This window comes from Perognathus longimembris, chromosome 4 (assembly GCF_023159225.1).
Source record: "Perognathus longimembris pacificus isolate PPM17 chromosome 4, ASM2315922v1, whole genome shotgun sequence".
NCBI lineage: Eukaryota > Metazoa > Chordata > Mammalia > Rodentia > Heteromyidae > Perognathus > Perognathus longimembris.
Window position 1 is genome coordinate 27,675,928 of NC_063164.1, and position 443,634 is coordinate 28,119,561.

The 443,634-nt window shown below is 38.0% G+C and overlaps 6 protein-coding genes, 2 long non-coding RNA genes and 1 pseudogene across 24 annotated transcripts; 4 read left to right on the forward strand and 5 right to left on the reverse strand.

Moving 5' to 3' along the window:
* The first annotated feature begins 8,952 nt into the window (after nucleotides 1–8,952).
* Nucleotides 8,953–33,255, forward strand: LOC125350379. The gene is made up of 3 exons (XR_007210730.1): nucleotides 8,953–9,036; nucleotides 21,843–21,846; nucleotides 33,245–33,255. It is a non-coding gene; the product is annotated as an uncharacterized LOC125350379 (long non-coding RNA).
* Nucleotides 9,058–41,065, reverse strand: LOC125350377 (cytochrome P450 20A1). Of its 3 annotated transcripts, XM_048344922.1 has the most exons (13): nucleotides 40,856–41,065; nucleotides 38,755–38,804; nucleotides 37,653–37,819; nucleotides 36,519–36,661; nucleotides 30,195–30,362; nucleotides 25,529–25,607; nucleotides 21,508–21,623; nucleotides 20,686–20,740; nucleotides 18,647–18,767; nucleotides 13,726–13,837; nucleotides 11,536–11,600; nucleotides 9,455–9,544; nucleotides 9,058–9,269 (listed from the first exon to the last, which is right to left on the reverse strand). In XM_048344922.1, the coding sequence occupies exons 1-13, from the start codon at nucleotides 40,925–40,927 to the stop codon at nucleotides 9,119–9,121; spliced, it is 1,389 nt and encodes a 462-aa protein (XP_048200879.1). In that variant the 5' UTR covers nucleotides 40,928–41,065; the 3' UTR covers nucleotides 9,058–9,118. The 3 variants fall into 3 exon arrangements, with proteins under 3 accessions (XP_048200879.1, XP_048200880.1, XP_048200881.1); XM_048344923.1 differs by lacking the exon at nucleotides 38,755–38,804 and having other exon boundaries at nucleotides 40,856–41,064; XM_048344924.1 differs by lacking the exons at nucleotides 36,519–36,661; nucleotides 37,653–37,819; nucleotides 38,755–38,804; nucleotides 40,856–41,065 and adding an exon at nucleotides 33,330–33,458.
* An 11,615-nt stretch (nucleotides 41,066–52,680) lies between these two features.
* Nbeal1 (neurobeachin like 1) lies at nucleotides 52,681–203,961 on the reverse strand. 5 transcript variants are annotated; one of them, XM_048344927.1, is made up of 56 exons: nucleotides 203,707–203,878; nucleotides 202,511–202,792; nucleotides 183,694–183,785; nucleotides 174,946–175,107; nucleotides 170,509–170,590; nucleotides 169,787–169,914; nucleotides 166,207–166,289; nucleotides 161,052–161,137; nucleotides 158,542–158,848; nucleotides 155,148–155,254; nucleotides 146,272–146,358; nucleotides 144,028–144,111; nucleotides 142,396–142,494; nucleotides 141,723–142,303; nucleotides 140,900–141,032; nucleotides 139,924–140,043; nucleotides 138,046–138,349; nucleotides 134,096–134,181; nucleotides 128,332–128,421; nucleotides 126,119–126,287; nucleotides 125,571–125,704; nucleotides 124,805–124,964; nucleotides 124,595–124,697; nucleotides 123,947–124,103; nucleotides 122,131–122,289; nucleotides 120,206–120,365; nucleotides 118,985–119,073; nucleotides 116,764–117,330; nucleotides 116,207–116,382; nucleotides 114,755–114,908; nucleotides 114,354–114,482; nucleotides 112,118–112,423; nucleotides 111,878–112,027; nucleotides 109,312–109,469; nucleotides 108,172–108,296; nucleotides 105,634–105,760; nucleotides 101,656–101,801; nucleotides 99,701–99,834; nucleotides 96,891–96,992; nucleotides 94,023–94,118; nucleotides 92,780–92,904; nucleotides 91,192–91,332; nucleotides 88,275–88,405; nucleotides 83,054–83,163; nucleotides 79,137–79,254; nucleotides 75,445–75,542; nucleotides 71,176–71,292; nucleotides 66,141–66,230; nucleotides 64,361–64,470; nucleotides 61,793–61,965; nucleotides 60,138–60,232; nucleotides 59,223–59,339; nucleotides 58,708–58,869; nucleotides 57,395–57,543; nucleotides 55,228–55,363; nucleotides 52,681–53,841 (listed from the first exon to the last, which is right to left on the reverse strand). In XM_048344927.1, the coding sequence occupies exons 2-56, from the start codon at nucleotides 202,559–202,561 to the stop codon at nucleotides 53,740–53,742; spliced, it is 8,157 nt and encodes a 2,718-aa protein (XP_048200884.1). In that variant the 5' UTR covers nucleotides 202,562–202,792; nucleotides 203,707–203,878; the 3' UTR covers nucleotides 52,681–53,739. The 5 variants fall into 5 exon arrangements, with proteins under 5 accessions (XP_048200884.1, XP_048200887.1, XP_048200883.1 ...); XM_048344930.1 differs by lacking the exon at nucleotides 146,272–146,358; XM_048344926.1 differs by lacking the exons at nucleotides 52,681–53,841; nucleotides 203,707–203,878 and adding an exon at nucleotides 203,921–203,961 and having other exon boundaries at nucleotides 54,840–55,363.
* Nucleotides 197,256–272,469, reverse strand: Carf (calcium responsive transcription factor). 7 transcript variants are annotated; one of them, XR_007210731.1, is made up of 17 exons: nucleotides 272,389–272,469; nucleotides 267,122–267,285; nucleotides 259,711–259,829; nucleotides 254,987–255,214; nucleotides 251,631–251,751; nucleotides 250,294–250,420; nucleotides 249,110–249,194; nucleotides 246,105–246,294; nucleotides 244,765–244,885; nucleotides 243,932–244,075; nucleotides 241,521–241,754; nucleotides 237,602–237,764; nucleotides 235,650–235,713; nucleotides 228,477–228,607; nucleotides 227,496–227,865; nucleotides 225,007–225,731; nucleotides 197,256–197,297 (listed from the first exon to the last, which is right to left on the reverse strand). XR_007210731.1 is itself a non-coding variant. In XM_048344931.1 (16 exons), the coding sequence occupies exons 3-16, from the start codon at nucleotides 259,825–259,827 to the stop codon at nucleotides 225,613–225,615; spliced, it is 2,214 nt and encodes a 737-aa protein (XP_048200888.1). In that variant the 5' UTR covers nucleotides 259,828–259,829; nucleotides 267,122–267,285; nucleotides 272,389–272,469; the 3' UTR covers nucleotides 224,426–225,612. The 7 variants fall into 7 exon arrangements, 5 of the variants coding, with proteins under 5 accessions (XP_048200888.1, XP_048200889.1, XP_048200890.1 ...); XR_007210732.1 differs by lacking the exon at nucleotides 197,256–197,297 and adding an exon at nucleotides 222,117–222,937 and having other exon boundaries at nucleotides 225,555–225,731; XM_048344931.1 differs by lacking the exon at nucleotides 197,256–197,297 and having other exon boundaries at nucleotides 224,426–225,731.
* Nucleotides 272,470–272,887: 418 nt separating this feature from the next.
* Nucleotides 272,888–296,034, forward strand: Wdr12 (WD repeat domain 12). The gene is made up of 13 exons (XM_048344936.1): nucleotides 272,888–273,214; nucleotides 275,840–275,934; nucleotides 276,890–276,984; nucleotides 278,443–278,549; nucleotides 279,844–279,959; nucleotides 281,083–281,237; nucleotides 281,823–281,868; nucleotides 285,128–285,213; nucleotides 290,426–290,566; nucleotides 290,674–290,779; nucleotides 290,890–291,022; nucleotides 294,912–294,984; nucleotides 295,771–296,034. Exons 1-13 carry the CDS (start codon nucleotides 273,174–273,176, stop codon nucleotides 295,846–295,848), a joined length of 1,272 nt encoding a protein of 423 aa, XP_048200893.1. The 5' UTR covers nucleotides 272,888–273,173; the 3' UTR covers nucleotides 295,849–296,034.
* Nucleotides 296,035–304,503: 8,469 nt separating this feature from the next.
* Nucleotides 304,504–348,521, forward strand: Ica1l (islet cell autoantigen 1 like). Of its 5 annotated transcripts, none has more exons than XM_048344938.1 (13): nucleotides 304,504–304,532; nucleotides 311,383–311,496; nucleotides 312,980–313,148; nucleotides 316,687–316,759; nucleotides 321,728–321,851; nucleotides 323,804–324,002; nucleotides 326,109–326,234; nucleotides 328,460–328,558; nucleotides 329,995–330,080; nucleotides 333,679–333,719; nucleotides 339,497–339,757; nucleotides 343,393–343,470; nucleotides 347,522–348,521. In XM_048344938.1, exons 3-13 carry the CDS (start codon nucleotides 312,987–312,989, stop codon nucleotides 347,635–347,637), a joined length of 1,365 nt encoding a protein of 454 aa, XP_048200895.1. In that variant the 5' UTR covers nucleotides 304,504–304,532; nucleotides 311,383–311,496; nucleotides 312,980–312,986; the 3' UTR covers nucleotides 347,638–348,521. The 5 variants fall into 5 exon arrangements, with proteins under 5 accessions (XP_048200895.1, XP_048200896.1, XP_048200894.1 ...); XM_048344939.1 differs by lacking the exon at nucleotides 304,504–304,532 and adding an exon at nucleotides 304,879–304,932; XM_048344937.1 differs by lacking the exon at nucleotides 304,504–304,532 and having other exon boundaries at nucleotides 311,234–311,496.
* Nucleotides 323,865–352,215, reverse strand: LOC125350385. The gene is made up of 3 exons (XR_007210733.1): nucleotides 352,096–352,215; nucleotides 347,301–347,382; nucleotides 323,865–323,974 (listed from the first exon to the last, which is right to left on the reverse strand). It is a non-coding gene; the product is annotated as an uncharacterized LOC125350385 (long non-coding RNA).
* Nucleotides 352,216–357,528: 5,313 nt separating this feature from the next.
* Nucleotides 357,529–409,545, reverse strand: Fam117b (family with sequence similarity 117 member B). Its single transcript, XM_048344943.1, has 8 exons — nucleotides 408,679–409,545; nucleotides 387,187–387,338; nucleotides 383,655–383,747; nucleotides 382,627–382,740; nucleotides 371,000–371,143; nucleotides 367,653–367,878; nucleotides 365,376–365,496; nucleotides 357,529–361,496 (listed from the first exon to the last, which is right to left on the reverse strand). The coding sequence occupies exons 1-8, from the start codon at nucleotides 409,274–409,276 to the stop codon at nucleotides 361,178–361,180; spliced, it is 1,767 nt and encodes a 588-aa protein (XP_048200900.1). The 5' UTR covers nucleotides 409,277–409,545; the 3' UTR covers nucleotides 357,529–361,177.
* Nucleotides 398,752–400,141, forward strand: LOC125350387 (annotated as a pseudogene).
* Nucleotides 409,546–443,634: the final 34,089 nt, after the last annotated feature.

The following is a 443,634-nucleotide window of genomic DNA, read 5'->3' on the forward strand; positions in this document are numbered from 1 at the left end:
GATTTTCCTTGGTCTCTAGGCCCCACAAATTATGTAGCCAATCCTGACTATGTCTTTTCTAATAAAATTATGCCCAAACGTTTCCAAATGTCATGACTGTGGACTGCAGAGCATTTTTTTTCAGGTCACCTTTTATTTTTATTAATATTTCCTTTACTGAAAGCAGGGGCAGTTTTACATGGCTATGCAGAACAGATGGTGTTTAAATTATTAATCTTATGGAATGGGTGAGCTTACTTACAGAACAGGATTCTTTCCCTTCATGTCACCCCCACTTCTCTGACATGTGGCTTTAATTAGGATTTTTCTGGTTCGTACTTGGTAGTCCAAAGTGAGCAATGGATGAACTGCTAGGTTTTGGTTATAAAATCCCTCAGGTTTTTTTTAAAATAAAAGACTCAGTGATTCACACTGGATAAAAGATTTTTATTTTAAGGCGAGATCTTGCTGTGTAGCTCAGACTGGCCTGTAATTTGTGTCCTCAGCCTCCTAAGAGCTGTAGTTACAAGAGTATACCACCATACCTAGCTTTGAATAAAAGATTTTATATAATAGCTAATATTGGGCTAATTAAATAAATGAATGGCATTCTTTTTGCTACTTTGCTTTGAGATATTACTCTTCTAGTTTTCAGGTAGAACATTTTAAAGTAAGCATTTATTGTTAACTAATTGGTCTCATTCTGAAAAATCATCAGGTTGAGAAAACCCAATTTTATACTTGGCAAAGGAATTGTATTCTCTGATGATGAAGTGGATGACGTCTGGTCAGACATTTCTTTATAGGTTTTGAACTCCCATGTTAGGCTAGTTTCTCAGTTCTGGAAAGATGGCAGTACTGAAGCGCTGGGTGCCCAACTACAATCAGAGCCAGATCTCCCAGCAGGCCAACATCTGGATTATGGAGAACCCTGTCTGGAGGTTCCTGATTAGGAACTTAGCTAAGGTAGGGCTACTTCTGGTTTTCAGCCATCATGTACAGTGGGGCCATGATCCTTAATCAGTTGAGTGGTGATCTGTGTTCATTTTGATTTCCTATGACTCCTATCGAGTAGTGTAGAGAAGCAGAAATTAACTGTACATTTTATGCAGTGTTTAGTACAGTATTGTTAGAGATATTTACTATATGCATGGTAGAGGTGATTTTTTCATCAGTAAGTGTGTCCTTCATTTTTTTTGGGGGGGTGGGAGTTACTGGGGTTTGTTCTTGAAGCATCTCTTTTCAAGTGTTGTGTTTACATATAGGGGACTACAATTTGTCTCAATAGCATATCACACTAATGTAGCCACACTTCTCTTTGTTTTAAGTTATCCCTTTAAAAATGACTACTAAAGTTTGAGGATGTAGCAAGGCCAGGTCAGCATTCAGGAAACAGGAACAGAAAATAGGAAATTCTCTAGAGAATAAGATGAAACCAAAGGTAAACCCCAATTCCAAAACAGTAAAACAATTGGTGAATGTTGCTCTTTAGCAAACATATACAATTTTCAAGTGCTCATGCTAAGAATTCCTGATCATAATAGATACGACAGATATAAATTATCCCTTGTCTTTAGCTTAAGAAATTCTTAGCAGAATTGAGGATGAAAATTCTACATATCTGAACTTTGGATCTCTAAACCCCAACTACTCTTCTTCTACTTCCTGACATGCAAAATAGAAAAAGACTACCAGAAATGAAGCAAAAGCAGGTGAAGGGATAATGGCACCTCTATAGCACTACTGGACTCAAGTAGAGGCCAGAAACAGCCTCTGAGCTATCTCTGAACACGCATACCCTTGTAGCCATGACTCACGGTTCTGAGTCATCCTATGATTTCGACCAAGAATTAGATTTAGAAGATCCCAGGGAAGTTGAATCACTTTTAGAGCTAGCCAAGATTTATCTTGGTATTTAGCAAACTTTGTAGGACCATCCTATAAATCTTCTAGATAAGAATTAAAACAGAAATGCAGAATAGATTCATGGATCTCAATATTAGAGTTCATCTTGGGTTTGAAACCAAACCAATCCCTATCAGAGAGAACAGGATGACATTTCTCTTTGTGGGATCACCATGTTACAGAAATGCTCTACTGCATGACTCACATTTTCCAAAATTATATAATTTCCAGAGGGCACCATCCAGATAGATATATACTACAGTGTTCAATTCTTGTGATTAGACTCTATTGGAAAAGATAAAAGCTTCAAAGACAGACATAAAAATTTGTGCACACATTAAGAAAGGTTGTCATGGCAACATTGCTGGAAGATATGTATTTTTAAATCTTAGCAAATTTAGCATTCAAAACACATTTGCATGTCCCTCAAAGGTCTGTATCCAGAATATTTTTTAAAATTGTTTTCAAATTCCTTTGGAATCTATACTTCTTTGAAAGCCTCACAAAATCCTATGAATATAAAGGCAGCATAGATTTAAGCACACCTTTTCAGAAGTCTTCTATGAGAAGATCCAAACTGAAAGCTTAATAACATTCCTCTTCTACTCCCAGAAGCCCTCTCTAGGCTTCTAGCTCTAAATTTTAAATTGTTAATTCCCTAAAGATCCTTTAACGCTCCAAAAGTCAATTATCTATTAACTGATGACCTTGCACCATAAGCAACAAATCATGGGAACTGAACACATCTAGCACAACAGTATAGTTAAGCAACAATTCCTGCAAATGATTAATATTGTTCTATAACTAAATCAAACTAATTTTTAGCTTTCTTACTGTTTTTTTCACTTGAAAGGTCTTTGGTATTTCTATTCAGCACAAATGTTCAGTTTTCCTTGATAATGCACTTGGTGTAATTTTCTTGCTCATACACTGAAAATAAAACAATGGTTGAAATTAGGGTTTAGCTTAGGGGAAGAGTACTTGCCTAGCAGGCACAATACACTGGGTTAATCCTCAGTTCCACAAAAATAAAAATAAAGAATAAAGTTAAACAAAAATCAAAAAGCAATGACTTGAGTTCCAGTAGGAAATTATTTCCTTCTTCTTTCTCTTCCATTTTCCTTCTTTTCCTCTTCATCTTCTCCCCACTTTGTTGCTTTCCTGCACTACTACTATCTATAACTGAAGTATCTTGTGTTTTGCCATGTGTTCATCCACATGTTCCTTCCTCAGTTGTTTCTGAGGCGAGGCCTATAGAGCTCTAGGTGCTACTAGGCTCAAGGAATTAAAGCTTAGGAACATGGGACTATAGGTATTCCTTTCTAGGATGAAACACAATGAGAAGACAAAAATGTCATGCCTGTTTTTCTTTTGGTACTGGGAGGATTGAACCCAGATATTCTACCATTGAGCACATACTATATCTATTTTGTTCACTGCTATCTCCTAAGTGTCTAGCACAAAGATCCAGCATGGGTTGTCTGACAAATGGGCAGAAAAGGAAAAGTCAGGACAGGGGTGGAATAAAGTTAGCAGAGCTACTGGGTACTGTGTCTGGCAGAGGAAAAAAATGGAGGCAAGGAAGAGAATATGGAATTTATGTGGTTTAAGATCATGTTCATTCTCAGTCTAGAAATTTTTTTGGACCAGACCAGTTACACACACACATATATTTGGTCACGGTGCTTGAACTCAGAGCCTGGGCACTGTCCCTGAGCTCCTTTTGCTCAAGGCTAACACTATACTTCTTGAGCCACAGAGCCACTTCTGACTTTTTCTATGTATGTGGTACTGAGGAATCGAACTTCATCTTATCTTAATACCTGTAATGGAGGTTTTTGACACATTTACTTTTAAATGAGGAAATCAAGAGTTGGTTTAGAATGTTGCACTGCCCACAACTGAAAATAATTATTAGAATACAGTAAAAGAAATGTGTGTGTGTATGCATGCACGCACAAGCATGCATTCTCAAATAACCAGTGTGGAAAACATTGTAAAAGGAGAAAGAACATATTTGTAAAACTACTTTTTCTTATTTGCACATACTAATTACATTCATAGAAGTATGATCTGTTTTTTACTTGATACTTTTTTTTATATGTGTATGGTGCTAAGAATTGAGCCTGAGACCCTGGGCAGGCTAAAAATCACTTTACCATCCACCAAGCCATACACTCCCTACTCCTCTTAATACATTTAAACATTTTCCTTTGCAACTTAATTTTTGTAAAGGCTTCAGGAAATACACTATTTTTAAGAGAATAGATGTAAAATATAAATCAATTTTAATGATTGCTTTGTAGAATTTTATGACATTAAATGGATAATTGTAAAATTTCTGTTGGGATCTGCTTTGTAAAGCATCCAAGCAAAAATACACTCAGATATTTGACTTGCCTTTTCTTAACTAGTATTTGCTTATCTTCATTTATAGTAATTCTTCTAGCACATATGAAAACTTTTACCTTGTCAGTGAACCTATCATTATGCCCTAAAACTAAAGGAGATAGGTATATAAAGCACATGGCTCCCAACAAATACTCATCTGCTCTACTTTTGGCTTAACCACCCCAAGTCCCAGTAACATGCCTTGTTGCCAGTGCTGGGAGGTACCAGTGCTTGAACTCAGGGTCTGGGCATTGTCCCTGGGCTTTCTTCTCAAGCTGGTGCTCTACTACCTGAGCCACAACTCCACTTCCAGCTTGCTGTCTCAGACTTTCCTGCCTAAGCTAGCTTTGAATTATGATCCTCAGATCTCAGCTACCTGAGTGGCTAGGATTACAGGAATGAGCCACAAGCACCCAGCTAAGGGAAGAATCTCTGATCTGCTCATAAACAACTAAAAATTTTCAATAGATTTTTAAGATAATCTCTTGAAGTTTGAAATGCAATATGGCATTGAACTTGTTTTTTCTTTTTCTTGTCAGTCCTGGTGCTTGAACTCAGGGCCTGAGTGGTGTCCCTAAGCTCTTTTGCTCAAGGCTAGTGCTCTACCACTTAGAACCACAGTTTCACTTCTGGTCTTTGAGTGGTCAAATCGAGATACGAGTTTTACAGGGACTTTTCTGCCCTGGCTGGCTTCAAATCTCAATTCTCAGTTCTCAGCCTCCTGAAGATAGTAGGCATTAACCAACAGGGCTTATCCAGATTTTTTTTTTTTTTTTTTTTTTTTGCCAGTCCTGGGCCTTGGACTCAGGGCCTGAGCACTGTCCCTGGCTTCTTTTTGCTCAAGGCTAGCACTCTGCCACTTGAGCCACAGCACCGCTTCTGGCCGTTTTCTGTATACGTGGTGCTGGGGAATCGAACCTAGGGCTTCATGTATGGGAGGCAAGCTCTCTTGCCACTAGGCCATATCCCCAGCCCCCAGATTTTTCTAATGGTAGTAATTTCATAAATATTCACTGTAATACATCATTCTATGCCTATTTAGCAACTTTGAGAGAATGAAGACTTTCTGAAGTTGACAAAGAAAAAAGATGTGAAGAAAGAACAAAAACCTGTGCTTTTAGAGGAACAAGCATAGTAATGTTTTGAGTGCAGAAAAAGTACTATAGATTTATAATATGTTAAATGAAAAGAATATGTAAAACCTATACAAGCATTCAAACAAAACTTAGTGGTAGTAAAACTTCAAGAAGTGAGATTATTGATGACTAAGCTTGTCATTTTTATGTTTCTGCTGGGTTTTAAATATATAATTTTCATAAGTAAAACTAAAACATATTTTTAAAACAGGTTTTAAAACAAAATACATTTTGATATCAAGGCAATAAGACAGAATCAATATATTAAAAAAAATAAAAGAACTGCACATTCCTAGATCAAAGAAATACAGCTGGGCCAGATAAATATGAGTTCATTTTTCCCAAACACACACAGAAAATTAATCTTGTTAATTTTATTAGCACCAAGAATAGAAGAGCCCGTTTAGTGCTTATGTTTTTAATAATAAACTTAGAGCTATCAAAAATAATGTAAATCATGCTGAACAACTCCAGTAACCAGTGCACTCAGGAGTCTGAGGCAAGAAGGACAGCCTGGGATATATAGTAAGAATTTGTCTCTGAAATAATACAAAAATAAATAAGATTTTAAAAAATACATATCAAAATCAATGAAAAAATAAAAGTTTTATTTCTAAAGCTACAAAAATTAAATCATTCACTTTAATATCAATTACAAAACCACTGCACGGTTATGTATGACTCCTGCAAGAATCCTGCTCTAAATCATCAATGGTAATGAGACAAAGAAATTTCAGTAATAAATATAATGAGCCAAGAACAAAACAATGAATTGAGAACTTATATTGTACGTTATTAACAATTTGTTTTAATGGTGCTGGGAAAGTGAATCTAAAGTGTTGCACCTGCTAAAGATGAGCTGTACCACCCAGCATTGCATTATTCCTCAGTTTAAAAAATTCTCTAGAAAATGACTTAAGTTTATGTAACTATGGACAAAACACGCTCACGTAGCTGATTCCTCTGTGTTCTCTTTTCCTTGAATCTCTTTGCCTTGAATCATGAACAGCTTTTCACTGACAATTGTGCCAGCATTCTGAGTGGCTTTTTGTCATATGATCACTGCTTATTAGCCCTCACTTTACAATTCACTATAGTGAATATCATCTCATTTGATCTCACTGAAAACTGTCTTACCTACTAAAAGTCAAACTTTTCACTGCCCTTTCCAGTCCATTTACTGACCCTAGGTAACAAATGTGAATGCACTATAAACATAGTACTATAGAAAAATAGGTGGAATACATTTTTTAACGTTTTTGAATTTACTCTATAGTCTCGAAAATAAAGACTGTATCTATGCTAAGTAGTTGTAATTAGGTCTAAAAAGTTAGTTACTTAATTATAAATACCATATAAAGCAACTCAGTAACTAGGGTGTGTGTGTGTGTGAGTGTGATTAGGAATCAAACCCAGGACAGGTGTACTTACCTTACCCCTGTAGCCATACCCCATCTCCATATTGTTGACTCAAATTATAAATGGAATTCAGCAGTGCTGTAAGTAATAAGTTTGCAATTAACCATTTTTCTTCCTTTTGCTCTATCTGTACTTGACATTTTTGTCTAAAACCAAGTATTAAAGAAAAAATAAAAAGGAATTCTTCATGAGTGTAGCCAAAAACTAAATTAAAATTGATAATCAATAACATATTACATATAAAACTTATCAGTGCTCAAGCTATTTTGAAAGATAATAAAAAATTCTCCCCAAATATTTCTAACATTTCTTTGCTTACTGATGAGGCTGATTACTTTAATAAAAGTTTATTCACTTCTGTAATTCTAGGTATATGGGAGGCAGAGGTCAAGAGGATCAATGTTTGAGGCTAGTTGGGCAAAAAGTTCCAAAGACTGCATCTTAAAACCAATAAATAGCTAGGGCATGGTGTTATGTAAATGTCATTCCAGCAATGAGGAAGCAAAAATACGAGAATCATAGTCCAGACCAGTGCAGTCAAAAATCAAGAACCTATATCTAAAAGTTTTTCTTTCTTTCTTTTCTTTCTTTCTTTCTTTTTTTTTCTTTTTTGACAGTCCTGGGCCTTGGACTCAGGGCCTGAGCACTTATCCCTGGCTTCTTTTTGCTCAAGGCTAGCACTCTGCCACTTGCGCCACAGCTCCACGTTTGGCTTTTTCTATATATGTGGTGCTGAGGAATCGAACCCAGGGCTTCATGTATACAAGGCAAGCACTCTTGCCACTAGGCCATAGTCCCAGCCCCTGAAAGTTTTTTTTTTTTTTTTTTTTTTTTTGGCCAGTCCTGGGCCTTGGACTCAGGGCCTGAGCACTGTCCCTGGCTTCTTCCCGCTCAAGGCTAGCACTCTGCCACTTGAGCCACAGCGCCGCTTCTGGCCGTTTTCTGTATATGTGGTGCTGGGGAATCGAACCTAGGGCCTCGTGTATCCGAGGCAGGCACTCTTGCCACTAGGCTATATCCCCAGCCCCTGAAAGTTTTCTTTTAAAGGCTGGGGACTGAGTAGAAGGCTAGATTCATCTACCTACCATGACTTTGAATTCAACACCCTACCCCCCAAAAAAAACACTAAAACCCAACTTCAGATGTTACCAACTTCTTTTTTTCTTTTTATGGTAGTAGGGATCAAACCCAGGGATTCAGAGATGTAAGACAAACAAATATTCTTCTACTGAGCCTTGTCACCAGCCCCTTGCTAATTTTTTTGGTGGTGGTAATTGGTCTTAAACTCAGGGCCTGGGCACCGTCCCTGAGCTCTTTTGCTCAAGGTTAGTGCTCCACCACTTTGAGCCACTATGCCATTTCCAGTTTTCTGGTGGTTAACTGGAGATAAGAGTCTCATGGACTTTCCTGCCCAGGCTGGGTTTTATCTGTGATCCTCAGATCTCAGCCTCTTAATTAGCTAGCATTACAGGGGGCTCATACATGTGTAATATGGTTATTTTCCTGCTGTCATATTTTGCTAATTTTACATTCATCTTCATTTCTCCTTGTTGTTGTTTCTGTTTAATGCTTTCTTCTTTTGTGCCTATCACTACCTCAGTCATCAGTCGATGACGCATAATAAATTCTAAGTATTGGAATTTCATTTTTTCCATAAATGAAGATTAGTGGAAGAAAAAAAGAATACTGCAAGATTTCTACCAAAAAAGGCCAAGTCTCAATCTCAGTTTGTTACAGAAGAGGGATGTATTATTCAGAAACAAATGTATTATTTTCCAAAGGACTCAAAACTGTTTAAATGACAAGCCTATATAAGCCATTAAGTGAAAACTGTGAAGAGTCAAAAAGTTTCAATGAAAGGTAGATTATCCAAAGAATTATTCAACATTGATAAAATGATGAAAGCATAAACAACCCCCCAAAATAATCCAAGAAACGAAAGGAAGTACAAAAAGGAGTATTATGATTTCTTCTATAAGTATTAGAAACACATGATTTCCCAATTGAAAAAAACCCACTTTTCTATTCAAGAATAGTTATTTTGGATATTAAGCTAAGAAAAAGCTAAAAATGGCTTAGCAAAATGATAGAAATTAAAAGTTGAAATTATCAGTCTACTAGTAGAGTAAGTATAAATGTATATCATGTATTAAGAAAACCTGATGTGTAAAATACAAATTTACAGAGTGAAGTAGTAATAAGCGCTGTTTTATCAGACTATTCAATATATATTCTAAATGATTACTTTCCCTGGCCTAATTTACAAAAATGGAAAAATGTACACAATTTTAGTTTCTCTTTGAGACAGTGATCCAGGCTTCTTCCCTTGGCGACGTGACAAGTTCATACTTTGTTTCCATAACTTGTCCCTGCACAGAATGTAAGTGCAGTTTCTTCACCAATACACTCAGAAGTACTGTGGTCACCATATATGCAAACCTAGTCAGGAAATAAGTCAATTAGTTACCACACATTAAACATTATATTCTTATTACATAGATTACATTATGTAATTACATCCGATTCCTATTATATAAATTACTCAATCTTATCAATAGTAATCTTGAAATTTCAAAGTAGAGTCTGCTATCTTTTCCTTTCACAGTATTTCCTCAACCATTCACCTCAACTCTGGGCATTCCTGTGTGCCTGAAAATCCAAGTGAGGAGAACATTTTCATCACTGAGTCATCTTCAAAGCGATCTGGATCAAACCTAAAAGGAAAAATTGGAGTTAATCATAATGTAGCTCCACTAGCATTTTACATAATGACATTGAAACAACACAGGTCTGTAAGAAGGATTAAAATCTCCTGAAAATAGAATGTGTTGTCACATTTTATCTTATTTTTGTTCTCAATTAGTTGAACATAAGAATAGTTACTTGCTGCTTCCTAATTCATTACTTCTAAATAGATGCAAAATACATTTCTCAGTTTTAGTAAGGAATGAGACTATTAAATAGGTTTACGTTATTTTATAAGATAATAGGGTAAGTCAAACAAAAAATAATAATAAATATTTAAATAAACTTAAGGTCTCTTATGGAGTCATCGATGAATCAATATGTGAGTTTTTTCATTATTTCCTTAATTATAATTTATTTCTTAAATATGTAGGGTCAGACTTAAAATTATATTTATCAATTATTGTATATTCAAACTTACTGAGGGAAATGAAGAGGCTAACAAAAAGGATAGCTTTTAGTTTTAGAATTTCTCTTTTAAAATGTCAATAGTGGAATAAACATATTAAAAAGAAAATAAGCCAGGTGAAGTGACTCATGCCTGTAATGTTAGCTATTCAGAAGGCTAAGAGTGGAAGGATGGAAGTTCTAGGACAGCCTGTGTAGAAAGTTCCTGAAACTCCCATCCCAAACCACAATCCTCACATTTTAGCTAGCATTATAAGTGTGAGCCACCTCGCCCAGTTTCCTTTCTCCCTTGCCCTCTGCTTCTCCTCCCTTTCCCTCTCTTCTCCCTCTTCCCCCAACCCTTTCCTTTCTTTTGTAAATGAAATGGGAGTCCCAAACTTCAAGTGATCTTCCTGTCACAGTCTCCAGAGTAAAAGGGACTTCAGGCAAGTTAATCACCCACTTGAGAATTCACATTTTTAAGTATATTTTTAAAAATAAAATTAAGATGAAAAAATGAACTGATTATTTAATGTCATATATCAAGTTTCTTGATCTCTGCCTACTTTCAGAGTTGAGAATTTTCACTCTTGCTTTTAAAGTTGACATCCCTATTTCATACTATACTTAGAACTTACAAAACACTTAGCATTTTTCCACATGAATATTTTTTAAAACTTGAAATTTTAGTTTCCTATAATTATAGATGTACATTTTCAAACCAAGGTAAATCTTTAAGTTTTTTTTTTTTAGAAAAGCCATCTGGTATGAAACATTTAACACATTTTGAAGGACTGCTACTTTATTCATTAAGACATCTTTGTTAAGGTCATTATCTTAACAAGTGAAATAATAAAACACTTAACAAAGCTCATTCTTACATTCCAGAAGTACATCACCTGTCCTTCACTCATATCACAGTCCTGGGGCTCCCCACTTTCACTCTGATGTTTCAATTCATATCAACTCCATATATCACCTTCTTCCAGGGCAAGAAATCCTAGAATACTACCAGTCAGCCCTTACTAGCTGCCCACTTGGGAGCTTTGATCTTCTCTGTTGTTCTCCTCCCTCACCATTTGCATATGGGACACACATAGATACAAATGTTAATTCTTTACTGAATTTTTCAAAAGAGAGGACTAATTGAAATAAACAGAAGGAAAAAAATGAGCCTATATGAGCAATAAACTCTTAACAGTGAATGTATCCACAAATTCTACTAAAATTAAAGGACTGCTGCAGAGACCAAGGAACTAAATAGATTTCAGACATGGTGATAAAAGGTAACAAGTTTGATAAGAAATGTACTCACTGCCTTCAGTATGAAACTGTAACCCCTCTGTACATCACTTTGACAATAAATTAATTAATTAAAACAAGAGAGAGAGAGAGATCAAGAGTGGCATGGAAGATTCATGTTGACAGGACACAGAAAGGGAATAGAGTAGATTTTTTTTGTTGTTGTTGTCATTGCCACATGTTGAATTTTCTCCTTACACTTAATGAATGGAATGCAAATATACCAGCACATTAAAATCCACAATCACAAAAACACGAGCATGTTACATACTTATAGGGTGACGGCCAAGTATTAGGATCCTGAAGTACCACTCCGAGGGCATAAAGTACAAGGGTCTGCCAGGAAAAAAGAAGAAGAAGAAGAAAAAAAAAAACAGAAAAGAAAAGCAATCCAGTTAATTGAGTTTAACTGAGACAAAATGGTTCTCAGGATGTCAACTCATCCTAGAACTCTATAAATACAGAGTAACAATAAAATAATGTAAAAATAATAGTGTATGAGCCATTATTTTCCTGATCTTATGATGTGGAAGGTCTCTGTAAGCATGTCAGAATCTGGAAACTATAAATAACTGACTTACCTAATATGACAATTTGCATTCAGTAAAAAGAAAAAAATTTCAACAATACTCTAAGCTAAAGTCATAAATAGAAAAAAAAAAAAAAAAAAAACAACTTCACCACACAGCAGTTAATTTTTGGCCAGAATACAAAAAGACAAATACTCACTAGAAAGAAAAGTGGAAGTGTAAAGAGATAATTCACAGAATACAAACTGCTGAAATATATACATACATGAAAAGTATATATATAAATAGTTGGTCAGTCTCTCCAATGATTACGGAGAAGAAAATTAAAATGAGATAATTTTTTCTATAAGATTCATAAAATATAGGAAAGTTCATAAAAGTAAAGGTGTTGAGGATTTGGAGATATTTAAAAGCACACTTTTTTTGGTGTTAAGGACTGAACCCATGGCCTTCTGTTGAACTCTACCTCAATCTAAACACATATATTCCCTTTTTTTTTTTTTTTTTTTTTTGTGGTGTTCCAGATCCAACCCAGGACTTTGCACATGGTAAGCAAGGGTTGTAACACTGCACTGAGCTACATTTCTTTTCTGTTGTTGTTGTTGGTCATGGGGCTTGAACTCTGGGCCTGGGCACTGTCCCGAAGCTTTTTAGCTCAAGACTAGAGCATTCTACCATTTGAGCTACAGCTCCACTTCTGGTTTTCTGGTGGTTAATTGGAGATAAGAGTCTCATAGACTTTCTTCCCTGGGCTGGCTTTGAACCAGTATCCTCAGATCTCAGTCTCCTGAGTAGCTATGATTACAGGCGTGAGCCACTGGCACCCGACTACTGAGCTAGCACTAAAAAAAGCTTTCTTTTCTTTAGTTTTTCTGTCTTGCTGTATTAAGGATTTAATACAGGGCTTCACACATTGCAGGCAACTGCTTAACCATTTGATACACTTAAGCAATGTTCCAAGTACTTTAGTTTCTTTTTTTTTTTTTTTTTGAGACAGTTGTGCTACTTGCTCTAGACTTAAACTTATGATTCTCCTGCCTCCTGCCTCTCTCTTCTGAGAAGCTTGGAGGTATACAGGTATACAATATAGTATACAGTATACAGGAGGTATACAGTAGGTATACAGTACCATATTTGATTCTGAAAAAAAAATCCTTACACAAATTGTTGCCAAAAATACCAACTGTCTGTTAGAGAATTATTTATTATATCATCAGCCTCATCTTTTGGGATGATGGGACTTAAACCTAGGGCTGAATGCCTTGGTAGAAGAAGATTCTACCACAAAGCTGTCCTTCAAGTTCTTACATGGTAATTAAATGTAATACACATAGTCTTTAATTAAAAAACTCCATTCTAAGATGGTGCTCAATATGTACTAAAGAAGTATGGAATTTATAATAGTAAAAAAAGATTCTGGGGGCTGGGGCTCATGCCTATAATCCTAGCTATTCAAGAGGCTGAGATCTGAGGACTGTGATTCAAAGCCAACTTGGATGGAAAAGAGTCTAAGAAACTGTATTTCCAATTAACCAGTTTTTTGTGTGTTTTTTTTATAGCTGGACTGGAGGTATAGGTCAAGTGGTAGAGTACCAACTGTGAACAAAAAAGTCTGTGAGAATGCAAGGCCTTGAGTTCAAGCCTCAGTACACACACACACACACACACACACACACACACGACAATTTAAATTTCTTTTAGCTGGGACTTGTTTATTTAGGGTATATAATATTATTGATAGCACATATACAGGAGGAAGACTGTTAAATTTTTTGAACTTTAAAATAAGTCCCCATTATTTTGTAATAGAAGTTGTCTATCGTTGTTTTAATAATGGATAACATTTATTGGGCACTTTAAACAAAAATTTTAAATATATACCAAAGGAGCTGAGAATAAGTAAATGAGTTAATATTCCAAATGATTTCTACCTCTCTAGGTACAATAAATTGGTCGATTTTTCCGTCAGTATCTTGAAGGCAGGCAGAAACTGGGGTCAGCTTGGAAGTTCGAACAGTTTCACAAAGTACTTTCCTACAGTATCTGTTTAAGGATGTCAACAAACATCATAAAGCACATTAGTATAATGAAAGTCAAAAGTTACGTGATCATCTCAAGAAATGCAAAACAAATATTTGATTAAATTCAATACCTCTTTATGATAAAAAAAATCACTGAGCAAGTTAGGTTAGACACAGACAGAATATACCCCAAAGTAATAAAGGCCATATAAAATAAGCCAATAATTAACATTACACTAAATAGGGAAAAGCTGAAATCTTCCCTCTAAATCTGGACCAAGACAAGGATGGCCACTTCCACCACTTTACTCAACATAGTACTGTAAGTCTTAGAGCGCTTAGGCAAGAGTAGGAAATAAAGGATCTCAAAATGGAAGAGAAGGTAAAATTATGGCTGTTTGCAGATATACAAATGTATACTCATGATCTTATATACAGAAAATCAAAAAACCACGAGAACAAACAAATTCAGCAAAGACACAAGAGATAAAAATCAGCATACAAAAATCATTAGTGTTAGATGCTCAATAGCCAATTATCTTAAACAGCAATCAAGAAAGCAATCCCATTAACAATAGCTACAAAAACAAAATACCTAGAATAAATTTAACCAAAGGGAAAATTGTAAAATATTGATGAAAGCACTGAAAGGACACACACACACACACACACACACACAAACACATATACACACACAGAAAAGGTATAATTATGTTTAATATCCACACTATCTATAGATCTAAGTATTAAGTGCAACCCCTTTAGAAATACTAATGGCACTTGTCACAAAACCCAAGTGGTGAGATTACAGCCATTAAAATCCAGCTTGATTTAAGATTTTTAAAGGGCTTTACTTATGTATTTATATATTTAAAGTAACATATTTAAAATAAATAAATATTAAAGTTAAATATATTATTTATAATACATGGTTGCATATATTTTATTTAATCTATAGTATCTAGATGTCCAAGAATATACATTTGTGGGAAGCTGACATTTAAGTTCAACATTTAAAATTTAAACAGAAGCCAGGGGCTCATGGCTCTTGCCTATAATCCTAGGAATTCAGGAGGCTGAGATCTGAGGATTGTAGTTTGAAGTCAGCCCAAGCAGTAAAAGTCCCTGAGATTCTTATCTCCAATTAACCACAAAAAGCTGGAGGTGGTGTTTCAGCTCAAGTGGTACAGTGTTAGCTTTGAGCAAAAAGAGCTTCAGGGACAGTACTCAAGCCCCAAGTTCAAATCTCAGTATAGGCACAAAGGAAAAAAAAAACTACAAGCAGAGTTGTGGCTCAACAAGTAGAGTTCTGGGGCTGGGGATATAGCCTATTGGCAAGAGTGCCTGCCTCGGATACACGAGGCCCTAGGTTCGATTCCCCAGCACCACATATACAGAAAACGGCCAGAAGCGGCGCTGTGGCTCAAGTGGCAGAGTGCTAGCCTTGAGTGGGAAGAAGCCAGGGACAGTGCTCAGGCCCTGAGTCCAAGGCCCCAGGACTGGCCAAAAAAAAAAAAACAAAACAAAACAAGTAGAGTTCTAGCCTTAAGTGAGAAAGCCAAACAAGAATGAGGCCCTGAGCTCAAGCCACTGTGTATATACACACACACACACACACACACCCTTTATTGGGCTGAGCATGTGGTTCAAATGGCTAAGTGCCTCCCTAGGAAGCATAGGTCTTACTATACCAACAAAACAATGTCAAAAAGTCCTTTACTTTTTATATAAATCCTAAGTAAGAGTATGCATAATCTAGCTACAAAAAGATTGCTTATATATTTATAAATACAAAGTTAAATGACAAATAGGAAAATATTTTCAGTAAACATATCCTAGAAGTAAAAAAGCTCTTTAAAACTAATTAACATAATCAAATAACCTAACAGAAGCATAGACAGGTAATAAAAAAACTTCACAAAGAACATAAATGGCTTAGAGGCCAATGAAATGTTACATAACTTCATTAATAATTAAAAAGATTACTAGCCAAAGCATTTTTTACTTGCCTACTTGGCAAAGATGAAAAAGAATAACAGATAGTTTTAATAAAAGGTGGAGAAAAAGATATCCAGTTGGTGGAAGTACAAATTCTTACCACCTTCCTCATGTATTTTTTGACAGAACACATTAAAATATTATGTATGCATCACAATGAACATAAAAGCTAAAATATCTTCAGTCTTTTCATGAGTCAATTCACTTAAATATCTTACATGCAGGATCTCATTTAATCCTTACCAGAATTCTTGGGTGCTCTCATCCTAATTTTATAGGTTAAAATAAGATAGAAAGAATTTGAGGATCATCTATCAGGCTAGCAGTATTTCTTTTTTTTTTAATTTAATTTTGCTTTTTTAAATTTTTATTGTCAAACTGATGTACAGAGAGGTTACAGTTTCATACGTTAGGCATTGGATACATTTCTTGTACTGTTTGTTACCTCCTCCCTCATTCTTTTTTTTTTTTGCCAGTCTTGGGCCTTGTACTCAGGGCCTGAGCACTGTCCCTGGCTTCTTTTTGCTCAAGGAGAGCACTCTGCCACTTGAGCCACAGCGCCACTTCTGGCTGTTTTCTGTGTATGTAGTGCTGGGGAATGGAACCCAGGGCTTCATGTATACTAGGCAAGCACTCTTGCCAATAGGCCATATTCCCAGCCAGGCTAGCAGTATTAACAGAATTCAAACCTATGCCTGTCTTGCCCCATAGCCCCTAATGTTATAGACTGCATTAATGTATATGTCCTTAAGCCATAAGTTCACTTTAGACACTTATTATGCAGACATTGAAAAAAGATGTAAGCATAGTAATGAAAGCATAATGTTTTTAGTATCAAAAGCAAAAGAGAGGGGCTGGGAATGTGGCCTAGTGGTAGGAGTGCTTTCCTCATATGCATGAGGCCCTGGGTTCAATACCACAGCACCACATATATGGAAAATGGCCAGAGATGGCACTGTGGCTCAAGTGGCAGAGTGCTAGCCTTGAGCCAAAAAACAAACAAACAAAAGCATAAGAGGAAGCATCTGTTTCCCTTTATTTTTGGACAAATATTTATTAGACACCTGATATATTTGAAGTACCATGCTAGATAGTTAGCTACAATGGTGAACAAGACAGATATTTTCTATGGAAGCCAGTGGTAGCTCACAGTTGTAATCCTAACTTCTTGAAAGGTTGATATCAGGAAGCTCACAGTTCAAAGCCAGCTTGGGCATAAAAGTCTGTAAGACTCCATCTCAATGAGAGCTAGGTATGCATACACCTGTCATCCCAGCTAAGATGGGAAGCCTAACATAGGGAGACTGTGGTTCCAGCACATGCCTGGGCAGGAAGTGAGAACTCAGCCAAAAAATAACCAATGAAAAAAGGGCTGGAAGCATAGCTCAGCAGTAGAGCACCCTAAGCACTAAGTATGAGGGTCTGACTTCAAATCTAGTTACTACAAAAAAAAAAAAAATGAAGGAAAGGAGGGAGGAATGAAGGAAGGACAAAAGAAAAGAAGGAAAGAAGGGAAGACAAATACATTATTCAAGAAAGTCAGCAAGGCAGGTCGAAATCAAGGGGACATAAAGGATGGAAAATTAAAACATGTACTGTAAATGTAAAAAATGTAAAATCTGAGTATGAGAGGAACACATGGCATAAGCACCTAACTTAGGAAGAGTGCTTTGCAGATTGTGAATTAACCTGTTTATGCATCTATATTTTTAAAGTGGCCCAAGTGATGACAGTGTATAGCCAAGGGCTCCAACAGCAATTTGAAAAGTGAATTAAAGAGAAGCAAGGGCTGGGGATATGGCCTAGTGGCAAGAGTGCTTGCCTCGTATACATGAGGCCCTGGGTTCGATTCCCCAGCACCACATATACAGAAAATGGCCAGAAGTGGCGCTGTGGCTCAAGTGGCAGAGTGCTAGCCTTGAGCAAGAAGAAGCCAGGGACAGTGCTCAGGCCCTGAGTCCAAGCCCCAGGACTGGCCAAAAAAAGGGGGGCTGGGAATATGGCCTAGTGGCAAGAGTGCTTGCCTCGTATACATGAGGCCCTGGGTTCGATTCCTCAGCACCACATATACAGAAAATGACCAGAAGTGGCGCTGTGGCTCAAGTGGCAGAGTGCTAGCCTTGAGCAAAAATGAAGCCAGGGACAGTGGTCAGGCCCTGAGTCCAAGGCCCAGGACTGGCCAAAACAAAAAACAAACAAACAAAAAGAGAAGCAAGATCCAGGCTTTCTACCCCTATAGTTTTGCCAGAATTTCAGATCAATGAAATTATACCATAGGCAGTCTTCCGTGTTTCACTTCTTTCACTTAGCATGAGATTTATCCACGTCGTAAATATAGATATTGTTTCCCATTTACTGATTAGTAGTATTCCAAGGTATGGTTATAGATGTTTATGTACCAGTTGGTAAACATTTGAACTGCTTCAACTCAAAAGTGTGTACTATGCACATTTGCACACGTTGTGTGAACATATTTGTTTCTCTCTTAGAATTACCTTGTAGTGGAACTACTGAGTCATATGATTACTGTATTTAACTTTATAAAATCCTACCATACTATTTCCCAATGTGGCTGTATTATTTTTGTATTTCCACCAAAATATGAGTATTCCATTTGCTCGACATCATGGATCAAGTGACAGGCTAATTTAAAGGTTTTATAGAACGATTTATTATTTTAATAACTAGGTTAAATTACCCATTAGCATCTAAATATAAATATTTAACTTTCTACAAAAATAGATTTCCTATGTAATAACATTACCTTTAAATCAGAAAAACCAGTTTGAATTTACCTTTTAGTGATCTCCTCTTCTTTTTAGTATGCTCTTACCTGAGCTGTTCAATTTTTTCTGGAGAAATAGGACTCTTTCCCAAAATTTGATCTATTTCATTGTACAGCTTTTTCTGAACTTCTTCAGAAGTGGTTAAAAAACAAATTGCCCAGGTACACACTAGGTAAGAAATTATATTAGCAACAGTAAAAAATAGCTAAGTCATACATTTGGTATAGAACAAGAAAAGCTAATGATTTGAGAGTTTTAAATTTTTCTTTGTTTTTTAGATTTATTCTTGATAAGAGTTGACAGAAATTTTTACCAAAAAGCAACATAAAATTCTTCACAGGGTTTTTATTTCTTTGAACAGAACATGAATATTTATAGAAGGTGCCAAAATAGATACTGCAATCTGGACATTTTCTTAAAACTGGCAAGTTTAAAGGAGAATAAACTTCATATTTGGGGAAGAGCTCAATATTTGTGATTGTGATCAACTACCTAGTTCACTCAATCTTGAAAATAAACAAATTGATTCATCAGTTCACTCAGGATCTCTAATAAAATGATACCGATAAAGTAGCAGGAGATTTAACTATATGTCAATAGTCTGTTTTTTATTTACAATAATATTATATGAAGGTCAAGAACCCTAAATGATTATTGCTTAGGCCAGTAGTTCTCAAAAATTATTACCACAACCTCACATTCACAGATTATAATTCAATAAGGTTGGTGGTAAGGTCCACCACATCTGCATTTCTACCAAGTATCATAGTTACTCATGAACACCCAAACACACTTACTGATGAACATACAAACTGGAAGATCATAGGCTCATGGATTCTTTTCCTGATCTAATGGAAGTGTAAAAAAATTACATGAAGAACATAAAACTGAGGAAATAGCCACATTTCCTTTAGTAATCCCCTGGGATTATAACTGGCCAGAGAATGGGACTATCCCAGTATGACTACTTCTTTCTAGAATATGCTTCTGCTGATTCTACCTACAGCTTAACTTTCCTATGTCAGATACTTTCTAGTATGATTATAGAAGTTTGTATCTCTACTTACTTCATCTTTTATTCACTAAAATCAATAGCTTCCTGAAACTTCAAATGCCCAAGGCTGCCTGTTTATTTACTTGCTATTTTTGTTTTTGCTTTTTGAGGAAAAGTCAGTCTTCAGGTTGACCTTAAACTTTTCATCTTCCAGATTTAGCCTTCCAAGTGCTGAGATTACAGCCATTAAAACCCAGCTTGATTTAAGATTTTTTTAAGGGCTTTACATATATAAATTTAAAGTAACAAATATTTAAAGTGAGTAAATAGTAAACAAGTTGAATATATTATTTATAATACATGATTGCATATATTTTATTTAATCTATAATATTTAGATGTCAAAGAATATACATTTGTGGGAAGCTGACATTCAAGTTCATCATTAAAAAAAAATCTGCTTAACCAGAAAGGGCCAGAAAGAGCTGTAAATGAAATCTTCCAAATGACTTTAAACTAATACCGTAATAATTCCTGAAAGCATCTTACATTATATATTTTTATGTCTATAAAATTCTTATAAGCACTACATGAATGCGTGCTACTTCATTAATCCAAAACCAGTGAAGGATCTTATGATCAAATCATACAATTTGAAATTTTTGATATTGTCTTCAGTCCCACCAAGAGAGTTATTTTAAATCACGATTTCTGTGGCCTACATCCTCTGTTGGAGACTACAATAATAGCAGAAAGGATTGGACCTGTGAAGAGCAGTGGCAGGAGATGGAAAAGCTCTCTGCTCTCCTGAAAAGTGTCAACAGCAGTTCATTTTAAAGGTACTAACTAGAATTCACAATCTATAAAATGTGTCAAGAAATTTATAGCAATTTTCAGAGGTGATATCAAGTACTTGGGAGTTTAAAAACAAGGCATCTGTGTGAATTAAGTTTTTTAAATAAGAATAAAAAGAAAAAGCAGGGAAGGCAAAATATAAAGAGGTCTTGCAAACAGTTTCCTCTTTTTTTTTAGAGTATCTTTATACCTTGCATATTTTGTAATTTATCTGAAAAAGAAATCAATTTATACTTACACTTTGCAGTAATTATGCAACCAGCCAGAGAAAATATCACTCCATCTTCGAGAATCTAGAAAAAGAAAGCTAAGTTTAGAAGTATGAAATATAAGGTGGCCTATATTAGGCCCTACTAAAATTATCTACAGTATAAAATTAGGGTCAACTAAAGAAAAAAATTACATTCATTCTTTACTACATCTTAACTAAAACAAAATCTGTTTCATATGTAAACCAATCTGAATACTACATTGCCTTTTTGATACAACAGACATTTACTTGTTGGAAATATTACTGGCTCATGTTACACTGTGACAAAACAAAATTGTTCAGTCTCTTTTCTCTGGGTTGGCCTACTGACAGTCTTGGGAACAATGGAGAAGTGTCTGCTACTGTTCTTGGAGTCTCATTCAATTTCTGCACCAATACATCTCCCCCAAACCACTTATGGCAACCATATGTCCAATGGAGTAAAATAATCTACAATGAACTGGGAGAGCAATGACTCTATTCCTGCCCTTTGCAGTGGTGTTGCTGATGGTAACAAACAAGCAATGTGAACAATACCAGTTGCTACTCCTGTTCACACAAGCAGTTCACGAAGGCTTAAGTAAGCCTATCTCCTCATTTCTGATCTGAGAACCCTGGCTAAATATTTACTAACACAAACATTAATAATATACAGCTGCTTCTAAGAGCTAAATAACAAAAGACTAAGTGCTTGTGTCATATACAATAAAAGAGAAGCACTGAATTCTTGGATGTCATGATTAGTGAATGAAAAGCAAACTCTACATGTGAAATTGTTTTTATTTGATCAGCATTTAATAATTACATCACCTGTTGGTCATTGAGGTTTCCCTGTACTAAGGAGTCAATGAAAATATGTTGACTGAATTCGCCTTTTTTTCGTTCTTTTATGATTTTCTTTAAAACAGATTCCAGCTGCACAAGAGCTTAGAAAAGAAAAAACAAAAACAAAAAATTTAGAATACAAGCATTTGTGGAAATTAAATATTCTAAAAATAATTCTTCACAATGTTATTATGTGTAAAACCTTTAAAGGTAGTACACTACAATAAAAGATTATTTCCTATTTGAACTAATTTAATTTTTCTTCCTTCTTTTCCCCTAAAATTAAGATAGATAACAAAAAAGTACCTGAAACACAGCAGTATAGTTTGAGAAATAATAAAGTGAAGTGCTGTATCATTATCCCTCAGGTCAAGAAGTAAGCAATTATAGCTCCTGAAAGGCTTTAAATACCTAAGTCTCTCTCTTAATATTACCTACCTGTGTTCTAGATTGTCTTAACTCTATTGCTTCTCTCAAATCAGGCATCACTCACTAAGAAAGGCATGTGAAATAATCAGGAAAGTAAATTCTGAAAATTAAATGATATAAATTACTTGTATCTAATTATCAAATTAACCAAATATCTATCTCATTTTAGCTGACCTATGATATCACTAGTGATATTAATAACTTACTCTCCAAAAAACAGTTTCACTTGCCCCAAGACTGTATACTCCCCTGCATGCCACACTTTCTCTCCCATTTCTGGCCTCTCCTCTTTGATTCCTTCTCAGCTCTTAAATTTCTTCATGATGGTGTATATCCTAGGACCAGGTTCAAATTTTGGACCTCTTTTTGTGTCTGAATTTGCTACCTCGGTGAACTCTAGTCTTGAGATTTAAAACCTACGTGTCAAACACTTTCAATATTTTTGTTTCTAGTCTGGATTTCTTTCCCCAGAACTCCAGATTCACATATTTAATGATAAACTCAACATCTCCTCTTAGATTTAACATACTAAAGTTAACATTTTAAATATATTAAACTGAACATATTGAACTCTTCATGGTTTACTCAACATTTGGACCTTCTTATAGTTTTCCCATTTCATTTATAAATTATATCATTTTCCAGTTATGCAGATCTAAAACCTTGTTGTTTTCTCTTTTTCACTCTCATTTAATCTGTCAGCTAATGTTCTATCTTCAAAGGTTCTATGTTCAAAATACAGAATTATTCTCTTTTATTTTATGTTGCTGTTCTCTAGTTTCTGCTGCCTGCTGTCTAGTTGAAGCTACATCCTCTCTCTTGCCTGCTTCACTAAAATAGGCTCCAATTACTCTCCTTGATTGTAATCTGCACATCTTCCCAGTCTTCTGCCCTCTCTCCATCTGCTCCTCTTGTAACTCGTGGAGGAGCCCTTGCAATGAACATGGTATATTCTCCACATGGAATATTCTTCCTATGGCATCCAAGTATCCACATAATCTGTATCGCCTTTTCCCATCTCCCTTATTGTTTGCTCAAAAATAACCTTATCTTGGTGAGTCTTGTCCTAATAATTATTTAAAATTTTACCCTCTACACTCTCTGCTTCTCTTCCAGTTTATTTCCTCCAGTGTTCACCTTTTAACACTCTATTTAATTAGTATATTGATTAGATCATTGTCTCTTCCCTAGAATGTGTAAGAAGAGGGCAAGAATATGTGTGTATTCATTGACATCTCTCTGCTACCTAACATACGCCAGAATATAAGTCTCCCTTAGATTGAATGAATACATGCAGGCGATTAAAATGAGAAATTGTAAACATGTAATGCAGTAGGTTCCCAAATCTTGGACCACATGGAATTACATGGGAAACTTCTTTTTCTTTTTAAAATTTTGAACTGAGAGCCTTGTGTATAAGAGTTACCACTTAGGCCATGCTCCAGGAACCTCTTTCTTTCTTTCTTTCTTTTTTTTTTTGTGTGTGTGGTCTGGGGCCTGAACTTGACCTATGTGCTGTCCTTGAGCTTTTTTTGCTCAAGACTAGCACTCTGCCATTTGAGCCACAGGTCCACTTCAGCTTTTTTTTTTTTTTTTGATAGTTTTTTTTGAGATGAGAATCTTATGTACTTTCTTGTTCAAGCTGGCTTGAATCCTCAGATCTCAATCTCCTGAGTAGCTAGGATTACAGGTGTGAGTTACCAGTGCCTGATACCACCTCCTATGTTTGGGACATGGTATTTCTAGTACCACTGCCACAGCTGGCCTCAAAGTTGCAGTCCTGCCTCCTCTCAAATAACTGAGATTACATGGGCAACCACTATGCCCCATTCCACTGTGAAACTTTTAAAAAATAATGACTTGAGTATATCATACTGATTACATCTGAAGTTTAGAAATAGAATCCTGGATTACGTATGTTTTTAAAGATTCAGTGTAACAATATTTGGGAATTATTGCTGTACATTCTCAATATTAAAGTCCACTAAAATTATTTGGAGCACTTTTACAAAACTACCTAATTCCCAGGAATATGACTTAATTTGCCTACGATAAGCCTAAATTTTTCAAGTGATTCTAGTGTATTGAACAAGCTGGGAATTATTCATTTAAGCAAAGGAATATTTGATTATAATGGCTAATTGTCAAGTTGACAGGTAGCATCTAAGAGATAAGTGAAGCACATCTCTGAGTGTATCTCTGAGAGTGTTTCCCAAGAGTTAACAAATGGGGGAAGATCTATCCTGAATGTGGGGGGCACCATCCTATAGGCTGGGGGCCTGAAGGGAATAAAACAAGAAAAAGAAGAAAACCACCTAATGCAAACCAAACATTAGTTCCCTCTGTTTCTTGGCTACCATAATGTGAGCTGCTTGATCTCTCATCTTCTCTAACATGATGGATGGAAAACCTCTGAAGCTGTGGGCCAAAATAAATCTTTCCTCCCTTGTTGATTTCCTCAGGTATTTGTCACGGTGATTGAAAAACTAATATACGTATTGATCCACTTAATCCATGGGGATTTCACTCACAGATACAAAAACAGAATTATTTTCAATAAAAACTCGATTTGATCTATGCCTATGTCACAGCCCAAGATACATACAATGCTGGACAATTTATTTTTATTTGGAATTAGGGTACATACATCCTTCATTTTAAATTCACATTAATTTAACCAGTATTTCTAAAATATGTTTTTTAGCAAGAGAAATGAATCCAAAGGTATCCATCAAGATATCCAAATGTATCCTTCAAGACAGACAGGAGGGTAATGAAAACAAAATGGTAGAAAATGTGTCAATTCAAATATGTTGGACATTAACTGTACAACTTGGGGAGTTGGAGAAGGGAAAGTGAGAGAAAAATGAGAGGGGTAATAAGTTTGACAAGAAATGTACTCACTACCTTATGTATGTAATTGTAACCCCTCTGTACATCACCTTGATAATAAAATTAAATTAAAAAAATGTGTCAGTTCAACTGGCTTATCACTAGAATAGTAAACTATTAAGAAAAGTGGTTTTTGTTTCCTGCATTAAATAAGGCTTTCAAAAATTAAGTCATTATTAACTGTTTGTTGAAAGAATAAAGGGAGAAAGCTGGGCACTGGTGGCTCACACCTATAACCCTAGGAGGCTGGGATCCAGAGAATCATTGTTCAAAGGCAGACTGGGCAGAAAAGTCTGTGAGACTGTCTCCTAAATAACCAGTAAATAGCAGAGCTAGGGGCAAAGCTCAAGTGGTAGAGTGCCACCCAAGAAAGTACTGTAAGTATGAGGTTCTTAGTTCAATTCTGATACTGCTCCCACTGCCCCCCCCCCCAAAAAGCGGGGGAAGAAGAATAAAGGAAGAGAATCCTATGTGGGGGAAACTATTATATATGGAAAGGAATCCATGAATCTGATATATCATACATATTCCACAGAAAGAAGTAGCTTCTTTCTACCTATTTGCTGCTTTTTTCCCTATTTTGTTGATGAAAAACTTTCAAAGTAAATAAAGCTTAAAGAGAGAAAATACAAATCACACCAGTCAGAAATAAATAAAACCAGGCGTACATCTTTTTGTCACTTACCATGTTCATATTGCTTTTTCCGAGTTGTACTTTTATCAAGTGACCCATCTAGAAAGCCTTTCCCAATCTCAGACCAAACCTGAAAAAGGAAAGCACATGTCTATTCTCTAGACATAATTTTTTAAGTAATACAGAGAAATGTAAGCTAATAAGTAAAAGCCTCCTTCCTCACCAACAAATCTTATCATTTAGGCTCTCCTTTGAGTGGACTGCACAGTCACATGCATACTCTTATGATTTCAGCTAAGGCACAAACTAATTGCAATTGGCATAATTTAGTTCTTTTTTAAAAAAGGAGAAGGAAAGGGATATGGCAGAGTAAGCCCTCAGTTTTTAGTCTATGGTATAAATTAATAAATAAAATCTACAGATAATTATAATTTGGGGGGGTGGTACTAGGGTTTGAGCTCAGGGCCTCTTGTTTGCTCAGCTGGTACTCTAACATTCGAGTCACACCTCCAGCCTTGTTTTTTGTCAGTTATTTTGGTGACAGAGTCTCACAGATTTTTCTGCTTGGGCTGGCTTTAAACTTTGATTGTCTGGATCTCACCTTCCTATGTAGCTAAGATTACAGATGTATGCCACTGACGCATAGCTGTAATTATTTATATTTCACAGGGGATACTAATAAGCATTGTTTGAGGCACAGGAAAGGTTAGAAATTAGCCTACGGTTTAGAGATGATAAACAACAAAATAGGTTTCTAGAAATCTTAATGACAACTTAAGAGCTCTGAAGAAACTTGGAGGAAAAACATAACTTACTAATTAATGGCTAGATATTTGAAACATAAAAAAATTAATAAAAGCCCTTAACCCTTACCTTAAAATTTATACATTTTAGGTTATTTGATTGAAAAATTAAACCAGTGAAAGCACTGAAAAACTTTAAGAGTAAATGTGTACATTAGGAACAACTAAGTGGGAAGAAAATTTATAACATGATGTAGAATTCATAATAAAAAGATGTTAACTGGATTTAGCTCCATAATGCTAGTAGCATTTGTGGTAATACAAAACAGTACAAATAAAAGTAAAATAGTATAAGTAAAATATAAAGGCTTTTATAGATTAGTACAAAAAAGAAATACATCCATAAAAATATAAGACTACATGAAAAAGCATCTATAAAGCAAACAACATTTGACAAAAAAAACTGTAAAGCTGGGTTCTGGTGGCTCATGCCTATAATCCTAGCTGTTAAGAAGGCTGAGGTTTGGAGAAGGAAATATGTGAACTTCTTATCTCCAAATAATGAAAAATAAAAAGCCAAAAATGCAAGTGTGGCTCAGGTGCTTGGGTACTAGTCTTGAGAGGAAAAAAAGCTGAAGGACACACCCCTGAGTTCAAGTCCCAATACTGGCACAAAATTAATAAATGAAAATAATATTTTAACACGTTTAACCTCATAAAAGATAAAATCATCAATCATAAAATGACAATGCTAACTTGTTAGACAAGTAAAGGACCACTGATTTTTAAATGCTGTCAAAAGCATGGAGAGATCATATGCCTGTGGCTCATGCCTATAATCCGAGCCACTCAGGAAACTGAGATTTTAGGATCTCAGTTTGAAAACAACTAGAACAGAAAAATCCATAAGACTCTAATCTCCAATTAACCAGCAAAAAGCCAGATTTTTTTGCTTGGGCAAAAAACCTAAGGGAGAGCACCCTGGTACTTGTGTCACATTCACATACACACACACACCCCACAGAGAAAGAATACATTAATGTCAGTGGGAAAATAATTGGGCATGTTACTGAAGTAGTTCAGCTATTCATTTTCTTACTTTTTTTTTTTCCTGTCAGTAATGAAATCAGTGCCTCCTGCCTCTTCAGCTGGTGTTCTACCACTTGAGCCTCACCTCCAGCTTTATGCTGGTTATTTTGAAGATAGAGTCTTGAGGATTTTTCTGTCAGGACTGGCTTCAAACCATGATCTTCCAGATCTAAGCCACCTGAGTAGCTAAAATAACAGGCATGAGCCACTTATTCCTGACTTATTTTTTGTTTTGTTTTGTTTGTGTTTTAGGTTTTTTTCAGCCAGTCCTGGGCCTTGGACTCAGGGCCCAAGCACTGTCCTTGGCTTCTTTTTGCTCAAGGCTAGCTAAGCACTCTGCCACTTGAGCCACAGCGCCACTTTTGGCCATTTTCTATACATGTGGTGCTGGGGAATTGAACCCAGGGCTTCATGTATATGAGGCAAGCACTTTTGCCACTAGGCCATATTCCCAGCCCCCTGACTGTTATTTTAAATTTTAACTCCTATGAAATAAGTATACATCTTACAATTCATGATGTCTCCCAAATATATCAGTAGCAAATGCAGTTGTCATTGCCTATGAATTCACAAACTGGCTATTATTCCTAGTTACATTGTACAAGACAAAGACAGTATGTTGGCATTTTAGTCATTTAAAGCTCACTTGAATGCCAAGCAAAGTGGTACACACACATACTTTTAGTACTTAGAAAGAAGAGGCAGAAGGGAAGGAAGACATTGTCCCAAAAGATCCCTCTATATATCACTTTTTTTTTTTTGCCAGTCCTGGGCCTTGGACTCAGGGCCTGAGCACTGGCCCTGGCTTCTTTTTGCTCAAGGCTAGCACTCTGCCACTTGAGTCACAGCGCCACTTCTGGCCATTTTCTGTATATGTGATGCTGGGGAATCGAACCCAGGGCTTCAAGTATACGAGGCAAGCGCTCTTGCCACTAGGCCATATCCCCAGCCCTCTATATATCACTTTTATAACAACAATAAAAAATAAATTTAAAAAAAGAAGCAGGAGGTTCATGACATTGAGGTCAGCCTGGGTTACAGTCTGAGCAAACCTGCGCTTCATCGACAAACCTTGTCTCAAATCCTAACTTCCCACAAAAAATCATTTGAGGAGGGATATCAAGTCCTGTTTATGATTTGAAATTTTTACTTTAAAACTTATAATAACATAAAGGAAATAATTTATCCTTTACAAAAATACATGAAATATCATAGGAAGCTAAATAAGGGATATTCCACAGATAAGAATTCTGTACATTTCCAAAAGTAGCTAAAAAAGTGATAAGGAATTATTCTGGATTTAAGAAGTTGGATCACTAAAAATAATAGATTACCTTAAGTTAAGTCCTAGGTTTGGAGAGAGAGAAAAACCATAGGAATATTACTAGGATAATTGAAGAAATTTGAATATGGGCTATAGATGAGTTAATAGTACTATATCAATGTTAAGATTTCCAGGGCTGGGGATATGGCCTAGTGGCAAGAGTGCCTGCCTCATATACATGAGGCCCTGGGTTCGATTCCCCAGCACCACATATACAGAAAATGGCCAGAAGTGGTGCTGTGGCTCAAGTGGCAGAGTGCTAGCCTTGAGCAAAAAGAAGCCAGGGACAGTGCTCAGGCCCTGAGTCCAAGCCCCAGGACTGGCAAAAAAAAAAGATTTCCAGGTTTGATAGTTGTCACTATAAAATAAAATATCCTTGTTCTTAAAACTGAAGTATTTTCATATAAAGAAGCAATTCTAGTTCATTTTCACATAATTCAGGAGAGGAAAAAGGAGTGGATGGATGGATAGATATAGATACATAATATACCCATCCAACCATACACAGATTAATGACAAAATACAAACAACTACTGAACTTTAGAAAAAATATAAGAAGTTCATCCTATTAGTTTTAAGTTTTCTTTAATTCTCAGGCTATATGGAATGAAAGAAAAAGAAAACAGCATAAACACATAAGGACAGGTATCAATAGGTAGAAGAAAATTCTAGAAACAATGGTGGATGTCTCTTTTACAAAATATTCTCTCAGCAGGGTACACATCCATAATCCCAACACTTGGAAAGCTAAGATAGGAGGATCACATGTTTGCGGCCAGCCTGACCTTATAAAGCCAGACCTTATATCAGGATGGGAAAAAAAAAATGTTCTCTTGCCAGGTGCTGATGGCTTATACCTGTAAGCTTAGCTATTCAGAAGGCTGCAATATGAGGATCATGGTTCAAAGCTAGCCTGGACAGAAAAGTCTGTGAGACTATTATCTTCAGTTAACCAGCAAAAAGCTAGAAGTAGAGCTGTGGCTCAAATGGTACAGTTGAGTCCTTTTGCAAAAAAAACAACAAAAAAAAAAACAAAAAACACTAAGAGACAGTGCCCAGGCCTTTGGTTCAAGTCCTAGTACAAGCAAAAAACAAAAAAAGATTCTTCATTAAAATGAGAGAAGACATTTTAAGAATTCTCTAACTCAATTTATTCCACCTCGGTACACAGAAGTGCTGTAGTGTTTAAAATGATTTTCCCATTTTATTTTTGCAAGCCTGAATGTGTGAAAGCCTTACAAAAAAGTGTATTTTTTAATCATCTAATACAAGTAGTAAAACCATCTTAATAAAAAAGTATAATAAATTGGGTATTAACATAAAGTTCCTAGTAATCTGTTTAGAATACATTATCTTAACAATTTTATGTTTTTATAGCTTTACATAATATAGCTTTACTATAAAAATAAATATTAACCTTTTTTAAAGAAAGCAATAATTCTTTTTGCTTGTATTGTTCTTTTTAGCCCAAAACAAAGAAGCTTAAATCTTGAGAAACAGTCATCATTGAACTACCCAATCTGATGAAAGAATAATTTAAATAATTTAAATTTAGACTTACTGTGGCATGATTCTTCTGGAAGTGAATGATTTCCTGGTCTTCTTCAAATGTACTGCCCAATACTATCTGTGTAACAGCTTTCATAGCAAAACTAAGCATGTGCTGGCTGAGAGGTACATGCTGGGTTTCTGGGTAGGATAGCCATTTCTCTAATAATTCTTCTGAAAGCTGAAATAGGAAACAACAAAAACTTACAATTTCCTCTCATTAAATCCTAGAAAACTTTAACAAGTAGACTAATTTCATAATACACCCCATTCAACTCTGTAGCCAAAGTAAGCACTAAGGTACTTCATACTCTAGCTCTACATTTGATTGCATATTCAGTGCATAATTAGTGGTTCAAATTTAGCTTCTGTTAAATGGTTGATTTATGAAAAAATTTTTAAAAAACACTACAAATAAAAACATAAATTAAAATTTCAATGATAAAAGAACCTTAAACCTAATAGACATTAAATTTCATTTTATCAGCCCTATATCGCACGTGTATACATGTATACATACATACACATGCATGCTTTGCCAAGCATCATACCTAGGGCCTATGCAAGCCAGACAAGTGCTTTACCACTGATCTGCTTCCCCAGCCCTAAACCATTTTAAAATAATCTCTGCCATCATTCTTCATGTTTTTAATCTAATAAACAGATTTACTATTATTTATTTAGCTCGTCTTCTATTACCAAGCACTGAAATATTTTTGTTATAATAAAAAATACTTAAATGGTATTATTTGTACATATAACTATATGCATTTGGCTTCCTTAGATGTTAAACGCTTTTGATACACATATTACCATGCTGCCACGTAAAACCATGTATCCATTTACTTTTATCAACAGTACCATAATTTTCAATTCCCATACCTTTGAGCGTACTAACTATTGCCACTCTGACACAAAAAAATATGTCAACGCTGATTCAACTGTTCTGGTGGTTAACTGGAGATAAGAGTCTCATGCCCAGGCTGGCTTCGAATCTCTGTCCTCAGATCTTAGCCTCCTAAATAGCTAGGATTACAAGCGTGAGCCACTGGCATCCAGCTACACTCACTTCTTTAAGCATTTTTTCTATTGGGGTTTATGGTTTGTTTTTTTCTTTTGTAATTCCTATAGCTACCTTTTAGATGAAATTTAGTGTATCTCTTCTCTCAATTTTCCCATTGAAAACTGAGTACTTGCTAGTCAAACATTCTTCTAGTAGCTTTTTCCTTTGTGAGATAATACATATAGAAACAAATGTGTATGTTTGTGTGTATGTATGTGTTTCAATGAATAGTTTCATAAATACAAAAGATGGCTTTTCAGACAATATGTTACCTTGCAGAAATTTAACCTATATCTATCTGCCCAAAATTGCATCACTGGTGACAACACAACTAATAGATGAAACATTTTCAGACTATTCTGGTAAAGTCTTTTCTTTTTTTCTTTAAAGTCATGACTATCGATATTTTGTAATATTTATATTACTGTCCCTTATAAGCTGAGTTGTGACTTGTTCATGTCTTAATCCATTTGTTTTGTAATTCTCTACAAAATAACACTAATATTATAAAATGAGTTACTTGTCATGTATGTATGTATGCATGCATGTATGTATATGCAGATCCTGAGGCTTGAACTCAAGGCTTGGCTCTATCTCAAAGCTTTTTGTGCTCATGGACAGTTCTCTACCACTTGAGCCACAACTCCATTTCCAGTTTTTTGTTTGTTTTTTGGTAGTTAATTGGAGATAAGAGTCTCACACGTTTTCTGCCTGGGTTGGCTTTGAAACAAGATCCTTAGATCTCAGCCTCCTAAGTAGCTAGGGTTATATGTGAGTCAATTTGCCATTTTTCTTTATTCTAGGCAAACACACTAGTATATCTGCTAGAAGATTCTATTAGCTTGTGAATCTTGACTAAATCAGGTGGGAATTCTAATGAGCTTTATCTGATAGTTCTGTATTACATATTAATTTACTACTGGTAGACAAAATGCTTTCATTCCCTAGGGGACATCTTTTAAAAATATCTCACCAAAGATCATGGCTCTAAGCCAGCCTGGGCAAAAAAAAAAGATTCTGTGAGACTCCATCTCCAATTAACTGGCAAAATGCTGGAGTGGAGGTGTGGCCAAGTGAGAGCATGAGGCTCTGAGTTCAGCATCAATGGCAATACAAAAAAAAGACAGATGTATCTCCAAACTTTCTCTTGTATGATGAATGTACATTTACATCAATAACACAGTTTTGTCAATTGGTTCTAGCAGCTGCATTACAGAAATGTCTATCACAGAATGGTCTATTACTAGTTTTAATTAACCCCGTGTAAATCACAGAAGATTTATACACTTAAAGCTCTCCCAAACATATGCTAATAGTCATATTATGTATCTCAAATAAGGACACACGACTTATAAACATCTTCAAAATGTTCATATTAAAATACTATGCTAATTTCAACTAACATAGCAGAAAAATAAAGACTAGGTAAGTTAGGGAAGGGTTATACTATTTACACTGTGTAGTTTTTTACAAATATGTCAACATTTTTGTTGTAACACCACTCAGTGAACAGTCAGTGAAATCACCCAACTATTGAGACTTATGGATAAATAGTAAGCTTGAGAACAACTTATTTATTAATTATATTATCTTAGATAAGCTGCTTAACCATTTAACTACCTACCGATTAATACTATTTAATATCTACCAATAAAATTCTTTTTTTTTTTTTTTTTGGCCAGTCCTGGGCCTTGGACTCAGAGCCTGAGCACTGTCCCTGGCTTCTTCCCGCTCAAGGCTAGCACTCTGCCACTTGAGCCACAGCGCCGCTTCTGGCTGTTTTCTGTATATGTGGTGCTGGGGAATCGAACCTAGGGCCTCGTGTATCCGAGGCAGGCACTCTTGCCACTAGGCTATATCCCCAGCCCCCAATAAAATTCTTGGAAGGATTAAATGAGTTAATACAAGCTACTAAATCAATTAACTTAACTTTGGCTATTAATATTGTTATTGAGTTATCAAGCATATTCTGGGCCACAGCTATAAGTTCTAAAATCCAGAAATACTTGTTCATTCAGAATATATCCCCCAAGTCACAGGAAAATACAAGATTAAAGTATCTTTGAAGAGAGAAATTATACTCACAGAATTAGAGTGGAGTTTATACACAGTCTTGAAGCAAAGACGGTGAGGACAGGAAGGAGCCAACACTTAGGATGAAGTTGAGAGGACAAGAGTCATTAGAAGATTTAGTCAAAATGCAGAACTCAGATCTAGACATATATATATATACAAAGAAAGCCAAAAAGATTACTGTGGCAATAGGAAGCATGCAACTTACAAAAAACAGTGCTGCTGTACATGATCTTAAAGAAACCACTGGTAAGGAAAGAAAAAGATGCTCTGACAACAGAACTTCTGTGTCCTTGCTGATTGATCATTTAATTCCCATTTACTTCTTTATCCATCTGAGATGAGGTTTCAACAAAGTGACCTAGGGTGATCTCAAATTCACAATCCTCCTAGTTCTAGTCTTTTAAGTTATTATAGGGATATACTAAGGAACCTGGCTTTTAATTTTCTTTCTATCTACCTGTCTATCTTTTTTCTTTCTTTTAAAAAAATTAATTTTATTATCAAGTTGATGCACATAGAGGTTACAGTTACATATGTAAGGTAGCAAGTAAATTTCTTGTCAAACTTGTTACCCCTTTCCTTCATTTTTCTCCCACATTCCCTTTCCCCACAACTTCCCCCTCCCTAGTTGTACAGTTCTTTTCCAACATATTCTTTTGCCCTTTGTCTCACCAGTTTGTTGTTCCCCTTCCCTTTCCTGATTCAAATAAACGTATATACAATACCCAGGATAACAAAATATCTTTTTTTTCTTTTGTACCAGCACTGGGGCTTGTGCCCAGGGTTTCAAACACTGGCCACATCTCTACTTCCAGCTTTTTTGGCAGTGAATTGGAGATCAGAGTCTTAAGAGACTTTCCTGCCCAGACTGGCTTTGAACTTTGATCTTCAGATCTTAATAGCTCATATTGTAGGCATAAGCTACTGGTGCCTAGCTTTGCTTAGCTTTCTCACCCAAGGCTGACACTCTACCTATTAAACCACATTTCTGCTCCCAGGTTTTTTGGTAGTTAATTGGATTTGTCTGTTCAGGTTGGCTTTGAACCTTGATCCTCGGATCTCAGTTTCTTAAGTAGCTAATATTACACTGGTGCCTGACAAATTTCTATCTCTAACTAATGCTTAAGTATCTAGCATCCACTACAGACAGTAGTGGACTACAGTAGACAATAAAAATGTGAAGTAGGGGCTGGGGATATAGCCTAGTGGCAAGAGTGCCTGCCTCGGATACACGAGGCCCTAGGTTCGATTCCCCAGCACCACATATACAGAAAACGGCCAGAAGCGGCGCTGTGGCTCAAGTGGCAGAGTGCTAGCCTTGAGCGGGAAGAAGCCAGGGACAGTGCTCAGGCCCTGAGTCCAAGGCCCAGGACTGGCCAAAAAAAAAATAAAAAAAAAATGTGAAGTAGACTTCTCATATGTAGACCCAGTCTACAAACTGGCCTTCACAGCAGGCATCCTGTGAGAGTCAGAGAATAGGATGTGTAGAGCCTATATACAAGCTTGAAGTAGGAAATATAAGAGCAACTATAAGACTGAGAATTGGGGAGGGTAGAGACTAATCAATAAACAACCAGACTTAAAGATCCATGCAGCAGTTCAGTATCTTCCAAGTCACAAAACCATACAGAGATAAACCAATGTATTGATAAATTCATAGGGTAAACTCAGCAAGACAGCTCAAAAACAAGAATAGAAAGTGAGTTTCAAATAGAACTCTGATAAGGAAAAATTATATTGAATTTTTATTTTTTTGCAGTACTGGCGGGAGTTGAATTTAAGCCTACACATTTTCTGGGTGGACACTCTAACCAGTTGAGCCACACTGCCAACCTCCTCCCCCTTTTTTCTTTTTCTCTTAGACTCCTCCAGCATCTTTAAGTAGAAGTTGAGTTATCTGCATTTTTAACAAGCAGTGTGTTTCAGGTGAATTCAGACCATGTCTTAGGAAACACTGGGTTAAGAGTCTGGTCTGAAGCTGGGTGCTGGTGGCTCACATCCTAGCTACTCTGGAAGCAGAAATCTGAGGATCACGGTTCGAAGCCAGGCTGGGTAGAAAAGTCTGTGAGACCCTTATCTCCAATTAACTACCACAAAACCAGAAGTGGAGGACTACCAGAAAACCAGAAGTGGAGGTGGCTCAAAATGGTAGAGCACTCTTAAAAAAATTTTTTTAAGCTTTATTGTAAAGGTGATGTACAGAGGGAATTACAGTTACCTAAGTCAGGCAATGAGTGCATTTCCTTTTGAACAGTGTTACCTTCTCCCTCTTTCTCTCCCAGTCTTTCCCTTCCTGACTTTCCTCCTGGGGTAGATAGAGCTCTCTTGAGCAAAAAAAAACAAAAAAAAAAAAAAACACCTCAGGGACAGTGTACAATCCCTGAATTCAAGTCCCGCCAGAGAAAACTTCAGGCAAGACCAAAAGCTACATGCATATAAATCCAGTTACTTCAGAGGCAGAGACAAAAGAATCTCATCTGGGGCTGGGAATATGGCCTAGTAGCAAGAGTGCTTGCCTCCTATACATGCAGCCCTGGCCAGAAGTGGCACTGTGGCTCAAGTTGTTGAGTGCTAGCCTTGAGCAAAAAGAAGCCAGGGACAGTGCTCAGGTCCTGAGTTTAAGGCCTAGGACTAGCAAAAAAAGGAAGAAAAAAAAGAATCTCATCTGAGCAAGCCTAGACACACACACAAAAAGTAAGACCCTCTCAAATAACAAAGCTGAGTGTGGTAGCACACAACTATAAACCAAGCTATGCAGTAGGCAGAAGAGGATCACAGTATGCTCCAAGGCTAGCCTGGGAAAAACAAAATGTAAGATTAGATATGTAAAAAATAAAAATAAAAAGGAAAACCAGAGAGCATGGCTCCAGTGGTAGGGTACCTTCTCAGTAAGTTCAAATCTGAGTTCAAACTCGAGTACTGCTAAGCAAAAACCAAACCAAAAACCAAACCAACCTTCAAGAACTCTCTATTCCCATAATTCAAATTTACACACTTCACATAAATGTACACTTTTGTGTTGTTTTACTTTTTGGGCTTTTTTATTTTGCTTTGTTTTCTTTTAAAATATCAGCATAATAAAAAGCAGCTTAGAGACACAGGCAAGAAAAGAATGGCAAAGAAAGATCATATCAATCATTTCAAAATATACTGTGGTTTGCATTACATGACATCAGACCAACAACTGCATCACCATACCTTTAGCAGAAGAGCAAAGTGACCCTGAAGACATGTAGTCACAGCATTCTCATAAAACTTTTTCCTCCTGTAGTTTTCAGTCACACTCCCACCACCAGATTGATACCTTAACAATGACTTTAGCATGGTTTCAAAAGGATCCGCTGCAACACAGATTAATATGTTTCTTCAGCAAAATAATCACTCATTCAAAACAAAAGATCAGGAAGGCTCACAAGAAACAACAAGTAGAACATAGCAACTCTTCTCACAACTCCCTTCATAGTCTTTTCTAAATACAAATGGATCAAGAGTGAAGAAAGATTGCAAGAATATAATAACTTGACTCAGAATTCATTGTTACTAATACTAGCATGAGGGGCTGGGAATATGGCTTAGTGGCAAGAGTGCTTGCCTCCCATACATGAAGCCCTGGGTTGGATTCCTCAGGACCACATATATAGAAAACGGCCAGAAGTGGCACTGTGGCTCAAGTGGTAGAGTGCTAGCCTTGAGCAAAAAGAAGCCGGGGACACTGCTCAGGCCCTGAGTCCAAGGCCCAGGACTGGTAAAATAATTAATTAACTAATTAATTAAAAAATAATACTAGCATCACTTTTCTACCTACATGACAACAATATCTTTATTAAAAAAGCACACTCCACTAATTTTAGTAGTTCTAGATGTACCCTGAAACTATTTTATTCAGATTTCTCCCCAAAATCCTATTGCAATTTATACTGGGATTGTACTGCATATATCTATAAATTTTTAAAATAATTTTACAATCCAGTTTCATATTCAAAGAGGTATTAAACACTTCAGCACAATGTCTAGCTCTAGACAAAGCACTTAACAAATTAATTTAAGAACAATGCATAGTTCTTTTTTGTTGCCAGTCCTGGGGCTTGGACTCAGGGTCTGAGCACTCTCTCTGGCTTCTTTTTGCTCAAGGCTAGCACTCTACCTCTTGAGCCACAGCGCCATTTCTGGCTTTTTCTGTGTATGTGATGCTAAGGAATCAAACCCAGGGCCTGGTGCATGCTAGGTGAGCACTGTACCACTAAGTCACATTCCCAGCCCTGCATAGTTCTTATAATTATTTATTCCTTGAAGAATCAGAATCATCTAATTTATAAAGAAAAATTAACTTACATGTCTTATTGGGGTTGATATGCTGCTTCAGTACATCAACATTGCCCAAACTAACAACAAGGCGCCGACCAAACCAGAAAGAAACCACAGGTCCGAATCTCTCATGCAAGTTAACCAGGAACTCGTGCAGACTTCCACTGGTCACAATGTCTGGAAGATTACCATCTCTGATTAAAAAAAAAAAAGAAGCGATATTTAACCAAATAAAAAGATTTAACTTGGAAAAATCAGAAAAACCATGGTTGAACCTTTCAACAGAGTGACAGTTTATGAAATTAAAACTACTGAAAAATCTCAAACTCAATTCTATTTGCCTTCTCACTGTTTCTAAGTTCTACTTAGACATGGGTTTTTCTGATAATTCTGTGAAGGCATTAACACTTCAAAATGAAATAAGAAAGTAACTCAAGGAACATTTGACTTAGACTTTGGAGAACTAGTCAACTTGAGCAGCACTTCACTCTGAGACAAGCCACATCCACTGTCCTAGGTTCAGAGAGTCACTGCCACCATCCTAAACTGAGTCAGCCATGGCCACCATCATAGGCTGATGCAACTCAGTTGTGGCAAGTTTTTCTTTCCTTTTTCCCTCTGTTTTAATTCTGTCCTATTTTCAGCTTTCTCTGGCAAGGGGAAACCACTTAGTGGGTTTGGGTTTAAACAACCTCCTTTCAGTTCTTAAAAAGTTTAGGTTGTATGCCCAGAGGAAATTTAAAACAAGAAATTATAAGATGAGTAATCTAAAAATATGGCTTAATATTGAGGACACAGCCCAGAGAAAGAGCACTTGCTTCGAGTTCCATTCCTAGCGCTACAAAACAACAGGAACGACAAAATTATATACATGTTTTCCTTTTTTTTTTTTTTTTTTTTTGGCCAGTCCTGGGCCTTGGACTCAGGGCCTGAGCACTGTCCCTGGCTTCTTCCCGCTCAAGGCTAGCACTCTGCCACTTGAGCCACAGCGCCGCTTCTGGCCGTTTTCTGTATATGTGGTGCTGGGGAATCGAACCTAGGGCCTCGTGTATCGGAGGCAGGCACTCTTGCCACTAGGCTATATCCCCAGCCCCCATGTTTTACTTTTGATTTAAAAAAAACAACTCACTTTTCTTCAGTTGGTGTAATCCCTGGAATTCCTGCAGCTGGTCTGGAAGCCTTAAGGAAAAAAGGTTAAATGTAATGAAATAGCATATCTTTCACAAGTCAGATGTGTTTTTATCAAGAATGGTCAGGACTTAACCATGGCTTTCCAATTGGCTTGAATTTAAGGAACTATTTCTGCATTCAAATATAAATATCTATGAGTTCTTTACATGGAAAATTACCTTCATCCTCTGTGTCAATTTTGAAAAGCATTTAGCTGGGCAGTGCTAGCTCTCCTCTGTAATTCTAGCAACCTGAGAGGCTGAGATTGGGAGGTTTATAGTTCAAGCATCCTAAGCATAAAAATGCATGAGACTCCATTTCAATCTTCAATATGACAAAATTATTAGCTGGAGCTTGATGTGGAAATTAGGCCCAAATGAAGGAGGTTAGTACCCTCAGTGAAAGAGGCAGGAAGGAGTTGTACTGCCATCCCACTATCCCAGGACACAGCAACAACGAGCAATCTAAGAACCAGGAAACAAGCTCTCACTGAAAGCTAACTGACTTTTCGTATTCCAGATCTAGAAGAAATAAATGTAGTCTCTTTGCTCATTCAACTCCAGCCACCAATTTCCTTCCTTAGCTCTTAGCCTAGAACACTGTTTCCCAGATATTTAAATGGCTGGCACCTCCACCTTCCTCAAGTCTGCTCAAATGTCTCTTTATCACTTCTCTTTCCTACTGTAACAATCCTATCTACCTCTAACTACAAATTTCCTGGTAACTTTTTCTTCTTGTTTATCCAGGCTGGAAATAGAACTCAAGGCCTGGTGCATGGTAGGGAAACTACTGATCTATACCCCCTTCTCATAGCACTAACACCAACAAATTATATATGATATTTATTTATACTGCATTTGCCCTGGCTAGAATAGAAATTACTGGTTTGTGGACTGCAGTATTCCCAGATATGAGAAAGCACGAGTAGTATACAACTGGTTGAAGGCAAAAGTGTTGCTTCTAGTAGCTGATCAAAGGATAACGTTATCTTGAAGATAAATACTCAAGATGTGGGCCTGGCACTACTGAAGCAGGAGGATCCCAAGTTGGAAGTTAGTCTGAAGGGCATAATAAAACCCTGTCTCAAAACAAAACAACCACTACACATGTTTAGTTTCTCAGATAATAAAACTGCAAATTTCCATATGGCGTAGTCTCAATATTCCTATCAAATCTATTTACAAGCTCATAAAGTAATGCTTGAAGGCGTGCTGTCATCACCAGGGACATCACTGGGGCTGTTCGGCAGCTTTTCAGCTTCGTCCTTAAAACCACCTTGTTTTGTGGAGCTTGTTTTACACTAGCACTCCTGTTTTCAGGTTGTCCAAGGCTGACAAGAGCGGGACAGTGGAGAAAATAGGATGAGGCGCTAGGAGGTTCAGCGGTGTTTCCGGCCCTCGCGCACTCGCCTCAGCAGCCCTGAGCGCGGACCTCGAGCACTCGGGAACGCAGCTCTTAAGTCCTGGGAGAATGCAGGGAAAAGGGGAAAGGTTTTCCGCTCCGGCGCTGGACTGGCAAGCTCCACTGAGAGAGGTTACGAACCAGGGTGTGGTTCCCGCGCTCCAGTCCGCCAACGCTGCAGGCCCGCCCTCCTCACAGGCCCGCCCTCCTCACAGGCCCACCCTCCCCTCAGACCCGGCCCCTGGCGTCCGGCCCTCCCTTCAGGTCCGCCCTATAGCGGCCCGCTCTCCCCGCAGACCCGCCTCCGGATAGCCCGCTATGCCCCCCGACTCCCGGCGCCCCGCCCTTCTATCAGGTCCGCCTCCAAGCGGCCCACCCACCCCCTTAGGCCCTCCCGCTAGCCGTCCGCCCTCCCCTCAGGCCCACTTCCTAGAGGCCTGCCTTCCCTCAGGCCCAAACCCAATCAGCAGCTCTCCCCCTCAGACGGTCCTCCTCAGGCCCAATCCCTAGCGGCCTACTCTCTCAGGCCCGCCCCCTGACGGCCCGCCCTCCCCCTCAGACCCTCCCCGCCCCCCCCAAGCGGCCTACAAGGGCCAGTCGACGTGGGTGTGGGCCATGGTCGGCTACGGCAGAGCCCACGGATCCGTGCGGGAGGTTACCGGATAGAGGTAGAGCACAGCTCCCACCAGCGCCAGCAAGAAAGTCACGGCGAAGATTGCGAAGTCTATCATGGCGCTTCCGGCCGGGGCGCCTCGTCAATGCCAGATCCTGAACTCCCGCAGCAGCACCCGAACCTGGCCCGCCCAGAGGAATTCCTGTGGAGCCGAGGGAAGCCCGAGGTCCTGCGGGCGAATGGGCGCTGTGGTGGGCGTGGCGGCGGGGGAGGGGGGAACGTGGCAGGGCCTGCTGACGCTGGGGGCGTGGCAAGGCCTACGTAGGGGGCGGGGAGAGGCCTATCAACTAGCGGATGGGGGCGTGGCAATAGAAGGGGGTGTGGCGTACGGGGGCGTGGCAGGGCCTGCAGACCGCGCGGGCCACACCTCCAGGGTCGCAATGGGCGCGATTTCTGAATTGCCCAGTGTAACTGACCAAAGCCGATCCCAGGTTTGTTTGAGATGTGGGGAATCTGCATTGCTCGTTGGCACCAGCGGTTTTCCCAATGGATTTAAGACGAAACCAATCGTTTTCAAAGTATGGTGCCCGGGTCTTCTTCTCGGGACACTAGCTAGGAATGCACATTTTTCTGTTCCCACTCTATAGCTACTGAGCCAGGCACTGTATTCTAGGGGGAGAGAGCTACAGCAAAGCCATCTGAGGGATACCGGTAGAACCGCCTTTAATTTGAACGAGAGCCACCGACTTAAACTAACCTAACCAGGGGATCTGAGCGCCTTTCTCAGAAGCATGCCGGGAAATGGGATTCTTCTATGCTTTCTGACAGGCAGAGGCAGCTTACTGTTTCTAGCAGGGGGGATTCTTGGAGCCATTAGTTGATTTCCTAAACTTTCACGTCTGTGTGTGTGTGTGTGTGTGTGTGTGTGTGTGTGAAACAGTGAAAGTAATCTCTAGAGACGTGCCTGTAGGATTCAGTTAGATATTTTATGAAAAGCACTTAATGCTGCTACTGGCCAAACGTTGAAAGTGCTATCTACTGCATGGTTTTACAGTCGTTTTGTGCATGTAAATAACTCCACAACCCTTCGATTTCACCTGCCTCCTGACAGCCATAAAGCCAGGCCTATAATGTGGAGCAAGGTGCTCCACTTATTTAAAACATCCTAGAAGTATTTGTGGCTTTTTATAGCTTTAATATTAAGTGTTACAGGCAGCAGTTTAGCAAGGCGTAACATTCCAGATTGCATTTTTAGGGCTCTTATGTTAAATAAATATTTTATAATTAAATATAAGGACGAAACGCACTTGCTTGAAAATGCCAAAGATTTTGGTCTCTATGACAAATATAATGAAACATTAGTGTCCAATTTTCATCCAAAGAAGATACACTTGTTTACTTGTGGGTTTTGTTTTGTTCTGTTGTACCCTTATGAAAGAGTGGCTATGTTGTCCATGCCCAGAGTTGAACTTGAGTCTCTTGTCCTTGCTTCTGAGTAGCTGGTATTAGAGGCATGCCCCACCACACCCAGCAAAAAAGTATACTTTTAATTCTGCACATAAGTGTTTCAAACTGTCTTATGTGTTTAAGAAGTTCATTTTAAGTGTAATGTTTAGAATTTAGAACACTGTTCAAGATTTTGGGGGGAGGAGGAATGGTACTGTGAACTTAATTTAGGACCTCAAACTAGATAAGCATTCTACAACTTAAGTAATACCCCTAGTCCTTCAGCTTTTTAAGTCTTTTTGTTTTTTAGTTAAGAGTCTCTCACTTTTGCCCACAACCTCCAACTGAGAGCTTCATACCCCTGATTCCCAAGTAGCTAGAATTACAGCTGTGTACCAACATACTGGGCAAACAAGATTTTTGGAAGTTTTTAAGTAGTTATATAGGAATAATGTTAGGCACCAACCCTCCAGGAGATCTATTCTAAACAGTCATGGATTCAGAGTTTAATGGACTATTAGGAGATTCTGGAAACTGGAAGGTAAGGGCTAATTGAAGGAAGTATGTCACTGAAGTGGGCCTTTGAAGAGTACATCTTGCCTTCAGCCTGCTTCCTTGGCTGTTTCTCTGCTTCCTGGCCAAGTAGTGGGCCATTTTGTCCCAGCCCCTGCTCCCTACCATGAAGTGGTTCTGCATGGTTGTATAAGCAATGGAGCCAAGTGACTATGGGCTGGGGTCTCTGAAACTGTGAACCACAATAAATCTCTCCTCAAGCTGTTTTTAGGCACTTTGTCAGAGACAAGAAGTGACTAACACGGTCAGAGAAAGGGAAACCTGGAACTCAAGACCCCTTGAACCTCCTCTCTCAGAGGGAACTCACTTCACTCATAAGAAAGGCTTTCAGAAATTTCTCTTGAGTTGGTAACATCACAGGGGAGTCACACATGGAAAATGGAAAGCAGAAGACATTTCAGTAAGAAGATTCTGTTATCACTTTAAAATTCTTTACACACAATGCCTGGGCCTTCAAAACACTGGCCTGTACATGAACGGAAGAGCACGGCTTGCTAGTTTATGTTGCAAGGATTCCAAGAGTATGCATGAGAATGTATTCTAAATGGTACCTGTGCTACATTTGGCTCTAAGTCTACATACATATGCATTTAAAAGACTACCTGAATACTGAAAACTGCCACCAAGCTTCCATTGCAACCATTGTGTTCACTGTTTTTTGAGTATTTCCAGTCTCAATAGGAAGAAATTCTCCTTTTTTTTTTGGTTGGTTGTGGGGCTTGAACTCTGGGCCTGGGCTCTGTCCGAACTCTTCAGCTCAAGGCTAGCCCTCTACCACTTGAGCCACAGGCCACTTCCAGTTTTCTGGTAGTTGAGATGGGAGATTAAGAGTTGATAACTGGACATAAGAGTCTATCAGACTTTTCTGCCTGGGCTGGCTTTGAACCATGATCCTCGGATCTTAACCTCCTCAGTAGCTAGTATTATAGGCATGAGACACCAGCGCCTGGCTAGAAATTCTCCTTTTAATGCTATTTTAAATTATTCATAATTTATTAACCGCTAATGTATAGAAGTGCTATTTTTACTGAATGCTAATGTATAGAAATCCAATTTATACAGTGACTTCTGTATGCTATGACTAAGTTCATCTATTAGGGTTTTGTGTGTGTTTCTTAGGATTTTCTACATAAAAAATGAAGTCCACTAGGTATTGTATGTACATTTGTTGGAACTAGGGAAGGGGAACACCAAAATGGAGAGACGAAGGGTAAAAGGTGAACCAATGCAACAGCAATACTAATAAGACAATATGCTGTAAACCAACTGTACAACTTGGGGAGGGTGAGAGGGAGCCAGGGAGGGGGGAAGATGGGAGAAAAACAAAGGAGGTAAAAAGTTTGATAAGAAATGTACTCACAGCTTTACATATGTAACTAACCCCTTTGTATATTACTTTGGCAATAAAAATGTAATATTAAAAAAATGAAGTCCAGGAATAGTTTTTTTTTTTAAACAAGTATGCTGCTTTTCTATTCACTCTTCATTGTATTATTGCACTAGCTAGGATAAAAGTGGTAAAAATAGATATTCTTGCCTTTTTCTGATCTTGAGTAGAAATAATTCAGTTGTCCTCTTTTAAGCTATTATTACTCGTTGTAAGTTTTTCTGAATTTTTTTTTTTTTTCCTAATGGGATCCCACTATGTTGCTGGGCTGACCTTGAACTCCTAGGCTGTGATCCTCCTGCCTTAGCTTTTACCTATTACCTAGACTACAGACATGTGCTGCCATGTGTAGCTCCATAAATAATTTTATTAAGAAATTTCCATTCTACTATAAATTTTTATTTTCAGTGTTCTGTCATTTCATTTGCCTGGATGTTAGATGACTTTATCAATTTTTCTGTTAAAATGGTAAGTTACATGCAACGATTTTGTAAATATTAACCCAATCTTAAATTCATGGGAAACAAGGTACTTGGTTTCTGTATTAGGGTTGTCCAAAGAAAAAGAACCAGAGAATATTACATATTGAAATATAAGATAGAGTTTATTGTGGGAATTGGCTCATGAATTATGATGATCCAGATGCCTCAAAATATGCACTTACCAGGACAGAAAAAACTGGAATTCAGTAGTTGGGCCAGACGCCCTTACTGGATATTTTAATGCAGACAGATTCTAATGCTAATCTTCTTGGTAAACACACCCAAATCCCATGGACAATCAGAAATAATGCTTACTACCTCTCTGGTGATACAACTAGCCATCACATGCCATGAAGCAACATGCTTGTTAAGCATTACTAGATTCAATATGCTAATATTTTCTTAAATGACTTTTGTGCCTTTGTTCATGATAGGTAATTTTTTTTTTCCTTTTTGTTGCGATGGTGACCCTGAGGGATAGAATTTTAAGTCTTTCAGGTGTGTTTGTCCTTCACACCCCCAGGAACCTTAATCCAGAATTTCCCGAACTCTCTTTCCTGTACCCCCCTAGGTCTCAACAAGACTTCTTGCGGTTTTAAGAGGCAATCCTTGAGGGATGGAATATAATCACATCATGATGAAACCCATTAAAATGTACAAGAGAATGAAACAAATATGAACCTTGATGGCATTCAGACAAAAATAAGCTTAAAAATAGGGCTAGAGATGTAAGCCAGTGGACAAGATCATGTATGTGTAAGGCCCTGAGTTTGATCCTCCTACCCTCTAGCACTTAAAGCTTGGCTAGGAAAGAACTATAGTTCTAGGTGAATAACTGTATCTTCTTCTTATGTGCATATGAATGACTCAGGATTCTGATTTTCCATCAAAAGCTGTGAGTTTTTAAATATTTTGGGATAGAGTTCAATAAGACCTAAAGGTCTTTGTTTTCAAGAAAAACTACTACTAGTGTACAAATCGTTAATAACTTTTATGTAGCCTTCTCCTAAACTTTTCCAATTCCTTTAAAGTTATAATTAAACAATATTTAAATAAATAAAACTTGTAGAAAGTGTACCACATGCAATGAGGTAAAGTTCAGTGGTGAATAAAGAGAAATTTCAAAAAGTGTGTGTGTGTGTGTGTGTGTGTGTGTGTGTGTGTGCGTGCGTGCTGATACTGCGGCTTGAACTCAGGGCTTGTGTTCTCACTTGGCCTTTTCTGCTCAAGATTGGCACTATACATCTTGAACCACATCTCTACTTCCAACTTTTTACTATGTAAGTGGAGATAAGTGTTGTGGACTTTTCTGTCCAGGCTGGCTTTAAACTGGAATCCTCAGCTCTCAGCTTCTCTGAGTAGCTAGGAATATAGGCTTGAACTACTGGTGCCCAGCCAAAAGCAAGGTAAGTGTATGAAAGATTTTGATTGTAAAAGGACAAAAGAACTAATGTTGAAATTTTCTGTTTATAGCAGTGTCTTAAACATATTGTGAACAGTTGGTAGTATTAAAGATTAATATTCATTCTGTTGTACTGTTTTTCTAGATCTAGAGACAAATACACCTCAAAGAGAGTTCTTGTGCCGTCTAACATGATTTAGGTTCCAATAACCTTAACAAAAACAGACAGGATAGATAAATGTTTAGATTATCAAAAGCTCATTGATAAGGACTAGGAGAATACATCAATGGTAGAGCACTGACTAGCATGCTCAAGCCCTGAAGAAAAAAGGTTAGTGGATAAGTGCTATAATCCTAGCTACTCAGGAGGCTGAGATCTGAGGATTGAAGTTTCAAGCCAGCCAGGCCAGGAAAGTCAGTGAGACTATGCTCTCCAATTAACAACCAAAAAAGCTAAGGGACAGTGCCTAGGCCCTGAGTTCAAGCCCCAGGACTGACACAGCATGCGCACGCACGCACACACACACACACACACACACACACACACACACACACACACACAGATTTTTCAGAATGAAAGGAAAGAAACATTAAAATCCCCAATACAGTGTATTTTTGGTGATCTACAAATGGAGACTTAGGACATGATCACTTACTAAGGGAAAATATTGCAACATAGTTTTTGAAGTGGCTTTGAAAGGGAAGACTAATGATCATGTAAAACAAAAAAAACAGATGAACACCACATCTTGTGCACATCGGACTACGCGAGCCAAGTGTAAGTTCTATTCAGACTCTGTAAAAAGAATTATATATCAACTGAAGAAAATAAGTCCTCTTATATGATTCAAACTCATTGTCATATACAAAGCTAATTTATTATGTACAGAGTACGTGCATATTCTTAAATTTTGTTAGAATACAAATTTCCAAGGAATTTAAAAAGTGCAAAAATTTCAGTTATCTTTAGGCATACTATACAGAACAGATTAAACATTAACTCATATATACACATTGAATTTTTCAAAAACATCACTTATTGTAACAAAACAAAACATACATCTTACATATTTAAGTTCAAAAGAATGAGGAAAGAATCGCACCAAATAGTAACTTTGTTATAAGACTATTACAATCAAAGTTATTTACACATCTTTAATAAGTCTATAACCTACTCAACTTTAACCCCTGCCCATTTTTTTTGGCATTCAACTACCCAATGAGTCACAGTTTGCGCAGTCAATAATTAGATATAAATAAAGATTAATATCCTTTTTCATGGTCAATTCCAGTAAATGAGAAAATACATTTTAAGATAAATATAGAACCTTTCAAAATCCTTAAATAAGTAGCAGCACAATTTCCAAGTACTTTCAAAAAATTCTGAATTTTCATCTAACCCCTCTGAACTATGTACACACACATGCATTTAATACCTTATTGCCCTCTGTGAACACAAATTCTAGTTAATCAGGGTCTAAGAAAAACTGGCAAAAGGGATTAATCAAAGACAGATGGTATTTTTCTGTCTGATGGATTCTTTTGCAATAAACCTGACAGAAAATGGCAGGCTAGTTATATCTGATTAATTTTTGCTAAGTTTTTTTGCTCCAACTCTATAAAATCAAACTGTTAGAAGAAAAGCCTTAAATCTAGACTTTCTGAACAGATTAAGGCGATCACTTAATTTTCTTAGATAAAGCTAATCTAAATAAATAATAGTGACAAAAAACATTTGGTGACAGTGTTTGTGAATTAGTCTTTGATAGCAGTAAAACCTGAACAGAAAAGAAAAAGGTCTAATATATGAAAGACCTTTTACAATAAAATCTACTTTAAAATGTCACCATTTTGGAAAGAGTATAGAAACCAAGGTTTACTAAAACTTAACCTAAGAAAAGCAATTTCCAACGACAGTTATTTTCTGTAGTCCCTATATATGAATTAAGAGACTGCAGCTATTTTCAGTGAAATCTGATTACTGAGGTCTCAGGACCTCTGACTTGACATTCTGAAGAGCACAGGATGTTTATTACAGACAAGAGGCTTTTCCTTCAGAATAAAAGAATCATTTGTAAATTTGTAGACTGAGCATATTAAATGATAAAACACATTGCTTAGCTTGTGAAATATTACCAAAAGAACATCAAAAATAGCATTTAAAGTTGATTAGTACACTGACTACAAAATAACTTCTAATTTTTCTAAGTTAAATTATATTACCCACATCAAAATCTAAAAGGTCAAATTGGAATTATTTCTTTTAAAAAATAGTTTATATTTTAATCAGTAAAAAATTTCAATCACTTTAATCCTAACTTTTCTTAGGCATACATTACAATGCTATACTTGCAATAGAATTAAAATCAATGAATCTGTATTCTCAAAAAGTTATAAATACATTTAAATAACAAGACAGCTATCATGTAAGTGGAAACACATTGATCTTCACTCAGTCAACTTTGAAATATGAATAATGTTATTTTTTGAGACAGGTTCTTGTTATAGTACATAGGCTTATCTCAGATCTCTGGGGTCTCAACTGATATTGCTGTTTTAATCTCCCCAGTCATGGGAACTAGAGGCATGCACCACTGTGCTCAGCTAAGTAGTTTTTTGAATAAGGAAGTTATTGTTACTATGGTTTTATTTTCAAAATATGTTTCCAAGAAAACATGAAAATTATGGGAAAAAGTATGTTGTTGAATTAGTGACTTTCTACCTGTTCTTTCTCTTCTCAATTTTCAATTCATAAAATTGTGAACATTAAGAGAAAGTGAGTTTGACAAGAAAAGTACTCACTACCTTACATATGTAACTGGAACCCCTCTGTACGTGACCTTGACAACACAATTTTTTTTTAAAAAAGAAAAAGTGAATGTCACAGAATTTGTGTCCTTTCACTTTTCACTAAACTACTAGCTTCCTATGTCCAAATCATCAAAATATTTAGAAACCATTCTCATGTGACCAGTGTTAGTGAGATAATAAACTAATGACTCACTACAGTTTATAGAAAAGAACCTAATAATACTGCTACTTTTACCCAAATTTCTTCCACTAAAAAAAAACAAAAAAACACAACATAACTGTAATGTTTTAGGATGACTGTATTGTTTTCAGCAAGGAGAATTTGTTTCTTATATATGGAACATGCTTATGTTTTCTTTTGTGGTTCTGGCAATCAAACCTAGGGCCTCAAACATACTAGACATGCACTCTAATACTGAGCTCATGCTAAATTCCTTAAATGTTACTGCCCTGTTCTCTCCAAAAACCGGAAGTTTAAAGATTTTCTGTACAGCGTAAGTACTTAAAGAATGCATACAATGCTTTAAGAGAATTATATATGGAGAACTGTATTTATACAATACTATGTACTAGGAGAATTCTACTGACTACAAATATCAAGGTTTTAAGGAACATAATTCTATTTTAAAGCAGTTTAGCACTTGTGACTTATTTTTAGTTATTTCATTAAAATGCTACCTAATTCTACTGTTTAAAAAATTCAGTTATTTAAATACTGACAAATATGTGGAGGAAAATATTAATTATAACTTCCAAATATGAAAGGTCTGAAGAGTGTTCATGACAATTCAGTTTTCAATAATGAAATGTGATTGTTCTGTACATGTAAAGCAACACCAAAAACTGTTTGCTTGATTAAAATGTCTCTCAGGAGAATGATTCAGTCTGTTTTCAAGTCATTTGTAACTCATGGGCTTGATTTATAAAAATGAATAGCCATTATATAGTTAAAAATAATTGAAAATATATAATAATCCCAAACAATTTTATACTAACATCAATTTAAAAGATTTAGAAAATACAAAGTAGTGTGCAGACATAAGAAATTTATTAAATTTTATTGACTAATCTGCAGTGTCAAATTAAAACCCAATGTCTGTGCTTAGGATATAGCTTACTAGAAAGCTTGTCTACCATGTTAAGGCCCAGGGTTCAATATGCAACACTGAAAAAATAAAAGCCACTGCTTAGAAAATATATTTAACTTAAAGAAGCAAGAGTGAGGCTTACATTGTAAATATCACCGAAGTGAACACTGTATTGCTGACTAATGCCATGATGAAAACCACTGCAACTAATAAGTGCAGTAAACTCTATAGAACAAAGATGTAGGCAGAGATATTTGAAAAAGATAAATATATGAATAAGGCAAAAAGTAATATTGAGAATGGATATTTGTTGAGAGTAGTAAAATGTTCAAGATTGCTCACTTTAAAGGAAAAATAGTTTCTAATATAAATATAGGCTGGCAAACAAAAGAAAAACAGATTTGATTTAGAAAGTAATATATTCCCTTCTTCATATTCTACTCAAAAACTGTATTCCAAAGACAGGTTTAAAAACTTAATTATGGGGGCTGGGAATGTGGCTTAGTGGTAGAGCGCTTGCCTAACATACATGAAGCCCTAGGTTCAATTCCTCAGCACCTCATAAAACAGAAAAAGCCAGAAGTGATGCTGTGGCTCAAGTGGTAGAGTGCTAGCCTTGAGCAAAAGAAGCCAGGGATAGTGCTTAGGCCTTGACTTCAAGCCCCAGGACTGGCAAAAACAAAACAAAACAAAAACTTAATTATGGGATAGTGTTAACAGTATGTTTGATGAGACCAACACTTTCTATACACACACACACACACACACACACACACATACATCCTGCATTCCAATTATATTATATAACAAACATTTAATACTATATTGATATCTATTGTCCAGCAACTTGTCTCAAAAGGGATTGGAAAGGCAGTACAGACAAGTGCTACTTGTAATATAAAAGGAAATAACTTTTTAAATTTCTATTCAAAGCGTTCTTTAGTAAAAAACAACCTGAAGTACACTGAAAGGCAAATGCTATGTCTCTAGCATTAAATCAGAAATAAGTCTTGTATCCAAAGTAAGATTCTTGCATACTTTTATTCAACCAAAATGTAAAAAAGTCTTAGGTTAAGATTTAGTCTTCAAATTTTAATTTTAGTTCTGAAGACACATTTATTCCTTTCAGAAGCAGAAAAATTTCACTATTATTATTATTATTTGCTGGTCCTGGGGCTTAAACTCAGGGATTGGGTGCTGTCCCTGAGATCTTTGTGCTCAAGGCAAACATTCTACCATCTGAATCACAGCACCACTTCCATCTTTTTCTGAGTAGTTTATTGGAGATAAGTGTCTCATGGACTTTCCTGTCTTGGCTGGCTTTGAACCGTGATCCTAAGATCTCAGCCTCTTGAATAAGTAGGATTACAGGCATGAACCACCAGCACTCTGCTAATCATTATTAAGTTTTGAAGAACATTTTGGTATGTCCTACACATAGAGAACAAAGTAAACTCTGCTTATGTTTCTTGCTTAACACAAAATGAATACTTGGCATTTTTCTTTTTTAAAAGGGTATATTGTGATTAAAAGAAAGAAATCGAAACTTCCTTCATAACTAACAAGAATTTCACAGGGCTAACAAGAGACTTTACAAGCAGACCAACCTTCATTTTTATACTTTCTTGATTTTCATGTCACCATCTATTTTTTTCCTTTTCTCCTCCAATTTTATCTAAGTAATACAAAATACTGATTGAGGAGGGTCATCAAACTTTTTATAAGGCTTTTTTATTCTCTAACTGCTCATAGTTATATGTTTTACTATTTTATGTCACCTTACCAAAGTAAAATCATTGTCTTAGTACAAATTTACCCCCACCATAAAGATGCTTAGAATTTTATTTCACCTATCCCCAGATGTAAAGTTCTGGAAGAAAAAAAGATAACAGCCAAGTTGAAATCTTAAATTCACCAATTAAAATGTTTGGCTGTTATTTCATTCTAAAGACACTTTGTTTTCTGCCGCTGTACAACACAGAAATCCTTTCTATTGATCACATCTAGTATATTACAATCAGTGAAAATGTATATAGTGATTTTTTAATTCAGTAGACTTATGTTTCAATGAGCAAATTATTATTCAGTTAATAGTTCTGTATTTGCTTATTTTAACAAACAAAATTTAAGAATTAGAAATTCCAGAAGTATCCAGAAAAAGAAACCTTCACATTTACTTGTTCTATTTTTGTACCTTGATTTCAGTGTAATACAACTAAAGCATAGCTATTTTTTCCTAAATAAAACAGGATTTTAATTTATTAGAAATAAAATGATTCTATAACTGTTTACTACTCTTGAGTCAAAACAAATCAAAATATTAAAGTTTCCCTAAACAAAATCCTTTATTTCTTTAAAATTTTTGACTAATTTATAAGACTATAAAGTGAAATCCACTGGAGAAACGTAAAGAGAAAATTTTTTCTCCAAGATTTAATTGAGAAGACAATTGGGTATAAGTAAATCCATGCTTTGTAGAATGAAAGAGAGTATTATTATTTTAAGAAGCTATTATTGTATAATCCTACCTACTCAGTAAGAGGAATCTAAGAATCATGGTCCAAAGCCAGCACAGGCAGAGAAGTCTTTTAGACTCTTATCACCAATTAGCCAGCAAAAGTCTAGAAATGGAGCTGTGGATCTAGTAGAATGCCAGCCTTGAGTAAAAAGCCAAGCAAGAGCAAGAAGCCCTGAGTCAAGCCCCAGTACCAGCATACTCGCACACACCAAAAAAATCTTGGAAAGTCTTTTGTTGTTATTGTTCACAGACTACTTTAAGAAAACTCTGAAGTTATTCTTTCCTGAAAATGCATTCAACATACAAAAGTAGCATATCTGAACATTATTACTAATTCTTTTAATTATCAGAGCAAAACATAGTATATGCTTATTAGAAAAAGTCAAGATAACTTAAAATTTCTCAGATGTAAATTATACTACATATGCTACTTGAAAGTCACAATCGCACTTTGACAATAAAGAAGAAGAAAATAAAATAAAATAACTGGCTAATTTTTGAAAAAAAAAGTCACAATCAGCAATTTTGCTTAAATATACTATTAAGGAATTGTATCTGTGAAACACATATCTAGTTTCCCTTTTTCCTAACCAACTTTTATTATTAAGAATAATAATACAACTCAATAAATTTTTATTACTAGTATGTTAAATAGTTGTGGGATGAACCAACATGCCAGTTTCGATACTGTTTTACTCTTACTAACATAAACCTGGAACTTTTGAAAATCAAAGTGTGCAGCAGTACCTTAAAGTTTATTACCTCTTATCAGTAGTTTCTTAAGTGAAATTTTTTTAATGTAGTATAAATAGGAAAATGATTAAAGAATGAAAAGCCACATCTCTCAACGGTCCCATTATCTATATTATTTTAATAGGAATACTTTACATTCTTCGATTTAAAATTAATAAATTGAACATGATTTCTTCATTTTGGAAGTTTAAAAAAATGTACTTAATGATCTTTAGAAATGGGTCACTGAACTAAATCAAATATGTTTTCTCAAATTCAATTTGGTATAGACCAAGAGTTAGTTAATAAGCCTGATTCCATGTTAACCACTTTAAATGTGGGTAATACAACCTAAGCATACCATACCAAATTATAGTAACCTCTAAATTATTTTTTAGGGATAAAAGCCTTAAGGCCTTTGGACAGTGGAGAGGTGTGGTTAAGATTACAAAGCAGATTCAGTTATTCATTATGGGAAGATGGAAAAGTAATCACTTGGAATCTTGAGTATTATATTCTGTTTCTCCAGCTGAAATCTGGCTCAGTCGCTTACTAGATCCCCACAATTTTCGAGAAAGCTGACCCGAACGCATCTGTTTAAAGTAATACAGAGAAACAGAGAACAGATGTTAAGAAATGAAAGGACATGTAAGATTAGTCTATAAGACACTGATTTTTATAGAATACAGAACAGATTTAACATAATCATTAATGTTTGAAGATTCTTGATTAACAAAGTCTGATTTCTTTTAGTTGAGAAAGGTCTAATGTCAGCTGGTATATTTAAAAATAAAGTAGGCCAGTTATGTCAAAATTACCTGACTAACAAAAATACTTAGTTTTAAAGACTTTCTTTTCTGGTATCTGTAGTATTAATCATGTTAAACATAATAATAAGGAAGCATAAAATAACTTTTTGATGGAAGGAAAGTAATGTGAAACATTTTTTATTTGTGCTGGTACTGGAGCTTAAATTCAGGGCCTAGGAGCTGTGTGTTGGCTTTTTCACTGAAAGGAGCACTCTACTACTTGAGCCACAGCTCCATTTTTGGCTTTTTGCTGGTTACTTGGAAATAACCTCCTCAGTAGGTAGGATTACAGGCTTGAGCCATTGGTACCCTGATGAATGTAAGACTATTCTGAGCTGGGAGTGGTGAAGAGTTGAAACCTGGCTTGGGCTACATGTCAAAATAGCACAATGAAACCCATCAAAAACAGTTAAAACAGGGAATTAGGAAGGACTACAGAGATGAGTTTGATCAAAGTACATATGTATGTCATAAATATCACAACAAAACAACTGTCAACAACTAATTGGTGTTAATAAAATGTTGAAAATACATAATAGGAAAAATATAAGCGTTTAAATAAAAATTTTATAAGAATTTAAAATTTTTTTAGACAATGTGATTAAAAGTGGTTTAATGCTAGGCACCTGTAGCTCAAGCCTGTAATCCTAGCTATTCAGAAGGCTGAGGTCTGATGATCCAAGTTCAAAGCCAGCCCAGGCAGGAAAGTTGATGAAACTCTCAGTTATAGTAAATTTACTAAGAAGTAGAACATTGATATGGAGGTCTAAATAAAAATGTTTTTTTACAGAAAGACATAGTCATGCTACAGATTTGATAAAACAAGATTAAATACTTTTATTGCTCAAACTTCTGTTTAGTATTTTATAAAGGCTTTTGTATGTGAAGATTCTATTTATCAATCTTCAATGTAGATAGGGAATACAAGTATTTCCTCATTCATACTAAGTGGTACACAAAAACTTCCAAATGCATGCTTTCAATTATAATAAAAACATCATTCTTGAATAAGAACTTTATCCTTTGTTTTCATTTACTGCCTGTTGAGAAGTTAAATTTGCTTTTTAACTTGTTCATCCATAATGGAGACCTCTGAGATAAATGGAATGAAGGAGAACCAAAGGAATCCCCAATGGTACTGGAAATGACATCTAAGAAACTAGGTTTTACCTCAGCTGGCTTGCCAACACCCACCACAATCAATTTTCCATCTTCTAAACCTACAAGTATATGGCTGTGTTCTTTGGTTACACAAACACAGTGGATAGGCAATCGCATGGCTAATGGAGTGACACTGAGATTCAAGCTAGAAGAGAAATAAAAAACACAGACATAATTACACACATACACAATGGATTCACAGAATTCTATACCTTAAAGTTAACTTTGTGATCACCTTGTACTGCATTCCAGTTTTACAGATGTGGGAACTTAGGTTCAAATATTAGTATATAAAACTTATTTTGCTTACTCCTGGGAATTGTACTTTTTCTAGTCAATTTTCTAATCTATTTTATTATTGTAAACTCTCTCTGACTCATCATTTATCTGAGGAAAATATCTTTCTGCTGACAAGAGGCTTCTGTGGGATTAGAGAATATATGAGACAAAGGAAAGAAAAAAAAAAGGTGTGATTCCATGCAGACAGATTCTGTTCTCCCTAAAACAGGTGGGAATAAAACTGTTGCACAGTCACCATTCTCTGACCCTTGGATTCTCTGTTCTAGCCTTGTGTTGCCATAGTACACACATATTATCTCCCTTCTTCCCTCCCTCCCTCCTCTTATTCCCTCCCTCTTTTCCTTCCTTCCCTCCTCCCCTCCTTCCTCCCATTCTCCCATCCTCTGCTTTTTCCTTTGTGTTTGCTTTTTGAGACATGGTCTTGGTATGTAGCATAGCCCACTTTGGAACACTATGTAGTCCTCCTATGATAATCCTTCTGCCTCAGTCACCACGCCTGCCACTTCTGCCTCAGTCACCATGCCTGGTGCTATTATTTCTTATACCTGGCCTACTCTAAAAGATAGCTCTCTATCTCTATTTTGATTCCCACCAGTCTTAACAAGACTCTCAACTATTCCAATCCCTAGTAACCCTTTGTGTCTTTAAAACCTCTGTCCTTATAACTCAAACTACATAATTTCAGTTTTATTTCTCAAAAATAATCAGTTGTACAGGCGGTTTCACTTTGATATGTCCACAAATACATGCAATGTACCTTGCTGAAACTCAACCCACTCTGTCACTTATCTTCTACCTCACTTTCCAAATCAACCACAACAAGCTTCATTGTTTCATTTTCACAATATGCATAAAGAATTTTGATGATCATCTCAATAATTTAATTTTTAAATTCAATGCTTTTCACTTTGTTGATTAATAAGTAAAAAGATAAGAAAGCCATTAAGTTCAAATGTCCATGTGTGTTCATGTTTCAGATGGTCAATAAACTTGGTATTTGTAAAATGATACAATATTGTCATATGTTCCATTATGATAAATGCCTGTGCTTACTTAACAAAAATATGAAGAATCCCATGATATAGAAATACTATGTTCTAAACCGGTAAAAGATTCTATTAACTTTTCTAATTTGATCGCCTATTAATCTAAAGCCAGGGTTGTAAAATTAATTTGAAAAGATAAAATTTAAATGCTCTACCATAGAACAAAAGAAGGTAAGAACAAAGAAAATACAAAAATAGGAGATTTTGGTATAGAAGTAAGTGAAATAAGATGGAATAATTGCATATGGATTGGGAAAAATGTATGAGACTTGAGAGGAGAGTAAGATATTTTAAGACATGAATAAATCACAATAATTTATTTAAGATGAAAAGGAAAAGAATATATTTTGTGCACATATGGAATAAGTTTTTTGTTTATTTAAATTAATAAATATAAAGTAGACCAAGCATATTCATTACTCAAACATCCCTTTCCTTTACTAAGTTAAAAGCAGATGATTTCCAAACCAGTTTTTACACACATTCTTACTACATATACAGTTAACTTAAAACATTTTGGTTTGTCTCACCATTGTTAAAAAACCCTTTAATTTATAAAAAATTCAAGCCATAATTTGGACAAATTTAAAACCCATAATTCAGGCTTGCAAAGATTCTTTCTTTAAATGTACCCAAGGCCTAACATATGAAACTGTAACCTCTTTGTACATCACTTTGACAATAAATAAGAAAAAAAAAGTTCTTTCTTTACTTATTTTTTTCATAATTGTAAAAAGAGGCAATATTTACAATAAACGATACAACCTAATTTAGGCTACTCATTTCCATTCTAGGATGAAAGTGATACTTCAATCATTTTTATTACTTACCTGTAGAGATCTCTTATTGACAGGAGCCCTTGTAAGCTGCCTGTGACAATGTGTTCTCCAATTACACATATATCTGATATCTGTTCCTTCAGGACTTGAGAACCTAAATACTTGCCATTTATAGAAAACAGGTGCAGTGCATTTTTATCCTGAAAAGAGTTGTAAAGAAACTATAAGGATCTCAAAAGCTAATTTTTATATTGTTATTTAAAGCTATGACTACAACTAAATGATTAAAACTTTGGAGTAAAAATATGGCTTTATTTAAAGAGAAAGTGTATCAACAATGTAAAAGAGATTTCAAATCATATTTTCAAGATAAATCTCACCCCCCAAAGAATTAAAATCTTCACTACAAAAATACTTTACACTGTGTATGTGCGTACGTGCGTGTGTGTGTGTGCATGTGTGTCTATGCGTGCATGTGTGCCACTACTGGGTTTTGAACTCAAGGCCTTTCACATTCACTTGGCTTTTAGCTCAAGGTTGGTGCTCTACCATTTGAGACAAATATCCACCTCTGGCTTTTTGCTGGCTAACTGGAGAAGAGAGTCACAGACCTTGATGCCACAGCTGGCTTTAAACTGAGATCCTCAGATCTCAACATCTTAAGTAGCTAAGATTATAGGTATGAGCCACCAGTATTAGACTTCACAAACCCAAAAAGATTGTTAGTTGCTGGTAGCTCATGCCTATAAACCTAGCAACTCAGGAAGCTGACATCTGAGAATCACTATTCAAAACCAGCCCTCGCAGGAAAGTCTATGGGACTCTTATCTCCAACTAACCACCAAAAAGCCAAAAGTGGAGCTGTGGCTCAAGTGGCAGAGCACTAGCCATGAGCCAAAAAGTTCAGAGATAGTATCCAGGCTGAGTTCAACACCAGGATACACACACACACACACACACACACACACACACACACACACTTTCTTGATACTGAAGAAACTTTACTACTAAAAGGAAATAAATGTATTAACTTCAGGGTTTATTTATTTATATTTTGCCTGTACCAAAAGAATCAATGTTCGCTATCATTTTCATTTTCACTTAAGCTTATTAAGTTCTACAAGAATCAGAAATTATTTTAAGTCATATATTCATTATACCGGCAAATAGAAAAGGCTAAAATAAAATACAACTAAGAAGGAAAGATTATGGTAGAATTTTATGTAATGGCAAGGAATTAACTGAACAATGAAAAAAAAAAAGAACCTCTTTTAAACTATGGTGTTCTTTCTTTACTCAACCTGCCTCATATAAAATGTGTAGAGGGAAAGCCATGCTACACCTAATGTATTCCAGTGTTATACCTTGAGGGTGGTCTTTTCTTCAGTGCTGGAGTAGATAATGATATGTCCTTCCCAAGATAAAGCCAAATTTGGAATAGTCAGGAATAGGGAACTCTCACAAGGTGGTCGTAAAGTCCTCATGTACTGACCTTTCTGAATGGTATGTATAATCACAGTGCCATCCTACACACAGGAAATTTAGGAAATGAAAAACAACAAAAAGGAGAAAGTGGTAGGATTAAAAAATGTGGGAAAGAAATAGAGAAAGAGATATAAAAACCTTAGGGAAAAAAACCAAATCTTGAAACTTTAAGTCATGTTTTAACTTACAGACTACCTATTCCCTTAACTAGTAAAAGTAATAAAATTCCCCAATTTGTCTCTAATATTTTTTGGGTATTACTCCACTTTGCATATGTCTAAAATAATGCAATAAAATTTCTTTTACCATTTCTCTAAGGCAAACATTTAGATACAAGCCTTGTTACCAAATTTTTGAAAAAAGTAATTAACGTTTCTTAAAGGTGAAATCTTACCCTTGATCCTGACACTGCCATGTCTAGTTCTGTGCTGATGCCCACACTCAATACTTCATCAGTATGTCCATATAAAACCTGAAGAGGTTTAGATGTTAAACCCACAGGAGTGCCTCCCTAATATTAAAAAAGAAAAGAAAAAGGGTTCTCTTTGTGTTCTTTTTATTTTTATGACAAGGTTTATATTGCACTTAAACATTCTAGTAACAAAGTAATATGCAAGTAGTTATAATCTTAAAATGCTTTACAGTATCTCTAGATGAAGTATGACAAAGACAGACAAAAACTCATCTATTTCACTAAGGAATAGAGAAAAAATTTAAGTACTAGAAAAATATATTACCAGAGTGTAATAGTAATAACACTCCATACAATAGATGGTTTTATTATAGGAATCCAAGAAAAAGTCTTAGAATATAATAAAAATAACAATGAATTAAACATTGTAAAATAAAAACTAGTATAAAAATCAAAAGAAAATTTTATAAATCTTGGGTGAGATAAAGGCTATTAAGGCAAGGTAAAAAAGTAGAAGCCATTTCAAAAGTCTTATCCTGAACTAATAGTATTATAAAAAAGCAATAAAAGGTTGATGAAAATTATAAACTTATAATTTCTACTAGTATCACCAGAAAGAACCACAGGTATATTATGCTATAAGAAAAAGTTACTATTTTCCTAGAAGTTAAAAAGGAGGAATTTTTGGAAAGTAATAGAGTATAATAAGGCAATGAATCAGACAATAAACCTAGCAAAACAGCCTGTATTAATCAAGACAGCACAAAATACTAAGGAAAAATAAAAAAGAGCTCAAAAAGTCATTCATAGCCAAGGAAAAATCAATTACCCTTTTAAAATTCATCTTAGTTTTCTCATAGTCTGATATAAATTAAGAACATTTAAATGTGTGACTACCTGATTTATTATTTGCCATATCATACATGTAGTGTCTCTGGAACCAGAAATCAAATGTATTCCACAGTGATCAGTGGCTAAGCAAGTCACGATATCTATAAGAAAAATGAATAAAATAAAACAAAATGGCTCGATTTTGCTGCAACAGAATTTAAGGGCAATGTTTATTTTCAAACTGTAACTAAATCAATTATTCTAATAGGAATAGCAGTGGGAAAACACTGTAGGGAATGATAAAGGAAAGAAGCAGAAGTGAAAGCATCTGGCAGGGCTTTCTAGTGAGACAATTCTTTTTGAGAATGAGATATAGAAGTGGGGTGTGTAATCGATACCAAGGTAATTTTGATACATTTCTCTGCTCTCTCATCCCAGCCACTTTCTCCTCAAACTGAACACTACAATTCTATAGAACACGTGGTCTTATGAGACAGTACATATTATTATTCTGAAAATTCACAACATAATTTTTTCCCCTGAACTGTAAACAGCTAAGTTAATTAACATCTTAGGAATCAATGGTATAGAATTAGTAGTAGGCTCCATGTTTGTTCTCTAGTAAGTTTATTAGGGGGAAAAAGAAAACCTATGGTTCATGCCTATAACCTAGCTACTCAGAAGGCTCAGACCTGAGGATCCCCAGTTTGAAGCCAGCCCAGGCAGGAAAGTCTGTGAGACTCTTATCTCTAACTACCAGAAAACCAGAAGTGGCATTGTGTCACAAAGTGATAGAGTGCTAGCCTTGAACAGAAGAGCTGAGAGACAGCACCCAGGACCTAAGTTTAAGCCCCACAACTGACCAAAAACAAACAAACAACAAACCCAAACCTCTATGTTTTATCCCACATGATGTACAAGTTAAACTGCATCAACAGTTTTAATGTTTCATGCTTTAGTGTTAAATATATAATAGGGCAGTTGATTATTATTTAATGATGACATATTTTTATTTTGTCCTACGATCCTCCTTATTTCTAGCAGCCAACTTTCTAAAACTCAATTTTATTTTATTATTTATTTATTTTTATTTACTTTCTGCCAGTTCCGGGGCTTGAACTCAGGGCCTGAGCACTGTACCTGGCTTCTTTATGCTCAAGGCTAGCACTCCACCACCTGAGCCACAGCGCCACTTCTGGCCTTTTCTATATATGTCGTGCTGAGGAATCGAACCCAGGGCTTCATGTATACAAGGCAAGCACTCTACCACTAGGCCATATTCCCAGCCCTATTTTATTTTTTATATGGTACCAGGAATTGAATCTAGGGTTTTATGCATGCTAGGCAAGCATTCTACCACTATGCCATATTCCCAGGCAATGTCAGCCAATTAAAAAGAAAAGATTGGGAGGGGGGACTGAGGGAGGAAGTAACAAACAGTACAAGAAATGTATCCATATGCCTAACATATGAAACTGTAACCTCTCTGTACATCACTTTGACAATAAAAAAGTAAAAAAAAAATATAAAAAAGAAAAAAAAGAAAAGATTTCATCTAACATCTTCTATACACTATGAAGGTATACTTGATTTATGTGGTGCTCTACTATACCACCAACATACTATACATTCTTTTAGAAAGCACATAATGTATAACTATAATCATACAGTTATATAAATAAAAAATCAGAAAAAAGTATTTTGCAAATGTTAATGCTTACCCATATGTCTGATGTTGTGTGAGATAATTTTGCCTCTTGTAAGTGACATCACTTGAATGCTATTATCCCAGTGTCCAGCACTGAAGAGCAACTTAGCATCATGTGAAACCACAAACAGCTTAGAGGTAATCTCCAGCCCTGGAGCAAAAGGACCATTCATACTACGCTGAGTTCTGTAAATACAATTAAATATTAGACATTACCTAGGAAGATTACTAACACTGATGAGAACTTTTTGAAATTCATAAAAACAATAAAGGGAAAAAGTCCAAAGTTCTATTTGAAATAAATTAATTTTCTTCCTTTATATTATTCATAAAATAAAAATATACATAGTTTCAAGGGTTAAGCATAAAGAAGTTGAGATTGGTAAAAACAAATAAATGTCTGAAATTCAATTATTCTGCAATTCTATACATGGCAGCCTCAAATTATAAAGACAATATAGGATATAATAGGATCAGAAAAATCAGAGATGATCTAAAACTAGCACTCTTGTACACAAGGTGATGTATACAAGATAAATTAGATAAAAATAAGTCTTCTAGTTACTGTTTTCCATTCCAACCATAACAAGTCTATGGCCTGTTTGCTTCCAAATGAAATACCTATGAACTTAGACAATGTAGATTCTTTAGAAAAACAGAAGTGATTACATTTCAGTGTGTGTAGAGAAAATAAGGGCTAATTCTAACCCTTTAACTTTAGAACTTTATCTTTCAATATTAACTTGCTGGAAATAACATTTCTGCAAAACCCAACACTGACTTCTATGAGAGATAGTAAGGAAAGGGACCATTTCCTCCTAATTTCTGGAGCTTTGTTTCATATGAAGTAGATAAAAAAGGAATGGTAACAATTATGACATTTTAAATAATTTTGAAATTTGTGACACAATGTGATCTCTAAAACAATACTGAATTTGATTTAAGTTGGAAAAAACATAAGCTAGCACATAGAACAATGTAGAATAAGGGAAACATCACTGTAAGAACACTGTAAGTTAGCTTGTAACCCTTTAGAAATTAAAAGCCATAATGAAGCCAGGTGCCAATAGCTCACACCTATAATTCTAGCTACTCAGGAGGCTGAGATCTGAGGATTGTGGTTCAAAGCCAGCCTGGGCAGAAAAGTCTGTGAGACACTTATCTTCAGTTAGCTACCAAAAACTAGAAATAGAGCTGTAGGTCAAGTACTAGCCTTGAGCAAAAAAGAACAGGCAAAAAGTCCAAGCCCTAATTCAAGCATCAACCAGCATCCCCTCAAAAAAGAAAAAAAATATGTATATATATATATATGATTGAAGTACATTATCTATCTATCTATGACCAAAAGTACATTATGTGTATATGAAAATAGTATAATGAACTTTAGGGTAATATAAAAAAGATAATAAGGTGAATTTGATCCAAGTACACTATCTATCTCAGAATAAAACCTCCTTTGTACAATTAGTTTATACTAATAAAATCTAAAAAGTAGCTTGCTTGTAGTAGTAAAGTAGAATACAATTACATTTACTTTTCCTAATATAATTTTTGTTTCTATAACTGCAATGATAAAAATTTAGTCTTGTATCTAAACCGTATCAGGTGAAGATATAACTTACAAAGAGGAAACAGGCTGGGGAAGGGCAGAAGAAATAAGAAAAAAAAGCTAGGTCTTCATAAATTATTATGAAAATGATAGAAATGGTTAGGCATAGTGAGTCATGCCTATAATTTTAGCTATTTGGAAAGCAGAGTAAGGGAAACTCACAGTTCCAGTCTAGGCAAACGTTAGTGACATCCCTATCTCAGCAAACAAGCCAGGTATAGTAATGGTTTGTGTTCCCAGATATGTAGGTTACTGGTACCAGGTCTGTGGTCTAAGGCTGTCTAGGCAAAAATGTGAACCTTACCTGAAAAATAAAAGCCCAATGCCAAAAAGAGATAGGGTTGTGGCTCAAGTAGTAGAGTGCCTGTCTATCAAGCATAAGGCCCAAAACTACTATGCCTCCTTCAAAAAACAAAACAAAACAAAAACATAGGCCAGGTGCCAGACACCTGTAATCCTAGCTACTGAGGAGGCAGAGATTTGAGGATCACAGTGCATAGCCAGCCTGGGCAGGAAAGTTCTTGAGACTCTTATCTCCAATTAACCACCAGAAAACCAGTGGTTCAAAGTGGTAAAGCACTAGCCTTGAGCACAAAAGCTCAGAGAATTCAAACCCTATGATGAAAAAAAAAATAGAAAATCACAGGTATACTTATTTTTTTCTGGCAATAGGTACTTCTTCTAGCTGTTCTTTCTTTCTTTTTTTTTTTTCAAATCACAAACATTTTATTTTATTTTATTTATTTATTTTGGCCAGTCCTAGGGCCTGGACTCAGTGCCTGAGAACTGTCCCTTGCTTCTTTTTGCTCAAGGCTAGCACTCTGCCACTTGAGCCACAGCGCTGCTTCTGGCCATTTTCTGTATATGTGGTGCTGGGGAATTGAACCCAGGGCCTCATGTATAAGAGGCAAGCACTCTTGCCACTAGGCCATATCTCCAGCCCTAGCTGTTCTTTCTTAAATGTTCACTTACTTTGGATTTGTCACTGTTTGATCCTTGATGAATGTAAAATAATTAGAAATGTTTCTATCATAAGGCAGCCATCCGTGGGTTCCGATGACGTAATTCATACTCACTGTTATCTGAAAAAGAATATAAGCTAAATGAAAGATTTAAAGAAAACAGTAAAGAATAACCAGATGCTCACAGGATGTTGGCATCTATCATTTGGGGGACTGCTATGAGGCAGTGCAGTTTACATATGAAATTCATTAAATCATAAAACCATTCAAGTAGAAAAAGCTTTACCTTATTGTAACAAACTTTTCTTCACAATTTCTGAAAGTTTATTAGTACAATTACTTGGTAGTCACAGGAAATTCAATGTCAATTCTTACCACAGAAATATGATATAAACATTCAGAACTTAGATCAGTAGAATTTATGATGAATTGTGAAGGTCTCCATGAAGTCACTGTCATATTTCTTTTGAAAATGAGAACTAATTTTATTTATTTGTTTATTGTGTTAGTTCTGGGGCTTGAACTCTGGGTCTTGCACTCTCTCAGTTTTTTGCTCAAGTCTGGCCTTCTATCACTTGAGGGATACCTCTATTTTCGGCTTTTTGGTGGTTAATTGGAAATACACAAATTTTTCTCCCATTCTGGCTTCCAACCCCAATCTTCAGTTCTCAGGAGCTGGTATGAGCCACCCAGGTTGGGTGAAAAGAGTTTTTCACTGCCTTGATTATAAAAGTAACAGTTTAGTTACCAAGTCCCTAATTCATATAACTTAAAATGACACAGGTATTAAAATTAAAAATAGTAAGCATTCCAACACTGAAAACCTTCTATTATAATTTCTTCTATCTTTCTAGCAATTTTTCTAAGCAATACATTGCAAAAATAGGCCTATTTCTAGAATCTCTACTGTTCACTGTGCCATATTACATTTTTACTATGCCTCTTTGACAAACTGGAATAAAACAGTCCTAGTTCATTAGCCGTGGCTCCAGCTCTGTGGTTTGGAGAAAGTTATTTTCTTATGTTTCAATGTCATATCTATATATAGGAAATAATAGTAGTGTCTATCTCACAGGACTGTTAGTTGGATTAATATTATAAAGTCCATCACTGATACTGCATAAGCTTCCCTGAATGCGTGCCTTCACAAATACTGTGTTGTTTCTAATAATCATTATTAGAGTTATAAACTATTGAATTCAGGGCCTCAAAATTCATGGGCTCTACCATTTGAGCCACATCCCTACTCAAATTTTGCTTTTATTTTTCAGAGAGGGTTGTATACATTTCTGCCTACGTGGGCCTCATACCATGATCCTCCTCTACCTATGACCTCAGACATATCTGCCATCACAGGCTACTTGCCCACGACTGCTTACTAGCTCAGAAAATGAGATCTTGCTAACTTTCTTGTGTGAGTAGGCCTTGAATTGTGATTATTCAGATCTTGACTTCCAAAGGGATTGGGATTACAGGCATGAGATACTGTGCCCAGCCTTAAAATAAATTTTTATAAAAGGTATTAGCCCTTATTTCCCTCTTTTCCTTGTATAGAATTTCCTGGTTATTTTCACATATTCCTCCCTCCATATAAACTTCAGAATTACATTAACTACTTAAAAATGACATAAAATGTTTTTATAGTTCATCAAAATCTATGAAAATTTCTAGCATTATTTTTTATTAAATAGCTTTGGACTTTATTTTCATTTATTTATTTATTCTTCATTTTTTGATAAATTATAACGGATACAGACATGGCAGTATGAAAAAGGAATAAATCAACTTACCAATAACTCAGGGCTGCCTTGAGACATAAAAGAACGAGACTGATTTTTGGGGACAATGGCCTTTAATAGTGGAATACCATCACTAATGCCCTATAAAATAAAAGATATTAAATGGTCGGTTCTTTTATCTTTAGGTACAACTTAAATGTTCTCATTATTTAAATAAGAAAATTGTTTGGCAGAGTATGATGGAAGTGGAGCTGTGGCTCAAAGTGGTAGAGCACTAGTCTTGAGCAAAAGAGCTCAGAGACAGTGTCTAGGCCCTGAGTTCAAGCCCCACAACCACAAAAACAAACAAATCAATATGAGTATGGTATGTATGTTTGGTAGAGTATTGTATGGTAGAGTAAAAGTACTTTATAATATACAAATCATTTAACTTAAAATGTAGGAAAGGAATTATATACCATGTTTAGATGGCATACTAAAACTTTCTGAAAACAGTCACCTATTTTGTGTGTGGTGTGTGTGTGTGTGTGTGTGTGTGTGTGTGTGTGTGTGTGTGTGTGAGAGAGAGAGAGAGAGAGAGAGAGAGAGACACCCTGGGGCTTGAGCAAGTTAATAGAAAAATTGGTTATGCTTTGTAGGAAAAATCTTTGAGGCTGAACATTTAAGAATAAATCTATTTCATTAATTGAGGTACTTCCCTGAAATCTACAATGTTACTAGAAAGAAATAGACAGTTCTCAAGAAACATCAACTGTCTTATTATAACGTAAAATAGAACCATCACGTAAACTTAGTTCAAAAAGAACACCTAACATTTATTAGAAAAATTACTATCATTGGATATGTATGATATACCAAATATTGTTCTATGAACTTTATAATGTAAAACAGTAATTATTAATAAAATAATAACTTTAAAAGTAATTATACTTTATAAATTCATTATGTTAGTGCTTATCTTTGATCTTTACACTGATGATTAAAAAATGGTTTGCAGCTATGCATCAGTGGCTCATTCTATAGTCTTAGTTACTCAGGAAGCTGAGATCTGAGAATTTCAGTTTGTAGCCAACCTGGGTAGAAAAATTCCTGATATTCTTACTTCTAGTAAACAAGCAAAAAGCTGGAACGGAAGGCACAGCTCAAATGGTAGAGTACCAACTGTGAGTCTAAGGAGCTTAAATGAGTTAAAGTCCCAGGGCCAGGAGAAAAAGAATGGCTTTCATTTAAATAAGGCTAAACGGGATCTTTAAGAAATCCATTTATTAGGCCTTTTCCTCCATTTTCTTCAGCATAGCACTAGGAACTGACAACCTACAGAGAGCCTTCCTTTTGTATGAGCATATTGAAAAATGCTTCTTAGATGATGAAAAGGTAACTACAAGCTACTAGCACCCAAGGTAATCTACTGTGTTCTCTATCCTATTGTGTTCTCTGGGGGAAAGCTACCAGATGACATGACACACACAGAAAGGAATAAATGTGTTACTGCAGAAAAACTCAAAATAAGCTAGTATATAAAAATGATCTCACAAATAATAGACATAATGAAAATAGCTTTAACAACAGCATATAATAAATATAGTATTCCATATCCATCAAATTATGAATATACTGGTGTGTGTGTGTATGTGTGTGTGTGTGTGTGTATGTGTGTATGTGTGTGATGCTACTAGGGCTTGAACCCAGGGCCTAAACTCTCACTTGTCTTTTTCCAACCAAGCCTACTGCCCTATCACTTGAGCCATGCCTCTACTTCTAGTTTTGGGGTGATTCATTAGAGATAAAAATCTCAAGAACTTTTCTGCCTGGATTGGTTTTTGAACCATGATCCTCAGATCTCAGCCTCCTGAGATCTAGGATTACATGTGTGAGTTACTTGTACCAGCTCAAATAGAATTTTACGAGATAAGTTTAGTCCCTTGGAACAGATGACACTGTACGAAAGGAAACATACTTATTACCTGATGTGTGTAAATGTAACCCATCTGTAAATAGCCTCTATAATAACAATAAAGTAAATTAATAAAATTTTAAAAACTTTAGTCTCCTGGCTGTTCTATAGGTGGTAGGTAACCTAAGAATAATTTTTAAAAAATTTTAGACAGTTAAGTTCAAGTGGTTAACAATTTTGCTAATGTCACAATTAAATGTATTTCCTAATCCTTTTTTTTTTTGTCAATACTGGGGCTTGAACTTTGGGTGGTGTCTCTGAGCTTTTTTGCTCAAGGCTAGGGGCTCTACCACTTTGAGACACAGTGCCGTGTTCTGTTTACTGGTAGCTAATTCGAGACAAGAGTCTTACAGACTTTACTCCACTGGGCTGGCTGTGTACTATGATACTCAGATCTCAGCCACCTAAGTAGCTAGGATTGCAAGCATGAGCCACCAGCGCCAAACTTTTAATACTTTTAGGTAAAAAAAATCTGAATGTATAAAATTTCAATCCCAACACAGAAATATATTAAATAAAAGCAGTCTAATATAATACAAAATTATACTCTGATTCACTGAAAGATTTGCTCTGCTATATAATTTTAACATGAGGGTAAACTTTTGTTTAAATATTAGTGTTCTATTGGCTCTGGCAACACAATTCAAGCTAAGCTGTAATTTTAATACGCTTGTTTTTTAGTCAATGTGCAGAAAATTGGATACATTTTCCATTCAATAAACTTTTTTATATAAATGAGAATAGAGAATTAAATGTGACAAACAACATAGAAAATTTGTCACTGAGGATTGGGAATATGGCCTATTGGTAGAGTGCTCACTTCATATACATGAAGGGTTCAATTCCTCACTACCACATACATAGAAAAACAGAAGTGGTGCTGTGGCTCAATTGGTAGAGTGATAGCCATGAGCAAAAAGAAGCCAGGGACAGTGCTCAGGCCCTGAGTTCAAGCCCCAGGACTGGCAAAAAAAAAAACTGTCCCTGAATCACATTAGTATGTATTTAAATACAGTATAGGATAATTTTCCTAGTGGAGCACACGTCTTTAGAGTACTTATTTTCTCATCACCTCCTGACAGATATAACTGATGTTTTTGTTTGACTGTTTGAAGAAATGCTCTGACATTTAGATGACTATAAAGCTCTAGATACCTGACGAAGCTGTAAATGAATTAATTCAGACCTGTTCTTTATTTACTAAAATCTGTATCAAAATTATCACCAAATATTTTCAGGTCATAGCAGGATATTATTGAAGTGTTATAAAGTTTGCCAAACTCTGAATACTTCTTGAAGACAAACCACTTAACCTCTGCAGATACCTGAACTTTATAGACCTGGAAAGAGCTGTATCACTCAGATGGAGAAAAGAACACATGGGCATGACATGAACTACAGGTGTCAAGTTGTCCAGTAGAGAGAGTGATTGTTTCTTCTTTTTTATTCTGTGTTCATTACATTTGGGAATGCTCATACTTGGGCAATTTTCTTCACAGTCCATGGTATAATTTCACATTTAAAGCCTTAAAGGACACCAATAAATGAGTCCAAAGAAATAATACGATGAGTACAATTAACTAAGCCAAAATATGAAATAAACTGAAATAATGCTCAAATTGCTTACGCAAACTTCAAGGACCCAATACCTGTGTGTGATGAATGAGAGTACCACCAAAGCTATTCCACACTACCACACTTGCTAGATGCCAAACAGTACCACCTTGACTTACTATTTTTATCTTCACTTTTTTTTTTTTTTTTGGCTAGTCCAGGGCCTTGAACTCAGGGCCTGAGCACTGTCCCGGGCTTCTTTTTGCTCAAGGCTAGCACTCTGCCACTTGAGCTACAGCGCCACTTCTGGCCATTTTCTATATATGTGGTGTTGAGGAACGGAACCCAGTGCTTCATGAGTACAAGGCAAGCACTCTTGCCACTTGGCCATATTCCCAGCCCTATCTTCACCTTTTTTTGTTAGAAGAGTTAATATTATGCCATAACAAAAATCTTAAGTACAAACTAGGCACCAGTGCCTCTCACTTGTAATCGTAGCTACTCAGGGGACTGAGGCCCAAGGGTCATGGTTTGAAGCCAGCCTAGACAGTAAAATCTGTAAAACTCTGATCTCTAATTAATTACTGAAAAGTCCAAAGTGGAGCTGTGGCTCAAGTGATAGAGTGCTAGCCTTGAATGCAAAAGGTCAGGGACAGCATCCAGACCCTGAGTTCAAGCCCCATGACCAGCACAGACATACATTAAAAAATCCTAAGTACATGTGCATTTAAAATTACACTCTGAGCTATTCAAAACATTTTACTATGTACATTTAGACATTTGAACTTTTAAAACTGAAAGGTAATCTTTCAATTACAGTATTACCTACTCTTGTTTTACTTGTTCATCTTCCTAACCCTAGTACATTCTAATTTAATGTGACATGTTTTATAGATGAACAGACATTATAATTAAGAAATGAAGAATCAACTCCCTCTATGCATTATCTCAATTGTCACACAAAGTATTTTGGGTCAAATTACTAGTTCTTCTTCAACATGAAAACATGAAGAAGGGCTGGGATATGGCCTAGTGGCAAGAGTGCTTGCCTCCCATGCATGAAGCCCTAGGTTCAATTCCCCAGCACCACATATATAGAAAATGGCTAGAAGTGGCACTGTGGCTCAAGTGGCAGAGTGGTAGCCTTGAGCAAAAAGAAGCCAGGGATAGTGCTCAGGCCAAGCCCCAGGACAAGAAGGATGGAAGGAAGGAAGAAAGGAAGGAAGGAAGGAAGGAAGGAAGGAAAGAAGGAAGGAAGGAGAGAAAGAAAGAGAGAAAGAAAGAAAGAAAAGAGAGAGAGAGAAAGAAAGAAAGGAAAAAGAAAGAAAGAAAGAAAGAAAGAAAGAAAGAAAGAAAGAAAGAAAGAAAGAAGAAAGCCAAGAGAAATGGTTCAGACTACCACTCAGTGGCAAACAAAACCTTTCAGTAAAAATATTTTTAAAACTTACAAATAGATCATTATAATTTGTTATTTTCAGTTATGTGTTATACTTCCCATCCATTAAAGAATGAAATAAACTTCTCGGGTGCATTAAAATTTGGAGAAAATATCTTTGATATTATCAAGTTGAGTGTTACCTCTATAAAAAATGACTTGAGTTCAGGGAGATGTTGAAATAGGTTGAGAGTTGAAGTGTCTGTTTTGGTCTGTTTCTGTATTGCTTCTTCTGCTGATAATCTAGGCGGATGTGGTTCCTTCACAGTAAAATAAAAGAAAAATTCCATAATTACAATAAAAAAATCTTTCATTCTGTCTCTTCACATACTGAGCTATAGCTCCAATGAACTGAATATCATATACTGTAAACAACTCTAGTACTTGGCTTAGCCTATTTCCCTGCAGCAAATTATTCTTTTCTGTAAAAAAAATGATTCTACTTTAAGCATTTGAACCCAGAATTAATCATCTTTATTACTATTATTTTACTATTTTCTTTAATAAGTTATTTAGTACTCATTTCCTTCTACATTGAGTTATATATAGCTGTTTACAATCTGTCTTTCCAATCTAGGATATATACAAGTTAAAGTCAAACATATGTCTTATTTTTTAATTACTGAACACCTAGAACAATATCTCAAACATGGTAGGTAGCTTATTCCTAGCTATTTTCTTTTGGAGGCTATTGTGAAAGGAATTTTTTCCTGATTTCTTTTGTTAATTATAAAAGTGATGTACAGAGGGGGGTTACAGTTACATAAGTCAGGTAATGAGTACATTTCTTTTTGAACTGTTACCCCCTCCCTCATTTTCCCCCAGGTTTTCCCCTCTCGTTCATCTCCCTCCCCAAGTTGTATAGTTCATTTCCAACATAGTATCTAGTATCACTGTTGAATTGGTTCACCCTTTGTTCCACCATTTCTGTACTTTCCCTTCCTCTCCCCTAATCAGATAAACTTATATCAAAGACAAAGACCGGATTTATTTCTCAGCTTCTTCATTGTTGGTATATAGAAAAGCTAATGATATCTGCATGTGAATTTTATAACCTGCTATTTTGCCAAGTATTCACCAGATCTAGGAGTTATTTTTTTTGGTGGAGCCTTTGGGTTTTTTAAGCTTTTGGAATATTTTTAGGATACAATTATATAATGTGTAAATAAGGATAATTTTATTTGTCCTTTTCTATTTGTGTCTTACTTTTTTTCTCTTGCCTTATTACTCTGGATATAAACTCCAGCACTATATTGATTCATTCCTGGAATAGATCATTCTTTGCTTTTAGATATCTGTTGAGTATTTTACTGTGATTCTCATAGGCTTGCTATTATTTGTGACTTGTCATTTCTCTCTTGCAGCTTTTAATACTCTTTCTTGGGTCTATAACTCTATCTGAGGGTTTTATTTTCTATTATTTCTGAGTATTCTGAAGGTTTCCTGTAATAGGATGAACTTCTTTTTCAGGATTAGGGAGATTTGCTATTATTAAATAAAATAAATATCTGTAATTCTTCCTTCTGCTATACCTATGATTTGAAGGTTTGGTGCATTGATGTTTCTGAGAAGTCTTTTTGTTTGTTTTTTTGTGGGTTTTTTTGCCAGTCCTGGGCCTTGGATTCAGGACCTGAGCACTGTCCCTGGCTTCTTTTTGCTCAAGGCTAGCACTCTGCCACTTGAGCCACAGCGCCACTTCTGGCCATTTTCTGTATATGTGGTGCTGGGGAATCGAACCCAGGGCCTCATGTATATGAGGCAGGCACTCTTGCCACTAAGCCATATCCCCAGCCCCCCCCCCCCCCAAATTTTTTTTTTGGCCAGTCCTGGGCCTTGAACTCAGGGCCTGAGCACTGTCCCTGGCTTCCTTTTGCTCAAGGCTAGCACTCTGCCACTTGAGCCACAGGGCCACTTCTGGCCGTTTTCTGTATATGTGGTGTTGGGGAATTGAACCCAGGGCCTCTTGTATACGAGGCAAGCTCTCTTGCCCACTAGGCCATATCACCAGCCCTCTGAGAAGTCTTTTGGATCTCATCTGCACTTTCTTAGTTTTTTACTTTTATTGTAGGGTTACCTTTTGAAGAATACCACTATTTTTCAATGTTGGGTTTAACATATCTGGGACAAAGTTTTTGGTTAAAAATTTCAATCTTCTGGGTCCTTATAGTTGGTGTCTTTACAACGCTTAAGTAAGACTGAGTAATGGCTGGGTTGTGGTATATTTATATTTGCAAGACTGGAAACATTGCTTAGTAGTCAAACATTCCATCACAGGCCTCATGAGACTGGGCACAACCACTACTTTGTTCAGGGAAAGGAAGTATAGCTGCTTCCTATTATACAACAACCAGGAGATCATAACCATCCCTAATAAATGCTAGTGCTCCAGTATCTTTAGAAAAATATAGGAGCAAAGATCATTTTTTGCCTTTCCTTAGTAATGCTGCTGGTGGGAAGGAAATACAAGGGCTGATGTATAAGGTGCCTAATGTCATAAGGCAAGAAGCAGTGGCAAAGGTTAATAGATGGGTTAATGAGAAAGTGAAATAATATAGTAGAAAATAACTAATATTCGATCAATGAAAGGAGAAAGGATAAAGACAAAAGAGAACAAGAAGATGATCTAGAAGTGTAATCACCTAGTAAAAGTCTAGGTAACAAAGAAGGATTACAAAAGAAAGAGAAGAAAATATGAGTGAGAAAGCTCATATTCTGATTGCAGATAGAAGAAAATTATAAATGGTAATGGGTTATAAGACAGAGAAGGAGATGATATACTTTAAGATTTAATAATGAGCTATTCTGCTTCAGAAAATCATTATATGTCACATATAATGACTGCAAAGAAAAGGGAGGAAGTTCAGAACTAAAAAGAAAATGAGCTGGGCACTGGTGGCAAACCCCTAGCTACCAGGAAGCTGATATCTGAGGATCAAGGTTCAAAGCCAGACCGGGCTGGAAAGTCCATGAGACTCTCCAATTAACAACCAGAAAACCGGAAGTGGCCCTGTGGCTCAAGTGGTAGAGCACTAGCCTTGAGCTGAAGAGCTCAGGGGCAGCACCCAGGCCCAGAGTTCAAGCTTCATGACAAAACAAACAAACACATAAAAAGAGTACTATAAATATAATTTTTTAAAGTGGAGATGCTTCTTTCAAGAAGCTTCCAATCTTAGGGGTAAGATTGGAAGATTCCAAGTGGAGTACAGTGAGGTGGGTAAGTGTATCATGGCTAGATTCTATTCTGTTCAGCTGGTGTTGTATGGGGCTGAGAGCCAACCCTATCAGCTTCAGAATTATATTCTCTTTAAAAGCTTCCCTTTTTTGTGACCACAAAACCACTGCTAGCCCCAAAGAGCTTTGTGGGCTGTGGGCAAGGTAGACATCCACTTGTCCCAGAGGCTCCACCAAGTGGTACAGCCTGTGGGAACAAATGAGCAAGGCAAGAGGTATCTTCTGAGTATGTCAGAGTGAAGGGAAGCAAATAGAGTACTGAAATCTGCATGGAACAAGAAAACCAAGGAAACCTGGAACTCTGCTAATCTCAAACCTTTTGGATTTTGCCCAGCAATAAACGACCCTGTGGCAAGTAGGCTGCAAACACTGAGCAATATTCCAGGCCTGGGCCCAGAGTTCTTGATTTCCACAGCATTTCTCAGGTGATGAGGTTTGCTCTTGCCAAAGAGCAGGGCTACTGACCACAATAGCTTCCATACTGTAAGATTTCCACTGCCAAGGCTTCTTGCCAGTTCATATCAGACCATCGGACCTCCCCCTCTGAACTGCCTCTGAGGGCTCTCTCTTATCTGACAGGGTGAGATGAAGGGTCTCTTTATTTTATTTTATTTTTCCATTTCTTTATTGTCAGAGTGATATACAGAATGGTTACAGTTTCATACACAGGGCAGTGTGTACGTTTCTTATACAACTTGTTACCTCCTCCCTCATTTTCCCCCCACCTTCCCCGCTCCCTGTTTCCCTCCCTCCCTTGAGTGGTACAGTTGGTTTACACCATATGTATTGCTGTTGCCTTGGTTTGTCTTTTTTATCCTTTGTCTCTTGATTTTGATATTCGAAGGGTCTCTTTATTGAGATGGAGAGTCACTATGCTGTCCAAAATGGCCTACAACTAACAATTCTCCTCCCACTACAAACTCCTTAAGCAGAACTACAGGCATGGCTTCATATATAGACCTTTAAAAAATATTTCATGACATACATGGATCTTAACTGCAGTATGTTTTACTTTCAAAATAGTAAAAATCAATTCAATCTAATTTTAAATGATGTAATTTTTTTTCCAAATTCAGTAAGGTTCTTAAAGCATTAAAACCCTTAAAAATAATAGTAGCATTATTCTTTAGCAATTTAATTCTAGACCTTTTTATGCTGTTAATAAGTTCCATAATATTTACCTTTAACAACTGACAGGGTGTTTGCCCAAAATTATTGATCATTCCTTCTAAGGCTTTTCTTTCCTTTTCATCTGTTAAGGCATCCAGATCAACAGCTCCTAAAACCAGCAGACTAGTCAACTCACAGTAGAATGAAAACAGATCAGCATGACAAATAACTTGTGTATTGGAAGTTTTAGTATATTTTTACAAAATATTATCTGTTCAATGTATAATAATATTGTGTAGGGGCAATTTTTAATCCAGTAAATCTTCAAACATTAAAAATGCATAAAATAGATTTAATTCATAACTTAGAACTAAAGTATATTAAGAGATTGTTAAGCATATTCTAGAAAAGTCTTGAATATATCACTGCTTAAAAATAAAGGTTTTAGGGGCTGGGAATATGGCTTAGTGGTGGAGTGCTTGCATTCATGAAGCCTTGGGTTTGATTCCTCAGAACTACATAAACAGAAAAAGCTGGAAGTGGCTCTGTGGTTCAAGTGGTAGAGTGCTAGCCTTGAGCAAAAAGGAACTCAAAGACAGTGTCCAGGCCCTGAATTCAAGCCCCAGGACTGGCAAAATAAATAAGGAATAAGGAAAATAAATAAGGAATTAAAAGAAGGAAGGAAGGAAGGAAGGAAGGAAGGAAGGAAGGAAGGAAGGAAGGAAGGAAGGAAGGAAGGAAGGGAAGGAAGGAAGGAAGGAAGATTGGTTTTAGGCCACCCATTGGTAACTCATAGCTTCTTAGGAGGTGAAGATCTGAGTACTGCAATTCAAAGCTAGACTGGGCAGGGAAATCCATGAGACTTTCATCTCAGCAATTAATCACAAAAAGCCAGAAGTAAAGTTGTACCTCAAGTGTATAGTACTAGCCTTGCACACAAAAGCTCAGGGACAGTGCCCAGCCCAGAGTTCAAGCACCAGGACTGGCAAAGGGAGGGAGGGAGAGAGGGAGGGAGGGAGGGAGGGAGGGAGGTAGGTAGGGAGGGAGGGAGGGAGGGAGGGAGGAAGGGAGGAAGGGAGGGAGGAAGGAAGGAAGGAAGGAAGCAAGGAAGGAAGGAAGGAAGGAAGGAAGGAAGGAAGGAAGGAAGGAAGGAGAGAGAAAAAAGAGAAAGAGAAAGAGAGGAGGGAAAGGAGGGAGGGAAAGAGGGAAGGAAGAAAGTGAGGGAGAGAGAGAGAGGGACGGAGGAAGAAAGGAAGAGAGAGCGAGAGGAAGGAAGGAAGGAATGAAAGAAGGAAGGAAGGAAGGAAGGAAGGAAAGAAGGAAGGAAGGAAGGAAGGAAGGAAAAAAGAGACAGAAAAGAGAAATAAAGAATAAAGAAAAGAAAGATGGAACGAAGAAAGTCACAGCACAGGATCACAAGAGCCCAATAGCTATACCCTTATGATCACATAAGATGATGCTAAGTGAAATGAACTCCATTTTATGGAAATGATTGTTATATCAGAGTTGTAACTACTTTCAACATCCCATGTGTATCTGTAGTTTCTACTATTGATGATCGTGTATCACCTTCTTGTGATTGTATCTACACTATCTCTGTAATCTTATCTGAGTGTATGGGAAACAGTGTGGACTGGTATTAGAATAAGGAAATTCAAAGGGAATACCAAAATTGAGAGACAAAGGGTAAAATAAGAGAAACAACAACAAAAGCAATACTTGCAAAACTGTTTGGTGTAAGTGAACTGAACACCTCAGGGAGGAAAGGGGGAGGGGGGTATGAGGGACAAGGTAACAACCAGTACAAGAAATGTATCCAATGCCTAACGTATGAAACTGTAACCTCTCTGTACATCAGTTTTATAATAAAAACTTTAAAAAAAAAGAAAGACAGGTTTTAGGAAGGTGATTTTTTTTTTGTTAACTGAATATACTCAATTCACACTTAATAAGGGTTTTTATATTTCTAATTCCTAATAACTGGCCAAATCAGACTAAACCGTGCAGTACTACCTCCTTATTAAATCAATGGCCTGAACTGATCTAGCATAGTAAAAATAGATTTATTTATTTATCAAGTCATGTGAACTCAGTGCAAATGCATAATACTCCACATCATTTATCATCTTTAGGACTACTAGCTCTACTTAATAATTAGAAAAGAGATAATGACTTCTTAGCCTTTTAAAGCCACCACAAAACATTCTTCTGAGCTAAATAATGTTGTTTGAATCTTTTTTTCAGTACTATGGCTTCAACTCAGGGAATTATGCTTGCCAAGCAGGTACTCTACTGCTGAACAACACCGCCAGCCATTTTACACAATGATAATTTTTGAGATAGGGTCTTGTTTCCTAAACGAGAGTGTGCCTGTACTACAACCCATTGATTTTAGGACTCTTGTCCAAGCTAGGATGACATGTGTGTAAAACCAAGCCCAGTCACCTCTTCAGTTAAGATGGAGTCTTTTCTGCGTAGACTGGCCTAAAACAGTAATCCTCCTAATCTGAGCTTCTCACATAGGTTAGGATGCAGGAATCACCACCAGGCCCAGAAATTGGTTGAGATGGAGTTTAGAAAACTTTTCTGTCTGTTCTAGTCTCAAACATAAACCCATCTGTTCTCAATCTCCTTAGTTGCTAGGATTACAGGTCTTTTTTCAAAGTCTGAAAATAATTTAATTCAGAATAAGGTAGAATCTAACTAACTAGGGTATTTGGCACAATATTCAAATTTATAATCATACTTGTACACTAAAGCCACATTATTTTCATGATTGACAAAGCACAATCAAAAGAGAAATAATTCACAAATAAAAAGAAATTTTAAAAAATTAAATTCCCATATGAGCAATGAAAAGTTCAGATGATATGGAGTAGCTCTCAGGCAGTCCTCCACTGCTGTCAGTTGTGTTTTCTTAACCTGAATTTTGTGAACTTGGGCCTTCCAAAAAGCAAATCGTGCTCAGAAAGCAAGTAAAAGTTAATGTGCTTAATTTAAATGATAAAGTAAAAATATTATATCTATTGAAAGGTGGCATGTCTTAGTAGAAGCTGGATGGAGCTGTGGGAAAAATGAATCAAGCATCTGCAGTATAGGATGGAGCTCTATACTCTTGAGCAGTTATGATTTTTCCTTAATGCTAAACTGTATGTTGATTCCAATGGTCTAGGGCATACACTTAACCACTATCATTAAAAGAAAATGCAGGGCTGGGAAAATGGCTTAGTGGTACAGTTCTTGCCTAGCATGCATGAAGCCCTGGGTTCTATTCCTCAACACCACATAAACAGAAAAAGCCAGAAGTGGCTCTGTAGCTCAAGAAGTAGAGTGCTAGCCTTGAGCAAAAAGAAGCCAAGGACAGTGCTCAGGCCCTGAGTTCAAGCCCTAGGACTGGCCAAAAAAAAAAAGCAGCAGTTTCTTTTTTTTTTTTTTTTTTTGCCAGTCCTGGGCCTTGGACTCAGGGCCTGAGCACTGTCCCTGGCTTCTTCCCGCTCAAGGCTAGAACTCTGCCACTTGAGCCACAGCGCCGCTTCTGGCCGTTTTCTGTATATGTGGTGCTGGGGAATCGAACCTAGGGCCTCGTGTATCCGAGGCAGGCACTCTTGCCACTAGGCTATATCCCCAGCCCCTAGCAGTTTCTAAATCTTTAAAACAGAAAGCTGTCTGTAATGTAGTCTTTTCTATAAGATAGGCTCAAAATACCATGTATAACAATATAAAACCAATAATAATTTAAGAGAGAAAGCATAAAGGCTTATACCTTCATAAGTACAATAATAGAAAACATTAAGTGCTTCCACTGCAGCTGGACCTCTCTGTTTATACCCAAAAATTAGATCTATCCATTCATGAAGATGAGCAGAAACATATTCAGACTCCTAGAAAAACAACAAATTTAATAATTAACACAGACATCTTCCAACTACAGTGTAAATTCATGTTCTTTAAAAACAAGAAGACACAATTCTTTCTAGCTGCAAATAAAATTCCCTCATAATCATGTTTTTGTTTTTGTTTTTTTCCTTACTAGTCCTGAACTTGAACTCAGGGCCTGGGCATTGTCCCTGAGCCATTTCAGACTGAAGCTAGTGTTCTACCACATGAGCCACAGCTATGCTTTTGGCTTTATTTTTGTTTTGGTTTGGGGTTGTTTTGGTGATTAACTGGAGATGAGTCTCACAGACTTTCCTGCCAAGGCTGGCTTTGAATGGTGATCCTGAGATATCAGCCTCCTAGTAGCTAGGATTACAGGCATGAGCAACCAGTGCTCAGCTCATCCTATTACTTTTATCCAATATTTATTACATACACTGATCATTCTATTCATATCTACCATACTATAGATTATCGTATTATTAATCTCCTAATACAAGATGAATAAAATGACAATTGTTTTAAAATAAGAGCTATAGAATGTATTATTATGATACAGTGGTCTAGAACTTTTCAAGAAGAAAAATTTCAATTGAAAGAAACAATGAAACCGTACTGGAGGGGAGGGGTAACTGAAAATAATATGTAGCCACTATATCTATCCACAGAGGTGAGCAAGGTGGAAGACAAAGATTTCATGGGGGGCTGGGGATATGGCCTAGTGGCAAGAGTGCTTGCCTCGTATACATGAGGCCCTGGGTTCAATTCCCCAGCACCACATATACAGAAAATGGCCAGTAGTGGCGCTGTGGCTCAAGTGGCAGAGTGCTAGCCTTGAGCGGGAAGAAGCCAGGGACAGTGCTCAGGCCCCGAGCCCAAGGCCCAGGACTGGCAAAAAAAAAAGAAAAAAAGAAAAAAAAAAAAGATTTCATGGACCCTGTTGGTGATGGCCTGAAAGACAGCAATGAAGTTGTTATGGGAGAGAAGAGAAGAGAGCTAGAAAGGGTATAGAAAGGGTACCTAATAAACTTGTGGATCTGGGTAGCAGACTTACAGACAGAACATTTTTAAGTGCCAACTGGCTTCTTTTAGCTGCCTAGAACATGTGTGGGAGAAGAAGGCTTTAAAAATGAACTATTTAAGCATAATTTAAGAAAATATAAAGAAAAAAGCAAGTCTTGCTGGGCTTGAAAATAAAACTACTTATTCTCAGGATCTCAAAGGAATGAAGACTCTCAAAATTCCAAATACCTTAAGATAATGATCAAATATGAATGTAACTATTAAAGGATAGACTTGGGCAAAAGTTTTCAAAGTTTGTCTCAAAAATTTCTTAGGGCCTCAGAGAACTTTAAAGGTGCTTCTCAATTGGGCACCAGTGGCTCACACCTGTAAACCTTGATACTCAGGTGGCTGAGATCTGAGACTTTCAGCTGTGAAACCAGACTAGAGACTCTTATTTGGAGAATTAACCAGCAAAAAGCTGGAAGAATAAAGTGTGAGAACACCAGTCTTGAGCAAATAAAGTCAAAGGAGGGTGTGAGGCCCTGAGTTCAAGCTCCAATATTGGCATAAAAAACACACAAAGAAAACAAACAATAGTCAGGCACCAGTGGCTCACGCCTGTAATCCTAGCCACTCAGGAGGCTGAGATCTGAGGATTGAGGTTCAAAGCCAGCCCAGGAAAAGATTCTATGAGACTCTTATCTTCAATTAACCACCAGAAAAACCGAAAGTCGTTCTGTAGCTCAAAGTGATAGAGCACTAGCCTTGAGCCTAAGAGTTCAGTGATAGCGTCCAGGCCCAGAGTGCAAGCCTCAGGACCAACAAAAACAAAAACAACAAAAATCCAATAAGATCTACTCTCTCACAGAATAAAACTACCCTAACAAAAATCTAAGACCATCTTCCTATTGAAATTTTTGGGTTTGCAATAAGCCAGTGACTTCTAGGAGACTTCTGTTTCCCTCTCCTTTTTTAACAGGAGTTGTACTGTAGTCCTCCCATCCTAGCACACCACTGTTGCTTTTTGGAGGCAGATCATTTGTTTTGATTTCAGTCTTTAGATCCAAGAGAGGGAGCATCTGAGTGGTTTAGATGCATCTGCAGACTTAATTTGAATATCAAAATCCTGGGCTCCAAGACTCTAGACAGGAACAAGTAAATTACCAGTAGGCTTTAATATAACTTGCAGACTGGTATAATATAATTTGCAGACTGGTAGCAGAGCTCAACTATATTCATTCATTTTTGCACTATACTGTCAGAAACAAGCAACTATGACATAAACTTTACTGTTAACAAAGTAAAAATTGTTTACTATCTGGCCCTGTACAGAACCAAGTAAATTACTTCTTTAATAAGAAGTAAAGAGGAGGGGCTGGGAAGGTGGCTTAGCAGTAGAGTGCTTGCCTAGCATGCACGAAGCCTTGGGTTCAATTCCTCAGCACCACATAAACAGAAAAAGCCAGAGTGGCACTGTGGCTCAAGAGGTAGAGTGCTAGCGTTGAGCAAAAAGAAGCCAGGGACAGTGCTCAGGCTCTGAGTCCAAGCCCCAGGACTGGCCAAAAAAAAAAAGGGGGGGGAAGAGGAGTAAAGACTGTCTTGGTAGGAAGTTAGTAGGATTTGCCTGTAGGAGTAATACAAATAACTTGTGGCCTCAGTTTAGACTACATTGTGTTTAAAGATAGCTGAAAATTCTCACATTTACAATTGAGAGACAATGCACTTTTTGAATTTGCTATTTTGCTTAGAGGCACAGCAATAGACTGGCAAGTATGAGGCCAGTTCAAACTCAGGATGACCAAAAGAAGAAAATAACTATATTCTATACTAGTTTGGTAACTGAAATAGTTACATATGCAACAGTTAATATGTACAACGAAAGTGAAACACAGGTGGTTCATGCCTACAATCCTAGCAACTCAGGAGGCTGAAACCTGAGGATCACAGTTCACTCGAAGCCAGCCCAGGCAGGAAGGTCTATGAGACTCTCATCTCCAATAAACTACCCAAACCCTAGAAGTGGAGTTGTGGCTCAAGTGGTAGAATGCTAGCCTTGAGTAAAAGAAGCGTAGGGACTGTGCCTTGTTCAAATCCCCCAGGACTGGCACAAAAACCAAATACAAGATGTCCATTCTTCAAAATGCTTGGGACCAGAAGTGTTTCACATTTCACTTGCTGCTGCTGCTGCCTCCTCCTCCTCTCCTTCCCCCTCTCCCTCTTCCTCTTCTTCTTCATTTATTTTTTGTTTTTTGAGACAGATCACATTATGTTGCCCAGGCTGGCCTCAAACTTGTGGGCCAAGGAATTCTGTAGCCTCAGATTCCTAAATAAATGGGATTCTAGGTGAAATGTCATGAGGTTCAGATCAGATTTTGGATTTTTCCAGATTGGAAATATTTGCATAGACTTGACCAATTTAGCATCCCTGGTCAAAAAAAAAAATCTAAAGTTCAGAATGCAATGTGACCTCCTGAGTTCAAACCCTAGTACTGCCAAAAAACAAAAGAAAAACTCCTAAAAAACAAAAAACAAACCCAAAACAAAATCTAAAATGCTCTATAATCTAAAACACATTTTAAGTTTAGGGATGCTTAACTTATTTTGTGACATACTCATGTACTGTATTATATACTCATTGTATCAAAAGGTTCATATACTAAAAATAAATTACTATGTTGTACTTTCTCAAAATGACATGTATAGTAGTAGGCTACAAATTAAACTAGAAAATATATATTTTATTATACCTTTTGTAAGCCACATCTGAATATTAATCTATTAACTAGACAAAACTCTTACCAGAGCTTTCCTATGTTTACAAATGAAATCTTCAGCCGATGTAGCCCATTTTGGAAGAATGACATCATTTACTAGCTCTTTGGAAACTTGAAGACGTCCCAAATTAAATTCTGAGACATGTAAAAGATAAAAAATGAAACTGCTATAGATTTAAAGAAATGAAATAACAAAAATACAAATAAGTTACATTACTAGGCAAAAAAAAGATGGCTTTTTAAAACTTCTTATTTATTAGGACATACTTTATCCCTTAATGAAAACTTATAAGTCATATATAGTAGTTCATGCCTATAATCCGGTTAAGGTTGGATTCTAGCCCATACAAAAAGTTGCTTAGTCCCTGTTTTGAACAATTAAAAAGCTGGGCATGTTGGTACATGGTTGTCACCCTAGGTATAAGGAAGGTGTAAATAAGACGATTGTGGTCCAGGAAGATCAAGGCAAAAACCGAGAACCTATTCAAAAAAAGAACTAAAGTAAAAAGGGCTGGAGATACTGTATAACATTTGCTTTAGTAGGGTCCTGAGTTCAAAACTGAATACTGTAAAAAAAAGTTTTAAATTTATTATTGCAATGTAGAAACTTGGGGGTAATTATAGCTACACGTTTTACTTCATTCTAAAACATGAAATATTAATTATTATTCTTACATTCAAAATAAATAATACAGCTCCTCTAATGCTTTAATTCACAAAGTATAATTGCTTAGAGCTTTTTGTGGTTATTTGCACCTTAAAATAACTCATTGGAAGAGCTGTATTTGTGATATAGAAAAATAACATATTCATATACCATCATTCTAAGTAGACACTTGCAAAATGAGGATAAAATGAGGATTTGTTTATATAGTAAGAACATGCACTTAAAAAACTATTCCCAAATATGAAATTTTCTTCTTCATGCTGTGTAATAAGAAGTGTTAACATAAAAGACCTTCAAAAAATCTTAAAATATTAGTTTTAAAATAACTGTGTGCTGCCTTTAAAATATCGTGTGGCCCAAGTTGGGGAGAAGTTTAAATTTCATAGAATGATAGGATGCACAGGTTTTTTTTCCTTTATATTAAATCTATCACTATGCAATATATATTGTTCATTGTTTGCCTGATGGTTTTCTTTTTTATTTGCTAGCAGAACCTTTATTTTACTTGAATATTCACTCTGCCCTATATTTCATGCCTATCCATGTGCCTATTTAGGGATTAATACATGATCTAGTTCTGAAGAATGAGGTTATATAAAAGGGTTTCTTGGCTCTAGCCTTTAATCCTAGATATTTAGGAAGGAAAGATTGGAAGATCATAATTCAAGGCCAGCCCAGGTATAAAAGTTGTAAGATTTCATTTCAATCAATGGCTAGGTGAAGTAGCTCATGCCTTTCATCAAATGACTAGGCACAGTCACAAATGGGTTTAGCCTGGGCAGAAATCAACACTCTATCTTGAAAACCAACACAAAAAGGAGGTAGTTGATTGGCTCAGGTAACAGAGCAATTAGCAGTTAGTAATTAATTAGCAAGCACAAGACTCTGAGTTCAAAACCTAGTATCATGGGCTGGGAATATAGCCTAGTGGCAAGAGTGCCTGCCTCGGATACACGAGGCCCTAGGTTCGATTCCCCAGCACCACATATACAGAAAACGGCCAGAAGCGGCGCTGTGGCTCAAGTGGCAGAGTGCTAGCCTTGAGCGGGAAGAAGCCAGGCACAGTGCTCAGGCCCTAAGTCCGAGGCCCAGGACTGGCCAAAAAAAAAAAAACAAAAAAAAAACCTAGTATCACTAATGTTTCTTATTCTTAAGAAAGGGTATAATACATTAACAACTGCACTTGTAAGATGTTGTTATATCTACCTCTAAGTCATCTGTAACCATGAAAGGCACTAGACACATGGATAATGCCAAATCAGACAGAATGGCAGAGTGAAAAATACAGAAAGATTGGCAGTGATTATATCGTTAATTAAAACTAGCATATCTATGTGTTTTTGTATAGAAAATATTGCATTTCACTATTTATACCAGGTTGAATTGGCTTTAATTACAATTCATTTCTGAAGGTATAAATATATTTTGGTTGGTTGTCAAGCTTGAATTCAGGGGGCTTGGGTGCTGTCCCTGAGCTCTTTCGCTCAAGATTAGTACTCTACCAATTTGAGCCTCAGTTCCACTTCTGATTTTTAGGTAGTTAACTGGAAGTAAGAGTCTCATGGCCTTTCCTGCCCAGGCTGGCTTTGAACTGTGATCCTCAGATCTTGGCCTCTTGAGTAGCTAAGATTACAGGCATGAGCCACCAGTATCTGGCCTGAAGGTATACTGACTGACATTTGCTTTTGCTTACCCCTCCTCATTTCAGACAGAGAAAATGGGGCTGTTGTGTGTTATAGTGCTGAGGAAAACAATTCATTGCAATTAGTGTCATGACATGTTAAGCCAAGAGTATTTTAAAATTTTCATGCATATTTACCCTGCTAATCCTACATACCCAGGTAGCTCCCAGAGACTCCAGTCTAATGACTGATTAAGTCTAGAATCAGACTCAGCCAATAGGTTGAGTTTCATTTTCTGAAAGTCAGTAACTCTGATTGCCTCACTTAGAGAATGAAATAATCTGTTATCAACAACATGTTCCACAATGCATGAACAAACTGACATTACTCTTGAATTTTCTTTTCACACTATGATGAATAATTTTATTATGCAAGTGAATGGTTCAACATTAACATCTGGTAGGGGAGAGAAAAAAAAGTTGGAAATGACCCTCTAACACTGTTGAATTTTCCTAAAGAAAAGCAACTAGCAAAATCTTGTCAATTTCTTTATTTGTGCTTAAAAATAAATGTAGGGCTAAGAATATAGCTCCATGGTAGAGCCCCTGAGCTCAATATCCAGTGCTACTGAATGAATAAATAAGTGAATGAAATGCAAAACTATAGTGCAGAAAAAAAAAAAAACTGGCTATTTTAAAAGATTATTTAGGCCAAGAGCAGCAGCTCATACCTGTAATCCTGGCTACTTGAGTGGTAGACAAGGGTAAAAAGTTTTTAAAAAGTGAAAAGAACCTGGATCAAAAGGGCACAGTGACATGAGCCTGTCATCTCAGCTATGCAGGATTGCAGCAGGCTGGCCGTGGCATAAAATGAGATCCTATTTGAAAGTAAATGGAAGTAAATGGGCTAATGGTATGGCTCAGGTTGTAGAATGTTTGTGTTCCAAGCATGATTCTGAGTTCATTCCCAGAAACAGACACACACACACACACACATACACACACACACAATTTAACACCATGCATCTCTACTTCAAAAACATAATTTGAATTTTCAAATAGTGTAATAAACAATTTACCTCTTATATATTCTAAATCGGAGTCAGAAATTTTTCTATAAAGAGTTAAGGATAAACATACATACATAAGCATATTTTTTTTTGGGGGGGGAGGATGGTACCAGAGTTTGACCTCAGGAGTCTTACTTATACTTGCTAGGCAAGAGTTCTACACTTTATTTATGCTCCCAGCATTAGACAGCCTATAACTGTGAGCATCTAGAACTACAGATGTTTACTATCATGTCCAGCTTGTTCCTTTTTCTTTTTTTGTCCTTTGTGTGTATGCACATACACGTGCAAATATGTGAGCGTGCACACACACACAATTTAATACCACGCATCTCTACTTCAAAAACATAATTTGAATTTTCAAATGGTGTAATAAACAATTTGCCTCTTATATATTCTAAATAGGAGTCAGAAATTTTTCTATAAAGAGTTAATGATAAACATACATACATAAGCTTATTTTTTTTGGGGGGGGGGAGGATGGTACTGAAGTTTGACCTCAGGAGTCTTACTTATACTTGCTAGGCAAGAGTTCTACACTTTATTTATGCTCCCAGCATTAAACTGCAATAATCCTACCTATAACTATGAGCATCTAGAACTACAGATGTTTACTATCATGTCCAGCTTGTTCCTTTTTCTTTTTTTGTCCTTTGTGTGTATGCACATACACGTGCAAATATGTGAGCGTGCACACACACACAATTTAATACCACGCATCTCTACTTCAAAAACATAATTTGAATTTTCAAATGGTGTAATAAACAATTTGCCTCTTATATATTCTAAATAGGAGTCAGAAATTTTTCTATAAAGAGTTAATGATAAACATACATACATAAGCTTATTTTTTTTGGGGGGGGGAGGATGGTACTGAAGTTTGATCTCAGGAGTCTTACTTATACTTGCTAGGCAAGAGTTCTACACTTTATTTATGCTCCCAGCATTAAACTGCAATAATCCTACCTATAACTATGAGCATCTAGAACTACAGATGTTTACTATCATGTCCAGCTTGTTCCTTTTTCCTTTTTTGTCCTTTGTGTGTATGCACATACACATGCACATATGTGAGCACACGCGCGCGTGCACACATACATACACACACACACACCATGCTAGGGCTTGAACTCAAAAGCCTGGGTGCTCTCCCTTAGCTTTTTCACTCAAGATTGATGTTCTACCACTTGAGCCATACATCTCAAGTCCCAGGTTTTTGAAGATGAGGCTCATAAATGTTTCAAACCACAATCCTCAGATCTCAGCATCCTGAGAGAAGCTAGGATTTTAGCTGTGAGCCCCTGGCATCTGACCCAGCTTGTTCTTTAAGAATGGGACTCACTAACTTTTTTTTTTTTTTTCAAGAAAACCTCAAATTGATCCCACTATCTTCACCTCCCAAGAAGCTGGGATTATAGGCATGAGTCACCACATTTAACAAATACTTTTAGTGTGTAAGTTATATGGTCTCTTGCAATTTTTAAAGTCTGACATCATTCTCAGCAAGGAACCACACACAGTTGATACCTAAATGAATTTGCTAGCTGTGTTCCAATAAAACTACACAGACATGAGTTTACTCATGCATTTGGTCCACAGAAATCCTCACCTTATCTAACTCAAACACTTTTAATGACAGCATATAGCCATTTTTGCTTCTCAGTACACACTGCAGCAGTTCAAATTTGATTCATTTATCATAGTTCCCTGTAGCCCTTCCCCGAAAGATAAGACTGTATATGGGCACAGTTAGACCATGCCGCTGACTACCTCATGCACAGAATAAACCATAAGTAAATAGTACAACATTATAAAACAGCCTGAAAGATATTTTTTCAGGCTTCACCACTGGGACCCAGTGAGTTATTTTTTTAACCCCATTTCTTACGATTCTGATTTTCCAAAAACTCTGGGAAATAGAAGAATTCAGGAATAAGTTCCTTCACATCATAAGGATTATCCATGAGAGCTTGCCAGGTAGCAGGGATGGAATGGAATTGTCGGTCAGCACAGTCAAACCTACATGTGAGAAATGAAAGAGAACAGTGACTCTTGGGTGAAAGTAACCATGATATATGAAATAAAATGTTAAAACTACTTTCAGGATTTCAAGTTATTAGAACTGCACTTTTTTGTGTGTGTGCTGTTGTTTTTACTGGGGTTTGAACACAGGGTCTCATGCTTGCTATGCAGACATTTTACCACTTGAGCTAAACCTCCCAGCCCTTATTTGCTTTAGTTATTTTTCAGATAGGGTCATCCACATTTTGCTGGGCCTCGGACTATGATCCTTCTGCTTATGCCTCCTGTGTTAACTGAGATTACAGGTATGCAATACAACTCCCAGCTTGTCCTCTGAGGTAAGATCCTGGTTTTGCCTGGACTGGCCTTGAACCAAAATCATCCTATATCTGCCTCCTAAGTAGATGGGCTTACAGGCAAGAACCACTGTGCTCAGCAGAACTACTTTAATGTTAATCTTTCTCTTTAATGTCAAAAAACATAATTTTCAATCTGTCTGTCATGTGGTGTTATCAAGAGCTAAATTCTATAAATTCAACTACCAATATCATCTTACTTATTTTGCTGTGAAATATGTCTAAACCTTGTAGTGCTAATATACTTGGTTAATGGACTTACAGAAATGCCATTGACTTAAATCCTTAATATATGGAGATACAAATTCTTCTGCTGAAAACCAGAGTTGCTAAGTTAGAGAATTAGCTCTGTAGCTAGGTTATATTTTACTTACACATACTATTGGCTTTATTTAACTTATAATTAATGTTTTGATGGTAATGGAAATAAAATTTAGGGCCTTATGCTCTCTAGGTAAATGCTTTACCACGTAATGTCTGCTGTCCCTTTTTGCTTTGGTTATTTGCAAGGTAGGGTCTTAATTTATGCCAAACTATCCTGGACTGCATTACTTGTATTTGTACTTTCCTTTGTGGCTAGACTAACAAGTGTATGCTAACTTTCCTTTGTAGCTAGAATAACAAGTGTATGCTACTACACTAAGTCAGTGGTTGAGATGGACTCCATCAAATGTCTTTTTTTTTCTTCAACTACGGTATTTGTTTTATTTTTTTCTTATTTATTGTCAAAGTGATGTACAGAGAGGTTACAGTTTCATACGTTAGGCCTTGAGTACATTTCTTGTGCTGTTTGTTACCTCCTCCCTCATTCCCCCCTCCCCTTCTCTTCTCCCCCTATGAGTTGTTCAGTTGGTTTACACCAAATGGTTTTGCAAGTATTGCTTTTGGAGTTGTTTGTCTTTTCATCCTTTGTCTCTTGATTTTGATATTCCCTTTTCGCTTTCCTAGTTCTAATACCAGTATATACAGTTTCCAATGTACTCAGATAAGATACAGTGATAGTGTGGATACAACCACAGGCAGGGGATACAAGAGGATCACCAAGAAAAGAAGCTATGGTTTCACATGGCATGTTGAAAGTAATTACAACAGTGACATAACACTCGTTTCCATAACATGGAGTTTATTTCACTTAGCATCATCTTATGCATTCATAAGGGCACAGCTATTAGGCTCTTGTGATCCTCTGCTGTAACTCGCCTAAACCTGTGCTAATTATTCCCTATGAGGGAAACCATAGAGTCCATGTTTCTTTGGGTCTGGCTCACTTCACTTAGTATAATTTTTTCCAAGTCTTTCCATTTCCTTAAGAATGGGGTAATGTCATTCTTTCTGATAGAGCCATAAAATTCCATTGTGTGTATGTACCACATTTTCCTGATCCATTCATCTACTGAGAGGCATCTGAGTTGGTTCCATATTTTAGCTATGACAAATTGTGCTGCGATGAACATTGTTGTGCTGGTGGCTTTAGTGTGTTCTTGTTTGTGGTCTTTTGGGTAGATGCCCAAAAGTGGGGCTGCTGGGTCATAGGGGAGCTCTATATTTAGCCTTCTGAGGAATCTCCATACTGCTTTCCAGAGTGGCTGAACCAGTTTACATTCCCACCAACAGGGAAGTAGGGTTCCCTTTTGGCCACATCCCCTCCAACATTTATTATTGTTAGTTTTCTTGATAAAGGACATTCTTACTGGGGTGGGGTGGAATCTCAATGAGGTTTTGATTTGCATTTCTTTTATGGCTAGTGATGTAGAGCACTTTTTCATATGTCTCTTGGCCATTCTCATTTCCTCATCAGAAAAGTCTCTTTTTAAGTCTTTAGCCCACTTGTTGAGGGGGCTGTTGGTTCTTTGAGGTTTTTTGGGGGTTTTTTTTTTGGCCGTCCTGGGCCTTGGACTCAGGGCCTGAGCACCATCCCTGGCTTCTTCCTGCTCAAGGCTAGCACTCTGCCACCTGAGCCACAGCGCCCCTTCTGGCCGTTTTCCATATATGTGGTGCTGGGGAATCGAACTGAGAGCTTCATGTGTAGGAGGCAAGCGCTCTTGCCACTAGGCCATATTCCCAGCCCCGGTTCTTTGAGGTTTTGTTTTGGAGGAATTTAATTTTTTTAGTTCTCCATATATTTTAGATAAAAGTCTAATGGTGACCTATTCACAATTAAGAGAGTTAACTGATATGAAACCAGTATAACATGCAATTCACTCAACTGAAGTGGATGGTACAATGATGTAACTAAGTAGAGTCATTTATATTAATCAGTTTGGATATCTCATTCTCAAATTAGTTTAGCTATTTTTATCTGCATTAAAATCTAGTAAGCAAGAACTTCAAAAAGACATGGTCCAGTAATGCAGCAAATGCCATAAAGGCAAATAGTATTCAACACTAACACAACGTAAGATAATAGTTTATTTTCTGTAAACATACCTTCCACTCTGAAGCTGAATATGAAGGGTGGTAAATGGTTCTACCCGGATAAGATAGTGCATGACTCCTGCAGAATTGGAATAGTGAGTACCATAATGAAACTTATCAATGGTTCCCATAGGATCCTCAAAATTTTCATATCTAAAAAAATTAAAGCAGAAGTCAAATAAGTAAAATTGCACCTGGAAGGTTAAGCTGAAAATACAGTAATTTTATAATAATATTATTGAAAATATAGTAATTTTTTAAAAGTCAGTCCACATTCATATGCTTTGTTACCCAACTATGTATTTGTATCCATTACATCCCATTTATATAAAAGTTTTATATTTGAATACTTTTTTCCACACCACAAAATATCACCTCTATATAGTTCTGATACCTTTTTTTTTTTTTTTTTTGGCCAGTCCTGGGGCTTGGACTCAGGGCCTGAGCACTGTCCCTGGCTTCCTTTTGCTCATGGCTAGCACTCTGCCACTTGAGCCACAGCGCCACTTCTGGCCGTTTTCTGTATATGTGGTGCTGGGGAATCGAACCCAGGGCCTCATGTATATGAGGCAAGCTCTCTTGCCACTAGGCCATATCCCCAGCCCTCTGATACCTTTTTGCATGATGCAATAATAATAATAAATTACTGTGGAAAATTTGAAAAAACAGATAAATAGAAGAAATTTAAAATCAATTATAATTCTAACTCCCAGAATGGTATCTGTCTCTTCTAATGTATATATTTATACTCATATTTTAACAGTGTCACAGGCCAAATCCAGAGCCTTATATGTACTAGGCAGATGCTTGCTGTGTCACTGAGCTGTATCCCCTGTCCCACAATTGTTTTGTGCATGTGTGTGCTGTTACTTGGAATTGAACTCCATACCTAACACTCTTGCTCTAGCTTTTTTGCTCATGGCTGTCCCTCTACCACTTGAGCCATGCCTCTAGTTCTGCTTTTTGCTAATTGAAGATCAGAATCAGCCCTTGCTAGAAAGTTCATAAGACACATCTGTTCAATTATCCTCCGAAAAGCTGGACGTGGGGCTATGGCTCCAGTGGTAGTGCCTTGAGCACAAAAGCTCAGGGACAGCACCCAAGCCCTGAGTTCAAGACCCAGGGCTAATACAAAAACAAAAACTACAAAAACAAAAAGCAAATTATTCTTTGTATCAGTACCTGGATTTGAAAAAAAGCAGTGTGAGAAGTTGACAGATGGGTCATAAATGAACAGAACTACTATAAAATTTTGCTTCTTATTAAAATTAAACTTTCTGAATTTCCATTGATTATTTTCATTCAGATTATATGGAATAATAGGTTAGGATAATTAATTTCATATCATTTTTCAAAATATTCTAGCAGATTAATATTTATACATGTATCAGTAGGTTAAGTCTAAAATACTTGGAAAGAAAAATATAAAAACTTATTCCCCTTTAGAAAGGAATTCTTAGCAACAGAATAAAAAAATTCAGTAAAGTAATTGTCAAACTAATTACCAAAAGTACTTGGTATTAAAAAAAAATAACATTCAGTTGTCATTGACAGAAATCAAACAAACAATACATATCTATCAGAGTTACAAATCACTTACTTTTCTCGCATGACTTTGGCATTTTTATCATTAACTACTCCAATTGGTTTAGAAAGATCTCGAAATACAGCAGGATTATTAAGGTCCAACTCTTCTGAAGTATAATCTTGTAAAATCCAGGGAAACTAAAGGAGTCAAATTTACAATGTAGGTATTTCCTTCTTAGAGAAGCTAATATCTTCATATCTCATACAGAATACTTATATAAAGACAAAAAGGGACAGTGTGTAAAACTACTTTACCTGTTACAAGTATTTTACGTGTGCAATAGTATAATTTCCTATAATTCCACTGGAATATTTCCCATGAGATGCACTTTAAAATTTTTTCTTTATTTCTTAAAAGTACCAAGGTAGAAAATATACAAAAAGGCAAAAAGTGTGTGTATACGGTAGACCCTGGGAATTTGCAAGTTTATGGTTAGTTGTAAGGAGACAACCACTGAAGAAAAAATATGAACGCCCAGGATACATGGCATAAGTACTGTACTGCAGATGCTTCACTCATTTACTCCAAAGGTTGCCCAATTTCTACAAAAGGCATACTGTCTTTCAACAAAAGTTTAACTTTATCATTAAGAACATTTGCTTTATACTTGTATTAGAACTAGAGAAGGGAAAGGGAATATCAATATCGAGAGACAAAGGATAAAAAGACAAACGACTCTAAAAGCAACACTTACAAAACTATTTGGTGTAGACCAACTGAACAACTCATGGGGGGAGAGGGAAAAGGGGAGGAGGAGGGGGAAAATAAGGGAAGAGGTAACAAATTGTACAAGAAATGTACCCACTGTCTTACGTATGAAACTATAACCCCTCTGTACATCACTTTGACAATAAATATTCTGAAAAAAAAAGAACATTTGCTTTTACACCTTGCTTTTTCAGCACCATTTGTGTTTGTGAAGGCATATTTTTACAAAGTACTCTGCAAATTAAAACAAATTTAAACACAAGTGATGATAATGTGGGACTGACAGTGACCTTCCCAAACACAACTAAACTATCTAATGTACACGTGATCAAAGAATTTTTATTTTGAAATTTACAAGTTGATTTGAAATTTCCAATTTGGCTTTATGTTTATCATTATTTTTTTACCACACTTGGTTAAAAACCACTTATTAAATCTATGTATCAGGCAGGCTTATTGTTTGTATGTGTATATGTACATGTATTTAGTTTTGTGTATTATGCAACTGCAAGACAAATTTCAATTTTGATATTTACACAAAACTTACCACAGGATACTGTGCAAGGTCATTATAGGTTCTTCCTGCCATTGTATTTATTTGAATGAGATAGTCAAAATTTGATATTTCTCTGTTCACCCATTTCTAGACAGCACAAAAAAGAACAATATCAGAATTATACAATCTAAATCTCAGAAACAGATAGCTATTACTAACAGGACCAACATCTATTGCAATCATTATATCTCATCATCCTAATAATAAAAGGAATGATGCTACAAAGGAAAGGTTTAATGCTGAAATACATCTATTTTTCCTCAATTTACCCTAAAAATTCACCTTTAGAATTTTGAAAACAGAAAACTAAACATACATTTTATGCTATGGCCTGAAACCTAAAACCTTGATAAAAATTAAGTTGTGGGCCAGGTGTTGGTAGCTCATACCCACAATCCTACCTATGCAGAAGTCTGCTGAGATCTGAGGATCACAGTTCAAAGCCAGCCTGGTCAGGAAAGTCTTTGAGACTCTTACCTCCAATTAGCTACCAAAAAGCTGGAAATGACACTATGGCTCAAAGTGGTAGAGTATTAGCCTTGATCACAAAAGCTCAGGGATACTGCCTGAGCCCTGAGTTCAAGCCCCAGGACCAGTACCAAAAAAAAAAAAAAAAAAAAAAAGAAAGAATTAAGTCATGGTGGCACACACACTTGTAGTCCCAGATCCCAGCACCTACAGAGGTAGGAAGATGAAACTTCAAGACTAGCTCAGCCACTTTAGCAAATCCTTGTACCAAAAAAATTAAAAATTAAAAAATGGGGAGGGCTGAAGTATAAGCACAGGTTGAGAAAATTACATCTTCTAAAAATGCATTAGACCCTGGATTCAATCCCCAGTACCAAAAAAAATCAATAAAAGTAATTAAGTATTTTCTTCAATTAAATAGTTTATCAGAATACCTTTAAAGTATTAAAATGTTCCACTTTGAAGTTTTATTAGAAACTGGAAATTTCACAAATGAAAAAATAAAAAAATTGGTGTGATATTATACTGAAACTATCCTTAATCTGTTTTAACTTTATTAATAATTAAATATTACATTAAGTACTCCAAGAAAACTTTTATTTTTTTGGTGGCAATGGGGTTTGAATTAAGGGCCTTGTACTTGCTAGGCTAGTGCTCTACAATCTGAGTCACATTTTCAGCCCCACTTTTTGCTGGTTATTTTCAAGGGTCTCAACAACTTTTTTTTTGCCAGTCCTGGGGCTTGGACTCAGGGACTGAGCTCTGTCCCTGGCTTCTTTTTGCTCAAAGCTAGCACTCTACCTCTTGAGCCACAGCACCACTTTCAGCTTTTTATGTTTATATGGTGCAGAGGAATCAAACCCAGGACTTCATGCATGCTAGGCAAGCACTCTACTGCTAAGCCACATTCTCAGCCCTTACAAACTTTTTTACCTATGCTGGCCTTGCACCATTATCCACATGCTCTCGGCTTCCTCAGTTGTTAGGATTACACGTGTGAGCCACCAGTACCCAGCTTAAAAACTACATTTACAAAGTAATAGTAAACAGATTCTACCACATTATCCACATGCTCTCGGCTTCCTCAGTTGTTAGGATTACATGTGTGAGCCACCAGTACCCAGCTTAAAAACTACATTTACAAAGTAATAGTAAACAGATTCTGCCACATTGAATATAAACTTTTCTAAAGAAACAGATCATCTGATTTTCTACATTATCACCTCACAACATCTAGGCATCTAATTATTTCATTCCATGAAGGTGCACTTGAGAGTTTTGCGATAGATTAACATTCATTTTCAAGCTTTTTCATGTCTAAAGCAGAGGATATACACATATAGTGAGAAATGAAATTAGAAAGTTCAATTGTTCTTAAGAGCCAGGTTGAAGTACTTAGTAAAATGTGTTGCATAGATAAAGGGGTATGTACGTTACTAAACTAAACCATTTCAGTTGCAAGAGGAAAGAATTAGCATGGGGTGCAATTCATGATTTACAAGCATGAATCCCTGGGTCCATCACACACACATACACTGCTAATTGTTATTGAATAAGGGCAACACTTGGTGGGCAACAAGATGAATGCACATTTGGAAGAAAGAAGAGAGCCAGGAGGTAAAGATACTGCTTGAGAAACCACTAACACTCCTAGAAAGCAAAAACAACAGCCTTCTTTTGAGTCTTTGCAGTACAAACTCACAAGACATTGAGGTATGAGTGAGAATGTAATTCCCATGAGTATCAGCTAGCTTTTGCTGTAAAAGAAATGACCATTTTTCCACAGTGATCTTTATATTTTTTCTTTTTACTTGATTTTTATTAAGAAAAACAGAGAGGGCTAGAAATGTGGCTTAGTGGTAGAGTGCTTGCCTCGCATGCATGAAGCCCTAGGTTCAACTCCTCAGTACCACATAAACAGAAAAGCCATAAGTGGTGCTGTAGCTCAAGTGGTAGGAGTGATAGTCTTGAGCAGAAGCAGCTCAGGGATAGTACCCAGGTCCTCAGTTCAAGCCCCAAGATGAGAGAGGGAGAGAGAGAGGGAGAGGGAGAGGGAGAGGGAGGGAGAGAGAGAGAGAGAGGGAGAGAGAGAGAGAGAGAGAGAGAGAGAGAGAGAGAGAGAGGGAAAGAGAGAGAGGGAGGGAGAGAGGGAGAGAGGGAGAGAGAGAAACAGATAATTATTGAAGGATAAATTCATGAACTGAATGATATGGAAGGTAGGGGGAGGGAATAGCATGTGAAGGTAACAAAAGAAGATTTAAAGATAATTCAAATGATCAGTATAAATGGAATAGCAGTTGTAACAATCAAAGGGTAGTAATCAAAAAGAACACAGCATATATCTAAGATAGAAAGTCAATGCGAAAACAGCACCTTTTAAGTTTTTCTTACCTGTGTCAGTCCTGATGCTTTGAATAACTCTTGTGGTGATCTCGCCCCATAACTATTTGTAGAATGTAGGGACAACAATTTGCTATATACTTTGTTCCTAACCTATTAAAAAAAATACCATCATGTAGTTTAAAAACTGAGATAAACTTAAATTATTGTCTAATAGTTTTAGTTGAACTATAATTCACCTTCTTTTTTTTTTTTTTTGGCCAGTCCTGGGCCTTGGGCTCAGGGCCTGAGCACTATCCCTGGCTTCTTTTTGCTCAAGGCTAGCACTCTGCCACTTGAGCCGCAGCGCCACTTCTGGCCATTTTCTGTATATGTGGTGCTGGGGAATCGAACCGAGGGCTTCATGTATACAAGGCAAGTGCTCTTGCCACTAGGCCATATCCCCAGCCCCTATAATTCACCTTTTTAAAGAATAAAAATAGTAGTTTTATATTATATGCATAGAGTTATGCAACTGTCACCATTATTTAAATTCAGAGCTTTTTTTCATCATACCCTTCCTCTAAATCCCATACTTTCTAGCAGTTATTCCCCAATTCTTGTTCCTTCTCAACTCCTGGACAACCAACAATCTGCTTTCTGCCTCTGGATATGACTGTTCTGGACATTTCATATTAACAGTTGGTTATAGTTTTAAGTGTCTACCATAATTTGTGCTATAGACCGAATGGTTTTCTCAAAAGTTTATGTGTTGGTTAGGGGCTGGGGATATGGCCTAGTGGCAAGAGTGCCTGCCTAGGATACACGAGGCCCTAGGTTTGATTCCCCAGCACCACATATACAGAAAACGGCCAGAAGCGGCGCTGTGGCTCAAGTGGCGGAGTGCTAGCCTTGAGCGGGAAGAAGCCAGGGACAGTGCTCAGGCCCTGAGTCCAAGGCCCAGGACTGGCCAAAAAAAAAAAAAAAGTTTATGTGTTGGAAACATGATCCTAATGTGGATTTTTCACAGGCATCAGTGAGGTCTTTGGGAGGTAGATTATGTGAAGTTATGAGTACTGGAACTTCATGATGATAACTTCACGATGACATTAGTGACCTTAAAAGAAGAGGAAATGGGTTTTCTAATGTGATATGATTATATTAATTTCCATAAGGTATACTCAGCTATGTTATGGTGCTACAAATACACCTTCATGCTGTGGGAATTCCTAGCTCCCTAAGCTGCATAAACTTCAATACTTTTAGATTATTTAGTATCAAATACTTTGTCAGAGTAACAGAAAATGAATCGAAGCAGCTGAAGTTAAACTATCTATTCTTGCCAAAGGTATAGAGCACAATTAAAGACCATTAAACTTTAAACCAGAAAACTTGTTCAAGTTTAAGTCAAATTTAGATCCACTATTTACTAATAATCTTGGAAAATTAAATAATTTATTGAGTCTCACATGTAATAAACATATTTCCTACCCTACAGTGTGTGAATTATTCTGAGCTATAAAAGTATTATATAAAAATTCATCTTTCCTTAAGTATAAAAAAGAATACTAGAATTAAACATTTAATCTCAAGATTGTTAGGAAGATAAGATGTTATACATAAATGTGCTTCAAAAACTACAAAGGTGGGGCTGGGAATATGGCCTAGTGGCAAAAGTGCTTGCCTCATATACATGAAGCCCTGGGTTCAATTCTCCGGCACCACATATATAGAAAATGGCCAGAAGTGGCGCTGTGGCTCAAGTGCCAGAGTGCTAGCCTTGAGCAAAAAGAAGCTAAGGACAGTGCTGGGGCTCTGAGTCCAAGGCCCAGGACTGGAAAAAGAAACAAAAACAAAAAACTACAAAGGTTATACAGATATATTACTTGATTTAATTACACAATACAGCTTTGCATGAAACGCATGTATTTATATTATGAAGGAGAACTTTTAAAATAAAAATATATTATTTTATAAAAATAGAAAAATGCTCTTAAAATATCTGAACCAGATTCCCTATAAGTAAATCTATAATAGTTCCTTCTCCGTGAACAGAAAACCAGAAAACTGGTTATTGTCTATGCTAATCTCGGTCCTATGAAAAGCAAATACCAGGACAGAATTAAATATTCAAGAATTTTATTAGTCAGAATGCTTATAAAAGCAAACAGGAGAGCTAGCAAGGTGAGAACTGTCAGATTGCTACACATTGTAGTCCAAAGCAATTAAGATGGAAAAAACTATGGTTCAAGCATCCATCCTAATTAACAAGTCAATAGTTAGTGATGGAGATAGTACTCAGACACAGGTAATCTGGTTTTAGAGACTGTGTGCTCAACCACTTAAACTATTTTAGAATAATGTTATATTCCTATAGAATAGTATATATTTCTATAAGAAACAGCTGTCCTACTATAATTTACTTTGGCAGGGTCATTTTTAATAGTGTAAGGGATCAAACCCAGAACCTAACACAAGTATAGGCAAGCATTCTATCAGTGAGTTACTTTCTCAGGTACCATTACTGTTTGATTTGAGTCCAATTTTTTTAAGTTATAATTTTTTTAATACATTGAGATTGTCTTGCTATTATACAGCCCAGGCTGGCTTGAAACTTGCAATCCTATCTGAGCTTCCTTAGTGATGGGATTAAGCCTGCATGCTCTATCACTGTTGGGCATCATTTTGCTGATACTCAATATTCTACTATTTCACAGTACTGTATACATACACAAACTAAAAGTCACTACCCCAGCACTCAAACCCCAACCAAAAAACATATGTACTGATTAACTTCTCTTGTTTCTATAAATACATTAAAAATCACTCACTGGAGGATTACGTCAAGCTAATACTCTGCAATAGCCAGAAAAGTACCATACCTCTTTTTTGAAATTAAGAAAGTAGTTGGATTGGTCAACATGAAAAATCTCAAGAGCTGATCTCCTTAAATTGTAACGCCGTAAGTGAATCTCTCGAACTTGAGAATGAGGCCACTTGAAATCAAAGCCTATTCCTAAAGACAGAAGAAATCTTCTGATTAGAGTACCAAAGTTACTTATACTATGTAGAAAATGTCTCCTTGTTGGGGACAAAAGTATTGTTTAAGGAAAAGAAAGTCAACATTATAAAAATCATTTATGCCAGGCGCTGGTGGCTCACACCTAGCTACTTTGGAGACTGAATGCTGAGGATTGAGGTTCAAAGCCAGTCCAGGTAAGAAAGCCTGAGACACTTATCTCCAATTAATCACCAGAACATTGGAAGTGGAGCTATGGCTCAAAGTGGTACAGTGTTAGCATTGAGCAGAAAAGCTCAAGGACAGCCCCCAGGCTTGAGTTCAAGCCCCATGACAAAAAAAAAAAAAAAAATCATTTATGCCAGGAGCTGGGGACTCACTGTAATTCTAACTACTCAGGAAGCTGAGCATCAAGGTTTGAGGCCAGTCCCCCCACAGCAGGAAAGTATGTGAGATTCTTATCTCCAATTCACCACCACCAAAAAAAACCCCAAAAAACTAGAAGAGGAGCTATGGCTCAAGTGGCAGAGCACTAACCTTGAGCAAGACAACATCAACAGTGCCCAGGCCCTAAGTTCAAGCAGCAGGGCTGGCACAAAAAAATCACCTATTGGGGGCTGGGAATATGGCCTAGTGGCAAGAGTGCTCAGCTCGTATACATGAAACCCTCAGCACCACCTATATAGAAAATGGCTAGAAGTGGCACTGTGGCTCAAGTGGAAGAGTGCTAGCCCTGAGCAAAAGGAAGCCAGAGACAGTGCTCAGGTCCTGAGTTCAAGGTCCAGGACTGGAAAAAAAACCACTTATTAAACTTATTGGATATTTAAACTATTTCCTATAGAACTATTCAAAATTCTATGGTATACTACTGTCTTCTCATGAGAACAAATAATAATTGCACATTATTATACCTTAGAAAAGTTTTCCTTTGCTATGTTTGCATCTTTAATGTAATCAGCAATTTATTATCACATAAATGATTAAATGAGGGAGCAGACATAGTAATTCATGTCTATATCCCAGTGAGACCCTATCTTAAACAACAAAAAAAAGAGCCAGACATGGTGGCTCATTCCTGTAACCCTAGCAATACACAGAGGGAAAGGTAAAGAAAGGGCTGCAGTACAAGACCGGCCCAGGAAAAAGCATGACACTATCTGAAATACAAACTAAAGCAGAAAAAAAAAAAAAAAAAAAGGCTGGGGTCATGGCTCCAGTGGTGGAGCATTAGCCTAGTAAGCCAAGGCCCTGATTTCAAACTCTAAGGCTTAAAAAAATTACATACCTATAGGATTAAGTAAATATATAAAAGTCAGATAAAATTAAAATTGATTCAGAGTTTATAAGTTTATTGTGATCTCCTCTAGTCAGGCCTTAGAAATATATGAATAATAAAAAAATTAAAGTATCCAGGTATGGTGGTGTATGCTTGAAATACCAGCTATATGGGAGACTAAGGCAGGAGCATTCTAAGCTCAAAGCCAACCTAAACAACTTACTAAGATACTGTCTCAAAATAAAATAAATAATACTATGGATGGAACTTCATGGTTCATGCCTGGCATGTGTGAGGCAATGGGTTCGATCAGCGATAACACACATACACACACACAAAACACACAATATTTATACAAAATGAAAGCATTCTCCTTTAATATACTGTTAGATAACAAATTAAACCTGTTGCTGACTTTCTACTTTTTATTCTATATTATAGATATTTCCACAGTCCCATCTTAACTGCTTTCTTCTTATTTATGACTGATTAAATTGGGTAGCTAGTCACTGAGCAGAAATCATTTTCCAATAACTCCTCACCATCTTCTTTTTCAATGCTGCTATCATAGAAGTAAATGTGCTGAGTAGTGATTTCTAATCTGCCAGGAATTATGTCAATTAATGTAATAAGTTCACAGTCTTCTGACAACACCAATTTTTCTTTTTGATCTTGTTCTTTGTCATCACTGTGAAACAAACAAAAAATTAAAAATGCATTCATCAGTTTATCCTGCTTAAGTGAAAAAGGCTATCATATTCAAATTCAAACCTCACTCTTATAAAATTAAGTGTTCAAGAAAGAATACTTGAATTACCTACAAGAAACATTCTACTGAATATGAATTGCTTAAATAGCATCCAAATTTTATTTTGTGTGGCTTGAACTCAGGGTCTGGTCACTGTCTCAGTATTTTTGCTCAAAGCTAGTGTGCTAACACCTAAATTGCAGGTCTACTTCGGCTTTTTTGGTGGGTAATGGGAGATAAGGGGCTCACAAACTTTACTGCCCCATCCAAATATTTTTAAATCTGTTGATTCAGTTTTATTAAAAAACATGCTTTATATTTAAATTTTTTAATGAAATGCAGTAAACCTAATATAAGAGGAAGAGAACAGATTAAAAATTTTTAACAATATTGTCATGTCACTTTACTCATAGTCTGAGAACCATTAATTTACCCAAGGAAAAATATAAATCTGTGAATTAAAGACTGCATTATGGGGGCTGGAAATATGGCCTAGTGGCAAGAGTGCTTGCCTCGTATACAAGAAGCCCTGGGTTCTATTCCCCAGCACCACATATATAGAAAAGCCCAGAAACGGCGCTGTGGCTCAAGAGGTAGAGTGCTAGCCTTGAGCAAAAAGAAGCCAGGACTGGCGCAAAAAAAAAAAACAAAACCCAATACAGTGATACTTGCATACCTGTGTTCATTGCTAGACTACATATCATAGCCAAGTTATAGAAAAAAAGATAATCATTTTATTACCCTACAATGAAAGAATGGATCAAGGAAATATAACATATATGTCATATTTTCTATATATAAATACATACATATGTACATATAATGAAATTTTATGTATACATCAGGAAAACAGTATTATATCATTAGCATGTAAATGGATGGGCCTGGAAAAAAGTTATGTTAAATAAAGTCAGAGAGTTAAAAGGCAAATGATTTCTCTTATATGTATAAAGTAGGACTTTAGAAGAAAGGGACAGGCAAATGGAGAGAGAAAGGGTAGGCAAATACCATCATAATATTCAATGTACACATGTGAAAATAGAACCAGGAAATGAGGGATGGGTGGGGTTGGGAGAGATAGAGGAGAATGATGGAAGGAATGGCATTGTTCAAAAGGTACTGTACTTATAAAGTGACATGTTGAACTAAAATCTCTTTGTACAACTACTTAAAGAGCTTTTGTTAAAAAAAAACTGTGGTAGTAGTAGTGCTTTGTAAATAAGTGTTAAAGTAGCACTAATTACATTTGAGATAACAGGCTAGTTCAAATTCATGACCCTTCTGTTTCAGCCTCCCAACTACCTGCAAGTACAAGATCGAACCACAGAACTCAGTGCCTAATTATGATTTTCAAATTTTAAGTGGAAACCTTCCAAGAGCAACTAAAACCACTGCATCACCATCAAGACATCTTCTTGACAATGGAACTAGAGATAATACAACTACTAATGCCATACCTGACTTACAATCATCTTGTACTAAGAGAACTGAAACCATTCTATTTCTTGAAAAAGAAAAATTGATTTACCCTTAGGTGATTTTTTTCTGTATAGTATAGAAGTAGGAACTCCTACCAGTCACAAAATTTTTGTCATGTAATTTTTTCAAGCTAGCTTCTCCCTAGAACTAGATACTTCATAAATGTTGCATGTCTAGAATAGCAATAACTAAGTCTAATCCATTTCCATGGATTTACATGAGGATATTCTGTAAATTTCATCAACTTAGCTGATAATATTGCAGCCCTTTATTTAAGGCTATGGCTTAGAAAAAAAAGAATCTCTAATAAGAATGTTTCTCTATAGTAAAATTTCAATATCTGTGGTACTAAACTGAGCAGTGAGTAGTCTAAAAGAATAAAAGTTCTAAACATTATTTCTATTCAATGACAGTGTTCTGATTCTACTTTTTTTTCTGTCCATCATGAATTGTATACATTAAAATAGTAAAGTAAATCCTGATTTTAAAATGAAGCAATGCCACAGATAGCATTAGGAACCTGTATTTCCAACCCCTCAGTAGGTTAAGGCAGGAGGATCTCAAGATACAGGACAGCCAGAGCAAAAGTGATGCTCTGACTCAGAAGTAAAAGAATAAAAAAAGCAAAGAAGCCAAAAAATGAACACAAAATAAAGATTTCCATAGGTAGCAAAGGCTGAGAGACTCTGTAGCTATTAACTTTCCTTACGGTGGTCAATGCCTATAATCCAAACTACTTGGGGGGGTGCAAAGGCAGCTGGTACAAAAGGTCAGAAGACCCCATTTCAACTAGCAAGCTGGGCATGGTGGTGTGTGCCTGTCATCCCAGCTATGTAGAAGACATAAATAGAATCGCTGTCCAGGCTGGCCTTGGCATAAATGTGAGAACCTATAAGAAAAAATACTAATACTTCAAATGGAAGAATGCCTGCCTAGAAAGTGCAAGGCCTTGAGTTCAAATCCCAGTAACCCCCTCACCAAAAACAGGAAGACCTCCCAGCTGAAAGCCAATATATGACAGAAGATGATAATCACTTACTAAGTTTGGTAATTATGTGACAAATATAGGTGTGATATACATGAAAACTGAAATAAAAAGGGGATGAGAAAATAATATATTTTATATTTGTCTGAATGAAAATTTAAACTATTAACTCAAATTTAAAAAACTTATCTAAAGCCACATAAGTCATCTACTTCCTGAGGGAGGTTTGGTAATTTGTATTTCAAAGAATTTGTTCATTTATATTGTGAAATTTACTGTCATAAAGGAATTGAAAAAGAATACTTTCCTTTTTAATCACTTTAACATTGGTGGTGATGTTTTTCTTTCCTGAGACTGATTATTGCTGTCTTTTTTTTTGTCCCTAAATAGCCTGGCCAGAGATATATGTTTCTTGCTTTCTGTTCATTTTTATGTTTTTCTTAAAGAAGCCCTGGCTTCTTTTTGCTCAAGGCTAGCACTCTACCACTTGAGCCACAGTGCCACTTCTGGCTTCTTCTGTTTATGTGGTGCTGAAAAATTGAACTCAGGGCTTCATGCATGCCAGGCAAGCGCTCTACCACTAAGCCACATTCCCAGCCCCATCTTTTTGTTTTTTTAATGGCCAGCTTTTCTTTCCTTAATCCTTTTTTCTGTCTCATTTCTCTTTTATAGTTTCTATATGTCTTTTTTTTCAAGATGAAGGTCAAATACAGTATTTTGTGCATAGTTGGTGAGTACTATACCACTGAGCTACATACTCAGGCCCTATACTACTTAAATAAGCCTTAGCTGGATCTCACAAATTTGATATATTGGTTTTTTGTCTGTTATTTTGTGTCAGTCCTGGGGAATGAACTCTGGGCTTATGTGCTGTCTCTGAGTTTTTTTTTTTTGTTGTTGTTGTTTTTGTCAAGGCTAGAAATCTTCCACATTGGAGCTATACAGCTCCAATTTTGGCTTAATTGGAGGTGATCTGAGACTCAGGGAGTTTCCTGACCACGCTGGCTTTGAACTGCAGTCCTCACATCTCAGTCTCCTGAGTAGCTAGGATTACAGGCATGAACCAGCATGGTGGTTTTTTGTTGTTGTTGTTGTTGAAAAAAAATATTTTCTAATTTCAAGGACAAAATCTAGTGATACCAGTTTGAAAACCTTCTTTGATAATCTCAATAAGCATTGAAGACTCTCTAATAGCTGACATGGAATTAAATCCAGAACAGTGGAAACGTACAATTAGAATTTCAAGCTTATTCAAAATCCTATTTCTTAGAATACACAATTTTAAATTCTTCCCAATACTTTACATACATATGTACTTTGGCTGCTAAGTCCTCTTCAAGAAGTTCTAATTTATCCTCCTCCACATCACTAACTTTAACTTGTTTTACTACTTCCAAAAGCAATGAATCACTGGAAGGCTGTGACTGTTGGACACCTGTTCAAACACAAAATATCTGTTAAGTACAAACAAAACATAATACTATACCCCTCTATAATTTCTGACTGTCAAAGATTATATGTGTGTATTAAAAGTAAAGATAGTACTTTGAATTAGATGATGTTGGATAGTGACTTTTTTGTCTGTGTACAGGTCCTGAGGCTTGAACTTAGGGCCTGGAAACTGTCTCTGAGCTTTTTTGCTAAACGCTAGTGTTCTACCACTAGTGGTCTACCTCCAGCTTTTTGGTGGTTAATTAGAGATAAGAGTTTCATGGAGTTTCCTGCCCAAACTGGCTTTGAACTGTAACCCACAGATCTCACCCTTCTGAGTAGGGAGGGTTAGAGGTTTGAGCCACCATGCTTGGTTTGATAGTAATTTTAAAAATTATGTACATGTGGTCAAAGGAATGTATCTAAACTATGGTAAACAACTTTTTAATGACAGTCTCCTTTGTTTCTATTAAAAAGTGTAAAACAAGTAGAAAACTAATTTTATGTACCTGAATTGCACTACACCATTAATCACATGTAACCACATTAAATCTAAAATATCAATTATTAACTTAAAAATGATCATTTCCAATGTATTAATGTGATAAAACTTTTTCTTGTACATGTGTACTAAAGAAATCCTAAGGAAGAACATGACAAATTGTTTTTTGTTTGTTTTTTATTTTTTTCTTTTTCTTTTTTTCAAATTTTTATTATCAAACTGGTGTACAGAGAGGTTACAGTTTCATATGTTAGGCATTGGATACATTTCTTGTACTGCTTGTTACCTTGTCCCTCATTCCCCCTCTTGTTTGTTTGTTTTTTGCCAGTCCCGAGCCTTGGACTCAGGGCCTGAGCACTGTCCCTGGCTTCTTTTTGCTCAAGGCTAGCTAGCACTCTGCCACTTGAGCCAAAGCACCACTTCTGGCCATCTTCTACATATGTGGGTGCTAGGGAATCAAACCCAGGGCTTCATGTATACGAAGCAAGCACTCTTGCCTCTAGGCCCTATTCCCAGCCCCGACAAATTGTTTTTAAACTGGCAAATAATCATAGACTAAGAGCCAAAGTGTTCAGTTTTGGAGCATATGGCAACCAATAGATAATTAATTCTGATACATATATGCAATTTATATTTCATGAGCTAAACATTTTGTAGGAATGGAAATATTGCATATATACAGTATTTACAAACACAGTATTTGTATTATGGACAGGGATACTATTTTGTATTAAAGAATATTACTTACTATATTTGACTTGCTAAATAGCAGGCATATGGCTTTCTTAAAATTTATGGTATCATATGTATTAGCCAACCTATAAAATTTTTAAATGGAAGATGAAAAGTGGACCCCTACTTCACCAGTAAAACAGTCATGGAGCACAGAATGCAGCAGTGGCTATGGTAAAATACCATTTAATCTATATGTATATAAAATGTATAATAGCATAATATAGTATATAATATACGATATATTATAATTATGTTTAATAAAAATATACTATGTAACAATATAACCATTTATCATATATTATATGATATGTTACATGTTATATTATATATTATATGTTATATGTGTTATATATATTATATGTCATATGTAACAATATATAATGCATATAAAAAATATATAATGTGTATATATATAGCTGCCAATGACATCACAAACATGATTTCTTGTATATTTCCCAGGGAGTAATGGCAAGTAAGATGGTTAGAAAGGAAGGCCTTTATACAGAACTACGGAAACCCCTTAGCATCTGTTCCTGAAATAGTGCTATTAAAGTACATTTTTCTAGAAGAAGGCACTGGCTCATCTAAAACACTAACAGCCTAGAGTTATTTTAAAACAGATTATAAAAGGCTAAAAGACTGCTAAGAATCATAGTTACATTTACTAGCAGTCTAAAGGAAGACATTGTTTCACTACAAAAGACAGATGTTGAATTAAACCACAGTAAATTTGGTCACTAAAATTTTTTTCTTTGAAATCTTTTCATCAGTGGAAATATGAAGTCATCTTAGATTTAGGTCAAACATAAACAGCATCGAATACATACAACCATACTATTATTTTTTCCTTGAAATCTTATAATCAATGGAAATATGAAGTTATCTTAGATTTAGGTCAAACATAACAGCACTGAATACATACAACCATACTATTTAAAAGCCAGTTTCAAAATGCTACACTTCCTTTATGAGTAAACATTTAAAAAATAGTCAGACCACAAGGGTGGGGGTAACAATGTTGGACAAGAAATATACTCATTACCTTACATATGTAACTATAACCCCTTTGTACATCACCTTGACTACAAAATTAAATTTAAAAAGAAAGTTAAGACCTTGATTCCTAGCCTAGAAATACCTTACCTTCAATAAATAACCACATGATCATTGGAACTCACCAAAATTATCTCTCAAGGCACTGGCTTCTTCATGTGTTTTAAAATTATAATTTGGCACCAGTTTGAGTCTCATGCGGGAATAATTTTCTACATTGGCTAGTTTCCAGTGAATTGGAGTCTGTTTCCTAAAATATTTAGAATATTTATAATGAGACAAGTAAAATTGCAGTTACAAAGATTAGTTGGTTCAAATACTGTAGCAAGTATATTACATTTGCTCATATCTATTATCTCATTTGACCAAAACACCATGAGAGAATTAAAATGAATTCGTGTAGCCATCTATAGTTTACACATGAGGATCCTACATCAGATTAAATTATGTGCCCAAGGTCTACAGAAAGCAGAAGTAAGATTTAAACAGGGACTTTTATACTTGATGCTTGATACTTTCAACTCTTCCTTGTTCAATGAAGTTCTTAATTACCATGAGCTTGTATTTCCAAATATCTCTGCCACAAAGATGCAATAATATTAAAAGTACTCTTTAAAAATTGGAATGAAGGGCTGGGGACATGGCTCAAGTAATAGAGCATTTGTCCAACATGCACAGGTCCTGTATTCATACTCCAGTAGGAGAAAAGAGGAGAGGAGAGGGGAGGGAAGGGGAGGAGGGAGGGAGGGAGGGAGGAAGAGGGAGAGGGAGGGAGGGAGAGGGAGAGAGAGAGAGAGAGAGAGAGAGAGAGAGAGAGAGAACACTGGTTTAAAAGTTCTAGGCACAGGCAGGTGCTATGTAGCTCACACCTGTAAGTCCTAGCTACACAGGAGGCTGAGATCAGGAGGACAGTAGTTTGAGGCTAGCCTAAAAAGTTGAAAGACCCCATTTCAACCAAAAAGAAAGGTGGATACAGTGGTACATGTATCTCCCAGTTATGGGGGAATCACAAATAGCACTAAGTCCAGGCCAACCAGGGCATAAAACAAGACCTTATTCAGAAAAATAATGATCAAGTGGTAGAGCATCCACCTAGCAGGCACAAGGTCCTGAGTTCAAACCCCAAACTCACACACACACACACACACACACACACAGAGAGAGAGAGAGAGAGAGAGAGAGAGAGAGAGAGAGAGAGAGAGAGAGAGAGAGAGAGAGAGTTCTACAGAATCCTAAAGAAAAAGTATTAAATGATATGATCCTACCTTTCAGCCCAAGGACCTCTTTCGCCTGTAATATAGAGCCATACTGCCTTCCAGCATCTAAGAGTGTCTAACTGTTGACTGTTAAGTTGTTTAAGCATATTATTATACCTCAGGTTCTCTTGACGTGCTTTTCGATTAAATGGCTCCACAAAAAACTCCTAAAAGAAAAGTAATAGAGTACTAAGTCATAAGTAAAACAAAAACAAAAAACAACGAAAATTCTCCCAATTATACTAGCTGGCAGGAGATATACTGTTCACTAGAACATGGCCCAAACTGGTGACATCAACAGAAGTTCTTTTGGATTTCAGACAGAAGTGATCCTTCTGCTACAGTTAATTATGATTATATTAATAATTTTGCTGGTTGTTCTACTATTTTATGACATCTTGAATTCATTTTTTACTATTGCCCTAGAATATATCTACTGAAAGGTGTACACTTTAACATTCTGCTTTGACACGTTATCTAGCTGAAAGAAGCTTGGGTCTTCATTCAAGACCCTTACTCCTGAGAATTCTTTGGTATTTGTAGAGACCATCTTATACTACACTCTTCTAAAAACCCCCTCTGTATGTGGCATGAAGCTAAGTGTCAGATTTTTGTAGAGGTTAAGCTTGGATGTTAAATTCTGTGAAGTTCTTTTTCTTCAAGTACTCCTTCCTTTTCCATTACCCTCCCTCCTTTTCTTTCTAGACTTGGTAACTCGAAGTATCTCTGGCTTGCCAGAAGGCCATCCTGAGGGACTGTTAGTCTACAATTTTCTTGTGCTATGTTTTGTATACTGCCAGTATGAGGACATGTAATATTGATTTCATAAAATGAGTTGGAAAATATTTTTACTGTCTGAAGAAACTGTGAATTGGTATAACTTCTCCACCAATGTTTGATAGAATCTGTACATGAAACCTACTTGGCTGGGAGTTTTCCTTTTTAGAAGGTTTATAAATTGAATTTCTTTAATAGATTTAGGATTATCTAATATGTTATCTAACATATGTACTTTTTTTTTTTTGCCAGTCCTGGTGTTTGAACTCAGGGCCTGAGCACTGTCCTGGCTTCTTTTTGCTCAAGGCTAGCATGCTACCACTTGAGCCACAGCACCACTTCTAGCTTTTTCTGTTTCTATGGTGCTGAGGAATCAAACCTAGGGCTTCATGCATGCTAGGTGAGTACTCTACCACTAAGCCACATTCCAGTCCTTAACTTATTTTTAAGCCAAGAAACTGATAAGTTGTCAGACTGAGCAAAGTGCATAACTCAAGCCTGAGAGTCCAGCTACTCCAGAGGCTGAGATCTAAAAGATTGACCTTCAAGACCAGCCAAGGTAAAAAGTTAGTGAGACTCTTCCTCCTCCTTTATTCATGCTAGTACTGGGACGTGAACTCAGGATCTTACACTCTCACTCAAGCTTTTAGTGCTCTCAGCTGACAATCTACCAGTAGAGCCATGTCTCTACTTCCATCCTTTTGGTAGTTAACTAGAAATAAGAGTCTCTTAGATTTGTCTGCCCATCAGGCACGGAAGTAAGATCGCATCTTAATAAACAGCATATGGTGGCATGTGCCTGTGATCTCAGCTAGTCAGGAAGTGAAGGTAGGTATACTGCAAACTGAAGCTGGTCCCAAGCAAAACTAAGACTCTCAGAAAAATAAGGTAAGCAAAAATGACTAGGAGTCTAGTTCAAGTTATAGAATACTAGTAAGGCCATATTTCATTTGTTCAAACACAAAGCTACCAAAAATTTTTTAAAGCTGTCAAATTTATGTGCATAAATAGTGTAATTTTTATTACCATACTGATGTCTGTAGAGTCAATAGTAATATCACATCTTTCATTTCTGATCTAAATAATGTTTTACTTCTCTTATTTTGCTGTGTCCAATTAGCTAGAAGTTCATCAGTTTTACTAACAGGAAGAGCCAGATTTTGTTATCCTCCTTTGAATTTCATCTTAGTTCAGTTCAGATCTTTGTTAGTTTCTTATCTATGTTTGCTGTAAGTTTAAATTATTTTCCTGTTTGCAGTATTACAGTACTTACAATTACTGAAACCTTTTTTTCTACTATAAGCCTATGTGCTATGAATTTCCTTTTAGCACAAATGTGCATCTGACCTCCTTATATATGCCTCCTAGTGGACTTTTGCCCTAAGAGACTTTTTATATAATTTATACATTTAGAATATTGTACTCAATTTATTCAACTGTTACTTATCAGTTATTTTTCTTCTAACTCTCAAATAATTTACAGACAGATTGTTTCCAATTTTCCGTGTTGATATTACTATCATTTACATTTTAAATGCTTGAAATCATTGCAAAAGGCTTAATTTGAAAACATTTAAATTTTTTTTTTGCCAGTCCTAGGGCTTGAACTCATCAGGTTCTGGGCACTGTCCCTGAGCTTCTTTGGTCAAGGCTAGCACTCTACCACTTGAGCCTCAGTGCCATTCCCAGCTTTTTCTGTTTCTGTAGTATGAAAGAATCAAACCCAGGGCTTCATGCATGCTAGGCAAGCACTCTATCACTAAGCTGCATTCCCAGCCTGAGATATAATATTTTTTACCTGAAATTTGAGTTTGCTTTCCCCTCCTTCTCGATCTCGTTTATGCATATTCACCATTAAAGCTTCATAACAAGTCTTCCAATAAAGTGCCATGTTTTCATGACCATCATAAAATGTATGAGTTTCATACTGCTTCATGTAAGGTACAATCTTATTTAAAAAACAAAGAATACATAGAATTTATATACTTCTAAAAAACTGATGTAGCAGAAAAATTTTGCTCAAAAAGATGAAACTTACATATTTTTCAATGTAAACTTGCCATTCATTTGAACTGCAATAATCTTGAAAATCTTCAAAAAATGAGGAACTACCATTGGTAAAAGGTAAAGAAGGCAGGTGCAAGTTCATGAAGAGAAGTTCATAAATTTTTGAAACCAGAGTACGAACAAGGGGAATCAAAAATGAATACATTTCAGTCTGTTCTCTGATTGACTGGCTGAGAACATGTTCTAGTTTCCCTAAAATGTAACATGCTTCATCCTGATTTTCAATCACTTTGGTCTGAAGAAGGGTGTTTAGCTTAGCTGATGCCATTGCACAAACCTGGAAGAAAACAGGCAAGATGAGAAAAGCAGAGTAAAATATTTAATGATAGAAAAGGTTTTATGCCACTCTTCAAGTTCAGAACTCTGATATAATAATTGTCAATAATCATAAAAGGTCCCATATGGCTTACCTTATTGCTAAGGTATTCAGTTAGCCTGTCAAGCTTCCATAGTTATTGACATAAAGCATGAGATTCTTGAGTCAAAATCAGAGAGCTACAGGAGTGGTTATAGCTACATTATCATCAATTGAACTTGCACAAAGACTGCTCAGAGAGGTGCACCAACCATGGGAAATCTGAATTTTCTTTCACATTTTACTTTTGTTTTGTGCCAGTCCTGGGGCTTGAACTCAGTGCCCGGACATTGCCTGGGCAAGCTAAACTAACTGAACTCTTTTGCTCAGGCTAGCTCTCTACCACTTGAACCACAGTTTCACTTTAGTTTAGTTTTGTTAATTGGAGGTATGAGTCTCACGGACTTTTTGCTTGGGTTGGCTTTGAACCATCATTCTCAGATTTCAGTCTCTTGAGTAGCTAGGATTATAGGCACGAGCCACCAGTACCTGGATTTATGTTTTATTTTTTAAAATAATTTTTAAGGGGCTGGGAATATGGCCTAGTGGCAAGAGTGCTTGCCTCCTACACATGAAGCTCTCGGTTCGAGAAAATGGCCAGAAGGGGCGCTGTGGCGCAGGTGGCAGAGTGCTAGCCTTGAGTGGGAAGAAGCCAGGGAAGGTGCTCAGGCCCTGAGTCCAAGGCCCAGGACTGGTCAAAAAAAAAAAAAATAATAATAATAATTTTTAAATTACCTTTAAGTGGTTGTACAAAGGGGTTCAATTCAGCATGTCAGTTTATAAGCACAATGCATCTTGATCAATGTTACACCTTACATTTTCTCCCATCCCTCCAACCCAACTCATCGCCACTCCATTTCACGCATGCATATTGAATATCATGAATGTGTTCACTCAACTCTCCTGTCTTCTCCCACCCCATTCCCTACCTTCATCCTTCCTCCCCAAAACACATTTCAGCTTTCTGTTACTCATTTTGTTAAGCGGTAAGTTAGTTGTTCAAAGGAGTTACACCACTGCAATCCTCCTTTGCACACACCATACTTTAGTCAATATGATTATATATATGAATATGACCTTGTATATGTCTTCATATATGTTTACAATTTAAATCTAACTTCCACATCTGAGAGAAACCATGCATGCATCCTTTGTCTCTCCTGTGAGACAAAGCCTGACTTACTTTACTTAACATAATTTTTTCAAAGTCCATACATTTCCCTGCATGAAGGAACATTTTAGAAAAATATAAACCTTAAACTGCACATATTTAGTCTACATGGTCTGTCTAGCACCTAGCAAGCTAGACTAAATATAGATGATATTGGGTAATGTTTCTAGTATAAGCTATGAATAAATCCTATAAAAGGCATTCTTAAGAGTACATGAAGTTTGGTTGGATGCCAATGGCTCATGCCTATAATCCTAGCTACTATGGAAGCTGAGACCTGAGGATCATGGTTTGAAGCCAGCATGAGTAGGAAGTCCCTGAGCCTTTTATCTCCAATGATCCACTAAAAGCCAGAAACAGAACTGTGGTTCAAGTGATATAGCACCAGCCTTGAGAGAAAAAGCTCAGGTACAGCACTTAGGCTCTGAGTTCAAGCCCCAATAATGGCACACACACACAAAAATACATTAAGTCATAAATACGAAGAAGACATAATCAATTAACTGCCTCTTAAGCTGCTCTCTGATCTCACAAAATTAAAATTTTAGGTAGGGTCATAGATAATACAGATGTTTTGGGAACTAATAAAATGAAGTTTTGAAAAGGCATTACCAACTAATTGACACATAAATAACTATACAGTATGCAAGTACAGGAAATAATATAAAATAAATGACCAACCTGCAAACTGCCCTTTCCAATGAATCCCAAAAGCAATTGTATCTGAATTTGGGAGAGTTTTATCCCTACTGGATTCTCAGAATACCATACTGACAGACAGTCGAAGAGTAGCATGATATCCTCTAAAAGCTAACAGAAAAGAAAAAATTGAGAAATAAAACATTCAGTTTTTAGATGTACTGATGAAATTTCCCCCAACATTAATATAAATCTTAAATATTTCAAAGCTAGTCCAATGTCTAGTTTACAAAAGTCAAAAGAATTTTCTAATAGCAAACAAAATCTGTGGTTTGTTATCATCTTATCCATGTTTAACCTGCATCTGATTAAGTATTACTGCTCTACAAAGAGGGAGAGCCAAATTGATTTCTTAAAATTAACTTTAAAGGAATGTCACTAACCTTCTCAGTCCACATATTTGAATTGACTAGTCCCTCTGAGTGTAGAAAGTCCTGTATGATCAGCATAAGTCGAAAGGCATTTTCAGCAGTTACCAGGTTAATTTTTGCTTCTCTGTTTTCTGTGACTGTCCATTCTAACATTTTCTGTAGCAAACTAAGTATAAAACAAAAATCCTCTTAAAACTGCTGTATGGGGGCTGGGGATATGACCTAGTGGCAAGAGTGCTTGCCTTGTATACATGAGGCCCTGGGTTCGATTCCCCAGCACCACATATACAGAAAATGGCCAGAAGTGGTGCTGTGGCTCAAGTGGCAGAGTGCTAGCCTTGAGCAAAAAGAAGCCAGGGACAGTGCTCAGGCCCTGAGTTCAAGGCCCAGGACTGGCAAACCCCCCCCCCCCAAAAAAAAAACTGCTGTATGAAGGAATGCAGTTGGGAGGGACCAGGAAGAATAATGAAAGGGGTGACAATGATTAAGATTCATTGTATTCATATACTACTTTGTTGAATGGCAACTATTTATATAACTACTTAAAATAAACTTAAAAAAGAATGCTCAGAAAGACATTAAGACATGAAAGAAAAAGAACATTAACAACTGTTTACTAGCAGTTTTCTATCTCCAATAACACATCTGTAGATGTAACTAAAAAGTTGCATATTAAATTTAATAATAGAGCAACTTTTTAATGTCTAGAGCAGAATATTTTCAATATACAACTTTAAAGGTCAAAGTGAACTTGATTTGGAAAAATATTAAAATGCTATGAAAATAACTCATACTCTATTTTCTCTAAAATACTTTCTTTAAAAAATTTAGAAATTATCTGGGTATCAGTGGCTCATGCCTATAATCCTAGCTACTCAAGAGGTTGAGATCTGAGGATCAATGTCTCATGTCAGCTTAGCAGACAAATCCCAAACTCTTATCTCCAATTAACCAGCCCAACATTGGAACTGGAGATATTGCTCAAGAGGTAGAGCACCAGCCATAAATGAGAAAAACTTAAAAATTTGCAAGAATTGCTTGCTAAGAATTGCCTTCTGCCTTAGAGAGAGTTTGAGGGAAAACAGGTAAGAAGTTAATTAATTCTTGGTATACTCTTATTAGAGTCCCATTATCTATAGGGAACACTAAATGCTTTAGAAATGTTCATGATGATACTACCTTTATTCCATGGCAACCCTCAAATGTGAACAATACATCAAGTCCTAAGATACTGCAGAAAAAATTTAAATAAGAAGTGTGAAATAATTTAAAACTCTTTTGATTTAAATATCAAATTTTATTTCTTTCTACATTTTACTAGAATAATAAAACACAGGAAAAGGATTTAAGCATAATTTCTGTTTTTTCCCCTGTCCATTTACTCCTAAGTATTCAATGACCAATATCTTTTAGACTCCTGACAATTCCAAAAGTAAGATTAAAAATCCCTAAGTGAATGCTTACATTAGTTTTATTTCATCTGATGGCCGAAGTAGCTCACTGGATATTCCTGGTTTACTTAGTGCTGAAAACACTTGTCCCCTTTCAATCCAAGTATCATCATCAGACTTTTCTAGTCCCTTACACATTATGTAATTCAAAATACTTGTCAGCAATTGAATAAGTTCTTCCTCACATCTCTATAAAAAAGATAATGTAAATGAGTTATTGATTAAGGAAGTGTTAAAAGCATATCCTAAGAACTATCATCACATATACTTCAAAAATGCCTTGATGAAGCTGGAATTTTAATTGGCTCTGGAGATGATAGGTGCATGAAACAATAACTTTGTTATCAAAACACTCACAGGACTGGAAATGTAAATCACTGGTAAAGCACTTGCCATGAATGTACCAGGTCCTGTTTTTAATCTTTACCACCTCATTAGGCTTCTAAGCCATACATTATGAGACTTATAACAGGAATATGAAATCATTAATGTGTTTACAGAGTACTGATCCAAGTACATGTAATAGACATGAAAATTAAAATATTATTTGAAAAACATAAGCAATTTTACCTCCTGGTTTTCCAGTAAAGAGAAGTCATCACTAAAGCCGATATCATTGGTGATGCTACCTTCCTTGTCAGGCTGCACAGGAAATGACTTACTAGACTCTATGGGAGATGGTGTACTAGGTAGACTGTCTGTGATTTGGCTTCTATCACTGAGTTCACAAGAGTCGATTCCAGTAAGATCTAAACTCAAATCTGAAGGGTTACTATGCCAGAATTCTTCTTGATTCTCTGATTTGAATGACAGTTCTCCCACAGAACTATCTTCTTGAAATAATGGTGTGTTTAAATCTAGTGAGTGTCTATCCTCGGAACTCCAGTAATCTGAAGGCACATTAGCTGAAGTAAAAGAGTTGACTTTTTCTTCATCTGTCTTTTCAAAGTTACCATTAGTGTCTTCACCAGATGGACATTTATTTTCTTTCACTAAAACACTCCTACAATGTTTATGAAGAAAATTTCCATTTTTAAAATCTGCTTTTAAAAAAAGTCTAACCAAAGTGTCTTGCCAACCCACTTGTTGTGATATCTGATATGCTGAATCTGGCTGAGACTTCAGTATCTGTAAAATCTGCAAATAAATTAAGAACAAAAATTCCTCAAAAAGTATACAGTACTTTATATCAACAGTTTTCTTTTCAGATATTCTAATGACAAAGTAATTTTTTAAAACTATGAAATGACATACTATCAAAACTTTCTATTCTTAACTATATTGTAACCCTTTTTCGAGGAATGGATGTCTTAACTATATGTTACTCATATAAATTAAGGATGTATTTAAGATGTGTGCTGAAAGATAAAAAAAAGGAAAGAAAAGATGATCTTCCACATGCCAATGTACACCTGCTATTAATTTACTTAGACAGCATAGGTATATGATAGTATATACATCATAAGCAAAATTAAAACCTCCCTGAGATACAAACTACTGAATACAAAAGTATTTGCAGTAAGACAATGTTATATTGTTAAAATATGCAAGTTTGGTTCTTACAAATGAGGGAAACCATGCAACCTACTTTTCTTTGAGTTTGGCTTATTTCATTTAATATAATTTTTTCCAGGTTCTAATGGGGCAATGATATTCTTTCTGATGGAAGCATATAACTCCATTGTGTACATACATTACATCTTCTTGATCCATTCATCTACTGAGGGTCATCTGGGTTGATCCATATCTTAGCTATGGTAAATAATGCTTCAATGAATATGGTTGTGCTAGTAGCTTTAGTATGGCCTTCTTTGTGGTCATTTGGGTAAATGCCCAGAAGTGGGATTGCTGGATCATAGGCGAGCTCTATGTTTAGTCTTTTGAGGAACCTCCATAATGCTTTCCAGAATGGTTGAACAAATCTGCACTTCCACCAACAATGTAGTAGCATTCCCTTTTGGCCACATCCCCACCAGTATCTGTTGTTATTAGACTTCTTGATAATGGCCATTCTAACTGGTGTGATGTGGGATCTTAATGTTGTTTTGATTTGAATTTCTCTTATGGCCAGAGACGTTGAGCATTTCTTCATATATTTCTTAGCTATTTGTATTTCTTCTTCAGAGAAGTCTCTCTTTAAGTCTTTAGCCCACTTGTTAATGGAGTGGTTGTTTCTTAAAGGTTTTTTTTGGGGGGGGAATTTAATTTCTTGAGCTGAAGCCCCTGTCTACTGTATGGCTAGTGAAGATCTCCCATTCTGTGGGCCTTCTATATATCTTGCTAGCTATTCCTTTACTGAGCAGAAGCTCTGCAGTTTTATGCAATCCCATTTGTCCAACCTTTCTTATGATATTCTTAAGAGGGGATCTCAACAACCTAGTTGCTCAGTGCATAGGACTATATATAAGGAAGCATATCAACATGAACTCTGAGATATGGAAACAAGAGGTTCTTATGTCTTGTATGTAGAGTTTTTTTTCTTTCATTTCTCTTAGTTTTCTGTATCTTGTGTTTTGAATACAAAATTATTCGATGAGGGAAAGGGAAAGGGAATCACAGAAACATCATGTCAAAGGATGAACTAATGCAACAATGATACTCGACACTAGGTTGGATACGAACCTTACAACTTGGTGGGGAGGGAACAGGGAGAGGCAAGTAGGAGAAAATGAGGGATGGGGTAACAGTGTTTAAAAAACAAATGTAACCATCACCTTACTTATATAACTATACCCTCCCTGCTTATCAGATTAAAAAAATTAAAAAATTAAAAATATGTAAGTTTACTAACCTTCCTGCAAAGAGCCACTCTGACATTTACATATGTTCTGTGAGATATATATACTACAGATAGCAGATCCTTGAAATTAATAACAGGATCTATATTGGGACGAAGCAAAAAGTTAAAATTAAATTTCATTGATAGTGAAAGAAAGAACTGTGAGTATTGCTTATATACATGCTGAAATAGAACTGATTCACTAAAATGAGAATTCTAAGTATGTTCAAATTTTACGGAATAATTTGATAACTTCCTAAGCCAATCTCAAATAATTTGTTTAATTACTGAACATACTATTGCTATTGCATGGCTCTAATACTATTATTTTTCTTTTACTATAAATGGCTTATCAATGATACTTGATCAACTACTCAAAACAAAGAATCTTACCAAGAATCTTACCAAAGATCATACCAAGTATGATCTAAGATGTGACAGCCTCACCCAGTATCTATTATAAATTCTACTAGTTCTAAATACTGATCAAAACTTATTATAACCAGACACCAGTGACTCACACCTGTAATACTAGCTACTTAGGAGTCTGAGATTTGAGGATCAAGGTCTGAAGCCAGCCCAGGCAGGAAAGTCTGTGGGATTCTTATCTCCAAATAGCCACCAAAAAAGGCAGAAGTGGAGCTGTGGTTCAAGTGGTAAAGCACTAGCCTTGAGCACAAAAGCTTAGGGACAGTGCCCCGGCCCTAAGTTCAAGCCCCAGGACTGTCACAAAAAACAAACAAACAAAAAACCTATGCCTAAAAAAATTTTGAGTTAAATGTGGTAGCATATACCAGCAATCCCAGTGCTTATAACACTGACACAGGAAGATTATGAATTTGAGGGTAGTCTGAGCTATCTAAACAAAAAAGTAAAATAAAATAAATAGTAACATAAAATAATAAAGTATAAACTAAAGCTAATTTCAGGTAATTAGCTTTCATTTTGTCTTTAAAAATGTAAAGCTCTTTTGAAAAAAAGAATCTTTTGTACATACTTTCTCTGCTATCCTTCTCTTGTTTATGAATTAAACTACTAACTTAATCACTGAGTTAGAAAGCAGTTACTGAGTAAGGCAATGTGGCATGTGACCTGGAGAGACAAAAAAAAAAAAAAGGGAAGAAATAGTACCTAAGGAAGACCTGCTGAATCAAACCTCCTGAGAAAGGTTAAAAACCGTATCTTCTAGGAAGAAAAAATTCTTAAATATAGTATTTTAAGTCTTAGCCATACCTGTATTTATGATTTGATTGGTAAGATTTTTAATGAGAGAAGTATTAATGAGTGCTTCATTAAGAAGGAGTCCCAATCCTGAGTAGCCAACTTCTCTAAGTCGAATACGTTGTTTACTTCGTTCATACACATTTGTGCATTTCAACATTTGTTCCATAACCTGGTCACAAGTAATATAGTCTTTTCAATACAGAGGACAAAGAACAGTGTTTGTTTAGGTCAATACTGAGTGATATATTCCTGAATACTGTTTTCTTGAGAATCATTTATTTCTTCATTATAAATATAAATAAATTGACATGGTGGCACACACCTGTAAACATAGAACTTGTGAAATCAGGAAAGAAGGAAGAGTTCAAAGCTAGCCTAAGCTACAAAGCAAGACCATGACTGGAAAAATTAGGGCTGATGATGTAGATCAGTGGTAGAAAGCTTGTCTAGCATATGCATGGTAGGGTCAATCCCGAGTTATTAAAAAACAAAACAAATAAAGGAATAGCCACCTGCACACTAACAGGGAAAAATACTATATTAATATACAATCATTAGAAATTCACCTGAGGGGCTGGGGATATAGCCTAGTGGCAAGAGTGCCTGCCTCGGATACACGAGGCCCTAGGTTCGATTCCCCAGCACCACATATACAGAAAATGGCCAGAAGCGGCGCTGTGGCTCAAGTGGCAGAGTGCTAGCCTTGAGCGGGAAGAAGCCAGGGACGGTGCTCGGGCCCTGAGTCCAAGGCCCAGGACTGGCCAAAAAAAAAGAAATTCACCTGAGAATAATATTAAAATGAAATGTATGTGTATTTGAATAAATATCTGAAACTTAAAATAACATACACATATTATATAAATTATATATCTATATGTATGTATGGAACCAAGGTATATCAGCACACCCTTGGGTCAACCTATTAATTTATCTAGCAGGTATCAATTTTCATGAACAAGAAAATATCTCTGTACCAACTAAAAGATCCATATGTTAAAATGGGAGAGAATAAATTAGTTCTAGGGGCTGGGGATATGGCCTAGTGGCAAGAGAGCTTGCCTTGTATACATGAGGCCCTGGGTTCGATTCCCCAGCACCCCATATACAGAAAACGGCCAGAGGTGGCGCTGTGGCTCAAGTGCCAGAGTGCTAGCCTTGAACCAGGGACAGTGCTCAAGCCCTGAGTCCAAGGCCCAGGACTGGCCAAAAAAAAAAAGAGAATGAATTAGTTCTAGGACTGAGATGAAAAATTTTAAGACACGTACTATAACTTCATCAGAATATCATAAACAATCCCTGAAAGGTTTGGAAGAAATAAAAATTAACCTCCATAAAGAAACCTTGTTTCTTATATTAAGAATGGCATGATAATGTGACAATTCTGCTGAGATGATTTATCAGATTACAATTAGGGTTTTGTTTTCTTTTGCAGTGCTGGGGATCCATGTAGGCCTTGTGTATGCTAAGTAAACACTCCATACTGAGCTATCTCCCCAGCCCAAAATACAGTTTTAAAGTATGCAAACAATTAGCATGAAAATAATGTATCAAAACAAACAACTTAAAATTAGAAATAGATATTAGTAGGCACATGCCTACCCAGGAGATTGAGATCTGAGGATCACAGTTTGAAGCTAGCCTAGGCAGACAAATCAATGATACCCTTAATTTCAGCCAGCCAGCAAAAACAGCTGGAACTGCAGGTATGACTCAGGAGGTAGAGCACCAGCCATGAGCAATAAAGGTGAGAGAGAGCATGAGGCCCTGAGTTCAAACCACACTGCTGGCAGGCATGCACACACACACATACACACATGCACATACACATGCACAAACACACCGACAAATCATTGTTAAGAGAATGGACAAGTTACAAGAAAATTCATATATACATAAATTTCCCTAAGTATGAGATACTTATAAAATGTTTATACCTTAAAAATCATTTCTCTTAATCTGTCCGAGTACTTCTGATTTAACAGCAAGGCATAAAGTATATCAGCATTTCCAGGTTCAAACAGCAGTAAGAAAAGCTGTCCTCTAGTTGGGCTGGTACGTAGTAGACCAAAGACTACATCCAAAATTCCAAAGAGCTTTTAAAGTTAACAAGAAACAAAGAATCATATTTATGTATACAAAAAAATAAGGTCATAAGCCATAAAATAACATTTAAGTTCTATACATCCTATTGCTTTAGGCTAACTGCACTGTGTGATGTTTTCTAAACCAGCCCTGCTTTTCCCCTTCAATACACTTTTGGCTTGCTTACTTTCTTTTGCATAGCTCCATACATTCAGTATTCAACATGTATTGAAACCATACCTAGCCTGCACTGTCCATATTGACAGACATCGCTTCCATGGTATTCCCTAGAACTCATAAATATGTAAAACTCATAAAACTTTATAGGACTTATATCTCCTATGTAGATAGGATAATATGTTTTGTGTTTCAATTATTTGTAAGCCCTTCTTATTGACTACTGTAAAGCTAAAAGTATGAAAATTGACTCATGAATGTTTAATATTACTCTAGACATATAATAAGTTCTCCAACTAATAGGTAAACACACTATAAAAATAGTGGAGTATAAAAATAGATTTTAGGCTGGGTGTTGGTGGCTCACGCCTGTAATCCTAGCTACTTAAGGGGCTGAGATCTGAGGATTATGGTTCAAAGCTAGCCAGGGCAGGGAACTCCATGAAACTCTTATCTTGAATATGAAAATTACTCAGAAAAAAACACAAGTGGTGCTGTTGCTCAAGTAGTACAGCACTAGCCTGGAGAGGAAAAAAAGCCAGGGATGGTGCTCAAGCCCTGAGTTGAAGTCCCAGGACTGGTATGGACACACAGACACACAGACACACACACCTTCAGACAAAATATTATGTTTTTTCCCACCACTACCACCAATAGGCTCTCATCTTCAACTAACCACCAGAAAACCAGAAGTGGCACTGTGGCTCAAAGTGGTAGAGCACCAGCCTTGAGCACAAAAGCTCAGTGACAATGCCTAGGACCTGAGTTCAAGCCCCAGGACCAAAAAAAAAAAAAAAATTGTTCCTCTCAGAAATTTTGTCACAGGAGCTGGGATGTAGCTCAGTAGCAAAGCACTTGCCTAGCAAGTGCAATGTCCTGCTTTTAATGCCCAATACCACAAAAGAAAAGACCAAAAACAATACAGAAAAACAAGAAAAACCAACCAAAAAATAAACCCTTGGGGCTGGGTATGTGGCTTAGTGGTAGACTGCTTGCCTAGCATACATGAAGCCCTGGGTTTGATTCCTCAACACCACATATATATTAAAAAAAAAAAAAAAAAGCCAGAAGTGGCACTGTGGCTCAGGTGATAGAGTGCTAGCCTTGAGTACAAAGAGGTTCAGAGACATTGCCCAGGCTCTGAGTTCAGGCTCCAGGACAGGCAAAGAAAAACACGCACACACACACACACACACACACACACACACACACAAAAAAAAAAAAAAAAAAAAAAAAAAACAGAAAAAGAAATTTTGTCACAGTAATAAAGTAGCTCACATGCATATTTTCTACCTAATTAAAAAAAAAAACAAATTACAATGTTATTAAACTTTCAGATAGTAGGTAAGATCTGCTTCTTTACATAATACCATGTTATACCAAATAACAAATACTTATTCTCAAAGCATTTAATGAACTGAATATTTAATATTATAAGATAATAGGGAATTATGAAAGTTAGAAAAAACAAATGTATCTCAAGTACAATACCTGTTCTTCTTCATTAGTAGCAGCTATGTAACCCATAATACTTTGTATTTCTTCATGAGTTCCACCTTTGCACAGAAAATATTTAATTAATCCATACAAAGAAGTCCTTATTGTTCGAATATCATCTAGAGATAGTTCATTATATTTACAACCATATCTGAAAGGAAAAAGAAGTATAAGACTTGAAATTTGAACTTTTGTATTTTTATATAACACAAAGCATAAAATATATTTCCATGCAACTATCACATGACGTTTTACCTTTAGCTTCTTTCTCTTTAAAAAAATTTTAATATCAAAACAGCTTATAATAGTACTATGAAACCAAAGCATCTATATGTGTGCTTTGAACATTACTAATTTATTTAATACAATTCTCAAAACAACCTGAAGAGGTCATAGTTTTAATGCGCTTTTCACAAATGAAGCAACTCAGAGGATTTCATTAAGTTGTCTTTAGCTATAAAATTATCAAAACCAATATTCATACTACTAGATAGACACAATGTTCATTGAAATTTTAGCCTCTTCTCTGAAGATAAAACACATTAGAATTGCTAGTTGAGAGAAACATTTACCCAATTCCATTCTGCCAAGTGGCAAGCAGAAAACAATACATCAAACTAAGAAGTAGCAAGGAAACCATACCCATAAAAAATCCTAAGTGTATCTAGGAGGAACTGCACACCATACTTCTTTCGGAAAACTCTCCTGCAATCTTTAATAATAGTCGAAAGATATTGTATATGACCTGAAACAAAAAGTCCACCTGTAAATAACATAGCTAAAGTAAATTCACATAGGTATTTATAAACTTCTAAAAGAACTATAAATTTTTATGTAACACCTTGCTCTCACCAATTCGAAAGGGGAAATCTCCACGGTTCCAAATACTGAAGTCAAAGAGCAAATAATGATACATTTGTTGCAGCAGGGGCATATTCTTTTCTAATGATACTTGTTCAATTAATAGTTGAATTGCCATCAACACATTAACATCCATTAAGGTGCCTGGCACCTGAAACCAAACAAAGGTGATTTCATAAAATAACTTCAGTTTAAATACTTGTCGCTAAACTATAATTGCAAAAAATTAGGGGCTGGGAATATGGCCTAGTGGCAAGAGTGCTTGCCTCGTATACATGAAGCCCAGGGTTTGATTCCCCAGCACCACATATTGGCCAGAAGTGGTGCTGTGGCTCAAGTGGCAGAGTGCTAGCCTTGAGCAAAAAGAAGCCAGGGACAGTGCTCAGGCCCTGAGTCCAAGCGCCAGAACTGGCAAAAAAAAAAAAAAAAAAAATTAGCTACATCTACTAAATGTAGTATCCTGGGTAAAAACAAACAACCCAATCATTAATCTTTCTGATGTAACACTAGAACATATTTTCCTAATGTCATATTCCTAAAATAATCTACATTTTTCAAATATCTCAAAAACTAAATACACATCGAAGTAGAAATAAAATAATTTTTTGTATAAAATGATTCCACAACAGTTTAAAAGCATCCTTTGAGACAAATTATTTATACTAATATAACATAGGTGTAAAACAGTAATCTTTAATAACATTTGTTTGGTAAAAAAAAATAAATGCTAACTGCTAATTATAATAATCTGGGTTACCTTCTGAAGTAAGGCACCAAGAGTTGCAACTCCATGGGACTGAATAAGATTGTCCTGATTGATAGGATGTCTCTGAATAAAGTGCTTCACAATCAAGATAAATGTTGCAACTAGATTTTTTTCTAGTCTGGACTCTACAGAAACAGGAATACATCATTAATTATCGTAATCACTCACTGCTTTTTTTTTTTAACATTCTTTGTATGAAAACGCATACTATAATAAAGAAGGAATCTGAATCAGTAGTTTTTTCAAGGCTTATTTGTAGAATGGAAATCTAAAAAGCAGCAACTGCATACTTACATGCATATATACTTTGCCTACTTCAAATTTAACAGTGTGATTCTTTTATCATTAAGAGAATAAACTAGGGATAGTCAAGAGCAAAACTATCATCTTCAGTGTTCTAGCAAACATTAAACTTCCTGAACTATTATTATCAGTTATATCAGAGCAGCTGTTACAGCTACAACTGGCTAAGTTTCCTATTAGTATTTATAGTATATTCTGGTTTACTGAAACTTCTTAATTACCAGTTTGTGTTATACCTGATGCTTTTGTGGAGGCCAGCATCACACACTCTCCTTCTATGGGTGCTATCAATTCAGCAACTGTGCTTTCATTTATTCCTTCAGAAATCTGTCCTTCATTAAAGTAGCTGATTTGTTCCAATAAAGGAAAGAGTACATTTAATCCACCAATGCAGTTGATGATGTCCTGAAAATAAAATCACATTTCTTTTTATTTCTTTCTTTTTTTTTTTTGCCAGTTCTGGGGCTTGAAGTCAAGGCCAGAGCACTGACCCTGTCCTGGTTTCTTCTTTTTTTTTCTTCATTTCTTTATTGTTAAAGTGATGTACAGAGGGGTTACTGTTTCATACGTAAGGCAGTGAGTACATTTCTTACCCAACTTGTTACCTCCTCCCTCATTTTTTCCCTGCCATTCCCCCATGAATTGTACAGTTTGTTTACACCACATAGTTTAGTTAGTATTCCTGTCACATGGGTTTGTCTTTTTATCCTTTGTCTCCCCATTTTGGTATTCCCTTTCCCTTCCCTAGTTCTAATACACATATACAATATCCAGAGTACTAAAATCAGTTACAGTGTTATCAGGGGTAAAAACACAGGAAAGAAAGACAAAAAGAAAAAGGGCATAATTTCACCTGGTATGTTGAAAATAACAACAATGATAAACTGCTTTTTTCCCTAACTTGGACTTCATTTTTCTTAGCATTATCATATGTGTTCATATGGACATAGCTATTGAGTTACTGTAATCTTCTGATAGGACTAGCCTAGACATGTACTAATTATTCCCAATGAGGAAAACCATAGAGTCTGTTTCTTTGTATCCCTGGCTTCCTTTTGTTCAAGGCTAGCATTCTACCACTTGAGCCACAGCGCCACTTCTGGCTTTTTCTGTTTATGTGGTGCTAAGGAATTGAACCCAGGGCTTCATGCATGCTAGGCAAGCACTCTACCGCTAAGCCACATTCCTAGCCCCACAATTTTTTAATTTTGTAGAAACAAGGGAAATTAAGTATCTATACAATTGCAAATTGTTGATAAACCTTAAGTAATTTGTAAGACAGCCAAAGCTGAAAGAATCCTGTTAAGCTTTCAAGGGCAGTCTCACAGGTCACCATAACTAACAGTACAGAGATTGTTTCAGATCATTTTTATAGACCTTTGTTTTCCAAATTTTAGGGATCTCAACAAAAGTTATCTAAATGTAACTGGTAAGAAAACCTTATAATTTAACTCCAACAATATAAAGAATAAACAGTTATTCACCAGGCAAGTTGGCATTGAAAAAAAAAAAACAGAAAAAAATGCACTTGGTGGTCAAGTATGACAGATTCTTTTGCTTTTAGTTAACAAAATTGTAGAAAGACTGGAATAGGAATATCTTGGATATTTTGCATAGGTTAGTGAAAATGTATTCTATGCCCTCTAATAATAAGACATTAATTTCTGTTCTAGTCATTATCTATAAAATGTGAATAACAGTGGGCACCAGTGGTTTCATGCCTGTAATAGTAACTACTCAGCAGGTTAAGAACTGAGGATTATGGCTCAAAGCTAGCCTAAGCATGAAAGTCCATGAGACTCTTATTTCCAATTATCTACCAAAAAAGCCAGAAATGGCATTATAGTTCAAGTGCTATAGTCATTCAATTATTATTATCTTTGGGGTGGGGGGCGAGTCTGTTATGGTGTTGAATTCAAGGCTTGGGTACTACCCTTGAGCTGTTTTGCTCAAGGCTAGTGCTTTACCACTTTAAGTTACTTTCAGTTTTCTGGTGATTAATTGGGATAAGACTCTCCTGCCCAGGTTGGCTTTACACTGCAATTCCCATATTTCAGCCTTCTGGGTAGCTAGTATCACAAGCATGAGACACCAGAGCCTAGCTAAATTATTTATTCTTTAAACCATACATCAGTGTAAAACTTTAACAGAGATTCATCTGGGGGCTAGGAATGTGGCCTAATGGTAGAGTGCTTGCCTCGCATACATGAAGCCCTGGGATCGATTCCTTAGCACCACATATATAGAAGAAGCCAGAAGTGGCACTGTGGCTCAAGAGGTAGAATGCTAGCCTTGAGCAAAAAGAAGCCAGGGACAATGCTCAGGCCCTGGGTCCAAGCTCCAGGACTGGAAAAAAAAAGATTCATCTGATGATAAGCAAAAGTGAAAATCCTTAAAGGGAACATTAAATTTACTTAAATTTTATTGTTATCCATAATTTCCAATTTACCTTAATGTCCCAGTTCACTACTTTATTTCCTGTTAATCTTCCATGTAGACAATTAGCAGATAAATCAAGGCAAATTGAATTTTTGCAGGCCTAGAATAAAAGAAAAATATAGGCAACAACTAAGTACAATTAGTACAAATCATAACTTTTACCATATAATGAACACTCACTATAATTTTAAAGGTGCATGATATAACTTATAACAACATGCCTGCCAATTGGCTTTTAGTATTACTGTTTTCTAAGCATACCTTCAAAAGAAAGACTCAAAGACTACATACATTCTAAAGCACTTACTCACCAAAATATGAAATAAATCACAAAACATATATGACAATATAAAAATCTAATCAAAGGAAGAAGATATTGTTTCCTTCATGTTACCATTATTGTAGTAAGAGCTTAATTTGCAACTCTATAAATTATTGGAATCATTCATCTTCTATCCATACAGATATACAGCTTTATACTCCCATCTACACATTTCTAGACTAAGGCACTGTTATATTTAGTCCTATTAAAAACAAAGAAACTTAAAATTTTAGCACACGTTAGTTAGCTGGGCACAAGTGGTCCAAGCCTGTAATCAAGCTACTCAGGAGCTTGAGATGTGGAGGATCATGTTTCTTGGACAGCTCAAATAGAAAAGTTTGCTATGGCCAGTGATGTAGAGCACTTTTTCATATGTCTCTTGGCCATTCTCATTTCCTCATCAGAGAAGTCCCTTTTTAAAGTCTTTAGCCTACTTGTTGAGGGGGGTATTGGTTCTTTGCGGTTTTGTTTTGGAGGAATGTAATTTTTTTAGTTCTGCATATATTTTGCTAGATTCGGTTCCTAATTAACCAGCAAAAATCTAGGCTGAAGGCCTGGCTCAACTAGCTGAGCCAGTGGAAGGCCCTGAGTTGAAGCCCTAGTAGCACACACACACACACACACACATACACTTACACACATGTGCGCACACACCACAAACACACACACAAATTAGCACATCTGATGTGACTATTTTTCTCTTAATTCAATTGAGTAAATTTGTATTAATTAACTAATGAATAAACCATGTCAGTCTCAGAGTCAGAAACGTCTTTCCCCATTTCTTCTTTTGTTTTCATACTACATATTTATTAAACGTTGATACTGCAGACTAAATTTTTTTCTAAAACAAAAACCTAGATGCATTACTCTACTGCACAAAACCCTATCCATTGCCTATTTACATGACACATGAGGTTTGCTATAATCTGGTTTTTACATGTTCTCTAAACTCATTCCCTGCCATTTGGTTTTAGTGATCACTATTCCAAACTCAAATTATACACACAGAATCTCATTTTAGTCTTTGCCTTTGTATATCTTCCTCACTGTGTGTGCCTCCTCAATACTGCCTTTTAAACACGAATCAACCCAACTTCTCTATGATATTCTAACTTCCTGAAATAACCCATTTACAGGCTGAGAATGTAGCTTAGTGGTAGACTGCTTGCCTAGCATGATAAAGCCCTGGGTTCGATTCCTCAGCACCACATAAACACAAAAAAGCTGGAAATGGCACTGTGGCTCATGTGGCAGAATGTTAGCCTTGAGTAAAAAGAAGCCAAGGAAAGTGCTCAGGCCCTGCGTTCAAGCTCCAGGACTGGCAAAAAAAAAAAAAAAAGAAAAGAAAAGAAAAGAAAAGAAAAAGAATAACCCATTTCCATTTGTACCTATAGTATTATCTGCACTGTATTTCCAATACATCAATGCTGTATGTGCATTAAACAAACTAGCTTCTAAATTGAGTATTATCATTCACTAGAGCTATAAAGTCAATGAATTACTTGTCTTTACTGAGCTTCAGAAAACAAACTTAGAAAAGCTACAGATAATCCCATGTTCCTCCCAGGGCTTCTGTAAATTATAAAGTGAAACACTTGCCATAGTGCTTAATATATTATAAACATACAATGAATAGTAGCATGGTAAGTGAATGTATGTTTATAAAATTAATGTTTGTTTTTCTATTTGGTAATACTGGGTCTGAACTCATGGTTTTGCACTTGCTAGACGGCCACTTTACCCCTTGAGCCATTTCTCCAACCTCGCGCTATACTTTTTTTTTTTTTTTTACATATTTATTCCACTTTAGACATAAAGCTTCTTTAAAGACATAGACTTAAACTGGTCTGTCTCCCAAGATTTTTTAGCACAGCTCTCAGCACCTGGGTGACACTCAACAAATTTTTATCAAAAGGACTACTAAACACCTAAATGAAGATGAAAAATTACTAAAAAGTCCTCCAAAGCAGATTTTAGGAAATTGGCACTTTTTTTTTTTTTTTTTTTTTGGCCAGTCCTGGGCCTTGGACTCAGGGCCTGAGCACTGTCCCTGGCTTTTTCCCGCTCAAGGCTAGCACTCTGCCACTTGAGCCACAGCGCCGCTTCTGGCCGTTTTCTGTATATGTGGTGCTGGGGAATCGAACCTAGGGCCTCGTGTATCCAAGGCAGTCACTCTTGCCACTAGGCTATATCCCCAGCCCAAATTGGCACTTTTTAATATCTGAGTTAATTAAAACAATGTGCCCTATAGTCAATTGAGAAAACCGGATAAAACCAAGTAAAATGATTTTCTACCTCTCCTAGAAGAATTCAACAACACCCAGCTTATTTAACTATAAAACCCATGCATCATGACACATCACCACCTTGGAAAAAAAATTCCTAAATTGTTTACTTATATACAGGTCATATTAGGTTTCTTGGGAAAAAACAATAAGGCAATAAATACTGTCTAACAATACGTATGTTTAAAATTTTTCAATAGTTAAAAAAAAATCCAACCTTAATATTGCCAAATTCAAAGTTACTTTGTAAAAAAAGTGGCAAATATCAAACATAGCTATGACACAGCATGTTACTAAATATACTATTTGTATTAAATCCAATGATGTCCTAGTTACTTATGCTAGATAATGGAGAATAAAAAAAGTATATTTTATATAAAGTCCTTGCCAAGAAATAATGTAAAGTATGCTTTAATAAATAAGCATGTATCATTAGAGAATAAAAGGTATGAGAAACAAGAAAATTAAAAAGATTCATGAAACACTATAACTAATACAAAGCATTAACTGTGATTAGATCCAAGATTTTCTTTTATTTTTTATTGACTTTAAAAATTTATTTATTTATTGTCAATGTGATGTACAGAGGGGTTACAGTTTCATATGTAAGGCAGTGGGCCATGACTTTTTTTTTTGGCCAGTCCTGGGGCTTGGACTCAGGGCCTGAGCACTGTCCCTGGCTTCTTCCCGCTCAAGGCTAGCACTCTGCCACTTGAGCCACAGCGCCGCTTCTGGCCGTTTTCTGTATATGTGGTGCTGGGGAATCGAACCTAGGGCCTCGTGTATCAGAGGCAGGCACTCTTGCCACTAGGCCATATCCCCAGCCCACTTTTGGAAAATTTTGACTATAGGTTATATATTGAATTATGAACCATTTTCTTGGATAGGTAAATGATTACATAGAAATATTTAGGGAAAATTCAAAGGGAATACCAAATTCGAGAGACACAGGGTAAAAAAAGAGAAATAACTACAAAAGCAATACTTGCAAAACTGTTTGGTGTAAGTGAACTGAACACCTGGGGGGGGGGGGAGGGAAAGGGGGGAAAGGAGGGGGGCATGAGGGACAAGGCAACAAACAGTACAAGAAATGTATCCAATGCCCAACGTATGATACTGTAACCTCTCTGTACGTCAGTTTGATAATAAAAATTTGAGAAAAAAAAAAAAGAAATATTTAGGGACTAAACTGTTTTGGGTTTTTTTTTGTAATTTAATTTTATTTTCAAAGTGATGTACAGAGGGGTTACAGTTGCATACGTAAGGCAGTGAGTGCATTTCTGGTCAAACTTGTTACCTCCTCCCTCATTTTTATCCCACCTTCCCTCCTCTCCAACTCTCCCCCCCCCTTTCTGAGTTGTACAGTTAGTTTACAACACATTGTTTTGTAAGTATCACTGTTGCATTGTTTCACCTTTTAAAGACCCAGATAACTTTCTACTCACAGCTTTATTTATTTATTTATTTATTTGCCAGTCCTGGGACTTGGACTCCAGGCCTGGGCACTATCCCTGGCTTCCTTTTGCTCAAGGATAGCACTCTATCTCTTGAGCCTCAGTGCTACTTTCAGCTTTTTCTGTTTATGTGGTGCTGAGGAATTGAACCCAGGCTTCATGCATGTTAGGCAAGCATTCTATTGGTTTTTTTTTTTAACTGCTTTTTAAGTACTCTATCATTTCAGCCTTTTTTTTTTTTTTTTTTGGCTTATTTTTTTCACATAGGTTCTAACATTTTTACTTGGGGCCAGCCTCAAACCAGCATCTTCTTATTTGCAGCTTCTGTCATAAGACCATAGGCATAAATCTCCAGTCCCAGCTTATTGAAAGAAATGGGGTTGTGCTAGCTTTTTGCCCAGGCAGGCCTTGTGATGCTCCAGTGTCTGTCTCCTGAGAAGCTGGGATTGTAGATGTGGAAAAAACATGCCCAGCTAATGATGTAGTTTTGATAGCTTTGACAATTGGATTTCACAAATGACTTGACATACATGCATCAAGTAAAGTATTGGTAATTGATAAAATTAGGAAAAGTGGCATATAAGATATCACTCTACTATTCCTTCTACTTCTTTTTAGGTTGGAAATTTATTTTTTTAATTAAGGAAGTTAAGACAAATGTACCAGGTTAGATTTAACAAATACTCAAAAGTAGTAATCATGGATAATTATATGCCAGCTTGCTAAACTGGAAAAAGGCACACTAACATATAATCCAATCATAGCATTTTCTGAGCCAAGTTGCATTAACTGTAATGAAGAAAATTAATTTTTTTTGCCAGTTCTGGGACTTGAACTCAGGACCTGAGCACTGTCCCTGGCTTCCTTTTTGCTCAAGGCTAACACTCTACCACTTGAGCCACAGCTCCACTTCCAGCCTTTTCTGTTAATGTAGTGCTGAGGAATCAAACCCAGGGCTTCATGCATGCAAGGCAAGTACTCTATCTCTAAGTCATATTCCCAGCCCCATAATTGATGTTTTTGACACATCATTTTCTTCCTTCTGGTACAACCTATTATCTTCTTTCTCTTAGTTCTACATTCATTAGATAGCTTCTTAAAGGAGAAATGCTAGGCCAAGTAGACTCATAAGAAGTTTTTCTTACTTACGAAATATTTTTCTTTTTTTTAGTACTAGGGTTTAAATTCAGGACCTTGTACTTGTTTGGTTTTCTCGCTCACAGATGGCACTCTTACCACCTGAGCCATACCTGTAGCCCATCATTTTGCTGGAGATGGGAGTCTTCTGGACTTTTCTACCTAGTCTAGTTTTGAAATGCATCCTGTGGATCTCAGCCTCCTGAGGAGCTAGAATTACAGGTTTGATGAACCACTGGAATCTGGCTGCTTAGAAAATACTTCCTAAAGTATGTTTTTCTATAAAAACAAACACAATTTTAAGCGCAATTCTGTTTTATCTTGCCATCTAGGAAATGACGCAAATACAATCTCAATTTTATTTACTGCAGTCAAATCATTAGTACAAGTTCTAATGCAACTATTTACTCATATACTAGAATTATATAATTACAGCATTTCAGTTAGTTGAGGTGAACCTTAATTTTTGTTCCCTCCTTCTCAACTACCCAATGAGGTGAAAAAAACAAGAGCGAATGAACTGTAATTCACAGCAGTTCTAACTATATTGACCGGCTATGCATTTACTCTGACCTTTGCTGTGTAGTGAAGAAGGATGTTACCAGGCAGGTCAGCCATGTCACACTCTTGACATTTCCAAGGACTTAAACAGTTTGGACCTGAAAATTATTTATAAACATCACACATATCATTGAATATATATGGACTGCTTGTTTCTCTGTTATAAGTACAAAATCTAAAATTAACCTGTTCCCACTACTCAGATCATATAATTAAAACACACTAAAATATACTTTAGTTTTTTTCACTTCCAACTTATCCAAAACCTAGAAGTTGGGAAATAAATCTCGAAGGTAAAAAGGAAATTTTATATAGTATTAAAAACTATGATCAATTGGAATGCAGTGTACACATGTGGAGATGTAACAACAAAGTCCTCATCCTATATATCTGATATAAGCCAACAAAAAAAGAACAAAAGAAAAAAATCTATGACCAAACATCAAGCAAGGGCTTGGGATTTGGCCTAGAGTGCTTGCCTTGTATACATGAAGCCCTGGGTTCAATTCCTCAGCACCACATATATGGAAAAAGCCACAAGTGATGCTGTGGCTCAAGAGGTAGAGTGCTAGCCTTGAGCAAAAAGAAGCCAGGGACAGTGCTCAGGCCCTGAATTCAAGCTCCACAAATGGCAAAAAAGAAAAATATCAAGCAAGATGCACACCCATGTTCAATGCAACACTATTCACAACAGGTAAGAAACAGCCCAGATTAAATGAATGATTATATATACATGCAAATATGCACATACATAAAACATCCTTTTCATAATATTCTATTGTGTATATACACACATACCTTATATAAACATGGGTAGATAGATATTGACAATGGAATATTACTCAGCCATAAGGCAAATGGAATTACGTTATGTGAAATGGATGAACCTAGAAAGCATCATGTTAAGCAAAGTAAGCTAGACTCAGAAAAAAAAGTCTTTCTCTCATATGTGGATGCTAGAACTAAAATACAAATATATATACATATATATAAACACATAGAAGATCATGTGTCTACATACAGATGCATGATGTGAGATGCATATATGAGATGCCATAGTAAAACATGTGTGAGATACTATAGTAAAACACCTGCAAACAACAACATGTACTTAAATATAAATGAATATTATGAAGTTGAAACATGTCTAGACAAGAGTATGAGAACTAGTTAGAGGAGGACAGACAAATGGAGAGAGAGATGGAGAATGAATATAGTCAAAATACTATATATACGTGCTTGAAAATGTAACAAGAAAACTTAATGGGACAGGTATGGGAAGGGGAGGGAAGTGGAGGTAAATCTGATCAAGACTGTAGCTGTAACCAGTGGCTCAGGCCTATAATAGCTACTCAGGTAGTTGGAATTCAAATGGTCATGGTTTAAAAATAGGAGGGAAAAAATTTCAAGAGACTCCATCTCCAATTAAAACACTTCAGAGTTGAAGTATGGCTCAAGTGCTCAGAGTACCAGCAGTGAGAAGCAAGCTGAGTAGTGTGAGGCCCTGAGTTCAAACTAATTCTCCAAAATGCATTATAAACTGGGCAATGGAGACTCACAACTATAATCCTGGCTACTCAGGAGGCTGAGATATGAGGATCATGGTTTGAAGCCAGCCCAGGCAGAAAAGTCCATGAGACCCTTATTTCCAATAAACTACTCAAAAACCTGGAAGTGGCACTAGGACTCAAGTGTGCTAGCTTGAGGAAAAAAAGATCATGGACACCAAGCCCTGAGTTAAAGTTCCAAGATCAGAAAAAAAAATTATATATAAACAGATATAAAAGAAAAACTAAGGTTCAAAGCCAGTCCAAGTAGACAAATCTTGGAGACTTTTATTTTCAATTAACAGGCAAAAAAGCCAGAACCAGAGGCAAGGCTAAAGATAGAGAACCAGCCTTTAGTGAAATGTGAGGCCCTAACATCAAGCTCTAGGACCAGCGCACACACACGCACACACACACACCCTCTTGTATGACTATTTGATCCTAATAAAAATAACTAAGCAAAACTATTACTAAGTAAAGCAAAGTTTACCTATTAACAGACCTAATATAAACAAATTGTAAGAAATAATAGCAAGTTGGGATGTAGCTCAGTAGCAAAGTGCTTGCCTAGCAAATAAAACATCCTGGGTTGGATCCCCAGTACCAAAAAAGAAAAGACACACACACAAGAAGTCAAAAAAAAAAAAACTAAAATCAAAACAAAAACAAACAAACAAAAAACCCTGGGGTGGGAGTGTGGCTTGGTGGTACAGTGCTTGCCTAGCATTCATGAAGCCTTGGCACCACAGAAAAAGCCAGAAGTGGCACTATGGGTCAAGTGGTAGAATGCTAGCCTTGAGCAAAAAGAAGCCAGAGACAGTGCTCAGGCCCTGAGTTCAAGCTCCAGGACTGGAAAAAAATAAAAATTAAAAAAAGAAATAATAGTAAAACAATTAGTTATGTGATTAAGTATCAGAGAAATAGAACAGTAAATGAAAAAGAAAAATGTTGAGACTTATTAAAAATTGAAGAACTATACATTCACAGAAAGTTTCATTCACAAAAGGTAACCATTCCTTCTTACTGAGGCTTTGCCCAAACTGGCACATCTCTCTTACTGATTAGCATTGTAACTTAATATATCTCTTTTAGAAATTGATTATACAAAATGTATTTAGTCCAGTCTTTGTATTTAAAAGTTCAAATTCATGCCAATATTAAAAATTATACAATTAAATCCTTTGTACATATATGCTAATAAAATACAAATCTGAGCAAGTACATTATAAATTCAAAAATGATCACTAAAATGGAAACTAAATAATAATTATACAAAAATACAATATAAAAAGACATAGTCATATGACTACACTAAATGACATGTTACTAATCTGAATTTGTTTCCAAAAACATCCTAAAATGATTTCATGAGTTTCAAAAACAATTATGATTATTAAACTCTGGTAATCTGGATAGTTACATTCAGATTAGAATGCCATAAAATCTAACATGATTATTTTCAGAAAAAATGAGCCATTATGTACATTTAATGTATATGACTCTTAAAAGTGTGTGGAGTAACTTGATAAAATATAGACAAAATTTTTGTATCCAATCGCAACTGTAATTTGCTTAAAACAACAGCAAAAAAATAAATAAAATGTTTATAATCTTATCCAATATCTTCTAACTACTTATCATTTTCATGAATTTTTCAGGTATACTAATGTATCAACTGTAGAAATAGAAAGTTTTGAAATTAGGTTTTAAGGCAAACCAAGTATTTTGTTTCACTAATTTATTAAAATTGTCAAAAATACTGCAACTTTATGAATAGAACTTTGAGCTCCTAAAATATACATGTTAAAATCATAATCTCCAGTGTGATGTTAAGTGGAACAAAGGCCTATAATGAGATAAGAAGTTAAAGGAAACCAAGGGGTTGGGCTCTGATCTGACAGGTCCCTTATAATAAAAGGAAGAATCACAAGTCCTTTCCTCTGCCTGCATGCTCGAAGAGGAAAGACCACGTGAGAACAACCAGGATCAAGGTGACCACCTATATCCAGGAAGGAAGCCTTTCCAGAAAACAATCTCCACAACACTACAACTGACTTATAAAAAGCCTCCTCAACTGATAGAACATAGAATTCTCTTGTTAAAGCCACCCAATCTATGATATTTTATTGTAGAAATCCCAGGAGACAGATAAGGAAGTACTCTGGATGAGACCTGAAAATTTTCCCAAATGCTTATTGTATTTATGCCTAATAAAATCAGGATTATATGAAGTAGGCATTTTCCTATGAGTTCCAGTTAAAACAAACATACTCTTAATCATTTGTTTTATTTAACCCAACATACTCTTTAAAGCAAGTATATTTTTTTCTCTTTTTAAATGTTTTTACAATATACATAGACACTAATTCTGATATTATTTTATTTGCTAATTCTAGTAAACTGGTACATCCTTACCTGCTAAATATAATGCCTTCACATGGGGAGGCTGTAGTGCTTCATAGAAGATGATAACAGACCCTAGCTGACCCTCCAGGGATGTGGGACATCCCCATTCACTATCTTGAGTTCCGGCTGATATCAATTTGGTAACAGATTTTGATTTTTCAATTGTACCTCCCCAGGAGGCTGATGACAAAATTCCACCAAATGATGTCCGATGAGGGGTGATGGGTGAAGAAAATGGTGGATCTGGGATTTGGGATGGTGGAGGAGTGGTGGTTCTTTGCCCAGCCGAACCAATACAACAGGAAATAAAAGGCTAAGAATTAAGAAAAAAAAATTACACAATTTTACTTAAAGAATATGGGACTGAAAAAGTAGTTTACTGGTAGAGCATTTGCTAAACATGTGTGCACATCCATCAACACAAAAATAAATTGAAAACAGCAAAATAAAAACATAATGAGGGGCTGGGAATATGGCCTAGTGGCAAGAGTGCTTGCCTCCCTTACATGAAGCCCTGAGTTCAATTCCCCAGCACGACACATGCAGAAAATAGCCAGAAGTGGCACTGTGGCTCAAGAGGTAGAGTGCTAGCCTTGAGCAAAAAGAAGCCAGGGACAGTACTCAGGCCCTGAGTCCAAGCCCCAGGACTGGCAAAAAAAAAACACAAAACAAACAAACAAACATATGAAATAGTACATAAAATTAAGCAAATTAAGTTGACAATACAAGTGGAAACAGTTTTATATTTACTAGATCATGAGTTCTATGCACATATATATATACATACAAAAGAATTCACTACCACAGTTAACCCAGCTGTGAAATTTTTAATTTTTTAATGTGTTTAATATGAAAAGCTTAAAAACAGTTATTTAAAATATAAATGACTTAAAAACAGAAAACTACACATCAGTATGACTACTACATATTATCCTGAAATGGTTATCAAGAAAAAAAAACAGCAAAGAACTACTCAAATCCTAGAGACCTCAGAAATAATCTATGGCATTCCATTACCCTCATAAAATACTTTATTAAATCACCTAAAAATTTGCCATGTTTTTCCACCAGTGTCTATTGAGAACTTCCAATAAATTAATTCTTGTACCTAACTAAATGTGAACGATTTAAAAGCTTCTTCCTTATTGCTTCATAATTTAATGGTGGTGGAAAACAGTTTGTACATTCACTTAAGTACTTCATACTTGAGGATTATTATTAAAATTTTTAGTCTGCTGCCTTCTTTTTATTTTGCTTTTTCTAACCTTCCTAACATTGTTAATTCCTTAAATTGTCTTTGTATTTTGATATGCTGAGGGACATCATAATATTAATCAACTGTATCTTAGTATACAGAACCCATTTTTTAAAAATTTAGGGGGCTGGGAATATGGACTAGTGGTAAAGTGCTTGCCTTGCATACATGAAGCCCTGGGTTCGATTCCTCAGCACAACATATATAGAAAAAGACAGAAGTGATGCTGTGGCTCAAGTGGTAGAGTGCTAGCCTTGAGCAAAAAAAAAAAAAGAAGTCAGAGACAGTGGTCTGGCCCTGAGTTCAAGTTCCAGGACTGGCAAAAAAAAAGAGAGTCTAAAAGCTTTGGGCTGGGAAGGTGGCTTAGTAAGCGGTGGAATGCTTGTGTAGGATGCATGAAACGCTGAGTTTGATTCCTCAGCATCACAGATACAGAAAATGCCAGAAGTGGCGCTGTGGCTCAAGTGGTAGCAAGCTAGCCTTGAACAAAAAGAAGCCAGGGACAGTGCTCAGGCCTTGAATTCAAGCCCCAGGACTGGAAAAGAAATGGAGGACACAATTAGGGGAAAATGAAACTTTTCAAGAGTCCTCAAATCAGATAAGTCTGTAAAGAATAGGTAAAATATACTTACTTCATTCAAGGCAGGAAATCTGAGAGGGGCAGAGACTTTCTGTTGTCCATTGTCATAGATATAGACAAGACTCTGACCAAAGGGCCTTTTTCCAGGCATATGAACAATTGTTATATTGTGCTGGTAAATAAAACATACATTGAAAGGCAATATAACACTATGTCTTTGGAATGACATTTCCAGAGGGCTATTCTATAACTTGTTCATGTGAAAAGAACAATAAAATGATTAAAATTATGTTCTTAACAAACAGCAATTTTTTCTGTAATTTAACAAAAACATATAAGCCTTATCTAGAAAATGCAAATTACAGTGTCTTTCCTGCATTTTCAAAGGCTACATTTTTAAGAATCAATTTTTTTAATTTTTAGAAAGGCAATAGAAGTGCGTTATTTTTCACACTTCATTTTGAATAGAAATTCTAGAAAACATTAAAGAAATACTAGTGGTTAATTTTCAAACTTAGAAAAATGATTGCTGTGGATTTGACAGCAGTGGTAAATACCAACTTCCTTACAGATGAATTTTATATTTACAGAAATTTAAAGTGAAAGCTTTATCTTAAAAATAAAAAAAAAACAGAAGGAATTAGAAAGTTGGCACATTCCAGCTATTCAGGAGATGGACATCTGGAGGACTATGGTTTGAGGACAACCAGGCAAAAAGGTAGTGGGACCCCCCTCCCCCATTTCCACAAATACTGCGGGTGTGGAAGCACACACCTGTGATCCCAGTATGGGAAGGCACAGGGAGCAGGATGATCAAGTCTGAGGCAGGCACCAAGTAAAAATGTAAGACATTCTCTGAAAAGTAAGTAAAGCAAAAATGGGCTCAAGTGGTACAGCACCTGCCTACCACAAGCACAAGATCTTAAGTTCAAAACCCAGTATCACCTCCCCAATCCTTGGTAAACATGTACAAAATTTAATGATTAAGGAAAGAACCACGATCTTAAATGTGATGCCCTAAGCCTTACCCAGAGGGAATCACAGAAACTGTGGTCAGGAAGGAGAACTGTTGCATATTCTCTTTTTGTGCACACCGCCACAACCAACATACCTGAATGGGTAATAAAAGCTTCAAAACCCATGCCACTTCCTGTAAAAAAGCTAAGAAAAATATCTATTATCAAAACTTTTGAAAACAGTTGGTCATTTTCATTATCATTCAAGCACATAAAACTATAATGACCAGGTGCTGGGGAATCACACCTATAATCAGGGACAGCACCCAGGTCTTGAGTTCAAGTCCCACAACTGACAACAACAAAAAAGTATACATCTTTAGTGCAATCTTCAGTGATAGTACTGAAGATTACTATTTCTTTCTTTTCTATTTTTATGGTAATTTTTTTCTTTTGCTGGTCCTGGGACTTGAACTCTGGGACTGGGCATTGTCCCTGAGCTTTTGTGCTCCATTTTGAGTCACAGTTCTACTTTTGGCTTTTTGGTGGTTAGTTGGAGATAAGAATCTCTCAAACTTTCCTGTCTGGGTTAGCTTTGAACTGCAATCCTCAGATTTCAGGCTCCTAAGTAGCTAGGATCACAGGTGTGAGCTAACAGAGCCAGGCTACAATTTTACTCCTTTTAAGAATAAGCCTTATTTCCAGAAAAATTTCTGAGATATTTAACTATCACAAAAGCAGTTTGCAATGAAATTTGTGTATGATCAAATAAAAAAGTCTTGAGAAAAATTATAAACTTAGCAATGTTTTCCTAGAGATGTTTTCCTAAAAAGGATAATTATAGTATATTAGGTTTTGACAATTTAGGTTAGTATCCCACAGTTTGAACCATTACCTGTATAACTGTTTTCTTTTTCCTCCTTTGCTAGCAATGCCAAGAGTCAACTGATCCTGATCTAAACAAAACCAAGCACTGAAAGAAAATGCAGACCCTGGCCATTTCTGTATGGGAGGAACAGAGATTCCTGCCATACTGTGTGATAAATTAAAATACTGAAGGGCACTTTCTAGACTTTGTTTTCGGGCCATTGTCAGGATCGCTCGAGTCACAGGAATGGTGTATGGGTGTATACATGCAGATTCATCCACTCTCAGCAATCTTAGTAGTCGACGGACTTCTTCTGAGCTTACTGACTGACTTCCCAGGGAACCATGGATTGCAATCAAGTTCTCAGCACACAGTCGATGAAGGGAAGAATGGGATTCAAGGGTCTCAATTATTCTAATTCCCATGTTTGCATTGACACAAGTAGTTCGACTTTGCCTATTAATACAACAAATTCTTTTCAGCCAATCAGAAATGAAGATTTGCAGGTCGTGGGATTCTAGCTCTGGAAGCCACTGGATAAGAAGCAAGAGAGGATGGACATTACTAATGCCCAAAATCCCAACTGAAGTGTGATCACCCTCTACAGCCTGAAAAGCAACATAAAAGATAAAAGTTTAGTGACTACTTTTGAAATGAATAAACAAAAACTTCTTCATTTTAATAGAAGCTAAAAACTCACCATATTCATAAGTTCTTTAAGCAGTTCCAGTGATGGCTGACCCAGAGATTTTAGAACTTCAAACATATGTAAATAACCAATTCTTTCTTTGAATACTTCCTAGAGTCGAAAACAATATATCATACTTACAAGAATTAAGTTTATAATAATATTTAAAATATTGAATACACATTTAGGTGTAGTCAAGTAAAGTAATAGGTTCAAGTTTTGTTCTCTTAAATCATATATTCATTTACTATTTAAGGCAGATTCTTGCTCTGTTGATTCAGGTTATCCTAGACCTTACAATGTTCCTGCTTCAGCTTCCAGAGTAGCTTGGATTACTGGCATGTACAACTGAATCTGGCATATTTCATCTTAAAATAGATTTTGCATACCTCCTAATAATGTTTATAACAAAATACAATACTGAAAAACAAGCTGGGTGACCATGGCTCATGATTGTAATCCTAGCTACTCAGGATGCTGAGATTTGAGGATTATGGTTCAAAGCCAGCTCAGGCAGGAAAGTCAGTTAGACTCTTATCTCCAATTAACTACCCCAAAGCTGGAAATGGTGCTGTGGCTCAAAGTGGCAAAACACTAAACCTGAAACAAAAAACTCAGGAATAGCACAGCACCTAAGCCCTGAATTCAAGCCTCCAGACTGAAAAGAAAAAGAAAAAGAAATGAAATCATTAACAACTCTGTTAAAGAATTTATTGTTTATAGATAAATGCTGGGCTGGCTCTGAATCATCCTCAGATCCAGCCTCCTGAACAGCAAGGATTATAGGCATGAGCCATCAGCACCTGGCTAGGAGATTCCTTATTACTGCTAAAATTACATTGATGGTTATAGATAGTTCTAAGTTGTTTCTATTCTCTGAACTAAATATTAGTATATCATGTGCGCCTAAATATGTTTCAATTTCTACATTTTAAAGCTTGTAGAAATATCCATTTTCAAAATATTCTCTAATGATCTGAATTTCACTGGTATTTGTATAAAAAAGCAATTCCATCCGTATTTTTTGTATCTTCTCTTTCTTTTCTTTTCTTTTTTTTTTTTTTTTTGCCAGTCTTGGGCCTTGGACTCATGGCCTGAGCACTGTCCCTGGCTTCTTTTTTGCTCAAGGCTAGCACTCTGCCACTTGAACCACAGTGCCACTTCTGGCCTTTTCTATATATGTGGTGCTGGGGAATCGAACCAAGGGTTTCATGTATATGAGGCAAGCACTTTTGCCACTAGGCCATATTCTCAGCCCTGTATCTTCTTTTTCATCTATAATTTTATTGAGTTTTCCACTTTCTTCTGGTTAGTTTACCTAAAGATTTGTCAATCTTGATTTTCTTTTCAAAATTTGTTTCATTTAGTTTCTCTATTGTTCTTTTTGTCTTTATTTCTTTGACCAAAATAGAAATTTTAACATTAGTTTGCAATCCAGTGATCAATATGTTAAAATTCTGAAGTGTCACCAGGATTTTGCCTTTAAAAGAATCAGCAAATTATTCTTATACTAAGAAGAGGTAGCATGTGAATTAGTTCATTTCAATTATTAAGCCATGTGTATCGTATTCTTTCACATCACTTTGAGATTTACTTGTGAAAACTGGTAAAATGAAGACATTTTAAAGCTTAGAGATATTTTACCTTAGCAGCTGGAGATTTGTTCATTACTGCTGTCAGAGCCTGAATGGTTGATACTGCCAAACAATCCAACTGGCCCTGAAACACCTACCAGATGAAGAAAAAAAAAAAAGATATTAACAAATGTGTTCAATATTTTTTTCACTTAGGAAACCTTTGTTCTGAAAACCTGAAAAAGTAATTACTTCACATGCATTACATTCCTCTTATGTAAAATGAATTTGTAAAACACTATAACCTGCAAGAAAATTTCCATATTTAACAAAAGACAAGACTCACATCAAGAAGGATAAGGCAACATTCACTCATTACATTAAATCTTCTAAGAAAGAGAGAGCAAGCTCAACACATGCTTTTGTAAACTAATGGACAATCTCAAGAGGAAGGGAGAGGTATAGAATTAGAAATATTATAATGTTTTATTTTCCCTTTTGAAATATACTTGAAATTTTTAGATTTAAACTCTGCCAGCATGTATAATAAGATAGGTAAAATAATCTGGCTCACATAGATTCCAAACTCTGTATTAAAACTGAAATGTATGTACATATACCAATTAATAATTTAATAGTCATCCTTACAGATAGTAAGGGATAGCCACTTTTACATAAGGTGCAAATTTTGATGAAGATAAAGAAAATGAAGTATCTATAAATTAAGTGCTGTGCAATTTGGAAGAAGGCATAATTTAATGCCATAAATTCAACTGGATAATTAAAATATGGCTCCATTTATCTATAATTGTTAAAGACCATGAACAAGACGTGTTCAATTTCGGGGCAGTACATGTATAGGAAAATCTACAAACCAACATAAATAGTAAAAATAGAACATAACAATTACATGTAGTAAACTATTAAAGCATAAAGAAGATTAAGAAATTATTAAAAAAAGAGTAGGAAATTACAAAACATGAAAAATAAAACAAAGCCTAGCAGTAGAATGCCTGCCCATCAAGTACGAGGTCAAGTGGAAACCCCAGTTCTAAAAAAGAAAAGTTGTAAAACAAACAGTCCTGAAAATCTGCTTTAGGAAAAACAGTATTACCAACTGAAGCCAGTCATTCCATTGTAGGATTTCTTTCTCTCTACCTCACAGCAGACCAAATGTGAGTACAAAGGGAACTATTTAGATATTCTGGTGTTAAAAACCACTTTATCATTTCAGGTAACTTAATCCAGGATTTGGGTATTAATCTAGAATAGTAGGGTTTCGTGTTGCTTAAGTATTATGTATTATAAATATTACATATAATAAACATATTACAGTATTTTTAAACATTATGAATACAAAATTTCATACAAATAGAATCTCTGTTCAACTTTATCTAAGAATAAGCCCAAAAGACTTCATTATATCTGGCATTTAGAATTATAATGTTATAGTGTCCATGAGACTTTTATAATTATTTTAGTAACTCATATAAGTAGGCCTTGAAACTAAACACTTATGGAGATATCTAAAACATTACTCTGTGTATTTATATTTCACATGTAGAACAAAAGATAATAAATCATATTACAGTCTCTTTTATACAACTACTCTATAAACCTGGACATTAAGATAATGTTAATAAAAGTCATATAAGTCTCACAAACACTTTAGGGAGAAAAATGAGAGTAATTTTATAGGTATTTTTAGAATAAAGTAATTGACCTAATATACTGTGAGAAGCATCATAAATGATATATTTTGCTTTACTATACACACATACAGTTGAATTTTTCAGTAGAAAAAATGTCATGTTGTATGCTCAATTTAACATTCAAAAAATTTAGCATTTTCTTCCCTTCCTCCAAGAATCAGGTTGTCCATTGAATTATAATCATTACTTGTCAATAAGAAGCACAGAATCAAGGTATTAAAAATGACCATACATATTCAAAAGGCCCTAAGATCCCAGTACACCACAGTGCTTAGAAAAGGCAGCCCCCAAACTATGATGTTGTCACCAGGTGATTGGTATTGATACTGGGGCCCCATTCCTGTACTTTGTATCTTCTCAAATGGAAAAGAACACACATTCAGATAGAGTACTGATTGTTCAATTTCACCCATTAAGATATTTAACTTTTAGATGAGAGCAATTTTATGTTAATTTTAACTAACTTTGAAAAATAATTTATGAATATTAAGATTAGATAATGTTTATGTATGTTAAGAAATGAGAAGAAAAGCACAGGAATAGTTATTCCCAATGACTGATTTTGGACTTCAGTTGAAACAAGATGCAGGCTTTGTAGATACCTGGTCCTCATTCATTTCTGTCAGTAATTTGTTGGCAAGGTCTTTCTCGTTCTTGTCTGCCACCTTATTGTTAGCATTTAAAAGTAGCTGTTAAAAACAGAGACAAGAATAATGGAGACATTACATTAAATTGTTACCTACAAGCAGAATGGAGCCTAAGTGGATTCCCATGTCTCTTGAAAGCCAAGAATCTTCTTGTGAAGGATATCACTTCCAGGAATTGTTGATTATTTGTGTCTTGGATAACAAACTACTATGTTTATATACTATATGATTAATAATTATAGACAAGCTTTTCCTTTATAACTCAAAGTTAGTAAAACAGTATTAATTAAAATCTGGTCCATATTTCTAACTTCTTAAAGAAACAGCCAAAAATGCCTCACAGAAAAGGAAAGGTAGTATTAAGATGAAGATACTATACAGTAAATAATGCACTTAGGTAAGTTTGTGAAATACGACTAAACTAACTAAAAAGGTTTATTTCTTTCCAGAAATACTTCTCAGATCTCAAATGGACTAAAGTGTGGCTTGAGGGATGCAGCATTTCTCAGATTTATCTGACTACATACATATCTTGTTAAAATACTGTCTAACAATACTCTTCAAAACTGTCAAGAGTTTAATTCTGTCCTCTTTTAAGTGAAAATAACAAAAATTAAGAATTTTAGTTTCAGTATAGAAACTCAACATCCCAATGATTTGACCTTTGCAACATATTTTGATAAAGAGCAAGATCATTCAGAGCCAGGCATAGTGGTATATGCCTGTAATCCCACCTACTCAGGAAATGGAGGTGAGAGGATTGAAATTCAAGGCCAGCTTAGACAAAAGCTGATGAAACTTTACCCCAAACATAAACCAGGTCTAAGAGTCACATCTCAAGGAGGCAAAAATAGGAAGTTCACTGTTGGGAAGTCAGCCAGGGTAAAAGTGAGATACTATCAAGTGGGAGAGGTAGAAAACAACTAAAAGCAAAAGGACTGGGGATGTAGCTCAAGTGGCAGGGCACTTTGTTAGCAAGTGTAAGCAAAGTCAACCCTCAGTACTGAAAGAAAAAGGAAATTCAATTGGGAGTAAATAGAACAGAAATAAGTTTTTACTTATAACACATGAAAAACTTAATGTAACAATTAGAATCAGAGACTTGGGTGTATTTGTTGCTTTTTATCTGGCTAATTTAAAAGAGAACTACTTAATTCCTCCAACTACTTAATTCCTCCTTGTTTTCCCCACATTGAAGAATAATATCTCACTAAGTAGCACTGGAAATTATATGACACCATCTGTGCTCATTTACTCACATGGTCTCGGACATATACCAGACATTTAATAAATGAAAGCTGCTATTATTAGCAAAGATTTCAAAAAATACAGTTTCAGCAGGGGATGATAGTCCAAGCCTATAATCCCAGCACTTGGGAGTCTGAGGCAGGAAGATCAGGAGCTTTAGACCAGTCTGGTCCACAATGAGAAGACCCTGTCTCAAAAAAATATTATCATTAATAATAATTCCATATTATTGAGATGCAAACGAATAGAGATGCTCAGATGCACCTGAAGAAAATAACTGAGTAGCCTTTTGCTGAGGATGCAGCCCTGTGGCAAAGCACTTATCTAGAATGTATAAGGTCCTGGGTAACTTCTCAGTACTGAAAGAAAATAAAGCAGTCTTTCTGGAAAACAATCCAGCAATCTAGCAATCTTATTTTAATAGAGTCCTAAATTCAATGAGATGATTTTGAATCTCTCTCTCTCTTTTTTTTTTTTTTTGCCAGTCCTGGGACTTGAACTCAGGGTCTGGGCACTGTCACTGAGCTTCTTTTGCTCAAGGCTAGCACTACCACTTGAGCCACAGTACCACTTCCAGCTTTTTCTGTTTATGTGGTGCTGAGGAATCAAATCCAGGGATTCATGCATGCTAGGCAAGCACTCTACCACTAAGCCACATACCCAGCCATTAAACCTCTTTTTGTGCCACTATAAAAGAAATGCTTTTTGTTTTCGTTTAACTCACATATCTTTGGACAGTTTTTTACAATTCTGAGTTGATTCAAATCATATCCTGGCAATATAATAAAATATTGTTATGTTTAACATTCCTAATATCTACCGTAAAAGTTAAATGTATAATTTCCTGCTATCATATTTTAAGTAATTTACGTTATGATGTAACTCATTTTACCCAAAAGCTTTTACACAAATCCTTAGGAAATTAATGCATACTTTATTGGTCAGTGAATCTCATGCAAAAATACTCTGTGGAAAATGCCTGCATACAGGTTAAGGTTTTCTGTATGATTCATTAATTGCATATGACATTTTCAGCTTTAAAGTCAGTATTTCTAAAGGGTCTGAATGTTTAAACAAAATAATTGTCTTCCAACTGAGTAGAGCCTAACTCTCTTCTCTAAAATGGGTTTCTTTTCTAGCACTTCTTGTTTCAAAAATATAGTAAGTAATATCAGATAATTAATTTTTAGAAAGCCTTGATGATTTTTCTGCAAGTTTCCAGATAAAAATTATGAGAAACTTTGGCCTATAATATAGTAGAAAGAAAAAATAGACACTTTGGCTCCATAATGGCATTCCAGTTAATGACAGTCCACATATTCAATAGTAATGCTGGGTGTGGTAGCATACACATGTATCCCAGCTACTTAGAAGACAGAGAACAGAAGGCCTGTGGTTTAAGGAAAATCTAGGCAAAAAAAAAAAAATTAGCAAGACCTCTTCCCGCTACCATGGCAACCAACAAGTTAGATGTTGTGGCCTGCAGCTTTAAAACTAATAAAGCCATACTGTTTTACAACAATTAAATTAAAAAAAAAATTTTTGTGGGTTGTGGGACTTGGATGCAGGGCACAGGTGCTGTTCCTGAGCCCTTTTTGCTCAGGGTTAGCACTCTACCACTTTGAGCCACAACTCCATATCCAGCTTTCTGGTGGTTAATTAGAGATAAAAGTCTCATGGGCTTTCCTGCTCAGTCTGGCTTTGAACTGTGATCCTCAGATCTCAGCTTCCTGAGTAGCTAGGATTATAGAACTGAGCCACCAGAGCCCAGCCACAATCAAAATACTTTATCAAAATTTGTTATGCTTTTTCATCACAGTAGGACTTTTTTCATCATAAACCATATTTAAAAGGTAGTGAATAAAGACATATTAACTATGCTTTGAGACTTGGGAGCTTTGATGTCTTTGAGAAAACTCATTAGTATTTACATCATCAATATTTCCTTTACTGTCTTATGCTACTTTTTGCTATATTACTACAAGGTAACCAGTGCAGTGACACAAATACTCCTAACAATGTAAATAAAGTCAAAGAGTTGATACTACAATCCTTATCTGGAACATTCTTCCAGAATCAATCCCTAGTGATTTTTTTTAAACTAAGAAGTCTCATGAAAGAAATACCTGAAATAACACAAATATAAAGGAACAAGCCTTATGAATTTGATTTGCACAGCCTGACAAGAAACTCTCTAAGTTCTAATAACATCATGAACACATGGATAGATGATATAATTAGCAGAGACATAAGTCATGTATTTTAAAACAATGCTGTTAAATGCATAAATAGGTTTCAAAAAAGCAAAAACAAACTGGCAGCATATATCAAGAACTTTATCTTTTACGTCTGTACATTGGCAGTTAGCTGTTACTTCATTTTTATACTGTGCTCCCTAATTTAAAAAAAAAAACAAGTTTATAGCACAACGATGTTCATTGCAGCACAATTTGTCATAGCGAGAATCTGGAACCAACCCAGATGCCCCTCAGTAGACGAATGGATCAGGAAAATGTGGTACATATACACAATGGAATTTTATGCCTCTATCAGAAAGAATGACATTGTCCCATTTGTAAGGAAATGGAAGGACTTGGAAAAAATTACACTAAGTGAAGTGAGCCAGACCCAAAGAAACATGGACTCTATGGTCTCCCTTATTGGGAATAATTAGTACAGGTTTAGGCAAGTCATAGCAGAGCATCACAAGGCCCAATAGCTATACCCTTATGAACACCTAAGGATGATGCTAAGTGAAATGAACTCCATGTTATGGAGACAATTGTTATATCACAGTTGTAACTACTTTCAACGTCCCATGTGTAGATATCTGTAGCTTCTACTATTGATGATGTTCTTGTATCACCTTCCTGTGGTTGTACCTACACTATTTCTGTAATCTTATCTGAGTATATTGGAAACCGTGTATACTGGTATTGGAACTAGGAAATTGAAAGAGAATACCAAAATTGAGAGACACAGGGTAAAAAAAGAAAAACAACTACAAAAGCAATACTTGCAAAACTGTTTGGTGTAAGTGAACTGAACACCTCAGGGGGGGGAAAGGGTAAGGGGGAGGGGGAAGGGGGGTATGTGGGACAAGGTAACAAACAGTACAAGAAATGTATCCAATTCCTAACGTATGAAACTGTAACCTCTCTGTACATCAGTTTGATAATAAAAATTTGAGAAAAAAAAACAAGTTTATATTCTATGACAAGTAATTCAATTTAAAGAACTTGAAATACTTAATGTGAAAACCAAAAAAAAACTAAGTATCTCTCAATAGGGAATTGTTAAGTAAATTTTAGCACTAAACTTAATATAGCATCGTAGATTTGTATATGCACTAAAATCACAGGACATGAAAACAAAACATCTTAACTTGTTATAAAAAGTAAGTAACTGGCTGTGAGTGTTTGGGACATGAGCCCACTCAGTCGATTCAAGAAAAAAAAAAGAAGAAAGTACATGACTATATGCATCAAAGGCTCATGTAACATTTTTTCCCTCACATAACATTTTAATAATGCACAACAACAAAAAATTCTTTTTTTTTTTTTTGGCCAGTCCGGGGCCTTGGACTCAGGGCCTGAGCACCATCCCTGGCTTCTTCCGGCTCAAGGCTAGCACTCTGCCACCTGAGCCACAGCGCCCCTTCTGGCCGTTTTCCATATATGTGGTGCTGGGGAATCGAACCTAGAGCTTCATGTGTAGGAGGCAAGCACTCTTGCCACTAGGCCATATTCCCAGCCCCAACAAAAAATTCTTACTCAATAATAACAAACTTGATAAAGGCTGGATACAGTAGCTCATACCTGTACAGGGTTGTGGTTCAAGGCTAGTCTGAGCAAAAAGTTAGTGAGAGCCTTGCCCCATCTCAATCAATAAACTGGGCATGGTGTTTGTACCCATGGTCCTAGATATATCGGAGGCTCTGTGGCCTCAGGAAAACAAGAGACTACATGAAAAATAACTAAAAATTAAAAAGAGCTGGGAGTGTGGCTCAAGGGATAGAGTACGAACTAGCAAGTCAGAGAACTGAAGCTCAAATCTCATTACTGCCCTCTCTGAAAAAATTACCTCACCCAACATTTTTCTCATTTTTTCAGCTAAATATTTGTAGAAAACATTCCAATGTACATTTAATGTAAAAGCAATATTTATATTTTAGAGATATGAACTTCTATCTTTAAAAAAAAGTTCATCAGAGAAAAGGCTTTCAGAGTAAGGCAAGTTTTATCATTATTTATGGAAATTAATATAAATATCCATCTCATAGTGATGATATAAATGATGGGAGAAGCTATACTTTTAAAACACTAAAATGTCATGCAAAATAGGGTAAAAAGTGAAAGAATGATAAGGCAAGGGAATAATTCTTCAGGGAAGAATACTATTTGCCCATTATGACACATTACAGGCTTCTGGTAAAAAACGTTACCAAAAGCCAGGCATTGGTGACTCACTCACGTAATCCTAGCTACTTTACAGGCTGAGACCTGGAGAATCAAGGACAGAAGCCAGCCAGGACAGAAAAATCCATGAGACTCCATTTCCAACTAACCAGCAAAATGCCAGGGTGGAAACATGATTCGAGTGGAGCACCAATCACGAGACAAGTGAGACTGAATGATCCTGAGTTCAAGACCAGATACTGGTACAAAAAGAAAAAAAATGCATATCTTCATACAATAGAAAACCTAGAAACTAAAAATGAATCAAAGGAGGCTCTCAGAACTAGAATTAATTTCTAATGACAGTTAAATGAACATATGAATAACGTAAATTTCTAACCTATTTAAGTATTCACTTAAAGCCACAAGTACATTCATAAACAAAGATAATACTCATGTTAGTAAAATGTTACATTTATTAACATTGAAGATCATATACAAGAATAAAAAATAGCTAAGAATATTAACAGGAAATGTACAAAGTCTAGCCAAAGAGTCAGATTTTTTGGAATGGGAGGATACTAGGGAGAGAAAATGTCAGGCAAGTGTTTTACCACTGAGACGCATTCTCAAACTTAAATCGGGTACTTTTTATTTAAAATTTTCAGAAAATATTTTGGGGTTTTATATTTTATACATCTACATATTTGGAAATTAGCTTACCTAGACTTATCTAGAGTTTCTACAGATGTTTTTAATATAACATAATTTTTTAAAAAGAAAAAGTCTGGTTTGGTGTTATAGATCAGTGATGAGTGCTTCCCAAGCATACACAAGGTTGGTTTGAGCCCCAACACTGTATTGACTAGAGAAACCAACAAACAAGTAAATAAATAAAGCCTATAGTAACCAAATACCCTCTAGTAACTTAATGCAGACATAATCTATAGTTTGATCATAAAAGTCATACATACGTAAAGCCATTCAATTCTGGTCTAAATTTTCCAGTAGTTTTCAAAAACAAAAAATAGTTTCTCTTCTTCCACAGTAGCCCAAGTCCTCTTTTTTGTTGTTGTTTTGTTTTTTTAAGGTAATGGGAGTTTGAGCTCTGAGCCTCACACTGGCTAGGCACTCTACCACTTGAACACAACCCTATCCCTTTCTGGTTTAGTAATTTTTTTGAAAGAGTATTACAATGCACTCTTCCCACATAAACCACCCACACAGCAAAGAAAACAGGCATATAATCCTATACCTAGTTGGTTTCTTGAGATGAGGTATCACTAGCTCTTTATCTGGGCTGGCATTTAACTGTAACCCTCCAGATCTTTTCTTTCTCTTTTTGGTTTGGAGTCCTACAGAGGTTTGAATTTAGGTTTTGTGCTTGCTAGACAGGTTCTCCACCACTGAAGCCACACCCCCAGCTCTTTGTTTTTCTTTTCTTTTTTTTCTTTTTTTTTTTTTTTGCCAGTCCTGGGGCTTGGACTCAGGGCCTGAGCACTGTCCCTGGCTTCTTTTTGCTCAAGGCTAGCACTCTGCCACTTGAGCCACCGCACCACTTCTGGCCATTTTCTGTATATGTGGTGCTGGGGAATCGAACCCAGGGCCTCATGTATATGAGGCAGGCACTCTTGCCACTAGGCCATATCCCCAGCCCCCTTTCTTTTCTTTTTTAATTTGTCTCTATGGGAGAACTGAAGCAAGAAGACAGTGATTGATTTTCTCCTCTGTCTCTCTTTTTTCTCCTCCTCTTCTTTAAGAGAAGGGGTCTTATTGTTGTCAAGGCTCAATGAATCATTTTGTCTCAGCTCCCCAAGAAGCTGGGAGTACAGCGAGGTGCCATTATATTCAGCTTACAGTTATCTTTGAAAATGTAAATCAAGCCATATCATCTTCAACTCAAACTTTCTACTAGTTTCCTGCTTCTAAAGATCAATATAAAAGTCTGCAAGAATATCTAATTTGGTTCCTTCTGTGATTTTGTCTTCGGTCACATAGCCTACTTATTATTGCTCCTCAAATATAGGAAGAGTGCTATCACTTCAGGAACTTTGAAGTTCTCTCTGACTAGTATGATCTGATACTCTACAGCTTAAATCATTCATTTTGTAATCATGTTTGCTCAAATGTTCCCTTAGAGCCTTTTCCTAATCAACCTGCAATAAAATAGTATCTATAAAATAGTATCTCTTCCTTGTTGTGAATGTTGAGGCCTCTCTTCAGTATTTCTTTGTCATTTACCATCATCTGTTCTAGACATTTTTGGTTTCTTATTGTTTTGGCCTACTCCAAAATGTAATTTTCTAGAGGGCTGGAATTTTGTTTTGTTCTTTTGTTTTGGTTTGGTTTTAATTATCAATAGGCTGAGAACAGTGTCTGACATGTAGATGGTATACAATAAATACTTGTCAAAACAAATCTGTTTACTTGACTAAAAACCCATTTCTATACAAAAACAAATTACACAGTTAATGATACACAATTCAAGATGAATAATAAGTTTGAGTAATCCACCAAAGCAAACCATATGCTTTATCCAACATTTCCTACAATCACTGACATGCATATGCATAGGCTAGATTGTCAGGTTTCCAAGCTGGTAGAAGAGAGAGAGTACTTCAAGAAACACATGGAAATAAAACGAGATTGCCTCAGAGGTAGCCTTTATACAATAACCAGGCAAGAAATTAGAAGCAACTAAGACTTTAAAGTATCTCAATTATATTCCTTGATGAAATGGAAAATAAAATATCTCACAAACTTAAATATTCACCAAATAAAAAAATATATTTTAGTTTTATTACTGAATGTATTTAGGTAATTATAAATGATACAAATCTAGTCCCAACTAAGATAAAAATTGATTACATAATAAAAGTCAAAAACAAGAGTCTAGTAATAATATGCTCAAATTTCACTCAAAATAAGTTTCTTTTTTTTTTTTTTTTTGCCAGTCCTGAGTCAGACCTGAGCACTGTCCCTGGCTTCTTTTTGCTCAAGGCTGTAGCACTCTGCCACTTGAGCCACAGCGCCACTTCTGGCCGTTTTCTATATATGTGGTGCTAGGGAATCAAACCCAGGGCTTCATGTATAGAGGCAAGCACTCTTGCCACTAGGCCATATTCCCTGCCCCTCAAAATAAGTTTCTTACAATCAAAGACAATACAAATAATAACAGCACAATACCTTGCAGTTCTGTAGCAGTCGTATGAGATGTTCAAAGCAATTACTGTTAAGAAAAATGGCCTGAAGAACAGGCCTATCTGTACAATCTAGCATGGCTGTGATGGTATCTAGAAAAATAAAAACAAAATAATCCATTTAAATTTAAGTTTTTTTAGTTGATAGGACAGATGTAAATTAATTAGGATACAGATCTGAAGCAGAAAACCATATTGTAATTATTAGGTGATACCAAAGGGAACATTTTCATACTTCATAATATACAATGTTCAAATTATGTATGTTTAACATTTTAAATGTTTAAATATTACACAGACTGACATGTATCTCCCAGAGACTTATGTAGTTAATCTTCTATCACAATACTCAAGTATAACCAACTGTTGTGTCAGCAGTAACTAGTGATGTTTGATAAACAGCCTCATTAATACATTATATGATTAACATACAGGCATGAAAATGATATTATTTTGCTCTCATTTACTACTAGTGGATTATTCCTACCTAGAAATCAAAGGACATCTGGAATAGGCAATATGTCTATGTTTTAGCTTCTAAACAAAAAACAAGTCCATGAAATATAGACTCAAACTTATTTACAAACTTTCAGTTTAGAATATTACAAAATATGGCATGCTATAATGTAACAAAAGATTTTTAAAATACTCTATGAGACTATTCTCAAATATATTGAGCAAATATATTGGAACATTTGACAAGATTTTGATGTCCAATTATTTCTAAATTGATACATATACATGTTAGCTAAGAACTTTTGCTTTTTGAAATTTTCTTTTTATTTACCTGAACTTCCTAGCTTCGCTGCAATGTCAATAGTTTATTTGTATAAAAAATAAATACAAATATTATTAAATAATAGCTTGTTAGTAATTTAATGTGGTACTTCCAACAAAAAATGATATATATTGCTGAGGGATCTTGAAAAGCAGAGGTGTGTGTGTGTGTGTGTGTGTGTGTGTGTGTGTGTGTGTGTATGTAGAGATGTAGAGAGAGAATGAGAAAGAAGGAAGGAGAGAGAAAGGGAAACAAAGACAGAGAGAGGAGGAAGGAGGGGGGAGAGAGAAAGAAAGAGAGAGAGAGAACAAAGGAACAAAACCCAAAAACAATACTGATAAAAAGAGAAGCGCTGAGGAAAAACAAAACATAAGCCTTCTAGAATAGAAGAAACCTCTACAGTAGAGAAATGTTACAGATAGACATACCAAATTTTAATTCAAGTAAAAGAGTATAAGGGCTGGAAATGTGGCTTAGGGGTAGAGTGCTTGCCTAGCACGCATGAAGCCCTCAGTACCACCTAAACAGAAAAAGCTGGAAGTGGTACTGTCGATCAAGTGATAGAGTACTACCCTTGAGCAAAAGAAGCTCAGGAATGGTGCCTAGGCTGAGTTCAAGCCCCAAGACTGCCCCCCCCAAAAAAAAATGACTATGAAAAAGACTATGAAAGGGGCTGGGGATATAGCCTAGTGGCAAGAGTGCCTGCCTCGGATACACGAGGCCCTAGGTTCGATTCCCCAGCACCACATATACAGAAAACGGCCAGAAGCGGCGCTGTGGCTCAAGTGGCAGAGTGCTAGCCTTGAGCGGGAAGAAGCCAGGGACAGTGCTCAGGCCCTGAGTCCAAGGCCCAGGACTGGCCAAAAAAAAAGAAAAAAAGAAAAAAAGAAAAAGACTATGAAAGGAGGCACTTTCTGATAAGTTAGTTACCTTAAAATTTCAAAGTCGTGGCTGGTTTTTTTTTTTTTGTTATTGATATTTTCAAAGGATTATCCTTCCTTCCTCCCTCCGTTCATTCCTTCTTTCCTTCCTTCCTTGTTCTCTTTTCTTTTTTTTTTCCTTTCCTTTTCTTGTGTATGTTCTGGGGCTTGAATTCAGGGCCTGAGCACAGTCCTTGAGATTTTTTTGCTGAAGGCTAGTGCCTTGCCACTTGAGCCACAGTTCTACTTCCAGCTTTTGGTAATTAATTGGAGATTAAAGAAAAAAACTCATGGATAGCTGGGGACCAGGGGCCTACACCTGTAATCCTCCTAGCTATTCTGCAGAGGATTGTGTTTGGAAGCCAGACAGACAGAAAAGTCTCTGTGAGACTCTTATTTCCAATGAACCATTCAAAAACCAGAAGTGGTGCTATGGTTCAAACCATAAAGCACTAGCCTTGAGCACAAAGAGGCTTACAGACAGTGCCTAGGCCCTGAGTTCAAGCCCCACAACTGACAAAAAAGAAAAGAAAAAAGCTCATAGATTCTCCTACCCAGACTGGCTTTGAACTTCAATATGCAGATGTCAACATTCTGAATAGTTAAGATTACATGGGTGTACCACCAGTGCCAGGCAGACTGCACTTTCAAATCAATTCTATGTTAATTATTTGGAAGTCAAAAATCTATGAATAGTCATGTTATCTGAATTAAACAATTAATACCTTTAATACAACAGCCTGGTATTTCAAAGAAAGAAATATTAAAAAAAAAAAACAGGGGATGGGGATATAGCCTAGTGGCAAGAGTGCCTGCCTCGGGTACACGAGGCCCTAGGTTTGATTCCCCAGCACGACATATACAGAAAAAACGGCCAGAAGCGGTGCTGTGGCTCAAGAGGCAGAGTGCTAGCCTTGAGCGGGAAGAAGCCAGGGACAGTGCTCAGGCCCTGAGTCCAAGGCCCAGGACTGGCAAAAAAAAAAAAAAACAGATTCTGGTCAGGCACTGCTAGCTCATATCTGTAATCCTAGCTACTCAGGAGGCTGAGTTATGAGGATCACAGTTCAAAACCAGCCCAGGAAGAAAAGTCCTTGAGACTCTTATCTCCAATTAACCACCAGAAAGCCAGAAGAGGTGCTGTGGCTCAAAGTAGTAGAGTGCTATCCTTGAGCAGAAGAGCTCAAGGACAGCACTCAGGCCCTCAGTTTAAGCCTCATGACCAACAAAGAAAGAGAGAAAGAGAAAGAAAGAGAGGAAGGGAGGAAGGGCAGGAGGGCGGCAGGGAGGGAGGGAGGGAGGGAGGGAGGGAGGGAGGGAGGGAGGGAGGGAGGAAGGAAGGAAGGAAGGAAGGAAGGAAGGAAGGAAGGAAGGAAGGAAGGAAGGAAGGAAGGAAGGAAGTCAGTCAACTGCCAGCCTCAGTTGTTCATACCTGTAATTCTAGTTACTTGGGAAACTAAGATCTAAGGATCATGGTTCAAAGACAGCCCAGGCAGGAAATTCTGTGAGTCATATCTCCAATTAACCACAAAAAGCTGGAAGCTGTGGCTCAAAGTGGCAGAGTGCTAGCCTTGAGCAAAAAGAACTCAGGGAAAGGACCCAGGCCTAGATTTCAAGCCACATAACCAACAACAACAACAAAAACAGACTCAGAGAAAAAAAAAATTTTTTTACCAAATACTTACTCAGCATTTTGATCTGCAAAGCTATAAATCGGCTTTCCCACTGTCTGGATCTCTTTTTATTAGGTAAAGCAGAATGGTCTGAATTGAGGAACTTAAAATAGTTCTCCAGAATAGTACTGGTTTCCACTTGACGTTGGTCAGAGCTACTAGTGAGAAGGATATGTACAACTTCTGTAAGGCACTTCAGAGTTAGTTCTACCTTCCTCCCCACTTCTTCCAGATCTCTGTCCTCCCAAGAATCACAATCTGCCAAAATCCGCATAAGAACTTCCATTGTAGCTGGAGAAATTGCTTGCAAAGCATTTTTCTGAAATAGTAAGAATAATAAAAATAAAATCTAAATGAAGTTCTATGTGTTTGCAATAACAAGAGAATTTGTAAGACCACGGGCAACTTTCTCTTGTTCAGGGAGAGGCTACTGAGGTAATTTTGATGGGTACTGAATTGAATTTGTATTTCTCTTGTGACAGTATGATCATTTTCATGATGTTACCTTTGCCAACCCATAGGCATGGGATGTCTTTCTATCTTCTAATGTCTTCATTTTCTTTCTTCAAAGTTTTGTGTTTTCCTATAGCTATTATTTCTTCATTATCATGAATACGAATTAGTATATGTAAATGAAAATGGAGATTGTATTGCTATTGACTGGTGAAAAATCAGTCATGATTCTCCATCTTGTTATCTTGGATCCCAGTGTCTGTCTGTCTGTCTGTCTCCTTCTCTCTCTTTCCCCAGTTGTGGAGCTTGAACTCAAGATCTGGCAGCTGCCCATGAACCTTTTTCTGCTCAAGGCTAGCACTCTACCATTTAAGCCACAGCACCACTTCCAATTTTTGAGTGGCTAATTGGAGTCGCATGGGGACTTTTCTGGCAGCTGGCTTAGAACTGCAATCCTCAGGTCTCAGCCTCCTCAAGTAGTGTGGATTACAGGTGTGAACCACTGGTGCCCAGCCCAGTCCCTTCTTGAATAGAGAGAGGTTATTGTTAGTGTCCAGGATAATGAAGCTCCAGAAGACTTATGGACTGAAAAGTTAGTTTGAAAGTCAAATAGATATAGAAGCCCAATTTATTTTATGTTTTATGTACTGAAGGAGACTCAAAATTCTTGTAATCAGACACTGACTATAGTTATATTTATATCCAAGTCAGAAGTTTACTTCTTGGGTAATGGAATCAATATAAAGGAATTTAGATAATTGACTATATATACACAAATGATTTTTTTCACAAAGACTAGAAAGATTAATGTTAACAGGGCTCTCTTTTACCAAGAATAGAGCATTTTTTCTGAAGTAATTACTCAGATGCCCTACCAGTTCTCTCCATCAGTCCTTCGTCGCATAGGTTATTTTTGAAAGAAGGCTTCATCTATTGCCCAGGCTATTGTATACTGCAATCCTCCTATTTATGCTTCCTTTTTGTCATTAGGATGACAAGCTTGCACCACTACACATAGCCAATGGTTAAGATACAAGTCTCAAAAACCTTTCAGTCTCCACATCCTCAGTGCCTATGATTATAGGCTTGTACGCCACCATGCCAGGTCCACTTCTCATGTAATAAATTAACATATAAAAGAATTTAACATACTTTGACAGTTACTGCTATGTCTTCCTCTTCCTCACTACTAACCAAAACCTTACCACTCTCCTCCTTTGTAGAAAGAATAACCATGTAACATAGTTTTGCTTGAGAACACATGACCAAAAACTATGAAGAGTATATGATCTCACAGAAAAGAAGGGGAGGACACTTTGTCTTTGACTCTGTCACCTTGTTCCAGCCTAGAAGTCAGATGCAATGATTGGAATAAGCCTAAGAATTAAATTAGTAGGCTTAGATGTGAGGATCTCAGTTTAAAGAGAACCCAAACAAGAAAGCCGCAGAGACTCTTATCTCTAGTTAGCTACCAGAAAACCAAAAGTGGAACTGTGACTCAAAGTGGTACAGCATTATTAGTCTTGAGCAAAAGAGCTCACAGACAGCACCCAGGCCTTGAGTTCAAACTCCACAACCACCACCATCAACAACAAAAAGTTGCATAAATGCATTTAGTAATTATAAGTGAGCAGAAAAATGGCTAAATTAACATGACTTTGGAAATCAAACTGCTAGAATTTGATGTCATCAAGACAATTCTTAGAACTGACTTTCTCTTACCTTAAATTAAAATCTAGCAGCTGAAAATGACACAAATATGAATTTATGATCCCAAACCTCAATAAATCTAGATATGTATCCAGTAATTTTATTGTCAGTATTATTACTTATTTGCCTACCAGATTTTTCTGGAAGAAGTTTCACTTTAAATAAAATGTACACTCAAAAATATTTATATGATTCAATCTGTAGCCCCTCTGTACCACACTTTGAAAATAAAGAAAAAAGTTTAATATTTATATGATTCATAGAGTTATAATAAGAAAAAGAATTCATTATATAATCCATAAAACCCTTTTTGTACTGTTAACTATAAATTGTATATTAACTTTCAACACTGTTCTTACCTGCCCACCAGCTACAATGGCTCCAAAGAGATGCAATAAGCAACACTTAAGACTTTCCTTGAGATGTTCACTTTCCTGAAAACATTCTGTGAATTTAATATACAAATAAATAAATAAGATTTCTTTCAACAACATGCATCATCTATAGACTCTGTCAAACAGAAACACGCAGAATCATTTGTAATAAAGCAAAAGATGCATCAAAAGGCAAAATTAATATCTTGTCATAGGAAAGAAAGGAAAAGAGAAGTTATAAGTTAGAAACATTTTAGGAACTTTATTTATGATCTCATACAATAAATACTGCATAGAAAAGGCCTGCTCCAACTTAATAGGAAATCTATTTCTAACTTCTTCATCAATTTACCATAGTAATCTACCTTTAAAAAATAAGTTTGTATATTCAATCCTTTCTCAATATATGCAGATGATTGCTTCCAGGATGCTCACTGTTGTATACTAAAACCTATGTATGCTCAAGTTCCTTATATAAAATGGCACCAAATTTATACATAGTCTAAGTACATCCTCCCATCTCATGACTACTCAATGCAATATAAATGCTATATAAGTAGTTGATATATTATTTAGAAAATGATAAGAAAACTTAGTACATGCTCAGCAAAGATACAAGTTTTTTTTTTCCTGTGTATTTTCAAACTAGTTACTTGAACCTGCAGGTGTGGTATGTATAGGTATGGAGGGCTAACTATACTATGGAGGGCTAACTGTACTGAATTATAGCTTTTTATATTTAACTTACTACTTTCTGGATATTATTACATCTTAACAGACATAGTTGATTTATTCATTTTCATGGCCAGAAAGTGCATATCACTGCAATGATGTACATTTCTTTAACCAGATTCCTTCTAACAACTATAATGCTTTTTTCCCCTTTCTTTTGATAATAATTCCACTATGGGGATCTTGGTTCAAAGCCAGCCCAAGCAGTAAAGTCCCTAAGATTCTTTTCTCCAATTAATCACCAAAAAATCTGGAAGTAGAAGTGTGGCTCAAGTGGTACAGCACCAGCTTTGAGCAAAAAAATGTGCTCAGGCCTGAGTTCAAGCCCAAGGACAGGCACAACAAAAGAAAAGATACAAAAAGATGAAAAACTGGAAAATATTTTAAACCAAATGAAAATTTCAAAAAGCATATTAAAATATGTAAAACAAAACTAAAACAACTGCTTTATTTGAAAAACAAAAAAAAGGCACCGTACAATTCCTTAGGACTGGGGACATGGTTCAAGTATTTACCTGCTTAGCAAATGAGAGGCACTAAGTTCAAATTCCAGTAGTGCCAAACAAAAACAATAACAAAAGCAAAGCTCCATAACTTTCACTGTACGTACTACAAAAAGTCTTTGGTCTTTATTTAAAGATCAAAGCTCTCATAAAAGCGAAACTGTAGGAGAAACAAAGTAAAAGGGAAGTGAAAATTAGATTTTAATGAAAAAGGAAATTAATAAACATAGAAAGTAGGTCAAGCGATTTTTCACTGAAAAGATCAATATAATTTTAAAACTTCTGGCTACACTAATTAAGAAAAAAAGAAAGAAAATTTTCAGGAATGAAAGAACATCAATCCAACACCCATAGACTGGAAAAGATAATAAACATATAAACAACTTTATGCTCATAAAGTTGACAATATAAGTGAAAACCATAAATTCTTTGAAAGACACAAATTACAGGGACAGAAGAAAAAAATCTGAATAGCCTTCTATGGAAATGGGCCCCACAATTAAATTAAAACTACAAATGAAACTCTAGCACCTGACAGCTTTGCTGGAGAATATTAAGGAAATTATAATAGTAATTTTAGATCAACTTTCACAGAAAAGAGAGGGAAAGAAGATTGTGCTAAGTTTCCTAATTAGACTAACATTAAGGCACCAAGATATGGTATTTTGTTACATCAGCCTGAGAAGACTGAAACAGATTTCAGTACAGAGAAGTAGAGGTAATAAATACCTAAAATTGAATAAATGTCTCTGAATTGGGTAATGTGTAGAGACTATAAGGATTTTTAAGTATTTTTCTATAAGTAGGACCTCAGGGCAATTCTGGTAAAATTTCAAGTAGAAATTAGTAACAGGTTACTAAAAACTGGAGAAAATGCTATCCTTGTTATAAATTGGCAAACCATTCCTAGTGGTTTATGGAAAGCAAAACTTACAATTGATGAAATGGATAGTTGGTTCAGACCATTTCTAAGCAACCTGATCTCTTTTGACTATAGAAAAATGTGTAAGTATAAAAATAAACTCAGGAAGAAATTAAGCAAAAGACAATCAGAATTTGAAGATGTTTTAAATTTCACTCTACCCAAATTGTAAAACTTTAGAAAGCCAGTTTTGAAGAAAACACTAAAGACTGACTGCAAAAACATTTGATGAATCATCTGAGGTCTAATTCCTGAACTTCCTTAGCTATCTCAGTAGAGGGCAGAAATAAAGACTGGATCATAAAACCAGAAAAAAATATAAAGAGGACCGAAAAAATGAAAGGGAATGAAGCAGATAAAATTGCTAAACTTCTTACATTCCATAGGATCGCACTAAAGTAAGTTGTGAATAAATATTATTTTTCAAAAGGTAAGATAACAGAATGACTCTGAAGGCTATTCAGAGATCAAGAAGGCCATCACACAACCACAAGGCCAAGAGGCAGTTTCCTCCTCCCAGGTTTCAAAAGTTGAGGCCACTTCTCAGATTTCAGTGGGTCATGATGACCCACAGTGTCTGGGGGTGGGACTGTACTGACAGCAATGTGGACAGAGCTTTCAGAGAAAGAATGAGTGAGAATGCCCTTCTGAAATGCAAGGAATACCACTAACAAAAAGAGTACTAGACTGCCCTGGAGAGTTTTACCTGCCTGGGATGGGAGTCATGACAGGACCAGGTGCTTAACTGGTACAGTGGACATGTGTGGAAGGACATAGGACATGGAACAAGTGGTTTATGTGGTCCTGGTTCAGGACCAGTGATGTTGGAGCAGCTTAAGTCCCAGTGCAAGAAGAAATGTATTAGAAAACAGTCCAATACCTTGAAATCTAAATTCAATTCCTGGGACCTCTGGGTTTGTAGGGTTACTAGGTTTATTTATTTCCACTGGCTGAGTTTGAAGTAACTTGAATTAATAAGTTTTTTTTTAAGAAAAAAAGAAAAAGAAAATAAATACCAAAAAGCTAAGGCCTCCAGTGATTTATATGTGTTGGTGTGAAGGGAAGGGGAAGCTGAAAAGACTTGATAGAGAAAATACTTCAACTTTTAAGAGGTTTTTGTTTTGTTTAATGATTTAAAAATTGTTTTTCTAATTCTATAAGTAATACATGTTTAAAGTTGGAAGCTTGGGAAACAGAAAAGCATAAATAGGAGAAAATTGTAAAAGGTGAGGAAACTATAAGAAGGTGAGAAGTCCTAAAGGGAGGGGGCGGGGGGTGGAACTAGAGGGCAGAATACTAAAATAAAGTAGAATATTATAATCAAGCTATAAAGTCTAATGAAATTTGTTGTCTTGCCAGGTTTTAGACTTGCCTGAAACCTGTCACCTTTCTTCCTTTTAACTTCTTTCAAAATGAGAATGTGTATTCTACGTCTATCCTATTAATGTTTTTTTTTTTTTTTTTTTTTTTTGTCCTGGGCCTTGGACTCAGGGCCTGAGCACTGTCCCTGGCTTCTTCCCGCTCAAGGCTAGCACTCTGCCACGTGAGCCACAGCGCCGCTTCTGGCCGTTTTTTCTGTATATGTGGTGCTGGGGAATCGAACCTAGGGCCTCGTGTATCCGAGGCAGGCACTCTTGCCACTAGGCTATATCCCCAGCCCCTTATTAATGTATTTTGATAGCTCCCATGCTCACAAATCTAGTGTAATAATTTCACTTGACAAACCAAAGAACAGCTCCTGTGGATAGCTATAAAAAAAAAAAACTCCAGTCATACAGAAACACCTTGGTCCCATATCTTCTAAGTGACACCAGTTCCAAGCCCAGCTTATTATAGACATGGGAGTATGATTAGAACTCATGTACACTGGACACTGTAATCCTCTTCACTAAGAAAAGAAATTACTATTTCTATCTTCTTTTATTTCACAATAAAATAAAAAAGAACAAAAGTGAAAATGGCAAAATGTTAAGATCTGATATATCTGAATAGGCAACAGATATTAAAAGAAACATATTAAAAGAAACATAGGGCTGGGAATATGGCCTAGTGGCAAGAGTGCTTGGCTCGTATACATGAAGCCCTAGGTTAGATTCCCCAGCACCACATATATAGAAAATGGCCAGAGGTAGTGCTGTGGCTCAAGTGGCAGAGTGCTAGCCTCGTGCAACAAAGAAGCCAGGGACAGTGCGCAGGCCCTGAGTCCAAGGCCCAGGACTGGCAAAAAAAAAAAAAGAAAGAAAAAGAAACATATACAGTGTTTCCTTTTATTCTGATAGATTTTCTGTATTCTTAAAACAGAATAATCACATGCAGAGTGGCAATGTTTCTGGTTGTTATATTTATTTGATTTGGTTTCTTGAGGTTGGGTTTTTTGTTGGTTTTTTTTTGGGGGGGGGAGTGAAGAGGCTAAAGATCAAACCCAAGGACTTCTTCAAGGACTTCTTCATGCTAATATATGCTCTACTACAGATCTAAACAAGATTGCTATTTTTATAAAAATTCTAAAGTTCTAAGTTATATAACCATCATCAAAATATTCAACCCATCCAAAAAAAATTCTGCTCAGAAAAATACAGTGTAGGGCTGGGAATGTGGCTTAGTGGTGGAGTGCTTGTCTCTCATGCATGAAGCCCTGGGTTTGATTACTTAGTACCACATAAACAGAAAAGGCTGGAAGTGGAGCTTTGGCTCAAGTGGTAGAGTGCTATCCTTGAGCAAAAAAAAGCTCAGGTACAGTGCCCAGGCCCTAAGTTCAAGCCCCAGGACTGGGGGAAAAAAGAAAAATACAGAGTAAATCAATCATAACCAAACACAATGAGAGCCAAATATGAATGAATCAACTACTCCAGTGACATTTTCTTAAACAACTTTTATCTCATCAACTCACAAAGCTGAATTAAAGTCAGGATAGAGAGCAAGGAAAAGAGAATAATCAGAATAAAATGAAAATCAAAGTAAAATGAATTAGTATGTTACTTACGGTAAAAGAAAGGAACAAACTCCACTGTGAGAGAAGCTGGCTTATATTTCTGTCTGCTCTTTTCCACAGAACCAAGGATTCGTCTATCATTAAAAAGAAGTTGATAACAAATTATAACGTGTAAGTAGAGATGGCACATTTATAAAATAACCATAAACAAATTTAATGTTTTAATTTGATTTACATATTAAACAATATATCTCCAGAATTAGCATAATCTTGAAAAGGAAACAAAAGGAATGAACTTAAATTCTTCCCAATTAAGGAACTTCTTTTAAATTATACATCAGGATAGCCAGGTATAGTCTCCAATAACTGGAAAAGGACAATAAAACAACCCTAAAACTAATCTATAGAACAATTTGTTCAGCAGTACTGCTAAATTAACAGCTAGAGTGAGTACCTTATTGTAATAATACAAATAAAGTGTCTGACAAATCTGATACCTCTGTTCCTTCATTAGGTTTTTTTTATGGACACAGCCAGTCTATATCATTAGCTTTTTCCATCTTAAGGACATGGATCAGTATGAGCGAGGATTACTTCTAATGAAAATATCAATAATTATGATGGATGTTTTCTACACCTTTGTACAAGTTGCATAAGCTGTGGGTCAAAGTGGTACAGTACTAACCTTGAGCAGAAGAGCTCGAGGACAGTCCCCAGCCCTGATTTCAAGCTCTATGACCACAAACAACAACAAAAAAGTCAACTGCCAGGCTTCAGTGGCTCATACCTGTAATTCTAGTTACTCAGGAGATCTAAGGATCACAGTCTGGGCAGGAACATCTGTGACACTCATATCTCTAATTAACCACCAAAAAGCTAGAAGTGGAACTATAGTTCAAGTGGTAGGGTGCTAGCCTTGAACAAAAAGCTCAGGGTCAGAGCCCAGGCCTTGAGTTCAAGCACCAGGACCAACACACACACACACACACCAAAATTTTTTAAATGATTAACTGGTAAATTCATGTACTTCAGATGAAATTTATTTTCTTCCATAATATAGGCAGGATCATCCAGTCAGTTTAAAGTCTGAAGAGAAACAAAAAGACTGGCCTCCTACACATGGGAGAACTCTCTAGCAGAATGTTACGTCAATGCTCCATCTGTACCTCTGGCATCCCCTGCTACACTTCAGACCTGGGTCTCAAGCCTGCTAACCAGTATTTCATATTTGGACTTGTCAGCTTCCATAATTCTGTGAATCAGTTCCTAATAACAATTCAAATATCTCCCTACTCCTGGTCCATATACAGGAATACTACACTTCATATTGATTCTTTTTCTCCGGAGAAACCCAACTAATACAGGTATAATGGTATTTCTCAAGGTATAAAGTAAATGTTAAAATACATAGAGAAGACTGGTATATTTAGTAACTAGGGTCCATGTTTCCATTATTTCTATTTCATACTTCTTGCCTTAACTAATGGATATATATTTGTCAGAAACGTATCTTTGTAATGTACAATACAATCATTTGAAATATGTATATAACAATGACTAAATCAAACTAAAAAATGCATTATCTCTTACACTTTTTTGTGGTAAAACAACAAAAACTATTCATTAGCAACTTTCAAATGTATATTGTTATTAACTATAGTCCTATGTTGTGCAACTAGATATTTGGAACTCATTCCTAAGTGAAATTTTATATCTTTTGCCAACATCTTTCCAAATTCCCTCACCAAATGTATTATTTCAATAAAATATATTATGGCATAGGACCTAGAAAGTGTATTGTTACATGGTCTATATAGGTTTTCTTTATTCTCAGCTCATCCCTATCATCTAGTGGAAGCTTATTCAAAGTGAAGATATACTACCCTAGAAAATCTAGAAAGCCTATAAAAACCACCTAGTAATGAAATGTCAGTTTTTAATTAATTAATTTATTTATTTTATTTATTTATTTTTTTTTTGCTTGATCCTGGGGCCTAAACTCTGGGCCTGGGTGCTTTGTCTGAGTTCCTTTTGCTTACAGCTAATGCTCTATGACTTGAGCACTAGCTCCACTTCCAGCTTTTTCTGTAATTGGAGATAAGAGTTTCGCAGACTTTCCTGCCTGGACTGGCTTTGAACTGTGAGCCTCAGTCTCAGCCTCCTGTGTGGCAAGAATTATAGGCATAAGCCTCTGGTACTTTTAGCAGTCCCAGATAATCCTGCTTCCCAACCAATCAGCCATATCAACACCAGCAAAGCAATGCTCCTTCCTCACACAGTTAAGCCCCAGTGTTACAGGACTTCTCCAAACATTGATATTCTCCAATCTATTCCCTTTGTTCCCACAGCTTCAAGAAAAGTAGCCTTCCTGAACTCATGATCTCTGCATTATCTTGGGGTCCCATTTTCCTTTTGTCCGCTGGTACTATGGCTCAAATTTACGGCCTCATGCTCTCACTTGACTTTTTGCAGTCATAGCTAGTGATGTCCATTTAAGCCATACTTCCAGTTCCCGCTGGTTATTTGGCAATAAGAATCTCAAGGATTTATCTGCCCCCAGCTGGCTTCAAACCAGCATCCTCATATCTCAGTCTCCCGAGTAGCTAGAATTACAAACATGAGCCACTCATAGCCAGCTCCATTTTCTTTTACAGGTCTCTAGTATCTATTCAATATACTCCAGACAATATATTTTTTAAATAAATATAAGAAATTATATATGTTTAAAAAATAGCTAGTGTGCTTTTTTGTTTTCTACTAATACATGCTTCAAAAAATTGTAAGAGAAAGATTCAATCTCCAGTGCCTAAATGAATAAACAACACTTCTAAATTTTTCAAATAGGCAAAACATTGCTAAAAGGACTTTCAAATATACAATTTGTGAGGTTTTTTGTGAGTCTGAGAGTGCTGGAGATAAATCAAAGGCTTCACATGCTCACTACCACAAAGCTATATATATACTAAAGTATGCTAAATAATACATACATGGGAACATCTCTTGAAAGATATCTGGACTTTATTTGATATTAATATCTGTGCTTTTAACGCCTCTTATCAAATTATCAAACAGCTGTTAACATTTGGAAGTGGTGCTGTGGCTCAAAGTGGTAGAGCACTAGCCTTGAGTAAAAAAGCTTAGGGACAGTGCAACAGGCCCTGAGTTCAAGCCCCACAACTGACAAAAAAAAAAAAAAAAGCCCAAATCAAATTATCAGTATTCACTAATGTTCAAAATATCTGAAAGGAGCATTTACCATTTTTTTTTTTTTTTTTTTGGCCAGTCCTGGGCCTTGGACTCAGGGCCTGAGCACTGTCCCTGGCTTCTTCCCGCTCAAGGCTAGCACTCTGCCACTTGAGCCACAGCGCCGCTTCTGGCTGTTTTCTGTATATGTGGTGCTGGGGAATCGAACCTAGGGCCTCGTGTATCCGAGGCAGGCACTCTTGCCACTAGGCTATATCCCCAGCCCCAAGAGCATTTACCATTTATTACCTCCAACATAATTCTCTACTTCAGTTAAACCTTTAAGTGTTATACATATCTTTCCAGTTGCTTTATAGAGAAGATACTCTTTAAAGAAACACATATGGCATTCAGATTTTAAATGATTATGATGACTTATAAAACATACCCTGAAATTCTATGTCTCCAATTCCTATATGGATCATATAAACTTTCACAAAATGCCAATGCATGGATCACAAATTCTTCAATAGATGTCTGATCTGCCATTTCCTTCTCCTTTTGTTTGCTTTTTAACTAAGAATAAAGTTAAACATAAAGACATGATTTATTCATCATCTAACAATAAATTATCTTTATTCAAATAAGCTTAATTTCCCCTTTGAATCTGAATGACATGTTTAATCCAAAGGATTGGATATACTTTCTCAAGTTTTAAATTTTTTCTAGAGTCATTTAAAACAGCCAAATGTCTTTAGAGAAAAGTATTTTCAGCAAGAAATTTGGTAATATGTGTCATATGTACATACATATATACACATAAACACATAAAATCACAAACTATGACTTAAAAATTATGTATAAAACACTTTAACATTTAAATTAAAGCAACATTGATCAAAACATATTATAAACATGCGTGGATAAGTAGTAATATAATCTCCCTTTATATAACTAATGTAAGAAAAAAATTTAAATAATAGAATATATTATTAGCAACTTGCCTTTCTTTAAACAATATGTATAACATTTTTGAAACATAGATTACCCAATGATAATTTTAATTCTTTTTTCAAGTACATTTTATGAAAACATTTAATTATGTTATTAGCTATAGGAAAACTTGGCCTTAATAAAGCAACAAAAAGGAATATATTAGTTCACACCTACTTGCTGAATGTAGAGTGTTGTCATGGTGATGACATGGTTAATATAAGAGCAAGTCCCAATTTCTTCTACATTTGAAAGATTTCTATAAGGAAAAAATATTGTATTTTATACAAATGGTGAACAAAATGCATGTTCATGTGTTCTACTTACATTCTGAGAATATGTTGGCAAGCAAAATACATATATATTTATTATAGCATAAAATCAATATTGCTATATAATCTTTTCTACTAAAAATATGAAATACACCTTAAGCACCACTTCACCACTATATATAAAAAACTGATGATATAAAGTATTTCACAAGATCATATGATCTCAGACTTAAAAGATTTGCATATACCACTTTAGAAAACTAAGAAAAAAATTCTAAGCCAGGCACTGGTGGCTCACTCCTATAATCCTAGCTATTCAGGAGGCTAAAATCTGAGGATCACAGTTCGAAGCCAGCCCAGCAGAAAAGTCTGTGAGACTCTTATCTACAATAAGCTACTCAGGAAAATCCAGGAGTGGCACTGTGGCTCAAGTGGTAGAGTACTAGCCTTGAGCGCAAAGATGCTCAGGGACTGCACCCAGGCCCTGAGTTCAAGTTCCAGGACTGGCAAAAAAAATTTTTTTAATCTAATTTTTCCTATACATTTCTAATTTTCTCTAATTTATATAATAAATTAAATTTCTATTATAAAAAAGGAAACAATTACTATTTTATATATTACATATTAAATTTCTATATATTTTACTTACAGAAAATTTCATTTTCTAATTTTTCTACAGTATAAATAGGAAAAAAAATCACCAATGGTCTTGAAACCCAAATATAAGCAAGCAATCACTTAGATCTAAATTATTTCCTTAGAAGTTTCCCCCATATGGACTCATATGGCTTAGTATTTATAAATAGTATTCTCATATGCCACACATATACTTTTACAGTTTCATTTTGCCTTATGAATTGTAATTCCTTTTTTAGATTTATGTTATATTTTCTCAAATGTATTAAATCTGTGATAGATGTACCATCTCTATACATTGTGAGAGCACATAGTATTACATCCTGTTGAAGGCCAATAAGTTCTTGGTGTTTAATTAAAAAAAAAATCTCAATTTGAGAAAAAAAATAAAATAAAATAAAGTAGAAGTACACAAACAAAAAAAAAATCTCTACTAAGTGGTTGTGTCTCACTTCTGTAATTGTAGCTACTCAGGAAGCTGAGATCTAAGGATTGTGGTTGAAAGTCAGCCCAGGCAGAAAAATCCATGAGATTCTTATCTCCAATTAACCCCCAGAAAACCAGAAGTGGTGCTGTGGCTCAAGATGGTAGAGCAGGAGCCTAGATCAAAAGAGCTCAGGAACAGCACCCAGACCCTGAGTTCAAGCCACAGGACTGGCAAAAATTTAAAAAAGAAATGATACAAGTAACTACTACATGGACTGGTTATGGTAGCACGCAGCTTTAATCTCAGCTAAACCAGAAGTGGAAGTAATAGGACTGTGGTCCAAGACAGTAAAAGATAGAGAGTGCTTGCCTAGCAAGTATACAGTACTGAGTTCAAACCACAGTACTAAAAAAAGTAAATAACACAGGTAGCATCATTTGAAAAGATGGAGAGCAGGAGGAACTCTCATGCACTGCCAGTGGGAATGTAAATATGCCTACAGCCAATGAAGTGGCAGTTTCTGACACAAACTTCTTACCATATGAAACAGCTATTATGCTCCATGTGAAACCCTCACATGTTTCATAACATGTCAAAAATTGGAAGCATCCAAGACATCCTCCAATATATGAATAAATAAACTTGTGTACCTATAAGTGAAATCTTTAGTAATCAAAAAGAATTGTGCTCTCAAGCCACAATAAAAGACATAGAAGAATGCATATGTGAAGAATCTAAAAGCTGTATACTGCATGATTCCAAATACATGACATTCTAGAAATGGAAAAGCTATACATACAAGGATTACTATTTCCCAGAGATCGGTGCAGAGGATAGGATGGCAGGACATGTGAATAGATGGAACACAGGCCAGTTTTAGGAAGGTGAACTATTCTGAATTATACCATAATGTTGCCCACATGACAATATTCATTTGTCATGACCAGGTAACTGTATAACACAAATGGTGAACCCTAGTGAACACTGTAAAGTTTACTAAAGCATTTGCCAAAATCCACAGAACTGTACAGCACAAACAGTAGCAGTGACATATACTACAGGTTGTAGTTGATACTGTTTCCTCCTTCAATAACCTTTAAGGATATTGATCCATTCTAACAAATGTACTGCACTAATGCATAATGGTAATAACCAAGGAATGGGAGAGGAGATATATAGAAATTCTTTGTACTTCATAGGTTTCATATTAATGTAAACATCTCTGAACATGTGGGTTGTGGCTCAAGGAGTAGAATGCAAGGTCCTGAGCTCAAACCACCTTGCTGAAGGAAGAAAGACAAGTAAAACTTTTAAAAGTAGCTTGAAAACTGAGGTAAAGTCTCTGGAAATTGACCTAAGTTCTGTGACTAGTGGCTACTGAACACTATTTATCATCAAAGACTATCTACTACTAAAAAAAATTGCAACAAAAAAATGAAATAAAGGTGAGCATTCCTATGCTTCATTCTGTTATCAACCATAAAACATACTGAATTTAAAACAATTATGTTAAAGCTATTAGGAATAACATTGATCAAAATGCACTATACTCACAAATTGACATGCTGAATCAAAACTGCTCTGCCCAACTATTTAAGATTAATAAAAATAAAAATTAAATTAAAAACTAAGGAATGGGGCTGGGGATATGGCCTAGTGGCAAGAGTGCTTGCCTCATATACATGAGGCCCTGGGTTCAATTCCCCAGCACCACATATACAGAAAATGGCCAGAAGTGGCGCTGTGGCTCAAGTGGCAGAGTGCTAGCCTTGAGCAAAAAAGAAGCCAGGGACGGTGCTCAGGCCCTGAGTCCAAGCCCCAGGACTGGAAAAAAAAAAAAAAAAAGTAAAAACTAAAGAATGTTTTAGTTTGGTAAAACACAGTAGGTAGTTAACAAAAGAAAATGTAGCAAATTTACAATCCAGAAATCTCAAGTAAAGCTGTTCCATTCTGCCTTTGTAATTTTTATGTTTATCCACCTATAGTTTAAGGATAAGGATGAACATGAAAACAGACATATGTCTAGGGTTCCTGCAGATAAAATGTTTGAGCAACTATTCACTCATTCCAAAACTTCTGTAATCAAAGGCAATAAATAACTAAGGAAATCATGACTGAAAGGTAAATCAGGATGCTATTCAGCTACTAATTGTATTTCTAAAGCAGTGTATATTATAGATGTGGTTTCCTACAAATAACAGATTTCAAGAGGCATATTATGCGCCTAACACAAGTTTTCTTTCTTTCTTTTTTTGCAGGTCCTGGGGCTTGAACTCAGGGCCTGTGTACTGTCCCAGAGCTTTGTTTGCCCAAGGCTAGTGCTCTACCACTTAAGCCACAGGGCCACTTCCAGCTTTTTCTGTGTGTTTTATTGGAAATAAGAACCTCATTAACTTTTCTGCCCTGGCTGGCTTCAAGCCATAATCTTCAGATTTCAGCCTCCTAAATAGCTAGAAGCCATCAGTGCCTGGCTTCTAAAGCAAGTTTTCAAATCCTGTGTGTGACTTAATATGGATTTTTTTTTTGGGGGGGGGGTCAGTCATGGGGTTTGAATTCTGGCACTGTCCCTGAGCTCTTCAGCTCAAAGCTAGCACTCTACCAGTGTAATTATTTCTTACAGAAGCCAAAACTCCTATTACTGTCTTTATTCTAGAATCACATTAAAAAGTTTTGGCTTGGGCTGGGGATATAGCCTAGTGGCAAGAGTGCCTGCCTCGGATACACGAGGCCCTAGGTTCGATTCCCCAGCACCACATATACAGAAAACGGCCAGAAGCGGCGCTGTGGCTCAAGTGGCAGAGTGCTAGCCTTGAGCGGGAAGAAGCCAGGGACAGTGCTCAGGCCCTGAGTTCAAGGCCCAGGACTGGCCAAAAAAAATAAAAAAGTTTTGGCTGGGCTGGGGATATGGCCTAGTGGCAAGAGTGCTTGCCTCCTATACATGAGGCCCTGGGTTCAATTCCCCAGCACCACATATACAGAAAATGGCCAGAAGTGGCGCTGTGGCTCAAGTGGCAGAGTGCTAGCCTTGAGCAAAAAGAAGCCAGGGACAGTGCTTAGGCCCTGAGTCCAAGCCCAGGACTGGCCAAAAAAAAAAAAAGTTTTGGCTGAGTATCTCTATAATTTGATGTACTGATTAAAAGATTTTCCAATATATCAACAAACAACATGCCAACCACAAAGGGTGAACACACTCCATAAAAACGAGCATTATAAGTAAACAATGTGTATTGCTATGGCAATAATCATTTTTGAACAAATAATTACTTTTATACCAGATACCTGCAAAGAATAATGAAGAACTTGACAAGTAAAATTGACAAGGCTTGTTGTTGTTCCTCTAAACCATCAGCTGTTTTCTGAACACACTGTAGTAGCTGGATCCTCAGAACCTGAAGAATATTATCAGGAAGCAGAGATATTCCTGGAGGCATATCATCTACCCTATAATGTAAAGTAAATAAAAGTGTTGAAATTTTTTTCTTCTTTATTGTCAAAGTGAAGTACAGAGGGGTTACAGTTTCATATATAAGGCAAGTACATTTCTTATCTAACATGTTTCCTCCTCCCTCATTTTCCCCCATCTCCACCCTCCCCAGTTCCCTCCCCCTCCATGAGTTGTACAATTGGTTTACACCAATTGGTTTTGTAAGTATCACTATTGTAATGGTTTGTCTTTTATCCTTTGTCTCTCGATTTTGGTATTCCCTTTCCCTTCCCTAGTTCCAATACACATATATACAGTATCCAGGGTACTAAGATCAGTAACAGTAATAGCAGAAGTAAAACCACAGGAAGAGAATACGAGAGAAAAAAAAGGTACGGTTTCACATGGCGTGTTGAAATTAACTACAACAATGATATACCACTTATTTCTATAACATAGAGTTCATTTTGCTTAGCATTAAAAAGTGTTGAAATATTGAAAGAAGATCTCTGTCACTTAAATGAACTGCATGTTCATACCAAATCTTAAAGAAACTTTTTTGTTCTATCCAGACAATCTATGGCTTGTTTCGTTTTTTAAAAACTTTATTGTAAAGGTGAAGTACAGTGGGCTTGTAGTTACATAGGTCAGGTAATGGGTCCATTTCCTTTTAAACAGTGTAACCCCCTCCCTCATTCTCACCCAAATTATATAGTTCATATTCAACAGTGTTTAGGAAATATCACTGCTGAATTGGTTCACCCTTTGTCCCATAGTTTTTCCGTGCTTCCCTTTCCCCCCTCCCCATCAGATAAACTTATATAAAGACACACAACAGTACAATAAAAAAAAATCTCATTTCCATTTCTTAGAGTTCATTTCAGTAAGCATCATTTTTATATGATTGGATGCACATAGCCACTGAGCCCTTGTGATCCTCTCCTACGTATATCTTTCCTTGATCTGACTGTGTGAATGTTTAAAGTGCTGTTTAATGAACACATAAGATGATGCTAAGTGAAATGAACTCCATGTTATGGAAACAATTGTTATATCACAGTTGTAACTACTTTCAATGACCCATGTGTATCTGTAGCTTCTATTATTGATGATGTTCTTGTATCACCTTCCTGTGGTTGTACCTACACTATCTCTGTAATCTTATCTGAGTATATTGGAAACCGTGTATACTGGTATTAGAACTAGGAAATTGAAAGGGAATACCAAAATTGAGAGACACAGGGTTAAAAAAAAAAAAAGACAACTACAAAAGCAATACTTGCAAAACTGTTTGGTGTAAGTGAACTGAACACCTCAGGGGGGGAAAGGGAAAGGGGGAGGAGGGAGGAGGGTATGAGGGACAAGGTAACAAACAGTACAAGAAATGTATCCAATGCCTAATGTATGAAACTGTTACCTCTCTGTACATCAGTTTGATAATAAAAAATTGAAAAAAAATAAAGTGCTGTTTAATTAATCATGTCCAAGTGTAATTATTTGTCTTTTACTATCCATTGGGTTTACTTGTAGATTCATAGGCACATTCTAATTATTACAAATGAGGGAAAACATACAGCTTATGTTTCTTTGGATCTGCCTTACTTCACTTGGTATAATTTGTTTCCAAGTCTTTCCATTTTGTTACAAATGGGGCAATGTCATTCTTTCTGATAGAAGTGCAGAATTTCATTGTGTATACTGTATATATCACATTTTTTTAATCAATTTGTCCACTGGGGGGCATGCGGGTTGATTCCATCTCTTAGCTATGGTAAACAATGCTGCAATGAACATGGTTGTGCTGGTGGCTTTAGTGTGCCCTAGTTTGTGGTCTGTGGCTTCTTTCTTACCTGCACATTTAGATGATTCATAACTATATAGTATTAGAGTATGGAAAGTCTTATTTCAAAGGAGACAATAACTAATATTTTCAACTGCCCTATTTTTAGTGAAAATGCAGAATATAAATAAATTCATTTATAGTGTGACAGAATATAACTAATTCACTTTCAATATACAAGTATATGACTACTATTTCTAAAACAAGTCATTTTAATTGAGTTAAGAATGGATTGCTTAGTATCTACTTAATATTTGTCATTTGCTTCTGAAACACTAATAGTCTGCCTTATAGATTTCTCAATGTCTTCAGAAGGAGAAAAGATAATCACCAAAAGAAGATCAAAAGGTGAATGCAGATTCCACAGGCATGAGCATCAATAATTGATTTTTAAGTACTATAGCAATATTCTGTGACAAGTGAGTTCTGTGTAAGAAAACTACATGGTTCTTCAAAAGAAAAAAAAAAAGCACCAAATACGAATGGCTTCTCTGGTGTCTCCTTTGTTGTCTCTCACAACAAAAACATATACTCAGAGTCAAAGCCTAGAAACTGGGCTACTAATTCATCTGGTCATCTCATCTCTAAAGTTCCTTAATCTATAACATTTTTATATTTCCCCTATTCTACAGGGCTCGGACAAAAAGTGAAAGTTATTTTTTGCTATGGAAACACATAAAAATTATTAAAATATGTATGTAAAATAGTATGTCTTAAACATACTATTTCTGAAACCTAAGAATCTTTCCATAAGCCACTGTATATTGGTTCTCTCTATGAAAAACACCCATACCTCAAGAAAATATTCTAAAAATCCATTATGATTATGTAGTAATTATATTTTATAGTAGTCTCTTCAGATATGTAATGTGAGATATTAGCAGGGTTTTTACACTGAGTATAAGGCTATTTGATTCACTGCAGATATAATTAATATACACAAATGTATAAAATAACTAGCTTTCTTCTGAACTATCCTAAAACATAAATTAAGAAAATAGTTTTAATTAAATTCTAAAGTACCAAGTTCCATAACAACAGTACGGAATTGCCAAGTTCTATTTTAGGTTAGGAATTCATTCACTTGTAGCTTCAGACTCTTTCATTCACTCCTATTTATAAACAATACCAGAAAGTCTCTCATTTTTATATATATTTCTCTCCTGTTGAGGCATCAAAATTAGGTTCTTAGAAAAATCAGAGTAAAATGTATATATGTTCATGATACATGTCTTTAATCCCATCACTCAGAGGCCTGAAACAGGAGGATCAAGGGTTTAATGCCACCTGATAAAACAGCAAATTCAAGGCTAGTTTATGTCATATAATAAGACTGTCAGAAAAAAAAGGATAACTGAGAAAGAAAAGAAAAAGGAAAAAGGATAATAGAGAAAGGCAAAAGAAGGGAGGGGAGGAAAAGAGGGGAAAAAAGACGATGAGTAAACAACTCAGCTGTACGCTAAAGAAAAATTTTCCAATATTCCAAAATAACTATTTAAAGGAATATTTCCTTTTGTCTTTTGTCTGTAAGAAATGTTCTGTATTTGCACATTTTAAAACTAAATAGGCATAATAAGCTCATATATTCATTCTTCTCATTTTTTCAACTAGCTATAAAATTGGGGCTTCGATAGAGAGGCCTTTGTATATAAAGGTGAAAACTTTGGCCATGATTCTAACGTGACGAGTATTTAAGAACTTGGAAATACCTTCCTACATCTAGAACTTCAGTGCCCAAAATTCTACAGATTCTTTGGCTATACCTTCCCAACCAAAAATCAGTTCCACTACTGTGTTTGGTTATTGGGTATCTATTATTAGGAGCTGCAAGTAATTGTGTCTCAGGAAGAATCCTAGCTTAAGGTTTGTTCAAGTCTTTAATTGGCAAAAACAACCTTTGCCCTTCATTCCCTAAGGTAGAAATTCTATTTTATTTTGTTCCAGTACTGGGGTTTGAACTCAAGAGTCCAATGTTCTAACTCAGCTTTCATGCTCACAGCTAGCACTCAGTCAGTTGAACCAGATTTCTCCCAGTATTTTTTCATTTAATTAGAAATTTACTTTTCTCCTTGTACTAACTTCATACTTCAATTAGGTCTCAGCCTCTAGAGTGTCTAGGATTTACAGGTGAGAGCCACTGGTCCCCAGCTCTGATATGGAAAGGTGACAAATTTCATACAATGTCATGCAAATATATATGGTCTTGCTTGAAATTTTGAGTGTTTTCTATTAATAACATCTAAAGACATTATTTAGTATTTTGATTAAAATATGAATTTTTGTGGATTTGTTTTTTTGAGGTGGTACTGGGGATTGAACTCAAGGGGCTCAAGCTGGCTAGGCAAGCACTTTCCTATTGCTTTTAGCTTGTTTTTCAGATAATTGTCTTACACTCTTGCCTGAGTCCAATCTCAATCTTCTGCCTTCAGAGCTGCTTTCATATTGTAATTAGTAATTGAGATTACAATGTTCAGCTTGTTATTGAGACAGATTCCCTCAAACTTTTCTCACACTAGCCCTGAAAACTGAGCATCCAATCTCACTTCCTGTATATGAGGTAATAGACATGCCCCACCATGCCCACCTAAAACAATTTTAAATAAACCAACTACCAAAATTTCAAATAAACCAACTATCACAGAGCTGATACAGTATATGGTAAACATATAAGTTACATAATATTTTTGAAAATGATCTTTCACAGAAAAGGCATTTAAAATGTATGATAACAACTCTGCCTTAGAAACTTCAAAAGCATTCACTCAAAAGCCTAAATCCTAACTCCATACATCCCTAAGGCCATGACTTGAAGTATAAGTCATTAAAAGAACATCTAAGCACAAACTACAAAAATACTTTTACTAGTAGAAGTCAATACAAAGGTTTGTTTTTTTTTAATGTAGCTTGCTGTAATACTTGCTTTCTACTCTCAAAAAATTACTATTTTGGGGTTGGGGATATGGCCTAGTGGCAAGAGAGCTTGCCTCGTATACATGAGGCCCTAGGTTCGATTCCCCAGCACCACATATACAGAAAATGGCTAGAAGTGGCGCTATGGCTCAAGTGGCAGAGTGCTAGCCTTGAGCAAGAAGAAGCCAGGGACAGTGCTCAGGCCCTGAGTCTAAGCCCCAGGACTGGCCAAAAAAAAAAAAAAATTATTATTTTTTTCTGAACTTCAAAACACTGTACAGGGGATTACAATTTAACTCCTCCATCTAAGTGTGCAAAATTTCTTTGGTAAGCTTTTTACTTTTATAAATGTATTGTAAATAATATAATATCCTAATGAGATACCTAAAACTGTGACTTTATAAAGTACTACTCTTTCTTAAAACTATCTTCCTCCCGACCCCCAATATACATAAATATGTCAAGGCATCTTAACACAATGTTATCCTGTTTTGAATTCCTCATTTTGGTCCAAAGCTCTAATGGTTTCTTATCTAAATTATCATAATTTACCTCTTATTTGGGCTTCTTGCCTTTAGTCTCAACTCTTTTCAGTCCAACCGCCCTAATGCTTCCTAAGTGACTTAAAAAGTAAAAACAATCCAGACACTTCACATGAAAAAAATTTAGTAGCATTCTTACCTTTCATAGCAAAAGAACAAATCAAATCCCTCAACAGAGCATGCATGGCACACCATTTGCCCCCTACTGAATCCTCCAGACTCCACTCTTACTACACTGTCTAACCCATCTCCGAACTGTGGTACCAACACTTTTTTCCTTGGAGATTTTTAGTTCTCCAGATACTCTTTCCCATCATCAATCACGAGCTAGTCTCTCTTTTTCCCTTCAACATGTCTAGAACTGGAGCTCCTTTTGCAGCTACATAAATGCCTCTCTTCATTTCTCCTTTTTGCACCAAGCAACTGCTCTTACTTAACAACTGGGAACTTAATAGGGGATAGAGAAATGGAGGAAAGACTTGCACTATGTGAAAATTCTGTAATGTTTTACAGAATTTAAATTTTTCCCTATTTAATAATTTATTTTTATTTTTGGCAGCACTAAAATTCGAACTTATGGCCTCATACTTGCTAGGCAGGTGCTCTAACACTTTAGTCACTCAACCCTTTTTGCACAGATTATTTTCACCATGGACTTTGATCTTATTTCCTCTTCCCCCAAGTCAGTACCAGAGCTAGGTGAGCTGGCTCACACCTATAATCCTCAGGGAGGCAAAGGTCAGGATTAGGGTTCCAAGACAGCCTGGTAAAAAAAGATATCAAGATTCCATCTCAACCAATTAAAAAAGAAGCTGGTTGCAGTGGTATGAGCTTGTCATCCCAGATACCTGGAAAGCATAAATAGTAGGATATTTATCCAGGCCAGGCCAGGCATAAACTCAAGACCCTATTTAAAGAACAATGCAAGAAAAAAAATGGCTGGATGCATGGTTCAAACAGTAGAGTATCTGCCCAGCAAGCTCTAGTGACAATGAAAATAATAATAGTAGTAGTAGTAGTAGCTATTATTATATAAATAAAAACTGCCCTTTGTTCCAGTTCCTAGTACAGAGCATTAAAAAAAAAAAATACAAACTTCCTGAGTGACAGGAATTTCTTTTGTTATCTATAACAGGCCCTTTTAGGCTACTCCTGGGTTTATGCAAATGAAGTGACTTGGAAATAGGTCAACAGAGATGCCAGTCTCACAATCCAAAAATGACAACGAAATCCATTATTTGGTACACTTAAAACATGCTAATGAAAATTTTAAAAGATAAAGAAATCATGTGAGTGTTGGAACTTTCAAACTTACTCCCCAACATTCTGGAGAAAGACTGGAGACAGAACTCAACCACACAGTAAGTGATATAATATGTTTTCAATAAAACTGCACACCTAGGGCTGGGAATATGGCCTAGTGGCAAGAGTGCTTGCCTCATATACATGAAGCCCTGGGTTGGATTCCCCAGCACCACATATAGAGAAAATGGCCAGAAGTGGCGCTGTGGCTCAAGTGGTAGAGTGCTTTCCTTGAGCAAGAAGAAGCCAGGGACAGTGCTCAGGCCCTGAGTCCAAGGCCCACGACTGCCTTCCCCCCACAAAAAAAAACTGCACACCCAAAGCTTGAACAGCCTCCCAACTGGTGAACACACTACTGTTCAAGGGAGGGTAATGTGTCTTTCATAGGAAAATGAAACAGAAGTTCTGCCTCCATAATCCTTCTAATGCTTGTCACATGTATATTCTTTAAAGTAAAACTATTAGTATAGTGAATTCATATCAAGTCTACATAATTACTGAAAAAGAGGGGGGCATAAGAACCATGAATTTATACTCATGTGGTAAGTAATGTGAGCAGCCAGTAACACTGTCACTGATATATGAAGTGAGTATAGTTTTATGGATGATTATTGATCTTAAGTTGTGAGAGAGGGTAGCTAATATTAGTGCAAGTAGCTAGGTATACATGAGCAGGAATGAGAAGGCTTTAAGACTCTTCTAAACCCACAGATGACTCACACCATTGAGATAATGGCCCTATATCTTTTTTATGGAGCATGGACCCCATGTTAAGGCTAGGTACTCAAATAATGACATGTGACTTTAAAATTTATTACTGTAAAAGGAGTTACAATTCCATAAGGAAGGTAATAAGCACAATGCTTCTTGAACAATGTCACCCCTTCCTTCACTTACCCCCATTTTGCCCCTCCCATCCCTGCCCATAAGTTGCATAGTTCACTTTTTACATAATGTATACTGAATACAATGACTACATTTGCTTACCTTCCTCCTTCTATTCCTGTGTCAACTTTATGTTCTCCCAAAAACATTAAAAAGAAAAAAACATGTTTCCATTTCCTGGAACTTGTTTTGATAAAGAGTACTTTAGATGTCAGAAGAGTTACACCTGTGGGTTCCTTACCTATGTGTATTCTTTAGTCAGTTTGTATGTCAACAGAGCCCTGTATAAGTTATCATGTTCAGTTAGATCCAGCTACCACATATGAGAGAAACCATGACATCTGATTTTTACTGGAAACACTAACTTATGAAGAACAGATGCACAGGCATCTGTGTTCCCACACCAGGCAGCCAATATGCAGTTGTCAAGCCTTTTGGAGAGGGGCCACAAGGGGCAGGTCTAGTTTTCTGCTACCTAGTAACCTCAATCTATTGCACAACATTCCAAACCCTGACAACTTCCAGGAAGTTAATCCTTACATGAACTAGCTGCCTCACGTCTAAAGATGTACTTACACCGTGCTAATAAATCATTCTTAACTATCTTTGTACTTTTCATTGTTCTTTCATCACCCCAGGGACTCAAGAACTAAGGAACATCTTGAACATCTCAACCACCTAGTAACACTAGTAACAGCTAGGGTTAGCAGAATGAACTGCATGTCATGGAAGCTAAGCATCAGTCTCAAGAAGTCAGCTTTAGCTGGGCATCAGTGACTCACATCTGTAATCCTGGCTACTCAGGATACTCTGAGTACTGCAGTTCAAAACCAGCACAGGTTGGAAAGATCATGAGAGTTTTATCTCCAATTAACTACCAAAAGAACCAGAAGTAGAGCTATGGATCAAGTGATAGAGTGCTAGCTTTGAGCATAAAAGTTCAAGGACAGCACGCAGATCCTGAACTCATGCCCCATGACTAAGAAAAAAAAAGAGATGTTTGTTATGAGGTTATCTAAGAGTAACAAAACTACAAACATAATTGCCATCCTTGTAATATGCCCTAAAAAATATGCCAAGAGAAAATTTCATCCAAGGGTAATAAATTAAGTATGTCTACATACCTGGTAGGTAGCTTTTCAAAGTCGACATCTAAGAATTGTTCATAGCTAGAAACAAAACTGTCCAACCACAGCTTCAGATAATCTGGATCTTTCTGAAATAAAGTATACATGTCAGAAAACTAATGCTTTCATACGTAACTATGTGAAGAAGCAATAATAGCCACTTGTGGCAGTACATTCCTGTAATCCCTGCACTCAGGAAGTTGACATAAGAGAATCCAATGCTTGAAGTCAGCCTAGTCTACATAATAAATCACTATCACCGGCACTGGTGGCTCTTGCCTCTAATCCAAGCTACTCAGGAGGCTGAGATCTGAGGATCACAGTTCACAGCCAGGGAATAAAAGTCCCTGTGAGACTATTACCTCCAATTAACCACTCAAAAACTGGACATGGAGCTAAGGCTCAAAGTGGTAGAGCACTAGCCCTGAGCAAAAGAGCTCAGGGACAGCACCCAGACCCTGAGTTCAAGCCCCAGAACGAACAAAGTAAGTAAAAATAAACAAAACACTGTCAATGATAATAATAATGGTAACAATAATAAATCTCTAAGTGACTTTCAGGAAGAGCTCTGCGTTGAATTAAAACATGTATAATAGCTTGGCAGAGTGGCACAAGACTGTAATCTCAGCCACTCAGGAGGCTGTGGGCAACATAGCAATACTCATGTCAAAAAAACAAAAATTTGTATTGATTATAATAAACCCTCAAATGATTTTCATATCACTCAGACAGCCAAAGATTTAATAATCTGTAAGATTTTAAAAGTTTTGCCTTGGGCTGGGAATATGGCATAGTAGAGAGTGCTTGCCTCATATACATGAAGCCCTGGGTTTGATTCCTCAGCACCACATATATGTAAAAAGCCAGAAGTAGCCAGAAGTCCAATGCCCCCCTCCCCCCCCCCCACAATCAATCAATCAATAAAATTGGAATTGGATCATTAATCTAAACATAAAAATTAAAACCAAAATCTTCCATTAAGAAAATATGAACTATTTTTGTACCCAAAGATAGATAGGGTTATCCTTTATCTTAGCTAGTATACAAAAATTATGAGCTAAAAAGGAAAATGTTGATTAAAATTAGCAGTAGCTAGGCACCTGTGGCTCATGCCTGCAATCCTAGCTACACAGGAGGTTGATATCTAAGGATCATGGTTCAAACCCAGCCCAGAAAGGAAAATCTATGAGACTATCTCCAATTAACCACCAGAAAGCTGGAAGTAAAGCTGTGGCTCAAGTGGGAGAATGCTAGCCTTAAGCAAAAAAAAAGCTCACGGATAGGCACCCAGTTCTTGAGTTCAAGCCACAAAACTGGCACACAAAAAATAGGGGTTCAGTGTACCTCAATTTAGAGTATATGCCTAACATGAACCAGGCCTCAGAATCTGTCTACTCAAAAAAGTAAATAAATAGATTTAAAATAACTGTTCCGCAAAAACAACCATTAAGAAATTGGAAATGCTGAGCTAAATATATACCTCAGTTGTAGTCTTGACTAGAAAGCATGAAATCCTGTCAAAAGTAACAAAAACAGTAAAAAGGAGAAGAGAGGAAGAACAGGAGGAAGAAAAAGATAAAGATGATGGAGCAACAGAAAGGGAAAAGAAAAGGATAGAGGAATGGAAGGTGGAAGAGGAAGGAGAGAGAACAGAAAGGAGAAAGGAAGATGAAAATAGAAAGGCAAATCATCTATGTGAATATACTCAAACACTTAGCAATATATGAAGATCTCAATTTTTTAAAATAGAAACTACACAGTAGAAGACACAAACAGCACACAAAATGTGTTCAATATCATCAGTTATCCAGACAAATGCAAATTAAAACCAAACGGGATACCCTTATATACATACCCACTAGAATGGCAAAAATTAAAGACTAGTACAGAATAACTATAAATCTCATGCAGTACATTGCTAGTGAAAAAATAACTTGAAAAACTCTTCAGCAGTTTCATGTAAACATATACATATGACATTGCCCAGCCATTCCTCCACATTGAAATGAAAACTCATAAAACACATACCCCAAGGAACACTTGCACAAAAATGGTCACTGGGGTTTCAATTCAAAGACTTGGAGATTTCTAGGTAAGCAATGCCTACCACTTTTTGCTCTGGTTCTTCTTTAGATAAGGTCTAGCTTCCCCACAAATACATCAGACTGGCCTAGAATTGCAATTCTCCTGATCTCAGCCTCCCACCTAGTAGGCGTAACAGTTGTGAACCACTAAATAGATACTTTATTTTCAATGGTGTATAGCTGGAAACAATAGATAATTCTTAACAGGTTAACATATAAAGAAATTGTGGAATGAACAACATATCATTTGGGAGTAAAAAACAAATTACTGATGTAAGAACATAGTTAATTTCGTTTTAATTACTGAGCAAAAGATAGCAGGCATTAAGACATACACATTAACTTAATACAAAGTTAGGCTATAGTGACAAAAGTTAGATCTATGGCTGCCTTTGGGAGTAATGACTACAAATTGGCACAAAAGTCAATTTTTTTCTTGATTTTAGGGATTGAACTCAGTCCTTGCACATACTAGGCAAATGTTATATCACTAACCTATATTCTTAGCCCTGAAATTTTTCATTTTCTGAGGAAGAATAGTTACACAAATATGCACATGTATCAAACTTCATATGCCTGGCACTTTAAATGGATGAATGAAATGATATAGTAATAAAAATGAGTTGGTGAAAAACAAATTGTGATCCATCAGAAAATTTTTAAGATACAAACTGCTTCTTAGAAGTGATGCTCTGGGCCGAGGATGTGGCTTAGTGGTAGAGTGCTTGCCTAGCATGCATGAAATCCTGGGTTCAGGGGCTGGGAATGTGGCCTAGTGGCAAGAGTGCTTGCCTCATATACATGAAGCCCTGGGTTCAATTCCCCAGCACCACATATATAGAAAACAGCCAGAAGTGGTGCTGTGATTCAAGTGGCAGAGTGCTAGCCTTGAGCAAAGAGAAGCCAGGGACAGTGCCCAGGCCCTGAGTCCAAGGCCCAGACTGGCAAAAACAAAACAAAACAAAACAACAACAACAAAAATAAAAAAACATTAAAAAAAAAAAAGAAATCCTGGGTTCAATTCCTCAGCACCACATAAGCAGAAAAAGCCGCAGGTGGCACTGTGGCTCAAGTGGTAGAGTGCTAGCCTTGAGCAAAAAGAAGCCAGGGGCAGTGCTCAGGCCCTGAGTTCAAGCCCCTAGGACAGGCGAAAAAAAAGTGATTCTCTATGAGGGAAGGGGTGACATTGTCTAAAAACAAATATGCTCATTACCCGACTATGTAACCCCTCTGTACATCAACTTTATAATAACAATTTAAAAATTTTAAAAATGTTCAATTTCTGTTTATTTGCCCCAGTACTTTTTATGCTAATAAAATTAAATGTGTAATTCAAGAATCTACATTACTTTATCGTATACACCATTGCTTAAATAACCATGGCCCTCGAATAAAAGAAACTCAGGCGACTTATTTTCATACAATAAAAGCATTACACTATAATTCAGAATCTAAAAGAATGTTCTCAGAATAACCAGGGATGCTGACCTTTTGTGTATTTGTTTTTCTATTAATATACTGTTCCAAAATCAGCTTTTAAATTGCCACTATCTACATCATCAGAAATCTGAAATTCCGAGAAATCAGAAGATGGAAATATTTTAGACAATGAAGAGCCTACTGTGAGAAATGTTCTGAAGAGTTTCATTACTTGCTTTTTGGTTTTCAAACCAGAGTCTATTCATTAATTGTTTTATCCATTCAGGATAAAATCCAGAAATACACATAACTAGAGTTCTCCTTAGCAATGCTAGTTTAAAATAAAGCAAAGGAGTGCTTCTCAGTAAAAGTTAGACTAAAAGGTTATACCACACTATAAAAAATTAATGCATTTCCCCTAATATTTTATTTAGGAACTCCATAGTATCTGGTTAGAATTCTTTTTTTTTTTTTTTTTTTGCCAGTCCTGGGCCTTGGACTCAAGGCCTGAGCACTGTCCCTGGCTTCCTTTTGCTCAAGGCTAGCACTCTGCCACTTGAGCCACAGCGCCACTTCTGGCCATTTTCTATATATGTGGTGCTGGGGAATTGAACCCAGGGCTTCATGTATAAAAGGCAAGTGCTCTTGCCACTAGGCCATATTCCCAGCCCCTCTGGTTAGAATTCTAAAGATCAAGGCTACCAAGAATTTGCAAAGCACAGAATTTTCCTAGGAAACTAGGTAAGTACAAGAAATATGTTAAGAAGGACTTAATTTTTAAATATCTGTCATGGAGGTGGCTCAGATGGTAGAGCCATAGCCAATAAGCAAAAACATCAGGTACCAAGCTAAGAGTTCCAGTCTCAGACCTAAAAAGATAAAATATCTATCATGGGCCAAATGATAGTGCAAGCATTCTGATAATACATTACTTTACTGACACTTTTCAACTATGAAGAAAAGAAGACTTTTTCCTCCCATTTTACAGGTAACAAAAAGGAGGTAATAGAATATACGAACTGCTGGATGTTATACAACTAATATTTGGGACTAAAATGCAAAGATATGTGTCTAGCATGTGCACTTTACACTACAATACACAATTACATGACACTGGCTTTGGATTATGCAGATATAAAATGGAGCTTTACCAGGAAAGGCAGAGATTAGTCAGGATCTGAAAGTCAAGGCTATAAAGACATTAACATAAAACAACTATATCCTAGAGCCTGAAAAAAATCCTTAGAGAATGTACTTGGTGCCAAAGGCCAGAAAACAAAAGATCTCCACATATTCAGAATATGAGTTAATCTCAAGCTTAGCCACTTTCACAGTTAAGACAAATTTGGTATATACTGCAACACTACAATATAGTCTATCTTCTTAATAAGATCACTTTCACTTTGTGGGTTTTGATCATGCCTTATGTGTGCCTAGAATACCTTCTGTGACTATTGAGTTACTATCCATTCTACTATCCATTCTTTAAAACCTTGATCCATCAATGACACCTCTTTCACTAAATCAGCCAGGCTGAACCATTATATTCAGAACAAAGCATAAGAACTTGATCTGTGCCAGGCACCAGGAGGATAAGATCTAAGGATCATGGTTCAAAGCTAGCTCAGGCAGGAAAGTATGTGAGACTCAATTAACCACCAAAAATTGGAAGTGAAGCTGTGGCTTGGTGGTAGAATGCTGGCCTTGAGCAGTGAAGCTCAGGGACAGTGACTAGGCCCTGAGTTCAAGCCCCAGGAATGGCACTAAAAGAAAAAAAAAAGAAAGAAAGAAAAGAAAAAAATCCTTGTATTTTATATCTTCAACAATGAAGAACTACTGAAAATCATTATCACCTCTCCTACTTGTCATCCCTGATGACTTCTGACGTCATCTACCTTTGCCGCAGTTTTCTTGAATGTGGTATTACAACCTGGATGGGAAACTTATTCTAGCTGGAAAAATCATACCTTCAGATGAAATTATAGTTGATTAAATACATAAAATAAAAAATTTATAATGAGGGGCTGGGTATATGGCCTAGTGGCAAGAGTGCTTGCCTCGTATACACGAGGCCCTGGGTTCAATTCCCCAGCACCACATATACAGAAAATGGCCGGAAGTGGCGCTGTGGCTCAAGTGGCAGAGTGCTAGCCTTGAGCAAAAAGAAGCCAGGGACAGTGCACAGGCCCTGAGTCCAAGCAGGACTGGCCAAAAAAAAAAAAAAAATTTATAATGAAGAGAAAGCCTGTCACATCCAGGAAAGACTTGGAAGCCATTTTAACACATATAAAGCAGTATTACAGTATTAGAAGAGATAGTACAACAGAAGTGTGTGTGTAAAAGTAGGCTTAGCCTACACCAATCCTTAATAAGAAAGTTCAAAGTTTAGGTATTTGTTTTGATTTACTTGTCTTTTTTATTCTTGGTCATTGTAGGGCTTGAACTCAGGGGCCTGGGCACTGTCCCTGAGCCTCTTTGTGCTCAAAGCTAGTGCTCTACCTCTTTGAGCCACAGTGCCACTTCTGGTTTTTTAGTGGTTAATTGGAGATAAGAGTCTTCACCGGGACTTTTCTGCCCCAACTGGCCTCAAATCACGATCCTCAGATCTCAGGCTACTGAGTAGCTAGGATTATAGGTGTCCTGGCTGTTTGGGCTCTATTCTTAGATAACGTCTGCCCTCTTATACCTAGCTGGCCCAAACGGCAATCCTCCTGTTTACACTAGGACTAGCTTTTTATTGGTTGAGATAGGAACCTATAAACTTTTTGCCCAGGTTAGCCTTGGAACCATACTCTTCCAGACCTCAGCTTCCAAGGCTGGGAATATGGCCTCGTGGTAAAGTGCTCGCCTCATATACAGGCGCTGTGGTTCAAGTGGTAGAGTGCTAGCCTTGAGCAAAAACAAGCCAAGGACATTGCTCAGGCCCTGAGTTCAAGCCCCAGGACTGGCAAAAACAAAACAAACAAATCTCAGCTTACAGAGTAACTAACTAAGATCATAGGCATGAACTACTGAATCTGGCTATTTACTTTACTTTACTTAATGGGTAGAACTTGAACTCAGTGCCTGGGCACTGTCACTTTGAGCCACAGCTCCACTTCCGGGTTTCCAGTGGTTAACTGGAGATAAGAGTCTCACAGGCTTTCCTGTCCCGGGTAGGTTCTAACCACCATACTCAAGACCTCAGACACCCAAGTAGCTAGGATTACAGGCATGAACCACTAGCACTCAGCTTGTGCCTGAGTATTCTAGGTGTTTCTTTTTTTTTTTTTCTGGCCAGTCCTAGCCCTTGAACTCAGGGCCTCTCACTGTCCCTGGGGCTCTCTATGCTCAAGGCTAGCGCGCTACCACTTGAGCCACAGTGCCACTTCTGGCTTTTTCTGTTTATGTGATGCTGAGGAATTGATCTAGGGATTCATTTCATTCATGCTAGGCAAACACTATCTCTAAGCCACATTCCCAGCCCTATTTTAGATATTTCTAAATATTATTTCATCTTATGTAATCCACACTAGCCTCTCATTTGAGATCCTCCTAGTTCACCCTTGCACTGCTAGGACTATAGGTGTGGGCCAACGAACCTGGCTAAAATGAATTATTTTCACCCAAGAAATCATGAGTTCTTTTTAAACTCTCAAACACACTCCAACTTATTCATTACTGTGTTAAATTTTAATATCATCTCCTGGTATTTTAAGAATTAACACCTTGAACATATTAATATGTACACACACAAAAGTAGTCCAGTAATTATATATCCTAGTAGAAGCAAACATGAATATTAGAAATAGCAATAGATCCAGAAAAAATAAATCTCCACAATTATAAATTACAATAATCTAAGATATATTAAATTCTAATTTGTTCTGAATTTTAAAGATTGTAATGATCCATGATTTAAAGTGGTTATACATAAAACTGCATATATGTATGACTTAGTCTCAATGACTGAAAGCTAATATAGTAGGAAAACCCAGTCTTTTCCTATTAAAGAGGAATACAGTATGCTTCTTATTTCTACTATAAAAATCATGTTGGAGTTACTAGACAATTCAAATAGACAAAGAGAAGGACAGATAGAATTAGAAGGGAAGAAAGCATTCACCTTCATAGGAAACTTTCTAATGCAGAAAGCAAGCTGAGAGTGTTGCTAAAATACAAGAAAGTATACTCTCTGATACCATCTTCAGATATGACCAAAGGAAAAAGAAGCAGTTCCAAAAACACAAATCCAGGAACAATAAGAGGGGCCTGGGTAGCTATATCCAAGGAATAGAATTAAATTAAATCAAAGCAGGTAAAGGGAGAAGGCAATATTTGCAATTTTCAGAATTACTATAAACCAGTGCCTCTTATGTACTTCTCATTATTCTCCTTTGAAGAATATTTATTGTGCCCTATCTCGATTTCACCATTGTATGTTGGGTTTGTGAAGAGCATATATTGCTAGTGTCTTCTAAGTTCAGTTGTCAACATTAGGAAAAATCACAATTGGACTTGATGTATGTAACAAGATTCTGTTTCAAGACTGGTTGCATGACTGGATAAGAGTTAAGTTTATTGAGTTGCACATGGAATGCATTTTATGTAACAAAGAGATATGGGTAACTGTGACCAAGAAAGTATACTGTGGGAGATTATAGATTCTTATTCTCAACTCTTTACTCTTTTGAAATAAATTTGCCTTGTAATTTTGCACAAGGGAAAATAAAGCTGTAAAAGGGGCAGAGCAACAGCAGTGCATCAGATATACATGATTAAAGATTGTATTTCTAAAAGTGAAGTCCAAGAATTATAAAGGGTACCAGCCAATAAATATTCTCAGAGGTCCTAAGTTTTATATAAAAACTTTTAAAGTTTGTGTTCATAATTCTTTATACTTTCAAACTATAGTTTATTTGGGATAATTACCTTATACTAGTGTTTTTAATTCAATTTTAGTGGTCACATTTACATTGGTAGCAAGTGATCATCTGTAACTGTTCAACTGGTAGAATAGTATTTTTTTGAAACTATAGATTTCAAATGGATTCCTGGGAATTTAATTTTCAGATGTTCTAAATGCAATGCAAAGTGTGATATATAGACCATTAAAGACCCTTGACCGGTTTAGTACAGAACTCAAAAAAATATTGTAAAATGTTAAAAGCACTTTGGCAGCAACTTTAAATATACTATATTTAATTTTAAAAATAAAATGGGAACAAGAAGTGCAGCTTAGTAGGACACTTCCCTAGCATGCAGGAGATCCTAGGTTTGATTCTAGGTGTGATAAAAAAAATAAATAAATAAAACTTTAAAAATAAATGTCCTCATGAGGCAGAAGGCAGGAGGACCATAAGTTCAAGGCCAGGCTGTGCTACACAAAAAGTAAAAATGAGAACTTACATTTTTTAAATCTTTTTTCTTTTTTACAAGTTTAAAAAACTGCTTTTTACTAAAACCATTTCTGAAATATTGAGTCCAATAAAACACACACACACACACACACACACACACACACACACACACACACAGTTTTTTGAAGCAAGGTCTTAATAAATGTTGTCCAGGCTGAGCTTGAATTTGTAACCTTCCTGCCTTAGGCCTCTGAGTGCTAGGATTACAGATGTGTGGCATCTCTGGCCTTCCATAATGCTGTTTTTGTTTCATTGATTTTTGTGTCAGGCCTACAACTTCAACTCAGGACCTACGTGCCTTCTCTGGGATTTTTTTGCTCCATGTTTGTGCTCTTACATTTGAGCCACACACAGCTCAACTTCTGGCCTTTGGAGAGCTCACTTAGAGATAAGAGTTACTGTGATTCTCAGATCTGAGCCTCCTGAGTTCAGCCAGGTTACAGGAGTGAGCCACTAGCATGCAGCTCAAATGCTGTTCTTAAATGCTATGTTGAGCTTGATTCTTCTGACTACTTGCTTCATAATATCATTCTACTTTCTGAGACAATCATCACTCCTATTTCTTTTCAAACTCAATCTGCTCTAGCATCATCTTTTTTTATGAGAGAGAGGCTGGTACGGGGCTTTGAACTTAGTGCCTCGCACTTGATAAGCAGGTGCTCTACTACTGGGCTACGCCTCTAGCCCCTCATATGCTGGGTATTTTTAAGATAGGGTCTCATTTCCTGCCGAGGTGAGCACTTAAACTGTAATCCACCAATTTTAGGCTCCTTTTCATAATTAGGAAGAAATGCATGTACCACCGCACTCAGCTTCTTATCTGGAGATGGAGACTTTGGACTTTTGGGTTGGGCTAGGCTCCATTCTCAGCTTCAAATACTGCTAAGATGGAGGAACACACCAAGAGGTATGCCTGATATTGAAGATATATCTCACTGGCCTTGAACCATAATCTTCCCGTTCGCAGCCTCCCAAGTATCGAGGATTACAGGCAAGAGTCACCAGCTCATTAGACTTCCTCATCTTTTTGATAAATAGGAAAAAGAATACACATTAGTATATGCCTAAGGCATGAGAGTATTAGACTCCTTACCTACTACTTAAATTATAATGTTCTCTTGGAGTTCTTTTTGTCCTTTTTCTTTCCAAAACAGATGTCCCTTTGGAACTCCATACCCATACTTAAGTTATTTCTACCCAAATATTCTTCAAGTACTGTAAAGTTAGAATGCTTACCTAAAAACACAGCAATCTTATATTAAGCTTTGTGAATGAATGCCTAAGTATCAGTCAACAAAACAAGGAAAATTTGAAATTTTATTAGATTCCCACAACTACACTTTATGCTACAAATTCTACCTTGTTTCTGGGAAATTTAAATTTTCATACTCAGAATAAAGAATTTTCTTATATCCTAACTTTGTATAGTAGTGTGTAAGCTCCTCAAGTAAGCCACAATGTAATATTTATTTCCTAAGGCCTACTCCTAGTCCTACTAACATAAATTACATACTTTTCCATTGACACCTTAAAAGAAATAAAGTTAGTAGCCACTATTATTAAGCTCTTAAATATTTTTGTTTTCTCTAGAGTCAGAGAGTATTTCCTTCCTTACATGAACATTTTAGGCCATAAAAATAGAAAATAAAAATAACAAAATAGGGCTGGGGATATGGCCTAGTGGCAAGAGTGCCTGCCTCATATACATGAGGCCCTGGGTTCGATTCCCCAGCACCACATATACAGAAAATGGCCAGAAGTGGCGCTGTGGCTCAAGTGGCAGAGTGCTAGCCTTGAGCAAAAAAGAAGCCAGGGACAGTGCTCAGGCCCTGAGTCCAAGCCCCAGGACTGGCCCAAAAAATAAATAAATAAATAAATAAATAACAAAATAAAAAGGGACATTACTATACCTTGCAATGCAAACTTATTAAATGTAGGCTAACTAATAAGGATTGATGTGAGTTGGTCCATTTTTACTGTAAGTCTTATTTGGGATTGTATCCAATATTGTAATAATACAATAATGATTTTCTTACTTAGAAGAGTATTTACCCCATTTTTTGCAAATCTGAACAAAAAGATACTCGAATTTTTATCTGAACAAAACACCTCATAAATTTATGAATCAAAACTTTTATTCTGAAAGGAAGTTTAGGGGCTGGGGATATGGCCTAATGGCAAGAGTGCTTGCCTTGTATACATGAAGCCCTGGGTTCAATTCCCCAGCACCACATATACAGAAAATGGCCAGAAGTGGCGCTGTGGCTCAAGTGGCAGAGTGCTAGCCTTGAGCAAAAAGAAGCCAGGGACACTACTCAGGCCCTGAGTCCAAGCCCCAGGACTGAAAAAAAATAAAATAAAAATGAAAGGAAGTTTATTCTGAGCTCACTGCAAAACTATCTATTTCAGTCATATTCCATATTTAGCAGGACAAAGAGCAGCAGCAGCAGGAAATGGACCATCACCAAGGCCCAAAACAAACTTAGCTTAAAGTGAGGAGAGCAAAAATAAGAAACCTCAAATCATTAGTCAAAATTAAGCACTATGCTTGGACGGAAAAATGAGTAAGTAAAGATTCAAACACCCATAAAGAAAGCCTCACTGCTACCAGTGTAAGAAGAATACTGCTCTGCATTTCCCCAACTAGAAATTATCTTGATTCACATACTACTAGACACATGTATTTACAAAGTACTACTGATTAAGTTTCTGTATTTTTACTTTTACAATACATCTACATACAACCAATTCATTGTTCTCAACAAATTGGAGAGGTATAACTTTGGAAGCTATTTTTTTTTGGTAGCTATTTGACAGGTGAGAAAACTGAGATAGAAGAAAACTGGATAACCTGCTTTCAGGTCCTTCATATCAGAAACAGAATTAGAACTGAATTTTGGTTTGGTTCCAACTGTCACACAAAACTGAATCTGAAAAAAGCAAACAAATGCCTGTAATCACAGAACTAGGAAGGCCAAAGCAGGAGGATCAAGAATATTAGAATGTTCTAGCCCAGCTTGGGCTACAAAGTGAGATTCTGTCTCAAAAACAAAAACAAAAAGCTAAGAACCTAGGAACTTCAATCTATATTCACTGCTATATTTCAAAATGCCACATTAATAATCACTTTGTGATACTTTATACCAGAAAGAACAAAAGCATCTTAATCTTATCCTAACAATTTGAGAGGTTGTTTCTCTGTTCTGCATATTATGGTGATCAAACATAGAACTCTTTAAACACTGTCTTACAAAAATATATCCTGTGTAATGGCAGCAATGGACACAGTTTAAGATATATAAGCCTTTCTGTGCAAATACATAAATTCCAAAAAGTTGGTATAAAGCTAGGTAAAATTTTGTTCTCTACTTTTTTCTACCTTAAGAAATAACAAGAAAAGGGGCTGGGGATATGGCCTAGTGGCAAGAGAGCTTGCCTCGAATACATGAGGCCCTGGGTTCAACTCCCCAGCACCACATATACAGAAAATGGCCAGAAGGGGCGCTGTGGCTCAAGTGGCAGAGTGCTAGCCTTGAGCAAAAAGGAAGCCAGGGACAGTGCTCAGGCCCTGAGTTCAAGGCCCAGGACTGGCCAAAAAAAAAAAGAAAGAAAGAACAAGAAAAGACAGTGAACATGGTACCAATGTTCATATAACATTATGAACCATAAATGCCTACTATGTTCATAAAAATCTTTAAATGTCAAGCAGTAAGTCATTTTGCCCTCTGTACTTAAGCATATCTACACAAGTAATTAACTACTAGATTAAAACTTAGATACCAGACTAAACCTGTTCAAATTAATGTTTAACTTATAAGAGCTATATAAAACGCAGTTAATCAAATCCTTGCCCCTGGGTGGGGATGACTATTTAGAGGCAAGAAAAGCTCAGATTATAATTATTTTTTTGTTTAGGAGAAGCATATTGCTTGTTTGCTTCAGTCTTTTTTTTTTTTTTTTTGGCCAGTCCTGGGCCTTGGACTCAGGGCCTGAGCACTGTCCCTGGCTTCTTCCCGCTCAAGGCTAGCACTCTGCCACTTGAGCCACAGCGCCGCTTCTGGCCGTTTTCTGTATATGTGGTGCTGGGGAATCGAACCTAGGGCCTCGTGTATCCGAGGCAGGCACTCTTGCCACTAGGCTATATCCCCAGCCCATGTTTGCTTCAGTCTTTTGAGACAAGATATTACTACATAGTTCAGTCTGACCAGGAACTTGCTCTGTAGTCAAGCTAGAACCTCTTGAGTCTCTTTAAATCTCTTGTCTCAGCTTCCCAAATGCTGAGATTAGAGATGTGAGCCACCACAACAGGCCTTACATACTTTGAAGCGAGCACTCTTGCCACTAGGCCATATTCCCAGCTCCCTTACATACTTTGAATCAGTGGTCTTGTACTCTAGTGAAAGACTCTTCCAAGAACAGGAATGAGCAGGCAATCATTCTGCTTGTAATATAAAAACAACTACGTAAGGCTGACAATCTATTAAAAACATTTCTTTTTTTTTTTTTTTTGCCAGTCCTGGGGCTTGGACTCAGGGCCTGAGCACTGTCCCTGGCTTCTTTTTGCTCAAGGCTAGCACTCTGCCACTTGAGCCACAGCGCCACTTCTTGCCATTTTCTATATATGTGTTGCTGAGGAATGGAACCTAGGGCTTCATGTATACAAGGCAAGCACTCTTGCCACTAGGCCATATTCCCAGCCCTAAAAACATTTCTAACAATGCAATTAAACCCTATTCTTAGAAGGACAAAGTGAGATAAATAAGGTATGAAGTTAGGTAAAAACAAACTGAACACAAGGAAATAAGTATGTGGTGTAATATGTATACCATGTATCAGAATATCACACTGTATACCCAATCATAAATAGATGATCTTCAATTAAAATGAAGTTTGTGTGTGTGAAGTGTGTGTGTGTATGTGTGTGTGCCTGGCTTAGGGCTTGAACTCGGGGCCTAGGCACTGTCCCTGAGCTTTTTAGCTCAAGGCCAGCACTCTACCACTTGAGTCACAGAACCACTTCTAGCTTTTTGGTGGTTAATTGGAGATTAAAAAGTCTCAAGGACTTTCCTGCCTGGACTGGCTTCAAACCTTAATCCTTAGATCTCAGTCTCCTGAGTAGCTAGGATTATAGGCATGAATCACTGGCCCCTGGCTAAAATACTTTTAAAGAAAAAGAAGTATAGTGTTTTACCCAGCTTCTTTCCACATACTGGGTATGCTTTGTAAGGATCCACTGGGTAAAAACTGAAACTAGTCATTTATTTTAATTCTACTTGAAAGATTTTATTCACAAATACTGAGGCTTGCAAATGAACCCACTGATAGTTAGAAGACATACATCTCATTAGCATTCCTTTTACCAAGCAGTGTAACCCAAAGGCACAACTACAAAACTTTGTAAGTTCACTAGCAACTTCCACAACATTTTACAAAAAAACACTCTAGTGGTATACATTGTGCAATACCAATGCTAATGTTAGCACAATGGCAAAGAATCTGCTCTTCAAAGATGCCTTCTTTAATCAGGTATGTATGTGTGGTTTTGTGTACAAAGGAGACCAAGTAGGGCAGCAAAATGGTAGACATTTAAAAAATTTTAATCATTAAGATGAACTTGATAGTCAAGAAAAGCAACTGGTCACTTCTGGAGAATACTGGTAAATCTGGTCATTATTCTAAAAACTAACAGAGATCAGACAATGATGCAGCCTGCCTTCCCTTTTAAGTAACTGTCATCAATAACTGATGACAGGACAATTTCTGTTTCAATAATAAATGAGAGAAATAGAATACAACTATTCTGTAAAACACTAATGAAATAATGCTCATAGGCTGATGAATGCTACATTTCTGAATTATTCTAACCTTCCTTGCCCCAAATCAACTCTGAATTAGTTAAGCCTCTACACCTACCCATATAGGTGGCTCATGCCTGTAATCCTAGCTACTCAAAAGGCTGAAATCTGAGGATCGCAGTTCAAAGCCATCTCAGGCAGAAAAGTCTGTGAGACTCTTATCTCCAATAATCACCAAAAAGTAGGAAAGGAGTTGTGGCTCAAGTTGTAGACCGTTAGAGTTGAATACAAAAGCTCAAGTATAGCACTCAGGACCTGAGTTCAAACCCCAGGACCAACACACAAAAATAGCATCAAAAGAGAGAAACACTTAAGTAAAATAAAGGTCATTTAGTAAAATTTAGATTACAGAAAACTCTAAAAGTGAAGACTGGTTTCCTCAACAACAACAAAAAAAGAACATGCAAAAGAAGATAAAAGGAACTCATGGCTCACACTTACTATCCTAGCTACTCAAGAGGCTGAACTGAGGATTAAGTAGACAGCCCAAACAAAGAAATCTGGAAGACTATTCTTATCTCCAATTAACCAGCAAAAAGCCAGAAGTAGAGGTGTGACTTAGAGCACCAGCCATGATGGGGATGGGGTATCAAGAGAGGGTTGGAGTTCAAACACCAATACCCACTAAAATATAATGCATGTACTGTTTAATAAATACTGACCCAAACAATGGGGAAAGAAAATAGCAGGGTCAAGATTTTACAATTTTAAGTTCACAAAGAATTCTGAGAAGTTCTTACAAGTAAGTTACAGAAAAAACAATTTATAAGAAGGTATGAACAGGGCTGAGAATATGAAGAGGGCTAGGAATATAGCTTAGTGGTAGAGTGCTTGCCTTGCATGCATGAGCCCTGAGTTCAATTCCTCAACACCACATAAACAGAAATAGCTGGAAGTGGTGCTGTGGCTCAAGTGGTAGAGTGTTAGCCTTGAGCAAAAAGAAGCCAGGGACAGTGCTCAGGCCCTGAGTTCAAGCCCAAGGACTAGAAAAAAAAAAAAGATATGAACAGTCTTAAAGCCATCTGAAAATTCATCAGAAGAGATGGAGTGATTAGAGGGATGAATTTGATCACAGTATGTACGGAAATACCACAAATAAAAGCCCCTTTTACAACTTTTAAAAAATGTTTCAAAAAAACAAAATAAAAATATCTTAAAAGTCTGTCAGGTGAAAGACTGGGGGAGAAGGGGGAACCAAGTAGTTTTGAAACGCTAAGTGCTAGAGTAGTAGCAATAGGCTAGAAAGCCCAGAGACCAGCTGTGTATGTGGCATTCATCCAGACTCAGAGAGTTATTTTAAATCTAGTAGTTGTTTGTTATTTGCTAGCTATCTGAGTCAAGAGGTCAGAAGAGAAGGTTATTATCTAATTAGTATATACTATCTATGAACAAATGAAACATTAAATTCATTGTCTTAAATAAATCATGTAAATACATAAATGATTTCGTCTTAAATCTAAAAATGGAATTTATCTTCCTGTCCAAAGAGATAGTCTTGAGTACAGGGATCCCAAGCATCACGTAAAAATTAAAATTATTAAAAAAAAACTTGATGCAATGGGCCTTCGTTATTTACAATAACATTCTAAAATAAACATTCATGTTGGGCTTGGGATATGGCCTAGTGGCAAGAGTGCTTGCCTCATATACATGAGGCCCTGGGTTCGATTCCCCAGCACCACATATATAGAAAACGGCCAGAAGTGGCGCTGTGGCTCAAGTGGCAGAGTGCTAGCCTTGAGCAAGAAGAAGCCAGGGACAGTGCTCAGGCCCTGAGTCCAAGCCCCAGGACTGGCAAAAAAAATAAAAATAAAAAAATAAACATTCATGTTTATCTGAAATGCAGTAAGAAAATTCAGTGTGTACCAATAAACAATCTTCTTTTCAATATGCACTATATTACTTATATGAAAAATTAAATCTTCCTGGAAACAACATAACATAATGTAACTTCATTTACTTTGTGTCCTTTCAAAGTGACAGTAGTTTTAATGTACTGTTTAATAAATCATTCTCAAATTAGTGAACACTCAAACTAAAATTTCCTTTTTATTGTTGGTTAACATACGTTAGTGACTTTTCAAGTGTCTGGTAAACTGGATTCCTCCTTTATTGAAAGGACTCTATTTTTAAAAAGGTATTAAATTACACAAAATTAAAAGCAATTTTTAGGGCTAGGAATATGGCCTAGAGGCAAGGGTGCCCGCCTCACATACATGAAGCCCTGGGTTCAATTCCTCAGCACCACATATATAGAAAAGGCCAGGAGTGGCGCTGTGGCTCAAGTGGTAGAGTGCTAGCCTTGAGCAAAAAGAAGCAAGGGACAGTGCTCAGGCCCTGAGTCCAAGCCCCAGGACTGGCAAAAAAAAAAAAAAAAAAAAAAAAGCAACTTTTAAAAATCCATATTAAATGTCTCATGGTATAATTCCTTTGGTAATTATATAAGCTATCAAACTCAGGAAGCAAAAGAATATTCATTCCAACCTGACCTCTAAAATTTAATATTACAGATAAATGAGATTATTGTCAAAGAATAATTTGCTTTTGTTTAAACAGCTGGAAGTATTAAAAAAAAAAAAAGGAGCCTGAAGGGATGATGCCAAAATAGAATTTGACTTGAGCACTTGACCACACTAAGTTAACTTTAGTAGATGAAGGGTGTTCCTCTCACTCCTGCCAGTACTTTCAAAGTAGTACTATAGCTCCTCACTTGAAAAGCATGTTTTTAAGTACTACCCTTCTCAAAAACCTAAAATCAAACCTACTGTGTTAAAACTCAAAGGAAGAAAAGAAATTTACTTCTAAATGACAGAAACAAAAAATCTTAGAGTCAGGCTCCACTGAGTTCTATCTAGGTTCATTCTTCTATCAGTTTTCTCATCAGTAAGAAGGGTAATTACAATATCACATAACTGTTAGTGATGGTCAGTGAAACAAAGCTCTTAAGTGGTAACACAGTATTAGTAAGCACCTTAATAACTTTTGTATCAAAGTATTTATTTATTTATTTGGCCAGTCCTGGGGCTTGGACTCAGGGCCTGAGCACTGTCCCTGGCTTCTTTTTGCTCAAGGACCGCACTCTGCCGCTTGAGCCACAGAGCCACTTATGGCCATTTTCAATATATGTGGTGCTAGGGAATTGAACCCAGGGCCTCATGTACAGGAGGCAAGTACTCTTGCCACTAGGCCATATCCTCAGCCCAAACTTTTGTATACAATTTAAAAGGTTGATGAGAAAAGTGTTCAATGAAGCTGAGCACTGGTAGCTCTGTAATCCCAGCTACTAAGGAGGCTGAGATCTGAGAATCAAGTTCTTATCTCCAATTAACCACCAGAAAACTGGAAGTGGCACTGGCTCAAAGTGGTAGAGAGATAACCTTGAGCAAAAGAGCTCAGGGACAGAGCCCAAGCCCTGAGTTCAAGCCCCATGACCAACAAAAAAGCAAAAGTGTTCAATGACCCTTCTCACAAAAATATCTGCTACCCCCCCCCCCCCGCCCACTTAAGGGAGGAAATAACAGCAGGAAATTTTATTAAGGACATGCTATTTTACTTACATAATTTTGAGGTTAAAGTACCAAAAACACACATTTAAGTTTTTAACAGTGTGACAATATTGTGTATATAGTCAAACATGAAAAAGTGGGAAACAACAATGGCTCATGCCTGTAATCCTAGCTACTCAGGAAACTGAGATCTGAGAATCACAGTTCAAACCCAGCCAGGATTTATGAGACATTTTTCTTTAACAAACTATCTAAAAGATGAAAGTATACCTGTGGCTCAAGTTGATCACAAAAAGCTCAGGGACAGAGCCTGGGCCAAGTTCAAGCCCCAGGACAGAAACACATACACATATCCACACATACACACATACATACACACACACACACACACACACACCAGTTGGAAACAGAATATTCCTTACATGTTCTTAAGTTTGGGTCTATGAGTATGAATACATTATTATCCATTAAATAAAGATATAACAAGAATAGGCGCAACACCTTATAATCAAGTATTTTAAAGCACAGAAATAAAAAAGGAAAGCAGTTACCTTTGTACAATAAAGCATCCAAAGTTCAAAGAGCCTCTCTCTGGATGCCATTGTGGCTTTCACTCTGGCACTTTAATTTTTCCTCAAAAAATTATGTTCAAGACCACAGCACGTTCATTTTATTTTCCAAGTTTCTCAGCCATTACAGAAAAGCTCAAAGCAGTAGGGAAAACAAAAATTAGTGAAACAAGTGGACCGTCTCTGGCCAATAAAAGGGAGTTCTAGCAGTCACTCCAACACATATATAGATATCTCTTCATCAGTGGCTGATAGGAAATAAATCTGTGAAAAAGAAAAAAATACCCAAAGATTTGTTCAGATAAAATGTCGCATTAGAAATATCTATCCTTATCAGAAACGAGAGAAGATTTATCTTTTTCACTTGCCATAACTCCAACAGTATAAACTTTTACACTAATTGCAGTTTATAGCTTAGGTTTCAGGAAAGCATGGGTACCAACATGATATGCAACAGCAATATGAAGTCCTGAAACTCTCTAGGACAGATCCACAAACCTCCCCCCCCCACCCTCCCACCACCCCCCCCCACACACACACTATATATATATATGCATGAAGTGAAAACAAAGGGCAAGAACTCCTTTTCCCACTCACAGATTTTCTATCAACAGAGGGGAACGGTATTTCCAAGACATACTTGAAACACATGAAGTATCTTAGAACTTTCTGGTCTGCTATTTAAAAGTGGAGGGGTACGCTGGCTGCTCGGCCGGGCAGGGCAGGGCGTGGGGGAGGGCGGAGGAATGCCCGGCTTGTTTGTTTTAGCAGTCCTGAGACTCGGAAAGGCCACCTGCCCACCTGCCCTCCCTACCGGGCCTTCCAACTCCGGAAGGGGCAGAGAGCACGCAGAGAACGTCCCAGAAAAACCCGCGTTAGCCAGTGTGTGTGGGGGGGACCTTTACCTTCCCCCCGCCTCCCCGCATCCCAAGACAACCAACGCCAAGGCAAACTTTTCAGGGTGCCAGAAGCTGAGGAGAAAACTTTAGACGCGGGGCGGGGCGAGGTGGAGGAGCCGCCCGCGGCCGGGCTCGCCCCGGGACTGCCTCGCCCCCTCCCTGCCACCCCTCACTCCGTAGCCCCTCGGCCCCCCCCAATCACCCGGGCCCTTCCGCTCCGGGGACCCTCCCGCTCCCGGCCACGCGGCTTCCTCGGCCCGGCCCCCCGCTTCCCCTCACCGAGCTCACACAGGGGCCCGCAGCCACCGCCGCCGCCCAGCCGGGCCCACACGCTGCCCTCGCCCCTTCCCGAGGCAGAGCCCCGTGTCACCTCACAGCCCGCCGGGCGGGGCACGGGGGCGGGGCGGCTGCGGCACCAGGAGGGGCGCGAGAGTGGGAGGAGCCAGAGGCGGGGCGGCCCCTCGGCTAATCATTCCGGCCGCTGAGGATTTACCTCGGCCTCCGGCAGCGTTTCTTCAGTAGTCCAGCTTGTCGGGCAGGGGCGGGGTGAGAAGAAGCTCCGCCCCCAAATACCTGCGCAGCCGCAGTCAGCAGAGCTCGCCTGCAAGACCTCCGCGGGGCTGGGCTCCTGCACCGGGATTCTCCGGGCTGAACGTGACGACTGACGTGCTGACGTAGGTATCCCGCCCCGCCCCTGCTAAGTGGGGCGAATGGTGTTACCGGCTGATTACGTCATTTCCGCCAATCAGCTGAGCGTAGGGAGTCCTGCGGTCCTGACTGGAGGATGTTTCCTTCAGAGTACTTTGTAGTAGTCGGGTTGGTTCTGGAGCTTGCAGTAATATAAAAAGACAACACCCCCAAAGGAAAGTCCTTTGCCTCGTTGTGTCTGTGCCTCGTACTTTCCAATCGCCCAGCTTCAAGTTTATCATTGAGCTTTCCGGATAAGAACAGGCCTTGGTCCGCTGCATTCACTAGCTTCACAGGAGTTGCAGAGGGGTTTGCTGTCTTTAACCGCACCTTTTAAGAGGGCACCTTTTAAACCTACATGCGTTTGAAATTTTGTATTGTGAAAGATTTCAAGCATTTACAAAAGTAAACTAGAAGTATCTCAGGAGTAGAGTTCATGCTTAGCGTGCATGATGTCCTGGGTTCGATCCCCACTGAGCATAACACACACACACATGCACACACGCACGAGGCACACACAAGTATACTAGTAAAATGAATCCCCATATACCATAACTCAGCCAAAAAAAAGATGATTAACTATAATACCATTGTTTCAACTATTGAGTCTGCAAACTTGTCATAAAGAGTCAGATAGTAGATATTTAGGATACTGTTTGCAAATCGACTGACAAAAATTGAAATAAATTTGTGGGGCTGGGAATGTGGCCTAGTGGTAGACTGCTTGAGTCGTATACATGAAGCCCTGGGTTCAATTCCTCAACACCACATATATAGAAAAGGCCAGAAGTGACGCTGTAGCTCAAGTGGTAGAGCTCAAGTGGTGAGCAAAAAGAAGCCAGGGACAGTGCTCAGGTCCTGAGTTCAAGTCCCAGGACTGGCAAAAATAAATAAAATTAACTTGTGACAAAAATATTTTAACCAGGCAAAACCCAAGTGTTTGAAGTTTTACTAGGGCATAGCCAAGCCCATTCCTTTACTATTCTCAATAGTTGCTTTCACTCCACCAAATGTCCGAGTTGAAAGTTGTTGCTTGCAATTTATGCCTTAGGGTTTAGATATTGGAGATTACATTTTACATTAAGCATATCTCCTTTGTCATCTAGCAGTCAAGTGAAACTTATTAAAGCTGCAAGGGAAGGGGCTGGAGTACATAGTTCAATGGTGCTACTTAGTGTTCATGAGAACCTGGGGCAAATCTCCATAGCACTGAAAAGAAAGGGCTGTTCTTTCCATTAAATCCCCCCATTTTAGTAATTCATATTCCATTTCTCCAGATGCTCACATTAACCCAGGATGTGAACTTTCCATATTTCTCATATACTTGAAAGCCAATCTAAATATACTGGGATGTAATCAGTTCTCCATACTCCCCCCCCACCCCCTGTACTTTAAATCTTTCTTGAGTTATTGGAATAGTCTTTCCACTTTTCTCTCTGCCTCTATCTAAACATCCGATTGCATGGCTTGTTGTCAATATAGCAATGAGAGTTTTTAAGACAGAAATAAAATGTCACTTCTCTGCTACAAATGCTCCAATGACTTATCATCTCATTTGAAAAGGCCTGCAGGGACCTACTGGGTTTTCCTCCTACAATTGCCTCTCAGCGTTTTCCATCTATTCCTGTATTCCCTTACCTTTCTTGCTTCTCTTCATGTGCACAAAGCACACTCCAGCTTTCTTCCCTGTCAGCAATGCTCTTTTACCCAGATGTCTGTGAACTCTTGAAGCTGTGCTTGTTACCTTGTTCCTGAAGTGTTCTCAAAGTCTCTTCATGAAATAGTATGCTCACTTTCTCTTTACTCTATTTTTCACTGTAGCACTTATTGGCTGATATATAATTTGTCCATTGTGTATGTTCCCTCATAGTAAAATGAAACCACCACTTTGTTCACTGCTGTAATTTTAGGTCCTTGAACAATGCCTTATGCACAATAGGAGTTCAATAAAGATTTGTAGACTATATGAATGAAATTATCTGTTTCACTTTAAGTTTTTATATCCTTTCATCTCCAGTTTTCCCATAGATTGATATGCTACAGGGTGTTGCTCTTTATAAAACTATAAAACATAAATTTATCAATGTTTAAATTACGGCATAAAGTAATAATTACTAGTTTGTTACCTTTAAACAAAGGTAATATATGAACACATTACTTCTTGATTTTCTTGATTGTTTTTTTCAGCAGCGGGATTTGAACTCAGGGCCTCCCACTCAGCCAAGCATGCTACCACTTGAACCATACCCCGTAGAACTGGTTTTCTGACTTTTAAATGCATGCTTATCACTTAGAAAATCTTAAAATGTGGTTTAGGAGGCCTGGGATTTAGTATATCAAGGGCCTACTAAGCTCCCAAATGATGCCAGTGCTGCCAATTCATAGCCCACACTTCGATTATAATAGAAATTGCATTGCATGTGTGTGTGTGTGTGTGTGTGTGTGTGTGCACATGCCAATCCTGGGATTTGAAGGCAGGCCCTGAGCACTGTCTCTGAGCTTTTATCTATCTATCTATCTATCTATCTATCTATCTATCTATCTATTTATTTATTGTCAAAGTGATGTACAGAGGGGGTCATAGTTTCACGCAAAAGCCAGTGAGTACATTTCTGATCAAACTTGTTACCTCTTCCCTCATTTTTCTTTCACTCTCCCTCCTCCCCATTTCCCTCCCCTGCTGTCTCTGAGCTTTTTAGCTCAAGGCTAGTACCTGAGCCACAGCTCCACTTCTGGCTTTCTGGTAGTTAATTGAAGATAAAAGTCTCACCGACTTCATTGCCCTACATAGCAGATAGTCCTTGATAGTCCAATGGTGATCCTCAGATCTCAACTCCTGAGAGCTAGGACTGCAAGCTTCAGCACCCACAAGCACCCAGCTGCATTAAGCTTTGTTTTAGAGATGGTACTACTGATAGATTTTCATTGTCTACCTATTCTCATATTCATTCACACAGTGAAAAAACATAGTCTGTGGTTATGACACCAAATCAATTGCAACATAAAGTAGGCCTTGAGTTATTGTAATTAGAACTAAGAGACAACTACATCATGTCAGCAAAAGAGCTGGTATCTACATCATTGGAGCAGGCCTTGGCTTCGCCATTAGAAGAGGAGAAAAGGAGGACAGTTTTCATATTGTCTCTAGAGATTCTACTAGTGTCGATCCCAGGTCCTTCTTCAGTTTTGTTTGTGAATAGAGTATAAGTTGCTAAGGCTGGCTTTGAACTCTTAATTCTCCAGCCTCAGCCTCCCAAATGCTGGGATTACAGAGTTGCACCACCATGCCCAGCTCTGACTCTTTTTGAGTCTGGTAAATTCTGCCTCACTTAAGTAGCATATAGGTGTCAGCAAGAAGCCAATAGTCTTCCTCAGCTAAGGTTTCTGATTAGTTCCAAAAATAGACATAAGTTTTAGTTTCACAAATTGAACCTTTAACAACACTTGGATTTCTCTCCATCAGTGACACTACAGCTACTTTTCTTCTGTTATACTCCAGGGTACATGCATTTACTACCCCAAGGATACATTTTTGTAATAAGACCGTGACTTAGCAGCTTCTAAAATAGTTTGGGCTGTTATATATTAAAAGCATCCTGGTTTTTATGGGGGGGGGGAAAGGTTCACATTCACCTATATGGCTCCTCCTGAGTGCATTGGATGCTCTTGTGTTCAAATAGCTTCTCAGATAAAAGAGGGTTAGAAAGTTCAATTTACCTCACCAAGTTTCAATTTACATCATCACACAAAACCGTAGCATCCCACTAAATTAATTAACAACAGGATACACGTCTGTCAAGGCAATAGGACTATTCCTATTACTTTCTTCTTTTTCTCCCACACAAAATATTTAAGGAGGGCTGAGGTGTCACTCAATGGTCAAACACTTGCCCTGTATGAAGCCCTGACATCTGGCTCTAGCTCCGGTATAGATGAATTATGCTGTTAGGGTTATGTTTCATCATGATGCAGAACAAATAAATTACATTTACCAAATATGTAGTGCCATCTGTAGTATCATGGTTGCCTGCATGCAACCATTTTCACTCTGCCTCACCAAATGAAGAAGATACTCAAATCCTCTAGGTAGAACAGTTTTTATAGGCAGAGATGGAGGCACATGACTAGATTTTATTCTTCAAGCTACACTTTCCTAACTCCTATCTTTGTTCTCTGAGGTTCTTGGAGGATAAATTGGTGTCATCAATGTGAGAAAGAGTCTCAGTTATTATTGCTTCAAATATTTCTTCTTTTCTTTTTTCTCCTTTTAGAACTTCCATTACACGGATCTACGATTTTTATAGTTAGTTCATTTTTCTTGGATGTTCTTTTTCTCTTTGTTTGTAAATTTCGATGCCATATTCTCAAATTGGGAATTTTTTTTCCTCAGCCTCTAAAGTGTACTAATGAGTCCATCTTCCCTTAGTCTACTAATGAGCACTCTTCATTTCTGTTACAGTGTTTTTCATCTAGCATTCCTTTGTGAGCCTTAGAATTTCCATTCCTCTGTTCACACATTGCCTAGGCTTTTGCATGCTGTGTATGTTATCTCTTAAAACCCTGAGTATAATCACAGTTGTTGTTGTTGTTGTTTAAATCATTTCTGTAATCCCATCTACTCAGGAGAAAAAAGTTAGCAAGACCTTTTCTCACCAGTCAAGCTCCATGCAGTGGTGCGTGCTTTTGAGACCAGCTACACAAAAGGATGAGGGAGGAGGATTGCAGTCCCAGGATACTCCAGGCAAAAAGAGACTGTATCTAGAAACTAACCTAAAGTAAAAATGGCCGGAGGTGTGGCTCAAGTATTAGAATACCTGCCTAACAAGCACAAACCTCAAGACCACAAAAAAAATAATGGTAATTCTTTCATCCCTTTCATATAAGTCTGCTCTAGATCCCAGCCCCATCACTTAAAATTGTGTTTTTTGCCTTCTAGTGTTGTTTCTGGTTTTATTCTTGACATGATGGACGAGTAAATGCAACTTCAAGACATAGATATTTAGCGGTGTGCTGGTAATGTGTCAAGGAATAGAAAAGCTTGCTATAGTTTTGTCATTGGTCATTGGATTTTAGTCATTTTTTTTTTTGCCTGTCAAGGGGCTTGAACTCAGGTCCTGGAAGCTGTCCGCTGGGCTCTTTTGCTCAAGGCTAGCACCTGCCACTTTGAACCACAGCTCCACTTCCAGTTCTCTGGTAGGTAATTGGAGGTAAGAGTCTTATAAGGACTTTTCTGCCCAGGCTGCCTTTGAACCATGATCTCAGCCTTCTGAGTAGCTAGGATTACAGGTGTGAGCCACCAGTGCCTGGCATATCTTAGTCTTTTAGTGAATCTGTGCCTCTGATCTGTGAATTCACAAGTATCTCTGTTTTTTTTTTCCCACTTTGGGTGAGGAAGAATGATTAGCACAGACTAGAGTTAGCTTTTCCCTTCTCTTACATGGCTAGAGCTGAATAGTATTGGGCATTTCACTTCTCTCAGATTGTTTTTGTTCAGATAAAATGGTTCTACAGTCACCTTGTAGCCACCTTTCAGTTACCTTGGAATCTAGGAAGGACAGGATTGTTCCATAACATCTTTATAAGAGTGAGAGCTTGAGACTACTCCCCAAGGAAAGGGTAGGCAAAGGCTCATAGAATATGGCTTTCCCTAACAAACTCTTATGATGATGTTACTATAAAGATGAAGGTGCCCCCTGGAGAAAGTAATCATCTCACAGAAACCAGATTTCTCCCCTCAAGTGATAACAGCGTTAATAACTTCTCCAGAAGACATAAAGGAGCCAGAACTGAAAAACAATATTAATGAGACCATATTATGCCTGGGATTATTTAATTATGTGCACCTCTCACCCTTGCCAAATGCTGCTTCTGTTTAAACCCAAAGTTCATGTTTGTAGCCCAAAGATAGCCAAACTGCTTACTTTGCCTCTTCCTGTGGTTGCTGGTGCCATATAATAAATTTCTTTCCTCTACCCATCACACTTCTTTTATCTCTATTTGGAATAGTGGAGAGACTAACTGGACCTAACATATAGAACCCCTGAAGTTGGGCCTGTGTGTCCTAGAACTCCAATTACAGTTTAAGTTCTTGTGAAGTGTTTCTTTTGAGGGCTGGCATTGTAAAAAGAATAGAATAGCCTTGTCTATTCAACTCTTTAGTTGTTCTTGGGTTAGTCTTCCAAGCTCCTAGATATTGGATGTACTGTCTATTTCTCTTTTAGTAGATACCATACTGTCAGACATGCTCATGAAAGCACTCATTATGATTATACTGGTTGTAATTTAATGTTTCCATTTTTAGTATTTTCTAAAAGGCTGGTGCCTGAATCTAAGCCTCTAGACCAGCATAGTCTAGTAGCGATTTCTGCAATGACAGAATTGTTCTACATCTATGTTGTTCAATTTCATGGGGGCTAGCCATATTGAACAATTGAAATATGGCTTGTTCAACTAAGAAATGGTTCATTTTAATTTATTTTATTAGCAAAATGTGGCTAATGGCTACTGTATTGGACAGTGGTATCCCAGAAATAATTTGTATAGTTAGAAACATAGGGTATAGAAAAGATAAGTTAAATGGCTATTTAAAATTGGAAGTTCAGAGGGATTGATTACCTTGTTGTACAGCATGTCAATTCAAATGTAGTAGATAGAACTAGAATTAGAATCCAGAAATCCATAAAGTATGCTATCTTTTCAGTGTTTAATGTGATAAGTTTAGAGCAGGGTTTCTCAGATCTAACATTTATCCAGTTCTGGACTGGATAAATCTTTGTTGCAGGAAACCAACCTGACCCCTGTAGGATGCAGAGGCTGCATTTGTAGCCTCTATCCAGTAAACACTAGTAGCATCTTGAAAGTTATGATAAACAAAAATGTCTCCAGACATGGCCAAATGTCTGTGCCGGTGGGTGTTGCAAATTATCTCCAATGGACAACTCGTTATCTAGAGTTTCTGTTCCTAGGATACTGTAATCATACGAAATGTTTTCAGGCCTCCCATGATAGGCACGGTAGATTCAACTTACAGGATGGTAAAATAGCTTCAATAATGTGATCTAGTTCTACAAGAACAAATTAACTAACACTAGACTGTCTATTGGTGGCCATCAATAGAATGAAGACTAAAAATCAAGTGTATCTAATAACTCTTTGTGGAACACACTATGTACATAGTACTATGTGCTTTACAGCTTTCTTATCTAGTTCTTAAACTAACACTGCAAGATAGAAGTCTCCATATCATATAGATGAAAACAACTGGTTCAGAAAACAGCTAACTTGTAAAAGAGAAAAACAAAAATCATACCACCTAGCCATATTGAACATTAATGGCACCTGCTTTCTTCACAAATACTTACTCTAACAACATCTTTAGCACTCAGGACTAAGAAGCAAATAAAATAAAGAAATGAGATCAATAAGTAAAAGCATTACTGAGAGATACCATCACGCAATAACTATAGCCAAGGATGGTTTCTTTGGAGAATACACTGGAAATAGATCTGGAAGGAAAATTAGAATTCTGATATTCAGAAAGGATAAGCTGAAAAAAGAGAATGCATTAGGGCTGGGGATATAGCCTAGTGGCAAGAGTGCCTGCCTCGGATACACGAGGCCCTAGGTTCGATTCCCCAGCACCACATATACAGAAAATGGCCAGAAGCGGCGCTGTGGCTCAAGTGGCGGAGTGCTAGCCTTGAGCGGGAAGAAGCCAGGGACAGTGCTCAGGCCCAGAGTCCAAGGCCCAGGACTGGCCAAAAAAAAAAAAAAAAGAGAGAATGCATTAAGAGCTTGGCTGCTGAGGAAATTATCTTCTGAATTTTGAGAAGAGTACAACTTGTTTAACCTGCCTACCTGAGGTAGGAGCAGCAGAGATAAACATGGGAGAATATAAGCTGCAACCAGCATGCAGTGGGTTTCTTAATGATTTAGATTTCATTCTGTATAAACTTAGACTTGTTAAGTAGGGGTGTAACAGGTCAAAATATGTGATATCTTGCCCAAAACAACACACACACACACACACACACACACACACACACACACATACACACACACTTCCCTCCCCCCATACATAAGTTGAAGCATAAAAGTAAACCACTTCACTTTCATCTATAATGAACTCCACATGGTGGCTGAGAAGTTAATTGTAATTTAAGACTTTTACATTCCACAATGGAGGAAAATTCTTTAATCAAGAAGAAAAAGGAAATTATAGGAGTTTCATTGTTGTTGTTGTTTAAAAATAGCATTTTTCTTTTTAAATTCTGTCCTTTCACAAAACTGTGAAGAAAATGTTGTGCTTGTAAGACAAGTCTTATTCTAAGAAAGAAGCATTCTTAAAGATCAGCTGCTCTGTTTCAAATTCAAATGGCTACTTGAGAGCTCTTTACCTACTAGGTATCAAGGAATGTTTCAACAGTAATACAGTAAGTCTGTGTTATTCATGCTTTATGACACACACTTTTGAATGTGTGGTTAAAAAAATATTCCATGCTCACTGTACCACTCAGTTGATACAAAGAAGCTCTCCCTCAGACCCACAGACTACTAGTTGTGTTTAGACTTTATGCATCCTGAGCATTTGTGGGTTTTCTTTTTAACTATGGTCTCCTTGAAAACAAGGATCTACCTTGTAATACTGTATTAAGAAGGAAAGAATCTCTATTGCTGTGTATTTTGTATTATCATACTTCTCAATTCATTTTCCTTATATTTTCTGCAGTAAGCTCATGCCTACAATTCTAGCAACTCAGGAGGCTAAGATCTGTAGATTGAGGTTCAAAGCCAGCCTGAGAAGCAAAGTCTGTGAGATTCTTATCTTTAATATACCTGCAAAAAGCCGGAACTGCAAGTGTGGCTCAAATGGTAGAGTACTAGCTTTGAGGGGGAAAAATGCTTAGAGACCATGCTCAGTCCACTGAGTTCAAGTCCCAGGTCTCTCTCTCTCTCTCTCTCTCTCTCTCTCTCTCTCTCTCTCTCTCTCTCTCTCTCTCTCTCTCTCTCTCTCTCTCTCTCTCTCTCACACACACACACACACACACACACACACACAAAACCAAGGTGTTTCTCAAAGTAAATCTATTAGCATGCTTAAGAACTATATCTGACACGGTGTTATCAGTTTTTTAGAAGATGACTTGTTTTGATGACTTATTCATTTGATTTGTTCCTTTTATTTTTCCTATTGGAGCAATGAAGTGGATTAATAATGATTACTTTAGTTGTATTAAAATGATGAGATCTAGAATTTGGGGATAAATGATTATAGCTATGACTCATAGGGTTTCACTTTTCCATACAGCAAAAGTTTAATAGTAATAAAATTCAGGGGCTGTGAATATGGCAAGAGTGCTTGCTTGCCTCACATACATGAAGCCCTGGGTTCAATTCCTCAGCACCACATATGTAGAAAAGGCCAGAAGTGGTGCTGTGGCTCAAGTTGGCAGAGTGCTAGCCTAGAGCAAAAAGAAGCCAGGGACAGTGCTCAGGCCCCGAGTTCAAGGTCCAGGACTGGCAAACAATATAAGTAAAAAAATAAATAAATAAATAAACTTCATAGGAGAAAATAGTCTCATAATTAGTTACTGCTGACAATTTGACACATATTAAGCTTTAATAATAACTAAAGTAAATTTTTTTCTGGCTTCATATTTCTCATTTTATTGCTGTATATTAAATTGTATATAATAAGGAGCTTCATTATATCATCAAGTAGAAAATTCTTTACAATTGTTTAAAGTATTCTTGAAATAAACTACATATATATTCACTTTTTCATACTCTATTACAATAGACTTCTTGCAGGGATGGAAGGGAAAGATCTTTGTTTATTAAGCATTCCATTTCCATGTTTAATTTCTGTCAAAACTGTAGGAATTTACTGAATATAAAACCAGAGGATGGGCTTAAGAGAAAATTAGAAATAATCAAATGCACAGCTAAAGGTTATAACTAAATGAAAGTCAGAATCCTTTTAATTGTTTTTTCTTTTTATGTTTTCTAAACTGGAAATAGGTACAGCTCTAGCTTTCTGTGTTTTCTAGTCATAGTTAGAAGTCAATGGAAACATAACCTAGTATATTTAAAAATTTAAATTGACCTCAGTGTTTCCATGGAAATGAAAAGATCTCATGAATAAAAAATTACTATCATGAAACTGATATAGAAGTCTGTTGCTTTAAAAGCCACACATTGTCTTACATCTAGTAGAAATAAATGTTTGTGGCTTTTTTGTTTTTCCATGTATTTATCTTTTAAAAAAAGTATTGTTATTGTAGAGTTGATCAAGTAATGAGTAATGAGTACAATTCTTTTCGAACCATGACTCCCTTCCGGCTCTATTTTATCTTTTAGTTAAATTTTTCTTGTGTGTTCAGTGCTGAGGATTGGACTCAAGGTCGGCACACACTTAAGCAAGTGCTCTGCCACTGAGCTATACCACAGTTCCTAGTTTACTTCTTTTTGGAGATGTACATGCACTCATATTTTATGAACATAATTTTGTTCTTAACATATTCCAAAGTGTTTTCAAATGTTAATGAGACAAGAGAAAATAATGTATATATATTAATCAGTATTTAAGTAACCAGGATTTATATTGTCATTTGAATGTATTTTAGATAAAAGAAAAATAAGCAAATTTGCTTAATAGTTTAGTCAATTTCAAAACTGTAAAATATTTAAAATTACAGTTTAAAGTAGATGATTTTTAAAATGATTAAAAAGCAGAAAGAGACTTTTATTACAGTCAAGAAAATTAACATATCTCATATAGTTTTCCTCCCTACCTCTTTACTTTCCTTCCTTCCTTCTTTCCTTCCTTTTCCTTAATTTCTCTTCCTCTTACATTCTTTTTCTTTTCCTTCTCTACCTGTTTCTCTTCCTTTTCCTCCTGCTCCTGTGCGCGCGAGTAACTAAACATGTAACGTGTAACTAAACAACATTGCTGGCAAGTTAATAGTACCCAAGATTTTAAACTATGCCTTCAGAAAGTTCAATACATCTTCAAGTTTATTTATCATCCATGAATGCAACTCTGGACTCTGACTTATATTTTCCTATTTCCTCCTCCACTCCTACTACTGAAAATCACAGTTAACCACCATTTAACTGTCTATATGTAGGAAAGTATTTCTTATTCCTCGTGAACGAAATATAGCATTTGAGGTGCTCAATAAAAAATGAAAAACCAAAGCTCAACCCAGCTCACATTGGCAAGAAAGTGAGCAGGAGGCTCAGTTGAGGATTTAGGAAGTCTTGATCAGCATGTGGTGGTATTTCATGGATTGTCAAATATGGCTCATTTAAAATATCTCCCAAATAACCTGTTGGTAAAAAGACTTGTTGAATTTTTTTTGTTTACTTCAGCATGAGAAAACACGACCATGATCATCTTAGCAATGATTCACAGTAGAAGTCAAAGTCACAATATGTTTTTGAGGGAGGAGGGGTGGGGATTTGGCTTAAAATTAGTTTCATAATGAGGACTTGATTGGGATTGGCCAAAGTTGGTTTTTGTTCTTGTTTGTTTGAGACCAGATTTTATTATGTATCCAAGTCTCACCTAAAACTCCCACTCCTCTTATCTCAGCATTTCGAATGCTGGGATTATAACATGTACCACCATGCCCAGTGGAACCGGGTAGTTTTTAACATAATAGTTTAGGACTGGACAGGTCTTTCACAAACTTCTGCTTCCTTATATTAATCTTCTGCCATTTCCTTTATAGTAGCCCATACTTCTGCCAAATTGAGCAACTTACTAGCCTAGAACTTATTCTTTCACCTAAAATATTCTTTTGTTTGGATTGATAATACTTATTACATCATATTATAATTGCATTATTGTAGACTGTCACCATACAGCGAGTCCCTGTGAGTAGGATTAGGTCTTTTGATCTTCTACATTCAAATGTAAAACAATATTTGTTCTCAGTAATTTCTCAAGTCATTGTTAATTGTGACTGAAGAAAAACAAAATCATTCTGATTACTTTTATTTTCAATTTATGAACACGAATCCACTTAAATAAGTCCTTAATCCAGTAATTCTAGGAATAGCATTTATTTACTCTATTTACTCCCCTATACTCTTGTACAATTTACAACTCCTCTACTTAACTTCTAAAATGACTCCTCCCACACCTCATCTTAACTCTGACCTAAAGATAATACTGAAACAATCAGAAGAGAATGTCTACAAGCTCTCATCAATTAACAGTTACCATGTAATCATTGACAAAGCATCCTTGCTTCTATATAAGCTTAACCCTTTATTGGGGTCTAAATTCCTCTTTTTTTTCCCCAATTGAAAAGCATTTCTTCAGTCATGGACTGGTGGTTCACATCTGTAAATACTATCTACTCAGGAGGCTACAATTCAGAAGATCCTGGTTCAAAGCTAGTACTGGTAGAAAAGTCTGCAAAACTCCATCTCAAAAATAACCAGCAGGGGGCCTGGAAATATGGCCTAGTGGCAAGAGAGCTTGCCTCGTATACATGAGGTCCTGGGTTCGATTCCTCAGCACCACATATATAGAAAAGACCAGAAGTGGCGCTGTGGCTCAAGTGGTAGAGTGCCAGCCTTGAGCAAAAAGAAGCCAGGGACAGTGCTCAGGCCCTGAGTTCAAGTCCCATGACTGGCAAAAAACAAAACAAAAACCTAACCAGCAAAAAAGCTGGCCTGAACCAGGCGCTGGTGGCTTACACCTATAATTCTAGCTAGTCAGGAGGCTGAGATCTGAAGATCATGGTTTGAAGCCAGCCCTGGCAAAAAAAAAAAAGTCCCCGTGAGATTCTTATCTACAATTATTCCCTCAAAAACTGGAAGTAGAGCTGTTGCTCAAAGTAGTAGAGTGTTAACCTAGAGCAAACGAGCTCAGAGACACAGCCAGGCCTTGAGTTCAAGGCTCAGCACCTAAAAAAAGAAGAAAAAACAAATTATGGAAACAAGTAGTTTTTCATTGTTGTTATTTTCAACATGCCATGTGAAATTATGCCTTTTTCTTTTGTCTTTCTTCCCCATGGTTTTACCCCAGATATCACTGTTACTGATTTAGCTACCCTGGATACTGTATATATGTGTATTGGAACTAGGGAAGGGAAGGCGAACATCAAAATGGAGAGACAAAGAATAAAAGACAAACAATGCAACAACAATACTTACAAAAATATATATGCTGTAAACCAACTGTACAACCAACCCAGGGGGGAGCAATAAGGAGGGGGATAGGCAGGGGAATTGAGGGAAGAGGTAACAAGGTGGATATGAAAAGTATACACTGCCTTACACATGAAACTGTAACCTCTCTGTACATCACTTCGACAATAAATTAGAAAGAAAAAAAAAAAAAAGCAAGCTGGGCTGTGGTGTTGGCTCAAGTGATAGAGCATCAGCTGAACAAGTGTGCCACCCTGAGTTCACACCCTGGTACTGCAAAAAAATCATCTACCTCAACATTCTTCATCTCATTTAGGTTGGTTTTTTGTTTGTTTGTTTTTCTGTTTATATGGTGCTGAGGAATCAAACCCAGGGCTTCATGCATGCTAAACAAGCACTCTACTGCTAAGCTACATTCCCAGGCCCCATGGTTGTTTTGTTTTGATTTGTGTTCTATAAGTCACTCTAAAATCTTAAATGTGGATGTTCTTTTACCAAAAAAAATATTTTCTAAGCATCTGTTACCCTGATATATCAATGAACAATGATATATCAATGGCCAAGTATCTCTGCTCTTGCAGATGCAACAGATAAGCCATAAAATCTTTTCTCAACACAGCAGCCAAACTTTGTTTTTAATTATTTATTTGTTGTCAAAGTACAGAGGGGTTACAGTTTCATACTTAAAGCAGTGAGTACATTTCTTTTTCTTTTTTTTCCCCTTTGGCCAGTCCTGGGCCTTGAACTCAGAACCTGAGCACTGTCCTGGCTTCTTTTTCAACAGCTTTTTGTTTGTTTTGTTTCAATCCTGGGCCTTGGACTCAGGACCTGAGCACTGTCCCTGGCTTCTTTTGCTCAAGGCTAGCACTCTGCCACTTGAGCCACAGCGCCACTTCTGGCCATTTTCTGTATATGTGGTGCTGGGGAATTGAACCCAGGGCTTCATGTATAGGAGGCAAGCACTCTTGCCACTAGGCCATATCCCCAGCCCCGCCAAACTTCTTTTTAAAGGTAAGTCATATGCCATTCAAATGCTTAAAACCCAGTACATGTCTTTCTTTGGATATATGCAGGTGTCTTTACTGTATGTTGTTTTACATTCCTTTGGTTATATTCCCTATCATTCTTGGCTTGGTAGAGCATACAGTAGCATATAGTAGTTTTATTTTGAATGTCTTGACTAATCACACTGATTTCCATAGTAGATAGATTTACATTCGTACAGGCAGTGTTAAAGGGTTGCTCCTTTGCTCCCCTTCATCTTAACCATCTTTTTTGTGTGTGATAGGTATTCTCATGGGGTGATATGAAATCTCGTTTTGATTTGCATTTCCATTACAACTAAACATTTCTTCATGTATTTATTGTCCATTTACACTATTTTGAGAATTGTCTGTTCAATTTAATTGCTTGTTTATTAATTGGATTATTTCATTTTTATTGTTGTTCTTTTTGCCCATCTTGGGACTTGAAATCAGGGTCTGAGCACTGTCCCTGAGTTTTTTTTCCCCCCTCAAGTCTAGTATTCTAACATTTGAGCCACAGCTCTACTCCTGGCTTTTTTGGTAGTTAATTGGAGTCTCACTGGATTTCCTGCAAGGGCTGGCTTTGAACCAGGATCCTCAGATCTCAGCCTCCTGAATAGCTAGGACTAGAGGTGTGTGCCACCAGAGCCTTGATCTATTTGTTCTTTTGATTTTTTTTTTTCTTAAGGCTAGCACTACCACTTGAGCCACAGTGCCATTTCTGGCTTTTTCTATATATGTGGTGCTGAGGAATCAAACCTAGGGCTTCTTGTATAAGAGGCAATCACTCTACCACTAGGCCATTTTTCCAGCCCCTTGATGTTTAATTTTTGAGACCTTTCTATACTGGATATGATTCCTTTGTCAAATGAATAGCTTCCACAGAAATTTTTTCCAATCATGTAGGCTTATCTCTTAATTCTGGAAATTATTTCCTTTGATGAGCAGAGGAGTGTTAATTGGATTCAGTCACATTTCTCAGTTCTTGCTCTTTATATGCTGAGATTTTGGTGTCCTATTCAGGAAGTTGTTGTCTATGCCTGTATCTTCAGTGTTTTCCATTGTGTTCAAGTGGTAGCTTCAATGTTTCAAGTCTTACACTAAGGTATTTGATCAACAATTTGGAGAGACTGCCTATTCTCCATGTATGTTTTTGGCTTGTCAGAAACCAAACAGATATTGCTACGTGGACTTATTTGTGGGTCCTCTATTCCATTGGCCCACCTCTGTGTTTTGTGGCAGTACCATGATGCTTCTGTTACTATGGTTCTGTAGTATAATTTGATGTCAAGTAATGTGATACCTCTACTGTTTCTCTTTTTGCTCAGAATTTCTTTCATGGTATTTACGCTTCCAAATGATTTTTCCCCCTATTTTGGTTTAGGATGACATTGTGATTTTAATGGGGATTACATTGAATCTGTAGATTGCTCTTGGTACTATACCTATTTCACAATATTAATTCTGCCACTTCATGAACATTAGAGTTCTTTCCACTTACTTAAGTGCTCTTCAATTTCCAATTTCAATGTTTTTATAATTTTCATTATAAAATTCTTTCACATCCTTAGTTAAGTGTAGCACTAGGTATTTCTTTGAGACTATTAAGTAGTTTTTATGTTTTTCTCTGCTTGTTCATTGCTTATACGTAGAAAAGCTACTGAATATTGATTTTGTATCCTCTACTTGCTGAAAGTATTAACCAGATCTAAGTTTTATGGTCAAGTGGTTATTTTTGTTGTTTTGTTTTTTTGCCAGCCCTCAGGATTGAACTCAGGGCCTGGGCACTGTGCTTGGGCTTCTTTTGCTCAAGGCTAGCCACTCTACCACTTGAGCCACAGCGCCACTTCTGGCTTTTTCTGTTTATGTGGTACTGAGGAATAGAACCCAAGGCTTCATGCATGCTAGGCAAGCACACTACCACTAAACCACATTCCCAGCCTGGGATGGTGAGTCTTGACAAAGCTTTTTCTAAATCTACTGAAAAGATTTAATTTTCATCCTTTATTCTTGGTACCATGTTAAGAGTTTTCTTCCCCTATTTCTTCAAAAGATTTGTACTATAAAATTTCACATGTAGGGGCTGGGAATAGGGCCTAGTGGTAGAGTGCTTGCCTCACATACATCAAGTCCTGGGTTCTATTCCTCAGCACCACATATATAGAAAAGGCCAGAAGTGACGCTGTAGCTCAAGTGGCAGAATGCTAGCCTTGAGCAAAAAGAAGCCAGGGACAATTCTCAGACCCTGAGTTCAAGCTCCAGGACTGGCAAAGAAAAAAAAATTCATTTGTAGCAACTGATCTCTAGAAATCCTTCTGTGATTCCAACTTGTCCTCTGGTCTTATTCTTAGAATAATTTCACATTCTAAAAGGTTTTCCAATTAATATACAAGTTCTTTTTCTTAGCAATCTCTTTAGCATCCATTAATAAGCGAACTTTATTTCTAAAATTAAAAAAGTCTTAGCCAGGCACTGGTGGCTCACACCTTTAATCCTACCTACTCAGGAGGATGAGATTTGAGGATCTCCAGTTAGAAGCCAGCTTGGACAGAGAAATCTGTCTATTATTGCCAATAAACTACTAAAAAAGCCAGAAGTAAAGCTGTGACTCAAGTGGTAGAGCACTAGCCTTGAGCAAAACTAAGCTCAGGGACAGCACCCTGAGTTCAAATCCCAGGACCCCCCCTCCCACACACACAGTTTAACAAATTCATTTAGCAATAAATATGTCTATCATTTAACAAAAGAATTCATAGGTAATATGGTAAATGTATACTAACATTCTGTTATAGCTGCTTGGCATAACAGTATAATACTGAAGATATCTGAAGTCCTTATTCATCTATTGGGAAAGAGCCAATAAAGTTCCTCTCCTGGGGAGATTAAAATTTTTATGGTCCTGAAAAACAGGCAGTGGAGGGGGCTGGGGATATGGCCTAGTGGCAAAGAGTGCTTGCCTCATATACATGAAGCCCTGAGTTCATTTCCCTAGCACTACATATACAGAAAATGGCCAGAAGTGGTGCTGTGGCCCAAGTGGCAGAGTGTTAGCCTTGACCAAAAAAAAAAAAAAAAAAAACCCAGAGACAGTGCTCAGGCCCTGAGTCCAAGCCCCAGGACGGGCCAAAAAACAAAACAAACAAACAAACAAAAAACAGGCAGTGGAATGAAATGACAAAAAACAAAGACAAGCTGAAAAAAAAAGAGGGAAAACTCATACTGATTCTACTCTTTCTCTCTTTTCTCCCCCCTCTTTTTCTCTCCTCTCTTTTTCTCTAGATAGTTCTGGGTCTGTCCTTGAGCTCTTGCACAAAGCTCTACCACTGAATCAAAACTTCGCTTCCAGCTTTTTGTGTGTGTGGTTAATTGGAGATAAATGTCTCACAGACTTTCCTACCTGGGCTGGCTTCAAACCATGATCCTCCTATCTCAGCCTCCAGAGTAGCTAGGATTACAGGTGTAAGCCACCATTGTCTGGCTTGATCCCTCTCTTTTAATTATATACTCTGTCATCACTCTCCTATACATAAAGCTGCATTTTGTGTCCTGGTACCAATAGATGGAAGAAAGGGTTACTGATATGCTATTACATATATGGTTTAAAAATGTTGATGCCTGGCTGGGGTGCAGAGTACAGACAACTAAATGTAATGGTAACTAAAGTTATACTTTAAAATGCTCAGGCTTCAAACTAAATATAAATATGTAGCCAAAACTCTCAGGTATTGAATTCTTTATTCAGAATCTTATATAAGATGAACAGAACTTCTATCTCTGGGAAACTTATTTAAAAAATAAACGAACAAAAGCAAGTGTAAGAAAAAACTATAGAATTTTTAATTAAAAATTACATTATAACAAGGGCACTATACATTAAGTTACAATATATATACACATTTTTAAGGTCTTATATAAAAGCTGTTGTACAAAGGAAACAACATATTTCATACCCACATGATTAAATATATGTCCTGACAGGAAATAAAGGAAAAACACAAGCTGGTGGGCCTCAAAATTGGAAACCCTAATCAAGGCCAGAGCCCAAAACAGTTTCCTATCTCTCTTTAGTAATGTTTAGGAAATATTTACATCCATCAGATGTTAAAGCCTTTTCTTTTAAATATACCAGCTGCTAACACAGAAAATTGTAATTGAAGGAAAAGTGCTCCATGACTGTGTTTATCTCTAATTCAGTGGAGTAAATATAAAGTTCATCCGGAGGTTTGGAACATGAAAATTACAATGAGGAAACAAGCTGAGCTGTAATTGTGAATTCCTAACTGCTTATTTCGAATGTACAACTTGCTACTACAAGTATTACACATTGTGATACATGACACAAAAGAGCACATGTCTAACTCTGCTGTAGAGCTGTTAGGAGAATGCCAAATACATATATTGAAACTTTTATTCATTTGTGTTTAAGAGCCCACGCATTTAGAAATAATTGAACATTTGAAATATATAAAGGTTTTCAAAAATGAGGCTAGGCACCTTCAAGTGCAATACTGACACATTGTAACTAAACATGCATTTAGAGGACAAATAAATCTTTAAAAACTCAGTTCAAAACCATTTTTAAAGAGTTACTCATGAAGTACTTACATGAAAATATTGATAGTTCCAGTTTCAGCCTAAAAACCAAAAGAGTATATAATTAGGGATTAAAACCTTCTTTTATGTACTTGGACTTTTAAGGATTTTTAAATTTTGTTTCTGTTTGTGGGAACTATGCACTATACTTTTCTTTAGGATTAAAAAATACACATACAAAAAGCAGTAATAGAAAAGTTACCCATTCAGAAGAATGTAAGAAAAAAATGTAACTACATTTTTTATTTCATGTCAGGGGCAAAGGGCTATGCAAGGACAGGACCCAGGGACAGGTACATGCTAGGCAAGCAAACTACTAAACTACATCTTCCTCACCTACATTTTGTTTTTGATTATGTACAAAGCCGGAATGCTTTAACATCTCTCATTTTCACAGGTAACTGGCTAGTGTATGTATTTTAGCAAGCATTTCTCCTTAGCCACTCGACATCAAACAAGAAAGGAATGTCTCCAAAAGAATACAGTTTAACTGGTGAAATATTTAATTATATTTCATTATTTAAATATACATTATTGGAAGATGAAGACCAATTAAAATTCTGAAAAGTTTTCATAAAAAGGAGAAAAAAACGAAAGTAAATTTACAGTACAACTGAAGTACTAATTTTTTTCACATGTACTGAGGCTAAGAGAGTGTTTGAGGTAACTAAGAATTGTGTTTAATTTAGTATAATGCCTCTATAATGGTGAAAGGAAATATCAATTATTCAATTCTTAGGAAAAGGAAAAGCAATTCTTCTAAAAATTGCACACAGCTAAATATAAACTTTACATTAAATAACATAAATAATAAACCTTACATTGAAAGGCTATAAATCTAAAGAGAAAGGAATTTTAGAAGTCCATTTATTTCCAATATATTTAGATACATCCTATATACTTGAAACAAAGTGAATTAAGAATGGGCAACTGGACTTAGAAAAGCTAAAAGTGACTGTGATCCATGTAAGCATAGAAAATTTCATACTATAATGTGTATGCTTTGAATATAAACTTTAATATCTATTTGAAATCTTATTATTTTTTTTACCAGTCCTGGGAGCTTGAACTCAGGGCCTGGGCACTGTCCCGGAGCTTCTTTTGCTGAAGGATAGCATTCTACCACTTGAGCCACAACGCCACTTCTGGCCTTTTCTGTGTAAGTGGTACTGAGGAATTGAAATCAGGGCTTCATGCATGCTAGGCAAGCACTCTACCACTATGCCACATTCCTGGCCCCTGAAATCATTATTTAAAAAAATAAAAATTTAAATATGCCACGCAAAGGGGTCTCACTATTTATCACACGCTGGCCTTGAAATCACTCTGCCTTAGTTGTCTGAGGGCTGGAATTACATATGTGCACTAGATTAGACTTCTTTCCTTCCTTTCTTTTCTTTTTTTTTGGGGGGAGGGGTCAGTTATGGGACTTCAACTCTGGGTGGGCCTGGGCACTGTCCTTGAGCTCTTCAGCTCAAGGCTAGCACTCTACCACTTGAGCCACAGCATTACTTCCGGTTTGCTGATGGTTAACTGGAGATAAAGAGTCTCCAGGGTTTTCCTGCTCGGGCTGGCTTTGAACGGAGATTTTCAGATCTCAGCTTCGTGAGTAGCTACAACTACAGGTGTGAGCCACCCACGTGTGGCTAGACTGATTTCTTGACAGCTATATTTAACATTTCTAGCTTGCCCATTTTCCAGAAAACAGGTGCTTAGAATGAATACACTTTTTAGTGTTTGTGTTTGAAGCAAATACATTTACCTAATAGGCAAATAACATTTTAAAAATGTTAAATGTATGTCTTTTAAACTGTCTATTATATACTTACCTTGAAATACTCTGAATCCTAATACCCATTCAATAAGAACTATGATATGAAAAAGATGTAAATATAACTCAAATTATTTTCTAATCAGCACTGAATCTTTAAAACAAACAAAAAATTCTCTGCTATCATCAAAAAACTCCTTTACAAATTCTCTCTCTCTTCATCTTTCTACCATTTGACAGGATTTTATTCCAGTACAGCTAAAATCCATGCCATATGTACTCACTTCTGTTGCTTATTTAATAAATTCAAGTAATCAATTTAATCTGTTCAGTACTTACCAAGACACTTAAATTTTGTCAGATAACCATTACTATACTATTTGTAGTTAAAAAATTTGAAAATGACAAGAAGCTAAAATAAAACTGCAGTTTCCACAAATGTGACTGCTGTGCTTTGTGTTATGCAAAATCTACTATGTATCTTTCTAGATAAGATACTATAAATACTTTCTCACTTACCTGCTAACTAAAAATGTCTTCACAACTTAAAATTCATGACATACATATGTTAAAACAAATATATGCTCATACACTGTCTTTTTGTTATTGTTCTCCTTTGTCTTATTAAGACCATAATTGGATATATCCAGGGATGGAATATGTAACATTTGTGTTCAGAATAAATTACTGTGGATAACAGACAATCTTTTGAAATACTGGATTATTAGACAATCAACAAACATAAAAATAAAGAGAGTATACAAAATAAAGAGAGTAACATCTCTTAAGGAAGGTAAAAAATATGGAATTGGCAACAAATATTCCAGTTTTAAGTCAAAACAGTCTTCAGTCCAGTTATCACAATGCTGTACTTTGACAATATTCACCTTCTTTTCTAAATATCAGAAGTCACCAGAGTTGTAAATTCTGAAAAGCTTCAAAAATTTATGTAGCAGATAATTTCTTACAGTCCAATTTATTTTTTGCTTCCATAGACATTGTAGTTTCTTTGGGTTCTTGCTTAACTTGACTCATAGAAATAGTACCTTCCAGATTTTCTTCAACTTGAAAACCAAACATAAAAGAAAAATCCAAAAGGTTAATATACTTTATGATACTGCAATCTTTTGAATTATATAAATTTAGTAGAAAAGCAAACTGTAGTGTGGAAAAAAACTAAGCAATAGTTTAGAAAGATAATTGGTATATTTGAAAATGCAATGCTACATCTTAAATGATAGCTCTAGCTTAGCTGCTTAAGCTAAGTGTATTTGCTTATCTGAAACATATCAGAAGGCATATTATCAGTCTGACTTCAAAATACTTTAAACCAAATTAATCTAAAAGTAGCATACCAGCAGTGTTCTGTAAGTGGTAAATGGAATGTCAAATGTCTCTCTCAAGACTCAAGTTTTCCAGCTGCTCTATGGGTATGTCAGAGTTGTGGAGACATAGAGAATCAATAGAAGATGGAGTTGAATGACCCTGGAACTCATATCCAGATGAACCAGTCCCTCAAATTAATCTAACTAGATGCTACATCACATAACTGTGAATCCAGTCTCATTTAAAGCAATTTGGATTAGTATTTCCAGAAATACGGTGGCACAAAACATGTTAGAACTGAAGAAAGTTTTTGGAGGTAAGATTGACCTATGTTTAAATCCTTTCTGATGTGAGCTTCATGCAATTAACTTTCCTGAGCCTTACCTGTAGAATGGGGATACCAATAATATTTTCATGGGGTTGTGAGAATGAATTAACATGTATTCCGGTTTCTCCTTATTATTCAGTAAGTTATAACTAGCAAAACCCACTGGATGAATTTTCTTTAAAGTAATGCTTTCAATAAATCTAAAAGATAGTAACTCTTTCTGGAAGCAGTTATATCACAATTTTCTTTACCCAGAAGAGCAATAATTAGAATGGAGGGGGAAAAAACTTATGTTTTACAAATAATTTCTGTAAAGATTTTTTTTTTTTTTGGCCAGTCCTCGGGCTTGGACTCAAGCCTGAGCATTATCTCTGGCTTCTTTTTGCTCAAGGCTAGCACTCTACTACTTGAGACACAGTGGCACTTCTGGCTTTTTTTCTGTATATGTGATGCTGAGGAATCAAACCCAGGGCTTCATGTATGCTAGGCAAGCACTCTACCACCAGGCCACATTCTTAGCCCCTCTATAAAGATTTTTATGCTTTAAAGCAAAATGCTCAGTCCAGAACAATCTGTGATTTAAAAAAAAAAAACAAACAATAAAAAACGTGACATAGAAACACTGAGTAAGAGTCAACAGAGCTCTTGACTGGGTTAGTACTGAATGAAGCTAGTCTAAACTCAAATGCCCGTCTTACCTGCCCTCTTTCAATGTCCACAGAACTCAGTATCTTCATTTTATTTCACATTTTTTTCTTTGTGTATGTGTGCACATACCCATTTTTTCCACTTTTTCCTTTACTTGCTTCTAACATTTTTTCAATACATTCTTTCTCTAGGTTTACATAATCTGATTTTTTTCATACATTCTTTTTCTGGTTTTATGTTCTTTTCTTGTTTTACATAAGCACAGATTTTCCAGGGAAAAATAATTAGAAAATGAATAATTTCAATGGGACTAAGTAGTTAGAAATAAGGGGAAGAAAAGAATTTAAAGTTTAAGAGTTCTTAAGCTACTGAAATTTCCTTTTCTCTGATAATTTTGCTTGAGTTATAAATGTTATAACTCACTGGGTAGAAATGATAGTTTTTCTATCTAGAGCTATCATAGTTTTTATCTTAGTGAATAATAGTTCACAAAGACTAAAATAATCATAAAATGACTTTAACTTACTAAGAGCTGAGTGGCTGTCTATAATTTGTATTGGAATGGTGTGCATATCTCCCAACAGGATCCTATGAACACTTCCTTCCAGATTCTCAGTATTCTCAACATCTTCATCTTCCACCAGCTGATCCACAGCAACTAGAGTTTGATCTGGTCCTGGAAGGCTACCCATGGCAGAGGCAGTACTGTTGTTTTGAGTTAGACATATATCTGTTTGAAGGCTATGACTATGACCAAGCAGTGGAGAAGTATTACTCATTATGGCACTTCCTGTGGAATTTAGAAGTCTTGAAGGACTGGAGGAGGGATGGTTATTTACTGATAGCAGAGTTGGTGATCCTTCAGGAGAGGTGATTCTTGGTTGTAACTGCAAACCCTTTTAAATAGAAGAGTCATATCAAAATACTTGTATGATAGTCTCATAGGATATATTTTTTTGTTGTTGTTGTTTTTGCCAGTCCTGGGGCTTGAACTCAGGGCCTGAGCACTGTCCCTGGCTTCTTTTTGCTCAAGGCTAGCACTCTGCCACTTGAGCCACAGAGCCACTTCCGGCCTTTTCTACATACGTGGTGCTGAGGAATCGAACCCAGGGCTTCATGTATATGAGAAGATCAATTTACCACTAGGCCATATTCCCAGCCCTGATATACTGTTTTTTGACAAAAATTGGAACAAAACTTCCAAGTATATAGTTACTATACACATTTCATTAATATTAAATGAGAAACAAGAACCAAGGGAAAATAGCTAACCTCCAATTTTCTCAAAATATATTGTTTGAATTAGCATCTTAAGTCGTAATACAGTCAGATTAATAATGAAGAAATACTTAAATCATTACTACCATTCTGAAACAATTTTCTACACTCTGTAGAAAAGGAAATGCCTACAAAAGGAGAAAACTCCCAAATTTGTCTTAAGATAATACACTATTATAAACTTAGGGGATACTAATGAAGTTTTCTTTCTCTTAATGTGAATACCTACCTGTAGTTGTGTAAATATTTTGGGCTGTAATGAGGGCACTGAGGAGAACAATTGATTTGGCTCTGGAGACAAAGAAGCTCCTGTCTGAGTTGTTCCCACTTTGGTGGTAATTGATTCTCCTGATGAATTTCCTAAATTATATAAAACACAAACTATTAAAGAAAATACAGATACAATATTGAGTCTTCTTTATCCATTCATCTGTTGTTGGGCATCTCAGTAGATTCTATCATATGGCTATCATGAACATAGATACAGTGTCTTTCTAATATATTGATTTATTCCCCTTCACATATGATCAATACTGATTTTCATAGTGGGTGCACTAGTTTACATTCTCACCAACAATGCACCAGTGTTTCTTCCTTTCCTACTCCATCCTTGCAAGCACTGGTTGTTTGTTTACTTGATGGCTGCCGTTCTTATTGGTGTGGTTTTAAATTGCATTTCTTTTATGACTACGGATGTTGAACATTTCCTTAAGTATTAACTATTTGTATTTCTTCTTGTAAGAACTTTCCAATTCACTTGCTCATTTATTAACTGGATTATTTGTTCCCTTCCTGTTTAATTTGTTGAGGTCTTTGCATATTTTGGAACTTAATTCTTTGTCTGTTGAATAGCTAGAGAACTATATTGTGTGTTGTCTCTTCATTCTTGTGATCTGTTGTGAATAAAACTCCTTAATTTGATATAGTTCTATTTGTTTATTTTTGCTTCCATCTTCTAGGCAACTGGAATCCTATTCTGAAAAAAATTTACCTTTGACTATAACTTTGAGATTTTTCCCCCATTATTTTCCTGCAATATATTAAAGTTTCAGGTCTTATTTTGAGCTCTTTGATCCAATTGGGATTTTTTTTTTTAAACACGGTAAGAGAAGCCCAGTTTCAGTCTCCTAATGGTGGATACTCAAGTTTTCCCAGCCCCATTTATTGAAGAGGCGTTTATCCGTTGTATACTGGCTTGTCAAAAAATAGTTGGCTGCAGGTCCATGAGTGTATTCCTGGGTTTTCTATACTGTTTTATTAGTCTTTGGGTCTGTTTTTGTGTTGGTACCTATCTGTTTTTGTTTTTGGCTCTGTAGTATAATTTGAAGTATGGTATGATGTTACCTGCAGCTTTGATCAGAATTGTTTTGGCTGTTGTTTTTTTACATGCATGTTTATGAACTTTTGGATTGATTTCCATAATTCTGTGCAGAATATTTGGATTTTGATGGCTATGCATTGAACCTGCATACTACTTTTGACAGTACAATCATTTTCATATTAATTCCTGCCAATCCATGAGCATTGGATGTTTTTCCAGCTTCTAATGTCTTCCTTAATTTCTTCAAGGATTTGTAGTATTCATTGTAGAGGTATTTTGCTTCCTTGGTTAAGATAAAATGAGACATTTTATTGTTTTGAAGCTATTGTGAATTGTTTTCCTGACTTCCGTCTCATTTTTATTTTATAGAAAGGCTACTGAGTTTTGAGTACTGATTTTATATCCTGTTATCTTTCTGAAGTTCTCTCAGTTCTAGAACTTTTTGGTGGCATCTGTAAACTACAGGATCATATCACAAGTAAATAGGGATAATTTCTTCATTCCCTATCCAAATGCTTTTTATTTCCTTCTGCCTTATTTCTCTGCCCAGGAGAAAAAGAGGAGAGTGGACAGCTTTATTTTGTTATTTAGGGGAAATGATTTTAGTTTTCCCCCCATTTAATGTGAAGTTGGCTATAGGTTTGTTCTGTTCCTAGTTTCTTCAAAACTTTTATCATAAAAGGATGTTGAATTTTGTCAGAGGCATTTTCTGCACTGATTGAGAAAATCATGTGATTTTTATTCCTGGTCCTGTATTACGGGATGTAATACAATTACATTTATTGATTCATGTATGTTGAAATATCTGCATTCTCTGGGATGACACCAACTTGATCACTATGTACTTTTTTATGTGTTGTTAAATTCCATTTGCAAGGATTTTATTGAGAAGGTTTACATCAATGTTCATCAACAAGATTGGTCTATAATTCTATTGTTTTGTTGTTGTTGTTGCATCTCCATCTCTGGTTTTGGAATAACTGTAAAACATCACAAAATGAGGTTAGTAGTGTTTCTTCTTTTTCTATCGTATGAAACAGTTTGGTGTTAGGATCTTTGAAATTCTGGTTGAATATGGCCATGACTCCATCTGGCTCTTGACTTTTCTTTGTTGGAGGACTCTACTACTGCTTCAATTTTATTGGTTATTACAGCACTTTATATTTTCTTGGTTAATTTTGGTGGGTTGACTGGATTTAAATTTTTTTCAGTTTCTTCTAGATTTTCCAGTTTATTGAGCCCTTGGACTTTGTTTTTTAATTTTTTCACCTCTAATTTTATAGATTTAACTCTCTTTTCTTCTTTTGGTCAAATTAACTAGGGGCTTATCAATCTTATTTGTTCAAAGAGCCAACGTATGTTTTGCTGATTGATTTTTAGGTTTTGTTGTTATTGTTTTGGCCTCCACTAATTTCTGCTCTGTTAACTAGTTCTCTTCATCTGCTAGTTTTGAATTTGGTTGTTTTTCTAGATGTATGAGTTGTAACATGAGGCATTACTTTTTTCTTGTCAGTCATGAGGCTTGAACTCAGGGCCTAGGTATTGTCCTTGAGCCTTTTTTTACTCAAGGCTAGGCCTCTACCACTTGAGCCACAGTAACACTTTCCAGTTTTTGAATGGTTAACTGGTATTGTATCTCATGGGGACTTTTCTGTGCAGGCTGACTTTGAACCATGACCCTCAGATCTCAGCCTTCTGAGTACTCAGAAGTACAGGCCTGAGCCACTGGTACCCAGATTATTTTTTTCTTTTAACATTAGGCACTCATGACTATGAATTTTCGTATCAAATTGCCTTTGTTGTATCGCAGAACTTCTAGGAGTATGTGTTTTCATTTTCCTTCTTTCCTTCCTTCGTCAATCATGGGGCTTAGACTCAGGGCCTAGGCACTGGCCCTGAGCTTTTGTGCTCAATGTTACTTAGCACTCTGCCACATTGAGCTGCCGCAGCACCACGTCCAGTTTTCTGGTAGTTAAGTGGAGATAAGAATCTCATCGACTTTTCAGCCTGGATTGGCTTCTAACCATGATCCTCAGATCTCAGCCTCTTGAGTAGCTAGGATTATAGGCATGATTCACCAGTGCCTGGCTGTGTTTTCATTTTCATTAGTCATCAGGAACTTTTTTGATTTGGGCTTCTATTTCTTCAGTGACCCATATGGCATTCAATATGTTGTTCAGTCTCTTTAATATTTTCTGTAGTGTCTTTTGCTGTTAAGCTCTAGTTTAATGTCATTATGATAAAACAGAATGAAAGGAGCTATTGAACTTTTCTTGTATTTACTCACTTACTATATGTCCTAGGATATAACCTAATTTGGAGAAAATTCCAGATACTGAGAAAAACATGTATTGTGCAGCGACTGCATTAAATATTCTGTAGATGTATTTTAATTCCATTTGGTCTGTGATGTCATTTATGTATAAGGTTTCCATTGTTGGCCTTTTTGTTTGGATGACATACCTGTTGGTGAAATACGATATTGAAGTGTCTCATTATTTTTGGATTTTTGGGTCCAACAGTGCTTGTAAGTCTAGGTATTTTTCTAATGGACCTGGGTACGCTGATATCTGGTGTATATATATATACATACATATATGTGTGTATATATATATACACACACACAACTAACAATTCTAAATTTTTTCTTTATAGATTACCTTTGTTAATATAAAGTGACCTTCTTTGTCTCTATTAAAGAAGGGTAATAAGAAGGGTAATTAAAGGAATGAGATTTATTAGAATACATTTTAAACATATGTGGAAATGTAACAATGAAACCCCTCCCCTATAATGAACTTAAGGTAACAAAGAAAAAAGCAACTATTAAAACTGTCTATAATAAGATGTATGTCACCAACTATAGACTAAGCCACTATTATCTTTCTCATCTCTATACTGAAATGGCTTCCTAAACCTGTTTTTGCTTATTCAATTTTATTTTTTTTTATTTTTTATTTTTTTTTGCTTATCCAATTTTAATTCCAAGAGCTATCAATCGTAAGTCCACACTAACTTTCTCAAGTTCTTGAAATATGAAAAGCTGGTCCTTGCTTTGCTTTTCCATATACTATTCCTATTTTGCTTTCAGCTATTTGCTTCACAGTAACATTTTCAAATATTGTTTCCATACTGTCAGTTCTATCCTATGCCCAGCACTTAGCACAACGATTTAAATATGTATAGAGACCATTCTAAGAATTTGAAAGCTATTGTATTGATAAAGATACTCATACAGGGGGCTGGGAGTATGGCCTCGTGGCAAGAGTGCTTGCCTCCTACACATGAAGCTTTCAGTTCAATTCCCCAGCACCACATATATGGAAAACGGCCAGAGGGGGTGCTGTGGCTCAAGTGGCAGAGTGCTAGCCTTGAGCAAGAAGAGGCCAGGGACAATGCTCAGGCCCTGAGTCCAAGGCCCAGGACTCGCAAAAAAAACACCAAAAAAAAAGATACTCATACAGGTTAATAACTGAAAGATAACCATAATACCATATAATACATAGTTATTCACTGACTCTAAAGCATTTATTTAGAAGTTAACTTTTTAGCAGGCATTTTTTATAGGCACTGATTAGTTTAATAAAATACAACATTTGCTCTTGAAAGCTCAAATAATATTCAAAGATACAGACTGACAGTAAACTACCATGTTAAATGCAGGGGCAAATACAAAAGAATGAGTAGTTCTTTTAATAATAAGGGGTAAGATTAAAAGATCACTTAAGTGCTGGGAATGTAGCTCAATGGTAGAACATTTGCCTAACATGCATAAACTCCCTGGGTTTGATCTTCAGCACTGTGATAAAAACAACAACTTAAAACCAGAAATTATTATTTAAGTAATATTATTTGGGTAATAATTTATCATGTAGAAACGAAAAGGTATTTCCAGAGGAGAGAACAAAAGCAAAAGATTTGCAATAGGCCTGGAATGCTGATAGGACACAGAAGGAAGAACATACAAGAAAACCCAAGCCATACAAAATTGGATGACAGTTCCCAAATCAAGGAATCTTAAGGCTATCACTACTAGAATTAGCCAGCTCTCTAGTTCAGTATACTAATATCCATTCTCAAAAATTTAGTCACAAAGAAGCATGAAATTTAAAAGTAGGAGATGATTTAATAGCTATAATTTTCGAGCTGCTCTTTGCCTCTTTGGGTCATGCTTTCCTAACTTATAAGATATATTATTAACCCCCAGAAAATGGGAAGTGGTGCTGTGGCTCAAAGTGGTAGAGCACTAGCCTTGAGCAAAAAACCCTCAGGAACAGAGCCCAGGCCCTGAGTTACAGCCTCACAACTGACCAATGTGTGTGTGTGTATGTGTGTGTGTGTGTGTGTGTGTGTTAATGTGTGTGTGTGTGTGTGTGTGTGTGTGTGTGTGTGTAATCATGAACTACTAGCTACCTGGGAGGCAGAGATGGGGCTGGGGATATGGCCTAATGGCAAGAGTGCTTGCCTCATATACATGAAGCCCTGGGTTCAATTCCCCAGCACCATATATACAGAAAATGGCCAGAGGGGCTGGGAATATGGCCTAGTGGCAAGAGTGCTTGCCTTGTATACATGAAGCCCTGGGTTCAATTCCCCAGCACCACATAATATAGAAAATGACCATAAGTGGCGCTGTGGCTCAAGTGGTAGAGTGCTAGCCTTGAGCAAAAAGGAGCCAGGGACAGTGCTCAGGCCCTGAGTCCAAGGCCCAGGACTGGCCAAAAAAAAAAAAAAAAAGAAAATGGCCAGAAGTGGCTCTGTGGCCCATGTGGCAGAGTTCTAGCCTTGAGCAAAAAAAAGAAGCCAGGGACAGTGCTCAGGCCCGGAGTCCAAGCCCCAAGACTGGGATAAAAACAAAACAAAACAAAACAAAACAAAAACAAACAAACAAAATAACTTGTCCTGGGAGGCAAAGATCTACAAGATCATGGTCTGAGGCCAGCTGGGGCAAAATGTTTGAAAGGCTCCATATAGGGCAATGGGTACATGCCTGTCGTTACATCAGTGGAAGAAGTACAATGGTTGGACATGGTAGTGCACTCCTGTAATCTCAATTATGTGGAAAATTACAAATAGGAGGATCACAGTCCAGACAAGCCAGGTATGAAATGAGAATCTATCTCAAAAATAACCAATGCAAAAAGGTCTAGCTGAGTGGCAGAAATGACAGAGTGCAGACCTATCAAGTGTGAGGCCTGCGGCCTATGGCTCACACATGTAATCCTAGCTACTCAGGTGGCTGAGCCTGAAGGATTACCAGTTTAAATCCAACCCAGGCAGCAAAGTCCATAAAATTCTTTCTCCAAAATAACCAAAGGCTAGAAGTGTAGCTCAAGTAGTAGAGTGCTACCAGAACAAAGAAACAGGCTGAATAAATGTGGACACTTGAGTTCAATCCCTGGTATCAGAAAAAAAAAAGTGTGAAGCCTTAAATTCAAACTCTGGTACTTACAAAAAAGAAAGAAAAAAGAGGGACAGAGGGAGTGAGGAAAGGGAAGGAGAAGGAAAAGGAGGGGAAAAAAAAGTTGGGGTGAGGGTATGGCAGGAAGCATGAGGGAGAAACATGGTGACTCATACCTGTAATCCTAGCTACTTGAGAGGTAAGACAGAAAAATTGTGAAATTCTAGGCCAGACTGGACAAAACGTTAACGAGTCTATCTCAACAAACAAGCCAGAAGTAGTGGCTTGGGACTATAATCCCAGCTACACAGAATGGCTAGGAGAATCAAGGTCCATGGTCAGCCCTAGCAAAAGTGCAAGGCCCTTTTTGAGAAACAAGCAAAAAGGCTGAACTCAATGCCTCACCATTCATTGCTAGGCAAAACACTCTACCACTTGAGTGAGACCCCCTCAGCCCTTTTGCTTTTTTAGTGTATTTTTCAGATTGGGTCTTCTACTTTTGCTACAGGTCAACCTCAGATAGTAGTCCTCCCACCTCTCCATTCCAAGTGGCTGGGATTATAGGTATATACCACCAACTCTAGCCTGAAAATTTGATTAGGTAAGATAGTATCTTAAATTCCTTCAAATTTTAATGTTTTTTTTAATTTAATACTATACAAGTATTCAAGATGACCCACCTTCAGCAAATGTAACTGTCACAGTTTCTCTGAGAATATTCTCACCATCTGTTGTCCACTGAAGCTGAAATGAGAAATTTATTTCAGTAAAAAAGTTACATTAAAAAACTCTTAAAACAACATATGATCTTATTTTATTTATTTATTGTTACTGTAGAGTTGACATACAGAGGGGTTGCAGTTACACGAATCAGACAATGATTACAATTCTTTTTGAATCATGTCTCCCCTTCCCTTGCTCTCTCCCAGTCTTTCCCTACTATCCCCACCCACAAGATGTATATATAGTTCATTTTCCACAGTGTCTAGTAAGTACCAATATTCTATTTGTTCACTCTTGTTCTACCTTTTCTGTACACCCCTTACCCTCCCACAGACAAACTAACAAGACAAAAGGAAAAGAAAACAAAAACAGCAACAATGGTAACTAAAAAATGTCTTGTTTCCTTTTCTTGGGGTTCATTTCATAGAATGTTATTTTAAATGATCATCTGCACATAGCTATTGAGCCTTTGTCTACCACTCCTTTGGCCTCAGTATGTGAATGTCTAGAGTACTATATAATTTATCATGTCCCTCTGTGTGTTTATACATGTATATGTTTATGCATATATATACATATATTTAATCATTCAGCATGTTTACTTATAGATTTATAGGCACATTCTAGTTACCACAAATGAGGGAAATCATGCGGCCTGTTTCTTTGGCTCTGGCTTACTTTGCTTGTTAGACTCTATTTGTGCTTTATTATGTAATTACTCTTTAGTTCACATTCTCAAACCCCAAGTATACCTCACTATCCAAATACAATAAGATATTGAATTCATTTAGCAAGCATTTGAGTAGGAAGTGTAGGCGGCAATAATCAATTCTAACCAAGTCTGCTTTATTTCTTGAATTTTGGATAATGAGTAGGAGGCAATATTTTCTTTATTTTTTTTTTGCCAGTCCTGAGCCTTGAACTCAGGGCCTGAGCATTGCCCCTGGCTTCTTTTTGCTCAAAGCTAGCACTCTGATACTTGAGCCACAGCACCTCTTCTGGCCATTTTTTATATATGTGGTGCTGAGGAATCAAACCCAGGGCTTCATGTATACGAGGAGAACACTTTACCACTAGGCCATATTCCCAGCTGAGGCAATATTTTAAATATGTTTTTAGATTCAAACACAGTACTGAAAAGTTTTAAAATTTCCTTGACTCTTACTATGATCCTGATGAGAGATCTGAATGCTACAAAAGTTAAATAGTTGGATAGAAGGAAATAGAAGTTCTACCTTTCATAAAGCCAAGAATCTATTCTGGTAGTGAATTTGAATGAAGTTAGGAGAACAAATGGTATTGCTACTCATATTTTCATGCCACAGTCACTACCTGCCTGAATTTTAACAGTAGTAAAATGTCTTCAGAATAAGTAATATACAGGAGAAACTACAATGTCAAAGTGTGAGGCAAAGCTGATATCCACATATGGAATAAGGAAACATTACTTGCCGCACTCAAGTTGGAACTATTCAACCATGCCCATCTATTTTTTACAGGAGGGCTATATACTCAGTATACACTGAATAAATGGCTGCTTAACAATAAGAAATAATTCTGTGGAAGAAAATACCAATTCAAAAGTGAAGATTAATATTGTTGTTATTCTCAGATTTGGAAATCCATTGTTTCTTCTTGTAAATTTAATAAAAAATAGCCAAGCTATCATCTAAGAGTTTATAGCGTTTACGTTTTAGGTTGTCATTGTTGGGTACTAGAGATTGAACTCAGGGCCTCCCACTTGCTAGGCAAAACATTCTACTACTTGAGTCATGCCTATAGTCCTATTTTTTTCAGTTACTTAGATAGTCTAATAGTAGACATCTCTATCAAGCCAAATAAAAAAGCTAATAAAAAGTCTCTAATACAATAGTCTCTAATAAAATAAAGAATTGAAGTGTAATCATACCGTTGCTGGAATAATTTCTGAGTTATAAACCATATCTCCAGTTCTCAGGGATTTCTGTACCTCATGGATATGATTTTTTATATCATTTACAGTTGGAAAAAATGATAAGTTATGTCTTTCAGGTACCTCATCAGGTTTGAATAGTTCTCTTTCTACAAATTTTCTGTGAAAAATATAAAATAGAATAAAAATATAAGTAACCTAGTAATTATACTTTTAGCATAAACATCCATAAAGTATTTTTATAGCTCTATCAGAAAAAAGTATTTTGTTTCCAATTTTTTCCATGTATTAAATCAGAATTCACACAAGTTAAATAAACATAGTATTTTCATTGGTTAAAAGGCAAGTGACAGGGCTGGGGTTATGGCCTAGTGGCAAGAGTGCCTGCCTCATATACATGAGGCCCTGGGTTCGATTCCCCAGCACCACATATACAGAAAATGGCCAGAAGTGGTGCTGTGGCTCAAGTGGCAGAGTGCTAGCCTTGAGCAAGAAGAAGCCAGGGACAGTGCTCAGGCCCTGAGTCCATGCCCCAGGACTGGCAAAAAAAAAAAAAAAAAAAGGCAAGTGACATTTTCATTTTTATGAACGTAATTTAAAGGGCTCACTTTTCAGTTTAGGTATCATGTTTGTCAAACACAGCACAGAATATTACTAAGTATTTCTCTGAACTCTTACTATGCTCTGTGACAAAGTTACAATTATCATTCCCATTTTACAGAAGACAAAATCGAATACTACAGAAGTGGTATAATTTTCCCAGTGTGATAATTCTACCTAGTAAGTAAATGAGATTGAGCCTATAACCAAATTATATGCCAAAGCATCATGTGATATTGCATCCAAATAGCAGCAGTTAGTATTACATGAAAAATGATATGCTCAAACTTTACAAATACACCAAAGAGAATACAGAAATAAAGGCAGCATTGTTATATAGTCATATACAAATAAATATATCAAAGGAATAATTAAGTTTAACAATACATATTTTGTACATTATAGTGAATGAACCAAATTACAGTGTTGAGCCAGGTGCTGGTGGCTCACATCTGTAATCCTAACTACTCCAGAGGCTGAGATCTGAGGATCAAGGAAAGCCTGTGAGACTTTTTTTTTTTGCAAGTCCTGGGGCTTGAATTCAGGGCCTCTGGGCACTGTCCCTGAGCTTCTTTTGCTCAAGACTAGCACTCTACCACTTGAGCCACAGAGCCACTTAGGGCTTTTTCTGTTTATGTGTTACTGAGGAATTGAACCCAGGGCTTCATGTGTGCTAGGCAAGCACTCTACCCTAAGCCACCTTCCCAGCCCCGTGAGACTTTTATCTTCAATGAGTCCCCAGGAAACCATGACACTGTGGCTCAAAGTGGTAGAGTGCTTGCCTTGAGTGAAAAAGCTCAGCGACAGCACCTATGCACTGAGTTCAAGCCCCATGAACAACAACAACAAAAAATAATTTAAAAAATAATTGCAGAGCTGTATTATTTCTCTGTCCTTAATAAGTCTCATTTCAAGAAGTCTAAAATAAGTATATTGTCCTAGGTATAGTAAACAATGAATGACTTTGCCAAATTTTGGCTTTGTTCTAAAGACATCCCGATGGAAACAAAATAAAAAGACTAAGTGAGCTGTTAAATAGATGTTATGTATTAATTGAGAATGACTTTGTTGTTCAGATTATGCTACATAATAACCAGAATAACCAGTAGGAGTCCCAATGGAATGGTTCATGCTATAATCCCAGTTACTCAGGAGGTAGAGATTAGGAGGATCATTATTCAAGGCCAACCCAGGCAGAAAGTTACTGAGATCCTATCTTAACACAGAAGCTCCTTGTGGTAGTGCATATCTGTTATACCAGCTCGTAAGAGGTGTAGGCAGGAGGATCACAGTCCAAGGCTTGCCCCAGACAAAAATCACAAGACCCTATTCAAAAAAGTAACTAAAGACAAAAGCCTGGGTGCATGTTCAAGTAGTAACTGAATGCCTAAGTCTTGAGTTCTGTTGTAGAGCTGACTCCATCTTGATTAGGGAAACATGGTAGGAAATGTTGGGGGGAATAAAGCTGACTCCATCTTGATTATTAGGTCAACCTGATCCCAAAATTCTGTTTCTGTAAATGGTTTATTTGTTATTTGCTCTACCCCCTATGTCAACTTCCTACATCTGTGCCACGCTTGCTTTGTTGCGTGCTCTACCTCCTGCATTAACCTCCTACATGTGTTAACTTATTGTGTGTTTACCCCCTGCATCAAGCTCCTACATCTGTACTACACTTTTACCATTATTATCCCCAATTTGAGGACTGCTCGGGGTCATGGTGGCAGCTCCCAAGTCTGCCCTGTGTCTCAGGCCCATCAGCCAGCTTTTTACTGTCACAGTTCAGCTCCTGAGTCTGTACTGCGTCCCTGGCCAGTCAGTTTGCTTTTTGTTTCCTCAATAAACCCATCTTTTTGTTTGAGACTGTCTCTGAGTTGTGGACTCCTGGAGGGATGGGGAACCCCTTCTCTGGAACCCCGTAACATTTCTTAACCCCGTAGCAAATTCAAACTCAGGTATCTCCACAACAATTTAAAAAATAAAACAAAATAACCAGTAGGAGCATGATTAATATCAGAAACGAAGATAATATGCATATCCTACAGAATTAGGCTTATTTTTCAGTTCTGACTCTGCTTTTGAAGATCATTATTTAACTACTTTGTATCTCCACTTTTTCATATGTAGAATGGGCTTACATACATGCACTTGGTAAGGCTGCTCTAAGACTAAGATTATGTGTGTAAAGAATTTATTATTTTAATTTTAAATAATACATGTTATTACATAATATATACATCTAATTTAATACATAATATATTGTACAATATTATATTGTAATATATAGTATACATGTTTAAATTATACATTTTTAATTAGAAATTTATATAATATATAAATTCTATTGCAACCAATTTTTTTTTTTTTTGGCCAGTCCTGGGCCTTGGACTCAGGGCCTGAGCACTGTCCCTGGCTTCTTCCCGCTCAAGGCTAGCACTCTGCCACTTGAGCCACAGCGCCGCTCCTGGCCGTTTTCTGTATATGTGGTGCTGGGGAATCGAACCTAGGGCCTCGTGTATCCGAGGCAGGCACTTTTGCCACTAGGCTATATCCCCAGCCCCGCAACCAATTTTTTGTCTGGTAAGATTATATTTGTAGTCCTCTGGTCTAACTTTACTGATATTCAAGATAACAATTCATTTAGATATTTGATAATATATTAGAGCAAACATTTTCACTAATTTTTCATCTTGTAATAAAATTTAATTGTATTCCAAATAGTCTGAAGTACATTATTTTGGCCTAGATTTAAAATGTTTTGGTTCTTTTTTTTCTTTTTTTTTTTTTTGGCCAGTCCTGGGCCTTGGACTCAGGGCCTGAGCACTGTCCCTGGCTTCTTCCCGCTCAAGGCTAGCACTCTGCCACTTGAGCCACAGCGCCGCTCCTGGCCGTTTTCTGTATATGTGGTGCTGGGGAATCGAACCTAGGGCCTCGTGTATCCGAGGCAGGCACTCTTGCCACTAGGCTATATCCCCAGCCCCGAAAATGTTTTGGTTCTTGAGAACTTGTTTTCTCTGAAAGTATTTATTATATAATTAAATTCATATATCACTTAAGAATCATCTAACTGGTCAAAATTTTATGTTTCAAATGAATAATCAGAATCATAATAGGTCACATGGTAGGTAACTAGGGCATCTGCTGAAAAATGATCAGCTCATAAATAAGGGTATTTTGATGTAAACTATATTCCTATTCCTCTGATAACATATACCCTAGAATATACCCTAGAAAGTATCTATCATGTTAAGTGTGTTAAATAAATCAACACAGAAAGATGAAAAATGCAAAAAAAAAAAGCTTTTTCCTACTATACCGTAGCTGTTTCCTTACTGCATATACTTGTTCTACTCCCTGTGACACCAGCTCTTGAATCTTCTGTGCTACTTGAGGATGAAGGCGTGAAGGCAAAGCACAATTCTCATCTCTTAGCACAGCTTCCTCTTCCTCAATAGAAGCCACAGGAAAGGGGGTGGGTGATAAAGGGAGACAAGGAGTCTCTAATTCATGATACTGATGAGCTTGCTGTGTAGGTAACTGCACATACCACCTAATAAGAGAAAATATTTAAAATTGCTACAGTTTACTGAAATCACTCAATATTATTACAGAGAGGCAGGAATCACAAGGGGCATTTAGGTTATAGTTCATGAAAAGAAGGAATAGTCGTTGAAAAATTGAATAAAACTTTAAATTCCCCTGGTTTAACCTAAGACTGATTTTATATCCAATTAAATACAAATCTTTGTAAGTCTTCATTTACTTTCATTGGCCATAATGTTGAGGGAGATGCAGAGATGTGAGTATATACGAAAATGGCATTTTAAATTTCATATTAAGTAAACTTTACCTCAAAATAAAGAGCCAACTTTGAAGTCATCATCTTTTGCACTGCATATCTTCCCATTCATCAAATATGTATCCCACATTATACTTCTGTGATGCACCTATCATCTTATTGCTACATTGTAATTTAGAGCCTGTCAAAATTGAGTTTTTAGATTGGGAGTATGGCTCAAGTGACACAACATCTGACTAGCAAGATTAAGGACCTAAATTCAAATCTCAGTATTACAAAGAAAAAAAAAGAAAAGGTAGGGTTGAGCTATTTGGAAGAATCTCCTCAACAAGAGCTTAACATATTACCTCTACATCATCCCTTGCTTCTATTGGCCCAAAGAACAAGAGAATTAAGTAAAATGTAAATTCAGGTCTTTGGGACAGCAGTACAAAAAACAGATCCTAAAAAAATGAATTGATATGTAGGATATTTTTAAAGCACATGCACACACACATATATACATACATACATACATATATATGTAGCATATATATGTGTTATGTATTTTTTTCTTTAAATAGTTATATAAAGGAGTTTGCAACTTAACATGTCAATTTAAGGACATGCATCCTGATCATAGTTACTCTTTCTAGAATACTGTTTTAATTGATGCTTTTATAGAAGCATTTTACAATGGTTAATTAATATCAAATCAAATGATCCTAGTTAAAAATTATATACAATGTTCTCCAAGTTTTAAGGATATAATTATTGATTCAATTTCCTCATACACCTAAACTTTTTTTTATTATTATGAAAGGTTATACAAAGCTGCTGGCACTGGTATAGTTCACGCCTGTAATCTCAGCTACTCAGGAGGCTGAGATCTGAGGATTGCAGTTCCAAGCCAGCCCCATCAGTAAAGTCTATGAAAGCCTTATCTTCAATTAACCACAGAAGAGCTGGAAGGAGAGCTATGGCACAAGTAGTAGAGCATTAGCCTTGAGCAAAAATGTCCAGATAGTCCAGGTGCTGGTGGCTCATGCTTGTAATCCTAGCTACTCAAGAAGCTTAGATCTGAGGATCATGGTTCAAAACCAGTTCAGGCAAGAAAGTCTACGACACTCTTAACCTCTAATTAACCACCAGGAAACCAAAAGTGGAGCAGTGCTCAAAGTGGTAGAGGGCTAGCTTTGAGCAAAAGAGTTCAGGGACAGCACCCAGGCCCTGAGTTCAAACCCTTCAAACAATAATGACAACAACAAAAACAATAAAACATTCAGGGACAGCTCCCAGGCCCTAAGTTCAAGCCCAGGACTGGCATGCACACACAAAAAAAAACATTTACACAAAAGTATTTCCTCTCCATTTAACTTCATTATATCATAAAAATATTCTTCACCTGGGCTGACTATATATAAAGTATAATAAGCAAGAATGTTAATGTTTCTTTCTAATTTAAAACATGAAGCATGACATGGGATTTTATTTAAGGCCAGGATTCATTTCTGGCTACTATAGGAGTCAAAGATAGGTAGGAAAAAAATCATACAAGCAAAAATTAGAAGCAAATTGTGCTCCTAGGTAGCTAAAATAAAATATGAAAGGTATGCAGTATATAGTATATAGTAAGGTATAATTTTAGGCAGATGTTCTGACACTAGGGCAATTCTTTGGCTAAAATTATCTATGATTGTTGGCTAATAGATTCAATAAATTACACAATGGCAAATAAATAGTACTGAGAGATCTACTTTGTAAAAGTATTTCTTTGGGCCAAGACTGGGATTTGAATTCATCAAACTCAGTACCTAATGCTTTCACTCACTGGCTGGTACTCTTTATTTCTTAATGAAATAATTACAAGAATAATTATAACTTCTCTTTAAAAATAATTCTTGCAAAGGAAGATAATTAGAAAATAAAATAGTTGATAAATGTCATACCTAAGAACACCACCAGCATCTACCAAGTTCTTCTTTAACATGTTAAAGGCTTTCTCCTGTTCCATTCTAATTATTTTCTTGTCAATTTTGGGGTCTGTAGATACTCTATATTCAGGAAACTTCTGTACCTTCTTAATGTAAATCCTATACAGAAGATAAAGAAGAAATTGTTTCATATATTATAATATAACTTACTAATCAAGAGTTTACCTTAGCCAGATACAGTAATACATGCATATAATCCAAGCACTCAAGAGGCAAAGGCAGGAAGACTGAGTTTAAGTCTAGCCTGAGCTACACAGTGAGACCCTATTCTAAAAAAAACAAAACAACAACAACCAAAAAAAATTTTTTAGAGAAAAAGAAAGAAAGAAATTAAGATCTAAATATATTGTATTCATGTCCGAAAGGCATAATGCAACCCATTTGAAAAAGAGTTAGAGTCAGATGGCTCATGCCTTTAATCCTAGCTGCTCAGGAGACTGAGATCTGAATATTGCTGTTTGAAGCCAGCCTGGACAGGAAAGTCTATGATACACATCTCCAATTAACCACCAGAATCTGGAAGTGCAGCTGTGGCTCAAGTGGTAGAGCAATACTAGCCTTCACCAAAAAGCTCAGGAACAGTGTCCAGGCCCTCAGTTCAAGCCCTAGGCCTAGCATGTGCGCACACACACACACACACACACACACACACACACACACACACGGGAACAAGAGAGCCAAAAACTTAGAATTCTGTTATATATTTTGCATTGATTAAACAATAAAATAGTATATTTGTTATTTAAAAATAACTTAATGAAAAACAAATAAAATAAAATAAAGTTTACCTGGCTGGACAAGTGGCTTTGTAGAGATGACAAGACCTGTTTTCCTGCTCACTAATCTTTTTTAACTGGAAACCTTTTCTCCTTGGCCCATACTGACACTCCATTACTACAGCTCTACTTCCTGTTGGCCAAAAAATGTTTTTCATATTAATTCAAGTGTCTGTTTGCCTTAGGCAGATTTTTTAAAAAACCTTGGTGTTGGCAATATCAAAGTCTACACTGCTAATTTCACACTAAGGTCACAGGAGAGAAAACATTAGTATGTCTAATTAAAGATGTATAAGCACATAAATTTAAAAGTTTGCGACAAAATTTACCAAATAGGTCATGTATGGTAAGGAAATTATCAAGTATCACACATTTACTGATTGAACCCAGGGCAAGTACTCTACTACTGAGCCTTAGGTACTTCTTTTAACCTCTGAGGTCCAGCTACATTAATGCCCTTATGTGTGTAATAAATCACTCATTAGTTTTGTTAGGGTCTGACTAGTTCTCTAATATATCTCAATGGATTGCTTGAATTTCTGGTGCCATAGTAAACACTAACTCAGTGTCTAGGATACTGTATGCAACACAGCTGATGCTTGGCAACTTTAATGTTAGAATTCTGTATATTAACTTAACTCTTTATAAAGTAACTACCATTACAAGCTACACAAAATGAGAACAGTTTGTCTCTAAGACAAACTAAGAGAAAAGAAAAGAATATTTTGATTGGAAGGGAGGAGCCATAGCATATTTAAGGTAAGAAAACTGCCCTTTCATATTTTATTAAAAAGGTCTATTTGGAATTTCAGTATTTTTTTATTTATAAGCAAAACACATAAGGCATTTGTTCACTGTAATATACAATATAATTTTATAACAAAGTAACTTTTTATATTTACGGTGAATTTTTTTCTTGTTTGTTTTTGCCAGTTCTGGGGCTTGGGCTCAGAGACCTCGTACTGTCCCTGGCTTCTTTTTGCTCAAGGCAGGCACTCTGCCACTTGAGCCACAGCGTCACTTCTGGCCTTTTCTATATATGTGGTGCTGAGGAACTGAACCCAGGGCTTCATGTATAGGAGGCAAGCAATCTTGCCACTAGGCCATATTCCCAGCCCTGTGAGTTTTTTTCTTAAATAGGCATTTTTATCAATTAACATTCAGTTCTCACCTACCAAAATGAAAATGATGATCACAGTTAAATTACATTTTCACAATAAATTATAGCTGCCTTTATTTTATTTATTTTTTTTTTCAGGAGAAAGAGGTTTATTAGTGGGGCCATATCTCCCCTGGGGAGAGGGAGCAATACAGCCTATAACTGCTTTTAAAATTATTCTTGTTAAAAGTACCTGCATTGACAAATGGGATTCCATCGTATGGGACATACTGGGATTTCCACATCAGGCGGGTGGCAGGCTTGGCTGGGCTTGGAGACTGGCGGGTCCCCCAAACACTCTGTGTTTGCTGCTTGTGAAATGTTAGGATACTTTCTAATTCAGTCTCACTTACACAGTAGCCACGATATGAATCTCCAATTTTCTGTATGTAGTAGAAATTAAAAAATAAAATTATCAGCAAATATGCTTCATTGCAAAATAAACTGAATGAAACTATCATTGAAGATGAAAGACTTAGCGGCTTTTGTAAGAGAATGTCATTCATTTCCTTAGATCACTGGTCTATACAACCAATCGATCTCATCTGAATCCAACTAGTATCATCAAATAGATGAGGGACTATAATGACAAATTCACTACCACACTATGTCATAATCTTATGTGAGAGAAATAATTTATAAAATAACTTCTTCCAGATATTTAAAATTCTATTCCTAGGGCTGGGAATGTGGCGTAATGGTAGAGTACTTGCTTAGCATGCACGAAGCCCTGGGTTCGATTCCTCAGTACCAAATAAACAGAAAAAGCCAGAAGTGGCACTGTGGACTCAAGTAGTAAAGTACTAGCCTCAAGCAAAAGAAGCTCAGGGACAGTGCCCAGGCCCTGAATTAAAGCCCCTGGACTGGCAAACTGATAATAAACAAAATAAAATTCTATTCCTAGATCAAATGAAGATCAGAATAAAACTAGACACAAGCACTGGTTTATATGGGGCTTCTAAAAACTGAGGTTGATAGGATTCCATAAGTCTATTTGTAACCCCTGTGATTTCAAATATGACTGTGATTGTTAACCTCCTATAAAAAATGTTGCAGAAGAATTTTCTCATTATATTAATATTCTTTTTACAAAGATCCTTTCCTGACAGAAATCCCTGTCTGGCCTTAAGGAAAAAAAGTTGTTTGCTTTCACCTTATAGAAATTGAGGTTTGAAATCAATCTGCCCAGGATGTGTATCTCCAGTTAACCACCAAAAAGCCAGAAGTAAAGCTGTAGCTGAAATGGTAGAGCATGAGCCTTGAGCAAAAATGCTCAGTGTCCAGGACCTGAGTTCAAGCCACAGCATTGGCACACAGAAAGAAATAAAAGCCTCATCAACCAGAACAATATCTTTAGGAAACTACTGAAAAAATAACTTTATGCTAAGTAAAATAATGAGTGAAAAATCTAACGTACACATGCATAAAACGTGTATGTATGTATGTACATATAAAACATGTATCACTTAGAAAAGCAAGAAGAGCAAGGTTCAGGGGCTCAAGCCTATAATCCTAGCTACTCAAGAGGTAGAGACTGGGAATTGATATTCAGAACCAGCCTATAAGATTCCATCTCAACTAAAGGCTAGATGAAATAGCACATTCCTCTCATTCTTAGCTACAGGGACAGCACAATGGCTAGGTGTTACAGTGTGTACCTGCCATCCCAGAAACATGGGGCAACACAAAGAGGAATACTGCAGACGAAGCCAGTCTGTACATTAAGCAAGACCCTAACTCTAAAATATCCAAAGCAAAAGGGGGCTGCTGGTTGGCGGCAAGAGTGTCAATGAAGCATGTCATCCTCCATTCAAACCCAAGTATCAAGAAAAAAGAGAAAGCAAATGTCATAAGAAATGAAACAAATGACATGACATTGTAAGATATTGTTAAAAATGTTATCAAAATATTAAAATTGAGGAAATGCTTTCCTTTCCCACAAATTAAGATGTTTAAAATAATAAAACATTTTAATAAATACTCACTACCATTTATGATTTATATACAGAGGAGGTATGGCCCTTTCTTCAAAAAATCTGTTGTCAAGTATGGAAGCAGGTGTGTATGACCACAGCACTCAGAAGACTGAGGCAGGAAAATTACAAGATCCAGGCCAGCCTGGGCTATGTATAAGGAAATACTGCCTCAAAAGATCAAAATAAGACAAAGAAAAAAAAGGTCTGATTGGTAAATAATAACGAATAACTCAGGCTAGTAAATTTACATGATCAGGCTAGTAATTTACATGATAATAGCAATAATAAATAGCAAAAGGATTTAAATAGACAAGTAAAAGCTAAGATAATCATTAGATAATGTGCAGAAAAGATATGTATGACTTACACTGGGATTTGAAGGATTCCAATGGTCAGAAGAAGAATAATTAACATGTACATGACAGAAACAAAAATAAATGAAGGCAGAGCCAAAGAAAGACTCTGGAATAGTTGTAAAAAGTAGAAAGACAGGGGCTGGGGATATGGCCTAGTGGCAAGAGTGCTTGCCTCATATACATGAGGCCCTGGGTTCAATTCCCCAGCACCATATATACAGAAAATGGCCAGAAGTGGCGCTGTGGCTCAAGTGGCAGACTGCTAGCCTTGAGCAAGAAGAAGCCAGGGACAGTGCTCGGGCCCTGAGTCCAAGCCCCAGGACTGGCCAAAAAAAAAGTAGAAAGACAAAGTGAACAAGGATGAAAGATGAGTGAGAAAAGAAGAGTAAAATAAAACAAGATAACAGAATAAAATAAAACCAGATAACAGAATATGTTGAAAGCTAGCTAAGAAATGTAGAAAGTATAACACGGAACTTATTGGTGAGAAAAGACAATGAAAGCAATATTTAAAGATGAGTTTAAGGATGAATAAAAATAAATATGTCAGGGATTACTGTAACTGAGTATAAAGTAAGAAAGGTTTGTAGAACTAGTTATACTTTAAAGTGACAGTTTTGGGATCAGGTATAGCCAGTTAAATGCATTGAGATAAGGATTTTACTATTATTATTATTATCAGGGCCTGGGCACTATCCTTAAGCTCTTTTTGCTCAAAGCTAGTGCTCTGCCACTTTGAGCCACAGCTCCACTTGTGAATTTTGAGTGGTTAATTGGAGCAAAGAGTCTCCTGGACTTTTCTGCCCAAGCTGTCTTTGAACTGCAATCCTCAGATCTCAGTCTCTTGAGAAGCATTTTTAACTCACCTCACAGCTTCTAAGACGGCAGGCCCATATAGGTGTATTAGAAGAAAGTGGCTGGAGAGGAGCCAGCAAAGGTTCTTCAAACATTCTGGGATAGGGAGAAATATATAGAGATATACAATTATACACACATACACGTGCACATACACATACCCAGAGCATTCAACTATCAGAGATAGTATGTTGTCATCAACAAAATAGCTACAAGTAACTTATTGTCATTTTTTTAATCACTGGCACTTTATTAACTACTAAATCACAGATCTAAGTTTGTTCTTCCAGGTATATGTAGTATCCCCAAGTTTAAGTATTTTTCTATATCTCCTGAAATGTACTTAGTATGTGTCTCATTATATATTTTACATTTATCAAAAAATGAGGGCTGGAAATATGGCCAGGTGTTAGAGTACTTGCCTTGCACACATAAAACCCTGAGTTCAATTCCTCAGCACCACATATATAGAAAAAGCCAGAAGTGGCACTGTGGCTCAAGTAGAGTGGTAGCCTTGAGCAAAAAGAAGCCAGGGACAATGCTCAGACCCTGAGTTCAAGCCCCAGGACTGGCAAAAAAAAAAAAAAAAAAGAGCTAACAGGGCTGGAATATAGCTTAGAGGTAGAGTACTTGCCTAGCATGAAGCCCTGGAGGGTTCAATTCCACAGTACTACATAAACAGAAAAGGCTGGAAGTGGTGCTGTGGTGCAAGTAATAATAATAATCATAATAAATAGCACATAGCTAGTAGAGTGCTAGCCTTGAACAAAAGAAGCTCAGGGACAATACTCAGGCCCTGGGTTCAAGCCCCAGGACAGGCAAAAAGGAAGAGAGAGAGAGAGAGAGAGAGAGAGAGAGAATGATAGTTGTGCATGTGTATGTGTGTGTGAGTCTGTCCCGGGGCTTGGGCGCTGTTCCTGAGCTTTTTTTTACTAACACTCTACAATCTGAGCCACAACTCCACTTCTGAGTTGTTGTTGGAGATAAAAGTCTTAAGGATTTTCTTGACAAGTCTGGCTTTGAACCTTGATCCTCAGACCCCAGCTTCCTCAGTAGCTAGGACTATAGGCAAGAGCCACCAGTGGCTCTGCTGATAAGTGCTTTATGCTTCCTGAATTTCCAATCTTTAGTCAGTCAGCTTCAGATGTAACCATTTTAGAAAAGATTTCCATGGTGATGCAAAGGATGAACTCACCTGGTCATCGACTTTTTGGGCAATGTGAGGGATGCTTGTGGATGAAGAATGTAACTACTGGTATTGTCTGCAAGATCATCTACTCTTACAGTTGGTAAGTTATCACTGGGTTTCTCTTCAGAGACATCTTAATAAGAAGAAAGAACCATGCAACATCAGAATCTTAAATAGCACCATTAGAATGTATCTATCTAGAGCTTATATATTTGTAATAGAAAAAAAAACTGCTCTGAAGTTAAAGAAAATAAAATTTAAAATATTTTATTGAGTTTATCTCCAATAAATTTGTTTACTTCTAAATTGTAATACTGACTACTAAAGTTTTGTAATTAACTTTTTGGAACTTATTTTGTAGAGGTAGGATAAAAAAGTGGTAGAAATAATTGTTATATTAAAGAGTTTCAAGACATAATAGGAAACTAAATTTTTGTCTACAAATGTTTTACTATTTACTATGTATTGTTTATTTACATTGTTTTACTATTTTTAACTTAGATTAACAAAAACAATAAAGCATAAATATATCTATCTACATAGACTATTAGAAAGAGCAACAAAACAGAATAGCTATAATGATAGAAAGGAGATTTAATTATATAAGAAAGAAAGGGGAGGGCTTGGGAATAGGGCTTAGTGGCAAGAGTGCCTGCCTCATATACATGAAGCCCTGGATTCAATTCCCCAGCACCACATATACAGAAAATGGCCAGAAGTGGCGCTGTGGCTCAAGTGGCATTGAGCAAAAAGAAGCCAGGGACAGTGCTCAGGCCCTGAGTCCAAGCCCCAGGACTGGCAATAAAAAGAAAGAAAGGGGAGCAAAAGTAAGAGAACTAATGAACATTATCAAGTAGCTAAAGAAAGAATATGTGAAAAGAAATAGAAAGCGTGATTCGCCTTTCTGAATTTGAAGGAACAAAGAGGAAAAAAATAAAATGATAAAAGTGATCGTTGAAAAAAAGTCATATTCTAGCAAAAGTATCAATAAAATGAAAACGTAAAAAAACTTGTCCTTGCACTATATTCTTGTTATCATTTTTGTTATTATTACTATTATTGTAATTAAGAAGAATTTATTTTATGCTCACTGGTCATTTGGGAGGAAGCAGGGGTCAACCAGCTTCATAGAATTCCAAAATGAAATTGACAGCTAACCTAGACAGGAGTTGAAAAATGAACTTGAAATTTATTTAGGCTAAGAAACCTTTTCGAATTTTTCAGTTAACAATCCTTCCTAAGGACATTCATTTTACCACTGATTTTTATAAAATGATTTACCTAGGATATCACTCCATTCTTTAAAAATATTCTTAGCTCCTCTATATCACATTATGACTCACCCTGGGGACCATTCACATCAACAAGCTGCTCTTGAGGTATAATCACATGGGTCATTCCTGTTTGAATAGATGGAATTACACGAAGCACCTGTCCATTTTCTGATGGGCTGGCAACAATCATCTTGTAAGCATTAAGAAACAAAGGCACACATCATTCTGATGTAACAGAATTATGAACTAAAATTTTAAAACTCACATCTACATTTATGATGCATATTACTTCCCCCAATTTATAAACAAAACATTGAGGCACTTGACAATCTTTTTTTAAGGTCTCACAACTGATGAATGATGAAGCTAGGATTCAAAACAGGCTATTTGACCCTATAGCCTATGGCCTTAAGCACCTACAGTTTTAATCATTATAGTCCATACATGAACTTTAAAAAGGCTGTCCTTGAACTTAATACAGCTACATTTTGCATAATGTATATTGTCCACACATTTGACCTATTTGTGTGACAATAATTTGTCCCCTATTTTTAGTCATTTTCATTAGTTTAAAAATGGTAACTTGTAGCTGGGTGCCAGTGGCTCACACATGAAATCCTAGCTACTCAGGAAGCTGAGATCTAAGGATCACCAGTTGAAGCTAGCCTGTCCATGAGATTCTTATCTCTAATAAAACACTCAGACAAAACTGTGTGGAGCTATGGCTCAAGTGGTAGAGTGCTAGCCTTGAACACAAAAAGGCTCAGGGACTGCATCCAAGCCCTGAATTCAAGCCCCAGGATGGGGGGGATGGGGAGAAGGTTATTTGTGGGGGCTGGAAATATGGCCTAGTTGCAAGAGTGCTCGCCTCATATACATGAAGCCCTAGGTTTGATTCCTCAGCACCACATATATAGAAAAGGCCAGAAGTGACACTGTGTCTCAAGTTGGTAGAGTGTTAGCCTTGAGCAAAAAGAAGCCAGGGACAGTGCTCAGGCCCTGAGATCAAGCCCCAGGACTGGCAAGGTTATTTGTAGAGCCTGGGGATGTAGTTTACTTTGACAGTATTTCTCTTGTATGTACAAGGCCTTGGGTTAGGTCCCCAGTAAAACACACACACACACACACACACACACACACACACACACACACACACAATCACCATATTAGATGTCTAATTAAATATATATTTTTTATATCTGTGTTATATTCCTGTCTTTGTCCTTAAAGAATACTAGAGTGCCCCAGGACTCTAAAAACAAAGAGAAAAACTTACTATAATCTTTTTCAGCTTGAAAACTGAATCCACTATCTCACATTTAGGGAAATATGAACTTAATAGTCACTTGAAGATAATGAAAAATATTTAGGGCTATCATTTGAAAAAATAACTAATAGTAGTATTTGTAAAAAAGTTTTTTCTATTTGTATAAACTTTACCTATTACCTAACATACTGATCTCCTACTGACTCAGTCTTCTTATTATTCTACTCAAAGTCGGCTGTCTTTCCAATACAAATAACTCTTTAATCATTCGAACCAGTATTACCAGACCTGCTTTTTGAACTGATTTCTAATGCTTGAAAGAATGCATTCCAAATTTTAAAAGGGCCATTTTAAAAATAAAAATTTATATTTGGAAAAAAAGGGAAAAATAAACCTTCAACAAGGAAAAATGCTGAAATAGAATTTACCCAACAGAAATAACCCAAGTGACTATATCTCAAATAAGAGTGGGAATTTTCTCCTTCTCCTAACGTTTTTCAAGTTTCTTAAGATAAAAGTATGTTGCCATAGTCAGGCACTGGTGGCTCATGCCTGTAATCCTACCTACTCAGAAGGCTGAGATCTGAGGATCACAGTTCAAAGCCAGCCCAGAGAAGAAGCCCAAGAGACTCTTATCTCCAATTAATCACAGAAAAAAACAGAAGAGCTGTGGCTCAAGTGGTACAGTGCTAGCGTTGAACAAAAGGAATTCAGGGACAGTGGCCAGGTCCAGAGTTCAAGTCCCAGTACTGGCAAAAAAAAAAAAAAATCTTGCCACAATCTTATCTTTTCAAGCACAAAGAAACAATTATCAATTCTGATGAAAGTAACTTCTTACTATGCAGCAAGATTTAGGATTATTCCTTACCTGATTTAATCATCACCACATACATAAGGGAACTGTTACAGAGCCTATAAAAGTCATGCCAAGTTACACGGAATAATTTAATACTGTGAGCTAAAATTTAAACTCAAGAAATCTGACTCCTCTTAACCACTTCTTTGTACTGCCTCCTAATATCCAGTATTACTTAACCTAAAAATAAAAGGCAAAACTAAAACAGACACACACATACACTTTCTGGATCTGAGAGGCAAGGGTTAATATTGGTTTTATTTTGTTTTTGAGACAAGGTCACTCTGCATAACAAACTGGCCTGAAAAATACCCATAATCAACAGTTTAAATTAGCACTCTTTTCTGTTTCACCTTGTCATATTGTTATTCTCACAGGACATACATCTCTATCTACCTATTAAGATCATGAAAGGGGGCCGGGACCTGGTCATCTCACACCTGTAATCCTAGCTACTCAGGAGGCTGAGGTCTAAGGATCACTGTTCGAAGAGTCCCTACACAGGAGAGCCTGTGAGACTCTCCTCTCCAAGTAACCACCAGAAAAACCAGAAGTGGAGCTGTGCCTCAAAGTTGGTGGAGTGCTGCTATCCTTGAGCAAAAAAGCTCAGGGACAGTGCCCAGGCCCCGAGTTCAAGCCCCACAACCCAAATATTAAAAAAAAAAAAACCGGGCTGGGGATATAGCCTAGTGGCAAGAGTGCCTGCCTCGGATACACGAGGCCCTAGGTTCGATTCCCCAGCACCACATATACAGAAAATGGCCAGAAGTGGCGCTGTGGCTCAAGTGGCGGAGTGCTAGCCTTGAGCGGGAAGAAGCCAGGGACAGTGCTCAGGCCCTGAGTCCAAGGCCCAGGACTGGCCAAAAAAAAAAAAAAAAAAAAAAAAAATCACAAAAGGTTTACCTAATTTCCAGTATATCAATGTTATCGCCATTGTTTTCTTTTTAATAGACATTACTAGCTGATAAATTAATAACCTTGAGTTGAATCAAATGTATATTAATATAACCAAATATATATTAAAATATGTAAGTTATGTGTAAATATTGTCACGTTAGCACTACAGATTTTTATTACATTTCCAATTTATCTCAAAGAACCAGTGTGCGTAGACATAAGTAGCTAAGAAGGATTAATCTGAAGTACTATTTGTAATCCTAAAAGGAAATCTTTTAAAATCATTAGTGAGCAGTATTTTCAACACAATATAGGTCAATAGTTTCAAGAGAGTAAGTTCTACTAGTAAGACTAACACATTTTGCTAAATAGCATAATAAGGGTCATATATAAAAATATGCCCACCATTTGTGTATTAGAATCCTCCAATGATTGAAGTTCATATTGAATAGGTTGTCCATTTTGGTCCACTAGATGGAATTGCTCAGCAGTCTGAGCAATTGTCTGAGTCAGGGGTCCTGGTATCGTCTGTGATGTGAGTGAATCATTTGCTTCAGGAGTAGTAATAGGCACAACTGTAGGTGAATCATTTTGTTCAAAGGAAGGATCCTCAGATTCCATACAGGTTAGATGCTTTTGAAAAAGAAAAAAAATCAGTCTCTTTATATACTTTTTTCATAAAATAGGATGTATACAATAAAACAGGAACATATTTATTTTCTAATCAATTATTCATTTTATTTCCACAAGAGTTGCCAATTCATAGAAAGTATATATATTTTTTCAATGCTAGAAATTGAACCCAGGGTCTTGTGCATGCCAGGCAAACACACTACCACTAAGCTACATCCCAGCCTATACAAAGCATTTGTTAGATGAAATTATTGAAGTGGGAGTAGGAGCAGTAATGAAGTTTGAACTCAGGGTCTCAAACTTGTCAAGCTGTTGATATAGTGCTGGGCCACACCTATGGCTCTGTTTTTCACTGGTTATTTTTTTAGGGTAGGGTCTTTCTAGCTTCCCTTCCAGGCATGAGTCTAAGGCTGGATAGGCTTAAATTTAGGTTTCCTGAGGTATCTGGGATTATAGACACACACCTACATTCAGCTTTCTCTTAGTGATGAGTCTAATATACTTTTTATGCTTAGGCTGGCCTGACCCCATAATGTTAATCTCAGCCTCCTGGTTTGGGATGACTGGTGCTGTCCAGATATGAGTTGATTGGGAATCTTGAGAACTATACTGCCAGGCTTAAACTGTGCTCTTCCAATTCTCAGTTTCCCAAGTAGCAAAGATCATATATCTGAGCCACTACTGCCAGGCTGAAATTATTGATTTTGATTTCATACTTTATCATCTCAAATTTATTAAGATAAAATTGTATATCAAGCCGGGTGCCACTGGCTCACTCCAATAATCCTAGTTACTCAAGAGACTGAGACCTGAGGATCTCAGTTCACAGCCAGCTGAGGCTGGAAAATCTGTGAAACTTATCTCTAATTAACCACCAGAAGACCAGAAGCAGCACTGTGGCTCAAGTGGGAGAGCGCTAGCCTTGAGCTGAAGAGCTCAGGGACAGTGCCTGCCCATCAGGTGCAGAGTTCAAGCCCTAAGACTGACCAAAAATAAATTTAAAAAAATGCATAACATGTATCCTGGGCTGGGAATATGGCCCAGTGGTAAAATGCTCGCCTCGTATATATGAAACCCTGGATTTGATTCCTCAGCATCACATATATAGAAAAAAGCTGGAAGTGGCGCTGTGGGTCAAGTGGTAGAGTGCTAGCCTTGAGCAAAAAGAAGCCAGAGACAGTGCTCAGGCCCTGAGTTCAAGCCCCAGGACTGGCAAAAACAAAACAAAACAAAATGTACCCTGAAATGATTGAATATATTTCAACATACAGATTTTCTTTGCATATAAATTTTAATGGATATAAGTATTGCTTTAAAGATATTATAAAATTATATATATATGAAAGAACACATAGTTAAATTCTGAAATTCTTTTCATTTTCTTGTGCCAGCAATGGGACTTGAACTCAGAGCCTATGTGCTGTCCCTTAGCTTTTTTGCTCAAGGCTCATTACCATGTGAGTGACAGTTCCACTTTGGCCTTTTTGGAGGACAATTGGAGATAAGAGTCTCATGAAATTTTCTACCTGGTCTGGCTTTGACCACAAGGTTCAGATCCCAGAATCCTAAGTAGTTTGTATTGCAGGCATAAACCATTGGCACCCCACCTTTTTTTTTTAAACAAAATTCTTTTGTTTTAATTATTTATTTATATATATATTTTTTGGGCCAGTCCTGGGCCTTGGACTCAGGGCCTGAGCACTGTCCCTGGCTTCTTTTTGCTCAAGGCTAGCACTCTACCACCTGAGCCACAGCGCCCCTTCTGGCCGTTTTCCATATATGTGGTGCTGGGGAATCAAACTGAGAGCTTCATGTGTAGGAGGCAAGCACTCTTTGCCACTAGGCCATATTCCCAGTCCCATTTTGTTTTAATTTTTTGAGACAGGTTCTCAAGATAGCCCTGTCTGCCCTTGTACTCAGGATCTTCCTACCTCAGGCTCCAGAGTGCTTGAGAACATAGACACATGCCACCATACCCAAAATTATCAAAATTCTTGAATCATGGAATAACTAGTCTTCAAATATGAAAAAAGGTAAAATATAAAAATATATAAAATAAAATAAATATAAACAATTTAAAGAGAAAAATATGAACAAATAAAATATAAAGAAACTTCCACTAAAGGCAATATGGCAGATTAGTTACTACAGAAAATGGAAGTTGACCTAAAACCAAAATTTTATTTGGTGGCTGGGCTCTCAGATAGGATATACAAAATGGAAGATTACTAACCCACTTCCATGTCCCCATCCAAAAAAAAAAAGAGCAAACACTAAGAGAATTCATTAGTAAGAATTAAATACTTAGAAATAAATTTCAACATGGAAGTGAAATATTTGTATACTTGTAAATAAAAAGACCTAACAGCTGGGTGCTAGTGGCTCACATCGGTAATCCTACCTACTCTGGAGGCTGAAATCTGAGAATTGAGGTTCACAGTGTGAGATTCTTATCTCCAATTAATCACCAGAGAACTGGAAGTTGTACTTAAAGTAGTAGAGTGCTAGCCTTGAAAAACAGGAACAATGCTCAGGCCCTGAGTTCAAGGCTTAGAATCAACCCTCCTCCTCCAAAAAAACATAAATTAATTAAAGAAGACCTAAATAAATGAGAAGACACACTGTGCTCATATACTGTAAGATAGTATTTCACAGTGACAACACCAAGATATACATTCATTGCAATCTCTTATCATAATCCCATGGCCTTCTGTATAATAGAAAAGCCAGTTCATATGGAATTTCAATGAACTCAGAATAACCAAATGATCCAAATAAGGTAGAGAACGCATACTTCCATATTTCAAAACTCACTATAAAGCTACAGTAGGGCTGGAAATATGGCTTAGTGGTAGAGTGCTTGCTTAGCACGCATGAAGCCCTGGGTTCTATTTCTCAGTACCACATAAACAGAAAAAGCCGGAAGTGGTACTGTGGCTCAAGTGGTAGAGTGCTAACCTTGAGCAAAAAAAAAAAAAAAGCTCAAGGACAGTACCCAGATGATGAGTTCAAGCCGCAGAACTGGCAAAAAAAAAAAAAAAAAGCTACAGTAATCACGAGTAGAAAGTTGGGGGTATACCTAGTAATAGAAGGCTTGCAGTAGAGGGTCCAATCTCCAGTACTAAAAAAGAGGATAAATACATCAATTGATTTGTTATCTATTCAATGGAATATTATTTAGTTATAAAAAGAAATAAAGTATTGATATATGCATGGATATATACATGGATGACTCAAAAATATGCTAATTCATAGATGCTTGACACAAAGGCCACATATCATTCACATAAAATATTTAGAATAAGTAAATCCATATACAGAAAAAACAGTTGGAAAATGTCAAATTTCAGGGGAGTGGAAATGTCTGCATGTAGATACAGTAATAGCAGTTTTACAAGATTTTGAAAAGAAGAGCACAAATAAGTATTTGAGGAATAAAAGTGACTACAAAAGATATAACAAAGATATCATGGGAAATTTTCTAGAAAATATTCTCTATAAAAATAAGTCATGGGGCTGGGGATATGGCCTAGTGGCAAGAGAGCTTGCCTCATATACATGAGGCCCTGGGTTCGATTCCCCAGCACCACATATACAGAAAACGGCCAGAAGTGACGCTGTGGCTCAAGTGGCAGAGTGCTAGCCTTGAGCAAAAGGAAGCCAGGGACAGTGCTCAGGCCCTGAGTCCAAGCCCTAGGACTGGCCAAAATAAATAAATAAATAAATAAAATAAGTCATGGGCTGGGAATGTGGCTTAGCAGTAGAGTGCTTGCTTAGCATGCATGAAGTCCTGGGTTCAAGTCCTCAGCACCACATAAATGGAAAAAGCTGGAAGTGGCACTGTGGCTCAAGAGAGAGAGTGCTATCCTTAAGCAAAAAGAAGCCAGGGACAGTGCTCAGGCCCTGAGTTCAAGCCCCAGGACTTGCAAAAAAAAAAAAAGTGCCATACTGTCTGAATCATTCATATGTGTGTGTGTGTGTATACATACAAAAAAGTTGAATAAAATCTTCCACAAAATAACAAGCGTAGACACTAGAAAAATTTACACTATATAAGCTTTTATAGTATAAAGAGGGTTTAATACCTACTGATAGTATGAGAATAGCATATCTAGACACAAAAAAGAAAACGTACAGCTAACTTTATTATATTAGCCCTATTTTTGAGTTTTTGTACCAGATCCTCTGCAGCCCTGCTGAGCAGGGAAGAAACTGAATTAACCAATACTAGAGATAGTACTCTTGTGAAATCACCTTTTTTATAAAACCAGTTCAAATACCAAGCTGCTCAGCCAACCACCTTCTTTATTAGACTATCATCCTCTGGAACACTTACTTTCCAGACCTTATGACCATAGGGCCAGGACCTGGTCAGTATACCCAAAGGCCAAATAAATGGTTCAGACTAACCATTCCTAAACATACGTAAGGAGCGTTGTCCATTCTTTCTTTTAAAACCCACAATAAAGTTTCTTTCCCCTATGTTTGCTACCAACCTTGGTGTTGTTTTGTGTGGGTCTTTGTGGTATATAGCATGACCCTTCTTCTCGAGAACTGTGAGTAAAAACTAATTTTGCAGTGGCAATCTTCTCTGCATCTGTTGCCTTCACCATACCTGAATAGAAATAAAAATCTGTCTTAAAACAGTCAGAAACATAAATTAAAAAATTCTAAACAAAAAGTGAGCAAAACCTAGCACTGTATAATAAAAAATGCTATGTTACATTAAAACTACAATGTACCATTATTTTATGGGCAACAAAGAAAGAAAAACAATGAAGAACAATGATACCTGCTTTCTTATTATTTAGTTTTATTCGATACTTTTTACTGCATGAAACTTATGCACATATAAACAGAAAATCATAAAATACATCTATTAACTTATCACTTCATTTTCAGAATCTGCTTTCTTGGAATCACCTTCACTCAGTCACTAGTGTCCATTTTTTTCTCAAAAACTTCCCCTGTCTTTAAAAGGAAAAAAAAGCCCATAGGTTATGGTGGGGGTGGTGTTACATAAAAACTCAGATCTTAACATTCAACAAGAAATGTACTAACTACCTTACATATGTAACTGTAACATCTCTGTATATCACCTTGACAATAAAATTAAATGAAATAAAGAAAAATTCTAATTAGCACAGCCATGGATAGATGTTATAAAATATGGCTGAAATCCACCTACTTTCATCCAAAACTCTTTCCCAGGGCCATAAGATTTCAATGGATAGAAGAGTGTTACCCCACTGTTTCTCGGCTGGAAACATTTGCTCTCTAAATTTGGAGCAACAGGTGTGGTAGTTCATACCTATAATCCCAGCACTAAGGAAGCACACATATGAGGATCCAAGTTTGAGGCTAACCTGACTTTCCTAGCAAGTTCAAACTATGTAACAAGATTATGTCTTTAAAAATCAAGGGCTGCAACAATGAAATCCTCCTTACTGAGATGGACACAGAGGCACACCCTTATTCCTAGCTACTTGGGAGCCTGAGATGAGCAGATTACAATTTGAGGGCAGCACATGAAAAAGTTTATGAGATCCTTATTGAGAAGGTAGCTTGGAATAGTGTCACCATTTCTATCATCCCACCTTTGTGAGAAACTGAGATCACTGTTTTTTAATTTTGGTACCCTGTCTTTTACATATGTTTATCTGATTTGGGGAAGGGAAGGGGAATAACAAAATGGTGAGACAAAAGGACTAAGGGCGAACCAATCCAACAGCGATACTCACAAGACACTTAGTTGGAAATGAACCTAACAACTTGGTGGGAAGGAGGATTGGGGGAAGGGAAAGTGGGAGAAAACAAGAGAGTGGGTAAAAATGTTTGACATAAATTTACTCATTACCTTACTTATGTAATTATAATCCCTCTGTATATCACCTTTATTTAAATTAACTTTTTAAAAAAAGAAACTGAGATCATGGTTCCAAAAAAAAGCATTTGTGAGATTCCATCTTAACCAAAAAAACAAAACAAAACAAACTTGGGCATAGAGGCATATGCTTGTCATCTCAGCTTGTAGTAAGTATAAAACATAAGGATCCTTTTCCTGGAGTGTGCCTGGACAAAAAGCAAGGCCCTATCTCAAAAATAACAGTATAGGGGCTGGGAGTATGGCCTAGTGGCAAGAGTGCTTGCCTCCCCAAAGAAACATGGACTCTATGGTCTCCCTTATTGGGAATAATTAGCACAGGTTTAGGCAAGTCACAGCAGAGGATCACAAGAGCCCAATATCTATACCCTTATGATCACATAAGATCATGCTAAGTGAAATGAACACCATTTTATGGAAATGATTGTTATATCAGAGTTGTAACTACTTTCAACATCCCATGTGTATCTGTAGTTTCTACTATTGATGATATTCTTGTATCACCTTCTTGTGAATGTATCTACACTATCTCTGTAATCTTATGTGAGTGTATTGGAAACCGTGTATACTGGTATTAGAATTAGGAAATTGAAAGGGAATACCAAACTTGAGAGAAAAAGGGTAAAATAAGAGAAACAATAACACAAGCAATACTTGCAAAACTGTTTGGTGTAAGTGAACTGAACACCTCAGGCGGGGAAAGGGGGAGGGGGAGGGGGTATGAGGGACAGGGAACAAACAGTACAAGAAATGTATCCAATGCCTAACGTATGAAACTGTAACCTCCCTGTACATCAGTTTTATAATAAAAACTTTAATAAAAAAAAAAAAAGAGTGCTTGCCTCCTACACATGAAGCTCTCGGTTCAATTCCCCAGCACCACATATATGGAAAACGGCCAGAGGGGGCGCTGTGGCTCAAGTGGCAGAGTGCTAGCCTTGAGCAAGAAGAGGCCAGGGACAGTGCTCAGGCCCTGAGTCCAAGGTCCAGGACTGGCCAAAAAAAAAAAAAGGTCCATATAAAAAAAAACAAAAAACAAAAAAACAAAAAACAGTATAGCTGGGCTCCTAGTGGCTCACATTGTAATCTTAGCTAATCAGGAGTCTGAGATCTGAGGAGTGCAGTTCAAAGCCAGCCCTGGCAGAAAACTCTGTGATTCTTATTTCCAATAAACTACTCAAAACAAACAAACAAACAAACAAACAAAAAACTTTTCCTGTGGGAGCCGCCGGGTCGAGAGGAGCGTGGCCCTCTCCTCTCCCCACTAAAGGAACAGCTCAAAGGTAGAGCCATAAGTTAATCAGTGAGTATCTTCAGAAAAATAAAATTGTCCAGCCAGGTATGGATGGTTCACGCCTATAATCCTAGCTACTCAGGAGACTGAGATCTGAGGATTGGTTCAAAGCCAGCCAGGGCAGGAAAGTCTGTGAGACTCTTATCTCCAATTAACTATCAGAAAACTGGAAATGATGCTGTGGCTGAAAGTGGTAGAGTACTAGTCTTGAGCTGAAGAGCTAAGGGACAGGGCCCAGGCCGAGTTCAAGCCACATGACAGACAAAAAAAAAAAAAATTGTTCAGAGATAGACACTTCTAGAAAAACTTCTTAAGATTAGAGGGGCAGTTATCAAATTCCAAAGAGAGTCCCTTGTGCCAGCTCTTCAAAAGTAACTAAAACTGATCGTTTAAAAAGAAATGATTCCTAAGCATGGTTACTTGAAGCTCATGTCCATGCTGATCTATCTCCTAAATGGATAAAAACTTGCACCCTAGCCTTTCTATCACCATCTATATAGCTACAGAAAAGGAAAGAAAAAAAAAATCCCAGATGTTTTTCCCTATATATGGACATTTATAACCTCTTAAAAAACAAGAGGGGAACTGGGAATGTGTCTTAGTGGTAGAGTGCTTGCCTAGCATGCATGAAGCCCTGGATTCGATTCCTCACCACCACATACATAGGAAAAAAAAAAAAAGCCAGAAGTGGCACTGTGGCTCAAGTGGCAGAGTGCTAGCCTTGTGAAAAAGCAGCTCAGGGACAGCGCCCAGGCTCTGGGTTCAAGCCCTAGGGCTTGCAAAAAAAAAAAAAAAAGGCTAGCCAATTTATACTTCTGTTAATAGTCTCTGAAATTCCATCAGGCATAGGGACAAGAATAGGAGAAATTATTTCTTCCTCCCTGAACTTTATAAAACTCTGTCACTAGAAGTATCCAGCTTTAGATATCCTAGCCCAAATATCATTGATATATACATGTATATTGACTGTATAGCAGCAGTACTCTTTAAAAAGCGGGGGGGGGGGGGGGGGACTGGGAATGTGGCTTAGTGGTAGAGTGTTTGCCTAGCATGCATGAATGACTGGGTTCAATTCCTCAATACCACATAAACAGAAAAAGCAAGCCGGAAGTGGCACTGTGGCTCAAGAGGTAGAGTGCTAGCCTTGAGCAAAAAGCAGCTCAGAGACAGTGCTCAGGCTGAGTCTCAAGCCCCAGGACTGGCACACACACACACACACACACAAAAAAAAAAAAAAGATGGGCTTTAAGATATGCTCCCTGGGGACTGGAAATGTGGCTTAGTGGTCCAGTGCTTGCCTCATATTCATTAAGTCCTGTGTTTGATTCCTCAGCCCCACATAAACCAAAAAAGCTGAAAGTGGTGCTGTGGCTCAAGAGGTAGAGTGCTAGCCTTGAGCAAAAAGAAGCCAGGGACAGTGCTCAGCCCTGAGTCCACGCTCCATGACTGGCAAAAAATAAATAATAAAAAAAGATATGTTCCCTGCTACCCATGAGAGAACCTGTGCTATGCTTAAGGAAGACTGTTTGGGGTTAAGAGATCAGGATAAGTTCAAATTAACATTCATAAACTAACACACCAAGACTCAGAGAAAAAGATACCCACACATGGCTTTCATAGAAAAATATGTGGTCATGGGTCTCCTGTCCTCAATCCTCTTTGGGACCTCTAGTTCAGCAGTTACCCCTGCTGAACTTTGCTTAATTAACCTTCTAACCAGATTTGTTTCCTCTTGCCTCTAGGTCAAAAAGTTATAGATTATACCATAATACAGGTTCTATATTGTACGTTCTAACCTTCTCCTGCCCTTTAGTCCTCTAGAGAAGGCTTCCACACCGGTTTTTTCTGGTATTCAATTAGGCCCCACTGTGTCTAAGTGGACTGCTCTACAACTCCCTGACTGAACACGGGATGAATAGTTGGGGACATTGCTACAACCCTTCCACAAGAAGCAGTCAGAAGATGAGACATTTGCTTCACTTAAACCAGGACTGATTTTTTTTTGTTTTTGTTCGGCAGGGGAGTGGGGGTCAGGGGGATGTGGAAGAGGGTACTTCCTTTTTAAGGAGACACTGGGGCTGAAAATATCAAGGGTTTGAGTGGAATGTGGAAATAAGCCAGATGAAAAGGTGAAAACAAAGCTCATGAGACATTCCTGCATGCCAGTAATTGTAATTAAGATCCTAGGAAGAGACATATAATCAATAAGGTTAAAAAAAAGAAAAAGAAAAAAGAGCCAATCATTCAAAATCAACTTAAGCCAAGGTATAAAACCTGTCCTAGGGGCTGAGGATATGGCCTAGTGGCGAGAGAGCTTGCCTCGTATACATGAGGCCCTGGGTTCGATTCCCCAGCACCACATATACAGAAAATGGCCAGAAGTGGTGCTGTGGCTTAGCCTTGAGCAAAAAGGAAGCCAGGGACAGTGCTCAGGCCCTGAGTCCAAGCCCCAGGACTGGCCAAAAAAAAACAAACAAAAAACAAACCTGTCCTAAACTCTGACTTCAGTGTACCATATCCCTCTCTAGCTCCAGCCAGTTTATCCTTTACAACGGAATGTAATAACCCCATTTCCCTTCTTTTCTACTGTCTCTGTAAATTATTTTACTAACCTACAGCTCCAAAATCCTTGATATTCTATATGCTGGGGATATAAGGATGACTAAGACACAGAGTGTTACCATTGTATAAAACTTACATTGCGTACATTTTATAGCTATATTTAAATCTCTACAATCAGGTTTATTTAAAAGTGTCAAAGATGAAGTAAACCACAGTTTAAAGGAAAACTACAAACTGGAACCCATCTGTATATCACTTTGACAATAAAATTAAATTTTTTTCAAAAAGGAAAACTACAGACCGCTAGCTTTCATATACACAGACACAAAAACCCTACATAGGAGAATAATGATAGGGAGTGGCATTGATCAAGATACATCATACTCATAAATTGAAATGTTGAGTTGAAACTCCTTTGTACCACTTAAAGATAATTAAGAAATAAAACAACTAGGGGCTGGGAATATGGCCTAATGGCAAGAGTGCTTGCCTCATATACATGAGGCCCTGGGTTCGATTCCTCAGCACCACATATACAGAAAATGGCCAGAAGTGGCACTGTGGCTCAAGTGGCAGAGTGCTAGCCTTGAGCAAAAAAGAAGCCAGGGACAGTGCTCAGGCCCTGAGTTCACGGCCTAGGTCTGGCCAAAAAAAAAAAAAAAAAAAAAAAAAAGAAATAAAACAACAGAATATTGGCAAGCAATGTATAAAAAATGCACTGTAATGAAGTCATATTTATCCCATGAACATTAAGCTGGCTCATCACGTGAAAACAAGGTATTCCATCAACTGAACAAAGCATCTAAATCACATCAGACATCCTATCAACTAAAACCATGTGATCACATCAACAGATACAGAAGAAATTTCTGATGAAATTCAATACCCATTTATGATGAATTCGGTGGCTCATACTTGGTAATCCTAGCTACTTAGGAGGCTGAGATCTGGAGAATCATGGTTCAAAACAAGGCTGACCAAAAAAGTCTATGAGATTCCATCTCCAATTAACCAACAAAAAGCCAGACTGGAAGAGTAGTTCAAGTAGTAGTTTACTAGCTGTAAGCACAGAGGCCAGGTGAAAATGAGCAAGAGGTTCAAATCCTGAGTTCAAGAAAGGAACATAAAAACAACCAAAAAAGGAATAAAAGCAACTCTCTCAACTTGAAAAGAACATTTACAAAAGCCTACATTGCCAGATGTGGTGGTATATGCCTGTAATTCAGCTGAGACAGGAAAATTGTGAGTTTGGGGCCATGTGTGCTACATATGAGATCTTGCTCCAAAACAAGTAAACACCTCAGAAAGTCTATGGGAATTATCATAGTTAGTAAGAAACCAAATGCCTCCTTCTGACTTGAGATCAATGTATTAATAGATCCTATCAGAAATCTTAAGATACTACAATAAACCAACAAAAAAAGAGGTAAAATATATGCAGAACAAGAAGAAAGACAAGTCTAACTTTACTATCTTTACTTACAAATGACTTAAATATCCTTATAGAAAATCCCAAGAAAAAAAGTTTCCAGAACTAATAATTATAACAAGATTGCAAGATACAAAGTTCACACCCCATGAACAATTCTATTTGAAATTTTAAAAATTGGAATTTGAAATTTTAAAAAAGCACAACACTATTTATATAATACATATATACTTAGAGGAGAAAGAAGAGAGAGAGAGAGGGAGGAAAAAATGCTTAGATAGGAAATCTAATAAAATATGCACAGGAAGAGCCAACTTAAAAAAAAGCAAATTTTTCATGAAAGAAAGCAAATATATAAATAAATGGAGAACTCTATATATAGATAGACTCAATATTAAGATGTCACTACTGGGCTGAGAATATGGCCTAGTGGTAGAGTGCTTGCCTCGCATACATGAAGCCCTGGGTTCAAATTCCCCAGCACCACATATATAGAAAAAGCCATAAGTGGCACTGTGGCTCAGGTGGCAGAGTGCTAGCCTTGAGCAAAAGGAAGCCAGGGACAGTGCTCAGGTCCTGAGTTCAAGCCCCAGGACTGGCAAAAAAAAAAAAAAAAAAAGGCTAGCATGGTACTATATACCTATAATCCCAGCACTCAGGAGGCTGAGGCAGAGGATTAAGAATCTAAAGCCAGCTGAAGCTAGACAGCATGACAGTAACAAGACATTAAAAAATTACCTTCAAGTAGTAGCCGAAGTTTAAATTCCAGGTCTCAACACTCTATTACCCCATAAATGTCCTCTTTGTTTATTGAAGTTCTTCATTTTCAGGGCACTGAATCACAATAGTTACAGTTTCATTAACACAAAGGCTGTAACTATATCTTCACAGTTGCATTTTATCTGTAACAAAATGGTATATAAATGTACATTTTACATTTCTACACATAAATAAAACTATTTTATTGTGCAAGTTTTATTACAAAGTAGCTATTTCTAGTTTCCCATGATAGAATCAACAATCAGTTGAGTTGAAGAGAAGAAAAGACTAAGGACTGACTATACTGCATGTATCTTGAGGTTGGTTACTTAATCTCTGTGCCTGTTTTCTTATCTAAAATTAAGTATTTGGATTAATGTTTTGTTACAACTCAAATTATACAACTACCATGGAAACAAAAATGTCTGTAGAGGGGCTGGGGATATGGCCTAGTGGCAAGAGTGCTTGCCTCATATACATGAGGCCCTGGGTTCAATTCCCCAGCACCACATATACAGAAAATGGCCAGAAGTGGCGCTGTGGCTCAAGTGGCAGAGTGCTAGCCTTGAGCAAGAAGAAGCCAGGGACAGTTTTCAGGCCCTGAGTCCAAGCCCCAGGACTGGCAAAAAAACAAACAAACAAAAAAATGTCTGTAGAAAGTAACAGGGACAGACAGTGCTCAGGCCTGAGTCCAAGCCCCAGGACTGGCAAAAAAATAAAAAATAAAAATAGAACGTTTCATACCATGTTATAAAAGCAGGTTTTATCCTATATAAAAAATAAAGATAAGGGGGGGGGAGTTTTTTTAAGTGAAGATTAAGAAACTGTAAAAGTAGTGCCTCATTGCTTTTATTGTTACATATAGTGAATGCATGGCAGAGAAAAAGAATTTCCAAGCTGAATTTATAATCCTTTCTATTAAGGATCATATTGCAATTATGAGTTTGTTCAACAGTAATTCTATATGTTCAAAGTTTTGTAGATTTCTTTCTTCCTCTGATTATGTTGAATGTCCTCTGTTACTCTTGGTTTCTAACCATTTCTTATTCTGTACATACATACTTTTTGCCTATTTGCTCTTTGAGAGCAAGTTACTTCAACAAATTACTTCATTTCTACAAAGATATATAAACCCATAGTGATCTTACTATGTTCATGGATAAATCAAAAGTGTCCAGTCCAGTCCAGTCTAGTAAAGTCCCTTACCCTTGAGTGAAACAATCCAAGCCCCAAGTGAATGCCTGAAATAATCAACAGTACAGAAAAAGATATACTGTGCTTTTCACTGTATATACAAACCAATTATAAAGTTTAATTCATCAACTACACAGAGTAAGATATTAAAAGCAATAGTAGGGCTGGGGATATAGCCTAGTGGCAAGAGTGCCTGCCTCGGATACACGAGGCCCTAGGTTCGATTCCCCAGCACCACATATACAGAAAACAGCCAGAAGCGGCGCTGTGGCTCAAGTGGCGGAGTGCTAGCCTTGAGCAGGAAGAAGCCAGGGACAGTGCTCAGGCCCGGAGTTCAAGGCCCAGGACTGGCCAAAAAAAAAAAAAAAAAAAAAAACAATAGTAATAGCCAGGTCTTGGTAGTTCACGCGTGTAATCCTAGCTACTCAGAAGACTGAGATCTGAGGCTCATGGTTCAAAGCCATCCCAGACTGGAGTCTGTAAGACTTTTTTTATTTTTTATTTTTGCCAGTCTTGGGGCTTGAACTCAGGGCCTGGGCTCTGTCCCTGAATTTCTTTGTGCTCAAGGCTAGAGCTCTACCACTTGAGCCACAGCGCCATTTCCAGCTTTTTCTGTTTGTATGGTACTGAGGAATCAAATCTAGGTCTTCATGCATGGTAGGCAAATAATCTTACCAGTAAGAGACATTCTCAGCCTTCTGTAAGACCCTTATCTCCAACTAATCACAGAAAAAGCTGGAAGTGGTACTGTGGCTCAAGTGGTAGAGCGCTATCCTTGGGCATAAAGGAGGTCAGTGACAGCACCCAGGCCCAGAGTTAAAGCCTCAGGAGTGGCAGACAAAAACAAACAAACAAAAACCCACAGTATTAAGATAGAACGATTGTGACAAATACTGCATTTTAAGTTATGTAACTGAAGTATCTCTCAAAACAGCTTATTGTACTGTAGATCTTACAATCTGTTATTAACCTCAGTATATAACTTTTTCCTCTCATTAAGAACTTGTACTTTTTCATTTAAGCTCTTTATAGTTTCTCTTTGTCATAAATGAATTGCTAGCACTGCCATTCTTGCAGTTAGTAACACAAGTAATTTGATACTGATTGGATAACTAATAAGACCAGCAAGCAGCCATCAGGTAGGTACCTATAGTGGTTATCCTCTCCACACAGAGGGATGATTCATATCCAAGGCAGGGTGGAACAGGAGATTATGCTGTTCAGAAAGCCATGCAATCTGAAATTCAGAAATTTTCCATGTAATACTGGCAGCATGCAACTGAAACTGAGGAAAGTAATATTTTAGACAAGGGAGGTCTAGTGTAAATTGTTTAAGATTTCTGTGTTTTAGATCAGATTCAAAACCAAGTAGAGGAATAAAGGAAAACAACCAGCCAGGTATATCAGTGCCTTTAATTCTAGCCCCAGGTTGAGAAGGAAGGAGTATCATGAGTTCAAGACCAGCTTCAATTATATATTAAGACTATAATAAAAATGGAGGTATTGGGGTAGGGGTGATGTCTACTGGTAGAGTGCTTGAGAGTTAATTTAAATTAACATGAACAAAACCCTATTTTTTAATCCTAACACCACTAAAGAAGAGGTTGGGTAGATGGCAGGAGAGGAAAAAAAGGACTCTATGTTACACCATACTATACTACTACACACAGAAATATATGTGCATACATGTATGCATATATACATATTAAACATAAAACAAATATTATTCATACTGTGTAGTTCTAAGATAACAATGTAAACTGATAAGGATTTATTTCCCACGGGAAATGATAAAGAACCAAAAATGTATGCCAGAGGTAGTGGTGTATGCCTGTAATTCCAGCCACTTGAGAGGTGGTGGTAAGATCTAGAGGGCAAGCTGGGGGAAAAACAGTAGACCGTATCTAAAAACCAAATTAAAAGCAAGAGGACTGAAAGGCAAGGCTCAAGAGATACAATGCTAACAAGCCTGAGGCTCTGAGTTCAATCCCACTACTGTCCCTCTGGAAAAAATCAAACTAAACTTAAGACAACCACCCAAAGTAAAAGCATTATTTATCCTAGGTACTCAATGAAGGCTACATCACACATGTCACATAAGTCACTTTTGAACAAAACACAAAACATGATAGTAGGTGTTCAACAGTGACTAATTAGAACTGGATCTGTGGCTCAAGTAGTTGTGCCAGCCTTGAGTTAAAAAGCCAAGGGAGAACACAAATCTCTGAGTCCCAGTTCCAGTACCTATATACACAGTAAAACAACAACAAAATTTTTCTTTAAAGGTCCACCGAAGTTCAAATAAAATACTGTATTTAATTCAAGATCTTTGTTTTTCAAATTCAAGTCTTATCTTCTTAAGCAGACGCTGTATGCACGTTTTGCATCTTCCTGTATCTTATATTCAAATTAACATTACCCTATATTGACCCTATCAGGTACTGCATATATTCATACTTTTTTTTTTTTTTGGTGCCAGTATTGAGGCTTGAACTCAGGGCCTGGACAATGCCCCTTAGCTTTTTCCACTCAAGACTGGCACTCTACCACTTGAGCTACAGCTCCACTTCTGGCTTTTTTTCTGGTTATTTGAAGAGTAGTCTCACACACTTTCTGCCAGAACTGGTTTTGAACAAAGATAGGCATGAGCCACTAGTGCCTAACCCAGGTACTGTGGTTTCTTAATTTGATAAATTTCAAATAAACAACAGCTTAAAAAGTACTAACCAACCTAACCGTTTTCAAAAGCTATTTTAGCCAATGTTATGGATCCAATTAAGACGTCCAGGTGTCAGACACCCTAAAGTTAAAACGCAAATCTTTACATTTAATGATACATTTAAGGGGCCAGAAGTGATTTTTCTAGGACTTTGAGCACTGAGGTTTTCTCATTTCATTCCTCCTAGTCTCCCTTGTTTGCTCACGTTGGTAAAGTTTCACACGATAACTATTACGATGTTAATAACATTTACGAAGTGCTTCTTACGTGGTATTTAATTCTCAGTGATGAAAGCGTAGTAGAGGTTCTCAGGCAGTCTGGTTCTAGGCATGCATTCTACAAAGGTTGAGTAAACTGAAAATAGTAATGCTTTCGTTGGCCCTAATATTTTTTTCTTTCGCTTCCAATTGTTTAAATCACTTCTAATTTTTCTAAAGACGACTTAAAGAGTAGGCATCGGTAACTGTAGTACGTCTTTAAGCAACGTAAGAAAAAAGAAAGCGTTAGGTGTCTTCACCTGCACCTACCACTATGCCCATACTTGCCCAGTTCAGCCTGATTCTAAATTGCTGTCTCTGGAAGACCCTCCCCTCTTGGAGCTTTTGGGGGGAGGGGGGGCGAACGCCTTCAACCGTGCCTTTGGGATCTGGAGAGTATCATCTCCCTCCAGCCTTCTTCAAGAAAACAGCCACGCTGAACTGTAATAGTGACTGCCGGGCCCACGGAGACCACAGAGGCCTTTGAGTAATTTTCAAGACGCGAAGTCAAAAAAGCAATGCGACAGGTACGGAAGGAAGTTTTTCCTCTTCTACACATGAAGTCCAAAACAGTTCAAGAAGGGGGACCAGGGCCCGCAGAGACGGGGCGTCGCCGCCCCGGGGTGCAGGTTCCTGAGGCGGCGGCGCGTGCTCGGGCTCTGCAACCCTCCACACACACGCAGCCGCCTCCTCCGGCCGGCCTCCCCGGCTTCCACGAGCCCTACCCTGGGGGCAGGCCGGGGCAAAAGCCCGGCCAGGGAGGGCCCCGAAAAGGGCCCCGCGGAAAGCGAGGTGCCATCCGCTCCGGCGGCGGCGGGGACGGGGGCGGGGGGGTAGCCAGCAGCTCCCAGCCCCGACGGCTCACGGCCCCCGCGGGTCAGGAGGTGACGCGAGGAGGCGGGAGGGAGCCAAGGGGGAGGGAGGGGGGTTAGGAGGGAGCGTCCCACGCACGTCGGCGCAGGAAGCTCTGCCAAACCTCCAGCTCCCCCAGCCCGATCGCCGCCGCGAGCCCCACGAGGCGAGGAGGGAAGTCCGCCGGAGCGGAGGGGAGAAAATTCAAAACGAGTCTACTCAACCTCGTCTTGGCTCCGAGGCCCTGCCGTGGAGACCAGCGCACTAAGCAGGCGCACCGCTCCTGAAGGGGCGGGACGGTACAGCGAGGGTTGGGGGGGAAAAACACCGTCGGCCTCCGTCGCCGGGTCTCTTCCGATTCGTTCTCTTCTCGTATTTCCGCCCCTCGCCTTTCGGGATCCGAAAGCTTGAAACGACGGGTGAGAAGCCAAGTTGTGCTTGGGATTGAGTGACAAGGAACCGGAGCGAGGTTTTAGTCGATTAAAGCTGATCGCGGAGTTAACTTGATAGTTTTCTTGCTGCTGGAGTCAGCATTATTTAATGCAAATAAGATATAAATCGGTCGGGGAAAAAACTGCATTTCCCAGCGGTCATGGCGTCAGAGACGCGCTGCTTTCTGGGGGTTGTAGTACGTAGGCGTTAGTTTGAGGCATCCGGTATAAAATCAGCCCTCTTTTTTTCTTTTAAAGATGTTTGAACTCGGTATTGACGTATCTTCCTCGTTTGATACAGGTCTAAAACTATGAGAAGAAGCCTTAAAAAGGATATGAGGACACGCTGCCTTTAAGACCACGCGATACTAATCGATGAGTCGTCTATCTAGGACTCGGTAGTTGATGTTTTGGGGCTGGGTTCCCCTCGTGGACTTCTGAGGAAGCCGGCCCGGGACCGCGGTTCCTGCACACCTCGCCAGGTTTTCGTTACTCTGTCGGGTGTCCGCAGAGGCCGGATCGGGGCCTCGGGCCGCTAAACCGCACGTTCTTGTGAGCAAGTCTTGGTGTATCCCGCCATGGCTCAGCTCCAGGCGCGCTTCTTCACCGACCACAAGAAGTAAGTAGGCGGCTCCCCTCGGAGCTTCCCCGGACGGCCTCTCGGCTCCCGCGGTCCCGGCGGTCTCGGCTGTCCCTCCCCACCCCCCCTCCCGCGCGCGCCTTCCCCTTTCTCTCCGCCTTTCCCCGGAGCTCGCCCTCGCGCCCGCTCACCTGAGGTGGTACCTGGCGATGGCACCTCGAGGATCCTCTGGGACCGACCCCCAGCGGGCTGCCCACCGCCTGCCTGCTCGGCCGCGTGACTCCGGGTCACCCGTAGGGTGCGCAGGGAGGAAACGGAAGGGCCCCGGGTGGGCTTTCACCACCGCGGCGCGGTGTCCGCGCGGGAGCCTCGGGCATGGCCCTCTCCTCCCGCGGATGCGAAAACACAACCTGACTTTTCCTTGAAGACGGCGGCATAGGCGGCGCTTTTCCAAATGGAGCTAGGAAGTGGGGCAACGAGAGGGGTTTTGAGGAAGATGCATCTGTAGATCAGATCGACCCAGATCTAGACCCGATGCCTGTGTATACATCTCCGTACACAGCTCTATGTTAGCGGTATATAGCCAACAGAACACATCTTATCCAGTGGTCCCTAGGTCTGTAACACTCAGTTGAAACATAATCACGTGCTGCCCTGGGTATGATGTGGTCCTTTTTTTTTTTTTTTGCCTTTGCCTGATCTTCTCAACAATAATGTAAACCCCTTGAAGGCAGGGACTATATTAGTTTTTTGGATTGAGTCAATCTTCCTCGTTTTTCTGGTGCTAAGTATAAGTAATACATATTTGTATTAGATTGCATAAAGTAGAGAACTTCAACCTGAATTAATGTTTTTTATTTTGTGTATATATGTCATAGTACCAATGTATGTAAGTTTATGTAGTTGGCCTTACTATTTTAATATTAAGTGATGCACTAGGATAACTATTGTATTTTTAAATGAAAAAAAAGTCCACCTGAGACTGGGACTCAAACACGCTATGTGACACTTTTTGCTCATTGGCAGGCACCCTACCACCTATGAGCCAAGCCTCCAACCCTTGAAATTTTTGAATTACATCACCAATAAACCACTATGTTAACCCTGGAAATAAATTGAGAAGTGGTGTGCATTTGTGCGCGGTGTGTCTAGGTTCTCCAAAACATAACAAAATTGAGAAATTAAAAGTTCTTTTTTAATATATTTGGGTCAATAAAATGGAGGGCAGTATTAGATACACACATATAACTTACATATACTGGATATGTATGTATGTAAGAAAGAGAACTGTGTTTTCCCCTATACTTTACAGGCCAAAATATTAAGTCAAAGCAGCTAAAACTTTAATTTCTAGGTTTTGTTACATTTTTTAGGGACTAAATGGCCAACTGTTGGGGGGGGCATGGTAAATATATACCTATAATGACTCAAAGAGATGAACTATTTTTGCAGTTTTGCAACCATCACCTCAGTCAGTTTTTATAACACTTCTCATTAATATCCCAGCCTAGTTAACCTCTTATCTACCACCTGGTTATCTAGATTTGTCTACTGTGGACATTTTGTGTAATTGGAATTAACTAATCTGTGGTCTTCTGTGACTGGATTCTTTCATTCTATGATGTTTTCATCCATACTGTAGTATGTCTTAGTTCTATATTTCTTCTCTGACCAAATGTTGTAATGTACACATTCCTGTTCTTGTTCGGTTAGTTTCCACATTTTGGTTATTATGAATAGTGGTTATGTGAACATTCATGTACAAGTCATTGTGTGAGTATGTGTTTTAATTTCTCCCTGGTATTTAACTAGATGTGGAGTTCTGAGTGAGACAGTAATTTAAATTTAACTTTTTGAGGACCTGCCAAACTGTTTTCCATTTTACATCATCACCAGCAATAGACGAGGGTTCCAATTTTTCCATATCTTTACTAATACATTTTTTATTGTTCTCCCAACTCTCCTGCTCCCCATTTTCTGACTACTCTTTACCTAGCAAAAATACTAATATAGATGTCATCCTAGCTACTCAGGAAGCTGAGATCTGATGATCGTGGTTCAAAGTCAGCCTAAGCAGGAAAGTCCGGGAGGCTCTTATCTCCAGTTAACCACCAGGAAACTGGAAGTGGCACTGTGGGTCAAAGAGCACTAACATAGAGGGAAAAAGTTCAGCCCCACAACTGACCCCCCCCCCCCAAAAAAAAAGGAAGAATGATCTTTCTTATGAATCCATTAAACCCTGTTCTTTGGCTTTTCTTTGGTTGAAAAACCTATTTTCCCCTTACTGTTCTATCCCTCTGTCCCTCTCTCCTTCATCTCCTCTCCTCCCATTTCCCTTCTCTCTTTTTCTATATATGTGTGGATGTGTGTGTATGTAATATACATATACAATGTTACTATGTTTTTACATAACTTCATTGCATTTGGTTATAATCTTTTTAAGAACAGACCTCTTTATTTGTTCTGTATTGCAAAATAATAGTGGGGGTGGAGGAAGGACGAGTTGGGTCAGGCTGCATGTATGGAAATTTCATGCAATTAATACATACTAATAAAAAGGAAAGAGTGTCTAACATGAATGAGGTACCCAATAAATGTTTGAGTAAATGAACATTTTTAAAAAATCTGTGGACTTGGTTTTGACATATCATTTCTTTTTTATAGATATGTAGTAGATGATGTTCCCTTCTCAATACCTGCCACCTCTGAAGTTGCTGACCTTAGTAACATCATCAATAAATTGCTGGAGGCCAAAAATGGTAGGCATATATGTTCTTGAGAAACTAAGAGAGGGCACAGTGCCACTAACTATAGCAAATTTCATTATTTATATTTCCTGGATATTTGGACTCAATATATGAATTCTGTAATAATTTTTAATACACTAGTTTTTGTTTTGTCGGTCATGGGACTTGAACTCTGGGCCTGGGCGTTGTCCCTGAGCTCTTCAGCTCAAGGCTAGCACTCACTTGAGCCACAGCACCACTTCTGGTTTTCTGGTAGATAATTGTAGATAAGAGTCTCACAGACTTTTCTGTCCAGACTGGCTTTGAACCACGACCCTCAGATCTCAGCCTCTTGAGTAACAAGGATTATAAGTGTGAGTCACCAGCAATTGGCTACTAGTTATATAGAGGTCATCAAATCACTGTGAGGGCTGGAACATGGAAGTATAAAATAAGCGATTTACTGTTTAGCATCACTTGTTTGTGAAGCACAGAGTAAAAACCAGCCCCTATATTTGAGTATTTATGTAATAACAAAATGTTAGTATTAGTGGAATTTTTTTGTGTTCCAAGTTTATAAAAGAGTAAACAAAAAAAATGTATGCCAACAGAATAAAGTTCTGCTCTTTAAAAGATCACATTGAAGTCAACAGGTGCCAGTGACTCATGCCTATAATTCTAGTTGCTCAAGAAGCTGAGATCTGAGGTTCACAGTTCAAAGTCAGCCTACACAGGAAAGTCTGTGAAACTCTATGTCCAATTAACCACCAAAAAGCTGGAAGTGGAACTCAGGTTCAAATAATAAAGAGTGCTAGCCTTGAACACAGAAGCTAAGGGTAGCACCTAGGCCCTGAGTTCAAGCCCCAGGATGGGCACCAAGAAAAAAAAAACAACACATTGTATATTGGAATACATGTGTCCAATATGTTGTGACACCTTAGATCTTAGAGTGATACTAATTTACTGTTTTTTGGGTGTTTTTTTTTAGAGTTCCACAAATATGTGGAGTTTGATTTCCTTATTAAGGGCCAGTTCCTTCGAATGCCCTTGGCCAAACACATGGAACTGGAGAATATTTCAACGGTAAATCCAAGTACTTTGTTCTCTATTTTACCAAACATTACAGGTATCAAACATTACAGGTATTTAATTCCACGTAGAATCAGCCTTAATCAAAACTCAAGATTGTTTTGATAGTTGTTTTTCCCTTGAAGTGTCAGCGTTGGTTTTGTATATGTTATATTTTCAAACTGTGAATGTTTTATTAAAGAAAATACAAGTGAATACATTCTTTATATTTGTGAAAGTAAGGCAAGAGAGGATAGCAAGTATATGTGGACTACTAATTTAACAGTACAAAATAATTATATATAAAAGTATGAATTAATTATTGTGATATATTGTTTCTTTCCCCCACTTCTGTTTTTTCATACTCTCTGATAATGGTTTTATAATTACAAATATAATTTATATTGCTTTTATAATTTTCAGGTTTTTTTTTTTAGAAAAATCCGTTAAAATTTATGTTTAATCATTTTTCAATGTACTATTTAGAAAAATGAGGTACATCCACAAGTTTGTGCAGTGTCACTACTACCATTGCTGGAATTCTTTGTCATTCCAAACAGAACCTCTGTTCCCATTAGTAATACACTTTCATGACATTTTAAAAAGTTTTCTTTTGTTCTTTATGTTTTGTCCTTTCCATTTTTCAGGTATGTTTTTCAAAGTTACTGATATTTCTTGCTATTACCCTTAACTTTTGTCAGAGCATATAACGTTGCTGACCATTTTATTATTAAGTAGAGTTGTAAAAAGGGGTTACAAATCCATATGTCAGGTAATACAGTGCCCTCTGACTTTTTAAGTGGTTCCAAGTTTACTGAGTTATGAAGAGATATAATATAAAGGTGAGAGGTTAAGTTGGGAGTCCTTTATATTTTAATACTATACTTCAAAAGTGGATCAGAGAGCTGGGTGCTGGTGGCTCATGCCTGTAATCCTAGGTACTCATAAGGCTGAAATATGAGGATCATAGTTCAAAGCCAGCCAGGGCAGTAAATTTCATGAGACTCTTATCTCCAATTAACCACCAGGAAAAGTGATGTGGAGCTGTGGCTCAAAATGGTAAAGCACTTGCCTGGAGCAAAAGAGCTCAGGAACAGCACTCAGGCCCCAAGTTCAAGCCCCACGGCCACCCAACTACAGGAGTAAGCTCCTCATAGGAGGACTTTACTTGTTTTTGGTGGTTCCTGCGGGTTCCCCCACCCTGGACTTGAACTCAGGGCCTGGGCACTGTCCCTGAGCTCTTTTAGATTGATCTTCAGATCTCAGTTCTTGAATAGGTAGGATTATAGGCGTGAGCCACCAGTGCCTGGTGAGGAGCTTACTTTTCAGATAATGAGATGCTAGAATTATTACATAAAGTTACCTTTCTTTGTTGTTATTTTGCTGCGTTTTTTTTCCCCAAAGTTATCTTTTTACTGGATTTACTTAGATGGCTTTGCCTTTAAAACTGTTTTGTGGTTTCTCTGTTATTAGGAAGAGGTTGTGGAACTAGAATATGTGGAAAAGTATACTGCACCCCAGCCAGAGCAATGCATGTTCCATGATGACTGGATCAGTTCAATTGAAGGCACAGAGGAATGGTATTCAAGACAATGTTACTCTGTTTTCTTATGTATTTCCTTTAGGTTCTTTTTTTCTTTTTCAATTCCTCTACATGAATATTTTTCTCTGATTCCTTATTCTTTGTAAAATAAGTTTTGTGATAGATAAATATCGGTGACCATGCCAAAAAGAAAGATCTTTTCTTTCAATGTATTCAAGAAAGAAACAGGTATTTATTAATAGGTTTCTTTGCTGTTTCAAAGTGTTTTTGTAATATTTGTATTATACACAGTCAGGTATTTTAAAGCATTTATTTGGTTTATATAAGTTGCTTTCAAGACTGGGACTACAATTTACTTCATAAAGGAAAAAGGAAAAACTATAGCCACAGATCTCCTGACCACTTCCCATGAAAATGCATGTCATGCCAGTTTAGGGCTGAAGTGGGCATACAGGAATCTAGTAAGAATATATAGATGGTTCAGAGCAAATCTGTACTGGCCTTATTTATAGAAAACACTTCAAAAGTGGATCATAGGAGGAGCTTACTTTTCAAAGAATGAGATGTCAGAATTATTATAGAAAGTTAACTTTCTTGTTTTCTTTTTCTTAATTTTTGCTATTTTCAAAGTAATCTTTTCACTGGGTTTACTTTTACTTACATGGGTTTTTTTGTTGTGTGCTAGGAATCAAACCCAGGGACTTGTGCATGCCACTCAAGTCTTCTTTCTACCTTTTTTTTTTTTTGGCCAGTCCTGGGGCTTCGGACTCGGGGCCTCATGTATACGAGGCAAGCACTCTTGCCACTAGGCCATATCCCCAGCCCCCTTCTTTCTACCTTTTAAGCTATGTCTCTATCCCTGTTTTCAGTTGTTAATTATAAAGGACCATTAGGTATTATAAGCAATTTTCCTAGTTACTGTGAGATATGCAATATTTACTATAGTATAAGTGGGTTTTTAAGTTTAGTATGTTAAAAAAAACGTAAAGTGTAACATCTGGTCTAAGAATATATTGAAATCTTTATCTTATTAAAAGTGGTTTAAAAGTATAATCTCTGGGCTGGAGACATGGCTCAAGACATACATAGAGTACCAGCCAAGTAAGTAAGCTGAGTGAGTAAAAGGCCCCTAAGTTCAAACTATGGTACTGGCCGGGAAGAAAGAAGAAAAGAAAGAGGGGTGGGGGGTTGGGTGGGAAGGGGGAGGAAGAGAGGGAAAACACAATATATCTTCAAGGTTTACTATATCATCATAGAAACACAACTGATTTTCGTGACTTTTGTATTTTAGTGTTTTGTTTTTTTTTAATTTTATTCCTCTCTCTTCATAGGATTTTGACTGGTTCATATGATAAGACTTCCCGGATCTGGTCCTTGGAAGGAAAATCAATAATGACAATTGTGGGACACATAGATGTTGTAAAAGATGTAGCTTGGGTGAAAAAAGGTAGGACTCTGATTGAACTAAGGGGAATTCTAGACAGGAATTTTGAAACAGACTATTTTTAGTGCAGGGGAAAAAAAGGAAAGTGACTAAGAAATGCCTCATACCTCAGTTGTTACGAAGTCTTTCAAAAACAGTGTTCAATGAGAAAAGCATTACAGTTTTAAAATCCATAACTGATGAAAGTGAATCTTTAATGAAATTGTTTCAAATGTACATTTCAGTTCAGGTAATGTTTCTGTTTTTAAAAAGCTGCTTTTGACAAGAGCTAGGAGGGTCTCACTGAAGCCCAGGCTGGTTGGACACTGTAGATAATTAGCCTGGCCCTCCCCATCCTCCTGCCTCAACCTTCTCCCAGCGTGGAATGGTAGCTTTTACACTCTGTCTTTACAACATGTTAGCTTTCTTTTAAAAGCTAGCCAGATGAGTTGCTTTATTTTTTGGTTGGTATTGGAGTTTGAAGTCTTCCTCATGCTTGCCAAGCAGGCAATTCTACACCTGAGTTACACTTCCTTTTTTTTTTTTTTTTTTTTGCCAGTCCTGGGGTTTGAACTCAGGTCCTGAGCACTGTTCCTGGCTCCCTTTTGGCTCAAGGCTAGCACACAGCGCCACTTCCAGCTTTTTCTGTTTATGTGGTGCTGAGGAATGCATGAGGTGCAAGGCAGGCACTCTACTGCTAAGCCACATTCCTAGCCCCAGCCAATTTTTTTGTACTGATTGTTTTTGCAAGTCTTGCTTCCTACCTGGACTGAGATGTGCCTATTTTACGTTTTCTGTCCTAGCTGAATTACAGGTCTTCTCAGCCATGTCCAGTCTTTCCATTGAGGTGGGTCTCAACTTTTCTGTCTGGGCTAGCCTGGAACCATGATATTCCCCAATTTAGTCGTACACATAGCTTCTGTGACAGGTTCATGCCATTGTGCCCAGCTATGGGTTGAGGAGTCCCCCAAACTTCTCTGTCAAAGCTGGCTGACTATAAGCTTCATTCTCAGTCCCTCAAATACAGTCATGAGCCACTGATAACCAGTTGACCTCCTTTTTCTTTTAAACAGAAATAGCAAAGATTTTAGTTTGGAATGTATTATATTAAAAACTTTATACTAATTTGTTTCTTGTTCTTCTTTAGACAGTTTGTCTTGCTTACTATTGAGTGCATCTATGGATCAGACTATTCTCTTATGGGAGTGGAATATAGAGAGAAACAAGGTGAAAGCACTACACTGCTGCAGAGGTCATGCCGGAAGTGTGGATTCTATAGCTGTTGATAGCTCAGGAACTAAAGTAAGTGGCCAGTGTGTTATCATTACTGTCTTAAATTAGGATTTTATATTTCTTTTGATCTTACTACTTTCATAACAATCAGTGGCTAAGGAATATGATTTCAGACCAAGTATAAATAGTCATATGGTTAGAGATATAAAGACTTACTTCTCAGGCTGTGGCCATTGCTCAAGTAATAGAGTATACAGCTAAAAAGACACAAACCTGGACTGGGAATGTGGCTTAGTGGTAGAGTGCGTGCCTATCATGCATGAAGGCCTGGGTTCGATTCCTCAATACCATATAAACAGAAAAGGCCGGGAGTGGCGTTGTGGCTCAAGAGGTAGAATGCTAGCCTTGAGCAAAAAAAAAAAAAGCCAGGGACAGTGGTCAAGCCCTGAGTCTCAAGCCCCAGGACTGGCAAAAAAAAAAAAAAAACACCTGAGAGTAATACCTAAGCAACTCATACTATAGGTAAAAGGTTTTAGATCCTATATACCAGAGAGATTAAGAAAGTAAAGGTTTTAAAGTCAAATAGAAAAAGGCAGAACAAAAATATAAATCATATTATGTGTGTTTTCCCCCTTCATTGTGTATTGTGTTTAGTTTTGCAGTGGCTCCTGGGATAAAATGTTAAAGATCTGGTCTACAGGTAAGTCAATATTTCTTTTACTGGACTGATTGATTGTATTCTAAGAATTTCAATAAGCAATCTTTTTACATTTTGTTGCCAGTGTTGGGGATTGAACTTGGACCCTCGCACTTCACTTATCACTCAAGACGGGTGCACACTCCACATCTGGCTTTTTTGTGGTTAATTTAAGATAAGGGTCTCACAGATTTCTCCTGCTTGGGCTGGTTTCAAACATCAATCCTCAGATCTCAGCCTCCTGAGTAACTAGGATTATAGGTATGAGCCACAGATACCCAGATAGTAAGAGAATTGTGTCAGTGTCTCTGTCTGTCCTGGGGCTTGAATTCAGGGTCTGGAGCTGCCCATGAGCTTTTCTACTCAAACACTTGAGTCATAGCTCCACTTCCAACTGTTTTAGTACTTAATAGGAGATAAGACTTTACTGTCTGAGCTGGCTTTGAACCATAATCCTTAGATCTCAGCCTTCTCAGTAGCTAGGATTACAGGCATGAGCCACCAATGTCTAGAAGTAAGAGGATTTTTAACCCACATTTTATTGTGAGTAATATTGTAGGTAGTATGTTTTAGGACATACATTTAAAATATGCTAAAAAATTAATATATTAGGATTAATGTTTAGGATTAACCCCAACACACACTTACTTATTGGACTAAGACATGAGATTGCTGAAAGTATTTGAACAGAACATAGCTACTTTGATTCTCTCATTCAAGAACCTAGAAATGTTGGTATAATGTCTTGGGCCTGTAATCCTAGCTACTTGGGAGTCTGAGATCAGGCAAAAAGTTCATTAGACTGATACTCCACCTGTAGCTGCTGTAGTGGTACACAACTGCCATCCCAGTTATATGGGAGGCTGACATTGAGGGTATCACAGTTCCAGGCCAGCCCAACTCAAGCAGAAAAATTCATGAGACTCCCTCTCTCAGTGGAAGGAGATAAACATGGTGGAACACTGTTGTCATCCCAGCTATAGGTAGAGGCATAAAGAAGGTTGCAGTCAAAGCAAAGTGAGACCCTGTGTAAGAAAATAACCAATGTTAAAAGGGCTGGAGTCAGGGCTTAGAGGTAGCCTGCCTAACAGTAAGCACAAGGCACTGAGTTCGGACTGAGTTGAGACCTCAGCACCACAAAACAAAACAAAATCCCTGAAAATAACCAATACTTTTTTTTAATACCTTTGACTCTTTTTAAGGCATTTAAAATTACTTTTAAGTCACTTAAATGTTACATGAATTTCTTTTTTATTTTTGCCAATCTTGGGGCTTCAACTCAGGGTCTGGGCACTATCCCTGAGCTGCTTTTTGCTCAAGACTAGTGCTCTACCACTTGAGCCACAGTGCCACTTCCAGCTTTTTCTGTGTATGTGGTACTGAGGAATTGAACAGGGCTTCATGCATGCTAGGCAAACACTCTACCACTAAGCCACATTCCCAACCCATATGAATTTCTAGTTAAGCTAGCTCCCTTGGAGAAAAAAATTGAATACAATTTTGCCAAGGTTAGTACTCTTTACTTTGAAAACACATTAAAAAATACAATTGAGAGGAAGAGAAGGAAAGTTCTTAGTGGATTTTAGCTTGATAGTAGTAAGAAAACATTGATGAGGAGAAAATACACCGAAAGTTTAAGTTTTAAAACCTAGGAGCTAGAACTGTTTACAGGTAAAAAGACTAGAAATATGTTCATTCTGAAGGAAAAGCATGCTCTTTTACAATATAATTATATTGAGTTCACAAAGCAGAGAGGGAATTGAGAAAAGCTTTGCCAGTTTTAAATAATTTAATGTACGATGGTAGGAAATATTTTAGTATCTTTTAGTATTACAAAATGCTTAAACATTTTTTTTTTCTTTTTGGCCCATCCTGGGGCTCAAACTGTGGGCCTGGGCACTGACCCTGAGCTCCTTTTTGTTCACAGCCAGCACTCTAGGGCCACTTTTTCTGTGATTAATTGGAGATGAGAGTCTCACAGATTTCCTGCCCCAACTGGCTTCAAACCACAATCCTCAGATGTTAGCCTCCTGAGTAGCTATGATCATAGGAATGAGCCACTGGTGCCTAACTTAAAGTAAGCAATTTTGAAGAAGCAGTTTAAAACTTTTTGTGAGGGCTGGGGATATAGCCTAGTGGCAAGAGTGCCTGCCTCGGATACACGAGGCCCTAGGTTCGATTCCCCAGCACCACATATATAGAAAAAACGGCCAGAAGCGGCGCTGTGGCTCATGTGGCAGAGTGCTAGCCTTGAGCTGGAAGAAGCCAGGGACAGTGCTCAGGCCCTGAGTCCAAGGCCCAGGACTGGCCAAAAAAAAAAAAAAACTTTTTGTGAAATATTTTTATTTATTTTTATAGTGCTAGGTAATAATTCCCTTACAGAACATGTCTAGGTCTTTGTTCATGTTTAGCCAACACTCTACCATTAAACTATACTATTCCCAGCCCTATAACAATTATTTTTAAAAATCAAAATATATACGAGGTTGGAGATGTAGCCCAGTAATGGAGTGCTTGTCTAACATGCACAAGATCTTGAGTTTGATTCCTGATGCCACAAAATAGAAAGAAAAAAAAAACAATTAAAAAAAATCCATGAAGCATAAAAGAAATAGTCCAAGAGAGTAAACATGGCTGAAATACATCTCCTTTGGATATGTATTTGCCTTATTATCTCTTGCATAATATAAACGCAGTCAGGTATAACTCTTAGAACTAACAGTAAAGGGGCTGGGGATATGGCCTAGTGGCCAGAGTGCCTGCCTCGTATTCATGAGGCCCTGGGTTCAATTCCCCAGCACCACATATACAGAAAATGGCCAGAAGTGGCGCTGTGGCTCAAGTGGCAAAGTGCTAGCCTTGAGCAAAAAAAGAAGCCAGGGACAGTGCTCAGGCCCTGAGTCCAAGGCCCAGGACTGGCCAAAAAAAAAAAGAACTAACAGTAAGAAGGTTCTCATAGTTATGATAAAGTGATCCATATTCATAATGATGATAAAAAAAATCAAGATTTCAAACTGGATAGTTTTCAGTTTTATAATCTACTTTGTTTTGGTTTCTCCTTTTTGAAAATTAATATTCCAGATATTGTCTTATATACATACAACTTTCTGCTAACCAAAGTGATAAGGATTATTTGTTCCCTAACCTGTTATAATAATAAATCTATATACCCAGAAATGTAGAAAATTCAGTTTACAGTATTTAACATTAACTAATATTGACTATGGTTTACAAATATTATATCTAATTCTCTGTGATCCAGTCCCTACAGATGAAGAAGATGAAATAGAGGAATCTACAAATCGGCCAAGAAAGAAACAGAAAACAGAGCAGTTGGGGCTAACAAGGGTAAGTAAATATTGGAACTAACCATACTAAATTTAGATCTATATTGCTGAGTATACAGTTACTCAATATTATCTTTCCTGTTTATACTTCCTTATGTATTACCTTGCTTCTTCAACCATGAGAGTGCTTTCTTTTAATAATACCTTTTGAAGAGTTTATTATAAATACTGTACTGTTGCTACATTTATCTTAGTCTTTGAATGTTGTAGCATTGAGCCAGGCTTATGCATTGCTAGTCATTTTGTGGTACTTACTGAAGCAGGATCGTTGTTTTGTTTTTTTTTGTTGTTGTTTTTTGGCCAGTCCTGGGGCTTAGACTCAGGGCTTGAGCACTGTCCCTGGCTTGTTTTTGCTCAAGGCTAGCACTCTGCCACTTGAGCCACAGCGCCACTTCTGGCCATTTTCTGTATATGTGGTGCTGGGGAATTGAACCCAGGGCCTCATGTATATGAGACAGGCACTCTTGCCACTAGGCCATATCCCCAGCCCCATGGGATTGTTTTTGTTGTTAAAGTTGTGCTATAGTTATATGAAACATCTAATTACCAACTACTTACTATTTGTTTCATATATTGAGGATGTAATTTTTACTAAGAATATCAGTCGTTTATCTTAAATTACTAGAAACCATTAGTTTATTTGAGGCTTTAATTATATCCTTTAGCTATTAAATCCCATTGTTTTGTTTATTTTTATTGATTGATTTTTCTTTTTTCTTTTTTTTGTCAGTCATGGGCTTGAACTCTAGGCCTAGGTGCTGTCCCTGAGCTCTTTTGTGCAAGGCTAGTACTCTACCACTTTGAGCCACAGCACCATTTCTGGTTTTCTGTTGGTTAATTGGAGATAAGAGAGTCTCATGGACTTTCCCACCTGGATTGTCTTTGAACTGGGATCCTCAGATCTCAGCCTCCCCAACAGCTAAGATTATAGGCATGAGCCACCAGAGTCTAAGTTTCTTTGTTTTTTTTAAATTTTGAGACAGGTTCTTGCTGTATAGTCAGACCGGCCTCAAACTTGCAGTTGTACCTCTGCTTCCTAAGTGCTGGAATTACAGGCATGTTCCACCACCAGCTCTTTTGTTCATTTTAGAAAAGTTAATTGACCAATAAATACTGAATATATTCAAGGTATACATAATACTTAGAGGTACCATGTACATTATCAGACTCATGCTGTATTAGATCTCCAGAAAATTTGTATTCTTGAGCCAACATTTCCTATTTTTACCATACCTCAGCCATTGCAAACTACCAGTCTACTCTGCTGCCATGAGTTTGGCTATTCATCCAGTTTCTTCCTGTTTTGTTATAAAGATGGCTGGCATGCTCTCATCCACTTTGTTTTATATCCTTAATGAAAAGGAGAATACTGAATCTGCCTTAGAAAAATATACTTTTTCATTCATTGTCTAGTAGTTAAAATGTGTTGTCATTGAGCACATATTTTTGTGTATTCATTATAGTAATCACCAATAAGATAGATAACAAAAATTACTGAAATCATAATATGATCATAAATGATTCACCACATTAACAAAGAACTCAATAAACAATAGCACTTACTACTTCCAAATTAATGAGTTATAAATACTTAATAACCTTAAACATAGGCTATTGAATTTTAAGAGGAAAGATCTGATAGGAATTCAGTTTCCTTATACCAGTAGAACATATTAAAGCTGGAAATGCTTTCCCAACTGAATATTCTGTGCCAGTGTTAATATTAAGTGCATAATGCTGCTCAATCACCTAAAGAATATATTTAGTAAAACAAAAAACTTTGTAAAGCAGTAAGTGGGGGAGGGTCTTTGAACTCAGCACATCACATCTGCTAGGCAGACACTATACTACTTGAGCTGCCCCCAACCCTTTTTTTGTTTGTTTTATTTTTCAGTTATTTTTTCAGATATGGTCTGGCTTTTGCCTGAGCTGGCCTGATGCGTCAATCCCCTATAGATGTCTCCTACATAGGTGGAATTACAGACATGCCACCACACCCAACTTAGTTGTTTATATGGGCATATCAATAATGTTTTGCCCAGGCTGACCTCAAACTTCCATCCTCCTGATCTTCACCTACCAAATAGCTTGGTTCATAGGTGTGCACCAGTATGCTTAGCCCCAGAAGGTTTCTTGAGTTACAAAAAATCTTTACTGAGAAAATAGGATTTCCTTCTTTTCTTCTCTCTTTTTTCTTCTTCTTATTTTAGGTGGTAATGGGGTTTGAACTCAGGGCCTCACACGTACTTGGCTTGCTTGTTTGGCTGGCACTCTTACCACATAAGTAATGCCTCCAGCCCTGCCTTTTCCCAGCTGTTTTTGGAGATGGAGTCTCAAAGACTTTTGTGGCCAGACTGACTTCAAACTTTGTATGTCAGCCTCCTGAGTGAGTAGCTAGGATTGCAGGTTTGAGTGACATCATTTTAACTAAAGTTTGCTATGTAAAGTACGCAGCTTAAATATAGAACCCAGTGAGTTTTTACAGTATAGACACTTTGACTCTTAGCCTGCCTTGTGATCAGTAGTCAGCAAAAGTAGTCATCTGACTTTTTTTTTTGTCAGTCCTGGGGCTTGGGATGCAGGGCCTGAGCCCTGTCCCTGGCTTCTTTGTACTCAAGGCTAGCACTCTACCTCCTGAGCCACAGCGCCACTTCTGGCCGTTTTCTATGTATGTGGTGCTGAGGAATTGAACCCAGGGTTTCATGTATACAAGGCAAGCACTCTTGCCACTAGGCCATATTCCCAACCCCATATGTTTGGTTTTCTGAATGTTAGATGCTCTCAAAAACTTTCCAAATGGCTTCTGTCAGCTTTCATTTAACAGTAACAAGAGTTAAAGCAACTTCGTATCCCGACCAGCATTTGCTATTTCAGCTTTTTGTCTGTACTCTAGTACTGGGCTTAAACTCAGGGCCTTTCTTGCTCATGTCTGGCACTCTCCTACTTGACCCATGACTTTAGTACAGCATTTTTGCTGGTTGTTTAGAGATGGTATCTCAGATGTTTCTGCTCAGGTTAACTTTGAACCTTAATCTTCCATGTCTCAGCTTCCTAGGCAGCTTGACTTACAGGCATGAACTTCATCACCAGTGCCTGGCTGATATATATCCGCTCTAAAAGTCATGCCTGACTTTTAGCATGCAACACATATTTATTTATGTATTTTTACTTACTTATTTTTAAGAGGGGTTCTCAAAATGTTGCCCAAACTGGTTTTGAACTCTTGGGCTCAAGTGAGCCTCCTACCTCAGCCTTATAGATAGCTGAGACTATAAACATAACCCACTGTACCCAGCTATACATTAGCTTACTTTTTTTTTAACAAGTGTATTATTTAATTCATTTTTAGTATTATGTAGCAGAATTTAATGTGAGCCCCAGTCCTTTGTTCCTCAATTATAGCTTTTTTTATATGTTTCATACTGATTTTCTCATTCAGCTTTTTATAGGGCTTAGATTTGTTTTGTTTTATATTTTTGCCAGTCCTGGGGCTTGAACTCGGCCTGAGCACTATTCCTGGCTTCTTTTTGCTCAAGGCTAGCACTGTGGCAGAAGTGGCCACAGCGCCACTTCTGGCTTTTTTTCTGTATATGTGGTGCTGAGGAATCGAACCCAGGGCTTCATGTATATGAGGCAAGACTTTACCACTAGACCATATTCCCAGCTCTATAGGGCTTAGATTTATATAGTCATAAGTTATTAACTAAGTCATACCAGAAATGCTTGAAGCACCAATTTTAATTTTATTGTTGCAGTTATAATACAAAAATTTAGTTCTCAGAAAAATGAGATAAGACAGCCTTGAGCAAAAAAGCTGGAAGTGGAACTGTGGCTTAAGTGCTAGAGCACCAGTATTGAGCAAAAAAGCTCAGGGACAGCACCCAGGCCCTGAGTTCAAGCCACAAGACTGACACCAAAAAGAACTACTACAGATGTCACTTAAATAGTAAATAATAGGACTTAGGGATGGAATGAAGGAATGGGTAAGTTAGCATGATGTATTGAGAGTAATTTAACTTCATGAGTCACATAGAAATTGGTAATACTTCAACTCAAATTTATATTTGTCTGACGCTAAAGCTTTTTCTAGTAAGTAGGAGCTGCGGATCCGAAGAGATAATTCCATCTGTGTGAAGGATGGTAAAGATGTCCCTGTGCCAGCCACCAGAAGAAGAAATTTAGAGTATGCTGTAAACTGCTAGTTTTACCCTTTGTCTTAGTCCATTAAGAGAGAATACATTGAGCTGGGCACCGCTGGCTCACACTCAGGAGGCTGAGATCTGAAGATTACGATTCAAAGCCAACAGGGTAAGAAAGTCCATGAGACTTTCATCTCCAGTTTAAAAACTCAAAAATCAGAAGTGGCGCTCTGACTCAAAGTGGTAGAGCACTAGTCTTATGTGAAAGAGTTCACTCAGGGTCAGTGCCCAGGCCCTGGTCAAGCCCCACAATCAGCCAAAAAAGAGAAGAGAGAGACAATACATTCACATGCATCAAATTCTATGAAATAGACTTACAACTGACAAAGGTATCAGGGGCCAACTGAAGCCTAGAATCCTTCATAAAGTTTGTCTCTCACGGCCCAAGAAAGCTGTCCAGAGTAGATGAATCCTGGTTGTGTGTGCCTCTCTCACACACCACAGATGAGTCTAAAAAGCAATCAACCTTAGGTTTTAAATGCCTGGGTCATGAGACTCATTAGGCAATGCTTTGAAGGACGTTCTGTTTCTCTGGGAGACTGGAACAGAGCTCAGGATGTTTCGGTCTGGCCCTCTCTTATCAGGATGTTACATTCCATAGTTATTCTAAGAACTACAGGCAAGAGAAGAGAGAGAATGGGTCAGTCCAAGGCCATCTGGGACTATCCAGCACTAATCTTTAATATTTGTTAGTTGAGAGTGTTCTGTGTTTTATTGCTCAAAGTAAAAAATACAACAGATGAAGTACCAGAATACAGTGAAAAGACAAGATTTTTGGAGTGATGTTTGGGTTCACACTTAAGTCTGATACTTTTACACTATTATGACTTTAGTCAAATTACCTTTCTCAGCTTTAGTGTATCATGTATAAAATAAAAACAGAAATATACACTGTGAAGTATTGTGAAGAACAAAAAACTCCCAGCAAGATGTGGAGTTTTGAAGTTAATAGCTTATTGTTTCAATTATCTAAAATGAAAATGCCTTCCCTTTTGTGTGGTCTTTCATTTCTAGACTCCCTTGGTGACCCTTTCTGGCCACACAGAAGCCATTTCCTCAGTCCTGTGGTCAGATGCTGAAGAAATCTGCAGTGCATCTTGGGACCACACGATTAGAATCTGGGATGTTGAGTCTGGTGGTGTTAAGTCAACTTTGGTAAGACTTAAACAGTGGTCCTTTGATTAACTTTGACTTTTTCAGTAATAAGCTTATAAGAATAGATATGCTTTGCCCACTGCAGTTAAATGTTGTTTCTTTTTCAGACAGGAAATAAAGTGTTTAATTGTATTTCCTATTCTCCACTTTGTAAACGTTTGGCATCTGGAAGCACAGATAGGCATATCAGACTGTGGGATCCTCGAACTAAAGGTGAGTTGTATCCACCAGGAATGTGAAAACAGATAAAATTTCTACAAGTATCTTTCAGTTTGTTCTCTCTTTTAAAAGTCAATACTTTCTATCTGCTTTGCTTTGTTCAGATGGTTCCTTGGTATCACTCTCCCTGACTTCACATACAGGCTGGGTCACCTCAGTCAAGTGGTCTCCCACCCATGAACAGCAACTGATTTCAGGCTCTTTAGATAACATTGTCAAGCTGTGGGATACAAGAAGGTATGTCCTGTCAACAAGCTAGCAACCAAACATGTCTATTACTGACATATAAAGAGAAAACAAGGAATGATTATCCAAACATACAAGGGGAAGGAAAGTTCTTAGTTATACTACCTGTTAGGCTAATTACTGATATTCAAAAAGGACCAGGATTGAAGGTACTTTTGTTATGTTAACATTTAAGCATTCTAGAAGCATCTATGTCCATTTTACTTTACCTTAAACCGCTCCCTAAACGAAATCCATCTTCTTGCGGTTCAGCTTTCTGCTCAGCAATTGGAGCTGCTGGAACTTGAGATGAGGGCAAGAGCAACTAAGGCCCTGATGAAAGCTGGTGATTTAAAAGAGCAACCCTAGATATTTCACTTCACTTTGAATTGTAGGTGTGCTTGAATGAAGCCATGTCATATAATCTTGTCATGAAATTTCTTTTAGGTCTTTTATAGTGTTTCTCATGTAACCCTTATTAGATAATTCATCTTAGTCTGAAATGCTATTTACATGTATGTCTAAATTCATGGTAACTATAATTGGATAGTCTGATACTTTTTTCGATGATTATTTAGTTGTCTGTAAATGAATCTTTTAAAAGCCATTAGGAAAGAGTCCTTATTTTTTTTTAAAAAAAAAAACAAAACTATTTTAGCCAATACACCCAAATGCTTTAAGAAAGATTGACCAAGCATATTTATCTTAAGACTACCTATATTTTGCACTTGAAGTTTAAGTTAATCCTAGATTTCCTAGCAATAAAAGAAAGTTTTGTGTAAATGTGCTTTTAAATTTTAAAATACATGTCATTTGGAAGATGCCTTCTAAGCATTCAGACTTGCTCCTTTAATTTCAGTAACAGTTTGCATTTTAAGTCTTAGAGCTCTGAAATACTTGTGAAAAGTTTTTTTTAAGAAAAAAAGAGGGCTGGGGATATAGCCTAGTGGCAAGAGTGCCTGCCTCGGATACACGAGGCCCTAGGTTCGATTCCCCAGCACCACATATACAGAAAACGGCCAGAAGCGGCGCTGTGGCTCAAGTGGCGGAGTGCTAGCCTTGAGCGGGAAGAAGCCAGGGACAGTGCTCAGGCCCGGAGTCCAAGGCCCAGGACTGGCCAAAAAAAAAAAAAAGAAAGAAAAAAAGACCTCAATATATGGCAATTTCCAATAATGCAGAACTATCTTTGCATGCTTAATTCCAGCAGACAAACCATTTGGACAGGTGTTTGATTCTATTAGGCCCTTGGTTCCATTGTTATTACTTATTTTTAATTATAAAAGGAACATATTTTCATTCACATTCCAACAAGCTAACAGGAAATGCTGGATATTTTATTATAAAGGGTTACATTTTATAATAATTGCTTAACGATCTAATGTGCTATAATTCCATGAATTAAGATAACAGAAGGCTATACTTCTGGATCTGAAGACTTGATACTTTTCTCAACGCAAAATTAATTTCATAAATTGATGTTAAAATTAATTTTGTATAGTTTCTGTGGGCTTGGAATATGGCCTAGTGGTAGAGTGCTTGCCTTGTATAGTTTCTCTAACAGCATTTTGCCATAAAGGCAGATGCTTTTTCCCATTACCAATTGCAATGTTTGATACCAAAACAGAACTAGGTAGGGTCTCTTAGATTAAATAATTTTTTTTCTAAAAAAAAAAAAATCCATCTTCTTGATTTTTGTTATAAAACAGGAGAAAAATATCATAGGAAGATTATCCTGAGCCAGGTGGTAGTGGCTCATGCCTGTAATCCTAGGTACTCCAGGAAGATCACAGTATGAGGCTAGCCAGGCAAAAATTCACAAGACCCCACCTCAAGAGTGGTGATGCATACCTCCCCCCAGGTTTAATGGGAAACAAATTATCCTGGTCTACTGGCCAAGGAAAAAGGGAAACCCTATCTCACCAGAGCATTAGAGCTCCTGCCTAGATAGTAAAGATGTCTCTTACTCATAGGCTAGGGCTATAATAGTGTATGAAGAGTGCTCAAATAGTATGCATATGTTACTTACCTATCTTTACAAGTAGCAGAAATGTATTAACTAAATAGGTGTTTGTGTGCTGTTGCTCTTAAAGGTGCTTTCTAAAATCCTTATAGTACCTTAGGATACATGACTTGCTAACACTGGAAGCTGTGTACATTTTGTTGTTGTTTTTGTTTTGCCAGTCCTGGGTCTTGAACTCAAGGCCTGGGTGCTGTCCCTGAGCTTCTTTTGCTCAAGGCTAGAACTCTACCACTTGAATCACAGTGCCACTTCTGGCTTTTTCTGTATATGTGGTACTGAGGAACTGAACCAAGGGCTTCATCTATGCTAGGCAAGCACTCTACCACTAAGCTACATTCCCAGCCCCAGGTATATACATTTGACTGACACTTTATACAATAATTAATATAAAGAAATACAGTGTTTATAAAGTTACTACTTTTCAATATAACGGATTTTTATAATTGTTTGATATATCTCATATCTTATTTTAATAATAAACATTATTTTCCAATAATGCCAGTAGTAAAATCTGAAATTTTTTCCCCCTAATCCTAGGGCTTGGACTCTGGGCCTGAGCACTATCCCTGGCTTCATTTTTGCTCAAGGCTAGCACTCTTACCTCTTGAGCCACAGCGCCACTTCTGTTTATGTGGTGCCTTTTCTGTTTATGTGGTGCTGAGGAATCGAACCCAGGGCTTCGTGCATGCCAGACAAGCCCTATACCACTAAGCCACATTATCAGCCCCCAAATCTGAAATTCTGAAGCAGTTTTTTTCTCATGAATATTATAAGGAAACATTTTAAGTCCATGAACTAGATTCTTTAGTAATAGTACTCTGACCAAAAAAGAAGAAAAAGCAGAGTAACACTTGTTTATGAAAAGCGTCTCTTTTAAAACCATATTTTAGTAGCAAACAGTACAGTGTGAGATTATGGGCCATGTACATATGGCAGAGGGAACAACAGATAAGGTGGGAAGATTGGTGGCACAGCAGCAAGAAGCCCAATGTCGACCATGTAGAGTAAGCAAGATTAGCAGGACATGAGCCAGGTGGTTGTTATTGTAAGCAGGAACTGACAAAAACTGGTGTGAGTTGGGGTTTCATTCTAAATGTGATAGGAGAGCACTAGAGGATTTTGAGCAAGGGAGCTCAAAAAATGGAAAATGGCTACTGATAAAATTCAAGAATGGTGACTTGGGATGGTAGTGCCATTAGAGATAAGTGGTCGAGTACTAGGTATATTTTTAAGCTAGTTCTTTGGCAAAATACATCTCTTGTAGATTAAACGCAGAGGTAGAAATCAAGGAATAATGTCCCACTGTCTCCCTGAGTAATGTTAGGTGGCAGGCAAATGGTGCCACCTAACATAATGGGAAAAGCAGAACACCGGGGCTGTGAGGGAGTTTTGATTACATCATTAGGCAAATGAATATACAAAAGGAGCCAGGCTGAAGGCAAAACTTAGTATTGTTTTTACCGAATATATTTGTTGTAGTAAATCTCAGTAAGTCTGCTACTTATAACAGGAAAGGTGATGAAGTAAATACTCCAGAATTTCAAGATTAAGTAATTATTGAGGCAAAGATTTTTATTGTTGTTGTTGTTGGGTTTTTTTGGCCAGTTCTGGGGCTTGAACTCAGGGCCTGAGCACTGTCCCTGGCTTCTTTTTGCTCAAGGCTAGCACTTGAGCCACAGCGTCACTTCCGGCTTTTTTCTACATATGTGGTGCTGAGGAATCGAACCTAGGGCTTTTATGTATACGAGTCAAGCACTTTACCAGTAGGCCATATTCCCAGCCCTGAGGTAAAGATTTAAAGACTAAATATTTAAATGTATTCATGTGTGCTTGTTTTAATATTGTGAATGCATATAACATGTTAATGTTTTCATCTTTTAGCTGTAAGGCTCCTCTTTATGATTTGGCTGCTCATGAAGACAAAGTTCTAAGTGTAGACTGGACAGATGCAGGGGTAAGAATTTACTAGATGTTTGGTGACAAGGAAAGTACTGTTAGAATAAATCCAGTATTTGTCTTTATAAAGTTACTAATTTCAATAATCTGATTTTTTAAATTGTTTTATACAATAAATTTCAGATTTGAAAAGGAAACATTTTCCCACTAATAATAGTAAATTTTGAAATTTTGAAGTTCTTTTCTCATCAGTGTCTTAAGAAAAGTCCATAAACTACATCTTATGTAACAAATACAGATAGTAAAATATGTTTAAAGAATTAAAATTTAAGCCAGTGCCAGTGTCTCACACCTGCTTCCTGGCTACTCAGGAAGCTGAGATCTGTGGATTGCAGTTCTAAGTCAGTCCAACCAAGAAAGTCCATGAGACTTTTAAACCACAGTCCTCAGATCTCAGCCTTTTGAGTAGCTAGGATTACAAGTGTGAGTCGCTGGTGCCCAGCTCTTATTTCCTATGAAGTCTTATCAAGTGCTTTATAGAAAGTATTATATCAACCAAAATGATCTGTTTTAGTGCTTTCATGTGGTGGATTGTAATACACATTTGAGTGGCCCAGGTTACAGAATGGAATATTTGCATATACATGAGGCATTTTGAAGATGGGAACCAAGTCTAAGCTCAAATTTTACTTTTTGTTTCATGTATATCTTGTACACACAGATGGACAGTAATATATGTAGTTTTCTTATGTAATCAAAACCATCAGTATTTAATTTGTCTTAACTTCTCTCTGAAGTAGTAACTATTAAATGTTTTAATACATTTTTCTCTTTCTTTACGCAGCTACTTCTAAGTGGAGGAGCAGACAACAAATTGTATTCCTACAGATATTCACCTACCACTTCCCATGTTGGGGCATGAAAAATGAGCCATAATTTGATTAGAAGGACTTTATAAATGAAATTGGTAGAGACTCATCGTATTGCATTGATGCAGCTTCAGAAAGCGGCCTTGCAAATTAAACTTTGCAGAATAATTCCATCCTTAGTAAAGTTAACTTATCATGATCTTTTTCTCTTTTGTTTATAAAGTATAATGTTGGCCTAATTTCTCTATCTTGTGCTGACTTTTAAAATTAAACTGAGGTTTTTCATTTCTGTTTTTAAAGATAATGGCTTGTGTTAATATTTGCTTTTGATGGGCTGGGAATATGGCTTAGTGGCAAGAGTGCTTGCCTCATATATGTGAAGCCCTGGGTTTGATTCCCCAGCACCACGTATGTAGAAAATGGCCAGAAGTGGCACTGTGGCTCAAGTGGCAGCGTGCTAGCCTTCAGCAAAAAGAAGCCAGGGACAGTGTGCAGGCCCTGAGTCCAAGGCCCAGGACTGGCAAAAATATAAAAATGTGTGTGTGTGTGTTGTGTGTGTTTGCTTTTGAAATTCTACAAAAAGAAATACTGAAAATATAGTAATTATCTAGATTTTTATTTCTTGGGTTTGGTACCTGTATTTTAAAAAGCACCTAAAAAGATTAGTGAAAAATATTATAGAAGTTAGAAGTCAAATTCCTAATAAGAAAATAAGAAAGACTGTAGGTATTTCAATCATTAAAAATACAGATATTGGGCTGGGGATATAGCCTAGTGGCAAGAGTGCCTGCCTCGAATACACGAGGCCCTAGGTTCGATTCCCCAGCACCACATATACAGAAAACGGCCAGAAGCGGCGCTGTGGCTCAAGTTGCAGAGTGCTAGCCTTGAGCGGGAAGAAGCCAGGGACAGTGCTCAGGCCCTGAGTCCAAGGCCCAGGACTGGCCAAAAAAAAAAAAAAAAAAATACAGATATTGCCTGATTATTAATATAAGTCATTGAGCCAGTCTTAATGAAATTTCATATTGAAGATATATCCAATCTCTGCCGGACACTGGTGGCTCACACCTATAATCCTAGTTACTCAGGAAGCTGAGATGAGAATTGCAGTTCTAAGCCAGCCTGGGCAGGAGAGCCCATGAGACTCTTTATCTTGAGCAGAAAAGCTCAGGGACATTGCCCACGTCCTGAGTTCAAGCCCATGACCAACAGGAAAACAAACAAAAAAAGATCTCTTAGAAACTGCATACAGATTTAATGGTAAACAAATATCCTTTGCCTAATTTATCCTCATATATACGTAAGAGTAAATTCTTTAGATAAAACCTCTCATTCAATATTAGGCATTCTCCATAGTTTATAACACTAGTATTTATGCATATGTTACATACAAAATATTTAAAGTAAATATTTTAAATGGTAAAAATCAGTTTGGCCTTATCACTGAATTGTATGTAATATAGCATATCTCAAATGATGTTCCTTGTTCCTAAAGTGTATTTTAGTGCCAAAACAAAACAAATGAACAAATATAGTCAGAAAATTCACACATAAAATCGTTGTATTTTGTGATAACTAGTGAAAATTTCATCATTTCTGTGCTCTCTGATTCACAGTCATTGTGTAAAGACAAAGATGAATTCAGAGTCATGTTTTACATCAGCCAAACCTGACTTGAACCTTAAGGGGCAGTTATTTAAAATGTCTTTTTTTTTTTTCTTTTCTTTGGTGTGTATGCACGCACATGCTGGCCCTCAGTCTTGAACTCAGGGCTGCTTCTTTTGCTCAAGGCTAGCACTATACCACTTGAGCCACAGCTCCACTTCCAACTTTTTTATGGTACTTTATTGCCTTCTGGGCTCACTTTGAATCATGGTCCTCAGATCTTAGCCTCCTAAATAGCTAGATTACAGGCATGAATCACTGGTACCTAGCTTAATGTATCAGCCATCTGGGGCTGATGAAATAGAATTCAGATATCCTAAGTGGTAAAAGAAGCCTTTCTAGGTGGAAAGAAAGAAGTGACATCTATAACTGAACCCTTGCTTATTCTCAATCCTAGGGCTGTGGCAGCAAATGCATTCATGGTTTACTCATTCCCCCTCAGGATGAACATAGCAGGCGTTGTAGACAAGAATTGCATCTGATCTATCCTCTGCCCAATTCCTTTCCTTGGATAACTCAGGTGGCTAGATGTTACTAGAAACAGGAAGAAAGGTGAAGATCAACAGAAGCCTAGAACACTCAGCCTCATAATATATTTTTCTTTTTCTCAGAAATGTGTAGTATCGGGCTGGGGATATGGCCTAGTGGCAAGAGTGTTCGCCTGGTATACATAAAGCCCTGGGTTCAATTCCCCAGCACCACATATACGGAAAATGGCCAGAAGTGGCGCTGTGGCTCAAGTGGCAGCGTGCTAGCCTTGAGCAAAAAGAAGCCAGGGACAGTGCTCAGGCCCTGAGTCCAAGGCCCAGGACTGGCCCAAAAAAAAAAAAAAAAAAAAAAGGTCAATTATAATAACTCAATATCAGTATATAAAATGATTATATATTAAAAAAAAACTAAAAAGAAATGTGTAGTATCTTCTGTGCTCCCTATTCCACAGAGGCTGGAGTTACACTGGAGACAGATGACTTCCATTCACTCATTTGCTCCTAAGACTACTTGGAAAAATGAGTGGAGCTGCTTTACCAGCACTGGGAGAAGTGGACTAGCAGGGAGTTCATAAACATACTAAAACCAGCTCTAACCTTATGTTACCAATTTCTTTCTCTTTTTTTTCTACCAGTCCTGAGACTTGAACTTGGGGCCTGGCCACCTTTTTTGCTCAAGGCTGGCCCTCTACCACTTAAGCCACACCTCGACTTTTGTTTTTTTTGGTGGTTACTTGGAGAAGAGTCTCACAGACTTTCCTATCCAGGCTGGCTTTGAACTGCAATCTTCAGATCTTCGGCCTCCAAGGTAGCTAGTATTATAGGCATGAGCCACCAGTGGCTGGCTAGCTTTTCTCACTTTTTAACAGTAAGCCTTTCTAGTTTAAAATCAAACTGAAGAGTTGGGGCATAGCTCAGTAATACTGGCCTTGACTCACCATCCTCCTAGTCTTACCTCCAGATTCGCTGAGATTACAAGCATGCTTCACCATGACCAGGCACTTTGTCTGCATTTTGCTGTATACCTGCTGCTCACATCTACAATCCTAGCTTTTTGGGAAGCTGAGAACAGGAAGATTGCGGCTCAAGACTGGCCAAGGCAGAAAACTATAAGATGTCCTCTTGACCCATAGCTAGGCATATTGTGAATACCTGTTATTCTAAACTACGTGGGAGGTTGAGCTCAGAAGACAAGACTGGTCCCCAGTCAGCCTGGGCAGGAAATTCAGGACTGTGTCTGAGACACGCTTTTTTCCATTGAGGGACGTTGTCTGGTGTCTGCTTGCAGTCCCAATGGTGACTGGAAGCCTAAAAGTGGGCTGCTTGCAGCTAAGGTGTGTGTCCAAGTAGATCTTATTCCTACAAAACAACTATAACCCAGTAGAGGCATAGGCTAGCAGTATTCTACTAAGTACAGGACTTGAGTTCCCTAGTACCATCCCTTCTCCCCCTAAAAAAGATGAGGATAAGAGTTAAGTTTCTAATACTTGTGCTGAGATCCATGTTAAGGAGTCAACTGTAGCCTGGCAAAATAGTACATGCTGTAATCTAGCTACCAGGAAAGGACGGGGAGGGGCAAGAAGTTCACAAATTCCAGGGCAACGTAGCAAACTCTTGGATTCAGTCCCCAGCATGTGCACACATGCATGTGTGCATGTGCACACAGACACACAAAGACAACTGTAATATAATACTTGATTCAGTGTAAATGTTAAACATTAATAACTATTGTACTTCATTGTTTAGGGAATGTCAAAAAACAGTCTTACACATTAAGTACACATACAGGTTCTGTTGTTTCTAAAACTGAAATCTTAGATTTTTCTATCTAAAATTGGTTGAGTCCACAAATGAACCCAGATATGGAACCCAGATATGTTTTTGTGTGTTACTAGGTATCCAACCCAAGGCCTCAAGTAGGGTAGGCAAGCAGTCTACCACTGAGTCACACACACCTCAAGTCCTACAAACCCTTGTGTCATGATGTTGTTTTTATGAGTCACAAAATGAGTGTGAAGTGTGCGAAAATGTCTTCCCTGCCAGGTGTCAGTGGCTCACACCTACAATCCTAGCTACGCAGGAGGCTGAGATATGAGGATCTCAGTTTGGAACCATCCAGAGCAGACATTTCCAATTAACTAGCTGCAGCTGGCTGTGTGGCTCAAGTAATGAGTGCCAGCTGTGAGTGAAAAAGCCTAAGAGGGGCTTGAACTTAAGCCCCAGAACCAGTACAAAAAAAGTCTTCCCCTACATATGAGCACTGTTATATTTTTAAGTGGCACCTGTTGATACTAAAATACTGTCTGTGTTCAATTTTGCATGGTATTGCTTTTAAAATTAATTTCAATTTAGCATATATCACTGGTATATCATTAATAATATATAAACATAGTTTAAAGAGGTATTTCTAATTTCATAAAGGAATTGTAATGAGTAAAAACAAACGTTAGAAATTACTTATGTAACTGAATTAGGTTACATTACTAAAAGAAACCACACACTAACCAAGTGTTGGGGGTACACATTTCTAACCTAGCTACTTGGGAAGTTAAGCCTGGGAGGATCTTAGTTCAAAGTCAGAAAAACAGAAGGGGGTGATACCTCTTCTTACCTGAGAGCCGGGCACACTAGTATGTCCTGTCATCCCAGCTACAACAAGAAGCCTAAAAATGATGGACTGAGACCCACTGGATCAGGAGACTGGACACTATCTCAAAAGTAAGCAGCACAGTGCAAAATAAGAGCTAGAGGTGGGGCTGGGAATTGGCTTAGCGGTAGAGTGCTTGCCTCGCATGTATGAAGCCCTGGGTTTGATTCCTTAGTATCACATAAACAGAAAAAGCTGGAAGTGGCGCTGTGGTTCAAGTGGTAGAGTGCTAGCCTTGAGCAAAAAGAAGCCAAGGACAGTGCTCAGGCCCTGAGTTTAAGCCCCAAGACTGGCCAAAAAAAAAAAAAAGAGCTAGAGGTGTGGCACTAGAGTGCCTTCCTAGCAAGTAGGAGGCCCAGTTCAAACCATACTTCTAAAGGAAAGTTAAAAAAAAAACAAAAAACCACAATCCAGACAGTTAAGTACCTAGTGTGAAGATATGCAGTCAGCTAATGATGGGGCTAGGCAACAGGCTTCAGGAATAAAAGACAGCAGAGAATTGATTGTTAGAGTTCCATTGAAAATTTAGGAGCATGTGCATAAAATATAATCAGCGTGCCTGAGACTAATGCTGATTAAGTTCAACCGTTTCAGGGGTAAACAATACTTTTTAAATGTATGTGCACAATATTCCACCTTTTCAAAAAGTCATCTTGAAAACAGCCCATCGTGTTTGTGATCCGAGAGTTGGTAGACATTTTTTTAAGGGAAAGTTAGGTGACGTTCTGAAAATAAAATCTATGTTTCCTCTTAAAATTAAATAAAATTATGAAGTTATCTTAATATAAAACATTGTCCAGGGCTGGGAATGTGACTTAGTAGTAGAGTGCTTGCCTAGTATGCATGAAGCCCTGGGTTCGATTCCTCAGCACCACATAAACAGGAAAAAGCCAGAAGTGACGCTGTGACTCAAGTGGTAGAGTGTTAGCCTTGAGCAAGAGACGCTCAGGGACAGTGCCCAGGCCCTCAGTTTGTAAGTCCCAGGACTGGCAAAAATGAATATATATATATATATATATATATATATATATATATAAAACAAAACACTGCCCAATTCTAGCCTCTTTTGAACAAATGAGGATGCACTAAGAGTTTGTTTGGCTTGAGTTAAAGTAGTGACTGATGCATCCAGGTCAGTAGCTCTTCATGTGTACACTGCATCACCACTGCCCTGTAATGTTCTGACTTCCCTGGGAAGATCCCACAGGTTAATCAGGAAGCGGAGGACCTCAAAGAAATAGAGCTATTTCCACAACAACAAGTTTAATCCCTAATCACTAGTCAAATTATATAAGTGATTGAATAATTTCAACTTGTTTTCTAATTACAAATGAGGTTTTAATTGGGAGATTAACCGGAAGTTTGCCTCACAGTGCAAACATAAAAGTAAAGATTATTTAAGGAAACTAGGGCTCCAGATTTGGATCCTATTTGTGAAGCCTCCCACATTTCCAGTCATCTAGTTAGTGTGCAGAAGTCTATGATGGGAGAAAAAAAACAAACCTGCTTCAGAATGTGTTAGATGTGGAGAGGTGAAATGGAAGGTCTATAGATGTTTGTATTTCTAAATGAAAATAAATCCAAATAGAAGTATTTTAGTGGTGTTACATGCTTCCTTTTTCTTAAAAAAAAAGGGGGGGCGGTGTATGAAAAAGTAAAACAAAATTCATTTGATGGTTAAGGGACTAGTACAAGCCTACTAAACAAAAGATCACTAATTGGTTCCACAAACATGAGTACACTAGGACCTGACTTCTGGCCCAGGAAGACCAGCAGTAGTCCAGCATTCTCTGCCAAACCATTCCTATGCTGTCTTCACTTGGACACCTTGTGATTTGTGAAAGGTGATTATGTGCAAATACTACATTTTACAGAGGTTTGGAAACATTGTGGACCTTTCTGTGAGGCTATCCAATTAATAAGACTCTCAGGCCTGGCCCACATTCACACAAATTTGCTTTCCTGGTAGGTTCCTTGGAGGACCTTTCTCTGTTTCAAGCAGAGTAAAAAAAGATCCTTTATTATCCCTTTTAAATTAAATTGCAATGCACTGGAATAAACATTATCTAAAATATCCCAAGAAATTTACCATCAGACATAGGAGTATCTTTAAGTTATTTTGCTTATAATATTAAGGTCACACTCCTTGGCAAGAAAAACGTTCACTTCTTTTTTGTTGTTTTTTTGTGTTTTTTTTTGCCAGTCCTGGACCTTGGGACTCAGGGCCTGTGTACTGCCCCTGGCTTCTTTTTGCTCAAGGCTAGCACTCTACAACTTGAGCCACAGCGCCATTTCTAGCTTTTTCTATATATGTGGTGCTGAGGAATAGAACCCAGGGCTTCATGTATACAAGGCGAGCACTCTACCACTAGGCCATATTCCCATCTCAAAATGTTCACTTCTTTTAAAATATTTTATACTATATCCTTCACTTATCAATTAGCCGTCTTCCTTTTAGTTCATTCACTGATGGGATAAACATGTATAAATAAATATGAGTATTATTAGGCACAGTGCTGGGAGATAGGGCTGCAGAAATGTGTATGTTTGGGGCAGTTCAGTACTAATGGGAAAGCCAGAAAGGGTAGGTAGTTACAGTAAGATGCTGAATGAGAGGATATGGCCCTCAGGAGGGTAAGTAATCATATGTCAGACGCTAATTCTAACCCTTCTCAAGATCTGGACTTAGAGGAAAGCTGATACTAAAACAACAACAACAAAAATGCCTATCAAAATATTTTCAGACTAAATTAGCCCTTGCTAGTAAAGTAGCTAGCCTTTTGTCCTATTCTAAACCTACTTTCCCCCCCACACCCGTTTTTAGAGTATTTTGTGATATTAACATTCTTCACTGTGATCCTATTTTTTGTCTATCGTAATCTTAACAAGTCTTCAGTTGTCACAAGGATATCCTAAGCCTATGCGTCACAGATGTAATGAATTCATAGGCTGCAGAGTTTTAGCAAAGTTGTTATAAAATTTGAGCAACCTTCAACAAGAAAGCATTTTGAAACTTACTGGACTGTTTCCCACCCAAAGCATAGCTTTGACTTATTCTCCCCCCCCCCCGCCCCCCCCAGAATTTTACACTGAAAGTTTACATTTATTTAGTTAGTGGTGTTGGTACTAGGGTTTGAACTCAGGGCCTTTTGCTCTTGCTTGACTTATTCCACCCAAGGATAGCATCACTATAGCCACAGCTCCACTTCCAGCTTTGTGCTGTTTAATTGGATACAAGAGTCTCGCGGACCTTTCCCGCTCAAGGCTGGCTTCGAACCGCGATCCTCAGATGGCAGCCTCCCGTTGGGCTATGATTACAGGTGTGGGCCACGGACACCTCGCGTCCTTTGAACCCTTGAAGGCTCGTCGATGGCGACACGATGATAGTTTCTATGCACCTGCGAGGTCGGTGAGGCACAGCCAGGAGCCCCCCACCCCCTTCGAGTTAGCAGGCAGCGGGGTGAACGTTCTGAGCCCCGGGCTCCACCCCCGCCCGGGCGGCCGCCTTCCACTTACCAGAGCGGGAGGCGAGGTTCACAATCCGCCCGGTCCCTTTATTAAGTCAACGCGCCTTCGGGGCCGGGGAAGGAGGGGGGCGGGCCCGGAGGGTCCCCGAGTCCACTCCAGGATGGACCCCGGGAGCCTTGGGCCCGCCACGTCCGGTCGGAGCGCCCCGCGCGTGGACGCCGCTGCACCGAGGGCGGCGCGGTGGAGGCGCGCGCCGAGCCGCCGGGTTTAAATCTCCCGCCTTCCGCGGCGGAGCCCGACACCTCCACGCTCCGGAGCGGAGGGGCGCGGGGCTGAGGGAGCAGCCCGACTAGCGTCGCGGCCTCGCGGGCGGCGGCTGGAACGGGTGCGGGGGGTCCGGACGAGGCGCGGCCGAGAGCGGCCCGAGCGAGCCAGGAGGCGGCGGACCGGCGCGGCTCCAGCGGGCGCGGTAAGCGACCCCGACCCCAGCCGCCCGCTCCCCCGTGGGGCGGCGGGCCGGCCCCGAGGCCAAGCCCTTGGTTCCCATGGCGACCGGGCGGGCTGGGGGGGGGGTGGGGAGCGGCGCGGGCCTGGCGCGCACGCGGCCTCTCGGGGCCTCTCCAGACCCTGCCGGCCTCCTCACTCCCCGGGGGACCCCCGCCCCGTGGGCCTCCCCCGCACGGCCAGGCCCGGGTGCTCGCTCTGCCGGCCGTTCTGCCCGCACCGCCCACCAGGAGAGGCTCCCGGCGGGGCTGGGTCCCCCCCCCCCCCCACCCGGACGGGTCGGAGCTGCGGAGGGCGCCCGCCCAGCCCATGGAGGACGAGCGTGGCGGCCTGGGCTGGTGGTTTGGGGGTGATTTCTCTCCAAGGTGGGGATCGCTTCTGATGACGCTCCCAGCCTTCAGGTGCTCCCCGGCCGCCCTCCTTTGTGCGTGGTGTTCATTTTTATTATTATTATTCTGTTACTGTTTGGTGGTGGGGATGTCTTCCTCCGAAAGGAACGGGCGACCTCTATTTACCTCAGGGGAAAAGCAGCCGATGGAGGATTTGGGGTGAGCTGCGGAATGCGCCGGCTCCCCGCGGGGCGAAGCGAGGCGGGGCGGGAGGTGGGGGCCAGCCGACAACCCCCAGGCTCCGGAGAGGTGGATGTGGGGTGCGGATGAGCCGAGGGCCCAGGTGTGTGACCGGTCCTCACCTGGGCCACGTCAGCGGCCGATACCTGATGCTCCAAGATGGAGAAGGAGGGAGACGACCCCCCCAGCCTGGCCGCGAACCGGCGACGCAGTGGCTTTGCCAGCAGAGGGGGAGGGCGGGATGATTTTTTTTTTTTTTCCATGTCAGATCCGGATCGGGAGACAGGGAGCATAGAAAGCCTGTGACAAACTCTGGGGTCACCGAAATCGCTGGGTGGGGAAGCTATACCTCTTCTGAGCCTTTATGTATGTATTGATTTATTTGATTCCGACCCGGGCAGTGTACTGTGACTTTAATCATCTTCACGTTCAATATTTAGGGAATAGCCCACGGGTGGTGCCTCTTTCTTTAGTAGGAGTTAATTATGCATTTATCGGCCAAATAGCATCTACTGGCGGTAGGTATGTAATTTTGTATGACTCCCTCTTTCATTCGTCTTGTATTTATCTGTGCCCAACATTCAATATTCTTTGGGTTGTTTGTGTTTCATAGTGCAGCATGGTGGTACATCTAGGCACCGAAGCGCAGCTACTTGCAAAGGCATTGTTCTGATGACCTGTAGTTATAATTGCCAAGCAAAAAATCCGTTTGTCATTTTAGAGTTAGAAGGGTGCTCAGAGATCAACCAGTGCAGACAGGTGGCTGGTAGAAAAAGTAGGAAGCCATATTTTTATTATAAATGCATCTCATAAAACAGTTTACAATTTACACCACGAATCGAACAATATCAAAATATTCAGAATTATATATACAACAGGTAACTTAAGGTTTTGTGCTGTGCTCACAGACTGTGATCTTATTGTGAGTTGTATCCTGTAATTAAATTTTTACTTTGAACTTCAGCTTTTTCAGTACTCACTGTTTCTCCTTTAAAATTTTATTCTTTTTACGTTCTTTAACAACCCAGTGAAAGACTTAAGTAGGTCTGGAACTGGAAAATTTCTTCATGTGAACTAGTTTTTGTAATACATTCCTTATTCCTTTTCTTTTTTTTTCTTTCCATTTTGTCTGTTTTTCTTCCAGCACTTAATTTTGCCATTTTTCTGATGTAAAACTTCCAGGTGTCTTCCAGTATTCACCATGAAAAGTTATGTTCTATCTATCCTAATATGTTATCATTGCTGACCTACTTTCACATATCACATGAGAGTTTTGTTGGTTTCTCCAGTGGGGAATCTCAAGGTCTCGCCTTTGCTCAGCTTGTTTGCTCTACTGATACTCTACTATTCCAGTCTTGCTTTTCACTATTTTGGAGATAGAGTCTTGTGGACTCTAGGCTCCTAGATAGCTAGAATTACAGGCATGAGCCACCAATAGGGGGCTACCATATTTTCTTTTTGCCACAGGATCTTTTGTATATAGCCCACACTGGCCCGGAACTCACCATGTACCTCAAGGCTGCCTGTGAATGCAGTCTTCTTGCCTCAACTTCCCAAGTACTAAGATTACTTTTCATTTTTTCCTGTAGTACTGAGTACTGAGGATTGAACTTAATGCCTCACAGTCGCTAGACAAGTATAGTACCACTTGAGCCAGTCTTTTTTAGGGTAGTTATTTTTGAGTTGAGGTCTATATTGTTTGTTTGTTTTGCCAGTCCTGGAGCATGGACTCAGGGCCTGAGCACTGTCCCTGGTTTTGTTTTGCTCAAGGCTAGCACTCTACCACTTGAGCAACAGCGCTGCTTCCAGCTTTTTCTGTTTATGTGATACTGAGGAATCGAACCCAGGGCTTCATGCATAACTAGGCAAGCACTCTACCTCTAAGCCATATTCCCAGCCCAAGGTCTATGCTCTGTGCCCAGGTCAACCTAGACTGTGATCCTCCTGTCTCTGCTTTCCCATGTAGCTGGGATGACAGATGCTTGCCACTGTGCCTAGCCATTAAGATGGAGTCTCTAGCACTTTCTTTGTCCACTCTGGCCTCTAACCATACTTCACACTGCCTCCCAAGTACCTTGGATTATAGACTTGAGCCACCATACTCAACCCAACTAGTTTCCAAACTTTTTTTTGTTAATTTATTTGAGTTTTTTTTAATGCTACAGTAGCACAATATGTTTACAACATATTTTTAAAATTACTTTATCTTATTTATTTTATTTATAACCATCTCCCCTGCCCACACAATTTTTTAATCTTTTCCAAAATTACAGTTTAGGTATATTTTTTTTAAAGAAAACAAGGTTTTTCTATAGAGCCAAGACTAACCTCAAACTTATTATCCACTTACCCAGCTTCCTGTTGAGACTACAAGTGTGCACCTACCAAACCAGCTTGGGAACTTTGATCCCTGAGGATTTTAGACAGTAGAGACTTTGCTTTTTGGACATTTCAGCATTCTGGAATGTGGCATGTGGGGTGTTCTGTAGGGATGATAGCCCACATACAATCTTGGAGAGGCACGCCTTGGGGTTCTTGTGGCTCCACGCCACTATATGAAAGTGAGTTGGACAACTTTTGGGTTTCCCACTGCATATAAGAATTATGTTTATACTGCAGTATTTTGGAAAAAAAAACCACATATACTTTAAACCACTTTATTACCAAAAATGCTAACAGTCATCTAGCCTCAACAAGTCATCATCTAATGGTCGGTCTTCCCCAATGGCTGCTGACTAGTCAAGCAGTGATTGCTGAATATTGGAGTGACTGTGGCAATGTTTTGTTTTGTTTTTTTCCTTATCTGTTTTTAGACAAGGTGAGACATGGCTCAGACTAGCTCGGATTTCTATGTTTCCTGGGCAGGTCTTGAATTTATGGTCCTCCAGCCTCAGCCTCCTTACAGCTGGGATTACAGACATGTATCACTATGCCTGGAAATGCTGTGGAAATTAATGGAATTCGTTACATCAAGTTGCCAAATTTCCTGAATCCTCCTTTCAGGAAAGATTTCTTTGTAGCATGAGATACTGTTTGATAGCCTTGCACTCACATAGCACTTCTCTTCTTGGCCCTTCTGAGTAGGTGGGACTATGACATGCATCACTGTGCCCAGGATTTTTCTTTTCTTTTTTCTGAGCCGTAGCTCTAATTCAGTAAACTGTGTAGTAAATAGATGTGCTGCCATCCAGGCTCCTTGTTCCATTTATAGAGCACGAGCAGAGGAGATTGAGTGTTCTTAAGGGACCTAGGATTTTCAGAATGACGGATGAGCATTGGCTTCTACTTAAAGTCACCAGTCACAAGAGGCCCTAACAAGAGAATTGTGTTGTCTTTTGAAGCTTTGAAGCCTCTCTGGCTAGGAAAAGCCCTAGATGGCATCTTTTCCCAACAGAGGCAGTTCTGTCGCTGTCGTCACTGGAAGTCAGTATTTAAGAGGAGCCATCTCATCCTGTGCTTGCTCCAGCTCTCCTGTATAACTCTTGCAGCTTCGCCAACAGCCCTTGCTGCCTCGCCTTGCACCTATGCTTGCATCTAATGTTCTTCTGCAACTCCCTCCCTCACTCTGCTATTGTAGAACTTTAGAGTTAAGGCCTTGTTTGGATTAGGCTTTGGCCAAGGCAATGTTGTGACTGGTTTGCTCTACCCAGACCAATAAACCCTTCTCCCTATCAGCAACATGGCTAGCTCCATTTCTCATCTGCATGTTCACCAGAGCAGCACTTTTACTCCGAGCCTTCTTCCTTTGCCTTTACAGCTAAGACAGTTTAGCTCTGGGACCATATCTTGGCTTTCAACTTGCCTTCTTAACTAAGCTCCTAATATTTGATTTAAAGTGAGAGGTATGCCACTCTTCCTTTGACTTGGACTCTCAAGCGGCTACCTGTGTCTCAGTGAATACGGATTTCCATTCAAGCTTTTAGAGGAGCAGACCAGACCCCCTTCAAAGGAACAATTAGACTAGATTAAAATCCCCATCACAAAAGCAATGCTAGAAAACAGACCAGCTCTCCAATGGAAGATGAAAATAAAGCCATTTTAAGCACACAAGGACTCACGGAAATTACTTGAGCCTCTCTTTTTGGTAAACAAGGGTGAAATACAATACAGATGCAGTAGAATAAGGACCCTCCAAAGATGTCTCTTATGCTCCTAACTTCTGAAACCGGTTACCTTTTGTGGAAAAAGAAACTTGGCAGATGTCATTAGGAATCCTGAGATAGGTATCCAGTTCTGGGTGGGTTCAGTGTAATCACAAGGATCCACATAAGAAAGAAGCAGAAGGGACAGAGGACCTGGAAGCAATATGGTGTGGTAACAGAAGAATATCATAGGAAGAGTAAAGTATGCCGTGCTCTGTACTTGTCTTCCTGTGCCTGGCTTGCTTCATCTAGCACAATGTCTTCTAGATTCACCCACATGACCCCAAATGACCAGTCCTTTTATGGCTGAACAGGATTCCATTATACCCTATCTTCTTTTTTTTTTTTTTTTTTTTATTTTTTTTTATTTTTTTTTATTAATTGGACATAAATTTTTTTACAAGGTGTTGTGCAAAGAGGGTGCAGTTACATAGTAGGGCAGTGTGTACATTTCTTATGATATCTTACAACCTGTTTTTCTATCCCTTGTCTAGGTCAGGTTGACATATATGCAATATACAATGTATCAAGAACATATACAGTATTCACAGACTTGGTCTCTACTGTCTCTCCGTCTCCCTTTGTTAACAGTCATATATCAGGGAGATCATGCCCCTTTGTTTTCTGTGTTCTAGGCTTGTCTCACTCAACATTATTTGTTCGAGTTCCGACCATTTCCCTGCAAATAACAATATTTCACCATTCCTAATCGCTATGTAGTATTCCATTGTGTATAAGTACCATATTTTTTGGATCCATTCGTCTGTGGAGGGGCATCTGGGTTGTTTCCATATTTTAGCTATTGTGAATTGTGCCGCGATAAACATGGTAGTACAAATGCCTTTTTGATATCTTGGATTTTGCTGTTTAGGATAGATGCCTAGGAGTATACCCTATCTTCTTGATCTATTTCATGATGGACAGTTAACATTTATTTTTTTTTTCTAAGATTGGGAATTGATTCAGGGAACTATTGCTAGGCAAGAACTTTACCGTGGAGCTGCACCCCAGCCCAGCTGTTACCCTTTCTAGGGGTACCTTGACCATGAATTCTCTGAAGCCTTTATCTGAAACTGTATTTATTTTGTTCTTTTTTTTTTTTTTTTTTTTTTTTTTGCCAGTCCTGAGGCTTGAGCTCAGGGCTTGAGCACTGTCCCTGATCTTCTTTTGCTCAAAGCTAGCACTCCACCACTTCTGGCTTTTTCTGTTTATGTGGTAGTAGGGAATCGAACTCAGGGCTTCTTCATGCATGGTAGGCAAGCACTCTACCACTAAGCCACATCCCCAACCCTTGCTCTTTAATTTTTATGTTTTTTGAGACAGGGTGTAGCCATGTAGCTCAGGTTATCAGTGGGTCTCCTTCACTCATGATTAGTGATCAGCTCAGATCTTGAGAGGCCTTGTACATAGATTGGGGGGATCATTTCCTCTTTGGCTCTTTCCCTTCTGGGATACTACTCCTGAGTTATTACTGGTTATTCTACTAACCTTGAATTCTGACATCTGTTTTCTCCTGAAAGACCTTGCTTTCTTTTATTCTACCCACAGTGCCAAGCAGCTAAAATCCACAAACATACAAGCTTCACCTGTGCAAATTTCCCTCCTTGCCACCACCTGCACTTGCCAGGGAATGCATGTTCTCTGCAGACACTGTGGCTTTCAGAGAGAAAAGAGAGGAGACAAATTTCTTTAACTGCTGATCCTCATAAGCTGTACTAGATAACTTGCTGGACACAATCTGGAATAGAAAATAGAATTTAATCTTTCACGAAGGAGATGAGAGAGTAGTGAGTGCAGGAGTGTTTGCTCTGACCTGTGTCAACATAGAAGTCAGCTAGGAAAATATATCTGCTGATAAGTCCTACATAATCAGGCCTGCAGTCAATTTGGTAGATGAGATGGGTGGCTCGCCATACAATTGGATTGATTCTCATAAATGTTACTCAGTCAGAGCTTTTGGTGAACTGAATGAAAATCAGAAACTGGAGGGGAGAGCATAAATGCAAGTTTTCCTCAAGATCGTGTGTCAGACAGTTTGATATTTATATGGAATCTAAGCTTCTATAGGAACCCAAGATTAAATTCTCTCTGTTTTCTATTTCAGATTATGTCCAGCCAAGTTATCCAGGATAGCATATGAGGATCCGCAGTTAAACGGCGACTGATCTGGATTGTCCAGAATCTAGGAAAACATTTATTGAAGGAGAATATTCACACCGTATGTGGAAGAGTAGCCACCTTATGGGCTTTTTTTAAAACCTCTATTCTATTTTTATGCTTTTTATTTAAGTCTACTTTACCTGATATTAATAATGTGACTATCCTGATTTAATTTTCTTCCTATTTATTTGGTATATCTCAAACCATTCCTTTATTCCTTCTGTGTCATCTTGTTTTCAGTGGATCTCAGAAAAGCATGTAGGGTGTGTGTGTGTGTGTGTGTGTGTGTGTGTGTGTGTGTGTTTTATATGACTTTAGCTTCTTTGTATTTAAAAGGAAGTTTGTGTTGATCATTTAAAATAATATAACTGACTGTACTCCAGCATCTTGATTTATATTGTTTCTTCCACTGCCTTACTCCACCCACACTCCTCTTATTCTAGCTTCCTGCTAATTGTCTTGTGGACTTGTTTTGCCCCTTGTAATTTAGAACTTAGATATCCCGTTTTTATTTAATTAGTAAGCACTTCAAAGTAAAAAGAAAGGGGACCTTTATTTCTTTGCCAGTCTGAGGAATACAGTCATACCCATTGGTGCTCCTAGAAATAATGGATGAGTCATATACTTGCTATTTGTTCCCAGTCTCAGGTTATTAGAATAATTTAAGCTTTGAGTCAACTATTAATATTGTTTCTTTTTATACATCTTCTTAAATACTTTTCACATTTACATTTATTTAACATCCTTACAAATTGTCTTAGAACAATTACTTAGATAGACATTTTTAAATGAGGAAAAAGCATCTTATTTGAATATACATAAAATAATTGTTGACAGATAAATTTGGCAAACTTATAAATTAGATATAATCTATCCTTACCAAGGTATAATTTAATTGTATGTATATTCTGAAGTGAGAAATTTAACATTTGCACTCTACAAATTGTTGGAAAAGTACATGCCACATTCTTAAACTGATGACTATGTCCATCTCTGTTTCTTTTAATAACCTCAATATGGAAGGTTTTAGTTTTATTAATGAGTTAGATATTAAAGCTTTTATTTAATCTTTAGAAAAAGGTATGTTGTTGAAGCTTTGCATCTCTGAGAATTTTTATTAAACTGTGTTCACCTGACATAGCAGTTGTAACTACAGAAAGTTTTCTTTAGGAATATATAGAAGTATGTGTACAAGTTTCTTCATTTTACAGTATTATTACAAAAGCAAAAATTAGAAACTAGAAAATGTCTTTCAGTAAAGATTGGCCAAATAGAATTATTCCCAGACAGAATTGCAAAATTTTAAGTTTTATCACCTTTGCTACCTAACCAAAACTAATAAGCAACATTAGTCTTTTTTGCCTACTCCTTTTTCAAGTTGCAATTAGAACAAACATTTAGACCAAACAGGGCTGTCTGTGAACATTAACGATTCATTTAGTACCTTTTCACTTTGTCACTGATGTTAAATATTGACTAGCTAAGTAGATACTAATTATTGATTTTTAAGATGAAGAGTAATTTTAATCTATTGGTTGTAGTTACTCCATGGATTCCTTTGGGCAACTTAGACCACAAGATAACCAGTCAGTAGTCAGCAGAATGCAAAAGAAATACTGGAAAACTAAACAGGTCTTTATCAAAGCAACAGGAAAAAAAGAAGATGAGCATGTGGTTGCATCTGATGCTGAACTGGATGCTAAACTTGAGGTAAGTTTGAAGAGTCTGTATCCTACATGTAACTGGTTCTTTTGGATCCCAGGGGAGACTACAATAAGCTTTCACATTCAGTGATTATAGATAAAGGTAAATGTGATAAAGGCAAATAGAATCTTATTTTCAACTCTCAATCAGAGCTTCTAGAAAAGAGGTAGTAATTCTCAGAAATGAAACATTTGCAGAAGTGGTCATATAATTAGATATCTAATGAACTAGGTGATTTCTCTGGAATATATAGTTTTTAAGCTAAATACTAGTGAAGTAATTGAAATAATATACTCATTATTATATTACTTCTGGTAATTCATTCGTTCATTCTTTTTTTTTTTCCTCAAATTTTTATTATCAAACTGACGTACAGAGAGGTTACAGTATCATACGTTGGGCATTGGATACATTTCTTGTACTGTTTGTTGCCTTCATTCGTTCATTCTTGCCATGGTGGAGGCAAACCCAGGCCTTGTGCTTTTAGGCAAATGCTCAACCACTGAGCTACATTCCTAACCCTTCGGAGTTTCTGTTTTTTGTTTGGTTTTGTGTTGTTTGAGAAAAGATCTTTCTGTATATCTCATACTGGCCTGGAACTCAAGATTCTTCTGCCTCAGTCTCTCCAATCCTGAGATCATAGGTTGCACCACAAAACCCACCTTGTTTTTGTTATTAAGAGATAATGTTATCGAGGAATTTTTTTCTGTTGTGGAGCTTGAACTTGGGGCTAGGCATTGTCTCTGAGCTTTTTGTGCTCAAGGCTATAGACTTCTACCACTTCAAGCCACAGCTCCACTTATAGTACTGAGGAATTTTAAATAAAAGAGGTGACTACCTGAAACAATTTAAAACCTAAAACATTTAAGCTGCTAACTAAAAGACAATCTTATGTAACTTAATGAAAAAGTCTAGATTTATTTTTTTTTTGCCAGTCCTGGGGCTTGAACTCAGGGCCTGAGCACTGTCGCTGGCTTCGTTTTGCTCAAGGCTAGCACTCTGCCACTTGAGCCAGTACTGGAACTTGAACTCAGGACGTTGTATTCGACCCTGCTTGGCCTTTTTACTCAAGGCTGGCTCTCACCTGAGACACATCTCCACTTCTAGCTTTTTTGCTGGCTTTCTCTTTTTGCCTAAAACTGTGATTCTCCTCCATACTATACCTTCCTTGGGTGATGTGGTTAGCCACTTTAGGATTCTTGATAATATTGGAGTTTTTTGGTATTTTTTTCTTTGTCAGTCATAGGGCTTGAACTCTGGGCATGGGTGCTGTCCCTGAGCTCTTCAGCTCAAGGCTAGTGCTCTACCACTTGAGCCACAGTGCCACTTCTGGTTTTCTGGTGGTTAATTAGAGATAAGAGTCTCACAGACTTTCCTGCCTGGGCTGGCTTTGAACCATGATCCTCTGGTCTCAGCCTCCTGAGTAGCTACGATTACAGGCGTAAGCCACCTGCGCCCAGCTAGAAAATTATTTTTGATAATCATTGGGTTAATATTATACAGTGTCAAAGTCTTTTAAACAATAAGGCTGCACTGTAAAAATATCTATTCTTGTTTATTTATCTGGGAAAAACTTAAGTTTATTGTAAAGTTATATGTATAATAATGTTTCTTGTCTCAAACTTTCATGTGCTTAATTTTGAAATGAGAGTCTATCTGTATTTTATTTATTTGTGGTATCATCTAGCAAGCATTGTAACAGGGATTAATGACCATAGACAGTTCAACACAGAAGAATTCAGAAGCGATTTAAATTTATGCTTATAAACATTAGTTAAAATTTTTTAATTTTGGGGCTGGGGATATAGCCTAGTGGCAAGAGTGCCTGCCTCGGATACACGAGGCCCTAGGTTCGATTCCCCAGCACCACATATACGGAAAACGGCCAGAAGCGGCGCTGTGGCTCAAGTGGCAGAGTGCTAGCCTTGAGCGGGAAGAAGCCAGGGACAGTGCTCAGGCCCTGAGTCCAAGGCCCAGGACTGGCCAAAAAAAAAAAAAAAAAAAAAAGTTAAAAAAAAATTTTTTTTTTTAATTTTAACTTATAGTTTAACTGATACAAAAAAAAGCATGAAATTTAGCTAGACAGGGTAGTTTATGCCTATAATCCTAGTAACTCAGGGGGCTGAGATCCAGACATCAAGGTTCAAAGCCAGCCTGGACAGAAAAGTCCACATGACTTGATTTGCAAAGTAACTAGCAAAAAGCTGGGCTGGACACATGGCTTAAGTGATAGAACATCAGCTGAACAAGCAAGCTGAGAGAGCAGGACACCTTGACTTCAAACCCTAGTACCAAAAAAATAAAATAAAATTTGTACACATTAGTGGGGCACTATGTAATATATGTTTATAATATAAAGTCAGGTTGAACCTATCTCTTCAAACATTTATCTTTTTTTTTTAGGGTGAATAGTTTCAAAATCCTTTTTCTGGCTTTTTGAATTCTACAACACATTATAGTTACCTATAGTCACACTGTGTAATAGAGTACCGAAATTTTAAATGCATTTTAATAGTAAATTTACTGTTTTGCTTAGAAAATGTCAGAAAAGGCCAGATTCAGAGTTAACACTTTGTAATACTATCTTTTCCTTTTTCAGTTGCAGCTGGCAGTATTTGATGTCGTTTGTATTAGATATACCTTTTGGTTGTTTAAATAGTTTGTTGAGTAGAGGGCATATTCCACAGATTTTTTTTTTTTCTTGGTCCTGGGGCTTGAACTTGGGGCCTGGAGGCTGTCCCTAAGCTTTTTTGGCTCAAGGCTAATGCTCTACCATTTTGAGCCACAACACTATTTCCAATTTTCTGATGGTTAATTGGAGATAGGAGTCTCCTGGACTTTCCTGCCCAGGCTGGCTTTGAACCCTGATCCTCAGATCTCAGCCTCCTGAATAGCTAGGATGACAGGCATGAGTCATGGGTGCCTGGCTTATTCTACAGGTTTATCTCATGTTTTTACTAGTATTTTCTCCAACCCTTCTGCAGAAAATTTAAATGTGCTTTGTACATTAGAAGTAAACCAAAAACTGTCAAAACAGTAAAGAATAAACATAACATTTTAAAAGTAGACATGATATATACTTATAAGAAATATTTCACAGGGGCTGGGGATATGGCCTAGTGGCAAGAGTGCTTGCCTCCTATACATGAGGCCCTGGGTTCAATTCCCCAGCAACACGTATACAGAAAACGGCCAGAAGTGGCGCTGTGGCTCAAGTGGCAGAGTGCTAGCCTTGAGCAAAAAGAAGCCAGGGACAGTGCTCAGGCCCTGAGTCCAAGGCCCAGGACTGGCCAAAAAAAAATATATATATATATATATATTTATGTATATATATTTATATATTTATTTATATATTTATATATATATTTATATATTTATAAATATATATATATATAAATATATTTATAAATATATATATATATATTTTACAGCCCAGGAAAATAGATAATATTTATAAATAGAAATATACTTTTAAGAAAGTGTTCTAGTTTACAATTGCTTGTAAGTTATATTTATCATGCTTTAAATTGTTTTATTTTTCAAGGTTTTTCATGCCATTCAAGAAACATGCACTGAACTTTTGAAGATAGTGGAGAAATATCAGCTGAGACTCAATGGTATGACATTTAGTACCTGATAACTCCAATATAATGGAAAAGTAATTGTCTATTGAACTATATTATGACCAGTTTTATTGAAAAATATAAGTATTTACAGTGACCTGTTTTCGCATACCCCTATCTTTTCCTTTGTCAGGTCACCCAATCCTCTGACATCTCTTCATTATGCTGGTGTCCAATTTTCTTCCTTAGAGTATTAAATACATTTGCTTGTTTCACTTAAAGACTCTTTCTTGACCCCTAAAGCCAACTCCCTCCCTTGTACAGAAAAATTTGATACTACAGACTTTGTAGTCTCTAGTCCTCCTCCTGCTTTATCTTATACTCGCTGGTGTCTGATTTTCCTCTCGTGTGTGTGTGTGTGTGTGTGTGTGTGCGTGTGCGTGTGCATGTGCATGCCAGTCCTGACACTTGGACTCAGGGCCTGGGCCCTGTTCCTGAGGGTTTTTTGCTCAATACTAGCGCTGTACCACTTGAACCACACCTCCACTTCGACCTTTTGGGTGGTTAACTGGAGATAAGAGTCCTGGACTTTCCTGCCCAGGTTTGCCTCCTGAGTTAGTAGCTGGGAATACAGGTGTGAGCCACTGGCACCTGGCTCTACCAGATTTTTTTTTTCCCCCTAAGTGTCTTCACTTTGTGTCACACAGCACACTTCCCTGGCTTTCCACTTAATCTTCATTCCTTCTGGACTCTACTGGATTCTCCTCTTCTCCTGACCTCTTGAAGTTAACTCAACCTTTGTATCTCTTGTCTTTAAATGAAGTGGGCTAATAGATGTGGCTAGCCCTGTAATCCTTACTGAACTAGGTTGATTTTTGTCACAGCAAGCATGTCTGCATAGTGGACCTCTCACTGCCCTTAGATATCTCCTCAAAGGCTGTCTTTTAATGAGGCCTTCCCTGAGCCCCATATCTAAAATGCAACAACCACCTCCTTCATAACTCCCCTATCCACTTAGCAACATTCAACATTTTATCTATTGTTTCTTTATTATCACTAGTATATGCTTTCTTTAAGGGCAAAAATTAGTCTTTTTTGTTTATGTCTGTGTCTTCAAAGCTTTAAAATGTCTTATATGTAGTCAATACTCAAGAATTTACTCAATGAATGGTTTCTTTGAAAGCTGTGTAAATTACTCTTACCACTTTACAGTTAGAGCCCCTGCATTGTCCCATTAAAGAAATCCAATATGATATGATTGTTCAAATATTTTTTGTGAAACTGACAGTCCTGTATTGTTTTCCTAAGAACAATAAATAAACAAGTTTTTTAACAAAATAAGAGATATTATATATAGTATTGACTTCAGTATAGTAATAGAACTCTGAATTCTTACAAGTGAAAAACACCTAAAATAGATTAAACAATAAAACAAATTCCATAGGTAGAAAATGAGGTGAAACTTTAAGGGTTTGTAGAAGAGGAAAAGATTTTGGAGTCCAAGGAATGACCTTTAAGGAATGAGAACAGCATCCGCAGAGTTGGTAACTGAGTCTGATAGTGGATAAAGGAATGAAGAAAACTTGGGAGTCAAATTACTAAGCATCAAAATATTTTACCTAGTAGCAAAAGGCCACCACAACCATTAGATCAAAGGAATGAAAATGTTAAGAAACATTGACAAGCTTGTGTGCCTTGAATTTTGCCCTGAAATCAATAATCTTTTAACATTATGAAGGAATATTTCAGAATAAAGAAGAGATTAAAATACATACATATCATTATAGTTTCTGTTCGAAATTGTGTATAAATGTGGGATTTCTTGGAGACTTGCACTAGTTTTTGGTTGGTAATAATAGTAGACAAATATGGTAGACTAGGACAGTACTAGAGTGTTTTGTTTGTTTTGGTGGTGAGGATCAAATCTAGGGCCTCATGAACAGTAAGTATTTGCTCCACCAGTGAGCTACCCTAGCCTCTAGTGTTCTGCATCATTAGGAGACACACTTGGCTGGGGTGTCTCTATAGTTATGGGAGGCAGGTTCCAGCACACATTCATCTCCTGACTTTTCTGCACTGATGAAGGTAAGAAGACTTAGATTCGGTGATGGCTTATGCCCACTTGATACTTGATAATGAAGGATTCTAGCTTCTCAGCTTTTTTTTTTTTTTTCAGAGCTGAGAGACTCAAACTCAGGGCCTAGTGCTCTTCCACTGAACTAAATCCCCAACACCAGCTTCTCAGCTTTCTGAACCATCACATAGAATGAATATTTGCCAGGTGTCAGTGGCTCACACTTATAATCCTAGCTACTCAGGAGGCTGAGATCTGACAATCAAGGTTCAAAGCCAGACTGAGCAGACAAATCTAAAAAACTTTTATTTCCAATTAACCACAAAAATCCAGAAGTAGAGACGTGGCTCATGTGGTAGAAGCACTATACTTGAGCAAAAAAGCAAAACAAGAGCATGAGGCCCTGAGTTCAAGTACCCAGTACCAACACATACACACACACACACACACAAAGAAAATGAGAGTTTTTTTTCCTTAGTTTCATTTAGGCATAATTTATGAAGTTCTGATTCAAAGGTAATATACACCTTTCGAGTAATCAGAATACTAAACTAACTCCCTAGATCCAGTCCTCTCTGGTTCAGGTTAGTTGTTCAGGATATGGCACAACTATTACTGGTCTCATGAAACATGGCACTGCAGAAGGTGTAGGCATCCTCCTGCATTACACCATCATGGAATCACTCTGGACACTCAGGAGCAGCCCAGTGTCAAACCAGCATACCTAAGAGGGACCCAGGGATTCTCTTTCCGTTCTTAACTTCAGTTTTCTGTCATGATGAAAGTAAAATGAGGTCTGGCATTTTTATTCACTGTAGTTCAATTGAAACACTTTATAAAAGTTCTTTTCCGGGCTGGGGATATAGCCTAGTGGCAAGAGCGCTTGCCTCGTATACATGAAGCCCTGGGTTCGATTCCCCAACACCACATATACAGAAAATGGTCAGAAGTGGCGCTGTGACTCAAGTGGCAGAGTGCTAGCCTTGAGCAAAAAGAACCCAGGGAGAATGCTCAGGCCCTGAGTCCAAGGCCCAGGACTGGCAAAAAAAAAGAAAAAAAAAGTTCTTTTCCCCCTTAATTCATTTCATGGAGGTTAGAAGGTTAGTTTACATTAGATCAGTGTTCCTAAACCTTTCAGTGCTAAAAGACCAATGACTTTTTTTCTTTTTAACTTATTTCTAATCTGACAGTTTTGTAATAAAAATGAAATTTATAGAACATAAAACTTAGAAATATGGGCTGAGAATATGGCCTAGTGGCAAGAGTGCTTGCCTCAGATACATGAAGCCCTAGGTCCGATTCCTCAGCACCACATATATAGAAAAGGCCAGAAGTGGCGCTGTGGCTCAAGTTGGCAGAGTGCCTTGAACAAAAAGAAGCCAGGGACAGTGCTTAGGCCCTGTGTTCAAGCCCCAGGACTGGCAAAAAAACCAAAAACAAACCTTAGAAATATATCCACAAAAGGCTTATTTGGTGTGTGTGTGTGTGTGTGTGTGTGTGTGTGTGTGTGTGCGCGCGCGCGTGTGCGCTGATGTTGAACTCAGGGCCTTGTACACACTAAGCATGTGTTCATTCTCTTAGCTATACCTCTAGCCCCTAATTTTTTTTTTTTATTATTTAACAGCTATGGGAAACTCAGGCAAATTAGTAAAGTCTCTGCATTGCTTTTCTCCATTTCTTTACTTCTCACAGTGTGGTGACACATATTTTAGACTGACTTTAGCCTATGGACCACACTAAATAGCAGTGTAATAGGAGACAGACTTTAGAGTTTCTGTAACAATGTGGATATGGGGAGGAAGAGGTCAGAAATATAAAAGATGAGGGATATGCAGGAATAAAAATCTGGAAGAAGGGGCTAGGGATATGGCCTAGTGGCGAGAGAGCTCGCCTCGTATACATGAGGCCCTGGGTTTGATTCCCCAGCACCACATATACAGAAAACGGCCAGAAGTGGCGCTGTGGCTCAAGTGGCAGAGTGCTAGCCTTGAGCAAAAAGAAGCCAGGGACAGTGCTCAGGCCCTGAGTCCAAGGCCCAGGACTGGCCAAAAAAACAAAACAAAACAAAAAAACAACAAAAATCTGGAAGAAATAAGCAAGTATAAATACAAAACAAATGCTTTGTGAAAGGCAATGATCCTAAAGTGGATCTGCACATTTGGAACTATACCATTTGTGTCTGTGGTTTGTTATTTGTCATTAATAATCATTTTTCCCAAAGCAAGTTCATTGATTCACTGCATGAAAGCCATCTGCAGTGCTTGTACAAAAAGCACGTTGCTAGACCTATACAATCAGAACCTTCAGAAATAAAGTCTGGGAATTTGTACTTAAAAACAAATCTCTTGCTGGTTGCCAGTGGCTCACACCTGTTTGTTTGTTTTTGTTTTGTTTTGTTTTGTTTTTCCGCTAGTCCTGGGCCTTGGAGTCAGGGCCTGAGCACTGTCCCTGGCTTCTTTTTGCTCAAGGCTAGCACTCTGCCACTTGAGCCACAGTGCCACTTCTGGCCATTTTCTATATATGTGGTGCTGGGGAATCAAACCCAGGGCTTCATGTATGTGAGGCGAGCACTCTTGCCACTGGGCCATATTCCCAGCCCTGGCTCACACCTGTTAATCCTAGGTACTCAGGAAGCTGAGATCTGAGGATTGCAGCTCAAAGCCAGCCCAGGCAGGAAAGTCCATGGGACTCTTATCTCCAATTAACCACCAGAAAAGTTGGAAGCAGAGTTGTGGCTCCAGTGGTAGAGTGCTACTCTTGAGCATAAAAAGCTCAGGGACAGTGCCCAGGGCTTGAGTTCAAGCCCCAGTCCCATCATCAAAATAAATCTCTCATCTTTCTTCAAGTAAGTCTTAGCATAGATTGGTATTGTTGTGAGAATTATATCAGTTGCATGTGTGTATTTTAAACAAATGATGAAATGAAACAACGTGGGTTTTTCTTCCTAGTTATGTCCGAGGAAGAAAATGAACTAGGGCTCTTTTTAAAGTTTCAAGCAGAACGGGATACGACCCAAGCTGGCAAAATGATGGATGCTACCGGCAAGGCGCTCTGCTCTTCAGCCAAACAAAGGTCCACCACAGATTTTCATCATCCTTTCATCTGTAGCCAATACGACACTTGTGACATATATGATTAAATGAGCATATCGGAAAGGACATGTTACTGATCAGTCCAACAAAGGGTTAAAAAGAAATATTGCAATATATAATTGTTTTTGATGCCTGTCTTAATTTACTCTTAATTGATGCTCTTGGTTGCTTAATTCCTACAGATAGCCTTTAGCTCTGTATTTATATTTGTTGCCATTTGTTTTGGTGGTACTGGGGTTTGAACTCAGGGCCTTGAGTGTTCTTTGCTTAGTTGCTTCAGCTGGCACTTTGTCACTTGAGCCCTGCCTCCAACCCAGCTTTTTATTGGTTGTTTTGGAGATAGAATTGGATTTTTCTGCCCAAAGCTGAACTTGAGCCATGATCCTCCACATATCAGCCTACTGTATAGCTAGGATTACAGCTGTGAGCCACCAGTACCTGGCTGTATTTCTATTTCTTGAGTTGTTTAAATATAATAGAATCACAAGATCACTATTTAAATATATATATATATATATATATATATATATATATATATCTACTTTTCCCTTTTCTTCTTAAATCACCCTCCTTTTTTAAAAGGGCTTCCTGCCTGCCAGGAAAAGGGCTGTATCATGTCAGCCCTTCTTCATTTGTTCATCATATACTACCTTTGGGTATGCTGGGACTTCTTTTAAATGTCTTTTCCTTCTTAATTACATTCTTCCTTTTATTATTTCACCACTTTTTGTATTAAAGTACTGGTTATGAAGAATATCCTGTAATTTAGTAATTATTGAAAATAGTCCAACTATTGCTGGGTACAGGTGGCTCAAGCCTGTAATCCTAGCTACTCAGGAGGTTGAGATCCGAGGATAGTGGTTAAAGCCAAAAAAAAAGTCTATGAGACTCTTATCTCCAGTTAACCACCAAAAGAGGTAGAAGAAGAGCTGTAGCTCAAGTGATAGAGCTCTAACCTGAAGCTCAAAAACTCAGGGATAGCAACTCAGGCCCTGAGTTCATGCTCCAGGACTGGCATTAAAAAAAAAGTCCGAGTCTTTGTATTTCAGAAAAATGAAAATAGACCTTATCAGACCTGCAGTGGTGCTATCAAGCTTCCGTGGCTTTTTTCTGAAGCAGCACATCAGTGTAAGAGTTTTGAAAGAAGTGAGAGATAGTTCAGGGCCTCCTAGAGCCATTGAGTAAGGTTTGATGTGGGGAAGGGGGGCGGGGCGGGGGGGGGGTTGGCCAGTCCTGGGCCTTGGACTCAGGGCCCGAGCACTGTCCCTGGCTTCTTTTTGCTCAAGGCTAGCACTCTGCCAACTTGAGCCACAGCGCCACTTCTGGCTATTTTCTATATATGTGGTGCTGGGGAATCGAACCCAGGGCTTCATGTATATGAGGCAAGCACTCTTGCCACTAGGCCATATTCCCAGCCCCAAATGTGTGTTTTTTAATACTTGTTTTTTGGGGTTTTTGTTTTTGTCCCCATCTTCACAGGCTAAAAAAATCCCATGCTCATTAGTTCTTCTGTCATCTTACCTGCTCTTCTAAACTCATTTTTACCCTAAACTTGCCAAATGGAAGGTCTTGTATGAGCTACATTACACTTTATAAATGCAGGTCCTTTGTTATCACTAGAACCCTTTTTCTACACGGCAGATTTACCTACCTGTCAGGTTGCTAATACATGGATTAACATCCAAGGTGCTGCAAAATTTATAAATTACATATTTCCTAAAGTGAAAAAGGAGAGGGTATAAAAGGGAGAAGGTATAATAATTTAAACTTGACTACATGAGCTTTATTTACTTTCTAAATCTCCTTAGGTATGTCAATAATTTGTACTATTTGTACTCCCATTTTTAGAGCAAATTTTTTTTCATAATTGGTTTGAAATTTGTTTTGTTTATGGAATATACAACCCTCTGATTTTTACCTTTCTGTTATTAGATTGGCCTTGTGTACTCCTCTCTCTCGGCTTAAGCAAGAAGTAGCAACATTTAGTCAAAGGGCCGTATCTGACACGTTGATGACAATTAATCGGATGGAACAGGCACGCACAGAATACAGAGGAGCTCTGCTGTGGATGAAAGATGTATCCCAGGAACTGGATCCAGATACCTTAAAACAAATGGAGAAGTTCAGAAAAGTAAGAAAATATATCCTTTTCCTTTCCTTGATGCATAAAATATAGAACTGATACACAGTAATTCAGTGAAGATCACAAAACAATACCCCTCTCTTTTTTTTTTTTTTTTAGTTGTGGGGTTTCAACTCTGGGCCTATGCACTGTCCCTGAGCGCTTCAGCTAGGCTAGCATTCTACCACTTGAGCCACAGCACCACTTCTGGTTTTTTGGTGGTTACATGGAGATAAGAGTCTTATGGACTTTCCTGCCCAAGCTGGCTTTGAACTGTGATCCTCAGATCTCAGCCTCCTGAGTAACTAGGATTATAGGCATGAGCTACAGGCATGAGCTACTGGCCCCTGGCTATCTCTCTTTTTTTTTTTTTTTGAAACATTGTCCTACTATGTATGTAGCTCAGCTAGCCTAGAACTCTATCCTTTTGCCTCTGCCTCCCGATGTGTATGTCTGGGATTACAGACATACACAACTGCCTCTGCCTTTTAAATAAAATGCATATTTAGTGTTCACTTTGACAGCACATATGTTAAAAATACATATTTTACTATAAATTACTGGTTGCCTGGAGATTTTGGCACACTTTTATTATTATTATTATTATTTTATTTTTTATTTTTTTGCTGGTCCTGGGGCTTGAACTCAGGGCCTGGACACTGTCATGAGCTTCTTTTGCTCAAGACTAATGCTCTACCACCTGAGCCACAGCACCACTTCTGGCTTTTTCAGAATGGTTTATTCGAGAGGAGAGTCTCACAGACTTTCATACCTGGGCTGGCTCCAAACTACAATCCTCAGATCTCAGCCTCCTGGGTAGCTAGGATGACAGATGTGAGCCACCACTGTCCGGCCATGCTTTTATTACTTTTCAAGAGGGGCTCTCGCATCATCAACCTTTTCCTTTTTTTTTTTTAATCCCACTCATATTATATCTAGCCTCATTTTAAATACTGTTGACCTGAACTTTTGGAAATTGTTTTCAGGAAGAGAATAGCTTATTACCAAAGGAAAAATATATAATTTAAGTAAAAATATATGTAAAAATGGTTATTAATGCTAAGAAAAAGTGAATACTATCAAACTTTTCATTCTGTCACAATACAATTTCACTATAAACCTACTAAGCAAATATGTATAGACATTTGCTTTGCTAAATAAATTACTCATTATAAATTATATCCTTTAGGGCTAGGGGGTAGCTCATAGTGAATATGCATAAGACCCTGTGCTTGAACCCAAGCCTGAAAAAAAGTAATCTTCTAAATTGACAACATGGATATTAAAATTCATTCATTTCATTTCATAAACTGAGCCCCTATAACAAAAACTCCTAACACTTGACATTGATGGAGAACTTATACCTTTATGCCAGCTGCTCTAAGTATTTTGGGCCATTGATTACTCTGAGCAGCACTGAAAAGTAGGTAAACGCATCTTTTGGTGTTCGTTGTTTTGCTTGAATAAAGCCTGGTATTTGGGGCCTGGGCTAGTCTAGACTGATTGAATCCTCCTTCCTGTGGCCTCCCTCTTAGCTTGAATGACAAGCATGAGTCACCACACCCAGCCCATTTCATTGAAATAAAGTCTGGCTAACTTTTTTTGCCCCAGCAAGCCTCAAACCACATTCATCCCAATCCTTGCATCCCAAGTAACTAGGAGTATAGATTTGAGTCCATCTCTCATCTCATACTTTATCAACCTAAAGATAGCTTTGGAAGACTATACAATTATCAAGCATAGAAAAAACCATCATTGGGGCTGGGAATATGACCTAGTGGCAAGAGCGCTTGCCTCCTACACATGAAGCTCTCGGTTCGATTCCCCAGCACCACAGACATGGAAAACGGCCAGAAGGGGCGCTGTGGCTCAAGTGGCAGAGTGCTAGCCTTGAGCAGGAAGAAGCCAGGGAAGGTGCTCAGGCCCTGAGTCCAAGGCCCAGGACTGGCCAAAAAAAAAAGAAAAAACCATCATTAGTCATAGACGTTAATGATACAAAGAAAGGATATTGTTATTCTTTATTACAATTTTATGTGTTTTAAAATCTTCATTTCAAACCTATATGCTTATCTACCTATATTTTTGACAATAATATTAATATTTTTGTGATTGCAGGTACAGATCCAAGTGAGAAATAGTAAAAGTTCTTTTGACAAGTTAAAAATGGATGTTTGTCAGAAAGTGGATTTACTTGGAGCTAGTCGCTGCAATATGTTATCTCATTCCCTCACTACCTACCAGGTACCAACCTCCATGGTCAGCATGTCCTTGCAGTAAAGATGAGTGGTGAGATTCCTTTTTAAAAGTTGTCTAAAGGGTGAAAAAAACTCAAATAATTATGAAATTCCTTTCATGTTGCTACTATCATTGACATATTGAGGCTGTCACAGACAAGTGTAAAAAGCTAAACTGAAAGGACCTTAGAGATTGTCTATTCCTGTAGTGTCAGGTTAGTCTTCTTAGTGTCCTAGGAGAGACAGGAGAAAGAGAAGAGAAAGAAAGGAGAGAAAGAGAAGAGGGAAAAAGAATGGAGAAAAGAGGAGAGAGAGAGAGATAGAGAGACACACACAGACAGACAGATACCTAGGGACCCTCTGGGTTGAACAGAAAGATGCTGAAAAGGCCAAATTCAAGTTCCACTGGCCTGCGTTTTGATTGGAGAGCTGAGCTTCTGGTTTGAACTTCTACATAGTTTCATCTGAAGCAAAGACACAGTGGTTTTCAAAGGTTGGAAGCTTTTCTTGTCATTTTATAGATGACTATTCAAGTAGATGGAAATGTGGAGCTTAATTCTAGGTCATGTGTTCTTTCCATTTTTGCCCAGTCAGCATCCTGTACCACTTGAGCTTCAGAAGGCTCCCCGTGCTTGCGTTCCCTTAAACCATACAGAAATAATTACAAGAAATAAGTTAGCTGTTAACAAATAGCAGTTATTGATTTCAACATATATTTACAAATAGCAAAATAACGCACACCAAATTTGCTTAAGGAAATAATAAACAAAATGGCTATTTGTTGCCTATTTTTTAAGGAATTCACCTGATACTGTGGATTCAGGATTCAAGAAGGGATATATGTGAAAATAAAAGCATATGACCATCCATGTAGAATAACTCGTTCAGCAAACAGCTGTTAATTCTGTCTTCCTCTGTTCTCTCCACTCATGCTCCTCTTTTTTTTTTTTTTTTTTTTTTTTTTGGCCAGTCGTGGGCCTTGGACTCAGGGCCTGAGCACTGTCCCTGGCTTCTTCCCGCTCAAGGCTAGCACTCTGCCACTTGAGCCACAGCGCCGCTTCTGGCCGTTTTCTGTATATGTGGTGCTGGGGAATCGAACCTAGGGCCTCGTGTATCCGAGGCAGGCACTCTTGCCACTAGGCTATATCCCCAGCCCCCCATGCTCCTCTTTTTGACTAGGAATCTTGAAACAACAAGAAAGATGGCCAATTACTTGAGAGCACAAAAGCTCTCAAGCATATATAAACATATTATTCTCCAATAACAAGATGTTTACATATCCTTACTAACATAAAAATTGCACATTTACATTTACTCCTCCTTTTGTAGAAATTAGTATTTCCAAACTTTTAACCATTTTAGATTGCTCAAGTGTTTCAATCTATAGGTTTACTTTCTTTTCTTTCTTTCTTTCTTTCTTTCTTTCTTTCTTTCTTTCTTTCTTTCTTTCTTTCTTTCTTTCTTTCTTTCTTGGTGCTGGTCCTGGGGCTTGAACTCAGGGCCTGGGTACTCTTACCTAAGCTTCTTTTGCTCAAGGCTAGCTCTCTACCACTTGAGTCATAGTCCCAGTTCCAGAATTTTTGGTACCTTCATGGAAATAAGAATCTCACAGATTTTCTTGCCTGGGCTGGGTTCAAACCATGATCTTCAGGTCTTAGCCTCCTGAGTATCTAGGATTATAGGCATGAGCCATTGGCACTTGTTTGGGTTTGCTTTCTTTTAGTTGCATCCTGCATAGGTGTTATATACAGATGAGTGCACATACATGCAGGCACAGATGTTGGGGTTTGAGCACAGGGCTTCAATGTGCTAGGCAGGCCCTTTACCACTGAGCCAGATCTATAGCTCATTTTTTGCATTGGTTAATTAGCGATAACAATCTTGCTTTTTTGTGTGAGCTTATTGTTGGACCACGATCCTCCTGTTACGCTTTCCACAGTAACTGGAATAGCGGTTGTACCCTCACTCCCACTGCACCCTGCAGTTGACTGAAAAGGTTGGCCTGAACCAAAATCCTTCTCATCTCAGCCTCCCAAGTAGCCAGGACCCACTCACTTGACTACAGGGGCTAATTTTTATTCAGAATTATGATTTACAGCTCTTTTTGGTTCTCCAAACTTGGACAACAGCATTTAGTTCTTGCTGCTTCTTCCATTACATCAATGAGGAAATGCAGCAGTGAACAAACCATGGCGGAAAGAAGAGCTGAAGTGTCACCTTTTTTGTCTGCAGAGAACACTGCTTGGATTCTGGGAGAAAACAGCTCAAATGATGTCCCAAATCCATGAGGCCTGTACTGGCTTTCATCCATATGATTTTGTAGCTCTCAAGGTACATTTTTCATATGTTTCTTATTTACAGATCATTTGAGTAATAACATAGAAACTATTTTTGCTAAGCTTAATTTGGAATATATAAAAAAATGGAGAATGTTTTTCTGTACTTCTTCTGATAAGGATTGGCACTTCCTTGATTCCAAGTGATGGCCACAACACTGAAACGCAAGGGAGTACAGCAGTAGGTTGAAGGTGGTGTGGGAGGGGGAAGAAAATAAAAACAAAATTGAAATGCAAAGAGATAAAAGAAGACTATGGAACTAACATGTCCAATTGAAATTCCTTTGTGCAACCACTTAAAGACAATAAGAAAAACCTGAAAAAACAACCCACTATGGAAATGTAACAGAACAGTTGGCCATTCTAAACAATGTCCAGATTACTTACGTGACAATTTTAGAACTTTAAGACAAATTTCCTTTATTCACACTGATATGTCAGATGTGGCTTATGATAAAAAAAATTAAGGTAATGACTTAGGTTTGATAACAGCTGAAGAGAAGAACAAGTTCCATTAGCTTTCTTCGTCCCTTCATGGGATTACAGTACGTCTTCAGTCACATCCTTTGCACTGGCTAGTCCAGCAGCTAGTTGCATGTGATAGTCAGTTCTTCAATTCTGATGGGCTAGGTTGCAGTAGCTTTCAGCTTACCATTCTGCCCTGTTTTCAGTAAAACTTAATTTTCTTTTGCTGAGATTCTTGTTGGATTCCAGTCGGTCACAGGTTCATCATACCTTGCCACTCAGAGATGAATTCGTCACATTCTGAAATAGCATCTTTCAACCCCAAAGATGCTTTGAATTAGACTGGGTTTTTAAATTTTTATTTGAACTTATTTTTTGCTTCCTATAAAAAATGCTTCCTCAGGGGGCTGGGAATATGGCCTAGTGGCAAGAGTGCTTGCCTCCTACACAAGAACCTCTCGGTTCGATTCCCCAGCACCATATATATGGAAAATGGCCAGAAGGGGCGCTGTGGCTCAGGTGGCAGAGTGCTAGCCTTGAGCGGAAAGAAACCAGGGACAGTGCTCAGGCCCTGAGTCCAAGGCCCACAACTGGCAAAAAAAAAAAAAAATGCTTCCTCAAATAGCACTTTAAATATCTAGACAAATTGTATACCTAATGTCTACTCTAAATTGAAGCCAAAAATCTAGCTATGTTTGGATCATTGCAACACAGTTGAAGTAGATCTATCAGGATGTTGTTAAACCGGCCTATCTCTAGCCCACATCACAGTATGTGCAGTTCCCACAGGCAACCAGGATACAGTATGTATGTGGGGCTCAGTTAAAATTACACTAGCACACACTCTCCACATAGGAATAGGAATAGTTCCAAACTATTGTTCTTTAGCAATGTTATTCTCATTTTATTTTCAAAGAGAGAAACAGATTCTTTGCATCTGTATAACATTGAATTTCTTGTCCTTAGAGATTACAAGATACTCCAGGCAAGCCTACTGAAGACCACAAAGAAGGGCAAATAGAAGAAAATGTTCTCACTGACAACCTCAATAAGTAAGCAGGCAAAAGCTGTGCAAGTCCTGGATATCTGCCTGTGACTTAATGTAGAAAGAATTATTTTTTTCTCTGATTCACTGAATACTTTCTTCCACATCTTTTTTCCAATACCTCTAGATATTGGTTTTGAAGTTGTTTTTTAATTCAGGTTTTTAACATGACAGGCAAAGAGTAACAAGAGTACTCAACAAACTGGAGTAATTACTCCAGACTGACATTTAGGAGGCTGAGCCTTCTAGTAAAAGCCAGGAATTCCCCTGGCCATGCCTAAAGGGCCCAGCAGTGGTTACAAATCCACCTGTAGACCACACAGAGGAGACTGGGCCTGATTACTTGCTGGGTTTTCATGCCTCACTATATCATGTTGTCTTGTTTCTCTCTCTCTCTCTCTCTCTCTTTTTTCTTTTTTTGGTACGAGTCCTGGGGCTTGGACTCAGGGCCTGAGCACTGTCCCTGGCTTCTTTTTGCTCAAGGCTGGCACTCTGCCTCTTGAGCCACAGCACTACTTTTGGCCTTTCCTGTTTATGTGGTGCTAAGGAATCGAACCCAGGGCTTTGTACATGCTAAGCAAGCACTCTACCACTAAGCCACATTTCCAGACCCTGTCTGTTTCTCTTTTATTGCATATTTTCTTTGTTCCCCTTCCGGAGCTGCTGCTTAACCCTCATTTTGACTAAACTGATTAAAATGACAACAAACTCAAAAATAAGGACCGAGGTGATCCTAAATAGAAAGCATTTCCCCATTTTCTTAAAAATCAAAAATCAAATTTTGACTAAGTGGAATATATAAATGTTTGGGGATCGACACTGTGTGTGGGTGCTGGTGTGAGTGCTTCTTTATGTGTGTGGTGTGTGTGTGTGTGTGTGTGTGTGTGTGTGTGTGTGTGTGTGTGTGTGTGGTACTGGGCCTTGTACTGTCAGCTTTGCTCTTTTGCTGGCATTTTACCACTTGACCATGTCCCCAGTCTAGAGCATTTTGCTAATTGGAAATGGAGTCTCAGATTTTTTCAGTCTGAACTAGCATTAATCCAGGTCTCAGGCTCCTGAATAGATTGGACTATAGGCACTGGAGCCCAGTTGCGCCCAACATTTATCAAGCACCTATCTATAAATTAAGCCTTAGTTATACATTGACATTTGGAATCATACCTAAATGGAATATTTATTTTTTCCATTCTCACATCTCATAGAAGTTATTTTTTCCAAAATCTTCCCATGATTCTTCAACATTACAAGAACTACTTTTAGAGTTAACAGATTTCCAAGAACTTCATCCTCTCTTCAAACAGTTGTTTAAAAACTGTATTCATGGGCTGGGGATATAGCCTAGTGGCAAGAGTGCCTGCCTCGGATACACGAGGCCCTAGGTTCGATTCCCCCAGCACCACATATACAGAAAACGGCCAGAAGCGGCGCTGTGGCTCAAGTGGCAGAGTGCTAGCCTTGAGCGGGAAGAAGCCAGGGACAGTGCTCAGGCCCTGAGTCCAAGGCCCAGGACTGGCCAAAAAAAAACAAAACAAAACTGTATTCATATATTGTCATTGAAAATTTTATCCCAAATCATACCTATGTGTCTAATATTGTTGTATTTGTTTAAAATCAATATCCTGTTGCTTTTACATGTCTTTAAAGGCCTACTAGAAACAACCTTGACTAAATCTGTTTAGTTTTTTTTAACCTCACTTTTTGGTTATTACATGGATGCTATAAACCAAAATTAGTATGATTGATGATATTCTAAGCTAATGTGTATTCTTTTACAAACATGAATATATTATTCAAAACAGAATGTACCACTTTATAGGGATGCTCTTCTTGTATTTAGTTCCTAAGTGTTGTTAAGTAAAATCTCTCAATGTTTGAAAGTGAAACTTCATATCCTGTGGCTTTGATTTTTCTAAATTGTACTACATGTTAAGTGTCCTTTATGTTCGAGGTGTCAGATTTTGGATTTTAAAAAAATCGAATATTCGGGCTGGAGATATAGCCTAGTGGCAAGAGTGCCTGCCTCGGATACACGAGGCCCTAGGTTCGATTCCCCAGCACCACATATACAGAAAACGGCCAGAAGCGGCGCTGTGGCTCAAGTGGCAGAGTGCTAGCCTTGAGCGGGAAGAAGCCAGGGACAGTGCTCAGGCCCTGAGTCCTAAGGCCCAGGACTGGCCAAAAAAAAAAAAAAAATCGAATATTCACATTTACATAAATAAGTTACCTTGGGGACAGGACAGAAGTCTAAAAATGAAATTCATTTATGTTTCACATACATCCTGAGGTAATTCTATACAATAGTTTTGTTTTTTTTTCTTTTTTTTTGTGGCCAGTCCTGGGCCTTGGACTCAGGGCCTGAGCAATGTCCCTGGCTTCTTTTTGCTCAAGGCTAGCACTCTGCCACTTGAGCCACAGCGCCACTTCTGGCCATTTTCTGTATACATGGTGCTGGGGAATCGAACCTAGGGCTTCATGTATGGGAGGCAAGCACTCTTGCCACTAGGCCATATCCCCAGCCCTCTATACAATAATTGTAATTATTTCGTGCATGAAACAGACTTTCTTGGTGTAGACTTCTTCTACTTTGGTATGTCAGGGCTGGGGATATGGCCCAGTGGCAAGAGTGCTTGCCTCCCATACATGAAGCCCTGGGCTTAATTCCCCAAGCACCACATATACAGAAAACAGCCAGAAGCGGTGCTGTGGCTCAAGTGGCAGAGTGCTAGCCTTGAGCAAAAAGAAGCCAGGGACAGTGCTCAGGCCCTGAGTCCAAGCCCCAGGACTGGTAAAAAAAAATTAATTAATTAATGTTTAAAAATGTACTTTGGGGGGCTGGGGATATGGCCTAGTGGCAAGAGTGCTTGCCTCGTATACGTGAGGCCCTGGGTTCGATTCCCCAGCACCACATATACAGAAAATGGCTAGAAGAGGCGCTGTGGCTCAAGTGGCAGAGTGCTAGCCTTGAGCAAAAAGAAGCCAGGCCCTGAGTCCAAGGCCCAGGACTGGCCACAAAAAAAAAAAAATGTACTTTGGTATGTCAGTGCTCAAAGCATTATAGATTGTAGAGCCTTTGGCATTTCAGACCTTTTTGAATTGGGGATGCTCAACCTTATATTTGGCAAACTTCCTACAAATGCTACTGTTACAATGTAGATACTTAGTGTTGAATATGGGTAGATGTTTTTAGTTTGTAAGAAATTCTCCCAATGATAGATTTTTGGGAGATCTACTAGACAAGTATTTTATATATTTCTTAATTTTAATTTTTTTTTTTTTTTTGCTGGTCCTGGGGCTTGTACTCTGGGCCTAGATGCTGTCCCTGGGCTCCTTTTGCTCAAGACTAGCCTCTACCACTTGAGCCACAGTGCCATTTCCAGCTTTTTCTGTGATTAATTGGAGATAAGTGTCTCATGGGCTTTCCTGCCAGGGCTGGCTTTAAACTGTGATTCTCAGATCTCAGCCTCCTGAGGAGCTAGAATGATAGGCATGAGCCACCAATGCTGGGATATGAGTTAAATTTTTTACCTATATATTAACTCTTTGGGAACTGTGAACACTGAATGTATTTTAACCAGAATCTATGCACTATCTTGTTTTCACTTCAGGATAGTTTTGTCCGAAGAAGCAAGCTTCAGGAGAGAATCAGGTAAGGTGGTAGGTTTGTTATTTTGAAATGGACAAATTTTCAGTTGCCAAAATTTGATCATACCTTTTTAAAAAAAGATTGTGCTAATATCCGTACAATTAAAAATGTCATTCTATGTGTCCATTCTATACACATTGAATTATCTTTCCTAGTACCTTCTATAAGGGATCTAGACTTCTTAAAGGTAGGTCCTTTTAAATTCAGGAATAATTTATCAGGTTGTATGACTAAGATTTTGAAATTTTACTCAGACTGAAATTGTATATTTATTTATTTATTTATTCATTCATTCATTTATTTATTTAGTGGGCTTGAACTCTGGGTCTAGGCGCTGTCCCTGAGCTCTTCAGCTCAAGGCTAGCGCTCTACCACTTGAGCCACAGCACCACTTCCAGTTTTCTGCTGGTTAACTGGAGATAAGAGTCTCACAGACTTTCCTGCCCCGGCTGGATTTGAGCCACAATCCTCAGATCTCAGCCTCCTGAGTAGCAGGATTACAAGAGTGAACCACTAGTGTCTGCCTGTATTCTTATTTTTTAAACACATATTTTATGTATAGTTAACATATACAGTTTGGGTCTTTTATAATTTGTTTGGTTTTTTTTTCCCAGAGCTGAGGACTGAACTCGGGGCCTTGCGCTCTCCAGGCAGGCATTCTTCTGCTGAGCTAAATCCCCAGCCCCACACATACAGTTTTACTGAGATTTGTACTAAGGATCTTACACTTAACTCTAGAACCACATCTCCAGTCCCTTTTGCTTTTGTTACTGTTCCAAATAGACTCACTTTTATACCTGGGCTAGTCTGGAGAGTATCTTCCTATTGCTTCCTATGTAGCTGGGATGACGGATATGTTCACATTTTTTTTTTTTTTTTTTTGCCAGTCCTGGGCCTTGGTCTCAGGGCCTGAGCACCCTCCCTGGCTTCTTCCCGCTCAAGGCTAGCACTCTGCCACCTGAGCCACAGCGCCCCTTCTGGCTGTTTTCCATATATGTGGTGCTGGGGAATCGAACCGAAAGCTTCATGTGTAGGAAGCAAGCACTCTTGCCACTAGGCCATATTCCCAGCCCTCACATTTTTTTTTATATTTATTTGTTTATTAATTGAACACAAATTTTTTGAAAAGGTGTTGTGCTAAAAGGGTACAGTTACATAGTAGGGCAGTGTGTACATTTCTTGTGATATCTTATGTTCTGTTTTTCTATCTCTTCTCTAGGTCAGGTAGACATATATACAATATACAATGTATCAAGAACATATACAGTAGCCACATGGCCACGCCCAAGAAAGTTCACCTAGGGCTTTAAATGTAATGTCGATATTAGACCATATGTCGACAGTAGTCTTATATGAACGTACATACCTAGCTTTTGAGCTATTAATACAATAGCTCAAAAGGGCCCCTGAGAGGTCAATTTTTGACCTTTATATGTTGAGTAATTGTTTGGTTTTAGTTACATACTTTTGGGTCGTTGCCCCAATCCTGTGGGGAATACTATTTGACAAGCAGTTTTAGTTTCACAGACTTGGTCTCTATTGTCTCTCTGTCAACCTTTGTTAACAGTCATATATCAGGGAGATCATGCCCCTTTGTTTTCTGTGTTCTAGGCTTGTCTCACTCAACATTATTTGTTTGAGTTCTGACCATTTCCCTGCGAATAACAATATTTCACCATTCCTAATCGCTATGTAGTATTCCATTGTGTATAAGTACCATATTTTTTGGATCCATTCGTCTGTGGAGGGGCATCTGGGTTGTTTCCATATTTTAGCTATTGTGAATTGTGCCGTGATAAACATGGAAGTACAAATGTCTTTTTTTTTATTAATTGAACACAAATTTTTTTACAAGGTTTTGTGCAAAAAGGGTACAGTTACATAGTAGGGCAGTGTGTACATTTCTTGTGATATCTTACGTCCTGTTTTTCTATCCCTTCTCTAGGTCAGGTAGACATATATACAATATACAATGTATCAAGAACATATACAGTTACAAATGTCTTTTTGATGTCTTGGGGTTTGCTGTTTAGGATAGATGCCTAGGAGTGGTATGGTTGGGTCATAGGGTAGGTCTATATTGAGCTTTTTGAGAAACCGCCATACTGTTCTCCAAAGTGGTTGTACTAATTTGCACTCCCACCAACAATGGAGAAGGGTTCCTCTTTCCCCGCACCCCCTCCAGCATTTGTTGTTTCCTGAGTTCAGAGTATAGGCCATTCTAACTGGGGTGAGGTGGTATCTCAGGGTTGTTTTTATTTGCATTTCCTTTACTACCAGGGATGTTGAGCATTTCCTCATGTGTTTCTTTGCCATTTTTATATCTTCTCTTGTGAAGTCTCTCTTTAGCTCCTTTGCCCATTTCCTAATAGGTTTATTGGGCTTGGAGGGGCTTAGTTTTTTGAGTTCTCTGTAGATAACAGATATCAGGCCTTTGTCTGTTGCTGTGCTGGTAAATATCCTTTCCCATATCGTTGGCTGTCTTTCTATTTTGGTGGCTATGTCCTTAGCTGTGCAGAAACTTTTTAATTTGTAGTAGTCCCATTTGTCAAGTCTCTCCCCTATTTGTTGTGCCCCTGGGACTATATTCAGGAAGTTCCTTCCTGTGCCTACAAGTTCTAGCGTCTTTCCTACTCTGTCCTTCAGTAGTTTCAATGATTCAGGTCTGATATTGAGGTCCTTGATCCATTTTGAGTTGATTTTGGTGCATGGTGATAGGATTGGGTCTACTTTGAGTTTTCTGCATATGGCTGCCCAGTTCTTCCAGCACCAGTAGTTGAAGAGGCTATGTTTATTCCATTGTATGTCTTTAGCTCCTTTGTCGAATATCAGTTCAGTCCTCACATTTTTATTGATTGTGATGGAATCTCAAACTTCTTCCCTGGACTTGGCCTTAAACAGAAATCTTCCCATTCTCCACATTCTTAGTAGCTAGGATTACAGGCTTGAGCCATGGCAACTAGATGAATGTTTTAAATGTTTTTATACCAGTCTTGGGGCTTGAACTCAGGGCCTGGAGTTCTATCCCTGGGCTTATGTTGCTCAAGGCTGGTGCTCTACCACTTGAGCCACAGCTCCACTTCCGACTTTTTTTGGTGTTTTGTTGGACTTTCCTGCCCTAGCTGGCTTTAAATTGCCATCCTCAGATCTCAGCCTCCTGAGTATCTAGCATTCATGAGTGAGCCACTGGTACCCTGGGTTTGTCAATTTTGTTCATCTTTCCAATGCAATCAGTTTTTTGTTGATATTTTGTATTTTTAATCTGTTTCATTTATTTCTGCTCTGCTCTTTTAGTCTATGAATTTTGCATTCTGTTTTTTAGTTACTTGTTGTACAGAAACAGTGTTTGATATTTTTCTCATTCTTTTGTCATGCTGAGGCTTGAGCTTGTGCTTACTTGTTAGGCAGACATTCTACCACTGTCCTCTCTGTTTTTTTTTGTTTGTTTGTTTGTTTTTTGGCCAGTCCTGCTTGGACTCAGGGCCTGAGCACTGTCCCTGGCTTCTTTTTGCTCAAGGCTAGCACTCTGCCACTTGAGCCACAGCGCCACTTCTGGCCATTTTCTGTATATGTGGTGCTGGGGAATTGAACCCAGGGCCTCATGTATACGAGGCAAGCACTCTTGCCACTAGGCCATATCCCCAGCCCCTCTCTGTTGTTTTTAAAAATGCAGGCACTAAATACTTTATAAACTTGCCTTTAGTACTGCTTTGGCTATATCCCATACCTTTTAGTATGAGGAGTTCCCATGATTATTTGTTTCAAGATTTTTATTTCCTTGTTAGTTTCATTTTAGATCCACTTGTTGCTCAGGAATAAATTACTTTATATGTATTCACATAGTTTCCAAATTTTTTAAATGACTGAAGTAGTTTATTTGCATGTACAAAAAAAAGAATGAGTGGAACCTATTGAAAGTTTTAAGATGGGAAGATGGGATAGGAGAGGGTGAGAAAGGGAGTGAGTCTATGATACATTGTGTACTTACGTATGCTTATTTTTTGTTTAAGTTATTATATATATTTTACAGTATACATTTTAACTTTCTCAATGATGAAATTTGTCATTCTACTCTACACAGCTTGTGAAGTTTATGAACTTTAACAATAAAATCATTTTCTCCATTTTGGATGATATGTACATTATGCTCCTTTTGTTTAGCAACATCTGTTCCCTCCTTTACTCATTCCTACCTTCCCATCTTATACTTATGTGTACATATTCCATGCTCACTCCCCCTCCCAGCACTGGGGCCTTGCACTTGCTACTTTCCTATACTTGGATAAGTAGAGCTTTCTTTAGGTTGTGAAGGATATATATATATATTTTTTATATTTTTTTGCCAGTCCTAGGGCTTGGACTCAGGGCATGAGCACTGTCCCTGAGCTTCTTTTTGCTTGAGGCTAGCACACTACCACTTGAGCCACAGAGCCCACTCCTGACTTTTTCTGTGTATGTGGCGCTGAGGAATCGAACCCAGGGCTTCATCCATGCTAGGCGAGCACTCTACCACTAATCCATATTCCCAGCCCTAGATATTCTGTCTTTGAATAAGCTTAATTCTTCCCATTTGTATGCATTATTGGCTCACTGAAAGAGTAGGTACTTATTCTAGTCATCATTATTTGGCTCTGTTTCTGTCCAACATTTTGCTTTCATTCTGACCTTATTAAGGCTTTTTTTTATTGTTTTTACACTAGATGGCGCAGGATTTTAGGTTTGCCACATTTCCTGTTGCTGTGATGTTTCAGCACTAAAGGGTGCCCTCCTCTGTTCACTGCTATTTAAGCATCCCATGGATCATGACATCAAAATATCAGTATTTCAGAAAATCTGTTATGCAACAAAATTGTAAATTTTATAGGTGAAAGAGCATTTTGTGTTTTGGTTTCATTTTTAAATCATTTCATCTTATTGCATTCCCATCAGAGCATTTAATGATGTATCTTTCTCCTTTTAAGAATTCACTGAGGAAGTGGTACTGTGGCTCAAGTGGCAGAGCACTAGCTTTGAGCAAAAAGAGCTCAGAGACCTCACTCAGGTCCTGAATTCAAAAAGTACTATAAAAAAAACTCACTGACTTTTTAAATGTTAATAAAAAGAATTTTAGTGAATTCTAAATGTGTGTTTAGGTTTAAGTATGTTCAGGATAAATGTCTCGTTGATTATGCTGCTCAAACCTCTTAAATCTTTAATCATCTTTTATCCCCTTGGCTGTTTTTTTTGGGGGGTTTTTTTTTTTGGCCAGTCCTGGGGCTTGGACTCAGGGCCTGAGCACTCTCCCTGGCTTCTTTTTTTTTTTTTTTCTCAAGGCTAGCACTCTGCCACCTGAGCCACAGCGCCACTTCTGGCCGTTTTCTGTATATGTGGTGCTGGGGAATCGAACCCAGGGCCTCATGTATATGAAGCAGGCACTCTTGCCACTAGGCCATATCCCCAGCCCCTGGCTGTTTTTTTTTTTTTAACCAAATGTAGTATATTAAAGGCTTCTATTATTAACTTGTTTCTACTTCTTCATGTATCCCTTGTCATTTGCCTTACATAGGTGGTAGCTTAATTATTTCAGATATTTATAACTGTTCTTTTATTATATCCTCAAGATGAAAATGTGACCATTTTGATCTAAATCTTGCCCCTTTAGAAATAACTGTCACATTAATTTACAACCAATTTACTTGCTGGTTCTTTAGTATTGTAAAATAACAATGCAACTACTTTATCATATGTCTTACTCTCATTTCTCCCAAAAGAATAGCCTTTCTGTTTTCATTTTCAACCAGCAGTGGCAAAAGATGTACCTGCAGATTCATTGGAAAGAGAAGACTTTGAGAAGGAATTCTCATTTCTGAACAGCCTCCTAAGCCCTGCTTGTTCCAGTACTAGTGAATCTACTCAAGAGTGCCAGACTTCATGTGGGAGCCCCAGTGCTGGTCTCGTGCCCCAGGAGGCTTCTGTGGGGTCCGAGCCTCTCGCTCATTCCTCTGGATTCCTTCCCTCACAACTCTTTGACCTTGGCCTTCATGCTGCTGGAGCTTTTAATAGTAAGTGTCTATCAAACATTTGCACGCATATGCCTTATTTTACCTTTGGAAACACAAATATTATGCTTGTTGATAGAACCAACAAGGAGAATGATTTTTAATTGTAGTGCTACTGGATAAAATCTGCACTCACGCCAATAGACTGGAAAAATATCAAATCTAATCACATTGGAATTTGTCAAGAAATCTGACACTAGGTCTGTTTCCTTGTCATCTCCACCAAAGTTACATGATGCTCACAGACACTGACTTGCCTGCGTTATCTGGTTTACCACGCTTGACCTGATAAAGTTACCTCCTATCAGGAGATCTGTTTCTTCCATTAAGCAAAATTTGGTGTGTTTTCATTCTGTGAATTCAGAATTAAGGAGAGGACAAGGGCCAGCTCGAGTAGCTGGTTCTAGGCAGCCTTGTGGGTACAACAGTAGGAGTGGAGGACACAAAGCAGGCTGGGAAGGGGTGTTCCTGAAGAAACACCCATCTCAGCACACTCCTGCTTCCAGCTCTGCACCTTGGGAGGCATTTTGCTCCTTATATCCATATTAATTGCCAAGTCATGTCTATTCCGCTTCTGAAACTCTGCTTCACAGAGCCATTTAGAGCCTCACTTAGTTTCGTTTTGCTGCAATATAGCCCCTAACAAGTCTGCAGCTTCCAGTTCCTCCTCCATACTTCCTCCAGAGTTACTTTTCCAAGAAGCAGATTCTGAAGTTAATACCCTGCTAACACTTAAAAAAAAAAATGAATCACACGCGGTTTCAGGATAAAACGTGCATTTCCCCATTTATCTCCTACCTTACTTTCAGAATATTTGCTGTTTCTGTCACCCCATTCAGTACTTCGGGATCCCTCAGGCACCTCTGTATTGCTGTTCAGTAATGGAGCTTGGCTCTAAACCTCAGTGCAGGATTCCCAGCCGAGAGCTCTCTCCACAATGGCCAGTCCTTGAATTGATTCTTAGTACTAACAGACGGCCTTCCATAGTATGTTACTTATATCTGTTTTCATTGCTGTAGCAAGTTTATCTTCCCTTAGACAGGTCTTTCATCTCCCAGATTTTATTATTAAAAAAAATAAAACCATCCACACCTATATCAGTGTCTTAACATGCTGTGCTTTGCATTAAAATACTGTTATGCTATATCACAAGGGCATGAATTGTAGGGATTTATCTTGTGCATTTGGTGACAGAAGCATAAAGTTCACTCAATAAATAAAATATCAGTCAAATAACCAGTTGGTAAGAATTTATTGGCTAGCCTGAACAAATGGACAGGATTATTTGAGAAAGAGACACTCTAGGATAATTGTAGTGTTTTGCTATGGCAAGGTTTTTACCTGGTACACCAATGGCCTGGTAGGTCGAATAGTTTGTAAACCAACTGCTTTCCCATCATATATTCTAACTCTTCTACCTCCTGTATTGTCATATCTCTCACAGCAGGGATTTTTCTTTCAGTTGATATAATATCAACTAGATTTCACTACTGAAAAAATTTGGTCCCAGCCTGCAGACAGACAAGTTAAAACCTAGTGTTTAAGTGACTTAGGTCATGGGGCAGTTTAAACAGTAAAGGGGGCAGAATCTGGTCCCCTTTCCCTAATACAGGATTTTACTTCACTGTTTTTTCTGTTGTTTGTGGGTCTTGAACTCAGGGAATGGGTGTCATTCCTGAGCTCTTTCACTCAAGGCTAGCATTCCTCTACTTTTAGACACTACTCCACTCCCAGTTTTCTGGTGGTTAATTGGAAGCAAGAGTCTCACAGACTTTCTTGCCCAGGCTGGCTTTGAACCGCCATCCTCATACCTCAGCCTCCTGAGTAACTAGGATTACAGGTGTGAACCACTAGGACCTGGCTCCACTTCACTATTCTTATGTCCACTTTCTTTCCTCCTGCTAATATAGGCTTGGCAGTGAGCTACCTTAAGAGTAAAAAGGCAAATGTCCTAGAAACCCCAAGGTCTTGGCCTACTTTCTGTAATGTACCATATAGACTGGGTATTTATAAATAGGTTTTGCTGACAGTTCTGAAGGCTGAAAAGTCTAAGGAGCATAATACCAGAGTCTAGCACATCATCTCATGGTGCAAGGTGGAAGGTCAAGTGACTGCTCAAGACAAGCAGGGGCCAAACCTACCCTTCCTAGCCAGAACACATACCTGTGACTACTAATCCTCCCAGGATAATGGTAGCAATCCACTCACAAAGGCCCTTAGGACTTGCCTTTAAAGCTCTTCATACCATCATGACAACAAAATTTCAATGAGAGGGAGAGTCAAAACATAGCATGTCAGGAGCTGGGAATGTGGCTTAGTGATAGAGTGCTTGCCTGGCATGCATGAATCCCTGGGTTCGATTCCTCAGCACCACATATGCAGAAAAAGCTGGAAGTGGCATGTGGCTCAAGAGGTAGAGTGCTAGCCTTAAGCAAAAAGAAGCCAGGGACAGTACTCAGGTCCTGATCAGTTCAAGCCCCAGAACTGGCAAAAAAAAAAAAACCAAAAAAACCCAAACATGGCATGTCATCTGTGTGTGTGTGTGTGTGTATGTTCTAAAGGTACTCAGGGCTTCACACTAGCTAGGTAGATGATCTACCTTCTTCATTTTCAATTTTCTATATATTGCATACCTACATATGTATATTATTAGATGCTTATTTGTTAAATGTAATATATATTAAATATAAATTACATTATGCAACTTTCAGGAGTTCTTAACTCTTCACAGAGAAACCTTTTTTATTTTTTTGCCAGTCCTGGGGCTTGATTTCAGGGCCTGAATACTGCCCCTGGCTTCTTTTTGCTCAAGGCTAGTACTCTACCTCTTGAGCCACAGCACCACTTCTGGCTTTTTTCTGTTTATGTGGTGCTGAGGAATCGAACCCAGGGCTTCATGCATGCTAGGCAAGCACTCTACCGCTAAGCCACATTCCTAGGCCTGAAGAGAAACTTTTGAATTGTCAAAATATACCCAGCTCTGGACACTAATCTGCTCATTTTGTATTAAGATTTGTGGGTACATCATTTGGAATTGAAGTCTTTCTTAAATATTTTTCAAAACTACTTTAAAAAATATAAGGATTTCTACCCTAACGCTAGCTGGTACTAAAATTAGATGACAGGAGAAATACATAATTCCAGTTATTTTCTCCCCTTAATACAAGGGGAGTTTCAAGTCAGGGCCTCACTCCCAGCAGACCAGCTCTCTCCCTCTGAGTCAGGCTCCCAGCCCTGGTTGGTTTGGTTGGTTGGTTGTCTGTTTCGTTTTTTGCAGTGGTCCTTTTTGAGATAGTCTTACTTCTTACCAAGACATGTGCCTGGGCTGTGATGCAGCTAATTTTAGGCTTCTTGCTGTAATTAGGATAGCAGGTGCATCCAGTCAGTCCCTGGTTAAGAAGGGCTTTTTATCAACTTTTCTGCCTTGGTTGGCCATGAACATGGCCATGATTCTTTCGAGTAGCTGGGAGTATAGGCTTAGACCACTAGTGCCAAGATAGTTTTTAGATTTTTATACCTCTTTACTATCTCCTATCACAGACTGGAGAACTTGAGATATTTTTATGTTTTCTTGCTTTTCTGATGCTATTTCCTATACCCTACTTGATTAACAAAATTCTTTTCTCCCTTCCCTCCAGGCTGGGTCTCCCAAGAGGATTCAGAGCACACTGATAACCTACCAGTGCCTTCACAGAGTCCAAAGAAATTAACACGATGTAAGTGATTTCTTTTCCATTGCATTAAGAGTCAGTTGAGCCAGGTGCTGGTGGCTCACACCTGTAAACCTAGCTACTCAAGAGGTTGAGACCTGAGAATCTCGGTTCATAGCTAGATCATGCAGGAAAGTAGTCCCGACATGAGACTCTTATCTCCAGTTGGAAGTGGAGCTGTAGTTGCGCATTAGCCTTGAGCAAAAAAGTTCAGGGCCTGAGGACTGGCACCAAAAAATACATATACCACATCTAGTTATTTGTTTTATGGATCACAATTTTCAAACAGCCTTCCTGAGATATGAAATACTCCCTCCATTGGCTCTTAATATTCTGCTATAAGCAGGAGCCTTCCTTTCTTCTCCAGTGATTTTATTATCAATATATAGATTCCTCTCTCTCAGTGCTTTCTTGTATATATAATCTTTTCAGTATTCAAACTGTGTTGGCCTGTAGGAGCTCTTCCAGGATTACTTCCAGATCCTAGTGCTTCAGTAACTCTAAATTCTGAAATAATTTCACTTTACAAAAGCCTACAACATTGTGTTTTACCATGTGTTCCACATGTTGATTTCTTAAAATGTTACCATATTTGATAACCATTGTTCCCAAACATTATTATTTGCTTTATATTTTGTTTGTCTATCTTCTAATTGGTAGTTTATATCATATACATAATGCCTGTTTAACTCTTGATACTTCATTATCAGCTTCCTGAAGACAGGTTTTGATCACTGTAATGAACTAAGTTAGAAAATTAACTGTCACAGTCTAAATACAGACCTTATTCACATTTGGTCACTATTCCCTGATGTGTGTTATCACATTTTTCCCAATCTAGAAGCCAAACCAGAATCAAGCTGGCAAGTCTCTTTAGTCTCTGAATAATGCTTAATCTTTTTTATGACCTTGAGTGCTTTTCAGTGTACAGCAGGTTACTTATTTTGAGGACTGTTCCTTTAGTTGGGCTTATCTGATTGTTTTCATAATTAAGTGCAGGTGGTTCATTTTGGCAGAACTAGCAGCACAGAAATGGCACTGCACCATCTTAGTAATTAAATCTTATCAGGTGTGTGATGTCTGTCTTGTCCCATTGATGGTAACATCAACTTTCACCAGTAGCTTAAGGTGGTATCCAATACATTTTTCCACTACAAAAATATCTACCCCTTTTGTTGACTAAAAATGGTCCCATGGGAAATACTTTGTTTTGATTTGTTTGCCAGTCCTGGGGTTTGGACTCAGGGCCTGAGTACTGTCCCTGGCTTCTTCTTGCTCAAGGCTAGCACTCTACCTCTTGAGCCAAAGCGCCCCTTCTGGCTTTTTCTATATATGTGGTGCTGAGGAATCGAACCCAGGGTTTCCATGTGTACAAGGCGAGCACTTTACCACTACACCATATACCCAGCCCCATGGGAAATATTTTGAAACTCTGCAAATGGCTTCTTTTGTGGTGGTGTTAGGGTTTTGAATTCAGGGCTTTAGGTTTGTTAGGGTAGCACCTGTAGCTTGAGCCATGCCCGCTATCTTCCCCCCACCCCCATTCCTATTTAACTGTTTGTGGTTTGCTGTTCCATCTGGGCCGGGCCTCTGTCCCAAGATCCTCCTCCCTAAACCTCCTTCCCAGCCAGGATGAATGCACAGCTTGTTTCGTTGAAACAAGGTGTCACTTTTTGCGGAATCTGACCTTAAACCCAATCTCTTGCCTCCTGAGTAATCTCTTGCCTCCTGGGATTCTAGGTGTGAGTCACCATAAGTGTCCTAACTGGCTTTTTTTTTTTTTTTTGGCCAGTCCTGGGCCTTGGACTCAGGGCCTGAGCACTGTCCCTGGCTTCTTCCCGCTCAAGGCTAGCACTCTGCCACTTGAGCCACAGCGCCACTTCTGGCCATTTTCTGTATATGTGGTGCTGGGGAATCGAACCCAGGGCCTCATGTATACGAGGCAAGTACTCTTGCCACTAGGCCATATCCCCAGCCCCCTTGTCTTTCTCTCTCTCTGTCCTAGAGACTAAACTTAGCTCCATGCACATGCTGCCTAGCATTCTACCATTGAACTGTGTCTTCTTCCTTCACTGTATTTTATATTTCCTCAGTTTCTGTACATTTAAGAGTTAGCATTCTGCAAAATAAAAATATTCTCCCTTGTCCCCCCCACATATGTATTCATTGATATCTGTCAGTACATACTCATCCTTGGAATCCAACTTTTTCAACACTTTGAGATCAAAGATTAAGTCCTCAAATCAGTTTCACACTGGCAAATCCAGAATATATACAACCATCAAGAACTCAGACTAATTTTCTTCTTTAAAACTGAGTTTGTGCTTACCTATTTAAAATAGACTACCGCCTGGGCAGCATAATACATCATGCTGTATTATGGTAGAGGAGTCCGTTACCTCCTGGCAACCAGGAAGCAAAGAGCAATAGCAAGGTGCTGGGCTTCCAGGATTCACTATTTATCTGATATTCCTTTCATGAGAAGAGTTCTACCCCCTCTTAAGAGCAACAGGCTGAGGACCAACCCTTTAACACAGGGCTTTTGAGGGACAGTCAAGTTCCAAACTGTAGCAAACAAAAAACCAGAGGTACTGAGAAAGATGCTACTTACCTAAAATCATAGAGGCTGATTTGGGGAGGGAGACAAGGATTTGGAAAAGATATATTAATAGTAATTCTGAGCGTGTTAATAATAGTTGAAATTGTTAATGACTTAAAACAAATTCATTAAGTGTCCATGACTCAAAGCTGGAACGTGTATCATAGTGCGGAATCACGGACACCACATCACTGTGCCCTAAAGTCAAAGTCGAGCTGGACACAAAGCAATGGGAGATTTCCCCTCTGCCTGAACCTAAGGCTTGCGAGCTCAATGCCCAAATCCCAGCCTTCTCTGCTCTGGGGCAAGTATGAACCAGGATTGTCAAAAAGGGCTGACTTGACTCTGGAGTTGGACTGCTTCTTACCCTTGCCCTTTGGGTTTCCAACCCTTCCATTGAACCACTTGGCCTTCAACAGCCGGCCTTATATAACCCATAGTCTGTTCAGGACTTGTTAGTCCCAGCACAGTATCTGCAACGGTGAAACTTGGAGGTACTGATGCATAAACATTTCCACCCTCTACAGAAGATGAGAGGGATCTGATTAGTAAGAAGTTGTGATATTGGGAGTGGGGGTACATATTTATAAATCCCAGTACCAAGGAGACTGAAACAAGAGAATTACAAGTTTGAGTCTAGCCTGAGACCATGTCTCAAAAACTAATGAAATGCGTACATATATACATACATATAGGAAGAGAAGGAAGAGGTTCTAAGATACAATGCATTCTGTAAATTAGTATGTTATAAAAATTTTTAGCTGGGTGCTAAAAAATTTTAGCTGGGTGCCTGTAATCCTAGCTACTTAGGAAGGTGAGATCTGAGGATAATGGCTTGAAGCCAGACTGGGCAGGAAAGTCCGTGAGACTTTTATCTCCAATTATCTAGCAAAAGGCTGGAAGTGAAGCTGTAGCTCAAATGGTAGAGCACCAGCCTTCTTCAGTGAAAAGGCTATGGGGCAGCACCTAGCTCTTAGTTCAAAACTTAGCACAAGCAAAAAAAAAAGCTAATACAAAGAAAATACTAAGAAAACAACTGTAAATTCAAATGACAACATATGTTAATATGGTAGGATTAGGACGATGTTTTTCCCATGTGTAATATTTTTGTAATACTTTCATAATAAAAATCAACACATGCTGAGTTAACAAAAGTTACTTTTAATTTTAAATTTTACCAGCTAGCCATCTATAATTTACCTTAAAATTAAATGTTTCTAAAATGACTATTGCTTACCTTTCCACTCAAGTCCTTTCTCAGGGCAGCCTGTGATTATTTTATGATGGGAGCCTCAGGAAAGCCAATGTGTCTGCATCAGCTGTTAAGTGGATATAATGATGATCAGTTGTTTTTTTTATTAAAAAGAAGCATCTTTTTTTCAAAATCATAAAAGTGGTACAAAATATGACTTCAGAATACTGAAACTCTTCAATGTATTTCTTTTCTCTTTTCAATAGCCCCCAACAATGGTAACCAAGACATGTCAGCCTGGTTCAATCTATTTGCAGACTTGGATCCACTTTCAAACCCAGATGCCATTGGACACTCAGATGATGAACTTCTTAATGCGTGACTAATGTTAATTTCAGGGGTCTTGAGACATCAGTTTTACGACATACTGCCTTTGTGGAAAGGAGGTTCTATTATAACCCACACCTAAGACTGTATTTGTGACTATAATACCTGTCAGCCAACTGTAATGGGATGGTAAGGACCACATATGAATAGATTACATATATCTTTGGATTTGTAGATGCTGACACTAGGTGGAAAAATTTTAAAGTAACTGAATCTGCAATATTTAGATGTCAAATTTAGGTCTAAATAATAGTTAGGAATACTTCTGTCAATAAGGAGTTGAGCTTATTTCTTTGAAAACCATTTTATATTCCTTATCTTGCTGACTGAGAATTCTGTATGTGGTAAGGACAGCATGTACACTGGGTGTGGTTTGGGGGGTGTTTTCTTAGATAAAACAGAGTTGGGGAGTCTGTTGTGGAAAATAGCACTAGCCCAGCTTTGTCTTTGGTTGGAAAGGTAGAATAAGAGCACTCAATTTGCTTTGATGAAATCAGAGAAACTTATACTTGTTCCTCTCCATGTGGAAGCTAAAATGTAATATAATGAAGCTGTAATGTTACCTATCATTCACACAGAAATCATGGACACCCCAATATCATTATCAAATGGGGTAAGTAGCAGGATGATTAACTTGTACACCTATCCTCTATAGACATGGGGAAAAGTCATTCTTCACATCTCAAACAAAAATATGCAACAATATTCAAGATAATTTGCAAATATTTTCAGGCTATCACACATGGCTTCAATAAAATGCAACATTCATCTTACTCCTAAAACGAGTGGAAAACATTCCCTATTTGGAATTGCCAAGAAACTTCTGTCCGAATGAGGAAGACAAATGCTAGGCACCTCTTTCTTCCACGTATTTGCATACTTATCTTATGCTATGATTTAGCTAGAATATTTTCACACAGAGAAAGCCCTAAGTGACTAATAAGGAAATGTATAATTTTTCCACTTTTCCATTTTTGTGGGTGACATTTGAGACTCTATGATTATTAAGCAAAAGCTGTTACCCTTGCAGGGTTTAGAGCCTAAGTTTTGGAGGGAAGGTTATTTAATGGAAATTAGTGAACACTGACTAAAACAGAGCTACTGAGTATTCACACTAACCACTCAATTCCTGTCCGTTGTTTCTATTCTTTTAGTTGTGAGGCAATATTCCAAGTGTTAGTTTGCCATCTAGTCCATTGTAATTCCATAAGAAAACAAAGTTGTGTTCACTGAATTTTCATGCGGTTCTAGTTCAAAACTGGCTGAGAATTGTCTCTGTAAGCATTTTTTTTAGGGATGGACTACAGTACAGTAGGTATAATCTGTGGCAGTCTGACCTAACCATAATGTTAGCTGCCATATACTTTCCAGAAAATACACCGCTATGGTCAAGTATGGCACAGGAGGGAAAGACTTTGAGGGCTGGAAACATAGGAAAGGTTATAAAATCTTCCCTTAATGTCTTTCACAGTATTATTCCTGTTTTTATTTTTTTTATGAGCTGTTATCATTTCAGAAACAATTGTTGAAGTCTTCCTTTTTTATTCAGTGAAAAAAAATTTCAGACTGCAAAACTCATTGTTCTGCCAAGATTTTTACCTCAATTATGATTATCAATCGCAATCTAAATTCTATGCCTACAGTGATTCTAGTGCTCCCAACTTTGTTTTAAAAAATTCCAAGCTTACGTCTTGGGTTTGTGCCATTTTTCTTGGCAATATGATTCTTTTAATACATTCTTTGAGAGACATTTGAATATTGTCCCTTACATAGTAGTCCTTGTTATCAAGTATAAACAAAGATACTTTAGTAAGTAGTGGTCCTTGTAGGGTACAAGCTTGAATCCCAGACTACGAATGTGCAGGAATAACACCTTCAATTTCCCAAGAACAAAATTGAAATGCACACAAGATTTTTCTCATTCAATTCTTAGTTTCATCTTTCAACACAAAATATAAATTATCATTTCAACTTCCACAACTCCATTTTGAAAGCATATCAATAATTGTTATTAAATGAAGAAGAATAATTCCTGTTTTTGCAGAATTAGTCATTTGAGATCCAAAAGTAATTTGATGGTCAGAATGAGACCTTTTGCTGTAGTAAACCAACACTGATAGCACAGTGTTTGCCTTCCTGCCTATAATCCTGAAGGCAAGCACAAGTCAGCAGGGGTGATGGGGAGGACAGGCAAGCAATAAGCAGCTGCTGCTATCTCACTTCAGCGCATCCATTCAGGAAGAAATCAGTTATCCTGCACCAACAGTAGACTGAGAATAGCTCTTTCAAAATAGATACCTTTTCTATTTAGTGGGGGGAAACATTGATCTTGTACTTTATTTTATACCAGATAAAAATGCACTGGTGGTCAGAAAAGCCCCAGCAGAACTTACCTGCCTACTCTCTCTACAACTGCCTCTACAGGAGAGGCAGGATAACAGGGCATAAGATCAGTGTAGTTTGTTACTTTTTGAAGTCTTTGTTTTGCAACTGTAGAACATAGCTCTGATAAAATTAGAAACAAACTATTTCAACAAAATAGGTTTTAGTATTTGCATATTGAAATAAAAGTGTATTTCAGCTGTAGATGTTTCAAATAACTGCATTCATAGATCATCTAGAAATGTAGAGGGCTTAGAGCATTAAAAAAAAGGAAGATTAAATATGCTCTATTTTTCTGAGCCTTATTTATTATAAATAAAGACTGAAAGATGGCATTAAACAAAGTTTATTTCCTAAAGTGTTCTGTTGTTTATGAGATATTTCAACAATAATTCAATTATTGTTTTCCTATTTTAAAACTTGGGTTTTATCTCAGGACCACAATAGCAAGAAAGTAAAATGAAACTGACACACTTGAGAATGAAAGCAAAACCAGAGCAGTTGCTATCCTTGTGAAGTAAATACAGAAGAGGACTGGAGGTGATTTTTTTTTGTATATATATATATATGTGTGTGTGTGTGTGTGTGTGTGTTTATGTATATACACACATATTTGTGTATATTTATATATAAATATATCTATATCTATAAACACTTTGACAACAAACACAGCTATCAGATGTAAAAATTCTGAGTTTTGACTAGCCATTGAAGGACTTCCATTAGTATTTATCATGAGTTGTTGAAAGCAGGAACAAAAAGTAGATAGCCAAAGTGATCTAGTTACTTCTGTCTTCCATAGCATTGCAGAGCCCTACATCTCCTTATTCAGCACTGAAGCAGCCTAGAATCATAAGATACAGATATTAGGAAGAAATAAAATCTTAAAATATTTACTAATCCAGTAGCACAGAACACAATACATTTAAACATGCAATAGTAAGGAGTTTAAATATGGCAAAGAAAACCTACAAACAGGTTTGAGTGGCTCATATTCAGAGGCCCAACATAAAACATCTTTCATCTTCTTGTATAGCTTAAAAGAACACTAAAAAGTTCCACAAACACTGTCATTTGCTTTCTCCTGGGATTGAGATGGAACTTAAGGTTTGTACATACTAAGCCATGGGATCTACCACACTGAACTACATGCTTAGCCCTGCTGTTAACATTTAAAGACAAGACATAATTCTTCATTCAGTGGTGGAAATAAACTGGCCAAAGAGTACATAAAAAAGAAAATAAGGATCTGGTCAGTAATATTTCAAAGTGCAAATATCTCCCAAGCATAGTGGCTTCTGCTTATAATCCCAGATACTGGGGAGGTGGAATATAGGGAAGATGATGGTTCAGTACCAGCCTAAGCAAAAAGTTATTGAGACCTTGTCTCAACCAATAAGCCATGACCACTTCAAGGACACCCCAGGCAAATATGGAAGATATTCTCTGAAAAATAAAAAGCAAAATGGGCTGGGTATGTGTGCCTTAAGTGGTAGAATACCTGCCTAGCAAGAAGGTGACTCAGAGTTCAAAACCCCAGTACTATCTAAAACAAAAAACCCTATTTCCTGCTGCTTCAGTATCACTTCCAGCAAGATATGAACTCCTGGCCAAGGTATACTAGTGTGACGCAGGATTGCCCTTACCTACCCTTCCCTATCAGACCTAGAAGCATATACGTAAATTCCTGCAAATCCCCTTTATACCTTCTCTTGTGTAGTTCCCTCTGCCTTCAAGGCATATGCACTTAGGTCTTAATTCGAGATCTCTTGTTCCAACCTGCTTGGCAAAGCCTCCCCTCCCTTGATGTTGTCACCTCACTGCACAGTGAGTGTCCGTGGGACTAGTGAGCATATAATAAACTTCCCCCTCCCCCGTGTCTCCTTTTTCTTCTTTACTTATTCCTCACTGAACATCATCCAAAAAAGCAATTTAAAAAAATGTAATCATACTGGCTACCAGTGAGGATCACTGGTGAGATCTGAGGATCATAGTTTGAAGCCAGCTGGGACATAATTATATCTAATTCACCACAAACATACACACAAAATGTAACCATGCAAAGCCTTACCATGCAGAAATAATGACTGTTAACATTATGGCCTTTTTTTTTTTTTCATGCTGTGCATTACGATCCAGGTGATTTCACATCATTGTCTTCTCTCCCTAAAATGGGCAGATTATGTTAAAAATGACCTCTGTGAGACTAGGGTTGTAGCTCAGTGAAAGAACACTTGCTTAGCACACATGGAAAGCCTTATAGGTTCAATCTCAGCACTACAAAAAAAAATTTTTTTTAATTAAATGATCTTTTTAAGTCAAAGTCACATAAAGGAACAAACGTATAGACATGTTCCCAAGATTAAATACATTTCTCTTTCAGTTTTGCAACTAGAGCAACATTAAAAATCAGAGGAACATTGGTGTCACTTTTTTTTGTCAGTTATGAGGCTTGAACTCAGGGCCTGAGTGCTGTCCCTGAGCCTCTTTGCAATCAAGGCTAGCACTCTACCATTTTGAACTACAGTGCCACTTCTGGTTTTTGAGTGGTTATTTGGAGATAGTTTCATGGGAACTTTTCTGCCCAGGCTGGCTTCAATCCTCGGATTTCAGCCTCCTGAGAAGCTAGGATTACAGGAATGAGCCACCGGTGCCCAGCTAACTTGCTGATTTTTAACCAGCTTCCTTTGGTACTTGAACCAAGCTGCAGCAATGGAGAGAACATGGGAGACAACAAGAACAGGGCAAAGGCCCAGTGTCTAAGACCCACAATCTGCAAAGACACTAAGATATGTTTTATCAGAATTGTTGGTACAGGACAAATAGTGACGCTTGGTTGTTGAGTTCTGCAGTTGAGACTTGGTTCAGAAACAGACTTTGACATTTTACAGATGTATGACCCATTATGCTAATTGGAATTAACCTAATACCAATTTTATCTGTTAGTGAAAAAACAACAGTTCCTGGCTTCATAGGGTTATTATGAAGATTAGGGTAAAAGTAACAGGTTAAGTGCTTGTCAAATGGTAAGCATTACCAACTTTTTATTTCAGCTCAGTATCTTGATTATATTGTATTTACAAGCTAAAATAAATTTCATGGGACCACTTTCTATGATCCAAAACCCTGTTTTCTTATGGAATCACATTGACCTGGTAAAAAAAATAACGTGATTGCTTAGTTGTTGGGTTGTTGTTTTTTTCACACAGAAGAAAGCATTTTATTTTTATTTTATTTTTGGCCAGTCCTGGGGCTTAGACTTAGGGCCTGAGCACTGTCCCTGGCTTCTTTTTGCTCAAGGCTAGCACTCTGCCACTTGAGCCACAGCGCCACTTCTGGCCGTTTTCTGTATATGTGGTGCTTCAAACATATGGTGCTTGAAACCCAAAACCCAGGAGAGGAAAAGTACCAGGAGTGACTGGGTCCCTCCACCCGCCTCCTGGCTGCCTCCCATGGAGCTTTTTTCCTTTTTCCTGAGGCTTTCTCCATCTGGAGCACAGAGCCCTCCTAGCTTACTTTGGGCTAAACAGCTGCCTGAACCGACCTCGTGGCCTTTGCCTCCGTTGAATGAGTGTAATATTTAAATGTAAAAACTAATCTACTGTCAGCATTTCGCTTATCATAGACTTAAGAAAACAGGCTCAAGGAGGTGACTTTTTCTCCCAGGAGAGCTAGGACTAATAACTCCAAATACTTGGTGCTGCTAGCCTCTAAATTCAGTAGTTTCTTTTTCCTCTGATTCATCAGAATGGTCTCAAAAGTAGGTGCTTCAGGCATGGGGTGGAGATGGTTACACTGCTAGTTTTTCATCATTGCAGCTTCCATGGTAATCCTCTATAAAATATGCCAATTCAGCAGAACTCTTCCATTCTAGTGAGTCAGAGTATATAGAGGTAAATTCTCAGTTGAGAAACATGCTAAAGGCTGAAGAACAAGTAGTGTAAATGTGTGTGAACATAACCAGCAGTTCAGAGATACTGATTAAAGGGAATTACAATGTCTTGACTCCAGCCTCATTCAGACAAATCCAGCAACACACAGAAAGTTAATATAGAAAGCAGTACTTTTCATGTAGTTTTGATTACAAGCTGGATAGGAAATGCTTTTTATATTTACATATGGCAATCTACAACAGTTTTATGGTACATAGCTCAGTGGTAGAATGCAGTTCTACATAAAAATACTTTCCTTGTGTATGAACACAGTTTTCTACTTGACTTCCTAAAAGTTGGTTCGGCCCTTTGGAGACCCAAGCATTTTGCAAAACCCAGAGCCAAATACAAAGGCTACAGATAGGATCATACCATAGTACTCTGGGCGCTACAGGAACTCTACCACTGAGCTCCACCTGCAGTGCAGAAAAGGAGAAAACTTCATGCCAAGATGAGGTTCTCCTTGCATTTAAGTAGGTTGAATTGTGTTTTTTTTTTAATTTATTAATTGAACACAAATTTTTTTACAAGGTGTTGTGCAAAAAGGGTACAGTTACATAGTAGGGCAGTGTGTACATTTCTTGTGATATCTTACGTCCTGTTTTTCTATCCCTTCTCTAGGTCAGGTAGACATATATACAATATACAATGTATCAAGAACATATATAGTATTCACAGACTTGGTCTCTACTGTCTCTCCGTCTCCCTTTGTTAACAGTCATATATCAGGGAGATCGTGCCCCTTTGTTTTGTGTTCTAGGCTTGTCTCGCTCAACATTATTTGTTCGAGTTCTGACCATTTCCCTGCGAATAACAATATTTCACCATTCCTAATTGCTATGTAGTATTCCATTGTGTATAAGTACCATATTTTTTGGATCCATTCATCTGTGGAGGGGCATCTGGGTTGTTTCCATATTTTGGCTATTGTGAGTTGTGCCGTGATAAACATGGAAGTACAAATGTCTTTTTGATATCTTAGGTTTTGCTGTTTAGGATAGATGCCTAGGAGTGGTATGGTTGGGTCATAGGGTAGGTCTATATTGAGCTTTTTGAGAAACCACCATACTGTTCTCCAAAGTGGTTGTACTAATTTGCACTCCCACCAACAATGGAGAAGGGTTCCTCTTTTCCCGCACCCCCTCCAGCATTTGTTGTTTCCTGAGTTCAGAGTATAGGCCATTCTAACTGGGGTGAGGTGGTATCTCAGGGTTGTTTTTATTTGCATTTCCTTTACTACCAGGGATGTTGAGCATTTCCTCATGTGTTTCTTTGCCATTTTTATATCTTCTCTTGTGAAGTCTCTCTTTAGCTCCTTTGCCCATTTCCTAATAGGTTTATTGGGCTTGGAGGGGCTAAGTTTTTTGAGTTCTCTGTAGATAACAGATATCAGGCCTTTGTCTGTTGCTGTGCTGGTAAATATCAAGTAGGTTGAATTGTAACCATCGGTTTATACTCTAACTCTGGTTAACTTTATCAGAATTAAAATTCTTTTGGAGACAGGCTCTTTATAGGTAGCCCTAGAATCCCTGAACACTAGATCCTCCTGCCTCTGCCTCCCATGTGTCACAGGCATGCACCACAATAACTAGTTCAGAAATATACATATGTAGCCAGGTGCTGGTGGCTCCTGCCTGTAACCTTAGCTACTCAGGAGGCTAAGATCTGAGGATTGTGGTTCAAAGCCAGCATGGGCAGAAAAGTCCGTATGACACTTATTTGCAATAAACTACTCAGAAAAAGCTGGAAGTAGCACTGTGGCTCAGGTAGCAGAGCACTAGCAAAAGCTCAGGGACAGTGCCCTGAGTCCAAGGCCCAGGACTGGCCAAAAAAAAAAAAAAGGGGGGCGGTTTTTTTTTAGCAGTATTGCAATTTGAACTCAGGACTTCCATGCTCTACAACTTGGACCATGCCCATACCCTTTTGCTTTGATAGGGCCTTGCACTTTTACCTGAACAGGCTTCAGGAGGTAATCCTCCTACTTATACTTTCCACATAGCTGGGACCACAGGTACATACCAACATACCTAGTATTTCCATGGAGATGAGGTCTTGCTTTGCCCAGGCTGGCCTCCAACCATATTCCTCCAGTGTCTGTCTCTCAAACAGCCAGGACCTCAGGCACATCTGGCCAGAAATAAATTGTGGGTGTCTGGGCTGGGAATGTGGCTTAGTGGTAGAGTGCTTGCCTAACATGCATGAAGCTCTGGGTTCAATTCCTCAGCACCACATAAATAGAACAAAGCTGGAAGTGGCACTGTGGCTCGAATGTTAGCCTTTGAGCAAAAGTAGTTCAGGGACAGTGCTCAGGCCCTGAGTTTAAGCCCCAGGACTGGCACAAAATAAATAAATAAATAAATAAAAGCTGTGGTTTTGGTTTTTTTTTTTTTTTAAGGTGAGGAGAGAAGGAAAGAGGAGCTAGAAGGGAGCAAGAGAGAATACAAGGGAGGAAGAGAAGAGGGGATGGGAGAAAAGGGAAGAAAGCAAAGAAGGGAAAGAAAGGTGAGGGGGGAAGAAAGAAAAGAAAAAGGGCTAGAAATGTCTCAAGTGGTAGAGCACCTACCTAGTAAAGCATGAAGCCCTGAATTCAAACCTAGTACACCAAAACTGAGAAAAAAAAAACACAGCAATTTGATGACCAAATTACTTTTACTGAAAACATGACCCTACTTTTAAATTATTATAAAGGTGGTGTACAAATGGGTTACGGTTATGTAACATTTTGGACAATGTCACTTCTTCCCTTGCTTTCCTCCAGTTCCCCCCCCACCCATTCCCATCCACAAATTGTATAGTTCACTTTCAACACAGTGTCTAGTGATCGCCAATGCTGCATTTGTTTACCCTTTGACTCAACTTTCTGAGTGACTGCAAAGCAGTCTTCATTGGATTTCTCAGAATCAGCTGTATGTCTTTCCAAAAAGCAAATAGTGACCCCCTAATAAAGGTAAAAGTTAACAATCATCCCAAGCCCAAAGGGGGTATGTGTAATATGCTTCATTTAAGTGAAAATTTCAGATTTGCTGAATGGTAATATGTCTGCAGTGGAAGCTAAGCAGCATTATAGGAAAAGTCAAAACAATCCACAGTACAATATTGAGCTCTCTGCTTCCTGAACGCTCACAGTTTGTCCTCAGTCAGCGAGCGGCCTCTTTGCAACCAATACCATCACACACCAAGGGCTACAGTCACAAAAGGACAAGAATTTTAAAGAAAAAAAAATCTCTCAGCTTTAGGATCTTCAACAAACCTTGACTTACTGAAATAATTATGAACCAATACATCTTTTAGTAGCTGCATATATATTTGAGTTTGTTTATAACACTACAAAGACTACTCTAGCTTTGTAGCAAGAATTTTTACTAAGACAAACATACTTTTCTCTCAATCTGTGAAGAATACGTGTTACATCAGACTAAAAATGTCTAAAAAGAGTTACGGAGATAAATAAGGCTCAAGTAGTAGAGTGCTAGTCTAGCAAGCCCTGAGTACAAACCCCAGAACTACAAAGAAGTCTGAAAAGAAAAGCAATTCCAGTTTTTGAGACAATAGTCATAAAAATACACAGGAGAAACTCTCAAGAACAGACTTTATTTTTAACATAAAAGTTCTCTTTTCTTGTGAGGCAGCAACAAGTGTTCAGGTACAAGGAATACATAAGAACATAGTAACAATATCTATTACCACTGGAAATGCTGCTTTTGGGGTAGAATTTCGTTAGAAAACAATTTTAAAAATTGCATTTTAAAAAGATTTACAGAGCTTCAACAGAGATAAAAGATGCAGAGTTTAAAAAACATAAATTATACTCAACAGGACTGTATAAACAAAATATTGTTCAGGGATACTCTGCTTATCACTAATTTGGGCAGAGTAAAAAAACCTTAAAGTGCAGACTTAAGTATTCTCAGCTTTATTTTGCATTTCAAGACTTCCACCGATCTAGTTGGGGGTAACAAAAAATCTAAGCATTAAGGAATGAATCTGAAGTTTAGAACAATAAATTTAGTAGAAGCAATTTTCCTTAACTTAAGAGAAAATCTTGACAACCAGTCCTAACCTTGGACATAAAGGTAGCAATAAATTCTGCCATTTTCGATACCTTCTTCCAGTGAATGCCAACAATTGTTTTAAAGAAAAAAAGTCTTTCACTGTTGCCAGATATTCCCCAGTATGCAATAGCACCTTCTAAAGATTGATTTTGGTTAAAAGTGTATGAAACATTTTAAACAATATAGAATTGTGTTCAAAATTAAAAATTTGACATCCACACCCACCATATTTAACCTAGGAAGCAAAACTAGTACTTTTAGAATACAAATGGTTACAAAAACCAGATAAGCAATAGAGTAAAAGACATAGTCATGATCAGTAACAGTAAATTTATCAGTTTACCATTAGAAGGAATAAACTGTTTAAGGGTAAAAAGTAAGACTGACAAAGAGAGTAACGGAAATAGTTCTTTTTGCCAAAAGATACATGCCATCCATTTTTCTTTTACTCAAATGGATTTTATTTTAATTAAAAACATTTAAATTGGGAACCTGGGAATGTAGGCCCATGGTAGAAGGCTTGCCTGGCATGCATGAGGCTCTGGCTTCGGTCCCCCAGCACCGTGGGGGAATTTAATTATATTCCCATTGAAGCTATTCTATTTAACTTCTGTACAGTTTCCTACCAAGTGACACAATAATAATGGAGCGCGATTTTAGAATACAATATTATGTATTCTATTGAGAATACTTTTGAAAACAAATCAGCCATCTGGAAACAAAGGGTTAAATGAAACACCTATATGGGCCTAAGGTTAATATTTCTTAAAAACTATGATAAAGCTTCTATGCTTAAAAGTTAGCCCTTTGGCACTGACGTGTAAGAGTTGTTTTATACCTTGGAGCTTTGACTTCACATCTCAGGCTCTATTTCTCTCAAATCCAAGAGATGTGTTTGGTTACCATACAGTTCATTTCCTGCAAATTCACATTCTCCCTACTACTAAACTTCTATTTATAAGTCTAAATAATAAATCGAAAACTTGTTCTTCCATTCTGATTTTTAATTGCTTTAGATTAAGGATTTATGAAAACCTACACAAAGGTGTGAATTTGATAAATGTGCACAACGAAGAGAAAATGTTGCATACTAATATTCTAATTTTGAATTACCCTTGAGACTGGGTTGGGGACAGAGACCATAAAGGTGAAGAAGTATAAAGCAAAGCAAAGAAAAAAGATTTGGTGAAATTTAAATAAACAACAGAAACCCCTGAGTTTAAAAAAAAAAAAAAGTTGAGCAAAATGTTTTTAACAACTTTTTCCCACCCATTCCTATTAACTCACCCAATTTCACTTTTACCTTTCTCTTGTACTTTTGATTGAGCAAATACTGGTGAAATAGTTAAGTCAAAAGGCCTAAGGAAGAAGGCAGAGTTAAAGTAATTTTTAAAAAAATCAGAAACTTCCGATGTTGTGAAACTGAGCTTTGATTGATGTAGAAACTATAACTTAATAGTTCCCAGTCACTAGGTTTTAGGTGGAAAAAATACCAAATTCCAAAAGTCCTACCAACTAAAATCTTACACATGCATTAAGATGTTTTTAAATATCTGATTGGCCTAAAATACACCTTCACTTTAAACTGGAAAAGGTGCATTTTAAACTGCTCAAATTTCATATGGGTTTAAGTCTTTCCATATGACTTATGACTACCCTTAGATTTTCCTTGATGGAATATGTCTGGACAAGAGGATATAAATAACCTCCAAGATGGTAATCCTTTTACAAGGACTTAAAAATATCTTTTTTTTCTACCTATCATATGCATAAGAACATCAAATCATTGCATCATATGAAGATATTAAAAGGATGCCTTTTATCAACTTTGCTAAAGTTCACTTCTAAAAAGAGTTGCTCCTTAATTTCATTACCACATACCCAGAAATGAAATACTGTCAGGTAATATTGGCAGTGGTTTGTATTAGAATGAGCCCAAATACAAAACTGTATGGATTTTTCAAAGGTATCTGTTGTTTATAATCCAAAGCTCTTATCTGTTTCTTTCCACTGGAATATTGGACAACAACTTAGAAAAATCTGTAGACAACAAATCTCAGTGCCAACAACTGTAAAGAAAAGTCAATCTCAAGATTCTGTGGCTACGGATCGCTATTCAATGGATTACACTCCTGGCAAACTACTAACCCTGACCAAGTCCACAAGACAACAACATCACAAAAGCAAAGGAGGAAATCCATGCACAGCCATTTTAGGGTCTCTTGGGGCTATGATACAGTGATGATTAAAGGTAGAATGATACCTGGCAAAGGAGGGCGAGCACGTGATAAGACATTTCACAGAAAACCAAAGGGTTCCTCACTCCTAGCTAGCAATCAACACTGGATAGTTTCCTTTTGGCTCACTGACTTTTAAACCAAGTTCCAATATGGGAAAACATATTAAAGCACTTGTCTTCAGACTATAACTTTTCTGACCACGTGGTGAAATGTGTACAGGAGTAGTGAAGAAAACAGCAGTTTTACAAATATTTCACCCAAAGCACAAACAACATCAAAAAACATAAATCACATAATGTAGTACAAATATTGCTTTTTATCTCTTTTATATATACTTGTTTAACGTATTTACCTAACAATTCTTATTTGGGAGAAGGACTTAGTCATGAGACTAACATTGCTGGGAAAATGTCAACAATCCCTTTGGTCCCAAAGCTGAAAACAGCTGAAAAAAGCACACAACTAGAAAGGGAAACAAGAAACAGAGGCCACCAAAGAATCTTTTGAACATCCTGTTTGCTACGCTTCAGAAAATGTTACACTGGTATTATAAAATAGTTTTCATATAAAAGGTGGTTCTTGCAGCATCATTTACATCTCCCTTCAGGAATTATGTTTGCAGGGATCAGGTTTTGCGTGTATATGTGTCTTAAGTCTAATTTGAAAACAAAAAAAATGTGGTATTGTCCCTCAAAAAGTAAACTTATTTCCGTCAGTGCTTTTAGAAAAAGCAGGCTAAGCACTGAGGGTGGGCCTTCATGAGTGGGGCAGAGCAGTGAGAAGGACTGCTTTCTTCCAGAAGCCTTGCTGTCACACGTCACCAGATAGCTAGAGCACATCACAGCCAACAGGAAACACACGATGGCAGCATAGTCAAGTGATGTGAGGACGTCCTAGTTTCCCAGAACATGGTCACACAGCCCTGGGACCTATCCTTCAGCTTCCTCGATTGGTTCTGGTGGTGGAAGTAGGGAGGCTGATGGCAGGACTGTACTGGTTCCTCGAGAGACTCGGTCTTGTTCTGTGCTGGTAGACAAGGAGGCCACAGCAATGGGCTGAAGCAGAGTGGTGGTCATGCCAGTGGTGACTGTCAGGCTGTGGCCAGAGCCTTTGAGGGTGAGATCTGGTGTAGGAAGGAGTGGCTTGAGGATACTGACGAGGCAGAAGGCAGAGCCACTTTTAGGAATGAAATTCACCTTGTTTTTGTCTGGACAGTAAAATGCTGGGATTTCATGAAGTTGTTTTGGCCTAGATGTAGAACAGACAACCCAATACTGTTAAGTCACTGAACACTAGAAATAAACTCTTTACTCCATCTGCCCCACCCCAGCCTCAGAATGACGTATTTATTTAAATTTTATGGTAAAGGTGATGTACAGAGGGGTTATAGTTACGTAAGCCAGGTATTGAATACATTTCTTTTTGAACACTGTTAGCCCCTCCCTCATTTTCTCCCAGTATTTTCCCACCTCGCCCCCTATCCCCCAAGTTGTATAGTTCATTTCCAACACAGTATCTAGTGGGTATCACAGCTGAACTAGTTCACTCTTTGTCCCACTATTTCTGTGCTTCCTTTTCCCCTCCCCAAATCAGATAAACTGACATACAAAAGGTATAGAAATAAGAACAGCGACAAAGGGAAAAATATTGTAAAAAATAAAGAAGCACAAAAAGTAAAATAAACCTCTTATTTCTATTGCTTGGAGTTTACTTCAATAGGCATCATTTTATATGATCATATGCACATAGCTATTGAGCATTTGTGATCCTCTTCCAAGAATATCCTTGTTTGGTCTCACTGTGTGAAGAGTCCTGTTTAATTTATCATGTCCAAATGTAATTGTCTTTTACTATCCACTGGGTTCATGTGTAGATTTATAGGCACATTAATTCTATGCTTCCGTAAGAAAGAATGACATTGCCCCATTCTTATGGAAATAGAAAGACTTGGAAAAAATTATATTAAGCGAAATAAGCCAGACCCAAAGAAATAGGTTGCATGGTTTCCCTCATTTGTAAAAGCTCTCTTACTTTTTTAAAAAGCAGATAATGTGTATAAAGGAATACAGCTGAAGCTATCTATATAAAAAGCCCTGTTTCTTACTAATTTTTTTTGTTATTTGTTTTTTGGGGGGATGGGGGGAAATGGGATAAGAGTCTCACAGATTTTCTGCTTAGATTGGCTTCAAGCGTCCACCCTCCAGACCTCAGCTTCTTGAGTAGTTAGAATGACAGGTGTGAGCCACTAGTACCTGACTGAGAACTAGATTTTTTAAATTAACTATCTTTTTAAAGTTATCTTGTTGAAAGTTGCTTGAAGGTTAGGGGCATAACTCAGTATGAATGTGCCACCTTTGCATAAGCAAGGCCTTGGGCTCTACCCCCCAGCATAAATAGAAATATTTTAAGAATTTTTAAATAACAATACATGTAGCTACTAATGTATGTCATGGATAAAAGTTCACATTTTTGAGACACAGATTTCTTGACTTTATGATCAAATTATGAACCTGGGAAAAAAAAGGGTTGTTAATTTTGTTTGTTTTGACTTCTTTATTTAGTGACAATCTAAAAACCATTTAATTTTCTTTGAGCTTTCATGAAAAGAGATTATGACATACCACATAAAATAAATAACTGGTCAGATTAGGGAACATCCTAGTAACAGCAAACAACATGGAAAATTCCCGTCCTTCTTCTAGTAGTCACTACCCGAATGCAAAAGAATCCCATTATCTTTTACTTCCAGGAGTACCTTACTCAAAAGAAAAGAGGGATAGAGGTTCTATCTATTAAAACTTGCAGTTTTCCTTAGCTCCAAGTATTACTATTACTTCAAGCCATTCTGCAACTTAAAAACCATACATACATGAGAGGATCATCCTAGGATATACTAACACTGCTGCAGAGCTAGAGCTAACCCAGGGGGCTCTCTTAGGGAAAGTGTTCAGTAGCACAGTTTGAGAAACAGATCTCTTTAGAAAGTCTCTGCAGTTCAGTTTCAACTACAACTCTAAGGACTGGACATGGCTCAGGTAGTAGAGTGCTTATCTGGAGAAAGTTCAATCCACACTACTGCCAAAAGAAAGAGAAGAACAAGTGGTAAGCTGTAGCCCCTGCTGCACAGTTGGGTAGAGTAAGGTGACAACAAAAACCACCAGTATATACACAAAGCTGAGACCCTCATCAAGGCCAAAAAGAAATGCCTAAAGAGTATTAAGCATATCAAGTGAGAAGCAACCTAGAAAACAAGTTCAAGTGCCAAAACCATACTGATGATCAGCCATACTTCTTAGCGGCTTGGGCCTAAGGATGGGATGGCCAGGTTAAGTATCTGTGCCTTTATCTAGCTGGGTCGAGTAGTTTGAGCCTGTCATCACAGCTACACTAAGAAGCCAACAGTATGCAGATCACAATCTAGCTGTGTACCTGGCAGGAAGCTAGTATTATACCTGTAATCCTAGCTACTCCAGAGGCACTCTGCCACTTGAGCCACAGCGCCCCTTCTGGCCGTTTTCCATATATGTGGTGCTGGGGAATTGAACCCAGGGCTTCATGTATACGAGGTAAGTGTTCTTGCCACTAGGCCACATCCCCAGCCCCACTTTTTAATTATTATTGCTAATTTTGGGGACATAATTACTAATAGATTCTCATGTGCTAAATTTGTGTGCTACTCATCTTTTATACCAGTAAAAATTCTTAGTAAGCATTAGAATAAAAAAGGGGGTTTTCTTCTAATAGCAGATCAATATATCATAAAACCTGCAATGTGTTACAGCTTGTTTCTTTGATCTATTCATCCATCTATACATATACTCACTGCTCCTGTTTTTCACCTTTCAAAGTATACAACAGAAACAAATAACTCAGAGAGCAAGCTATTTCATCCAAATGAAAGAGTGCACAGCGGAAAACAAAAGACTAACTTATATAACAAATATCTGAAGTCATTTCTAAGAAGGAAATTCAAATTGCTGAGCCAATCAACCATTTCTTTACACTTAGACAAGTACTAATTGCCAAATAAGTAAAATCAAAGAGCTCAACTCAAAAAAGCTATATTTAGGCTTATACTTAATAGGACCCTATTTAAGAACCCTCATGAAAAAGGGCTAAGTCAGAATTTCCAAAGTGAGCATAAAAGTCATCTGAGGGACTTGGTAAAAATGCAGAAAACACAAGCCCTACTTTCAAGTTTATTATTCATTATGACTGGGTCAGGGCCAAGAATCTACAAGTTCAGTGAATTTCCCAGGTGATAATAATACAAGGCATATATGGAACAAACTCTCAGCTGACATCAGGTAAAATTTACAGATCAATGTGGCAGAAAAAACGAAAATAAATACTTGCTAAAATAAGAGTTTTCATTTACTGTCAGATGCAGACAGGAAACTGACTGGTATGTCCTAGTAGAGAAATTGAAGATCTGCATGGCAAATTGTTCAGAAGTTAGGTTAAAAGAGGTACCAATAGGAGGGAACACCAAAGAAAGAAAGAGATGCATATTTCAAATCATTCCAAAGTGTTCATGACAGAGAAAAAAAGATAAACTGTGAACTGGGGAAGGCTGCACTACTTTCATATTTTATTTTAGGCTTCACAGTAAACAAAAGCAAAAAAGGATGGCTCTTAGACTTGAAGCTACAAGACTAGAGACTGGAGGGTATAGGCTAATAAGCACTATATCCCCAAATACTAATCACCCATTTTCTCAGTGGGACACTGTTTACCTAGCGTACATGAGGTTAAAGTTCCAACAACTATTTCCTGTATTGGCAAACAAATGATTTAAAAAATTGTTTAGAAGAGCTGGACTCAAAAATAGGGGAAAACTAAGGAAGTTTGGACCTTAAAAGAAGGAAATTACTCTGGGTGAAATGCATAGTCTACTGGACTGAATACAGAAGCAAAACAAACAATAGCCACAAAAAGTACTCTGGAATAACCAAGGCACTGAATGTTAGTTGATATTTCATTGCTGTTAATATTCTTCACTTATACAAAATGCTAACGATGATATAATCTGTGTGGTTGATAAATTCATGATCAATATACTGGTCTTTCAATTTATGAGAAAATTTGAACAAAAACCATTTTGGAGAGGTGGGCAGGTGTACTTACGAGCATTCCTCGAAGACTTTGACTCTTTCACAGCCCTCCGGAGGCTCCCTTTTGAACATGTAACTGTTGTTAGGTTTTGGTGAGGTTGCATATTTGGGCAAAGGAGAATTGTTCCCATTCTCTGCAAAAAAAAAAAAAAAAATGACACCCTAGATTACTAAGAAATACATTCTAGTAAAATATATGCTGTGTGTAATACTCTTGGCTACTGTAGGACAGAAAGTCCTTATTCATCATCACCATAATATGTAGCACAATTCCTAATTAAAGAAAAAAGGTAAGTGTTAAATAAGTGCACAAATTTCACTTGCAATTATTAGAGTCTAGACCTCTATCACTTAGTCCTCATATAAACACTGGTTTAACTGGTTGCTCTTTATTTCTATTCTATACCCACTCAAATATACCCTCTAAGACTATTTCCATTTTTTCTCAGTGCAAGTATCTGAAATAGTTTTTTTATTGCTTGCCTTGAAAACAGCCAAGTTCCTTAATTTGATCACTCTGCTCCCAGAAGTCCTAAAGAGTATTGTATGCCGAATACTTCCTTTTGCCTATGAGATTCTCTATAGGGAGAGTAAGTTCTACTCATTTTTCTAAAACTCCTTGCAAAGTCTATATCAAAGTTTAAGAAATCTTTACAAATTAACCTTTTATTACCCTGACATTATTGATTCAGTTTAAGGTGAAATTCTTGGTATGTTACACAACTGTTCTACATTTCAATCTGTATCAACTAAACCACAAATTCATTGCTGACTGGCCTCTTTTTCTTCTCTTTCCTTCCTTTTCTCTTTTTTCCTTTCCCTTCCTTCTGGCCTCCCTTCTCCTTTTCTGTGCCCTTTCCACTTTCCTTTATCCTCTACTCTCCTTTTTTCCTCCACCTTTCCTTTCTACTCTTCACCCTTTTCTATCACTCTCGGCTTTTCTCTCTTCTCCTACTCACTCTTCCCTGATTCCCTCCCGTTCTACCTTCTTCCTTCTATCTCCCTCCATTTATGGGGATTTAACCCAGTGTTCCTGCTCTACCATGTAAGCTCTAGCTCTAGCTCTTTTTGTTGTTTTTGAGATAAAGTTTTGATTTTGATAAACTTGAGGCCTGCTTTTCTTATGAAAGAAACTCATAAGCCTGGTGCTGGTGACTCATGCCTATAATCCTAGCTACTCAGAAGGCTGAGCTCTGAGGATTGAGGTTAAAAGCCAGCCCAAGCAGGAAAGTCTGTGAGACTCTTATCTCCAATTAACCACCAAAAAACTGCAAGTGGCACTGTGGCTCAAGTGGTAGAGCACTAGCCGTGTGCACCAGAGGTTCAGGGACAACACCCAAGCCTTGAGTTCAAGCTCACAACCACTACCACTAACAACAAAATCCTCATAAAAAGTCAACCAGTAGTTTTCTAAAATCAAATTTAACAAGACTGAAAAAAAATACATGGAATTTTTACCTGTAAAAACAAAGTATGAAAATTCAAGAGGCAGATTTTACTAGCCATGTTCTATCTGACCTAGAAGCTAACACAAAAAGGTCCAAATACAAGTTCAAATTGTCCATAGTTTAATATTACTTCAATAAATCTTCTGTCTTCTCTACTTGTTAGATTCAATGACTAGGTGGTTAGTACTGTGGCTAGTCACACTAATACAGCATTTGACACGACATATAGGAGGCTCTAAATAAGTAACTATTGAGCTGTGGAATTTACAATGCTCTATTGTTGAGTATGTATATTAGCAAAATATTGCCCTGATTATAGGTTAAAAAATCAAATTTGTTTAAAAGGTAGAATACTTAATACTCAGATTGCTTTCTCCTTCTGGTTATTTTTACAACACACAGCATACTCCACTCTTTACTCTAGGCTTGATTTGCACATCTTACTATGTAAACCGGTTTAATCTTTGCTGGAAAAAGTATTAAAAGAAACTAATTTGAATGTTTTATGTCTAGTTAGAAAGTATCAAGGTAGGCAACACAGAACAAAGAGCTTTACAGGAAAAATGTTTATCTACTCATGAACAACAAAACTGTATTAGTAAGTGCCCAAAATTAAAAAAAAAACCAACAAAATTCCATAAATTCACCAAACTAGACCAGTGTTTAAGCATTACAGCAAAACTATTTTGTAGTATAATTTTTTTTAATCTACACTTTGATGCCATTGCCCTGGTAGCCTGGGTACACATAATGTGTGTCATCCTAGAAAATGAACAGAATGAATGATACAAACATGGAATTCAGTTATCATCCAGTGACAATTTCCTCTAGCCTTACTATACCTTTATCTCTGGGATCAACAAGCAGGTCATCAGCTGAACAAGGACTCTCCTCGCTGCCTTCATTGGAGATGGTGAGGAAGGATGTGGGGGACACAGACTGAGAGCGGCTGCTATTGTTGCTTCCCCTGTCTGCCCCACCAGGGGTCTGTGTGTCAATGCTTCGTGTGCTGCTACTTCTCTGTGCAAGGGGGGGAGGTGCACGATGGCCATCTGGAATATCTTGTGGCTGTTATAAAATTTTTAAAGTATAAATGTATTTAGCATTGACTTTGAAATTCACCAGCTAGGCACCTTTTGTCTGTGGTGTCAGAAACTCACAAATTCTAAGCCAGACATGGTGGTAAACGCCTGTAATCTCAGCACATAGAAGAGTTAGGAAGATTTTGAGTTGAGGTCAGTCTGTGCTACATAGAAGAGGAGTTCAAGGCCAATCTGGACTACACATAACAGAACACTGTCTTTATATTTTTTGTAATTTTTATTGTTATTATGAAGGTAATGTTCTGAGAGGTAACAGTTTCATTAGTCAGGTAATGAATAAATTTCTTTTTGGACTCTCTTGCACTTTTCCCCTCCCATCCCCACCCACAAATAAGTATACTTCATTTTCAGCAGTGTCTAGTGAATACCACTGCTGCAAATCAGAACCCTATTTTGTTTTGTTTTGTTTTAAATCCTCCTGGGACTGGGAATATGGCCTAGTGGTAAAGTGCTCGCCTCATATACATGAAGCCCTGGGTTTGATTCTTCAGCACCACATATATAGAAAAGGCTGGAAGTGGCGCTATGGCTCAAGAGGTAGAGTGCTAGCCTTGAGCAAAAAGAAGCCAGGGACAGTGCTCAGGCCCTGAGTCCAAGCCCCAGGACTGGCAAAAAACAAAACAAAACAAAAAAAACCCTCCTCCTTACTAGGCCTTTATGCTGCTTATTCATGACACCTAATCGGAGAGCCCCACCCAAAATCCTAGGTGGAGAATTTGTCTTCCTAGGACCTCATTCACATGGGTAACCCATGCTTGAATAAATGAACTGTTAATTCATTATCATACATAATTATAAATGTTATTTTAAAAATTATAAAGAATAATCATGGTAAAAGAAGAAAATTCTTAAGTATAATACTAGATTGCATATGGAGAAAGGAAAAGGTGACAGTGATACTTGATAATAGGCTCCTGCTTCCTTTCTCTTCCTGTTCATTCCCCCTGAAAGTTTCTTTTCAAAGAAGCCTTTGAGAGAGTAGTAGTGCTAATTATAAGATGAAATCAAGGAGACCCTCAGAGGAAGGCTTGTATGGCTCACTAAGCAGGCAAACCAGCTTGCAGTATACCTTTGATTCACTAACTTTAAGCAGATCTCATCGTGCAGAATGGAGGCATAGTGCGGGAAGCTTGTTTTCATCTTTCTTTCTTTTTTTTTTTTTTCATTTGTAGATGGGGTCAAATAGAGATCCTTAAGTAGCTGAAAGAATAGGCCACCACAGCCACCGAAGTCTTTTATCTTAGGGGAGCAATCTTAAAACATCAGTAAAGTATTACTTTAAACTCTAACTCCTCACTCACCAAAGAATACAGGCTTTGGTAAATATCCTCTGTGCTACAGTTTTTAAATCTAAGTACTAATTTTTCTTACTATGTTTTATATGTAACTGCTCTTACATGTACATTACCTCCCTCACCAGAAAGTAGAAGCTTAGGTAAATACCGTCTGTGATATGGTTTTTAAAGCTAAGTAATAATTTTTCTTCGTGTGTTATATATAACTACTCTTACATGATCTTAGATCTAAGACCATTTCTTCCTTTGTTTTTTTTTTTGTTTTTTGGGTTTTTTTGGCCAGTCCTGGGCCTTGGACTCAGGGCCTGAACACTGTCCCTGGCATCTTCTTGCTCAAGGCTAGCACTCTGCCACTTGAGCCACAGCGCCCCCTCTAGTCATTTTTCATATATGTGGTGCTGGGGAATCGAACTGAGAACTTCATGTGTAGGAGGCAAGCACTCTTGCCACTAGGCCATACTCCCAGCCCTTCCTTTGTTTTTTTGATAGTGAGGTTTGAACTCAGCCTTGAGCTGATGGCAGGTTCTGTCACTTAAGCCAGCTCCCTGGACCTAGTTGAAGATCATTTAATTATTTGGTGGTTCTGAGGTCTAAACTCAGGCTTTGTGCTTGCCAGGCAAGTATTCTACCATTTGAGCCACACCTCCAGCTCAATTTTGCTTTAGTTGTTTTTCAGGTAGGGTCTTCCTTTTTTTTTCCTCTGAAGCTATCCTAGACCAAGATCTTGTAGGCATATTCTGCTACAATTCACTTACTAATTGAGATGGGTTCTCAACTTTTTGTCCAGACTGGCCTGGAACAGTGATATTCCTCCACCTCACAAATAGCTGGTATTACAGGTGTGAGCCACCATGCCTGGCTATATCATTTCTAAGTGCACTTCACAGACATATAACCTAGCATGTCAACTAAATCCAAATAGTAACTGACAACAAGGAACAGGTAGAAGCATACTTAGAAAGTATCTAATGTCCTAAAACCTTTCTCAAATTAGTAAGCTAAACTTTCATTATATAGAATTACAGCAAATGAGAACATAGTACCTAATTTATAAAAACAGATAAACAAAAATAGTTTCCAAATTTAAAGTTAGATCAGTTGCCTTTGTGAAATACAAAAAAAATCCAATCAGTTGCCAATCTCCAAGTTTTTCAAGAGATAATTTTTTTTCTAAATAAGTAGCAAGAAATTAAGTTAATATGGAAAATATAGGTAATGTTTAAAATAATTAGAATAGTTCATGTATGTGGTTGGTTTTTAAATACAAATCACTACTGGGCTCCAGTGGCTCATAATATAATATAATCCTACCTATTCAGGAGTCTGAGATCTCAGGATCATGGTACAGAAGTCAGCCCAGGCAGGAAAATCTGTGAGACTCTTACCTCCAATTAACCACCAGAAAACTGGAAGTGGCAGTGTGGCTCAAAGTGGTAGAGTATTAGTCTTGAGCCAAAGAGCTCAGGGCTAGTGACCAGGCATTGAGTTCAAGTCCACCATGAAAAAGGAAAAAACAAGGCTGAGATTATGGCCTAGTAGCAAGAGTGCTTGCTCCATATACATGAAGCCCTGGGTTCGACTCCTCAGCACCACATATATAGATAAAGGCCAGAAGCTGTGCTGTGGCTCAAGAGGTAGAGCTAACCTTGAGCAAAAAGAAGCCAGGGACAGTGCTCAGGCCCTGAGTCCAAGCCCCAGGACAGGCAATAAATAAATAAACTTCTAAAAAAAAATCTATTTAAAAAAAAAAAAGAAAAAGGAAAAAACAAAAAACCCCACCAAATTACTTACTATAAGTTGCTCTTCCTTTTCCCCAGTCTCTTTAATTATTATTTCAATCTCCTGATTGAGTCCTTCCACACTATTCCGGAACCGAGAACCTGTTGATTTGGTGATGGGAATTACTGGAACAAGTGTACTCTTTGGAACAGGAGCCTTCAAGAAATGAGGTGGAGAAGAAAAAAAAAAAAGAAAGAAAGAAAGAAAGAAAGAAAGAAAGAAAGAAAGGTTTAATATTATGTTTCACTTCTCTAGATTGAAGTGCACTACAAGTTGATATAAGTAACTCAAAATTTTATTAAAATGAAGTTAAAAAAAAGAAATGGATATTGTTAAATCTACAACACAGCAAAGATTAAGAACAAACCCTAGGGGCTGGGAATATGGCCTAGTGGCAAGAGTACTTGCCTCCTACACATGAAGCTCTCAGTTCGATTCCCCAGCACCACATATATGGAAAACGGCCAGAAGGGGCACTGTGGCTCAGGTGGCAGAGTGCTAAGAGTGCTAGCCTTGAGCGGGAAGAAGCCAGGGAGAGGCCCTGAGTCCAAGGCCCAGGACTGGCCAAAAAAAAAGAACAAACCCTACCTTTGGGTTCTACCTTTGGTAGAATAAACATTTCATGCAGTGCAGTAGAATTTTCCTAGTTTGTTTGGCATTGTAGATCAAAGTCTAGAAAATCTCATTATATATTCTTTGCACCAAAAGTTTCTCTGTATTCTCAGGAATTTATCTTAAGGAAGCATTTACATATGGGTACAAATATTTATCTATGAAGCTATGATGGCATTGGTGTTTTTTTCCCCCCTTTTGTGTGTGTGTATTCAAACCTGGGGCTTGAACTCAGGGCCTAGGTGTTGTCTCTGAGCTCTTTCTGCTCAAGCCTAGTGCTCTACCACTTAAGCCACAGCTCTACATCTGGCTACATAATATTATGTTTTTGAGTAGTGGAAAAGTGGAGAGCATTTGTCCAATAACAGAACATTTATATCTTAATGTACTCATGTAATGAAATACTATGTAGCTATAAAAATGATTTGGTAAATAAAAATTGAGACCTAGAAAGATACTAGAGGGGCTGGGGATATGGCCTAGTGGCAAGAGTGCTTGCCTCGTATACATGAAGCCCTGGGTTCAATTCCCCAGCACCACATATATATGGCCTAGTGGCAAGAGTGCTTGCCTCCTACACATGAAGCTTTGGGTTCAATTCCCCAGCACCACATATATGGAAAATGGCCAGAAGGGGCGCTGTGGCTCAGGTGGCAGAGTGCTAGCCTTGAGCGGGAAGAAGCCAGGGACAGTGCACAGGCCCTGAGTCCAAGGCCCAGGACTGGCCAAAAAAACCCAAAAAACAAAAAAAACAGCCAGAAGTGGCGCTGTAGCTCAAGTGGCAGAGAGCTAGCCTTGAGCAAAAAAAGAAGCCAGGGACAGTGCTTAGGCCCTGAGTCCAAGCCCCAGGACTGGCCAAAAAAAAAAGATACTAGAGGTCTGATAATAAAAATTTAAAAAGTACTAAGTACTGCTAGGTGCTGATGGCTTTGAGCCTGCAATCCTAGCTACTGAGGAGGCTGCAATCTGAGGATCACATTTTGAAGCCAGCCCAGGCAGGAAAGGCTGAGACTTTTTTTTTTTAGTCAGTAGTGGGGTTTGAACTAAGGGCCTGGACACTGTCCCTAAACTCTTTTGCTCAAGGCTAGTATTCTATCACTCTGAGCCACAGCTTCACTATGTTTTTTGTTGTTGTTTTTTGCCAATCCCAGGACTTGAACTCAGGGCCTGGGCACTGTCCCTGAGTCTCCCTGTTCTCAAGGCTAGTAGTGCTCTACCACGAGCCACAGTGAACTTTTCTGGTTCTGTGGTACCGAGGAATCGAACCCAGGGCTTCATGCATGCTAGGCAAGCACTCTACCACTAAGCCACATTCTCAGCCAACTACCAGTTTTTAAGTCCTTAACTGGAGGTAATAGTCTCACAGGACTTTTCTGCCTTTGCTGGCTTCAAACCACAATCCTCAGATTTCACCCTCCTAAATAACTAGGATTACAGGTGTGAGCCACTGGCACCCACATGTGAGACTCTTATCTCCAATAAACTATTTAAAAAAACCCAGAGGTGGTGATGTGGCTCAAGTAATAAAGCACTAGCCTTGACAGAAAAAGCTCAGGGACAGCATCCAGATCAAGTTCAAGCCCTAGGACTGGTAAAAAACAAAAAAAGAAACATACTAGGTACTATTCATTTTATGTTAGTAGATTTTATGCATAGAAGACTATCCAAAAATTTTAAAGATTCTCACTATGTAGCTCAGACTGGCCTACAACTCAGAATCATCCAACCTAACTGCTAGGAATCCTAACTGCTAGGATTCAAACCATTATTTTTTTATTTATTTGTTTATTTATTTATTGCCAGTCCTGGGGCTTGGACTCAGGGCCTGAGTACTGTCCCTGGCTTCTTTTTGCTCAAGGCTAGCACTCTACCACTTGAGCCACAGTGTCACTTCCAGCTTTTTCTATATATGTGGAGCTGAGGAATCGAACCCAGGGCTTCATGTATACAAGGCGAGCACTTTACCACTAGGCTATATTCCCAGCCCCGGACTCAAACTAGTAAGAGCTATTACTTATGTTGTTTTCATACTTTTGCAATAAAGAAAACCATTAATTTCTCAAGATACAATCTTAAATGGATTTATCCAAGTTCTCTGAATCAGTGTATCACTAAGTTATATTTAACAAATAGGCTCTTAAACCTACTGAAAACTATAGAAACGAAAAATAAAACTAAGGGTAATTACATTAATCTCCCACAACAAAATATCATAAGATTGGGTGGCTTATTTTATTACCATTAGACATTAGGAATCTAAGGCCAAGGTGCTAAAAGGGCTGGTATCTGGTGAGGGCTCTCCTTTGGATGACAGCAACTGCCCGAATTTCTCTGCTCACCTGAGGTACTTCGTGTATTTTCTATGCTGGTCCTCAATCCAACTTATCTATTCATGTACCAGTAGTACCTTTTATCTTATGATGGTCACAGGATTAAGGTCAGGGCCTGGGCATTATCCCTGAGCTTCTCTTTACTCAAAACTAGCACTCTACCACTTAAAACACAGCTCCACTTCTGGTAGTTTATTGGAGATAAGAGTATTATGGGCTTTCTTGCCCGGGCTTGCTTTGAGCTTATTTTGATCTTCAGATCTCAGCCTTCTTAATAGCTAGGATTAAAGACATGAGCTTGGCTCCAATAGTACATTTCTAATTATTAAGTCTACAGAGTAATTTTTTTATGTCTAGTAAGCTCAAATGTCCTCTTGGTTTTCATTTTCATAGTTTTTTAAAATTTTTATTGGGCTGGGAATATGGCTTAGTGGCAAGAGCGTTTACCTCATATACATGAAGCCCTGGGTTCAATTCCCCAGCACCACATATATAGAAAACGACCAGAAGTGGCGCTGTGGCTCAAGTGGCAGAGTGCTAACCTTGAGCAAAAGGAAGCCAGGGACAGTGCTCAGGCCCTGAGTTCAAGGCCCAGGACTGGCTACCAAAAAAATTTTTTTTTAAATTTTTAAAGTATTCTGCATTGTTATTATAAAAGTGATGTATAGAGGAGCTACAGTTTCACAAGTCAGGTAATTTCTACCTCCCTACCCCTTCCCCGCCCCTCTTCCTTCCTTTAACAGTCCTGGTGCTTGAACTCAGGGCCTGGGTGATATCCCTGAGATTTTGTCCTCAAGGGTAGTGGTCTACCACTCTGAGCCACAGCACCCTTCCGGTTTTCTGGTGGTTAATTAAAGGTAAGAGTCTCAAGGACTTTCCTGCCCAGGCTGGCTTCAAACTGTGATCCTCAGATCTCAGCCTAAGTAGCTAGAATTACTGGTGTGCACCATTGGCAGCTGGCATGTCTTTTTAGACAATGTCACCCCTTCCTTAGCTCTCTCCCAGTTTTTCCCTCTTGTTCTTATCCACAAGTTGTACAGTTCATTTTCAACATAGTATCTAGTGAGTACCTGCATTTGTTCACCCTTTGTCCCTACATTTTATTTTGTTGCCCATCCTGAGGCTTGGACTCAGGACCTGAGCACTGTCCCTGGCTTTTTTGGCTCAAGGCTAGCACTCTTCCTCTTGTGCCACAGTGCCACTTCTGTTTTTTTCTGTTTATATGGTGCTGAGGAATCAAACCCAGAGCTTCATGCATGCTAAGCAAGCACTCTACTGCCAAGCCACATTCCCAGCCCCGTCCCTCCATTTCTGTGATTTTTTTCTTTCTTTTTAAAATTGTTATTATAAAGGTGATGTACAGAAGAGTTGAACTCAGGTAAAGAGTGTATTTCTTTTCTGAACAATGTCATCCCTTCCTTTGCTCTCTCCCAGTTTTTCCTTCCCATGCCCACCTACAAGTTGTGTAGTTCATTTTCAGGTTATGAGTACAATGCTTCCTGATGAATGTCACCTCTTCCATGCTCTCCCCCACTGCTGTACTATTTAAATATTTGCTTTTCATACGGACTTTAGTACCAACTTATCTAATGTCATAATAAAGCTTGTTGAAGCAGATATTTATATTGGGCTGGTATTAAGTTTGTAAATTAAATTGGAAGTAATAGTAAATGAATGTTCTACTCAAGCATTGCAAATTACTTTTAAGTCTACATTTTATTTTCCAAAATGTATCTAATTTTCAGGGCTGGGAATATGGCCTAGTGGTAAAGTGCTTGCCTCGTATACATGAAGCCCTGGGTTCAATTCCTCAGCACCACATATATAGAAAAAAGCCAGAAGTGACGCTGTGGCTCAAGTGGCAGAGTGCTAGCCTTGAGCAAAAAGAAGCCAGGGACAGTGCTCAGGCCCTGAGTTCAAGCCCCAGGACTGGCAAAAACAAAAAAACAAAAAAACAACAAAAACAAAAAATGCATCGGATTTTTGTATGCTCTGAAGTTACTAGTTTCATTCTTAAGTATTTAATCTTTGCGCTATTATAAATAAAGATTTCCTATCATTACATTGTCTTACTGGTCACCATTTTTACATATAAATATACCAATGCTTAGAAGTTAATGTTATACGCTGTAAACTTATGGAAATCTTAGTTTTATTGACTTCCAGAGATTTTTCCAGGTATCCCATTTAATTATCTGAAAGAAGCCTTCTTATTTCTTCATTACCAATTCTAATGACTTCTTGTTTTTTGGTTGTTTTTTTTTATTGCCAGTCCTGGGCCTTGAACTTAGGGCCTGAGCACTGTCCCTGGATTCTTTTTTTTTTTCCTCAAGGCTAGCACTCTGCCACTTGAGCCACAGTGCCACTTCTGGCATTTTCTATATATGTGGTGCTGAGGAATCAAACCAAGGGCTTCCTGTATATGAGGCAAGCACTCTTGCCAATAGGCCATATTCCCAGCCCCCTAATGACTTTTTTCTAACTGCATCAGCTAATATTGTGAGTTACTTACTAGTATAATCAATGCCTTACTTATGACCTTAGAGGAAATGTCTCCAATATACCCTACAAAATAACACTGGATCTAAAGTTAAGGGATATGTTTGTGGATAAGAAAGTATTCCGGGGCTGGGAATATGGCCTAGTGGCAAGAGTGCTTGCCTCGTATACATGAAGCCCTGGGTTCAATTCCTCAGCACCACATATAGACAAAAGGCCAGAAGTGGCACTGTAGGTCAAGTGGCAGAGTGCTAGCCTTGAGCAAAAAGAAGCCAGGGACAGTGCTCAGGCCCTGAGTTCAAGGCCCAGGACTGGCAAAAAAAAAAAAGTATTCCTTAATTCTATGTTCATGAGTATTTTTTCTCCCCACGTTAATATCCCAAGGATTAAACCTACAGTGGCCTTGGCAGTCATAGTGGCTCATATTTACCTACAATTCAGCCATATGGAGGGAGATCATGTTCAAGACCAGCCTGGGCAAAACTTAGCAATACTTCAAATCAACAAATAAGCTGGGCATGGGACCTGAGGTCAGACCCTACTGTTGAGTTTTTTGTTTTTTTTTTTGGTTGTGGGGCTTGAACTTGGGGTCTGGGCCCTGTACCTGAGCTCTTATTGCTTGCGGCTAGCGTTCTATCACTTCAAGTCACAGAGCCACTTCTGGTTTTCTGGTGGTTGAAAGTCCGGGACTTTACTGCCCAGGCTGGCATCAAACCATGATCCTCTAATTTTAACTTTTTTTTTTTTTTGGGGGGGGGGGGGCTAGTCCTGGGCCTTGGACTCAGGGCCTGAGCACCCTCCCTGGCTTCTTCCCGCTCAAGGCTAGCACTCTGCCACCTGAGCCACAGCACCCTTTCTGGCCACTTTCCATACATGTGGTGCTGGGGAATCGAACCGAGAGCTTCATGTGTAGGAGGCAAGCACTCTTGCCACTAGGCCATATTCCCAGCCCCTAATTTTAACTTTTTTAGTACCTAGGATTACAGGCATGATTACAGTGCCACCAGCACCTGGCACTGTTGAGTATTTTTAAATGAATAAATTTCCCAGAGGCTATATTCTTTTTTTTTCAGTTTAGATAATCAAATGTACGTGACTAGAGATTACCATTCTGAAGTCATTTCTAGTATGGCACTTTGCTGCTTGGCTGGAGATGGCGTCTCTTGGAATTTTCTGTTCAGACTGGTTACAATTACAATCCTATGACTTCAGCCTTCTGAGAAGCTAGGATTATAGGTGTAAGCCACTGGCAACAGGCAAATATGGCTAACATTTAATGCAGATATAGCAGCCAAATATCTTCCAAGGCCACTATGGCAGAACTGGTGAAAGCCACATAGATAAGAAAAGGAAGGTAAACAGTAAATGCTATTTCCTTCATCTAATCTTGTTCCTAAGTCTTCTCTCTCTCTTTTTTTTTTTTTTGGCCTGTCTTGAACTCTGGGCCTGGGCACTGTCTCTAAGCTTTTATGCTCAAGGCTAGAGCTCTACCACTTCCAGCTTTTTGTAATTAACTGGAGATAAGAGTCTCATGGACTTTTCTGCCCAGGCTGGCTTTGAGCCGCAATCCACAGATCTCAGCCTTCTGAGTAGCTAGGATTACAGGCATGAGCCACAAATATACAGTTATACTTATACTTACCTTTTTTTTTTTTTTTTTTTTTTTGCTAGTCCTAGTGCAGGGCTTAGGCCTGAGCACTGTCCCTGGCTTCTTTTTGCTCAAGGCTAGCACTCTACTTCTTAAGCCACAGCACCGCTTCCGGCTTTTTCTGTTTTATGTGGTGCTGAGGAATCAATCCCAGGGCTTCATGCATGCTAGGCAAGCACTCTACCATTAAGCCACATTCCCAGCCCTACTTACCTACTTTTAACTTCATTATTTTAATATACCAGAGGGTCACTACGACTGGCTACATCCCATTGGTCTTTTATATCCCTAAGACCTGTCACCAATAGGCTTTTCATCTATTCTCATCATCTCTTTTCCTTTCCATCAGAAGTAAAATTATAAAGTATAATCAAACCAAGGCTATTAAACCCTTCAGATGTGGTATGTACTATTTCAAGGATAAAGCAGTGGGATAATGAAGCCAACTCTCAATTTTTGTTTCTGGTAGGCCATGACAAAAGAAAAATCTTTCTAAGTAGAAGAAATTTTGAAAAATGTCATCTTGCCTGTGCCTAGGCCCTTCCTCTGTCAGAAAATAATGAGGTGACAGGGAAGTGGAGAAGACTGAGACAGTTCTCAGGAGTTTATTAGGACATCTTCTACAAACAGAATTTTTTCTTACTGTCAGTACTCAGTTCTAAACTTAATTTCCTCTTAAAATTGTCACACAACAAAAATAATAGCTTGCATCAGATGGTATTTTCAGGCTAATTTCAGATATGAATTTATCACCTAAGTTACAAAATATAAGGGGAAAATAATTTACCAAGATTTTATAAAATGCTGACCTTGGATTTTAGGACTATAAAGATACATTAATGTCAAGCAAGCCTGGGCAGAAAAGTTTACAAGACTTTATGTCAGTGGAAGAAGCTGGGCATGATGGAATGTGCCTGGCAACCCAACTAAGACAAAAAGTCTAAAATAGGGTGACTTCAATCCAGGTGCCAGGAAGTGAGGCTCCGCAGTAGAGTAGCTGTCTAACAAGCATGAAGCCTGGAATTCAAATCCCAGCATAGGGGAGCAAGGGAAGTACAATAGTAAGCTTTTCATAGTACAGAAAGCTTAAGTGCATTCTGGCTGTCATATTGAGAAAGGCACATACACAGGAAACTGCCAGTGTTGTAACTTAACTCCACACATCTGCTTTGTTGATATAGCTACTGCATTTCAAGGAACTAAAAGAAGTTATACCATACACAATTTGGTAAGAAGTGGTTTTTTTTCCTGATATAATCTACACACTTATGTTTAATTGTTTAAAGAATAGGAAAAGAAGTTAAGGAGAAAGGAAGAAAGAGAGCAGAGAAAAGGGAAAGAAAGAAATAAGCCTATTTCTGTAACACTGACACATCATTGTAGGTAAGTGAAGAAACTATAATTTATTTAACTAGCAACCGCTATACGACTTGAAGAAAAATAATGGACTAAGCTGCCTGGGAATGATCTAGGGAAAGACTTCTTCACCCAACATACTGCTATTTTTTCAGAAACTGATTTCACTGCATAGCTATGTATCTATATATCTCTATCTATCAATCTATCTATAAAACTATATTCTTAAATACCTGAAAAGCAAAAAAATTATCTTTGACTTTTACACTTAATTCCAAGGGCTCTATAAAAAATTTAGTGGCGTGAATTATTTTTCCTGTATCTATTTAGGTAATAAATTTAGGCAATAAATTACTAAACGCAACATCATATGCAACTGTAAGTGCGTTATCAGATTAGCTGAGAGCTATTTTTCAGACAGCTCTGAAAGTTTAAAAAAGTTCTTCATTGTGTTAAACCAAAAAAAAAAAATCTTGAAGAAAATGGGCACTGATTGCTCACACCTGTAATCCTAGCTACTCAGGAGACTGAGATCTGAGGATCTTGGTTCAAAGCCAGCCTCCAGCCTGGGCAGGAAAGTCAGTGAGATTCTTATCCCCAATCAACCACCAGAAAACTGGAAGTGGCCTGTGGCTCAAGTGGTACAGCACTAGTCTTGAGTTGAAGAGCTCAGCATCAGTGCCCAGGCCCAGAGTTCAAGTTCCATGACTGACAAAAAACCAACAACAAACAGCCTAATACAACCAAAGGGAGTGAAGATTTATGTTTAAAATGGTGGAAAGAAATAAAGAAAACACTTGGAAAAAAGCTTTACTACTTTAAGGGTTTCTGATTCTAGGCCTCCCAGTGGTCTTGATTTTTCATGTCTTAGTTACCACTGATTATGTCTTTCAGTGGTAACTATCACTTCAACCCTACTAAGTTGCAGCATACTCTGTAGTAAACATCAAAAGCAGAAGTACTTACTCTTTTGATTTCTAAATGGCCAAATCTTTGGGGTGGGGGTGGGGGGAGGCAATCATGTCCTGGACTGACAAAGATTTTAGTACAAAGCTGCAGCTTTTATTCTAAGATGCAACTCACCCCTCACTTCTCAGAGAAAGTAGGGTTTTTCCCCCTCTTATTTCACTGACTCTTGTGCTCAATCCGTTTAGCCCTCACACTTAGAATATCCTCAGCCCAGACAAAGAAATAAGAAAATTCTATGGGAAAGCTTTTTTCTCTGAGGCTGTAACAACAGCTAGAAAACATCTGGATGATTTTTAAATTCTCACCTCAAAATTAGTTTATGTGACTGTGATGATCTCCCAGCCTTTCTGTTACAAATATCTCACACTAGTCTTCAGTCAAACAATTCTGAAAACATATCCTCTTCCGACCATTTTCTACTCTGAACTCATAATGACTATTATAAAATGTATCTCAGACCCTGTGTCAATTTCAGACATAGTTTCCTGGTGTCCCAGGATGAAGTTCCAATGCATTTGCATGGTGTTTACTTCCAAGTCATTTACCCCCATTGGAGACCATGACTTCATTCACCTCTAGAAGACAAGTAGACTCTTACTATATTTCAGGGATCACCTAAACACTATTTCCTCCAATAGGTGTTTCTAGTTGGCCCCATCCTCAGTTTATGAGTAAATAAATACTGTGGTGTTGCACCCTGAACCATTCCTATCAGGAAACTCATTACCCACTATTAAAATTAACTATTTACTTATATCTCTCTAATATCAGATTTGTCTGGGACATGAAAAATACTTGTCACCTTCCCTAAAAAGAACTACAGTAACCAGTCACAGAGTAGGTATTTAATAAATGTGTACACACATTAGTGGGTTCAATAATACAAACCCATCATTGGTAGTACTTTCACTAAAAAGACAATCTATTTTAACAAAGCCATGCCAACAACTTAATATACAATCTTCATGTTTACACCGAGAGTTTCAGTTAGACATGAATACCACTGAGCTTAACTGTCATTAGCTCATGTGCCTGATTTTGGTTGGCTGTTACTAAACAAAAAACAAATCAAGCAGTCAAGATGTTTGATGCATCAAGTATACAAAACTCAAATTAGATAAATTCATCTTGATTTATCTTCTACTCCTTAAATTTTCTGCAAAGGATATTTTTTAAATTAAGTATGAATTTCAAGCAAGTTTCAATAATCTCCACTGAGCAAACTTTGTGTTTTTTTTTTTTTTTTTTTTTGGCAGTCCTGGGGCTTGGACTAAGGGCCTGAGCACTGTCCCTGGCTTCTTCTTGCTCAAGGCTAGCACTCTGCCACTTGAGCCACAGCACCACTTCTGGCCATTTTCTGTATATGTGGTGCTGGGGAATCGAACCCAGGGCCTCATGTATACGAGGCAAGCACTCTTGCCACTAGGCCATATCCCCAGCCCCTCCAATGAGCAAACTTTGAAGGGATAAAATTGTGAGTACAGCTCAAAGATAGAGAATTTGCCTAGCATTCTCAAGGCCTTGGGTTCAATCCCTACCATTTAATTTAGTTATTACTTGAGCATACTACAAGCCAATGCTTATGTCTTTAAATTCTCCCGCCTCCAACAATGTATTAATCTAAGCAAAGGCCAAAATATGGTAAATGAAAACATTTGATTGGTTGGGTGCTGGTAGCTCTAGCTCACACCTATAATCCTAGCTACTCAGGAGGGTTAGATGTCAGTTTTGTGGTTCAATGCCATGTTTGTGGCACATGGTTCGTGCCAGCTTTGAACAAAAAAGCTCAGGGACAGTACCCAAGCCCTGAGTTCAAGCCCCAGGATAAGTATACACACACATAAAACCAAAAAATGTGATTAGATATGTCTCTTAGAAGTCCTATTTAATGTCACTAAAGGAAAATATCATTCTGCCAATTATGTATATATATTTTAGGAAGGCTGTGATTCAATTTTTATTTTGTTTTGTTTTGTGCCAATGTTACAGCTTGAACTAAACCTCAAGTGCCTATTTAGTTGTTTTGCTCAAGACTGGTACGCTACCACTTGAACCACATTTCTCCTTCTGGCTTTTTACTGGTTAGTAGGGGATAGAATCTCAATATACTTTTCTACCCAGGATAGCTTTGGATGTTTTTGTTATAAACAATTACCTACTAATCAACTGACTAAAAAAGAAAATCAAATTACTTTTCTGGATTTTTTTAGTAACTCAACGCCTACCTGACACTGGTTAATAGCTGCATGGTTGCCATGGAATGGAGACTGTCTTTCTTTATCTCGATGATGACGACTGCTGTGTTTACTTCTCTGCAACTGCTGGCGTAATTTTGCAATCTGAAAAAAAGGAAAAAACAAGGACACCACAGTGTTTTCAATGAAAAATAATAATAATAACATGTACTTGCTTACTAAGAATTAATAAAACCACCCTTAATAAGTTGCAAACTGTACCACAAAATCCAAGTCATTGTACAAAATGTTTATACCTACAAGTGTTACAAATATCTTTCCTTTAAAGAGAAACAAAACTATATTCTAACACTGTTCTTAGTCTTCAAGAGTACTAAGTACCAAAAAAATGAAGTTTTAGAAGCACTTAGAATAACTGCAGCTTTCAGGAAGGATTTAAAAAATAACAGTAATTATTCTCTTATTGCCTTTACCATAAATCAATTTTTACTTCAATTTAGATTTCTTTATTGAACATACAACCTTCAACAACTCTAAAAACTAAGTATTTTAAAATCAGGCCATGAAATACATTCACACGTATAATCTTTAAATAACAAATATAATTCTAATGACCATCCCGTTATTTTACATTGACTGAATTTTTATATCTTCATATGTAAAATATGAATAGCACTACAAGCACAGAAAATGGTAATATTGGCCCAAGGCCATAACCAATCTAGTTAAACTGAGTTACCAAATTTCAGAAACACTATCATATGCAAAAAAAAAAAAAAAAAAGTGAGTTTATCTTATCACAATAGTTTAAAAAATACAATATTTACATTGTATTCATAGGTATGAATGATCCTGTTTTTCTGAAAAAGCTACATAATCAAGTAATTTCCTTATTCAAAATCAACAAAGTAACTTTTACCAAATCAACAAAATAACTTTTTCTCTAGTTTCTCAAGTCTAAAAAGAGAAAATGACAAATTGTTAAGGCCCACAACATTAAGGAGCTAATAACTAAATGAAAGGTCAAATTTCTACTTCCTAGGAACATTTTTCCTGACCTCTTTAAGTTGATCTGTGCTGCCCCAGGATGCTGAGCGCTTGTGAGAGCCTTTCTTCTTTTCTAAGTATTCTTCAGCCCAGGCGCTCTCTGTCTATAAAAGAAAAAAGAGGGAAGGTATTTAACAAAAAATACTTAAACACAGCCTGGCACTGGTGCTTCAGGCCTGCAATCCTAGCTAGTGAGGAGGCTAAGATGTGAGGATCATGGTTCAAAGCCAGCCCAGCCAGGAAAGTCTATGAGACTTATCTCCAATTAACCACCAGAAAACCAAAGTAGCCTTCAGCAAAAGAGCTCAGGGACAAAGCCCAGGCACAAAGTTCAAGCCCCAACAATTAAAAAAAAAAGAATAATACTGTATGCTACATATTTTCCGTACAAAAGACATTTCCATTACAGAAAAATTAAATATGAAAATATGTTTAAAATATCATAAATTACTCAGACTTCTCATAACACCAGTTAAATACAATTAATGTTTTTAATATACTTCTTTCACTTCTATTACCAATAAAAATTATTTTCACAAATCTGTACTTGTAATTACAGCACTTACTGACAAAAGTAAACCAGAGAGATGTTTGAGAGGAATAGGAATGTTAGCTGTTTTATGTTCTTATTTTGTCCTTTGTTTTCTTAGGTATTATCTGATCCAACACATTAAGTTCCACATGTTTTACAGATAAGAAAACAATGACAGTGGCTGGGAATGTGGCTTAGTGGTAGAGTACTTGCCTAGCATGCATGAATACCAGGGTACATTCCTCAGTACCACATAAACAGAAAAGGCTAGAAGTAGCACTATGGCTTAAATGGTAGAGTGCCAGCCTGGAGTAAAAGAAACTAAGGGACAGTGCTCACGCTGAGTTTAAACCCCAGGCCTGGCGCCAAAAAAAGAAAAAAGAAAAAGAGGAAGAAAACAATGACAGTAGACAGGTTATATAAACTGCCAAGCCTAGGAATTGTGAAAGCCAAGAAATAAACTTAAATCTCTATACTAGTTTACTTTTGCTTTAATTATGAGTATACTTAAACAGCCTCAAAATGTTGTCTTTTTTTTTTTTTTTTGCCAGTCCTGGGCCTTGAACCCAAGGCCTGAGCACTGTCCCTGGCTTCTTCTTCTCCTTCTTTTTCTTCTTTTTTTTTTTTTTGCTCAAGGCGCTAGCACTCTGCCACTTGAGCCACAGCGCCATTTCTGGCCATTTTCTATATATGTGGTGCTAAGAAATCGAACCCAGAGCTTCCTGAATACGAGGCAAGCACTCTTGCCACTAGGCCATATTCCCAGCCCAAAATGTTGTCTTTAGTAGTTACACCAAACCCAGAATGGATCAGTGTAACAGGAACAAAAATAAATAAATTTTGAGCACATAAGTATACTCACCCTCATCAATAAGAGACATAAACAAGATAAACACTAATGAGATTGATAATATACCTTCTGATAATATTAAACTCTCTTACATTGCTGGTGTGACTGTACAGCCTTTTTTTTTTTTGGCCAGTCCTGGGGCTTAGACTCAGGGCCTGAGCACTGTCCCTGGCTTCTTTTTTGCTCAAGGCTAGCACTCTGCCACTTGAGCCATAGCGCCACTTCTGGCCGTTTTCTGTATATGTGGTGCTGGGGAATTGAACCCAGGGCCTCATGTACACGAGGCAAGCACTCTTGCCACTAGGCCATATCCCCAGCCCATGTACAGCCTTTATAGAGGGAGATTTGGCACTAGTGTCCAAGTTTTATGCATATACTATTTGACACTGCAACCCTTCTTGGGAATTTTTCTTGCAGATGGACAAAACCTACACTCTATATGCAAAAGGACATATTTGTATTATTCCTTCCAGCACTGTTCTTACAAGTAAAAGACTAGGTAATGTAAATCAATTGGATTTAAGCATGGCTAACTAAATTATGACATACTTTTACAACAGAATACTACACAGCTATAAAAAATAAGGGAATTTACACGTGTATGGATATGAAATAACTTCCAGATATACTGTTACGTGAAAAACATCATGGCTTAGTATGGTGTATATAGCAACTGACTGTTAAAAAAATGTAAATAGTTATCTTTGGAAAAATAAAGAAAGTAACTATCAGTGACTACCTTAAAGAAGATTCTTGCTGGGCACCCGTGACTCATGACAATTAAAAAGAAAAAAAAAGATTATTTAACCACACCCTTCTGTACCTCTTTAATTCTGTATTGCTGAAATATATAGCTTAATCAAAATAATAAAAAGTTCTAAAATATACTGTGACTCCTTATATTCTCCCCTGCTCCAGGTCTTGGGGCTTGAACTCTGGGGTTGGGCACTGTCCCTGAGCTCTTCAGTTCAAGGCTAGCACTCTAATACTTTGAGCCACAGCGTCATTTCTGGTTTTCTGATTTCCTGAACTAAGGAAGGGAAAGAAAAATGAGGGTGTAACAGATATGACAAGAAATGTACTCACGGGCTGGGGATATAGCCTAGTGGCAAGAGTGCCTGCCTCGGATACACGAGGCCCTAGGTTCGATTCCCCAGCACCACATATACAGAAAAAATGGCCAGAAGCGGCGCTGTGGCTCAAGTGGCAGAGTGCTAGCCTTGAGCGGGAAGAAGCCAGGGACAGTGCTCAGGCCCTGAGTCCAAAGCCCAGGACTGGCCAAAAAAAAAAAAAAAAAAAAAGAAATGTACTCACTACCTTATTATGTAACTGTACCCCCTTTGCACAACACCTTATCAAAAAAATTTAATTTAAAAAAAAAATTAGTTTTTCAAAAAGAAGTATTGTAGGGGATGGCTATGCCTTTAAGACCTGGGATGGCTCTAGCCACTCCCACCTCCTTCCGGGTTCTGCCGGAGGAGAAGCCAAACCAGCCCCAACTCTCGGTGGGGAGCATGTGGGTGATGGCGCTGGCTGACCCAGGAGGTCTCCGCCACTGCGGGAAGTTTAGTGACATCACCGTGATGGACACGCTCATTAGCCTCGCTCATTAGCCTATCATTAGCACCTGGCCAGTCCCTCTCCTTCGTGTGTCATTACTGGTATAAGACTGTTAACTCCTCCCTTGAATAAACCAGGAACGCTCATTGAAGCTTCTCCAGGAGCCTACACGTGCCTTGCTTCCTTGGCGGTATAAGGAGGAGGAGGGCTTCCTGCAACTACAGGCTGACCGAGGCTACACCTGGACTTTGCTCCCGCAGTCAATTCCTACTGGCCAGAGGATATGCGTGAGAGCATAGGGGACCACATGGAGGAGGCAGATAGGCCCAGGATCTCTACACAAAAGGAGGTAGAGCTTAGCCCGGCCAAGTATATCTACAAACCATTTCTACAAATTAGAATTATCTTGAGAATTTCTTAAATGAACATTCGAAGGCTTGACCAAGACCCACTACAGAGTATCTACTACAAGAATCTGCACTTTTAACAAGCTTCTCAGAAAATCCTAATAAACATTAGTGTTTCAAGATTTTGAACACAAAGTAGAATAAGGAGAAATGACTTCAGAGTAAAACAGTAAGACTAAGAGTCATAAACCTACCTGTGTCGCTTTGTCCCTCATGCATGGTGCAGCTTGCCCATGACTGTCACGAGGCCAGTGCCCAGCAAGGTATGGAGCTGCAAGTGTATCCAAGGAGGAGGTGCGACGAATAATACTGGAGGGGCTTGAGGAAGGGGGTCGTGTTTTGTCACCTGGATGAAAAGGAAAAAAAAAATTTAAGCTTTCAAAGAAGTATAAAGTCTTAAAATATTTATGCAAATTCTATAATCTGCCAGGAGCTGGTGGCTCACACCTGTAATCCTAGCTACTCAGAAGGCTGAGATCTGAGGATCACAGCTCAAAGTCAACCTAGGCAGGAAACTCATGAAACTCAGTTCCAACTAACCACCAGAAAACCAGAAGTCGTGCTGTGGCTCAAAGTGGTATAGCACTAGCCTTGAACAAAAGAGCTCAGGGAGAGCACCCAGGCCCTGAGTTCAAGCCCCATGATCATCAACAACAAGAAGTTCTATAACCTAAATATACAAAAATAAGCATGAAAAACAACATATTAGTATTCAAGGCTCTGGGTTCAATCCCTAGACCACATTACAACCCCCCCCTAAAAAAAGGAACAATGTATTAGCACAAAACTTGGACTATGCAGGATTAGATGGAGAGAAAATAGTTGACCCCAAGTGATTATAAACTACAATTTTCTTACGTAACACTTTTTGGTAACTAAAGTTTGTAAACAGAGAAAACATTTGTTTATGTTGAAGAGTTTCCCAATTGACAAATTAAAACATTCACTGAAAAGGAAACTCAGTCTGGGAATATAGCTCAGCTCAGCACCATGTATGGGGCCCTGCCTCCAATCTTACAGGTTAGAGATGGAAGAGAGAGAAGGAAGAAAAGGAGTAAACAGAAACAAACACATTAAACAGAATTTAGAATAATCTAATTTGGTAAAATGCTGTTACTAATTGTAAAATGTCAGCTCATGGTAATGTTTTTCTTTTAAAAATTTAGGAAAAAATTATATTTAGTATTCTTACTAAAAGAAAAGAAATTGCTGGAACTTACTGAATTAACTATTTACTGTGAAAGAAGTACTCACTATAATATGATCTTAAAAGCTATTCCATAGGGATATGCAATAATTTAATCCGCTTCCTGAAAATTCTGTTATAGGCTTAGACATTACTTATATTGTAAGAATCTCTCCTCTGCTGTAGAAATACCTAAAACATAGCTTTTATCACATCATATGACTACCAGTGAAGAATTAATATCCAAGCTTTAGTGACTTTGGCCTGAATATTTATTCTTCACCATAGCTCTTACTCTACCTACAGCTGTACAAATTGTAAAACTGTAAGAAGACAATATGTGAATAAAGATCTTAAATATGTATAAGTGCAGAAGTCCTGAAGTATATTATGTACTACCATAAAAACTCAATGGATGGGTAAGATAGACAATTCAACACAGCTTAAAAGAGAAACAGAAAATGCATGGTAAAAAGGAAAAATTACTTTAAAAAAAGTAGCACAAAGACATGAAACATGTAAAATAGAACTTAAGAAATGTAGAAAAGGGGACTGGGAATGTGGCCTAGTGGTAGAATGCTTGCCTTGCATTCATGAAGCCCTCGGTTTGATTCCTCAGCACCACATAAACAGAAAACGACCAGAAGTGGCGCTGTGGCTCAAGTGGCAGAGTGCTAGTCTTGAGCAAAAAGAAGCCAGGGACAGTGCTCAGGCACTGAGTTCAAGCCCCAGGGCTGGGAAAAAATAAAAAAGAAAAGGAAACACTGATAACCAAACAAAAAAGGTTTACCACCTACACATACCCTCAGGGGAAGAATTATTGCTTTAAAGTTTCCACAGAAAGAAGGGAAAGAAACTAAAGAAAAGTAGAGTATAGTTAAAGGAGCATTGCCAACTAAAGAAAGCAATAATAGTGAATTTAAAATAATGTAGTTGTTAGAATAGTCACAACTACTTTAAAGTTTTAAACACCAATACAATACTAAAGAGCAACATGAAAATTGAGATGAGGACGGTAGTACAGGATAGAAAAATTACATGTATATATGAACACTAATTGTCTAGATGAACATAAACTAATACTCAGCTTCAAACTGCCACCTAATAATAGCAATTGCAACATTCATCTAATGCCCAACAGTCACAGGAATTCAGCTACTTTTTCATCTCCTAAAATGCCCTTGACTATAGTGGACCTAAATGACTTGGGGCCTTGTATATTCAGAATTGCCATCACTCAAGCAGCATATCAAATAAGCTAGACCAAAGCAAAGCAGAAAGCAAGTCCTAAGATAAAAATAATTAAAACAAAAATGAAAAGACAAAGCAAACCACCACACTTGAAGACTTCAACAAGGCTAAAAGAAGAAACATTTACTAGTTTAAGAGCAAAAAGGGAAGGAACGATAATCAATTTCATATGTAAATATGTAACAATAACTGAGTATCAAAGGAACTTTGGAATTTGGCCCTAATTTAATCATTTATACCTCTTCAGATTTGTGTGTTATTTAGCACCAGCACATCCTATGAAACATATATTATCCTCATTTGTAAAAGGAGGCTTGGGGGAAAAGAGTCAACTGGCACATGGAGAAATTATTTGCCTGTTGTTGAATAACTAGTTCCGGCAATACAAAAGATCTGAATCTAGGATTCTTGAGGTTCTTTCACTATTATTCATGTGCCTCCCTTGGGAGGGACAGTATTTGATATATAGAAGACATCTCTTTAAATAGCCATTCAAAAAGTTAATTTTCTTGGCCAACCAAGAAAGACCATTTTTCAGAAATAAGGTGGACTTGAGATGCAGAGAAGAAAATGACTTCTAATGTTATTCGTTTCTATCCACAAGGACATATGTTTTCAATAAATCCAGATACAATTTTTTGTTAATTCAAAGAAATTCAAAAAATTAGCTCAATCTTACTTGATTTGTTCTTTAAAAATCAAGCCTCCAGACAGGCTAAGAAAACAAGATTCAGCATTAAAATTTTCAGTCAATTCCCTGGGTTCTGGAGTTCAGAGTTTGACAGCAGCAGTTTGCGCTCAGCTGGTCAAATACCCAGATCCCTCTCAAGCAATAGTTGGACACTATGGGGGAAGCTGAGACCAGAAGGTTCACAGTTCCAAGGCAGCCCAGACAATAAAGAGCATATCTCAAGAAACTGGGCATGGTGATGCATGCCTGTCATTTTAGCTACAATGGGATGCCTAAAACAGGCAGTTTGCAGTCCACGTATCCTCCCAAGTAATCAGATGCAAGTGGCTCACGCTTGTAATACTAACTACTCAGGAGGCTGCAATGTGAGAATTGCGGTTCAAAGCCAACCCAGGCAGCAAAGTACCTGTGAGACTCTTGAAGGGGCTCTGTGGCTCAAAGTGGTAGAGTGCTAGGCTTGAACCAAAAAGCTCAGGAACACAGGCCCTGAGTTCAAGCCCTATGACCAAAAGAAGAGATAAATACCTATCACAGAAATCAAAGCTATACAATAATTTGAGAGTTTATACTCCCTTAAACACAAACTTTTTTAAATTGAAGAGAATAAAATTTCATAATAAATGTAAGATTTGATTTTGTAGTCACATAAAACACACACACACACACACACACACACACACACACACACACACAGCCTTAAGCAAATGAGGCTTCTTATGCAGCAGGCTCTCTTCCACTGTTGGGCTTATCCAGACTCATTTATTCACCTGAACAGGGAGAAGATTTTCACATATAACAGACAAACATGAGCTGGTTCCACTTCCTCAGACTTACGCATTTAAAAATGTTAAGTACAGGGCCCTTTTATTTAAACTCCCTATTATAAAACTTTGTTTAAAATTTTGTAATAGATTAGGGAACAAATTAGAATCTATGAAAAATTTAGTCATGTAGAAGAAAATAGCCACTGTAGAGTAAAAGTGAAAAGAGCCATGCTGCCAAAAGCAATGTACAGATTCAATGTAATATCCATAGCCCCAATATTATTATTCACAAAAATAGAAAAATCAATCCAAAAATTCATATGGAACAATAAAACACTAGACTTGCAAAAGTAATTGATGGGAAATGTCAAATTACACTACCGAGTCATAGTAACAAAAATAGCTTGGTGCTACCACAAAAAACAGACCCAAAGATCAAATGCAACAAACAATAGAAGACTGAAGAATAAAACCCACTCTGTCCTCTCTCCCTCTCCCTCTCTTTTAAACAAAATACCTAAACCATACAGAGGAGAAACAACTTGCAGAAGACTGAAACTGGACCCTTATCTCTCACCTTATACAAAAATAAATTCCATATGAATCAATGAATTAAAAAACCTGAAACTTTAAATCTCTAGAAGGAAAATGTAGAGAAAACCTTCTAAGTTATAGTCACAACAAATGTTTTCTGAAAAGGACTCCAGCCCAGTGGGGTGGCTTCAAGCCTATAATCCTAGCTACTCAGGAGTCTGAGATCTGAGATCATGGTTCAGAGCCAACCTGAGCAGGAAAGTCTGTGGGACCAATTAATCACCCACAAAAAAGCGAGAAGTACAGCTGTGGCTCAAGTGGTAGAGCACCAGCCTTCAACAAAAGAAGATCAGGCAAGGGAAGGAGTGACATTGTCCAGAAAGAAATGTACTCTTTACCTGACTTATAGAACTGTAACACTTCAGCACATAACCTTTATGGCAATTTTTGTTATTTTAAAAAAACAAAACAAAAAAAAGCAGCTCAAAGGACATCACCCAGACACTAAGTTTAAGCTCCAGGACAGGTACACACAAAAAAGGAGGACTCCAGTTGCCCAGAGGATAAGGTCAAAAATTGACAAATGAGACTACATCAAGGAGTTTCTTTATAGAAATAATAATCAAACCAAAAGACAACACAGAGAGAAAACCTTCACAAGCTATTAGAAGATTAATATACAGGATATACAAAAAGCTCAAAATATTAAACAATCCACAATAAATGGGCAAGTGAATAGACAGTTCTCAAAAGAGACACAAATAGCTAGTAGATACATGAAGAAATGTTCAACATCTTTAGTCATAAAGCAAATACAAAACCACACTAAGATTCCATCTCATCTTAGTAAGAAAACCATAGACAAAACAACAAATGCTGGTCAGGATGTCAGAGGAGGGAACCCTCATATCCTGCTGGCAAGAATGTAAACTAGTATAACCACTATGTAAATTGGTATGGAGGTTCTTCAAAAACCTGAAAATATACCTTTCTTATGAGCCTATCATACCACTATTGGGTATATATCCAAAAAGAGTAAATTAATATATCAGAAAGACACCAGGTTATCTATGCTGATTTCAGTGCTGTTCAAAATAGCCAGATAGTAGAACCAATCAAAGTCCCCAACAACAGATGAATGAATCAAGATAGGGCATGTGTATGTTTACGCACTATGGAATATTAGAAAACCATAAAGAAAAATAAAATCATATCACTTGCAGGAAAATGGATGGAATTGATGAATATCATATTGAACAAAGCCAAGCTCAAAAAATCAGGTATCCTATATTTCAGGAGATGCTACATCTAAATCTAAAGGAATACATAGATATATATAAGCATCTCTATAACTGTATATATAATTATAAACACAGAATATGAGTCTAGCTAAAGGACTATGAATTTTACAATAAAGACCCAATGCATTATTGTACTTCTTTTTACTATATCAAAATTTCTCAATAGATGCCTTTATCAAACGACACTGATCAAGATGCATTATACTAAAATTGTTGTGTTAAATTGAAACTCTTCAGTACAACTACTTAAAGATAATAAATGAGAAAAGGAAGGGGAAAGGTAGGTAAATACAGTCATAATACTCAAGGTACATATGTGAAAATAAACCCAGGTAACTTGAAGAGATGAATGGGGTTGGGAAAGACAGGGAATATAATAAAAGGAGTGACACTGATTAAGATACATTGTATTCATAAGCTGGCATGTTGAATTGAAGCCCCTTTTGCACAACTACTTAAAAATTTTTTAAAAGGAAAAGAATATGATACATTAATTTTTTAAAGTTTTCTTTATAAAGCTAAATGCATGGCTCAAGTGACAGACCTACAAGCATGAGGCTGATACTAGGCAAGTAATGTACTACTAGAGCCTATACCTCAGACAACAAATCCCAGCACTACAAGAAAAAAAAGTTTTTTCCTCAGAAGCAATTAATATCATGTCCAAGATACAACTGTACCAAGAGTTCATTAAATTTCAGTTAGATGTTTCTGTAATGCATTTTTACAGATGTTGTTTGTGGTCCCAAGACTGGCTGTCCTAAATCCCCAGAATTATATTCAATGATGTATCACAACTATGATCATGTTATATGCCAAGTCAGTTTTGCAGTTGTAAAGTTATCAACCAATTAACAAAGGGTTAATCCAAAGAAAGAGTATCCAGGTATGGCTACTCTAATCAAAAACCCAAGTAGAGTCTTGCTGGATGTTCGGAGCTCACACTTATAATCCTAGCTACAGTGGATGTTGATATCTGAGGATCATGGTTCAAAGTCAACCTGGGTAGGATGTCTATGAGACTCTTATCTCCAATTAACCACCAGAAAACCAGAAGTAGTACTGTGGCTCAAAGTGCTAGAGCACTAGCCTTGAGCAAAAAGAGCTCAGGAACAGCAACCAAGTCCAGGAGTTCAATCCCCATGACTGACACAAAAAAGCAATCTCCTTTGGATGGCTAGTGAATATCAAGTCAGAGAGATATTCAACTGATAGCTTTGTAGACTGAGGGTGTCACAATTGACCCATAGCTAACAATCGGTAAGAACACTCAGTTCTACAACCTCAAGGATCTGGATTCACTAGACAACAATGAATGAGTTTGTGGAAAGATAAAATCCTAAAAGTCTTCAAATAAGAATCTATAGAATAAATATCTTTATATTAACCTGTAAGACCCTGAATAGAGAACAGAATAGCAAAATAGTTTGTGGCAACTTATTGCACATTAACAGAAAATGTATACCCTGATCAATGGAGATATCCATAAACAATCATTACAGGCTGATCTCTTATAAGCAAGACCAGGACTATAACCGTAAGGTAAATGGGGCACTCAGGCTCTGCACAAAGTAACTTACTAAACAGAAAACTCAAGATAAATATCATCCATGATGAAAAACTACCAAAAATTTTAGTACTATTGAATAATACACTTACATGACTCATAATTAATTTTGGTTCTATCAAATCCTAGATTTTAAAAACGGTATTTAGAAGCAGACATGGTAGGTCATGCCTGTAGTTCAGCTACTGAAAAAGGGGAAGATCAGAAAGATGACCATTCAAAGCAGCCCAGGTATAATATTCTATTAGAGAGCTGGGGTATCAATCAACAAGCCAGATATGGTAGTTCACAACCATGATCCCAGTTTTGAGGCGGGCACAGTTTTGGAAGGTATTTTTTTTCTAGTCCTAGGACTTGAACACAGAGCCTGGGCACTGTTCCTGAGCTTCTTTGGCTTCTTGTGCTTGAGCCACAGCCAGACTAGGTTTTTTTTTTTTAAACCACAGGCCTAGCCATAAGGTCTTTCTAAGACAGCCCTATAAACAAATTTAACAAACAAACAAAACAACTATGTAGCTGGGACATGTACAGGTGGCTCAGTCTCTATTCAAAACAGCATTAATCATTACTAGATTATTGTGTTTCAACTTACTGTCCATGAATGCTTTTGCTACCTGAGAAAAAAACTATACCTTAAGTTTCTCCAGGGGGAAAAAAAAAAAAAGGAAAAAATTGTTCGAGAGATTAACTAGACAGGGCTCTGGAACTAAGGACCAAACACATTCTCAAGCATGACACTGTAGCATTCTTCCCTGGAGAAACTGACCAAAGAGAAGAAACAAACCTAACATTTGGGAGTCCCTGCACAGTCATTCTACAGAAGTATCCTCTAAGCGAACAGCCTAATTCTGACACAAGAACACTTAATCAGCATTTTAGCATTCCATTTAAATATTAATAAGAAACTGAAAAAAGACTTAACAAGAAACCCAAAGATCAAGAAAAAAGAGCCAAGAAAAATGCAGAGAGCAAAAAGAAAGCTCTAAGGGTATTAATACCTTTTATAAGCATCTTTAAAATGAGAGAGCAAGGTAAGTGCTCTTGAAAAATGTAATATGACAGACAATATATAAAAACCGACATGAATACAAATAAATCTGCTAGAAAAGGGGGGGAAGCAAAGTGTCTAAAGCTAGAACAGAAATAAGAAATTTATACTTTTAATCCAAGATACACCACCATCTGGATTTGCAGGGGTTCCCAAAAGAGGAAATAAAACTCATACAAAAAATAAATGAGTATCTAAATTGAGAAAGCAGATGAAGTAATCTGCATACTGAACAGAATACAATACTCATCATCAAGAATACCAACAACAACAAATGCTGGAGTAAGGATATGAGAAGATGAAAGAAGAAGGAACCCTAATACACTACTGGTGGGAATGTAAATCAGTTCAATTATTATGGAATTCATTATGGAGATTTCTAAAAAAAAAATTAAACCTGAAACTAGAACTACTTTATGATCCAGCAATACCATTCTTGGGCATTTATCAGTAATAAGTTAGGATACAATATAGACACCTGCACTCTCATATTCACTGTAGCTCTATTTACAATAGCCAAGTTATGGAAACAGCCCAGATGCCCTGGGGGGGCCATCAGGGCTGGGAATATGGCCTAGTGGCAAGAGTGCTTGACTCCTATATATGAAGCCCTGGGTTCGATTCCCCAGCACCACATATATAGAAAATGGCCAGAAGTGGCGCTCTGGCTCAAGTGGCAGAGTGCTAGCCTTGAGCAAAGAGAAGACAGGAACAGTGCTCAAGGCCTGAGTCCAAGGACGAGGAAAAAAAAGAAAAAGGAAAAAACGGGTCAAGAAAAAGCAATAGGGGCTGGGAATATGGCCTAGTGGTAAAGTGCTCACCTTGTATACATGATGCCCTGGGTTCTATTCCTCAGCACCACATATATAGAAAAAAGCCAAAAGTGGCGCTGAGGCTCAAAAGGTAGAGTGCGGGGGAGGGGGGAGGGGTATGAGGGACAAGGTAACAAACAGTACAAGAAATGTATCCAATGCCTAACGTATGAAACTGTAACCTCTCTGTACATCAGTTTTATAATAAAAACTAAAAAATAAATAAATAAATAAAGAGTTTTGAGTACAAAAAAAAAGTTAGAGTGCTAGCCTTGAACAAAAAGAAGCCAGGGACAGTGCTCAGGCCCTGAGTCCATGCCCCAGGACTGGCAACAAAAACAAAACAAATAAACAAAGAAAATGTAATACATATGTGTGTGCTATATATAAATGGAATTTTATGCATTCATCAAGAAGAATATTCTATTATTTGCAGGAAAATGGATGGGCCTGGGGAAAAAAATCATGTGATATTAGAGAGAACAAAAAGTACCTGTTTTCTCTCATATGTAGCAGTCCTAAAATATAGATATATGAAAATAGAGGGTAATACACATATACTGTATACATGACCAAACTGACTAAATAAAGTATGGTTAACACAGGGGTGGGTTTCCATGGTGTAATCCTTTTGAACTGTTAACAGATCAGTTTAACAAAATGAATACCAAGAAGCTCTATTAGGTCTTGTCTGTGAAAGGTAAAAACTAAAGAGCAAAGTGTTGACAAATGGAGAGAGGAATGCCGAGAGAATACAATAATATCCAATGTACATTTGTGAAAATGGAACCAGGAAACATGAGATGGGAGATAGATGAGGGGAGAATATGGAAGAGGTGACACTAATCAAAATGCATTGTACACATAAATGGATATGTTAAACTGAAACCTCTATGTACAACAATTTGGAGATAATGTCATGAAAAAAGAAAGAAAACAATCCAATGTCAAAAACACCTCACACCAAGGCAATCCTTATTTCGGAGTGGTGGGTAATGTTGGTCTTGGGCAGCAAGGTAGGCATGAGTAGGAAAGAGAATATGCCCTGGATTACAGGATTCCATTCTAATATCAGATGGCTCATATACCATACCTATCAATGCTTAAGAAAACAGCCCCATATCTAGGTAAGCAGGCAAACTGAGGGTATAATGACCAAAGTAAACTTCTACCAGGGGCTGGGAATATGGTCGAGTGGTGAAGAGCTCATCTTGTAAACTTCTACCAGCACAACTAAACCAGGAAGAGGCAAAGAGATTTAAATGGGAGAGGCAAAGAAGACTAAGCACCCAAACATGTGCCTTTCCCTCACCAAGGCAGCCACCATACAGATGTCAATTTGGAGTGGGGTCCGAAGATGAAAGCCACATGGCAACAATAGCTCGTGCCTGTAATCCTAGCTACTCAGGAGGCTGACATTCAAGGAAAGCAGTTTGAAGTCAGCCCAGGCAGAAAAACCCATGAAACTCATGTTACCAAAAAGTCAGAAGCAGACCTGTGGCTCAAGTGTTAGAGCACTAGCCTTGAACACAAAAGCTTTGGGATAGCACTCAGGCTCTGAGTTCAAGCCCCAGGACTGGCTCCACAGTAAAAAGCATTTCGCACCACCTACTAACCCTAGCAGCCCCATTCTACAAGATAAAACACCTCAAACACAGGCAGATTCCATGCAGTTGATCCTTATCTGATCTGCCCAAGTCACCTCTTGTAATCAAAACTCCCATTTTGCTTATAAATCATTCTATCTTCTTACTCTTCTAGGCTCTCTGCAGTGTCCCAATCTTAGAGAAGTTGTAGTCAAGAACTAAGGGATAGGGGCTGGGAATATGGCCTAGTGGCAAGAGTGCTCACCTCACATACATGAAAGCCCTGGGTTCAATTCCCCAGCACCACATATACAGAAAACAGCCAGAAGTGGCGCTGTGGCTCAAGTGGCAGAGTGCTAGCCTTGGGCAAAAAGAAGCCAGGGACAGTGCTCAGGCCCTGAGTCCAAGCCACAGGACTGGCCAAAAAAGAACTAAGGGATATCTGATGACCATAATACTTTCACACATCATTACATATCAAAGGACTAAGAAGTACAATGGCATCATACTTCTTACCTGCAATTCTAGAAGCTGGAAGATACAGTAGCTTTTTATTTATTTATCTCTGACAGTGCTGAGAACTGAACCCACCTTCACATGCTTACTGTACCACTAAGCTACACATACTTCATTGTCAGTACAGAAAAGTTATCCCCAACCTAAAATTCACTCTATTCTCAAATTATCAGGTATAAAGATCTATCAGTAGACACTAAAGGTCGTAAAGGATATAGATCTCCTATGTGCCCTCTCCCAAAAAAATTACTGGAGATATGCTTTAGCTCAAAGCTGTAGTGAAGGGAAGTCCTAAGTAAGTTCCAAAACTGTAGGTAGAGATCCATGGATCAGTTAAGAGGTTGAAAAAACCCAAAAGAGATGCTCCCAAGCTGGGTGTTGGACAGAGGTGCATGTGCGCGCGCACACACACACACACACACTCACAGAAAATTAACAATGAAAAGAATCAGTGGCAGTAGCAGCAGCATCCGGTCTTGTGTGGAAGTTAGTACTCTTGGCGGTAATCTTGGCAGTGTTTCTCAAGTAGCTACAGTTCTCACTACAGCACCAGGACAAATCCAGTTGTATTCATCCAGAGATCTCTCTCATCTTTCTCAGCTACAGGAAATGGGGCTGAAGCAACCGAGTCAGCCATGGAGAGAGAAAAGGAACAGTTCTGTAAACTATTGGTGGCTTAAGCTTTGAAATCACAGAAGAGAAAGTTTGAGAAAGTACTACAAGCAATGGGGGAAACTCTGTGTGGTTATGAGGGATCCTGCAAACTAAAGTTCAAGAGGATTTGTTTTGCAACCTTCTCATCCATGGCTGAGGTTGATGCTGTCATGGCTTCCAGGCCTCATTCAACTGACGAGAGAATGGTTGAGCCAAAATGTGATGTAGCAAAAGGAGTCTGGGAAATCAAGGGCTCATTTGACTGTGAAGAAGCTGGTTGTTGGTGGAATTCAAGAAGATATTGAGGAACATCACCATAGAGATTACTTTATAAAGAATATGGTAAATTGATACCACTGAGATAATTACTGATAGGCAGTCTGGAAAGAAAAGGGGGTTTGGCTTTGTTACTTTTTATGACCATGATCCTGTGGATAAAATTGTATTGCAAAAACACGACACTATCAATGTTCATAATTCAGAAGTAAGAAAGGCATTGTCTAGACAAGAAATGTAGGCGTTCCAAAGTTCTAGGAGTGGAAGAAGAAACTTGGTTTGTTTGGGGGATTCTCATGGCAGCAGTGGAAATTTTGGACAGGACCAGGAAGTAACTTTAGAGGGGGAATCTGATAGATACGGAAGTGAACACAAATTTGAGGATGGCTATGAGTATGGAGAGGATCTGGAGATGGTAATTTTGGAGGTAGCCCTGGTTGTAGAGTGGGAAGGGAAGGATATGGTGGTGGAAAACCTGGATATGGCAAACAAGGTGAGGGCTATGGAGGTGGTTATGACAACTACAGAGGAGGTAATTGTGGAAATAGAAATTATAATGATTTTGAGGGCTGGGGATATGGCCTAGTGGCAAGAGTGCTTGCCTCTTATACATGAGGCCCTGGGTTCAATTCCCCAGCACCACATATATAGAAAATGGCCAGAAGTGGCGCTGTGGCTCAAGTGGCAGAGTGCTAGCCTTGAGCAAAAAGAAGCCAGGGACAATGCTCAGGCCCTGAGTCCAAGCCCCAGGACTGGCAAAAAAAAAAAAAAAAAAGAAATTATAATGATTTTGGAAATTACAACCAGCAACCTTCTAACTATGGTCCAATGAAGAGTGGAAGCCAGTTGTAGCAGCGACCTGGGGGGACCATATGTTGGAGGAAACTGTGGTCCAAGAGGCAGTGGTAGAAGTGATGGTTATGGTGGGAGGAGCCAATACTGAGCTTCTTCCTATTTTTCATGGGCTTCGCTGTATAAATAGGAGAGGATGAAAGCCCAGAGGTAACAGAACAACTTCAAGTTGTCAAAATAATCATGTTAAGGAAACTCTCATCTCAGTCATGCATTTAGTAAATCTGCAGTAATATTGGCAGAAGACACCAGAGCCAGGGAGCCATTTTGTGAATGGATTGGATTCTTTAGTAACCTTACTGTGGAGGAAGGGCTGTAAAAAAATAAATGCCTTTGGGACCATTTCTTTGCTTTTTAATTGTTTCTTTCTAGTGATCTTTGTAAGAGTGTAGAAACATTCCTTCCTTGGTGGTGTTAAATTTGTAAGTTTCAGGTGACATGTGAAACCTTTAAGATTTTTCTCAAAAGTTTTGAAAAGCAATTAGCCAGGATCATGGTGTAATAAGACATAATGTTTTTCCTTTAAAAATTTAAGTGCATGTGTAGAGTTAAGAAGCTCCTATATGTACATTTATGACAATAAAATATCACAAAAATCACTAATGTTGTTTAATCAAAAGGGTACTATAACTATAATAGGAAGCTGGTGTTTTAAAGTTAAAACTACATTTGCCATAGAAGGAAGTCATTATACAAAAAGTTGAAAAAAGAAAAGCTTCCTAAAGCAGCAGTACAAGCATGATATTTAGAAATGTGTACCTAAACACTCAGGAAGCTGAAGATCTGAGGATCTCAGTTTGAAGTTAGTTCGGTCAATTAAATGCCAATCAAATACTGAAAGAGCTGGAAGTAGAGCTGTGGCTCAAGTAGTTCAGTGCTAGCCTTGAGCTCAGGGCTCCATCACTTGAGTCATGCCTCCAGTTCTGGCTTTCTGCTGGTTAACTGTAGGTAAGAAGCTCATGGATTTGTCTTCCCAGGCTAGTTTCAAACTGTGCTCCTCAGATCTCAGCCTCCTAACCAGCTAGGGTTACAGGCGTGAGCAACCATCACACAGCTCTTTAATCTATTAGTTTTGCCCAAACTCAAATAACAATGTTTTTGTCTTTTTTTTTTTTGCCAGTCCTGGGGCTTAACTCAGGGCCTAAGCACTGTCCCTGGCTTCTTTTTGCTCAAGGCTAGCACTCTGCCACTTGAGCCGTAGCGCCACTTCTGACCTTTTCTATATATGTGGTGCTGAGGAATAGAACCTAGGGCTTCATGTATAGGAGGTAAGCACTCTTGCCACTAGGCCATATTCCCAACCCCTCAAGTACACAATGTTTTTGGGAGTTACTATCCTCCAGCCTATTTTATCTCAAATTCACATCTTATTCATCTTAAACATGCAATTAATTCTAAGAATATAAATGCCACTAAAAAGAAATTACAATTGAATCCTGAAATTCATAAATGAGGATGACAAAGATGATATCTAACATTGAGACATCTTTGTATCCCATGGAGTGATCAAAAGCATTCTATCTTTATGACAATCTTCTACTGTAAGTACTATCAGTATCCCCCACACACACACCTGTTTTTTGGTCAATGGTAGGGCTTGAAACTCAGGGCCTGGGAGCCATCCCTGAATTCTTTGATTCAAGGCTAGTGCTCTACCACTTTGAGTTACCACTTCCAGTTTTTGAGTAGTTAATTGGAGATAAAAGTCTGACTGGGCTGGCTTTGAACCCGATGCTCAGACTCATGAGTAGCTAGGATTACAGGCATGAGCCACCAGCATCCAGCTTTCAGTACTCCCTTTTTATAAGTGAAGTATGCTGCCTAACTTAAACAGCTAGTAAGTAAATAGCAATGCCAAGATCTGAACTCTGGAAGTCTGGCTCTAGAGGGCATAACTATTAACCATAAAATGCATATTATTAATCACAATATACAGCTAATTTATTTTAGTTGATACATTCTACTAATGGTCATTTTGAAATTTGCCTTTCCACTATTTTTTTCTACTCCTCCCTGTCTTACCACCCCAGGGTCTCCCCCATACCCTACGTTTTAGCCATATAGGAGTGAACATGACACATACATTTTCTTATCTTTAAGATTCAACTACAAAGTTCTGTTCCTCCTTTTCAAAGAGAACTCAAAAGCCATCTTCTCTGAGAACTCTCTATATCCATCTCCTATAATTATTCACTCTCTGGGAACCAGAGTATTCATGATACTATATGTCTATGTATGTTTTACATGGCTAATTTGAATCTCTACTGTATAGTGCAGTAATATAGAGTAGTTTAGTCAAATTTAATAGAACTGAACTTAAAAAGACCACTAGCCAAGGCATAAAATAGCAAGGTTCTACAATGTCTCATGCTCACATGTAAAAAAGATATCACAAACCTAAAGGATTCACATGAAGGTGTTAAATCAACAGCTGTTACTCAAATGTTAGAGAAACACTGAATTCTTAGAGCTCTGTATTTCACAAAGTATTAGAAAGTAGATAATAATAATGCCACAAATATGAAGCAATGGTACACTTTCAGATTCTGCTTACTAGAAATAAATCTCTTCTTGTTGCTCCTGGCACTTTCCCACTCCAATAAATGATGAAAATTGCATGCAATGTAATACACACAAATTAAGACTATATCACCCACACCACAAAAGGATTAATGACTTTTTTTCTAGTGAGTTTTCAAACCATTTTCCTTGAGGTCTTCTAGTAAACAATTTTCGGTGCAGAAAAAGTATAACAAAATCACTGTAGTATAGTAGGAAGGATTTTTCAGGCTTACAGTGTTTTCTGGAAACAGTTTTTAGCAATCACCAAATAGATACTCAACAATTCAATTCTGGCTCTAATAAACTACAGTTAACACAAACTCCACAGCTTAGAAGGGTTGCTCCCCTCCTTCAGATGCTGGGCCAACTGTACTTCTGACATACTATCCATAAACCAGTATTTTCCATGAACCCCCTCCTAAAAGGTGGTTAATGGCTTACAGAACTCAGGAAAATATTTTACTTATCACCAGTTTTATTATGAAAGACCTAAGTCAAGAACAGTCATATACGTGGGCGGTGGAAGCTCACATCTATAATCCTAGCTACTCAGGAGGCTGAAATCTGAGGATCACAATTTTAAGCCAGTGCAGGCAGGAAAGTCTATGACACTCTTATCTCCAATAAACTACTTAGAAAAAGCCAGAAATGGCACCATGGCTCAAACCCCAGGACTGGATTTAAAAAAAGAACCACATGGAACAGATTCACAGAAAAAGATGCAAGTGACCATAATAACATACAGTTGATCCTTAAACAATGCAAGCTTGAACTGTTCAGGTCCACTTATATAAGAATGTTTTGGAAATGTGGTGACAATTGGAAAATGCTCCTAGAATAACTTCATAGCCTAGAAATGTGGGGGAAAAAGTCTTTAGTGTTATATATGCCACCAATACATGAAGTATAAACACCCCTTAATTTTACTATTGTCTCTGAGTATATAACAATGTATTAATCATTTTTGTCATAAAATATGTATAAACCTATTATAAATCCTAGCCACCTAGTAGGCCTCTGAAAATGGAAGGATGACCAATTGAGGTAGCCAGGAGAGAGAAGTTTCAGAGATCCCTCTTTATCCCACATCTATTATCCTAAGCTATTGGCAGACTGAGACTTGGTGGATCAGGGTTCCAGGTCAGCCAGGACAGGGAAATCCACAACTTTCCATCTTCAACAGAAAGGGACTGGGGCTACTGAGGCATGCTCCTGTCATCCCAGCAACCCTAGGAAACCTGAAATAGATGGGTTGTAACTCAGGTGCATATCTCAGCAGGAAGTATGAACGGATCATAAAATAACCGACAAAAGAAAAATAGGGCTGGAGGTATGTGGCTCAGTGGTGGAGTACCTGCCTAGCAATCATGAAGTCACAAAAAAAAAAAGGTAACATTTATTAAATCTTACACATACAAATGCTCACAGACCAAACATGGCTCCATTCTCAGTCAAGGAAAAAGTAAACCAAAGTGAAGATTCAGAATTAAAGTATAACTGCACACAATACCTGAAGTACTACTGTACTGCTGTCATAATTTCATAGCTAAGTCCTGTTGCTATTTCAGTGAACTCAAATATTACAAGTATACACAATGTAATGCTGATCCATCTCTACCTAACTTTCCAATAAATTGCATAGTCAGTAAAAAGTGATCTCCTGAGGGTTGGGAATATGGCCTAGTGGTAGAGTGCTTGCCTTGTATACATGAAGCCCTGGGTTCAATTCAATTCTTCAGCGCCACATATATGGAAAAAGGCAGAAGTGGTGCTGTGGCTCAAGTAACAGAGCTAGCCTTGAGCAAAAAAGAAGCCAGGGACAGTGCTCAGGCACTGAGTTCAAGCCCCAGGACTGGCAAAAAAAAAGTGATCTCCTGAGTTTCTATACAGTATATAGCATATATGTAAATATAAGAACCAAAAATATGTGTTAACTTCTTATCAGACAACTGTAGGCTATCAGTAGTTAAGTTCTGGGAGACTCAAAAATTATGGATGAAAAAAAAATTATGGATGGATTTTTAAACTGCACAGGGGATGGGGGAATGTCAGAACATCAAACTCACAGCTGTTCAAATCCATTGAATTGTATATTTTAAAATAGCTAAAAGAATGGATTTCAAATGTTCTCACTAGAAAGAAATGGTGTTTGTGATGATATATTAATTAGCCTAAAATGATCATACCACAATGTATACAAGCATCAAAACCACAGTACCTCATAAATATATGTAATTATTATTTATTGAATAAAGGTAAAACTAAATAAGAAATTTCATATAATTGTGAACTTAGGCTATGTCCACTAAAACTAGAAGCAAAACTAATGATATACAAAAGCTAATTTAACTAGATACAACACCTGAGTTATTTTTCAAATTCTCATTTATAACTACTATATAGCAAATATCATTACTTATTTTACATATAAGAAAGTTAAGGGTTTTGCTGGGGGGGCATTGATGGCTCACTCCTGTAACCCTAGCTACTCAGGAAACTGAGATCTGAGGATCACAATTTGAAACCAACTCATGAAATTCTTACCTACAATTAACCAGCAAAAAGTCAAAAGTAGGGGGCTGGGGATATGGCCTAGTGGCAAGAGTGCTTGCCTCGTATACATGAGGCCCTGGGTTCGATTCCCCAGCACCACATATACAGAAAATGGCCGGAAGGGGCGCTGTGGCTCAAGTGGCAGAGTGCTAGCCTTGAGCAAGAAGAAGCCAGGGACAGTGCTCAGGCCCTGAGTCCAAGCCCCAGGACTGGCCAAAAAAAAAAAAAAGTCAAAAGTAGAGGTTTGGTTCCAGTGGTAGAGCACCAATCAGCCATGAGCAGAAAAAGCCAAGTGAGAGCTCCAGGAACTAAGTACTGACAAACACACACAAACACACATGCACAAGTATACACACACATGCACAAACACCATATTAAAAGAAAGTTAAAAATTAGAAAGTTTCCTTACAAACAGATAGTTTCTTCATATCAGATGGCTCTAGGTGGCAGAACAATTTTTTCTTTGTGGGTCATAAGGCTAGAATTCAGGGCCTGGGGCACTGTCCCTGAAACTTTTGTGCTCAAGGTTAGTGCTCTACCACCTTGCACCATGGCTCCACTTTCGGTTTTCTGGTGGTTAACTGGAGATAAGAATCTCACAGATTTTCCTGTCATGGATAGCTTCATACTGTGATCCTCAGATCTCAGCCACTTGACTAAGTAGGATTACAGCCATGAGCCACCAGCATCCTGCTAAAACAATTAAACCCAGACCATCTTCCCAAATCTTATTCTAACTTCAATGTTACCCACATGTCCACTTTTAATATATTTGACACTTGCTGAATTAGACAGTCAGATAAAAGAAAGGAAAGCACCAAAACAACTTCATAGTTAACCCCATTGCCTAGTTACCTTTGAAGTATATCTCAGTTCCTCATGACAAACCACTGGTAGGCAACTGAGATGGTGTGTTTAAAAAAAGTTGGATGTCTAGTTTACTGTATCTTAGGCAAGAGAAGGACATTCTAGATCAAGCAGAGATTAGATCAAAGCCAAGCAGAGTGAAGCAACTGGGTAAAGATCCCAGTTTAAAAGATTTTGAGACATTGGAGCCCTAACAAAAGTCAGGACGTCCAACTCATCCAAAGAGACACCTTGAAGACAGCAATCTGATTTACATGAATTCTGGAAATTGAGTCACATGAGGTATATAGAACTATATGAGGTAGCCCATTCCTTGTACATTAAGAACTTTCATATTTCATTGACCCTGAAAACTAGTGATAACATCCATTTAGGAAAAAAAGAAAAAAGCCAGGCACTGGTGGTTCGCACCTGTAATCCTAGCTACTCAAGAAGCTGAGATCTGAGGACTGCAGTTGGAAGCCAGCCCAGACAGGACAATCTGTGAGACTTTTATCTCACTACTCAAAAAAGCATAAGCGAGAAGTGGCACTATGACTCAAGTGGCAAAGTGCTAGCCTTGAGCAAAAGAAGCTCAGGGACAACATCCAGGCCCAAACCCCAGGACTGGCAAGTAATAATAATAATAATAATGTGTTGTAATTAAAGATTATCCTTCCAGATTTTGTCATACAAAACAGCAAATGATTTAATCATAGCCTAATCTGTGCCAGGTACAACTAAAATTTAAAATCTTTTTATCTACATTGGTTCACTACACTGAAACAATACATCCCAGGAAGAAAGCTCTAAGACATTCACACTTGAATAAGACTCCTTAATACAGGCAGAATTCCTCTTATCTATTTAATAGTGCTACATGAGAAAAAGGTTTTCATTTTTTCTGTTTTTTGTGGGGGTAACCACTAAGGAAAATGGTTAATTTTACAGCATGAACACTCCAAGAAATGATACATCAGCAAGAAAGGAACCTTGGAAAACACAAAGAATGAGCACAGCAGAACTATGAGATCCCAGGAATCACAGTCTTTTAGAAATCACTATAGTCAATCCACACTTGGCCAATATTTCGTTCTTCTTGGTTGTTTCTCTGCTTTCAGTATCAAATACTGCAGTTGATAGGGTGACTAGACTGTTACCATACTGGGCACACTATCTCCTTCTTCCACCTCTACTGCCTACTTAAGTAGCTCTTCTGATATACTATATTGGCTCCAGAGGTCGAAGTTAAAAGGAAGCAATTTGGTTCACCAGTTCAAATAACCGAATGTGATATATGTATTTTTTTTTCCTGGTGCCAGTCCTCAGGGCCTGGGGCACTATCCCTGAGCTTTTTTTTTTTTTTTCCTCAAGGCTGGTGCTCTGCCACTCAAGCCACAGCTCCACTTGTGGTTTTTTGGGTGGTTATTTGGAGATAAATGTCTCATGGACTTTCCTGCAAGGGTTGGCTTCCAAACGAAATACTCAGATCTCAGCCCTTTGAGTAGCTAGGTTTACAGGCGTGAGCCACAGGAGCCAGTTCACTCTACTTTTAACAATCATTTGCATTCTCAATAGGTTTAAAACAGTACTCATTCTAAAAACACTATTATCATTTTTCAAGGCAAGTCTTTAAAAAAAAGTAGTTTAAAACCTTCCATAAAATAAATAGTAAGAGTCACATTTTCCACATCTGATCACATTTACTTCTGACTTACTTTACTTGGCTAGGAAACACAGTATGGTTTCCTGAAATTCCCAACCATTCTGCCTATAATAGACATTCTCCAGGCAGGGAAAGACAAAAGTATAGGTTGTCCCTATTAATATATAGACTTTCTGTTACATTGTGCCATCTGAGCAAACCACCTCATGAATTTTAACCCTTTCAACTTGCCACAATACAAATTTCTCTTGATTTACTCTTTTTGAATGATTCCACAGAAACCCAAAAGCTCCATTCAGAACCCTTCCCAAGCTTCCAGATACTCAGGAAAGCAACAAATTTAATTTTTAAAAAATCCTAGATTTGTTTTTTGTAGATCCAAATCACAAAATCAGTGTAAGAGAAATATCCTCAGACAAAAACAAAACAAAACAAAAACCCATACACCAGTCAGAGGATTGTTAACTGCTCCCCACTAGCTATTCATTGATGAAATCTCACAGAAGGCAAAAATCCGCTCCCAGCCTCTGGTATCTAAATCTGTCATTGCAAAGCCAGCCATTCAATCCCTGCAGATGTGGGACAGAAACACTCAGCAGCACACATGCGCTAGCTTTACCCGAGTCACTACAACAAAGTGACAATCCCAGTCGAGCCTCACCTTCCAGGGAGGGAAACGGTGAGCAGGGGGAGAACAGAACCCCAGGTTTATAATTAACACCTATCGGCCCAAGCACAAGCTTAGCGGCTGCCCTCCGCAGAGGGGACCCACGCGGGCTGCGCGCGGAGGAATGGAGATGGGCACCGAGCACAGCTGGGGCGCGGGGGTACCGAGGGCAGGAGAAAGGCAGGGCCGCGTCCCCCGACCCCCACCCCCCCGCCAGCACTCCGCCCCGGCGCGGGCCCGCCCCCAGCCCCGCCCCCGGGCTCCGCGGTCGAGCCGCAGTCCCAGCTCCGAGCCCCGGGACCCCCTTCCCTCGGCCGTCTCCCCCGCCACGGCCGCGCGACCCCCTGCACCGACCCGCTTTGCAGACCGGGGCGCTCGGGCTCCTCTTCTCCAGGGAAGGGCGGCTCTGCTCCGGGGACCTCCTCCGGTGGCGGACGCGGGCTGGGGGTGGGGCCGCGCTCACCTCGCCCGTCCACAGGTGGGTGGGCGACGAGCTGGGCGACGACACCGTGCCCAGCAGAGGCGGCGGCGGCGGCGGCCGCGGGGGGCTTCCGCGAGACCCGGGCGCGGCGCCACGCGTGGGGCTGGTGCCTCGCGTGGACGTCGCCGCCGCGCCCGTCTGCGTGGCTACCGTGGGGCTGGTGCGCGCCGCCGCGCTCCCGCCGCCGCGCGTGGGGCTCGTGCTGCGCGAGGTGGTGCGCGGGCCGCCGCCGCTGCCCCCGCCGCCGCCGCCTGAAGGGCCTGAGGCGCCGCCGCCGTTGTTGTTGCCGCCGCCGCCGCCGCCGTTGCTCCGCGTGGGGCTGCCATGTTGCTGCTGCTGCTTCAGCTGGAACGGAACCGTCGCCCTCATGGGCTGTAGGCGGCTCCCGGGTCCTCCGGCTGTGGCGACCGCACTACCTCCGAGGGCGCCGGTCGGCGTGGGGGACCCATTGCGCCTCACCCGCTGGGACATGGTCCCCCTCCCCTCCCCGGTGACTGGGCCGAGACGAGAGGGCTTTGTTGTGCGGTTGCAGAGAGAGGATTCCCGAGGCCAGAGAGAAGGCCCACCCCCTCTCGTTGGGGGTGACGAAGCTGGACTCTGGGGTGCAGGGAATGGGGCGACCGGGCCGCGGCTGGCAGCAACGAGGTGGTGCAGCAGCCGCCGCCGCCGCCGCCGCTCCTCATCAACAATAGTGTCTCCTCCGCTGCCCCCGCCCCCCGCGGGCGTCCATTGGTGTAGCGTCACCCGCGCTCGAGCCGTTCCGCCGCGCTGATTGGCTGCGTGGGGCTCGGGTCCGGGCCCCGGGGCCTTAGAGAGCTAGGATTTGCGCGGAGACCGTCTGCTCTTTAAAGAGAAAAAGACCCGCCCCCCTCGCTGGGGGAAGGGGGTGGGGAAGCGCAGAGAGCGGGCCGTGTGTATGTGTAGTGTGCGTGCGCGCGCGAGGGTGTGTACACGTGAGTGTACGCAGAGGCGCGGGCCTGGCCACCCGCGTCCCTCCTTCCCACTGCGGGGAACCCGGGGACTCATACCCTGTGATGTTGCCAAAGGGGCTGTCCAGAATCTGAGCGCCCCTAGGGATCGTCTGAATGAAGCCTTTACCCTAACAACTCATTTCCTTGTCACGGTAGTAGCTGTGAATTCACACGTACACCAGGCTCTTACTGGCGTTTTGTTTGTTTTGTTTTGTTTTTATTAAGTGGTTGTACAAAAAGGTTGTAATTCTATGAATCAGGTTATGAGTACAATGCATCTCGATCAATGTCGCCCCCTCTAACCTCCTCCCTCATTTTCTCCCTTTTTTTTTTTTTCCTGGCTGTTTTTTGTTTTGTTTGGGGTTTTTTCCCCCCCTCTCTTTTGGGCTTAATCTTTTTATTCTGTACTAATTACATCTACTAGTGGGCAGGACTCAAAATGAGAAGAAATTTAACCTCACTGCCATTTCACAAACACCACTCTTCTTGCTTGTTGTTTTTATGGTTGTTGTTTTTTTTTTTAAAGCTCTAACAAAAGAGCCTAGTCTCAGAAAGACTAAAATTACTGGTTAGAATGCGATTTTAGATAGTTGCTACTCTCGCATATCTCAAGTAGTCAAGAATTTACTTTGATCAGCTAGTGCACAGTCCTCTGATAGCTTGGGAAGGTATTTGCTGTCTTACAAATCGGTAAAATGCCATAGTTTACAGAGACCTTTATTTTATCCTCACTATTGGAAACAGAACTTAACCAACCATCCTAATTTTAGTCTAGTTCTAAAACGACCCAAGGGACACTTCATTTTTATAATGATGGATCTACACCCTATATATGTATTTTCATAACCCTTTGCCCTTTTCTACTTTATTAGCTATTGGTTGTACCCAGACTTCCAATTGTAAAAACATTAGAGTGATGGGCACAGTATGATTGGGCTCTCCACTTGGAATCCTACTGAATACCTGTGATGGAAAGAAAGCCTTTGAAGACCTAAAGAGGAGATTGAGATCCCAGATCTACCACATACTCTGAGGCCTTGGGGAGATCTCTAAGCCAGTTTTCTTAGCTATAAAATAGTTAAATAGTACCGTCTTCTTCGTAGAGTTCTGATTATTAACCAAATATTTCAATGAGAACCTGGTGTATAGAAGATGCTCAACTAGAGTCTTGTAATTGAGAGGTGGGTAACACAATTCACAATCAATTTTCCTTTCTCTTCCTCTCTCCTCCTCCACAGAGACTGCCCCAAGTCCTTAGCCCTGAAGTCTATCCTAAATTGGCTGATGGTGTGTAGATAAGCCTACATTGCATCACATTCTCTTCAGCTGGAGTGAGGAAAGAAAGAACTTCTTACTAAATAGTAAAACAGAAAACTGCCAACAAGATCATATGAAAGTGATATATCCATCCACCAGTTGAGCCATGCCTCCAGCCCAGATTCTCACTTGCTACTGCTTGGAGATGGAAACTCAATGAGGATTCTTCTGGGTTAGCCTCAAACTTCCATCCTCCCGATCACAGCCTCCTGAGTAGCTAGGATGATAGGTTTGAGCCACCTACATCTGGCTTTGTTCTTATAGTGTTTGTGGAGTTTTGGGTGTTGGGTTTTTTGTTTTTTTCAGTACTGGGGTTTCAACTTGGAGTCTGAAGCTTGCTTAGCCTGCTTGGTTGGCTGACACTCTATACCATCTGAGCCAAACCTGTAGCACGGCCTTTTTGCTGGTTATTTTGAGATAGAGTCTCAGACTTGCCTGTCCAAACTAGTTTCAAACCTTGATCCTCCAGATCTAAGTCTCCTTATGTGGCTAGGACTAGTAGGCATGAGCCAAGGGTTTGTTCCTATAGTTTTAGTGAAAACATCCATATTCTTTTATAAATCTCTAAACTGTGATTGCAAGGAACATTATACAGCCATTAAAAGAACCATTATAAAACCATAAATTCTGTCCTCTTCAAAGTAGAAAAGTCAGAATTATGTATCTATTATAGTTACACCAAAACAAAAATGTGTGTGTATATATATATATATATATGTATGTATGTTGTGTGTATACATACATATGTATAGATATGGCACTAGAGGGGAAATACTGACCTGAAAATAGAAGGTTCATTTTTAAGGTAGCACTTTGTAGATAAAAAAATAAATAAATAAAAGAAAACCCAACTGGATATTCTAAAGAGAATTACAGAACTTAAATTGCTAAATGCTATTTTTTTACTTAAATTCGCACTTACCGAGACTCACTTTATGCCATTTCATTAAAGCATCATTACAGCACTGCACATTCCTGTGCTCCCTTTACCACTCTGATCTTACTCACTAGGGCTGATCCTGAAATAGAGTACCTCAGGTCCCCAGACAAGCCTCTCATCCCCAAGACCAGGAGCTGCATTCGTGCCCAGAATCCCACCAACCATCATATGCCTACAAGCCTTGCGCTGGGGAGGCTGAGACTGAAATATTGGGATTCAAGGTTAGTCTGGGAAACATAGCATGACCTTATCAAAAAGAAATAATTAACCAATAAATAAACTAACAAACCAAAAAAATAATATCCTGAAGACTTGAAACTGAGTTGTGTAGTTCAGTGATAAAGTGCTTGCCTAGCATCTACAAGACCCCAGTTTGATCCCTAGCACCAAAATACAAACTTACCTCACTCTACCTTTCCATTCCTCTTTGGGTGTACCCCACTAGTGAAGCTAACTGTTCATGAACCCACCTCTGCCTACATCTTCCTGTTTAGGCTCCAGCCATATTGCCATTGTTTCATTTCCCCAAATCTCCATACTCCCATCCTGAAGCCTTCACACTTGCCGTTTCCTCTGCTTACAACACTCTTCACTCTTGTCACCTAGCCAACTTCTAATCCATTTTTAAACTAGCAAGGCCTAAGTGTCTTGTTTTTCAGTTAAGTCAGCTTCTCTGGGTTTCCAGTAACATCATAGTTCCCTATTGTGGGCATAATAACACAATTATTTGTTGATTAGCTGTAATTTCTTCTCTATATTAAGCTTGTTTGAGTCGGGTGCTGGTAGCTCATGTCTGTAATCCTAGGTACTCAGGAGGCTGAGATCTGAGGATCATGGTTCAAAGCCAGCCCAAGCAGGAAAGTCTGTGAGACGCTTATCTCCAATTAACCACCAGAAAACCGGAAGTGGTGCTGTGGCTCAAGTAGGAGCCAAAGAGCTCAGGGACAGCCACCAGGCCTAGAGTTCAAGCCCCACAACCAATAAATTTTTTTTTTAATTTTTTTAATTTTTTTTTTTTTTTTTTTTTTTTGGTCAGTCCTGGGGCTTGGACTCAGGGCCTGAGCACCGTCCCTAGCTTCTTTTTGCTCAAGGCTAGCACTCTGCCACTTGAGCCACAGCGCCACTTCTGGCCATTTTCTGTATATGTGGTGCTGGGGAATCGAACCCAGGGCCTCATGTATATGAGGCAGGCACTCTTGCCACTAGGCCATATCCCCAGCCCCCCCACAACCAATAAAAACAACCAAAAAAAGCTCACCTAAAATTAGAACTCAGGTCTTTTCACTCATATACTAGCTTCCTTAAATTCTAGTAAGGATGACTTTGAACAGCACAGCAGCTGCTTTTGATATTTCCTATTTGTCAATTAAAATATGCCATGAAGAAGAGGGGAGGGGAATAGAACCAAAGAAGTTCTGTAGTCAGTGAGTATTATAAATTACAACTTCCTACTTTTCTACCATTCAAGTTTTTCTACAGGATTCAATTCAAATATCACAAGGCCCCTTTCTAGTTCTCAAATGCAAAATTTGGTCTCCCTCCCCACTTTGTTCCTTGACATCATGCAGCTAGACACAAGTTTTTACTACACCAATAGCTTCTTTAATCTTTTTCAGAGACTGGTCTACAGATTAAAATACATGTTAAATGAACAAAGGCATTGAGTAGGACAAGGTAGCTTACCTATAAGATTTGGTCTGTCTTTTTAAGACTTTAGTTATCAGGGACCCTGGCAACTCACTTCTGAAATCTCCCTACTCAACTCAAGAGGCTCTGATCTGATGGTCATGGTGTGAAGCCATCTCAAGCAGACAAATCCAAGAGACTCCAATCCCAGTTTAACCAGCAAAAATGCAAAAGTGAAGCTGTGACTCAGACAATAGGAAAAACTTTAGGGACAGCACCCAGGTCGTGAGTTCAAGCCCTAGTACCAACATGTGTATGTGTGCATGCATACACACAGGACTTTAGTTATATGTGTGGCAGTAATAAGTAAGAGGTTCAAATACTGATTCCTATAAAGTATATCTGGAAGATACCCCAAGGAACTGATCTCCAAAAAACAGATGTGGGAAGGGAATAGTATGAAGATATTCTTTTTTATAAGTGTTCTTTATGTTACTTGAAGTTTCAAAGGAAATGTTAATGTGTTAGTTTTAGGAGAAATTTTAAAGAAATTATCTTAAGAGCTGGATGCTGGTGGCTTATGCCTGTAATCCTACCTATTCAGGAGGCTGAGATCTGAGAATCAAGGCTCAAAGCCATCCCAGGCAGAAAAGTCTTTGAGACTCTCCTCTCCAATTAACCACCAAAAAAAGAAAAATATTTAAAAGCTGGAAGTGAAGCTGTGACTCAAGTGATAGAGCAGTAGCCTTGAGCAAAATAACTCAGGGAAAGGGCCCAGACCCTGAGCTCAAGCTTCAGGAAGGGCACCAAAAAAAAGAAGAAAAAAAAACAAGAAATTATCTTAGAAAAGTTATTTTGGTGAACATTAAAGTCTAAAATTAAGATTTACAAATGATCATTGCAGCCACATATAAATGTCAATATCTAAATACTTTTGCACTTTGTTTAGAATGATAGTATTAAGAAAACCTTGTTGAACTTTGATAAGCAAGTACAGTGTTTGGTTTGTTTTGAACTCAGGGCAGGGCACTGATCTTGAGCTTTTTTGCTCAAAGCTAGCACTCTACCACTTGGGCCACAGTGGACCATATGGCCACTTTTTGGTGGTTAATTGGAGATAAGAGTCTCATGAACATTCCTGCCTTGACTGTCTTCAAATCTCCATCCTCAGATTCCAGACCCTGAAGTAACTAGGATTACAGACATGAGCCATAAGTGCCAGGCTAGTAGTGTTCTTTTAATTGCTCTACAACCCAGCAGATTCCAAACCTTGAAAAAAAGGGTAACAGCAAATATTTACTGGGAAAAATAATAAGTTCAAGGTGGATCCAGAAATAGATCCTACAAGAATGGCAGAATGGTGAAAAGTATAAAGTATTATTCTATGACTTTGCATCTGCTTCAAAGTATCCATAATAAAATGTTTTTAAAAATTGGTTTACTGGGGCTGGGGATATGGCCTAGTGGCAAGAGTGCTTGCCTCGTATACATGAGGCCCTGGGTTCAATTCCCCAGCACCACATATACAGAAGATGGCCAGAAGTGGCGCTGTGGTTCAAGTGGCGGAGTGCTAGCCTTGAGCAAAGAGAAGCCAGGGACAGTGCTCAGGCCCTGAGTCCACACCCCAGGATTGGCCAAAAAAAAAAAAAAAAAAAAATTGGTTTATTGGAAATGGAAGGACTTGGAAAAAATTATATTAAGTGAAGTGAGCCAGACCCAAAGAAACATGGACTTTATGGTCTCCCTCATAGGGAATAATTAGCACAGTTTTAGGCTAGTCATAGCAGAGGATCACAAGAGCCTAATAGCTATGCCTTTATGAATGCATAAGATGATGCTAAGTGAAATGAACTCCATGTTATGGAAACAACTGTTATATCACTGTTGTAATTACTTTCAACATGCCATGTGAAACCGTAGCTTCTATTGTTGATGATGCTCTTGTATCCCCCTCCTGTGGTTGTACCTGCACTATCACTGTATCTTATCTGAGTACATTGGAAACTGTATATACTGGTATTAGAACTAGGGAAGTGAAAGGGAATATCAAAATTGAGAGACAAAGGATAAAAAGACAAACGACTACAAAAGCAATACTTGCAAAACTGTTTGGTGTAAACCAACTGAACAACTCACGGGGGGAGAGGGAGAGTGGAGGGGGAGGGGGGAATGAGAGAGGAGGTAACAAACAGTACAAGAAATGTACCCAAGGCCTAACGTATGAAACTGTAATCTCTCTGTACATCACTTTGACAATAAATAAGAGGAAAAAAAAATGGTTTACCAAATACAGCCAACAGTGCCATTGCATTATTTTTTGTAGGTTTTTTTCCTAAGCAGACCTAGATTTCTAAAAGGTCAATGTAAAGCTATAACCTTTCTAAGTAACAACATGTTTGCAATAACAGGAAAATTTTAATGAACAAAAGCATTGTATATACACACAAATGTATAGTTAATCAAACAGCAGATATTAAATAGTGAGGATCAGAGCGTGTTAAAATTTATTATGTTAAATTTGTTGATTTCAGTTACAAATTTTAAGTATTTAAAATTCAGTTTGAAAATGAAATTCAAATCAAACGTTTATCCTACCCCTGAAGCAAGGGTACTTTAAAATTATTCTACTAAGAATCTGATAAAATAAAAGTAAGGAAACACATTTTATTTATCTTTCCCTCCATTTCTAAGCAATAGTTTGATGAATAAATATTGTTCACTAAAGCTGTGGAAAATTTAATTTCTAGCCCAAATATTACTATTACTACTACTCTTCTCCTTATCCTTTGTCATAGGGCTTGAACCCATAGCCTAGGTGCTGTCCCTGATCTCTTTTTGCTCAAGGCTTGTGCTCTACTACTTTGAGCTACAGCTCCATTTCCAGTTTCTTAGTGGTTAATTGGAGATAAAGAGTCTCACAGACTCTCCTGCCGGGGCTGGCTTTGCACTGTGATCCTCACATCTCAGCCTCCTGAGTAGCTAGAATTACTTCGTGAGCCAACAGCACCTGGCCCAAATATCCTTTTTTAGAAATTCCATCCATGTTTCTGAGCACACAAAGTCAATCCTCATAATATACAGTCGAATGCAGGAAAATTTATAATAGAAAATAAAAAATCCAACATTATAAGTATATATGGAAAAGTCACAATGAAACCTGCCTTATAAACTAGTGTATGGCAATTAACAATAGTAAAAAAAAAAAAAAAAAAAGGAAAGAAAAATGCAGTTTTCCATCTTTCATTTTTCTATGTTTAAAGCAATACACATTACTTTATAAAATAGGATCGCTTTATGGAGATAAGTTTGCAACCTAGTATTTTCCCTTGAGCATGTGTCAGGGACATCGTTTCACTAAGATTTCAACGAGATTCTATTGCATTCCTTTCAAAGGAACTGAAAATGCTCTATCATTTGGCACTACCAGAATTCAATCAGTTTCCTACTCTTATTTAGGTTACTTTCATTCTTTGATATTGCACAGAATGGTATATAAGATTATGAATATGTTAATTTTTTGTTTTTTGTGGTTTGTTTTGATAGTCTCTCATTATGTAACCCAAGCTAGCCTGGAACTTCTAATGCCCAAGCTCCAGCTTCCCAAATGCTGGGATTATAGGTATATACCACCCCACAGCCAGATTTAAATGTGAATATTGTAAAAAAAACAAACAAAAAAAACTTACATACACACAGAAACCAAATATTGTTTGAGGCTGAGGTTATTGCTCAGTGGCAAAGAGCTTGCCTAACATATTTGAAGCCCTGAGTCCTATCCTCAGAAAACAAAAACAAAAAACTGACTTTTTAAAAAATAGATATTTGCTTTGTTTTAATTGCCCCTCCTAAGCCCTCAAAATAATTGCTGAACCTCTGAAAATGATTAGTGGTTTGTTTTTTCCCTTCAGGGCATAATAGTGGAGCCTTCTTTCCTTCCCATCTGTCTGAACTGGGTATGTTCTAGTCCTGCACAGCTGTCCGCCTAGGATTTCCCTTTACTTCTTGGCTGTGCCTGTATCCTGTGTTCCTCAACCCAGAGTCCTCTTTTCATTACTGTTGTTTACTTGCTTATTGGCTCCTTTGTTCTGGAATGGCCTCCTAAGAAAGGATCAGTAGAAGGTAAAAGTTTTGAGACATTAAATTCTTGAAAAGTCTTTGCTCCATCCTATTAACTTTGATTGATGTTTTGACTTGGAAATCACGTATTTCTCAGGAACTTGAAGGCACTGGTTCCACTGCCATACCTCATTCAGTGTTGCTATTGGTCCATCCAATGCCATTTCCATTTCTAACCTTTCATACATGATCCTTCCTTCCTTCCTTCCTTCCTTCCTTCCTTCCTTCCTTCCTTCTTTTTCTTTCTTTCTTTCTTTCTCTTTCTCTTTCTTCTCTTTTCTTTCTTTCTTCCTTCCTTCCTCCCTCCCTCCCTCCCTTTCTTTCTTTCTTTCTTTCTTTCTTTCTTTCTTTCTTTCTTTCTTTCTTTCTTTCTTTCTTTCTTCCTTTCTTTCTTTCTTTCTCCAGTCCTGGGGTTTGAACTCAGGGCTTGGGCACTATCCTTGAGCTGCTTTTGTTCAAGGCTAGCACGCTATCACTTAAGCCACTTCTGGCCTTTTCCTTTTATGTAGTATGGAGGAATTGAATCCAGGGCTTTAGGCATGCTAGGCAAGCACTCTACCATTAATCCACATTCCCAGTCCTCATACATGATTTTTCCTTCCCTCTCTGGAAGCTTTTTTCCATTGCATCTTTTGTCAGTTGAAAGTTTTCTGACATTTCATTATGCAATACCTGATGTATGGCTTTTTCTTTCCTTTTTTGCACAACTAGGGTTCAAACTCAGGGTCTTTTGCTTGTTAAGCAGGTACTTTATCATTTGAGTCATACTCCCAAAATTTTTATTTTTAAATTTTCATTTCCAGGGATGGATACCAGATGTTTTTCTGATGGGAAAATGTTATTGTATTCTTTTGATAATTTATTTCCTGTCACATACTGACCCTTCCCTGCCAGGAGAATAACTTTTGTGAACTACAGCCTCTATCATCCTTCGTAGGCAGCTAGTTTCTTCATAGGGATTCCCTTTCCTCCTTGCTGTGTCTCTGCTGGAGCTATATCTCCAGGTACTATATTACTTCTCACTGGGCGGCTCTAGCTCTAGCTGCAGCTCTGGCTCTAGCTGTAGTTCTTAAAGGACTCCATTTATACAACCTCTTCCCTTGCCCTTTCACCCTGGGAGTGCTAAATAGCATCAACACTTCCTTGTATTTGTTCCCTTAATCCCGTGTGCTCACAACTCTGTAAGAAGTACCTTATGTACCCATGTAAGGTGCATAAAGTTCCCTATTATGACTCTGACTGATATAATCTGTTTCTCTCTAGTATCCCCATTTCCTTTCCTTATATCTCCATTTTTCAAGAAGTGCTAGACTTCCAGAATTAGTTCTCTTTGTCTACAGTTCCCATGTACACATCATCTCTTAAACCTACTTACTGAGAAATTTCATTGTCTTCATCTTCTAAACATTCTATGAATTTTTTTATTTCAGCAATTATATTTTTCATTTCCATCAGTGCCCTTGATTCATCAATTATTTCTTTCTTCCATTTTTTATTGTGGAAAACTATATGCATATACACACATATTGTTTATTGTCTTAATCAATTTTAAGTCTACAATTCAATGGTATTAAATACATTCATAGGATGATGGCTCATGCCTGTAATCCTAGCTACTCAGGAAGTTGAGATCTGAGGACTGCAGTTCAAAGCCAGACCAGGCAAAGAAAGTCCGTGAGACTCTTATCTCTAATTAATCACCGGAAACCCCAAAGTGGTGATGTGGCTCAAAGTGGTAAAGCACTACTATCCTTGAGCAAAAAAGCTCAGGGATAGAACCCAGGCCCTGAATTCATGACAGACAACAATGACAAAAGTCATTGTGCAACTATCTCCTGAACTCTTCATTTTGCAACACTGAAAATCTGTATCCATTAAGTAATAACTTCATTTTTTTTTAAACCTCACTTCAGGTCCTGGCAACTACCATTGTATTGTTTCTATGATTTTGACTACTCTAAGACTCTCATATCATTGCAATCATATAGTATTTGTCCAATGCTTATTCTTTTTACTATAGCATCCCATTGTTCCTTTCCCTCGTCCCTTCTTTTCTGTTTTTCCTGGCAGCTCAGACTGGTCTGGAACTGACCTCATCATTTAGCCCAGGCTGACCTTGAGTTTGTGATCCTCCTGCCTCAGTCTCCCAAGTGTTGAGAATACACTGCACATCCGGCTTCCATTGTTATTTGTTCATGTATGATAAAGATGATTTCTCTTTCTGTATTGTCCCTGTTTTCCTCAAATTCTTTTTTTTTTTTTTTTTGCCAGTCCTGGGCCTTGAACTCAGGGCCTGAGCACTGTCCCTGGCTTCCTTTTTTTTTTTTGGCCAGTCCTAGGCTGTGAACTCAGGGTCTGAGCACTGTCCCTGGCTTTTTTGCTCAAGGCTAGCACTCTGCCACTTGAGACACAGCGCCACTTCTGGCCATTTTCTGCATATGTGGTGCTGAGGAATCGAACCCAGGGCCTCATGTATATGAGGCAAGCACTCTTGCCACTAGGCCATATCCCCAGCCCCGCTGGCTTCCTTTTTTGTTCAAGGCTAGCACTCTGCCACTTGAGCCACAGCGCCACTTCTGGTCGTTTTCTATGTATGTGGTGCTGGGGACTCGAACCCAGGGCTTCATGTATAAGAGACAAGCTCTCTTGCCACTAGGCCATATTCCTAGCCCCCTCAAATTCTTTTTTCTTTTTTCTTTTTTGCCAGTCCTGGGCCTGGACTCGGGGCCTGAGCACTGTCCCTGGCTTCTTTTTGTACAAGGCTAGCACTCTACCACTTAAGCCACAGAGTCACTTATGGCTTTTTCTTTTTATGTGGTGCTGAGGAATCGAACCTGGGGCTTCATGCATGCAAGGCAAGCACTCTACCGCTAAACCATATTCCCAGCCCCCTCAAATTCTTTTCTTTTGATGTCTGATACCATGATGGAGACATTGTTCAAATGTCAACTAATTCTCACATAATAGTTGATGATCAGCTTAATACTCAAGTGAGACGCGCTCTGGTGGCTTCACTTTGGAATCATCAAGTAAGGGCCACCAGCTGTACTGTAGGCTTTCTGTGTGTGTGTGTGTGTGTGTGTGTGTGTGTGTGTGTGTGTGTGTGTGTGTGCACGCATGTGCATGCATCCAACTGCAAACATTAGGCTCAAGTGCCTCAGGCTCATCTTATACTTTAATTTAATGGAAATATTTTTGTGAAAAGAGTTTGTGAAATTCCTTGTAGTTTCCAAGGGTATGTATTTTAAAATCTGGTAGATTCCAATGTAATTTTGGAAAGAAATATCCAAAGAAAAAGTTTGTCATTAAAAAGAACCAAGGGGAAATGGGAGAAAATGAGGGAGAGGGTAACACTATTCAAAAAGAAATGCTTACTTAGGTAACTGTAACCCCTCTGGACATCACCTTTACAATGAAAACAAATAAACAAACAAAAGAACCAAGCAATGTCAGGTGCTGGTGGCTCATGCCTGTAATCCTAACTGCTCAGGAGGCTGAGATCTAAGGATCACTGTTTGAAACCAGCCAAAACAGGTAAGTCTGTGAGACTCTTATCTCCAATTAAGCACCAGAAAAAGCTGGGAGTGGAGCTGTGGCTCAAGTGGTAGAACACTAGCCTACCTACAGAAGCTCAGGGATAATGTCTAGGCCCTGAGTTCAAGCTCCGGAACCAGCACAAAAAGAAAAACCAAGTAAACATGAGGGTTTTTTTGTTGTTGGTAGTGGTAGTGGTGTTTGATTTGTTTTGTTTGATCTTTTTAGAGGGATGTAAGTGGTAGATATAGAAATGGAGGGAAGAAGGGTAATCACATACAGTCATGGTATTCAGTATATACTAGGTGGAAAATAAACTATGCAATTTGTGAGCAGAGATAGGACAGGGAGGGATCTGGGAGAAAGTGAAGGATGAAGTGATACTGTCCAAAAAGAACTGTACTAGTTATTTGGCTGATTAAATGGTAGCCCCTCTGCACAACATCTTGATAATAACAATACATCATATTAAAAAAATAAATGAAATAATTAAATAAGCTGGGTACTGTTTGCTCATGCTTGTAATCCTAGCTACTCAGGAGACTGAGAGCTCAGGATCAGGATCTGAAGCCAGCAGATGCAGGAAAGTCTGTGAGGCTCTTGTCTCCAATTAAACACACAAGCAAAACAACAACAAAGGGCTGGGGATATGGCCTAGTGGCAAGAGTGCCTGCCTCATATACATGAGGCCCTGGGTTCGATTCCCCAGCACCACATATATGGAAAAACGGCCAGCAGGGGCGCTGTGGCTCAGGTGGCAGAGTGCTATCCTTGAGCGGGAAGAAGCCAGGGACAGTGCTCAGGCCCTGAGTCCAAGGCCCAGGACTGGCCAAAAAAAAAAAAAAAAAAAAATGAAGCACAGCCCTAGAACCAGCACACACACACACACACACACACACACACACACACACACACACACACACACACACATAAGCTTTAAATGTCAGCAGAATTTAATGAAGTACTTTCCTTATGAAATTAGTGCTCTAAGAAGCAAAATAGACTAAGATAAATTCTACTTTTCTCTGGATCCTACTTAGCTTCAGAATTAGTGCTAACACTAAATTTTTCATCTTTCTAGAAAGCAAAATTACATTCTCTAAAGAAGCCATTTGATTCACGTAGCAGTAGAGGCAGAACATGAAAATTTACAAAGAGGTGCTTAGTCTTACTTACCTATGAGAACCTAAGGGGAGATAGCAGCTAAAAAGCAGTTGCTTGAACCACAGGATCTTTGGCAACTGCTATCTGAGTTTATGACTTAGCCGTTTACCTATTGGAGATGTAACCTCAGGGCATTTACAAGAATAGTTAGGGTGAGAAACTATTCAGTCACACTGGTAGGAGAGGCACGCCACAAAGCATGAAGACAAGTAACTTCTAGAGAACCTCAGTATATCCAGGCCATAACTAATCTGTAGGAGCTAGCTACTCGAAGCAGGTGTTGCCTTTTTCACTATATAGAAGACAATGTGAAACTCTTCATAAACTCCACCCTAGAGAGGCCAAGCCTCTGCCAGAAATAAATGTCCTTTCCAAAATGATTGTAAGGAAGTTTTAAAGTTTTCTGTCCCCGTGGCAACAACATGATGGAGATAGTTGAAGAGTGGTCTATGAAATATCCCTTGTCCTTTCCAGCACTGAAACAGCCAGTCAACATGAGCTCACAGATAATATTCCTTGCAATCACTTTACCATTGCTGAACAGGAACCGAGAAGCAGGAGAAAGAAAGAAATGTCTGAACCACATTGCACCTCATTCACTCCTCTCTTATCCTTTTACCCTGTATATGCCGTTGAATTTTGCTTAATGAAAAGCAATTAAATTTGATATATTGGCAAGTTGACAATCCAAAGACTGGTTCTTAGTCTACTGTTTGAGCTTCTGTTGAGTACCAGACACTGTGTCCTTTACAGATACCCTACCACTGCCAATAAATATTTGTGAGCAAATGACTTTAAGGTCACTAATGTCACTAATGATTAATACTCTCTTCTTGATATTACTTTCCATTCCAGAACACAACAGGAATGCAAAGAACAAAGTGCCAATTCACTATTTCCTGTTGCACACAGTGGGGTATAGCTTAACCCCCATTTATGCTCAAAACATTAACTGAGCCAGGGTACCCAGTAGGATGATTTAGGCAGTTAACAAGTGAGTGAATGTAACCACTTGCCCCTCCCATGACTCCTCTTATGTGTTGAAAGCATGTTCAGACTTGGAATTTTCAAAACTCAAATGAAACACTTTGTTTGACTGAGTTCCTAAGTAGTTATTACACATGGGTCCAAGAACACCCCTATTGATGATCTCTCTAGGGAAAAACAAGAATTAGTGGACTTGAAGTCCTCTTAACTTTACCTAGAAATGATAACTATCACATACTAGGCTATTAGTTTTTTTTTAATGTTGGTCTGTCTGTCTATCTATCTGATAACAAGATCTATCTATCTATCTATCTATCTATCTGTCTGTCTGTCTGTCTGTCTGTCTGTCTTTCTATCTATCTATCTATCTATCTGATAGCAAGATCCAAACTCAGGGCCTTCTGCTTGCTTAACTGGCCAACTACCACTTGAGCCAAACCTTGAGCCTGGACTGTCTTTGAACCTCAATTCTCCAGATCTCACACTTCTGCATAGCTAGGATTATAGGTGTTAGCTACTGCTGTCTAGCTTGTTTATTTGTTTGTTTATTATTTACTTATTAATGGTACTGGAGAATTTAGCTTACTAAATCCTTACACAGGCTATGCAAGTGCTCTACCACTTGAGCCACATTCCTAGCGTGTGTGTGTGTGTGTGTGTGTGTGTGTGTGTGTGTGTGTGTACATATCTCCTGCAAAAGAGTCACACTAACTTGCTAGGGCTGGCCTCTAACATCTAATTCTCCTACCTCTAGTTCTTTAGTAGAGAAGCCTATTTTCACTTTTTCTTTCCTTGTTTGTTTTTTATTTTTCCCAATATGGGAGTTTGAACTGAGGTCTTCAAACTTACTCAGCTTGCTTGCTTGGCTAGCACTGTACCACTTGAGCCATGCCTCTAGCACAGCTTTTTGCTGGTTATTTTGGAGATGGAGTCTAATAGATTTTGCCTTGACCACTTTGTGGTTTCAAACTGTGATACTCTGAATCTCAGCCTGCTAATTAACTAGAATTGCATTAGCCACTAGTTTTTTTTTTTTTTAGTTTAGTTTTTTTTTTTTTGGCCAGTCCTGGGGCTTGAACTCAGGGCCTGAGCACTGTCTCTGGCTTCCTTTTGCTCAAAGCTAGCACTCTGCCACTTGAGCCACAGCGCCACTTCTGGCCGCTTTCTGTATATGTGGTGCTGGGGAATCGAACCCAGGGCCTCATGTATACAAGGCAAGCACTCTTGCCACTAGGCCATATCCCCAGCCCTCTTTTTAGGTCTTTAGCCCAGTTGTTGAGGGGACTGTTGGTTCTTTGAGGATGGCAAAGTAGCAGGATATAAAATAAACCCTCAAAAAATCAATGGCTTTTCTATATGCCAACTATCCGAAGACTGAGGTTGAAATCAGGAAAGCAATTCCTTTTGCAATAGTCTCAAAAAGCATAAAATACCTAGAAATAACCTTAACCAAAGAAGTGAAAGACCTATATCATGAGAACTTTAAAACCATGAAAAAGGAAATTAAGGCAGAACTAAGGAAATGGTAAAACCTCCCATGCTCCTGGATTGGGAGGATTAATATAATCAAAATGGCAATATTGCCAAAGGCTATCTACAAATTCAACACAATACCCATTAATATCCCAACACCATTTTTAATGAAATAGAGGAAGCAATCCAGAAATTCATATGGAATAGTAAAAGATCTGGAATAACAAAACAATCCTAAGTGAAAAGAACAGTGCTGGAGGAATTACAATACCAAACTTCAAGTTGTATCACAAAGCTATAGTAATAAAAACAGCTTGGTATTGGCACAGGAACAGGCCTGAAGACCAATGGAACAGAACTGAAGACCCAGAAATGAACCTGCAGACCTATTCCTACTTAATCTCTGATAAAGGAGCTAAAAACAAATAGGATGGAAGAAAGACAGCCTCTTTAACAAATGGTGCTAGCAAAATTGGTTCAATACCTGCAACAAATTAAAACTAGATCCTTACATATCACCCTGCACCAAAATCAATTCCAAATGGTCCAAAACCTCGAAGTAAAATCAGATACCCCGAAAACACTACAAGAAGGAATAGGAGAAACACTTGGGCTCCTTGGCACAGTACAAAACTCCCTTAATAAAGACTCAGAAATGCAACAAATCAAAGAAAGGTTGGACAAATGGGACTGCATCAAACTGCAGAGCTTCTGCAGGGCAAAGGACATAGCTCGCAAGATAAACAGAAAGCCCACAGACCTGGGAGAAGATCTTTACTGGCCATACAACGGACAAAGGGCTCATATCTAAAAATATGCAGAACTAAAAAAATTAAATTCCTCCAAAACAAAGCCTCAAAGAACCAACAGTCCCCTCAATAAGTGGGCTAATTTCTTTCCTTTTTTCTTTCTTTCTTCCTTCTTCCCTCCCTCCCCCCCTCTCTTTTTCTTTGTTTTTTTTTTTTTTTTTTGGCCAATCTTGGGGCTTGGGACTCAGGGCCTGAGCACTGTCCCTGGCTTCTTTTTTTTTTTTTTTTTTTGGCCAGTCCTGGGCCTTGGACTCAGGGCCTGAGCACTGTCCCTGGCTTCTTCCCGCTCAAGGCTAGCACTCTGCCACTTGAGCCACAGCGCCGCTTCTGGCCGTTTTCTGTATATGTGGTGCTGGGGAATCGAACCTAGGGCCTCGTGTATCCGAGGCAGGCACTCTTGCCACTAGGCTATATCCCCAGCCCCCCTGGCTTCTTTTTGGTCAAGGCTAGCACTCTACCTCTTGAGCCACAGCTTCACTACCAGCTTTTTCTGTTTATGTGGTGCTGAGGAATTGAACCCAGAGCTTCATGCATGCCAAGCAAGCACTCTACTGCTAAGTCACATTCCCAGCCCCCCTTAGTATAATTTGTGTAACTCAAAAGTACAAGATTTTTGGATTATAATTTCTCCTTCTTATTCTGGAAATTTTAGTACTATCCTATAAGAACTCCATTTCTAAGACATAGGATGAAAGCAATTATTTGTAGTTAACATCTACTAAACACTCAGAGGTACTTGGCTAAGCACCACACACACCATGCTACATTTCCATCCTAAACCAACCCTACACCAAGTTACCATTATCACCACTTTCATGGATGAGAAAGAAAAGTGGGATTTTAAGTGGATTATCCAGGAGTGGATAGCAAATGCCAGAGACAGGATGAACTTTCAGGGAGTCTGAATGTAGGAGTCACACTCCTAATACTGTGCTTGGGTTGTTTCCTTCCTTGCTCCTTGGATTCTGAGAGGCAATCTAGCAGAGTATCTAGGTGCCTTTGGAGCCTGAGTGTCTGAGTCCAAGATCAGTCCAGATGCATGAGAAAGAAAGAAGGTTATTGAACTTCTCCCTCCCATGGTTCTGTTGAGCTTAGACTCATTAATTTCAGCAACAAGTTCTTGGTCCTATGACTGTCAGACAGGACCAAGCATTCAGTGAATGTTGCCTGTTATTATTGCCAAGCTTTGGAGCCCTGCTCACTGATCTATCTCCATTTTCTTCCCACAATCATAGCCCTGACCTGCATTCCGCCACTGACTTTTCCATATTAGTTTATACTTAGCAGGAAGATGAGTCTTCCTCAGATAATTTCATTTTCAAGCTCATGAACCACCAGTAAGGGCTGGGAATGTGGCCTAGTGGCAAGAGTGCTTGCCTCATATACATGAAGCCCTGGGTTCAATTCCTCAGCACCACATATATAGAAAATGGACAGAAGTGGCACTGTGGCTCAAGTGGTAGAGTGCTAGCCTTGAACAAAAAGAAGCCAGGGATAGTGCTCAGGCCCTGAGTCCAAGGCCCAGGACTGGCAGAAAGAAAGAAAGAAAGAAAGAAAGAAAGAAAAGAAAGAAAGAAAGAAAGAAAGAAAGAAAGAAAGAAAGAAAGAAAGAAAGAAGAAAGAAAGAAAGAAAGAAAGAAGAAAGAAAGAAAGAAAGAAAGAAGGAAGGAAGGAAGGAAGGAAGGAAGGAAGGAAGGAAGGAAGGAAGGAAGGAAGGAAAAAAAGAACCTCCAGTATACTCAGGAGGCTGAGATCTGAGGATCTTGATACAAAGCCAGCCAGGGCAGAAAAGTCTGTGACGCTCTTATCTCCAATTAACCACCAGAAAACCGGAAGTGGCACTGTGGCTCAAATAGTAGAGCACTACTCTTGAGCTGAAGAGCTCAGGAACAGCACCCAGGCCCAGAGTTCAAGCCCCATGAGCAACAACAACAACAACAAAAAACCCTCCAGTGGTTCTCTATCACTAATTTTATCAGATCCAGATTCCTCAGCCTGTATTCAAGTGTGTTTCTACACATTTCCTCCTCATGCCCTTTTAACATGCTTACCTTGTAATCTTTAGTATATATCTTTTATTTCTATAGACTACGTCATCATTTTCTTAGGTCATCTTCTAAAAATTGCCCCTGGGGTATGGCATGGTAGCTCACACATGTAATCCCAGCTCCTCAGAAAGTATAGATCAGAAAAATCATGTTTCTATGCAATTCCAGGCAAAAAATTTGTGAGACTCCCATGTCAATCAATAAACTGGATTTGGTTCATGGCTATAATCCCAGATATGTAAAGCCATAGATAGGAAGATGGAAATTTGAGATCCTATCTGAAAAATAATGAGAGCAAATTGGCTGGGTGTGCCTCATATAGTAGTGCTTGCCTAACAAATATGAGGCCCTGAGTTCAAACCCCAGTACTGGGCTGGTAGAGTACTTTCCTAGCAGAAGCCAGGCCATGAGTTCCAAACCCAGTACTGTAAGGTCCTCTCCCTGAGGGCTACATGCAGATGCCCCCACCCATTAAGTCTCCACCCAGTTACCTGGGTAACCAGCAGACCTGGAGGCAGTTACCTCCCCTTTCCCTGAAGTCACATCCTGGCCACACCTCCCCATCCCTGCCCTACATAAGGCATCCCTCTCTTGCCTACCTCATGCACCTTGAACTTGGGAGCAGGTCAGTAGAATAAACTTTTCTCTCCTGCCTGAAGACTGCGTGGCGTTCTCTTTTACCGGATACCTACTTTAAAAAAACCTAACAAGTACCACATTAAAAACAAACAAACAAACAAAAAAAGTAACAGTGCTAGTGGCTCACGGTTATAATCCTAGCTACTCAGGAGGCTGAGATCTAAGGATAGAGGTTCCAAGCTGGCCCAAGCAGAAAAATCCCAGTGAGACTCTTACCTGCAATTAACCACTCCCAAACCAGAAGTGGAGCTGTGGCTTTATTGGTACAGCACTAGCCTTGAGCACAAAGAGGCTCTGGGACAGCACCCAGGCCCTGAGTTCAACCAACAAAATAAAATAGTCTACATTCATATATTCAATTAAATTTACAGGACAATTTGTTGGACTGCTCTTCCAAAATATCCTGTTAAATTAAATCTAACCAAGTTGATCATGCCTATTAACCTAATACACTCTTGTACATATCTGTAAGCACTTTATATTATGTTAAATTATACTTGTACTTTTTTTCCCCCCAGTCCTGGGGCTTGGACTCAGGGGCTGAGCACTGTTCCTGGCTTCTTTTTGCTCAAGGCTAGCACTCTGCCACTTGAGCCACAGCGCCATTTCTGGCCCTTTTCTGTATATGTGGTGCTGGGGTATGGAACCCAGGGCTTCATGTATATGAGGCAAGCACTCTTTGCCACTAGGCCATATCCCCAGCCTCCCTTCTTCTTCTTCTTTCTTCTTCTTCTTCTTCTTCTTCTTCTTTTTTTTAAGTTTACGTAGAACCTGTGGTTCTGTTTTCAACCTTTCTATCATGCTTAAGACAAGTTCTTCATAAATACTGATTAAGTAACTCATGGTATAAAATTATCAATGCCGGAGAAAAGGGCTTGTTAGAGTCAAAGTAATGGGATGCTGAGCCTGTGTTCCTTTAAGTCCTGGGTAACAAGTAACAATGTGTCCTTCAGCTTTATCAGGGTAATTTTCAGAATAAAGCAGGCATCCTTTCAACAGGAGCCAGAAAGCTGATTTCTTGATTCTCCATTCCTATGTGTGTAGACATGCACAACAGAAGAAGACAAAGGACAGGCTGCCATGACATGTCTAAGGGACTTTGCTGAGACAGTGCAAAGCCAGAGTGGGGAGAGGAGTCAGGTTGCAGCTAACTCCTCATCATGGGCATTGCAGTTAGAAACCTGGCAGCCATCCCTCCCTCTATTTAGAGTGCATGTTTCCTTTTCCAGACATCTCCCTAGTTCCCCCAATTCTAAGGAGATGAATTCTATGACTTCTCTCTCAATTCCACAAGAAGCAAAAGAGGGTCAGATCCATGGTTACCATGTATCTTTGCAAGAATGACAGATAGAAGGGAAGAGATCTAGAGATTTTCAAAGGAACACTGGAAAAGGGACCCAAAGGAACTGAGTCATAGATTACTTTTAACCACTATACCAATTACTTCTTTGGTAGAATGACAAATGTAAAACAATAATTGAACCCACTGCAATAAAAACTGAATCATTCCAGTTTTGCCAAACAAAACAGAAAAGGTTTGTCAACATTCACACAAAAGGATCTAGATGATCAAATTCCATGGAACTTAGGTGTGGCATTCATTTAGGGGTGGGAAAAATAAAACTAAATCCTTCATAATTCACAAGGTAGAGTCATAGGATTTTGTAACCAAAAACATTTTGGAGCTCATTTGGTCCAACATTTATATTTTACAATGGGATAACTAAGTCCTGGAAAGAAAAGGTAACTTTGTGAAAACCACATGAGTGGTGACAGAGAACTCAAGTCTCCTTAATTTCCAGTGCATCATCTGAGCTGAAAAGCTAGCTGTGCCTGAGCCAGGCACAGGTGGCTCATGCCTATCATTCTAGCTACTCAGGAGGCTGAGATCTGAGGATTGAGGTTCGAAGGCAGCCTAGGCATTAAAGTCAGTGAGACTTTTATCTCAAATAAACTACTCCGAGAACACCAGAAGAGGTACTATGGCTAAAGTAGTAGAGTGTTAGCCCTGAGCAAAAAGACACTCAGAGAGAGTGCCCAAGCCCAGAGTTCAAGCCTCATGACTGGCACAAAAAAGAAAGAAAAAAGAAAAAAGGTACCTAAGCCTGGGCAAGGTGATAAAGCCAATTTTGATGTCTCTACCTACTCCATGCATGGCTGTAACACAATAGTCTGGCTTTTCCCAAAAGTTCCAGGTTTTATGATTTGCCTGTTGATCCCATGTTCAAATGTTTGGTGGAGGATGTGCAGAGAAAGAGAGAGAGACAGAGACAGAGAGAGAGAGAGAGTAAGAAAGAGGAGAGAGATAGGGAGGGGAGAGGAGAGAAGAATAGCAAACAAGATTGGGTTCTCCTGACTCTAATAACCACTAACTAGTTTTGAAAAGTCATTTTGCACGTCTGGACCTGTTTTCATATTCACAAAATGAAGACACTCTCTATGTTAAATGATTTCTAAGGCCTCTCTCTCTCTCTCTCTCTTTTTTTTTTTTTTTTTTTTGGCCAGACCTGGGGCTTGGACTCAGGGCCTGAGCACTGTCCCTGGCTTCTTTTTGCTCAAGGCTAGCACTCTGCCACTTGAGCCACAGCGCCACTTCTGGCCATTTTCTGTATATGTGGTGCTGGGGAATTGAACCCAGGGCCTCAAGTATACACTCTTGCCACTAGGCCATATCCCCAGCCTCTAAGGCCTCTTTTATTCCTAATATTTTAGAATAATATTAAAGCAGTATTCAAGCCTCATGACACTAGTAGAATTTTATCATAGCTCAGTAACAGAAAGCTATATATAACATGAGGATGGTGAACAAAAAGGTGGTTGGTTATGACTTCATTCAATCAAATATTTGTTAGACACCTGCATGACAGTGGTGGCTCACGCCTATAATACTAGCTACTTAGGAGGCTGTATCTGAAGGCTGCAGTTCAAAACCATCCAAGGCAGGAAAGTCCATGAGACTCTATTTCCAATTAACCATCAGAGAAACCAGAAATAGGACTATGACTGGAAGTATTAGAGCACTAGCCTTGAGCAAAAGACCTCGGGACAGCACCCAGGCCCTGAGTTCAAGCTCCATGAACAACAAAAACTAAACAAAAATAAATAAAATAAATAAGCCATGGCTCATGCTCTCAATGAGCTGTCAGTATATACTTACAAGACTCTCTGTATTCAAAGTTAATATCATTTCTAAGTACCATCCAAGTCAGACCAAAGATCAAACAGAAACTAGTCTTTTAGGAGTGCTTTTGCCAAGAAGAGCCTTGGCAGGCAATGTCTTGATTACCTTTCCCTTCTTTTATCTTTCCCCAGAAAGTACTAAAGTAGTAGAACCCACATGAAGAACATTCCTAATTCATGCTTTTTGGCAAAAGTGTAGTAGGTCAGTCAGTATGCCATCAATGCTATTCACCCCAAATGCGATCCTGGTTCAAAACACAAGGCTAAGATTCTGGAATGCATGCCAATTGCTCTGCTTGACAAGTAGACATATCCATGTAAACATCTGCTTATTTGAGAAATTGAAAGCAAGCAACAGCCTATGAAGCATGATCTGTATCATATGGAAAGAAGGAAAATAAAAAGATAGACCACTAGTATGTTATTAAGAGAATCAATTGGAAAATCTTTCATGGGAACTTGAATTCTGGAGGTTAATTTTTTTTTGTCTATCTTACATTGTCCTTTACATCTATGTCATGAATAAGCTTTCAGAAAGTTTTCTTCCTCCTCTAAATTCTATTCTGTCCAGTAACTCCTGTTTTCCATCTTGCTTCCAAAGAACCAAGTTGCTCAAAGGTTGAGAAGCTACCTTTCCTCTACCTCTCTTCAAGGCCTATGTTGCTGTTGTCCTATTATTGTTGTGGTTGTTGCTATTTGGCAGTGCTGGAGATTGAACTCAGTGTCTCATACATGCTAGGCAAAAATCCCTTCCATACTTTTTGGAAATGAAGTCTTTATTTGCTAAATGTTTCCAGCACGATCATAGTTCTTCTTCTATCTTTCCTCCCATTCCTAATATGTCTTCTTTGCTGACTTTCTATATATGGTCCTTGACCTTTTTCTTAGGCCTCATTATATACAATGCTCTCTCAAGAATCTCACGATATTCCCAGAGTTCAAGCCCTTCTACTTCTGACAAAGATTCTCAGTTCTGAGGACAATCTCAAGACTTGTCAGTGGTATAAGCAAGGTGCTTAATACAAGCTACCCATCTACCATAAAATTAAAATTTCAAGTTCTGCTATTGTGGTCCAGTCCCATGTGTACATGGTAGTGACACTAAATATGTCATCACTTCATGTAAACGCTAGAGGAATGAATGCATTTCCATTCACTAAAACAATTCCAATGGCCATGAAGGTATATCATGCAAATTGAAATGAGGCACGATGGTTTGTACCTGTGATTCCAGCTCCAGGTAAGACCAAAGATAAAAAGGCTCACAGTTTAAGGTTAACCCTGTGCAAAAATGTGAGACCTTACCTGAAAAACTAACTAAAGCAAACAACAAAAAAAAAGGTTGGGTGTGTAGCTTAAGTGGTAAGCACCTGCTTAGCTACCACAGGCCCTAGGTTCAAACCCTAGTACCTCCAAAAAAGAAAAAGGCAATATTTTTCTAAATTTGAAGACAGAGTTCAGAACATTCGCATCCTAAACTTTAAATTAAGATCAATCATCCATCCATAATATCACTCACCTTAGTGATATGTTGTGATTAAGCAAAACCTCAAACATATTCCAAAAAGGAATGAAAGTATCCTGAGCGCTTCATTGCACATTACATAAAAAGCAAAATATAAAGACAAAACAGAGGCACCGAAGAATATTGAGCAAGTCTTCCTATCCCACCGAGCTCACCTAGCAACCAGAAAGCAGAAATGGCTAATGGAAAACTACATGACTAGAGAACTCTCTAAATATACTTTTTGCATGGGATAGGTACTCTCCCTCCCTTCTTCCCTTCCTCCTTCTCTCCCTCCCTCTCTCCATATGTGCATAGGCAGGTTCTTCATATATAGATTTAGTGACAGTAAGATGGACAACGAAGCAACACATTTGAAAATTGATATAAAAAACAAAGGAAAATTATCTATATCACCCCCCCAATACAGACTTTAAGCAATTTCTGTGCATTAGTGTATGCATTTAACTCATAGAAAGAAAGACTCATAGGCTGCTAGACTGCTTGGCTAGCATGTACAAGGCTCTAGGTTTGTTCCTCAGAACCACCAGAAAATAGAAGTGAAATAATCAAGATATCCATATTATTTTGTTGTCACTGACCATATAGATCATGAAATTATATATATACATACATATATATATTTCTGAAGCCTTTTATTTTATGTTTTGGTGGTATGGAATTGGAACTCAAGGCTTTGCATACACTAGGCAGGCAATCTACCACTTGAGTCACAATTTTCAGCCCTTTCTGTTTTGGTTATTTTTCAGATAGGATCTCACTCTTCTTGCCTACAGAATCACTCTACTGCTTACCCATGTCTCCAACCATTTTTTTCTACTGGTTATTTATTTATTTATTTATTTATTTATTTATTTATTTATTTATTTATTTTTTGGCCAGTCCTGGGCCTTGGACTCAGGGCCTGAGCACTGTCCCTGGCTTCTTCCCGCTCAAGGCTAGCACTCTGCCACTTGAGCCACAGCGCCGCTTCTGGCCGTTTTCTGTATATGTGGTGCTGGGGAATCGAACCTAGGGCCTCGTGTATCCGAGACAGGCACTCTTGCCACTAGGCCATATCCCCAGCCCTCTACTGGTTATTTTTGAAGTACGACTGTATTAAAATTTTCTACCTACTGGGTGCTAGTAGCTCATGCCTGTAATCCTATCTACTCGGGAGATCTGAGGATAACAGTTTGAAGTCAGCCTGGGCAGTAAAGTTTGTTTAATTTAATAAGACTGGTGTGATAAGAAGAGAAAAAGTACACACAGAACTTTACAGAGGGAAGACCATGTGAAGACCCAGGGCAAAAATGGCCTTAAGTTAAGGAGAGAGACTTTGAAGAAACAAATCCTGGGGCTAAGAATGTGTCTTAGTGGTAGAGTGCTTGCCTAGCATTCATGAAGCCCTGGGTTCCATTCCTCAGTATCATAAACAGAAAAGGCTGGAAGTGGTGTTGTGGCTCAAGTGGTAGAGCACTAGCCTTGAGCACAGAGAGACTCAGGGACAGAGCCCAGACCCCGAGTTCAAGTCCCAGGACCAGCAAAAAGAAAAGAAACAAATCCTGCTGACACCTTCATCTTAGACTTCCAGTGTCTAGAACTGGGAAAAAACAGTTCCTGTTGTTTAAACCACACAGTCTGTGATGCTTTTTAATTTAAATTTTTTTTTTTTGCCAGTCCTGGGCCTGGGACTCAGGGCCTGAGCACTGTCCCTGGCTTCTTTTTGCTCAAGGCTAGCACTCTGCCACTTGAGCCACAGCGTCACTTCTGGCCATTTTCTATATATGTGGTGCTGGGGAATCGAACCCAGGGCTTCATGTATACAAGGCAAGCACTCTTGCCACTAGGCCATATTCCTAGCCCCTTTAATTTTGTTTTTTGCCAGTCCTGGGGCTTGAACTCAGGGCCTGGGCACTGTCCCTGAGCTTCTTTTGCTCAAAGCCAGCACTTTATCACTTGAGCTATGGCACCACTGCCAGCTTTTTCTGTTTACGTGGTACTGAGGAATTGAACCCAGGGCTTCGTGAATGCTAGGCAAGCACTCTACCACTAAGCTACATTCCCAGCCCTGTGATGCTTTATTATGGCTGGACTAGAAAACTAATACTGAACAGATTGTTTCAAACTTTTTCCAACCGGAACATCTTAGTACTTGACTCTGGGCATACATCCAATTATTATTTTTTTAGATTACATTTCTAACCAAGGCTTTTTGGGTCAAAGGGTGAGTATTTCTTTTAGGCTTCTGCTGCTATATTTTGTTGAATTGTCTAGGCCAAGGGAACAGTTTCCAGAAATTCCCAAGGCCACTGTTTTTCTGGTGGTATATGTTTTTCATAGTTTTTTTCCTCCTCAACTTCCTAAGTGTTTTCCACTAGGAATACACATTACTTTTATAACAGATCTAGTCATTTTTGAAGGAAAAAAAAGAGCCTTATATAATATAAAAGATCCCACATTCTAATGAATTAAATGAAACTGTTTCAGTTTTGCAACATGAAAAGAATTATGGAGATGAACAATAGTGATGGTTACATAACATTATGAATGTGTTTAATACCACTGAACTGTAGTCTTAAAATGATTAAGATCTGTTGTGGCTCAGGGGAAGAACCTGCCTAGCATTCATGACGTCTTGAGTTTGCTCTCCAGCATGTCAAAACAAAACAAAACAAAAGGTTAAGATCTAAATCAGGCATGGTGGTGCATGCCTGTAAGTAGTAATAGCTACTTGGGAGGCTGAGGAAAGTGGATCATTTGTGGCCAGTGAGGTAACAGAGTAACACATCTTTGCCAAAAAAAGTTAAGATCTTAGCCTTAATTGTTAGGTGTATTTTAACACAATAATTTTTTTTAAAGTTAGATGAAACAGTACTTTGAAGAGACAAAACTGAAAGTTCATCAAGAGTATGAGAAGACAGAGTAGGAGGAAACATTTGAAGACATCTGATAAAAGACTGTTATCCAAAACATCAAATAATTCTTAAAATTCAATATGACTTAATAATGAGCAAAAAGACCTAAACAGACACCTCACCAAAGAAGACATGCAAAACATACAGATGGATACATATGCCAAGGCAATATGAAAAGATGTTCAACACTGTAAGTTATTAGATAACTATAAATAAAACCTGAGATTCATATGTAAAAGCCAAAGAGCTAAAATCCAGAACTCACTGAACGTTGGTAAGGAAGTGGAGAAACAGCCATTCTTTCCCTGCCAGTGGGAAGGCAAAATGGTACAACCACTTGGGTTTTTGTCCCCTTATATATTAGACACACTCAAGCATATCAACTGCATTTCTTGCTAATACCCATAGGAGAAAAAAAATTAGTATTCATTTTATTTCATTTTGTTTTGAAATAAGTTCTTACTATTTTTAGCCTGGGCTAGCCTTAAACTCACATATCTCCTACTTCAACCTCCCAAGTGCTGAGAATACAGGGTGCCCTCCACCTGCCTTATTTCATTGATTTGATATTCTTATTCTTCGCCTCTCATCTAGCCAGGACCCTGTTCTGGGGATTGAACCCAGGATTTTGTGCATGCTGAACATATGCTCTAAGATTGAGCTAAGTCCTCAGCCCCTCAAAAAAAATATATATGTATATATTAATTATGTAGAAGAAGAGAGCTAAAGACCATCCTTTCTAGGTTTCCCCCTGTTAGACTTAAAGGTCAGTGCTCAGGAAATAGATGTTGAATGTAGGAATAAGTCCATTTAGAAAGGATTTGGGCCCAGGCATTTGGCTCACGAGGTCCAGGGCGGGAGTGAAGATGTAGCTGAATGATAGAGCACTTGCCAGCATGGAGGAGCCTGGCATTGAGCGCCAGCACCACTCAAAGACCTGTACATGATGAGAAGGAAGTCACTTATTTCAGAAGTACAGACTCCTTAGCTTCTCAGACAAAGGTATAAAACTGGTGAACACAGAGGGCGGGCTCTAAGGCCCTGGAGTGAACCCCTTGGGGGGGGTGGGGTGGAGTGGGGCAGTTTCTGTTTTCCAGGGAAAAGAGTGGGCAGGCTGCTCAGTGCCAATCTCCTACTTCCATTAACCCCGTGGGAATAAGTTCCCTGTGTTTTGCCACTTCTAACTTCTGGGAAAAGGATGTGAAATGGACTTTCCACTGTCTCAAGATCAAAGGGGATCTAGGCTTCTGTCCTTATCGCTGTCTTTATCTCTTACACACACACACACACACACACACACATGCACACACACACACACCAGTCTTTAAAAAGCTAATGAGCTTAGAGTCTAAATAGTTTTAATTGTTTTGGAACTTAAAGAGAACATGATATTAATAATGTATACTTTTTCCTTTTTTTAAATTGGGTAGTCAATTTTCTTTCTGTTTACCACTATCAGCAGGAGGAGTTTATTGAGCCTAGATAGGAACACACATGAAACCCTTTACATTCCGCTCTTCCAGTGGAAACTTATTAAGGAAGATATAGGAAAGGGCAGAGAAGAATGGTCTGACACATCACTTGCAGCTTCAGTTTGCACATAGATTTCTTCCCTCTCTCAGATGATAGTAGTGCATATTAGTCTGCATGATAAATGTGTTACTGAAAAGACTGTGTTTGAAGAGAGGCTACTTAAACTATTGGTGTATCCTTTTGATTGAAGAAGCACTTCCTGTGGTATATAGCTAACATATTTACTTAGTGAGAAACACACCTGCATGCTATAGAATGGAATATATACTTTTAAATTCTAGCCTGACACTCATGTAACTCCAGTGTAACAGGAGTGGTCACATAAATAACCTCCCCAAAATGTAGCTGTAAGCTCTCTCCACGGTGTACTGAAGTTGGACATACTAAAAGTCATATGTGGACCGCCATCATTCAGATGAAGACAAATCAGCGAAAAAATTAGAACTGAACAGGAGAGCATATGAGAGCATATATGAGAAGGATGCTAAAGGGTGGAAGAAATTTTATAGTTTGGAGAAAAAAAAATTGTTGGGGAGATTTTTTTCCCCATGAACTTTAAAAATAGATAAAAGCAAATCACCTGCTATTTTCTTGGACAGAAGCAACTAACAGAATACATGGTTGAGCTAGGTGCCAGTGGGTCACACCTCTTAATTCTAGCTACGCAGAAGGCTGAGATCTCAGGCTCTCAGTTCAAAGCCAGTATAGGCAAGAAAGTCTGTGAGACTCTTATCTCCAATTAACTACAGAATATCCAGAAGTAGAGCTGTGGCTCAAGTGATAGAATGCTAGTCTTGAGCACAAAAGGTCAGGGACAGTCTCCAGGATCTGAGTTCAAGACCCAGAACTGGAACAAATAGAACAATACACGTCTAGGAGTTACAAAAGTAACAGTAAGTTATTTTTTAAGTAGTCATTTAACTCATAAATGAGTATCATGCCCTACTTATGTGCAGGTTTCAAAGGGAGAACAGAAAAGAATAGAGGATTAAGATAGTCACCAACTGGCTATTGAAGAAGAGACACCCTTGCCAATGGAAAGAGTGAACAAGCTGCCCTACTTCAAAATCTGAAGTAGGTTTGGCTTTCCTCTCAAGTTTATTCCAAAATGCGTAGCAGTTCCTATTCATTTTATGTCTAGGATGAAAGTTCTTGGAGCATGAACAACCCAAAAGCTCATAGAGATTTGGAAGGTAAATAGAAATGGGTAAACCCAGGGAGTATTAGATAGTTGGGAGTTTCTGGGTTTGGGGAAAGACCAGATCTCACCCGAAAGACAGTCACATAAAAACAAGTTATAAATAGTCAGTAGGCCACACAAAACAGCCGGCTGGCAAGTTCAGTCCTATGCTCATTACACTATTTACCTAGAGAATAGAGACTGTAAGGATTTTTCTCTTCTATGTGAGATATGTAAATAACAGAAACTCAAAAGCAGCTGAGGGCAGGGTCTAGCTAGAACATGCTTTACCAAAATTCTACATACCTTAGGAGAAGCCATCCCAGAAGTTTAGTCAAATAGGGGATCGAAGAATCTTTGTTTTGGGTTCTTGTCATAATTCTTCAAGCCTGTTTTGGCTGGGAAATATAAAATATTTCTCTTTAATATAAAGTATTTATGTTATAACAGAATATTTACATAGTTTAAAGAAATATGATAACTTCTTTCAGAGGATGGAGTTTTTTTTTCCCTTCACAAGTTTTGAAGGTCAATTGCTGAGTCAGATCTGTGATAAATCTCAATACTCACCTGACTATTTAAGGTATTTTGATTTTATTCAGGATAGATGTAGTGATATCTCATTCTTCCTGGCTATTGGGTTTTCATTTTTGGTAAAGCAGATATCAGTAGCTGAATTTATTATTTAAAACTTCCAAATAAGTTCTAAATGGAGATCTTTTTGTCTTTCCACATGTAGAAAGATCTCAATGGAATCTTAAAGACACAAAAGCTTGGGCACCACTGGCTCATGCCTGTAATCATAGTTACTCAGGAAGTTGAGATCTGAGGATCACAGTTCAAACCCAGTCCAGGAAGGAAAGTCCATGAGACTCTGATCTCCAATTAAGCAGCAGAAACCTGGAAGTGGTGCTATGGCTCAAAGTGGTTGAGTGCTAGCCTTAAGCACAAAAAGCTCAGGGACAGCACCCAGGCCCTCAGTTCAAGCCCCACAAACAACAAGGAAAGACAAAAGTTTTAATTAAAGTCATAGGAAAATGACACATTTTCTCTTATAGTGACAGTTGACAGAGAAACACTGCAGACTAGTTGCCATAATTTGTATGAATGCTCCCAACAGGTCCATGTGTTGAACAGTTTGTCTCCAGAGTGGTGCTGCTGGGAGGTGGGGTGGGGGGAGCCCTTGGCAGGTGAGGCCTAGGGAAATCTTCATGTAGTAGCTCTTAGGAGACTGAGGGGCCCAGGTCTTACACTTTCCTCTGTTTCCTAGCTTGAAATATAAGTGGTATACTCCACTATGTATTCCTGCCAGGATGTGCTGACTTCATTAGAGCTCTAAGAAATGGGGCTGCCCAGTCTTAGACTGGAACCTCCAGACATGTGAGTCAAATTAACCCTTTCTCTGTAGGTTAACTGTATCAGGCATTTTGTTGAGGTATTAGATTGTTGACTACTGTTCAATGATTTTTAATACTGGCAAGAATGAAATTTTAAGGTAGGAAGTAGCAGAGAACAGAAAATAATTACAAGTAATTTTGTTTCCTAAAAAAAAATTGAATATCGACGCCACACGTAGTAGTACTTACTTGTAATACCAGATTTGTAAAACCGAGGAGGATTGAGGTTCTAGTAAAACATAGAGGCCCTATCTGAAAAACAAGCTACAAGCAAAAATACCCGAAAGTATGACTCTGCCAATGTCTCAGAAATGGTAAATTATATTTCACCACGGAACTAAAAAGTCACCGAGTAATGAGATTCTATTTATTAAGGCTTGACTTTAGAACATGTTATTCTGCAGAGGAATAAGGCTTTTGTCTAGGTCAAACCTCAGCCAGTGGAAAGCACTGAACTCTTTGAATATGTTGTTCACAGAGCCTGTTCTTTTGAGTGTTCATAATCAAGAGGAAACCATCGTGAACTATATTGAGAACAGAGGTTATTCAGTCTTTGAAAGGAATGGTGAGGCCTCGAGCTATTAGAACATGAAGTGAGAGAACCACCTAGTGGTCAATGTGGTACACTGACTTGCTGCTGGGCCTGGGAGACAAGGTAAGTTTATTTCATTGACATTATTGAAAAGAAGCAAAAATACTGTAGTAAAAAAACAAAAAGATAGCCAGGCATGGTGGCTCACACTTGTCATTCTAGCTACTTCAAAGGCTGAGATCTGAGGTCCATGGTTTGAAGCAGGCCAGGGCAGGAAAGTCTATGAGACTGCTATCTCCAATTAACCAACAAAAAGCTGGAAGCAGAGCGATGACTCATGTGGTAGAGTGCTAGCCTCAAGGAAAAAGCTTAGAGCTAGTGCCCAGGCACTGAGTTCACGCCCTAGGCCCCAGAACTGGCACACACACACACACACACAGAGAAACATAAAAACATTTTGCAGTAAGCTCAATTTTCCAAGCTCTTTCTAAATATTAACCAACCATATACACACCACATACCCTGTGTTGATAGTTTTGTCTAACATTTAACCCCAAAGATGTGCAACAAGCTCTCATACATTGTTTTCAAGTAATAATAGAGTAACTTAAGTGGCCTTAGGAATTAAATGAGAATGTATTTTATTTATGTATTTAATTTTTTTTGCCAGTCCTGGGCCTTAAACTCAGGGCCTGAGTACTGTCCCTGGCTTCTTTTTTGCTCAAGGCTAGCACTCTGCCACTTGAGCCACAGCACCACTTCTGGCCATTTTGTATATATGTGGTGCTGAGGAATCAAACCCAGGGCTTCATGTATACAAGGCAAGCACTCTTGCCACTAGGCCATATTCCCAGCCCGAGAATGTATTTTAAAAGTGAAAATTAAAAAAGATGATCACAGCATACTAACCAAGTAAACATTGGTATTACAGAGATGAGGGAGACTCCTCGGATGCAAAGTCTGACAATCTAGTGAGGAGGTAAACATTGTATGGTAAAGATAGAGGAAGGTAAGAATGAAAAGATAAGTAGGGACTGTAGGTGGGTAACTTGGAATTCCAGGTTGAGGAGCTTGAATTTGATGTACTGACATGACTGTTGACTAAGATCACTGGGGGGGGGGGGGGAATAGAGAGAGAGAGAGAGAGAGAGAGAGAGAGAGAGAGAGACTATTAACTATTATTATTGGAGTGGAGAGAACTGAAAAAGAATGATTAACTGCCTATCACAACAGCCCACAGGAGTGTTTTGATACTCAACTAAAAGGAGACACTGAAAGTTAGACAGAGATGTAATAGACTTTACTTTTTCCCTGCGTGTGTGTGTGTGTGTGTGTGTGTGTGTGTGTGTTGTATTGAGGATTGAATTTAGAACCTCACACACATAGGTAAGTACTCTTTCATTAAGTTACACTCTAAACCTTTCTTCTCTTTCTTTCCTTTCCTTCTTTCTCTCCCCCCTCCCTCCCTCCCTCCCCCCCTCCCTCCTCCCTCCCTTCCTCCCCCCTCCCCTTCCTTCCTTTTCTTTTTGTGCCATCCCTGAGGCTGAAACTCAGTCTGAGCACTGTCCTTGAGCCATTTCACTCTAGGCTCGTACTCTACCACTTGAGCCACAGCTTCACTTCCGGTTTTTTTGGTGGTTAGAGATCAGTCTCATGGACTTTTCTTTAAGGGCTGGCTTCAATCTATGATCCTCAGATCTCAGCCTCCTGATTAGCAAGGATTACAGGGGTGAGCCACTGATACCCAGCTCCAAATTTATTTTAAATTCTATTTTGAGACAAGGTCTCACTAATGTTGTCCAGTCTAACCTTGAACTCACTATGATGTTGTCTCACCATCCCAAGAAGTTGGAACTATATGTGTGCAACAAATGCCTGGCTTTTATTTGTTCTTTTCATAGATTTCTATTGGTCTTTTGTTTATGTGGTACCAAGGAATTGAACTTAGGACCTCATGTATGCTAGGCATCTTTTCATAGTTTTCTAAAGGAGAGCAGAGAGGACTCTTAGAGGGCATCACCAAGAGTTATAGGTAAGCTGCTTTAATAAACTTATTTACTTAAAACAAATAAAACATTTGCTTCTTTTTTTTTTATTTTTTTTTTATTTTTTTTTTATTTTTTTATTAATTGGACATAAATTTTTTTACAAGGTGTTGTGCAAAGAGGGTGCAGTTACATAGTAGGGCAGTGTGTACATTTCTTATGATATCTTACAACCTGTTTTTCTATCCCTTGTCTAGGTCAGGTTGACATATATGCAATATACAATGTATCAAGAACATATACAGTATTCACAGACTTGGTCTCTACTGTCTCTCCGTCTCCCTTTGTTAACAGTCATATATCAGGGAGATCATGCCCCTTTGTTTTCTGTGTTCTAGGCTTGTCTCACTCAACATTATTTGTTCGAGTTCCGACCATTTCCCTGCAAATAACAATATTTCACCATTCCTAATCGCTATGTAGTATTCCATTGTGTATAAGTACCATATTTTTTGGATCCATTCGTCTGTGGAGGGGCATCTGGGTTGTTTCCATATTTTAGCTATTGTGAATTGTGCCGCGATAAACATGGTAGTACAAATGCCTTTTTGATATCTTGGATTTTGCTGTTTAGGATAGATGCCTAGGAGTGGTATGGCTGGGTCATAGGGTAGGTCTATATTGAGCTTTTTGAGAAACCTCCATACTGTTCTCCAAAGTGGTTGTACTAATTTGCACTCCCACCAACAATGGAGAAGGGTTCCTCTTTCCCCACAGCCCCTCCAGCATTTGTTGTTTCCTGAGTTCAGAGTATAGGCCATTCTAACTGGGGTGAGGTGGTATCTCAGGGTTGTTTTTATTTGCATTTCCTTTACTAGCAGGGATGTTGAGCATTTCCTCATATGTTTCTTTGCCATTTTTATATCTTCTCTTGAGAAGTCTCTCTTTAGCTCTTTTGCCCATTTCCTAATAGGTT

What these genes read in the sequence shown, in the direction of transcription:
- LOC125350377 (XM_048344922.1), bottom strand. Translation starts at nt 40,927, where the DNA reads ATGATAGACTTCGCAATCTTCGCCGTGACTTTCTTGCTGGCGCTGGTG. An exon ending in CTGTGCTCTACCTCTATCCG is followed by an intron (nt 38,805 to 40,855) that starts GTAACCTCCCGC and finishes TTTTTCCTTAAG; the next exon opens with GCTTCCAGACCAGCTGCAGG. An exon ending in ATTACACCAACTGAAGAAAA is followed by an intron (nt 37,820 to 38,754) that starts GTGAGTTGTTTT and finishes TTTTTTAATCAG; the next exon opens with AGATGGTAATCTTCCAGACA.
- Nbeal1 (XM_048344926.1), bottom strand. Translation starts at nt 202,561, where the DNA reads ATGGCATCCAGAGAGAGGCTCTTTGAACTTTGGATGCTTTATTGTACA. An exon ending in TTAGCAGCCAAAGTACATAT is followed by an intron (nt 101,802 to 105,633) that starts GTATGTAAAGTA and finishes TTTGTTTCACAG; the next exon opens with TGATGACAAAGAACAAGATC. An exon ending in CAAACAGTGACAAATCCAAA is followed by an intron (nt 61,966 to 64,360) that starts GTAAGTGAACAT and finishes TTGTATTTACAG; the next exon opens with AACTCAGCGTAGTATGAATG.
- Carf (XM_048344931.1), bottom strand. Translation starts at nt 259,827, where the DNA reads ATGGTGAAGGCAACAGATGCAGAGAAGATTGCCACTGCAAAATTAGTT. An exon ending in TGATGTGAATGGTCCCCAGG is followed by an intron (nt 250,421 to 251,630) that starts GTGAGTCATAAT and finishes CTTCTTATTAAG; the next exon opens with ATGTCTCTGAAGAGAAACCC. An exon ending in CAGAAATTATTCCAGCAACG is followed by an intron (nt 235,714 to 237,601) that starts GTATGATTACAC and finishes TTCTCATTTCAG; the next exon opens with CTTCAGTGGACAACAGATGG.
- Wdr12 (XM_048344936.1), top strand. Translation starts at nt 273,174, where the DNA reads ATGGCTCAGCTCCAGGCGCGCTTCTTCACCGACCACAAGAA. An exon ending in AAGCTGTGGGATACAAGAAG is followed by an intron (nt 291,023 to 294,911) that starts GTATGTCCTGTC and finishes TTCATCTTTTAG; the next exon opens with CTGTAAGGCTCCTCTTTATG. An exon ending in TAGACTGGACAGATGCAGGG is followed by an intron (nt 294,985 to 295,770) that starts GTAAGAATTTAC and finishes TTCTTTACGCAG; the next exon opens with CTACTTCTAAGTGGAGGAGC.
- Ica1l (XM_048344938.1), top strand. Translation starts at nt 312,987, where the DNA reads ATGGATTCCTTTGGGCAACTTAGACCACAAGATAACCAGTCAGTAGTC. An exon ending in AAGCTTCAGGAGAGAATCAG is followed by an intron (nt 333,720 to 339,496) that starts GTAAGGTGGTAG and finishes ATTTTCAACCAG; the next exon opens with CAGTGGCAAAAGATGTACCT. An exon ending in TCCAAAGAAATTAACACGAT is followed by an intron (nt 343,471 to 347,521) that starts GTAAGTGATTTC and finishes TCTTTTCAATAG; the next exon opens with CCCCCAACAATGGTAACCAA.
- Fam117b (XM_048344943.1), bottom strand. Translation starts at nt 409,276, where the DNA reads ATGTCCCAGCGGGTGAGGCGCAATGGGTCCCCCACGCCGACCGGCGCC. An exon ending in TGAGGGACAAAGCGACACAG is followed by an intron (nt 383,748 to 387,186) that starts GTAGGTTTATGA and finishes TTTCTTTTATAG; the next exon opens with ACAGAGAGCGCCTGGGCTGA. An exon ending in AAAGTCTTCGAGGAATGCTC is followed by an intron (nt 361,497 to 365,375) that starts GTAAGTACACCT and finishes TTCTACATCTAG; the next exon opens with GCCAAAACAACTTCATGAAA.